This window comes from Gopherus evgoodei, chromosome 2, assembly GCF_007399415.2.
Source record: "Gopherus evgoodei ecotype Sinaloan lineage chromosome 2, rGopEvg1_v1.p, whole genome shotgun sequence".
Classification (NCBI taxonomy): domain Eukaryota; kingdom Metazoa; phylum Chordata; order Testudines; family Testudinidae; genus Gopherus; species Gopherus evgoodei.
This window is the reverse complement of record NC_044323.1, coordinates 271,646,275-272,059,195: the sequence shown is the minus strand read 5'-3', so window position 1 is coordinate 272,059,195 and position 412,921 is coordinate 271,646,275. Positions and strand designations below refer to the sequence as shown.

Genomic DNA, 412,921 nt, shown 5'->3' with positions numbered 1-412,921 from the left:
TGTTGATTAAAACATCTTGTCTTCTTTTCTTCAGAGTGTCTCCTGTTTGTGTTGTATTGAAACAGTGTGACACTTTGAACAAGAAGATAAGCACTCCGTGTACTAATTAGAGGAGCAGCTGTTTTCAATAGCCTTATGTTAGCCTGGAATCATTTTTCTGGGATATTGTAAATAGCTGCTCCTCTAATTAGTAAAATAAGAGAATATTTTGACTATTGTATCTTGACATGATATGTTATGTTGTGCGCTACTACTATTGATGTGTCGTGGAATACTTTTATTTTTACATTAACATAAAACTGAAAATTTTAAAATTAAATTTTTGAATTAAAAATTTTGTTTTGAAACTAAGTTTTGAAATTTTTCCAAAACAAAATTTTCAAAAGGAATTCTTTTTTTATAGAAAATCATGTTTTCTGTTGGAAATTTGGTTAAATAGATACAAGCTCACAAAAAAACTTGGATTAGTCAAAATGGCATTTTCTGATGGAAAACTGTTTTGACTAAAATGTTCCAACCAACTTTAGCAGTAAGCAAGTTTTTGCATGATTCACCTCTTATAGTAGGTCATTTTGAATTTTGGTGCTTTAAAAATAAGTAACAGAGCACTCCGTTTCTGAGGCAAGTTTCACAAAACAATGTTTTGATGGGAGTACTATAAGCAGAGGCTTTAATACTTGCCTTTTACAGGTCTTCAGGGCAGCCCAGAGGGGAAGGAGGCAAGTGGGGCAATTTGGCCCCGGGCCCCACAGGGGCCCCATGAGCTGCTCCAGGTTTTTGGTGGCACTTCGGCGACAGGCCCTTCACTCGCTCTGGGTCTTTGGCAGCAGGTCCTTCAGTGCAACGGAAGACTCAGAGTGAGTGAAGGACCCGCCACTGAAGTGGTGCCGGAGCCTTGGAGCACTACCCAGTGAGTACAAGTGGCGGGGGGCGGGGAGGGGAGCCATGATTGGCGGCACTTAGGCTGCTCTACTGCCACCTCTTCATTCTTCGGTGGCTCTTCGGCGGCAATTCAGCGGCAGGTCCCTCTTGGAGGGAAGACTTGCCGCCGAAGACCCGGCCCTGCCCCAGGCCCCCAAATCCTCTGGGCGGCCCTGCAGGTCTTCAGTGTTCTGGGGAAAAAACAGGATATCTATTGTTAAGAATAGACAATAACTAAACTCAGCCAAAGAAAAAAACAACATATTTACATTTAGCTACCAGAAGGTAATGTAGGCAGACTGGGGTTGAAAACCTTAGCCAAAAAGCAGGGCTAAAGCTGAGAACCTAGACAAGAATCTTTTGGATTCTTGCTGTAATCCAACATAAAAATAAATTAGTTTAGGTTAGATTTACTCCTTGAAGATCGCTAGCCCACATCGGATGGCCATGGAATGAATTTCACGCAGTCACTAGCTTACGTTTGTGATAGCTTATAAGCATCTTCAGTATTCTGAACAACCTTGCAGCCCGCAAAGGAGAGCTGTCCTTAAAAGGCATGTTTGAGGTCATAGTTTGGACAAAGAAAGGAGCTGATGTTGCAGGATTTTGAGCATTATTATACAACATCCAGGCTTAGCTTGAGAATGAGATGTAAAGCTTCCTTCTGATTTTTAAGTGAAGAATATGCACCGAATACATCTAAAAAAATTCCACTGTGCAGCTATTATTGCACCTCTAATCATATTATTTCTATTAAACACTTGCAGTGAATTCATCTATTTAATGTCATTAGCCACCAAATTAAATAGCTATACACAAATTTTTAGCAAAGGGAGATCAATACTGTAGCAAAACTGCATATGAGCAATAAAAAGCTGTGTAGAGAAAAATATTGATCGACCAGGTTGAATTCTTGGGGGTTTTGTTTGTTTGGACCATGCATTTATTCATCCATGCAGAGGTTTTCCCTTATTGAGCCTGGCTCTGATCTCAAGACTAGTGCAGATGAAGGGATATTTAGAGTCCTCTTATTTTACTACCTGATCCTCATTTGCTATATCCAGTAGCTGCTATTTCTATGTTATTCTTCTGAGAAGGGTGGAAGAGATCTGAGTGACTTCCACTAAGATCAATGCCATGCCATAAGTATGTAATCTTCCAACCAGTGCTAAGAATCCTGTCACAGGAGGTACTCATTTATAATCCTTCTCCCTCCTGTGAATAGGCTTCAGCTCCACTGACCCAGATAGAGAGAGGGAGAACTTTGTGCCATGCTGTGAACAAGCTTAGATCTTAGTCCTGTAAGACCTGAGTGGAAGTTAAGGGCACTGAGCACTTTGCACCGTCAGACCCTAGTGGTATAAATTCCCTGATTGCGAGAGGCTATTGAAAGTTTGAAGCTGACAAGTTGAGGGCCATAGAGAACAGGTTAACTGCACTCTTTTGATGAGTTATTACTATATATTGGGCTCGACTCAAAATTAGGATGAAATGCACAGCACAATATTAGACAATGTGAAGTAAATGAATGACTGTTCTCCGTCTAAGATGGGACATAATCTGATGAGGATGGCTTCTTTTATTTTGCATTAAGCCACTAGGAAAGAAAAATGCTATGAGTGAAATAATTATCTATCCTTCCATGGCATTTCAGAATTGGGGAAAAAAGCCAAGCTAGCATCCAGCACTAAGATTTCACACACCCCAGTAATTAGCATTGTATAATGCTAGCATTTCCTCGAACACTGAAATATTAGGACTGATCTCATTATACTTAATGGAAAGAGGCTTGTTAACTTCAGAAAGCATTGCATCAGGCCACTTAATCCTTTCAAGACTCTAGGTATGTAGGTCCAGATTTTTAAAACTTGACTTTATTTTTTGCACTCACAAATAAATGTGGAGGCAGTTCTTTGCAGGTAAAAATGAGAGCATGTAGACATGCAACTACCTGATCGCGCCTACAAACTAGGCAAGGGAAGCCAGAATGTTAAAAGTAGCCTCTAATTTTGGGTGACTCTGTTTTTGGCAGCAGGGGAGAGGGATAGCTCAGTGATTTGAGCATTGGCCTGCTAAACCCAGAGTTGTGAGCTCAATCCTTGAGGGGGCCATTTAGGGATCTGGGGCAAAAATTCTGTCTGGGGATTGGTCCGGTTTTGAGCCGGGGGTTGGACTAGATGACCTCTTGAGATCCCTTCCAACCCTGATATTCTGTGATTCTATGAACTTCAGGGACCTTGGCCCTGATTTGTAGAAACGCAGAAAACCTACTGCAGAAATTTAGGTCAATGGCTTATGTCCAAGGTGTCTTAAACTGAGCAACCAAAAAATCCGAGGCCCCTTTTCCGAATCTGGCTGCAGCCATGGCCTCATTTGCACACACAAATAATGGCACTGTCAGTTGTTTGTGGATGCACATTTGAGACTCAGAAAGGTAGGCCAGGTTAGGTTCCTTTGGAAATCATGGTCTAGATCTATAACAGAAATTATTGGGTGAGGTTCTATGCTCAGTGTTTTGCTGGAGGTCAGAGTAGATGACCATAGTGGTCCCTTCTAGCCTTGAAATCTCTGAATCCTCAGCTGGTATAAATCATTGTGGCTCCATTGATTTCAATGCCAGTTTGCACCAGTTGAGGATTTGGCTCCAGGCCCTTAATCTCCTTTTAAGTATACACATGGCTGACAGTCTAGAAAATGCTAGCACACAAAGAATTAATGAGTTGTTTTACTCATAGGTCTCAGTGAAGAGCAGTTCCTCCCAGCACTAAACTTTTTAGACAGAGCCAAACAAGGTGGCATAATCAAGAGCGTGCCTTTTTGTTGGATGTACACTGTTTCTTCCCAGGCACCCAAGGGGTTAATCTGTAGCACAGTTCATTTTTGCTCAAAACACAGAATTATTGTACTATCTAATTCTGAGTGGCTGTCAATGTTAATTCCACTTTATTGTTTTTATATTTACTTTTTTAATTTCTTCTGTTTTCCAGAGTCAACAAAAAATAAAAAGATTTGGGGGGGATGAATTGTTTTAATCATGAAATTAAAATTACTATCAAGTTTTTTTTTTCTTTGGGCATGATATCTGGAAGCTTTGGAAATCTGCTTTATCATTTTGTATATTGGACAATTTTGTACTCTGCATTGTTTGACTTCATTTGTGCATGGCAATGTAATTAAAATATGGAATTTTTACTCTAGTGTAAAAGTGTTTTGTTTGATTTAAACAAATCCAAAGCTTGATACTGCTTGCATTGAAGCTGAGGAATCAAAAAAAAGTAAGCAGGATTGAAACTCTACTAATGAAAATAATCACACTAACTTGGTTTAAAAACAGGAAAAATATTCAGATCCCGACTTAACAATAAATCCCAGCAAAATATGTATTTTAATCTAGATTTTTCCCCATCATTAATTTTTTAGAAGGAAAATAAAAATAAATGGCCAAAATTTCACTGATCTACATTAGCCAGTTATATGCAAAAGTCAGCAAATACAATTCTCAGAGATAAATTGCTCACGCTTATGATGCACCTTTCCAAAAGAATCCCTAAAACCACTTGTGAAGTGGCCTGGTAGGCTTGGTGCAGTTTCTTAGGACAGGTGTTCACATCATGAAAACCACCATCACTTCTGGCTAACCTAGGGCAAGAGACCAAAAACTCAAAAGGCCTGGAAACTAAACCACACTGCCTTTTTGACTCCAGCAAGCAGTCTCCCCGCAACTTGGGGGGAATTTTTTTGGTGAGAAGAGGAAGCCTGCAACGCCACGTCCCATGCTGTACCTGTCCTGTGGCTAGTTGACTATGTTCTCAGGGTCTGTCAATCCATCAGTCTCCTGGATTCACATAAAATTATTCTAAATAATTTGTCTGACAACAATATTACAATCACCACTTGCTACTTAAGAAAGGTACTGTTGGCCAGTGGCTAGAACTGCATATTGGAAGACATAAAACTCCTGTGTTCTATTCCCAACTCACCCAATTTATTGCAATTCAGTATTGAGGACCTCTCTGCACTTCAGTTTCCCCATCTGTAAAATGGGTCAATGTATTATTTATCTGCCTCACAGGAGCATTTGTTTTCTAGAATTATGTTATATGCTTGTAGGAGTTTATAGGTTTCTTCTAAAGGGATGAAGCCACAGAGAAAAGACTTGCTGGATTGTTTGTTTTATGATGCATACTGTATTCTCGATTTATTCTATGCTATGAGTTTAGTCATTTATTGGTATGTTAATAAATTAGAAGCACACTGTCACAGTGGTTTTCGTAAGCACTATTATTTAATTGTTAGGCAGCAGAGTGTGCATAGGCTTCCTACAGTGTACCTGTTTTATGGATTAAGAGTGAAATTCACCTCTGTACAAAGAGCAGAGGATTCAACCCATATTGAAAACTAATCTGGCACATTTTACAAGCACTAACCATACTGTGTAGAAGGAAGAAGTTTACCAAAATGTATTAAATCACTTGATCTAGGGAAGTCAAAAGTAACACTGAAATGCTAGGGTGACATTGTGGCCTACCTACGATTTCTTAATGAATTGTCATTGTGACAGCTCAAAGTTTTCAGCCTTAATTCTGAATTTTCTTGCTTTCGTAAGGCTTTAAATTAAAGAAGTACTTTAGTCAAACATAGGATTTGGGACTTAATACAGAGGTTACTGAGTGGAAGTCTATGGCCTGTATTATACAGGTCAGACCAAGTGATCATCTAGAAATCTATGACCATTAGTTGTTTGTGGTATGTGTCTTTGTTGGGCTGCAATTTGCTAAGTTCTTTTTCTCATCCTTTAAAAAGTCCCTCTGTGCCATAATCTTCACTGGAGAGGAGAATGTGTTCACAGAAAAGCATAGTTCTGCTGTGAAACTCTGCCCATTGTATCCCAGGCCAAAAGAAATCAAAGCCACTGAGAAGATTAAGAAATACCATTTACTACTCCGTACTGCTGTTTTCACAGCCATTACCTCCACTGTGACTACAGCATCGCCATTTTATCAGCATTGTAGGTGCAGCACACTCTTGTTCTTGCCATAGTAAATATGTGACCCTATTCTGATCCACTTTACAATGAGACAGCAGTTATTGTGTGATTGAAATATTAATTCCTGAAAAAACACAAAAATAGCCACTAATTGTTTGGAATAAGGAATTTCCATGTTAGCTCACAGGGGTTTTGTGTTATACATTTTACCAGTGGGGTTGCACCTGTGTGTCAGCTGATACAGTTATTAGTAGGAAGTCGGTGGTGGAGTGAGTTTGTTTCTGTACCTATCCTTTTTTTAAATTTATTTTTACATTAAGCAACCAACTAGTCCTTGAAGTGAACTATGCTTCCTTACATAATTTTTTTGTGACTTCCTGGTGCTCATGAAAGACTGATCTGATATGAGACACTAATCTAATACTAATAGGCATATTATGGTCAAGGGCAATGTATCACCACCAATGAATATTAATCTTTACCTGCTGTTTTATTCCTCCTGGGACCTCTGGACTCCAACTCAGGAAAACTATTCAGCAAAGCATTAAATATGTGCTTAAATGCTTGCTGAATAGAGAAAGATTGAAGCATGTTTCAATGCTTTCCTGAATCAGGGCCTTACTGAGCAGGGAGTAACATTTGCAAAATTTGGAGTGGGGTGTCTTATGAAGTTGAGAAATGTCCCTATGGGCTAGTTGTCTAGTGAATGGGGTACAGGCCTGGGAGATTTGTGTCCTATTCCCAGCTCTGCTAATAACTTATAGCATAACAATGGGCAAGTTATTTTGATTTACTCTCTCCATGCCTCAGCTTTCTGTCTGTAATGGCAATACTATTTATCTATCCTTGAAAAATCCTTGAGATTATAAGAAACTGAAAGGGTGGCGATTTGTGTTTTGATTACTAGCACCTATGTGGCTTACAGTGGACTTGATCCTGGCTCTCCTTCCAGAGGAGAAAAGCTACCACTGTGCTGCCAAGTGCCTGACTCTGAAGAGTGAAGAATCAGGTTGCTACCCAGGTAAGGGTAAGGTAATTGAGGGGGACCCCATCATGGCTGTGTGTGGCCACCAAGGTATTCCTGTCTGATGGAAAACCTTAGACCAAAGAATGGCTTGCATAGTGAAGCACCTCATTAGCATGGTGAGGATGACACTTAAGTCTCTCTCATCAGACATGCCCATTCCCTGACCCCCTGTTTGCCATACGCATTTGTGACTAATGGAACAGGCATATGAGGAGGGAGGATCTAGTCCTTAACCTTGTTTGAACCCACATACAACGTACCCATGCTAGAGTGCAGCAACACTTTGTACCTAGTTGCACAAAGACTGGAAGAATCAAGGCCGGTTCGATTCCTTCTGCCAACTTGAAAAGTGAGAACCCCAGTTCCCTGCCCCCCTGTACAAAGTTGCAGCCTTATCAGAAAAATCTCTCTCACTTCATGTGGGAATTTGTAATGCCATGAATAGGTGAAACTCTTTGGGGCACGTAATAAATCTCAGCTTATCATCCTCCTCTGGGTTATTCCAATAAGAAGCTGGTAATAGTGTGGTATATACTGTACTAGGTTCTTGAGCTCATCGGCGGCGGGTTATATGGGCTCGAGGCGCCCGGGCTCCAGGAATATTCAGGACCGAGTGCCCTGCTCCAGCAATATTTGGAGCTCGGTCTCTCCCCGGGCCCTGCCTGGATCGGGCCACGGCTCTGGCCCTGCCCCGGCCCCCGCGGGTCTCCCCCCACTGCCCCGCCCTGCCCTTCCGCGTCTCTACCTGGAGCGGGTCCCGGCCTCCGCCTTCCACCCCTCCCCCTGCATCCCGCCTCCGCCGTGTCCTTGCCTGTTCGCGCTGCCAGAGATTGGCTCCCGGCAGAACTGCTGTCTGCTGCCCCAGGATCCTAGTGCCTGCCATCCACTAATGGCAAGGCAGGCTGCCCTTACCCTGCCCTCGCCCTGAGCCTCTCCAACGCCCCAAACCCTCATTCCCAGCCCCAACCCTCATCCCCCTGCACCCTGATCCTCTGCCCCAGCCAGAGCCCTCATCCCCCCGCACCCTGATCCTCATCCCCAGCCAGAGCCCTCATCCCCCTGCACCCTGATCCTCTGCCCCAGCCAGAGCCCTCATCCCCCCACACCCTGAGTCTCTGCCCCAGCTTTGAGCCCCCCCATCATGAACCCCTCATCCTCAGCCACAAACCTCATTCTCCTGCAGTCTGATCCTCTGCCCCAGCATGCACCACCTCCCCCTTCCTACACCCCCACCACCAGCCCAGAGCCTGCACCCAAACTCCATGCCAAAGCCTGCAGCCCTCGCCCCCACCTGCACACTCACTCTGTGCCCCAGCCCGGAGCCTGCACCCAGCACCCAAACTACTTCCCAAAGCCTGCACCCCTCCTGCACCCTAATCCCCAGCCCAGGACCTGCACCCCAGACCTCCCCCTTGAAACCCCGCCCAGAGCCTTAGGCAGATGGAGGTGGAGTTTGAGGGGGTGGATTTGGGGGCGGTCAGAGTTCGGGGGGTGGGTTCTGGGCACCACCAAAGTTTCTACAAACTTGCTTCCCATGCTTGAGCTGGGGGCAGCAAATAGATTTAAGGGGAGCTGAGGCCACGCAGCTCTCCCCAGACTATTAACCAGGAGGGCAGCTCTAGCTAGATGGGTGGCAATATGGAAAATGTTGAGAACCACTGTACTAAGCTGCTTGCCTCATTTAAACACTCCTATTAACTGTAAGATTTGCCAATATGGAAAGCACAGCTGTTTGTATTTGCACAATGAAAACATCTCTACCCCAGATGCAAGAGGGCGAGAGAAGCTACTGCCTCTCATTGTGACTGCCATAAGTGGCAGTGCTTTGGGGAGAACAAAGCAGTTATTTCTGCCTTAGCTTTAGGTCGCAGCATGAAGGATATTGCACTCCTTATGCAAAATGTATTTGTACATATCACTCTTGACTCATCCTGGGTTGGGGGGGGTTGGCAATTCTGAGGAAAATAAAACTTTGTCAGAAATTTGAGCAATTGTGAAAGCATGTGGGCTCCAAATTTATAACTCCACCTGGTGATAACAGCTGTTCATTTTTACTGCTGTGAGGGGGAAAAGCTTCTTTTCCCCAGGAGTTTAACAGAGCTGGCAAACAACACTCTATTAGGCTTCTTTTATTAAGTTAAACATATTAAAGTTGTTCATTTAGCAGCAGGGATGCTGTTTTCTTCATCCTCCAAACTTGAAATTTGGAGATGTCCTTTTGCTAATCAGAACAAAGACAGGATTTACCTCTGTTCTCCACTAGCATCTAGGGACAGGCCTATGATCCACTATCACTGGGACCTCAGAACTATTTAACATCTAAACTGCAATACCTATGTTCACTCGATTTAGTGATTGGAGTAAGATCATCTCTTCTGCTAAAATTTGGAGCGATCCTTCTAATGGCATTCTGCTAATCCAAAACTGAACTCGGGGAAGTATGTGTCTTACATAGTGGCATAGAATGGTACAGAAATTGTATGGATATTCTATGAACATTGCCATGATGATGGTAACTGATCACAAAAAGCATTGCTATCTTTTCATACTGAGCAAAGGAACTTGATTAGAATGAGAAAGTATTCTTCCAACTACTTTGTTTCACTGTAGAGCTTCTATCTAGAATCTTCACCAGCTCCCATCCTGCCTTTGATCCTGCTACAGATGTGGAGAACCAGTACACACATCCTCACAAACGTAAGTTTGGGATGGGTGTATTACTCACAAGTGTCTGCATCATGAGTCATTTGTACAGGTCTTCTCAAGTTATAATTAATTCCTTTTCAATGGTTTCATGGAAGATAGGCCTTATGAAAGTAATTTGATACTGTTCTTTGATGCGATTACAAATCAGGTTGGAAAGGATGTTGATGTAAATATACTTGGACTTTTCGGAGGCATTTGACTCAGTGCTGTATGTCACTCTGATATACAAAAATTTTAGCACTGTGCAAAATCAAGAATAGCACGTTTGAAATGGATTAAAAAATGATTAACTGATAGATCTCAAAAAGCAACTGTAAATTGGGAATCTGCATCCAATGAGTGTGTTTATCGTGGGGTCCTGCAGAAATATGTTCTTGGCCCAATGCTATTCAATTCCTTTCTCAATGACCTAGAAGAAAATATAATATCACTGGTCAGTTTTGCAGATGAGAAAACAAAAAGATTGGTGGAGTAGTAAATAATGATGGAGACTGGTCAGTTTTATCGATGATCTGGGTCACTGGGGGTGCTCATTGGAACAACATACGTTCAACCAAATACAACCAAATGCAAGGTCATACATCTAAGAACAAAAAAGTAGATGATATTTCCAGGATGGATGATTTTATCCTGGAAACCAGTGACTCCGAAAAGGATTTAGCGATCCTGAACATGTGCTCCCAATGCCATGCTATGGCTAAAAGGGGTAAAGTTGGGTGCATAAACGGGAATATTGAGTAGTGTGAAGGATATATAACCAATTCCTGTGGCACCGGGGAGACCATTGTTGTCCAGTTTGGAATCCACACTTTAAAATCATGTTAAAAAAATGAAACAGGTTGAGAAAATAGCTACAAGAATGAATGTAAAGCATGTATTGATCTTATCAAAGAGACATTTGAGGTGATTTGGTCAAGATCTACACACAAGTTCCTACACACAAAGAAGATACTTGATACTGTTATTTAATCTAGCAAACAAAAGCATAACAAGATCCAAATAAAACTGGAAATAATGCACATTTGGTTCCTTTACCAGTGAGGGCAATTAACCATTGGATTGGTTATGAAGGGATGTGTTAGATTCTTCATCACTTGCAGTTTTTAAATCAAGATTGGATATCTTTCTACAAGATGCGTTGTAGTTCAACCACAAGTTATTGATCTCAGTGCAGGAATTACAGGGTGAAATTCTATGGCCTGTGTTATGCAGGTGGTCAGACTAGATAGTCATAATGACCCTTTCCGGCCTTGAAATCTATGAATCTGAAAGTGAGTGCTGATAAAATCTTCACACCACATCATAACTTATTCTGTTTATGCCACGTATTTTACAGAAAAACTATTTTAGGGATGTTTTAGAGAGTTTTTAAATATTTTATTGGGACTATTTTTGTAAGCCTCTGCCTATAAAGCCAAGTCCCTTTAAAATCATTCAAAATGACCTCCAATAGATTTACTATACCCCCCAAAATCGAAGTATTAGTGTCTAATATCTCAGCCCATGCAAGGGCTAGAAGTAAATGCTGTGTGATGCACTGCGGAATCTACCCTTTTCATGGTGTAAGGCTCCTGCTTCTAACCCTGCAGGGGCACATTTCGTCAGACTTTAAATTGTGACATTTGCATGTCTAGAAAAGCTGTTCCGGCATCAAGACTGGATCTTACCCATCCTGGGCGTTGAGCAAGGACATTTTGTGGGAGAAATTCTACATTTTGGGGAGAACTATTTCTCTGGCAGATTGATTGTTCTTTAAAAAGGCAGCTGGTTGAAGCTGCTTCATGTTAGGATAATTCTTCCGGCAATAGAATAGTGAAGTGATGTGCCCATAGACCTGTGATAAACGTATTTCGTGTCTCTCCAATTTATCACAGGGACATCACCTCAATTTGTCTGAAGCCAGAATCTCAGCTGATGTAAGCTGCCTTAGCCCCAGGAAACCAGAGGAACTATGCTAATTTATACAAGCAGAAGATCTGGCCCATGGTATGCAGATAGCTAGAACTATATTAAATGCACACAAATAATTACATCGCACTTTCACAGACTAATGCTCAACTGAAATAGGCCCTCTCAGCTAAGCCTCTCAAACTCTTAATAAGAATGAATGAATTATGACTCACCAGAGTCCTATGAGGTTGGCGCAATACAATACTCATTCAGAAAAAATGGGTAGACTGAGGCACACAACCAAAGGTCACACAACCAGTGTTACTTGTTACTTTGGGGTATGCTCATTTATTAGTTACTCTTCGGGAGAAGGTTTTGTACTTCTAGCAATGTACAGCTTGTCTCACTTGTGTTCTCATATGGAGCTCTACTTCTCCCTGCTGCAAGTTCCCTCCCAATGGAGCTAGCCTGCAAGGCCCAGGTTCCCCAGGGCTGGATTCTTCCTGCTCCAAAATCAAACTTACACACATATTAACAGAGCGCGTCTGAGAGGACCGGGTTAATCAGCATTCCCAAGCTGACCCCTTATATGCGCCTGGACGTGATAGGCTGGGTCAAGCAGCATTTCCAAGCTGTCACCCTCATAGGCCCTTGGACCCAGTAGGCTGGGTCAAACAGCACCTCCAAGCTGTCACCCTCATAGACCATGGATACTCGACCGGAATAGAGTGCATCTAAACAGGCTGGGTCAAGCAGCACTTTCAATCTGCTACCCTCATATGCCCCTAGACTCAGCAGACTGGGTTGAGCAGCACTTCCAAGCTGCCACCCTTATAAGTCCCAGGTTCAGCACATCTCTATCCCCACTTTCACATTACAATTGTTCTGGTAGTAACCCACTTGATGAGCAAACCCCATAGGATTTTGGGGTGTTGCAGGGATATTTAGCTTAGGTACGAGGAGCGTTCTTGCAGAGCAAATGAGGAAACCAAAAAACACCCACAAGGGGGGGAGAGAGAGAGAGAGAGAAGCAACCAGCTTGATCATGAAAGTTATTTATTGCCAGGTAATAACCATAGGGGAGCCAAACAAACAAAACAGTTGTAATATTAAATCTAACTTAAACTTTTATAATCAAGTCCCGTTTAGAAAACTATAACTGATCACACAGGTCAAGGTCAGAAAGCTACACCTAGAGAGAGAGAGAGAGATGGGTTCTCACCAATCCATGAAGCTTGAATCGATCAGGGGTCCCCGGTGGTGATAGTAGCTGGGGGTCCAGAGTGCTGGAGTCAGACAGAGCCACACACACACACACACACACTCCCCCCAGCACGATCAGTCAGGAGAAGATGAAGTCCCAATGGAACTGATGCAGATTTTGAATCCAGGCATCAGAACACTTGAGCACAGATAGAGGTTTTTGTAGAGAAACAACAATGGTTCAAGGGAGATCACTAGATTTGTTTATGTGTAAACAAGGGAGAATACCAAAGTTGTTTTGTTCAGGCTAGACGTGAGAACTGATCATTCCTGGCTTTGGGCGATGTTCCTTGGAGGGAGCTCACAATGCAATTACGGAGCTTCAATATTTTGGATACCAATAAAGGATTCGTTACTAGAATTGATAACTACTGAGCTGGGTGTGTGCAGGCAGGTTCATTAACATCTGGAGCAGAGATCCCCCATCATGCAGTGCTTCCCTGCTTCTCTGGTGCCAGAGTTCAGTGTGGTTCTTGCCTTGGAATCGCTGTTCTCCATTCTGTATGCTAATGGACATGCCTCCTTGTCCCATCTTCAATGCAAATGAGGCCAGGGGAGTTTCCTTAATTCTGTCATCCTAATCCCAAGGGTTTAGGTGTGTCTCCCACTGCCTTTTCATTGCCTTTTGTAAGTCTTTCTTCTGATGCAGATTTGGTTCAAGCAGAGGCTGGCAGGGGTGGGTCTTTCATGAGTCAGAGAGGCTGAGTACTGTGCCCTGGTGGTTCCCCGAGAACACAGAGCAGGCAATGGAAGATCTGGGAATAAAACCCAAGTATTCTGACTGCTGGTTCCTGGCTCTGCCTTCTAGACAACACTGCCTGATTCCTGTTGTTTTGGTGCAAACTGTGTTTGGGGCAATGGGAAGGTGGTGAGGGGAGTGGAGAAATATCAATAATATTCTACCACTGTTTCATCTACACTGTTCAATATAAATAATGGCATCTTCTAAACATAGCATTATTATTATCTATCATACATGTTATCGTAGCACCTAGGAGCCCCAGTTACTGGCCAGGACCCCATCATGCTGGCCACTGTACAAACACATAAGCCTTATGTAACCCTCCTGGGTGTGGTGCTCTGTCCCTTGTAGTGGCACAGAGACCACCTGGAGAGAGATTAATGAGTCTGCTCTATAACCTTAGCTAACAGCATATGGTTTTTAGTTCATGCACTAACCTTCAGAGGTCGCAGGTTTGATCCTGCCCCCTGACAACTGGGGTTTTAGTCTTCTGAAATATTAATTACAAACCCAATTCTGATCCATGTCACTCCACACTAGGCACTCAGCTAAGTTCATAATGGTTACCTGAACTGTCACTATGAACAGAGTTCAGCCCTTCCTGAAGCAAACTGTATAACTACACGCAGAAGATTTTCTAGCTACCACTCTTTAGGAGTGCACACATCAATGAGCAGGCACCATCAGCCAAACCAAGAGGAAGACATGAATCAGTGGATGTTAACAAAAATATAGAATTTAATGAACAAGACCAAAGTAGTAAGATCAGAAAAAATTCAAGCTTTAATCAGGTACCATAAAATCATAGCTGCCATTGAGTTAGCTAACTTAAGACCACGCAGACAGATCCTGTGCAGGTATTGTATTATTTCTACAGCTAGGGTAATACCAGACATCATCTGTCAAATCACATATGTTAAGCAGGGTTGGGCTGATGCACAGCTTGGATGGGTGGTATAAAATGGAGTGGATTTTTTCTCTCTCAGCCAGCACTGAACCAATCTTCAGGGACAGTGTTAGAGCGCACCTCAATGCTGGGCATGCTCTTTTATGACTGAAGTACAAAATCAACACCTCATCATTTGTGCTCAATAAAGGTCCCATTTGCAAGATTAAGGGAATAACCCCAGTATCCTGGCAAAATAAATGATCTGTCCTCAATAGTTATGTAGCATTGCTCTGGACTGTTAAACAACAGTCAAATCCATCTCAGGTCAGTGGGGGCTAAATCTCAGCATGCAAAGCCTAATGACACCAATGGAAGCTATACTTTCCCATCCAGTCCAGTATATGACTCTCCACTTGTCACATATACATATTGAAAAAGTGCAGTTATATAATTGCAAGTCTTCTTTAATTAATTGTTCTTCATATTCAAGTACAGCAGGCGTCATTACAAGTAAATACAATATATAATGATCAAAATTGGAAAGCATGACTAACATAATTTGTACTGAAAGACAGTTGTCATCTGAGCACAGCGCTGAGAACCAGCAACCACTGAGGTCTAATTCTGACTCTGACACTGACTTCCCGTGTCTCCTGGAGCAAGTCATAGAGGTCAAATTTATAGAAAAGTCTCTACTAATTGTGGGCGCTTCAGGTTTTGGCATCTGACTTGAAACGTGGGCTCTGGTTTACAGTGGTATTGAGTTCTTACAATGGATGTAAATGAAAGCTGCAGGCACTTAGCACTTCTGAAAATCAGGTCCCAGAATTTCAGGTTGGAATCCCAAAATAAATGGTTCCTTTTCAAAATATGGGCCTTTATCTTCTCTGTGCCTCATCTGTACAATGGGGATGGCGCTCACCTATCTTCAAGGGGTCTGTTGTGAGGATTAATTAGACAAGGTCAATAAAGTGCTTAGCATATGCTGCAGTACTATTCATTGCTGATATCAAGCTTTGGTATTGTAGCTCACTTGTGGGTTACAATGTAGTTTGGTTTATGAAAGAAGCAAATAGGCCTAGATCCTCAAAGGGTTTTTGGCACCCAACTCCCAGTTAAGCAGCCAAATACCTTTGAGGATCTGGACCACAGTCCTTTTCATAAGTCCAATTTCTGTCAAGGTCATGGATGAATAGGTTCCTATGTACTACTGACCATAGAGCAAGCCCCATCCCAAAGCCAGGAGGTCTGAGCACTATTCCACACCTAAGATGAAGCAGAGAGAATCTGTTAATTATCTCTTCTGAAGATGCTGTAGATTTGATTTGATTAAGTAGCACTACACAATATATTTTGTGAGTCTGTGACATATCATTCCAGAAAGGGAACAAACAAACTGATATAAAATTCATTATTTAACTTTATTAACATGAGTTTTTTAGAAGTTTAATAAATGAGGACCCATAAATACAACTCTCTTTCTGGAAATTAGTGCACTTCTTTTTGACCAGGACAGACGCGTGAACAGATAGCAATATTCAATCACTGTGTGTAACTAGACCACAAGAGAGCAGTATGCCAGTCGCTAGGCAATGGCTTTCTAGCTATCATTTGAAGCAATAAATATCAGATGAAGTTAGGAGAAGAGAAGCTATTCATAGCAGAAACTTAAACTAAAATGACTGCCGTTGGTTATAGGAAGCAAACTTGATGAAGTTGAGAGTTCCAACTCTCTATAAAGAGCAAAGAAGCTACACAAGGTTACATTTCAGCTTGACTATCGGACTGATCCTGCTTCAGTTGACAACATTGGGTGGTAAATCCTGGCCCTGCTGAAGTCAATGGATGGGAGTTTTGTCACTGAAGTCAACAGAGCTGGGATTTCACCCTGTGAATTACATTGTACCATTGACTTCAATGTGACCAGGGTCAGGCCATGAGTTATAATCCTACTGCTAATGCAACCACTAGAAAAACTCCCATCCAGGAGTGACAGAAGCTCCCTAAAAGTGAGGGGGCCACTTGGCCCATACCATGGTCCCACCCCTTGCCCCGAGGCCCTGCCTCCGTGCCGCCTATTCCACACGAGACCTCACCCACACGCAGTCCCTTCTTCCCAATGCCCTGTTTCTGCACTGCCTCTTCCCCCCAAGGCCCTGCCCCCCACTTGCTCCTTTCTTCCCCTCCTCCCTGTGTTGCTCGCCCTTACAACCAGTAAAAAGTGGGAAAAGTGATGGGGCCACGGACCCCTGACCACCCCTGTTTCAGCGCCTGTGCTCCCACTGACTTTCATGTGAACAGAATTGAGTCCTGAATCCGTAAAAGGCTGCCAGTGTTTCCATTGTGAACCCCAATTTTAATGGGATTAATAGTCACAGCGGAGTGAAGCTTGGTGTAGACCTTATCTGCCCACATGTCATGTTTATCCTCTCGGGGTGAAGTTCTGATCCCATTGAAGTCAATTGCAAAACTCCCCTTAGATGTCAATGTGACCAAAGTTTCACCCTCTTCCCGCTGCCCACCCTCACATACTCACATATGAATCAATCAAGCTGTTTTCAAGTCACAGTAAACAATACATTTGTAATAATTCAGATCTTTTTGTCTTGCTTTTTTAAAAGAAAAGCATAATTCTCAGAGGCAGCGACTATATTTACACTTACGTTCAACGAACATCCAGAATAATAAGATCCTGCTTCTGACCAGGGCCTATGAACACTACTGTAACATAGAGAGTAAATAACCATAATAATGTATATAGGATTGAACTTTTTCAGATGCCATGGGCAGCTGTCGTTGGAAACTAGAGACTTCTGTTATTTTGGTATTACCTGAAGCCCTCCAGGTTCTTGGAGCCCTTTCAATCTGGTTTTCAGACATGCCTAGGACAGCCCTCGTCTTACTGATCAATGATCTCCTCTTGGCAATAGGCAAAGTGTCCATGCTGACTCTCTTTGATCTACTGGATGACTTTGATACTGTTGACCCCTATGGAAATAGCTAAGGATGCTAGCTGGAACATAGGCCTAAGTCCTCAAATCAATGAAAATTAGGAGCCTGAATACCTTTTAGGATCTGGGCCAAAATAATTGGTGCTTGAATGGCTCTGTTCTTCTCTCTCTGAGAAGAGTTAGAGAGCAGGGTTGAGCTATTGCCCTGTAGGCCCAACTATTTTCTTGTATGAGTACAATTGTTTCTATGTATGCAAGGAGGCTTGGCCTGTCAGCGTGCTCCTGACATATGGTTCTACCTCGCTTTTTTCTGATCTGTACAGTGAGAGCTCGGACCAGAGTCTGGATGAGGACTGGCCCCTTGCCTCTCAGTCCAGACAAGAGAGAGGATGCCAGTCAAGCTTGGGAAACATCCAGGAATGAGGTTGTTGATGTGCATGGCCTAGAATAAGGGGTTTCTTAGACTTTTGTTCATAAAGGATGAACTACAGGCATCTGCTGGCCAAGTAGCAGTGGAAGCCAATGGTACGATTTTTTGTGTGACCAACAGGGAAGTTGTGACCCTTCTCCTGCAATGTGCTCTACTTAGGTTACACCTAAACATCACTCTGAAATTTCAGCAAGCACAGAATGTGGCTCTCCATTTACTGATTGGTGTTTCTCAGAGGAAGCACATGAGAACTATGCTCTTGAGTCTGCACTGGCTTCCAGTTCATTTCCAGGAGGAAATCCAGGGGCTGGTTTGGAGCCATCCATTGTCTGGAGCCTGGCTGCTTTAGAATGAGCGAGATGCAGTCTCTTTCTCAGCGGCTTAAATGCCTTAGAATTCATTCCCCTCTGGTGCCACAGACTTGGAGTATGCTGTAGGGACCGACCATCTGGTTAGAGAGGCATTCCCCTGAGGGGGTATTTAAAGGGGCTCAGTTTCTTTTCTTTGGATTGGGGAAGTGGGGGAGAAAGAGACCCTTATTGTGCATCTGGTGTATTAAGTCCTTTACAAAAATTAACACTGAGTCAGTTTTGCAGCTGATGTAAATGGATTCTGTCATTGGAATAGGCTCATGTGTTGTAAATGTGCCAAGAGAAGATGATAAGCACATGGGAAATAGAAGAGGGGAAAAATATGGAAGCCTCATACCGTGATTCTTTTCACAGGAATTTGGTTAAGGAAACTCTGCTCTTTGATGCAAAGCTTTTACTCAGGCTGCAGCCTGCTGGATTAACCCTGGGGTGCACATTCCTAATTAGGTGTTCCCATTCTTCATTCCTAGGGACATTTAGAATCCCACTCCTTTAGAGATCACTAATAGCAATACACATGGTGGGCTGGGCTAGGACTTGCCCTGCAATATGGCCTCCTTGAGCTGCTATGGCAGTGTGAAAGGGTCCTGATGCTGGCATAAAGAGCCAGCTGGGGAACCCCTGGCATAAAGGAACCTGTCAGTGGTATGGAGCCAGTTTGTTCCACCCCGGCCCAGTTCCTTGAGCATGGGGACATGGGTTGGAAAAGGGCTTTACTAGGGCATGCCGAGCTGTGGTAGTCCCTGCCAGTGTAACAGCCTCTAATGGGCCATTAAAAATGGTGCTACTCACTTAGGGGGGGGTGGTGGTGAATTGATATAAAACCACCTTTGTCCCCATTCAGGTATGCCAAGCATGGCTCTGGACCATCCCAGGATTCAGCCCAGGGTGTGTAATGCTAATGATATCCAGGGGGAGGGGAGAAATGCAAAGGCTGCCTGTGGGAATTGTGTGATTTTTAAGGCTGAGGTCATTTCTGGCCTTCAGGATTGCAGAGAAAAGCTTGTAAATGTGAAGAAGCCAAGAGGCTCAAAAACCAAAGGCAAATAAAAAGAACCAAATATGATTTTTCTACCCTCAAACCCATGATTTTAAAGATAATCTTGTGATTTTGGGGGCAGAGAGGGGTCTATTTTTGACTCATTGAGGCTGGCAGGACTGTACATATGTGACCCCGCCCCCCAATAGTGCTAGGAAAAGACTGTTTTTTATTTTCTGACAGGATTTGAGGGTAGAAAAGTCACAAGGCAGGGGTCAGTATCCATTGATTCCAGTGACTACCACACGGGTAGGCAACCTGTGGCACGCAAGCTGATTTTCAGTGGCACTTTCACTGACCAGGTCCCTGACCAGGTCTGGGGGGCTCTGCATTTTAATTTAATTTTAAATGAAGTCTTAAACATTTAAAAAACCTTATTTACTTTACATACAACAATAGTTTAGTTATGTATTATGGACCTATAGAAAGAGACCTTCCAAAAACATTAAAATGTATGACCGGCACGCGAAACCTTAAACTAGAGTGAATAAATGAAGACTCGGCACACCACTTCTGAAAGGTTGGCGACCCTGGGCTACTATCATAGTGTAGAAGCTCTATATATTTTGTTATAGTACAGTAGTAGCTGCTCTATAGGTAGGATTGTGTTACACAGTTTCCCTCTAACAAGAAGCTTTCAACCCTTAGCAGTGACCTTGGCCATGTTAAGGCAAAATAACTTCCTAACTGCATGGAATGTGCTGATCTGCTGATATAATTGATATAAAACCACTGTTAAGGTTTTGTATTAGATGCAAGTTTGATGAAGTCAGGGGTATGCATTGCTTTGGGGTATCAGTTGGCAATAGAAGTGATACGCCTTTGGAATACACTATGGACCGCATTGTAGGAGATAGGAAGGCGGAAAGGAATGCACAGATCTTTCCCCACAACTTCTTATTTCCATTTTCATAAGGCATTGGGTTAATGGGATGTGTCTTGAAGCCTTAACAGTCACAAGATGTCATTTTTGTTTGTCACTATTTGTTACAGATGGGAAATTGAGGCACAGGGGCGTTAAGTCCAAATATTTCCAAAAAATTTTGTTGCCCCATTTGAGAGGAGAGCCTAATTTTTCAGAGGTATTTAGCACCCACTACACCCATTGAATTCAACTGCAGTGATGTGTACTTAGCACCTCTGAAAATCAGGCTTTAAGGCCCAGATCCACCAAGGCCTATCTTTCAGGTGCTTTGATAATCACTAGACTCCACAGAGCCCCAATTAAGTGGTTAGGCTCCCTATAAGTGCATGGGGAGAGCTAGGCGCCTGCAAAAAAGATCTACAAAGCCAGCACACTGTGGAGAGAGCAGCCTAAGCTAGCCAATAGTAGATGCTGGTACGAGGGATTTGTCCTAAGCCACAGGTGCCTACGGTGAGTACCCTGGGCCATGCAATTATCCTTCCTCTCTCTCTGGACCAATGCATAGTCAACTATTTAGTACGAAGTAGAAGAGCTTCAATAGGAGACATTGAGGGAGTCCCACTTCAGAACATCCCATGGTTGACTGGTAGGGCACTCACCTGAGAGATGGGAAACCCTTGTTCAAATTGCTTCTCCTTAGAGAAGCATAGAGAGAAATTAACTGGGATGAGTAGCCTAACTACTGGGTGAAAAGTTATAAGGAAGGCCTCCTTCCTTCCCTGGTCATTTTCTGTGGAGTTAAGCTTGCTCTGAGCATGCCTACCAGCTCAGGCCCTGCAGGCAACGTAGGTGAGGCTTCACCTGGTTCAAGGTTCACGCTTGGCTTAGGTCTGAGATAGATATCTGGGCACCTGCCAAGAGGCAGAAACCTTGGGTGTCCAGAAGACTTTTACAGGAAAAATGTAGGTGCCTACAGGATTAGGCAGCAACTGAACACGTGTTTTGTGAATCACAGTGGTATGTAAATGTGGGACTTAGACATATAAATCCCTTTGAGGAGCTGGGCCTAAGTGTTTCAAAATTGAGGGGACCTTTTGAAAATTTGGATCTAAGTGATTTGCTTATGGCCACACAGGAGCCAGTAGCAAAACAGGGTTTAGAACGCAATAGTTCTGCATTTCCAGCCCTTTTCTCAGGGTTTGTCTACATGTACAGTGTTGCACCAATGCAGCACATCTGGTGAAGATGCTCTGTGCCAATTGGAGACAGCTCTCCTCTCAGCATAATAAAATCACCTCCGCGAGCAGCAGAAACTATGTCTGCAGGAGACGATCTCCCTCTGACATAGCACTGGCCACACCAGTACTTATGTCAGTGTAATTTATGTCACTCGGGAGGGTGGTTTATTCACACCCTTGAGCAACATAAGCTCTGCCAACATAAGCTGTTGTGTAGACATAGCCTTAGTCTAGTAGACCCCATTGCCTCTCAAAAGCCGCAGAAAAGCTACATGTGTGCATTGAGGAGGCTCATCTCATCTGTAGGAAGGTAGTGATAGAAACTGCAGTCATTGACAGTCCCACACTGACATTAACCCTGTTTGGGAAGTGTGATTTAGCACACAGAAAATGTATTCATAGATTCCAGGACCAGGAGGGACCACTGTGATCATCTAGGCCAGTGTTTCCAAAACTTGCGACGCCTGTTGATTAGGGAAGGCCCGTGGTGGACCAGGCCGGTTTGCTTACCTGCTGCGTTCACAGGTTCAGCCGATCGCGGCTCCACTGGCTGCAGTTTACTGCTTCAGGCCAATGGGAGCTGCTGGAAGAGGCGTGGGCCGAAGGATGTACTGGCCGCCACTTCCAGCATCTCCCATTGGCCTGGAGCAGCAAACTTCAATGGGAGTTCAGTTGGCCAATGGAAGCTACGATTGGCTGAACTTGCGGATACGGCAGGTAAGCAAACTGGCCTGGCCCGTCAGGGGCTTTCCCTAAACAAGCAGCATCCCAAGTTTGGGAAACACTGATCTAGGCTGACCTCCTGTATAATACAGGCCGTAGAACATCCCCAACATAAATCCTAGGGCAGATCTTTTAGAAAATCATCCAGCATTGATTTTTGAATGGTCAGTGATGGAGAATCCATCACAACACTTAGTAAATTGTTCCAGTGGTTAATTATTCTCACTGTTAAAAATGCATGCCTTGTTTCCAGTCTGAACTGGCAGATCTAAATCTGCCCCACCCTAAGATTCTTCGTCTCCCTGATTAAGCTCTGAGAATTCAACTCATTTCCCCTACTCCATCCAGCCCAGCTGTGGCCATTCCCTCTCTAGAGGAAGAAAAAATCAGTGAATGGAGTGTTGTCCAAGATGCTTCTTAATAAGCAGCAGCTGCTGTTGAGAGATGTTTGATACATGTTCCCAGTCACTGCTCATATTTGAACTAGAAACTTATACCTCAGTATTTGACCTTGCAGAATATCATCAGTAGACCTAGCATTATTTTATCTTTGCTACTGTACTGTACCTGTACCTTCCGATGCCCTGGGGGTTTATTCCTTTAGGGTGTATTACAGTATTGCTATTCATTATATTTCCTTATGTCTTAATTTGATTTGAAAAATAAATTTGCATTTTAAAGTACGTTAATGTGCTGTATTACATTAGTGCTGTATTTGCTGTGAGTAAAATTAACACACCTGCAGAGAGCCTGTCTAAAGGTGCTTGCACTGTGGAAATACTTCTTTTGGCTACCATGGCAATTTGTGTGTCCCCTGCGTGCTGTCATGGAAGCTTCCTGCTGCTCCTGAATTAGACCAATGCACTCCAGTGGCTACAATTCCAACCTTGCTGTAGAGAAAAGAACAATACAAGACCCCTGTAGTTCCATGGGCTAGTGTTTTTCGAAGTAAACTCTGCCACCTGCAATAACCTTGATGACTCAGGAGTTGAATGGAGAAGAGTGATTTTCCCCCCATAAGGTAGAAGCAAAGGTTCAAAATACTCTAAATATACCAATAAGTATATTTGGGGTGTGTAAGAACAAGGGTGGGATTTTACCTCTGTCCTTCCCTAGCATCTTGTCTACATCAGAAAGTTGCAGCGCTGGTGAGGGAGTTACAGCGCTGCAACTTTGAAGGTGTACACATCTGCAGGGCACCACCAGCGCTGCAACTCCCTGTTTGCAGCGCTGGCCGTACTCCCGTTTTGTCTCGGGTGTAGAGGATCCAGCGCTGGTGATCCAGCGCTGGTAATCCAATGTAGACACTTACCAGCGCTTTTCTTGACCTCCGTGGAAGGAGGAAGCCTCTGGTAATCAAGCTGGTTTCCTTTCCCGGTTTGCTCTCTCGGTCCCGGAGCCAGCCAGCAAACCGCAGGGAAGGAGACCTGCTTGCTCGGGGTTCCGGGACCGAGAGAGCAAACCGGGAACGCCGCGGTTTGCTCTCTCGGTCCCGGAGCCAGCCAGCAAACCGCAGGGAAGGAGACCTGCTTGCTCGGGGCTCCGGGACCGAGAGAGCAAACCGCGGCGAAGCTGGTCTCCTTTCCCGGTTTGCTCTCTCGGTCCCGGAACCCCGAGCAAGCAGGTCTCCTTCCCTGCGGTTTGCTGGCTGGCTCCGGGACCGAGAGAGCAAACCGCGGCGTTCCCGGTTTGCTGTCTCGGTCCCGGAACCCCGAGCAAGCAGGTCTCCTTCCCTGCGGTTTGCTGGCTGGCTCCGGGACCGAGAGAGCAAACCGGGAAAGGAAACCAGCTTCGCCGCGGTTTGCTCTCTCGGTCCCGGAGCCAGCCAGCAAACCGCAGGGAAGGAGACCTGCTTGCTCGGGGTTCCGGGACCGAGAGAGCAAACCGGGAAAGGAAACCAGCTTCGCCGCGGTTTGCTCTCTCGGTCCCGGAACCCCGAGCAAGCAGGTCTCCTTCCCTGCGGTTTGCTGGCTGGCTCCGGGACCGAGAGAGCAAACCGCGGCGTTCCCGGTTTGCTCTCTCGGTCCCGGAACCCCGAGCAAGCAGGTCTCCTTCCCTGCGGTTTGCTGGCTGGCTCCGGGACCGAGAGAGCAAACCGCGGCGTTCCCGGTTTGCTCTCTCGGTCCCGGAACCCCGAGCAAGCAGGTCTCCTTCCCTGCGGTTTGCTGGCTGGCTCCGGGACCGAGAGAGCAAACCGCGGGGAAGCTGGTTTCCTTTCCCGGTTTGCTCTCTCGTCCCGGAACCCCCCTTGAAGCCGCCCAACAGCGCTGCAGTGTGGCCACATCTAACACCACTTGCAGCGCTGGTTGCTGTAAGTGTGGCCACTCTGCAGCGCTGGCCCTATACAGCTGTACTAATACAGCTGTAACAACCAGCGCTGCAAAATTTTAGATGTAGACATGGCCTAAGGATGTGCATATGAGAACTACAGTGGGTATGATCCTCTATGACCGGGACCTCAGAACTATTTAACATTTAAAGTGCAATGTTTAGACCCACTTGGTTTGGTGAATGAAGTAAGATCATTCCTTTTGATGAGCCTTAACACACAAATTCCTCTTCTTGACTGAACCTTACTGCTTTTGTAGGTGGAATGTAGATTATTCTTAAGGGCTTGTCTGCTCACGTAGTTGCACTGGTTTAACTAAAGATGTGATTTAAAACTAGTGCAAAGGGCTATGTGGGCATTCTCTTAAACCAGTTTAAACCTGGCTAGTGGATTTAACTTAATAGACTAGGCCATGTCTACGGGCTTGTCTACATCAGAAAGTTGCAGCGCTGGTGAGGGAGTTACAGCGCTGCAACTTTGAGAGTGTCCACATCTGCAGGGCACCACCAGCGCTGCAACTCCCTGTTTGCAGCGCTGGCCGTACTCCCGTTTTGTCTCGGGTGTAGAGGATCCAGCGCTGGTGATCCAGCGCTGGTAATGCAATGTAGACACTCACCAGCGCTTTTCTTGACCTCCGTGGAAGGAGGAAGCCTCTGGTAATCAAGCTGGTTTCCTTTCCCGGTTTGCTCTCTCGGTCCCGGAGCCAGCCAGCAAACCGCGGGGAAGGAGACCTGCTTGCTCGGGGTTCCGGGACCGAGAGAGCAAACCGGGAACGCCGCGGTTTGCTCTCTCGGTCCCGGAGCCAGCCAGCAAACCGCGGGGAAGGAGACCTGCTTGCTCGGGGTTCCGGGACCGAGAGAGCAAACCGGGAACGCCGCGGTTTGCTCTCTCGGTCCCGGAGCCAGCCAGCAAACCGCGGGGAAGGAGACCTGCTTGCTCGGGGTTCCGGGACCGAGAGAGCAAACCGGGAAAGGAAACCAGCTTCGCCGCGGTTTGCTCTCTCGGTCCCGGAATCCCGAGCAAGCAGGTCTCCTTCCCCGCGGTTTGCTGGCTGGCTCCGGGACCGAGAGAGCAAACCGCGGCGTTCCCGGTTTGCTCTCTCGGTCCCGGAACCCCGAGCAAGCAGGTCTCCTTCCCCGCGGTTTGCTGGCTGGCTCCGGGACCGAGAGAGCAAACCGCGGCGTTCCCGGTTTGCTCTCTCGGTCCCGGAACCCCGAGCAAGCAGGTCTCCTTCCCCGCGGTTTGCTGGCTGGCTCCGGGACCGAGAGAGCAAACCGCGGCGTTCCCGGTTTGCTCTCTCGGTCCCGGAACCCCGAGCAAGCAGGTCTCCTTCCCCGCGGTTTGCTGGCTGGCTCCGGGACCGAGAGAGCAAACCGCGGCGTTCCCGGTTTGCTCTCTCGGTCCCGGAACCCCGAGCAAGCAGGTCTCCTTCCCCGCGGTTTGCTGGCTGGCTCCGGGACCGAGAGAGCAAACCGGGAAAGGAAACCAGCTTGATTACCAGAGGCTTCCTCCTTCCACGGAGGTCAAGAAAAGCGCTGGTGAGTGTCTACATTGCATTACCAGCGCTGGATCACCAGCGCTGGATCCTCTACACCCGAGACAAAACGGGAGTACGGCCAGCGCTGCAAACAGGGAGTTGCAGCGCTGGTGATGCCCTGCAGATGTGGACACTCTCAAAGTTGCAGCGCTGTAACTCCCTCACCAGCGCTGCAACTTTCTGATGTAGACAAGCCCTAGGAAGAAGCTAAATAAGCCCTTCTTAAAGGACATAGGAGTGTCTATATAGGGTTTTGAACAAGTTTAAAAAGTGATCAGTACAACTTGTGTGTGTAGACAGAGGGCCACAGCTAGCTTTACAAAAAGGTCTAGAAAAGTTGCTTTAGAGTAACTGCCTTCTGTGTGCTTTCCTGTAGTAGTTATTTGAACAGGTAGGAACTGGGAAAAAGAGGGACTTAGCCAATTTGTGACTCATAGGTTAATCAGATTGCCACCCATTTTTATGTCCAAAAAGGTGCTTTATGGAGGGAATGCACATCATCACCTACAGAAGTGACTCATCAAGAGCCTTGCTGCAGCCCAAACCTTTGCAAGCATTTACAGTGCCCCTGAGGTGTTTGGATATGCAGACAGATTTGCACACTCCTGCTGTATATGTATTACATATCAACCCAGGTGCTCTCAGTGGGGCCCCTCCCTGTGAAACACACTGAGGTCTGTTCATTGGGAAAGCCACAACAATTTCAAGAACCTGATCTAGTCCCACACTTTATCACCGGTAGGGGTGGATTGTCACAGGGCTGAAGAACTCAACTGACCCAGAGGCTCCAGTTTAGGTGGCCTAGATCAGATTCTGGTTACTGGTAACAGTTTAAACTACAGGCCCAGGCTCCTAAATGGCCCTAGAGAGATTAGATTAAAATGAGAACTTCAATATAATCTACTGGCTGACTTCTTATACAGCCCCCATCACAGTCCTAAAGTGAGGAGAGGTTACTAGATAGATGCGGCAGCAAAGCTTATGAGCACACCTTCACTGGAAAGCAGTGTGATCCTGCCTCGGAGTTTAGCTGCAAATGTCTTTTTGGGCTGAAGAAAGAGGAGCCCTGATTCCCTTATTTACACTGGTATAACTCCATTGACTTCAGTAACTTACACCAGCATGATAGGAGAATCAGGCCCAGAAAGTTCAGGTGGCTGGCATGGGCTGCCAGTTCATGTGTGCAGTGAAGGAAAGTGCTTGTCTAGTTTCGATTTCCGATTACAGAATCAGAGCAGTTTCTCCTCCCACCCCCAGATAAGCTATTTACATAGTACTGCACCCACTTTGAAAATAGCTCAGTCAGCCGGGGAGTAACTCCGGATTGAGTAGTTATACTCCTCCAGGGGAAGAACAACCAATACGTGGGTAACATTGTCTGAGCCCTCAGGGGTATCACTAGAGTAAAAGCATCTTCTCAAATGGAGTGAGTCACCGCTGTTGCAGATGCCCCAGTGAATAGAGGGATAGCTTGCAAAGAGACCACGCCACACGAGGGAGACGCAGTATGCCATTCCTGAGGAGATCATTAACGTTGGCTCCGACTCCCATTAACATTAATGGAAAAAACTCAGATCCTCAAAGGTATTTAGGTGCCTAACCCCATTGAAATAAATGGGAGGTATGCAACTAAAATACCTTTGTTGATCTAGGCCAAAGCTCCTGCTGAATTCAAAAGGAGTAGGACTGGGGCTGGTGCCTGGATTGAAAACACAGCCTGATTCACAACTGAGCTTCATGCAGACTGATCTCTGCATCCATGCAAAGCGCCCTTGACATCAGGGCTCAGCCACATGGAGTGTAGTGTAATGCTGAGATCTTAATCTTTAAAGCCTCTAATTGCATTCTCTGTCCAGTGTGACAGTAAAACAGACTTCTAAACTATTATACCCCTTGAAAGCGTCACCTTATTATTAGGAGGACATTTGCATTTTACCCTAAAAGTAAACCAGTACAAAACTCAATTTCCTTACAATTAAATAGCCTCTAAACCAACCAATTATGTATGAGGACATGAGAAACAGCTATTGTAACACTGAAGCACAAACATTTCATCTCAGCTATTTAGAGGGATAAAAGAGCCAATATTTTCATTCCCATGTGATATTACCAAGATATGATAAACAGCCATGGCTTTAGTATTAATTGCATTAATCTGTAGAGGAGAGACCACTTTAATTTGCTCCAAGCCGGAGAATAATTTTTTATGGCATGTTCTCATTCCATAAATTCGCATTTGAAAGTATGCTTTGTCTTTTCTTTTCTTTTTTTTTAAATGGTAAGCAATAACAACTTCAGGCAAAAAGCTATTTGAAGGTGGAATCCAGCAGAATTAAGCACTTCATCAGTCAGACTTTTCCATTTTTTTCCCTTGAACTTCAAAAATTACACACTACAGTTTAAGCCTAAAATATGTGCAACTTCACTGAGAAGTAGGTGAGACTCACAAGGCAGTCAATAGCACTAACATGGCTCTCAAAAGTTAGTATTTTCAGCCCAAGATTTATGCTTCAGTCTATATTAAGACACATAAATCAAAGTAAAAATCAAGCCACTTTTATTCAGGTCCCTAAATATGGATTGAAGAGTGTAACTTTAGGTACCTGACTTTGAAAATGTTAGCCTAATTCTTCTGACATCATCAGTTAGCCAAGTAATTATGTTTTTGTGGCATAAACTGTGCAGGACTAGGTGGCAAGTAGGATGTTTAGCTTCACGTGAGCTTTTCACTTACTATCTTTCCAAGAATTTGAACACATCATTTTGCATTTATATGGTGCCTGTTATCCTAGGATCTCAAAACACATCACAACATGTACAAATCAAATCTGACAATATTCTATTAGGTAGGGAAGTATCACCCCCATTTTACAGATTGGAACACTGAGGCCCAGAGAAGTTAATGCCCTGGTTCTCAACAGTGCTGAGCATCCACCGCTCCTATAAATTACAAATGGAGCTGAGCAGGTCTGAAAATCAGGTTCTAAAACCAGATTTTTAAAGATGCCTAAGTCAGTGGGCAGAGGCCCAGATCTTCAAAGGTTTTTAGACTTCTAACTTCCATTGAAACCAAAGCAAGTTAGGTGCCTAAACATTTTTGAGGATGTGGGCCATAGGCACTTTGGAAAATCCCATGAGGTGCCTCACTGCATCTTTAGGTGCCTAAATATCTTTAAAAATCTGGGCCTAAGTGACTTGCCTCATATCACACATGTGATCTGTGGCAAAGCTGGAAATAAAAATTTCATTCCCAGCCATGTCCTTTTATCTGAGGGCTTGGAAAGTTTCCCAGACAACTGCCAACCAGATGAAGATGTAAAAGATTTGAAAGAGTCCAGTCAGTAAGGACCAGCTTGAAAGGCTCACGCTCAAGTTGGCAGACCCTTATTAACAAACAGCATCTGAAGCCTGCTGGGGTTTTATCTTTCAAACATCAGTCTCTGGCAGGTAGGAGTCTAACATTTTAAGAGCCTACTCCCTTCCTAGCTTTCTTGCTGTGGGTGTGCAGACTGACCTATGTGGTGGAGGAGGTCAACTACTCTGTCCTTCCCAAGCTGCCTACCTGCTGCTAGGGGCAAGCATATCTACTACTTTACTACTATTAAGTTTCCATTACCAGGTTCCTCTCCCTCCAGGGCCTGCGAGGCTGCAGGTGGTTCCCATGCAGCAGCTGAGTGAACTTTACACAATTTTTGTCAGTTTCACAGTTGCCCACGGGGTTCTGAATATTAATGATGAAATTGACTAGAGTCTCATTAATTTCATTCTGGTGCTGCTTCAGAAAGCAGCAGTGAACTGGAGGTGTTGTCTGACTTACAAAGCTTGCCTTCAAAATGTGAATGATAGTAAAGTCTTAGCAATATCTTAGACAGTTAGCTCTTAGGGGCACAGACATGTCTTCTGACTGTCCCTAGCACAATGGAGCCCAGATCTGACTGGGACTTTTGGGGGCTATTACAATACAAATAATAAGCAATAACTATAAGGGTCAATTGCAGTGATATGTAGGGTAATTGGGACAGGTTTCAAAGTGATGTCACAATTATCTTTGCCTAGGTCTAATCCTCTTTAGGCTTCATCGTTTATTGGTACTACTGTGATACTTGTGATGGCCTCAGTACTTCAAATGCAATACAGTTTTGCTTCAGGTCCGATCATGTCCCTTTCCTCTCAATTATTCTCTATCATGAGCAGAATTTCCTTCCTGGACTCACTAGTACTTGAGCCTCAAAACCTAGTTTTAATAGCTACTGTCCTTGGCACAACTGGCAAGACTCATGGGCACTTGGCTTTCCTTTCTGTCTTAAATTGGTCACTGGAGACTTAATATGCAGATACTAATGGGATTCTTCATACTCTTGACAGAAGGAGCTGCTATCAACAGCCTTGGTTCATCTAAGCGGCTGACCACTTTTCAGGGGATGATTGGAGGGTTTCATGACAAATTTACTATCTATTCTAATCTTACTCCTGTGTTATCAGGTGCTCAGCCAGAATTCTGCTTTCCAGCCCTACCTCTATTTATGCTGGTCACAAATGCTACTTCCTTTGCCTGTGGGATCCTTTTTCTCTTACTATTCTAAATTCTTTCTTCAGTAGCTTCTATGGGCTTGGCTACACTGGAGAGTTGCAGCTCTGGTAGTGGCTTTACAGTGCTGCAGCTCACTTACCGTCCACACTTGCAAGGTACATACAGTGCTGTATCTCCCTGGCTACAGCCCTGGTTGTACTCCACCTCGGCCTGGGGAATATTGACTATAGTGCTGCTGATGCAGTGCTGCTCCGCCAGCGTGGCCACCAAAAGCACTGTTATTGGCCTTCAGAGGTATTCAGAGGTATCCCAGAATGCCTGTTCGGCCACTCTGCTCATCAGTTCGAACTCTACTGCCCTGGCCACAGGTGACCCGCCCTTTAAATGCCCCGGGAATTTTAAAAATCCCCTTCCTGTTTGCCCAGCCAGGTGTGGAGTGCAATCAGTGAATCTTTCCAGGTGACCATGGCTCCATGTGGCAAACGAGCCCCAGCATGGAGCAATGGTGAGTTGCTGGACCTCATCAGTGTTTGGGGGGAGGAAGCTGTGCAGTCCCAGCTGCACTACAGCAGTAGGAATTACGATACCTATGGGCAGATATCAAGGGCCATGCTGGAAAGGGGTCATGACTGGGACGCGCTGCAGTGCAGGGTTAAAGTGAAGGAGCTGCAGAGTGCCTATTGCAAAGCTCGCGAGGGAAACAGCCACTCCGGCGCTGCCCCCACGACCTGCCGTTTTTACAAAGAGCTGGACACGATACTTGGGGATGACCCCACCACCAATCCGAGGACCACGATGGACACTTCAGAGCGTGGGGAGGAGGAGAAGGAGGAGGAGGAAAGTGAGAGTGAGGGTACTGGGGTGGGAGGAGACACCCCGGAGTCCCTGGAGGCATGCAGCCAGGAGCTCTTCTCAAGCCAGGAGGAAGGTAGCCAGTAGCAGCCGGTACTTGGTGGAGGACAAACAGAGGAGTGGGTTCCCAGTAAGCGGCTTTTATTTTCAGGATGGAAATTTTTCGGGAAAGGAGGGAGGGTTAGGGCTGCATGCATGCATGCCTAGATGCAGAATAGCCCATTGATGTGGTCTATCACCTTGCGGTAATCGGCCTTGGTAATCGCTTCAAAAGTTTCAGCCAGAGCTTGGGCAATGCGCTTGGTCAAGTTTATTGGGAGAGCCACTGTGGTCCTTGTCTCAGTCAGGCTAACGTGTGCATGCCACTGTGCCGCGAGGGTGGGGGCACCATGGCTGCACACAGGCAAGCTGCATAGGGGGCAGGGCGGAATCCACATTGCTGTAGAAGACCCTCCCGTGCTTCCCAGGTGACCCGCAGCAGCGAGATATCTTCCAGGATCAACTCCTGTGAAAAATGTTGGGAGACTGTTCAGTGTAGGTGTCCCCTGCAGCTGTTTGCTTTCCCCAACGCACAGAAACCCCGAGGATAGTAGAACCCTGAAGCAATCAGTCCCCCTTACTCACCATTTCGGGGCTCCCGTGGGTTATGTGCACTCTTTTTGGGATGGGAAAATTATGCTATTGTGAAGACTGTTACACTCCTTAACTGTGTGGGAATAACTGTCTGGTATAAACAATGCTGCCTCTGTTAAGTGTTGCATTTTTTGCCTTTACAGAATCAACCTTGAGATCTCAGCTGCTCGTGTTATCAATGTCTTAAAGACTATAAAACCTTTGGAAGAAGCTGCGAAAAAGCAAAGAAGACCTGCTGCAAGCAGTTATGAAGCACTCTGTCACAGGGACTCAAAAAGTGCAGGACTGGAGGGAAAGGGAAAGCAGGATCCGCCAGAAAAACGCAGTGGCCAGGAAGAAAAGAACAAAGCAGCTGATAAGCATCCTCGCACACCAAGCGGACTCTATCCAGGCACTCGTAGCCATGCAGGCAGAGCATTACCGTGCCAGCCCCCACCCCCGTCCCAAAGCTCTTTTCCTTGTGCCCCAATGTCAGCTCAAAACCCCCTTCCCCAGCATCCAGGTTCTTACCAACACCGGCTGCCTCCAACACCTGTACGTTCACCAACCAGCCCTGAGAACTATGACCCTTACCCTATGCACTCAACTCCCATCACCATGCAGTATAGCCATCCTGAAGTGCAGCAGATATTGCACAGCACTCCAGACAGGACATATTCAAACCTGTGAATGTACAGTTCCCTACTCCACCCCCCTGCCCTTTTAGGTTGCCAAAAAGTTGTGTGTCTGTCAATAAGGTAATTTTCTTTTCAATAAATGAATTCTTGGCTTTGAAAACAGTCTTTATTATTGCAGAAAGTCAAAGATACCTTAGCCCAGAAAGGAAACAGGCACTGCAAATCAGCTTAGGAAACACAGATTCCTACTAACATTGTAACCACTGCACTTCACTCCTGACAAACATTACTGTTGGTTTTCAGCCTCAAATTCCTTCCTCAAGGCATCCCTAATCCTTGCAGCCCTGTGCTGGGCCTCTCTAGTAGCCCTGCTCTCTGGCTGTGCAAATTCAGCCTCCAGGCGTTGAACCTCGGCAGTCCATGCCTGACTGAATCTTTCACCCTTCCCTTCACAAATATTATGGAGGGTACAGCACGTGGATATAACCACGGGGATGCTGCTTTCCCCCAAGTCTAGCTTCCCATACAGAGATCGCCAGCGCCCTTTTAGACGACCAAAAGCACACTCCACAGTCATTCGGCACCGGCTCAGCCTGTAGTTGAACCGATCCTTGCTCCTGTCAAGGTTCCCTTTATATGGTTTCATGAGCCACGGCATTAACGGGTAAGCGGGGTCTCCAAGGATCACAATGGGCATTTCTATGTCCCCTACTGTGATCTTGCGGTCTGGGAAAAAAGTCTCTGCCTGCAGCTTCCTGAACAGGCCACTGTTCCGAAAGATGCATGCATCATGCACCTTTCCGGGCCAGCCTGTGTTAATGTCAATGAAATGCCCATGGTGATCCACAAGTGCCTGGAGAACCATGGAGAAATACCCCTTCCGATTAGCGTACTTGGATTCTAGGTGGGGTGGTGCCAGAATAGGAATATGCATCCCATCTATAGCCCCTCCACAGTTAGGGAAACCCATTTGTGCAAAGCCATCCACAATGTCCTGCACATTCCCCAGAGTCAGGGTTCTTCTTAGCAGGATGCGATTAATGGCCCTGCAAACTTGCATCAACACGATTCCAAGGGTCGTCTTTCCCACTCCAAACTGGTTCCCGACCGATCTGAAGCAGTCTGGAGTTGCCAGCTTCCAGATTGCAATAGCCACCTGCTTCTCCACCGGCAGGGCAGCTCTCAATCTCGTGTCCTTGCGCCGCAGCGTAGGGGCAAGCTCAGCACACAGTCCCAGGATAGTGGCTTTTCTTATCCGAAAGTTCTGCAGCCACTGCTCGTCATCCCAGACTTCCATGACGATGTGATCCCACCACTCAGTGCTTGTTTCCCGAGCCCAAAAGCGGCGTTCCATAGTGCTGAGCATTTCCGTGAATGCCACAAGCAATTTCGTGTCATACGCGTCACGTGACTCGCTATCATTGTTGGACTCCTCATCACTTTGGATCTTAAGGAATAGCTCAACTGCCAAACGTGATGTGGTGGTGAGACTCGTCAGCATACTCCTCAGCAGTTTGGGCTCCATTTCCCACAGAAATCACGCTGCACAGAAACCGTTGAGAGAGTCAAGATGGCGCCAAATGTGGACGAAAAAACAGTGATAGCTGGGATGTGAAGCGATGCATCACGGAGCGTTGGGACAGGAAGCAGAATGACCCGCACCCTCTGCCTCCTTCCCACAACCCACAGGGCCAGAATGGGAAGAGGGACTCTGTGGGATAGCTGCCCATAATGCACCACTCCTAACACCGCTGCAAATGCTGCAAATGTGGCCACACTGCAGCGCTGGTAGCTGTCAGTGTGGCCACACTGCAGCGCTTTCCCTACACAGCTGTACGAAGACAGCTTTAACTCCCAGCGCTGCACACCTGCAAGTCTAGCCAAACCCTACATCAGATCCTATCCCTTTTCCTCTAGCAGTCCTCCCCAAAATCTAATTGCAGCATGCAAAGGCAGCACACGAGCTGTTTTTCAGTGGCACTCACACTGCCCAGGTCCTGGCCACTGGTCCAGGGGGGCTCTGCATTTTAATTTAATTTTTAAATGAAGCTTCTTAAACATTTTAAAAACCTTCTTTACTTTACATACAACAATAGTTTAGTTATATATTATAGACTTATAGAAAGAGACCCTCTAAAAATGTTAAAATGTATTACTGGCACGTGAAACCTTAAATTAGAGTGAATAAAGGAAGACTCGGCACACCACTTCTGAAAGGTTGCCAGCCCCTGCTATAGGCAGTAGAGTCCTCATATCAGATTCCTGCCCAAATCAGTTTGGCTGTCACCAATGAGCTCTTCATGATCATAGGTCTGGCAGACCCTCAACTATCCTCTTTAGTAGTGGCAGGATATTTCATCTTTGTGAATGCATACTTTGTTTTAAATTTCCCTTTTCTTCTCAGTTACAGGCCTCTAGCGTGAGGGAGGGAAAGTGAATGCTGCATGGAGGTGGAGAGCTGTGCAGTGTATTCCCAGTGAAACTCAAGCCATGCAATGCTTGCTGAGGTATGTGTTTCATTACAGTTTCAGATTTGGATAGTTGAGGTACCTCTAGAAGCATGAATGGCAGGGCATGGCTACACTGGAGAGTTGCAGCGCTGGTGAGGAGGTTACAGCGCTGCAACTCACTCTGTGTCCACACTTGCAAAGCACGGTTGCAGCTCCCTGGTTGCAGCGCTGGCTGTACACCTGGTCTGCCTGGGGTGTAGCAATTCAGCGCTGGTGATGCAGCGCTGGTCATCAAGTGTGGACACCAAAAGCTCTTTTATTGGCCTCCAGGGTATTAGGAGGTATCCCGGCATACCTTTTCAGCCACTCTGCTCATCATTTCACACTCCACTGCCCTGGGCTCAGGTGACCCGCCTTTTAAATGCCCCAGGAATTTTAAAAATCCCCTTCCTGTTTGCTCAGCCAGGTGTGGAGTGCAATCAATCAATCAATCAGTGACCATGCCTCCACGCCCCAAACAAGCCCCAGCATGGAACACTTCCAAGCTGCAGGACCTCATCAGTGTTTAGGGTGAGGAAGCTGTGCAATCACAGCTGTGCTCCAGCCATAGAAATTATGATACCTATGGGCAGATCTCAAAGTCCTTGCTGCTAAGGGGCCATGAATGGGATGCATTGCAGTGCAGGGTAAAAGTAAAGGAGCTGCGCAGTGCCTATTGCAAAGCCCGTGAGGGAAATCGCCGCTCAGGAGCTGCCCCCACAACCTGCCATTTTTACAAGGAGCTGGATGCCATACTTGGATGTGACCCCACTGCCAATCCGAGGAGCACGATGGAGAGTTCAGAGCAGGAGAAGTGGGGGAGGGTGTAGAGGAAGCCGAGAGTGAGGCTACTGGGGTGGAGGGAGACACCCCAGAGTCCCAGGAGACATGCAGCCAGGAGCTCTTCTCAAGCCAAGAGGAAGGTAGCCAGTCGCAGCAGCTGGAACTTGTTGGTGAAGAAGAAGCAGAGGAGTGTGTTCCCGGTAAGCAGATTTTATTTTTAGGATGGAAATGTTTTGTGAGAGGAGGGTGGGGGTTATGGCTGCCTGCATGCATGCCTAGATGTGGAATAGCCCATTGATTTGGTCTATCACGTCTCTGTAATCGGCCTCGGTAATCTCTTGAAAAGTTGCAGCCAGAGCATGGGCAATGTGCTTGCGCAAGTTTATAGGGAGAGCCACCGTGGTCCTTGTCCCAGTCACGCTAACTCGTCCACGCCACTGTGCCGTGAGGGGTGGGGGGACCATTGCTGCACACAGGCAAGTTGCATAGGGACCAGGGTGGAATCCACATTGCTGTAGAAGACCCTCCCTCTCTTCCCAGGTAACACGCAGCAGTGATATATCTGACAGTAGAAAATCCTGTTGAGAATGTAGGGATAGTGTTCAGTGCAGGTCCCTGCTCTCTGCTTTCCCCAGTGCGGTCCCAAAGTACCTGCTCTCTTCTTTTCCCAGTTCAGGTCCCTGCTCTCTGCTTTTCCCAGTGCAGGTCCCCAGGTCCCTGCTCTCCGCTTTCCCCAGTGCAGGTCCCCAGGTCCATGCTCTCTGCTTTCCCCAGTGCAGGTCCCCAGGTCCATGCTCTCTGCTTTCCCCAGTGCAGGTCCCAAAGTACCTGCTCTCTTCTTTCCCCAGTGCAGGTCCCTGCTCTCTGCTTTCCCCAGTACAGGTCCCTGCTCTCTGCTTTCCCCAGTGCACAGAAACCCCAGTGAGACCTCAGACAGTTCCCCTTCCCAGGTGAAGTCACAGCAGAAACACTCACCCCATTCCTCCCCATGCCTTCGCTGCCGTGGCCTCTCTGTGCTATGTTTGGTATGTGTAAATGATGCTACAAATAGTCTACAAACTACTTCGCTGTGATAAAAAACAATGTAGCCTCTGTATTAAATGCTTCTATTTCTGTTATTTTAAGTGACCTTGAATACTCCAGCCCTATCACCGCCTGCACAAAGACTACAGAACTTGAGGAAAAATCCTAGAAAATCAAAAGAAGATTTGATCAAAGCAGTTATGAATCAGTACGCCAGAAAGAGTAAGAAGATGCAGGAATGGAGAGAGAAAATGCATGAGTGGAGGCAAACACAAAGCAGGAGAAAAGAATTGGCTACCAAGAGAAGCACGAAGCAGCTGATAAGCCTCCTGGCTCGCCAAACGGACTGTATGCAGTCTCTCATAGCCATGCAGGCAGATCAGTACCGTGGTAACCCCCACCCCTCCCAAAGCTCTCTCCCTTGTTCCCCAGTGTTTGCACAAAACACCTTTCTCCAGCAGCCTGGTTCTTACCACCACCAGCTGCCCCCAACACCTGTACGTTCACCTACCAGCCCTGAGAACTACAACCCTTACCCTATGCACTCAACCCCCATACGATGCAGCATATTAATCCTGAAGTGCAGCAGGCATTGAACAGCAATCCAAGCAGGACATTTTCAAACCTTAAGGCATCCCTAATCCTTGAAGCCCTTTGCCGGGTCTCTCTAGTAGCCCCGATCTCTGGCTGTGCAAATTCAGCCTCTAGGTGTCGAACCTCAGAGGTCCATTCCTCACTGAATGTTTCACCCTTCCCTTCACAAATATTATGGAGGGTACAGCACACGGATATAACAGCGGAGATGCTGCTTTCCCCCAAATCTAGCTTCCCATAGAGATACCTCCAGTGACCCTTTAAATGGCCAAAAGCACACTCCACAGTCATTCTGCACCGGCTCAGCCTGTAGTTGAACCGGTCCTTGCTCCTGTCAAGCTTCCCTGTATAGTTTCATGAGCCATGGCATTAAGGGGTAAGCGGGGTCTCCAAGGATCACAATGGGCATTTCTATGTCCCCTACTGTGATCTTGCAGTCTGGGAAAAAAGTCCCGGCCAGCAGCTTCCTGAACAGGGCACTGTTCCGAAAGATGCATGCATCATGCACCCTTCCAGGCCATCCTGAGTAAATGTCAGTGAAACACCCACGGTGATCCACAAGCGCTTGGAGAACCACAGAGAAATACCCCTTGCGATTAATGTACTCGGATGCCAGGTGAGGTGGTGCCAGAATAGGAATATGCGTCCCATCTATTGCCCCTCCACAGTTAGGGAAATCCATTTGTGCAAAGCCATCCACAATGTCCTGCACGTTCCCCAGAGTCATGGTTCTTCTTAGCAGGATGCGATTAATGGCTGTGCAAACTTGCATCAACACTATTCCAACGGTCGACTTTCCCACTCCAAACTGGTTGGCCACCGATCGGTAGCTGTCTGGAGTTGCCAGCTTCCAGATTGCAATAGCCACCCGCTTCTCCACTGACAGGGCAGCTCTCAATCTCGTGTCCCTGCGCCGCAGAGTAGGGGTGAGCTCAGCACACAGTCCCATGAAAGTGGCTTTTCTCATCCGAAAGTTCTGCAGCCACTGCTCATTATTCCAGGCTTGCGGGACGATGTGATCCCACCACTCAGTGCTCGTTTCCCGAGCCCAAAGGCGGCGTTCCACGGTGCTGAGCACATCCGTTACTGCCACAAGCAATTTAGTGTCTTGCGCGTCAGGCGAATCAATATCATCGTCTGACTCCTCACTGTCACTTTGGAGCTGAAGGAATAGCTCCACTGCCAAACGTGATGTGCTGGCAACATTCATCAGCAAGGTCCTCAGCAGCTCGGGCTCCATTTGTAGCAGAAATCGCGCTGCAGACTCACAATGGCGCCAAACTGCTTGGAATGTGTAGCAAAGTACCACGGGGCATTGGAACAGGAAGCGGAAAGACCCGCACCCTTCCGTCCCCTTCCCACAACCCACAGCGCCAAAATGGGACGAGGTGCTCTGTGGGATAGCTGCCTACAGTGCACCACTCCCAACAGTGCTGCAAATGCTGCAGATGTGGCCACACTGCAGCACTGGTAGCTGTCAGTGTGGCCACACTGCAGCGCTGGCCCTACACAGCTCTACGAACACAGCTGTAACTCCCAGCACTGCACAAATGTAAGTGTAGCCATACCCGCAGACTCAAGGATCTCAGAGCATGTCTTCACTAACAATATTAAAGCACTCTCCCAGCACTATAAAACAACCACCTCCATGAGGGGAGCAGCTACCAGAGCTGGGATCTTGGTTTCCAGCACTAGTGCACTATCTACACTGGCACTTTACTGCGCTGAGACTTGCAGTGCTCGGGGGGGGGTTTTCACACCCCCTGAGTGAGACAGTTGCAGTGTTGTAAAGTGCCAGTGTAGACAAGCCCTCAGGGAGGATGAGGGAGGGAAAAAGAGCCCTCTATTAGTTACAGAAAGGGAGTGGAAATCAGGACTCTTGATCACATTCCTGGGGCCTGATTCACCATGGCTCTGCATCTGTGTAGTCACTTACACCAGTACAAAGTAGGTGTAAAGCACAACATTCTGATCAATGAATTGGGCTCCTAGTTATACTAGTGAATCTGTAGGGAAGTTGCTTAAGGCCAGATTTTTAAAGGTATGTAGTTGTCTAACAGAATTCTTCTTAAATATTTGCCAGTTATGTCTGAGAGTCACTGAGCAATATAACAATATTTTGGACTTCCTGTGTTTCACCTGGAAATTTCAGAACACTTTATATAAAAACTCAGATAGGGGCTTCAGGACAAGTAGGGTTATCCTTGCTTGTAAAGTGTCCTGTACGCTATGTACATGCAGTTTGTAGTAATAATCCCTGTGGGGTAAACAGGTTATGCATCATTTGAACATGGGAAAATTGAGGCACAGGGATGGGCCCGGGCCATATTTCCAGGTAGGCACAGTAGGCATGTGCCTGGGGCCCTGGCGTTCTAAGGGCACCTACAAGTTAAAAGTGGGTTACAAGTTTCATTTTTTATGCAAAGCATGAAGGTCAGCTGTAGGGGGCAGGGAGAGTGCTGAAGATGCTGTGCCTAGGGTCATGCGTAAGGTATAAATCCGGCATATGAGTGGCCTGAGGCCACACACAGAGCAAGATCCCAGTCATGCTGACTAACAATCCACTGCTTTAATGACAAGAACACATCTTAAATGCATTAAGATCAATATATAACATCATATTTGTACCAGATGGAATTATAGTTCATGGCTTTGAAATTCAAAGTGCAGAAGCTCTTTCCATTTTAGTTGTAGGAACAACCACCAACCAGAGGGAAGAGATACATGTGAGGTAATACAGTATTCCATCCAGTAGAGGGCAGTAGTAGAGACATATAAACCAGTCCATCTGAAAGGGGAAAGATATTCTCCCTTTCCTCAGTTTTCCAATTGCAATCTTGATTCCAGATTAACCTGAGCAACTCTCTCTTCCTCCCCTTGGCACCAGCGCTCCCCAGACCTCCGCTTCCTTTCCCTGTGTAGCAATAGGTCCTCTCCTACTCAGGGGGAATTTTGTCTTGTATGTGTTTGGCTCAGCTCCTGCATTACTGGCTTGCGGTTAGCATGAATTTGTGACGGGCTGTTAAAAGATGAAAGGATAGGCGCGCTCTCTTCCTTGGTTTAATGAGCCTACCAGAGAGGATCTTGAGCCAGCTGCTGCTGCTAAGATCCCTCCTGTGCTGCTCAGCAGACATAGCCTTGAGGATTTCTCCCGCAAAGGTGGCTCTCCCTTAACACTGTCATGCATTGTTTCAGATATACCCTCCCTTGGCTCAGCTTCTAGCCTCAGGCAAACTGGAAAGCGTCTGTCCCCCGACAGACACTCCCACCATAAACAATCACTAAAGACTGAATATTGCCGCTGGGGGTGCTGGAACAATGTGTATAGTGGGGGTGCTGGGAGCCATTGAACCAATCTATAAACCCTGTGTATGATGGAAATCACTTCAAGACAGGGGGTGCAGCACTATGACTGACATCCTAGACAACTGACTCTCCCGCCTGTGAGCTGCAGCCAGTCTTGTTACTGCCTGTACTTGAGCGTGGGGACACTGAAAAGTACTTGTATGTTGTTGCAATCAGATTTCAGTCTCCCACCCAAGGACGCGGCTTAACATAAAACTAGAAAGCTCCTCCTCGACCCTCGCTCATCAATGCTGTGCCAGGGAAAGGGCAGGAGGAGTGACTGTGCCCCAAAGATACTGCAAGTTGCTCTGCTGTGTGGGCGATCTCTTAAACAGGCATCCCCCTGAGGGGCACCCTCCTCCTCAGCAACGCTCCCACTCACCCCGTCCCCAACGCATTTCCATTTAACATACTACTGCAACACTGTATCCTCCGGCTGGGGGGTTATGAATGGGTGCAGCGGAAGCACCGCCCACCCCGGACGTGACGCTCAGCCAATGGGGGAGCGGGCTGCGTGGATGGATGAGGTCAGCGCTGTGGTGTCGGGGAATGGAATGTGTAAGTGTAACATTCAGAACCGGGTAACGTTCGGAGATCGAACTCTGCGATCGGCGACGTTCGAACAGGGGCAGGCAGCCTCCTCCGTGCTTCGGCAGGTCGCACCTCATTGACTGACTGGGGGGCGGGAGCAAAGAGGAGGAGGAGGAGGAAGAAGGAGGAGGATCTTCGCTGGTTCGGCTGGTTCCATCCCGGGGGCCATTCACAGAGATCGCGGAGAGAGGGGTAAACAGCCCCAGAGTCTAGGAGCTCCTCTGCAGAAGAGAATAAAGAGAAATGCAGGGATTTGTAAGGTTACGGTGCTCAAGCTGGAAGATGTGATAATGATAGCGGTGTGAACCGGCGCTGGCTGTGAGCTGCTGCTGACTTGCTCTGGAACCAGGGGGCTTGGTGATTGCGGGAGTGTTTTGGATGAGTTGAAGTTGCTGCTGTACCTTGATCGTTTGCAACACTAGAGAGAGAGAGAGAGAGAGTGGGGGAGGGGAAACACACTCAGTCTTGCAACTGATTGAGGGGTCAAGGGAGCTGGATTTGGTGCTTATTTCATTTGTGTGTGTATGTGGGTGCATGCAGGAGAATTCCCAGCCTTTTGCCTCGCAAGCTCGTGCTGGGCGTGAATTATTCGCCTTCGCTGTTTCTCTCTCTCTCTCTCTCTATTGTGCGAGCCAAAGATGAAAGACAGAAGGGGAGAAAGTTAAAGAAATCGCCCACATGCGCTGCATCAGTCCAAGCCTTTGGGAAAGGAATAAAGAGAAGGTAGTAGAAGAGAGTTTGAAGTCTTTGCAGGCGGGAAGATGGCGGACTGGAGCTGAAAGTGTTGATTGGCAAACTTGGGTGATCCTTGTGTTTATTTACAATCATCTTGACCCAGATAGGACACATGCAGGCCAAAAAACGCTATTTCATCCTGCTCTCAGCTGGCACTTGTCTCGTCCTTTTGTTTTACTTCGGGGGCTTGCAGTTCAGGGCAGCGAGAAACCAAAGCAGGAGAGAGGAGCACAGTAGCAGAAATGGCTTGCACCACTCCAGCCCGGATCATTATTGGCCCCGATTCCCGGACGCTTTGCGCCCCTTCATTCCTTGGGATCAATTGGAAAACGAGGATTACAATGTGCACATTTCCCCTAGGCAGAAGAGAGACGCCAACTCCAGCGTCTACAAAGGCAAGAAGTGCCGCATGGAGTCCTGCTTCGATTTCACCCTTTGCAAGAAAAACGGCTTCAAAGTCTACGTATACCCGCAGCAGAAAGGGGAGAAAATCGCCGAAAGTTACCAAAACATTCTAGCAGCCATCGAGGGATCCAGGTTTTACACTTCCGATCCGAGCCAAGCTTGCCTGTTTGTCCTGAGCTTGGATACCTTAGACAGAGACCAGTTGTCACCCCAGTACGTGCACAACCTGCGATCGAAAGTGCAAAGCCTCCACTTGTGGAACAATGGTAGAAATCATTTAATTTTTAATTTATATTCCGGCACCTGGCCCGATTACACTGAAGACTTGGGGTTTGATATTGGCCAGGCGATGCTGGCTAAAGCTAGCATCAGTACTGAAAACTTCAGACCGAATTTCGATGTTTCTATTCCGCTCTTTTCTAAGGATCATCCTAGGACAGGAGGGGAGAAGGGATTTCTAAGGTTTAACACCATCCCCCCTCTCAGGAAGTACATGTTGGTATTCAAGGGGAAAAGGTACCTGACAGGGATAGGGTCAGACACCAGGAATGCCTTATATCACGTCCACAACGGGGAGGATGTTGTCCTCTTGACCACCTGCAAGCATGGCAAAGACTGGCAAAAGCACAAGGATTCGCGTTGCGATAGAGACAACACCGAATATGAAAAGTAAGTGACCAATGCCCCTTCTGTGTTTACCTGCCTAAGTTTAGGCCAGTTTTTTGTGGCCTCTGGTGTTCTAGGCAGCTGTCAGCTATATGCATTTCTAAATGTGCTACATACTTTCAGGCCACAGGAAAGCCATGATTTTTCTTTTCCTGCCCTGAAATTCTTTCCAGCTGTTAGTAAGTTGCTTAGATATAGGGGGGCATAGGGGTGGAAGCACCTCATTGTGGAAAATATTTGCAGTGGGATGCAAAGTCCTGTAGGTTCTCCTGGGTTTAGCCGGACCAGGAGCTGACGACCTGTATGCACACGCTTTGGCTTTTCAACAAAGATGCTGCTAGAGGCTAGTCTGATATCTGGCTCCCCCATTCATTCATCATTTTGTCTCTTCAGGGTAAACGTCCTCTTCCTTCCCAGCCCTGAAGTTAACCACCGAGGACAAAGCTCGAAGAGAGCTGAGGATCTGTAGAGTGTGTGTGCAGTGTTGGTGTGTGTGGGGGCACCCAGTCTTGTCTTTCCCAAACAGCGTTTGTCCAATGACAGGACTGAGTCTGTGACCTGTAGAGAGTGGAGTGTAGTAAGATAGCTCACAATCTTGTTTCTCTAGATGATACAAATGGGTAAAGGAGGAAAACCCCACTGATTCTAAGGCCCCTTAGTATTTTTCCCATGTTGATAACTCTTCCCAGTGGCTAGGGACAATTTCTGTATACTCTGTGTAACACTTTGATTACTTTTCTTCTTTTGGTGCTTTGCATACTGCCGCTGTGGGCAAGTTTAACCAGGTGGTATAGGTGGGTACTGTATTACACTTCTCCCCAAATATCCCTTGCAATTATGTAGCTTGTTTATGTAGCTGCCGAAAAATCATGTTCAGGAATTACCTCTAGAATGACAATACTAACTAGTCCATTTGAAACTGTTCAGTTAAATGCTGGCCACTGCTGTGTATGCTCCAGAGCAAATATTCCCATGCAAAAACTGCATAGTCTGTTTCCACGTAACAGAAGTTTTTTAAAAACAGAGCAACTTTATATTGCTGAGTTAGTACAATCTAGAGCTGCATCAGGAACTGCCAAAGGCTGGAAGAGTTTTCAATGGATAGTGAAATACAGTGTGGAAGAAAAATAATCCTGGCAAAGGGTAATGAAGACGTTACAATGGTATTAGTGCTGACCAAAATTTCCAACTGGCTGCCAATTTCTCTTGCAGCCATTAGCCACAAAGTTTGAAATAAATTAATTAGGTAACGCTGAAAGGGAGGAAAGCTCTGTGCTTTCTTTGATATGAACATTATCCATCTACTGCTTATTTTAAAGCCCTGTAAGGAAGTGGTGTGAAGCTTCACAAATACTTCTTGGCTTTTTATTTTGTCCACTTTCTGAGCATTGAAAATTGATAATTTTTTAGTATGAATAACATGGAAAAACCTGGTGTAAATCCAGCTTGTGTAGCTCAAATCAAGATGTTTACACATTTGACTCATGAACTGGGATTTCCTTTAAATTGTGGATAGTAACTGATGTCTTCTTCATAAAACATTGTGAGAGAGAGAGTAAATGCCTATAGTCTTCAGAGATTTCTGGCATATGCTTGTTTAATCTGAGAGAGTCTACACTTTTCATGTCTTTTAGTCACCTTGCTGAATTCTGCAGAATTCACGATGGTTTAAAGTTTTATTAGATTCTTGAAACACAAAAAAATACCAGTCAAACCTTTGACTGTTGGGAACTTGAATTACGTGGGAACTTGAGTTTGTATTATTTACAATGTCTATGCAGGTCAGTTTCATTAAGGAATATACAACGTGCACCCTATAATACACATTAATAAAAAACACACCGGATGTCTTTCATATCTAAGAAGTATAGGGATCTCTGCTAGTCCACTTCAGTGGCAAGTGCAACTGTATCTGGGGTAGAGTTCAGTAACTGTTCAACATTGCACAGCAACGCTACGCAATAGTTTAAGACAGTATGTGGAGATAATCATAGTTATTTAAGATTGCAGGAGGAACTTTGGGTCGGCTGAATGTAGTTGTTGAATTGGAATTAGGGTAAGGATACTGGGGCTAATACCCCTGTGAATTACCATAAATTGTTAAGACCTTTTAACTTTTTATCTTATCTGAAAGACCTGCAAGAGCATATTGCTGTCCCTTAGTACAATGCTGAAGCATTGATTCAGTACTGATTTATGGCAAAGTGTGCCACCTACTGAATACCACTTCCTGTAGCATCCTGAGTTTTGCTTTTCTTCCATTCAAATACTGATCATAGCTGACTCTGTTCAATGTATGAAATCTGACAGGGTCACATCCTGAGACAATTATGACTACAGGCAGCCAGTAGTATTTCTTACATGTTACTATATAACATATATATGTAAATGTTGTAACAGGTAGTCCTCTATTAGCTGTAACTGAAAATGCACCTGAGAAAGATAACATTGCATAAGGCTATACCAATTAAAGAAGAAATTCGTTATAATGATTTTAAAAGTAGGCCTATGCTAGATCTAAATTCATATTCACATGACTCTCAGGTCAGACCGAGCTGCTTTTGTTCTGCAATTTTTGGATTGGATTAAGCAACGTGTCCTCATGGTTTTAAAATGATGTGCATTTTCCAAGAATTGTGTATTAGAAATGGATTAGCTTGTCCATAAGGAGTTGGCCAAGTCAAATATTTCACTCTCTGTGTCAGCTTCTGTGCCACTCTCTTTTTTTTTTTAAATTTGCTGTGGCATTTGTACTGTCTTGTTTCTGTGCTTGTGTTCATCACATGAGCCCCTTCATATAGTACACTGGCTCAGAAGTATTGATCCATGCAAGGTGCAGCATGAATGATTTGAGCTTGGCTGTAAGAAGAATCTTTGTCAAGCCAGCTAAACTAGGTGATTGGACTGAAAATCTTGATGATGTCATATCAACAGAGGAAGGTTATGATTTACATTTATTTCCAATGTTAAATGTGACTTTGTAAAAAAGGTAATATTGACATTATTTGCAATGAAATTCTGCCTGGAGCAAAATGATTAGGGCCCGGTAAAAGCAAGATCTACATCTCTACAGAATACAGCTTCTCTCTTTTCTCCCCTGGCCCTTTCCCCTGATGATTTCTCTAGTTATGTGAAGTGAAAAATGCACCTTATTCCATTGAGAAGGGGGACATATTTGGCTCAATCTTCATAAGTTCTATTAAGAGAGCCATCTGTACGTGAGAGCTAATTAATTTTCATCAGAGTTATGCATCTCGGCAGATAAAGCTGATGCAGACTAAAATAAATTGCATTATCGTGATAAGACAATTGCAAACAAGGTTTTTAAAAATACTTTCTGCATTCTGCCCCTGAGTCTCTTCGGTAGGGTTGACTTGTATAGTCTGTCATTAGAACCACTCTTTTTTTAAAATTCCTTTTCAATATGATTTGGTTTTTTAATTTTAGCTTGATAATTTCCACTTTTGGAAATGATTAGCTGCATACATTGACAGGAACAGGTGCCATGTTTATTGAAGGTTAAAGAAAGGCCATTTAAAGGTGGACTAAACACTGTCTATTAACAAAAGCAAAATTCATGGGTAGGTTAAAATAATGTCAGGTTACTTTTTGGAAGGTAATATTACAGATTACCATTGATGTAGTCAGGAAGGTAACAGAGAATACAAATGCAAGCTACATGTCTGTCCTAATGTAGCCAGAAGCTTTCAAGACATTTTCTAAAAAGTGAAATATTTCTAAGGTGGAAGATAGCAGTGTATGTAACCCAGTCTATCTTTGCCTTTTCGACTCTCGATAGCCCTGACCTCACAACTTTCAGAAAATGGAGAAAGTGACAGCGATGGTAGTCACATGTTTAGGACCTGATCCAAAGGTGACTGAAGTCAATAGGAGGCTTTTTGTTGACTTTATTGGACTTTGGCTCAGGTCCTTCATACTCCACCAATGGTAAAAAGGATTAGATCCTCCTATGTGGAATCAGTGATGGAAACTTCATCAATGGAAAAATCCATAGATTAGCTATGAGAGAGAGGCAGAATACATGTAGAGCGATCTTGGCTCTTGTAGCCTCTATGAACTGATCAGAGCATAAGCAAAGGGAGACATTATTCAGACCTTCGCCTGCTATACATGTCAATCAGCCAGCGCCCAAATACAGGGACACAGAGAAATGCTTCATGCAGGGAACGGAAAGTGATGTGGGATCAGTTCCACCAAATTAGTGTGGAGCATAGACCACTTTGAGTCTGAAATGAGGAACATTTTAGAGGCCTGTAAACACCAGCTGAGCACTCTCCTTTTCAATACATGGAATATAGGCTCAACAGATCAAAATCCAGCTAGACATCTGTATATGCATCTATAATTATGTGGCATCTCTCTAGCTAGTACCAACCTATTGCATGCCTATGATAGATGAATGTATCTCTACACATTTCCATTTATTTTTAGTATACCATATGTAACTTACAGATAGATGTACATTATGCTGAAAGAACCGTTGTCCTAAGCATTTTTATGCATACCTATGTGAAGGTTATAATGAAGCATAATAAAGAAAAAAAGGGGAAAAAATTAAATGTTTAACTCGTTACCATCTTTTCTTACCTGCCAAGAATAGAGTCTGGGGTTCTGCGTGTCCTCTGTTAGAATTAGCAGTACAACCCCCTGTGTCCTTTTTTGAACTCCTCCCTTTTTAGGCAGTTGCGATGTCTTTATCTCTCACAAGGGAGACTCAAAACTTTACAATTGGATCTTGGCAGGCAAATAGAGGAGCTGAACTTCAAATATGTTGTATTTAATCAGTGGTCCCCAACCTTTTCCAGGTGGCTGGCACTGGATGACGAGCCACCGAGAAGTGGCAACGTCAAGAGGCGTTGCTGCTGAAATGCTGCTGAAAATCAGTGGCATTTCAGTGGCAATGCCTCTTGGTGACACCGCTTTTGGTGGCATTTCAGCGACGCCTCTTGATGATGCCACTTTTCGGCGGCATTTTGGCGGATGGTTGTCTGCCGGCTAGTACGCGGGCGCACATAGATGCCCCGGCAGGCGCCATGGCACCCATGGGCACCATGTTGGGGACCACTGTATTAAATTGTCAACATATTTGTCCCCTTAAAGTCTCTGCATAAATTCTGTTACTGATTTGGCATCTTTTAAATAAGTTTTTTGTTTTTTAAAAAAATTTCAATTCACTTTTTAAGCTGCTATTTAGGAATGAGTAAGAAACCCTCTAGTTTAGTGTAGATAGTTATGAAAGGCTGAATGGTCATATGGGGCCAAATTCTGTTCCTGTTTGAAGCCACTGACCTCAATAGGACCAGAGTTGGCCTATAGATTTGATACAACCAGTAGGCTTCTTCCCCAAACTGTAGATTTGGAGAAGTTCAAGAGCCACTGAAGGATCCTGGGCATTTTCTCAGATCATCACAGCTGCTTGGCTGCTATCCCCATCAAACTGCTGTCCTATCAGCTTCCAGTTACTTTATCTTCATACTGCTGATTTAAAATGCTTTTCTCTAATACAGCAAATAGGTGGGCATTGGCATTTACCAGGTTTCCCGCAAAACGGAGACATCTGAAGACATAGTTTTAATAGGCTTTTTCTTCTGCATTATTTTTGTGCTGAAAATAGTGTGTATGTATATGTACACATATGGGGCCAGATTGTCTCCCTCTGGGGCCTCCTCCCAGGACACCAGGGCCTCTTCTGCCAGGTGGGAAAACAAAACTTCTAGATGGAGTCAGTCCCTGAGATCACAGGTAGGAGCTGAGGTAATGGTTGCAGCAATGGCACCTTCTGAACTTTCAGACAGCGAGCGGTGATGCTATGAAACTCTTTCCTTATATTTTGGTTCCAGATGCTTATTTCTCACTGCTATTCGGTTATTTGCCTCTACACCTGCTTCACAGTCCGCCTCCCCCTCCCTTTTATTCTTTCCTTCATGCGGCCCTCAATATTGCCTTTCCCTTTCTTGTTCCTATTAACCATTCCCCCTTACACACCTAGCCCATCCCTTACTATAAGAACAAGTAAAACAAGAAAACATAAAATTAATGATCTTCACCCAGATTGCTCTGCTAGTACTGTTCTTCCTTCTCCCCTGCCCATACTTTAATGGTCTTATTTATATTCATGGTGAGCTACTGATCCTGACTGGTCCTAGCATACTACTACTAATAAGCATTCACAGTTTAATCTTGTATTAAAATCTCTGGATTCTCCGATTGTTTCTTCGGAGGGAGGGGAGATGTTATACATGCATTCCATTTGTAGCCATTGACAGACGTGGGAGGCCTTTTCTGAAAAAGATTGCATGTGTATACAGGCATGCACATACATACATATTCCTATCATGCTTCAGGCCTTAACCCAAACTCCTAACTACTTGAGGTTAGGAGGAAACTTTCCCTGTGTGAGAGAGATCCCATAGTCATCCCTTGGAAGGTTTCTTGCTACTTCCTGCAAATCATCTAGCAACCACTGTTTGTCACAAGGTAGTGAACTAGGGAGGGACCGTTGGTCTGATTAATACCATGTCTACATCTAAAATTTTGCAGCGCTGGTTGTTACAGCTGTATTAGTACAGCTGTATAGGGCCAGCGCTGCAGAGTGGCCACACTTACAGCAACCAGCGCTGCAAGTGGTGTTAGATGTGGCCACACTGCAGCGCTGTTGGGCGGCTTCAAGGGGGGTTCCGGGACGAGAGAGCAAACCGGGAAAGGAAACCAGCTTCGCCGCGGTTTGCTCTCTCGGTCCCGGAGCCAGCCAGCAAACCGCAGGGAAGGAGACCTGCTTGCTCGGGGTTCCGGGACCGAGAGAGCAAACCGGGAACGCCGCGGTTTGCTCTCTCGGTCCCGGAGCCAGCCAGCAAACCGCAGGGAAGGAGACCTGCTTGCTCGGGGTTCCGGGACCGAGAGAGCAAACCGGGAAAGGAAACCAGCTTCGCCGCGGTTTGCTCTCTCGGTCCCGGAACCCCGAGCAAGCAGGTCTCCTTCCCTGCGGTTTGCTGGGTGGCTCCGGGACCGAGAGAGCAAACCGCGGCGAAGCTGGTCTCCTTTCCCGGTTTGCTCTCGCGTTCCCGGAACCCCGAGCAAGCAGGTCTCCTTCCCTGCGGTTTGCTGGGTGGCTCCGGGACCGAGAGAGCAAACCGGGAAAGGAAACCAGCTTGATTACCAGAGGCTTCCTCCTTCCACGGAGGTCAAGAAAAGCGCTGGTAACTGTCTACATTGGATTACCAGCGCTGGATCACCAGCGCTGGATCCTCTACACCCGAGACAAAACGGGAGTACGGCCAGCGCTGCAAACAGGGAGTTGCAGCGCTGGTGATGCCCTGCAGATGTGTACACCTTCAAAGTTGCAGCGCTGTAACTCCCTCACCAGCGCTGCAACTTTCTGATGTAGACAAGCCCTAAGTGTGGCTGCTCCTGTGTAGGTAAATCATTCTGAACCCCAGTGGTGAGGTTACTCCTACATTCCATGCTTAGGATTATTAAGCATCTGTTTCAGATATTTGTAGTTAATGTTTTAAAAACACCATCCCCTCTCCAACTCCCCACACCTCACTATTCAGTTTGTTTTAAAGGAAAACACTTTGCATAGCAAGAGAAGGAAAGACTTGTTTACTCAAAGGCTGGGTGTGGAGAGGACTGGCTGTTAATATGGTGATTTCTGGAGCATTATCTGTATTCACTGTGTCGTCTTCTTTCTGTCTACAAAGTTTCTCTCTGAATATCCAAGGAGGTTTGTGGTCATTGATAAACAAACCATTCTGTTAACTAGAGAAATTAATCAATAGGCACCCAAGCAAGTATTTAGAGACTGTTTTAAAAATTAGTTAAATAGCATGCTCTGTACCATTAAGATGACTGATTTCTCTTCCACAGGGTTTGGCTATATCTAAATGTGATGCAATATGTGTGTGTCTGTTGCATATCCTATGCAGCTTACATTAGCACAGAAGAATGCATGAGTATAACTCTGTTATATTTAAGGTTCCACAGCTTTCCACATTAGCAAATACTTTAGGATATTTTCATTTTAAAACAAAACCCTGTTATAGGTCACACTGTATTCTGAAGTCTTTGTTTCTCCTCACCCCTTCATCTTGATAGGCTGGGATGAAAACACTTATTTAATGTGTTTTTAATGTTGTGTAATGTTTTTTTTTTAAATAAAATGAATATTAAAGTTTTTGTATGGGGCTGTAGAGGTGTACAAAACTTATAAAGCATATATGGTAACAGTCCGTTCCCCGAAAGCCTTGTAATCTAACTTAGATGTCATATTATATGGACAATAGTTTAGGTGTCAATATCCTAGAAGAGGAGATCCATATATTGAGAAGTCATGAAAGAAAGTGGCTTTAAGGAAGGGTTTAAAGGAGAGAGCAGTATGTTTCATGCAAAAAAAGGAGCAATATTTTCATGTATATGACCCTGATTCAGGAAAGCACATGTCTCACTGCTTTTCTCGATAGGAACCTATATGCGAGTTCTCAGTAAGCACATTCTTTTTGATTGAGATCTGAATTTTCGTTAGTGTGGCTTTGCTGAACAACGAAACATATTATTAAAAGCAACCAAAGAAGCCTAGGATGCTTCAATAACAGCAGGAAGGTGGCACTTCTTTCTTCTTTGTCCATTTTTAATGTAGTGCATTCGCCACTTATCTCTCTCAACGTATCTTGTTTGAATACTTTTAAATATTAACATTGGCTGTCAGGTTTTGATGACAGTTTCTTTTGCTCCGGTGTTGTAATGAGATACCTCTTTGTTTACCTTCCTAATCATGTCCTTTCCAAAGAGTCATGGTAGGGATCTAGTGTGGCTTTTTGAGCTGTGTTAACTTGTACAGTGGAGGCTTTAATGTTGGATTCATCATGCTCCCTTTTCATATTAAAGTACATTAGATTTTTTCCAGTTTCCCTCCATACTGCACTGCATTGGTAATGCTGTCACATGGTATCTCATGAGTTTCCAACCTATTCTTCCGTATCACTGTGGTCCAAAGGATAAGAGTCAGCAGACCTGATTTGGGATTCTGTTCCCAGCTTTGCTGTATGACCTTGAATGAGTTATTTCGCCACACTGTGACTTAGTTCGCATGTCTTCAAAATAGTGGAGAATGCCACTTGCTTTCCTTTTTAAAACACTTTGAGATCTGTAAAGTGCTACCTAAGGATCGAGTCTTAATTATTGTCAACTGTGTCACCTTATATTTCATGAAGCAAGGATAGATAATTGATGTTTTATTCAGTTTCTAGTAACTGATGTTCTCCAAACTAAGATTCTCTTGCTTGCTTCATCTGTGACAGAGTTGTCTTGGGTCACAGTGTTGGAAGGGATGACTATTTTAATTCACCCCACATAACTCCAACTGTACCAGATGTTGTCACATTTACCGCTGCTATAGATGTCTCTATAACAGGTAAATGTTCCATGTGACCTTGCAATGCCATTAATAAATTCACTAAAGCTGTTCTTATTTAAGTTGATTTTTTCCCCCATGACAATTTCTAGTCCAGGAACACGTGAAAGCTAAAATCAGTTCCTAAGTGAATTTCCTGTTTGTTCACTTTTTTCTCTAATATACTCTTTATGTGTCTGAATGAAACAGAATTAGGACTAATTTAGTTGATTGGCTGGAAAACAAAAGTATTCAGTGCTAAGAATGGGAAATGAGAAGGCCTCTTTGTAATGTTTCTTTGCATAATTGTAATAGATTGTAATTATATACTTGAGGTTTTTTGACAACATTGGATTTGCTGTAAACATAGTCACATGAGATATGTTATTGATGAAAGTGAACAATTCAAGCCCAATCGTAGTTCTGGGGATATGTGCATCAGCACCTATATCATCTATTATTTATTATAATAACATTTCCTTCTCTAGCAGCATGACATGTTGCATTAAACCGAATCTTCAGTTCCTTAGGGGATCCCAGGTTTGTTATTAATCTGTTATTTGGGGCTGTAAAAAAAAACAAACCATGATACTCTACAAATGTAGAATAAAATGCCACCCAAAGCTTACAATCTAAAACAGCAGCCCAAAACAAAGGGGTGAGATGGAATGTCTTGTGTTAATAGGAGAAAGGAGGAGGAAAACTTGAGTGAAAGTGTGCGGCTGGGAGGGGTTGGTGAAGGGAGGACTGGGAGGAAAGTAGGTAGTGAGCAGAGCTCGGAAGAGCAGAAATGAGTTGCAGGTTAGGTTGGGATTGTGTTGAGCCTCGAAGGATCCTAGGAGGATCTTAGGTTTGTTATGGGCTGGCTGGGAAACCAGTGGAGGGGCTTGAAGGGGAGGTATTGTTGCTTTCCTCAATACGTTTGGATGCTCTCTTGTTAATGGGAGTTGCAGGCACCGGTGGAACAAACATCTCCCCTACAGATTTGTGTGTGTAGGTGTTTGAGCTGCAGCTCATGTTCTGTGTAAATGAAAAAGGGGGCCGACTGTGTGCGAATGGACTCGCTTATCTGCAGATGTAGCTGAGTCCTCGGTTAGTGGTTATCTTGCAGTGTGGGGTGGAGATAGCAAAGGTGAAAGTGGCGTTAGGGTCTCAGCAATCTGTCCTCCCTCCCAGTGCCAGGCCTGCTCTCCTCTCCACTGCTGAGAGGCCGGGGGTGGGAACGGGGGGAGGGGTGGTTCTTGCTCCTGGAGTGCTCTTCATTTTCTGTCTTAGCTCCTGGGTGGAGGAAGTACTTGCGCTCCTACCCTCCCACCAGTTTGGGATAGCTCCCTTTCCTCAGCCCTTCAGGGGAAGGGTTACCAGTGATGCTTTGTCCTCCTATGCAGCTCCTCCATAAACACCTCCACCCCTTGCAGCAGATGGATTTGGGTCTGAATGGGTGCATTCATCTGCTCTGGCCACCAGATTAACTTGCTCCATTCCCCCTTGGCATCGGAGTGAGCAGGTTGCAGGTAAACCTGCCTTTCATCTGGTGGAGTGAGCAGAGCACAAACTGGCACAGAACACCCTCTCACCATTGTATATGGGCATCATAAGGGAGCAAGTACTGGTACAGGTGCTCTGTGTGTTAGTTTGCTTGTCCCGTTTTTAGTCCTTGGGGTATCAGTTTGTCTCTCTCACACATTCATGTAGCTGCATAACAAGTTTAGTGAGAGGCATTGATTCTTTTCAGAGGAGCTTCAACTCTTCTGATTTTTGCACCTGCAAATAATTACAGGCACATTTTATAGCAGTACCTGATTTACAGGTGCAATTGGGTAGTTTAATGTTGAACTGCTATGAAGTGTGGTATCAAAATTGCATCCACTATTGTCTGCAGGTGCGGAATCAGAGGCTGCTTTTGGAAATCAAGCCTGTTATCTGGAGATGAAGGGAAGGACAACTCTTGGCTTATAGAGTCTGGGTTTATATTTCTAAAGGCTTGGTTTGGGTTTCTCTGCACATACACCCGATGAGCTATTTCAGGAAGATAAACGTATAAATGTTTTATCTCCTTGATTTGCCATTGACCATTGTGCTGGGTGCTAGCAGATGGAATTTTTTAAATTAAATATAATTTATCTAATCCAAACAGGAAATGTAATACTAGGGTTTGTTTTGTGTAATATGATTTCCTTTTGAAGTACTCCTGAAAAGTAACTTTTTTCCCTTCGAGGGCTGTTAAAAACAAAATCAAACCCCAAGCCACATTTTAGTAAAAACAAGGAATCTCAAACAAGAAAAATGCATCTGATATGTAAGAATTGCAGTAAAGCTGAAAATTAATAGTCAGTGAGTTGGTTATGCAAGACAGTGAACTCATTATGAGTTTGAGGAAATCTGTATATAACTTATTAAACAACAAATTGTTCTAGCCTAAGCAATAGAAATGTTCAAGCCCTCTGATTAGAAATTTAAAACGTGCTTAATCTGCAGTTTTTGGTCCCAATCCTACTAAGGCATTCAGTGGATAAAGTTCTGCATGTGCATATGTCTTTTTTGCAAGATCTGAGCCTAAAATTAAGTGCAGATTAAGTACTTTAATATCTGATCAGATGGATTTAAGCATTTCAGCTGGCCGTGATTTTATTCTAAAAGATTTCTCTTAATGTAAAAACTTCAGGTAAGTACAGGTATACCTAAAATAACTAAAAACAAAAATAAAACCTTTTCCCACCTCCTTTTATTTTAACGTCTGAAAGGTAAGCATACTACTTTAATTATAATGGAATAAAATATCAAGTGAGTGATCACATCAGGCATGGACACTTACCAAATCACAGTGTGATAACTGTGAATAACTCTCTAGTTTCAACAATTTGCCTGGCCATTAACAATTGATGGATTTCCCTTAGAACCACATTATCTATGGCAGCAGGACTAGTCCTGTGTACCATTTCTGCATATTAAGTACCAGAGAAATTCCCCAAAGTAGTGGTAATAAAATTATAACAGCAAGGTGAGTGTTATAGATAGGAATTTTAAGCCAGCTTTTTGGAAGGCAGGGAACTATTTCAAGCAATCAGATACCTTATTTCTGACCCCTGCTCTCCCTTTAACTACAATATTGCAGTTCTGTATCTCTTAATGCAAGCCCATTGTCAGCTTACTGCCTGCCTTGCTCTTAGACTCAAATATTGGTTTGGAAATGCAGAGGAGATTATAAAAGGTGCTTTTAAAAATATATATTTTTATTTTATTGTATTTTGTTTTTGGACCTGACACAAATCTCAAGTAGCTTTTACATATGTTCAGCATATGATAAATCATGTAGGTATGACTCAATTGGGCGGTCATTGATTGCTAGACATAAAGCAAAGATGTGTGTCAAAGATGTGTTTTCTTTCTGGGGAACATGCAACCATTTTAATAAACATTCTTGTAGTCCCTGCTTCGCCCCGCCCCTGGACATTTCTTTAGCTTCCTCCGGAATATCAACATTCTCCAAATCCTCCTGTCAGTCAGAGTGACTTGTTCGGCCATGGACCTCTCAACTATGTTTTTTTCGGCTGCTGTTGTGGCAAGAATAAAGTGATTAAATGAGGTGGTGGGGTGGGCAGGGAGAATAATCAAAGCACGAGAGTTGTTAGGACTCTGTGAAATTACATGGATGACACTTCAGAGATCATGGGTACAAGACTCCCAGGCACATGTTCCTGTAGACTATTCCCTCCCTAAATAAATAGAAAAATATCTTAGTAACTGGATAATTTGCACTCACAAACAATGTGATCACTTTTCTACCACTCCCCTCCTAATATTAATGGCAGAGTAGTTTAGTAAGGTCTACTCTTCATCATCATTATTATTATTTATTTATTTCATTTACTTACAAAATATACTTCTGTAGATGTTCTGGTATGTTGCAAAGTTATATACATAATAAAAGCTAAGCTACAATTGTTAACACAAGTGACAAAGTACACTCTGGTGCTTTATCTGTGCTTTCCTGTTGGTCTGTTCACTTGATCATATGCACGTTGTTCACAGATTACATGATAAAAACACAGCCATAAACCCGATCTGCAGCACTAAATCTCCTCCTTCAGCCACATATATGCAGAAGGATAGATAGTCAAGGTGAATAGGATGGTCCTATATGAACCAATATAAATAGCAAGGATTTGAGAGCTATGCTAAGAGCTGCAGAAGACATTCTCAGGGAGAGACTTCCAAGAGGAAGTCTTATCTCTGCCTTGTGCCTTGGGCACAAACCAGACAGAATCTTGAGAAGCTAAGTAAAGAACCCAGCTGGTATTGGTTTGGTTGGTGAGACGTATGATTAAAGATCCTGCTTCAGTACCTTGCACTTAGGTTAAAGACTTCATATACTATAATAATAATAGTGCCTTGAAATGTGTCTGTTGGGTTACGAGTAGCCATTGTAGCTATGGAAGGCTGGGCTCACTGCTTCCATGCATCTTGGTATGGAGGAGCTTCTGCAAGTGGTGCAGCTTCCAGATCAACTTCAATGAACAATGAGCACCTAGATTAAAGCAAGGGAATGTGAAGTCCATGTTTGAGAAGAAAGGACCAACTTTCCTAATAACAAGGAGATGGTGAGAGCCTTTCTAGATCAAGGCTGGAACCTGCCAGAGGGGGGAGAATTCCAGAGCTATCCTTGAACTTCGCATGTTTCCCATGAATTGGAAGTAACATGATGTTTCCCACCTTTCGCCCTGATCCTTTTACTTGTATACTATTTCCTCCCACACCTTACTTCTCTGTTGTCTGTCATCTCTATTGAGATTGTAAGCACCTTGTCAGTAGGGACCCCCAATTCTTATTATGTGGTTTTACAGTGGTGCTCCAGTCTTGACTGATGTCTCGAGATACTGGAGGGATAAAATTAAGACATGAAGTAACTAATGCAGATAATTCTCTTTTTGTTAATGCAAAGTAACATGGTTGAACTTTAGCGAGTATAGACTTTTTTGTTTTTTGTTGTTTCCAGTTTTAGTGGATTGTGATTATTCCTTGTATCTAAAGGATTTCTTTAATTTAGCCAAAATGTTTGTAACTTGGGCTATAATGAAATGATTGCAGGTGAGTTCTGCTGTGTCGTGTGTGTCTGTAAAATTAAGGGACTAGAAATGTTAAGACATTTGCTACTGAGACTTTAATCCTGAATTGTCCTATTGATGTGATTGTATATTATTATTTTTATTTAGTTTAACTTAGTTTACTGTGAGGGTAACTGTTTCACAATTAATATGCTGATCAGTATAATGGCATTTTGTGGTTTCGTTATAGGCAAGGACTATAATTAATTAACTGACTGGATTACTGAAGTACAGAATCTAAAACGTATTTGTGAACAAATTTCATTAGGAAATAGTTAAGTTTGAAAACCAGGTATCGGTAGATTCTTTCTAAAATATAGATAACGTATTACAAATTCTGTACAATAATTCTTCTACTTTAAAAAGTAAATTATGAAAGTCTCTAACAATGAAAAAATAAAGGATGTAGCCACTTCACTCTTCATTTACTGTTGCACCATAACTGAAAGTGTGTGTATGTGTGTAATATATAATTTTAAACACCCAAACTTTCCAGAAAAACTCTACTGTGGGATGAGATGCTGTATGCAAAATTTCAGGAAGATCAGCTTCTCTTTGGGGAAGGTAACATTAAACAAATACTAGATATGATGTTGAAAACTGGATTTGCAATGTGGAGTTAACATGAACTAAGGAGTCACTACTGGGTCTGCCAGAATCACATCTGAATGTGATTAAAATTAAAAAGGAAACCAGTATCGTAAATGGGAAATAGTTTTCCCCTGGTGCCTCCAGGCAAATCATCATTTATATCGGACTGCTGAAAAGTCATATTTAATTTATTTTCTGGAGAAAATGTGTCAAATTTTGGCTTTTGTTACATTGGATTTGTTTGCCTCAATCTGAAAAGAGCAATGGTATTCTTCAAATTACAGATACATAGAGCCCTGCATCCATACAAAAATGTGTATCCACATCCGATCCGCAAAAATGGTCTGAGGAGATCTGTGGATTTGCTGGGCTCTACAGATACATGGCCCCCCTTTCAAATTAGGGGCCTCATCCTTCATGCCTTACTCATGTGAGCAGGTATTACTCAGGTGAGTAACCCAGTGAATAAATGGTTGAAGAATTAGACCCCTGCTTTGAAAGGTATCAGCACATTAACTGTTTTTTCAGAACCCGGGTGATTCACTCCAGGCTAGCCAGAAATCACTTTGCACATCCTTTGCCTTTTCTCTAAGGTGGCAGCAGCATATCCTATTTGTTCCATTTCAGCAGGTCGCCTAATGTGGCTTAAGAGAGTCAGCTCTCACTTATTATGGGTCTGTTTCTGCGTGGGCCTTGCGTGCCATTTTAACACAGGTGGCGTTAAATTCCCATTGATTTTTTTTTCCGCCAGCTTTTTGATTTCTGCGAAGACTGGCATTAATTTTTCACAAAAATGAAATCTATAAACGACCTTGTGCAAGAGCACCAGCTCTGCGGATTCCAGCTCCTAAGTAATAGGCTTGTTGTGAATGTTCCCCCTTGCAGTGCAGGCGCCAAGGGAGAGGGTTTTCAGCAGTTACAGTTGGATATATTTGCTTCCTACCTGCTGGTTTCAAACAGTATTAATTTTTATGCCTTCATTGTGCATTGAGTTTAATTAAAAGCAGCGCTGCTCATAACAGTGCTGGTAGAGATTTTTTTCCCCACTCCCCCGAAAATGAATAAAACAAATAGGCATCTGGTATTTGTTTTGTATAACACAATGCTCATAAAATGAAGAGTAATAAAACATAATTATCTGTAAAGGCTTGGTTTACAAGCCTAAGAATGAGCTCATTTCTACTTGGTTTTAATTCTACCCACAGGATAAAGGATCCCTTTGTACTTTTTCCTTTTTTTTTTTTTTAACCCTTCTCCCAGTTAGTGAAGAGTCAGTGATTAGAACATTTGAAACCATTCCTTTTGTATAATGATGGGTGGGTGCTCCTTATATGTCTAAAATGGACCCTTTAAATTAGGGATGTAAAGAACATGTAAAAACAATAGCCATGTAACCAGTTGAAATTCTGTTGGTTACATGGTTAAATGCTTAACTGGGGAGCTATGAGTGTGGGGGGTACTGCAGCACCCCCACATTCTAGATGGTGCTCCTCCCTGCCAGCCCCACACCCAGGACTCCCTGCTGCTGGCCCATCCTCTGGGCTCTGTGTGATCTGGCAGCGGGGATCCCTGGGTGCGGGGCCGGGAGTTGGGATCTCTGGGCCTGGGGCCAACAGCAGGGATCCCCGAGTGGAGTTTAATTGTTAACAGAAACCGATAAGCATGAAGCTTCTTGGTTAACCCCATTAACAGATTACACTTTTACATCCCTAATTTTAATGGGGCAGCCATAAGGGTGAGAGCAGGAGAAATAGTACTGTCCTTTAAAATTTCCCTCCAATTTTTTTTGTTTAAAGGATTCAGTATAGAAAGGGAGGGAATCCTTAGTTTAAAAGTATTAGGAATAAAGGCCAACATTTTCAGGATTGGATGCCTAAAGTTAGGCACTTCAGTAAAACCGGGTAAATAATAATTGGAGATATACCAATCCCCTAGAACTGGAAGGGACCCTGAAAGGTCATTGAGTCCAGCCTCCTGCCTTTGCTAGCAGGACCAAGTACTAATTTTGCCCCAGATCCCTAAGTGGCCCCTTCAAGGATTGAACTCACAATCCTGGGTTTAGCAGGCCAGTGCTCAAACCACTGAGCTATCCGTCCCCCCCATGTCTGAGTATTCTTTCCAGAGTACATGGGTGCCTGTAGTTCCCACTAACTTCAGTGTAAATCCAGCATTAAGTCTGGATGTGGGTTTGGCACCACAGATTTGGTCCCTACCCTTGACTTAATTTTCTCAGCTGCTGAATTCGTTCGATTTTGGTCCTCACTGGAGCATTTTGGGCCTGATCCAAAGCCCATTCAAGTCAATTGGAGACTTATCATTGACATCAAGAAACTTTCAATCAGATTACATTGCGCTGTCCCTTAGATTTTATTTTTAAAGCAGACAACATTGATGGTTTGCTTTGCATTGCTGTAACCCTGTAAAATCCGTTTATCAGTATCAAAAAGTAGCTGTGCCGTGGGGTATTGTTAACACTTTCTGCAGCAGTGTCTATGCCTGAAGGGGCTACATCTCTTGAGCATGTCTACATTGCTTCAATCCAGCACCCTGTACCAAATGAAGATCACATCTTCCCATGGTGGTGCGTCTGCTACTGCAAGATTAAAGAAGCAGCTAGAGCTGGTAGCAATCACACGGCGTACTATTTCACTAGTGACAGTTTTATGTGCTTCCAGGATACTGCAGGTCCTTGTATGTGATATCGACCCAATGCTTTGCATTAAAGCCATTTTTTTTACTAGGAAGAGGTGGCACAAGAGCGCTTAAGCCAGCTAGATATTAAAGCAGGGGTAGGCAACCTATGGCATGCATGCCGAAGGTGGCACACCAGCTGATTTTGAGTGTCACTCACAATGCCCAGGTCCTGGCCACTGGTCTGGGGGACTCTGCATTTTAATTTAATTTTAAATGAAGTTTATTAAACATTTTAAAAACCTTATTTACTTTACATATAACAATAGTTTAGTTATATATTATAAACTTAGAGAAAGAGATCTTCTAAAAATGTGAAAATGTATCACCGGCATGCAAAACCTTAAATTAGAGTGAATAAATGAAGACTCGGCACACCACTTCTGAAAGGTTACCGACCCCTGTATTAAAGTTAAGTATCCCAACCGTTCCCAAGAATTACAATGGCAAAATATCAGAACATTCCTTGCAGGGAATCCGTGTTGATGAAAACTTCGCTCTACGTGTCTGTTTTTATTAATCACTAGTTTGAATAATAATAATGTTATTGAACTTGTTCACAAGAACTATAGGGTCAATCCTATGGAGTACTGGGCACCTTCAACTCAGTGACACTTTGCCCCTCACAGATTCAGGCCCTATTCTTGTTTGCACAATTAATTAAACCGATACAGAAGTCTCAATTCCTTTTTTGCCCCCTTGCATGAATTGTAACCTTCTTAAAGGCTGATCTGCCTTAGGTCCTGCTTCCTGTCTGCCAAGCAAGCCTTATAATTTTGAATATTGATTAACAGCTGCTTTTGTTGTTCTTCTAGGCTTGGAAACAATGGGGTTGAGGGCATGTAATAAATTGCTAAATGATACCCTGGCAGAGAGAATTCCCCTCTCGAAATCACTCTCCTAGTGCAAGCTCCTTTGCAGAGAGGAAAATGCAGTAGAACAGCCACAGACAAAACAACAAGCTGTCCGCTGCTGAGGCCAGACTGCACTTCCAGGACAAGGCATTCTTGCCTAGGTTAAAGGCAGTGCCTGTTCACGTTTATGGTCTAATCGGCTGCTGCTGTGTCTCGAATGGTTTACTTGAAAGAAATATTCCTCCTCTCATGTCCTCCCCCAGCTCCTGGAAGATATTAGTGTAATGTGTAGGCTGCTAGCTTTAGTTCCTGACAGAATTGTTGTGGCTCTTCTGTGCCTTTAGTCAGCTGATAATCATCAGCAGCAGATAGTGATGGAAGGTACCTTGCCTTGTTATGTGAGCTGTTTCAGTTCCCATGGCCAGGAGCCTTTGATCTGTTGAGACAGAAACCCTCCCCATCCCCCACAAAAAATGAGGTTGAGTGCCAGACAGTGTGCTGGTTTGTAAATGTGTCTTCTTGCAGCATAGTCTCATGTCACACATAAACTAAATATGCTGAATATTTCAGAGATTATGGAACCCAGCAGCTCTCATTTAAAAGTCAAATTATCCAAGTTTTAAAGATGAATTCTCTTCTCATGCAGTTTATTGTTCCTTTTAGGTTTTTCATTAAGGATCCCGTGTGAGCCTCTCCATGTCCCTTGTCTCAGTGGTTCCGCTTTCCCCATTTGTAAATCAGGGATGGATATCTACCTGGAAGGCGTGCTTAATTCATGTCTGTAAAACATTTTGTCATCCTTGTTGCAGTGTAAATGCAAAGCAGCATTATATTTAAAACTCAAGCTGGCTGCTGATTTTGCACGAGAAAGCTTTTAACCTTGTGTCACTGAAGTGAAAGGAATTTACTTTGCTAGTGTAAATGTGAAAAGATATAGCCATTAGCTGAATGTATGCCATCAGTGTGACACCAGTTCTTTTAAATTTATTTTAAGGGGTTCTTTTTATTGTCTGCAAGGTGGTCAAACAGAGTGCGTTTTCCCTTTTTTGAAACTTGACATAAAGTGAAATAATATTTTTAAGGCACCCATCACCAAAATACTTGGGTACCCTTTTTGTAAACGACTCTTTGCACTCAAACACTTTCTCCTATGTGGATCTGACCCTGTGATGTTCCGAGTTTGAGATTTGTGGCCAATTTGCCTGGATTTTCTGTGTCAATGTTTACCCGGGGTGGAAACTTAAAGGAAAACTGCTCGCTGATGGTGCTGCTGTTTAGGGGTTGGAAAACAGGTGTGAATTTAAAAATAAAGGCTGGCCTGAACCTTAGAGAGTCAGAACAGTTTGAACAGTATAATACAGTGGATTGCTCTACTCCAATACACCCAGACCCTCTGCTTCTCTTCTTTGAGGTTATTCAATATTGAATTTAAATTTAGCTCAGGCACCCAGGTGAAGTCTTGACTCCACTGAAATCAATGGCAAAACTCCCATGGACTTCAAAAGGGTTCAGATTTCTTTGCTAAGATAATCTCGTTCTCGACTCAGTGAGGGGATAAGGTGCTGGAAAATGGTATGGAAGTTGAAACGGCAATAGATGTGGTTTTTCATACAGAGTTGGGGAAGATGGAGTATTTGCAAATGTTTGACTCCACCACTTCATCTAGAAAAGAGAAGGCATGGCTCAAGTAAGTGTGTGTCTGTGTGTGTGTGAGAAAGAGGGACGAGGAGGGGGACAGGGTTACTCTTTGTCAGGAACCACTGGGGAAAGTAATGGAGAAGGGGAGGTCCAAAAGGTTGCATGATTTAAGGACCTTGTCTGTGCTGAGGAAACTCTAAAAACTTCACCCCAGTGCTGATAATGGTTCAGCTCTGCCAGCATTAGCAATATTGAGAGTCTTGGGATGGATGGGCTGCTGGCTGTTGTCTGTGTTTTTAATGCTTTCCTGTGTAACCCTGTTAATTGACAGTGTCAAACTCCTGTGGTGGTTGGTTGTGCATCTACACTAGAGCTAACGCTAGTGGAGTTACATCAGTGCTACAACAATGTGAAACTATTTTAGGTAGTCCAGTGTGACCAATGCGTTTGCCTCCATGGTATAAAGTCAAGCTGTACACATCCAGCGTAACTGGGACATTCGTAGGTCTGTTATAGCTAATCTCAGCATCTCTTAATTTAATCCTTTTTTATTTTAAGTTCTATTTATTTGTATAAAGTTTGGGCGGGACCCTGCTCCCATGGAAGATGATGGGGAGGTTTTGCTTCTGATTTAAGTGGGAGAGGATTGACCCTTTTCTCAATATTCGAGTTTTCATTTAACTACACTGATCATCACATGACTGCAAATTTCCTGTTGACTCTGATTACTCTGCCTCAAGTGCCTTGGGTTTGTAATCTACATGGAGCATGACTGATTTTTGTTACACACAATATTGAAGTCCTGCATTTTCTTTAATTAGTCTATCGCTTTCTTACTAAAAGAAACCCAAGGCACTTAGATATCTATCTATCATACTTCTTTGCGTTACCATAGTGTCTGAGTGCCTCATAATCTTTAATGCATTTATCTTCACAATGCCCCTGGGAGGTAGGCAAGTGCTATTATCTCCATTTTACAGATGGGAAACTGAGGCACAGAGAGACTTGGGGCTTGCCTTTACCGTAGGCCATGGCTACACTGGCACTTTACAGCGCTGCAACTTTCGCGCTCAGGGGTGTGAAAAAAACACCCCCCTGAGCACTGCAAGATACAGCGCTGTAAAGCGCCAGTGTAATCAGTGCTGCAGCGCTGGGAGCGCGGCTCCCAGCGCTGCGAGCTACACCCGTAAGGGATGTGGTTTACGTGCAGCGCTGGCGCTCCGACTACATTCACACTTCAAAGCGCTGCCGCGGCAACGCTTTGAAATTTCAAGTGTAGCCATACCCATAGTCAGTTATCTATGCTCAAGTTAACACCTCTGGAGATAGCCTAGCTGGAGTGAGAGCAGTTGCACCGAAAACCAGCATGCTGCTGCATAGAGTGATTGTATTAGCAGCATGCAGTAGCCGAGTCCCCACTGCATTACTCGCTCAAGCATCAGCAGCAGTTGAACTTCAAACCACGCCCCCTGATGGGCTGGCTTGCTAGAGTTTAAAGCATCATTTAACTTGAGCTAGAGATTTTTGTGCGTGGATGGGAGTTAGGTTTAGGAGCAAAACTTAAGTTATGCTGTGAGCTAACACCTTCGTGGAAACAATCCCTGAGTGAGTTATTAAGGTCATGCAGGAAGCCTATGGCCAAGTAGAGAACAAAACTCAGGTTCCCAAGCTAGCACTTTAACTACGACTGCACTTCTTCTCTTAGTAAGTGTCCATGCCAGTTTACATTCCTTAACAAAGTTTGATTTTTTTTTTCAAATAGTATCCTCATGATGGCTGAACTTTTAGCTGAAATACTGGAAAGAAAAGGTGAGGAGTGACCAATATTTAGGGGGTTAGGAAGAAGAAGAAATCAATGTTTCCCAGATACTCGTGTCGAATATTTCAAGCTGTAGTCAAAAGCTTCCCCCAGTAAGGCAAGACATCTGAGTTTGGAGCCAAAATTTTCAGATGTGTAGAACAATGAAATCCTTTGTGATACTGATGTGGGGAGGGTGGGAGAAATTGCATGTGCTAATAGTAAAACTCATATTGTAACATGATGTCATGCATGAGGTTGCCAGTAGTGTCTCTAAATAAACAGAGACTCCAGAACTCTGCTCTTCAGTTCAGGATAAGTCTTCTATTTTTATCAGTTTTTGCTATTTTTGTAGCACATCATGTTACATTGTGTTGGGAGGGGGGACCCAACCCATATTGGTGCTAAACAATTTTCGTGGCTTATTCTGGGATCAATTGTACCAGACCTCTGTACTCAGACACATCATGGTATGTAAATAGCTGCAAATTATTATTATTTCTGGTCTACAGGACCTTGGAAATACCTGTCTGTCAGTTGATACTGTTGATCACATCCCTTTTTATAGGATCATTTTCTTCTGTCTCTACTCTAATGGGAATTGGATAATGATCTTACAGGCAATAGAAACAGTCCTATTGATTTCAATGGGAGTTGGATCAGGCCTAAAGTGAATGATAATGTCTAATTATTAGATGCAATTGGCTAGATTCTCAACTCACCAGTATAACTTCATTGATTTTCAGAGGAGTTACCCTTTAATTACACTGGTGTAAGAGAGTGGGGAATAAGGCCTGTGTAGACAATGTACCCCTGTGTGGACAGTGCTGGGACAACAGAAGATTTCTTCCTTTGACTTAGCTACTGCCTTTCAGGGCATGTCTACACTACAAAATTAAGTCGACCTAATCTGTGTTGGCATAAAGCCGCCACAGTAATTACATCGCTTGTGCGTGTCTACACTTTGCTCCTTGTGTTGGCAGTAAGCGTCCTCACCAGGAGCACTTGTACCAATTGAACAAGCCATTGCCGTGGGATGGCTTGTGAAAGCCAGCGACAGTAGATGTAAGCAACATAGTATTTACGCTCACTCTGCGTTGACCTAACTACATTGACATTGACTCTGTGCCGTTCGTGGAGGTGAAGTTATTAAATCGACATAGCGGGTGAGTTATATAGGTGGGAGCGAAATTTTAATGTAGATAATTACATTGTTAGGTCGATGTAAGTTGCCTTGAGTTGAACTATCTCTGTAGTGTAGACCAGATTTCAGAGAGGTGGATTTACAGTGATGGAAGAACCCCTTCTGTCTCTGTAGTGTCTACGCTACAGGGGCCAAGGAGTCTTAAGAAACACTTAGAATACTGTAATTTTTCTCTAGTAAAAAATGGGGAAAACAATTTGTTGCACATAACAAATCTTAGAGGAGTAGCCCCCGCATGAGGAAATAAGGAAACAAATAAGCAGAGCCAGACATGTACCCAGCAGCCTCCTGCTGCAAGACAAGCCCAAGAAAGAAACCAACAAAACTCCACTGGCCATCACCTACAGTCCTTAGCTAAAACCTCTCCAACGCATCATCAGTGATCTACAACCCATCCTGGACAGTGATCCCTCACTTTCATAGGCATTGGGAGGCAGGCCAGTCCTTGCCCACAGACAACCCGCCAACCTTAAACATATTCTCACCAGCAGTCACACACCGCACCATCCAGGAACCAGTCCATGCAACAAACCTCAGTGCCAACTCTGCCCACATATTTACACCAGCGACACCATCACAGGACCCAGCCAGTTCAGCCACAACATCACTGGTTCATTCACCTGCACATCCACCACATAATATACATCATCATGTGCCAGCAATGCTCCTCTGCTATGTACATTGGCCAGACTGGACAGTCCCTATGTAAAAGGATAAATGGACACAAGCCAGATATTAGGAATGGCAATATACAAAAACCTATAGGAGAACACTTCAACTTCCCTGGACACACAATAGCAGATTTAAAAGTAGCCATCCTGCAGCAAAATAACTTCAGGACCAAACTCCAAAGAGAAATTGCTGAACTTCAGTTCATTTGCAAATTTGACACCATCAGCTCAGGATTACACAAAGTCTGTGAATGGCTTGCCAACTACAGAAGCAGTTTCTCCTCCATTGGTGTTCACACCTTAACTGCTGGAAGAGGGCCTCATCCTCCCTGATTGAACTAACCTCATTACCTCTAGACTGATTCTTGCCTGAATATTTATACCTGCCTCTGGAAATTTCCATGACATGCGTCTGATGAAGTGGGTATTCACCCACAAAAGCTTATGCTCCAATATGTCTGTTAGTCTATAAGGTGCCACAGGACTCCGTTGCTTATAACAAATCTTTTCCTTTTTGGTTCAGTGCTGTGCAGTGTGATGTAGGTAGTGTGAGGAGTCTGGAGATGTGGTTTGTTTTCCTGACATTATGACTGCTACATGAGTGAGACACAAGGTGGGTCAGATAATATCTTCTGTTGGACCAACATCTGTTGGTGAAAGGGACAAGCCTTGGAGCTATGTGGAGTTCTTCTTCAGGTCTGGAAAGTTATTCAGAATGTCACAGCTGAATGAAAAGTGGATCAGATTGTTTAGCATAAACAGTTACCACACATTCTAAGAGACCATTCAGGGTGAAGTGGACTATTAACAGCTCTGCAGTCATAGGACAAATAAAGGGGGGTTAGTGAGTTACAGATTGTTGTAATAAGCCATAAATCCAGTGTGTCTGTTCAGTTCATGATTTTTAGTATCTAACAAAGATACGAATTTATCCTCTCAGGCTTGTCTTTTGAAGGCTTTGTACAGGTTTCCTTTTGAGGATGAGGACTGAGAGGGCAGATTTAGAATGATCGCTTTGTGAAGAAAGTTCACCCACAGGCGATACGGTGTTTTTTGTCTTATATTACTTTTCTATGTGAGTTAATTCGATGGCATAGTGATTGTCTGGTTGCACCCACATAGTTGTTGTTGGGGCATTTAGCGCACTGGATGAGGTACACCACATATATAAGCATGTGTAGATCTCATGGATGTTTAAAGGTTAGCAGTGGAGCTATGTCTACAGATTTTGCATCTGTTTTTCTGGTAGGGTTTGTGCCACTTTGAGTTGATTATATCCTGGTGTGTAGGGAGCTTCTGATGATGAGCTTGGCAAGGTTATTTTAAAGGCCAATAGAGGAGGTTCAGGGGGAAATTATTTTAGGATGTGGTTCCCCACTGAGTATGGGTTGTAACTGTTTAATGATACCCTGTAAGGGTTCTAATGTGGGGTGACAGATGAACCCAGGATAGTGAGTTCAATCCTTGAGGGGGCCATTTAGGGATCTGGGGCAAAAATCTGTCTGGGGATTAGTCCTGCTTTGAGCAGGGGGTTGGACTAGATGACTAGTCCCTTCCAATCCTGATATTCTATGATTCTATGAATTAGGGATATGCGGTCAGAGGGATTTTTTCCCCTCCTTATTGAAGCAGGTTCTCTCAAGGTATTTGGGTGGCCTGTTTCATGATGTGATCTGCTTCTCTGGAGGATTGTCCTTGTTTGGTGAAGGTTCATAGAAAACTGATAAAAGAAAACCCCCCACCCTGTCACCTGTGGGTGCACGCTCTTCACAAAACCATCATTCTATATCTGATCTTTCAGTCCTCATCTTCAAAGGAAACCTGCATAACACCTTTAAAAGAGGAATCTGGGAGCTTATATTCATAACTTTGCTAGACAGTAAAAATCATGTTCTTCATAAAGACACTGAATTTATGGCTTACTACCGCAATCCATAACTCACTAATCCTCCTTTTTTGTCCTAGGATTGCAGAGGTGTTAATGGGCCACTTCACCTTGAATGGTCTTTTAGAATATGTGTTGACTACTTAGGGGCAGTCTAAACTGGGATTTTGTGATAGCTATGTCTGTCAGGAGGCTGAAAAATCCACATCCCTGAGAAATGTAGCTATGCTGACCTAACCAGGTGTAGACAGTGTTAGGTCAATGGAAGTTACAGTATTGCCAACCCCAAATGTTAAAAAACCATGAGTCAGGCTCACCAAAAATCATGCGATTGGCTTTAAAATCATGAGATTATATAAAAATAATAATAGATTTGGTGTTTATTTGCCTTCTCCTTTTTGAACCTTTGACCTATTTTGACAACCTGGATCATATAATGAAGCTTTCTCCACAGCCATGAGGGCCAGAAACTTACTTTTTCTGTAAGAATGAAGATTGAAATCACCACACATCCACTTGAATCCTGGAGCTGGGGCTTTAAGGATAAAAACAATTATCATGAGACTCATGACAAAATCATGAGAGTTGGCAAGACTGAAATTATTTTGTCAACCTAGCTGTCGCCTCTCGGGGAGGTGGATTACCTGGGCTGATGGGTGAACCCCTCCCATTGGCACAGATAGTGTCTACACTGAAGAGCTACAGCAGCGCTGAGGCAGCTGTGCCACTGTAGTGCTGTAAGTATAGACATACCGTTATGTTGAGCAATCTGTTCCACCTTGTACTTAGCTGTGACACTCTGAGTAGCCTTTTCCTGAAGAAGAGCTCTGTGTAGCCTGAAAGCTTGCCTCTTTCCCCAGTAGAAGTTAGTCCAATAGAAGATATTACCTCACCCATCTTGTCTCTCTAATATCCTGGGATCCACATGGCTATAACAACACTGCTGCATAAATATAAATTACAACTTACACTCTTGTCTGCAAAACTGGGGTGAGACCAATTTCTAAAACCTCTTTGAGATCCTCTGATGAAAGGTACTATTTAAATATAGCTCCCAGTGCTAATAACTTGGGGTTCAGGTCAGACTTCTGTAATAATAATAATAATAATACCCAGCACTTTTATATAGCACTTTTTCATCATTAGATTTCAAATTATTTTACAATGGTGAGTCAGTATCATTATCCCCATGTCAAGGGAAAGGGAGGCACAGAGTGATGAAGTGAGTTGCTGGGATCTCACAGCAAGCCAGTGGCAGAGCCAAGAATATGACTTAGGTTGTGGATGACTAGAAATGGGCTATGGGTCTGGATGAAGGGAAGTTTTCTGCCCCTACCAAAGAAGGGAGACATAACAAAGCATAGTAATTGTCTTACCATCTCCCTGATATCGCACGTGAGCGAAGTTCTGCTCTATGGAATCTAGGATTGCATGTAGTGAAGAATAGAAGCAGAACTAGCCCCCACAACAAGCTGGCTTCAGAGAGGGACGAGGCACACATGACCAAGTCACAAATATCTGTTGCCTGATTAAAAAATAGAAAGCATACACACTCAGCCATTGGGCATGTACTTCACTGACCACTCAGAAGCATTTGGTACCATCCGACACATACACACATCTTCGGTGGATACTGGGAAACATGGGGATTCCAAAGCATCTCATTGAACTCATTGCACTACCACCACCAGGTCACAGTACAAAGAGCAGTAGGCGACAGAGAGTGGCTTTTCACTGGGTAGGGCATGAGACAAGAGTGTTTTTTGTCCTCAAGCCTCTTTGACATATGCACAGAATTTATATGAGAAGTCTTGGAATGTTTTGACAAAGTGGGAGGAGCCTGGATTTCTGTTGGTGGACATCTCTTAACCGACCTCAGATATGCTGATGATACAACACTCTTTGCTACAACTACCGATGAAATGCAACAAATGTTGGAGTCTGCAAAACAAATGAAATCAGAAACAATTAATGAGGAATATGGACTGTCCTGAATGTGACAAAAACAAAATGCATGTACATTGATGGGACTAACAAAACCAGGATGCAAATGATCATTGCAAGTAATAGATAAACCATAGAGGCAGTAGATGAATTTAATTATATGGGATCATATGTAGCCAACCAAGGAGGCAGTTCCAAAGAAATCAGAAGGTGACTTGGGATGGCTTACTCAGCTATGGCCTCCCTTAAGAAAGTGTGGAAAAACCATGTCATCTCAAATTGTGCGTTGGTGTGACTGCAGAAAAAGCCTAATTTTTTCCACAGTGATTTATGGGTGTGAACTTTGGGAAGTTAATGCTGCTGAGAAAAAGGAAATTGAAACTTTTGAAACATGCTGGTGAAGACTCTGTGATTCTGCTCTATGAACAAAAAGGTCAATGCATAAGTTAGAAATATTATTGGAGAGAAGTAGGCCCTTCTGTTGGAGATCAACAGATGCATACTTATGTACTTTGGTCACATTAGGTGCAGAGATGGAAAGTAAGCTTGAGAAAATTATCATGGAAGGGGATGACCAGTGAGAAGATGGATGGATGGATTGATGGTGTGTGCAGATCACTGGAAGGTCAGCTGCTGAGAAGTCAGGCTTCCAAAAATTCTGCTATGATGTCACCAATATTCAGACATGAATATATTGATTTACTTCTGAGTCTCAGCTCATTAAGCCCACACAGCCTCAATGGGTATATCTACACTTCAATAACCACCCCCAGCACCTGCGCTCAGAGCCTGGGACAGCTGACGTAGGCTCCTGGAGGTCAGGCAGAGGGGCTAAAAATTGCAGTAAAGGGGTTTGAGGCCCTGAGCTCTGAAACTCTGGTTGGATCTTAGAGCCTGGGCTCCAAGTTGGACCCAAATGTCTACATTGCAGTTTTTTGCCTCCCATTCTGAGGCCCTTGAGCCCAAGTCAAGTGATGTGAGGCCAGCTGTGGTCATGCCCTGGGTCTTTTATTGCAGTGTAGATGTACCCTATTTGACAGCTATACAGAGCTTTTTTCCTGAAGTGCTCTTCCAACTGTATTTGCACATAGCTTCATCAAAATGCAGCAACCTCTGGGCTGGAGGGTGGCAACACACTGAAGGTATGGCTACACTAGACACGGCAGCACTTTGAAGTGTGAGTGTAGTCAGAGCACCAGCGCTGGGAGAGAGCTCTCCCAGCACTGCACGTAAACCACATCCCTTACGGGTGTAGCTTGCAGCGCAGGGAGCTGTGCTCCCAGCGCTGCGGCACTGATTACACTGAGGCTTTACAGCGCTGTATCTTGCAGCGCTCAGGGGGGTGTTTTTTCACACCCCTGAGCGCGAAAGTTGCAGCGCTGTAAAGTGCCAGTGTAGCCATGGCATGATACACCATGAATGAACTGACTGAAGAACTGTCGGGAGGGAATTTGGTTCAGATATACTGGGTCATACCACTAGTCTTGGGAGGGGGAAGTGTCTTAGGATTTTTTTAATGCCATGTTTATTAAGGCCAGATCCAGAAGCTATTCACATAGTAAACTACATGGAACTCACTGTATTTAGCAATGAACGTCTCTAGGTTGACCTTTCTGGGGTTTATACCTGTGGTTCCAGGGAGCCTAGGTATTTTCAAAACGAATGGTTAGCTACAGTAATACAAGGGTGCGCAGAAAAAAAGGGAATGACTTACAAGTTTGATTTATTAATGCTAGGCAAGAGATGCCTACATTACAATTCAGTAGGCTAAACACTACTTCATTTCCCGAATAGGAGAAAGCTGAAAACACCAGCCCCAGCCCCATCAGCTTGTGATTAATGGCAGATTTGCCTGTAATGGGAGCATTGTTAGTTAGCATCTTGGTGCTGCAGTATTTCTTTATTTGCACTCATGTCTGTGGGTTGCATGTGAAAGCTGTGATGGATATTGACTGGGCTAATCTTGACTGTGTGTTTAATCATAGTGCACAAAGAGTCAAGTGGCTAGTATTTTGGATAGTAGCTGTGGAGAGTTAAGCGACATAGTAAACTGAGCCTGGGTAATTCATTTGGGACAGTGTAGAGGATTGTTATTACATTATAATGGGAGGAACTGCCAAGCAAACACTACTGTACAATTGAATGGGGCTGTTAACAGCATGACTGAGTCAATTCATTAATAACAATGGAGTGTTCTTGTATCTGCTTTCTCTTACAACTCCTGGGTGAGGCTACACATGGAAGAAAGACAAATGGGAAGTGAGATACAGGGAGGTGGGCAGGGAATCTAAACTCATGAGCAAATCTGGTAAATTTCTCCAGGCCTGTGTACCTTGTATGGCTGAATGCTTTCCAGGAAAAAAGGTTCTTAGTGAAACCAGTGTTCATTTTAATAGCAATAGGAAGCCTTCTTAGTCTTGGGGAAGCTTGTTCACATAAAGGCTTGTCTTTTATTTTATTTTTTTAATGCTGGGTCAGGAGGATGTTTGGTTTTCAAGGATGGGATAACCATACTAGAAGTATGGACATTGCCTAGATACACAATTGCACAAGTCTTTTTTTTTATTGTTGCTTTTTTAATAGCTACCATGTAAGCAACAGAAAACAATACTGAAGGACCTTTGAGGATATAAAGATGAGTAAAAAATAATGCTTACCTTGGAGCTTGCAAAATAAGACTAAAGAACTGAATGTAAAACAGCCACTGTAAAATATATAATATATATATATATACACACACAGACACACCCCTCTACTGTGATATAACACAACCTGATATAACATGAATTTGGATATAATGCAGTAAAGCAGCACTTGGGGTGGGGTGGCTTTGCGCTCTGATGGATCAAAGCAAGTTCAATATAATGTGGTTTCACCTATAACACAGTAAGATTTGTTGGCTCCCAAGGGCAGCGTTATATCGGGGTAGAGGGGGATGTGTGTATGTGTGTGTGTATGTATATATATATATATATGTATATATATGTATGTGTGTGTGTGTATATATATATACATACACACACACACATATATAAAAAACAAAGTTGCTCTTTGACCAATATACTTCTCTGTGAATCTCAAATTATTTTAGCTGGTATGACAGTACATTAATCCTGAAAGTTGGATCGAGTTTGCTAAAAATGAAGCAGAGATAATTATGAAGAGCCGAGAATCTCCAAGAGGAAAATTGCAGTAGCAGCTAAACAACTTTACATTTTAAGCAATAAAGTATAGGATCATAGTACTTAGAAGTCCTGCTAGACATGTTTTCCATCATGGGCAAGGTGTGGCCTCCCAGATGGGGCATAAGGATCCGGGTTCTTGACTGTAGGCAGAGAATGTGTGGTACAGCTCAGTAAAAGGTGTGCAAGGGTGGCCTTTGCCCTAATTAGTTGGTTCTGATCCAGGCTGACTGTGTGCCGAGCTGGTTCCTCGGCATAAATTAGAGCAGATCTCAGGCTGCTGTAACTAGTGCTGGCTGCCTATGGCTCCAAGAAGCTATAACTGATTATGAGTGGGGCACAGTAATGCCCCGACCTCCCTCTTGGCACAACAAGCAAAGTGGAGGTGGGGAGGTAATGGCCTAGAAGCCATTATTCTGACTCCATACAACTGTACTGAGTGGTGCATTTGTCCCATGGATGGATATTGGATGTTTTAGGGCCGCTTTCTGCCAATAGTGCAGTGCAAATCAGCCGCAGTACAGCCCCAGGCATAGGGCAATGATCCTGTCTCCCTGTTTTGTTTCGCTGGAATGCAGTTCATACAAGACTTTGTAATTTTTGTTAAAAATGTAGAAATGGCAAAGGTAACCCTGTGGGACGGGTATGGCTACACTTGACATTTCAAAGCGCTGCCGCGGCAGCGCTTCGAAGTGTGAGTGTAGTCAGAGCACCAGCGCTGGGAGAGAGCTCTCCCAGCGCTGCACGTAAACCACATCCCTTACGGGTGTAGTTTGCAGCGCTGGGAGCCGCTTCCCACCGCTGCGGCACTGATTACACTGAGGCTTTACAGCGCTGTATCTTGCAGCGCTCAGGGGGGTGTTTTTTCACACCCCTGAGCGCGAAAGTTGCAGCGCTGTAAAGCGCCAGAGTAGCCATGGCCTTAGAACAAGGAAAAAGGCATTGAGCCCAATCAGCGTTTTCTCTCTCTCCCTGTGCTTTATGCATATTAAAGGAAAATGCAACTGGATATGTTTTTTAAACAAAGTACGTTTGCTTTCACAGATTCCTTCATTGAAACATATATACATTTGTATGTAACTTGTTAACTTAAACCATTTTGCTCAAACTGTCCCATTTTACTGTCTCCTTCCTGCTATTATGCTAATTTTTATATTCTATTTTTATTCTTTTGTGTGTGCTTTTTCTCAGAATTTACCACAGCTCACTTTAAAAACAGGTTATACAATAATATTTTTCATTGGTTTTGTTGCTATGCAAAATGTGCAATGCATTCAGATATACCTAGGAAATGTAGAAACCATTTTTTCCCCTTTTTACAAGTGTGATCTTGGAAGGGGAGATACTTTGCACAATCAAAGAGCTTCCTCTAGGTGATCAGAAAGTGATTGTCACCCATTTGAATGAACTGTTCAGCATAGTACTAAAGACCAGTATGTTAAACAATTAACAGTGCTTCAAACTTCACAATAAATGATACATTCAACTGAAAAGTTTAGAAATGAGGCATTTCCTGCTTTGACTCTGCATAAACAGCAAATTAGGTAAGCAGACTGACCTTTGAACTTCCTGGGACTTAAACATCAAAAGGATTTGATCTTTTATGGTGTTGAAAATGCAGTTCATTCAAGTAGTTTAACAACCCAAATTATTACGGGCCATCAGTAAGCAGTGAGGAGACATTGGAAGATGTTGAGGTACCACTCCAGTACCTTTTATGCAATGGGACACAAAAAAGATAATTTGTGAACATGCGCCAAATAATGCTTTACACTTTAAAAAGAAAGTCAGGTGGTGTATGTGTGTGCATGTGGGTGGATAGATGAGCTTGCTAATAAAAAGAATAGAGAAAAGCATTTGGATGTTACAAATAATTATCTTTTCCTTTCTAACCACAAAGCACTGTCTGCATTTTTACCCCAGCCAATTTTTTTTTTTAAGATCTCAAAGCCTAATGCAATATCCTATGCACGTTCTTCTTGTTTAAATTATGCCCTGAAAATTTTGACCTTTAGCATTTCATGGTAGCTTGTAAATTATGTTCTGTATTGTTACAATGTGAACTCCACCGAGATGAGGTTTCTGAGTTGCTGGATCTGTTACTAAGGGTTTGACTGTTTCCATGTTCTGTCCAAACCTCACAGCAACCAAACTGTTTTACACCTGATTATCAGATTGAAGATTATTCATATCTATGCATATAAAATACTTGGAGTTGCTTATAGCCAGATTTAAAATAATGGATCACTTAAAGAATATTGCTATTATTCATTGTTGCTCACTGGAAGATAATTTAGATAGAAATTTATCATATTTGTTCAGTAGGAGATTAATAAAATCAGTTTGGTTTAAACAAAGACTTCTTAAAGAAACTGTTAAACACTTAGGGTTCTCGTCATTGCTGGCATATGAATATTAGTTTCAATGCTTTTTTTCTGTTCCCTCTAGGTACTGCAAGTCAAATTCTAAAGTGGAGTTACATCTCTTTGATGCTTTCTAGCTCTGTATGAATTTGATTTGTCGTCGTGACAAAAGCTGGATATTACAGGAATGTGTAATCTAATGGCCTGAACCCAGGATTATGTCTGGAAACGTCTCAGATGTGAATTCCTCGCTGAAACTAACTGTTTCTGTGGTCTCAGACAACTCATCTACTTTCTTTGCCTTAGCTCTCTCACCTAAAAAATAGGGCTAATGCTTGCATCACAGAGGGTATAGGTAGTTAACATCTGTTTAACATCAGAATGTGAAAAGCGCAGTTTGTGAAAAATACATGCATTAATAATAGTTTGAGATTTTTGTTAGGAAGTATTTTAAAAACAAAGAAAGAAGGAAATCAGACGTCAAGTGATGAATGTAACAGCTCATGATGAGCATAAAAATAAGTGATCTGTGACATTAAATGTTACAGAACAGAAAAATACAAACCTGACACACTCAGATATGCTTGGGGCATTGCTTTAACTCCTGATGACCAAATGGATATTAAAAAAAATAATAGCCCCAGTTATCCTGGGTTTAGCCTTTGTCTGCTAAAAGTGAGTTTTAAGGGCATCAGGTGGCATAAACAGACATACTTGCATTAACTCAAAGGGTGCTATACTATGTTATGCCAGCTGAGGTTCTGGATCTGGCCTTCGGTGTGGTGTGGCGTTGTATTGTGTCCCTTTGTTCCAAACCGACGCATTTAGTTGGGTTCAAAAGCAGTAAGTGTCAGCTATGCTTTAGTGGTCATATATATTGCTTAAAATGGCTTTGCATCAACTCTGACTTATTTTAGTTTTAAATACTCTAGTTTAACGGTAATTAAGCCACCACAAATTCTTTGAAGTCCGGCAGGGCTGATACGATAGCCCAAAAAGTGAATGGAAATGGTGACAGAACCAAAGTGCTCACAAAAGACCCTGTCATAATGAATAAAAAGCATGAAAATGTTAGACTCTTGCTAGGTTTTGCAGTCTAAATTCATGACTATTTCATGAATTGATATGATCGTGCGAATGCCTGTAGGAAGAGTGAAGCTACTTAATCTTAATTGTTTATTCAACAAACCTCAGATAATGCCCTGTCTAGAGCGTGTGGGTATGTCTACACTGCAATTAAACACCAGTGGCTGGCCCATGTCAGCTGACTTGGGCTTGTGGGGCTCAGGCTTAGGGGGCCATTTAATTATGGTGTAGAGATTTGGGCTCAGGCCAGGTGCAGGTGTGTAATTTCAGTGTAGACATGCCTCAGTTAGGACTGTGAGGCTATTTTAATTTGGGAAGCTCTTCAAAGGCTCTTGCTTGCTTTGCGAAGGCTAAATGTCTGATGACCACAGTATTTCATGTCCAGAATGCAGAGGGTTAATGATGCCTAAAGTAGAAAATGCAATGGTATCTTTTCTAGGTGAAATGGGGTCTAAGGAATGCTATGCATATGAACATAAAAAGGCAGTCTTACTGTCCACTAACACCTGTTGAATTTCTAGATGGTCACATGTTTTTTTTCCATTTTTCCCAATCAGAAATGCATTTTTCAGATTAACGATGAGTCTGTGTCCTGAGAATGAATCATGGTGATTTTCTCTTCTCTGTGTGTCCGTGTTTTTTTTAATAAAGGGAATAGAGCAGGGGTTCTTTCTGAGCCTCCTTTTCCCCCCAACAGACTATAAAGACTCCACGGCCCACCAGTGTCACAGCAACTGTTTTTTTGCATATAAAAGCCCGTGCTAGTATTAGGAGGTAGGAAGCAGGGCAGTTGTCCAGGGCCCATGCCACAGTGATCCCCAAAAAGCTAAGTTGCTCAGGCTTCGGCTTCAGCCACACGTGGCAGGGCTGGGAGCCCTGGGCTTCAGCTTTCTGCCCTGGGTCCCAGCAAATCTAACACTGGCCCTGCTTGGTGGCCCCCGTGAAACCTGCTTACGGGCCCCTGGCTGAGAACCACTGGACTAGAGAATGAAGACAGGCCTTGGTGTTCTTTTTGCAAAAGCTATTTTGAAAACTTGATAAGTCATAAGAGGTTCTAAACCAATATAATTTAATTGCACCAACTAGTAGAAATTACAGGATCTGAGTCAATCATATTTCCTAAAGTCTTTGATAAAAATGGATTGATATGACTATGTTGGTTTCCTAAAGTGATTCCCTGACCTGATCTTTTCTTGCACTGCAAATTATTTTACTTGGGCCATAAATTGTCTTGAATTCAGACAAACCAAGTTAATTGGCCTCTTGATTTCACTTCTGCTATCAAAGCAAAATGTCTAACTTGCAGAGTTGATATAGCAGGAACCACACACTAATTTAACTTGCTGACCTAGGGGGAAAAAGTTTAACAGAGACAGCAACTTTTGAACCTTAAAGACATGACATATGTACATTTAAGAGCAGCTTAGCACATGTGTCTGTGTGATCTTTGAGACTGCAAGTAGTGATTTGTATAGTGATCTTCTGCAGTTAGTACTTTCCTTAAACTGTTCATTTTGCCTGTGTGGTCAGAATCCAGCATGTGGTTGTTATGACTCTAATTGCTTTTGAATCTGGGTTGGTGGCTGTACTTTGTGTTCTGTTATCCTGATATTATTGTAATGCTTGTAGGCTCAAATCAGAACTGAATTCCCAGTGTGATAGGCCTTTTAATGCTGAGGTTCTTGTCCTAAACTGATGATCTGAAAAGAAGGAGGCATAAAAAGCTCTTACAGGCCAGATCCTTGGGTACTCTGCCTGCACTGCTCTGATCATAGGTATTTTCCTACTATACACTTAGAACCACCTGAAGGTGGTTTAAATGATGCTCGTCCAGATTGGCTACAGTGGGGTAAAGAGTTAGCCCAAGCTCTGCCTAGCATAAGTCATCCTGATAACCTTCCCTTTTCAATAATCGCGCCCCTATTGTCTATGCTTGCAGTGATTACGGTGTGTGGTAAACGAGTCCTTCATCAATGCTACGCTGCTGCTTGATCACTTCCACATTTGGAAATCCTCCCTAGGTCACTCACTTAAGTTTTGATCAAAGTCTGCCCAGCGTTTGGTACAAAGCAGCCACCCTGTGCCAGAGGATGTGACCCAGTATATTCCTTATAAAAACACTTTTCCCATTGTGGAGTGGAGAGCAAACTTCATCTCCTTTTTGATGAAGGAAATAAGGAGGAAAACGGCAAAATTCAGACCCAGGTTTAGGAAGCTTGGGGTTTTTGCACCTGAGAGTTTGACCCATTAAAAAAATTGGGGGTAAGTGAGAGGTGGGTGGCTTTCTGCAAAATGTGGATCCTGATCCAGGTTCACATTTCAAATACGCTGCCGTTTTCCCCAATGGTAGGGGGTGTTGATATCTGAGTTTTGCTTTGTCTCTCTCCCATGAAATTGAGATGGCAACTGTAATTACAGTATCCTATAAAACTATAACATCCCTTCCAGCCCCTTTTTACCTACCAAACAAAATTTGAGTTTGTTTGCAGCATGGAAGTTAAAGAGATGACCACACAGTAACTGCCCAAATCCTCCTCGATCGGGACAAAGATGTCTATGTAAGTGCATTACACTGGCAGCTTCATTCTGCTGATGACCGAAGTCCAGAGGCAAGGTCATAGCAGTAGGTTTTAGTGACTGTGACACAGAGTGGTTAACTAAAAGCATGCACTTGATGAGTGTTTAAAACCCTAATTTAATGCCTCCAATTCTGTTTGGTTTTTAGTTCAGTAAATGGGCGCCTATTAAGTCTATTTTCAAAAGAAGAAAACTATTTTTGTTATATTCACATGGAAACGGCACGTGATTTCCTCAAAACCTGACATGACCCCTGTTGGTCTCCGTGCATTAACAAAGTTGTTAAGGGTTTTGTTGAACACTTTCCATTAGCCCTGCCATAGCTGCTGGCATGAATATTTAATGTCGAGAGCAGTACTTTTCAAAATTCCTCTTTGTCAATCTGCTTTGATAAATGTAAATATATAAACCCCCTTATCCTCCAAGCCCCGGAAAAAGCAACAGCAGGCCTGCTTTGTACAAAGGCCTGACCATCAAGCTGCCTGCATTTTCCTTTTCCTCTCTCCGCCCCCTTTTTCAGCTGTAGCTGTGAGAAAGTTACCCTAATACCATTGTGGCCTTGCTCTTTCTTTTTTATCTGCTACTTGGCAAAAGCCTAAACTTTCTCCCTCCCCCTCCCTTTCCTTTTCAACCCCCTTCACTACCAGCTGAACCAATGATCAGTGCCATTTCTTGACAGGATTTGCGTTTGAACTTCACTTGAGCATAATAGCTGTCTAGCAACTTCGCCTGGTCTCTGTTAGATGAATTCCCGACACTTCATGGGTCGCTGGCCCCTTTTTATCCACCACAGAAAACACTGGAAAGTCTGGAAGACAAAATGACTTTTAAGGGCACTAAAAGATTTACCGTGTCTGGGGCAACCTCTGAACTTTTTATTTTTTGCCATAGAAAATGTGTTTTTCCTGTTTGTAGCCCATGTCTCTCCCTCCCAGTAGGTTATTTATTTGGCTCACTTTTTTAACCCTGGCGTCAGCTGGTGTTCCTGTTCTCAGTCTCTCTCCCTTATCCTTAAATACATCCCGATGCTCCTTAAATACATCTAATAAAGAGAGTTGGATGGTCTGATTGTCCATCTTTCAAAGGTGCTCAACTCCCATTGGCCTCAAAGATTGTTGTGGGAGCTCAGCACCTTTGAAAGTCAGGCCAGGGATTACTAGGATATAACTTTGCACTGTAGTTAAAGGTTATAATATGGGTGCATAACAAAGACAGGCTTAATAAATATTCCTGACAATATAACAATGAAGGCCGAAGAGGATGGAGATTTTTTTAAATCAGAATTAAAGTTTTGCTCAATACTCCCTCTATGTGCATCTGAGCACCTCACAATCCTTAATGGATAATATCCATGTGAAGTAGGGAGTTGTGTGCTTCCTATTTGATGGGAAATGGAGGCACAGGGTAGATTAAGCGAATTGCCCAGGGTCATGCAGGAAATCTGTGGCTGAGCTGCGAATTTAATCCAGGTCTCCAGAATTACAGGACAGTGCCCAATCCACTAAACCATACTACTTACTGCTTGGTGCCATTGTTCCTTGATAGACTTGGTATAAGTATTTGCCTTTCATACTGTTGGAATTTGTTCGTTCTGGATGTGAAGAGGGTGTCTTGGCTGAGCAGGGAGGGCTGAGCAGTACCTACCATCTGATAAGGGTACTTGCGTTCATTGGAGAGGAGTTCACCACTATCTCAGTGCAGATATTGAAGTCGATGGCACTACTCACAGTGTGTGAAGTTAAGTGCGTGTATAGGTCTTTGCAGCATCAGGGCCATGGAATGACTATTCCTTGTTACCTTTCCTCTAATAAGTTTCAATTTTTGTGGCATGTTCAACAGTAACTATACAACTTAATGGCATTTAAATAAAATTTAAATTTAAATAAATTAATGGAGACCTCCTAGAACTGGAAGGGTGAGTCCAGCCCCCTGCCTTCACTAGCAGGACCAAGTACTGATTTTGCCCCAGATCCCTAAATGGCCGCCTCACAACCCTGGGTTTAGCAGGCCAGTGCTCAAACCACTGAGCTATCCCTCCCCCCCACGCTGTGCTGTTTTAACAGCGTTTGTGCTGTTTTAAATTGCCAGCACTCAGGAGGAAGAGCGAGCCCAGATGGTTCATGTTGTTTCATCCTCTGTTGTCTAGAATACAGTTCTAAAAACACTGACTGTGGAAAACTGTAATCAGTCCGTCTGCACTAAACCAAATGTGGAACATACCTCTGGATTGTACCCAACTTTGAGGTGGTGCTACTTTATTTTATATCCAAATATACCTCTGTCCCACGTGAATCAGGAGGTCTGTTTATAACTATAAGTTATTGATATCACAGTTCTTTAATGGAGATCATCAGAAGAATATTAAAGAAGTGAGCTTAATATACTTTTAAGTTTCCACCATCGTGCTTTTGGCTCTTGTTGTATACTTCTTTTGGCCTCCTTGTTACATGTTTTAAAGACCTGTGCTGCACATTAGAGTGTTAGGGGTTTGAGAACTATGAACTGTTTGTATCATAAATGAACGGTACCTGGTCAGTGCAGAGTCACAAGTCACTAACGTGGTTAAGCCACCCTAGTGTAGATACACTTATATTGGTATTAAGGTGCCTTTATAACTGTATAGCTATTCCCAAATGGGTAAGTGCCTAAGCCACCTTTATATTGTTGTACAGTATAACTATATTGGTAAAAAAAAATTATACTTCTGTCCTTTTAGACCTGACCTAAGAGTAGGTGACTTATGATTTTTTTGTGATTTGTAGGATGTTCATTGCAGGGAGCTGGATGTAATAAAACCAGATACATCAACATACTGGTTTTGTGCAGTCAGAGTGTCTTGCACTCATACCCCTACAAACCCTCTTCCTTCATTTCTTTTTTAGTCTTAGGCCTGGTCTACACTAGGGGGGATGGGGGCGGGGGATCGATCTAAGTTACGGAACTTCAACTAAGTAAATAACGTAGCTGAAGTCGACGTACTTAGATCTACTTACCGCAGTGTCTTCACTGTGGTAAGTCGACGGCTGCTGCTCCCCCATCGACTCCACCTATGCCTCTTGCTCCGGTGGAGTACTGGAGTCAACGGGAAAGCACTCGGTGGTCGATTTATCACATCCAGCGGGTAAGGTAGACAAGCCCTGATTCTTATCTCGGTCTGTGGAGAGCTGAAAACCTGCTTGTTTTTGCAAATTGATTTCTAGCACTTATGAGTCCAGTCATGTCATTAATAACGTCATTGGGAGCCTTGACCACCAGTGTCATAGCCTCCTGTGCTATTTTTGGGAGGAACTCACTCAGGCTGTATATGCAAGTGAAAACAAAGTATTCAGTTGTGGTTCAGCGAACTAGCTGCACCAAGGTTTTGGTTAGTTTGTGCTTTGAGGCTTCAGAGAGACAGTAGCTTTTCTCTCAGAAGTCACCCCATTTTAGAACACTAGAATGTGACAGGGTTGTGGAGGTATCCTGTAAATCTAATTAAATATAATATAAAACCTTAGCTATATCTGCCTATAGAACAAACTGTGCAAATGCAGTCTCTCTAAATCCCTGAGATCCAAATGGCCTGCTAGCTGCTCATACCTGTTTTCATGGATCTACCCTGATAGCAGCTACTCCTCGCTGTCACTGCAGGGAGGTGTGTGTGTGTGTGTGTGAGATAATATAATTCCCAATTCTGAACCTTAGCGTCCAAAATATGGGTACTAGCATGAATTCCCCTAAGCTTAATTACCAGCTTAGATCCTGTAGTGCTGCCACCAATCAGGACTTAGAGTAGAGTGCCTGATAAACTCTGGTCTCCCCCAAAACCTTCCCTGGGGACCCCAAGACCCAAATTCCTTGAGTCTCACAACAAAGGGGAATAAATCATTTCCCTTCCCCCTCCTTTCTTCCTCCCAGCTCCTTTCCGCCCTGGGTACACTAGGAGATCACCGTGATTCAAACTCCTTGAATCACCACACAGAGAGGAATGATACCTTCCCCCCTCCTCTTTTCCCTTCACCCAGAGGCAATCCAGATTCAAACTTCGTGAATCTAAAACAAAGAGGAAATTCACTTTTCCCTTCTCCCCCCTGCTCTCTTTCCCTTCTCCCCACCAATTCCCTGGTGTGTACAGACTCAGTTCCTTTGAGCCTTAACTAGAAGAAAAAAATCAGACAGGTCTTAAAGCAAAGCTTTTAATAAAAAGAAAGAAAAAAGGTAAAAGTTTATCTCTGCAATTTAGATGGTAAAAAGTTACAGGGTCTGTCAGCTTATAGAAACTAGAAAGAAGCCTCCCCTCCCAGCAAAATACAATTTAAAATACTTCCAGCAAACTACACATTTGCAAATAAAGGAAAACAAATAAAAAGACTATACCGCCCTTCTACCTTTGTGCTCACAAAACTGGAAGAGAAGATTAGAGAGCCTGTAGGTACGTGTGGTCACTCTCAGAGCCCAGAGAGAACAAAGCAGAACCCAAAAAACACAAACAAAGGCTTCCCTCCACGGAGATTTGAAAGTATCTTGTCTCCTGATTGGTCCCCTGGTCAGGTGTTTGGTTCCCTGTTTGTTAACCCTTTACAGGTAAAAGAGACATTAACCCTTAACTATCTGTTTATGACAGTGTGAGAGGGTGAGTGTGTAGCACCGTTACTCTGGGCCAGCTCCCTGTGCTTGCGGTCCACTCCACCTACCTGTCACTCTTTAAGGGTAAGGGAAGAACATCTCATGCAGCTCCTGGCTTTTTTGAATGGCAAGGAAACGCCTCTGACTACATCTCAGACATCAGTGCCCTACACTCCACCACTTCTTCTGCAACCCCCGCTTGTATTAGCCCAGCAGTGGCTATGGATAGTGGTTGTACAAAGTAAAGAGCTTAACAGACAACCATTTGAGACATTTATTAAAGTCCTTACAATTCTAGTCTGGTGAGAGTAATAACCACCCATCAGAAATGTCAGTCCAGATCCATAGCAGGATCTGCTCACCTGCAGGATGCTTCAGATTGAAGTGGGAATCAAAATGGCCTTGTGATTAAAGAGCAGGACCTGAAGTCAGGAGGCCTATGTGTAGACTTGCTGTGCAACCATGGGTAAGTCACTTTACCTGTATGTGCCTTTGTTTCCCAATCATCTGCAAAAGGAAGATGAAAATGTTTCCCTACCTCACAGAATATAGTGTGAGACTTATTGAATGTAATGTCAAGGTGCTTTGTGATTCTAGGATGGAAAATGCTGTAGAAATACAGTGTTGCTATTATGTGATTCTGAAATTCATCTATAATCTTCCTATCCTATCTATCTGTTATTCCAAAGCAACTTGCCTGTATCCCTTTCTGGTAGCCACTGAGGCATCTGATTTCACTCAAGAGCAGAGTGGATTTGATTTGAATCATGATTTAAATCACTAGTCAGGAAGACTCAATTTAATCATAGATTTCTACATAAGTGCATTCTTGTTGGTTGTTAGAACCTTAATACATATTCTTCACAACTCAGAGATAGATGTAGGTTTCATTTTTAGAAGGTACACACGATACATTTTTAAAGTGATTTATTTTGAAAATTTTTCACATTAGTCCCTCCCTTCTCACATTTATCTCCAGACTTCTTCTCCGTGTCCAGATCTATTCCACCCCCAACAATCTTTTGTTCCTTCAACTTTTTGAAACTTTGCACTTTTAGAGAGGTAAGGGGTTGATTCCATGTACACAAATATGCAGAGGGACAATAGGGTTGAGGTGTGTTATTTCTCACTTCTATTTATTTATTCATTTATTTATTTAAAACATTTTGGCTGTTAACAGGCATGTTATCTCTGGAGACACAAATCCAGTTTGAGAACTGCAAAACTAAGCATCTCTGATGATATCTTCTAGACTGAGCACTGAGTCCCATTGGGTAGTTAGAAAGATTAACCTAAATAATCTATACAGAAGCCCCTGGAACCCCATACGACTGGGTCCCTAATCCATGAACTGTTGGAACTGATTTACAAAATTTTTCTTAAACATTACACGAATACTACTCTGAAGCATGAATACATTGTCTCATACTATAGAATTAGAATTTGTAATCCCTATTCCATGATGAGATACATTATAGCTCAAAGGTATCTTAATTAAAATGGTCTTTAGATAGGTTTTTTCCTCAAAAAGCATTTTATCAAAAAAATCCAATTTAAATAAAAAATCTTTTTTTTTAATTAAAAAAAAATCATTGATTTGTATCCACTCTGCTCAGGACTCATCACTGGAGACCTACAGTTTATCTCTGTCTTCCTCCCTCCCTCCTTGCAGAGAGGTTGAAAAAATGATTGGCTCCCGGGTGCTATTTCCTTGGTTCTGAGTTGGTCCCCTGCTATTAGACCCAAAATGGTACATTCTAAACCAGAGGCTTTGAAGTGGACTCATGCTCCTTCTGCACCCAAGAACACTCACTAGCTCCTCCTTTCTTTTGTTACACTGATGGTAAGTACACGGGAAGTAGTGTTTTCTCCTTCTCCCCTCCCCTTTTGGAGGCAAAACATCTCTGACTGTTAAAACTTGGTTCTTTTCAGCTGAGCATTTCCTAGCAATCAGGACGCTTCCCTCGTTGCTCTAATCCTTTATTCACGATAATATTAAGAGACATCATAACATCCCAGTGTCAGAGCAAACAAGGCACTATGTAATTTTATCTCCTATTAATGCAAAGTGTCACAGATGGGGCTATCATTAGACAGCAATCTATAAAAATGGCCCATGAGACAGAGCTCTGGCGCAATTATTTATTCTCCAGTTATTTATTCAGCCCTTTAAGATGTGCCACGCTGACAGACAGTGCAGAATGTACAACCTACCAATTTGCAGATTTCAACTGACTGAATCCCCCGTCCTTTGTAGGTCAAAACATTTCTTTAAGTGCTTTTAATTTTGTCTTTTTAAACCACTTCTCTCCCTCCCCCACTCCCCAATTTCAATCTCTGTTATTTCACGTCATTGTGTGAATGTGCCTTTGGCCTCAGGTTTGCAATCCCTGGACTCTTTGGAAGCACAGATTCAATTCCCAGCAGCGTTAACTTCAGTCACTCAACCTTCTAGGATACTAATTGGGCCAAATTGTGCTCTCTTTTATTTTATACGGTTGTCAATCCAGAGGAACTCCATTCATGTCAATGGATTTGCTATGGATTTTATGCTGCTGCAGCTGAGAGCAGAATCTGGCCCACCAAGTTCTGGGGCATGTTGATGTGTGTATGTAGAAGGTCTTTTAGCTAAGCACTTAAAACACTTGAGGTCTTCTGTGCTCTGCATGGCCTGGCACGTTCAGAGAAAAGTTTATCCTGATGTTATTGCCCAAAAATTCTGGGCAACTAACAACCTGGTTTATCCCAAGAGGGCTTTAGTCGCCTTCAAATGTTAAAGTGAAATTTATTTAACTCCTACCAATATCTCGTCTCTTTCCGTCTTCCCACAGTTGTTGATATTATTTTATTATATTAGTGTCTTTAGCATGCAAGTCCCTTTATAGACAAGTGAAAAAATGAAGTCCTTGTCCCTTGCACCTCCAGTGTACAAATTAATGGACCCCCAAATACTATGACGCATACAAGTGCCGCCTTTCTTTTTTTACAGATGCTCAGGGCTTGTCTACATGGAGATGCTCTAGAAAGTTAATCCGAATTAACTAAAGATGTGAATTTAAAGTGTATCAGTTAAACTTCACTAAATCTCTGTGTGGACACTCTGATTCAGAATTAAAGTGGCCTTACTTTAAATGACCCTATATATTCATTCATTAGCCTGTTCATTTAAAAGCTGACCCCGCAAGATGGATAAGTAAAAATAGCAAAAACTGTATGACCCTTTCATAAGCCGACCCTACGTTTCAGGGGTTGGAAAACCGTGGCTCCCAGCCCGTCAGGGTAAGCCGCTGGCGGGTCGGGACGTTTTGTTTACCTGGAGCATTGGCTTAGAATGGTATACCACAGCCACAGGGAGCTGAGGGGCTCAATGCCTGCAGATGCTCCAGATAAACAAAACAACAATGTATTAGATATTCAATTCAATGATTCCATAGAGTTTAAAATCATCAAATTTTGATGTAGGCCCGTTTATAAGCTGACCCACGCTCTTTGATGCTCCACATTTTTACCAAAAATATTCAGCTTATGAACAAGTATATGCGGTAGTTAATTCATGTCACCTTAGTGTATTTTCCATCTCCTTTTAACAGCCTTCATTATGTCTGTGGCCTCCTTCGCTTTCAGTACAACTTTATTTATTTATGGATGATATTGAATTACTTGTCTTTAAAACTGTAAAAGCCAAATCAGTCATTTTGTTTGACATTGATCCAGGCTAGCAAGTGTTCTAGCATGAAACTAGTAATTCACATGCCAGTGTAACTAAGCTTCCATTTTTTGATTTACTGATAAATATTTAACATGTGGGCTGTAACTGCCAAGATAAAGACTCTAATTAGATTAGTTTGTAATTTCCGAAGTTCCTAACCAGCGATTAGCTAGTTTTGTTCCTGCTGAGTTAAGATCTCTTGATAGTTCACTTTGTAATTTCAGTAATTTTTGTGATTTGCAACTGGGCCTGGTCTGAATTTTAAAGGGGACAGGCTAAGTACATACATGCTCTGCCACTTGCATGATGTCAGCCATAAACATCAACTGCAGTTTCCCTTATTTGATGGCATATTTAATTCAGTAGAAAGGAGTTGTTTCAGCTTTGGGTTGCTAAGTCTGTTGAGTTACCTGCAATAACTTTGTTTGGGCCTTTTAAAAAAAAATCTATTTCATCCAACTCAGTAAAAGGTGTCCACCTTATATAGTGTAACCCAGTAAGTATTACACTGTAACAATCTTGCCCTTTAAAACTGGTGGCTCCCACTAGTTAATCAATACTCACAGTTGAGCCAGGTTCTCATTTTCATTAGACTGCTAATCAGAATTTGCTCTTGATCATCACCCTGTGACATTTAGAACTTGAGAATACTGAACTGTTTTATTGAACCTTCCTTCAAATTATTAGTTGATGACATTTCCTCATAATCTCAAATATGCAAAACATAAGGGAGTAAAATACACCAGCCATACTCACCTTGATTATGACCCCTTACTCTGGAAAAATGAAATGGATTTACTCACCTCAGTAAGTCATCATCGGTTTCAGTGAGGGTTGCTGTGATCTAGCCCAAATATTGTCATCTGTGTAGGATGTGTTTTGTGAGTCTGGTAAAGCATATTTGTTTCATGGAATAAAATCAGCAGAACTTCCATGAGCCCAGGTTCCATAACTAAAGGACCATGAGATTGTGTGTGTGTGTGCGTGTGTGCACGCGCGCGCTTTCTTGTTTTCTACAATACTATAGAATTCAGTACAGTCTGAAACCTCCAGTGTCAATTTGTAGCCAACCTCCTGTGGAACTGCTCTACAGTGAAGCTTCAGAGTCCATTTTTAAAAAAACACAACCTTTTTTCTCCTGATTTCAGGCTGAGGGGAGAGACTGATACTTGCTATATGACACTGTGACTCTGTGAAATTTTGATTGCTATGGTTACTCTGGTCTGTTTGTCAGTACCATTCAACCACTTGCTTAATCTGCCTCTGTGTCCACTTTGGATAGCTGGGACTTTACAAGTTTGCTCATACGGAATTCACGGCCACTGCGAAGAATATAGCTAATGGCATATATAAAAGTGTGCGTGTGCACAGTTTTCATTAAAGGTTGATGTGGTGTTAACGGATAGTATATCTAAGTGACATTAAGCATTTGATTTAAGCAAAGAAATTCATCAGGAAGCCTGAGAATCTCTGCTGACACCCTGACTTTAACTCCGGCACTTGTGCCAAAAGATCCAGAAAAGGCTTAATGGTGGGAGATAATGCTGCAGTGTCAGCACAAATTTTCAGCCTTAACTCTGAGTTTTCTGGCTTTTGTGTATTTTCAGTCAAACCTTTGTTACTGGTCCTCTACCCCTCCCCCTCAAGAAGTATCCTCAAACAAAGAGAGAATGAGATCCCAGCAGTGGATCAAATAGTGAATGTGAATGATAGGTAATAATGTATTGCAAGGAATGACCTGTTGAAAGTGGTAAGAGATGTTTGCAGCATGTGTGTGACCTGTTAAAAACTGTACTAGCTGTGTCAGTGTAGACCTACAAAGAGGCAGTCATTTCCTGCAGAATTTTTTGATTAGTGGATCAATTGCTGGAGATAATGAGTCTTTGGGGCTCAGAAATGTGTGTGCTGAGAATCCTTTTGCACGTGCTGATGGAAACACGCACACACCACTTCCAGATGTACTTTCCTTTCCATACCCATTCCTTCCCATTGTCATGTCAGTTGTGGGGCTTAGCATGCATATTTGGGCATACTCTAATTATTGTGACAGCTTGTCCTCTGCCATATTTATATTCTCTCTGTTCCTTGCATATTGCAAATTCCCAATCAGAACATATAATATAACAACTCTCATGCTCTTGTTTAGGTTCTGGATGTGCCATACAAGCTATTAGAATACAAAACACAGTAACAAGTAACACAGTAGAGGGGAGGGATAGCTCAGTAGTTTGAGCATTGGCCTGCTAAACCTAGGGTTGTGAGTTCAAGCCTTGAGGGGGCCATTTAGGGATCTGGGGTAAAAATCTGTCTGGGGATTGGCCCTGCTTTGAGTAGGGAATTGGATTAGGTGACCTCCTGAGGTCTCTTCCATCTCTGAGATTGTATGAGTAGCATGCCAAGGGAGCACTATCATTTTGTCACTACTAAAATGCAGTGATCAATTAAACAGAAAAGAAAAATAGTAAAAGATGGAAGTCATCATTTTAGATGACAGAGAGCTTCAATTTTGAGGCTTCCTTTCTGCCCTGGGATCCATAAGTGCTGGCCCTACACCCAGGGTCAGCTCCAGGCACCAGCGCAGTCAGCGCATGCCTGGGGCAGCAAGCTGTGGGGGGCGCCCTGCCGGTCACTGTGAGGGTGGCGGCGGCAGCTTGCCTGCAGGAGGTCCCTTGTCCCGGGGATTCCACGTTAATTCAGCGATGGGTACGCCAAAGACGCAGGACTGGCGGACCTCTCGCAGGCAAACCGCCGAATCCACGGGATTGGGGACCTCCCACAGGCGCGCCGCTGAAGGCAACCTGCCTGCCTTGTTTGGGACTGCAAAAAAGCTAGAGCCGCCCCTGCCTACACCTATGCAACGTCTCACTGACTCCATATTCTTGTATCTGTAGCTGAGCAACATTTAGATGGGCGAAAAAAAGATTTATTTTGTGTTAGAGATTACAACTTGTGTATCTTCCAGTCTAGCAGAATGGAGGCCGAGGGTTTTGTTATGGGAATGGGATACTCTCCTTGCTGCCTTGTTCACACTGACTGTGCCCTTCCCAGGCTTTGTCCCCATGCAGATGTTTCCACTTCTGCTACCTGTGAAAGAGCCTTTTGCAAGGGATTATGCTCTTGTGTGAAATGAGCTTCCCTCCCTCTTCTCCACCCAGGAATTTTGCATTTGGAATGGAGTTCACAGCTGGGGGTAAATTCGGGTATGGCTACATTTGGAATTTCAAAGCGCTGCCCTGGCAGCGCTGCGGGATCGCTGCCGCGCGCTTTGAAGTGTGAGTGTAGTCAGAGCGGCAGCGCTGGGAGAGAGCTCTCCCAGCACTGCATGTAAACCACATCCCTTACGGGTGTAGCGTGCAGCGCTGGGAGCCGCGCTCCCAGCGCTGCTGCCCTGATTACACTGACGCTGTACAGCGCTGTATCTTGCAGCGCGCAGGGGGGTGTTTTTTCACACCCCAATTGCAGCGCTGTAAAGTGTGAGTGTAGCCAAGGCCTCAGAGATTTCTCACATACTCTGCTAGCCAGTGATTGCTGTGCCAGGCAGTTCAACACCTGACTACAACCTGTCTTCCCCTTCAGGATTACCTTTGCCTCCCCACTGGGAGACTGCCCAGCACTTCACTGGCAAATTGATTGTAGGGACCAGAGCAGAGCCCTGAACCTGCATCAATCCACAAAGCCTGCAGAGAAGTTCAGGAACAGGAGGGAAACCACCGATGATTGTTGCATGCTATTTGCCATGAGTTATGACACCAGTCCTGGTTGGTGAATCCTATTCAGAAGAAACCAAAATTACACCTAAGGAAATTTAATTGTGCTTTTAATAATAAGCTTTGGATGGTAACTGAATGTGCAAGAGGGACTGTGCTAGCAGATGCTGATACAGGGTTAGGGCCTGAGTAAAGATTGTTGAGGTAAAAGGAGCAGATCTTTTTTCTAAAGCAAATTCCTATTTTTGCTGTAGCCTTTGCTGTTCTGATCAGTGGGGCTTTTGGCTTTAAGATGGGGTTTCATTTTCTTATTTTTGAAAGTAGGAGAGAATTTCACTCTTTTGAATTTTGCTTGGCTACAGGTAAAGAACATCACAGGGAAAAGATACTGGCTACTAAAGGACTCTAATCTAGCAGAGAAAGGCAGAACAAGAACCAGTGGCTGGAAGCTGAAGACGGACCAATAAAAATAGGAAATAAGGCACAAATGTGTAATGATCAGAGTTATTATTCGTTGGAACAAATTCCTAAGGGAAGAGTAGATTCTCCATTTCTTGATGCATTCAAATTAAGATTGGATGACTTCCTGGAAGTTATGCTTTAGACAAACACAAGTTTTGGGGCTCAGTACAGGGGTAAGTGGGCAATATTTCATGGCCTGTCTTATACAGGAGGTCAGACTAGAAAATATAGTGGTCCCTTGTGCTCATAAAATCTATGACTCTATGAATATATGACTCTCTAAACAGTTTGCAGAATAGCCTAATATTGGCTAATTAGGGCCAATAGCAAGTTGACTGGCCTGCCTTAAGCTAAAATGTCTAGCAGAGCTTCCTCTGCCTGGGCAAGATGGAGATTTTGCTTTTGCATATGTGTCTGATTTGGGAAGCCCTTGTGATGGTAATTCAGATATAGAGATCAAAAGAGAGGTTGCCCATATGGATCATTTAAACTGGATGTTGTTGAAGTTATGTGCAGAGCTGAGCTTTTGAAAAATGTAGCTGTTTTTGACTTGAGGAGAACCAAAAATGCTATAACCCATTAACACCTTGGAAGGAAGTGTAGCAAGGGGGAAAGGAGATGGTTGGCTTGTCCTTCCTCCCACCTCCCTCCACAGTTGTAAACAAGCCTCTTCATCTTTCAGACAGAAACCATTTAAAGGTTGGTAACTCTGAATGGGGTTTAGTGATTACATTGAGTAAAATACAATTTGCAAATGTGCCCAAGTGATTTAGGAACCCAAAGCCCATTGACTTTCTATAGGAATTGTGCCCCTAAATCATTTAAGTGCTTTTGAAAATGTTAACCATTGTGCACGTCACCACTATAAATAAACAGATTCTGTTCTGTGGGTATACCAGAGTGAATTCCTGTGAAATATATGAGTGCTCCAGATCCATCGCATTGTAAATGAGAACAGAAATAGACCTACTGTCTTTAGAAAAGGGCTCAGCAACCTTTCAGAAGTGGTGTGTCGAGTCTTCATTTATTCACTCTGATTTAAGGTTTCGTGTGCCAGTAATACATTTTAACCTTTTTAGAAGGTCTCTTTCTATAAGTCTATAATATATAACTAAACTGTTGTTGTATGTAAAGTAAATAAGGTTTTTAAAAAGCTTAAGAAGCTTCATTTAAAATTAAATTAAAATGCAGAGCACCCCAGAGCGGTGGCCAGGACCCGGGCAGTCAGAGTGTCACTGAAAATCAGCTTGCATGCCGCAGGTTGCCTACCCCGCTTTAGAAGTTAGAATTTTTCCATCTGCCTTTTGCTTAATTCTTCATTGTTTCACCTGCTAAAATATAAGCTTGAACCTCATTTGTAGCTGTTATATTTCAGTGATTAATTGACATATGAGATTACAACAACCTACTCCCCTCCCTTCCTCCCCCCAACCCCCCCCCAGTGAAAGAAAAGCAAACAAGCGAGTTAAAAAAATTCTCTGTGCAGATTTTCCCACAAACAGAGCTGTGGTTTTAACTGGCAGGTTATATATTGTACATTTCATTATTTTCCTCCAGGAGGCTGCTAGAGGATTGTGGGGCGGAGCAGGGGAGGGTTTGGACACAGATTCACGCATTGTTCAAAGCCATGATTTGATTGGGTGGTTGCCTGAGAACTGACTCCAAATAGTGCAAAGCTGGGATCGCATCCCCAAGATGTTGGGGGGGGGGAGGGCATTATTTGTATCTTTCTTCCATTTCCTTGCAAAGTAGCCAGAGCCTATTAGCTCTCTTCCTCTCTCCAACACAGCTCTGCAGGGCTCCTTCAGATTTCTAATTTTGATTAAAAAGACTGAATTTTGGACCCCTATTACAGTTCCCATTACAGCAAGGTTAGAGTTTTTAAAAGAGCCTCTCTAGCACAGCTGCAGGAAGCTGCAACTTCTCATTAATTGGCTATTGCTTGGAAGAGTGCTGCTGTTTGCTTGATAGTGATGATATATTATGGTAGAGCACCATAAATATGCCTGATGCTGTACTGTCAGCACTGCCAAACAGATAAAACTCCCTGTTCTGAAGAGCAGTAGTTCTGGGCTACGTAAGGAAATGGTGAACTTTAGGAATAGAGGTTTTCTTCACAGGAGGTGAAATTTGCCCCGTGCAGCGGAAGGACAAGGCTTAAATCCCACTTAAAGCCTTAACGTATTGAAGAAGTGACACTTAGCCCACGTCCACACTACAGGGTAAAATCGATGTTATTAAAATCGATTTTATAAAGCAGGCTTTATAAAATCGATTTTGCGCGTCCACACTAGGGCTACTTACATCGATGTTGAGCGTCCATGTTCCCTGGCGTCCATCTTTTCCCTGAGCGTTGCACTCTGGGTACCTATCCCACAGTTCCTGCATGGGTCCCTGGCCTTTGGAATTATGGGTTACTACACCAGTGCATGATGGGGCCAAAATCCCCGTCGTGGGTGGTTCTGGGTACAGCCTCACCCCCTCCCTTCCTGTCAGCGGAACACAGTCACTTCGCGCGGTTTTTACTGGCTGCAGTGAGAAAACGCCATTTTGCAGCAAGCATGGATCCAGGAGTGCTCTTATCCTTGATCGCGAATGCTGTAAATAGTTCACGCATTCTCATGCTATCCATGCTGAACCATGAGTCAGAAATGCAAGAGAGAATGCTTGACTGTGGGGACGACAGTGATGAGGACTTGGAGAACGAGATTTCCGACACCCCGGGCCCCTGCACTTTGGAGCTCCTGACGGTTTTGGGGGAGGTTCTACCCGTTCCGCGCCGCTTTTGGGCATGGGAAACAAGCACTGACTGGTGGGACCGCATAGTCCTGCAGGTGTGGGACGATTCGCAGTGGCTGCGGAACTTTCGCATGCGTAAGAGCACTTTCTTTGAACTTTGTGACTCGCTTTCTCCTGTCCTGAAACGGCATAATACCAGGATGAGACCAGCCCTCACAGTGGAAAAGCGAGTGGCAATAGCCATCTGGAAGCTTGCAACGCCAGACAGCTACCGGTCAGTCGGTAATCAATTTGGAGTGGGAAAATCTACTGTGGGGGCTGCTGTGCTGGAAGTATCCAAAGCAATCATTAAGCTGCTGCTTCGAAAGATTGTGACTCTGGGAAACGTGCAGGCCATTGTGGATGGCTTTGCTGCAATGGGATTCCCTAACTGTGGGGGGGCCATAGATGGAACCCATATCCCTATCTTGGCACCGGAGCACCAGGGCGCCCAGTACATAAACCGCAAGGGGTACTTTTCAATGGTGCTGCAAGCCCTGGTGGATCACAAGGGACGTTTCACCAACATCCACGTGGGATGGCCAGGAAGGGTTCATGACGCACGTGTCTTCAGAAGCACTACACTGTTTAAACGGCTGCAGCAAGGGACCTACTTCCCTGACCAGAGAATAACAGTTGGAGATGTTGAAATGCCTATAGTTATCCTTGGGGACCCAGCCTACCCCTTGATGCCCTGGCTAATGAAGCCATACACAGGCAGCCTTGACAGTGCTCAGGAGTTGTTTAATTACAGGCTGAGCAAGTGCAGAATGGTGGTAGAATGTGCATTTGGCAGATTGAAGGGAAGATGGCGAACGCTTCTTACTCGCTCAGATCTTAGCCAAACCAATATCCCCTTTGTCATTGCTGCTTGTTGTGTGCTCCACAATCTCTGTGAGAGTAAGGGGGAGACCTTTATAGCGGGGTGGGAGGCTGAGGCAAACCACCTGGCCGCTGATTATGCGCAGCCAGACACCAGGGCAATTAGAAGATCACACCAGGATGCTGTGCGCATCAGAGAAGCCCTGAAAAGTAGCTTCCTCATGGGCCAGGGTACAGTTTGAATGCTGAGTTTCTTTTCCATTGATTACCACCCTTCCCAATGTATTCAGTCCTGCTGCTGCAAGCTGCATTCCCTGCACCCTTCCACAACTGCTTGCTTACGGTAATTAAAATAGCCGTCTGTGTCTGTGGAAAACATTGAATTCTTTATTAAAAGACAGTCACTGTAAGCAGCGCACCCTCCCTCTTGCATTTAGAACCCTGCGAATAGAATTACAGTAATAGGGTTTTTTTGGGAGAAGAATAGTAAATGGCTAGGGTTAGGGAGGGATGTAGGAAGGAAAGACACAGTCAGTTAAGGAAGCCCAGAAGTGGCTTCATGGACCAGGGAATGGTGTGATTGGTATGTTTTTTTCTCTGTTATTACCTACCTCCCCATGTCTTGACTCTGGCTGCTGCAAACGAGCTTCCCTGCACCCTTCCTTAACTGCTTGCTTATTGAAAATAAAGTTACTGGTATTTGTTAAAGAAATTGAGTTCTTTATTAAAAATCAGACCCTTTCACAAATCAATCATCATGCTTGCTGTTACAATCCTGTGCATGACATTTCATAACTCGGGGTTCTCCGGGGAAGGGAGTGAGGGAGGTTTGGAGGAAGGGGGAGGGAGGTTGGTAAGAAGAAGGCGCATCAGAGAAGACATAACAAGATTTATCATGGACCATGGTACGGTATGACTGCTTTGTTTATTTTCCCTGTATTACCCATCTTCCCATGTGTTTACTCCTGATGCTGCAAACTAGCTTCCCTGAAGCTTTGCAAAGCTGCATGCTTTATTTCTTTAACAACCCACCCTCACACTGCCTTTGCATAGCATGTCCTGAGAGTAAAGTAAGTAAATGGTGCCAAGGGAGAGGTTTGGGAGGAGTACAGGAGGGAAAGAAACATAACATTAAGGGGTTTTCAATGTAATGACAGCCTTCTGGTTGGACTGTCCACAGGGGTGTAGTTGGCTGGTGCAGATAGCCTTCCCCCACGCGTTCTTACACGCCTGGTTCTGGAAGGTGTGGGACAGGGTGAGTACTGAGGGAGGTTATACATGGGTTGCAGAGGCAACCTGAGACCACGCAGCTCTTCCAGCATATCGCGGAGTATGTCGGTCTGATCACGAAGAAGATCCAGCGTTGCTGCCCGCCAGCGCTGATCTTCCTGCCACCTGAAATCATTTTTAGCATCCCTCCTGTCTTCGCGTTGACTGGCAGCCTCCCTGTACTTTGCGACCAATTGTTTCCAGTCCCCCTGCTGAGCTCTCTCAGTACGGGTTACTGCCATAATTTCTGTGAACATCGCCTCACGCGTCCTCTTTTTTCTTAGCCTTCTTATGTGACCTCCCCGTCGGACAGGAGAAGGGAGAGGGAGGCTGGAGAAATGTGCAGCTGTGCGGGGGGGTGGGGGTGGAAAGAGTGATAGAAGAATCATAAGAGACATTTCATAGAACAATGGATACAGTCTTTCTCAGTGAACTGCGCTATTCACCGTACCTTGAGCATGTAACTTTACCACAAGGTCGCCTTAGGATTCTTTTAATACTTATTGCTTGTGGCTGAGGACTGAGATTTCAGCTCAGCCGCAGGTCAGGGGAGCACACAGACCGTGTCCGGAGACAATGGTAAGTTATTTGGTAGTGAACCGTGCAGTGGCTTGTAGTACCCTGCACCCCCTGCTTTTATCAGGTAGCATGAACAGTAGTGAGGCAAAGCGCTTTGAGGAAAAACACTGGTTTCTTTTCTTAAGCCATGGAAAAGGTGCAGCACAGGGAAATACAAGTTCCCTCCCACAATCATCTGTGCTGCACTTTGGAGTTAGCTTTAATGCCATCTACCTAACCCCATCCCCCCTCTGCCATGGCAGTTAATAGGGATGATTCATGCTGGCCAAGTGCTAGGAGACACCACCCCGTAGGAATGAACAGCTTTCTAACAACCACCACCTGGGTCATTGTTTTAGGAAAGGTTTTTCATTTACTGGCTCAGCACAGAAGAAAGGAATGAATGGTCATCTCTGTTCCCAGACATGTTAACAGACTGTTCCAGTAACTCTAATTCCAGCTACTGCATGCAGGCACTCATGGCAAATCACCCAGTAAAAAAGGCTTGCATTCATTCAGCCTACGCTTTTAATAAAAAAAGTGCACTCACCAGAGGACAATTCCACAGCATCATTTTCTGTGCTACTGGCTTGAGAGGGCTGGCAGGGTACTTCTGTAAGGGTTAGGAAAAGATCCTGGCTGTTAGGGGGAATTGAATGCTCTGTGCTCTCTGCTGTTTCGTCCTCCTCTTGGTCCTCATCGTGATCTTCGCTGTCCTCTAAATCTTCGGCAGTGGCAGAGATCACTACCCCCACCTCTGAATCCACAGACAAGGGGGGGGGTTGTCGTTGCACAGTTCCCCAATATTGCGTTCAGCTCCTTGTAGAAGCGGCATGTTTTGGGGCCAGATCCTGACCTGCCCTTTGCTGCTTTGGTCTTCTGATACGCCTGTCTGAGCTCCTTCACTTTCACCCTGCACTGCAACGAGTCTCTGCTGTGTCCTCTCTGTCTCCTGGCATTAGAAATCTTTTCAAAGGTTTTCTCATTTCTTCTGCTGGACCTCAGTTCTGAAAGCACTGACTCTTCTCCCCATACTGCTATCAGATCCTGTAACTCCTGTGTGTTCCATGCTGGAGCTCTTTTCCTATTCTCAGGAGATTGCATTGTTATCTCTGCTGCTGAGAGCTCCACGCTGGGCAAACAGGAACTGAAGTTTCAAAGTTCCCGGGGCTTTTCCTGTTTACCTGGCCAGCAGTAGAGTTCCTTTCCCTGTGCAGAGCGGCCACTGGTGCACTATGGGATACCTCCCGGAGGCCATTAACTTCTGTTTCCGTCCACACTAGCATAAAATCGATTTTATAAAATCGATTTTGGGGTTACTCCTCTCGTTTTGATGGAGTTCCAAAATCGATTTTAGGGACCCTTAAAATCGATTTTATGCACTCTGTAGTGTGGACGGTTACAGCTTAAAATCGATTTAAAGCTCTTAAAATCGATTTAAAGCTCTAGTCTGGACCTGGCCTTAGTGGCATCTGGGTCTTGTGCTGGCCATCTGCACCGGTATGAGTTTCCCCTGGGACCGTACTATGAAAATCTGAAGGAGCCGAAATGTTAAGTGTCCTCATTTCAGTTGCTGAGTCACTTGCGTTTCTGTAACACCCTTTTCATGGACTTCCCAAAGAATAAAGCAGGAAATATGCAGCTGAAATAAGTATCTCACTGCTGAACAGACTGATTCCTCTGTGCAGCTTGCTGCCTCCAGCCCAGATAAAGAGGCAGTAAAATGGCCTCCTTGACTTGAAATGTTTTGGGAAAAGGAAGAAAATCTGAGTCTCCCAGATGAACAGATACTGTCTGGTGAAGAGACTAGACCTTTTGTTCACCCAGGCAGGGGACCGTGCAGTTTTCCTATCAGGCATCCAAACTGATGATGATGTAGCTTGTTTCTGGACATGTCAGAGCAACAAGTGCGCTGTCAGAGGTATGCACCTCCTCTCAATCATTCCTGTTTTAAACAAGGTTTAAGCTGTTCTCTGACATAAAAGAGGGTTTTTTTTGTTTAAAAGATGCCAACATAAAACAAAGTGTGTGTGTGTGTGTGTTTTGTGAAGCAGGGCTGGGAAGGAGTTTTAACTAGAAGCGTGCATGTGTATGTATGAGGGAGGATGCCAGCGTGCTTATCTGGGGTGAGTGTGCGTGTTCAGGACCGAACAAGACACAGAAGATGTGATGTTCATAGGGGATTACAGCAACGTGTGCTTCAGTATCCAGGCCTTCTTAGTATGCAGAAGGAAGTCTGGCATCTTTCTTTGTACTTTTGAATGAAGGAATTTTATGGCATTTCTGTGCGTCCGGAGTTAACAGATTTTGGCACCAGACAGAAGATAGGAATGTTTCAATCATCTTTATGAGGAGGTTCTAATTCTACCAGTTCTTTAGTGTTATGTTGAAGGGAATTTCCTGGCAGTACATCAGTTAAAAGGATTCTTTTACAGCTTAGATATGTGCATCTTTCCAGTCCTTCCCTTGAACAGGTTCACTTTCCCCCTCCCCCCTTGCAAAGAGAGGAGGGGAAACAATGATAGAGTGAGTAAGTTGTTTGGCTTCTTAGCTTAGCTATTTAGGGACATTTTGAACAACAAGCAGTTCATTAGAACTAGAGACCTGCAGACTTCAAAGTACTTATCGTGTTCTGTGCAATGTAACTGAAGCATTTGTTCATATTTACATCTGTGCTTTTCAGTATGATCTTCAGGTGCTGGAGCACAGACTCAAGGCCGGGAAAACATAGGAGAAGATCAACTGAAACTTTCCTTTGCGTTCTCTCTTGAAATGCATCTGACACAACCTTCTCCAATCCTCACTCGTTCTGTTGTGAGGTATAAACGTGGCTATGTTGAGATTCAGGTCTATGTACGTAGTATAGAATGATAACTTTTGTACACACTTGATCGGGTGGTGAATAATAAGCATGTGCATGCCATTGAGCAGGGTCACCCTTGACACAGAGAAATTAGATGGCACAATTATTATATTCTGCTGTCTTCTTTTTATAAGAAAATTGAAAAGGCAAGTAATGGCTTCTTTTGAGTTTTGTAGTTGGCTTAGTAGCTGATAGTGGTTCCCCAAACAAAATAAGCTCTACCAGCCAAAGGACTCTTATGCTGATGTAACTGTGCCTGCCTACACTAAGGCTTTTGCCAGTATAAATATACTGTAATAAATAAATCCCCATATAGATATTACCATGCTGGCAAAGGTTTCTAGTGTACATCTGGCTTAACTCCTGACCCATTCATGATCATATCACATTCTTGCAGTAATTGTTTACATGGAAATGAAACATTAGGGAAACAATGAGTGTCTTCTAACGTGACTTAGCAGTGCCACCTGACCACAGGACAGATTGATTTAAGTTAAAATGATCTAAATCACTGATTTGAATCATAATTTAAATCAACATCCAGAAAACTTTTGTTTAAATCGTCGATTTTAATCTTGTTTTGAATTTGTATTTTTAGTTATTATCCTAAAAAAAGGTTTGTATTATTAGTTGATAGCCATTAAAACATGTTGATTTGCAAATCAACATACTCTTTATGCTAAATTTGGTCCTTGTTTTTGCTAACCAGGAGGATTGGCTATATATTTATGTAAGTTTATTTAAGCAACTATATACTTAATTTACATTTGTTCAGATTCTTAATATTTTACATTGTTAGAAAATGGTGAATGATACATTTCTTATTTACCAGATTATGATTAATTTTTATATGTGATTTGTGTCCAGCTCTGTTTGGATGGAAATTTAAAACAAAATTAAAGCACAAAAACATTTTAAAATAGTTTTTATTAGTTAAATAAAACTACCTTAAGATGCTTAATACATAAGAAAAAAAGTTTTATCAAAACATGTTTTGCGTATAAACTAACATGTATTAAACAAAAGAAACATTATCTCTAGCTAGTGAATTGAACAGATTGTTTCTAGGTCACTCTGTCCTTCAAGGTTTTAAAACTAGTAGCTCTCATCCTCCGACACTCCATTTGTATTCATAGTTTGGGAGAGGAAAGCAATCTTTTCTGCATGTTCAACTCCTTGTTGCTTTCTTAAGTTTGAATGAACTAATCATTGAACTGAACTAGCTGAATAAACTGAAATGCAAATATTCTCTCCGCACATGCAGAAGAGGTTACTGCTGTCAAATGCTGGGTATGCACTTCAAATTCCATTTCCAGGTGCTTAGCTAGTGACTTTCACCAGTTCAATTATTTAATTTTCTTTAAAATGTGTCAGCAAACATGTACTGCTTAATATTATTTTTAATTAATTTAAATGGCATTAATAGATTGGACCTTAATATAGGTTGTCACAATTTCAAATGTAATTTTTAATAGGTTTATTTTTTAAAAGTAAGCCTGTATTTAATTTACATAAAAGAATTCAATTTAAAACAAAAATCTGATTACAAGAAATGTAACTTTTTTTTTTTTTTAATAATATTCATCCACCCCGCCTGGCCAGCCAGACCATCCATGGACTATCAGTAAGTGTTCTGTGACCTACTAGTGTTCTTCAGAGAACACTTTGAAAATCACTTCCTTAGGATTTACCAGATTTCCTAGTATTCTGTATCCATAATACAAAGCTGGTTGTTAGTTCTACTGTTTCTTTTTCTCAGTGACCAAGGCTTGAAGGAAAAACTGCTTGGTATATTATTTTCTTCCTTAAAAACATGTGTTTTAAACATACCTATCTATGTAATTTTGGCTTATGAGATCTGATGAGAATTGCAGACGGGACCTGCGAATAGCAATGGAAATGTGAATAGTATTTGCAATAGCATTCTGTGATGTTTCCAAGAATATAGGCCATTGTGGGAAGGAGAGCGATTTAAGGGATTATAGAAAGACATCAAAATGGAGATGCTCTTCAGTGAGGAGATGGAGTCAGGAGATTATCTACTAGGAAGGATTATCTAGAGTAGACAGAGACATGGAGTGTGCTTTAGGAGCCCTGGGTTCAAATCCTAGCTCAGGGACAAAATGTTGTGACTTTGGGCCTGTCACATAAGGTATGGCTACACTTGCAGCTGTACAGCACTGCCGCAGCAGCGCTTTGAAGTGCTAGTGTGGTCACGGCGCCAGCGTTGGGGGAGAGCTCTCCCAGCACTGCAGGTAGTCTACCTACTCGTGGGGATTAGCTTGCAGCGCTGGGGCTCCCAGCGCTGGGGCACTATTTACACTGGTGCTTTACAGCGCTGTAAGTTGCTGCGCTCCGGGGGGGTGTTTTTTCACACCCCTGAGCGAGAAAGTTGCAGCGCTGTAAAGCGCCAGTGTAGCCAAGGCCTTAATCTACTTTGTGCCTTAGTTCCTCTCTGTAAAATAGGGGATACTTCCCTATTCCGCAGAGGTATTATCTGAGTAAATTCTGTCAATGATCGAGGTGCTCGGATAGTATGAAAATAGGGGCAATATAGAGGCCTGCATAGGCATGTAGATTTGAGATGCATAATTATAATTAGGTGTTACAACATGCCCTGGTCACTTTTGTTTCCTGGGAACACCTTCCCCCCCCACCCCCCCGGAAACTATTGTTCTCTATAGGTAGCAATGCTATCTGAGCTATTATAAAATGTCAGATTTCTCCTCCATGCCACATTAATGGTAATCGTAGTTTCCTGTTTTGTTCTAATCACTTATAGTGCCTTTCACACAAGAAATCTCAAAGCACTTTGCAGATGTTAATTAAATAACCCTTCCAAGAACCCTTTGAAGTGGATAAGAATTGTCCTGATGTTGCAGATGGGTGAGTGAAGCATGTGGATTACACCATCATCTGCAGAGTCCGGAGTAGAACGCAGAATTCCTGACTCAGTCTCTTTCTTTGAACACTTACTTTGTGAAGAGGGAGTCGTCCACTTATTTCACCCTTTTTTGTGTTGTGATCCCAGCAGACTTGACAAGGTAAACGCATGGAGGCTGGATTAGTACTAAAGTGGGAGACCACCAAGGGACTGCAAAATTATTTGCAACCTGTTGGTTATGGGAATTTTAGTATTTTGCCCTCTGAATCAGTACTGAAAAAATTCTCCAGCATGAAGTTAAAGAACACAGTGGTGAGGTCCTGAGTGCTTAGAGTTATGAAAGATGCTGTGATATCTTTTGTTGTTAGAGCAGGGTTGCTAATCCTGTGACCAGCCCAAATTCAAACTGATACTTAATTGATACCTATATAAGAGGTGATACCTCTCCATGCGTCTGAAGAAGTGAGATTTTTTACCCACGAAAGCTTATGCCCAAATAAATCTGTTAGTCTTTAAGGTGCCACCAGACTCCTTGTTGTTTTTGTGGATACAGACTAACACGGCTACCCCCTGATACCTATATAAAGTTACCTCTCAAGCTTCAGTTGGATGTAATACTTCCTTGTATGCTGTTGTAAGCTGCCGTATTCCAACCCAGTGATGATTGCAGATCCCTGTATTTATTCTTAACTGCCTCACAGATAGTTTGTGAAACAGTTTCAAGAAATGCCTTTAGTAGTGGAAGTCACTACCAATGTTGGGAGACATAGTGAGAACACCAGTGTTAGCAATGGTGGGAAACTGTTAGGCAGGGCCCAGGATGACTGGAGGCCTAGTAAATTATCACATATGTCACAGATATTATTACAGGTGTCAAGAGAATTGAGCTGTTGAGAGGAGAAGAGATTTTTAAAATGCTGACAACTTGTTTGTTAACACTCATTTAACTGCAATGGCTTATAAACATTCTGGAGAGGGGTCGTCTTTGTAAAAGATTAAACACCCCAATTCTTTTAACTAAAGTGAGAAAACTCACAATACATATACTCTGAAATCCCAAGAGAGCTTTCAGAAAATCAGGGGAAACCAGACATAAAATATTCCTTATGATTCTAAAATAAAGAAACAACCAACCAAAAACAAAAAAACCAAAGAAAAACGCAACAGCAAACTTTCAGATCTACTTTAAACATCATAAAGAAGCAAAAAGTACACAAGTCCAATAAAACAAAATCATTTCCAGGTCACTTTTAAGGTAGTTTCAGGGTCTGCCAATTTTAAATGCTCTTATAGCTTCAAAATTCCTTGCGGCAGAGTTCTCTTTCAATCATTTGAAACCCATGTTCATTCCATACTTCTCCCTCTGACACAGCTGGAAACCTTTAATGGCAGTTCAAGGTTGCACCACAGCAGTGCAAAATTGGTTCGGTAGTTTTAGTGTCAGCGCCACTTACAGAGAACAGATTTTGGAAAGGGTGCACTGTTGCAGGGCATCTTTCTTTGCCCTGTTGATGTAATGAAATAGTTCACTGTGTGTATGGGGTTTTTTTGAGTGCTGATCTCAAATAGTCATAACTGTGGTAAATCAAAGCCAAGCAGGAGGCATTATCCCTTTGTGAGGAGTAAGTCCAGGCTTCAAGTGTTTCAAGTTACAAATGGCAGCCATATTTTGTTCGTAGCCATGTCTTTTAAAAGTGTGGTTATCATTTATTTCAACGTTTGCTGATCTCAAAAACAGCTGAGTGGGATCTTGCTCATTCACTGTCAGGCAGAAACCAAAACAGAAGGTTAAAGCTTTGGAAAGTTGTAAGTGGAATAAAATGATCTGGTGTTGCAGTTAAGGTTGTAAAACAGTTTCCAAGTAAGAGCTGCCAGATCTGGGCTGTAATTACCCAATGCATTTTCTCCCCTCTCCATTCTACAGAGACGTGCCAGGGGCCTGATGATGTAAGGCTGTCATGACACTCTATTACTTTAATGTAGGGATGGCCAAAGAGTGAATTGTAGGCAACAGTGCAGCTCCCAGCCTCTAGCACTGCCAATGCATTCCTGCACAGTACTCAGTCACCTAACCACACCAACCAATATCTAGCTATCTATCCAATTATCTTATTAGTTGGGGTTATTTGTTTTTAGCTTAGATATATATCCACCATAGTATCACAGGCAAATGCCATCAGAGTACAAAAAATATGTTCTATGTTGACCCCTTTGCAAAGGCCGGTAGCAAGGCCATATACAGTTTCAAAATGCAGTTACACTTTACGTAAGGAATGTATAGCAGAAAATAGCAGGTCAGCCATGTGGAGAAATAAAGCCAGAAGAGAGTGTATTTTCAGTAGCAATTTAGCGCATGATTGATCTTACTGATACTGTTAGTATAATGTTCATAGCTGAGTGAGCCCACCAGCCAAAACTTGCTTGTTATGTGTGTTTAAGAAAAATGCAAGTAAAATAAATTGATTAGACTTTAAGTAAAATTTACATTTGCATTAAACTACAACATGCTGAACATTTTATGAGAGCTAATTTCCATGACACTATTGCTCTGTTTTTTATTTTTATTTTTTTCCCCTGAGGGTTTATTTTCTCCCTCTCTTGGCTTTCTTCTGTGACTGTTTGTTTGTCCTGGTTTATTTTGGTGTCTGTTGTGTTTAGCAGTAACACCTCATAGCTGGATACCATGATTTCAGATGCAGTAAATCAGAATGTGAGATTGTCTCTGTGGGTGTGTGTGGGATTTGATTTCTTGTGAATTTCCTGTCTGTGCTTTCTCTCTTCCTAGTGTCTTTGACAAACTTCTCCGTTATTTTAACTTAGGGCAGCTGAAGAGATGATGTGGCATTTTTTGCCTGCAGTGAGTACGGAACCAGTCGGCTCCCACCTCCTGCAAATGCAGCAGCATCTTTCTGGGTTTCACAGAAGACAAACCACCTAGATGAGCAAACCTTAGGCATGATGCAGCGAGGAAGACATGTCATGTTGTTACCATGTGTGGCTATGACAGCACCAAAGGGGGGAACTGAACTGGAAGTCTGTGGTCACGTGGGCTCTGTGGGATATTTGGGTTGTATTTTTGCTCTAGTCACGCTTCCTGATAAGCATATGTGGTTGCATTTTGAGCTGGGCGCTTGCAAGCAAAAACTCATCCTCTGTCTGATGAGATGAAGGAAAGGTTTTGAGATGAAGCCTATTACCCTGCAGAAATTTGAATATGGAAACTGTCAAACCCTCCTGACACTGGGTGAGAGGATTTCCCTTCTCTCCTTGACTTTTCCTTTACTATAAAGGACACATGCTTTTGAACAATGACAGTTATCATAAGAGTAGTGTTAAAATAGATGGTGTGGCCTTGACTGATGCATTTTCTTCTCTAGCCCTTCTTTGATTGCGTCCCTTTGTACTGCAGGCACACAGAGGAACAGGCAGCCTTGAGGGGCATAAAACAGACAATAAATAATCTTTTAGATTGTCTTGTGATTTTTCCAATTTACTCTCATTTTTGGCTGTAAAACAAACACGACCTCAGTCACAGCTTCAAACAGCAGATTTAGAAATGTGTTTCCATGTTTTTTGTAGAATGCTGCTTTAAGGTTATGTGATGAGTTGCCATGTAAAGCTTGGTGGCCACTCCCCATTCCTCCTCCAAATCCTCCTCCTGTCTTCTGCTGGAGGTTAGCTGCATTTCCCCTTAACTGAACTTGATCTGAAGGGTTTACACTTTCACTCTAGAAATCAGGTCACTTGTTTAGATGCCTCGTTATGGACTGAGGCACCTAACTGTCCACATACAAGCTTTGGACACACTGTGTGGACTTTGGTCAGTGCTTCTAGCCACAAAAACTGGGTTAAACCCAGAGACTGGGGGCTTCTAGGCGAGTTGAGTGCTAGTTAGAAAACTATATGTTGGACAGTTGGTTTTTAAGGGCATTTGAAACCATGCAAGTTTGGGTCTTAATGTTGGGAACTTTTATGGGAAACTAAAATGAAACAAGTTTATGACTGTAAGGTTTAAACAGCAGTGATGTCACTCAACTCAAGAATTTTTGGGGTAGGTTTGGCTTTAGCTCCCACTGCCCTGTAAAAGCATTTTATAAAAGACTGTTGTTCTGTCCTGCCCTCCACACCCTCCTGTGGTGGTTGTTATTGCAGCAGCACACAGGAGTTTCAAGAGATGGTTCCTTTCCCAAACAGCTTATAGTCATCTTTCCAGTAATCTTAGTTAGCAGAATATTTCAGAATTGCTGCATCTCTCTTGAGCACATTATTAATATTTTCCAGTCTTCAGCTGGCTGCCACAGTGGAGAATAGCATAGTGGCCCAGCAAATTGCCAGTGGTAAATCAATTTTTGAGCTTTCGCTCACCATTCAAACCATATTAACACGACTGGGCATGCAGTTTTTGGCAAGCAGATCTTTTAAGGCAAGTATATTGGGTTGATGTATTAGAAATAACTGAGTGAGGTACCATAAAGCTGAAGAGCCTAATTCTCTTCTTTCCTGGGATGCTTTCCTTTGTCAAGTGTATTTTAGTGATTGCATTTGAGCAACCATAACTGTTACACAACTGGTTTTCTTTAGTCTGTTGGTATATATGAAAGAGACCATTTTCAGATTAATTCATCTGAGCCATTCTATGAAGTTTCAGAAGTCCGATATATATATTTACTTCATTTGTCAAGTTTTCCAACAAGCGCTTTTGTGTAACTATTCTCCAAGTCCGCTTATTGTCGTCTCCCAGATTTTTCCTTAAACTCTTTTCTGCTGTGAGGGCTAGAAAAAACTCAGCATTGCTTGGGCAGCTAATGTGCTGTGATCACAGTATCGTTGTTACCTTGTGATTCCTATCGCTCTGTCTGTCTCAGATACTTAATGTCCCTGCCATTCCCATAGTGTCTGAGGCCAGGTCTACATCTACAATTTTGCAGCGCTGGTTGTTACAGCTGTATTAGTACAGCTGTATAGGGCCAGCGCTGCAGAGTGGCCACACTTACAGCAGCCAGCTCTGCAAGTGGTGTTAGATGTGGCCACACTGCAGCGCTGTTGGGCGGCTTCAAGGGGGGTTCGGGGAACGCGAGAGCAAACCGGGAAAGGAGACCAGCTTCGCCGCGGTTTGCTCTCGCGTTCCCCGAACCACCCTGCAAACCGCAGGGAAGGAGACCTGCTTGCTCGGGGGTTCGGGGAACGAGAGAGCAAACCGGGAAAGGAGACCAGCTTCGCCGCGGTTTGCTCTCGCGTTCCCCGAACCACCCTGCAAACCGCAGGGAAGGAGACCTGCTTGCTCGGGGGTTCGGGGAACGAGAGAGCAAACCGGGAAAGGAGACCAGCTTCGCCACGGTTTGCTCTCGCGTTCCCCGAACCACCCTGCAAACCGTAGGGAAGGAGACCTGCTTGTTCGGGGAACGCGATAGCAAACCGGGGAAGGAGACCAGCTTCGCCGCGGTTTGCTCTCGCGTTCCCCGAACCACCCTGCAAACCGCAGGGAAGGAGACCTGCTTGCTCGGGGGTTCGGGGAACGAGAGAGCAAGCTGGGGAAGGAGACCAGCTTCGCCGCGGTTTGCTCTCGCGTTCCCCGAACCACCCTGCAAACCGTAGAGAAGGAGACCTGCTTGTTCGGGGAACGCGAGAGCAAACCGGGGAAGGAGACCAGCTTCGCCGCGGTTTGCTCTCGCGTTCCCGGAACCACCCAGCAAACCTCAGGGAAGGAGACCTGCTTGCTCGGGGTTCGGGGAACGCGAGAGCAAGCTGGGGAAGGAGACCAGTTTGATTACCAGAGGCTTCCTCAGGTATGCTGGGATACCTGCTTATTCCACGGAGGTCAAGAAAAGCGCTGGTAAGTGTCTATACTTGATTACCAGCGCTGGATCACCAGCGCTGGATCCTCTACACCCGAGACAAAACGGGAGTACGGCCAGCGCTGCAAACAGGGAGTTGCAGCGCTGGTGGTGCCCTGCAGATGTGTACACCTCCTAAGTTGCAGCGCTGTAACTCCCTCACCAGCGCTGCAACTTTCTGATGTAGACAAGCCCTGAGTGCCTCACAATCTTTAATGCATTTATCTTCGTTCTGGGAAGTAGGGCAGTGGTATTATCCCCATTTTACACAGGGGAAATTGAGGCACCAAGGGACTTAGTGACCTGCCCAAGGTCACACAGGGAGTCTGTGGCAAAGAAGGGATCTGAACCCTAGTTTGAGACTAGGATAGGGTGAGCAGATGTCCCAATTTTATAGGAACAGTCCCAATATTTGGGGCTGTGTCTTATATAGGGTCCTATTTTTTACACACACACACACACACACACACACACACACACACACACACACACACACACACACACACACACACACACACACACACACACACACACTTTTTCACACTTGCTGTCTGGTCATCCTAGACTAGAATCTGAATCACAGGACCAGCTTTTCTCATCTCTTTCCTCTCCCCCCCCCCCCCCCATTTGTGTCCCTCTGTTGTCTCTCCTCTTCAACTTCAGTTGTAAGCGACTTGGTTCTGGGACTACCTCTTTGATACAGTGATACAGTTTGCACAGTGCCTAGCACAGACGAACTGTGGCCTTCAGGTATAAAGCCATACATATAATGTTCATACTTCAGTAGTTGCATAGGAGTTTCGTATGTTTTTGTTTCACTTGGGAGGAAGCTAATAGCTAGGTTTTGAATGTGGATTAAAACACCCATTGTCAGTCATGAGTAGTTGTTACATGCTGTTCATACAGTGCCATAGATTTGCATGGCCCTGTACAGATAACTAAAATGAGAGATGACAATCTAAGTAAATTAACTTTTCTGCTTCTTGTTACTGCTGTGTTTCTTGTGCAGCAATTGGAACTGGATGTTGTGTATTGTTTTTTGTGCATCAGATCATTCATAAATAGCTTACTGCAGAGCCGTGGCGCTGTGGGATGGTGAGTTAGGCCCTAAAACAAGAAGAGTGCTGCCTCTCCACTTGAGGCAAGCAGTTCTCATAGGCAGCGTCCATGTGCATGTGGGGGCTGGTACAATGGCTTTAGTTTGAGTTCAGTGCCATTCTTTGTTTCTTGCCCTCTTATTCCCTCACCCACTTCATTCTCGTGCAACTGCCACTACAACATCTCCTAGGAATCAACTCACCGTCCCCTTAGCAGAGGGTCAGAAGTGCCATTGTTCTCTTAAGGAAATGGATGCCAGTGCCTTCCCCAACATGTAAGTGCCTTTTCCCTGGTTGAATATATTGGGCATGGACACAGCATGAGCTAGTTCAAGAGCTGAATTCTGATGTCATGCTTAGGGTGTATAACACCGTTGGTGTAGCTGATGTAGCTCCATTCACCTAAACTGATTTATTGATTTACACGGTAGAAGGAGAGCACAGTTAGAGGCCTTTTGAGTTTGGTCCCTCACTTACTAGTCCTGTTTCATGCTACTGCTGTTCTGTCACCAAGCAAGCTACTGTACTGGTGCTGCAGCTTCCTTTTCAGATGTTCCTAATAGGCTTGTGATGGTTTATATAATACACTTAGGGTCAAATTCACCTGTGTGCTATGGTAATGCAGAGTAGCTAGAAACCTGGTTTAACTAGTCAGTTAATACAAGTTTATGCTTTGCTTCACTGTAGTGGCACAAAGAAGCTGGAGTGTGCTGGCGATAGGGTTACTATCTAGCTGATATTCGACTGGCCTGGCTGATGTTTTTTAATGGGTTTGCCAGTTGTCAGAAAAATAATTTAATCTACCATTTTTTTAATGTGGGTCTAAAGATTTGCATTGTTATCACCAAACACTGGAATATCTCATGTTAAGTATCTGTGTCCAGCTAAAGATGCTGCAGTCTTCCCACTTCTGCAGCTTAAGCCATAACAGATCAAAACTGTCACACACGGTGCGCTTCCATGTTGGTGGGTAAGAGTGTGAGGGTTTGAGTCACGTGGAAGTGAGGAGACGTGCCAGGCATATTAAATAATGGAAGATCAGGGCGATGGTGCGAGTGATCCGACTATACACTTCAAAAAAAAGTTCGCATCAGAAACTGCACATTCAGTGAGCAGTGGCTAAACGAAACAGACTACAAAGGCTGGCTAGCAAAATGTACTGATAAAACAAACACCTGTTGGTTATCAATGATGTTATCATTCTTATCTATATTTGTTATCTCTCTAGATCAGTGGTGGGCAATCTGCAGGCCCATCAGGGTAATCTGCTGCAGGCCACCAGACAGTTTGTTTACATTTACAGGACTGCCCACAGCTCCCAGTGGCCGCGGTTCACTATTGCCTGCCAATGGGAGCTGCGAGAAGCGCCGCAGGTTGCCCACCACTGCTCTAGATACTATAAGTGTCTGTTGAAGGTGGGGGATTGCAGAGTTGCTTTGTGGTTGGGGTTGAGGAGGGCTTGTCTTGTGTGGGGGGTTCCTTTTTTTTTTTTTTTTGCATTTCAGAGGTGGTAACCCTAGCTGGTGAATGCTGCTTTTCATTTCCACTTAGTGCTTCTCTCACTTGAGGATTCCAGAATGTTTTACAAACAATTAGTGAAGTCTTACAACCCTCCTGGGAGGTATAGCAGGGAGTACCATAACCATTTTAAAGATGGATAAATTGAGGCACCTTCTAGTCAAATCTAGTCATTAAACGACTTGCTTATCACAACAAGTCATTGACCGTTGTAGGATAGAATCTATAATTCCTCACTTCCAGGACTCTAGTCTTACCATATTGCCTCTGATAAGAAGTATAATATATGCTTTATTTGTGCTCTAATTTTACCATGTACAATGTTGAAATAATTTTTGTCTTCCCTAAAGCATAGACTTTTTGCTTTATACATACCAGCTTATTTTTCCTAGCTCTTTTAAAGGATACTCTAGGTAGCTTTTTCCCATGGCAGTTCAGGGAAATCCAGAGAGCCACAAAAAATTAATAAACAATGCAGAGAACGGTAGATTTCAGGGAGAGAGAGGAGGGAGAGTTTTCTGACTAGCGAATTCTGTGAATAACTCAGCAAAAATTAACAGACCTACAGCAAATTACACTCTAAAATGTACTGCTTTTAAGAGGTTTAAAAGAACCAGAAGGAGATCATGGAAAACAAATCATTCAGCTAATGTAGGACAAAGCTTATTCCATGGAAGTTATTAGTTTTTGGAAACTTTTTGAAATCTCGTCAGACTTTCTGTCCTAAATCATTTGGGCCTTTTTTCCTTCTTGGCAGTTTAGCGTGTACAGCCGCTTTTATTTGGCTTGAATAACAAGGTTGTTGAAAATAAAGTCCTTTCCCAGAGGGAAATTTTCAGGAAGTGAGACAGACCTTGGGGATATGGAATCTTGCCACATTTTTTAATAAATTGCAGATCCTCAAACAGTTGCAGATACAAGTAACCAAGGACTAAAAATAATCAAGTTAAATCAGATGCAGGTGTTTAGAAGGTTAGTTGAACTTTGACCATAAAGTCATTTAAATAGGTCAGGTTTTCCCTGTATCTTAGCAGCCTAAAAATGTTATTTACTAGCTAAGATGAGAAGGCATTTTAGAGAGGATCTTTCCAGTCTGGATGATTTTATTGGATCATCTAAATGGTATGACAGTCGTATTCTTAACTGAGAGATACAGCTGGCTCAAGAAGATATAGTAGTTGGTCAGAGATCAACTCAAATTGCAAAATTCAAGTTCAGGTTCAGATTTCCTTGAAGTTCAGAAAAATTTGGGCCCATGTCTTAATTTTAACGTGCATTTATTGGAAAGTCTGCAGTTATTCTTGTTTGGACATCATTCACTTATCTGAGACTGCAATCTGCATTTTTAAATGCATGGGGACTCCTGATTTAGTTTTCAGGAGCTCTGGATAAGACTAACCTAGGGAAAGTTACTGGTCCTGCCCAAAGCTTGTTGGGGCAGAAGATTTTTAGGTGTTTCCTTTGTTCTGGGAATCTGCAGAGACCTCTGGTCTAATTTCACAAACCACAAAAGGGAGAGGTTGTGCTCAGTGAAGAAAGAAGGTGTATGGCAGCACTCCCATTGTGTGTTGACAGAAGCATTTGGTGATTTTAGCTTGTAGTGGGGAGCCCTGGTGCTGGTGCACCATTGGCCCAACGTGAATTCAGCTCAGCAGCCTCTAGATGGACTCTTAATGGAATCAAACTTAGCTCTGCTCTTCAACAGTGGAGAGAGGAGGATGTGCAATTGGTGTGCCACTCAGAATGGGTTGCTCTTCCCATGTGGAAAGGTCAGCAGTGTGCTGCAGACTTGGAAAGTGTTTATTAACAAATAAAGCTTTGCCACGTTTCCATCCGAAAAAGGAAATGTGATGAAATACTGCGGAACGGAATAGAGGAAGGTGTGAGATGGCGTCCAATTCATTTTCCCTTCAAAAAATTGATGCCAAAAGTGTTTGTGTTACACTTTTTAAAAACTGGTTAAAATAGATAGAAAGGAAATCTAATCATGTCTAGCTTTCGAATCAAAGTACCTTGTTAATCTCTGTAGCTGGTTTGAAAGTGGGGTTTCAGTGCTCCTAGATGCCAGCGGAGAGGGAGACATGCTTTCAAGGGAGATGATTCTGTCCTGTGGCTTATGGTCTGCTAATTAGATCAGATGGTTTATTTGAACTGTGCAGTGATTTCTTTAAAAATGCAGGCTGAACAAAAAAAAGTTGGAGGCTTCTCTCAGTAACAAGAAGGCAGATTTCAAAGGTCAAACACTATCTTTCTGCTTCCCACTTGTATTTTTATGAGCTAGTATGACTCTTCGTTAGCTACCATTTTAGACATTTCAGCATTGCTTTTCAGAAACACTCAAACTCAGGCGCAATAATGAAAATGGAAGTAAAATGCCCACACAAACCTGCAGCTACTTGTTGATGGCAGTTTGCTACTGATTTCAGTGGCAGCAGGGCTGGGAATTTAATTAGTAAAATAAAATTGGAATTTAAAAAAATCTCTTACCTTAAATATTTTTATTTTCCATTTCTTTTTATAATGGACGTTTGTGGAGCCTATTCTATAAGTGTTTCTTGTGACTAGTGCAACATAAGGAATTTTTATCTTTATTCATTCAAAGCTGCTCACTTCCAGTTATAATTCGCATGGATCAACGGTGCCTGGCAGTGCTTGTGTGGTTAAGAATTTGTCAGCATTTTCATTGTAAATCCTCATTTTTCAGGGGTTTAAACTTGATATACAAGTTGTCATTCTAGATAGAAACAAAGCAAATTACAGTAATTGGACATGTCTTTTTTAAGCTGAATTTTCAGTGTCTGTCTCTTCCCTTTCTTTTCTCTTTTTATTTGCACCTCTGCTTTAAAAGGAAAATTGTCATGTTCAGTTCCCTGGCAGTCCAAAAGACTCCTCTTTCTTTTCAGGGTATTAAGTAATTATGAGAGTTTCTTGGCATTAAAGGTCCTTTCCTGTGTGACTAATGGCCCATTAGGGCCCAGGCTTGCAAACACATGCTACTGGATGCATTGCTTACTACTTTAATGAATTTAAGTGCAAAAATTGGTGGGACTCTGTCCTCAGTGCAGGAAGCACTATGCTCAGGAGTAAATGTTTGCAGGATTGGTTCTGTTTTATTAAAATGGAAGGAATTTTACATTTTCACCATGCCTTCTGCCGTCCATGCTCACTTACTAGGTGAATTTTCATATTTCTTGCCAAAATTTATGGAAAATGTCTTTTCATATCAGCGTTTATATTCTTTACAGGTAATATATTTTTACAAATATACATTTTGAGTCTAAGATACAGACTCCTTTTTTGTCTCTTTTTCCCTGCCACAGATGGAGATTTGACATTGGGCGCGGTGGGCTACCGCTCTGAGGTGACATTGAGTATTCTGTCTCTCTGATGCTTGGCTGGTTGGTTCTTGCTCATGTGCTCAGGGCCTAACTGCCATATGTGAGATCAGGAAGGAATCAATCTCCCACCCCACCCGGTCAGTTTGGCAGTGACTTTGAGAGTTTTTTGCCTTCCTCTGTAGCATGTGAGTGCAGGTCACTTGCCAGGATTATCTGAGTATATCTCATTTAATCATTTCCCTCCCATTTGCTTTGGTCTCATTTTGATTGTTGAGTTTAGTGTGTGTCAGCTGGGGGGTGTTGGTGGCCTGTGAAATACAGGATGTCAGACTAGATGATCTACTTATCCCTTCAGACCTTAAACTCTATGACTAGATGACTCTAAAAAACAGTTTTTAATGATTATCAGCTGTATTTGCCAAAAAGGCGATCTGTAAGAAAGAACTTTCCACTCATGTGCCTCTTTCTTATAACTTTGTATACAGAAAATTGAAGATTTGTACAATAGAGCAAAATTGGACGGAGATTGAATTTAGTTGCTAGGTGTCTTTTTAAGAGTAATAAAGTAAGTAGTACTGGGCATAACAAGGTTTTTCCTCCATGGTTAGGTGCAGAAGATGTCTGGGTGAACTACTGTACTTTGGGAAGTTTCGGAGGAGTGTAATCTAATTTCACATATTCCAAGGAGGGAGGGATGTGGTGGGGGAAAGGGGAAAAAGAGATGTACTTTCATTAGACTTCAATGGGGGTTGAACTGGATCCCAATGAATTAATGCCTTAACCTAGAGCAATGGCTCTCAGATGTTCCAAACTACTGTACCCCTTTCAGGAGTCTGATTTCACTTGCCTACCCCCCAAGTTTCATCTCACTTTAAAACGACTTGCTTACAAAAATCAGACATAGAAATACAAAAGTGTCACACCACACTATTATTGAAAAATTGCTGACTTTCTCATTTTGACCATATAATTATAAAATAAATCAATTGGAATGTAAATATTTATGTGTATTTCAGTGTATAGTATATAGAGCAGTATAAACCAAGTCATTGTCTATATGAAATTTTAATGTGTACCGACTTCACTAGTGCTTTGTATGTAGCCTGTTGTAAAACTCGGCAAATAATCTTGATGAATTGATGGACCCCGAAGGAGACCTCTGCGTACCCTCAGGGGATACATGTACTGCTGGGTTGAGAACTGATGACCTAGATGAATAGGTTAAGGATGTACAGTCATTTTCCCATTAATTCCTTTTCTTGAGTTAGTAAATTTAAAGTGGATTCTAGTTTAATATTATTGTGGTGTTTGTTTTTGTGGTAGGGTAGTAGGTTGGAGCAGTGGCTTGCCAAAGAGAAAACCATAAGGAACCATTCGTTGTAAACCATACTGGCTTTCCTGTTTACACACTGTGTGAATCTGGGTTCTGCTTTTCAGCATGAAGCAGAAGGGCTGAGCATAAAGTCAGTGGAGATTTCAGGTTCTTGCCACCTGTGAGTTTGAGCCACAGTTTGATTTGAATCCAAACTCTGCCCACTACCTGGCTTTTGGAGCACAGGGTTCTTCTGGGCCTGTAATTTGAGCCCTCTCTGTGGAGCTCTATCTTCACAGTGGAGAATATAGGAGGATCATCTCCAGGTCCAGGCTACAGTGTGGGCTCCCAGGGCATTCAGAACTGACTGTACAATATCAGATATCAATGTCATGGGATTGGATCAGGTTTCCATCCAAACTGTTAGTTCAGTTTCATAGAGAAGACTAGGTACTTGCTCTTAAACTGTTAATTGGATTTAATATGCTCACAAACAATTAGGGGAATCCAAACAAAGAAGCAACAGAGCCATGTACAATGCATTTTTCTGAGCCTCCGCGCGAGTGACAATCCAGTGCCAATTATGAATTGATGTGGTGTCCCTCTATAGTGATGGTTGAAGCTAGCTTCCCATTGTAATTCATTTCAGGTTATTTGTTTTGTTGTTTGGGAAAACTTGGATTAAAGTAGGTCTCTTGCCTGTCAATTAACTTTTTTTACAAAGCTTTTCTTCATTATGTGTATGTATGTGTTTTCAATAGTAACTGAGGTCCCTTCATGGCTATGTGATTTAATGGGCTTAATGGGGATATATGATTACACACACACACACAAGATTGCACATTATAAAGCACAGCATGTATACAGAAAAATAATTCTCCTTGTATGGAAAGGAAAGCAGTGAGATTATTGAGCGGTACAATATTGCACACCCTCCAGGTGATCCAAAGAACTGTGATTTCAGATTTATGCAGATTGGTAAAATAAAGTCAGCCAACATGTTTAGAATGTAAATGCTTTTTGCTTTTTCATAATTGTGTCTTTGTTTCTCTGTTATGCCAATAACACTAGCTTTAAATAACCAATATTCCCATTTGACATGCATCCGACGAAGTGGGTATTCACCCACGAAAGCTCATGCTCCAAAACGTATGTTAATCTATAAGGTGCCACAGGACTCTTTGCTGCTTTTACAGATCCAGACTAACATGGCTACCCCTCTGATACAATATTCCCATGGGTTGAAAAGTGATGGCTGCTTATTTTAAAAAGTAAAAATAAAGGGGATAGTTAATTTCATACATTTGCTGGAAAATGTTATTTTAAATAGTTGAAAGAAAGTTTATAAACCATCCACCTTCTAGTGGTTCTGTTAACCAAGGAAACTTACACATGAAATTATATGCTTTCCTATTTTAAAAACTGAATCTTTTGGAGATGTCTTAGTCTTACTGGACCAGCCCGGTTTTTATTGTATCATCAAGGAGATGACCATGCAGAAATTGTTCACAGAGATGAAGAGAACTGTTAAGCAATTATTAAACCTTGTGACATGGTGCATATGGAATATAGTTTTACAATCCACTTTTAAGGCGTTTCGGTCTTTTGCTGTATGTACTGGAAAGTGTGTGTGTGTATGTGAAATCTAAACCTTGTCTTACGAAACCAAATTGTGTGTGTGTGTGTGGGCACACACATTTATTCTAGTATAACAAGATTTGAATTTAAAACACACACACACACACACACACACACACACACACACACACACACACACACACACACACACACACACACAGAGGTGGGAAATAACATTTCAGCTGTATCTCCTCTCTTTTGACCTTTTTCAGATGAACCTTGCTGCTGAAGTGTAAATACTGTACCTGGCTCAGACATGTTTTTGACACACATTCACATAAGTGATTTGATTGCCAGTCCTTTTTGACAGCATTTTGAGAATGAAAGGAAACAAAACAAATGTTTTCATTTGTAAGCCATCAGAGATGTTCCCTGGCTCATTAGCAAACCATCATGTAATGTAAAATTCCTTCATTTTTTCTTCAGTGCTGTCAAATTTGGTTTACCCAATCTTTAACAGGAAAAAAAAAAATCCTGGAATGTATTTTATATTTTAATTAGGAGGAAGAAGAGGAAGAAATGAGGAAGGCCTGGCTGATAGGTCATTACAGAGCAAGGGAGATTATTCTAGCATGAAAAGACCATATATGATCAATACTGTTATGCAGCCCCTTACTTTGTCATTCTTTTCCATCCCCTTTGAAACTCAAAACCTACTTTTCTATGTAGGCCCTCAAGCTGACGTGACTGCACATTGATCCACCTTTGTCCATGTGGTACTTTTTCTGCTGTTTGTACTGCTTGGGTCTTGCAAGAATTTGGGTGTGTAAGCTCTGCTCTTTGTTGGCATGGCTTTTTATATGCTTACAGCAGGCCTGGAAATGGGTCAAAAGAATAACTTGTACCACCAGTAAGAGTATATGAGTTGAGAATAAGGATAAAGGCTATGGAAAAAGAGAGTCAGTTATTAGAATGGATACTTGACCTCACATCCAAGGGCTTGTCTATAAAGTTAGTGCACGGCAAGCTGGGGTGTGAATCTACCTTGTGCTAGCCTGCCATGCGCTAACTATCCATGCGGACCTTGCTGTCATACGTACTGAAAGCTCTCTAGTGTGCTTTGATCTATGCTGCTTTGAAATGTGAATAGATTAAAGTGCACTAGGAACTTTTAATGCACGGCAGCAGGGTCCACACGTGCCAGGCTAGCGTGAGTTAGATTTTTACCCCAACTTGCTGTGCACTACCTATTCATATAGACAAGGCCTAAGAAACAGACCAGTGGGCCTACTAACAGGGCCAGTTAAGAAGATCATATCAGATTGAACCATACTCTTAATTCATAGATTGCAAGGCCAGAAGGGCCCATTGTGATCATCTGTTCTGACCTCCTGTATAACACAGACCATAGAATGTCCCTCACATAATTCTTAGCACAGATCTTTCAGAAAAAACATCCAATTTTGATTTGAAAATGGTCAGTGATGGAGAATCCACCAGTCCTTGGTAAATTGTTCCAGTGGCTAATTATTTTCACTGCTAAAAAAAATTAACACCTCATTTCCAGTTTGAATGTGTCTAGTTTCAGCTTCTAACAATTGGATCATATTATACCTTTCTCTGCTAGATTGTTATTAAGTATTTGTTCCTTGTGTAGATACTTATAGACTTTAATCAAGTCATCTCTTAATCTTCTATTCGCTGGAATTAGACTAGATGACCCTTGTGGTCCCTTCTAACCCTGTGATTCTATGATTCACTTTAAGCTAAGTAGAGTCAGAGCTCAGTCACTATAAGGCATGTTTTCTAATCCTTTACTCATTCTCGTGGCTCTTCTCTGAACCCTCACCAATTTATTAACATCCTTCTTGAATTGTGGGCATCGGGGCTTGAGATTCTTAGGGCACCTTTGGAAATACTTGGCCAGTGCCACTGACAGCTAAAAGAATCACCCTTGATTCAGAATAAGGTATAGGTTGGTGAGTATATTTAAAATATAAATAAAAAGCTAGAGAGGCTTTGCTTTTGATACAATGGGTTTATAATGGAAAGTGAGAGTAAAATTTAAGTGTATTGTAACTGCTGCTTCCCCCTAATATTTGTGAATCTCTGGATTCCCTTCCTCTGGACCTCAGAAGGACTATAGAAAGAGGAGGCCGGGGTAGAGGGCCTCACAGCAACTCCAGACATTCCTATGGATATCCTTTGTTCTGCAGGGGGGTGGGGGATATACTGCTTGCTCAGAAACCCAAAGTATTACCACTAGAAATGCATGAAGTTTTCAAAGTTGAACACTTAAAGGTCTCATTGAGGGGAAACTTGAGGGGAAACTTCTTGTATCTAAGTTGGCAAATGGACAGGGGCCTCAGACCAGGTGGGGGCCCCAAACAGGTTGGTCACATTGGAGCTCCTCTCTTGTAGACCTTAGATAATCCTCTTAAGTGTGCTAGATCAGAGCTTCCTTCTTACAGTCTGCTGGAAGATCTGCAGAGGGAGTGCACCCCTCTAGTTGACCTTAGTTTTTTTTAGACGGACCCAGTGATATTCCCAAATGAAATTTATGATGGAGCTAATGAACCTCCAGATCAATGGTGTGTGTCGAAGGTTGTAAACTCATATTAAAAAAATGAGCATTGAAGTTTTGCAAACGCTTTGGCGATACATTGAAAGAAAAAGATAACTAGAAAATTCTGAGTTAAAGTTACACAAAACCGACAAAAACATAGTTTTTGGCTTTATATTTTTTTAAATTATGTTTAAGGTTAAAATATCTAAAACAAAGAAAATCACAGGTAAGATCATCCTTTACTTGGCCTGTGTAGTAATGCCCTGAGAACTATTCCTGAATTGCAAATTCAGGAAACCTGTCACCAGAATTCAAGTGACCTGAACAAACCGCTCAAGATTTGACTTATAATATCTTTCTCTAATCCCTTGATGGAAGTGCAGCTGCGTTACAATATATATGTACACTTTGGGTAACATTATTCTTTGTTACCTACAGATGACTTTTTCTAAGCTGGAGAAGAAATATAGGTGTTCAAAATTGATTTTATTAAATTTCCTGTATGTGGAAAAGTCCTGTGAAAGTCCATCTGCTTCAGAGGCAAATGTTTTTCAGCTGTAGAAGCATAGATGAGCTGTTTTCTGAAAGGCTTTGGCATAACAGTGATTAAAAATATAGTGTGATTCCTCATCAGGTATACAAACTTTGGTGTTCTTTACCCGAAATCATCACTCTCTGGAAACACCTTCTGTGTCAAAAGATGGATATGTTCTTATAATTTATGGAAGTGATTGTCAGTAACTTTTGTAGCCCAGCCAATTTCAGCAGTCAAGTACGTACTTATTCCTTGTCATTTGTGACATACTTGATGAATTTTCATGATCAGTTGACATGCTTAGTAATTGTCAAAACTTTGATTGAGGTGGTATTTATGAAGAATTGTTGAGAAGGGAAAATTTCTACCCCCTTCTTTTTCTGCGCACACACTTATTTTATACGATTCCCCTTTCTATGTACCCATCGTGTTAGCCACGTTGAATGGCTTTTTGCAAATCTTACACTCGTTTTGATTGACCTAACCAACCCTAATTTAATTTTTTTGAGGGGGTACAGTTGTGCCACCCTTATTCAACCTGACCAGTACCTTTACATGAGTAATCCCATTGAAATTAAAGGAACCGGTTAGGAAGAAAGTACATGAGTAAGTGTAACACAATCTTGTCCTTTGTCATTCGGATTTCCTAGACAAATGGTGCTAAAGCTGCACTTTACTGAATTATATGTGTGTGATGTTTTAAAATGATCAGAAACTTCAGGTCTCCATTCTGAATAAGTAAATACCACCTTATCTGTCTGGTTCATCAGAACAGATGCTTGGAAAGATGTTATCAAATTCTTCTTGAAGTCGCTCATGGTGCTTTTTAGAAATTATTAAATCCTAGATTTAAAGATTATAGCCTGTCTAACTGTTTGCTCGCTAGGATTGTAATGGCCAACCTCTAACCTGCAAAGCTCTCTTTCTGCAAAGGACTCCCTCATTTAGGGCAGCAAGGCCAAAACCTCTCCGCCGTTCTTTTTGTCTCTGTCACTTATCTGCCTGCCTTGGCGAATGTTAATTACAGCAGATGAAATGGAAAAGGAAAGGAAAATGCAGAGTAACATCCATGTCCTGCTGAAGGCTTCTGATGATTTTAGAAACCGCTAAGAGCACAATATTCTTTTCTTATAATCGTATCTAATGACACAAAAGGGATAGCCAATGAAAACAATGGCCGAAGGAACTGGAGGAACCACTAGACGCATACACTGAAACCATTTGCACTAATTGTTTACGTGAAGTCATAAAGTGTAGCCACCCCAGGGCCTTCAGTTGGCAAATAAAAGTAGGGAGATGGAGGCTGCTCTGGGGAGGTAATCAAGGTTTGGGTGGTGACGAAAGGGGGAGGACATCCCCGAGCAGACTGTGGAGAGGGAGGAGGTGAAGCTGCCTACATTATCAAAGATTTTAGGCAAAAATAAAAACCCAAAGGAATCCTACAGAAAAGCCCAAGGGAGCCAAATGCAGTCCAGAAGGCCAGAGACTGGCAAAATCTGGGTGGTACTCTGTACTGCTTCCCCATAGTGACTCACCTAATCCTACCTTTGCCTTGGAAGAGGATGTCTGCTTAAGATCCTTTCTGGAGTTGAAGTAATCTGTGTGCCATATACCCTTTCTTCCCTCATCGATAGGGTGACCAGGCAGCAAGTGTGAAAAATCGAGACAGGGGTACGGGGTAATAGGAGCTTATATAAGAAAAAGACCCAAAAATCAGTACTGTCCCTATAAAATCAGAACAGTCTCTATAAAATCGGGACATCTGGTCGCCCTACTCACCGGCGTCCAACATGTGTCTAAGAGAAGCAAGTTGACGAATGAGCTCCTCTGCCGGCCTGTCGAAAGCAAAGGAGCTGTAAAGAGAGAAACTGTTTGGAGAGCTGCTGGAGGGAATGATGTGGCCCAGATGATTCCATGGGCCTGGGGAGTTCCATTTGAGCAGGCGAGTTGGGAGAGGAGGAGGAGGAGGAAGGTACTGAAGAAGCTCCAAGGAGCTCCAGTGCCTAACTGGCTGTTTCACCTGTGGCCCTGCAGTATCCAAAGGGGAGAGCTCTGTCAGCCGGGGGGGAGAGGAGGGAAGGGAGTCAGTGTCTGCTGGCTTGTCAGTTTGTCTTGAGAATGTGCATCAGGAGTCAGCGCTGGTGAGCCTGGGCTGCCCTTTGGAAGATGCTATGTGACCCTATTATGTCGAGGCTTTGGGACTGGCATCCTTGTTCACACAAGGCAGAAGAGAGTATTGTGTGTGGTTTATTTTTTCCGTCTCAGTCTGCTTCCCCCTAGGAGTTGTAACTAGCTAGTAAATGTCCCTCATTAGTAAATGTCCCTCATTAGTGGAATTTCAGACCTTCAGTTAATTCACTACGAAGGGTATGTTCAGACATTCACCTTCTTGTACTGTACAAGGTCTGGGAGGACTCGGTTAGCACCTTGTTGAACTTACCTGAGAAAGGACTGTGGTTTTGTTTGTCTACTGTATCTCTAAGCGTGACCAAACCCTATTTCTACATCTTAACCCCTTCTGTTCTGCAGGAGGAGCTAGTCTCTTTTCAAGACATATACTGCCTTGCGGGGTTTGCTAGCCACCGCATTTGTGGAATGCCAGATTTCTTTTTTGTTGGCAGTGGGTGAACAAGTGCCATCTGTATCCATCTGTTTATGCTCTAATGACTGCAGTATATTAACTAGGTTTTCATTCAGAGCTCCTAGCAGTAGATATTTAGAGATCTCTGTTTGATGTGGTAACTGTCTTTGAGGAGAGAATCTACATACTTACTGCACCTGCTTTGGGATTCTCAAGGTATATTTTACCACTTGTTTTTCTTCCCATCCTCCATTTTAAATCTTTCCGTGAACCCGAATCCTTCTTTTAATTTGCCAGAAGGAAGTGAGAGTCCATTATCCTTGTATCTGATTATTGACTCCATGTTGCACAGGGGGTGTTTTATTCTCTGGAGGCAGCAGTTCTGTGTGCGCTTAAGGGAGGGTGCCAAACAGTGTAGGCAGGACTGCATCAATCAAGATCCCTGCAAAAATGAGACAAAACAGTAAGTGCTATTGTCCTAACACATTTGACTTAGGCCCTTGTATATACTGCGGGCATCAAGGGTGACACATGAGCAATCAGTTCCATCTTCTTCTTCACTGAAATAGTTTTAAGTTTAAGTTCATTTCTCGGGATAAAGCTTAGAAATGCGAACGTGTGTCCTTGAAAAGTACTAGCAAAATAAAATGTCTCTGAGGTCAGAAATCAGTAAATGTGACTCCTGTACTGTCTACTTAGATAACTAGAAAGCAGACTTACTTGTCTCTTAACAATATTGCAGTTTGGTTTATCAGAACTGTTACTGAACCTAAACTCTTCCTTAGAGCATGCAAAATCACACAGCTGTGCTTGTCCAGTAGAGTGAAAGTTCTGATAGGTAAGTCCCACTAATATATTTTGTTAGTGTGGAAAAATATTTGTCATACCACATACTCCACCATCATACAACATTGCTAAATTAGCCTTTCTCAGGGAAGACCAAGAACCTGATTAACTGAGGCAAAGAGCACATCGGAAAACCAGACATGTCTCACTGAAACACTGCTTGCTCTGTGGAGGAGAGTCAGCAAACCACTTTAAACATTTGGAGAAGAATTTTCAAAAACTCTCAGTGTTGGCCTATATCTACTTCTGCTGATGTCAATGGGATTTTAAGCAGAAGGAGGCCAATGCTGGGTGATTTTGGAAATCCCATCCAGCTCCAGACACAAGATTATAGAAAGTGAGGCCTGAAGTTGAAAGGGAGACCACCCCTCAAAAAACCCAGAACGGTGTTCCTTGATTATGAATACAAATAAACAGATTTGTATGGAATTTCTAAAATCCAGCTTTAGAGCCTTGTCTTAGATATTCCACATAGGCATTAAGGCTGCCCTAATACAATGCCGTGAGTGAAGACGGGACAGGATCCCATGCTGGGTGACTTGGCATCAGAATTAATTCAAAAGAAAAACTTACCCTAAAATAAGATAATGTTAATGAGGAGGGGCTGTCATTTTTTATATAAAGGTTTGGCTGCTTTACCAAATGTAGGCTCGCACTTCTATAATAAGTACTGTAGAGCCACTGAAATTATATATCCATCTGTTGCATCAAAGCCGTTTTGTTCGCTCTGTCTGCACCTGAAAGGCCAAGAAGAGAAGTTCCTCTTCCTGATAAAGGCATCTGTCACCTTGGCATTTAAGCAGGTCACTCACTACAAGGGATATCAGAGGGAGTTTTCTGTTTTGTCTTTGCATTCCTTGATCATTCCGAAAAAGTCAACTAGCCTGAGCAGTATAATCAAGCTGCTATCAAGCAAATTCCTAGCCCAGACGATGAGGTGTAAAGTTTCAGTGCATACTTTCTTTTCTTTTTTTAAAAAACCTGAAGGTATTTGGGTCTGTGTTCATGTGTGCATTGTGTTTTCATTTGGAGGCTGACTTCAATGCTGGAAAGAGACTCTTTAAAGCTAGGGAATCAGAGGGGAGCACATAATCACTATCTATAGAGAGGCTCACTGCAAATTCAGGGCTGAAAATAATACTTAATGAGGAGAGGGTGCTGTGAGTTGGAATCTGACTGTTGAATTGACTGAGACGAGTAATATTTACTACTGCTTTAAAACAAAACTCTTTCTTTCTCTTCTGTGTAATATATAGTCCAGTCCCTCCAATTTAGATCCTTTAGTGTCAGAACTTCCAATAATACCTTTTTGGTGCAATTTTGTGCTATTTGTGTGTGTGTGTGCGTGCACGCTTTAATCTTTGTTTTTTTGAGTTGAGTTTGCAATCTCCAGGTTCTCACCGTAAAGAGCTGTGTCTGCCTGGAAAGTAAATTCCGTCCTCTTTTCAATGGGTCACATGCAGGGCGCAGCCAGCCAGTGTGAGTTTTCCCAGTCCTGCTAGGCAGGTGACCTAAATCTTTTTATCTGAATGAGTTTTACTTCTCAGCAGTGACAAATTCATGCTCCTTCCCAGCTTGGACTTAGATCTTTCTCTTGAGCAGAAAAAGCCAAACTGTGCCAAATTTGTCTGTGGTGTAGCTTTACTTAACTTTATTTCCTGTATGTGTTCTGTGATCTAGAGAATAATTCAAGGACTTGAGCTGAGATCAGCAATTTCAATTTCATTTATTGTCCGCCACAGTGCCTTGCTGGAGAAGAGACTCTTGTCTATATCTTTTAAGCTACCTGTCCCTCTCCCGCACTTCCCTCCCTGCTTATCAATTGTGGCCTACTACTAAAGTGCGTTGCTAGAAGTACTCAAATGTCAAAACACTCCTGGGTGCCAAGCGTTTTACTGTGGAGTATGACTGTGTATAAAGAATGCAACTGCCCAAGTGTTTATAGATTATAATAGTGAGTTAGGTTGATCCTAGTACTGTATGTATGTTTTTCTCTTTCCCCTAAAACATATGACGTAAGATTACTCTGAGTTGGAACGTTGAGAAGGATATAATGAAAACTGGTTATTCCTTCCATTCCACTCAGTCTCACACTACAGGGATGAGAGGTTGCTACTTAGTTAAAGTTATGCTCACTAGAATAGGAAAAAACAAAATGAAGATCAGTTCTGTGGCTGGCTTTAAAAAACAAACAAACAAACAAACAAATGTCCGTTGCTCATCTCTGTAGCTGTGTAAAATCAGACTGTGCTAATGGTGACCAAATCCATTTGATTTGGTAGTGGTTATGAGATCTGGCCTCCAGGTGGATGACAAGTCCTCTAAATTGTATTAAGATCTCATGGTTACTGTGACATGGTTACTGAGATTATTGTAAATGGCTTCCGGATTGGATCATAGAGATGAATACACTGTTTGGGGATGTGGAGAACGATGGATGCCCTTTTCATGGTGAGACCGTGAATGTATTTGTTTGAGATCAAAGCTCAGCTTTGCTCTTGTTTTAGCAAATGAGGCTTCTTTTTGATGGACCACTCCGTTCAGCCAATGGACCGTGCTTGTTCTTTAGTTCTTGACAGCTGACATGTTGACTTCTGCCCACCTGTTCTGCAAGGTCAAATAAATGTTATTTAATTGTACATATGGCTAGAGACCTGTCATAGATGGCCCCTGTTCCTCGGATAATTCCATACATTGGGAATAGCATCAACTGACCTCACTGCATAGGTCAGGAAGGAATATTTTTTTTCCTATGTGCATTGTACAACTGACTAGGTGCATTCTGGTGGTTCCTTTCTTCTAAAATATAGTCTTGGCTACTGGAAGCATTAGCATAAGGCTAGATAAAGTGACAGACCGACTTGGTGTGGCAAATGCTACGTTTCTGCACTAGAAGTTGTTTCTTGTATTACCTTAACTATTTTTAGAAAAAGCTCTAAATTCTGGCATTATGCGCAATTTGCAACATACCTGCTTTTCTAGTGTTAGCAAGGGGCCTGGTCATATGAGCTATCATTAGTATGAGACCTGCCCTTAGATTTGGCCTTGGAATGCATCCACATGTAAATCTAGGACTCTTTGCTGAAGATGACCAGCTCCACCACTAAAAATATAGAGGAAATTTTCAAAAGATTAAAGGGCAGTTAGGCTCCAAACTCCCTTTAAAATCTCTTCCCATGGGGATTTTGTTCATTAAGAGCACCAGCTTTTTGTGAGGACACACCCAGCACACACAGTTGAAATCTTAGTGTAACAACCCTAAAATCAAAATTTTGAATGAGTTCCTATTTACTTCACCAGACTGGATCTGTTAGTTGAAGAACATTAGATTCAGACTGATAATTAGTGTAGTATTGTTACCTAGTGATCAAAGGCTCCAGAATGGTCACCTTTTAAACTTCAATGTCTTTGTGACAAACCCTTGCAGAAAACTGTTTGAATTGTGGAAAATGTGATCCCAGCTCTTTTCTGGTGATCACTGCAAGGTGGTTCAGCAAATAGCTGCTTCATATGGAATTTAAATACCCAGGACCTGAAGTTCAGAAATGCTGATCACCCATAAGGGTGTGTCTTCAACATAGCTGTGTAGTCGCAGCACCAGCCTGTAAAAAAAATTAAAAACCTACCCCCATGAGTAGCTACCAGTGTTGTGAGTACTGGTACACTGTCTACACTGCCACTTTACAGCACTGAAACTTGCAGCTGTCGGGCGTGTTTTTTCACATCCCCGAGTGAGAAAGTTGCAGCATTGTAAAGTGGCAGTGTAGACAAAGCCTAACGCAGGGGTTCTAAAACTGGGGGTCAGGATCCCTCGGGGGGTCGGTCGTGAGGTTATGACTTGGGAGTTGCGAGCTGTCAGCCTCCACCCCAAACCCTGCTTCACCTCCAGCATTTATAACAGTGTTAAATATTTAAAAAGTGTTTTAATTTATAAGATGGGTCGCACTCAGAGGCTTGCTGTGTGAAAGGGGTCACCACTACAGAAGTTTGAGAACTAATCCCTTGGAAGCTGTAAGTGATCTGCATTGCTGAGTCAGGCCAACAGCTCTTTTTTTTTTTTTCCGGTCAACTCCTCACTTTTGTTGGCAGAGGTGGGTTACAACGGTGCCGACCTGACAGGCGCGGGCCCGACTTCTCAGGCAGCAGGGGCGCCCGGCTGGTGCCGGCCACGTGAGACCTTCGTGGTGCAAACAGTCAAAAAACGGCGTCTTCACAATACAGATAAATACGGCGCGAGAGTTTTTGGCTTGAGCAGGGTGCGGCTCCCACGGGGAGGGACCAGGGCACTGTCTGGAGGAATCTATCTTCACCCCATGCCCGGAGGGGAGCAGAGCCCTTCTGCCCTGTGCAGCAGGCCTGGAGCCCGCCTCTCTCCCCCCCCAAGCCGGCTGCCTTTAAAACAAGAATTAAAAGGCACGTGAGACAAATAACATAAAAAAGCTGAGAAACTGGCACAAGGAAATACCTCAAAGTAAGAAAAACAAGGCGAGGACCTTGGGGAGCGCGAGACACGGGGGTGGGGGGGGGGGGCGGGTCCAGACCCTTAGTGAAGAGCAGGAGCGGCTGCATTTCTCAGTGGGGCTGGGGGGTTCTGTGCTGGAGCTGGGAACCCTGCTGTTGGGTACAGGGTCGGGGGGAGGAGGGATCTTTCCTTCTTGGGGCGATAAGTCCCCTGTGGTTCTTGCTGGGCAGGACGGGATCCCTGCCCTCTGCGGCTCAGCGGGGTCTCACCCACGCCCATCACCCTGGCATCTGGGCCGCTCTCTCTACCACACTGCGGCAGCTCAGCCAGAGCCCCTCGTGCCGAGCAACTCCCGCCCTGCAATGCCGTCCGGCAGGGCCTGCGTTTTGGACCAGGCAGGTGGAGTTCTTGGGGCGGGGGACGCCCCGTCCTGCTGCCCGACCCCTGCAACATCTGGGATCATGCCCAAGAACCGGTGCCTGCTGATGAGGCCCCAGGCCCCTGCCCGGCTCTGCCTGTGGGTCCATTTTCTTTGGTCAGTTAAAAGGCAGATTGCGTTTGGATCCCACAAGTGGCTTAACTGTATTGAGGCAGTATTAGGAGATTCAGAAGACATTGACTAGGTTTCAGTAGTTTAAATGATCAACCTGCAGCAAGTTAACGACCATCTGTTACAAGAAAGGTGTTTGGGGGTGGTATTCTGAGAGATGGTTTACATTCAGTAAGTTCCCACCAATGAAAGGCTCTCTTTTTAATGAAAGTTTGCTTTTGCATGGTGAATGGTTTATTGGAAGTTTTTTAATGTATTGCTCTGGGTATGCTTAAATGCTTTGAATACTTTAAATAAAATCAGAAACAAACTCATAAATATTGCAATAGTATTCCAAATACATTGCCTCCTGTAAGATGTGCAATGTAGTTTATAACCACAAAGTTACAGGAAGATAATTAAAAGTCTGTAGACATTATAGCTTAAATCCCATGTAATATAGTTACACTATCAGTCAGTGAATCCTGAAATAACCTCAGGCTGCTGAGATCTGAAGTAGTTAATGCTAAGGGGCGTATGTTGTATTTTTAACGAAGATTAGATAATATGGCCTTTTTTTGTCTAAAGCTGTACAGCTGAATATTTGAAAAGAGTTTTAATATTTGTCTGTTAGATCAGATAATGCTGTGAGATTTTCATACTGTGTCTTGGCGCCATAATAATGTTTGCTAATGTCATGTAAATAACATTAAGAGTTTCTGATTTTATTTGAAGTCTTCTGATAGTTTCTCAATCTTGCTGAAGAGACAGATACATAGTTTTTATAAAGAAATCTGTAATGGGTGTTGAACCAATCAGTCTGCAGGCTGCATGTGTAGAGAAAAATAACATTGAGATACCTAAGGCTATGGCCACACTAGAGAGTTTACAACACAGCGATACAGCTGCACCGCTGTAAACTGCAGGCATAAAGAGTTATGTTTGAGGGTATGTCTACATCTAAAATTTTGCAGCGCTGGTTGTTACAGCTGTATTAGTACAGCTGTATAGGGCCAGCGCTGCAGAGTGGCCACACTTACAGCAACCAGCGCTGCAAGTGGTGTTAGATGTGGCCATACTGCAGCGCTGTTGGGCGGCTTCAAGGGGGGTTCGGGGAACGCAAGAGCAAACCAGGGAAGGAGACCAGCTTCGCCGCGGTTTGCTCTCGCGTTCCCCGAACCCCCCTCCAAACCGCAGGGAAGGAGACCTGCTTGTTCGGGGAACGCGAGAGCAAACCGGGGAAGGAGACCAGCTCCACCGCGGTTTGCTCTCGCGTTCCCCGAACCACCCTGCAAACCGCAGGGAAGGAGACCTGCTTGCTCGGGGAACGCGAGAGCAAACCGGGAAAGGAGACCAGCTTCGCCGCGGTTTGCTCTCGCGTTCCCCGAACCACCCTGCAAACCGCAGGGAAGGAGACCTGCTTGCTCGGGGTTCGGGGAACGCGAGAGCAAACCGGGGAAGGAGACCAGCTTCGCCGCGGTTTGCTCTCGCGTTCCCCGAACCCCCCTGCAAACCGCAGGAAAGGAGACCTGCTTGTTCGGGGAACGCGAGAGCAAACCGGGGAAGGAGACCAGCTTCGCCGCGGTTTGCTCTCGCGTTCCCCGAACCACCCTGCAAACCGCAGGGAAGGAGACCTGCTTGCTCGGGGTTCGGGGAACGCGAGAGCAAACCGGGGAAGGAGACCAGCTTCGCCGCGGTTTGCTCTCGCGTTCCCCGAACCACCCTGCAAACCGCAGGGAAGGAGACCTGCTTGTTCGGGGAACGCGAGAGCAAACCGGGGAAGGAGACCAGCTTCGCCGCGGTTTGCTCTCGCGTTCCCCGAACCACCCTGCAAACCGCAGGGAAGGAGACCTGCTTGCTCGGGGTTCGGGGAACGCGAGAGCAAACTGGGGAAGGAGACCAGCTTGATTACCAGAGGCTTCCTCAGGTATGCTGGGATACCTGCTTATTCCACGGATGTCAAGAAAAGCGCTGGTAAGTGTCTACACTTGATTACCAGCGCTGGATCACCAGCGCTGGATCCTCTACACCCGAGACAAAACGGGAGTACGGCCAGCGCTGCAAACAGGGAGTTGCAGCGCTGGTGATGCCCTGCAGATGTGTACACCTCCTAAGTTGCAGCGCTGTAACCCCCTCACCAGCGCTGCAACTTTGTGATGTAGACAAGCCCAGAGAGGAGAGAGCTCTCCTATTAGCTTAACTACTCCAGCCCAGTGAGCGGCGGTAGCTGTGTTGATGGGAGAGCTTCTCCTGTTGACATAGCACTATTGACACCTGCGCTAAGGTTGGTGTAACTTATGTCACTCAAGATGTTGGCTTTTTCACACCCTTGAGCTATGTAAGTTATACTGGAGTAAGTGCTTGTGTAGACGTAGTCCAACTGATAGACGACTCGGTAGTAAATCATCGTGACTGCCCATATAAACAGGTATTTGTACATGCAAAATGAGTAACTGCATGTGCAAACAGGCACTAATGTTTGACAGTTCCTGTGGTATTCTGTGGACATAATAAATGCTTGTGCCTGTTTTGTGTCCCCATGGCAGGCAGCAGGTTGGCCATAAATGTTTATGCCTTTGTCAATGCACAGGGGACTTGCAAATAAACTCCTTCTGATACTGAAATTGGCAACTAACCATGTAACTCCTCTGTGTGATAGACCCCATTACAGAATAGAGAGAGTGTGTTATGTATTCTTAGCTGACAATTCATCAGAAGAATTACCCATTTAGTAAATTACATGTAGTGTCAAGTAATGTGTCTAGTTTTTAAAAGTAAATAAATAAATGGACTTCACTGAGATGTTATGTGGATCCATATCAATCGATATGGGAGCAACAGTGGGAAAGTGTCAGGCATCAAGGACACTTCATACCCAGAACCACAGGTGCAGGGGCGGCTCCAGGCCCCAGCACGCCAAGTGCGTGCTTGGGGTGGCAAGCCGCAGAGGGTGCTCTGCCGGTGCCACGGGGGTGGCAGGCAGGCTGCCTTCGGCGGCTTGCCTGCGGGAGGTCCACTGGTCCTGGGACCAGTGGACCTTCCGCAGGCAAGCCACCGAAGGCAGCGTGCCTGCCGTGCTTGGGACGGCGAAATGCCTAGAGCCGCCCCTGCACAGGTGTTAATAGTGTAGAGTTGCTTTTTCTCATAAGTGTATGTCCTTTTATTTGTTTTTGTTAAGTTTTTCTTGATCAACTCTGACAAATTATTGGAGAGTTTCCTAGAAGTGCGGAAATTAACTTCAGTAACTAAAATCCTTGTATTCCTAACTAACCTAATTTCCTTTGTGACATTTGCAGTCAAGCAGTCTGATAAGTGATAATGCTATAAACCAATACACACACAATCCTGTAAGAGCACCCTTTCTTTAAATTGTTCCATTCTTCTTCTTGGCAGTTGAGAGCAAAATTCAGATGTCTCCAATATCAGGTGGTTAGAGCATGTATGTGCAAGATTGTGTTTGTGGGAGGCAGAGCAAATCAGGATTGGAAATTGCTGCATAGTCTATCCTGCATTAGGTTCGTTTCTGTGCTTGTGGGCAGGAGAATGGTGTAGAGTCATAGGAAAGTGAGGCCTGTTATTTATCCTAAACGTTGAGATTCTTAATATTATCATTAGTTAGTATTAAACATTTATATTGCTATAGCACCCTAAAGGCTTCATTCATGTCAGGACTCCACTCTAGTAGGTGCTGTACAAATGCATAGTGAACAGAAATCCTTTCCCCAAGGACCTATATGTTCTCCCCTTCTGTTTTAAAGCAACTTTACAGTACTGAGACGCTCCTCTTCCTTCTATTGTAATGTTTCTCCTCTATTACATTGTAACTGGAAAATATGATCCTGTTAATTTAGTTAAGATAAACTATCTCCCTTAGCCCTCGTCCAGACTAACCCGCGGCATCGGCAGGTTAAAATCGATTGCTCGCGGATCGATATATCGCGTCTAGTCTGGACGCGATGTATCGATCCCCGAGCCCGCTTACATCGATTCCGGAACTCCATCAACCCGAACGGCGTTCCGGAATCGACACGGAGAGCCGCGAACATCGATGCAGCGCCGTCCAGACGGGTGAGTACCTCGATTTTAGAAATTCGACTTCAGCTACGTTATTCCCGTAGCTGAAGTTGCGTATCTAAAATCGATTTTAATATCTAGTCTGGACGTGGCCTTAGTAATATTTGTCTCTTCCTACTGAACACAATCTTTTTTGATGGCTGGGAAGACAATCAATGCATTGTTTTAGTGATTTCAGCCAGCCATTAGTAGGTACCCCATGGCCTGATTGCTTCCCCTAGATATAAGAAGTATCCTGATTCCATGCCTTGGGGTGTCTGTGTATCAGGAATTCGGCACTTTGTTCTGTCATGAACTACTGATTCCTGGATCAGCAGCTCCACAGGAAACTTTTTGTGGAAATATTAAAGTATACCTTATTAAAGAAAAAGTCAGCTTTCAAGATCGCTGGCTACCTGTACTGTCTTGGTATTGTGTTGAAATATTCAGTACATATAGTCATAATCCTTGGTTTGAGAGGTAATTATTAATGAGCAAATATAATATATAAAGATGGTGAGTATTTTAAGCAGCTTACTGATACAGCAGTTTAAAGCATGTTTACTAGCCTAGTAACATTACTTCTGGTTGCCTGTCTTAGTTCATTTCAAATTAATCTGTCTTGTAGTTGGAAGGAAAATGAATTAAGTCAGTAACTTCAAGAGTTATGTAAAATCTGTACAGTGCTAAATAATTGTGCAGAGTTTAATGTATGCTGCTGAAATTGGTTTGTCAATTTGACAGAAATTCTCCAAAACAGAGTGTTAGATGAGCTGATCTGTTCTTCGAATAAGACTTGAAACTTCCATTTGTGTAATGCTCCAAGTTTTCTTTCATAGAATATCTTGTGCATATTTATTTTCTTATACGATATTTAACTACACCTGGTGTCTTGTGTATGTGTATATGTACATGTATAGCTCTTTATTTTTGGAGGGAATGAGGTGTGTGTGTGTGTGTGTGTGTGTGTGTGTGTGTGTGTGTGTGTACGCACGCAGATGCATGTAGAAATCCTTGTGTGCCGCAGAAGCAAAAACCTTTCCATTCTCATCCCTCCCAAAAGACAAGGATATGACAAAGTAGAAACATGTATTTTTTATCAACACCAAACAGGCTAAAAATGACTAAATGGTTTGACACTTTGCCCAACTGAGGATAATAGATTTTTTTCCCAAGTCTTTCCCCTATATGGAAGGAGGAGAAAGAAGGCTGAGCATTTTTCCAAAATTTTATTGGATTGTCTTTGTACCTTCCAAAGTCATCTGAAAAGGAGGGAAGGCTTGTCAGAAAGAGAATGAAGGGATGTTTGACTTGTAATAAAATTGATAACCTGGAAGGATTGGTAAATGCATCTGCTTGTTGAGCCTTTCTCAGTAAAGTAATGTGCTCAGTTTTTATTGTTTATTTTAACAAGAGCCAGTTGGAAAAGTGAGAGCTCCAGGTACACGTGCACATGCAAAACTATGACGTAATTTGTGACTTCATCTTGTTTTGGGTTTATCTCTGTTGTTCTTGCATCACCTCCTCTGTTTAGCTGTTGGTGCTACCCATTTCACTGCATCCAGTTTTGTACTTTGGAAATGGGGCCGCTGCCTATGCTATCAGCTCTTTCACACTAGAGCTTATCAGATCCCCTCAGAAGTTTGGCTCCTACTGAACCCTAGACTTTGCAAACCACAGCTGGAAGAACCTGGTTTTGGGGGCTTCCTAGTTTGTTTAATTTGAGATGCTTTTGAAAATACCCATAGAGAGTGTGAAGCCAGCAGTACTGCAGACTTTGTATCCATTAAAAACCAGTTTTTTTGTACTTGATAGCTCATTGAGGAATGTAATACTCAGGAGTGAAAAATCTCAGAGGAACAAAAGATTGTGTGTGGCCTTTAAATGTAAGACAAGTTGCAGGAAAACTTCCTTTAGCTTTTGAAGTACATAGAATTGCTTTGTGCATAATTTTGACCTCTTTTTTAGCATAAGTTTCTCTGATTATTTTTTGGGGGGGGGGTATTTGAAGTCTGTGTACATCTATTAATGTTCTTTTTTAATAAATGGTAATGAAGAGCTGAAAGACACTTCAATAGCAGTACACTTAATGTATTAAAAAAATGGTAGCATCAAAGAATGAGATCCACTCTGTTGTACCATTTGCTACCATTGACACTTCAGAGGAATATGATCAGCTTTCTTGTGCTCAGTCTAGCATGTGACTAGTATGTGACCGATAATATTTGCCTGTGGTGGAAGCGTGTAAAATCACTATTTCTGGTCTCAGATCTGAATATTTTTTTTATATATGATGCTTAAAACATTGTTCTAATCCAATGGTGGAGTCACAGGTTACTGTATTGACTCTCCTTCTAATGTGTATGGTAACACCCATTTTTTCATGTCCTCTGTGTATGTATATATCTTCCTACTGTATTTTGCACTACATGCATCCAGTGAAGTGGGCTGTAGCCCACAAAAGCTTATGCACAAATAAATTTGTTAGTCTCTAAGGTGCCACAAGTACTCCTGTTCTTTTTTGTATTGACTTCAGTTAGTCTGTAGACTGTGATAGTGATATAAAATGGGTTGCTGTAAACTTTTGCAAGAAAATAAACACCATGTCATGAAGAGGTGTTTGCATGCATTCATGGATTCCTAAAGAGCTTTGATGATGAATGGTACAGAGACTGTGTGCACGTGCACACAACTTCTCTCCCAGTGGAAGAGAAATAGGTGACATGGAGTCGATGTATATTTAACTAATGTAACTTGTGTATATATAACTGTATATATTCTAACTATTATCACTTGTTTTTTATACATATACACGAGTCCTGGAACAAAGATGTCAAACAGCGTGCAGGGCAATTCGTTCTTTTGGGAATCTCAGCCCAACACCCAATGTCTAGTTCCCAGAGAGCAATTCTGCCTCAAAAATTGACTCTGCTCTCTGCCTTGTCTCTGTTTAAACTTTCCTGTTGCTCACATAACTCCTCCTCCTTCTCCAGGGACCCCTGTCTTTACACAGAACTTTGCACAACAAAAAACACTTCAGCATGTACATTTGTTTGTATCAAGACTGAATATTTGTTTGTATGCTAAGAAAAACTTAGAAGACTACAAATAACAACACCATCTGGTGATGCCTTCCATAAAATGTATGTATGTAATATAACATAAAAATAAAATATCTCTTTTATGTGTCATCTAGAAGACAGCAGGTCAGTGCCTGTCAACATCATGCTGGGGGGTATTGTTTGAAGCAGACTTAAAAAAATCTTAGTTTTTGCAACAATATTTAAAAAAGAATCTTCCTTCTGAAGTTTCAAAGAGGAATGCTTTTTCATGCTTTAAAACTTTTTGATAAAAAAATCTGTTTTTAATTTTTTGTGGGCGGTTTTCATTTTTTTAAATTTGTTTTCCCTCTGCCCCCCTTCCCTCACCTTTGTTTGTTCCTTCCATTTTGCCAGTAAATAAGAATGGGATGGGATTGATTATGAAAAAATGAAAACTAAAAAAAAAAATCCAAAACTGAATTTTTTTTGTCCACATTTTGTTGAAAAAGACTTAAAGTAAGTGTGCATGTGTGTATTATATATGATAAAAAAGTCACTTTCTCAGCTAAAAGAATTTTAGTTTTGAAAATTTCAGGCAGCTCTAGTGCTCACTCGATATTACTTCAGAACAGAGCGTTCACACTAATGAAGCACCAGAATCACTTCCTGTAGCACTTTGTAACTTCCTTCAATCCAAATACTGACCTGACCTGAATCTATTTAGCTTATGAAACCTAATGAGAATGGATGCAAATGGGTTGTTTGAAAATGAGAGGCAAGACAGATGTGAATAGGGTATGAAGGAATGGGATCTGAACTTCTCAAAAATACATTTTCAACGTGACTCAGGGATTTGGTCGTGAAACCCCCATTAATGCTAATGGGAGTTGTGTGGCTAAATCTCTGTACATTGCACTGACATGTACTGCATAATACCTAATATGTTAATATATATGAAAGCTGGCTTTGAGCTAGCACATTTGAAAGATGAGATGGGACTTTTGAGGTTGTTGCTACAACACATTAAAGTAAAATTCATGTTGCACAACTTAAAACTCTCAAACAGATGGAGCTGGAATTGCTCCCACCAAGCATCTGGTCAGAATGCTAAAGTTTTCAGAAGGAAAGAAAAAAAGGGAATGATCTAGGAATTCAAAGCAGGCCCCCCCCCCCCACACCTCAGTGTTAAGTTAGCCTCAACATGTTACCTTTGCTTAGTAGGAAGGAAGATAAGGTACGGAAAGCTTTCTTCGCTAACTGGCACATTAGACTTTGCCTCAGCTGGGAATTTAAAATTAGAATTGTCTCCCCTGGGCATTCACATACTGTGGTGAGGATTTCTTGGAATCTTGAAGTACAGTCTGCTTTGGAGTGGAACCGAATGAATCCTCCAGTTTTGCAGTTACTATCTGCAGTCATCTCTAGTCAATCTGAAAAGCACCATTTGAAATTTAAGAGTTGGTGTTTATCAAGTTGCAGAAAAGTAATTCACCAGGCCAGTTTAGAAGGGAAAGTGAATATGGTTTCAATTGTAAATCCAATACCGTATCTAAACCAGAATGAAAATGCTTTGATGCAACACACTTTGCAAAAATTCTCCAAGGTGTTTATTCTTTCCTTTGAAATTGTCTTTCCATCCATCTATCTGTCATCTAAATTTATTTATTTATTTATTTTTAGTTATTTATTTAAATCAGCACCATTCCAGGTCAGATAGATGAGGGTAGTCGTGATATACTTCTGCCATGGATGACATCTTAGCATATGCGCAACATCCCTCAGGTGTTGCCGATGTGTTACCTTTCGAACCATACTCTTTCACTTGCATCCTTTCACTTGATATGTGTGTATCACATGATAAACCAGAATATGAAAATAAAACACTGGGAGAATTATGGTGTCTGGAATTTGTAATAGAGAGGTAAAATTACATTAACCCTCATTACATGTGTTGATCTGTATCCTGGATGTACATTTAACTCCATCATATTCCCATGCTTCTAGACAGTATGATTTAGAATTTTCTCAGTCTATCACTGAACCATAATTTTTAACCCGACCCTTTAAAAAAATAGTGTTGCTGCCCATAATTGGCATTCTATTCAAAGCTTGTGCTTCTTGCATATTGTTTAAAGAATTTGGCATAAATGAATTTCAGCTGTGTGACTTTCTTGTAAAGTATGGGTGAACCAAAAGGAATTTCCTGGGATTGTTGCATTTATTAGATCTGAAGAGCATGTCTGGTGGTGATGCTTAAAATGCTGTGAGAAAGGAACTTTAGACACAAGAACTGCCATCATTAGTATTCTCTTGTGTTGACAAGTGATTGCACATGGGGAGTGATGCTGTAGCAAGGAAATAAATTTATCTGTCCCTCCTCTTCCACTTTACCCTCCATAAAGAAGCATTTTCCCAAATGTAAGTAGGACAGGAAATCATGGTTTAACAAAGTTGTCTGTTTTGGGTTCTTTTAAAAGCTCTGTGCAGACAGAAAACTTTTAGAAGTCCTGTTTATTCTTGTCCAAAATTGTTATAATTCACTCTATACCGAAGATCACCTCTCCTCCCCAGCCCCATACACACATGCAGAAGGCTGTTTCAAATTTTCATCTCTGTCAGTATTTTATGAGTCTAACAAATAAATTGTTGTGTTCAGTGGTTGAAACAGGCCTAAATTAATTGGTTTATTGAAGAATATTGTATAGTTTGGTCAGAGAAGATGTTGTACATAGTGGATTGGGGACTGGGACAGAAACCATAGAATTAGGAAGGGTTTAATCACCACTTGTGTAAATCTCTTTTGGTAGGGGATGTTCAGTCTGGCAGCTTTAAGGAGAGCCCAAGATAGAATTGTGTCAGGACAATATGCTACGATTGCTCATATCAGGATGTAACTCTTCTTACTACTGTATAATTACAGACATCACTGCTCTATTTGTTGTGTGGGCCCATTGGCCTACCCACTAATACATTTTTAACGGCCTGGGAGGTACTGTATACTGATGGCCTTGGGCCCTTGTTAATTTTGAACCTCAGTGTGCTGTAAAGTGTATTTCCATAGGATATAATTAGAGGAAGCCCTTAAAATGATAATTAAATGACATCCACCTTTAATCTGAACATTTTTTTAGTTAAATCTAGAGCCATAATTTTCTAAGGGCTCTTTAAAGACTCATAGAATGCATATGCATAGTTGTGTGAATTGCTTGTTGTGGCACATCATTGACTAAAGAAGATTAACAGAAATACGGAGCCCTGAGTTTTGTGTGGTTTGGCAGTAAAGATGTGGAAAATGCCATCTGCATAGCAGCTGTTGTTTCCCCAGTTTCAACTATTTATATCTCTTGTAGTGTAATCGTCAACGTTTTTCTTATTTTGAGGCTTCTGGATGTATTTTTCCCCCCTCACTTTTTTTCCCATTTGTGAGCTCCCCTTTTAAGCCATTTTGGCCAAGGACTGCTGCTTTTGCAGCCTGTCCACAGAATTCCCATGTCACGTCAAAAAGGTTGTATTGAACGCAGGGCCGGTGCAACCATTTAGGCGGACTAGGCGGTTGCCTAGGGCGCCGAGATGGGTGTCCCCTGGGTCAGGGCGCCGCCGCGGCAGCCAGCAGCCCAGGGGGTCCCCCGGGTCAGGGCGCCGCCGCAGCAGCAAAGCGGGTCCCCCGGGTCAGGGCACCACTGCGGCAGCCGGCAGCCCAGGGGGTCATCCTGGTCAAGGTGCCGCTGCGGCAGCCGGCAGCCGGCAGCCCAGGGAGTCCCCTGGGTCAGCGCGCCATTGCCGGCAGCCCAGCGCTTCCTCTAGGTCAGCGCGCCACCGCAGCAGCCAGCAGCCCAGGGCTTCCTCTGGGTCAGCGCGCCAGCAGGGCCGCCCAGAGAGGGAGGCAAGAGGGGCAATTCGCCCCAGCCCCGCAGGGGCCCCCACGAGAGTTTTTCGAGGCCTCTGGAGCGGGGTCCTTCACTCGCTCCGGGAGCCCCGGAAAACTCTCGTGGGGCCCGGGCCCCTGGAGCTTCTTCTGCTCCTGGTCCTCGCTGGTGGAGGGTCCTTCTGCTCCGGGGCGGAAGGCCCCCCCCGCCGGTGAATTGCCACCGAAGCGGGACCTGCTGCCGACATGCAGCCCGGTCTTCGGCGGTAATTCGGTGGCGGGGGGCCCTTCCGCTCTGGGACCAGTGGCCAAAAGTGCTCCAGAGACCTGCGGCGGGGGCCCTCTGCCACAGAATTACCGCTGAAGACCCAGCTGCACTTCGGCAGCTAGTCCCACTTTGGCGGCAATTCGGCAGTTGGGGGGCCCCATGACGGGTCTCCGGGGCACTTCGGTGGCGGGTCCCTGAGCGGAAGGGGCCCCAGCCGCCGAATTACTGCCAAAGCGGGGGCCCCCCCGCCGCCGAAGACTCCAGGCCCCCAGAATCCTCTGGGCTGCCCTGGCGCGCCGCTGGCAACCCAGGGAGGTCCCCTGGGTCAGCACGCCACTGCCGGCAGCCGCCAGCCCAGGGGTTCCACTGCGCAGTCCTGCTTGGAGAGGATGCAGAGCAGAGGTGAGCTGAGGTGGGGAGGTACCGCAGGGCTCCTCAGGCCGGGGGTGGGGAGCTGCCACAGGGAGCTGCCACGGGGGCGGGCGGCACACTTCAGGGCGGGGAGCTGGGCGGGGAGCTGCTGCAGGGCTGAGAGGGGCGCAAGGTGTAAGTTTTGCCTAGGGCGCGAAACTACCTTGCACCGGCCCTGATTGAACACGAGTCCACAAGTGTTAGCCCATCTCAAAATGTTGGTGAATACAGGTTTGAGGTTGTTTGCGCAGCTGGAAACTGGGAAAACTCCCTTCCCCACAATCAGCCTTCCTAACTCCTGTTGTTGGTAACTCCCTTTTCTCCTCCCTCCTCCTCCCTTCCCAATAATCCTTAGGACCCCTTCCTTAAGGTGTATAAAAAAGGAGCAGGGAAATACCTTGGGGCTTGTTGTAGAGATGGAATCTTGGGGAGGGGATAGAAAGCAGCTAACTGTGAATGTGGTAGCCATGGAAGTTCAGCTTGCTCAGACTCGAACTTCCAAACAATCTTGCAAGAGTTCGTTCACCCAAAATCCTACAGGGTTTACATAGCCCTAATAGGTTTGCTTGATCAGCTTTGTTCTCTGACCAGAAAGAGAGAATGAAGTATCTTCTTTGACAGATTTACAGAGCAACATCTGTTTGAGTGACAAACACTGTCTTAAAGCCAAACAGTGCTCGTGTACATTATGGTTATGAGACAGTTGCTCCTGACAAAAACACAAGTTTTATAGTTTTGTTCTATAGGGGTAATGTATTTTGGGGAAGAATAAATCCAGACTGAAAGGCTGCAGTGCAGCTTGAAAATAATCCGCCTCTTCAGTTGAAGAATTTTTCTCATTACTGTTGCCTGGCTGGAAATAGTACCAAGGATTAAGTTCACATGATCTATACAAAGTTTCATACAAATTGCATTTTATAGACAGGTCTGTCTTTTACCCTGAAAGTGTATTTTGCCAGATCTCTCGCTTCTTTCTGCATAGGAGCCAGTTGACATTTTTTGCAAAAATAGAGCATTTTAACAGTAAAACATGCAAGTTTTCTTACAGAGAATAATGTGGGTCTGTGTGGCGTTAAAAATAATAGGACTTGATTAAAATTAACCCCCTCTCCCTCAGTATAATTTATGTCCTTTGTGCTGCTCCAACAGAAGGCAAACAGTGCCACATGTACGTATCCAAGGGCAGAATTAGGTCTCAAGAGGGGAAGGCAGCCTACCCTGTATTTGATACAGTACTTCAGGTTACATTTTTAGGCTCTACGCCTTTGCTGAAGAATTCCTATCGCAACCTCTGGCATCCTCCAGTTTCTCAAGATGAAGAATAGGGATTTTTGGAACTCGACTTTAGTTATCTTGAGTGATTAATTACATGAACAGCTGAGTTTACATCTGGGAAATTTGTACTCAAGGGCCAAAACTCTATTTGTAATGTAAGTGGCTCTGAGACATAAATAAACATTGTTTTCAAACTTAGATCTTAAAAAAAAAAAAATCCTGTAATTTTAAACACACCAAAGAAATATCACATTAAAATTTCCACACTGAAAACAAACTAGATTAAAAACTATTAATTTAGGGCTTGGTTTTCAAAGGTGTTGAGTACCTCTAGATTCCATAGACTTCAGTGGGATTTGTGAGTGCACAGCAAATCTGGAAATCAGCCCATTTTAACCTCCCACCTCAGTTTTATTTACTTATTTTTACAACTAACCGTCCAGCAAGATGGCACTTGTCATGTGACAAGGTGTATTTAGAGTTGCCAGACAGTAAGATATGACTTATTATTTGGGGGGAATTTGGAAATTCCAGCTCATTTGAAAGCTTATTGCATTGGATATCCTCCCTACTTCGTTGGGAGCTAATGAATGCAAATTTCTATTCTGTCAGCTAGCTAGAGGTCAAGAGTTTTCCAAGGCCAAAGAGCGTATATATGATGGGGGCCTGTGAGGAAAAGGAAACTGAAGTCGGGAGCTGTCCTGACTTAATGCTAAAGGCCCATGTAGAGTGTCTTGTCAGAGCAAGCTGACAAGAAACCTCTTTTGTGAAACCACTGGACAAAACATTGCTTTGACTGTCTTTTTTTTTTCTTTTTTTTTTTTTTGGACTACGGAACCCAAGAGCATCACTGCATCTCTTCAGAAATAAAGGGAGGGCAAGATGGTTACAGTCTTAGACAAACAGTGGGTAGAAAAGTAATTCAGAAAGATTGTTTTGTGAATACATGCTGTTGTGGATGAGTGCAGAACAATGAGGTTAGGGCTGAGCCCCAATTATCATTTCCCACAGCCCCAGTTGATAGGCAATCTTTCATTTAAGACCTTGCTACCTAGACAAAAGGACAATTCAAGCTGTTGGTGACTCTTCTCCCCCCTCCTCCCCTCCTCCATTTTTCAGCACATAAGGGCTGCCTGAGGAAGGGAATCCTTGTAGGCCTCAGACCTGCAGTTTTCTTATAGGCACAGATAAGCTCCACCTCAGATTACTGTGGGACACCAGATGAATATGACTGAAAGAACTGACAAGGCTCTTAGGAGCCTGCAGTAATACAGCAGAGAGGAAAAGCCCAGTATCTACTGAGGCAGACTCATTCTCAGCCCACAGCAAAGCAATAGGAGATCCAGGGATCCACCCCCATCAAAACAGAGAGGTCTTTTTGCCTTGAGCCTTCTGTGTCAATCAAACACATTTATCAGATTTATTTACCTTTCCTGAATTTAACAAGCATTTATGCCTATGCCTTTGAAACAAAAGGAAAGGATTAAACTTGCACTCTGATAAAATGTTGGACCTAAATAAGGAATATTAAATAATTAGGGCCAGCTTGGGCTGAGTGTAAGCAGTTTAACTCCATTGACTTTGGGTAAAGTTGTGTCTGCATAAATCAAGGATGAATTGGGCCTATGTTACTTTATTGCATTAAAAATATTATTTGTCAGTCTATGGGAAATCTAACTGGATATGCTCTGATGGCACTCAGAGGCAATGCTTTACTACAAGTGTTCTAAAAGGAAGAGTATATTTCACAACTGGTTCTGTGCATTTCAGTCTTTATTTCTGGAGAAGATGATCTTTTCCAGAACAGGGTTCTCCTCCTGAACATAAGGAGAAGAGAGAAAGGATGGTCTTATGGCCAGGGTAGTAGGCTGGGACTCAGGAGACTCAGATTCTTTACTCTGCTTTGCTACTGACTTTGGTCAAATCACATAACCTCTCCCTGCCTTAAATTTTTCCCATTTTAAATACTTCTCTTTCCTATCAGGGCAGTTATGTTATGTTATGAGGCTAAATTAATCAATGTTTAAGATACGAAGTACCATAGAAAAGCCTATAAATAATTCAAAATAGAAGAGCTTCCTTAAGTTACCCATTGTGCTAGAAAACCGGTACCATGGAAGGGAGGAAAGCAGGACTTGTAGCTAGATATCAGCTGAAGCTACTGTTTCTCCATCTATATCAGGGTCAGTGACTAGGGCTGATTGTTTCTATATTGGTGTTTCAGTACGTTATCTCACAATTGGTGTTTCAGGTCTAAAAGTCCATCATCTTCTCCTCCCTCTCCATTAACAGAAAAAGTGAAGAGAGAGTTGGGTTTTCAAAGTGTAACTAGAATAAAATATAGCTGGTACTGTGCTATTCCCCCTCCCCCCAAGATATGATTTATTATTTTTTGACATGTGACAAGAAAAGATCTTGGTGCCAAAAAGAATGAATCATAAAATAAGCATGGCTGCTGGGAATTTGGGCTTTCCACATTAGCAACCAATGGCTCTGTTCCACTCCGGGAGCAAGTCAATTTTAGAGCCGTCCCTATTGCAGATTAGTCATGTTTTCCATCAGCCAAGAAGAAATTTCCCAATTTTCTCCATGTGCATCCATAGGCAGCCATGTGGAGCAGTTTTACATCCTTGAAAACTGAAACCCTAGAGAACTCAGAATTGGAGTGGGTGGAGGAAGGGGAGGAATTTACCCTTCGCTAATTCGTATAGGTTGATTTGGAGTCTACAAGAAGGGACTATAAGGGAACAGCAAATGTTCATAACATATTGTCCAGATAAAGAACGAATATTGAAGATTTTATCTAATGTGGGTCAAAAGGTTCAAGCACATTTCAGATGGGAAAGAAGAATCATCAATTGATTGTACAGGTCAGATGTCAAAAATATCAATCAATTTTCAGGAAGAAGTTAAACAGGATTATTAAAGAAAAGAGATGCTAAAAAGAAAAGGCATTTTCTCAGCAATGTCACAGACTTAAACTTAGTTCCTGTGCTTTTATTTATTTGTTTATCAATTTTTTATTTTTTTAACTCAGTTTCTATGTACCTTCTATCACATACAACATTTGTGGGCAGCCTATTTATCTGTAAGTGCTACACAAAAACCATTTAATTGAAAACGAATGCAGTAACATCTGATGTTCAGTGATGTTTAAGATTTGGATTCAGACTCTCTGCAGAATGCTAAATTTCTCCAGTGGAAAAATGCTGGCAGTATTTCATCACATCTGATTGTTGACTAAGTTAGATGCATTTCAGTCACTGCCAGATGTACAAGATACTGTAAAATGAGCATTTCTTCTAGCAAATTAAGACTTTGTTGGCTCAGTGTGACTATATTGGCTGAAACTGCTTGTTTGCACCGGGGATTTAGCCAGATTGTGCTGGTCAATACAAACAATAATCAGATTTAGCACAAGAGAGCTCCAGCCCCCAAGTCTTATCAGTCTTGTAATTAGTTATGTTTAGGAATTTTATTATAGGCTTTACTGTATTCACTCAGCTTTTATTAGCCTTCAGTATAGACGTCTGTCAAACAAATGAAATTCTTTTACCATCTTGTGCCTGAATGCATTATCTTACTGTCGCATTCTGTAGTGGGTAGGATCTGGAGTGTGATTTTAAACATATATACCATCAAAAAACAACCCCCCCCCCCAAACGATCCACTCTTTAGCATTTCTCTGGAAGTCTAAACTGCCTGGTAATTCTCTTCTTTCTGCTAGTGGAAGCAGAAACAAGTAACTCATGTAGTCTATCTGCTGGGTCAGATCCTCAGCTGGTACATATTTGGCAAGATGACATTGAATTCATAAATTGCAAGGCTAGAAGGGACCATTTTGCTAATCTAGTGTGACCTCCTGTATAACAAAGGCCATAGAGTTGTCCCAAAATAATTCCTAGAGCATAACTTTTAGAAAAAACATTCAATACTGATTTTAAAAATGGCCAGTGACAGAGAATCCACTATGACTCTTGGTAAATTGCTACAGTGGTTAATTGCCCTCATCGTTATGCCTTTTCAAGTCTGAATTTCTATAGCAACAACTTCTAGCCATTAGGTCATGTTATAACTTTCTCTGCCAGATTGAGATGCTGATCAAGTCACCCTTTAATCTGCTCTTTGTGAAGCTAAATAGATAACACTCCTTGAGTCTATCACTATATATACTATGTTTTCTAATCTTTTATTCATTCTCGTGGTTCTTCTTTGAACCTTCTTCAATGTATCAACATCCTTCTTGAATTATGGACATCAGAACTAGACACACTATTCCAGGAGCAGTCACACCAGTGCCAAATGGAGGTAAAATGACTTTTCTGCTCCTATTTGAGAATCCCCTGTTTATGAATCCAAGAATTGCATTAGCTCTTTTGTCCACAGTGCTGCACTGGAAGCTCATGTTTAGCTTGTTATCCACCATGACCCCCAAGTATTTTTCAGAGTCGCTGCTTCCCAAGTTAGTGTGTCCCATCCTGTGTGGCCTACAATCTTTGTGGCTCAATGTTTTTATAATTGTGTTTTTCTGTATTAAAACTCTGATTGTTTGCACCCATCTTACCAAAAGATCAAGTTCACACTGTATTAGTCACCTATACTCTTCATTGTTTACCACTCCCTCAATTTTTATGGCTTCTGAACACTTTGTCAGTGATGATTTTGTCATCTTCCAGGTCATTGATAAAAATATCAACATTTAAAAACTTCCAGCTTTAATAGCTGCTGTTTAACATCCCTCTGAGATACCAGTGGAAAGGAATGTGTTAACACATGATATGAATTGAAATACAGAATTGAAATATTTGGCAACTATAATCTGGGATCTGTGCTATTTTATATCAGCTGAGGATCTGGTCCACTGTGTTGTGTGAATGGTGTTAGCACTTTCACCAGCTTTCTACCGTTACCAGTGAGGAAGATGGCTCATGCTGATTTTATTTACTGGTCCACTTGCTTGCCTGCATCTTAGGCTACGTCTTCACTACCAGCCATATCGGCGGGTAGCAATCGATTTCTCAGGGATCGATATATCGCGTCTAGATGAGACACAATATATCGATCCCCGAACGAGCTCCTGTCGACTCCGGAACTCCACCAACGCGAACGGTGATAGTGGAGTCGACAGGGGGAGCCGCGGACGTCGATTCCGCCCCGTGAGGACGGTAGGTAACTCGATCTAAGATACTTCGACTTCAGCTACGCTATTCATGTAGCTGAAGTTGCGTATCTTAGATCGATTTCCCCCCCTAGTGTAGACCAGCCCTTAGATGTTTCCCTTTACATTATAGTCCATGCAGATCTTATGGGGATGGGAACCATATAAATATCTCTAGGTAGATGGTTATATTATTATAGTTAGATATTGCCTGTAAGTATTAGCAACACTATTATTACTTATATTGCAGTATTGTCCAGAGGTCCCCAGTCCAGGAATCAGTGTCCCTTTGTGCTAGATATTGTAGAACACAGAACAAAGAGATGGTTCCCACCCCAAAGAGCTTACAGCCTAAGTATTAAGAGCCAACATGAGCATACAACAAACAGATTGAGGGAACAGCAAGATAAAAATGAGATGATTCTGATCAAGACAATAAAATAAGTAGGGATCACAGCGAGAAAAGGGAAATTGTTTTGTGGGGAATCCTGTTTTTTGGAATGAAGCTGATTTTAAAATTCTGTTTTGAAAAAAAAGAAAAAAAAAAGCTGAAATTTTGATGCTATTTGGGGCAGCCGAGAGCCGGTTACCTACCTCTTGGCCATCCTTATGAAATATTTTCTGTAATATGCAGGCCTATAAAATTCGAGACAGGTTATTCTGCTAGAACAGTGTTTCTCAATGACCGGTCCGTGGACTGGCGCAGGTCTGTGGCAGCCCTCCTTGTCAGTCTCTGAGATTTCCCTGAGACAATTTAGGAAGGCAGCAAACTGGTCCCTGGTATCAAAAAGGTTCAGGAACACAGCACTATAGAGTACTGAGCAGCCTGTTAGAGAGGAAACTTAAGATGCCACTTAAAAAGTGAGCTGGGGAACCTGGAGTATATGCTCTTTACCTGATGTGACATTTAGGAGATGAATGATTCAAGAATTATCTAGGGCATGGGTTCCTAAACTGTGATACTTTTACCATTGGTAGTATGTCAGCTTGATGTTCCATTCATTCACGTCACAACAATTTTTTAAGAAGGTGTTAAATGAATGAATAAAGTTTGGAAGCCACTGATCTAGAGACAACTACTCCATTATGGAATTTATCACACTTAAACAAGGACACCAAGGAAGAATACATACATAGTGCTAGTGAAGTATTTCTGGATTCATCTGCAGGCAGAAAATGATCATAGCAGAACGTTTGTATTTACACTGAACTTTCCCACCATCACACTACGGCTGGCATAGACAAGGTGTCAGCGGTTTTTAACAACTGTGTCATGTAACTCTTCAGAGCAAGGTCCAGACGACTCAGTGGTAAAAATGTCATTGATGTCTTATCTACTCTAGATATCCCACCATCATGCCTTCAAGTGGAGTTGCACTGGTGGTAATGTAACAATTGGAAATGGTAAGAAGACACTCCATACAGACAAGGCCAGAGGCATAGCACATTGTGGCTTTACAGAAGGAAAACAAAATATGCAAATAGAAAACAATTTCCCCTTTTCTTATTGTTCAGCTTACTGCTGTTCGAATGCAGTCCGTTCCTGAGTGGGTTACATATCCCTCTGGTGGAAAAGGAGTGTTTTTCCATACCAACATTGCTAAACTAACAAGACACTGTGTGCAGATTTGAAATACTCAAATTTACAGAATGACTGTAAAGTAGCAAAGCCTTTGTTTTCTTATTTGATAATATCATTATTAGGGTGGAAAAGAATTTCAGGTAGCAGAAATTCATAGATACAAGGTGTACAGATACAAGGTCTGTTTGCATGTCATCTAGCCCTCTACAGTCTCTTTGTTATTGCAGGCATACTACCATGAATTGAGAGCCATCTTAACTTCCTCTCCATATAGGGGTTATCTAGCTTGTACTGATTATATTGTCATAAGACAAAGGGTCTATAAAGTAGGTGCATGTGAAGTGTCAACAGCCACTCTGCAAGGACCTGAAAGCTAGGAAAGCCATGGGAGAAAATGTGGTGCTAATAATATATTAGGCGGATAAACCATGTCTTTGTTAAAAAGATGCATTGGTCTCTGAGGAATGGAGTAATCGGGGCTAAGAGAAGGTTTGGGCCAAGTTTTTGTATCCATTCTGCTTTGAAAATTTTTACTAGCCTAAAGCAGGTGCCGCTTTGGAAAATTCTCCTTTTTAAAAACAAATATTTGCAATATATCATTATCTGTTATAATCAGATTTCTTGACAATTTAGCGCAAATGTTAATATTTACAATAGCAAAACAAGCATGCTATTTAAAAGATGATTTTGTATTGTGTGTGTGATGGGCTATTTTGTCATCTATCTGAACCATCACTTAGAGGCTAATTTTGTGTGACAAGAGTGCTCAGAATTTGTCCAGCTGGGACATCATTGACATCTTGCCAGGAGGCCGAGGGTCAGTCCTGATTCTCCCTTACTCATGCAAGTAATCCCACTCAAATCAGTTTACTCTCATAAGTAGATAAAGCAGGATTTGCTTTTAATTAGCATGAAATGGAGCAGATTTCAGCCACTCTAATCTTTTAATATAGCAGTACAGCCAGTGGTGATTAGACCTCATGCTGTATGGTGATGAGAGCTCAGACACATCTGGGGATTTGTCATTGCAATGCAGCCTAAACGGGGCTGAGGATCTAGCTTCATGTCATTAATTCACTTGTATGCTTCATAAAGAAAAATAAACCTCAAAGCATAGAAACCATCTTCCTGCTCAGGCTAAAAAACTTCAGGGGAAAATCTCCGGTGAGATTCAAGTCCCTTCTTTTAAGTTTTCAGTTTCCAGCTGAAGGCACTTAAAGGGTGCCCAGATTTTAATACTCTCTTGGGTGGTCTCAGTTGTGCACTGCTTCTTGTTATACATTAAAATTGGTAGCATATTTTGTATTAAGAGAATAAAGCAAAATCTCATCCTTAATTTATTAGTTATAATAAATTATTATTACTAGATTCCCCAAATGCTTTTAATAGCTTTTTAAAAAATATTATTTGAATCCCAAAAGTTTTTTTCATAGTTTATTTTTTTTATCCATTTCTGATTGTATCCATTGAAGAGGAGGGACAACTTCTTTCCTGCACTTGATATATTTTGTGAACACGCTGCTGCTTTCTAGGTTATCTTTTGATAGGGCTATTCCTCTGTAATCTGCTGTGTGCATGTAAGATGACGATGCTTCTCGCAAATGTATTACCGCACCACACGGGCTTGGCTATTTGAAAAGTACCAGTGTAAGTCATTTCAGAGTTATTTTTTCCAGCTAACTTTGGGTGGTCCTCTGCCAGCTAGTGCCTAAACTGAAATACATTTGTATTCATGGAATTTCAGCACACTCTGGCATCTCATGAACATACTCACTTGCTTTGTGGATTTCTCATTTTAACGTCGGCTTTCAAATGCCATCCTTAAATCTTAGCTATATCTGATTACTCTTGCTTAAAAATAGAAGATTAGTTCTAATTTTCCTTTTCAGGTAGGAATATTGCTTGAATTTCCTGCCTTTAGGTTCCTTTGGCACCAGTTACCATCCAGGAGGCTATATTGGTTAGATGGTGAATGAAATCTAGTGGTTTCCCAATCCTACCTAAAGTGGTGATGCTATGGGTGGGGTTGTATTTTGACATTCTACAATGAAAGAGATCATTTGCAAATTACTTATCACTGATTATTTGAGGGCTTTTAGCATATTTTCTTATAATGTATCTCCCCCGCCCCCCCACCCCGCACGCAAAAATCCTTTCAATCGGATCTGTTTCTATGAAGGCAGAGAATTCCTGTACTGGCAAATAGAGTTTAGAAGCTCAAGAATTTGTCTGGTCAGTCATCACGGTCAGTTTCCCAGTGTTTAAGGAATTGATGAGAAATATCTGGGAATAAATTCCACCCAGAAATCACTTTCTCCAAGTTGGTGCATTCAGATATGGCCAAAATCTGCTGTCCGCTTAAGTCATTGGAATTGCACTGCATTTATCCAGGGGTGACCGAGAGGAGAATTTGACCTTTGCAAAGGTGATTTTCTCCAACAAATATGTAGGAATTAGATTGATAACCACATTTAGCACTTTTATGGTACTTTTCATTTTGCATATTTAGTGCTGACAATAATTCAGTATTTAACTCCAGCTAGAGCTAGCACCAACACACACTTTGGGCCCTCTGCAGCCTTGATTCGCATAAATAGCAAAATACCTATTGATTTCAGATGGAGCAGAATAAAGTCTCTTGAGTGTGGATGAGTAAGGTTGTTCTGTTTTTTGGATAGCGAATGTTGCTTGCAATAGATCTTGATCTATTTATGGACATGATACGCATGGGCTAAATTCTATTCTTAATTGCACCAGTTTAAATCCAGAGACTAGAGGTGGCTCAGTAATGCTATATGTGAGCATACTGACTGCATAAAAAGAAGTGGCTAAGACCCAGAACTTGCACAGAGATCCATGCAAGTGCAGGAATGCTTTGCATGCAGCCCCTGAAAGGGGTTTTGTGCTAGGGCAGGGGTGTGCCTGTGCAGTCCTCAATGCAGGTTTGGACCTAAATTTAAACTCTTAATAATCTTTGATACAGGACAAAAATGACATCAGCTGCTTTGATTTTAAAGCTGATGTTTTGGGACAAGATTCAAGATTAATGAAGCAAGAAATGACCAAACCAGTCCACATATAATTTGAGCCTGACCTTGAACTGTCTCATGTCCATTTTCAATGTTGGTGAAAATGAGCACTAATTTTCACCACTTTTAACAGGGAGAAAAAGAGGAAATTATAGACAGTCTCTTAAAATCTGTGTGGAGGAAGTGGGAGAGGAATTTGTTGCTTGCCTCATACTGGATAATGTAAATATTTTATAGACTCATAGACTCATAGACTCTAGGACTGGAAGGGACCTCGAGAGGTCATCGAGTCCAGTCCCCTGCCCTCATGGCAGGACCAAATACTGTCTAGACCATCCCTGATAGACATTTATCTAACCTACTCTTAAATATCTCCAGCGATGGAGATTCCACAACTTCCCTAGGCAATCTATTCCAGTGTTTAACTACCCTGACAGTTAGGAACTTTTTCCTAATGTCCAACCTAAATCTCCCTTGCTGCAGTTTAAGCCCATTGTTTCTTGTTCTATCATTAGAGGCTAACGTGAACAAGTTTTCTCCCTCCTCCTGATGACACCCTTTTAGATACCTGAAAACTGCTATCAGGTCCCCTCTCAGTCTTCTCTTTTCCAAACTAAACAAACCCAATTCCTTCAGCCTTCCTTCATAGGTCATGTTCTCAAGACCTTTAATCATTCTTGTTGCTCTTCTCTGGACCCTCTCCAATTTCTCCACATCTTTCTTGAAATGCGGTGCCCAGAACTGGACACAATACTCCAGTTGAGGCCTAACCAGCGCAGAGTAAAGCGGAAGAATGACTTCTCGTGTCTTGTTTACAACACATCTGTTTATGCATCCCAGAATCATGTTTGCTTTTTTTGCAACAGTATCACACTGTTGACTCATATTAAGCTTGTGGTCCACTATGACCCCTAGATCTCTTTCTGCCATACTTCTTCCTAGACAGTCTCTTCCCATTCTGTATGTGTGAAACTGATTGTTCCTTCCTAAGTGGAGCACTTTGCATTTATCTTTATTGAACTTCATCCTGTTTACCTCAGACCATTTCTCCAACTTGTCCAGATCATTTTGAATTTTGACCCTGTCCTCCAAAGCAGTTTTATTTAGTTTTAAGAAATAACCTTTGACATGACAGCTGAAAAATGGCCTGAAGGATGAAACTGAAAGATTTCTGTTTACAGTGGTTTGTTTTTTGGGGATTAACATTTAATTTTTAAAAGTTGGGTCACTTAGTATTTGGTAGATATGAACAGCTATAGTAGTAATTGTAAGACTCCCAGAGATTCTTTTCAGATTTACAACTGACTGCAACCTTTCTCCTAGTCTCGTTCTGATTATTTCATGGACTATTCAGCCTTACAAAAACTGTTAAGGCTAGAGATACAGCAATAAATAATTACATTCTATAATGGAAGCCATGGCTAAATGAATACAAAACAGCTGTGTGTGGATAACATGAAGGTTGTGACACACAGTCAGAAGCAAAGGAAAACCAAAGCAAAGACAGTGTAGCCAATTCATTCAGTATCTACTCTATCTGTAAATTTATTGTGTTGTGGGAGCAGAAAAGTGGGAAGTGTAACAACATGAATTGAGTGAAAGTGGCATCTCAGACTTTGTATTCCTGACGCTTGTTTTTGTAGTTTCTAGTTAATAATAAATAGAATAATCTTTCATGGTGAGTCATTAGAATACACAGACTCCTTTGCAGGCATTATGATCTGTTAGGTAAGTACTTAATTGTGCATAGTGGGTGAAATTCTGTCCTAATTTACCCTCCATAATGTCATTGAAGTCATTATTGCCCATGGAGCAAATCAGGAGCAGAACGTGGCTCCCTATCCACATAACAGAAGTGGCCAAACTTACTGATCCTCTGAGCTGCATGTGACAATCTTCAGAAGGTCAAGAGCTGGGGCACACCTGAGGGGGCTCAGGGCTTCAGGCCTGCTTTTGCTGAAGCCCCAAGCCCCAGCAGGTGCACCGTGCTGGGCAGAAGCCCTGAGACCCTCCCTCCTCACTGGACAGAAGACTCTACCCCACCACCCCGTTGCAAGGCAGAGCTCCCGAGGTGCCTCCCTTCCCTCCCCATCCCACCCCCCGGCTGGTAGGTGGAGATGAAGGGAATATGTGGGGCTCCACAAGCCGCACTTGAATGGTAAAAGAGCCTCATGTGGCTCATCAGCCACAATTTGGCCACCCTTGCCATATAACATCTGTATTGAAAAACAGGTCAGTGATGCATCACGTGAAGGAGCTGACCAATCTTTTACTCTGAAAACTTAAATTCAGATCTTGCTAAGGTCAGAGCAATTTACAGTGCTTGCTGGTCTCATTCTTGTCCTCTGCAGATATTTGTTAACAGCGCTACTGGCAGTATCTGCCCTAATGTTCCTGGCTTGAAATCTCAGGAGTGTAGCAGGACGGGAATGAGGTACGCTGACAGAGGGAACTTGAATAGCATATGCTTAAGTTGTGCCTGCCTCTAACCACTCAGGCTATGTCTACACTTAAAACGCTACCGCAGCACAGCTATGTACCATTTTGTGTCCATAGAAGGCCCTCTCTAGCTTAGGACCTATATGTACCATTTCGTACTGTTCAGGTTCTTATCCTGCCCTCATCACCATGGTATTTGAGCATCTGTGGTGGTATGCAGTCAGACACTGGCACAAGGCAGCCTAGTGTAACTTATTGCACTTGATCTCCGAGTATATAGAAAAGTCTTTCGGTTCACTGTGCTGCTAATTTGGCACCTTCATTAGATCTAAATTCATTTAAAAATCTGTATGAGCAATGTCCAAGGATGCATAAAACATTTATTAAGGTTGTTAAAATTTGAAAGAATTGCACGTTATAACATTATTACTAAGGATGAGCAAGGGGGCAATTTGATTTAAAATAAAATTTTAGTGAATTAAAATGTATATGTAACTTATTAATTTTATCCAAATATCTCCTGCCTGGATTTCAGCAAGTACATCATGATATTTAAGTCATGCAAGTAGATCATGGTATTTTTGTTCACAAAGGCTTATCTGAAGCCAAACTTGTCATATTTTGCCTGAATCCAAATTTGTTATCTGAAAATGGATTCATCTCTAATTACTGGACTATTGGAGAAACAAACATCAGAACAAAGTGAGAAAACTTACACTTCAGCTATGCCCTTGTCCCTGACTCATCCTTTCTTATTGCATAGAGAAAGTAACACACAATTTTCTTTTATGACCTGCAGACATCTGTCAGTCTAAGAAAAGTAGCTTTATTTCCACTTTTTGGAAATTGAGACAGATACTTAACTCAAAATCAACTTGATCAATTAACTTCAAATTCCTTCTCTCTTCCTCCCTGTCCCCAATAAATAAATGTTCTTGACCCACAACTAAGCATGCTAAATTTGGGCTGAAATGTACTTTTATTGGGAAGTGTAGAGCTGGGTGGCTAAAATTAAACTTACAATGGAACAATCTCATAGCTTTATAGAATCACGGCCATTGCTCTAGTTTAATGAGAGGAAATATGCTGCTACATATAACCTTGCATGTGATGATTCAGCCTGTAACAAATGTTCATGTGCAGATTTTTTAGCCCTTGGAAAAGGGCTTAAAAATGAAAATTCTAAGCAGCCCTCATATTGCATGAAAAGCAGTTCTGTTGTTATGAGAAACTAGCAGACAACTACTCCTGCTGCTGTTGTGTGCTTCCCTGCATGGGACTGCCCTCTCAGTATGACCATGTGTCTGTGCAGGCTATAATGAGACATAGCGGTGTCTGTTCTGTTTATGAGTTAAGGGCAAGGGTTAGGGAAAAAGATTCCTCTTGCTAGTGGTGAGTCGAATGCTCTTCCTGGCAAATGGGAAGCAGAAGAAAGAGGGATCAAGCGATACATTTTCCCCAATTTTTTAAAGCTTTCATTAAAAGAAATTTCTAGCCATTATAACTGGAAAGATAGCCTTTCACATGAGATGCTGGCACAAAACAACACACTGGCTTCTGTCTGAGTCTGCAGGCATGCAGCTCCTCTGTCCCCACTGCTGCTGCAGCTTGTCCCTTTCCCAAGAAGCCGCAGAGTGAAGCCGACAAGACTCTGGTGTCATTGAGGTCTAGAACTTAGCAGGATGCCTCTGGGCAACCAGAATATTCAGTTAGAATAGTTAACACTAAAAATGAGCAAGAGGTTTGGAAGGATATAAATCCTCATGCTTCAGGGTATAAGCCAACCTCTAACTACTGGGGATTAGGAGAGTCCTCACAGGGCCCGTTATCCCATAAATTCCTGTTGCAGCTTTTCTTGACGCTTTGTCCGAAGCATCTGGTACCATGTCATGGCATGTCAAGGGAGACTTTGGTTCAATCCCTGCTCTGCCAGAAATCCTGTGTAACCCTGGGCAGATCACTTAGTCTTTCTGAGCCACAATTCTCCATCTGTAAAATGGAAATAACAGCTCTCTATCTCACAGGGATGTTGCGAGGAGAAATGCATCAGTTGTTGTGTTTAGTGTGTGGGTGCAGGGTGATGTTAATGGCCTGTGATATTCAGGAGGTCAGACTTCATGATCTGGTGGTCCCTTCTGGCATTAAACTCTGATTCTAAACAAACAGTGAGACGATCAGATGCTATAGTGACTGGGCCATAAAAGTACCTTAGATAGAAAGACATCCTGGCAGAAATCCTAGCATGCTTTCCCTTCTCAGCAACTGGTTTAAGCAGGGAGTGCCTGGATCTGAGTGGGGCCCGTTTCCTAATAAAACTGTAATATAATCTGCTGAAAAACCAAAATGCGTTTCTTATTAAAACTTAAAATAAAAACAATTCAAGGAACCTGTAATTTAAAGATCCTCCGTGTTGGAATTAAGTTTTCCTGTTAGTCTGTTAACATGAACTTTTTCCTTCATGGGTTTTCCAAGTTGGAGTTCTATATTAAAGTGCAAGAGATGTGAAGAGCCACCATCAATGCTGTTTGCTTAGGGAAATGAAAGGATAATGATGATCCATATAATCAGTATTTTAACTATGTAACTCTGCTTCTTCAATAAGGCCCAGATATCTTTGTCTTGACATATCCGTCAGAATAATCTGGTGTAATGAAACCTCATTGGAAGTCACTGAGTTGTAACAAAGGTTCATTACAGGTACTGGGTGTGAGTTTCACACAGTAAGTGAATCCCTGCAGGATAGCATGTATGTTGGGTGTTTTTATGCATCGATTATAGCACAAGTTGTACCTCTGTATGAGCAGAGGTTTGGTCACTTTTTCTTGTCTGCATTCAGAAATGTACAGTTTGGGTGTAAGTTAACTAAACTGGCCTCTCATAAACTGTCTGAGGTGTACATTTCTGAACAGTATGAAGCAGGAAATCAAAAGCACAAGTAACAATATCTTTACAGGGAGGAAAACATCAGATGATACATTAATTTTACATTTTTCAGGTGGAAGTTGATACTTATTGAGTTACCTTTGTAGATGCCTGCTCATTTTATTATTTAAAACCTTTTTAGGTTCACTGGGCTACATTTACAAAGAAACTTAGGTGTGGTGATGCTCAATGCTTTCTCTCTGTGTGGTCCAATGATTCTTTCATTAGTTTATCCACAGCGGAACAACTTCAACATGGGGCCAGAGAGAGAAAGCATGAGAGTACCTCAGATGGTGGTTAGAGCACTCACTGGGGAGGTGGGAAACCAGGATCCAGTCCCCTCTTACGCCAGCATCAATTTTTAAAAATTATTTATCCAGTGGAATAGCTTCAACAAGAGAGACTCAGGGAGCCCCCACATCACAATATCCCAGAGCCCAGTGGCAGATCCCAGTTTGCAAATCCCTTTTCCTGCTCAGATGGAGGAGCAACTAGAACCAGGTGTGTCTCACATCCCAGGTGATTACCCTAACCACTGGGCTAAAAGTTATGAGGGTTCCTCCCATCCTCAGCTATTTTCTGTAAATTTATCTATAGGGATCTGATCTAGTAGGCGTGGTCTGAACACACTGGATTGGGCCCCATAGATGAGTTAGGCAAAGAAATGTCTACGATCCCCCACTGGAGCCGAGGCCTCTGGATGCCTGAAGTGGGGCTGCAGTGTGCGTGCTCAGACAGAAAGAGGTGCCTATGGAACATTTACTGCAATAATTTAGGTGCTAAGCGATTTTAGGCCCTTCCAGGGCTCAGGGGCAGCTGAGCAGGGGTTTTGTGAATCCCTTTAGGCCTTTGTTCTGAGATTTAGGTTCCCGAGTCCTTTTGTGAATCCAGCCCATTGTGTTAAAGCTATGTACTTTGACTTTAACTCCATTACCTCCTTGAAAAACTTAGTTCTGCTCTCTTTGTCCCCCCACCCGCCTTTAATATCATGTCAACCACATGGAAAATGTTCCTCAGACAGATAATTTGATCATCTGTTACTATATCCAGTGATCTTGTGAAATTCAGCACAGACCATCTTGAAACCAGTGGATGTTGATGTGAAACTTTGACCTCTGAATTAATAAAATACTTCGAGCTATTTTAGACAGGAAGCTGGAGTCATTTGCACAGTGGGGGTCTGTGCATTACAGCTGTGTTACTTTTTGGTTTGCGTCTGCAAACTTTATATTAAGTCTCTGCTCTTGATTCATCTCTTAAACATCTGTGTTAACTCATGGAGCTCTGGGAGAACTGGTGCAAGTGTGAAATAGAAATGACCTGAAACAAGTCTGCTTAAATGGGGACCCTTCTTTTTGTATAAATCAGGCTGGATTATAGCGATCCAAATAAACAATGATTTGGATGCATACTTCCCTGAATCACTCTTTGATTCTATTACACACCTCTAGGAAGATGAAAAGAGGCTGTTTAGCATCTGCTTGAAGAAAGAGATGGGAGCAGGACAATGGAAAATGTTTGTCTGCAAGATTGTAAATCTGTTTCATATTATAATGGCTTGCCCAGTTTGATACAAAGCTTCCTTAATATTGTTACCTGTATACTATTGATTAGCAGCTAACAATTGTACAGCTCTTAGACTGTACTCTACTTTTATTTCTATTATGTCTAACTCTTGTTCTTTAATGCTAATTGTATAGAGTTTTGTGTACAGAACTTTAAAGCATTTTGAAGAAACGACAAATGAGTGATCAAATACAGTTAAAATGGAGCGAACTGGAAAAATCAGACTCCTAATATAAAGAACCACTATAAGCAAGGGTATGATTGGGAGATGTTTTTCCCTCACCCCTCTGCCTGTTTTTAATGTGCTCTGAAGCATATATTCTAGCAAAACTTATGTTTCAGGCAAAGTTCAAAGTACCGTGCCTGACTGCAAGACAAGATAGCGGGAGGGAGAGTTGGCTTTCTGTACTCTCGGGCTTGGGGAGAGCTTTAACAGCCAGGTTTGAGTAAATGTAGGCTATTATTTCACTTTATTCTCACGTTTTAAAAATGAAATATCACCATTCAGGCTGTTTTCTTCTGCCCACTTTTAAAACAATCGAATATTCTGAGGAAAACACTTAGTGCTCTGGTTGTGTGTAAATTTTATCTCTTTCTGAGCTGGGCACAGGATTTTCTATCACTTCCTGTCGTAAGCTAGTTGTGTAGTGTTACTGTGTGTATGGAATGGAAAATGCCATTTCTCCATTCTCCCCAGATAATTGACAGTAAAGTCCTGGCCCCATTAATGTCTATGGGAGTTTTGCCATTATGTTAAATGGCACCAGGATTTCACTGAGAGTCTGTTAACTGGTGTGAAAGCCTGTATAAGAGATTGAGCTGTTGAAGTTTGAATGGACTGTGGTCTCGAGAAGTGGGTGTAAAGCTGGTGAGTCAGGAGGACCTAAGTTCTAATCTTGACTGTCACTGACTTGCTGTAGGCCGTGGGTAGTCACTTTGCCTTTCTGTCTTTGTTTTTCCTTCTGTAAAATGGGGACAATGATAAACCTCGCAGGATTGCTGTGACGTTTGATTGCCTTCAGAGCCTGGAAAGTGCTCAGCTGTTCTTTGTTGTTTTCCCTGGCTCAGTCTTGGTGAAGTATGGAAACCAAGTGAGGACTTAAACAAAACCCTCAGTAAAACAGGTCCAAGGTTGATACGAGTGGGCTGACACATACTTTCTTTAACATCTCTAAAGGGGCCAAATCCTGCTGTCCCTAGGACCAGATCCTGCCACCTCTCCAGAGGGTATGACCATGTGGCTCTGGTCCATCTTCACTTTAAAGGAAGAATCAGGTTTTGGGAACTTTCCTGGGTGGCAGTGCTCCATGGATCTAGTCCTTAAGACCTTGTAACTGAAATGATAAAGAGTAATGTTTGCTAATGTCCCTTAGAAACTCTAGTTAAACTGTCTTGTAAAGCCCTAAGCAGATAGGTACATTGGTATGTGCTGCAGGTAATAGGAAGTAGTGTCTGGCAGCCTTCAGGGATATTTTTCAATGTGCACTGTGTGTCTCAATGCTCCTTAGTGAACAGTAGAGAATAGACTGGGATTACTGCAAGCAAATTGAAACCCTCTGGCACTGTGTCAATAGTCACATTGAAATAGGGGGATGGAGAGAAGCAAAGTGCTCTTTAAAAACTTTTAGGGTTTCTTTATGTGCTGTCCAAGATAGCACTAGATAACCTCGATCAGATCCAGACCATTCCTTTTGCTTTCTTTGACATAAAAAATTATGTGCTGTTAAAGAGGGTTGTGCTTTGTGACCACTGATGGAAAACCTCAGTTATTCAGCCTGCAACACCCATTAGGAAAAGGAGACTTGAAGCATTTTCTTGGGAAAGTCTGATTCATCACTTCTTTGCGTGCCAGGACAAGGAAAGGGTCATATTTCTGCTAGGCACTGAGGGGATTTCTAACCTGGATTTTCAACTAGTTGAGATGAATTGAAACCCTCAGGGAGCAACTTCACAGAATGTAAAATTCTTCAATATTAGGGATGTTTTTGGCCTCCAGACTTTTTCTTCTATGGCATTTATGCAAGCACATGTTCCAAAATGAAATTAAACCAACAAACAGCCATAGTCCCTTGAAAACTCTTAATTAGCCACTCAATAGTGTTCAATAGCAATTAGAATAAGCATGTAGGTGAAATATGACTGCAGTGCATATGTTTTTGTTAGAAGTTGCAGTCTGTAAATAACATCTAGGAGCAAGTGAGAGAGTTTATCCATGAATATCTTTTGCTTACAGTGTATCCAACAGCTATTTGCAACACTAACAGTTGCTGTAAACTCCCCCAAGTATAATCTTGTAGTTTAAAGCACAGGTTTAGGATTCAGAAGATTTGGAAAGATCATGGCTCTGCCAGAGATTTTCTGTGTGACCTCAGGAATGTCACTTAACTTCTCTGTATCCAAGTTTCTTTATCTGTAAAATGGAGATAATACCTCATAGGATGTTCTGAAGCTTAATTTAATGTTAAGAAAAGCACACCAAGATCATCTGATGAAAGGCACTATAGAAGCATAACATATTAAATCCTAAATTGGTATAGTACTTATTTGGATGTACCTCAGTTGCCAGAATACTCATCTTATGATCACTTGCAAATACCTAATTAATTGCGAAAATATCTGGACATGTCTTGACATGGGGGAGAATATATTTTACAGAGATTACCCTGAACAAAATTCCTGGATCCAAACACCTTGAACATTAAAGGAGCATAGAAGGATAGAATCTTCTCAAAAATACTCTGTAGTTCATGACCTTGATCTGGCATTTATACATGTGTTTTAACCTTCTGCATGTGTCAGTAGCTGCATATGTATTTGCAGAAGTGAGGTCAATAAGATTAGAAATACCGAGCTGTAAGGGAAATTTGTATTAATACAAGGTAGAACATAGAAAGACTGAGATTAATGCATTTATTACAAAGTAAGAATATCTCATAATGTAAATAAGCTTTTGGCCTTCATTTTCCAAAAGTGAATTGGGTGCCTAACTTCAGACATTTTAAAAAGACATGCTTTTCAGAAGATGTGTGCTGATCACTCTTGAAAATCAGCCTGCCTTAAGATGTCTTAGAGTTGGGCACTCAAAGATGGCAGCACCCTCAACCACTAGCCTCTTTTAAAAAATTGCTTGTTTTTTTTTTTTGTTTAAGAGCAAAAGAGAATAGAAAAAATCATATTTGGGAAGAATTTGTAACAAAACAATTTAAAATATTTTGTTCTTTGCATATATCAGTTTGTAAAATTCATATAAGTTACCCAACTTATAGGGACATTGAAAGTTATATAACCTTCTCCTGCTCCCCCCAGCATTTATAATTCAATTAATTATAAATTTAATTCATAATTGTACTTGCACAAATTTTCAAATGAGGTTGAAGCTTTGTGAAACTGATTTTAATCAATATTTTTTAAAAGTCAGGTGACATATTTGTTTATCTTACTAATTAAATCACTCCTACCTGGAAAGAATTATTGTTTCCATCTCAATCTCTCCACAACCCTCTTTTAAAAAACTTGTTAATTTGCCAGCTGAGACAAGGAACTTTACTGCAACTAGCAAGCCAGTTTTCTGTCAAGACATTGCAATATTATCAGAAAACTAGGGAATATTTTATTTCATGCATAATTATTATGCACTATTTCCTGTTTAGATCCTAATGATACTAAATATTTTTTTTAAACAAATCCTCAGTGTGCCCCAATGAAAAAATACTTTGCTTTTTCAGTTGCCCTTGTGCAGCAATGATCATTAACACATCTTGGGAAGTTCAGGCTATATCTGATTAAATTATAGCACACTGTATGGGTCTTTCAAGAACAGGGCTCAGAAAACTATGAAAAGAAAAAGAAAAGGACAAAAAGCAACTCATTAACAGCCACACTGTAATTAAAGGTGACCTGCAAATGATAAAATAATAAGGGCCAGATTCTCTGGTCCACTCCTCTGCCTTTGCCCCACTCCACCAAGACAAAGACAGTGGAAACCAGTATGATCATTAGTATGGTTATTATTTCTTATTTGCATTGCTGTAGTATCTAGAAGCTCCAGTCATGGACCTGAACCCAATTGTGCTCGGGACAATGCAAGCACACCACAAAAAAGCAGGTACAGCTAACTTCTATGTCAGTCTGTTTTGAAACAACCAGCATACGGGTTTGTCAAGGACAGACAGAAAGGGCAAATGGACATGCTACTCTCTGGCTATCCTTGGCTTGTTAGATGGTCCCTTGAGATCCATAGCAAGCCAACACATCTTAAAACAGCACTCAGGAGCAGTGAGCTTTAACTTCGGCTTTCTGCTATCAGCTGTACCCAGGATAAACCTGGGGGCAGTTGAGAATTTGCATCCAAATTTGCAAAATGCCTTCAGTTTCAATAATCTAACTTATTTGCAGCCCAGGTAAGAAAATTCACATTGCTTTTAAATTAAATGTTTTTAACCCATCAGTCTCCCTTCATTAAGACTTAGGTAAGTCCACCCTTAAGACTGAGACACGATTTTACAGGAACGCTGTCAGCTCAAAAATCACATTTCTGTGAATTGGGGTATGACCTATCTTTTCTACTATTATTACAATAACAATTTTAAGATACCATAACTAAAAGGGTTTAGACAAAAAAGTTCTCTCTCTCAGGCTGTTTACTTCATGTGTCAATAAGTTCTGTTTTTCCCCCTGTCTAATCAGCTTTCCCTGTTTGCCTGGGTCGTGCACAAAGCAACAGGAAGCAAGTTCTCAAAAAATAGGAAAATGTGATAGTAAAACTAAAAAAGTTGGCAAGCAGACTCAAGCAAGTGAAATTTTGATTTTAAAGTTGACTGTGTCCCTTGAATTGCATAGAGTCCATTTATATGTATGAAATGATGTGTACTTAGTATCTGAATGGATTTTAATTACACACTGGCCTTGAACACCATGTCAGTTGCTAAATCTCATTTCCTGTATATGTTTGGGCATGCCAACACTCCTCTGAAGATTTATTAATAAAAGATTATAGTCATAAAAGGGGTTTTCAGTTCCTGGATTAGATGAGGGAATGGCCCAGTTCCTTTGCAACTGTCCACGGCCAACAATCTAAAACAAATTACTTCACTCCTCAGTGTAACCAACACAAATTAAAACAAACTCCCTCCCTTCTGAAACATTGTACATAGTAGAGCCTGTGCTGCCATCTGTGATGGATTAATGGCCAGGTTTCAAATGGGCAAGTACACATATTCTGAGGACTCTAAGAAGCAGTTTTTATTGGTGTGAGAACACATAAGAAATTCAAATTGCAAAAATCCTGAGAGGGCGATGCCCTTTGTTTTCTGACCCCACTACTAGACATTTTTTACCTTCAGTGGCAGGGAGTCTACAGCCTCCCCAGGTAACATGTTCCAGTGCTTAACTATCCTTCTAATGAGAAACTGTTTCCTAAAGCCTAACCTAAATCTAAAGATGCTGTTAGGAAAATTAGCAAAAGCAAAAACGGCCCAAGTTGCATCACTCAAGTCAGTGGGTGCAGGCCCCTCCTGAACGCTGCTACTCCATGATGGAGGATGGGGAGAGATGTTGTCCAAATACCCCTGAAAAGTCTAGTTAAAGTACAGAGGAACCATCCTCAATTTGGCATCTTCCATGTGACACCATCTAGGATGTGCTGATTGCATTGATGTTGACTGCAGAACATAGTCCAAATATTTTTTTCAGATATTCTTTAGGAAAATATTTGAGAACTCAGATAATGCCAAGCTTCATCATTTTTATCCTACAGCATTTAAAGCCATTAAAAGCAGTTCTCAGGGTTATCATGCCGTCCAGTGTTATTAATGGAAATATGTTCACATTTTGACCGAAGTTAAATAGTAATCATGAGCAGGTTGTAAACTTTGAATTTAATCTTCACTTTTAGATGTGTACATAGAGTATAATTTTTAAAAAGTCACCTGCACGCTGTAAAGAAGCTTTTCCTCAATATAAATAAGTTTCATATTTACTGGAAATGTAGTCTCTTTTCTTGAGCCATGGTATAAGCCTATCTTTCATCTGATATGCATACTAAATGGAACTTTGACCAAACAATATGCCCAAGTGTTCATCTTGTCCATCCCCCGCTCCCCCCGACTTGGAGCTTCTTAAGTTGTTCCGGACTTATTTCATCCACCTGGCTGAATGCTGTAGGTATTCTTGAATTTCTCTCCATCTCTCTGTGTTTAATTCCTAAACTTTTCTTCCAGACTAGCTGCAGGAAATCAAGCACTGCAGGAAGTGGTATTAGTGATTCAGTAGCTGGCACTCTTCCCTTGAGCCACTGCTGAATCAGTGCCCTTGCATGGTGCCAGGTTGGGCACTGTACCACTGGCTTTGAATACAATGCAGAACTAGCATCCAGAGTAGTGAACATTTTATAACCATTTTTTCAAGTTCATCATTGTTTGGACAAAATAACAAGTTCCATACAGATTTCTTGGGAACAAAAAATATGAAGCAGGGTTTACTATTCTTCCAGGCTCACTAGCATAAGGGAAGCTGAGGCACGAGATCTTAGACCAGAATCTGGACAAATTTCTTCTAAAAGAAATTTGAAAGAAAATTAGCATCAAGAACCTTAACAACAAATAAAATTAGTAAATAATAAGCAGATGCAATGAAGGTCTGTTGTCAAGTATACAGCCATTATCTTCTACATAGTATGAAGAGACGTTAAGTATGTCATTCATTTCACTAAGGGTATGTCTACATCTAAAATTTTGCAGCGCTGGTTGTTACAGCTATATTAGTACAGCTGTATAGGGCCAGCGCTGCAGAGTGGCCACACTTACAGCAACCAGCGCTGCAAGTGGTGTTAGATGTGGCCACACTGCAGTGCTGTTGGGCGGCTTCAAGGGGGGTTCGGGGAACGTGAGAGCAAACCGGGGAAGGAGACCAGCTTCGCCGCGGTTTGCTCTCGCGTTCCCCGAACCACCCTGCAAACCGCAGGGAAGGAGACCTGCTTGCTCGGGGTTCGGGGAACGCGAGAGCAAACCGGGGAAGGAGACCAGCTTGATTACCAGAGGCTTCCTCAGGTATGCTGGGATACCTGCTTATTCCACGGAGGTCAAGAAAAGTGCTGGTAAGTGTCTACACTTGATTACCAGCGCTGGATCACCAGCGCTGGATCCTCTACACCCGAGACAAAACGGGAGTACGGCCAGCGCTGCAAACAGAGAGTTGCAGCGCTGGTGATGCCCTGCAGATGTGTACACCTCCTAAGTTGCAGCGCTGTAACCCCCTCACCAGCGCTGCAACTTTGTGATGTAGACAAGCCCTAAGATTGTTATTACTGATTGTATTTTGGTACCACAGTTATAGGTCAGAATCCCCACTGTGCTAGGACCTGTGCACACATAATAAACACACAGGCTATATAAATTGCTAGTCCTTTTTTTGTTTTATACAAGCAGCTATATACTTTTTGATAGAAATGTGATATTTGATCATAATAGTCTCTACTACAGTATTTGCAGTACCTTGAAGTGGGTAAACTAGTTTGGACAAAATGAAAGCTGCCCCCAAAATAAACCTTTCTGGGGAATTTTCTGATGTCAACTTTTTTTTTAAACTTTTGAACATTTCTTCACTTATTGTTTCTGATCAGCTCAGTCTGTGTCTAAGTGGTTCAGTTCAGGTTTGCCTGACTTCAGAGAGTTGAGATGATTTGAGGAGTTCAGATCAGCAGCTGAACTTCTCGGTGCATACCAGGGTTGAAACTTTTGCACGTCTGAAGAAGTGCATCCCTATCAATTCATTCTTGCTCTGCTGACACGTCTCAGCATGCAGTCTGCTAGTGCTGTCATCCATCACTCTTAAGTGGTAAGGAATACCATTTAAAAATTGTTAACTCCGAAGGGACAGGGTCTGTGTCTTCCTATATACACCTCTACCCCCATATAACATGACCCGATATAAAATGATTTTGTATATAACATGGTAAAGCAGCGCTCCGGATGAGCGGGGCTGTGCACTCTTGCGGATCAAAGCAAGTTCGATATAACACGGTTACCCTATAATGCGGTAAGATTTTGTGGCTCCCGAGGATAAGCGTTCTGTTGGGGTAAGGTGTATTTGAATATCGCCTAACACAACATGGCCCTGATCCTGACAGCAGTCTCTGACTTGTATTGTAATGTAAATATTTAAATATAAGCAGTAAACTGGGGAGGCAGCATGGGCCAATGCTATGAATTTGAGCTGAGTCAGGAGATCCAAATTCTTGTCTACGAGATAAATTCCTTAGTTAGCTCTTCCCAACGGACTATGTTCCTGTAGATCCAAGAGTAGATCACATTTTCCTGTGTGAGGATTTCCATCGCCTTTTCTCTTGTTGCTATATGAAAGAAAACAATACAAAGGGGGGAAACGACTAATTATACAAGTAAATCAGTGCAAAAAAACAGAGAAATAGAGAAAAATAGTTTCCTTTAATTTCTTTCAGTTGTAGTAATTGTAGCTGTAGTCCTAAGAATAGCGTGTGTGTGTGTGTGTTCGTGCGTGTGTGTGTGCGTGCGTGCGTGTGTGTATAAAAAATACAGAAATGCAATTTTAAGAAGTGACATAAGTTGACTGCACCTTGAAAAAGAAAAAAAAATTGGAGCAGACAAGGAATTATTGGATGTATCGCATACAAGTAGAAGGGATGGTGCTCCATAGCAGTTTTTTAAATAGATATTATGTATCATAGAATTAAGTCATAGTCCATATGTATTTTTTAACTTAAATATATTTTCTGTGTGAATTTCAGTTTGGTTTGGGTAATGTTATTTTATTGAGTAAATGATCAGAGCGGTATACTAGGTTTTAATCAAGTCATTTATTTTAAATGGCACTTATTTGGCTAAACTTTTCCAAATATAGACATATCTTCATAATCTTGATTTCATATTGGGCCAGGAAATGAAGAGTTACTACAAATTGCTAGTTTAATTCTACAAAGGAAAAGAAGTATTTGGGTAGAAAGAATTAATTCCATTCCAAATGTTTAATTGTACAGTAATCAGTCTATATGATCTCTCTATTATTATTATTATTATTATTATTATTATTATTATTATTATTATTATTATTATACCAGTGTTGGCCAATGCACAGTGCTATGCCATTTTGAATCTAAGAATAAATCATTTTTACTGTGTAGGTTTCTGTAAAATACAGCTTGTAGCTTCTATGCCAAGATAAACTTTTAGCCTTTATCCTAAAGTTGAGATGGGTATTTGCTGCATTCATTTATGTCTCAGTGTAATTTTAAAACACTGAATTCTCCTCTAAAAAAATTAAACCCTTAATGATGATCAAGCTTGGATGGAGTACATGAGCCTCTTGGTCAAATTTCACTAAATGAGGATCAAATGCAGCTAAAGTCTTTTCCGCGCATGAGGAGTAGAACTGGAAATCTACATTAGCCTTGGCTTTCCCTCCATCCCCCTCACTCTTCCCACTAGTCCTTTACTTGCCTGACTCTGGGGCAGCGGTATGCACAATACAGTGGAACAACTATGACAGAAATGAATATGTAGCAGTCCATGGGCGTTGTAATTGTAGTGTGTTGTGAACTGGTGGGGCTTACAGGAGCTTCTAAGAGAACTGGGATTGAGTGTTAGCTTTAGTGATACTCGGGAGGTCAGACTAGATCAGGGGTCATCAACCTTTCAGAAGTGCTGTGCCAAGTCTTCATTTATTCACTCTGATTTAAGGTTTCACATGCCGGTAATACATTTTAATGTTTTTAGAAGGTCTCTTCATATAAGTCTATAATATATAACTAAACTGTTGTATGTAAAGTAAATGTTTTTTTAAATGTTTAAGAAGCTTCATTTAAAATTAAATTAAAATGCAGAGCCCCCCTGATCTGTGGCCAGGACCCGGATAGTGTGAGTGCCACTGAAAATCAACTCACGTGCCGCCTTTGCCACATGTGCCATAGGTTGCCTACCCCTGGACTAGATCATCTGATGGTCCCTTCTGGCCTTAAATTCTGTGGTGTATGTTGAGGAAAACTGAGCCTGCCCAGAAAAGAGAGAGAAAATTGGGTTAAGGACCAACTGTATTTAGTGCCTTAATTTCTATACATTCAACCAATCTTTCCCCCTTTATTCAGGCAGCAGGGTGCTACCAAGTGAAGCTTATGTTTTGACCCTCGTCTGCCATTTCAGTTTACCCTTTTGTTATCCATCATCCTTTCTTTTCTCGAGGAGGAAAGAATTTATGGATGCCGATGGGCTGCCACAGTGAGCATCAGGGAGCGAGGTCACTCAAAGTTTGGAGAGTTGCTAATTAGGTTTTTTTCCTTCATGAATTAGTCAAAGCTAATTAGTGTCTTTCTCTGCAGAGTTCCTGATGCAAACATAAGTACAGAGCAGTTGAGGCAGAATTCTTGAAGGCAGCATTTTATTATTAACAACAACAATAACAGCAAGGACTTAACTAATCCCTTTTCTCTTCTTGATTGCTGTTGGCTTTACAAAGATGGTTGCGTATGTCTGTTTCTAGATGGTGTAGTTGTGGTGCACTGAAGTAAGTAGACTTGCCCAAGCTCATTGGTGAAGCCAGGTCATCTGACTTCCAGCATTATGCCCTGCTCACCAGACCACACTGCCTCTTTCTTAGGAGAAGAACTTGCTGACCTCCATTTCTTACTCTTGGGGGAACTCTGCACCAAAAAATTAAAAATTCTGCACCAAAAATTTAAAAATGCTGCACACAATATTTTAAAATTCTGGGTATTTTATTTGTCAGTATAACCCAATGTAATCATGCTGGTTTCATTTATTTAGGTAATTTATTTAAACTGCAGTACAATGGATGGAGAATGGGAGTGATGAGCATTGGAGGAAATCCCCAGCCCCCCTTGTCTAATAGTAATGTATCTTGGTTTGACCCTTTATTTCTAGTTATTAGTCAACAAATAGATGCAGCCATATGCTCAGTGTTACATCAAAGGCAACTGAAGAGCAAGTGATGACTGGAAAATCCAAACTCTCAATTTATATTGGCTACTGTCCATCGCCAGAAAGGTCAATAGCAAATAGTTCATGGAGCACATTTTTTCAGTCCAAAAATTAGACCAGTTCTAATCATTAAAGCACTCTAAGCATTTATAAGGCTATATCATCCTTTACACCACTCTGGCAATGTAAAGGAGCCTTAAAACTTTTACACCTGTTTTATACTCTTGGTAGAATTCACGAAGACAATGGGAACAATTTATAAAGCAGGCGGGCTGCTACATTCAGCTCTGTCTGAGGGCACAGAGTCTGTCACATGCCTACCTCCTCAGAAACACCCTAAAGCCCTGCCCCTCCATGCTAAGCATGCCTCAGTAGCGAGCGAGAGGGACAGTCTGTGTGTGTGTGTGTGTGTGTGTGTGTGTGTGTGTGTCTCTCTCTCTCTCTCTCTCACACATGTACGACTGCTTAGCGCCCCTCCCAGCGGTGATTTACATCTCTGCTGGCTCCTCCAGGAGTCCACACTGACCTGCCTGTGCTGCTGGAGAGGTCGTGTGACCGCTTTCCCATTAGAAGTCATTTTTCTGTGGGGAAGCAAAGAAATCTGTGTGGGACATGAATTCTGTGCATGCACAGTGATGCAAAATTCTCTGAGGAGTAATCCCTGGAAGTGGATGAGTCAAACTCAAGAGACTCTTATTCTACAAGTATTATAATATACTATGATAATGGTCTAACACCACATTGGTAGTAACACCATTCATTGTAAACCATGGCATTTAAGCCATGAGAGTAGATTACTTCAGGTTTCTGGGTTTTGTTTTTTTTTTTTTTTAAATAAGGGTTGTATGGCTTCTTTAAATGAGGGAAGTAGAGTGTGGAAAATGGCTTGTATTTGCAAGAAGAGGAAACCACAGTGTCTTACCTTCTTGTTCCCCAAAATTCTTCCAAAATCTACAGAAGCGGGAAGAGGGTTACAGTACTCTGCTTGTTCACGTCTCAGAGGGCTTGTGACGTAAGCAACTGGTTTTTGTAGTTTATTATTTGGGTAAAGTACTTTCAAATTTGATCCACTGCTGTAGATGTAGTGAGTTATGCCAGATTCACTCTGCCACTGTCAGCACCAGTAGAGAATCATTATGTGCAGCAGCAGCAGCCGCTGCCATCTCCAATGGGAATTCCATGCTCATTCACTGGAGGAGTCTGTGGCACTTGCAGACGGATGCTGATTAACCTCCAGGTATCTGACATGAGGCTAACTATGTGAAGAGGAAAATTACTGTGTATTTCTCTATTAAACAGAGAAACAATGTGGTGTAACATACTGAGCCTTGGAGCTATGAATTCTTGCTTCCAGTTCACTATGTCCTTGGACAATTCACTTAAACCTCCTTTTGTACTGCTGCAAATCTGGAGTAACTTCGCTGAGATCGCTAGAGATGCTGTGGATTTACATCAGTGTAAATCAGATGGGTGTCTGTTTTCCCTAGTTACAAAGCGGGGATAACAGTCCTTACCTGCCTCTCGGGATTTTGAGGATTAATTAGTTAATGTTCATGAAGGGCTTTGAAGATGTAAACCATTATACAATTACTGTTGCTTTATCCTGTCTTACTCTTGGCTCCCGTGCTGCTTCTGTCATAAAAGTTGTCACTTCAGCAAGATGGCTGTCTACAGCAGTCAGCTCAGAGATGTCAATTTTAATTAAAATCTTTAGTTTCAAATTCAAGTCACAGTTTTAGACATGCTGAGATATGCTTTATAATGTGAACTTTTCACACTGCCGGTGCTGAATATAATGAGGAGAGCTTTCAGCTTTATGGAATTCCCTCGTTTTTTGTGTCAATTGGAGTTAAATGAGCTACATAAAAAAATCAATATAATCATTTTGATGTACATAATATTAAAAATTAGCTTTTGAGTACTGAACACCAAGTGCTCCTGAAACTTCCTAATGTGCTCCTTACTATCTGGCATTTATGTGTTTTCAATTGTTCCTATCTCTAAAGGTCTGTTCTCTGTTGAGAACAACCAATTTGTAATAAGCAGAATTTCAGGAACATTAACTTAAAGTGCAGAATTATTAGGAATATTAGCCTTTAAAGTTCTAGCAGTATTCTGGCAGAATATGTATGGCAGTCTCTTAGAAACTGCATTGAGGTTAATTCATTGAATGATCTAGTTTCTTCTTGGAAATACACCTCTACCCTGATATAACGCTGTCCTCGGGAGCTAAAAAATCTTATTGCGTTATAGGTGAAACTGCGTTATATCAAACTTAATTTGATCCGCTGGAGTGTGCAGCCACCCCCCCGCCCCCCGGAGCGCTGCTTTACCGCATTATATCTGAATTCATGTTATATCGGGTCTCGTTATATCGGGGTAGAGGTGTATACCAAGTATGAAGAGGATTTGATTGGATTTGAAATGTCCCATGTACTGTGCTGAAACTTTATCACATATGGAAACTAATAATTCAGGTTCTGGAGAATACAGAATATTTTTAAAAGGAGTCCCATCCTACATACGGGCTGTTTTAGAACTTGCTCTCTGCTGTGTGTTAGCAGTGCTATCCTGTATAATGTCCATGTGTGTTCACGCTGCAAAGATTATGGCTCAGTTTCAGTTGAGACACTGTTCTTTTATTCTAATATGGTTTTCCTTGGTCGATGGGGCTTTCCCCTGAGACTAGTTCTTTCCAGTTCTCTTTTAACATGTCTCTCTCACACATTCAGCTGGAGATAAGAGCCAGATACTAATCTGTTACACTTGAGTAAATCTGGAGTACTGTTCCTTCTCTGAAGGCAGTAGAGTTTCCTCCACATCTATGCCTGTGCAAGGTGAGGTCAGAATCCGGTCCAAGGTGTCAGGTTTTTTCCCCCTGCTTTCTTGTGGTTTTGTTTCTGGAGCATAGAGAAGACGTTTATTCTCACTGATACCTAAGGGTACGGCTACACTTACAGTTGTATAGCGCTGGGAGTTACAGCTGTCTTCGTACAGCTGTATAGGGAAAGCGCTGCAGTGTGGCCACATTTGCAGCATTTGCAGCGCTGTTGGGAGTGGTTCATTGTGGGCAGCTATCCCACAGAGCACCTCGTCCCATTTTGGCATTGTGGGTTGTGGGAAGGGGACGGAAGGGTGTAGGTCATTCCGCTTCCTGTCCCAACGCCCCATGGTGCATCACTACACATCCCAGCAGTTTGGCGCCATTGTGAGTCTGCAGTGCGATTTCTATTAGAAATGGAGCCCGAGCTGCTGAGGACTTTGCTGATGAATGTTGCCAGCACATCACGTTTGGCAGTTGAGCTATTCCTTCAGCTCCAAAGTGACAGTGAGGAGTCCGAGGATGATATCGATTCACCTGACGCGTGTGACAATAAATTGCTTGTGGCAGTAACGGACATCTCAGCACCGTGGAACGCTACCTTTGGGCTCGGGAAACGAGCACTGAGTGGTGGGGTCACATCGTCCTGCAAGTCTGGGATGACAAGCAGTGGCTGCAGAACTTTTGGATGAGAAAAGCCACTTTCATGGGACTGTGTGCTGAGCTCACCCCCGCCCTGCGGCGCAAGGACACAAGATTGAGAGCTGCCCTGTCAGTGGAGAAGCGGGTGGCTATTGCAATCTGGAAGATGGCAACTCCAGACAGCTACCGATTGGTCGCGAACCAGTTTGGAGTGGGAAAGTCGACCGTTGGAATAGTGTTGATGCAAGTTTGCAGGGCTATTAATCGCATCCTGCTAAGAAGAACCGTGGCTCTGGGGAACGTGCAGGACATTCTGGATGGCTTTGCACAAATGGATTTCCCTAACTGTGGAGGGGCAATAGATGGGACGTATATTCCTATTCTGGCACCACCCCACCTGGCATCCGAGTACATTAATCAGAAGGAGTATTTCTCTGTGGTTCGCCAAGTGCTTGTGGATCACCGTGGGCATTTCATTGACATTTACAGAGGATGGCCTGGAAAGGTGCATGATGCACACATCTTTCGGAACAGTGGCCTGTTCAGGAAGCTGCAGGCAGGGACTTTTTTCCCAGACCGCAAGATCACAGTAGGGGACGTCGAAATGCCCATTGTGATCTTTGGAGACCCCGCTTACCTGTTAATGCCATGGCTCATGAAACCGTATACAGGGAAGCTTGACAGGAGCAAGGACCAGTTCAACTACAGGCTGAGCCGGTGCAGAATGACTGTGGAGTGTGCTTTTGGCTGTTTAAAAGGGTGCTGGAGATGTCTTTATGGGAAGCTAGACTTGGGGGAAAGCAGCATCCCTGTGGTTATATCCGCGTGCTGTACCCTCCATAATATTTGTGAAGGGAAGGGTGAAACATTCAGTGAGGAATGGACCTCCGAGCTTCAACACCTGGAGGTTGAATTTGCACAGACAGAGAGCAGCGCTAGTAGAGAGGCCCAGCACAGGGCTGCAAGGATTAGGGATGCCTTAAGGGAGCAATCTGAGGCTGAAAGCCAACAGTAACGTTTGGTGCCTTGCACGGGAGTGAAGTGCAGTGGTTACAATGATTTGCAGTGCCTGTTTTTCCCTTGGGGTATAGTATGTTTCACTTTCTGCAATAATAAAAACTGTTTTAAAAGCCAAGAAATCATTTATTCAAAATACAGTACATAAAAGGGCAGGGGGGTAGGGTACTGAACTGTACAGTCAGAGGTTTGAATATGTCCTGCCTGGAGTATTGTGCAATGCCTGCTGCACTTCAGGATTAATATGCTGCATGGTGATGGGGGTTGAGTGCATGGGTAAGGGTCGTAGTTCTCAGGGCTGGTAGGTGAATGTACAGATGTTGGGGGCAGCTGGTGGTGGTAAGAACCAGGATGCTGGAGAAGAGGGGTTTGAGCAAACAGTGGGGCACAAGGGAGAGAGCTTGGGATGGGGGGTGGTTAGCATGGTAGTGATCTGCCTGCATGGCTACGAGTGACTGCATACAGTCCATTTGGCGCGCCAGGAGGCTTATCAGCTGCTTTGTGCTTTTCTTGGTAGCCAATTCCTTTCTCCTGCTTTGTGTCTCCCTCCATTGATGCATTTTCTCTCTCCAGTCCTGCAGCCTCTTATTCTCTCTGGCATACTGATTCATAACTGCTTTCACCAAATCTTCTTTGCTTTTTCTTGGTTTCCTCCTCAAGTTCTGTAGTCTTTCAGTAGGCTGTGATAGGGCCAGAGGATTCAAGGACACTTAAAAAAACCAGAAATAGAAACATTTATTACAGAGGCTGCATTGTTTATAATCACAGTGAAGGAGTTTGTAGACTATTTGTAGCATCATTTACACATAGCAAACATAGCACACAGAGGCCACAGCAGCGAAGACATGGTGAGTAATGGGGAATGAGTGATTAATGAAGCCATGTTGCTGCTGCGGCTCACCTGGGAAGGGGAGCTGCTTGAGTCAGGGCTCACGGGGGTTTCTGTGCATTAGGGAAAGCAGAGAGCAGCTGGGGGGGACCTGCACTGAACACTATCCCTACATTTTCCACAGGATTTTATCTTGCCAGATATCTCGCTGCTGCTGGTTACCTGGGAAGAGCGGGAGGGCCTTCTACAGCAATGTGGATTCCGCCCTGGTCCCTATGCAGCTTGCCTGTGTGCAGCAATGGTCCCCCCACCCCTCACGGCACAGTGGCGCGGACGCATTAGGCTGACTGGGACAAGGACCACGGTGGCTTTCCCTATAAACTTGCGCAAGCGCATTGCCCACATTCTGGCTGAAACTTTTGAAGAGATTACAGAGGCCGATTACCGAGATGTGATAGACCACATCAATGGGCTATTCCACATCTAGGCATGCATGCATGCAGCCCTAACCCCCACCCTCCTCTCCCAAAACAGTTCCATCCTAAAAATAAAAACTGCTTACCGGGAACCCGCTCCTTTGCTGCTTCTTCACCAACAAGTTCCAGCTGCTGCGACTGGCTAGCCTCCTCCTGGCTTGAGAAGAGCTCCTGGCTGCATGCCTCCTGGGACTCCGGGGTGTCTCCCTCCACCCCAGTAGCCTCACTCTTGGCTTCCTCTACACCCTCTCCCACTTCTCCCTGCTCTGAACTGGCCATCGTGCTCCTCGGATTGGCAGTGGGGTCACCCCCAAGTATCGCATCCAGTTCCTTGTAAAAATGGCAGGTCATGGGGGCAGCACCTGAGCGGCGATTTCCCTCACGGGCTTTGCAGTAGGCACTCCACAGCTCCTTTACTTTAACCCTGCACTGCAACGCGTCCCGTTCATGGCACTTTTCCAGCATGGACTTTGATATCTTGCCATAGGTATAATAATTTCTATGGCTGGAGCGCAGCTGTGACTGCACAGCTTCCTCCCCCCAAACACTGATGAGGTCCTGCAGCTTGCAAGTGTTCCATGCTGGGGTTCGTTTGGGGCGTGGAGGCATAGTCAGTGATTGATTGATTGATTGCACTCCACACCTGGCTGAGCAAACAGGAAGGGGATTTTTAAAATTCCCGGGGCATTTAAAGGGCCCGTCACCTGAGCCCAGGGCAGTGGAGTGCGAAACGATGAGCAGAGTGGCTGAAAAGGTATGCTGGGATACCTACTAATACCCCGGAGGCCAATAAAAGCGCTTTTGCTGGCCGCACTTGATGAGCAGCGCTGCATCACCAGCGCTGGAATCGTTACACCCCAAGCAGACCAGGTGTACAGCCAGCGCTGCAGCCAGGGAGTTGCAGCGCTGGCTGTGCTTTGCAAGTGTGGACACAGAGTGAGTTGCAGCGCTGCAACCCCATCACCAGCGCTGCAACTCTCAAGTGTAGCCAAGCCCTAAATCAACACAGATGTTCTACAGCCCTGAGGTTTCCAGTATAGGCTAAAGTTAACATGATTTTGTAAGTCAGCTATCCCAGAATAGCTTTGATTTTTCAGTTTACAAGGAATTCTTATAAAATCAAAAAAGTTTGCTTTAGCGTAATGGCTCTCTGATGTGTTGCTATACCTTCCCACTCCCTGCCTTATTTTCTTAAGTAGCTTAGGAAATGTGGATACCTACAGGGTAAGATTAGATGATCATATTGGTCCCTTCTGACCCTAAAATCTATGAGTCTATGAGAAGACAGGTACTTGAAAGTAAGGTTACTGTAGTAAGTTTATTTTAAGTGTGCATGTGTTTTCTCTCTCACTTTTGTCCTGATTCTATTCAGTTTCTTAAGTGTTTGTTCCTTTTAAATATGTGAAGGAATAGACCTGTTTGACCCTTTTAGACTTACGTAGTGTGTACAACAATAAGCCCAACAGAGAATCAGCACGTTCTCTGCCTCAGTAGAATCCAGCACTGGCTTTGCTAGTCTTGTCACTAGCCCTGTATTTAGAAAAGCTAGCACTAATGGCTGGTTAAATGTGATAAGGTCACTTCTGTATCTAATCCTGATAGATTTATCTAAAGGAGTTCAGTTTGTAATTGTGACGAAACACGTTTCAACGGAAACACAGTTGAGTATCTTAAACTGTTCAGATGAGTTGCTTCTTCCTCTTTTTGGTGTCAGGATTTTAGTTGTGTATAACAGCCCCTCAGACCAGTTTCCAGTTCTTAGCTATACGCAGACATTCTACTGTACGGTCTGACCTTGGCTTCTGGGAGCGACCCTACGGTTTCAAAGAACACATATGGGAAAGATTTGTCCTAATCAGATAAGATGCATTGACCATGTCAAGAGGTTGTCAGCTTTCTTGTTATGAATGTAGGTTTTGACTTCATTCTGTAACCAAACTGCAGTGCCATAAATGCATATACCAAAAAATATGGCCAGTAAATAGTCATGGGAGTGAGTGTGGGGTGGGGAATAAAGGCCTTCTGGGCTTGCTTGCTGGGAGCAAAAGTAAGACTCTGAAATGTAGCTATATAAGGAATTATTGGCTGTTTTAAATGGGTCTCAGTGGAAGTTCACCATTATAAAGTAAAAGCATATGTTGTGTTTAGACCACTTAATCAGTGGCATTGTTTTGCTGGTAGGATTGGAATGGTTCACAGCTTAGTCAAAATCAGCTGATTAATCCATTCATTTGCTTGGGTCTAGACAGGAACAGAACAATCATTTCCCACTGTTCTGTATTTATTTAATTTTTGGGTTGGGTGGAATGAGCTTGCATTTCTTGGTATAAAAAGTAATTATTTTTGCCCCATTGAAAATGAGGCCTGAAGGGAATTCCCTTCTCATCCTTTCAGCTTATACCACTTGTCTCGAGTTGGCCCATGAGGACCCAATAACGACTTTTTTAGACTGAGTGATCACATGGCAGTGAATATAAGTTTGCTTCAAGAAGCACATACCTGGTACCGCTAGCCTTTCTTTTAAATACATTTCTTAAAATATAAACAGTTAATCGGTTTTTGGCTGTTGCACACACAAGACAACTATATTTAAATATCAGCTGTCATCCCAAGGACTTTGAAATGCTTCACGAAATATACACACGGCATCACCCAAATGTCTCTGGGTTAGAGAGCCATAGCCAGTGGTGTAGAAAGAAATCTTAGGCCAAGGACACTAGGGTAAATCTCAGTTCTTGCAAAAAATACTATGGAAGCACGTCTTTAGCATTTATTAGCTGAGACTTTACAGAAAAATCATTCCACTTCAAAATAGATTAGAAGAGGTATGGGGAAGCTGCACACCGCAGCAGTTGGGCATGTTATGGTGGCAACAACTATAGAATTCAAATTCTCCTGCTTCAAAAGCACTGCTTCTGTTGCTTGAGCTGAAGAAAAATCTTTAGCTGTTGGCCCTTGTGGGGCGTGTGATGCAGTTGAGTAGTTCTGATTCCAGCTAGCAGAGGGCAGTGGCGCATTTATTGCGCGCACGCGCACACACATACACACACACACATACACGCTAGTGTGTTCCAATATATCTTACAACATTTGTATTCTACAAACCTCAGTTGCCTTGTTCACTTTTAACTTTAAAAATCCTAGAGGGGCGCAGGACTACGAAAGACTTTCAGAGGTACAAGTGGAAGATAGGTTTGCAACTCCCGTTGACTTTTTTCAATGGGAATTGGCTGCGTAAGTAAGTGTCCATTGTGCTTTTGAAAATCTGTCTCTTTAGCTCAGGAAAAGTATTATTTTTAAGAGGGCTAGCTCTCAGATTTGAAAGGCAAATAAGTACTATTAAAAGAATTGCCATTTTAAAAAATCCTCTGCTTGTGTGCATAGAAGAAATCACAGTGCAGCCGGCCTTGCACTGTTTATACAACCTGGTTTTAGATCTAAACACTAACCAAGAAGTTCTCAGTGTCCATAAATGGGAAGGCCCAGTGACACAGCTGTTTTATCTGGGGTAGGTTAAAGCAGGGATCACTGAAATGAGTTTCTCAATCCTCTAAGAATTGAAGGGCCATCAGCTGCCTAAAGCATGATTCTTGTTCATAATGAAAGTGCACTTAAAGTTAGTTACTGTGTTTGGGAAAGACAAGGCAAAAATTGCAGAAAAATTGGAGGACGGGAAAGAGACTTGGTGCATTAGTTTTCTATCAGAAGTTTTAATTCAAGCCTGGCTTGATTTTAAATGCCTGCTAAAGATTTTTTTTTTTTTTTTAAATCTTTCTTACTGGAGTTTTGTGCAGCAGCTGCTTTGAGGGAGGCCCTGTACTGAGAGCTCAGGGACTTTGGCCAAATTCAAAGGGGAAATTAGGACCAAGTCCTGTCTCTCCTGATCCATATCTGTCCCCCATTACCATATCATCTGAGCACCTCATAGTCTTTAATGTACGTATCCTCACCATATCCTTGTGAGGTAGGGAATTACTATCCATTTGATATCCATGGAGAACTAAGGCACCAAGAAGCTCAGCCAGTTGCTCAAGTTGACACAGAAGGTCCATGGTGGAACTGAGAATTGGACTCAGGTTTCCTGAGTCCCAGGCTAACCACTGAAATATTCTTTCTCTCTACTTTTGAAGTCTGTGGCAAAACTCCCATTGACTTTAATGGGAGCAGGGTCAATCTTCAGAGTAGGGCCTTCCTGCTGGTCCTGTTTGAGTGAATGCTATCTCAGTTCCTGATAACACTAATGGAAAATTCCTAATGGAAAAAGGATACAACCAGTAGGCTTCTGTCAAAATTTCAGAGGGTGCTATAGAAAATAATCTATTGAATTTAATAGAAAATGTGGTTGGTTTGTAGCTCTATAGCACAGATACTCTATTATTCCATAGGGTGGCCCAAAATCTTATAGGAAGATCATCATCACTTTCTATTAAATCCTGTAAGACTTTTCCATGAGATAATAAAAACTTGGGTGGGTGGTGGGGGGCATATTTAAAACAAAAAAAAAATCATGTAAACTTGTTTGGCTTTAATGTGAAAAGAAGAATACTTTAAATGGTGACTTAACAGTTAAAGCATTAAAGGAGTGATTCTCCATAATTTTATGTATGTGTATAAACATATATGTTTCTTTGTGTGTATGTACATTTATACATATGCATGTTTTTCCTTCTTGTACTGGGCCAGCAGTGTTTTGATTGAAGAGCAGAGAACATCCCCATAACTTCTGCACTCGGCCCTTTTTCTCCCATCACAATAAAAATTCTGAAAGAGCATTTGATTCTCCTAGAGACGAAGCAGCTGTAGGGCTTCTAATGGGGAAACTGTGCTGAACACAACTTAACCAAATTAAAAAATGAGCTTTACTTAAGAATGAGTGACTGACAGAGGGTTTGATTCTCTTCTTGCTCACGCTGGTGTAAACTGGGAGTAAGTGCATTGGAGTCCATGAAGTTGCAATGGTATAAAGAACAGCATAAAATGAGAGGTGAATCACGCCCAGCAAGTCCCATGCAGAGATGCCAAATGGCAGCACAGGATCGTCAGAAACTCCCACAGAGAAACTTGAAAAGTTAATTATTAGGGACATTTTTTTCTCTTCTGGAACAACGTCTGTTGTTTACTGAAACAAGTTACAAGCCTGCACAAAGCTTGTTACACGTGTTGTTGGCCAGGATCATACCAGCTTATGGGAAATGCACTTCTCTTCCCGTTTTCTAGTCTTGTATGTTGTCCTATTTTGTGACCTCCATTTCACCACCCCACCTCGACAGCTCCTGTCCCATATGCCTTTCCATGTGAGGAGGAAGGAACTCTGTGGCTAGCAGTAAGATAAATAGGAAAGAGGAGGAGAATTCAGCTTTCCCTTTTGGGTACTGTGGGAGGAGGGTCTTGTCCTGGCACCTTTAGAATTTGTAGCAGAGTTCTTGGGCTTTGTAGGACCAATGCAGCTTGCTTTCATGAACTGCAAATGGCTTCCTTTGTGCAGGTCTTAATGGAGAGAACAATACCATACAGAGAATGCTGTGCAAACTGCCATCTTATCTGGCCTCAACAGGAGCATCAGACTTGACCTTGAGGAGCTTTTCCCATTTCAAGGGCAGGGAGAATGTTCCAATTGAACTTCATTTCTAATCCTAGGCTAATTAATAGGCATAATCATGCCCAGGGGCGACAGCCCAGTACTTTCTTTGTGAATTCACACTTCCTAATATCTAGTCGAGTAAGAAATCATAATTGTATAAAAGGAAACTAGAAAATTGAAAATAATGTAGAATGCTGGCATACAAAGCTTGGTAGGCGTCTGCCCCCTCACATACGAGTAGTGCTTGTGAAATGGGAAGGAGAAGAAGAGAGGGCAAAGGCAAAGCCCACAATGAACAGATACCAGTGAGACGCTGAGAAAGCAATGGGAGTGCATGCTGAGGAATTCACATGAAGAAAGAAGCAGTGGTAGCAGTTGGCAACAATTGTGGCACATAGCGTTGTGCTCCACTTCTGTTCCAGCAGAGGTTTTGTTGGAGATATGAGAAATACTCAGGAACGGTTTCCTTCCTTGGCTGAAGGGGCATTTCAGGGCTCCCGATTGCAGAAGCAATGCACTGGAAATGTTTTGTCATCTGAGAACATGGAAACAAAAGGTTTCCACAGGATTACAATGAATCAGACATGCACCGTGTCAGCAGTTTTGGAAGGAGATCTCTTTTGTAGCTGTGTTTAAGGATGTGGGGGAAAGGAGGAGGTTGATGATGCTGAGATTTACTAAAGAGGAAGTAAATATAAAGATTGTGCCTTTAGGACAGGCCTACTTATAAAGGTACGTCGGTATAACTGTATTGCTCAGGGGTGTGAAAAATCCACAGCCCCAAGTAGTCCAGTTATACCGACCTAACACCCGGTGTAGACAGCGCTGTGTTGACAGGAGGGCTTCTCCCATTGACATAGCTACCGCCTCTTGCGACCGGAGAAGCTCTCACTGAAGCACTACAGTCAATACAGGGCTGCACTGGGACAGCATTTTCAGTGTAGACCTACCCTGAGGCACAGCCTGGACTAAGAAGTGATACAGAACTGTTCTGACCCTGGAAGAGTACTGGGATGAGCAAGTCCACAGCTATGGGGTGCTGCCTGCTCCCATTCTACTCATTATGCAAAGGGGTCTGGAGGGAGCATGCTCTGCCTCCTCTCCAGCCAACATGGGGCACAATGTGCCTCGTAGCAGAGTCGGGGGAGAGTTGTCCCCTGTGTGCAGGGACTGAAATTCTGCCTGACTGTGGGAGCATCACACAAGGCTAGCAGAAAGCCTCCGCTGTAAACCCACACCATGGCCAGGCACTGTCTGGTAAAAATGACCTTAGGAATTGCATGTGAGAGAGTGAAATGGTGGACAAGAAAATGTATGGGTCCATTAGAACAAGCCACGCGGGGCTGGGTTAGAAGACAAACATTACTAACATAGCTTACGTTGGCTTTTTACAGTGAAATGTGAGGCTGCTATCAGAGGAGTAGCAGCTAAATTTCATATGGCTGGAGTCCTCAGAAAATCAGAGAGAGTTGATAGCTGAATAAATTTAGGTCTACGATGGCAACACCTAGAGGTGCCATTGTGCTTGGTGCTATATTAACAAATCGTGAGAGACAGTCCCTCGCCCAAGAGCTTACAGCCTAAATAGAAAAGACAAAGGTCTGCGGGAGTAACAGAGTCACAGAGAGGTGAAGCAACTTGGCCAAGTTCACACAACAGGTTAGTGGCAGGTCTCCGGACTCCTAGCCCTGTTCACGAGACCATGCTGGAATTCAGTACAGAGTTAAGTGAAAGGCAACATGCCCAGGATGGGAGGATGGACCAGAATGCGCTTGCTTGTCTCCTTACAGTCAAATTATCTTTAACAATGGAGGAAAAAAATTGTAAAGCCCCTCTTGAACTCCGCTCTTCTCTAAGGAAATATGAGTCCATTGCATTGTGTGAAAGGTATTACAGAGGAGAACAATTGCTTGTCATGAAGCAATTAAGTTTTGTGTCCCGGTGGTGTAATGCCCTCCAAATCAGGTCTGGAATCTATAACTATGTTTTAAGAGGGGGCAAGAAGGCTGCCATCCGAGTCAGATTTAATGTATTTCAAGTAATAAAAGCCACATAGTTCCCATGAACTTGTAAACTAGCTGTTCATATTTTCAGCATTACCTCTTTAAGAGCAATCTTAGCAATCTCTGGCTCTGGATATCACAGTCATTACAGAGTGACTTCAGAAATGTTAGTCAGATTATGATACAGGCTTCCTGCTTGCTGAGTAATCAGTCTGTCCCCTGGTTTGTGGTAAATTCTCTGTTTGCTAACACACCCTGTTCCTTTCCCACATAGCTGTACATTACATGGGGGTTTGTTTTTTTTAAAGAAAAATCTAAACAAATACTGCAAAATGCCCCAAAGTCTGTTGAATCTTGAGGATTTTTTTTAACAATTATTGTTTATGCGCGCCTAATGGGGAAATGGTTTGACAAGAGTCTGCTTTGTGCTACAATATCTGGCCACATGCCCGTTTATATGCTTTTTGAGACTGAATGCAAGCAGCCAGCATTGAAAAATGAGAAGGGGGTACTGTGGGGAAACAAGTCAGTCAGGCTTAATAAATTAGGGAGATTCAGTAAGATTCCATTTGAATTGACTCTGTGCCAGCCATACGCTATACATCATACATCTGGGTTGAAGCTGACGTTTTAATGGTTTTATTAGTTTAGGAAGAATATTTTTATTGTGTGTGTCTTCAATTATATTAAGTACTGCGTGAAGTTCTGATGAGCTTATATTGCCTTCCTGTATATATTACGTTGTGTATCTTCCGTCCAAGATCCTAACAGTAATCTGGTGGAATCCTCTTAAATAAGGAGCTGTTAAATTAATAAAGCTATTAATCACATAAAAAAAATCTTGTGTGGAAATGCCTGATCAGAGCATAAAGGTTTTGAATTGGGAGAGTCTTGTAGGGGTAGGTAAAATGGCTGCTTACATTACAAAGATCCATTTCAAATGATGATTTTACATACCGTTCACTATCATCATTTTTTAAAAAAGAACAGGAGTATTTGTGATACTCTAAGGTGCCACAAGCACTCCTGTTCTTTTTGCGGATACAGACTAACACGGCTGCTGCTCTGAAACCTGTCATTTTTTTTAGGCATTCTACATGCTACGACTTCAATCACAGTCACTTAGACTGCACTTTTCATCTACATTCTTAATCCTTTCAGAACCTCTGTATACTAGTATTGTGATCCCCTTTACACAGATGGAGAGGTTAAGTGACTTGCCCATGGCCTCTTAGAAAGTCAGTATCAGAACTGGGATTTGATTCTGGGGTGGTGTTTCTGTTCTCAGTTCTTGAGACTGTGATTCTGTATTTTTCTGTAGACTAAATATAAATTATGGGGTGAAATTTTCAAAAGTGACTTAGATACTCAAGCGCCTATGCCTTATATCTATACCTACAGTGGTGCAGGTCTGCCTCTTTAGCGCTAAGTGAAGATGCTACCTATGCCGACAAGAGAGCTTCTCCCGCTGGCATAGGTTAACAACTTCCATGAGAGGTGGTAGCTGTGTTGATGGGAGAAGCCCTCCCATCAACATAGTGCTGTCTATACTGGGAGTTCGGTCGGTATAACTGCATCGCTCCAGGGTGTGAATTTTCCACACCCCTGAGTGACATAGTTATACCGACAGAAGTTTGTAGTGTAGACCAGGGCTTATTGAAATTCAGTGGAACCTAAGTTCCTAAATCACTTAGATGTTTTTGAACATTTTACCCTATATCTTGTACTGTTTAGGCAATCACAGATGGGGAAGAAATACCACTAGTCAGGAAACCATGCTACAGCAATTGCTTCCAAATGTTGATGCTATCACACTTTAAAAGGTAGACAATAGGGCCTAAAAGTTAATGATAGGTAACTCCTAGTGAAAAATAATAACTGACAATGGGATTTTGTATATAATTAGCCATTTCTGCCTGTCTGTACAGGTAAAATGATCTCTGATTACTACTGATCCTGGTTATACTATAATTTGTAACTGGGTTAGGTGTAAATGCACCTGTGTTTTTAGCAAGCAGGGTCATAGTCAGACAGTTCAGTGGCAGAGTGGATATAATTTTAATTTCTCTTTTGGGGGGAAATGTTCACTATGGCTCAGCTTTTCAGCACAGGGTGCTCCTGTTTGAAGTTCCTGTTTCCTTTTAAATGCTGTACTTGTACATTTCAGGACGTAGTCATGATGCTATTTTGTTGGTGTAGTGAAGTTTTATACCTGTCAGATTCAGTGTTCCCAGTAACCTAGAATTGAAATGGAACCAATTAAAGAAAATAAAAAAAAACTAGTGACTAGATGTGTAAGGGCAAAGCCACTCTGTGGAAAATATATGGAAATCACAGCTTCAGGGCCCAATTCTGCATTGATTATATGTACACACAGTTCTCATTAGAATCAGTTGTAGCTGGGTTCATGTAATCAGTAGCTGAACATGAAACCTTAATATCTTTCCTTGGAACATTTTGTATTGACCAAAATCTAATTTTTCACTAGCAAAGTGTAAAACTTATAGCCCCTCTGGTTATAAAGAGCAAACATATACACAGATTGTCCGCTTGAGATTGCAACAAGAGAGACTGAAACAATAGCACTAAAAAAGATTTTAACCATACACACCCAGGCACGTTCACCTTAATGGGGAGTTAATTTTAGTGCTTCAGTGACAGCTGTTTCTATCTACCTTAGAGTTTGTACTGGTTCCCATCAGTGCTAACGTTGCTGAGTTCTATGCTGCTGAACCAATTACATCCTGATTGTTTTGCTGCACATTCAGATCCCTTAATCTGAACTGATGAGCTGCAGCTTTTGTCCGGTGAATGGCTGGCAATGGTATTAATACTAGTAGCTGCATCTGTGGCTGAATGTTTGGTCTTGTCTCCCTGGAATCCCTACTCTTGGCTCTGTTTCAGAGAGGCAGTCACAGCAAAATATTGGGCTCAGAAAATCTCTCTTTAGCTAACAAGGTGTGTCAGATAGAAACTTTAAAAATAGACTCTCAGGGCTTGGCTACACTCACAACTCCAAAGCGCTGCCATGGGAGCGCTCCTGCGGCAGCGCTTTGAAGTGCGAGTGTGGTCGTAGCGCCAGTGCTGGGAGAGAGCTCTCCCAGCGCTGCACGTACTCCACCTCTCCGTGGGGATTAGCTTGCAGTGCTGGGAGCCACGCTCCCAGCACTGGGGCACTGTTTACACTGGCGCTTTGCAGCGCTGTAACTTGCTGCGCTCAGGGGTGTGTGTTTTTCACACCCCTGCGCAAGAAAGTTGCAGCGCTGTAAAGCGCCAGTGTAGCCAAGGCCTCAGAGTAACTTCAGGGCTTCACTTCAATTTACTATTGTGGGCCATCTTGTGTGTTTAAAATATCAGGTTTAGAAGGGTCAGCAGAAGAACTTTCTGAACTCAAACGTGTCCTCGATTGGGCTTGATAATGACCTGAAAGCTGTTGCCATCTGTTAGCTATTTGATGGCCTCAGGCCACTTCTGAGTGGAGAGGAATCCTACGTTGCACAGAATATACCCAGTACTGGCACCCTTGCTGGCAATCTCAATTCAGGCCGGCAACTGAATGAGTATGGTGACCAAAGTGCCTTCCGATGCCTAGAATATTTCCGTAGCACTCTTGACTTGACACTTTTCTCTTTTAAATGCAGTTAGTTCACCAACACAGCTGGACATACCTGGCACGCTCTGATGTCCCTTCGATTGCTTTTCTGGACCATGTAATCCATCTGCCATGAAAGTAGTTAAATCTGGAATAGATCTGTCTGTTTTTGTTGTTTTCTGAATCCGAGGACTCATGCCAATAAACCTCCCCACACACATACCCATACACAAACTCGGTACCCTGTGCCAGCTCTTAAGTCAAGTAAACCAAAAATCTTGAAATACCCTTATAAAGTTAAGAACCACAGTTTTGCCCATGTACACAGTGAGAAATCAACAAGAATAAGTGATGTTGATCTCAGACCCCAGGCAGAAGGAATATCTTTAATCTCATGTTGCACTGGATTCTTAATCTCCTTTACATTGCTATGTCTCATTTGCACATATTTCCCTGTGTATATACAGATAGGGGATTTATTCAAATATTAATCACCTTGACTGATGATGGAGATTTGTGCATCTGACAAGTTGACATTCCAGCTATGCAAGTCTCAAAATGTACAGAGAGACAGCCATTACAGCCAGCCATATCCAAAGTGCCCTTTTAAAGGGTATATGTGGTAGGAAAACTTGACATTTTAGACAAAGTGTTTGCCAACTTTTTGTTTAAATTAAAAGTATGGGGGGAGTGTGGGTCTTTGGCATGTTCATTATATTTTCTTGTGTGTTGACATCTCAGATTTTGTTAGATGCTAATTAAGGTTTTAAAATCCAATTGGTATTAGATTGACAAAAGTTGTTAGGCTTGCCTTGGGGACAAGTGACGTTTGAGTCTCACTTTCTGTTTTTGTACAGAACATTATCTACTGCATTACATTTATGAGCAGCCAAAAATGGCTTAATTAATTATCTTGTAGGACTGGCAATAAAAGACATACCTCTCTGTTGTCAGCATGAATCGCGTTGCTGGCTGCCTTTCTGTTTCCTCCAGCCTATGTTATGGGGTATGAAAGACAAGACTGGGGTTTGGTTTTCTGATCATTTTGAGATAGCACGTCCACTTTGATTCGTAACTGGGCACTCTAGCCTAATTTCAGGATGTACTATGAGAATTGCAAATATAGTATGGTGGGTCTGCACAAGAAATTCTGGGCAAGATTCTTATACTCTGCTGAAGTCTACTTTATGACCCTGTAGCAGCATGAAGGAGATGAAAACAGCTCTCTGAAAATTCACCCAGCACAAGGGTGGTACAGGGGACCGTATACCAAATTCCTGCACAGCCTCTGGTGTGCCTGTGTGCCAAGGGAGTGCTGTGTGGCCTGAAAGGGCATGGAGGAGGCAAAGTGGCAAGTGGCTGGAGTGCTTTGCATGGAAGGCTACTCTGACTTCCTCAGTGGTTCACATTGGCCCCTAGAGAGGCCAAGAATATGGAAGGTGCAGGGCTAGCTTAAAGCCACCTTTTTGTCTTCCTCCTCTCCTAGACTATCCTTTCTCAGACAAAGAGATTTTATTCTGGCTCTCAATTTAAGAGTTTGTTCCGCTGTTCCAGAAACCATTGTAGGAAACCTGTTCTGAGTGTAACCTACACTGTGTTCTTCAGACCCCACCACTCGGTGTCAGAGAAAAGAGTCTAACAGAGTTAAAAGCTAAAATACAATATCCACTGCATTGTGAGACTTGACTGTATAAGCTTCCTATGTAAACAGAAAGCACCAATTCGTGAAGCTCCATGGTTAAATGGTGCAGATTATTTTTTTCTAAATGTCTGTGTTTAAATTTAATATGTACATTAAGAATCTTTTCTCCCCTTTTTTAGCCTTTGATTTGTAATAGGAATCTCTCCCATGGAGCCAGCTAGAATTACTACTACTTGTAAAATCCTTATTTCTAAGAAACCTTCTAGGAGCTGGAAAAAGGTTTATTCCCTAACCAAGATATACTTCCCCACCAACCCTCAGACTGCATCCCAACCTTTACATAGGCCTTTCAGCTGGCATTCGGTGAGGTCTCTGCAGAATATATTTCTTAGTTGACAGGATCATGTTCAGATGAAAGCATTATGGGCACTTCTGACACACAAGAACTGTCTGTACATTGTCTGTCTGTACAGCATCAGCAGGTCTTGGCTAACAGCACAAACCTTGTGTGCTTCTTCATCTCTCTTTCCCCGCTCATTATTTCAGTTGTCTCTCTTCAGCAGGGCCTGTATGGTTTTTGTTGTAACACAGGCATAAAAGCAAAAGCTCTGCCCTTTGTCTCCCTTGCGTTCTCTCCCTGTCCAGAGTGCATCTAAGAAATGTTCCCCAACCTGGCCCTGTAATGCTATTGTTTTAACTTGGACACTGTGATTTAATGACTTAATTATCTGAAACATTGACAGACCCGTCAAGAGACTTGAATGCTCTGATAATATGGATTTCCAATCATGTCTGACTGAAAATCAGATGCTTAAACAGGAACTCCAGTGATAGGAGATACTGCGGTAATAGGCTTCTTTAGAAATGCAGATTGAGGGACAGACTCTTCCCAGGGCAGACCTGTCAAATTAACGACTGCAGGACCATCTCCTACATTTCCACAATGTGTGCATATGCACCTTAAATACATGTGCATGACTTCCCTCCTCCCAGGCCTGCATTCTATTGGTGCTTTTTCCTGTAATTCACGGTTACCAAAATGAAGTCATACTGTTTCTAAATCTCATGGGAAAGTCCGAATCTTTGGTTTTATAGGCCATTTAGACTAGTGGAGCTTGACGGGTATTCAGGGTGCAGTTGCACTGTGGGTGATTGAAAAAAATGTAAACAGTGTCTTTGGTTGTGTGTAGTTGTTCTCCCTCCATCTTTGTGGTTCACTCTTTCTATTCCAAGGAATAAAATAAATAAATATAATAATAATAAAAAATCATGCAGCGTCATACATAACAGGTACAACATATAAAGCAAATGATTAACATGTTTTTTTTCACTGCCACTATGTCTCTGACAAGTGAAACTTTTAAAAATTACTTTATGCAAATAAATTAGGAAGACTAACCCCAGGAGGATTATTCTTTTGCTAGGCCTTTACCCTAAAAACATTTATCTTTGTGCATGACTCTACACATGTTAATAGTCCCACTGGACTGCAGTGTAAGATATTTATGTGGGGAAGTATTTGCAGGATTAGGTCCTTAGTGAAAAGTTAGCATTGAAAGTGCTGCTATTCTTTGCTACGTAGCTAAGGAGGGCAATGGAGTTGGGGAAACCCTTTACAAAGCCACTGAAATCTAAACATAGCTTTTGTTGTAGGATCCAAATAAAAAGACGATTTAAAAAAGAAATAAGACAGTGAAACTGAACCAACTTGTAAACACTCCCCAAGGTTCCAGTCTCATCACACAACATTTGAGCTTCATTCTTCTAGTTTATACGATGCCAGCTGAACCCCGAGATGTATTTGACAGCCTTGTAATTCTCCTACCAATCATTTATTCTCTGTTTACATTTGTATGTTATGACCTTGTTCCCTGGGCTGTTGAAGATAAATGTCCTATCAAAACTAAACCCATTGTACATGCCCTCTCTGGGTAACGTTTAGCATTTGGAAGTGGGACACTATATTTTTCTTGGCTGTACCATGGTTGTAACTCATGAGAACCAGGCTTATCCTTAGAGAATATGAAGTTTCCACCCTTATGAATGAGCAGTAGCATTTCACAGTCCCCCATTATTTATTTCCCTTATTAGTTTTTAGTTGTAATAAAATAAACAAAACTGTACAGAACCATAACTTAGTGCTGACAGGCTGAGAAGCCTGGCTGGGTTCTCTGTTAATGGCCTTCGTATTTCTCAGAACTTTTTTTTTTTTCCACTTCATCAATTGAGGGAGACTAGCTGGAGGTGGAGTCTTTCTGAGGGTTATAATAGAAACTGAGGCAGCAGCTGTATATGTGGTTTCCGGAGAATAGCTCTGAGCTATAGAGCAAGAGCTGTGTGGACAGAATCACCCAGAGATGATCTCACTAGGTGAACTGGTTTCATATGTCTAACGGTTTTGCTCGGCATGTTCATGGAAGATAATTTGAGGGAGATGGCTTTGTTGGTTGTTCTCTGAAGCACATGCTAATTTTGATCAGACAACAGCAGTAGTTTAGTTAGAGTAGATATTAGGGGTTTGACTCTAATGAACATGACTATGGTGTGTGCAGCTAGCTTTGGGCTGCTAAGGCCAGGAGTAGTGGTATATCATTTTCATAAGGTCACAAGAGATTATGATTGTATTTGTCTTGAGTTTATAACATTTTAATAGACAGTATGCTCCTGGCAGTGAAAATAAGATCTAGGGGAAGGATTTATGGATTTGTTCCAGTGCTGTACATATTAATGGAGACAAAGGCATTTAAAAAACAAATATATGGAATAGTTTATAAATAAATACTCCAGTATTATAAATTGTAAATATGTATTCACCAGTGTGTGTTACAGAGGGTACACTTAGAAAATTCCTTCTGGGGCTAGAGAAAATAAGGGTTCTGGAGATATTCCCTATACTTAAAAATGGTGAATATCACTGGAACTGGTAATATTTCAAGGATCAGAAGGAACTTTTTAAGTTTATTCACTAAATGCATATATATAGTGAGATTTACCTATAAACAAGTATAGGTATCAGGAGTGAGCTGTGTGTGTGTGTGTGTGTGTGTGTGTGTGTGTGTGTGTGTGTGTGTGTGTGTGTGTGTGTGTGTGCACGTGCGCACGTATGCCCATACAAATATGTGTGCATGAGTATATACATGTTTATAAATATAGTGTTAACTATAAATTGCAGGTATAACTCTAAACCACATGGCTTAAATGCATCTTCAATTCTGTGCTGGGAGATGGATGAAAGAAGTATTATAATGTGCTTAGCCCCAGACACTACTTAAGTTCTGGCATTTTGGCACATCCATTAACAAAGAGACCCTTTTTTGCTGTTGCTTTCAACCACCTTTAGTCTCATGGAGAATTCAGAAAAACCCACAAATAATTGCTAAAGGTGTTAAATCTATAAAATCTTCTACAATAAACTGAATATCATGAAGTTGATGTTTTGAACAATAAAAATGGGAAGAACGTGACCTATAAATAGTTTTAATGATTAGTATTTCATATATTTTTCTGGAAGATGCAAAAATTCTTGTAATTTAGCACTCTCTCACACAAAGTCTTCACATCTCTATTTACCCATTACTGAAATGCAGCCACTTCTAGGAAAAAGAAATATCAGCTGTTTAACAGCTTGCCAGCCATATGGATTCCTTACGAGAACAAATGAAGTGGAGTGCAGCTTCCAGTTGAAACAATGGTGGAAACTTTCTGTAGGCATAATGTCAATACCTGGGTTGAAATTTGCCTGTATTACTGGAAATAATTTGGTTTTCTGTAAAGGGATCTTCACTGATCACGTGACTCTCCTGGAATAGAAGTATACATTATGACAAAAGTAAAGAAAAGGGAATATGCAGGAATACGTAAGATAGGGATGAGCCTGAGCTGCAAAATCCAGATGTGGATTTCAAACCGGACAATTTTTGGTTTAAAAAAAAAAAGTTGTGAAATATTTTCCACTTTTCATTCCAACTGGCTCTTGCCTGGGCCCTTTTTCTAATATAAGCTATGTAAGGAAAGTGCTTGTTCTATTCCATCTAGTATTATATAAAAATCTATATGAAATTATTAATAAACTAAGAGGAAATGAGAGAAAAGACTGTAGGAGCATGAACCCCCCGAACTGGCCTCTCTTCCATCGGGTTATCCATTCTAGGAGAAGGATCTTTCGTGTTTTTTCACTGTTTTTTTTTCCTGATTCTTCACTTGCGGATTTTTTTTTTGGCTGCTCTCTGAGCTTCTTATTTTCTGTCTTCCCTGTTTTTATACTTGCAATGTATCGTGAGCCTGACATACACCATCACCACCAATAACCTGAAAACAAATTGCCTCCGAAAACTGAATCACGCCAGCCCTATGAATATCCCCGGCATCTATTGCTATTAATGACCTTTTTGTTCAGTCCCCCAGACGCTGGTCTTAACATCCCTGCTTAGACATGACTCACAGGATAGACGTTCAAGCATGAATGACAAATTAGTTTATCACAAATATATGAAAAAAGAAATGAGGTGCGATGGGTTTGAGGCTAAATAGGAATCTAAAAAGCAAGTGTGACCTTATGTAGTGTGCGTGCCAAGTTGTATAAGAAAGTGCTAATGCTTCCTGTCCATGAGGGAAATGGTCTTTTTGGTTCCCTGGGCACCTGACTTCTTTAGATGAAAATGCTGAATAGCTTGTAAGTTCTGACCCACTTCTATTTACAACTATTCCAGCCACTCCCAAGGAAGTATTTTAGGGAGCAGGGAAAGGAAGAGACTAAAGAACTCATGAGGCTCAGGGTTTTTCTCCCCCCCTCCCTTTTCATTTTTTTCCACTTTCTTTCAGATAACGGTTTTCATAAAAGACGTGAGGGGAAAATGTTTTGTCCATCAGTGTTCTATTTGTAGAAACTTAAGGGTCACTCCATACCAGAGAAAGAGAAAGGAAGTGCTCATCCCATTTTTAACATACCTGTTTCTGCCCTTCCTCCTCAACAGCTTAACAGTCACAAAAGGAGTCAAGCACAGTTGACCTCCCAACCCACCATATTCTTTAGTTGCAGAATGGTCTGGGGCTGTCTCCACTGGACTGACACCAGTAGTCCTAAGTTTTCTCCTTTCCTAATCTTTCCTAACTTCTATGCTTGAACAACCATCTGCTCCTCATCTTGGTCAATATTAGAATAGTTCTGGTGGCCAGCAACTCCACATCCTTGCCAATGTAGTGCCGTGATCCAGAGGAGATCCTTACTACTAGGGTCATAGATAGCAAGTTCTCTGAGGCAAGGACTGTTTCTTGTTATATGTGTGCACAGTCACTAGCATGATATGGCCTTGATAGGTCCTTTAATATTCTTCATGATACAAATAATAATAATTGATAACCTTCCATAACTGAAATTCTACTTGGCATTGGTAAAATGATTTGCCCAAGGTCACCCAACAGGGCAAGGAATAGAATGCAGGTCTCCTGAGTCCCAGTCCAGTAGGCTCCACTACAACATCACCCACTAACCCAGCCACCTGTTTGTGTCATCTGCATGGTACATCTTGCCTTTCAGACATTAAATTCTTGGGGCAGGATTGCTCATATATTATATGTTTGTACAATGTCTAGCACAATAGTACCCAACCTGACTGTGGCCTTTAGGCTCTAAGGCAGTATAAACACTAAATAATAATATATTTACATACACATTTCATCATTGTCAATGAGTAAGTTACAAAGTGCAATGTCAGTACTCTTTCACTGGATTTTTATCATAACAGGTATGGAAAGAGATTAATAAGCACAGTAGAACTATTAATTGCAGTCTGTAAAAGGTTCTTAATTCTTCTTTGAATTGCTTATTGCAACATCAACTCGTCAATTTATACTGTACAGCTTTGTGCAGCATGGACTTGTGTCTTCTGCATGTCTTAAATTTATACTGGGAACTATTACCCCCTTTCTCAGTCCTGTTGGACAGAACTCCATTTGCATGGTTAAATTTCCTATTTATTCTACCTGTTTAGGCCTGCACTGACAATTATTTTTTCTCTGAAGTGCATGATATAACCCATGAGGCCAATGTGAGGTCACTGTGAGCTGTACAACACAGTAATTACTGGCAAATGCTGATTGCCTTTGTGCTCAAATGATTTGAGAGGATGTTGCATGAAGGTGTAAACAGATAATTTCCTTTTAGCTTCTGTTAGCAATGCAACCAAAGGGAATCCCACTCATTTAGCATCATTCCAGTTCAGTTTGCAGCAGCATTGTCAGCCAAGAAATACCTTGGTGAGCTTGTAGTCAGATGCGGCATACAGAGATTCTTTTTCCTAAGTAGCACAAGAGCAAAGTTCTCCCATCCCCAAAGAAAATTACTCTTGTTTTATACTTCCTTTGCTAGTGGCTAGCTGTGGAGTTTCTTGTTACATAGTTATAGTGCTGGGAAGTGAAAGCTTTAAAGTAAATTGCCAGATTTCTTTTACATTAGTTCACAGAAATTAAAATTAATACCTCTCTTCAAACGGAGGGATTTTCCTCTTTCGCCCTAGCCGCTTTCCCTCTGCTCAGTTATAAAGCAAGACCAGGGGAACTGCAAGAAAAGCCCACGTCCAGACTAACCCGCGGCATCGGCGGGTTAAAATTGATTGCTCGGGGATCGATATATCGCGTCTAGTCTGGACGCGATGTATCGATCCCCGAGCGCGCTTACATTGATTCCGGAACTCCATCAACCCGAACGGAGTTCCAGAATCGACACGGAGAGCCGCGGACATCGATGCCGCACCGTCCAGACGGGTGAGTACCTCGATTTTAGAAATTCGACTTCAGCTACGTTATTCACATAGCTGAAGTTGCGTATCTAAAATCGATTTTAATACCTAGTCTGGACGTGGCCAGAGAGTGATTCAGAGAGGGTGGAGAATGTAATTGCTAAAGGCTTCGAGTTTGGACAGCACATGAAAGTTTGAGGGAGATGTTCATATTCTTGCCAAGCGCAGCTGAAGTCATACCAAAATTAGATAATTGTCTTCAATGGGGAAATCTTGTTGATTGCAGGTTAGGGTATTCATTTTTTTATATGGATTTAAGTGAAGTTCTAATCAGTAATTTTTGTGGGGAAATCCTTTTTTTTTTTTTTAAGTGTGTGTAGTTGATATAGTAGAATGTCTATAATTCATTCTATGTGGGGAGAGCCATTGGGCCAATTTTAGCACATTAGTAGGCATTGTTTACTTCTGGTTTTGTCCTTCTCATTCTACTTCTGGATGCATCCATAGACTCTAGGACTGGAAGGGACCTCGAGAGGTCATCGAGTCCAGTCCCCTGCCCTCATGGCAGGACCAAATACTGTCTAGACCATCCCTGATAGACATTTATCTAACCTACTCTTAAATATCTCCAGCGATGGAGATTCCACAACTTCCCTAGGCAATCTATTCCAGTGTTTAACTACCCTGACAGTTACGAACTTTTTCCTAATGTCCAACCTAAATCTCTCTTGCTGCAGTTTAAGCCCATTGCTTCTTGTTCTGTCATTGGAGGCTAAGGTGAACAAGTTTTCTCCCTCCTCCTGATGACACCCTTTTAGATACCTGAAAACTGCTATCAGGTCCCCTCTCAGTCTTCTCTTTTCCAACTAAACAAACCATTCCTTCAGCCTTCCTTCATAGGTCATGTTCTCAAGACCTTTAATCATTCTTGTTGCTCTTCTCTGGACCCTCTCCAATTTCTCCACATCTTTCTTGAAATGCGGTGCCCAGAACTGGACACAATACTCCAGTTGAGGCCTAACCAGCGCAGAGTAAAGCGGAAGAATGACTTCTCGTTGTCTTGTTTACAACACACCTGTTAATGCATCCCAGAATCATGTTTTGCTTTTTTTGCAACAGTATCACACTGTTCACATCATATTAAGCTTGTGGTCCACTATGACCCCTAGATCTCTTTCTGCCATACTCCTTCCTAGACAGTCTCTTCCCATTCTGTATGTGTGAAACTGATTGTTCCTTCCTAAGTGGAGCACTTTGCATTTATCTTTATTGAACTTCATCCTGTTTACCTCAGACCATTTCTCCAATTTGTCCAGATCATTTTGAATTTGACCCTGTCCTCCAGAGGCAGTTGCAATCCCTCCCAGTTTGGTATCGTCGCAAACTTAATAAGCGTACTTCTATGCCAACATCTAAATAGTTGATGAAGATATGGAACAGAACCGGTCCCAAAACAGACCCCTGTGGAACCCCACTTGTTATACCTTTCCAGCAGGATTGGGAGCCATTAACAACTACTCTCTGAGTACGGTTATCCAGCCAGTTATGCACCCACCTTATAGTAGCCCCATCTAAATTGTACTTTCCTAGCTTATCTATAAGAATATCATGCGAAACTGTATCAAATGCCTTACTAAAGTCTAGGTATATCACATCCACCGCTTCTCCCTTATCCACAAGGCTCGTTATCCTATCAAAGAACGTTATCAGATTAGTTTGACACGATTTGTTCTTTACAAATCCATGCTGGCTATTCCCTATCACCTTACCACCTTCCAAGTGTTTGCAGATGATTTCTTTGATTACCTGCTCCATTATCTTCCCTGGCACAGAAGTTAAACTAACTGGTCTGTAGTTTCCTGGTTGTTTTTATTTCCCTTTTATAGATGGGAACTATATTTGCCCCCTTCCAGTCTTCTGGAATCTCCCCCGTCTCCCATGATTTCCCAAAGATAATAGCTAGAGGCTCAGATACCTCTTCCATTAACTCCTTGAGTATTCTAGGATGCATTCCATCAGGCCCTGGTGACTTGCAGGCATCTAACTTTTCTAAGTGATTTTTACTTGCTCTTTCCTTATTTTCTCTTCTAAACCTACCCTCTTCCCGTAAGCATTCACTATACTAGACATTCCTTCAGACTTCTCAGTGAAGACCGAAACAAAGAAGTCATTAAGCATCTCTGCCATTTCCAAGTCGCCCGTTACTGTTACCCCCTCCTCATTGAGCAGTGGGCCTACCCTGTCCTTAGTCTTCCTCTTGCTTCTAATGTATTGATAAAAAGTCTTCTTGTTTCCCTTTATTCCCATAGCTAGTTTGAGTTCATTTTGTGCCTTTGCTTTTCTAATCTTGCCTCTGCATTTCTGTGTTATTTGCCTATATTCATCCTTCGTGATCTGACCTAGTTTCCATTTTTTATATGACGCCTTTTTATTTTGTAGGTCACGCAAGATCTCAAGGGTAAGGCCAAGGTGGTCTTTGCCACATTTTCTATCTTTCCTAACCATCGGAATAACTTGCTTTTGGGCCCTTAATAGTGTCCCTTTGAAAAACTGCCAACTTTCCTCAGTTGTTTTTCCCCTCAGTCTTAATTCCCATGGGACCTTGCCTATCAGCTCTCTGAGCTTACCAAAATCCGCCTTCCTGAAATCCATTGTCTCTATTCTGCTGTACTCCCTTCTACCTTTCCTTAGAATTGCAAATTCTATGATTTCATGATCACTTTCACCCAAGCTTCCTTCTACTTTTAAATTCTCAACAAGTTCCTCCCTATTGGTTAAAATCAAGTCTAGAACAGCTTCCCCCCTAGTAGCTTTTTCAACTTTCTGAAATAAAAAGTTGTCTGCAATGCAGTCCAGGAACTTATTGGATAGTCTGTGCCCCGCGGTGTTATTTTCCCAACATATATCTGGATAGTTGAAGTCCCCCATCACCACCAAATCTTGGGCTTTGGATGATTTTGTTAGTTGTTTGAAAAAAGCCTCATCCACCTCTTCCGCCTGATTAGGTGGCCTGTAGTAGACTCCCAGCACGACATCACCTGTGTTTTTTTTACCCCTTTAGCCTAACCCAGAGACTCTCCACCCTTCCGTCTCCTATGTCCATCTCCACCTCAGTCCAAGTGTGTACATTTTTAATATATAAGGCAACACCTCCTCCCTTTTTCCCCTGTCTATCCTTCCTGAGCAAACTATACCCATCCACACCAACATTCCAGTCGTGTGTATTATCCCACCAAGTTTCAGTAATGCCAATAATGTCATAGTTGTATTTATTTATTAGCACTTCCAGTTCTTCCTGCTTATTACCCATACTTCTTGCATTGTATAAAGGCATCTAAGATACTGGTTTGATCTTGCCTCCCAGCTTTGCCCTGACCCTCCTTCCTCTCTGCCATTATAGCCCGTGCTCCCTCCTGTTTCCAACCCATCTCCCAGGTCTTGTTCCCCACTTACCTGTGGGCTTTGCTCACCTGTCCCCGTCGAACCTAGTTTAAAGCCCTCCTTACTAGGTTAGCCAGTCTGTGCGCAAATAAGGCCTTTCCCCGCTTCGAAAGGTGAACGCCATCTGTTCCTAGCAGTCCTTCCTCAAATAGCATCCCGTGGTCGAGGAAGCCAAAGCCCTCCTGGCGACACCATCTTCGCAGCCAGGCATTCACCTCCACGATGCATCTGTTTCTGCCTGGACCCCTACCTTCAACAAGAAGAATCGAAGAGAATACCACCTGCGCTCCAAACTCCTTAACCCGTACTCCCAGAGCCCTGTAGTCACTTTTGATCTGCTCAGTGTCACACCTCGCAGTATCATTTGTGCCCACATGGATGAGTAGCATGGGATAGTAGTCAGAAGGCCGGATAATCCTCGACAAAGCCTCTGTAACATCTCGGATACGGGCCCCTGGCAGGCAGCATACCTCCCGGGATGAACGGTCAGGGCGACAGATGGGTGTCTCCGTCCCCCTCAGCAGAGAGTCTCCAACCACCACTACCCTACGTTTCTTATCAGTGGTGGCAGCAGACCTCCCAGCCTTAGGGGTACGAGGCTTCACCTCCTTAACTGTTGGGGGTGATTCCTTCTCTCCTGTATCAAGAAGAGCATAATGGTTATTGTGACGAACTGGGAAAGTTTTTAATGTTTTCTCTGAATACTGTATTGGTGCCTCAGTGTCCCCATGGCAGTTCTTAAGTTTCTGGCAGAGCAATGGCCAGTGCACCTAAATGCCTGACACTCTGTCTCCTAGCAACTGATGGCCTGGGCCCCTCCTCTGCAAAGGTGCCAGCTGAAGGTGTTGGAGACAAAGGGATCAGGTGACCTCCTGGCCCGGGAAAGGGGCTGAGCAGAGAGGAGGGGCTGGGAGGGGTTGTTAGTCTGGAGCTGGCTGGGGTCCAGGGTGGAGGGCAGACCTGAGGGTCTGGCTCACTGCCCCCAGAATGGACCCAGCCGAGGGGTCCGGTTCGCTGTATCTACAAGCTCTGTTTTAGACCCTGTTCCTGTCATCGAATAAACCTCTGTGTTACTGGCTGGCTGAGAGTCACGTCTGACTGCGAAGTGGGGGTGCAGAACCCGGTGGCTTCCCCAGGACCCCGCTGGGGTGGACTCGCTGTGGGAAGAGCACGGAGGGGCAGAGGATGCTGAATGCTCCAAGGAGAGACCCAGGAGGTGAAGCTGTGTGAGCTTCTTGCCCTGAACAAGTCTGCTCCAAGGGAGAGGAGGCTCCCCAAAGTACTGACTGGCTTGGTGGGGAGCAGTTCCAGACATCGCCTGGTGACTCCGTGACAGTTATCTTTTACCACAACAGGAGGGTTCGCAGCAGCGGTGGAGCACTGCCTGCTGCTAGAAGTAACCAGCTGGCTGTGTTCACCCTGAGCCTCCTCCTCCACTGGTGTGTCAGATACACCCTCAGGCATCTCCTCCTTCACTGGAGTGTCAGTAGTCCTGTCAACTGGGACAGCACCATCAGCTGTCTCCACATGGATACTGTCCAGGAATTGCTCATGGACATAGATGTTCCTCAGCCTGGCCACCTCCTCCTGTAGCTCTCCCACCTGCTGCCTGAGAGATTCCACCAGTAGGCACCTTTCACATTGGATGCCACCCCCAGCCTGGATATCAGTAAGTGGAAATTGCAAATTACAGTCTTTGCAAGCCCACACCAGAATCTGGGTAAAAGCATCCATGCTTTGGTGCTCTGTCTGGCTACAGGCGCAGGTGGAGGAGACAGAAGCAGTGCTGGCACAGGTGTTGCGGGTCCTCCTCACCATTGTAAGCCTCCCTGTGTCAAACGCTCTCAAATTCCTGTCTACAGCTCCCTATCCGCTCCTCTCTGCTGTAAACAGAAAGGTTTTCGATGTGGCTCAGGTTATGGGTTCAGGGGACCAATGGGTCACAGATGAGACTGACAAGGGACCCCCCCCCTTCCTACTCCCCTTCCAAACTCCCTTGCAAAATTCCCTGTTAGCAGCTCCTGTTCACTAAGCTCCCTGGTCGCTTGTGCGCAGCTTTATAAAGCCCTGGCCTGAGTGAATGCCCCACCCACTGGTTAAGGTTCAGCCAATTACCAGAGGCTTCTAGCTTTCAAACCTTCCTAGTAGCTCCACGTCCAGCTGCCAGCTACGGCACACGGTCCTTCAAACAAACAAACCAAACAGACAGACTGACAAACACAAGCTCAGCACACAGCAAGTAACCCCCAAACACACACACACAAACCCAAACACTGCAGACAGTCACTTACCCCACAGATGCTGTATGTGCTCCTCCTTCACCTGGAGAACTCCCTTGCAAAACTCCCTGTTAGCAGCTCCTGTTCGCTAAGCTCCCTGGTTGCTTGTCCCCTTGACCCTGACAGCATCTAATGCAGTTTTTGCTGCAAGCCAAACAGAGCCATGTTTGAAGACAAGATTAATAAGAATTCTGGAGTTTCATCTCCACCACATTGTGCTCAAGTCAGATTCAGCTGTGTTGCCAAAAAGGGGGGTGGGAACGGGGAGAAAGGAGTACACGCAAGCTACCCTACCCCTAATCAGCAGCATTACCGGTGTCTGAGATCACATTCACCTCTCCTCCCCACTCCCGTTTAAAAAATAGTCATCCTGCCTGGACATGACCTTTTGAACTGGGCATGATACTAGTCCTCAGTGAAGAAGGTATCTCTTTTCATGCTCTCATATCTCAAAAATACCGGAAATGACTAGGATCATTTTTTTTTAAACTCACATTTGGACTGAAACCAAATATGGAAAGAAATGCTGAGGCATTTGTAGCAAATGAAAGAAATTACTACTAATGGAAAGCCCTTCTCATCCTTCACAGAGCAGTTTTCAGGACTAGGATCTTTATCTGCATAATGTCCTGATTATACTGTTCAAGTTCAGTGTCTGGCAGCCTGTTTTTAAACACCACCCTCATCAGGGCCACTTGTTATGGCTGTACAGCCCACAGGATTATAGAGGTATGGACCACCAGCTGCTGAGGCCATTTTGACCATAATTTAATTTTTCACGGTCTTTCCCCTGTTGTCTTCTGCACATTTTGTTTCATGCTTAAATAGATGCAGTGCCATTATTTGGATGATGATAGCTTTTGTGATTTCCAGAAAACCCCATAGGTTTTTTATTTTTGGGGGGTGTAGGGAGAGTGTCTGTTGCTGATTTTTAAAACGTAAATAACCCATCCACCCTCTCCCACAAAGAAAAATAATCCTTGCTTAAAAGTTTTAATTTGCATGTTCAGTTTCAGCTATAAATTGGGTCACCCTTATTTTAATTACTCATATATTCATGTCATTTCCCCAAACTCTCTTGCTAAGTAAGGACAGGCATCCTTTACCTTTAAATGTATAAAGGAAGACGATGGCTTAGCCAGGCATCTTGGATAATGAATGTGTGTGTGGCAGCCTCTCTGGGCTCTGGAGACTGGTATCAGAATTGCTGTGACCTGCAAATGCACTCTAGATTTTAAAACACCTCCAGTAGGCGAGAGGAGGAAACATTTGCAGTGATGGAATTATCGGTCCCATTACCACCCAGGTGTCAAGGAAATGAAGCTTTTCCATTACAAGATCACAGTAAATCACATGGGGGTGGGGTGGGGGAGGGGATGACAGCCTCGTTAGTATGGGCAAAGTTACTGTAATTTATGTATAAATAATTCTCTGTGTCAGTGTGTTGTATCATTCAGCTACCCTGAAATGGCTTTATATATATAATATCACACACACACACACACACAATTTTGTTGGCTTTCAAACTTGCTTTAAACCAGCACCCAGCTTTTCCTGTTCTTCTTTGGTTTTATTTGAATAAGATCAGGGTGCCACTGTAGTCTGTTGGGGGGAATGACCCCCCCTCTCCCGCCCCGGGTCCGTGGGTGGCCAATCTGCCTCACTACGTCTCTGGGTGGTCGCCTGGTGTGGGGAATCAGCGGGGTGATGGGAGACCTGAGCGTGGGTCCGTGATCAGGGTCGAATGACAAACACAGTTACAGAGCCCAACCCCTGGTCAGAGCGGGGCAGCAAAGAGTCTGTGGACTCAGACCTGCACTCAGGCTGAGCCTCAAAACAGTCAGGCCTCCTAGCTCTGGTGGAGGGCTGACAAGTGCAGGCTTCTTGCCTGAGAGGAGGGAGACTGCCACCCATGGATTCGGGTGGCGGGAGGAGATGCAGGCCCACCCCCCAACTGTGTCCTGGCCCAGAGCCCTAGCAGTGGCAGAGCAGTCTGCCACTGGGTCAGCAGGGATCCTGATCGCAACATGACAGTGTTGCAGCCAGACAGGGGTCAGCTACCCTGGGCCACTTTCCAACTCCCCCCCTCCCCCGGGGCATACCTGGCTCTGGAGATGGCCGTCCTGGTCGTACGTGAAGAAGGCCTTGGTCAGTGCTTGCAGCTCCTCCGTGTTCAGGTCTATAAATGGCCCTAGGGGCCTTGCTAGTCCTCAGCTTCCTTGGGATCTGTGGCAGCCTCCCAGCTTGGGAGCTCACAGGAGGCATCTGGCTCCCCTGGTGGTTGGGCCCCAGCTGAGTTCTCCGTCCCGCCTTTTATATGTCCAGTCCCACCCACTGACTTCTGGCAGGACGGTTGAGCGTGGCGTGGCTCTGCCCACCAGGGTTCAGTGAGGGGACCCTCCCCCTCCAGGTTTGTGGGCGGCCAATCTGCCTCATTACAACCACATACACAGGCCCTAAGTCCAGCTGTGTCCAGGGTGATAAATAATGTCTTTTGTGGCATGATCCATTCTTCTGTGGCACAACCCCTTTCCATACAATGTGCAGAAAATGTTTGTGTAAGCCCATATTGGCCTGAGAAATAAATGTGCATGGTACACAATTTGCTGCCTCTTTATTTGACCAATAAATAAATTGTCCTACACAATTTCCTTTCCTTCAGGTGCTGCATAGTAAGCTGTGAAAGAAAAAAATATGGCTTTAACTCCACTCTCCCATTTCTTGTCTGCTATAGCAGAGTGTCACAGCTGTACTTGGCTACACTGTGCCTAATGCTTTGCAGATTACATTATGTCTCACATGATTACAGGCTGTGCCATCAGTTTCCATAAATTCTCAATATCTTCCTTCTGGGAAGGAATTTTTCTTATGATTAAGCTTGGCTTTAGAAACAAGTGACCATTCAGTGCCATCCCTGTGGCCATATTGTTCCCTGACTGATGAAGGGCTGATGGTTGTCAGGTTGGATTGTATGTCCAGATTAACCGTTCAGGTTACCTGCCTCCATGTATCCAAGTTCAGATTGTTTTAGGAAATTTATTTTTTTGGTCCCTCTTAAAAGTTTTTATTTCATGGAAAGATCTTGTACTGCTGCTCATCACAGTAGTAGTACTGATGAGGTGGGCACCGAAAGTGCTCATTTGATTCAGAGCACTGAACAAGCACGGCAGAACAAGCTTCCCTACACTACCTGAGCACTGTGCTACAGACTTGTTTTGCAGGGCTGCCTCTGGAAGGAATCCATTTACATTTCAACCTTTCCCTCTCTTATTAGATCTCAAAGAAGAGTACCAGTTCAGTGTCCTTTGTAATTTTAAAATGAGTTCTTAAAGCCTCAGCTTCTGGACTCCTGTGATTACATGAGAATCTTAGATCTTATTTTATTAAAAAACAAAACAACCCCTCCCTACAAATATTCTGGCCCTCAAGGTTGCAGAGAAATGCTTGGAAACATGACCTCCAAAAGCTAAGAAACTAGAAGAAAATAATAACATTTTGAATTAGTTTTATCTTTTGCATCACTCATGATTCTGCAAGGCTGACAAATATTTGACAAATCTGCAGTGCCTCTTTGGGAGAAGAAGCGTTATTCTTCTCTCATACACCTATCCAGCTACTAGTGGTTGCTGAGAGACTTCATTACATGGGGTATGTCTTCTGTACTGCTAGAGGTGTAATTTCCAGATCACGTAGAGGTACACATGCTAACTGTGATTGCTGTTTTAGCGTGCTAGCTCAGTGTAGTCACGGCAACTTGGATGGTGGCTAGAGGCCCAAATATGTACCTAGGATCTCAGACAGGATTGTAATTGGAGGGCTAACCTGAGCCTCTGCAGCTACCTACTAGTTTAAGCACATTAGCTCAATCAAAGCTAGTGTGTGTACATTTAACCTAAGCTGGAAAATACACCTCCAGCTACAATATTGTTCATACCCATATAAGGTAAAGTACACCAACCACAACATCAATTTTTCAGTCCATCTCCACAGTGAATAACTCCAACACGTTCCTCTGCTGTTGCTTGAGAGAGTAAAATTGATTTGGATTGTCGTCGGTTTCACTGCTGCACAACAGGTTCTGATTAGCATCTGTAATAATTGACAAGTTCTTTTCTCTCTTGTAAGTTGGGAAAGCTCTGAGCTGGAAGGCACTGAAGCTGTTTGTAGACTCAGGAAGATGGTGCTGCATTGGATATGTTCAGTTCAGGTTTTATTTGCAACGATAAGGACTGGGATTTTTTATTTTGGATGGAAGCTCAGATTCTGCAGAACATGAAGGCACTCACCCAGGAAGGCTTCTGGCTCACCAGGAGGGAGGGAATTTTTCAATGTTTGTTATTAATAATAATAATAATACTAATTAATAATTAGTATTAGTATTTAGTTAATATAATACAATAACACTTTCTAACAATACCTAATTGGTTAAGTGTCCGATTCACTTATCGAGGCTAGGGGGTTGTTGTTTAGGCAGAGAGTGGACTTCTAAGACATACTCAAACTCTGATTGACTGGAATGCCTTGTCTCTGTTCTGCCTAGAGTAGGTTTGTACACAGAAATCAGCAGCTCCAATTTTTTCTTTTTTCTACGTGGCCAATAGACCACACCTCAGACTGCAGCAAGGACAGCAAGAAAGAATGCAATTCAAGCTTTGCATGCAGGGTGGGAGAACACTGTAAGCTCCCTATTTTTTTTTTTCCTACCATGATAAATTTCCCACTCACTGGACCATCCTCTTCAAACACCTTGCAATGAAATAAGAGCCTCAGATCTGTTTTTCAGGCCGTGGATAAAGAAAAGTCTCAGAAGGCAGTAGTTGTGAGCTACAGAGGTCTTTGTGCAGGTCAGAGTGTGCATCCTGAGGGTTCCCTTAACTTCATGCCAATTTTATCTTGGCGCTCCACACACAAGCCTCTTTGGATTCGCAGACCTAGACGAAGCCAGACTGCAACTCTCTAAATTATAATAACTCCTGCTTTGGTTTATAGGTCTGGCTCTGGAATCAAGTCCAGTGTTAGAGATTTCCATGGGAAGGGTAGAAGATTCTAGTAGGTGAAATGGCTTTGGAACCTTTTTGCTTTCACTTGTAGATTGGCTTGTAAAATACTAATTATACCAAGTTCTTCTATGAATCCTTTTGTCCAAGAATTTCTAAGCCCTTCACAAACATGAATAAATTAAGCCATGCAACAACCTTATGAGAGGTAGGTAGGTGTACCCATTGTACAGATGAGAAAAGGTAAATTGAATTTTAGCTCAAATACAGCAAGCAGAGCTAAGAATGGAATGGAGGAGTCATGACTCCAGTCCACATCCTCTGATAACTACAAAATACTTGAATAAGCAGCCATGGATAGTCTATGGCTTTGTCCTGACAGGCAAAAAGGTGTGTTTTTCAATAATGCTAAACTTACTTGACCAAGCTAACGTGATTATAAAGGGTGTATTTTTCACCTGTCAAGAGAGATCCTAAAAGACTGGTAGCTCCATTATGGAGTGTGAGTAGCTTGTCCTTCGTTTCCCTCTGAAAGTCCAAACCTGTGAGTATGCTTTCTGGCATCTAGCAGGAAAGATTTTTGACAGTAACCTGCACTGTACATGAAACATTTGAGCTGTTTTCTCTTTCATTTAAGCCTCAGTTCTTTTCTGAGCACAGCAGGGAAAAAACATAATTAGTTTTGGACAGCGTAGGCTGGAGGTGTTACCTAAAAACCCTACTCCAACTCAATCTGAAATTGAGCAGTTCTGAAGACCTAGCTATATAATATCTCCATTTTGCTGGAGGGCCACAAATAGGCTTTCTAAGCCTACCCCAGCCATTTTGATCTAAACCTTTTATGTGAGGCTTACTACAAGCCTACAGATATTCCAGTTAGAACTCGTTTTGTCATCACCTTTATCAGCTTCGTGAAAAAGGAGCATTTAGAGGAGAGGGGGGATTCAATGTATGATTTTGAAAGGCTTTTTTGTGGAAGTTGACCGACTATGGGTTGAAAGCACAGGCTCAGGGCCCCACAGGTCGGATAGTCCTGTTCTTTTGATGACCTGTAAGAGGCCAAGCAGGATTTTGAGGCTTGTCTGGGAGCAAGACTCCCATCATGCTTTGCAGTTAAGATAGAGATGTCTAACGAAGAATGGAATTTTATTATGCAATAACCCTTAAACTATTTTGAAAGTTATTGTAAGACATATTTTTATCATATACTAACTGCAAGATATATAATAGATGAAATTATCTAAAAGAAAGCATAATAACTGGCTCTCTGGATATGTGGAAAGCAGTGGATGTGATATATCTTGACTTTAGCAAAGCTCTTCATACAGTTTCCCACAAGGTTCAACAAGGACAAGTGCGGAGTCCTGCACTTGGGACGGAAGAATCCCATGCACTGCTACAGGCTGGAGCAGAAAAGGACTTGGGGATTACAGTGGACGAGAAGCTGGATGTGAGTCAGCAGGGTGCCTTATTGCCAAGAAGGCTAATGGCATATTGGGCTGCATTAGTAGGAGCATTGCCAGCCGATCTAGAGAAGTGATTATTCCCCTGTATTCGGCACTGGTAAGGCCACATTTAGAGTGCTGCATCCAGTTTTGGGCCCCCCACTACCGAAAGAATGTGGACAAATTGGAGAGCATCCAGTGGAGAGAAACGAAAATGATCAGGGGGCTGGGGCACATGACATACGAGGAGAGGCTGAGGGAACTGGGCTTGTTTAGTTTGCAGAAGAGAAGAGTGAGGCGGGAGATTGGGTATAATTGCCGCTAAATCATAAGGGAATTAAGACTATTGGTAGGCTGGATGCAAGCTGTCAGAAACTACGGGGAAGGTCTTCTCCAGCTGTTGGTAGTGTATGCCTCCTTGTATGAGCTGTCTTTACTAAGTGTTTGATTAATAAATCCAATCAAAGCTGACTTACCCAAGGTCTGTTTTCATTAAACTAATCCGAACGAGAGGGCACACCTCTCAGTAAACATTTAATCATGATTAAAATTTCTACCAATTATTGATTGTCAAACTATTGATTATTGATGGTTAATTATGGATACCTTGAATGCCACCTTCAAACAGAGAGCCAGTGTGGAGATGAACCACGTGATATGGAAAAGTATTTTCTGGTGTCTTTAATGGCAGAGAGGTATTGTTTTTACTCCACATATTGGATCAGAAAAAACAGATATACACTAGACTCTAGTATTCCTGTGTGATTTCTCCTTAGTAAACATGACATTATAAAAATAATGCTTGAATTAACTTTTCTCTGAGCAACTGGAGAAACATTGGTTTGTTAGGGAGTTAATAGCTTAGTTATTTAAAAATGAAATCGCTTTGGTTTGTTATAGGTAGGCTTGGAATGGCTTAGGTTTTTATGGGTAAATATTGGTAAACATAGACTTAACCATATGCACACAACCTAATGAAAAATGTATCCATTGATAATTAGAGATTGATAAAGTAAGAAAAATGCTGCTCGAGAACTTATTCAAGTTTGTTTTAAGAATATTTACTTTGTACTTTTTGACACGTTGACAATTTGTGCTTAACTGTTAGAAAGCGTTAACTTTTTGAATCTCAGCATCTACTTTTGTTAAATAATTATTGGCTATCCCTCCTTGTTTGACACCCCCATAACTTGGAAACTATAAATTGATCAAAATCAATTTAAAAAAATGTCAAAATTATTTAAACAGTCTGCTAAGCCTATTTATAGGTTTTTATTTTAGCCTCTGAACAGACAAACAGAGATCTGAGTTAAAATGAAGGGAACACCACATGTGCTCAGCTATAAGGGTAGCTGCTTTTTAAAGTTCCATTTGGCCTTTATGGGATTCAAGCCAGTGTTCCTCCAGTCAGTGTGTGTTTACCAGGTGTATGTTTACAGCAAGGCTCTTGAGGGAATGGGGAGGGGAGGTTGTGGTGTCATCAAAATTCAGCTTTCTGAAGTCTGGAGAAAAAGACTTTGCAACCAGCTGTAGAGTTTTTAAAGGGAATTCTTTGGGGATGGAAACAAGCAGTTCTTTACATTTCACAGGCATGAAACGAAATACAGTGTTACCACAATGGACAGTTTTTTGGAGGGGTTTTAATAATGGTGTGTTGTTGTTGTTTTTCTCTTTACTTTCCTAACCTGCAGGATAAATACATATGAAACCTCCCAAGTTGATTGGGTTCTTTTTAAGGAATTTTAAACTCTGTTTAAAAAGTGCAACTAGACCCACTGATGAAATGAATGGGGGAACTGAGGCACAGCAAAGCTAAATAACTTACCCAAGTCATACAGGAAATTCATGGCAGAGCCCGGAATAGAACTCATGTCTTTAACTACAAGACCTTTTTTCCTCTCAGTTTTGCACTAACCAGTTTCTTAATGTCCCTGGCAGCTTTTGATAGTTGTTTATCAAAAGGGCTGTTATTAAATTGAGCCTTATAATAAATTAAGAACACGGGTTTTTTTCTTCCATTTTCTTTAAGATCTGAATTTGCAGTGAACTGAAAAGACGAGTTTTCTGGAAATGGTTGAGTAGATTCCAAAATATGGTTTCATATTAGCCTCTTTCAAGAGAGAGTATTTTTTGGCTCCCATATAAGCTGTAGGCTTGCTGTGAGTAAACAAAAAAAAAGTTATAGAAATTGATTAAAATATTAAAAAACTAGTTATCAAATGGTTAGGAATCTTCACAACTCCACAAAAGGAGGATAATTGAGAGTTATGTTTAAAACTGCAGGTTCAATGCCTCATTGTGCCTAGACTGCTGCTGCAGCATATACTGCATAAGGTGAGATTTTCAGCATGCCTCTAAAAATGTGACCTTAGCAAGAGGCTTGTGAATAAATAGGAGTTAGACATGCAAAATAGCCAGTTTGTGCATGCAAATGTCTATGCACACATGCAAATACAGGCATCCATAAATATTGCATTTGCATTAGGCCACAGCACAGAATATTAAAGGCAAGTTAATGAGTTTTAAGAGAATTTTAAATGCCAGGTCTAATTTCCTGAAAATAATGAAACAATTATGAGAGATGATGAATAAAAATCTGTATTTAGGTAATTTAAAAAAAAATAGATATCTGGCTCTGCAGACTGTTTGAGACACTAAACTTCAGACCATCTTGACCTTAAAGCTAGGAGTTTAGAAATTCGATTTCACTCACTCCTCTGCCACACACTCATTGTGCAACCTTAGAAAAGTTTCTTAATCTCTCTATGCTTCAGTTTTCCCATCTGTTCACAAATAAATAAGTAATGTCTAGTCTGTCATGTAGTGATTTTCATCAGTGGATCTCAAAGTGCTTTACAAAGGAGGATGGTATCGTCACCCCCATTTTATAGATGGAGAAACAGAAGCAGAGAGGCGAAGTGACGTGGCCATAGTCCCCCAACAGGACAGCAGCAGAGCTGGAAATATACCCAGTGGTCTTCCATCCTGGTCTAGTCCCCTATACTAGTCTGAATTCTTTAATATTTATAAAACACTTTGGGCTTGTCTACATCACAAAGTTGAAGCGCTGGTGAGGGGGTTACAGCGCTGCAACTTAGGAGGTGTACAAATCTGCAGGGCATCACCAGCGCTGCAACTCCCTGTTTGCAGCGCTGGCCGTACTCCCGTTTTGTCTCGGATGTAGAGGATCCAGTGCTGGTGATCCAGCGCTGGTAATCAAGTGTAGACACTTACCAGCGCTTTTCTTGACCTCCGTGGAATAAGCAGGTATCCCAGCATACCTGAGGAAGCCTCTGGTAATCAAGCAGGTCTCCTTCCCCGGTTTGCTCTCGTGTTCCCCGAACCCCCGAGCAAGCAGGTCTCCTTCCCTGCGGTTTGCAGGGGGGTTCGGGAAACGCGAGAGCAAACCGCGGCGAAGCTGGTCTCCTTCCCCGGTTTGCTCTCTCGTTCCCCGAACCCCCGTGCGAGCAGGTCTCCTTCCCTGCGGTTTGCAGGGGGTTCGGGGAACGCGAGAGCAAACCGCGGCGAAGCTGGTCTCCTTCCCCGGTTTGCTCTCGCGTTCCCCGAACCCCCCTTGAAGCCGCCCAACAGCGCTGCAGTGTGGCCACATCTAACACCACTTGCAGCGCTGGTTGCTGTAAGTGTGGCCACTCTGCAGCGCTGGCCCTATACAGCTGTACTAATACAGCTGTTAACAACCAGCGCTGCAAAATTGTAGATGTAGACATACCCTTTGAGAGCCTCAGACAAGACCATACAATGCAGCTGAAGTACAGAATGTTTTTGTTGTTTATTAACAGCAAAGGAGCAATAGCAAAATCAATATACCGATGTCCAGTAAAAACTGTGAGACAGCGTTGTGCTCAGCCAATAGCCAAACTCCAATTAATGATTCATTCTATTTTTTAATCATTTTTATTATTTGCAAGCAAAAACCCTTAGTCCATGCTATGTATTTAAATTATTGGAAAAAATGTCATTTTAAAATTCTAAGTTCTCTCTCTGAGTTTTGGAACTACAAAAGAGCATCTGAAATCAGTAAATGTCTCTTTAAGTGCTCCAATACGTTTAATTGAAATACAGATGTTCTACAGACTTTTTTTTTTTACTGTTGATCTGGGCTAAGGTGTATAGAAATCTAGAAGAAAATTTTACAAACTGCAAATAAGGGTTTGTAACTGGATATACTGGCAGACACTTAAGTAAAATGTTTATTGTCAGCCATTTATATTGTCAGAAGGAAATTTGAATCTGGCTGAATCTAATTATGTACAATTTATGCCAGGGTTAGTCCTGTGCTGGTATTTGATATCTGTTTCTAAGGGGAAGAGTTAAAGCTGGATTACACTGTCATTGATATGGCATTGCCTTTGACAAGAACAAGGAGGTTTATCTCAAGTGTAATACCAGACACTTTCTACACCAGGGGCAGGCAAACTACAGCCTGAAGGCTGCAACTGGCCCTTCAGATGTTTTAATCTGGCCCTCGAGCTCCTACCGGGGAGCAGGGTCCAGGGCTTTCCCCACTCCAATGCTCCAGCCGGGGAGTGGGGTCGGGGGCTTGCCCCGCTCTGCACATACTGTGGCTCCGCATGGCTCCTGGAAGCAGCGGCATGTCCCCTCTCCGGCTCCTACACATAGGGGCAGCCAGGGGGCTCCATACACTGCCTCTGCCCCAAGCACCACCTCCACAGCTCTGATTGGCCAGGAATTGTGGCTAATGGGAGCTGCCTGGTCGCACCTCTATGTAGGAGCTGGAGGGGGACATGCCGCTGCTTCCAGGAGCTGCTTGAGGCAAGCACCAACCCCTCCTGTGCCCCAATCCTCTGCTGCAGCCCTGATCCCCCTCGTGCCTGCTGAACCCCTCAGTCCCAGCTTGGAGCACTGTCCTGCACATGCAACAAGCCCCACCCCAAAGCCCAAACCCCCAGCCGGAGCTGCACCCAAACTCACTGCCCCAGCTCGGAGCCCTGTCCCGCACCCTAAACTCATTTCTGGCTCCGCCCCAATGCCTGCACTCCCAACCGGAGCCCTCACCCCCTCCCACACCTCAATCCCCAATTTCGTGAGCATTCATGGCCTGCCATACAATTTCCATACCCAGATGTGGTCCTTGGGCCAAAAAGTTTGCCCACCCCGGACTGCGCCATCTTCCTAGTAGAACAAAAATGAGAATTCATTCAGGAAATTCTGTTGTTTGTGTGTATGTATGTGAACGGGCAGATCAGTGGTCACACGCACACACAGCGCTTTCCATGAATGGGCCTAGTAATGGGGCTGCAATTCAGTACATGGTCAAGGACCCCAAGCCCTTCTCCTCCTGTTCATGTGTATGTATCTTAAGTTGCTGCGCTTTATGGGATTTTTGATCAGCCTGGAAAAGTGGCTCTCAACCTTTTCCCATACTGTGACCCTGTGTGATACCAGAAGATTTTTTTGCAACCGCCCTTCCTGCCCCCACCTCCATCTCATATATTTTGGCACATGCCCGCGCCCATCAAGCCATTAAGAAGGGGACCCCTTAAAACCCATTCATACTTCAGGTTGAGAACCTGTGGTCTAAAATACTAATGCTTCCTGAGGATAGGGTGGTGAAGACTCAATAGAATATATTAAAATAGATGAATCTGGGATGCCCAATCTCTCTCTCTCTCTCTCTCTCTTTGTTGAAAGATCCCAGCACTATTCTCACACATATACAACCCTTTTTATTTTATTTTATTTTATTTTATTTTATTTTATTTTCATTTTTTGGCTAAAATGGAGTGGCTTAGTTTTGTTGGTGTTGCAGTCTGTTGCAGCAGCCTCATAAAAAAACTGACAAAGCTGTATAGTGGGAGGGGCTTATCCAATCTCTCTCCTCTGTGAAATCAGCCTTAACCAAACTCCTTCGTCGCTATTAGCTAAGTTCTTAATGAACACAAGCCCTCTGCTCCTACTCCTTATTACAAAGTGACTGTTAGCTGGAAACTTCTCTCAGAGAGCTAATGAGCCAGGCCCAGACTGCCTGAAGGTATCCAAATGAGGGATAAGTCGGAATGCTTTGTTCTTTAATTAATAAAAAATTAACCTTTGGTCAGTCACTGTTTCCATCACTCTGAGCAACATTTATTTATAAAGAAATGGTCAATATTTTATACATTCTTTTTTGAACTGCTACAAATGAGATACATGAGGGGACACCATTCGCCATGGGATTTTCTGACAGTTTTTTCTGAACTGTATATATTTTTACATCCTGCAGGGATTAGGTGTTTAACATTAATGTTTAATGTTGTTTATTCCTGTTTGCCAGTGCTGCTCCTTCACTGAATGTTACGGGGGGGTTCTTTTATTGTAAATTATTTAAAATATGGGTGAGGTTGTTTTGTTTTTTGGGTTTTGTTGTTGTTGTTTTCTGGGAAACCCCTATGTCTGGGAAGTACTTTGCAATGACTGGCTGACTTTGGGGGAACAGCCACTTGGCAGTCATGGATGTGCTTGTGGTACTCCTCAGAGAGTGTGATCTAGTTATTAAATTGGAGCAAAAGGGACTGGATTCCTAGGTTCTATTCTTCACCCTGCCACTAATTTGCTGTGTACCCTTAGACAAGTCACCTAACCATTCTGCTTTATGTTACCCATCAGTAACTCGGTTATTATTTCTAGAATAGGAGATGAAGGATGGTCTTGTGGTTAAAACATGGATCTAAAAACTAAGTTTTGTTCTGAGCTCCACAGTCAGTCTGGACACTGGGCAAAAGCACTTAATTCCTTTATTCCACTATAGTGTCCTTTATATATAATGTGAGTGTATTAATGTGGATAATGCTTACCTCAAAGGGGTGTTGAAGGTATAACTAATGTTTGAAAAGAGTGTTGAGATCCTTAGATGTTTATATGCAAGTGCAAAATGTTTTTATTACACATTACATCTTGGGAAAGCCTGATATGTTGCCAGTTTTAGAACCATTAAGAAAAAATGCACAGCAGCTAGAATTTTGCACCGAGCACAACTGTATATGTTTCTGAACTGACTCTCAATGGGCATAATGATAAAAGCGATCTGTCTATGTAAAAGGGGTGGAAGGACATAGACTTGTCCTGCAGAAGCCATTTTTAGGTCACTTTCCCGAGTGTGCACACTAGATGAACACGTTCGTACTGCTTACTTCTGTGCTTCTTGAATTTCCTTGGGCAGATACAAAGGTTTTATTTGGAGAATAGCAGGATAGTCCTAGCACTGAGACCATCAGCCTTTATTTTTGTAGAAAGTAGTGTCTTCGGGGGACTGAGAGGCGAGAGGAGGGAAGAGATAGCAGGCCATCATGAAAAAAGCTGATGCTATCTTCCTCTTTGCAAAGAATACTGCTGCACTGGCACTGGTTCAGCAAAGAGATGTAATAAATAGCTGCTACCAGCAGAGCAGTGTCGTTGATCTGATATACCTTCTTTGCTGCTAATAAAGATAGCTGTACACGTGTTGATGAGCGAATTACTATCTCTATTCATAGACATCCCATCTAACTGCTGATATAATAATGTGGATGAATAGTCCTAGAAATGGCTCCGATATTGATACTCCTGTCTGTAACGCTTTCAGCTCAAGCTCCAAGAGCATTGCGAGACAATAGATTTCAGCTTGTACCGTAGTAAGGTTCTGTATAGCACCATTGTTTCCTTTTTAATTGCTTTAATGTACTGTGTAACCCTTTCCCCCGCCAATAAGTTACAGTACAGCAAATATGGACTAGAATTCAGCCCCTGTTTATAGCAAGGGAGAAAAAATTTCAAGCAGATTTGTATTAGTACTTTTCAAGAGGGAAAGGTTTATAAGGATGGTTGGGAGCAGAGGCAACGCACAGCTGTTGATAGTGGGGTGGGAACTTGTATTTTGAACTCCGTCCTCACAAATAAGTAAATAAAATATATAAACCCTGCAGAAATCACAAGGGAGGGGGCGGGGGAGGTGGGACATGACCCAGCGTGCCTCTCCTCCCCCCCCAACCCCCGTGTCACCACTGGTTGGAGGGTTTTTTTTAAATTGTCTTGAGAATACTTAATACCCACAATCTCTGCCTGGGAAAAAAGACAATATGGAACATTCATCGACGTAAATCAAGTCTAGTCCCAGTAAGAGTCATTGGAGACTAAACCTTGCTGCTTCAAGGAGCTGTCTGTCCGTCTGACTTGTCTGATTTTTCTAATATAAATATATATTCTAATACATGCCAAAAGAACTAGCATTGTTATCTTTGGCACTGGCTTCCTACACTCAGTTTTTCATAGTGTCCAATGGGTTGGAGAATTTCTTAAGTGAACTCATTAATTCAGAAGGGAAAAATATAAACACATCTTTGGTGATGCAAGAAACTATCATATTGTGCTGTTTTTATCACTTCCATTTTTAGGGGAGCCAGGAGAAAAGCATAAATTGAACCAAACTCTGATCTTGGGTACTTTCAGCTAGCTCCTTCTCTTTCAGTGGGGTTACTCCACATTTTCGTGATTGCAAAGGAGAGCAAGAGTTTGATACACTGAAATCAGTATGTGCTGAATCCAATAAGTATTATGTTAAAACTTTCAAAGCATATTATTTCTTAGCTACTTAAAATGATGTTGGTTTTGGGCATGCTGGACTATTGCAATAAAAAGCCTCTCTAAGTTGTCCATCTGATACATTCAGGACTACTTGTCTATGAATGTTAATGAAATGGAAGTCAAGCTAAAATTAATCAGAATATGCTCGGTTTTATAGATGATGGATAAGCCTTTCAGTTTTTTGGTTTTCAGAACAAAAATGCGAGTTACCGTTGCCTAGAGATGAAGTCCGCTATTTAAACACAGAACAGGTACAGCTTCAGCAGTAGCAGTGCAAACTGCCTCAGCCTTGCTTCAACCTTGACCTTGAAGGACTTCCTCTAAATGACAGAGTGTGAAATCCTGGCTCCCTTAAAGTAAAAGGCAAAACTCCCATTGAATTCAGTTGAGCCAAGATTTCACTTCCAGAGAGTATTTCAATCTCCATCCATACTTAGTCCTTGAGCTCACTTGTTGAGACTTCCAGCAAGGGTGCCAGGTGGTTGTATCTTTGTGGTGTAGCAAGATACCTGTCCACTGTACTAAATACACCAGACTTATTTCCACAGGATAACCGAAAGCGTTTGGCATAGCCTGTAACTCAGTGATTAGAGAAACAGCAGGTATTTCAGAAAACAGATCGATTTGTCCAGCTCTATTTTTGCAGTCAAGAATAAGAGTTGTAACAGTCTTTTTGGCAAATGGCTTTGCTAGTGTTGTCTGGAAAATGCAATGAATGATTCTGAGATAGGGTGACCAGACAGCAAATGTGAAAAATCAGGCCGGGGGTGTGGGGTAATAGGAGCCTATATAAGAAAAAGACCCAAAAATCGGACATCTGGTCACCCTATTCTGAGATCTTCAGAGCATGTTCCCTTGTAGATGTGCACAAAGTTACATGTATTAGGCCTGGTCCACACTACAGCATTAAAACGATTTAAACAGCGTTAAATCGATTTAACGCTGTACCCGTCCACACTACAAGGCACTTTAAATCGATTTTAAGGGCTCTTAAAATCGATTTCTGTACTCCTCCCCAATGAGAGGAGTAACCCTAAAATCGATATTACTATATCGATTTAGGGTTAGTGTGGACGGAAATCGAAGTTATTGCTCTCATTCTTTTACTGAGCTACCCAGAGTGCACCGCTTCGGAAATCGATGGTAGTCTAGGACCATGGACGCACACCACCGAATTAATGTGCCCTAGTGTGGACGCGTAAAATTGATTTTATAAAACCAGTTTTATAAAACCAGTTTTAATAATTTCGATTTTATGCTGTAGTGTAGACGTGGCCTAACATTCCCCATCTCCTAACATAACCTTATATCTCAAATCTATAAATAGACCAAAAAAAAGAAAGAAAATTAGAATTGTTCTTTTACTGCATTAGCAAGTATAGAACTGATGATTTATAAGTCTTCACTGGATATGTGACTACAAGTGACTTCTTGAGATAGCATAGATGGCTTTTGAGGTTTATTGATTCCTCCTCTCCCTCTTGTATTAACAGAAAATTGGGTAGTAGTTGTACATAACCTGCATAGGAACCCTTGTTTTTTAAATTTTGGAAACCCATCAGGTCGTTTGAAAGCTGGCGTGTAAGGGAACCTCCCTTGTCCAGTGAATATTACGAGCTATCATTTTGCTTTCACTCAGTGGATGACCTGCTTTGATGCCCCTGCAATAATTTATTGTGTCCAGTGTTGCACACATGCATATATATATTAGAGAGAGAGTGTGTATGTGCAAATACATACATACAAAGACCTTGTAGTGTGTGCTTAAGTACTTTCACATGTGTGCACATGCATGCACCCATGCGTACACATATAGACTGTGATTCAGGAAGCTCACACTTCAGGGCCTTTGTGTGTGTGTGCGTCTGTGTATGTAATATAGTGTAGACATTCTTGTTTTGAATATGTAAGAATAAAGAGAGTTTGGCATAGGAAAGAGCAGTATGATTGTGAATTAAATTTACAGACTTGGCGTGAAATGCTGGCCACACTGACTCATAGCTTTTTGCCATTGACTTAAATAGGGGTCAGGATTTCATCTCTGATATAGGTTCAATCCTGGCTTCATTTTGATAATGGTTTTTAAAAAAAAATTATTTATGATTTTTATCCCAAAGCTTTTTAGCACATCTCTTTATTAAAAACAATAAGTCAAGCTCACTGTAGATTCTGCATCTTTACCAGTTTCAGCCAGAGCAAAACCCCTTTCCAGAGTTTCTAAATGTGAATGCAGCTTGTATGATTGTCTGTATAAAAGTGCTTTTTGATAGTCTAAGAGAATGTAAATTCAATCTTGGTAAGTGCTTCCCCTGAATGCAACCTTCCCCCTACAGTATGAGCGTGCATATTACATCAGCATAAATATATTCAAATAGATCCACATAAAGGCAAGTGACCACTTATTCAAAATGCGTTTTAAGATAGCACTGAAGGATCTATTATCTATCACAAAGTTTTTGTGTAGATTAGAAAAAACAGTAAGAGAGCACATTTTTGCTTCTATAACAAAACAAATCAGGACTTGTCTTAGACACTGTTTCCCCCTCACTATCTTCTGAGCTGATTAGTATCATTATCCTAGCTCTGGAAAGTGCTATTCATTCATTTCCCCCCTTCTATAACACATTCCAAGTTCAGCAGCTAATGTAGGAGCTATGTATTGTAAATAAATCACAGCATGATAGAATTGGAAGCATTGGAATCTTTGCTCCTGTCTTCTAGTAACTTTTCTCTCCAGCTTCCCCATGAAACTTCAGATGTTTCTAATACAGTTTTCTGGAAGTTTTATAATCTACAACATTAAAAATATGGTGGAAAGTTGGGCGGGGGGGGGGAAAGCTTTTCAAAAATAAAACATGAGAAAATCCAGTGTTACTGTTCGGCAATACTGATCCCCAACGTAAATGTTCTTCATTAAAGATACACACATTCATCATTGATATATTCTGACTTCCAGGTCCACATTAATCTGAACAAAAGGGAAAATTTCTAAGAGCCTGTATGCTATTTAAGACCGTGATGCGAAACCTGTAGGTGATTAGTTGCCTTAAAAAAAGGAAAATCATAATATAAACTGGGTTCCCTTTTTCTACCTGAAAGATGCTTTTGAGGAATTGCAAATTATTGTTGGGCTTTTGGTTTTTCAGGCTGTTATTTTACAGCCTAATAACGACCTTTCGAGAGTCTATCTAGTTTCAGTGCCATTTTTTCCAACCAACAGGCCATTCCAATCCAGTCTTCTCAGGCGAGTGGTTCAGGATACATTAATAGAATCACATAGTCTTGGATTTGTGCATTAGGTCCTCTATGCATGCATAAGATATTAGAAGCTCTTTAGAATATGGAGTAACTGATTCTTTTTAAAACTCTCTCTCTCTCTCTCTCAAGGCCTTTGCTTATCTACCTCCATCCTGCAACCTGTGCTCTTCATATTCATGCTAATTACAAGGTATTTTAACATCTGTTGTGGTTTGTGCCAGTTTTCATCATTTTCCTGAAACACTTTTGAACTTCTCAAATATCGTACTTGTGGACATGCCCTACCCATTACTGTTTGTCTGGCATCACCTTCTCATTTAAAATCTGTTCATTTGGGGTTTTTTTAGTTTAATTAATAACCATACAGAACCCTGGATAGGATCCATGCTTCACACAACAGACATTTTGGCTTCCATTTTCCTGACTCTCTGAGCTCAATTTGAAATCTTGTGGAAAGCACAATTTTTAATGTGGGTGACTGCTTGTTAATGTGTGAAGCCAAGAATTTGGCAGCAGAGTGAGAACTGTGAGATTCTACTTATTTAGCTTCATGCACTGTTGCCTTTAACAGACCAGCTGGGTGCCAGTTTTCTTAAAGTTTATTGCATGTTTAGTAGATTTCAGCTCCTACCATTACCCCAAACTTCTGGCTTCTGGAATGGTTCATGCAGAGGTAGAAGGTGATGTGTGTGTGTGTGCCTTTGTATGACCCATGTGTTGTTATGTACTGTAGTGAATATTGTAGTGATAGCCTGTAATTCAACCAAATGGCAGCTACAACAAGAACAAGAGGGTGAGCTCCGGTAAATGAGAATGTGATTAGCATTTCCAGCATGAAACCTTTGGTCAGCAGGAAAGAGGAAAAAGCAAAGCGGTTTTGACACATGAGAACAAGAACATTTCTTATTGCCTAGGCTATTCCCAGAGACTTTGAAATGCCCCTCTTTGTTGATGGAGCATGCAAATATTCTAATTATTTTCTGTAATTTGCATTATTAAAGGAAAGTTATTACCCGGGCTAAAACTTTCTTGTAACATTGAGTCAACGATACAGTTTTACTTGCTGACATTGCAGACTCAAAAGGAGTTAAAAGCATATAGTTCAGAAGCATTTTATTTTTTGAGAACCTTTAATTACTTTAACGTGCCCTGCTGTAAACAGAATAAACAGCAGTGCCTTCCAGTTCTGTTGTATGAGAGTGTTAAAGGATTTGGATCAAATTAAGCGTTAATCCTTTTTTCTTAAATCATGGGACTAATTTTTTAGAAAAAGACTTCAGTGGTTACTAATCCCAATTTTAGCCACAGGAACTGCTAGAGCAATTCCCTCCTGAGTGCTCTTACACGGCAGGCTTCTTTCAGCGGCATATAGTGTACATGCAGCGCCCATTCCCCCATACCAGTGTAGACGGTGAATCATGGCTTAGGTAAGTAAAGACATACCTGGAGAGCTCTCTGCTCTCCCAAGCTGTGCCTCTCTGTCTACATTGCTGTTTTAAGCAGTGTGGGTCCTCACTACTGGAGCCTTTCCTTGCCGCAGGAAAGAGCCTGGCATCTCCCTTCTGCTGGAGCCCTTCCCCCGCCGCAGTGAAAGGCTCTGGCAGCAAGGAAAGGCTCCAGCAGCTCCCCTCTACAGGGAAAGACACATGTAGCTATGCACTGCAGTGTGGACACAGTCTGCTTTTCACTGGGGTGTGTAACTGCACGTACCCCAATTGCTACCAAAAGCGGTGTGTAGCGTAGACATAGCTGTTGATTCTGGAATGCCTAGTTGTTGCTGGATCTCTTGCTTTACTTTCTTCAGGTTGAGTACAGGGGAGACAGGATTATACTATCTGGATAGCACAGTGCTGGGGGCTATGTAAAAACCTAAGGGTATGTCTACATCTACAATTTTGCAGCGCTGGTTGTTACAGCTGTATTAGTACAGCTGTATAGGGCCAGCGCTGCAGAGTGGCCACACTTACAGCAACCAGCGCTGCAAGTGGTGTTAGATGTGGCCACGCTGCAGCGCTGTTGCACACCGCGGGGAAGGAGACCTGCTTGGAGGGGGGGTCGGAGAACGCCAGAGCAAACCGCGGGAAAGGAGACCTGCTTGGAGGGGGGGTCGGGGAACGCCAGAGCACACCGCAGGGAAGGAGACCTGCATGGAGGGAGGGTCGGGGAACGCCAGAGCACACCACAGGGAAGGAGACCTGCTTGGAGGGGGGGTCGGAGAACGCCAGAGCACACCGCGGGGAAGGAGACTTGCTTGGAGGGGGGGTCGGGGAACGCCAGAGCACACCGCGGGGAAGGAGACCTGCTTGGAGGGGGGGTCGGGGAACGCCAGAGCACACCGCAAGGAAGGAGAACTGCTTGGAGGGGGGGTCGGGGAACGCCAGAGCACACCGCAGGGAAGGAGACCTGCATGGACGGGGGGTCAGGGAACGCCAGAGCACACCGCGGGGAAGGAGACCTGCTTGGAGGGGGGGTCGGAGAACGCCAGAGCACACCGCGGGGAAGGAGACCTGTTTGGAGGGGGGGTCGGGGAACGCCAGAGCACACCGCGGGGAAGGAGACCTGCTTGGAGGGGGGGTCGGGGAACGCCAGAGCACACCGCGGGGAAGGAGACCTGTTTGGAGGGGGGGTCGGGGAACGCCAGAGCACACCGCGGGGAAGGAGACCTGCTTGGAGGGGGGGTCGGGGAACGCCAGAGCACACCGCGGGGAAGGACACCTGCTTGGAGGGGGGGTCGGGGAACGCCAGAGCACACCGCGGGGAAGGAGACCTGCTTGGAGGGCAGTGGAGTTTGCTTAATTACCAGAGAGGCTTCCTCAGGTATGCTGGGATACCTGCTTATTCCACGGAGGTCAACAAAAACGCTGGTGAGTGTCTACCCCTGATGACCAGCGCTGGTGATCCAGCGCTGGATCCTATACACCCGAGGCACGACCGGGTGTACGGCCAGCGCTGCAAACAGGGAGTTGCAGCGCTGGTAATGACCTGCAGGTGTGTACACATCCTAAGTTGCAGCGCTGTAACCCCCTCACCAGCGCTGCAACTTTGTAGTGTAGACAAGGCCTAAAAGAGAATACATCTGTAACTTCAAACTCTGGGTTAGATCATCTCATCCAGTAGTGTGTGTTAGTGAGTCTAGTCTGTGTTTGACTGGATCGATACATGTGGATCTGCTGTGCTTTACACACAGTGCCTTTTATCCAGCCATTGGTTTGGTGGATTAGTCCATCCCTTGCTGTGTGCCTGTGTCAAACCACAAAAAAACTTCAGTGCCTGCATCTCTCTCTCTTCCTGATGTAAACGAGATGCCACAGTTAAGCAGGACGCTCCTTGTCTGGGCGGTTACACCATGTAAAATGTGTTCTTTCTAATTCACTTAAAACGCAAGCACTTGAAGCAGCTGAATTCTCTCTAACAAGAAGTGACACTGTCACTAGCTTTAAGAGCAGCCAGGGGATCTGCTTTCCCTCCTGGAAAAAGTGGCCAGTGGTTGCTGAGAACTATCGGGTGGGAGGAAATGGGGGATTAAGTGAGTTGTGATTGATTCCTGACATTGCCAGCGTTCTCTGGGATTTAAAAAAGAAAAAAAAAACCATAGAAAGTAACAGTGAGTTTTCCTTAGTGGTTTTCCTTTAGGCAAAGGACAGTAAAACCGCTGTTGATCTGGGGGCAAAACTGAGAGAAGGAAGCAATGACCTTGTACAGAAGAAGTGGCATATAGCTCTGACAGGGTCCTGTGAGGAAAATGCAGCCTAGTGGCCTTGCCAGTTGGTGTTTATTCCCGATAAGAAGGATCAGAAGTGAGTTGCTGATTGTGAAGGGAGAGAGTGGCGGGGAGGGAAGGAAAGCAATAGAGAGAGTGTCTCACATGCAGGCCAGACCAATGGGAAGGGAACCAGTGGGAGATTAAGGACAAGTTCTGATTTCTGCATTCCCTCCAACACTGAGTTTAGCAACATGTTTGAGTATAAAAGTGCTGAACTGATGCTAGCCTCCTCCAGAGGTGGGCCTGCTTATTTCTTTCTCACCATTTGAATTCCACTTGCACTTAGGAATACTGAAAGGATATGAAAAACCTCACAACTGCGAGGGACTGATTTCTCATAGCTGCATGGTCAAGCACCACATCAGTTTATCTGGCCCTGCTGTTTTGACTCTGAGCATTTGGTTGTAAGCTGAGACCTTTTCTTTGGGCCAGATTTCTCTCTTTTCCTATTAAGGCTTTAATTTTAGTAATAGTAAAGTCATGTGATAGGTTGGAATCCTTTAGTAGTAAGGATAGAAGGCAATTTCCCTAATGGAAAGAAAAATATATGCTGTAGAGTTTATTCTCTGCTAGTTGATTTCACATAGGGCTCCCAGAAGATGAGTTTGACTGTTTCCTGAGGAGCGATGCACTTGGAAAGGCATTCACTATGGACGTCTTTGATATTCCGTTGTGAGCTGCACCTACTATTCCTCTGATCTCCCCTGGGCCTTATGTGAATACATAAGAACATAAGAATGGCCATACTGGGTCAGACCAAAGGTCCATCGAGCCCAGTATCCTGACTTCTGACAGTGGCCAATGCCAGGTGTCCCAGAGGGAATGAACAGAACAGGTAATGATCAAATGATCCATCCCCTATCACCCATTCCCAGCTTCTGGCAAACAGAGGCTAGGGACACCATATCTGCCCATTCTGGCTAATAGCCATTGATGGACATATCCTCCATGAATTTATGTAGTTCTTTTTTGAACCATGTTATATTCTTGGCCTTCACAACATGCTCCGGCAAGGAGTTTCACAGGTTGACTGTGCATTGTGTGAAAAAATAATTCCTTTTGCTTGTTTTAAACCTACTGCCTATTAATTTCATTTGGTGGCCTCTAGTTTTTGTGTTATGAGAAGGAGTAAAGAACACTTCCTTATTTACTTTCTCCACGCCATGATTTTATAGACCTCTGTCATATCCCCCCCAGTTGTCTCTTTTCCAAGTTGAAAAGTTTCAGTCTTATTAATCTCTCTTCGTACAACAGCCGATCCAGACCCCTGATCATTTTTATTACTCTTTTCTGAACCTTTTCCCATTCCAATATATCTTTTTTTTAGATGGGGCAATCACATCTGCACGCAGTATTCAAGATGTGGGCATACCATGGATTTATATAGAGGCAATATGATATTTTGTGTTTTATTATCTATCCCTCTCTTAATGACTCCCAACATTCTGGTTGCTTTTTTGACTGTCGCTGCACATTGAGTGGAGGTTTTCAGAGAACTATTCACAATGACTCCCAAGATTTTTCTTGAGTGGTAACAACTAATTTAGACCCCATAATTTTATAGGTATAGTTGGGATTATGTTTTGCAATGTGCATTACTTTGCATTATCAACATTGAATTTCATCTGCCATTTTGTTTCCCAGTCACCCAGTTTTGAGAGATCCTGTTGTAGCTCTTTGTAGTCTGCCTGGCACTTAACTATCTTGAGCAGTTTTGTTTTATCTGCAGATTTTGCCACTTCACTGTTTACCCCTTTTTCCAGATCATTTATGAATATATTAAAAAGGGCTGGGCTGAGTACAGACCCTTGGGAGACACCACTATTTACCTCTCTCCATTCTGAAAACTGACCATCTATTCCTACCCTTTGTTTCCTATCTTTTAACCAGTTACCAGTCCATGAGAGGACCTTCCTTCTTATCCCATGACAGCGTGTAGTTGCCAGGATCTCCTCAGGAGCCTTTTTTTTAAATTGGCATCACATTAGCTATCCTCCAGTCATTTGGTACAGAAGCTGATTTAAATGATAGTTTACCGATGACAGTTAGTAGACTTGCAGTTTCACATCTGAGTTCCGTCAGAGCTCTTGGTGAATACCATCTGATCCTGGTGACTTATTACTGTTCAGTTTTCAATTTGTTCCAAAACCTCTTCTAATGATACCTCAATCTGGGATTGAGTTCCTCAGATTTGTCACCTAAAAAGAATGGCTCCGGTCTGTGAATCTCCCTCAAATCCTCTACCGTGAAGATCGATGCTATCATAAACATACAGATAAGGGTAGCATAAAATCCCTCCTGGGCAGCTGTACTGAATCTTTACCTGTAGGGGCTTAAGAAGCTCAAATAACCTAGTTGGCATCTGACCAAAACGACCAATAAAGAAAGAAGATACTTTTAAATCGGAGGTGGGGTGGGGTTGTTCTCTCTTTGTATGGAGAGAGAGACCAGGCAGGGACATCATCTCCTGTAAACATATCTGAAATGATTAATCTAAGATTACAAAAATTGTAAGTAAAGCAAGGAAATGCATTAGATTATCTTTTGTTTTAGCTTGTGAATTTTCCCTATGCTAAGAGGTAGTTTTATTCCTGTTTTTGTAACTGTAACGCTGAGTCCAGAGGGGAGTCCTCTGTGTTTTAAATCTTTTTATTACTCTGTAAAGTTCCCTTCTATCCTGATTTTGCAGGTGTGATTCTTTTACTTTTTTCTTTATAATAAAATTATTCTTTTAAGAGCCTGATTGATTTCCAGTGTCCTAAAAACCAAAGGGTTTGGTCTGTGCTCACATTGTTAACCAATTGATTGGTATATTATTCTCAAGCCTTCCCAAGAAAGGGAGTGAAGAGGCTTGGGGGGATATTTTGGGGGGATAGGGACTCCAAGTGACCCTTTCCTGAATTTTTGTGTAAATCACTTGGTGAGAGCAGCAATAACGTCCATGGACAAGGAAAGGAATTTGTGACTTGGGGAAGTTTTTAACCTAAGCTAGTAGAATATAAGCTTAGGGGTCTTTCATGCGGGTCCCCACATCTGTACCTCAGAGTTCAGAGTGGGGAGGGAACCCTGACAGATGCAAATAATTTATTCAGTTTCTCTGCAGTGCTCCTTTAGTATCTCGATTGTCCAGTGGCCCCACTGGTTGTTTAGCAGGCTTCCTGCTTCTGATGTACTTAAAATTTTTTTTTGCTATAAATTTTTGAGTCTCTGGCTAGCTGTTCTTCACATTCCTTTTTGGCCTTTCTAATTATATTTTTACACTTCATTTGCCAGAGTTTATGCTCCTTTCTATTTTCCTCATTAGGATTTAACTTCCACTTTTTAAAGGATGCCTTTTTGCCTCTGACTGCTTCTTTTACTTGTTGTTTAGCCACAGTGGCTCTTTTTTGGTTCTCTTACTAAGTTGTTCTAATTTGAAGTATGCATTTAAGTTGAGCCTCTGTTATGGCGTCTTTAAAAAAAAGTTTCCATGCAGCTTGCAGAGGTTTTACTTTTGGTGCTGTACCTTTTAATTTCTGTTTAAGTAACCTCCTCATTTTTGTGTAGTTCTCCTTCCTGAAATTAAATGCTACAGTGTTGGGCCACTATGGTGTTTCCCGTTCCACAGGGATGTTAAATATAATTAAATTATGCTCACTATTACCAAGCGGTCCAACTATATTCAACTCTTGGACCTGATCCTGTGCTCCACTTAGGACTAAATCAAGAATTGCCTCTCCTCTTGTGGGTTCCAGGACTTGCTGCTCCAAAAAGCAGTCATATAAGGTGTCAAGAAACTTTATCTTTGAATCCCTTCCTGAGGTGACATGTACCCAGTCAATATGGGGATAATTGAAATCCCCCATTATTATTGAGTTTTTAATTTTAATAACTCTCTAATCTTCATGAGCATTTCACAATCACTATCACCATCCTGGTCATGTGGTCGGTAATATATCCCTACTGCTATAATCTTATTATCAGAGGATGAAATTACTATCCATAGAGATTCTATGGTACAATTTGTTTCATTTAAGATTTTTACTTCTTTTGATTCTACGCTTTCTTTCACATATAGCACCACTCCCGTACCAGCACGACCTGTTCTGTCCTTCCGATATATTTTGTACCATGGTATTATTGTCTCCCATTGATTATCCTCATTCAACCAAGTTTCTGTGATGCCTATTATATCAATATCATCATTTAATACGAGGCATTCTAGTTCACCCATCTTATTTAGACTTCTAGCATTTGTATATAAGCACTTTAAAAACTTGTCACTTTTTAGCTGCCTGCCATTACATGGTGTAATTGAATGGGACTTTTTTTTATTTGACTGTTTCTCATCAGATCCTACCTGTATTTTATCATCTTTGAGCCTCTCCTCCTTACTAGGACATAGGGAATCTCCATTTATAGATCCTCCCCTAAGGGATGTCCGAATCACGTGCTCCTCTGCACCTGTTGGCTTTCCCCCAGCCTTAATTTAAAAACTGCTCTATGACCTTTTTGATTTTAAGCGCCAGCAATCTGGTTCCATTTTGGTTTAGTTGGAGCCCATCCTTTCTGTATAGGTTCCCCCTTTCCCAAAAGTTTCCCAGTTCCTAATAAATCTAAACTCCTCCTCCCTACACCATCATCTCATGCATGCATTGAGACCATGCAGTTCTGCCTATCTAACTGGCCCTGTGCATGGAACTGGAAGCCTTTCAGAGAATGCTACCATGGAGGTCCTGCAGTGGGAATGAAGGTGAGAGAGGATGCCAGCCCTTTTGCTCTGCGGGTATGTCTACACTGCAAAATAAACAAATCCCTTCCCCCCCCCAAACAAACAAACCCCGGAACCCATGATAGTGAGTCTCAGGCCTGGGTCAACAGACTCGGGCTTATGCTACACTGATAAAAATAGCAGTGTAGACATGACTGCTCAGTCTGGAGCTCGGGCTCTGAGACTCTCTCCCTTTGCTGGATCTCAGAGCCTGGGCTCCAGCTCATGTGGGAACATCTGTGCTGCTGTTTTTAGCCCTGTAGCGCAGGCCTCATGTACACGAGTCAATTGGGCTCTGAGAGTCACTGCCGCAGGGTTTTTTCCATCAAGTGTATAGAATAGGAATCAATTCAAGGAAGTTCTATGGCCTGTATTATACAGGAGGTCAGATTAATGAATCACAGTCATCACTTCTGGCTTTGGAATTTGTGAATCAATCAATCTGAACATTAAATATTCCCATTTTGTACAAGTAATCAATTTAATAGGTCCTAGCCCACCAGGACCACAATTCGGGGATTGTTTGCTTGCAAATATTACTATAATTGGATGAGAGGCTAGCTGCATTCCAGGAAGCTCTTACTTAGAACCTCCAAAGTTATGAACACCTCGGGAGTGGAGTTGTTAGTAACACCGAACAACACTTTATAGTGGTTCTTAGAAAAGTTTACAACTGAACATTGACTTAATACAGCTTTGAAACTTTACAATGCAGAAGAAAAATGCTACTTTCCCTTTATTTTTTTAATAGTCTACATTTTAACACAAGTACTGTACTATACTTGGGGGCGAGGTGGTCTCTGCTGCTGCCTGATTATATTATTCTGGAGTGGTTGACTGATCAGTTCATAACTGAGGTTCATAACTCTGGGGTTCTACTATACATCACAGTACGGAAGGTCTTTCTGGGTGTCTTGGACTCTAAGGGTCAAAATGAAAATAACCCTATGCGAAGCAGAGCCCTGTTTCATGAGAAGTGAGGTCAATGTTTGTCCTTGGTGAGTTCTGATTTAGAAGGTCATCTTGCCAAGACCTCATAGCCTGGCTGTTCACTGCCTGTGGTTATTAGCTTGGGGGTGGGAAAGAGGCAGGAGGGAGAGTGGATTGAAGAGCGTGAGCACTATTAAAAGTTGAACACTGGTACATTTGTCACCATGTAGAACAGATTGTGATGCTGTTCCATTGTACACCGAGTAATCCATTAGTCCTGATGAGTCTTGAAGCATTTCAAAACTTTGAATCAAGGGAGATGATTGTGATCAGGCCCACTTTGTCATCTTGACTTGCAGCATTTTCTCCTCAAGGGCATTTAAAACAATGGAGTATAGCTTTCAGATTTGTAAAATGCCACCTTATTATCCTATTAGTCAATTATGCTGTTGAGGAGCAGGAGTAAGTGACAGTATGGCAGATTACAGCAATCCATTTGCAGTTCCCATAGCCTTGTACCGCATATCATCAGGCTGTTTAAATTTAATGATGGGTTTTTGCATGTGTGTTAGTGCAGTTAAAGTTGTAATCAGAATGTTTAGGAAAACCCCTACTGACCTGTATAAATACTCCCTTCTACAACATAGCTTAATGTCATCTTGTAATCTTTATAAGCAGAGCTGACTCACTAATTAGGGGAAGTAACCCACTCTGGAAATAGTAATTATTTTTTACCACTGTATGAAGCTTAGAGGAATAAAAGTTGCTGGATGCATAGCACTTGGGTTCCCCTTTGGTGCTGTTTTCCCAACAGACACCCACCCAAATGAGGTGATGAAAAAGCTGTAACTGGTAAAGTTAACTTATTTCAATTTATCCTGGTGTGATCTATTCAGAGAGGGGAAAATATTCATTCGGTTATTCAAGCTAATGATCAGCGATGGTGATAAGCTTGCACAAATGGCTTTAATCAGAGAGGAAATCCTTCTAAAAATGGGCAGCACATATTAGCTTTGGTGTTTGTATGTAGTACATTGAGGAAGACGAGGATGAACACTTTGTGAGAAAACCTTGTTCCCATTAATTTCTTGCTCTTTGTGTTCCGTGAGTTTGTAGCTAATGGCTTGCACCTTGTCCAACCAATTAATGGGCCAAAGCAGCCAACTTATTTTTTGATGCCATATGTACCACCTCTGACTTCCTTTCAGCTCTTTGCTCCCTGGTATTATTTACTTGGCCTCTGGCGAGAATAATCATGATAGCCAAACAGCATTCTTTGTAGTGCACGTGCCAGTTTCCCTCTTGACCATCACGGAAGAAAAGGAGTCAAAGAAGGGCAGGAAATGCTTTAATCCAAGGTAGGCATGTGGGCAAACATTAGCAGGACTGGTCTGCTTGCAGTGTTCAGATCATCACCCCACAGGTGTCCACGTCACCTCTTGATATAAAAAAGATCGAGCTTCTTTAAGAAGATGTGAAACTCTCTGCCTCTCAGCTGGTGAGTGCCAGCCAAAGGCTCAGCCCAGCCAGAGTATTCATAGCCCCTTAATCAACCTATAAGTCACCACCTGCTTCCCTGAGCTTCCTGGCATACGTCCTATTGTGTGATTCTACCGCAAGATTCCCTCTACCCTGTTGGCTCACAATATAGCCACCCTTCTGATAGTCAGAAAGGCCTAACAGCCGTCCTAGCCATGAAAATCGACCTCCTTGCTCTTGGGGCATTCCTGAAACTGCTCTCCAGGGTTTTGTGATGACTGGCATATTCTCTCCCGCTCTCTACTACAGGAAATGTTCATTATGCCCGGAATTTACTATTGATGCTTCTTAGCTTTCAGAACTCATCTGTATATGCTGCATAATTGTGTTTAAAGCGAACGAGTTGCAGTTTGGTGTAAAATGTCAACCTTGAATAGCATCTGAAGAAGTGAGGTTTTTTTACCCACAACAGCTTATACCCAAATAAAGCTTTAAGGTGCCACCGGACTCCTTGTTGTTTTTGTGGATACAGACTAACATGGCTGCCCCCCCAAACCTTGAATAGAAGACTCATGCACGTCTACAGTAAGGGCAAAGTCGTGGCCTTAGTTTGTGGCACTTATAGTAGCCACTAAGCAGAGTGAGTCAGAGCCATGTTGCATTTGCAAGGCAGAGTAGCTCAGGGGTTGGAGGGTGACCCATTCTGAAAGATGAGAATGGTGAGCTTCCTCCATAGTGCCTGGTGCTAGCACCTGCGTGCGAGGAAGGGTAAGGGCCAGGACCCCAGTTAGCGCTTAAAGCAATGGTAGGCCCATAGCCTTCTCTGCTCCTGCCTGATTAGGAATGGAGAAGATTCCTCCTTGCCCTCTCTTCCTCCTCCAGTTCAGAATTCCATCCATTGTGTTCCTGTCATGTTGCTGGGCTGTTTTTAAACTGCATTTGTCTTTCTGCTCCTTGTTGAAAAACTTATTTAGTTAATAGCTATAGAATTCCAAGGTTCTGTTGTAACTCTTCCATTTTGCATGCTTGTTTGTTATATTTGTTGTCTTTGTTTTGCCAGCAAACTCCCCACTACTATCAAATTATATTAATTTACAAGGGAAAGTTTTTGACATGGTGGCATTTTCTGGAACTGGGTAAAGCAGCTCTTGAATCTGGTTTTGTTTCACGTGCAGCTGCTTCTCCCCACGGGTCACACGCATGCTGGTTTTGCAAGAAAGGAGTGGCAAGGTGACAGTATGAACAAAGGACCTGATAGTGTCTTTGCAAAAGATTGAAATTCATAATCTTGGTCTTGCTTACTAGACAAAAGACGGATGGGGTTTCTCTGGGTCAGATGAATACTGTCAGGTTTAGACTGAGATGTTGCTAGTTAATGAATAGTAGAATATAAAACTGTGATGTGTTCCAGGGAATAAATAGTTCAGTTTACACTCTACAATAAGGTTCGTAATAAGATAAAGACTGTTACTTTCAGCAAAACCGAGGGCATCAGAGCAGATTTTCCTGGAGCTGTTAACCAAGGGTCATATTATCATTTAATCATATGCATATTGGGAATATATCACACAGAAAATATAATTGATGAATGTATTATCTGGCTTAATTTTGAAATCTAAAAAACCACTTTCCCTTCATTTACAGATTATTAGCAGCATTGCCCACGTGCTGTGTGACTGTTTGCATGTAAATCTGGTATATTTGGCATATATTTTCCTTAAAAGGACTGTGGCAGCTTGGAAATTCAGTCAGTTTGAAAAGTATGAGCTAAAGGAACACCATCAACTTATACATCACCTACTCTTGGTAGAAGTAATGTGTAAGATTACTAATAACTGAAAAAGCAAAGAGGAAATATTTTTCTCTATTTTTTTTTTTTTTTAGTTTATTGACTTTGGGTGAGACCCTTAAATCTCAAGGTCTTGTTCTGGGCCTCTACACAGGAGTGAATTTCACCTGGAGTGCATCTGATAATATTTTGCATATAGTCAATATGATTGTTTTCCCTGTTTAGCCAGTCAGTTAGTTTCTGACTCATGATTGTATGAGTATCTTTCACGCAGAAATGGGAGAGAGAACCTTATAAAAAAAGTGATTGTAAAATCCCCCCAAATGGCAGAAGGACTTTGAGGCAGGTGCAGTACGTGCAACTACTTCCAAAACATTACTGTTGAACTATCAGGTTGATGGTATCACTTTCATAGTAGTTTCAGATACTACACCTGTCTAGCGTCCCCTTGCCAGTTTTTTTGGTTTTCTGATTTTTTTGTCTCTTTGATGATGATGTCTCCCACAAAGAAAAAAAGAAAATGACTGAGTAGTTTCTTCCAGCCGTTGAAGCTAATTCTACACATAGTGGTTTCAAATACACGTCATAAATTGAACAAATAGAGAAAAACTATTTTTTCTGGTCTCTTTCAAGTACAGTAAGCTTAGGTTCTTCTTGTAACACCTGTTGACAAACACTTGTCTCTGAAAAGTGCAGTTTTATGTTGTCAGTGTCTCTTTTAGAATAGAGTAATATAGTCAGATGGAGGAGAAACCAAAGAAAATCAGGCAAATGAATATTTTTGTGGTGGTGCCAGTGGTGACATGTGCCCAACTGAATGCACCCCGTTTTCAGGAGAAATGTGAAAAGGAAGTGAGTGATTATAAGTAACATGGAATTCTATATTATGTACTTACCTGGCCTCTACTATTGTTGTGCCTGAACACTACATCATTATGTACAATAATTCCTCACTTAACATTGTAGTTATGCTCCTGAAAAATGCGACTTTAAGTGAAATGATGCTAAGCGAATCCAATTTCCCCATAAGATTTAATGTAAATGAGAGGGTTAGGTTCCAGGGAATTTTTTTTCACCTGACAAAAGACTATATATATAATGTACTGTGTGTATATGTACACACACACACACACACACACACACACACACACACACACACACAGTCTAAGTTTTAAAGAAACGATTTAATACTGGCACACAGCGATGATGATTGTGAAGCTGGGTTGAGGTGGTGAAGTCAGAGGGTGGGATATGTCCCAGGGAATGCCTTACTGCTAAATGATGAACTAGCACTCGGCTGAGCCCCCAAGGGTCACTCTACAAGGCAGCAGGCATGGAGGGAGGGGAGAGAGCATAGCAGACAGAGACACACTCTGTGTGTGTGTGTGTGTGTGTGTGTGTGTGTGTGTGTGTGTGTGTGTGTGTGTGTGTGTGTGTGTGAGAGAGAGAGAGAGAGATGTGCATTTCCCCTTTAAGTAGCTGACCCGAGTCTGAAGTACACTGCCTTGTTAATTAGATCAGCTTGCTGAGGCGCAGCTGCTGCCTGGAAACTCCCTGTCCCCCCTGCTCTATGGAAATATAGTAAGCAGAGTACAGGAGCAGAGGGGAGGGGGATACCCTGACATTAGCCCCCCACTTTCCCCCTCCCCCCCATACAGCAAGCAGGAGGCTCCCGGGAGCAGCTCCAAGGCAGAGGGCGGGAGCAGCACATGGCAATGGGGGAGGGACAGCTGAATGCTGGCAATTGCTAGCCCACTGGGCAGCTGCAGCACAGGGAACTTAGGGAAGCTGGGAGCTGATAGGGGGCTGCCAGTCCACCCTGGTTCCAAGCCCCCAGCAGCTAGCTCCAATGGGCTGCTCTTCCTGCAAGCAGTGGACAAAGCAGGCAGCTGCCAAACGACTTTAGAAGGGAGCATTTCACAACTTTAAACGAGCATGTTCCCTAATTGACCTAACAACGAAACAACATTAACCGGGACGACTTTAAGGGAGAAGTTACTGTATTTATCCTCACAACAGTCCAGTGAGGTAGGGAGGAGCTGTAGTCCCCATTTTACAGATGGGGAACTGAGATACAGAGAGACTAAACGGCTTACCCAGGATCACACTCGAGGCCTGTGGCAGAACATGGGGTTGAACGGCCAAGCCCCGGGTGAGTGCTCTAACAAGCGCACCATCCTTCATCTCTAAGGTAGACATGGTAGGAACAGAGGATGAAAGTCTTACCAGCATAAATTGGCTACTAAGGGGGCATTGTCAGAAGTTACAAAGCTTTTGAAAAGGAAAATCTGGGTTCTTTCTCAGTAATTCATCCTGTCAAATAGAAGATCTGTGTTTGCTGCAGTGGCATTCGTTTTCATAACATTGCTTTAAAGCTGGTATGGAGGAGGTGCCAAAACCCTTCACTAATTTATTTTTTTTACGGTTTATTTTTTATACAGCTTTACTTTAAAAGCTAAATAAGAATACAAATGTAATGAAAACTGTGAATTGAAATGTGTTGAAAAGAATTTTAAACAGCAAGGGCAAAGATTTAGAACATGAGACATAAATATCTATATAATCTATTTACCTATAATAAAATATTACATTTATAATCCATGTGACAGTCACTGCTGCTCAGCCAAGGTTGAGTTGAGTTTTGCACTTGAAGGAGTTTCAATCTCTTTGTTCCTCTTCCAAATTGAGAAAAACAGTCAAAATTTGAAATAAAAATTGTGAACTGGAAAATTTCTTTTCGATTCCAACCATTTTTATTTAAAATTTAATTTTTTTAAATTAAAAAAAAATTTAATTTATCATTTAAAATATTTGACAGTTTTGAAACTTTTCAAAGATTGTGAGTGAGAAAATTCATTGAAACTGACCTTTTCCCTCAGAAAGGTTCAGTTTTGACACACAACATTTTCCGCACTTCGTCGATGGGTCCCAGAGCGAGTGAAGGACCCGCCGCCGAATTTCTGCCGAGGGCGGCAAAATGCCAACCCCCCCCCCCCCCAATCTTCCCGCCCTAGGTGACCACCTCGTGGAAGCGCCGGCCCTGAGTTACAGGCACTTCTGAAAATAGGGACCTTTAACCTCTTTATGTTTGTTTTGTTACTTGTTTACAGGGATAACAATACTGATCTATGATCCAGAGATATCATGTATCCATTAATGCTGGTAGAAATGAACACAGTTTTTATTAGTTGCTCTCCTTATAATGTCATTAATATTTTGTTGTTACTAGGGATTCTCCAGTTCAGATTTTCACAATAGATTTATTTTTTATCCAATGTCATGTTTGAGTAACATTTTTCTTCATATTCTAATTTCTGTGGTGTTTCAATCAATTTGAGCTAAAACTGATTAGCACTTTCTGAAGAGTATGCAAATTGTGCTAATCAGGGGAAATCGAGCCAGATGTATTATCTGTTGGCTGCTGAGTAGAACAGACTTAACCATAAAGGGATTTTTTTTGTTTAATCAATAAAGAGATGTACAACTTTACAAACTATGATTCAGTGCTGTACAAGTATTTGAACAGAATCCACACCAGGGAGAAATAGTTTCAAGTGGCACATATAAGTAGAAATAGTGGGACCGGAAAGAAATTAAGAAAAGATCTTTTTTTCTTTTTCCAGTACTGTGCGATAGTAGAGGAAAGAATGGGCTACTGCATTTTGCTTCTGGGTAAGGATTTTCAGCTGAAATGTCTGTGTGTCAAATGCACATAAACACTATATAATTTTGAATAGGGCTGTCAGTTAATCACAGTTAATTCACACGTTTAACTAAACAAAAAATCAATTGCAATTAATCGCAGTTTTAATAGCACTATTAAAATAGAATACCATCTGAAATTTATTAAGTATTTTGGATGTTTTTCTACATTTTCAAATATATTGATTTCAATTATGACACAGAATACAGCGTGTATAGTGCTTATTTTACATTATTTTTATTACAAATATTTACGTTGTAAAAATGATAAAAGAAATAGTATTTTTCAGTTCACTTCATACAATACCATAATGCAAGCTCTTTATCCTGAACTTGCAAATATAGATTTTTTGTTCGTTACATAACTGCACTCAAAAACAAAACAATGTAAAACTGTAGAGCCTACAAGTCCACTCAGTCCTACTTCTTGGTGAGCCAATCACTAAGACAAACATGTTTGTTTATATTGCTGCTGGCTTCTTATTTACAATGTCACCTGAAAGTGAGAACAAGTGTTCGTATGGCACTTTGGTAGCCTGCATTGCAAAGTATTTACGTACCAGCTATGCTAAACATTCGTACGCCACTTCATGCTTTGGCCACCATTGCAGAGGACATGCCTCCATGCTGATGCATTAAAAAATAATACGTTAATTAAATTTGTGACTTAACTCCTTGGGGGAGAATAATATGTCTCCTGCTCTGTTTTACCTGCATTCTTTTGTATATTTCACGTTTTAGCAGTCTCGGATGATTACCCAGCACATGTTGTTTTAAGAACATTTTCACTCCAAATTTCACTGCAATGTGAGATTTCTAAAGATAGCTACAGCACTCGACCCAATGTTTACGAATCTGAAGTGCTGTCCAAAATCTGAGAGGGATGAGGTATGGAGTATGCTTTCCAAAGTCTTTAAACAGCAACAGTCTGTTGTGGAAACTACAGAACCTGAACCACCAAAAAAGAAAATCAGCCTTCTTCTGATGGTATCTGACTCAGATGATGAAAGTGAACATGCGTCAGTCTGCACTGCTTTGGATTGTTATCGAGCATGTCCTCTAGAATGGTGGTTGAAGCATGAAGGGACATATGAATCTTTAGAGCATCTGGCATGTAAATATCTTGCGATGTCGACTACAACAGTACCATGTGAATGCCTGTTCTCTCTTTCAGATGACATTGTAAACAAGAACCAGGCAGCATTATTTCGTGCAAATGTAAACAAACTTGTCTGTCTGAGCGATTGGCTGAACAAGAAGTAGGACTGAGTGGACTTGTAGGCTCTAAAGTTTTACATTGTTTTATTTTTGAATGCAGTTATTTTTTGTACATAATTCTAAATTTGTAAGTTCAACTTTCATGATAAAGAGATTGCACTACAGTACTTGTATGAGGTGAATGAACAATACTATTTCTTTTGTTTTTTATAGCACAACTATTTGTAATAAAAAATATTAAGTGAGCACTGTACACATTGTGTTCTGTGTTGTAATTGAAATTTATTTGAAAATGTAGATAACATCCAAAATATTTAAATAAATGGTATTCTATTGTTTAATTGCAATTAATTTTTTTAATTGCGTGACAGACCTAATCTTGAATATAATTTGCTGGACTAGGTTGTTGGGGGTATGTTTCTTAATTATGCCTAAGGCTAAGATTTTGTTACAGATATTTTTAGTAAAAGTCACGGGCAGGCCACGGGCAATAAAGAAAAATTAATGGAAGCTGTGACCCATCCGTGACTTTTTCTAAAAATATCTGTGACAAACTGAGGATCTGTGGCTCTCCACACCACCGGCAGCATGGTATCTGGGCTGTGGCTAGGAGCTCCAGGTGTTAGGTTCGGTGTTGGAGCTCCTGGGTCCCCCATATCCCACAGCTGGGAGCTGCGGGGACCCCCACCGCCTGCAGCATCTAGGGGCCATAAGGTATGCCTGCAGCTCTGGGGGTCCCCAGTCACCTGTGGGGGCCAGGAGCTGTGGGGTTCCCCTATTGTCTGCAGCTCTGGGGGCCTGCAGTGTCGAGGAGCTCAGGGCTTCCCCCCACAGCTGCCGGGAGCTGAGAGTGCCCCTGCTGCCCATAGGGCTGGGAACTGTGGGGTGTCCCTGCTGCCAGCTGCTCCAGGGGCCCCCGCTGCCCACTTCAGCCAATAGCTCAGGGGTTCTCCACCACCTGCAGCAGCTGGGAGCTGCTGGGTACCCCCACTGCCTGTGGTGGCCAGGATCTCTCTGGGCCACCAGAGGCGGCAGGGTACTTTGCAGCTCTTGAGGTTGAAGTCACAGTTTGAAGTCATAGAAGTCACTGGAAGTCATGGAATCTGTGACTTTTACGACCTCCGTTACTAATTAATTATGCCTTCCCTTCATGTCCTCCCCTCCTTTAGTGAGGAATTGCTATGCTGCTAGTGCTTATACTTGATGGTTTAATGCACTTAGCGTGTAAGAGGTGCTGCCATGGAAAGTTGAATAACAGTTGGTTTTGTTCTTTAAGTGTTAAAACAGATTTTAAAGAAACTATAGAGCAGAAGCTTGCTGTCTGAAACATATGGTCATTTTTCAAGCAGAGTAATTTATTAATCTCTATTCAAGTAAGCAGGAACTTACTGAGATTCTATTTTTTCAAGCTTGTTCTAAAATGAGAGAGAAAGAGAAATAAATTTCTGAAAGAAAATGAATCATTTGACATGTCCATGTTCTTTCACATGCTGCCCCTGTACAACCTTATTGGTGCAATGCAGTGATCGCAGGAGTGGTGACAAAATTTACAATTTCAGTCATTTGGCGGGAAACTGAAATCTGCCCACGCAGGGACTAATAGAGTGTACGATTCACAGAAGAGTCCATTCAAAACTGACTGTAGTTGATCATCTAAAGCTGTTAAAGAGCTGTCTATTGACTCACACTACAGCTGATCTCTGGTCTTTTAAGAGACTCTTAATTATACAAGCAGGATGCGTGCCTCACTGGTATTCAGTATTCATTTACCCAGCATGCACTACAAGAAGCAAATCCATTCAACAGTTGCTTAGTTATAGTACCCTACTATTCATTGCTTCTTGGCTGGCTGTTTGCCTGCTATTGGGGTAACCCCATGTAATCCTAGCAGAGTGGGAAAACCATCATGGTGAAGTGCATCAATAGACATATATTTATGAAAGAGCCAGAAGGCTGCAGAGACGGAACTGACTGAAGTGTTGAGCTCCAACCTTTGGAGTTGCTGACATATGGTATATATTGTGGCTCTGATGCTTTGCACAAGTGCTTATAGTTCATCTGTTTTACAGCATATATCATTTGCAATGAGATAATGACATTTTCCATTGACATTTGGGTATTGGCGCATCAAGTGATTGTTCACCTGACTGTTGAATATTAATCTCAGCCTGTGATATAGGGTTTACCAGAAGAATTTGGCTTTTATTTGAATAAATCGCTTTCCCTCATCTTTCTGTGCTTACTAGCAACCTTGTAAAATACAGATTATTTTCTGGTCGTTTTTAAAAACTGAATTTTCACCTGTAGCAGTTTAAGTGGTGCATAGGGCAGTGCCTTTAAAAAAAAAAAACTTAAAAAGCCGTCTTCACCAACAAATAAAATAAAACCGGTCTCTAGACACACAGCATTGTTGCCACCTAACTTTTAAAAATATAGCCAGTTGTTGGACATCAGGTTTAAAAAAAAATAGCTTGGTCCAGGGTTAGCTCTTTTCCACGGGATGTTGTTGCCTCATCTCGTTACAATATCATTTATGAGGCTGCGTCATGCCAGCAGTTTTGTAAGCAGGATTCCCCATTGAAGTCATAGAACATTCATCTTAAAAACTAATGGCATGATCTGGCCCATTATTCATTGTTAGTTGACATCATCACTTTGCATAGAACTTTATGGGAATAAAATGACATGCTCCACTCCCAATATAGGTGATTTATTTGAGCCTGATATCTGACATTAGGCTGTATTCTTGAAAGGTGGTTGTGTGGTTTCCATTTCTGTTTGAATTCAGTGAGACAGCTTGTGTGTCAGTGACTGCACCCTCAATTCTCATTCCTGGAAATTGGACAGTCAGCAACTTGCAGGATCAGGCTCTAAAGTAGACAAAAATGTGATAGCCTTACATGTTCATGTTACTACTAAAGATCAATAAGTTCCTGTTTACAATAGAATGCCTTTGCATTCCACTTTTTATTATGACGTATTATGTTACACAGTTGCTTTGGGGGTTTCCTTTTAGTTTCTGCAAGAAGTGGGAACTGCCAGACTGACTCAAACCCATGGTCCATCTAGTCCAGTATCGTGCTTTAACAGAGGGCTGATCTACACTGGGGGGGTATCAATCTAAGATACGCAACTTCAGCTATGTGAATAGCATAGCTGAAGTCAAAGTATCTTAGATGGATTTACCTTGGGTCCTCATGGTGCGGGATCGAAGTCCGTGGCTCCTCGTGTCGACTCTGCTAGCGCCGCTCACTCCGATGGAATTCCAGAGTCGATGGGAGCGCTTTCGGGGATCGATATATCACGTCTAGATGAGACACGATATACCGATCCCTGAAAAATCGATCGCTACCTGCCAATACGGCAGGTAGTCTGGACGTCCCCAAGGAAAGGTGCAAAAAAACCTGCAGTAGGCAGACGTGGGTTAATCTGCCCATGACGGCATCACGTTAATCCTCAGTATACAGGCATTATTTCAAGGGATGAAACGTGAGGTTTTATGTCCTTCTAATGCTCTTTTTGTTAGGAGAAAAGGGGAGAGTTGGAGAAAACCAGAAATGATTTATTTATTAATATTTATTTATTTGGAATGGCAAACTTGTTTGGTGATCTAGTAATTGTGGATGGATTGAGAACTGCCGTGTGTGTGTGTATGGGTGTGTGTGTGTGTGTTTGGTTTCCTCTGACACCCAGAAATCACCACCCTGACCATTGAACTGCAACAGAGATTAGACTGGGAAAGGATTCTGTGATGACTGTGAATTTTATGGCAGAGGAACGAGTCAGATTTATCAACTGCTGAACAATTTGGTTTTCTCATGAAGTCCAAATTAAAAAAAAAAAAAAGGTTATTCACTGTGGGCCACTTGAGTGTGCAATAAATTTGCTACATTTGTTCACTTCTCATTATTGTGTTTTCTTTATCTATTCATATAATAAGTGTATGAATTCTGAGTTTGGCCCAATGCAGCATTGAAATGACTGATGAGAGAGGATGAAGTTGATGAGCACGCAAGAGGCTGTATTGCAATCATACCTGTTCAGTCCTTGGTGGCAGTTCAGCCTCAGTTTGTTTGTTTTGATAGGCGTATGAGTGTTTTACCTATTTCTGTAGTGCCTATCTTGGTAGCGTTTAAGGGCTTGAACCTGCAGACACTACATACTTTCTAACTCTAATATCATTGGCAGAACTGTTGGTAGTAAGCATTGTAAGAACAGTACAGAGTTCTTAGGTTTAGGTCTTAAATCCTGTTCTCTGTTGTTTTACTCTCATTCAGGTCAGTGAATGGGGACATAACCTGCAGCTGCCTTCTGCATGGTGAATGCAAACTTTACAAGTCTCTAAAATGCCTAGATTTTAATAGCATTATAGAAGCATCGTTGCAAAATATTACAATGGCGAAAGTCGTCATCACAAAATTCAGCGCCCCCTAATACAAACTTGCACTGGTATAGCTGAATACTTGTGTCTGTTGCTCAGCATGTTGCTAAGAAACAGAAAGGCCTAGGATGGCCTTTTGAATTGCTAAGATTTTTCTCGCCAGTATTCTAATTCTTTTTTAATTGGTGCAGAGTAAAAAAGTCAAGAAGCTGTTGTTAAACCAGCCTTTTGGGGGCATTTTTTCGTCTGACAGTACAAAATGTCACATCAGTCTCAGGAGAATTTTCTAGCTGCAAACCAAAGAGCAGTCGTCTGGGCACTGAAGAATAATTCCTTCAGAAAGGGATTTTTCTTTCCTCCAAGACGAGCAGCGTTGTTGGAAAAGTAATTCATGTTTGGGAGCTTCAGAATTTAAATCCTCAGCTGCTTTTGGCTGATAGAAAGCCACAGAGATAGAAATTAATATCCTGCTACCCACCCATCACCCCTAGTACAAGGCTGGATTCTGACATGTTAAAAATATGGAATTACAGACCTGGGTTCCTTATGGCTGAGCCAGCTATTAAATCTAACAGAAATCCAGCACAAGCTGTGAAAAGATTGAAGGGTAAAAATGTTTCCTTTAAGCGCTTTCTTGGCTAGCCAAACTCTTACGCTTTTCTTATAATAGCCTTTCTGCATTGCCCATTAATAATGTGGCATTTTCCAGACTGCCAGATAAATGAATGCTATGGGCAGAGATGGGAAGTGAGAGTGTATCAGTAAATTATTATCCATCTCTAAAGGGTTAACAGCCACTTTTAAAAGGAAGACCTAGATTTCCTCTCTTGCTGAGAGAGGAAGCATGTAGGCAGATAATTCAGAAGTTACTTCTCTGGGCAGGGGGAGGGATAGCTCAGTGGTTTGAGCATTGGCCTGCTAAACCCAGGGTGTGAGTTCAATCTTTGAGGGGGCCACTTAGGGATCTGGGGCAAAAACCAGTACTTAGTCCTGCCCTGCTAGTGAAGGTAGGGGGCTGGACTCAATGACCTTCCAGTTCTAGTAGATAGGAAGTTGCTTCTGGTGTAGATAGTTTTCTTCTAGAAATAATTCTGATGCCCTCCAGTGGTTCTAATCCTGGCCTCGTGTCTCCATTAATTAAGACCCTCCAAATGGTTCTTGTAATAAATAAACTTCTAGTTTCAGAATTAGGTTTGATAACTTATTCCAGTGCATTTAGAGGCTCAACCACCATATTACCCTCACAGTCAATTTTGAATCAAGGTTAGTTGATAGAAAACTTAAAAAAATTACCAGACACTTACTAACCAGAGGATTAATAACAGAGACTGATCTGAAAGATGAGGGAGATTCACCATCACCAAACAAGGGAATACCCTGCTGAAAGTGCAGGCCCTGATCCCTAGCTGCAGCAAGGAGAAGGATTCTTGCCTACCTGAACCACTTCCCTGGGCTTCTGTCTTTCAGTTGAGCCACTGATAGTAGGTGTCTGATAAATGTTAAGCCTTCACACAGCACCAAATATCTCTGGCTGCTGGAAGGGAGAAAGATTTTCTCTTCTTCCATCACTCCATAATTTCCTGAAACTTTGAGGAATGGGCCAGAGGAGGGATGCCTTGCCATCCTCCTCCTTCCCCAGTGTCTAAAAGCAGTGGCATCTGTTGTACTTCACCGCTTGTTTTTACTTCTTGAGTGATCCTACCCCATGCAGAGCTCCAGTTCTTGCTCCTTCTCTGAGTTTTTTTTCCCAAGAATCATTAGAGTGAAACTGGCATGATTCATGTCAGTTCCATTGTTGTCTCAGGATTCTGAAGAGCAGCAGAGAAAATGCCATTCTTGTAAGTTTTATTTTCCTGGTATTTGAGAGCACTACGGGCAGCAACACAGGCATTCCAGTCTGTAGACTCAGGAAGTCAGCAGTGCACTGGTTCATATTCAGAAAGTTATCTTGACAACCATAGGGGCTAGAATCTCAATTAAAAAACAAAATTATAATAAAAGCTTAAATAAAACCAAAATCTTAGCTTCCCCACATCTCAAACTGCTCCACTAAGGCTTTCCTATTCTTTATATATTAGTGGCAGGAGGATTTTTCAAACCTGATTTAAAAGAGAGACTTTTACTTCAACACAGGTCAGTTCAACAAATAGACTCCAGTGCTTGGTATTGACAGGCTAAAAGGTTCAGTACTTTTTCAAAAATGCAGTTAATTACCCAAAATGTTATATATTTTTCCCAAGTGATTACAATGCAAGAAGCAATAATGTTAGTTAGCATGTACAGTTTGTGTCAGGGTGAGCGTTCTAAGTGTCTCTCTTTGGCTAGCCATGTATTCGTTTCAGTCCTACATTTGTATTTCCATAGACCTATAGTATTCACTTATTTCCTGTGCTCTGTCATCGTTAGTCTAGTTCTAAGTATCATTACTGTAAAACTTCTCACTGAGAAATTTAAACATGAAGAGGCTTTCTGATCTCTTTAAAATAAAATGCCTAAAAATAGACCTTATGGGAACAGTTTTCTGCTTCAAGAACAAAATCCTGCAAAAATGTTTTAATGCAGATTTGGGACCTAATTATTTTTTCTCACCCCAGTGTCACTGTAGTTTGTTTTTGCTATAGCGTGAACAGCAAGTCTATAAAACTGACTTCACCCAGATAGAACCTCATTTTTTCCCCCTATGGTTCTGCTGAAAATTACTAAGTCTGCTTTTTCCCCCCTCATAGGCTGGCTTAGGGTCCTGCAGCTGATCCTTCATTAATTCAGTGACCTTCTTTTCTGTGATCAGGAAAAGGCCAGCTATTTCAGCCAGACTGCCCTCCGGTTGTTACAAGAGTCAAAGTCTCTGCACTGGGCAAAGGTGATGTGTCTTTAAAAAAAAAAAAAAAATCTGAGTGAGAGAGGCTGTAATTAAAATATGGTATTTCGTGATAATCAGTCATTAGGTTAGCATTGGGAAGTGCCCAGCGTATTATCATGATTTTAGCTTTGCCGAATGTATAGTGAGAAAACAAGGAACATGTTGTTAAGAATGTGTGTGTGTGTATTCCCGCCCTGCCCCGTGTTTATTATTACAGGCAGTGGCTGCTTAGTAAGTCAGAGAAGTAAGTTATGTTGCTGGGTTAATTTTCCCTCTAAGTCATATAAGTATGTGTTTCCTTCATGACCAGGCTGCATAGACCACTGTGCAATACCATCTTCCTTCATTGTGAAAGAGATGTAATACACCTCCCGTTCATACAGCTGGGATTATGGGACTTTCTCTGGCCAGGAAGTGTTTATGTAGAGCAAAATCAGTTTAGTTTGAATTGTCTAGTGTGCACTGGAACCTCTGAATATGTCAGACTGGCTCTCTTGTCTGTGTATGTATCAGTTATGTATATTTATATTTATCTAAATCAGCTCCTGCTAGTTGGTGAGCTAATGGAGCTGCTCTTAGAGCAGGTTTTGTTTGGCTCCAGATACATGTGTACTATTGATAGATCAATACAGAGATATTAGATAGGACACTCACATTTTTAAAAAGTCTACACAACAAAATATGTTAAGAACATTCCTATATAGCACGTGAGCATGTCTGTAATTTTGTGGTATTTTATATATGTTTATATATAAATAAAAAAACAAAAAATTGCAGACATGCTTTTATGTATATACTAATGTCCTTGTTGTCTTTTATAGCAAATCCTTCTTAAAAACATGACGCCAGCCACCATTGGTGGTGACTGAACATTACCACCATCTGATGCCTTTTTGGTGATGTGTGAAATTAGCTGGTAGTCTGAACATTTATATCTGTGTTCGAGTTGACAGATAGCCAAACTCTTGTTCACAGTCTTAAGAGAGACAAGGACAGGTTGTACCACTACTTTCCCCACTGTAACTGCTTTACGATTGTTTATTTTTATTCTAGTAGTACCTAGTGGCTCCAATGAAGTTCGGCAATGTGCTGGGCAGTATACAAACACATAAGACAAGACACTCCCTGCCTCAAAATGGTTTTCTAAGTAGACCAGAAAGACACAGGAAAGAAGGGGAGAGAAAATATAATGTACAAGCACCAAGGTGATGGTTGGGTAACATCATGTTAGTTCCATTTCTTTGGGGGAGAGTTCCTTCTTGGCTTGTTGCTTGTTTCTCCAATATGAAGCTCCCCACAGCCGTTTATGCCTTCCCCTCCTCTAGACTAGATGATTATTGTATTATCATTTCCGAAGTTGACTTGGAAACTGTCACTGCTGCAGAAGGCTCCTCAATATTATAGGTGCCAAAGCCACCAGCCTTCAAGGTGGATAAGTCCTGGGCGTAGACAACTGAAGACCACAGCAGGCTTTAGCTCCCCATTAATAAATAAAGGAAATACTGATTTTGGAACAAATTTTATGGTACAAAACTGCTTACTGAAGTAGCAATTTTTTTTAAACTCGCTCCTTCCTCACCCGCATTAAAGGAAAAAAAGTTGTCTATGCTATTGTTAATAAAGAACCACAATCTTTAGGTCTGTGTGCTCCAAGCCTTACTTCAGGAAATAAACGTTGAGCACTTCCAGATGATATAATTTAGGTATGGCTGCTTAGTTTTAAATAGAAATTGCACAATTCCAGTTATGGGCAATGCCCCATAAAACACTGACAATTCCCAAATTTTCCCATCCTCTACCCTTCAGCTCCTGAAAAGGAAAATATTGAGTGAGTCTTGAATAACCTTGAGCTTGCCAAGCATATCTAAGAGCATATAAAGCTGTTTGTGAGATGGCAAGCTGAGTATTCAGAATACAGTGTTCATGTGGTATGCAATGTGCATGGTAGCGCCTACTCCAGCAGGGTAAAAAATGTCATTTCTTTTATTTGAAAAACGCAGAAGAAATTCTGCTCTCTTTACAGGCTCATCTATATTACTGAGGTAGTTTATGATGGCTGACATTGAAGCAGATGAAGAGGAGTATGTTTTAATAGCTTAAGCTGTCACTAAAACAGGAACTAGTTTTGATCAGAGATCTCTTTTAAGTTTCAGGATCTCTGCAAAATGTTAGCTTTATTTACAATCAGTGGCATATACAGTTGGAGTTATTAATAACTAAATCAGTGTGCTGCTGTCTAGGTGCGTCAAATGGTTTGAAAATGCTATATGTAAGCAAGTATGTAAATAAGGGCGACTTACAAAACAAGAAAACTTTTCAGTGAAAAGAATAATCTACTCAAAAGTTCTAAGGGAAGATCTTTAACCACAGATCATGGGGAGCATTGGCCCTTTAATATTAAACAATGCCAACTCAGAAGCAAAATTTGGCATATGGCAATTCATAGTCACATGATCATATACTTCTATTTCTCCTGTCATTTGTCAATGTAGCCTATTCTGGGTGACAGTTCTGCAATGCACAGCTTAGTTACTGAAAGCCATAAGCGGCATGGATTTAAGACCAAAAGGGCTGGGTTGCTGTAGCAAATCAAAGAAAATAAAGATTTGAGAATATTTGTGGTTTTTTTTAAAGTTTTATTTTGAATGAACAAGACCTTCATCTCTAGCCGGGTCTGTTTTTATAATGTATCATGAGAGACTGGTGCTGTATGCCAATTTTCAAAACTTTGTTTCAGAGGACAGTAAAATTTGTTCCTTAGGATAAATAATGAGCAACTGTGAATTTTGGGGCTATAATTCAACCAATGGGTTCTGGTGATGTAATAAACTGCGAAAGCAAACTCAAGTGGTGACCAAAACCATACCATGGAATTGTAACCCTATAACAGATCATTTACTTTTTATTACATTCTTATTAAAAAGATGCTATCATCCTAAAATGAAGTCAATTAAAAAAAATTACAGTAGAACCTCAGAGTTATGAACACCTTGGGAACTGAAGATGTCCGTAATTCTGAAATGTTCGTAACTCTGACCAAAGCAAGAATTGGGGCTCCACACCCAGTAGCTGATGCTCCAGGCCAGCAGCTGAACACCCTTCTCAGCCCCTGCAGGTGTTTGCAAACTTATGAAGAGAGAGAGTGTATGACTGACCTTCCATTGGTCACTCCAACTGATCCCAGACTTGTGTTGTTCCTTGCTGCAGTTGATGGATTCACATAACTCTTGGGTATGCTGTCGCATGTGTTCAGTTTTGCATGCATTCCAACATATGAGTCATGAAATGTATAATGGTAGTCCTGGTAACCTGTGCGCAAGTTGTCAAGAGGCAGTAGAATCCAGTGTTTAGGGCAGTGGACTGTGAAACAGTAGATCTGGGTTCTGTTCCCAGCTTAGCCACTGAGCTGCTAGTGTGATCCAGTCATTTTACCTCTCTTTTTCTCCCTTCCACCCTTCGAGACAGGAATGGTCTTTTACTATGTTTGCCTAATAGAATTGTAACCAGTAGTCCTCTAAAGGCTCTAGGTATTACAATAATATGAATAATAATTATAAAAAAAGGTTCTGAGAAGGGCAACTAAAATGATTAGGGGTTTGGAATGGGTCCCATATGAGGAGAGATTAAAGAGGCTAGGACTTTTCAGCTTGGAAAAGAAGAGGCTAAGGAGGGATATGATCATGAGTGATGTGGAGATAGATAAGGAAAAGTTATTTACTTATTCCCATAATACAAGAACTAGGGGCCACCAAATGAAATTAATGGGTGGGCAGCAGGTTTAAAGCAAATAAAAGGAAGTTCTTCTTCACACAGCGCACACTCAACTTGTGGAACTCCTTGCCTCAGGGAGTTGTGAAGGCTAGGACTATAACATCGTTTAAAAGACAATTGGATAAATTCATGGAGGTTAAGTCCATTAATGGCTGTTAGCCACGATAGGTAAGGAATGGTGTCCCTAGCCTCAGAGAGTGGAGATGGATGACAGGAGAGAGATCACTTGATCATTACCTGTTAGGTTCACTCCCTCTGGGGCATCTGGCATTGGCCACTGTCGGTAGACAGGATACTGGGCTAGATGGACCGTTAGTGTGACCCAGTACATCGTTCTTATGTTCTTATAATGATAATCCTGGTGTAAAGGAAAGTGTGTGTGTGTGTGTGTGTTTGAGAGAGAGAGAGAGAACTAACAACTATTTAGGATTCTTTTCTAAGAGACATCATTCTAAACCTGACAGTTTCAAACCTCAGTATTTTTGTTTTTGCCAGTGCCACATAATAAAGTAATTGGGTATTTAGCAATTACAGGAGGACTGTTTTCAAAACCGCCATCACTCTCTCTGTTTTTATTTGTGGCTGGCATCCCTGTACAGTAAATTATATAATCTCTCTAATAGCTGGCAGAATTGGACCCAGCTGTTGTGTTTTGTACCTATGCAGCCACTGAGCTGGATAAAATGTTTCAATGTAGCAATTAAGATCAACCCACCAACTTTTTTTTTTTTTAACCCATTTGCACAAGTGCTGTAAATTACAACTCGAACTTTCCAGTGAACAATACTGCCTGCTGAGAAAGGGAGTGACTGTTGCTTGGTTTGACAGGCCAGCCCTGGATGCAAATGTAAGAATTAACATTTACCTTTCAATGAAGACTGAACTATGGCATAGCTTGGTTATAGAAAATTCAGTGTTAGACGCTGGCTATGGTTTATGTATTTATATATTTAAATTATTTTGCAAGCTAAATGGAAGTGCAAACCTCTTAATTAGAATATTCATGTTCCCACACTAAGCATAGTAGTTTGGTATTGCAAATGTATTAACCACAGGTTTACACCACACATGCAAAAACAAATTAGAATGAGGGAAATACAGACACATTTTCTCATAGGGGATAGAAGTTTATGCTGACTATAGTACAAATATAAATTTTATTCCATTTGTGTAACCTTTGGTATATTAATGAAGTCCTGTTCCTGTGTACAACGTATGGTTCACTGTCAGATAATTTAACACTAAGAAAATCTGCCTTGAATAAATTAGAATATATTTGCAAATTAATTGGTTAATTAGACTTTAGACATCTCTTGGGGACAGGAGAGAAACAGATGTGTGCAAAAGCCATGCAGATAGTTGGGGAATGAGTGTTTCTTGCAGAGTTTATCACCCAGTTTTGTGAAAAACAGCCTTCCGCTGGTGCCAGAGTTTAAAAAACTCTGCTTTAAATACAAAACATAGGAACTGCATTTTCATGGTGCTGCTAATTGTTTTTGGGACACACAGAGAACAGTTTGGGCATGTTGTCCAAATGACTGCACTGTAGAATAAGCAAAGCACCATGCAAGTCCCTTCTTTCTTAATTATGTCTAAAAGCATCCACAAAGCCACGTGGAACCACTTTGAGTTTAAACACTTTCAGATTAGAAGAATGCTGCCATCTGATTCTGTAGAAGTTAGGCAACTGGTATTAAGAAACAAGTCTAGGATGGATCCCAAGATTTAGCAGAACAGTCCCCAATGAAGGAAAACCTACGAAGACAGATTCTGTTCTCAGCTACATGGACGTAAATCCAGAGTAATTATTTCACACCAGTGTAGCTGAGACCAGAATCTTCCCAACAGCATCCAGCTGCTCCCATAATTTACCCACAGAAAAGTACTTGGAAGGGAAACATACCTTCTCACATGCAGGAGTATCTACCATCCTTCTTTGAGTGATAGTCCCTATTGTATTCCACTTCAGGTTACACATATGCCCGCAGGGGTGCTGGAACAATTTCTATAGTGGGAATGCTGTAAACCCTGTATATTATTGAAACCTCTTCAAGCCAGGCAGTGCAGTAAAGTCCCCAGCATGCCTAGTTCCAGCACCTCTGTATGCTCAAAGCCAGCGAATTTTAAAGCAGTGTCCATTGCTCCATGCATAGACCCTGGTTCACCTCATGCCTCTGACTGAGGGGAAAAGGGGGTGGGGGGGACGGGACTGATCACCTGTACAGTTCCCTCTCACTTGTACATGGTCTGGGTCGTAACATTTCATGTCCAAAGTTTCGGCTTGGTTCTATAAGAGTCATCTAGTTTGTAAATATTTAAACAATTTTAATAGTTTTTAATGATTAGCATTAGATTCGTCTGCTGAGGGGACTCTTCATTCCTTCATCCCCCTCCTCCTCACTCCTACCCTGTTTTGGTACTAGATTATGCCCAGGGCTCCGGGCTTCAAACTCTACACTTCCTGTCCATGATTCTTCTCAGTCAGTGACAAGCACCAGCACTGCCTGTACTGCCTTGGGGAAAACTCACATTGCAGCGAGGTGCAGTATCTGCTGATTGTTCTCTAGCTTTACCCAAGAAGAGCAGGAACTTTGTCTCTGCAAATACCTCACAGCAGGAGTCATAGAATCACAGAATATCAAGGTTGGAAGGGACCTCAGGAGGTCATCTAGTCCAACCCCCTGCTCAAAGCAGGACCAATCCCCAACTATTTTTTTGCCCCAGATCCCTGAATGGCCTCCTCAAGGATTGGGTTTAGCAGGCCAGTTGGCAACCGTTCACACATGGCCCATCAGAGTAATCCGCGAGACATTTTGTTTATGTTGACCGTCCACAAGCATGGCCCCCAGCAGCTCCCAATGGCCGTGGTTCGCCGTTCCTGGCCAATGGAAGCTGCGGGAAGGGGCAGCCAGCTGCGGCCTGCCCCTTGCCGCAGCTCCCGGTGGCCAGCAACGGCAAACCGCGGCCACTGGGAGCTGCAGGGGGCTGTCCCCGTGGATGGTCAGTGTAAACAAAATGTCTCGTGGCCCATCAGCGGATTACCCTGATGGACAACGTGCCTAAGGTTGCAACCTCTGCCTCACAGAGAAGGCCATGAGGCTCCAATTGGACATAGGCCAAGCAACCTCCCCGTACATCATCTTAATTCAGCAAAGTGTGTGCCTCCTGCTGCAAAGTCTCACTCTAGTGCAGGAGAATCTACTCACACTAACCCCCACAGCAGGGTCTTGTCCGGAAGCTAGGAAGTACTCTCATAAGCATGAGACTAAGTCTTCTCAGTCAGACTCAGCTGTAAGCAAGTCCAACAGTGCAGTCTGAGGGCTTACTATGTCTTAAGTCCTAGAGGCACGACAAGAAAGCCCCTAAGCATGGGGATCCATCAATACTAGACTGTGTTCCATCACTACCATCATCCCAGCTCCTCCCAAATCCTGTCATCACCAGTGAAGTCTGATCACTGCTAATTTTGGATGCCACCTTCCTTGCCAGTTCTGATGGCTCGGACAAGCAGGACCCCTCTCATACTGGGGGAGATCTGAATCTGCTGCTGCCCCACATGACATTTTCGCTCTTCAGGATCCAGAATCCCCTCCTCCATCAGGCCCCTTCATTTCCAGAGAGATAATATCACTTCCAAGAGAATCACCTATCCCATACACAGAATACATCTCCTCACCACTGGAACCAGAATCAGCCTTCTCCTCACTGGGACGTTCTGAGCCATCCAGTGAACCTCTTCCCTTATTCTCTGCATCCTCCACCACCCAAAAGACCTACTCTGGTTTGTGACCAACCTTCACCTCATCTAACTTAGAGCCGCTGGCACCCCATGCCATGGGGGCCGCCATGACTACCTATCAGCCTCTGCTACTGTCCATATTGGTGGTCTTTGGATCAGTACCTGCAGAGTAGATTTGATCCACTAGGGAGTTACCCCCTTGCCTTCCCTCTAAGGGGACACTCAGATCTGCCCCCGGATCTGACAGAAGAGGGTGACTGTTATGCTCCAGATCTTGTGGTTCCACCAGAACCAGCAAAATTGCCATTGTCATCTCTGAATGAAGCTGTGACATCTACATTCCCTCTACCTCTCTCTCTCCTAATAACTCTCTCTCCTGATGACCTTCTCAGCAGAGTTGCTGGAGCGTTTTGGATTCCTTTTGAGGAGGTCCAAGACTCCCTGCACAAACTCTTTGACATCCTGCACGCTTCCAGACCCAGAAAAATAGTTCTGTCCATTAATGAAGCCATCCTGGAGCCAGCCACGACAATTTGGCACATCTCTGCCACCAGTGCTCCCACCCTTAAAGGGATATACAAACATTATTATGAGCTGGGCAAGGGTGTAGATTTTTTTTTTCACTCTACCTCCCAATTCACTGGTAGCCACTGCTTCTGAAAGGGCTAGACAGCAACATACCTGGTCTGCTGCTGCTGACAAAGAGGGCGTACACCTGGATCAAATGGGAAGAAAGGCTAACTCATCATCCAGCCTCAAGTTCAGGATAGCCAATTATCAGGCACTTGTGGCTAAATATGATTTCCTGAACTATGCCAAGTTTGTGGAGTTTACTAACAGCCTTTCGCAGCAGGACAGTGCTTGCTTTCAAGCTCTGATAGCTGAAGGCAAACTGAAAGTCAGGGCCGCCCTCCAATCTGCAGTCGATGTCACTGATATCTCCTCTAGAGCTATGGCTACTGCCATCGTCATGCTCAGGAAGTCATGACTCCATGCGTCAGAGTTCCCTAAAGAGGTCCAGAATACCACTGCTGACCTTCCCTTTGATAAATTGCACCTCTTCAGTTAGAAGACAGATGAGTACCTCCATACCCTGAAGGCTTCCAGGGCTGCCCGCTGCTTGCTGGGGATATACACGCCTGCCTCGCCCATCAGTCAAATGTAGATGTATGGCTCAGTAGTTTTTCCATCGGAAACCCCGTGGACTACTACATAAGCCCACTTCCCTACGCCCTCTGTAGCAGACTTGGCATTTCAAACTGAGCCTCTGGCTTGATGTTATTTTTGATGGGAGCATGAGAGCCATGAAACACTAAGCCCAACGCCTCCCAATCTCCACACACCACTTGGGGGTTGTCTAGCACTCTTTTTTAACACTTGGAGTGCAATAATAATGGACAAGTGGGTGCTGAACATCATCCAGTCTGGCTGTATTACAGAGTTTGCATTCTTACCTCCTCCAAAGCCCCTCTCCCTGTCCCCCTGATTAGGAGACCACTCTCATGAGAGTGTTCTCAAACAAGAGGTGAACTCCTTATTTCAGTGAGGAGTGACAGAACACATCCCTGCTCAATATCAAGGGAGAGGGTTTTACTTAACTACTTTTGATATCCAAACAGAAGAATGGTTGGATATCAATATTTGACCTTTGCCATCCCAACTGCTTCATTCGCAAATTCAGATTTCACATAGTCACATTGGCAGCAATAATTCCATCTTTAGAAAAAAGGCATGTGGTTCATAGCTCTTGATATGAATGACACCTACTTTCACATAGACAATCATCCCACCCCTAGATGCTTTCTCAGATTCATGGTAGGATCCAACCATTTTCAGTACAGTGTACTCCCCTTCAGAATAGCAACCACCCTCCAGAGTCTTTGCCAAGATATCCTTGGTAGTAGCGGCCCATGTCAGACATCGTGGTCTCCTTGTCTTCCCTTACCTCAACGACTGTCTTCTTGTTGCTAAGTCCCTCCAGGAAGCCTGTGTCAACTTCCATGATGCTCTTCACCGGGAGTCAGCATAAACATTTAAACATCTGTTCTCTCCCATACAATCTCTGGACTTCATTGGGGGCGACCTTCAGTTCTATCATCACAAGAGTGTACCTGCCCAAGAACGGGTTCCAGACCATAAATAATATCATAGTTCACATCACAAGCAACCCTCAAGTACAGGTCAAGACATGTCTGTCTCTCCTAGGTCATATTGCCCTATGCACCTATGTCACCCCGTTCACAAGACTCTGCCTTCAACCTTGGCTGCAGTCAGTGTGCTCCCCAAGCCATCATTCTGTGAACCTCATGGTGACAGTTCCAGCCAAGGTACAGTCTTCCCTGCTGTGATGGACAAATCCTCATAGCTGTATATGGGCGTCCCCTTTCTCCCTTCCTCTACAGACAGGATCATTATTATGGACACATCCCTATTAGGTTGGGAAGCCCACATGAACAGCAACACAGCACAAGTTGCCTGGACATGTTGAGAGTCCAGGATACACATCAATATCCTGGAGTTGCCAGCAATCTGGAACGCATATGAGTCCTTTCTTCTGCACTCACAATGTCCTTATAATGTCAAACAACCTACAACTGTCTTCTACATCAACTAGCAGGGAGAGCAAGATCCACCTCCCTGTGTGCAGAAGCAGTGAGCCTTTGGAACTGGTGTATCAGCAATCAAATCATGCTATTGGCAGTCTATCTTCCGGGGAAGCAAAATGTGCTTGCAGATTCCCTCAACAGACATTTCGCAATCCACCATGAGTGGGAGCACCACAGTTCGATACAGTGCAATATTTTCACTCTATCGAGGACCTCAACCAGGGATCTGTTCTCCTCTCAAGCAAGCAGGGCATTCCCTGCACCATGTATTGCTCCAGGTTACCACTCCCAAGGCAACAGTCCGCTTCTTTCGTGGTCAGACTAGTTCAACTATGCCTTCCCTCCACTCCTGCTTTTGCCACATGTTGTATGAAAAATCCACCAGGCCAGAACATGAGTAATCCTGATCACCCCCTTTCGGCCTATGCAGTTCTGGTTTCCCAACCTCCTACGCATGTCGTCCTGACCACCAGTCATCCTCCCAGCATTCCCTGAGCTCTTGACCAAGTGGAACGGCAAGATCAAGCACCCCAATCTGCGTCCACGCCACTTCAGGGGTTGGTATTTGGATGGGCATCATCTTTAGAACTTTCATGCTCTACAGGCCAACTAGGCCTCCTCTCTAATAGTAGAAAGGACTCTACTAGAAAATGTTATCTATCTAAATGGAAGGACTTCTCCTCTTGGGCATACCAAAGAGGCATTCTCCCAGAGACAATAGCTATCCTTTCATCGTGGACTATATCCTATATTTTAAGACATCAGGTTTGGCCATCAGCTCTGTGTCCAAGGATTACTCAGTCTTCGAACATCTACTGACAATAGATTCTGGACAGGCCTAATAAGAACCTTCCCACCTACTCAGAAGCCTGCTCCCCAGAGGAACCTGAACCTTTTTCTCTCAGTACTCACAAGGCCCCCCTTTCAGCCCTTTAAGCTACTTGTTCTATGTGCCCCCTTTCCAGGAAGGTTGCCTTCCTTGTAACCATCACCTCAGTGAGAAGAGCTGGTGAATTTGGAGTGATGATAACAGATCCTCCGCACACTATATTCCATAAGGATACACACAAAATTCACCCCTAAAGTAGTTTCACCTTAACCAATCCATTCACTTATCTGTGTTCTTCTCAAAACCACATGTTTCTGCAGAGGAAGAAAGAGTCCACACCCAAGACTACTTGTCACTATAGCAGAAAGAGAGTCAGAGGCACACCATCTCCGCCGAGAGAATCTCCAAATGGATATCTGGTTGCATTCTGCTCTGCTATCAGCTTTCGAACCTCCTCTCCCTCCACCCCTGGCTTAAAAGCTCATTCCACCAGAGTGCAAGCAACAGCTATGGCACTTCTTCAAGAGGTACCCCTTCTGGACACACAAGGCTCCATTTACACATTGGTAAGACATTATGCCCTGGTGCAGAACCCTTCTGCTGATGCATCCTTCGGGAGAGCGGTACTCAGCTCAGCCCTACCATCTACATCCTCACAGCCTCCTCCTACTTGCATACTCCTTGTCAATCACTCACAGTGGAATACAATAGAGACCATCACTTGAAGAAAAGGAGGAGGTTACTTACCTATAGCTGGAGGTTCTTCAAGATGTATGATCGCTATATGTATTCCACTATCTGCTCTCCTTCCCCTCTGCTTTGGATTTTATCTGATTCACAGTAGAGAAGGAACTGGAGAGGCATTCGGCCCAGCCCACAGTTTTATCCCCTCAGTCAGAGGCATGGGGTTGAGCCAGGACACACATGCAAACCCATGGACACTGCTTGCAAATTCTCAGGTTCTGGGGCACATGGTGCACCTCCATAACCCACAGTGGAATACAGATAGGACCACATATCTTAATGAGCATTTCACATATAATTTTTATACAGCCATTAATTTGGTTTTTTTCTCTATTCTGGGACTTGGAAAGATATGCACAATAATTACCACCTACTGGTTATTAAAAGTAATTAGAAATCCATACACTCAAAATAGGGTGTATGTATTCATTAGTGACCTAGACACCTTCCAAAAAATTGTCTTGATTAATCTCTGGTTGGCAGTCCAGGAATTTAAATTTTAAGAATTAGAATGGCTCTGAAAATGGGCAAGAAAGGATTTTCAGCTTAAATACAATGTGATGGCTAAGTGCAATTCTGGCTGTTCTAACCAGCTGTGCTGCACTTAGAGATGAGATGAAGACATGTATATCCATTTTGTATTCAGGCTAAAATAATCTTGCAGATTAGGCCAAAATCACAAGACTACTATGCTCAATACCCTTATTGGAAAGTTTAGAATAAACTTAGATGGTGGACAAGTTACCCTCACCCCTCCTTTAATTTTTTACCAAGATTCTATTCTCTGCTATACTGAGAACCTTTTGGCAAAATATTGTGATTAAAAACCATGTTTTTAAATGCCATCAGACAAGCAAGAGTCCATTTATATGTGTCATTGATCATTTTACAAACAATACTGCAGGCTGAGCTCAGACCTGATCCTCTGCTTGTTGTTTGGGTTTGTTACACAAACGTCAGAAACAAAAGTACTTTTCCTTGCTTTCGTAACCTCTAGCCGGAGCCAAAAACACAACATTGCTGGGAAGAAATTTTGTGTAATGTTCTTTGTTTGACCTTCATACTCTTTTATAAACAGAAGATGGAACTGTGTAACAATCAGATATTTTTCTTGTTGCTGGTGATGTCTGAAAATTATGGACAGATTTCTCAAACTTAGATGCCTGAAGCTTGCCATTAAATTCATATGATAGCTGACCCTGATACAGGGTGTCACTCTGGCTATTATGGAGTGCCAGTCCCCTCTAGATCTTTGGCAGTGAGCTTTGTACCATGAGCAACAGGGTGTCTCTCTGCTGGTTCTCAGCTTTTCTGTCCCAGCTCCCCAAGCAGCCTGGCCTTTCCTCTGCAGCCAACTCCTGGGCCGTTGCCTCCAGCATGTTGTTCCTGCTCCCCCACAGCATCTGGTTGCCTCTGACATCAGGGCTTTCTTCCTTTTCCTGTAGTGATTTTGGCAGTCTTTGCTATCTGGATGTTGAGCTGTTCTCAAACTGAGGCTGTTTTAACTGGTCCTATCTATCACACACATTACTGTTGGGGTAGCAATATGCCATGGCACTCAATGTGCCTTGGATTTCCGTGTTTTAGGGCCCAACCTTATACATGTTTGCACACATGGCAAACATGCATGTGAGTATTTAGTCCCATTGGAATACTTGCATGTATATAGGTAAGCATGTGCATAAGTGTTTGCCAGTTCAAGGTAGCTGGTCTGTCCATCCAGTATCTTTGAAGAGCACTACATATAACCAGTTATAGAGGATAAAGAATTAAATGCACAGGAGATGCACACTAATATTCTCTATGGCATGCTTATTACCGCAATAGTTGGATAACAGTGTCTAAATACCAGTGTATTTGAGCAAAGTAAAGCTCCCCCTGTTGTTTTTTGGGGGGGAAAACTTGGGGGGAGAGATGGAGGGAAAAGGTTAACATTACCACTCATCTGTCATAACCTCTCTACAGGGCTTTTGTCAAAAGGCTCATTCAAGAAATATTTGCTAAGAGTTTTGACAGTCAGGAGTAGACCATCATGGTAATGCTGGGACAGGCTGCAGGTTCATGTGTCACTTTACAGGGGCACTTTAAATGTTGAAGAATTCCCACTGAAACTGGAGCTGAAAGATCTCCCATGAATTTCTTGGGAATATGCTGACAAAATAGTTGCGTCCATAAGAATGTCATTGAGAAGAATATTATTGAAATATACCAATCCTGTCAGGTCAGGGAGGGACGACAAGGTAGGAAAAGCAGCAAGGGAGGGCAGGGTTAATGGAATACTTGCTGGCTCCAGTCCTTTCTAATTTTAGCACACTTGGGAGATATCTGTGGAGCCGTCAGTTAGCTAGATATCCAGATGTGAGGGAAGATAGTAACTCCATTGCCTCTACATCTGGCTGGTTCAGTGCCAAAGATGTCTTTATTTGACAAAGCTAGAAAACCTGACACTGAACAAGGTATAAGAGAAAACAATCTCTTGTAAAATGTGATAGAAAGAGGTAAGACCTTCTTTCCCCTTTAAAGCACAGGTAAACTGTCTCTCAGCCTCTCTCCTCTCCCATACCAACATATTAATGTACGTGGAGAAAATAGTTTTAGGAAGAACTACTCCGTGCAAAAGGTAATAAATCCCCTGAAGATATTACTTGTAAATTACAGTGCCACAGTATCTTTCAGTGAGAAAATTGGCTGCATTTTTAGCCAAGGATCGGAAATATCTAAGAGGCAGGGGGAAGGAAGAGAATAGAATACTGTACATAAGGAAATCTTGTGAAGCCTATCGATTTTTGTGCTGGTCCCTAGATTTCCTAACTTGTCCCTTCTATTTTCACACATCAGCCAATGACTCCAGGAGCGATTTAGTTAATCCATGAAAAATGCATTTAGCATCATGATCCTACACAGTGACTTATAGATATATAAGAAGATAGATCTCTTCCCAAGAGTTCACAATCTAATTCAATGAAGTATTCATGATAAAAGATCAGGGAGTGGGTTTTTAGATTCTGAACCGTTTGTAGAATATTTTCAGAAAACATGCTGATATTGGAAGCATTTATAGAAAATGCAAAGCAATCTCACTTAAAAAAAAAAAACTATTTTAATAGTTTACAGCCAGAAGGAACCATGAGATCATCTACTCTGACCTCCTATATTAAATTTAACCCTTTTTACCTCTGTATTGAGCCCTCTTGTTTGGCTAAAGAATGTCTTCCAGAAAGACATCCAGCCTTGATCAGAAGACGTGAAGAGATGTCCACCACTTTCCTTGGTAGTTTGTCACAGTGGTTAATCACCCTCACGGGTTTTATTTTAAGGTTTTTTTTTCTCCTAATTTGAATTTGTCTGGCTTCAGCTTCCACCCATTGGTTCTGGCCTTTCTCCTCTGGATTAAAAAGCCTTTTAGTACCTTTTATTCCCTCTCCCTATGAAGCTACTTATATATTATAATCCAGTCACCTCTCTTTTTTTTTTTTTAAATAAAATAGATTGTTTTTCAGGTCTTTCACTGTAGACATGTCCTCCAGCCCGTGAATCATTTTTGTGGCTTTTTTCTGCATCCTCTCCAATTTTTCAGCATCTCTTAAAAATGTGGCCACCAGAACTGGATGCAGTATTCCAGTATCTATCTCACCAATGCTGCAGACAGAGGGAAAAGCATCTCCTTACTCCTACTCACTGTTCCTCTGTTTATACATCGAAGGTTGGCCCTTTTTGCCACAGCATTGCACTGGGAGAGCTCATGTTGAGTTGCTTGTCTACTGTGACCCCTAAATAATTTTCTAAGTCACTGCTTACCAGAATACAGTCCTGTTTCAGACATTAAGTATTACCACAGATTTTGGTTTACTCAATTTTATGGTCTCTTAAGCTGTATGTAGAATGCAACTGTGTTACGTGAGGCCATTCAGAAAAACTGCACCTCTTTAGCCTCAGATATCCGCAAAAACTGCTGACATGCCTGAAGTGTGAGATGAAGAGCTGCAGTAGGAAGAGCCTCTATCAGAAGCCATCTGGAATCTGGGAGAGTAGACTCAGGGAGAACATCTGTTTGAAACTTTGTGGAGATAGCTGGCAGTCTAATTTACTGCCCCTGAGGGAAATGGTATACAAACCCCAGACTCAGCTAGGAATTCTACAGTGTGTACACAAACCAGCACAGAGTGATAGTGTTATTGGTTATAAAGATATATGAAACTGAAGTTATCCTGTACAAGAGCCTCATTTACAGATTTCTTCATACATAAAACACAGACCTCCGTTGTTCTCACCATTGGAATTTTTTTTTAAAAAAAGCATAATAGTGGGTTATATTTAATACACTGGAGGACATTTGAAAATAATGTGACTATGTAACAGATTCCCCCTTACCAGGTTGCATTTTATCTTCAATCTGTACAATACTGTCCTCCCACCTACAGTCAGTGTTTTTAGACTTCTGTTCATGAGGGAAAGTGGCTCCTTCCTCTTACTGGCATTTAACATCTATCAGTTATTCCAGCTCATGGTGAGTCCAGGGGCTGCTAGCCCTTAGTGTAATCTGATAATCGTTAAGATCTCAAACTGTTCTTTATGGAATTTTATTCAGCCCTTTACAAAACACATCTGATCGTGTTTCTCCTTAGATCTGTGCATGTGCATTGAATGTCTTCTGTTTTCTGTACAGTTTAAATTGTCACCCAGCCAGTGAGACACCTTCTTCCACTAGCTTCTACTGGGAAATGCAGGAGGTGGAGCATAGAGAAAATAAAGATGTCTCTCCAGGTGACTCCAGGTCTTCTCTGTGAATTATCCAGTGGAAGGCTATGGGAAATGTGTAACCATAACCAATAGCAGTTCTGCACCAATGTGTCCTATGGAGGCTCAGAACATAGGAATGGGTTCTTAGGAAGAATTGCTGTGTGAGTGTGCTCCACCTACTGGTTGAATTGCATAATTGAAGAGATACATGGAAGAGTTCTTATTAATGTAACTCCACGGTTAATACAGGTTGTTCTGCTGTCCACAAGAGTAAAAGATAGGGGAGAGTGTACAGTTGATCTGATGTCTGCTCCTTACTAAATTTACTTGCTGAACGTGAGGTATAAAATCTCTAGTGATTAAAGATTGATCAGGGCTTGAGACTCGTTCCTCCAAAAGAAAGAGTCCTTTCTTGTCTGTGCAATCCAATAAATAATTCCGAGACAACAGAATTTGTTGGTTTCTCTAAATAATAATAATAATAATTATTATTATTATTATTATTATTTTAAAATGACAAACTGGTCCCTTTGTTGATAAATGTTTTATGTCCTCGCTCCTATGCCTGAATAGCTTACATAAATAATGCATTAGCATGCAAAACAGACGTAGCATGTTCAAGCAGACATTGCCCAGCAGGACAGGAATGCTAAAAGGTTAAGGCTCGATTCTGCGAGCTACTGAGCATCTTGAGCTCTAACAGAAGCCTGTGGAGATTGAGAGCACCTTCAGCGTGCTGCTAATGGTCCTGACACTGTGATGAGGCGTTGGGGATGCAGGCATTTGCTGTTAGCAGGCATATTGTTTCATGTGGACTCTGCAATCATAATGTCAGCCTAGGATCTGAAAATCCAGCTGTGGTTTCTTTGACTCATGCATCATCATCACCAGTAATAAAGTTCTGCAGACCAAATGCTGCTGTCCGCTATGCCTGTGCAGCCCTATTGACTTTAATGGAGTTGCACAGGTGTAACTTAAGGCACGAGTTGAAAACCATGGGGTTGAAGGCACATCCCTGCAAATGGAACTAACGCCTGGTCTACACTGGGGGTAGGAGGAATCAATCTAAGTTATACAACTTCAGCTACGTGAATAACGTTGCTGAAGTCGACATACTTAGATCGACTTACATTGGTGTCTTCACCACAGTGAGTCGATTGCTGCCTCTCCTCCATCGACTCCGCCTGTGCCTCTTGTGGCGATGGAGTACAGGAGTCAACAGGAGACCCCTGCTGGATCGATCTCTGCCTGCCGATCCGGAGGGGAGTATAAACATGCTACCCTTAGATAACTGTTGATGATGCGTGAGCACAAGAGAATCCATCTCAATCTCCCAAGGCTGTGTGTGCTGAGGGGAAATAATAGTAAAAACTTAACTTTTATTTTTTACTAAGATCAGCCAATATGACTGACCACACACAGGGAGCCAACCTGCTGAGAAAGAAGGTGCTGTTTTTAAAACATCACTGCTCAGAGCACAACTGCACTTTAAACTCTCCGTGAGATGGCTTGATCCACATTGATGTTAACTGAACTGAGCACTGGAGTACCCAGCTTCTGTTGCAAAGGGCCTGAGCAACATATTTATTTTTCATAATTTTCCCAACTTAAACCATTTCTCACTTTCTCCCTTTATAGAATAACCCCAGGGGAGCGTAAATAGGAGATTAATTTCTTAACTGAATCTTTCATCCCTCCACAGCTCACATTGATTTGTGCTGAAGGTGACCCTCATAAAGTTCAGAAGATAAGCATCCAACGTTAGGGATGCTTCTCCACACTAGAGTGGGCTCCAAATCAGTAAAGTCTTGAACAATCCACATTGTTTGGAAGCTGACTCCATGGCCAGATTTTGTAAGTGGCATTTTATAATGAGCTGAATCCAAACACTTGCATACTTTACACCAAATTTCAAAATCAGGACTCCTGGATTCTATCCTTCCCTGCCACTGGTTTGTTATGTGATCCTGGATGAGTCACTGAGATCAACATCTTGAAATGTGGCTTTTGCTTCTGGGTGCTCAATGTCAGACGCCTAGAGGCTTATATGTAGGAGTGCTGAATTCCTGTACCTCTCATTGAAATCAGTGGGAACTGTGGAAATAAGACTCTAGAGGAGAGATTTTTCTAAAATCTTAGCAATGGCCTAACTCTGGCCTTCCATCTCAGGCAGTGGGAGTTGACTTCACTGGGAACAGAGTCAATCCATTGCTGAGCACTTTTGACAGTACCCCATGGGGTAAATTCCTGGCCCCATTGAGGTAAATGGGAAAACTCCTATTTGACTGTAATGGGGCCTAGATTTACCCTAAATATGTAAAACTAGGCACTCAAAAATTAAGAATAGTAAAGTTATAGGCCTCTTTTGAAAATGTGGGTCTTAGCCTCTCTGCAAGGCAGCTTCCCCATCTGTAAAATGGGAATTATAATCACCTTTTTATGAAGTGTTTTGCGGTCCTGAGATGGCCATCGTTGTATATGATTTATATTTCTCATGTGTTCATGAATATCTGTAGTTGTTCTAGTGTTCAAGCTCATGAAGGCTGAGCTGCAGCTCTTTTTTAGGTTTTAAGGGTACAGATAAGTCACATATATTTAGTTCAGGGTAAAAGTACCGTATAAAGAGCTCCATGATTTTTTAACTACTTTTTTTATCTAAGAAGGGCCACATGTTGGGTCTGTAAACCTTGACAACATCTAGCTCTGCCAATAATTTCTGTACAATGTCCATTTAAAAAATACCCCAAAGAAATCTAGTCATTCATAAAAAGCATTCCTGCATAATCAGCATTATATGTGGTGTTTGCTTTCCATTTTTAGAGACTGTGTTTGGAGAAATATAACTTTTTTTAAAATGCCAATGAATCATTTGTGTCCAGCATCCTTCCTGGAAAAATTCTGTAGCACTGAGTAGAAACCTATAACCCTGCCAAATAATTTTCGATCTATTCTGTACAGAACTCAATAGGATGGTTCAAAACATCAGTAGAAAGGCTTACATCCTCTATTAAACTCAAAAAATGTTTACTTTCTATAGCGCCCTGTTGAAGTTCAGATCTTGCAACTGCCTCATGCTTGAAGACCCTGTGCCCCAGTAGGACTTCATGTGGATCCAGTTGCTTGAATTTCTACAGAATCTACTAACTTCATCCCTCATTTTAACGTGTACGATTTTTCAGTGTAACCACTTCCCTTTCTCTAGCCAGTTAAAGTATCCAGTTACCGCTAGTTATCAAAGCATGCAACTTTTGAAATGTTAATCCCCAGCAACATAGGCCTTGTATGTTTTTACACCAAATTTTCAGTGCAAGGCTATTTTTTAAAAATAATAATAATAATAATAATAATAATAATAATAATAATAATTAATAATAAAGAAAGATTTGGGGGTTTCCACCAAATGATCATCAACTTGAATACTAGCAGGAGTTGACATAGTAGAGATCTCACAATAATATCTTTATTTCTCTCTGCTCTTAAGTTTTTCAAGTATGTCCTGTAATCTGGAAATTAGAATAGGCTGCAGATGAATTAAAGCTTGTTTCTTTGTTCTGAAAATGCATTATGGATTTTCCTTTGTTTGGGTCTTTAATCTAAACGAATGCTTTAATAACTGAAATTCTATTGGTAGCTTTTAAAGTTGGGGAAGAAATCAATCGGGAGGATTTAACTTGCATCAGAAAGATATTGCAAAGGGCTTTGTAGGTGGAGTTTGGGAGCTTTGCAGAGATCATTACTGGGACCTGATACGGATGACATGGCATATGTGTTTGACACTCCATTTTTGCTTCACTAGAAGCAGGAGGTTAAGTCTCTAACAGAGCCAGTTGGAGAAGATGTACAATATCAAGTGCCCCATTTTTCGAAGTTAGTTATCAGCTCTACTTTTGCTGCATCTGTGGAACAGAGTATCAGCAGTATCAAATGCTAGTGATCGCATCTCATGTTAACTCTGTATTTTATTGGGCAAAGTACTAAGGAACATGGTTTAGTGGTTAGACCAGGGCTTGGGAGACTTGGATTTCATTCCAGGCTCTGTATTTGACTTGGTGAACAACTACTCCAAGAAGATGAGGCTTTGTTACCTCACAGAGGGGTTGAGTCTTTATATATAAAAGTTTTAAAAGCGTTTTGTGATCTTCAGAGGATGGGAGGTGCCATAGCAAAGTATACTTAATTATTATCCGAAAGCATGCTATAGGAAACTTTACTGCCCTGATGTGCTATGTCCTAGATAATCTAAGAGGTCATTCTCATCTTTAATCTCTAAGAGTCTGTAACGCTGTCAGACTTTGGCCCTCATGCATTTCAGGAGACTAGAATATTTAAGGATTTGGAAATGGATGTGATCATGTACTTCAGAGGGGAAAGAGTTAAGCCAACGAGTACTTCTCAAAACCCCACCCAAACAATGTATGCATATATGTAATGCATCCAAAAAAAGTACTTGCCCACTGTGCCAGGATGTGTAGTACTCACTGTACATCTGTGAACATTTGTGTTTGTTAGTGAGATGAAAAAACTTCTGTAGTCTTCATCCATGGACTTTTCTGATTCCTCCTTGTTGTTTGTATTGATTACTTCAGTAGTGTTGGTTTGAAACCTAAAACCCGACATAGAGGTCTCCCTACGGGATGGGGAGAATCACAGTATTTATTGATATATATATATATGTATATACACACACCACCAACAGGAAGAGCTAATGACTTTGTTTTAAAAGTGGCTTTTAAGACAGTAAATTAATGGGTTGTTCTTAATTGGCCATAATGCTATCTAAAGAGACACCCTGATGAAGTTTGACTCTCACATTGCAGCACTGATAGAGTAGAACCTATCTGGAGTATTAGTCAACATCTTTAAACACTAAAAGCTGCTGGCCAGAGAGCAACTACTGTTCTAGAAAAAGAGTAATAATCTAGGGTCACATGACTTTATAAGCCAATTAGTTTCTGTGTGGCAGTTCAAAAGATGTGCATGTTGTACACATGTGATATAGATTTATGATACAGACAGTGCTTGTATGTTTAGTCAAAATGTCCTGTGCTGTGAAATCATTAAAATGTATTTTATTTAATAGAACATACTATTACTTTAATGGTTTCTGTATCAAAGTATTTTTATGTATAACATGGCACTGAATAGAGTGCAACTATATAGCCATAAAGGCTATAAAAATGATTTAAAATGCCTTAGTTAGTGTCCATCTTAACTGTAAAATGGCCTTGATATTGTTATAGTGGATTCCAAATTACTTTTCAGTTTCTCTTTTATAGTGATCTTTCATTTTATGGGGGAGACGATGGTAGTTTGTACATGGTTAGGCATAAATATGATAGAAAATGTTTTCACCTTGAAATTAGTTGTTCAAAGATTCTTAAGCTTTGTTTCCCATGTCAGGTGTAGAAGAGAGTTTTACAGCATTTGTCAGATCCACCTTGCCTGTGTAGAGTTCAACGGCTCTTAGTAGCCATAGCTCTGCAGAAAATGCAGTATCTTCATGTACGCTACTACTGCTACACAAATACTGTGGCATATTTTGGAAGCTTGCAGCTAGGGTACTATGGCTGGCTGGTTCAATGTTAATGAACCAGACTGAATGAAATACTCCAAAGGCTGCCTTTCGGCACTTGGCAAGAAAATCCTTTTTATGTTAGTTTCAAGGTCGTCAGATATCATTATAGCCGTGTATTAAAAATTTCAAAGAAAGGAGGCAGTGTGTTTGATTTATAGAATAATTATCTAGCTTTAGCTCTAACTTGGCTTTGGCAGTGGTTTTGCAGGCACTTGAAAATTAAATCCATTTTTTATGGCACTATAAGGTATTGTCTCACAGCAAATGATAATTAAACACCTGTGAAATCAATTAGCCCTTTAAGCGGGGGGAAAAAAAGTTTTTTCCATTTGTGTTTCTGCACCTTCAAACTTTTTCTAATTCCAAAACCAGCACTTGTGGAGAGGGAAATAAACTGTCAACCAATAGCATGTTAACTTTCAATAAAATCATCCCTAAATGTTGCTCAGCCTTAATCCTGGTGCACGCAGTTTGTGGTAAAGGCACTCTTCCAACTCGGATGCATTAGTCTTTAGAGCTCACTGTTAGGCAACTCTCTGTCTGACACACAGCTGAGCTGTCAGGTTTTCTACAAAGGAAGTTATTCACTTTGTGTTTTCAATGCCAAGTTTTACTTGACAGTTTACTTAAAAGCCAAGATGCCTTAATGGAAACCAAGCAACAAGGCAGTCCATGTGACAGAAAGAATGGTTTTTTCCTTCAGAATATCTAGCCAGTAGTTCAGAGCCACCTGTATTAAGAATTCATATGCTGAAAACTGACTGATTAGTTAAGACCTGAAACTTAAGACACTGGAAAACTAGGAAGCACTTTGCTATTTAGCCCTATGGTGTCATGTGTGTTTAATAACTCTCTTTGTAACACTTTAACTGATCCAGATGCGCCTTCTGGAAGATGCAGTGTGCTTCTACGAACGTAAGAACATAAGAACGGCCGTACTAGGTCAGACCAAAGGTCCATCTAGCCCAGTATCTGTCTACCAACAGAGGCCAATGCCAAGTGCCCCAGAGGGAGTGAAGCTAACAGGCAATGATCAAGTGATCTCTCTCCTTCCATCCATTTCCATCCTCTGATGAACAGAGGCTAGGGACACCATTCTTTACCCTTCCTGGATAATAGCCATTTATGGACTTAGCCACCATGAATTTATCCATTTCCCTTTTAAACATTGTTATAGTCCCAGCCTTCACAACCTCCTCAGGTAAGGAGTTCCACAAGTTGACTGTGCGCTGTGTGAAGAAGAACTTCCTTTTATTTGTTTTAAACCTGCTACCTATTAATTTCATTTGGTGACCCCTAGTTCTTGTATTATGAGAATAAGTAAATAACTTTTCCTTATCCACTTTTTCCACATCACTCATGATTTTATATACCTCTATCATATCCCCCCTTAGTCTCCTCTTTTCCATGGGGTTTACAGATTCAGGAAAGAAGCAGTGGACGTATTTGGATTGTATGCCATGGCAATTTTTGGCGTGCAAAGGAAAAGGCAGCACTAGTCCCATGTGACACCCTCAACGATATTTGCTCATTACTGCCACAACAGAAAGCTTTCTGCCAACGATAAGCTCCTGCATCCTCCAGAAGATTTATTAAGTGGGGTGCTTTTAAAATGTATACAGCTGGGCAAAGCCCTCTCATGTTTGTCTTGGGTTCTGCTCCTTCGCTTTCAAATAAACTTTCCAGGTAGAATTTAGAGATGGATTTTACAACTGTGCACTAAATAATCTGGGATGAAGACTGGATTGTGTAGTAGGCAGCTACAGTAGTAGGTATCAGGACTCCTGAGTTCTGTCTTGAACTCTGCCAGACCTGTTGTGTGATATGGAGCAGGTAATTGTGCATCTCTGTTTTTCCATCTGTAAAATGGAGATGATGATGATGCATCATAGGAATGTTCTCAGGCTTACATAATTATTTGTATAGGGCTATGTGATTCATGGTTGAAAGGGGCTTTGTAAGTATAAAGTAGTATTATATATGATTAAATTGACTCCGTTCCCTGAAAGAGCCCAGCTTTGAGAAAGGGGTGGGAGTGACTGGAAAGAACTAAATTTAAGAGTAAAAAAAAAATTTTAAATGTGGTACTAGTAATTAATAGTGAAAATGGTTCCCAGGGTAGTTTATAATCTCTTAAATGTAGTGACAAGGGGAAATAGTTAAGCTCTAAGAAAGAATGCATGGCATGGCTGATTAGTCGCTGCAGAGCCTCTGCAGACCGCTCATACTGGTTGGGATAATGGTGAACGAGGAATTCCAAGCAGCTGTCTAATCCAAGTGCTGATTGACAAGGTCGGTACATCAAAAAAAAGCAGCGTGTTGGATCAAGAAGTTAAAATTGTCAGACCATTCTGCTGAGCAGCATTTTTCGTTCTGATAATTGCCTGCATGGTGTTCTAGTGTTTACACCTGCATGATAGATGGGGCCATGCATGTTTTCTCAGCTATGGGTGGTAGCAGGGAGGGGATATTTCAATTAGAGTGTGAATAAATTAGGATTGATTATAAATAGGACTATTTGTTTGTACTGCCTAAAAAGGTATTAGCTGTGAACATGGTGTACTTAATCATTGTGGAAGGGAGCTGGAAAGTTAATAAAACACGCTGCAGATCCTTACGGAGGAATGTGAGCCTTGGGTTAAATCTTTAGTTTTTTGTTTTAAAAACTCAGCCAACAATTTAAAGGCACATACACTCTGTATGTTAAATGTTTTTAGTGGAGCAGTCTAAGCCATGCACAAAATTGGCAGTAATAAGTTACTTTCATATGAAAGTGAAAAGTGAAGGAGCACACAAATGTGAACATCAAATCATAGAGCCCTCAGATCCAGTTCCTCGGTTATGGAATTCCTTTCCATCAAAAACTGGGTGCACCCTGGAAATAAATGTGTAGAGCAAAATGGAAAACTCCTCTCTTTATGAACATTTCCTACATTTTCAGTCCCTGGAGATTAACTGACAGTACTGAGCTAACAATCAGCAACAGAAATCATGTAACACCTAAATAACAGTAATAACTAAAAAACTGCCCACCCACACGATAGCCACTTCATGCAAGGGAGAATACAAGGCAACTCTTTAAGTTTGATTTGTGGAATTTTTGTTGGCACTGTGATGAGTAAAACATTGCTAGCTGGATAAATACAAAGTACCTAGATACACAAATGAATCAGAGGGTGCCCCCAATAAAACAAGAGCTGGGACGTCAGTGTTATACGGACCACAGTGGTACAAAGTAAAACAAACACGTAACCCAACACTTCCCAGGATCTTCACACAGTACTGACTAATGGGGGTTCTTCTACAGTTCTGAAAACAGGTGAACCTGCACATTGCTAGGAAAAAGCCTGTCTCAATGGATCTCTTCTAAGTAGTTAATATATAAATATACACATACACTCTACCCATACATTACTGCAATTAAAGTGAGAGGCCTCTCCCATAGATAAGCATTTTTGTCCTATGAAAGCATCAAACTACCAGCCAATCCAAATATTACTTAATCAGGTCATCTTGAAGTTAATGCAAAAATCCCACTTAGAGTATATGTTAACTGTAAGCTTTATATAATAAACTTAACTCATCCTTTTATAGCAGTAGTTCTCAATCAGGGGTCTGAGGCCCCTTGGGGAGCAGTGAGCAAGTTTCAGGGGGTACATCAAGCAGGGCTGGCATTAAACTTGCTGGGGCCCAGGGCTGAAGCAAAAGCCTGAGCAACTTAGCTTCACAGGGTCCCCTGTGGCATGGGCCCCAAGCAACTGCCCTGCTTGCTACACTCTGGCCCTGGCTATTATGTGCAGAAAAAACAGTTGTTGTAGCACAGGTGGGCCATGGAGTTTTTAGAGCATGCGGGGAGGAGGGCTCAAAAAGGAAAAGGTTGAGAACCCCTGCTTTCTTGCCTACACAGACAAACACATACTGGTTCATTTAAATGGGGCCCAGAGTGTACCTGGGTTGGCACAGGGAATTCATCCCAACTTATCAGAAAATATAACTTGTCTGCATATCCAGTGAGTGGTCATGTTATGATATTGTCCGGTATCGAAATGTACATCTGAGAAGGGAAAAGCTAAACTAGCTATGTGAATCTTACATCTGAGGTTAACATTTCAAAATGTAACATGGCATTGGTTAAACATAAATATAGCAGCACCTGTGTTTGTGTATTTTTTTCCTTTCTTTAATTTTTTGTTAAATTTGACCTGAATAAAACAGATGCAAAAATCAGTCCTCATCTCTCCCAACATTAACTTCCTACCTCTTCCAGGACTTTTTCGAGAATTCAGCCAACTCATTATGTGTTGAATTCCTTCAGCTCGCCCCCCTCACCTCCATTTGTGTGTCTTTCTTCATACAATGAACTCCTCAACACACATCTGCATTGGGGAAACAATACTTTAGAGCATTATTTTCTTCATGGAAGAAATCTGTTGGACCAAGAGTGGAAGTCCACATGCTTGGAGTATTAGCACTTGGACTCTCAGTGGAGTAGCGTTAGGAAGGAACGCCATAGACCTCAATGGAACTACAGTATGGTAATTTACACCCACTGAGAATCTGCCCTCCTGGTTTGTGGAGACCCGAGTTCAATTCCTGATCTGCCATAGTCATCCTGTGTGTCCTGAAGCAAGTTGTGACAGATGGACAATGTCCTGTAATATCCTGAACAAACTAAATGGAATTAAGATAAACTTTGTTAATCCTTATTGAATTAGGGTTAATACCTTTGGTGTACATTGTATTAAAAATGCAATTGTGTATGTGGTTGTTGCGGCATTGTATGTACCTTCTCTTATAATGGGGGGGTGCTAATGTGGTTCCTCCGTTTATCAACCTTTTGAAGCCATCGCCAGCAAGGTACACATATACTAGTTCAAACTGGATTCTCCAGGGACCAACAGGCAAAGAAAGAGTTTTTTAGATAAATAGTCTGGTATTCAACTGGCTCCTGGCTTTTTTCTGAGCTAGTGAACAGACAGGACCCCTGGTCATGGAGGGCCCCATTCTTTAGGAATAGGATTGGGCGGACTTGGCCAGCTGAGGCTCTGTAAGACTGGGTACTTGTTTTGAGCTGAAGCTGTGATGAACTTGTAACCACAAGGAATTCTCTTGGGTGGAGGGTTGAAGGAAAGCTCCTTCCAGAGCCCATGTTAGAGTTGGGATGATGTGTTGTAAGCTTATTAAAGTACGCTTGCTTAGAAAGAGCTGTGTGCTACCTTATAACGGTAGCAATTACACCCGTTAACTCTCTGAAGAGAAAGCAAGCAGGTGTCCTTGGGCAACCTATCTTTGCTTGGGAGAACATAGCGAAGGCAGGGAACTTGTTCAGCCAGAAGGAAGAGAGAGAGAATCCTAGAAGATTATGGTTGGAAGAGGTCATCTAGTCCAACCCATTGCTTAAAGCAGGACCAACACCAACTAAATCATCCCAGCCAGGACTTTGTCAAGCTGGGCCTTAAAAACCTGTAAGGATGGAGATTCCACCACCTTCCTAGGTAACCCATTCCAGTGCTTCACCACCCTCCTAGTGAAATAGTTTTTCTAATATCCAACCTAGACCTCCCCCACTGCAACTTGAGACAATTGCTCCTTGTTTTGTCATCTGCCTCCACTGAGAACAGCTGAGCTCCATCCGCTTTGGAACCCCCTTTCAGGTAGTTGAAGATTGCTATCAAATCCCCCCTCACTCTTCTCTTCTGCAAACTAAATAATCCCAGTTCCCTCTGCCTCTTCTCATAAATCATTTTCGTTGTCCTCTGCTGGACTCTCTCTAATTTATCCATCCTTTCTGTAGTGGGGAAGCCAAGAACTGGATGCAATACTCCACGTGTTGCCTCACCAGTGCCAAATAGAGGGGAATAATTACATCGCTCGATCTGCTGGTAATGCTCCGACTAATGCAGCCCAATATGCCGTTAGCCTTCTTGACAAGAAGGGCACACTGTTGACTTATATCCAACTTCTCATCCACTGTAATCCCCAGGTCCTTTTCTGCAGAACTGCTACTTAGCCAGTCGGTCCCTAGCCTGTAGCAGTGCATAGGATTCTTCCGTCCTAAGTGCAGAACTGTGCACTTGTCCTTGTTGAACCTCATCAGATTTCTTTTGGCCCAATCCTCCAATTTGTCTGGGTCACTCTGGACCCTATCCCTACCCTCCAGCATATCTACTTCTCCTCCCATCTTAGTATCATCTGCGAATTTGCTGAGGGTGCAATCCATCCCATCATCGAGATCATTAATGAAGATGTTGAATAAAACCAGCCCCAAGACCGACCCCTGTGGCACTCTGCTGGATACTGGCTGCCAACTAGACATCAAGCCATTGATCACTACCCATTGAACCCAAAAATCTAGCCAGCTTTCTGTCCACCTTATAGTCCATTCATCCAATCCATACTTTTTTAACTTGCTGGCAAGAAAGCTATGGGAGACCGTATCAAAAGTTTTGCTAAAATCAAGGCATATCACTTCCACTGCTTTCCCCATATCCACTGAGCCAGAATTAACAGAAGTTTCCAGATCATAGGCCCTGATTCTCATGGGGGACTTCAATCACCCTGACATCTGCTGAGAGAGCATACAGCAGTGCACTTACATCCAGGAAGTTTCTGGAGAGTGTTGGGGACAACTTCCTGGTGGAAGTGCTGGAGGAACCAACTAGGGGTCATGCTTCTCTTGACCTGCTGCTCACAAACAGGGAAGAATTGGTAGGGAAAGTAGAAGTGGGTGGCAATCTGAGCAGCAGTGATCATTATGGTCGAGTTCAGGATCCTGACAAAAAGAAGAAAGGAGAGCAGCAGAATACGGATCTTGGACTTCAGAAAAGCAGACGTTGACTTCCTCAGGGAACTGATGGGCAAGATCTCCTGGGACGCCAGTACGAGGGGGAAAGGAGTCCAGGAGAGCTGGCTGTATTTTAAAGAAGCCTTATCGAGAGTGCAGGAACAAACCATCCCAATGTGCAGAATGAATAGCAAATATGGCAGGTGACCAGCTTGGTTTAACAGAAAAGTCTTTGGGAAGCTTAAACTCAAAAAGGAAGCTTACAAGAAGTGTAAACTTGGACAGATGACTAGGGAGATGACTAGGAAACTTGGACAGATGACTAGGACAGATGTAGGTCTCCACCATCAGAGTTGAGAGCCAGGGGAGCCAGAAGTCTGAGAGTGGGAAAATACGGGGAAAATACAGATGCAGTTGCCCTAAACTGTGATGCGAGTCACTTAGGGCTTATCTACATGGTGGGACAATGACTTCTACAGGGGCATGATTGCTAAAGTGCACTAATGTGTTGCTTGTCAATTAGTCGATGTAGACCTTGCTAGTGTGCACTAAAGGTTCCCTAATGTGCTTTAACAAAGTACTGTTTCAGACAGCACTACCTTATAGTGCAACAGCAGGATCTACATGTTTCAATTAAGGTACAACATGTTCGTGCCTTTCAGAAATCACAAAACTATAGGGTGCATTACCTCACTGTGTAGACAAGTCTGTCTCTGCCTCAGTTCCCTATCTTTAAAATACGGATAATAGTTCTTCTCTACCTCACAGGGGTGATGTGAGGATGAGTACGTTAAAGATTATGAGGCATTCGCATATTATGGTAATAGGACCATAGTAATATCTAGCTAGATCAGTGATACTCAGACCTCAGTGGTTCAGGAGCCAAATTAGCAATCAACATTACCCAAAAGAGCCACAGTAGTTTGAATTCATTGTTTCATTTACTATACTATATATAATTATTCTCACAGCAAAATGACTGACCAAGTATTCTACAATTTGTTAATGACATAGTGAAAGCCTCCTGATTGGTTAATAACTTAGATTGGTTAATAATTAAATAACACAGTGTTTTAATATCACGTGCTGCAAAGAGCTGCAGATGACACATTCAAGAGCCACTTTTCGCTCCTGAGACTCAGTCTGAGTATCATTGAGCGAGACAGCCCTTAGTGTACTGGCCGTGGGACTGACTGACATTCTAACACCTCTTTTCCATCTCCAATTTCTATCATTCCATCTTTCAGACGAAGGAGGAATTTACAGTCCCAGTACTGCAAGCACAGATGTGTATGCGTCACTTTAAGCATATGAGTAGTCACGTTGACTTTAATGTGACTGTTCACAAGCTTAAAATTAAGCATGTGAGTGCTTTCAGTTGTGGCCTCTGAGATTCTCAGGTGATAAAATGCTACTTCATCTCCTCCCCAACTAGGTGAAAGAATACTTTTCCCTCCCCTGCTAAACAACATTTTAAATCCTGTGCAGGGTTTAACTTTTCTACCATGTCTCATAGAAAAGAGAGGTCTATGTAAGTGTCTGAAACTTAAGTCCTTTTGTTTTTCTGTCACTCCTCAGCTCCACCCTCTGCAGTGGAAATTTTTTGACACCTGTTGTTTTGTAGTCTGTTCTATGGCTAGGTGTTTGAGTTTTTGCTGTGTAAGAGACAATGACTCAGAGTCCATATCATGCAGAAAGGGACCTGGCGAAAGGGTTCTGCTGACATAATCACCTCACAGTTTAAAATAGTTTCAGAAGACCAAGAAGTGTGTTTGTCACAGTTCCTGCTAAGCACATTCTCGGTGCTCGCTGGTGGTCATATTCATATATTAATTCTTTTGTGGTTATTGTTACTGCTGGTTTTATTCCCTTTCAGTTTCTGAACCTGCATTTCTAGCAATACTTTGCAGTTAACCAGAAGCTTTTTGTTCATCTATAAACTGTAGGTAAATTTACCTTATTATAGCACTTTCGTGACTCATGTTTTCTTCAGAAGTACATAACAGCAAGAAGAAAAATAATACATGAAATGATCTCTGCTGTAGTCCACAGATAAGCACTACTTTTATATAGGGGACTTCTAAAACATTCATCGTGTAATGGTGTCTCAGATTTTCAAATATACTTGTGTGTGATCTCTACATAGATACCGTGTGTGTGTCCTGTATTATGTACAATTTTGTTAAAAGATATTGGGCTGCAGTTTGCATTCAGTGAAATTTGTGTATCTACATTGTCTTCAACATTTCACGGGAATAAATGAAGGCAAAATTTGATTCACTATGTCTGAGGATTTCAAAGAAATACATTCTTAATCCCAGACTGTTATCTGATGTGGATTAAATTCGAAATCATTCCTTTCCTGCTGCTATAAAGGACCATATTGAGTCACCTTAGAACACTGAAATTGAAATACAAGTGAAATTTAGTCATGAAAAGAAACTCTAGTGCAATTCATTAACTGTAGAATGAATCTTATTGATGGGTATGTTACTGTACAGTGGTTCTGCCGATGTTACATTTGTGGAGTATTCCTTGAAGTGGATGGAGATACATCCATGAAGGTTAGGATAAGGTCTGTGTGTATATGCCCTGGTTGTTCATGAGCTGAGCAGTTAATTACAGGGGAGATGATAAAAAGCACAAATGGCATCTATTGACTTGGAAATGGGAATCTAACTCCTCTTTGCGCCTTTGAAAATCTTCTCCCATATCAACTAATCAGTTATAAAAAAGGTGCACAGTGTGAAAATTGCTGGCTTCTTGAGGCCTCTCCTCACTTTCACTGTTCTCATTTCCTTCTCTATTTTCTGTTCTGATTTTCAAGCTGACATTTTGTGTGCTTGTTGCAGTCCAGAGTATGAACAGGATTTTAAAGTTTTAGCTAGCTAATGATGGGGACAAATGAGTGAAGTATTCCACCCTACAGGAGATTCTGTTTTGGGTATTTATTAAACTTTCCTGTCGTACAATATATATTGACAGTGATGAGTGTTAGACCTCTCACCATGTGAAAAATGAACATTTTAAATATTCAGCTTTTTTATTCCAGCTTCCTAACAGTTTCCTCCACGTGCTGCATCACTGCAGGCTGTTGAGCTGGGACTTAGTTGCCAATCAATATTCTGTGTTGAGAAAAAGAAATTACTGCCACTCAGTGGGAAAATATATAACCAAACTCGCGAGCTGTTTAAAAAAAACATCCACTTTGAAGTCTGTTTTGTAGTTTTAATTAATGCAACATGAGTTTTTATTTTACTCTCAATGGAGATAATCTTAATCCATTCACAGCGACCTTTTCTTGTGCAATTAGCTATAGAATGCTTGTTTAAGCAAATGGGCCTTCGGAAGATCTCTTCCTAATGACAGGGTTTATAATTGAAAATTGGCTTACTCCCATCTGCCTGCCCTGTGTGAGAATATAAAAATAGATCTGGATATATATATAATATATATATACACACGCACACATACATATATACAATCTTCTATCTATATACATACAAAAAAAATTCAGTGCCTGCAGGCCATGATTAAATTAGATTATTAGAATTAGAAAATGTTACTGTCAATGTAGCTACTGTCAAAGTAGCACCTGTTTCCAGAGTGCTTGTAACTCTTGAGAAATGAGGGGTATTTAATCTTGATCCTTTTGTCTCAGACCCAGCAGACTGCAGGGTCAGTGCCATTTACAGTTCCATAGGTTTCCATTAATACAGAAGTACAGTTAGCTAATAACTGGCTTGAAATTGTTAGGATTTGATGTGTGTTTTTGGTAAATGGTTTTGAAGTGATTGATGGAATTGGAACAAAAACAGTAGTATCTAGCTTCAGGCTTTAATTTTGAGGATCAGAAGTCACTGGAGCTCTATGGTTAATTATCAAAATTTGTTTTTGTGCTTTTTTTTTTTTTAGCTGATTTCCCCTTCCTCCTCCACCTGCCTCTCCCTCTCCACCCCAGTAACAACTGATGACCCTTCTTTATTATTTCTTGATTGATTAGAAAGGATTTGTATTGTATAGCTGAATATTTTTGGCTGTTTTTTACAAACCTCTTGCTCAGAGGTGACCAAATTAATGATTGCTTGTGAATAAGTCTGGTTCACTATGTGAAGAGTCTTGAAACCCGGTTTTTGTGAAAACAGTTGGTCTTAATTGTCTGTATTTTCCTTTCAAATTCGGAGCTCCCCCAAAGATATTTTAGCAGTAGAAAACACCATATGTATATTCCTAACAACAAAATTGGTGATTCTAAAAGCAAACTCCCTTTTGCCTATTCTCTGTTAACCACATTGATTGCCTTCCCATTACAACAAAAAAAGAGGTGGGAGGGGGGAGTGGAGGAGAGGAAGAAAAAGACACAGAGAGAGAACGGTTTAACCTGATGGTGAGTGTACAGAAATGGACGTGACTGGAGATGATTTTATCCAGATGTATATCAGCAGATGTTTGCATTTTCATGCACAGTTACTGTAGGACTCATCGTTAATTTGATTTTCTCTTTCTTATCTCCCTCCAACCCCCTGTTCCTGTTAGGTTTGATTATCGTGAAATGCTGCACAATGCCACTTTCTGTCTGGTTCCCCGTGGCCGCAGGCTTGGATCCTTCAGGTTTCTGGAGGCTCTGCAGGTAAGAACTGGGGTTTAAAACTTTGACTCTGCTCGTTGGAATTCAGCTGGTGATATCAAGAGGTGGTGTTTGGGGTAGTGTTTAATTTCCCTAGTGGGCGATAATCCCCACTGCGGAAGCCTCTAGTCATGCTTCCGAAGCAATTGGCAGCTTCATCGCAGGAGGGGCTCTGCATTGAGCTCGTCTGAAGATAGAATTGCGTTACCTCCATGGAGAGGTTTTCCCTGCTCATTGTAGAAGAGGCGAAGCTGGATCCGTTTAGAGCAGTGTTTGCCCAACTGAGTCTGGATTCTCAGGGGAGACCTTGACCTGTTCTAGCAAGTCCTGGGGCAATAAAAACAGCTTATTGTTTTCAGCTGAAGCAAACTTGCCTACGTGTTGTTCACTGTGCTGCATACTGAATGTGCAGATGATGGTTCTGTTCTGCTACTTCCCATCTGAAAGTAATGCAGCAAGAAGGACATTCAAACCGGCTACTGTCTACGTGTTTAAAATATTCTTCCGTATTGTGTCAGAGGCAGGACTCCCCAACTCCTCTTCACCTTTTTGAAATCTTTTAGTCAGCAAGATGCTCTTTTTTGTTTGACCAGCAATGGAGAGCAAAGGCATAAAGTTTGAAAATCCTGTAACAGGCAGTGTGGTTCAGTAGCACTGGAGCAGGAGTCAGGTAACAGGGCTTCTATTCCTGTCTCTCCCACTGAGCCACCCTGTCTCTTCCCGCTGAAGTCACTTCTCTTCTGTTTCCCCTCCCCTAAGCACTGCACTAAGGCCTGGTCTACACTGGGAGGGGGTCCGATGTAAGATACGCAACTTCAGCTACGGGATTAGTTTAGCTGAAGTCAATGTATCTTATTTCGACTTACTTCCCGTCCTCAGGGTGTGAGCCCACGTCCAGACTAACCCGCGGCATCGGCGGGTTAAAACCGATTGCTCGGGGATCGATATATCGTGTCTAGTCTGGACGCGATGTATCGATCCCCGAGCGCGCTTACATCGATTCCGGAACTCCATCAACCCGAACGGAGTTCCGGAATCGACACGGAGAGCCGCGGACATCGATGCCTCGCCGTCCAGACGGGTGAGTACCTCGATTTTAGAAATTTGACTTCAGCTACGTTATTCCCGTAGCTGAAGTTGCGTATCTAAAATCGATTTTAATACCTAGTCTGGACGTGGCCTGAGATTGATGGCCACAGCTCTCCCTGTCGACTCCACTACCGCTGCTCGCTCCGGTGGAGTTCCAGAGTCGACGGGAGCGCGTTTAGGGTTCGATATGTCACATCTAGATGTGACACGATATATCAAGCCTCGATAAATCGATCACTACCCGCTGATCCGGTGGGTAGTCTGGACGTACCCTAAGAGCCAGCAACTCCTAAGTTCTGGTCTTTACTGAGGGTATGTCTAGACTACCCGCCATATCGGTGGGTAGTGATCGATTTCTCGGGGATTGATATAGTGCATCTCATCTAGACGCGATATATCGATTCCCGAAAGCGCTCCTGTCGACTCCGGAACTTCACCAGCGCGAACGGCGGTAGCAGAGTCGACAGGGGGAGCCGCGGACGTCGATCCCGCGCCATGAGGACAAGAGGTAAATCGATCTAAGATACTTCGACTTCAGCTGCGCTATTCACGTAGCTGAAGTTGCGTATCTTAGATCGATCCCCCCCAGTGTAGATCAGCCCTAAGATACTGACTCCCTGTGTTACATCAGCTAGGTCACATCACCCTTTTTCTCTGATATTCCCACTCTATATCTACTTGTGAGGTGTAATTAATATCTATGGAGTATTTTGAAGATGAAAACTGCTAATTGTTGTTGTGTTGGGGGGGTTTAGACAGTGTAATGCGGTTTCCTTACCAACAAACAGAATCTATATCCATTGCAAATACTGCTGTAGCATAGACTTGACTAGATCAAAGTTACTGCACAGAATTAGAGAGTGAGAGAGAGAATGCACTGCAATTAGAAAACTTCCCCAGTGTTCCACTTATTACTGAGCATGGGAAAGACCAGCTCATTTATTGTACTGTCTCGGTGATAATTCAGATCAGTTAAATCTGGCTTGGTCTAGAAGAAACTGAACCACCACAGCAATGGTCTGGTCCAAATCCCACTGAACTCAGTGTGAACCTTTCCACTGACTTCAACAGACTTTGAATCAGGTCTCAAGTTCTGGTCCAATTGACCAATAGGTGGCAGTGAATTATTTATTTATTTATATAGTGCCAGTAACGTGGTGTTTACTAAACATTATACAATTATGGTTGCTGCCCCCAAAGAGTTTACCTTTTAACAATAGCACATAGTATATCAGATACACTGGCAGAACAGAAGCTGGTGATAAATGAGTGATATGTGTTTATATTTAAATATAAAGTCAATGGATTAATTTTCCAAACTGGTCTCTCTAACTGTAGCCAGGTTTTGTACATGCAGTTGTTTACAAGCACAGAACATATACTATGATGTACAAAGTGGATAACTAAACATCTACCCTTATGGAAAAGAGCTATAGAGTTAAATATCAAATACATTTTCAAAAGATTTTTCTTAAGCCATCTTATGTAATTTAATACATAAGTTCTCCCTAGAGAACTCTGTAGCTGGTTCACAAAACATCTACATCTGAGTGCAAATTCTCCTTTGTACATGCAGAATCAGGGTTTCCCTGCATGCAAACAAATGTGGAGTCTGTTCAGAGAGTGGAGATCAGCGGGAATCTTGGCAGATGTATTGTTATGTCTGCCTTGTAGGGCCCTTTGCAGGCTTTCTTTTTTAATGTCTTTCGTGAAAGCTTGGGTCCTGACTTCTGCAGAAAATGCCAATAATTCAATTTGTATGCACTTCAAAGTTTGTGCTAATCAATGACTACACACTCAGTGACTCTTCTAATGTCTGCAATTCCTCTGTGTGCAGGCTGCCTGTGTCCCAGTTATGCTTAGCAATGGATGGGAGTTGCCATTCTCCGAAGTGATTGATTGGAACCAAGCTGCCGTCATAGGGGATGAGAGATTGTTATTACAGGTAAGAAAATGGCTGTGGCCTTCAGCATATTGCTCGAGTGCTGCTGCCACCAACTAAACTTGTAGGAAGATGAATCTAAAAGGTCAGTTAGGGTTAGGGTCACTGTAAATATGAAGTCATTTAATAAGACATCATTCATTTTGTGACCACAGTGTCATTTTCAGACATTGTTAAAACACAGAAAAGGCTTTTTAAGAGTATCAAATTTCTTTTGGATGCCTCTCTAATAGGATGCCCTCTGTTATCTATCAAATGCATGCTCGAGGGTGGACACATCATTTAGGAACAATTTCTGCCACCCATACCTGTACTGCAGAATACCTTACTCTGCAAAGAGATCTGTTGATGTGGATTGCCATATGTACAGGGAAATGGTGACACTGAAGATACTACTTGTGGAGTAAGGTGCTACCCAACATTGGTGTGGGAGGCAGAATCTGTCCCTTAATTTTCTGTACCTCACTTTTTCATTTTTAAGGGTGATGTTACTTATCTCTTAATTGTTTATCTTCATGAGGGAGAATGAAATAGGGCTATAGAATGACCAGTTAGTGTTTTGTTGTTACAGTCTGTATCTGCTTCTTTCTTAAATGCACTCAAATATTGTTTTTCCTATTTCTATAATACTATTTCTGTGTTTTCTTCAAAATCAGTTAGAAGCCAAAGTATATAATGATATCGTCAAGGAAACACAATTGAAAATCAATTTCTCCAGTGCAGAACCTATTAAAGGACAAGCAAAAGCTGTGGCTGTAGTCCACTGGCTAAGGTGCTAAACTGAGTTTTGGGTTCTAGATTTCTGGCTGTGACACTGAACTGCTGTGTGATCTTGGACAAATCACTGAAATCTCTGTGTGCCTCAGTTTCCCCCTGCGGTAAAATGGGCATCATGATTCTTCTGTGATTTCTAAAGCATTTTGAGGCAAATGGGTGAAGTGCCAAATTTTAAAGGTATTTAGGTACTGAGGCACTAGAAATTAATAGGAGCTAGGTGCTCATTCCCTTTGAAAAACCCACTAGAGACACTCTTCTGCACGTTTAGTTGATGAAATTAGGGATGTAAATAATGTGTAAAACAATAATCGTGTAACCGATTAAAATTCTATCAGCACCCCCACATTTTAGAATCATAGAACTGGAAGGGACCTCGAGAGACCATCTACTCCAGTCCCCTGCACGCAGGGCAGGACTAAGTATTATCTAGACCATCCCTGACAGATGTTTGTCTAACCTGCTCTTAAAAATCCCCAATGATGAAGATTCCACAACCTCCCTAGGCAATTTATTCCACTGTTTAACCACCCTCACAGGAAGTTTTTCCTAATGTCCAACCTAAACCACCCTTGCTGCAATTTAAGCCCATTGTTTCTTGTCTTATGCTCAGAGGTTAAGAACAATTTTTCTCCCTCTTCCTTGTAACCCTTTTATGCACTTGAAAACTGTTATCATGTTCCCTCTGTCATCTCTTCTCCAGACTAAACAGACACAATTTTTTCAATCTTCCCTCATAGGTCACCTTTAATCATTTTTGTTGCTTTTCTCTGGACTTCCTCCAATTTGTCCACATCTTTCCGGAAATGTGGCACCCAGAACTGGACACAATACTCCAGCTGAGGCCTAATCAGCGCGGAGTAAAGTGGAAGAATTATTTCTCATGTCTTGCTTACAATACTCCTGCTAATACATCGCAGAATGATGTTTGCTTTTTTTGAAACAGTGTTACACTGTTGAGTCATATTTAGCTTGTGATCCACTATGACTCCCAGATCCCTTTCCGCAGTACTCCTTCCTAGGCAGTCGTTTCCCATTTTGTATGTGCACAATTGATTGTTCCTTCTTAAGTGGAGTACTTTGCATTTGTCCTTATTGAATTTCATCCTGTTTCCTTAAGACCATTTCTCCAGTTTGTCTAGATCATTTTGAATTTTAATCCTATCCTCCAAAGCACTTGCAACCCCTCCCAGCTTGGTATTGTCTGCAAACATTATGTGTACTCTCTATGCCATTATCTAAATCATTGATGAAGATATTGAACAGAACCGGACCCAGAACCAATCGCTGCGGGACCCCACTCATTATGCCCTTCCGCATGACTGTGAACCATTGATAACTACTCTTTGGGAAGAGTTTTCCAGCCAGTTATGCACCCACCTTATAGTAGCTCCATCTAGGTTGTATTTCCCTAGTTTGTTTATCAGAAGGTCATGGGAAACAGTATCAAAAGCCTTATTAAAGTCAAGCTATACCACATCTACCACTTCCACCCTATCCACAAGACTTGTTACCCTGTCATAGAAAACTATTGGGTTGGTTTAACATGATTTGTTCTTGACAAATCCATGCTGACAGTTATCACCTTATTATCTTCTATGTGTTTGCAAATTGATTACTTAATTATTTGCTCCATTATCCTTCCGGTACAGAAGATAAGCTGACTAGTCTGTAATTCCCCAGGTTGTCCTTATTTCCGTTTTTATAGATGGGCAGTATATTTGCTCTTTTCCAGTCTTCTGGAATGTCTCCCATCTTCCATGACTTTTCAAAAACAATTGCAAATGGCTCAGATATCTCCTCAGTCAGCTCCTTGAATATTCTAGGATGCATTTCATTAGGCCCTGGTGATTTGAAGACATCTAACTTGTCCAAGTAATTTTTGACTTGTTTTTTCCCTATTTTAGACTCTGATCCTACGTCATTTTCACTGGCATTCACTATGTTAGACGTCCAGTCTCCACCAACCTTCTTGGTGAAAACCAAAACAAAGAAGTCATTAAGCTCTCTGCCACTTCCGCATTCTCTGTTATTGTCTTTCCCCCCTCATTGAGTAATGGGCCTACTCTGTCCTTAGTCTTCCTCTTCCTTCTAATGTATTTGTAGAATGTTTTCCTTTATTTCCCTAGCTGGTTTGATCTCGTTTTGATCTCTTTTCTAATTTTGTCCCTACATATCTGTGTTATTTGTTTATATTCATCCTTTGTAATTTGACCAAGTTTCCATTTTTTGTAGGACTGTTCTTTGAGTTTTAGATCACTGAGGATCTCCTCGTTAAGCCAGGGTGGTCTCTTGCCAAACTTCCTAGTTTCCTATGCAGTGAGATAGTTTGCCCTTGTGCCCTTAATAATGTCTCTTTGAAAAACTGCCAGTTATCTTCAATTGTTTTTCCCCTACCAACTCCCTGAGTTTGCTAAAGTCTGCCTTCTTGAAATCCATTGTCTTTATTGTGCTGTTCTCCCTCCTACCATTCCTTAGAATCATCAACTCTACCATTTCATGATCATTTTCACCCAAGTTGCCTTCCACTTTCAAATTCTCAACCAATTCCTCCCGATTTGTCAAAATCAAATCTAGAACAGCCTTCCCCCTAGTAAATTTCTTCACCTTCTGAAATAAAAAATTGTCTCCAGTACATTCCAAGAACTTGTTGGATAATCTGTGCCCTGCTGTGTTATTTTCCCTACAGATGTCTGGGTAGTTGAAGTCCCCCATCACCACCAAGTCCTGTGCTTTGGAAGATTTTGTTAGTTGTTTAAAAAAAGACTCATCCATCTGTTCTTCTTGGTTAAGTGGTCTATAGTAGACCCCTACCATGATATCACCCTTGTTTTTTTACCCCTTTTATCCTTACCCAAAGACTTTCAGCAAGTCTGTCTCTTATTTCTATCTGAACCTCAGTACAAGTGTATACATTTTTAATATATAAGGCAACACCTCCTCCCTTTTTTCCCTGCCTGTCCTTCCTGAGCAAGCTGTACCCTTCTATATCAATATTCCAGTCATGCATATTATCCCATCAAGTCTCCGTGATGCCAACTATTTCATAGTTGTTTTTATTTACTAGCATTTCGAGTTCTTCCTGCTTATTCCCCATACCTCTCGCATTAGTATACAGACATCTAAAATACTGATTTGATCCCCCCTCCTCCCCAGTTCTGCCTTATCTCTCCCTTATTTATGCTATAACAGCTGAAATATTTTACCCGGGGCTCAGCTGCTGCCTCTGAGCCTGGGTGGGGCTGGCAGCCTGGAGTGACCCCAGGTGTGCCGGGAAGCCAGGCAGCAGCAGAGCCCCGACACAGGGTAGCAACCGAGATGCTGAGCACGCAGGGATGCCGGGATGATGGACAGCAGCAGAGCCCCAGGTGTGGCAGCATCAGGGACCCTGGCCATGGGAGGGCAGCTGGGACCCTGGGAGGAGTTTAACCATTAACTGCTTAAACTCTTACATCCCTAGATGAAGTACTTTTTAAAATCTGACCCCAAAAGCTCTAGTTAAGAGAGAACTATTATTATAAATTAATTGCAAGTATAAAAATAAGGTAATTTTTTGCTTCAAAGGACCACATGTTTTTGTAAGCAAAATTATTTTAAAAGTATAATTTGCTGATCTTTGTGTCTTCCTGTAATATGCCATTCGTTCTCTTCACAGCTGCTTCCTTATTGAACAGCTACGGCACCGTTATTAACAGTGTTTGTAAAGTGCTGGCACAGAGCCTGAATGTCTGCTCTGGGAAATGTTTTTGTTATGTTGCAGTTTTTCATTTCCTGTTTTAGAACAGCTCGGATGTTTTTATTTGCATATTCTTGTTACCATAGAACCAGTTTAGCTCCAGTCTTAATTTAGTCTTCCTGCATTTATTTCTGTAGGGTTCTCTTTTTTCCCCTTTTATTACCAAAATGACCTTTTATTAAGACGTCATCTAGTTCTATTAATTCCAGTGTAATCCTGCCAGATTAGTATTAATATGTCATTTTCCAAACCTGTCTTTCTGGACAAATAGATTAATAACTAATAGGCAAACATAGTTAAAATGGGAGCTCTGATTTTGCTTTCCAGCTGTTATAACAGGCCACGCGCACAGGCAGGCTAAGAAATTCTCTAACCTTGTCACAATGTTTATGGGCACATGCATGAAGCTGTAGAAGGATAACCTCTGCAACTTTCGGGGTCAGAATTGCTTCCGCATTACAAAGGAGAGAGCGTGCCGTAGTTAGAGACGGGTGTTAATTTCATTTTGTGTCCATCACTAGATCAAGGCCTGTGAAATCATGCGTGGTGCCCTGAAACATTTGTGTCTATTAGAAGTAATGCCCCATGGCTGTACTAAAATGCAGTCACAATAATATGATTGCTGTTGATAATGGTGCTGTTAACATGCATCACTATACTCCCATACTTACAGGAGCCTAATAGAAAACAATCCACTTTATAATCCATATCAGAGGACTGAATTTTGTAGTTCAGTGGTATAAACTTAAATAGTAAGGTGCCTCATTTGTATACAGGCAGTCCTCCGACTTACGACACAATTGGTTCCTTACAATTGCGTCGGAACTCGGAACCACAGTCTACTCTTTTGCGGGACCAAGTGTTGTAAACTCAAAACCAATAGTCGTAAGTCGAATCAGGGTGTCAATGTAGAAGCGTCATAAATGCCATTCATCGTAACTCGAACGTTGTAAAGTCGAGGTCTGCCTGTATATATTTTAACTGCTTCCCTGTGCCCCCACCCTTCCTGTATTGCTTCTTTTACAGGAAGGATCAAGCAAAAGACTCTAATATGCCACGGACCTCTTATCACCGTGACTGCTTTGCTTCTGTATGGTATCTCACTCCCTTGGTTCCTTGTCCTTTTAAACTCCAATTCAAGGTCTGAGGGTATGTCTGAACTGCAGTGGAAGTGGGACTGTGATTGCAGCCCATGTAGACATACCTGAGCTAGCTTTAATCTACCTAACGTGGGTACCTATGGCTGTGAAGCTGCAACAGCACAAACTTCAGTGCAAGCTGTGCAAGCCAGCCTGGAACCCTGGGTAACTATTGGGGTGGCTTGCTTGTGCTGAAATTTGTGCTGCCGGGGCTTCACTGCTATCAGGATGTGAGTTGCCTAGATTATAGCTAGCATGGGTGTGTCTGCACATGCCACAATCACACACACACACACCCCAATTGCAGTGTAGACAAACCCTTAGATTACAAGATCTTTGGGGCAGAAATTGTCTCTTACCATTTGTACAGCACCTAACAATGTGGAGCCATGATCCTGTTTGGGAGTTGTGGGCACTACCTGAATGCAAATGAGACAGAATAATAATTGTATAACATCTGCATAACCCTCCTGAATCTCTGTACATATCAAACCTTAAAACTTTGAATCCTGTTCTGGAGCAGGTTTCTTATGGAACAGTTTCCCTGCAGATGTGTATGAAACTGCACAATAACCTTTGCCACCGAACTCGTTCAGAACATTATATGAAGAATAATTGTATTCTGATCGGGGATATTTTACGTGGTGTGCGTGTGTGTGTGTGTGTGTGTGTGTGTGTGTGTGTGTGTGTGTGTGAGTGAGATAGGGGTGTGGGTGTTTAGGTTAATCTAATAACTAGATGGACAATGATGATAATACTATCTTATAATAATTCAAACTTTGGTGCCTGTGTGTAACTAGCCCTGAAAGTAAATATATGACAGGTTTGTGAGAAATAAGAGACGGAGAATGAGGTGGCCAGACTTGAAATAGAAGTAGGTACCACAGCAAAATAACTCCCCATTTCTACAAGAAGTGAACACACCCACACTGCACTGAAGGGGCCTGGTTCTCATTTACACTTAGGCCACGAACACCACTCTGACAGTGTAAAGAGATCTTGAAGTAGGAATAAATTACAGTTACACCCACTCCGATGGCCTCTTACACGGCCAGAGCAGTGAGCACGGAGACTTTAGAGCTTGTCTGCATGGAGAATTAATGGGAAAGTTACTACAAAACAGCCGGGGTATGAATTCAATAGCTATTTCCCACTAACTCCCCACTTTTTTGCCATTTAGGTTAATCTGCTTCCAGAGGGGACAAACCTAAACTGCATAAAGGAACTCAGTACAGAATAAATGTCCACATGGGGTGCTAATGTGGAGTAGCTATTCCCCACTAGCTGTTCTGCACTAGCTAGTCCAGTTCTTTTCCCTGAGTAGACAAGCTCTTAATGCAAATGAGAATTGGGCTTTTAAGAAGCTAAATACTAGTCTGTACAGATGCTGGACTCTCTCCAAAGTGGGTGGGGAATGTGGGTTCACACACCCCCTCCTTCTGATCTGGTTTGTAGGACAACTGTCTATCAGGAAGAAGGATGGTAGGATTTATTTTTTCATTTATAAGGAAAGCTCTACCAGAATTAAAGCTGCACAATGTGTCCAGTGAAAAATATCATTGGTTTTCCTCTAAATAGCAGATTTTTCTTCTCATAAACTCATAGTCTTTAAGGTCAGAAGGGATCATTATGATCATCCAGTCTGACCTCCTGCACAATGCAGGCCACAGAATCTCACCCATCCACTTCTATAACAAACCCCTAACCTATGTCTGAGTTATTCATTATTCCACAAAGGGGTGGCTTTGCTGCAGACGCTGTGATGGTTTCTTCAGGGAATTTGTGTTGCCACGTTGTAGTGACTGCAATCGCAGATCCCTTTAATATACTTTCAGAATGGAGATCATTGTTGGACTCTAAATACCCGCAGCTACCAGTATTTTAAATTGGTGGTTTGCAAAAAGCTGTGTGTGCAAGGGATTTGCCGAAAAGTTTCTCATTGTGACTGCAGAAGTGGAAAAAGTAGCATTTGCTACCATAGAAACAACTTTCTTTAAAAAATGGAGAGTTGCTAGTAAATCCTAAGGTTGGCCAATAGGCTCAGATACCAAAGGTCACAAAAGGTGCTACTCATTCAATTTCCAGTCGCTGTTCTTTAGCTGCTAATTCACATATCTGTGTCTGGTGTGGGTACTGGCTGACACTGAATCTGTGTTGCTGGATAGGAGCAGAGAATGCTAGTTTGGGATTCTTAAACATGTATTAATTTGATCAGGTTACATTGTTTGCCACACCATCTGATTGTAGTGCATCTTGTATTACAGATTCCTTCTACAATCAGGTCTATCCATCAGGATAAAATCCTAGCACTTAGACAGCAGACACAGTTCTTGTGGGAGGCTTATTTTTCTTCAGTTGAGAAGATTGTATTGACCACACTAGAGGTGAGTAACAATTCTCAGATATTAGTCAGAGCGGAGATGTTCCGTGCTGAGCAGTTGCGTGTGACCTTGGCTTTCATGACATGTGATTGGTCACCTGAAAAACCTTCAGCAGCTTGATAACTTTTCTCCCCTAAGGAAATATTTTCTTCATTATTGGAATCCACATAAGAAAACTGACATGGTGACAAATAGGAGCCATCCGACACATGGAAAAGTTGTCTTGTGCCATCACAGTTTCTCAAGGCTTTATGGCTGATGAATCAGTATTCCTATTATACATAGTGAATGTGATCCTTTAAAGGACCTTACTAGAACTCATTTTGGAAAAAATATAATTTAAAAGCCCCTTTTCTCCCATTCCCCCTTAACTTTTTGATGCCCTTTCACAGGTCTCTTGTTCTGGAAGTGGCTGCTTGTAAGTCACCTGAGACTTATCAAATGTGTGCATTTCCAAGGAGAGATAGAAGGTGACATACAGAAGAAAGCCCAAATTATGCATAGCAGTCCAGCTGTGGACAGCCAGAGCCCATTGTACTCCAGCCATTCTTCCTCCTGACCCCAGCAGGGGTTGTGGAGAAGGAGGTATACACTGGTTCTGTACTCCCTGCAATCTCTTCTGCAGTTGGGCTATCCCCAGCAACTTTTGTTTCTTTTACAGAATATGTCCCTCAAGTGCAACTTTAGGGCTGAATTGAAACATCTTCAATAATGTGGCCATAGTTGTCAGTTGACTAGGGGATGGTTAGTAATACCTGTAGCTAGGATTTAGGAAGCTACCAGCTGAGAAGCTTGAGCTTAGTAGCAAGGAAGACACTCAAGATAGAACAGGGAAGGAGCCTGCAAGGTTTTAATTTAATGAAACCAAGTCGGACATATCAGACCTTTTGTTTTTTGAATCCAAGATAAGCAATCTCACAGAACCACTTCTATGTATAGAAGGCAAATTAACAATAATTCTGTTCAGTGGAAAATAACATGCATGCTCAGGTGTTCATTCCAGAGTCCAACAATCCCTAGAAAAGCCTGAATTGTTTCCTTTCAGAACGAGAGAAAATAAAAAGTTTGTTTTTTATTTAGGTGTCGGAAGTTGGTAAGATCAGATGCGCCCTCTGCTTAAAATTTGATGTGGGGGAGTAAATCTTATAGTTGGAGAGGGAACGGATTTATTCTGGTAGTTATTTTCAGTCTCTAACTATAATGCTGTAGTACTGCAATATCTTGATGATCCTACATATCATTTAGTCACCTCCTGTCTGAACTACAGCAATGCGATATGCCTGGGCATGAAGCCATCAACCCTTAGGAAATTTCATGTCTCCTCAGCAACACAGGCTACCATGAGCATGTCAGACCTGTCCCCTGCTCTGTACACTGGCTTCCTGTAGAATATCAACTCAAGTTCAAAGTCTTGAAGGTCTTATCTTCAGGATGTTCAATGGCCTTCGCCCTGCATATTGTTACCAAAACCCTTGGTGAATAACTGCATGGCTCTGGAGTGCCATGGACCTTTGTGCCTTGAGGGCAAAGCTTGGCTATGCAGGTGACAGCTTTCTCTGGGGGACAGACTGACTCTGTGGAGGGTCAGAGGAGGACTATCGCAAAACTCCTCATCTTCTGCTCCAAGTGCAAGGGGCACTTCTTCAACCTCTCTTCTCCAGTTGCAACACAGAGCAGTGTAGAAATTTAAGAAACAGAAGCCAGCCCTACATAGCTTACACAGTTCTCCCCTGGGAACAGGAGAAATGAGAGAGAATGAACCACGTGACAGACATTTAGTGCACTACTGAAGACACCTGGACACTGCAGTTATGAGGTCAATACAAGAACCTGTATATGACAGAATATTTTGGGGAGGTGGGGGCTCAAATATTGTGCCAGCAACATATACCATGTAGACAGGACAGATCCAGCCGGAGTGCCTAACCTCCTCATTATAAAACTGCATGTGTTCCATAATCACCAGAGAGCCTCTAAAGCTGGTGCTGGTATTGAGAAATCTCTGCAATACATTTAGCAAATTACCATCTGATTTTTGTATTTTAATTAATTAGCTCTTCATGGATTCCTTTCCTCCTTTTCTATTTCCTTTCCTTCGAGTTTTCTTTTCTCCACGCCATTCTTAGAGGCTGCAAGGATTCTTATATTGGCCAGAAGTGCCATAAATTAATCTGCCATCTGTTAAATGTGAGATATTCCACAGGTTGGCTTCCCTAGCCTACTGAGTAACAGTGTCGGTGAGATTTGTATGCCTCACATGCAATAAAGGTTGCATATGTTGCATGCCATCAGAAGTTTGTTTCAAGATGAAACTATTTTTTGCTCTGTGTACAGTGAAAGATCATCAAATGTGAGCTGTGTGTTTCCCCTGAAGCGTTGTCAGCTACCAGAGCAGTGGAAAATTGTACAGTCTATGAAAACCTACTCATCATCTAAACCTGCAGACTACTTCTTATCTGTTTATGCATCAGTTCTGAGAAAACCGGGCAGGGCGCAAAGGAGCTAGTTCCATCTAGTTCTTCATCAGATGGTAGAAGATGCACATTTTTTAATTTCTCTCTTCATTTTCTAGTTTCTTGCTACATTCAGTGGCATAAATTAAAGGAGGGGAGAAGGCAGTCACTACCCTTCCCCTGCCTTCCCACACAAAACACCTCATGGCTGAAGCATGTAACTTTACATCTATTAACAGAAATATCTAGAGATGCACTTGATAGTGTAACATAACTAACTCTGACCCAGTCTTGAGTCCACTATTCTCATGTGAAAATTGCTGTTAGTTTGACATTAAGATTGTTCCCGTGCATTTCCCATGTATTCACAAATTTTAGGAAATGACCATTTGGGACAGCCTTCATTCACATGCCGTATCACCCTAATGCCACATTACCCTCGTGCCCTTGGAGACTCCTTACCTCTACAACTAACTCAATCATTAGCTCTTCCAACACATGTGGTCTTTGCTTTCAAATTTTGTGTGCATACACTTTGAGTATATAGAATTAGTTTTACCTTCACAAACATATAGCACTGTTAATATTATTCTATGCACTGTGTTACACAGTAAGTGAGACTAGATCATCTAATGGCCCTTACAAAGATACACATCTTTTCCCTGCTCCAAAAAGCTTGCTGTAGTAGTTGCCCAAATTTCTTTCCACGTTCGATGAAATGGGAACGTCTGGAACCACGCCGTGGTGGACAGCTATCTGTAAAATAGGTATGGGGTCTGATGTAATTAGTCACTTTGTCACATAATAACTCAATTATAAAATAAAGGGGAAAATATCAACCCAGCCTGTTTGGCTTGAAAGTCTGGCTTTTGTGTATTTAAAAGTTTTCATTATCTCAGAATAACACCCATCTTTTGTAATTCCATTCTTGACTAATTATTTTATGCAAGTCCTGGATGGTAAACTCTAGAATGAACTAATCAGGCTTGCAACTGACAAGTGATTTTAGGTGGAAAAATATTTCACTTTAAATGCAGAATCTAATGAATTACAAGATCCCTATGTCCACAGAGACTAATGAGATAGTTTGAATACTGTTATCCAAGGCCTCAAACTGCCGAGAATGTGCACAAGTGTATAGGTTTGGTATCATCTTAAAAAGAGATTTGTGTCTCGCTGCTTTTAATAAAAAAAAATGTGTTGTGATTGCAGTCTGCCAGAGTTGCTGAAGATTCTACCGATGGCCATTACAACTTCTTTACAAATCACTACCTTTCTTATTTTCCAGATTATTCAGGACAGAATATTTAAGCACATATCGCGTAACAGCTTAATATGGAACAAACATCCTGGAGGGTTATTCGTATTGCCACAGTATTCCTCATATCTGGGAGATTTTCCTTACTACTATGCTAATCTAGGTGAGTGAATCCTTGCTTCTGGACCTCACACATATTGGGGTATTGTTGATTTCTGGATGGTGTGTTGTAAATGGCTCACCAGAAATATCTATCTAGTGGTATTCTTGTTAATCCTGTCCTCCAAAACAGTGGCTTTCAACCTTTCCAGACTACTGTACCCCTTTCAAGAGTCTAATTTGTCTTGCATACCCCAAGTTTCACCTCACCTAAAAACTACTTACTTAAAAATCAGACATAAAAATACAAAAGTGTCACAGCCCCTATTACTGAAAAATTGTTTACTTTCTCATTTTACCATATACTTATAAAATAAATCAATTGGAATATAAATATTGTATTTACCTTTCAGTGTATAGTATATACAGCAGTATAAACAAGTCATTGTCTATGAAATTTTACAAAAAGAACAGGAGTACTTGTGGCACCTTAGAGACTAACAAATTTATTTCAGCATGAGCTTAAGTACTCCTGTTGTTTTTACGGATACAGACTAACACAGCTGCTACTCTGAAACCTATGAAATTTTAGTTTGTACTGACTTCACTAGTTCTTTTTACGTGGCCTGCTGTAAAACTAGGCAAATATCTAGATGAGTTGATTACCTCCTGGAAGACCACTGTGTACCCCCCCCGAGGTACACCTACCCCGGATAAGAATCACTGCTGCAAAACACTGCCCCCTGCTGGATGGAATGTCATTGACTGACCTGCATAAGTACAGGGTCTCATGTTACCCCTCTAATAGCTGCAGCCAACAGAGACTATTGTAACAAATCCCTGCCCTCCCTGCATTTTCTGGTTATCTTTATGTTGCAGATCAGTAGCTGGCAACTTCATGGCAACACTGGTTTGCATTCGTTGCTTAGCTCTGCTTGACAATACTCAGAGACAACAGAAGTTATTCACAAATAATTCTCTGAGTTGATAGTCAGTATAGATCCACCCTCCCCACTCTCCAGCCTCACTTCTTCAGAGTCTCTGTATGGGTTCTGATTGAGTGGGGGGAACTGAGAAGAGTTTAATCCCTGGCTCCTTTAGGCAAAGACTGAATGTTGAATTCTGCAAAGGAACATGCCTGCAGCCTCAACAGTCACGGCTTACCAGGGTTCCAAGTCTGGTGCCAGCAGCATAGATCTGACAAGCTGCTTGGAGAACCACTGTTACACTGTAAAAAGAAAATGTGGATGTTGAGTTGTTGTGAAAGAAGAACTAAGAGGATTCAACAACACTTCCAGTCAGGGAGGAGAAAAATGACCATACCACCAAGGTTGTGGGCCTGGGTGAGGTGGAGGAAAATGGTATTTGCAGCAGTACTGAAGGGAGGAAGCAGGTAGGATCTATCATATGCCACCAGTATATGAGCTGGTGGAAGGATGGCTGGAATCATATATCACAGAAACTTGCAGACTCTCAAGTATGGATGGAGGGGAATTGTTCCTCAATGGGCCAGAAGAATAGTTTAGTCATCAACTCAGATGATTGTTGAAGCTTTTTGTGTGGATGAAGTTGCCATTGGGTAGGATTTAGAGGAAAAAGGAGAGGACAGAGGACGTGACTCTGAGGGATGCTAAAACAGAGAGGAGAAAGAAGCACCACTGGAGATGCTGACGGAGCTATTCGAGAGGCAGGAAGAGAGCACCAAGAAGCCAGCATCTATCAGGCAGTCCAAGGGGGTGGGGGTGATTAGTCATATCAGTGGCAACAGAGAAATCAGAACCCATGAAGATGAGGGAAGAAGCCCTTAGACTTGGCCAGGAGAACTTAACAGATGAACTTGGCAAGGCTAGTTTCTATGGAGCAAAAGGGGAGAAACCCAGATTGCAGGACATCCAGGAGGGAATCAGAGGAAACAATGTAAAAGCAGTGGCTGTAATACAGACAGAGCGTTCAGAGAGCTGAGGAGTTTATGAGGAGTGTGCGCTCTTCTAGAGAATCTGGTACTGTAGCGACAGGATACTGGATGAGATGGTCTGATCCAACATAGCATTTCCTTTGTTCTTAAATGGTCTTTTTTCATCTCTGACTTCTTTGATTTATGCTACACAAGGCAGCTTGATCTATATTCAACTTGCATCCATTTTTCATTTCAGGTCTTAAGACCCCCTCCAAGTTCACTGCCGTTATCCATGCAGTAACACCCTTGGTATCTCAGTCTCAGCCTGTGCTGAAACTCCTGGTTGCTGTAGCCAAGTCCCAGTACTGTGCACAGGTGAGCCCTGATGTTTGACTGTCAATCACTTTTGAGCCAAAGCCATCACAGAAACAAGCACCCCATTGACTTCAGGACTTGTCAGTCCTCCTTCTCGTTTCCATTTCCCTGTTTTAAACTCTGATCCTCATTGTCTCTGAGATAGCTATAATCAGAGACCTTAACCAGCATATGTGGAGAATAAAAACTCTTGAACTTTAATAAAAGTGGAAAACGGATGATCACAACTCTGATTTAGTTTGGGAAGAGAGGTAAAATAACAGCTGTGCTTTAAGACTAGGGTATATGTATGATGTAAATAACAAAAGGGTCAATAGGCCTATTGACTGCCTTACCTCCCTTTATCTCAGCAGCATTTGGACTCCTCACTGCCTGGAGATACTATCTCAAGAAGGCAGTAGGACTACCCTCTGCTTCGAAGAGTCCATGAGTGCTTTAGACTTTATCAGGTGCCCAGGTAAACCAGTGACACCCTTCTGAGTAAGGCTAGATACTCTCTGGTTTTCTATTCAGATGGTATTTGACTGAGGGCATGTAGGATTTATTGTCAGGGTGGCTGAGTAGCTAGGGGATGTTATTTTTATGCCAACTGGATATTTAATTTGATCGTGTCTCCTTTTTTGAAACGCCTAAACTGAATCCATTTGGTGCTCAGGGTCCTCCAGGCTTGAACTCCACAGACGTAAGTGTACCCATGTGTGTCTAACACCGTAGGTCAATCTTCCTTTCAGATCATTGTTTTATGGAATTGTGATAAACCCCTCCCAGCCAAACACCGCTGGCCTGTCACTCCTGTGCCTGTCATAGTCATCGAAGGGGAGAGCAAGGTAGGTGGAGAGACAACCAGTCAAAGATTGCAAGTATGGTGCAGTGGAACTGGGTACTTATTTCTCCAGCTGGCAAATGTTTTATGGTGACCTGGTGGGCGATGCCCCTTCCTTTACCTCTGCCTTTTGTACCAATGTGATTGCAGACTCCTTGTTCTAATGAAGGTTCAGTGCATGAAGTTTGTCCTTTCATCACATGTCAGCTACTGATCAAGGGGGCAATCAATACTGCGAGTCTGAGAGTGGCAGAAGGGACCCAATTTTCAAATGTGGCCACCTAGAGAGGAGGTGCTAATCTTGCGTGCCTGTGAGCAGGCAGGAGCATTAAATTAATAATGCACCCAAATGCTAGTGTGAGTGTTCTGACGCAGGATTTGAGGACCCTTCGTCTGTGTTCAGATTTGGAAATTAGGCTCCCAGAGAAATTGGCAAGGGTGTTTTCCACCGGCTTGTGAGAAAGAACTGCTTTTATGGCTTGTATAGCTGTCAGCAAGAACATTAAAGTGCTCACAAGGAGAGGGCGGGGAGATATGCACAGCCTGGGAACCCAGTGGGATCCAAACACAGTTGACTGGTCAAGAGAAAACAGCAAAAGGGGGGAGAAAAAATTCTGCCATTGGGCCAGGTACTCTGTTGCCCTCCCCTATGCGTAGTCATTGGCGCGAGTGCAAAATGGGGGTAAAATGCTACCAAGTGAGACTAGTGGTATTTTTTGCCTGCTTTGCACTCATGCCAATTGATACACCCAGTGCATTGGCATGGAGTAGAGAATCAGGCCCATTCTTCATCATCTCTCTCTAATGCTGAGGCATCTGAGTTGGGCCAGTCTGTGATATTTATCATCTTTCTCCACCCTTGAATTCACAGTGTGATGTTTTAGCTGCTTTGGCTGTAAAATCCTATTGTGAATTTTTACACCTTGTCTTCGCTCTTTTCCCCAGTAGGCTTAACAAGAGGAAAGTCAGGGCACCACTAAGCTGACAGCTAATAGTTCTGCCTTAGTCACTGGACATGTAAACGGGGTCAAGAGAATTACTGCATGGCTAAGAGAAGCTGCTGCTGCTACTGCCTGGGGATTTCAGAGCACTGTGAACATTATGGGCTTTTCCCCATCTATTTTCATACTTTGTGAATTGCCTAGGGCTGGGAGGAGGGGTATGGGGAGACCACCTGGGCCAATTCTAAGCATATGAAGAAGCTGTTTAATTTACAAACCTATCTCCCAAGTTCCCAAAGGAGTGTTTATGGTGGACAGTCTCTCCTTTCTAATATCACATCACGTACCAAATGGCTTTTGAAACGGAAAAGCTGTTTGTTTTCACAAGTCTTGCTGAGCTGCTCAGTGTACTCCAAAGATCTAACAAAGGACTTACTTTTCATAGTTGGCATTTCTCTAGAGCCTTCTGTCCAAGGATCCCAAAGCATTTTAAGCCTCATAACGCTACTGTGAAACAGAGATGCATTATTGCACCCATTTTACAGCTGATACAACTTGGATACAGATAAAAATGAATGGTTAGCCCGAGCTCACATAGTAGGTGTGTAAAGGAGGCAGGAACAGAACTCTGATTTCCTGACTTCTACTTCTGTTCTTTCACTATAAGAACAGTGTAAGTGTTTAATTGCATGGGATTGTTTTCCCGTCTCCTGACTGAATTATTTTTCTTCATATATTAGTGCCAATTAGAAATCCTCTATGGAAACCAATCTTATCTCTTTTTCTTTCTGTACTGGTTTCCCATTGGACACAGAGCCAAGTTTGAACTCTGTTCTGTTATTGGTAGCCCTTCACAGGAATAACTATGGCTACCTACCAGACTGTCCCTTCCTCCACAGTCATGACCTCACATGATAGCTAAGTTCCACCCGAACAGTGACAGTTGTGTAGAAGACCAAGCTTTCACAGAAACTAGCCCAGGACTGTGGAACTCACTGCCACATGAACTCACTATGTGCTTTCAGAGCTAACTGCAAAACTCATCTCTTCTTTCTAGTTTTCTTTCGATGATTTCTTCATACACAGTGCGGTTCAATAATGCTTTATTGGCATGACGAGCTGTACAAGTGTTGCCAAGATATAATAAAGAGACAAGCCCAGCGGGTATCTGTTAGAGTTGGGCACTGTGACGGTGTCAGGTCTGATGGCTACAGGAGAGTGTGAGAAGGCAGATATATTAGTCCCAGATTAAGTAGATTCCTTTTCCCTGGGTAAGGTAACACGGGCAGTTCCAGAACAAGCAGGAACTTACTGGAACCAACTAGGGCAAGCAGGCTAATTAGGACAGCTGTAGCCAACTAAGAAGAAACTGCTAGAATCAATTAGGACAGGCTAGCTAATCAGGGCACCTGAGTTAAAAAGGACCTCAGTTCAGTTTGTAGCATACATGCGAGGAGCTGGGAGCAAGAGGCACTAGGAGCTGAGCGTGAGAAGACATATTACTGGAGGACTGAGGAGTACAAGCATTATCAGACACCAGGAGAAAGGTCCTGTGATGAGGATAAGGAAGGTGTTTGGAGGAGGCCATGGGGAAGTAGCCCAGGGAGTTGTAGCTGTCACTCCACTGTACCAGGAGGCACTCTAGGCAGCTGCAGTCCAAAGGGCCCTGGGCTGGAACCTGGAGAAGAGGGCGGGCCTGGGTTCCCCCCAGACCTCCCAACTCCTGATCAGACACAGGAGGAATTGACCTGGACTGTGGCTTCTACCAGAGGGGAAGGTCTCTGAGCTTTTTCCTGACCCACACAGTGAACCTCTGAGGCGAGCAAATCCTCCAATAAGCGCTGGACCCACCAAGGTAGAGGAGGAACTTTGTCACAGGCACATACAATGCATCCAGTGTCTCCCTCTCTGTCTCTCTCTCACACACACACACACACTCTCTCTCTCTCTCTAAACTAATAAAGCAGTTGTTCCTACAGGCTGGAAAAGGAGGTGGCAGGAGGAGAGAATGCATGTGTAGCGTTCTTATATCCATTTTTTCAGTACTCAAAAAAGCGTAGATCCCATTGGTAATGCAGACCAAAAATTACCTAAATAGATTCCCCTTTTTTAATCGTCATCTTCTTTTTCCCCCCTCTCGCATCTAATTCCCATTACACTGAGGCATTTCCCAGGGTAGAATAAAAAACGTGGTCTACACACTAATTTTATACCAGTATAATGCCTACTGTGGATGCAGTTATACCTGTATAAAAATGCCTTGTTATCTCTATAGCTTATTCTCTTTCCCATACAGGAATAGCTATACCTGTATAGACACTTTTATACCAATATAATTGCATCCACACATGGAGGGCTGTACCACTTCAACTATACTATAACTATACAGTTAAATCAGTACAACTTGTATGTGTAGACAAGGCCTGGGATGCAAGGTGGGGTCATTAGCTTGCCTACCGAATGGCCCTGTCAAAGGTGCAAGGTCTCTCTGAGCACTTCATTTTATATTATTTTCCCACAGTGGAGTGGGAGGTGGAGGTGGAGGTGGGAGAGGGGGAGGTGAGGACAACTCTAACTGCCAGACAGATGTCAGCCATGAAGAACCCTACATCTGTCTAATTCTCAGCAGATGCACTTATAGTTTGGGCTTTGGAGGAAGGCAGCCTGCTCAAGAGAGACAGATCTGCTCAGAAATTAATTCCTCAGGTACAAGGTATAAGCTGACTGCTGGGCTGATGGAAAATGACAGCCTTTCACCCTTGAGCTGAGAAATCCTTCCTATCAGATAAAGATGTGCGATGTGCCACAGATGAAATAAGAAGGAAGAGTAAAATAGCATATGCAGAAGGGTTATGTTCCCCTTCTTTTGGAAATAAGTGTCTCAAGTGATTTCCCTTTTCTCTCTCTTTTTGAAATCCACAGGTTATGAGCAGTCGCTTCCTACCTTATGACAACATAGTCACAGATGCTGTGCTAAGCCTTGACGAGGACACCGTGCTTTCAACCACTGAGGTAAGACCCATCCTCTTGAAATCTCTGCGGCTTTTTCAGCCTGATGCACACCCTTCTTCTTACAACCTGCTTGCCAGCGCGTGTGTGTCTCATAATATTTCCCGCTCGCACCCCAAGTTTAATGTATTGCATTTGTCTCAAAAATCTTGCCGCCATCTGCCAGCAGGAGAGGATTTTTTCATGGTTAATTGGCATCATTAGCTTGTGGTTCTTCCCCTCTTTGTCATTTTAGTAACATAGGTGGATGTGGACAGGTAACACCAGTCTGTTTTAGCATTATGTTTCCACTGTGCTGATCGTGGTTCCTCCCTTTCCCACACATTAGCTTCAACGATGGGACATTATTTCTGCTTCAAAGACAGTATTTCTGCCTGGGTACAAATGTTGTGATTTTTCTCCTACACACATGCACTAACTGTATCACTATACCATAGAGCTGCAGATAGATGATGGTTGAGACATTCCAGCATTTGTGCCTGGAGCAAGATTGCACTAAAAAAAAAAATAAGTGGAGAAAGGAAAGATTCTGTAGAAAACCAATTTTTACAAATGGGATGAGTATTGATTTCTGGAAGCTTGTCCTGAAAACCACAGAGGAGACTAATGACTGTTTATATAGAAGTACAATATATCGGAAATACATTATTAATGGTGGCTATTGAAAAGCTTGGAGACTTGATTTTCTTTTCAGTTTTCTATTCTTTTCCCCCCCTTCATCACATCCAGAACTATTTCTTTCTCCCCACTTTCCCTCACGGCACTGCTCTTACTATTGTCAATAGTTCTAGCCCTTTAGATGACGCCATTATGGTTTACGTTAGGGCAGGGATGCCCAAGTTTTGCCAGACTGAGTGCTGCATTGGCAGCTTGCTATAAGCCCTAAGACTACACATAATTTACCTCAGAGAGTCTCCTTGCCAGTGTGGAACTACTAGTCCCAGTATTCAGCCCTTCAGCTTATCCATGGGGAGGTCCACTGTAGTCCCCTGTGCTTCACTCCGTATTGTAGAAGAGGGCAGCATTGGCTCTCAGGCCACACGTGGGCCATTCCTGCCGGAACGGGAAGAACACCGCTTTGTGAGAGAACATGGACAAAGTCCAGCGTTCTCCAAGGAAGACTCCTTGCACTGGCCCACGGCTCAAGATTTTTGTTCAAGACAAGGTGAAATCCTAGCCCTGTTGAAGTCAATGGCAAAACTCTGATTTTGTTTGGGGCCAGGATTTTACCCAGAGTCTCCTGCAAGGTACTACGGCCGCCCACTTTGTTATTCCCATCACTTCCCTCCACCACACACACCCATTTTAGTGGTAATTGCACCTTTTTGGGTTACGCAAAGCAAATAATGTGCAACAGTTTTTCACTGAGTTTGGCCCCTTTTTATGTTAAAGAGGTGGCAGAATTTTAATGTTTGCTTGTTTTGTGAAACGATTTGTTAATTTCTTCGCAGCATTTTCACTGCTCTGAATAACTTGCTGCAAATATTCAAAATAATGTGTTTGTCTGTGTGTTAGCACCATATGTCAGTTGGGTCCCCGTCCTGCAATGGGAAATATGTAGGCAGGCCACTGAGCCTAGGTAGAGCCCCATTCACTTCAGTGGGACTGCATGTGGGGGCAGAAATTTACTGCCTGGTTTCTTTTCAGGATCGGGGCCTTGATATTGCTTCTGTTCCCTGATTGGATGGCTTATGTAAATAAACCTAAACTGCATTTCAAACGTAGTTGAATTGTTGAGTTCAGAATTCCCTTTCAGCTAACATTTGTACTTAAAATCAACTTTTCCCAAGCTTTCATCCTAGGGAAAGCAAACAAAAAATTCACAAGCATAGTCAAGCTGACATTTCAAGTGTGAATGAATAATCAGCAGACACGTTTTCCACTCTTTGCTCAGCTCTAGTGTTAATAAACGTTTTTCATTCTTAATGAAATGAAGCCTAATTTCTATTGTTTTCATTTCCAAGGGTAGCAGCCCAAAAGTGCTGCTTGGAGGGGTATTTATATGGGAAGCAATTAGAAATGAGTATGGGTTGGAAATGATACAGAGATTGAAGTGACTGGTTGCTTTTCCTGCTGATCAGCTGAGTGGTAATGCTGCTTAAAATTATCTAGGACGAGGAGTGTTTTAAGGGGATAAACTGTGACTCGTCTTCTCCTAGGGAGCTCAGCTTGTTTTAATGCTTCTTTCCATTACAAGGACAGATATTTAAATAATACATGAGTGATGACATTAGCTGGGTTACTATTAGTAGTAGGTATTTGTAGATGTAGATAGTTTATTCTTATTTTTCTTAACCTGAAATTCTCAAACTCATCTTAAGAAAACCGATGTCTGGTTTTACAGGAAAGGTTCTTAAGGTCAACTTTAGTTCTTTGATGTGTTAGTTCAGATCTCATCCAAATCATTATCACAGGAATTAACAACTTTAGCTGCATTGGCTTTCCATTTGTTCAAGTTCCTTCAAACAACTCGAAATAACAGAATAGGCCTCTAACTGCATGTTCCAATACATTTGTGTCTCTTCTCTTTCACACACCAATTTGTAAATGAAAAAGCTCTGGCAATAACTACAAGGAAATATAACTGTTCTAACAGAAATGTTACTGTATTAACGCTGAACTATGTGTGACCTCTTAACACCACAAACCTGAAACTCTGGTCATGTTTTGTTGAAAAGTTCATTGGGAGGTTTTTTGAGCAAAGTTTTGTCAGAGTCTAGGCTGAACTTCAGGCGTCAGTGTGGATTAATGATTTTAGTGTGGAAATGAGGTGTGGCTCTCAATAGCTTTGCATGCTTTTGGCCTGGGTATTTATAGTTGGCTTTTGCGCCGTTTCTTCTTCTTGATGGGTTTCCTGACCTCCTGCAACCCCTTTTTTTTTGTGCTCAGAGACTGGAATATTTAAAGAGAAATTAGTAGTGTTGCCAGTGCTCACAATTTTATCATGAGGCTGCTGATAAAGTATTTTTCCTAAGGCCCCAGCTCCTGGAGTCATGTTAACTACATGAGAATCTCATCTATTTTTTAGTAAGTTTTTGCCCCTCCTGGCTGCAAAGAGAAACTTAAAAACATGACCCAACTATATCCTAAAAGCAGAAAAACCAGAAGGAAAACAGAACCCCATATTTATTTTTAAAAAATGATTTTTGAGCGAATCTCATTGTTTTTGGAGGACCTGATGTATGATTTTCAAATGCTTCGGGCTGATAACGTTGAACTCACGCACAGAGTATAGCTGAGATGCTTAAAGGGGCAGGATGAGGGGATATGCTATTGCATAGAACAGGTGGCCAAGCTGTGGCTCATGAACTGCATGCAGCTCTTTTACAGTTAAAAGTGCAGCTCTTGAAGCCCTCCATGCCCCCTCCATTCTCGGCCTACCAGATTGTTTGGGGGAGCTTGAGGCTTCTGCCTTGCAGCAGCATGGTGGGGCTAGGAGCTTCTGCCCAGCAGGCAGGGGCGCTGGAATAATTTTTATAGTGGGGGTGCTGAGAGTCATTAAACCAAACTGTAAACCCTGTATATAACGGAAACCACTTCAGCTCCTAGTTCCAGCACTTATGGCAGCAGGGAAGGGGGTGTTGGGGCTGAAGCCTCCCACAGGTCTGAAGCCCCGAGACCTTTCCCCCCACCCCCTCCCGACTTTGCAAGGCAGAAGCCCCTAGCCCCAACACCTTGCAGCAGGGCTGAAGCCCCGAGCCCTGGCAGTGGCACCCCGGCTCTCGAACTTCTGAAGATTGTCGCATGTGGCTCGGAGGGTCAGTAAGTTTGACCATCCCTGGCGTAGAAGTATAAATGTACACACACAAAATTCTATTTGAAAAGGTTTGAATTGTAAAGGGCATATCTGCAAAATGTTAATGTAATGCTGCAGTGCTCAAGACTTCCTTTAACAGAAAAAATTAAAATGTGCATAATTATAGGGCAAAATGTCAAGCAATCGCTTTAATTTACTGATGAATACACCGAATTAATGTTTTGCAACAGTTCCAAGCTTTTGAATTATGAATTAGTGGCAAGATAATATTTTGTTTTGTTGACAATTACTGAAACAGTTTGATTATTCATTTGGCATGTGTATTTGCCTGCAGGTGGATTTTGCCTTTACAGTATGGCAGAGTTTTCCGGAGAGGATTGTAGGGTACCCTGCTCGCAGTCACTTTTGGGATAATACTAAGGAGAGATGGGGCTATACATCCAAATGGACTAATGACTATTCCATGGTGTTGACAGGAGCTGCTATTTACCACAAGTAAGAGAGAAAAGCATCTTTGTCTTTATTATTGTTTCATTTTTATTTATTTATTTTATTAAAGGTGGTGAATACATTTGTTCCTGACCAAAAGAAGGAATGAAAATCTTATCATTCCCTCCCCCCGAAAAAGGAACTCTTGTCTTCCCTCCAAAAAAATAAGGGGGTTGGGGGTGGGGGAATCCTTTTGGAAACGAAGGTAGAGAATGGATGAAGCTCTCCTCTGTTTATAGGGTAATGATTTAAATTCCCAGTTTGACTCTGGGGATCTGGTAATCATAACTGTGTTCCCTGGATCTCTTTTGAAGTCACTTGTATTTTTAGGCTGTCTAACTGCTCTTTTTAACATCAGGAATTAGGCACTTCAAAGAAGCCCCAAATTTATTAAACTCTTGGACCAAATGGCCTATAGTGCAGAGGAGTGAAGGTTGCTGCCAGACTCACTATGGGTTTGTGGTAGCTGACTGTCATGGCTGGTAGAGCTGCTAACTCTTCCAGCCACGCTTGAATCTTTAGTGCAGTGACCCCTTGCAGTTCGGGCACAGTATAGTGGAGAGAATTCACATTATTACCACTTCAGTAGAGCAGGGGTAGATAGAGGGACTCGCTTAGCCTTTAATGAAGTCAAATTTATACTGCTGTGTCTGATCTACTCCCCACAAAGGAGGAAGTAGGCACCGGTTAAAGAGGGATCTAGATTTATTTAGGTCCACAACAGAATCATCTGAACTGCAGTTGTGAGGGCCTTATTAGGCCATATTCCATTTTCTCTCCAACTTTTCTTGCTTCCACATGCTCTTCCTCACAGTTACCCACCTTGGCTACGACAATGCACTTGGGCTAGTCCAAATTCTAGTCTTGTATTATCTTGCTTAAGATTTAAAGTCAACCCTATCTCTCTCTCACTAATTGTGAAAAGCCCAGTGGAGTTTTTAATTTTTGTGTCTCTAATAGCTTAGTTCATCATATCATCCTGCTTTTTCCTCCCCACTTTTCTGGTTTGATGAAGCAACAAAGACCCATGATGTGCTCATGGGTACACTGTGAGTTAGCGCCTCAACTGGATTGAAATCCTGTGGCATCCATATGCCCCAGTAAGGCAAAGACTTGCATTAATGCCCCTGTTATTGGCTTTCTAGATATTATCACTACCTGTACACTCATTACCTGCCTGCCAGCCTGAAGAATATGGTGGACCAACTGGCCAATTGTGAGGACATTCTAATGAATTTTTTGGTGTCCGCTGTGACAAAACTGCCTCCAATCAAAGTAACACAGAAAAAACAGTATAAGGAGACCATGATGGGGCAGGTATGTGTCTAGAGCATGTTTGATCTGTTGAGTCGTCTTAGTAAAATCACTTTTCGCTTCCGAACCAGACACGTTTTGTAGGAGACCTCTGGGCTGAATGAAATTCTGCTCAATTTTTCACGATTCCTTGTTTGATAAAATCATAAATGGAGCTGGGAACATTTTTAATGAACCAAAAGAAAATCCAACAATAGAGATGGTAAATATCTGCCTGTGGAATGCAACATCCTCTCCCTCATTTTCCCATATTGTTTTATTTATTCTTGGTGATGTAAAACTCATGCAATGGATTCCATGACAACTGAATTTCATTTAAGAGGATTTTCTAATGCAAGCCTATTGTGCCGTTCTAAAAGGTTTTTTTTTTTAATGATTAGTAATGAATGTAATGTACAGAGCAGTCTCTATGCTATTTAAAAATAATATCGCATTCTCAATGTGACTGGAGCAGTGTTCTTAAACTGGGTCACAACAGATGTAATTTGTTGTTTTCAAATGTTTATTTCAAGTTGCTTCGTTAAGGAGATAAGGAAGAACCATCCACATGCTGTTATATTTGTCTCGCTGCTGACACAATATGATCAATAGCCTCTGTAGTTCCTAGGCAATTTATTTATTTTAGAATTTGTTTCACAGTGAGCTACTAGTTTAGGATCCTGCCTCCTGAAAAGAATATCTTTTATAACACAGAAACCCTGCAAGCATGGCGTTCTATTGTTCTTGCCTTGCATAAGTGAGTTGTGGGAGTAGAGGACACAGAGCGCCCCTTGTATATCTGTGCAGGAGGCAGCCCATGGCCAGTGCTGCTACTATGTTGGAGGGAAGAAAGGAGACCAGTATTGCACACCAAAGAGAAAGATGGGAGCTGGATGAGGGCATAACCATGGCTCCAATTGATAGTACTAACAATTCAGTACTCTGATGCCACAGACACCACTGGTTGGTGTGCTCACTGAAGCACCTAGAAGGGGGCCTGACATGGCCAAAATGCCTCCATCTGCACCATTCAGAAGATACCTCCTGCTATCCGTAGAGCTGCCCTTTGGCTCTTTAGTTCAGATTACACACAGGCTTGCCTTTGCAGGAGATGGTGATGTAAGTGAAAAATGAACTACAGTTGTCTTCCTAAAACAAACTGAATGGTCTATGTTCATAATCCCTTGAAAAGACAAATAAAAAATTAACATAACAGAACCTTAAGATTGTGACACCAATTAATAGTTATATGGAAATTCAGTGCTAATGGCTGGATGTCTTCTATAATCCTCCAGCACACTTATCCTAGCCAGCCCTGTTGTGATTACGTATAATCAAGTGTCTGGGATTAGTACACATTATAATCTACTGTTCGAGTTTAACTGGCCAGTTTTCCTGGCTCTATCACTGTTTTAACATTTAATGAACACACTTTGAGTTTCTGCTGTTTAAAAAAAAATTGCAGGAGAAACAAAAGTAAAGTGTCATGCAAACATATGAGAGATGGCACAAAATAGATTTTAATGGCACTTTCTGAGCACTTGCAGTCTGTTTCAAAGAATTGTTTTGGATTGAGTGGATTCCTATATACAGTGAGGTGTATTATTTTCCAAATAGAGAATAACAACTCCTTCAAAGCTTTTAGGGCCTGATTTTTCAGAGGTGCTGAGTACCCATAGCTGCTATGGACCTTAATGGGAGTTGCGGATGAACCTCAGAACCTCTGAAAATAAGGTTGTTAATATTTTGGGTAAATACGAAATGTGGCTTTCATACTAATTTTGAAAAGTGCTATATTATTAGCATGACCTGATGGAATGTAATCACTTCTGTGATTTCAGTTTATTTTCTCTACTTCTCTATCGACGTGTATTGTGCTGGCTCCATCCACCATGCTGTGTTATCTGTGCACCTGCAGTGCCCATTTATTTGTAGGAAATATTCTAAAGCCCTGATCATGCTGACACTTACACACCTAAGTGAGTTTTTGCATAAAGAAGTTCCACTGGACTCACAAATTCAGTAGAATTACTCATGCATATGAGGTGCAGGACTGGGGCCTCAAAATGAATTTTTGACCTGACACCTATAATGGTGTTACAGTGTTCATTTCTTAAGGCTCGATCCTGTGAGATGCTCAACATTCTCCACGCAAATTGACTCCGATGTCAACTCCCAGAGTTAGGCGTTTTATGGCCTCCTCCAACTCTCATAGACCTCAGTGGTACCTGAGCCATTAGTTTGGGGGCCCTTGGGCCATTCTGAAGCTCTTACGTGAGCACTCTGGCTAGTCAAGCTGCCATGTGTGCCCACTGATGACGTGTTAGAATATAGCTTGAGGGTTGCACAATTAGCTCTGACATTTGCACCCCCAGTGGCTTGGCCTTTTGCGGAGGAGTAATGTTTTAATATCCACTTTGAAAAATAATCTGGGAATTGGATTGAAATAGAGAGATTCTAGAATAACGCCTTGATGTATTTCAGGGGATTTATCCCGAGGTATTTCTGTTCTAAACAAGCCTAATGATCCTCATAAACCAAGACTTTTAAAAATCACAGAGGCCAAAGCATGCCCTGCTTATCATGTTGATCAGTATTGTTTCATTATTTCCTTGTACTCCCTCATCTGTCTGTCTCCATCTGTTGTCTCTCGCCTTACACTTAGACTGTAAGGCCCTTGGGGAAGAGACTGTCTTTCTCTTCTGTTTGTACAGCACTTGGCACAGTGGATCCTGGTCCATGAGACAGGCTCCAAGGCACCACTGTAATACAAATAATAAGTTGTCCAGCTGTTACTGAGGTCAGAATTTGATCCACGTGGCTTGAAATATAACTACCAAATATGTATTTCTTACCAAATTTCAGCCCTATGTAGAGGTTTTGGAGCCAGGTGATGAGGTGCTGAGATCACCTCAAAGCACAGCCGTGATAACACCTTGTCTCCTGCCATTTACACGGCGCTGTTGACACGATGACTTAGCATTTCCTTTCTCTCCATTCAGACTTCCAGGGCTTCCCGCTGGGCTGACCCAGATCATTTTGCCCAGCGGCAGAGCTGCATGAACACTTTCGCCAGCTGGTTTGGCTATATGCCGCTGATCCATTCTCAGATGAGGCTTGACCCTGTCCTCTTTAAAGATCAGGTCTCCATCCTGAGGAAGAAATATCGAGACATTGAACGACTTTGAGGAGCCCTGCTGAGGGGCCTGAACTGTTCTCCATGCCCAGTGCAGATCCACAGACACTTGGAGCCAGACTGTAACGAGGACAAAAACACATGCAAGTGGAAAGTAGAGTTATGTGGCTCCAAGGAATCATTGTGCTGGACTGCTTCAAACCACCTCACAGGCTTCTGTCGTTCAAGACTAGGTTGTGTACAGTTTCATTATGGAACATTAAATAATTATTTTTGAAATGATTGCTATGCAGGTTAAAACTTTTTTAATGATCAAAAAAACCCACAACTATTAAAAACAGAGTTCTTTCTTTAATCAAAATGGTGTTGGGTGTGAATATTTCCAAGTTGCCATTCCTTTCTTACAAGCATTCAAAGCTGCCATTGTTTTCTGACAAGCGTCTTAATATCATTGCAGGGGAAACTGAATGAAAATTGCAAAATTAAAAGTTCAGCTCTCACAGGTAGAAAATGCAGCAGTTTCAAAAAAAATCAGGCACACACAGGACAGAAATTAAACACTGTTTCACTTAATGCCTTTTTTGCTTTTAGTTTTTTAATTTTCTCTTTCACTGCTCAAGTCAATGACAGTAAATGTATCAACCATTCTATTGCACAGAGGGAAAGCTGAAGAATGTCCATTTAGTGAAGCATAGTTAAGATCCTTCTGTTTAGGGAACAAAGACAATTAAACCCTATTTTTTTAAATGGGGAAAAAAGATTGATGCCTAGGAAATATTAGTCGATTTGCCTGGTTTGCACAAAGAACAAAACAGGATGGAAGTCAAAGAGGAGGAATCCAATGCCTTTTATTGGTGGAGGTTATATTTGAGTTATGAATGACTCATAAGAAATCATCCTGACTTCGCTCATCAGGGTGTGGCAGGAGTTTGGAAGTTCCGTTTTAATTATATACCTATCATGAGTGGAAGGAAATATAGTAGCTATAGCTACAGTGATGGGTAAGCTACAGTTTGCATGAGTTGCTCTTCTCATGCACATGGGAATATGTATCACGGTGGCACTGTTTATGTCACAATAGTTAAGGATCTATCAACATTCCCATTTTAATCCCCTTGTTTTGAAGGGGGATGGGAGGAAGAGCTTGGCTTACAAGGACTTTGCCTGAAACCAGTTGTACTGAGGAAAATCAAATCAGTCTAGGTATTTTATAGTTGTAAGAGTGAAACCAAGTAGGCAGATTCCATCCTGGAGTTCTGTTGGTATGGAGTATTTCTATCAGTGGCGGTAGTTACTCCAGATTTAACCCACGGTAACTCAAAGTAGAATCTGGCCCAAAGATACATGTGGTAGTTCCAGGTTCTTTTCTGTTTTCCTTATAACTCACAAATGGTTTTCTCATTTCAAACAGAAACATTTCCGTTATTTACGCCATAGTGTGAACTAGTTACGTATGTGTTTAAATTGTGGGAATAAAATAAAAACACTGATTTGAGTTAAAAAGAAGCGATTACTATCTATTGGATAAATAAGCACTTTTAGCAATTATTTTAACTGTCACACATTTCTGCGAGATGTCTCTGGGTATTTGATAACAATAATCACTCACAAAAAAGTGTGTTAAAATGACAGCAAGAAAGTGTGACTTTGGCCCTAGATAAAACCACTGCAGAGCATTCCTTACCTCAATCTGTTGTCTCTAGACCAGTGTTTCTCAAATGCGGCCACCAGGGACTTTTCTTGTGGCCACACTCCTGGATGGAGATTGGAGGAGAGGGGGGGAAAGCGGTGGCCCTTCCCATGGAGCCACCAGCAATGCCTGGGCCTTGTTCCCCTCTTGGGACACAAATGCTGGAGGAGCACGCAGCCAGTGAGTTCCCCACCTTTCTGTGGGGGCCGGGGGATCAGGCTTCAGCCTTGGGGTGGTGAGCGGCAGGCTCCAGGCGTGGGGCTGCATGCTTCATCTCTGGCCTGTGGTCCATCCCTGGGCCCCATTCCCCGGGTGCAGGGCACAAAGCTCTATCCCCAAAGCTCTGCCACAACAGGCTCCAGCCTTGGCCCTTGGCTGTGCAGCGGTAGGCTCCAGCCCTGGGCTCACCCCCCATTGCCCCTCGCTTCTGCTGCCTCTGCCAGATCCCCACCCGTTCCCCTTATTGCCCCTGGTCCACTTACCTCCCTATCCACCTCCCCATCCAGGGTTTACTTTGGCCCCTGGCTTGCCGGTGCCAAGTAAGTCTACTGTGAAGAGCGATACTTGTATGTATGTTAATAGCACCTGTCACAGCAGATTTAGCAGCTATCTGGGAGGCTGTGCAAGGTGATATTAATATGCTAGCATCACTTTTCACTGCAGCAGACTTACTAGCCAGCAACTCTCTCAAAAAAAGCAACCAAAAAAGCAAAAGAAACCACAAAAGACAAGAACGTGCAAAGCACCTTATTAGTGTTTCAGGTCTGTTTAGATCCAGTAAAGAATGGAGACAACTGTGTGTTATTTTTATCTGCAAAAAAACAAAACAAAAACAAAGCCACCAACGCACACAAATTACAATGATTTGGACACGTGTATGTGCATATTTATTTGTCTTTTTCTAAAATTAATTAAATATTTTAGGAAAAATTGTCAGAGCAGCTACCAGCAAGAGTTGGTGGCCGCAATCTGAGGCCATCAAAAAAATTGTTGTGAGAACATCTGGTCTAGACAGTTGATACAGGGGATGGAGAGAGCATGCTCTCGAAGCCAGAGAAAGAGTGAAGGTGGTTGGGTCAGAGTTATTGGGTTCTATTCCTAACTCAGTCACTGATTCCACATGTGGCTTTGGTCAAATCACTTAATCACTGTGTGTCTCAGTTTACCCTGCTGTAAAATTGACATAGTAGTGTTTATCTCCCAGAGGGGTTATGAAGTTTGTTTAATATTTGTAGAAAAACATATAAGCTCCTCAGCAGAAAGATATAGAAGTGCACAGTACTATGACTGTTTGTTAGTACATGATCTTCTGTCAGGATAGTCCAACCAGTGGCTTTCTTTCCATATGAACTGCAATAACCAAGTACAATACAGTGAGTTAGGGGCAGAGTTCTCAAGTTCCTGGCTGTGTTGTTTAAGTCTGAGCCAAACCCCATAAAGGACACTGCCTAGGTCTTTTGAACTGTTCTTACTCTAATTTTTGCAGTTGCCAATTAGGGAGCAAGAGACCAAACTCTGTTGGCCTGATTTTCAAAAGTGCTGATCACCCAACTGCTCCTATTGGGTCTCCTTTCTTGAGGCCTCTTATTTAGGTGCTAAAATATGGCCTATCTTCAAGGCACCCATTTGTGAACATTTTGTCCTGTCGTTCAAATAGTGGACAAGCCCAGCATATCTCCTAGTTTGTTTGTCTTGTTTGTGGACAAGCACATGTATGTTTCAGCAGCTCGCTCTGGAAGCTAGCCAGCAGGAGAAGTGCCTGCGGATTGGGGACAGCTAGTTCATTATACAAAAATAATGCCCAGAATTCTGCTTTTCTTTTATGTAACGTGGTTTCTTGGCAGAAGTAGGATGGGTTCGTAAGAAAAGGCAGCAGGTATTATCCATTTTTATAGGGCAGCAGGTGAAATCTTGGGTTAAAACTCTTTGACAGTATCGCTTCAACATTCTTTGTATATGTCATTTCCATGGGTGGCAAAAAGAGAGTAAGGGGGCTAAATCTGAATATCATTCAAGGCTCTTTCTGTTTACAAATCACTACCTAAAGAAGCAACTATAAAAAGCTGAACTTCAGAACGATTTCAGATAGGTATGAGACACTTTTCTGTATAACATGTTACCAAGGCATAGCCATCTCTCTAGCAAAGAATGCATCTCACTGCCAACCTTGCTAATGGGTAGATCTCTCTGCCCATGTATGGTGATTCAGTTCCTCTCTGAGTTTTGAGAGTTGGATGCAGATCCAGTTTAGAACTTTATGCATTAGCCACAGTGAAAACTTTATCAGCCAGTGCTCCTGAAGGATGCTAAGCATGTTTCACGCATTCACATGTCAGTATGATGTACAGAGCTGTGCAGTTTCTGTAGCAAACAGAATCCTCCTTTATCATGTCCTATGAATGTGTCAGTGTTTATTTTTTTCTTAATTCAAATGGTGCTCAAGCAAAAATCTCTCCTTGTTTCTTTCCTCTCTGGTTTTTTCTCTTCTAGGTTGGTTTGTTTGTTAACAGCAGGCTATGTTAGCCTTTACGTTACAGGTACTTGAATGCCTGGAGTGTTATCCATGTGGCCTTTAGTAAAGGTTACCAACCTTAATTTCATCAGGGGTGACTTGGATGTATGTGAACAGATCCATGCCATTAAAACAAAATAAAAACAGGGATCAGGGTTTGGGAGAAGTAATGAATTTTTAATTGAATTTATTAAAACAAAATCCCTGCTTGGTTGTTGTTTGAATGAGACCCATTGCTGGAGGAGGGTTTCATAATGAGAAGAACGAGTCACAAAAGTAGGGGCAAACTTCCAGGATTAGCAAATGCCTGGCTCCCTCCACAGCGCTTGGGGCTGGGTGAGATCTTATTTGCTATCCTTCCATTTTTGAAAAACTCTAATTATTACCACAACTTTTTCTAAATGTGAATGTTTAAGCTTTGCAACGATTTCATCATGATGTGCAGCTATTGAGCATTTTGATCTACCTTTCCATTTGAATCCACCATGGATTTGATCAAGCTGAGATTTCAGTTTCTTTTTAGAGCCAGGTTTGAGAAAGAAATTAATCTTTCACCAATGAGCCCCTCTTTTAAAATAGGTCTTTTCCAAAAAAACATTTGATTTCAAAAAGGGAAGTGATAATTTGACATTGAAACAGTTGTACCAGCCTATATTCATCTGTACATGGATTTTGTCCTTAAAAAACAAAACCTTCTCTTTCTCCTTCTTAAAATGCAACCTACTTGTGTCTGTCTCCCCTACCCAAAACAAAAGAATAGTATGTGTTGTCATTATAATACATTTTTTGATCGAAATCTATTTGTTAAGTCATCAAATTAAGCATTCTCTTACAGCAAAGAAAGGATGGATTTGTTTTCCAGTCTGGCTTTGCTGTTGGAAACTTCAGCTTTTGCATGGTGCAAAGAAACATTGCCATGAAGTCCTACAGTGGGAACTATTGACTTCAATGGGACTCCGCATAGATGGCCCCATGATCCTTTGCAGAGCCCTGTACAAGTCAACTGAGCTTTCTGCAGGTGCTGGGGTCTGCCCACTGCAGGATCAGAGCTGTTGTCTCTAGGATAATGAAACAGTCCTCCAAGCTTTGTACGTCTCACCCTGGCTTAAAGTGATGTCAGGCTGGCCTATATACCTTTTATTTTACATCATTACTTGCTTTTTAACAGCTGTAATTAATTTCTTTGTAACCACCTGATGCATTAGGATTTTTCTCCCTCGTTGACATGAATCATTTCACACTGAAATTAGGGATGATCAAATGGGCCTTGTGACAGTGTACATAATCTTGTATATTTATTTTGAGAGAAAATATGTATAGTATATGATTGAAAAGGGTGAAAAATCAAACTGGGAATACTTAGACGGGCAATTGTAAAGCAAACAAAAACAATCATACCTTATTTTGTATAAAATGTACATTTGGGGGGAAAAATTTCTAATGTGTTACCAGTGTTTTCATAGTGCTGCCACATCATTTTTTTAAAGCATCTCCTCTTCCCCTATTTGACTATAATATGGTGTAATTAAACTTCAAGAAAGTGTGTAACAGAGAGAGAGAAAAAAATTACAAAGCCATATTACTTGATTTACTTCATTAACCTGTATAACATTATAGGTTTACCATCAAAGATAGGTTGTTTTTATAGATAGTGTCACCAAAGAATTTTTTTCTTCAGATTTATTAAAATATTTGTTAATAAATTATGTACTATGTCATAGTGTGTTTTATTATTTTTAATGAAGAGCCACAACTTTGCTTGTACTTCTGACAATGCAAATGGGAGGGGTGTGGTTGTCATTTTTCTCAAACTTCAGATTACTTACTGATAACTGCTTTTTCCTGTATCCGTTTTCTCCTCAAACTGTACAGAGGAATGTGTGGATGTGTCTTATATCTATATCTTATATAGATAATATATTTACTGTATCATGTATACACAGTGGTAGCTTTTAAAAGTTCAACATTTACCTGCAGTTACCATCTAGTGTTACCTGAGAAAAATGCAGTATTTCCCCATAACTGGAATATTAAATCAATCTCTCTCTCTCTCTCTCTCTCTCACACGCACACACACACACTCATCACTGGCACATGCGCGCACACACACACTCATCACTGGCACACACACACATCACTGGCACCCATCAACACAGTACTGGTGTGTAATATTACAGTGGTATGACAGATAATGTGTCATGATAACTGCTGACTAATGCTGACTTTTTAATGGCAATCACTGTATATATGTGTGTGTATCTACAATACACACTGTTGTACTGATATTGATCTCCAAGGCCTAGAGATATAAAGGTGTTTATAAGCCCTTTTGCTGTCCAACATTAAACAGTGATAGATAGGTTTGGGCTATGTTTCTACAGAGATCCTGATTCTACCTGGTTATTTGGCAAACACCCAAAAGCATTATTGATTAAACACAAGAAAGAACAAGAAAGAAAAAAACACACATTCATATTGAAACTGTGGCTGAGGGATTACAAACTTAATCATAACCTTTAAAGTCCTCCTCCTTTTTGAAGACAAAATATCAGTCTCTTATTTTCAAAATAATCTTTCTTTGATAAGGAAAAGGTTAATTTTACCCTCAGTGGGAAGGGCATCTACTTATCCTGTTCTTAACAGACAGACACAAGTTAGGGGAGACTAAATAGGAAAGATGGGTGAAATATGGCTTCTGTTGATGTTTTTGGAACACAGGACTGCTGAATAGTTAAGGGTAGATGTTTTGGCTGGCAAGTCTACCACAATACCTGCTGCTTGGACCCTGGGCTCATGCTCTGGTCAGGGATGTCATCTTTAGGATCCTTTGTCCTTAAACAAGGCAGATTTGGATGAATGCAGTATAGTTGATTTTAGGATTCAATGAAAAGCTGAGAGAATGGGAGAAAAGATAGAGCTGAGAAAGTAACACAACAAGGGAATGGACAACTTACGGGATCTTACTTGCCTGTGCAGTGCGGGGAATTAGATATTCTCACTGATGGACTGAGGACTGGATGACGTGATTGATGACTTTCAGCTCTCACAGGTGAAAACAAAGTTCCTTAAAGAACAGCAAGCCAACTGGCCTTCCTTTCTGGAAGAACGTCCTTTGCCTGATCAGCTTCTGACTTAGGTCGAGGAAGCTGAGATGAATCAAGGTGAGTTGTTGTGTTGGCTGGTCAGGGGATGAGCTGGAGGAAAATAATTCATTTTTTTTCAATGTGTCTTTATAAGAACCCAAAAAGGAGTCCAAGTGGGTGGCATGTTTTATCATCTTCATTTTGTCCACTGACTAAATCTGTTTCTATAGGGTCAAACTTGGCATAGGTAACTTTGTTCCCACATTTTCTTGTTTGCTAAGTAGTATTTTACTGTAGTCCTTCACTGATGATTAGTAGGCCATTTTTGTTCGGACTAATTCAGTTTTTCTGTTTGGTTTCCCTGCACCTGTTCATAACATTCATTTATTGAAAACAACTTGACTTTTTTTCTGTGGTTAATTCTCAAGCAGACGGCAAGTCATAGATTATGGTGACATGCTATGAACTTTCACATACTTTTTACAGTTGCTTAGGGTAAATTTTTAAGTCCAATAATCACAACAACAACACAGTGAAAATTGCCCTACAATAAATTGTCAGCCCATCTGGTCCTACTGCCAAAAAAAATCTGGTCTATCTCAGAGAATGGCTGCAGAAAGCAGATGAGTCTGGCTGGCTCAATAGTTATATCACAATATAAACATTAAGATGATTCTAAGATACTTGGCTTGTGTATCACAAAATAGCATCACATGTCTGAATTTTCATTTGCTCATGTTAACAGAAAGAGGAATTCTATTGTCTGCTTACCTGCAGAATAAGAAAAAGGGGGACAGATACTCAGCTGCAGTAAATTGGTGTAATTCCATTGAAGTCAAGGGAGCTATGTTGACTTACATGAGCTGAGGATATGAGCCCATATATTGAAGGGGAAATTAACAGAAATAATAACTATCTAAATGACACACTTTTGACAGCAGGGCTTTTCTGAAAATTATCTGTTAAATTCATTGTATGGTAACATGAATAGAGACATATATATATAAAGATGAGTCTGCACTGATCTGCCATCTATTTTATGTTCTTCTTCTAAACCATCTGCAAAATGCTTCTTAGGGAAAAGAAAATAGCTTCCACTGAAAACCAAATATATTGTTTTCTCCTTCCATGAAACTGTTAGCAAAGCATACTTATAATGTGACCAGATGGAACCAGATTTTTCTTATCTTAAGATTTCAAACAATTTAAAACTGCTTTTGGGGTGGCTATTAGGGATGTTGCGTGATGGGTCTTATTCCAAACTTTCTTCTTGTTTTATCTTATATTGGCTTTGCAAATGTATCAGTATTAACATTCCTTCCAGACTGTGTTTTCTTTTGAGGCGGTCTCCTAGTACCGCTTCGCTCATTCTGTGTGTCACTCAGGGAGGGTTTCACATTAATAAGGAGTTGCTGTATCACACTGTATTTTATTTTTTCCTCTTTTCATCTCTAACACCCTCCACACAGCACACCCCCTTTCTGTAATTAACAGCTGTTCTGTTGACTTTTATAGACTTAGAGAATAGAACATTTTGTTAATTTTAATAAATCCATATTTGATACTTCACTGTATTGTATTTGAACAAAGCAATGCTAACATCAACTACAGAGGTCAAAAAATAACGATCTCGTTACATTGCATTGAAAAGAGAACTTGGGGAAGTGTCTACACCAGCATTTTTCCTTCAGTTTTTCCCTTGGAACAGCTCCCCAGTAGGGACTATACTAGAAATGTTGGTGCAGACCAGCTGCTGGCATGTTATTACTTACTTGTATTATCATAGACCTCGGAGTCCTAATCTTGGACCAAGAACTCATTGTGCTAGGCGTTGTACAGACTCAGCCCCTGTTCCAACGAGCTTACAATCTAGGGTCAGATTTTCAAAACTGCTCAGCTCCCATTTAGGCATTTCCACCTATCTTTAACCAATGATTTGGGGCTCCTTCATTTTTTTGGGTGCCCACTTTGAGACATCTTTAAAAGGCCTGGTTTTCAGGACAAGCATGAGCACCTTCCCTCAGAAGATCATTGGGCATCCAAAATCAGACCCTTAAAATCATTAGCACTGTGGAAAAGGAGAGTCTTAGGCCTGGTCTGCACTGGGAGGTGGTGGGGTCAATGTAAGATTTGCGACTTCAGCTACAGGAATAGCGTAGCTGAAGTAGATGTATCTTATTTCGACTTACCTCCCATCCTCACGGCGCGGGATCAACGGCCATGACTCCCCCATCGACTCCGCTTCTGCCGCTCACCCTGGTGGAGTTCCGGAGTCGACAGGAGCACATTCGGGTATCGATATATCGCGTCTAGACAAGACTCTATATCGAGCTCCGATAGATCGCTACCCGCCGATCCAGCAGGTAGTCTGGACGTACCCTTACATTTCCAACAGTGCTCAGTTTCTGGCAGCAGCCATTGTTCTCCAGTCAACTGCTGGGCACTGAGCTGTTCTGAAAATCTAGCCCTTAACTATTATGTCACCTCACCCTGCTCAGAGCTGGTTTACATGACAATCCAGTTGAAACACTAGAGGCCTAGCTACATCATTGCCCCTGCAGTTGGTACTGCTGTTGGAGGCACAGTGGTTGGAAATGTGAAGGAAATTGCTATGGTTAATGCAAGGGGCCAGAGGTTGGCTTTGTAAATCAAAAGGTGTGTCAGGAATTTGCTTCGGTTTAGATCACAGTAATGGTGAGACAATGAGGATCTGATTCTCCATTCATTTAGACTGGGGTAACTCAGTAGTGGCTGCATTGAAGATGATGGATTTTTAGTGATGTAAGAAAGAGGTGAATCAGACTTTGAGAGCCATGAGCAAAATTATCTTCATGTTCTGTATTTGGTCCTGCCAGTTGCTGAGCCACATCTAAGAGATGCTAAGTACCTTCAGCTCCTGCTGAATGACTTCAGCTGGAGTTCAAGGTTCTCAGCACCTAATCCTATACCTACAAGCAGAGTCAGATAGTTAAGCCAGTCTGTACACGCAGATCAGACTGTGTTCGCTTTAATGTGGTCGTTGGACAAGGAGCCCCGTGACATTTTACTCAGTGGGATTATTTCTTTTATAACCAGAGAATAGGAAAAGCAGAAATAAAGTATCCACTTCCCTTAAAAGTTACTAACTGCAATGTGCACCAGTCCACTGCATTTCCATTTCCCTCCTCCACAGTGAATCAGATTGTATCACAAAATAATCTAAAAATTGTGACTTGCCCAGGATACCAAGCAGTAACTGAGATGGGACCAGGTAATAATGGAATCATCTTAAGTCTACGGACTGACTAAATACAATCCTTAGGAAGTAATGAAAACATTTAGTTCATTCCAAAAAGAGCTAATAACTGATAGATGTGGGTGCACTCTGTCTCTGTCCCTGTCCCTGTGGGGCTAGATTCTGGTTTTACCAACAGCAGAGTAAATCCAAGTAATTAGAGGCGTGAAGTCAATGGCAAAACTCTCCCGTACTTCAGTGGAGTAAGATCAACCCCTACGTCAGTGGTTCTCAAACTTTTTTTTCCACAGACCACTTGAAAATTGCTGAGGATCTCGGTGGACCACTTAATGATCTTTCCAAATGTTGTTTATACATTTAGCTAACTATTGTAAAGCACTTTGGATAAAAGTGCTATATAAAAAAAACTAAAGAATAATTGGAGTACTTGTGGCACCTTAGAGACTAACAGATTTATTTCAGCATAAGCTTTCGTGGGCTACAGCTCACTTCTTCGGATGCATAGAATGGAACACACAGACACTGTGCATCCGAAGAAGTGAGCTGTAGCCCACGAAAGCTTATGCTGAAATAAATTTGTTAGTCTCTAAGGTGCCACAAGTACTCCTGTTCTTTTTGCGGATACAGACTAACACGGCTGCTACTCTGAAACCTAAAGAATAATTAACGTGTTTTCGTTCTACAAATAAAAAGCACACAACTCATATTTTAATATCAGTAGTCTCTCCCCCACTTTGGCAGCCACCAAGCTGGGCTGGGAAGGAGTGGAGTCTCTCCCTCACTCTCCTACTACGGCAGCCCCCGAGCTGGGGCTGGGAAGGAGGGCCGTCTCTCCCCAGCAGCTGCAGCCCTGAAACTGGAGAAGGTAACCTCTTTCTCTGATTCTGCAGCCCTGCATGTCCCAAATTTCCCTCTCCCCTCTTCTCATCCCACTGACCCCTCCCACCTATCTCCTATTTCCCTCACCTCACCTACTGCTCCCTCCCACCTATCCCCTATTCCCCCCAAGGCCACCACCTCACCTTACATGTGCATCTTCTCCAAGGTCCAGGCACCTAAGTTAGTGGAGCCACACCTGTGCAGCTTCACTAATTAGGTGGGCGGCCCTTCATTCTCTCATGTGTGGCCACCCAGGTGCGCACCATAGAAGAAACTATCCACAGACCATCTGAATGGAGCTGGTGGACCAATTGTGATCCTCGGACCACAGTTTGGGAATCTCTGCCCTAGGTCAATAAGCTCAGTTTAGCTGTCAATTGCCAGGGTACCCAAGGCACTCATAGAAAACTTGCTTGGATTTGGGGGGCTTGCAGTGACCATGTACCCACCACCCGGCCCTCAGTTTTCCAGGTGGGCAAGGTGTGGAAAGTCCAGTTCAAGATGCTCCCCAATCACACTGGCAGATACCACTGTCAGAAAGGGGCAGCTTTCTTAAGGAGAAGACTGAACCTCCATGTTAAGGAAATGAATACAATCATTGTACACAAAGACGCTGGGCTTTTTCCTTTATCACTTGTGAGTCTGCATAAAGAAAGCCTCTAATTGCTTGTAAAAATAACTGCACACGTGTGGCACTGAATCTCTCATTAGCTAGAACAGTAAGGATTTTATAGGCATCTTTTTGGGAGCCTCCAAACCAACAACCTGAACTGTGTGACACATGCCCGTGCTATTAGGCCTTTGAACTTCCAGCTCTGAGGGGCAGAAGAGAAGCAAGGATGTTTTAACACTTGCCAACCGGGATTGCATTTTTGTTTGCCATAAGCCCTTTCCCCCACCCTGTGCCTACCTTGGCTATTTAGACTGTAAGTTTTTCAGGGCAGGGACTTTTTATTCTGTTTATCCACTGCCGAGTACAATTGGTGCCCATGACTATCACTCCTGGACGCTAAGGGAATACAAATACATAATAAAAATAACCCGTGAAAGGTAAGAGAAGAAATATTTAACAGGTAAAGCATTAAGACAGCCGGTCGTACAAGAACAATTTTAAGCCACTCATTTATTTTCCTTCCTTAGAACTTTATAATGTGGGTGTTATTTCACCAGTAGTGCCGGTTAGTATAGGGAACCAGAAAAAACATTTGACTACAAAAAGAATAATAAATGAAGGGGGTTTTCAAATCTGTTTTTTGAAAAACTTCTTCCAAATTGGGACTTTGAAGCTGGGACTTCTGGATGGCAAAAGATCACAGCTCCCATGTGCCAAGAGCCAGGGACTGGCAGTCAGGACTCCTGGGGTTTATGCCTGAATCTATTTTCGACAAGAATCAGATGGGTATTAAGCACTGTACCTGTAGCACGAGAAGTAATGTGAGCGTTTCATGTTTGTACTAGAGCTTTCTGATCCTCAGATGAAGGGATAAGCACAATGTTGTATTTATTATTCACTGCAGGAGAACCTCTCTGATACATGTTGGTAATTGGGAAACCCATTGTGAATCACTGTTGTTTTTTTTTAAATTAGTGTGTAACTAAGAGACAGTAAAAGAGCATAATGATTTATGCTGCATCAAAGCAAGAGCAATATCTGAAGCATTTACAAAGATAGATCAGACTCATTGTCCCCACTTAGCAGCTGGGTAAAATGCTGGGCAGTTTGAGGGCTCAATGGTGAGCACCTCGTGCAATGGGTTAAGCACTTGGGTCATTAAGAGTGCTCACTGCCTTGCAAACATATCACAATGACACAGCAGGTCAGGGGCAGAACCAGAAGAAGAGCCCAGTTCTCCTTACATCCAGCTTTCTCCACTTAACCATTCTGCCTTTCTTATCCTGCTAATGGTACACCAGTAAATACTTCCTAGTGTGTAATGTAGGCTGAGCAATAGAACACCTTGCTATAGCACTCCATGTCAAACTCGCTGTGGGTGGTCTGCTGGGCCTGTGTGTATGGATTTATGCCAGGCAAATTAGTGAAGTCGGACTGTATTCTGCCACTGGCCAACTTCAATGCTTATTTAGCTTTCCACAATTCTTCCAACCTTTCTTTGACTTTAGTCTGAAACGAAGCGGTGCTGTTTCAATCAAACCAACCAAAAGAAACCAACAGAATTTATCCATCATCCTGAAGCCCTAAAGGCATCATTCATAAGAAGTCGTCCTTGGTGGGAGAATGAAGTTGGTACCAAGATGCCTTCTTAAGGTTGCTGTCAAATCTGAAGCGTTACATATTAAGTGTGTGTGTGCGCGCGCGCATATGCGTGTACTGACAGCACGAGGTAGGATAGCAGTTTGCATCCTGAAAATACTTGCAAATGACCTGTGGTGCTTTATACATGTAATGCATCAAACTTAATGAGCTACATGACATATTTTGTGATGCAATAAATGCAATGAGTCACTAAAGTGCATTGAATGTCATTTACTGTGTGAAACATATGGATATATTTAATTCACCCTAAATAAAGAGCTCTAATAACCTTGTCTTTGTTCCCCTTTGTTTTATGTGATGAGCAAACAATAATACCTGTTTTCTTTTCCTACACGGCAGTCTTGGTCCAGCTGATAACTCCGTGATGAGCTGCAATAAATAATTGACCACAAAAGTTCCAGACTGGCAATTTACAAGGGGTTAATGTTTGGGTTAGGCAAATGATCAAAGGCAAAATATTGCTCTGCCAAAGCATGTGCTGGAGGAAATTCAAAGCAATGCTCATTGATTTGTCCATCTTATTGGCTGTAAGTTACGTTTGGTGCAGGAAGCTTTCCATTAATAGATCAAGAGTTCTGCATAGAACATGAGTCAAGTGTGTTAATACATTGTGTTTTCATTTAGAAAACGAATGTCTCCATCGGAGTTGTTTCCTCTGCAGGAATTTGTTTATGTTGTTGCACTGCATCCGTATTTCCTGTCACACAGCTAAGTAAGCACCAGAATGGGTTGAAGGTCAGTGTGCAGATTAATTTTCAACATGGAAGGATGCTTATTTTTTTCCCTTTAGTGAGTGGTTATGCAACCTCATTGTCTATTGCAGAGGAGTGAGCCTTTTAAAAAAAAGTTTTTAACACTGGTATACTTGGATTCTTCTGCATACATTAGGAATCCTCTTTTATCATTCTACAGATTTATACCATTGCTAGTTTACTTATGCAAATTCTGTATGAACAGTGAATGTACCATAAGTTAACTGGCTTGTTAACAAAATATACTTAGCAATGTGGTAGAAGGTTTGCCGCTGAATATCTAGAAGTAGGACAGACAGCAGCTTGTCTACAATATAATTATTTTCATATTCAGTTTGGACTGGGCAGTGGGGAAGAGGCTGTTGGATAAGAACTTCATGGCATTGCTGCTCCTGGGAGTCCGAATTCTCCTATCTGTACTTCAAAGCCGCAAACTTGGAACTATTTCCTGTAAATGTGTGATACTTCGTCATTTTAGAGTGAAAGTCCAGCTTTGTTTTTAATTTGTTTCATTGTATTTGTATATGTTGTGTATAATGTCCGCCTCACCATCTGAAGTATGCTGGTAAAATGATGGCTGAGTAGGCCCCAAGAAAATTTTAGGGGCCAGTTTTACTTATATGACCCAGCTGCTTTGTGCTACTTCGGTAACACAAAGCAGCTGTAAACTCAGTTTAACTGTCTGGTTAAAGTGGGTTGACGGCAGCTTTGCATCAGATGGAGCATACTGATGAGTCTGGTCCTAGATGTTTAATAGCTGGGATATCCTCTCTCTAAAGCCTACAACCTACCCTTGCAGGGAAATGGACTACTTGCAAGGTCTCCTCCATTTATAACTGTTTTAACTAAGCATCCAGAAATACCCCACTATTGGTATTGGGATGCTGTATCTTATTACTTTTTTGTTGACAGGATCATACCAGTGTGCAGGAGGGAGAGTGTTGAGTAACTAGGTCTAGATAGAAAACTACCCTGCATTGTCTCTTTGCCCTTTGTTCTCACTCTTTCCCTGAAGCAATACCCTGCTGCCCTCTGTATGCAGCAGCAGTGAAAGCTTAGCCTCCCAAATCTCCAAAGTGCTCTGTGCCCATGCTTCAGAGATTGGAACGTTAGTCAATTTCACTGCCCTTGCTACTAGGGAGCACAGAACAATGTGCTGAGGAACTAAGTGACATGGGAGGTTTCAGGGAGGGCTTTGACTCCCCCTCACAGTCCTGCTGGTATTTAAAATATGTACATGGGAAGGGAGAGAGAGTGCAGATCATATCGCAGACAAACCCCCATTATCTGAGCAGTTCAAGAGTGAGGGATGGGACCACACACAAATGGCAAAAATGAAAGGGAGGCTGGATTCTTCCACTAATTATATGTGCATGGCAGGAACTGTCCTCACCTGCATAGCAGCACAATGTTCCCTCCACACAACGGGCTTGGATTCCCACTAGACCTCTGAACAGATGGAGCTACACAGATATGGGAGTGTACAGGGGATGTGCCACTCTCTGGCCCTGCTTACCTACCAGGAGGGAATCGATACAGCTTGGAACTGTGACATTTCTCTAGGTCCCTTCCATTGTTGCCTCTGAACAGCCATAAGGGTGCGAAAGGACCCAACCAACGATGGAGACTCAAGCCAAGCTGCCAGAGGGAGAAGGGCCAGTAGTGCAGCCCCCACCTCTGCAGACACTTTCACATTTGTCCTCTCTCTGCAGAATGCAGATGCATGCAGAGGGAGGGGAACGCGAGGCAGGGAGCTGTGGGAAGGGAGTGGGGTTATCTGTGATGAGAATGGGATGATCGTGGGATTTTATTGGGCGTGAAAAATAAGCAGTGACCAAGATAAATGCTATTTGTAGGTTTGGGTCAGGGACTGACAGTAGCTTCGGAGAGGGGTAATGAGGAGTGTTTATATTTAGCTAACGCGGAAATACTAAGGCACCGACCTGTCATCACCAGTGTCACTTCTAAACAGGCTCTTGCATGCCCCTCATCACCATAGTGTCTGAGCCCCCTCCAGTCGGGCACTAAGTAGCATGACTGACATGAGTCACATGAGGTTTGTTCCTTCTCTCATCCTCTCCCTCTCTGTGTGCACTGCAGGGTTTTGTTGGGTTTCTTTAGAAGTCCTCACTGCGCTTTGTTTATGTTGGAGAAGGCCGGGTTGAAGTCATAGAGTTGCCAACTTTCTAATTACTGACAACTACACCCATTCCCCGATCCTGCCTCTTCTCCTGGAGGCCCTGGCCCTGCTCCACCTCTCTCCCAAGACCCCATCCCCTGCTCTGCCTCTTTCTCCCAGGCCCCATTCCCCGCTCACTCTGCTTCCCCCCACCCGCTCATGTCTCTTCCCCCTCCCTCTTCTTTGTAGCTGGATCCTCTCGACCTCCCTCCCCTCCGCTGGGCTCCATCTGCTCCAGAGCAGCCTGCCTGCCTGCCCATGAGATGCAGGCAGAAGGCAGCCCTGCCTGAGCAGGGGCTGGCACCAGTTGATGACCGGGCATCTCCCTCCCACCAAGGTAACCGGACTTTTCGTGTCTGGGCAGTACATCTGAGTGGAGACTGTCAGGTCCCCTTTTCAACTGGACTTTCTAGTCAAAAACTGGGCACCTGGCAACCCTAGTCGAAGAATAATGCCTTGTACTTGCAGCAGAAAGTGGTGACGTTTAGGAGACACTTTGCTTGGATTTTGTATCCTTTCCCTTCACCTTTTCATTTGCCTTGTTTGACTGTATGCTCTTTAAACTGTATCATCTTCTGCACTGGGAAAGCATCTAGTTCAGGGGTCGGCAACCTTTCAGAATCTTCATTTATTCACTCTAATTTAGGGTTTCACATGCCAGTAATACATTTTAATGTTTTTAGATGGTCTTTTTCTGTAAGTCTATAATATATAACTAAACTATTTTTGTATGTAAAGTAAAAAATGTTTTTAAAATGTTTCAGAAGCTTCATTTAAAATTAAATAAAAATGCAGAGCCCCCCGGACTGGTGGCCAGGACCCGGGCAGTGTGAGTGCCACTGAAAATCAGCTTGTGTGCCGCCTTTGGCACGCGTGCCGCCGGTTGCCTACCCCTGATCTAGTTCATTCTGCATGCCTCTGCGACCATAAATAGTAAATAATTGCAATACTCTCTCAATAATGGAGTGTTTCCTCTCCATCTCCTCCGTATGCGGTATCATTGAAATGTGCATGTATGTCCAGATTTTCTAAAGAGTGCAGCTCCTATTTAGCCACTTAAATAAGGGCCAGATGTTTGGAAGTGCTCAGCATGGAGCTGCCACCATTGTGGCCAGGTTTTCATACCCAGCATGCTGAACTTTTTTGAAAATCTGGTCATTTGTAAGCTCTTTGAGGCAATGACTGTCATTTACTATATGTTTGTACAGCACCTAGCACAATGGGACCCAACCTGGCTGTGACCTTTAGGTGCTACCTCAATATAAAGGTTAAGTATTCATATATTTTTATTTCTGGTGCCTAACTGGGAGTTGAGGTCATTGGAAAAAATGGCCCATAGTGTGCTAGCTTTGACCCTCTTCCAGATCTCAGAGCCCCCAATCATTGTCTCCATGCCTCAGGTTCCCCCTATAAAATTGTCCTTTTAGTGTTTACCCAAGATAGCTGTTCAGAGGGTTGATTAATGTTATCAAATCACATTGAAATTCTCCAGCTGAAGGTGCTAAGGAAGCATAACGTGTTATTATTCATGCCCATATTCTTCCAAGCGTGCAAAGAAACCCTTCACTTGGTTGCAATGATCAGGTAGAAACTAGCACACAGTGTGTCTATTAACAGATAAATCTTCTTTCAACCCTCTAGTGGGTTTTTTTGTTTTTTTTTTTTATTCACACAACAATGGAGTTATTAGGAATCCATCTAGAACAGAGTCATTTCTTTTTCAGAGGTAGGTTAGAAGTTTAGCCACTTCTTGACAATGTCTGATCAAAGAACTGCGGGCAATGATGCAAAAGAATTGTTCCCACTCTGACCTGGCAGATCTGCCGCTATAGCTCAGCTGGCAGAGAAATCAATAAGAGCTGCCTGCCTTTCTATGTGCTGTATGCTAATGTCTCACTTGCCACGTGTTCTGAGATGCTGGAGGGTCGCTAGCTGGCCACGTGAGAGGGGAAGACGTCGCATTCTGCCTCCCAAGCAACTTGGTATGGGCTGTTGTCATTAAATAGGCTGGGTGCTAATGTAGCCCAATTTAAAAAAGAAAGAAATCTTGTAATCAGCTTCACTATCGCAATTCCTGAATCAGCCGATCTGAAATCCTGGGTTGCCCACTGAGGCCTAACTTCTTGGCTCCTCTGTGCTGTAACTCAGGAAGGTTGTCCAGCTGCTGGAAGTGGCTTTGCTTGATGCAAAGGGGTGCTGTGGAAGGAGAGAGAGATTAGGAAGCAACCTGATGGTTTTTCTGCTCTCATCAATGAACTGGAAAGCCTTGGTGTCCTGACTGCTGAGCTGCGGTGCTGAATGACTAAGGCATGCATTAAGCTCTTCTATCTTCACTACTATAGGAGACAGTTTGGTTCAGTGGAAAGGGCACTGGAGAGACTGAGACAGACCTGTCTGAGGTTACCCCATAGCCCTGTGATTAGGGAACTCACCCAGAAGGTGGGACACATGGGTTCACATCCGTGCTCCAGAGCAGGCAGAATGAGGAGTGGTGCCCAGTTCCCCCAGTCTATGCGGTATAAGGGGCAGAGCATACTCCCCTGTGTTTTGTGAGGAATGGCTGACCTGGCTTAGGTGCCTAATTCCAGGAGAGGGTTGTGAATTGCAAGTGGAGGGAGGAGCCTAACTACCTTTGAGGGGCAGGGCTTAGGCCACACCTCTCGCCTCCGCATTTCCTATTGGCTAGTTTAGGCAGCTTCCCACTCAGCTTGGCTTTTGTGAGTCCCATTCTTAGGCACCTAACTTTCCCCAGGCCTTGTATAGGGAGCTTGGGCCCCTAACTCAGGGCTGGTCATTGCCTTTGGTGTCAGGGCACTCGAATGTTAGATGTTGCAGTGCTGAGCCAAAGTCCCCTTGTGGATCTAGCACGAGGTGTCAATGAACTCTTCTGAATACAGGGCTGCTCCCTTTGGGTTTTTTTCTCCCCAGCATGCCTTTTTGGGGCTGGATCTTTAGATCAGGCAGAGCCAACTGACTGTAGCCCTAACATGGCCATTTTACAGCTGGCTGCTGCTTGTCGCTTCTGTTTTACCTTTCTGATTGCTGACAAGATGGCATTATCTCACACTGGAGAATCACTCTGCCAGACAGCAGCTCTGGCTAATGTGTGTGTACAGATGATGTTTATGGAAGTCAGGGGGTAATTTACATATTGCACTGGGCTCTGTTACAACATGTAAAATCATCATACACAAATACCGTATACTAAACTGCTCCCCCTGTCCTCATAATTAACCAATGGAACAGGTTACTAAGGGGAGCGAGGGTTTCTCTGTCACTCTGAGTCCTTACATCAGGACTGGATGTCTTTCTTAAAGAGGTAGGGTATGTCTTCACTGGAGCTGGAAGGTATGAATTCCAGCTCAAGGAGACATATCTGCTCTAGCTCTGTTCGAGCTAGCACACTAAAAATAGGAGTGTCGCTATGGCAATGCAAGTGACAGTCAGAGCTAGCCACCAGGAGGTCATACCTGTGATCTCAGTTGGGACTGTATTTGGGGTGGCCAGCCCCTCCCATGTCTGGTGTCACTGCCGCTACAATCAGAGCTAGCACGGGTATGTCTCCTCAGACTGGAATTTACGACTGTCTGCTTGAGTGTTGACATACCCGTACTCTAGCTTAACCACAAATTGTTGGATTAGATGCAGGAATCACTGGGTGAAATCTCTGGTCTGTTAGGAAGGAGGTCAGACAAGATGACCATAATGGTCCTTTCTTGCCTTAAAACCTATGAGTCTATCATTACCACTCTCCTAAACCCAAACAAAAATAAAAATATAAAGTCTTCCTCTCACCAGGCCTGGCTGCAGTGGAGCTGACAAGTGTAATTTCCAACTCAGTTAGACATACCTGTGCCAGCTCTGATGGAGTACTGTACTAAAAATAAAAGTGTAGCTATGATGGTGTGAGCATGAGATGGGCTTACTGCCCCATGCCGTACATACCTAGGAACTTGAGCGGGATAATATGTAGGGTGGCTAGCACCAGGGGCTGCTCTAGGTATTTTGCTGCCCCAAGCACAGCAGGCAGGCTGCCTTCAGCAGCTTGCCTGTGGGAGGTCCCCAGTCCTGTGGATTTGGCAGCACGCCTGTGATGGGTCTGCCGAAGCCACGGGACCAGCGGATCCTCCACAGACATGCCGTCGAAGGCAGCCTGCCTGCTGCCCACACGGCGACCGGCAGACCGCCCCCCGTGGCTTGCCACCCCAGGCGCGTGCTTGGCGTGCTGAGGCCTGGAGCCGCCCCTGGCTAGCACCTCCCACCACTCTCACTGCCATGGCAACACTTCTATTTTTAGTGCACCAGCTCAGTCAATGTAGACATACCCTCAGGCTGACTCCTCCCCAAATACCCATGTGCTGCAGTGCGTCTAGAACAGTAATGCATTCCAGCTGTGGTGGACCAAGTTTAACTTTTCCAGTTAGTTACTTTTCTGATTTATAAAATATGCCCAATCCACCTCACCCCGAAAAACCTGAGTAAAAAGAGAGCCTTGCAATGAGCCACAGAGTAAGTGGAAATGGGCTTTGTCAAACCAGGAGGGGAACTTTATCCCAGAGTCACAGGCCTCCACTGAGAATGCCCTGCCCCCAGCCAGCCAGATGTAGGGAATGTGAGCTCTAGCTTCCCAACTGATTTCAGCTGTGGAGTGGTAGCGTGAAGAGAGGAAACAGTGGTTTGACACCAGCATAGTAGCTTTGTAATAGCATCTCAGTTTTGAAAATTCCCTTTCTCTCAGACACCTTGCTGTTCCAGTCCTGGGGAATGAGAGTTCACAGTGGGGTTGTGATATGCACCAAAAGGGGGTTGAAGCCCATGGTGAGATTTCAACCTAAAGGGGAATTGCTAATGCCTTGGACCGAAACAGAAATGCTTTAATTTTGTCTGACTTCGTACCTTACAGCACTGGCTTCATTAGATTCCCAAACCCATGCTGTGGCTTCTGAGACTGAGAGAGGGAATGAAAGGTGAAATTCAGCTATTTGCATATAAAGATGCTATAATTGTTATGACGGAAAGTCTGTTTTAGTTTAGCCTGCACTTTAACTGGGACCATTAAATGCTCCATACTTAGATAAGAGGCAGCTTTATCAATTATTGATCCCTGCATAGACCAGCTCTACCAAGTTTTCATTAGTGCTATGCACAAAGAGAGTTGTAATTCATGGTTGTGAACAAAGCACGGTGAATTCTGAGTCCACGTGTAAGCAACACAGACATTTGGAAGAGGAGGAGGAAGAAACTCCCAGGAGGACTGGATAGCATAGGTATTAATAGGATAAGCAGGGTAAACGAGTGATTTAGTCACTGGACTAGGAGTCAAGAGTAGGGTTCTATTCCTAGTTCTGCCACTCACCTGCTGTGCGAGCTCAGGCAAGTCACTTCAGCTCCATGTATCTCTGTTCATGTTGGAAGTGGAGCTGTCTGGAAAATGGAAATAACTTCCCATGACAAAAATTTGCATTTTTGAACAAAAAAAAATGGTTCCAAGTTAAATTATTTTGTGGGGAGAGTTTTCAAGAAAAATTCTCTTTTGGGAGAACCAAACTGGAATTTTTTGGCTTCCCAACTGCCCATCATTGACAAGAGCCTTCCAGCTCAACTGCCAGAAAGCAACGAGCTAGAGTGCTCAGCCTCCTCCAGCTCCAGGAACCAGAGAGGCAGAGACAATTGCAGCTGAGCATCGAGTAACACAGAATTAGGGAGCTCAGCCTGGTAGCCCTCTGGGAAAATGTCTGTCTATTTCATTGGCCACAAGTGAAATTGACAAGAGCTTTGCAGGCAGGCAGCCAGCAGGAAACAGCCATTTTGATTTTCCTGATGGAAAATTATTTTTTTTCTGCAGAACTGAATTTTTTTCATGGAGAGAAATGAAGGAGGGCGAAAGCTCTGTTCCATCTCTTCTGATCATCCCATACTCCTCTGACAATTCCAGAGTGATTGGACGTTTCAGCTCAAAACATCAGCAGCAAAATAGTTCATATGTTGACTGTGAACACTCAAAACTGCTGATGACCATTTAACCCTCTATTGAGCTGAACAGAGAACTGTACACCCCTCTCAAATCTAGTGTTGCCAAGAACTCCCCCTCAGTGGGCCAGACTCATTCAAACCCCCTCCCTGAAAATTCACTACATTTAGAATTCCAAAAATGCTGGCCAATGTCAACAAAACACTGCTACCTACCCAAAAGGAGAAAAGTTCTACTTTCTGTCTAGATACTTGTGTGGTCCCCATCATCCTAATAACTGAGTGCTTCATGCACATCAGTGAACTTATCCTAAGACAGCTCCTATGAAGTATGGGATGTATTATTGTCCTCAGTTTACAGCTGGGGCATGAGGAATAGAAACACATTGACTAGCACAAGGTCAGCGCAGGAAATCTGTGTCAGAAGAAGGATCAGAATTCAGGTCTTCTTCCAAAACCACATCTTACCCACAATACTTTAATGATTGGGTGTCCCGGTACCTTCTGTTATCTGTCTATTTAGTTCCCTGGGGCTGCAGTCATGCCTTCCTTTCTGTTTTACATAAAGCAGTGCACACTATGGACACTTAATTATTTGTGTGTTGGAAGCATACTGCTTGTTCAGTATTTCTTTCTTTTTCTTTCTTTTTCCCATGCACGTTAGGCTGTTTTCAGAATCTGTGAAGTTCTGCAATCAGCAGAGGTGTCCAAGGCCAACACAATATCAGTGCCATATAATCTATTTCAAACAATCTCCTCCTAAATTCTCTCATCCTTATTGCAGAAGCTGCTGTGTTGGGAGCTGGCCAGTGATACAGCCATGACTTTGACTCATGGGGGAATTGCTCTAGTACTGGAGTCTCGTGGGTCTTTAATCAGTGATCATCTAGTGCGGCTGGCACTTCAATAATTTCCACTTTTCAAAATTGATTTCTGGCTACAAGGACTCTGTATGAGCATTCATTTCTTTCCTTCTGAATGCTGCTAGAGCTGAATTACTTCTTTTCTCCTCCTCTTCATCTGTTGTTTCAAAAAGACCCAGCTCTCTGCTCCTCTTCTGAGAGGTATTGAAACTGAGCTCTAATGTACAGTTTGAAATATATGGCAGGTGCCTGCTTTCTTTCACCTGGACTATAGGGCAAATGTAAGGGTATGGGTTCTATTCAGAACATTGGGGTTGGTCAGAATTTTTCAACCAAAATTTTTTTTCCTGTCAAAAAATGTGGCTTAATCAAAATCAACTTTTTCTGCAGGAAAATGGAGATTTCAACACATTTTTTTCCAGTAGGAAAATTCAAAATGAAAATGTTAATTTTGAAAGGTAGTTTTGAGATGAAACCAAACAAAGCAATACAAGCATGTCATTTCATGCTCTCTGTATGTATGTATATCTCCTCAATATATGTTCCATTCTATGCATCTGAAGAAGTGGGCTGTAGCCCACGAAAGCTTATGCTGAAATAAATTTGTTAGTCTCTAAGGTGCCACAAGCACTCCTGTTCTTTTTGCGGATCCAGACTAACACGGCTGCTACTTTGAAGCATGTCAGGGACTGCACTGGTTTTTTGCCACACTGCAATTCTCTTCTGTGGACAATTCCTTACAGAGAGCTGGTGGGATGCATTCATTTCTTGTAGGCCTCCCAGTGCTGCTAGCCCCTCTATTCAAGGCAGGAAACTATATGTTTTCCTATGCCAGGCTGGAAGAATTAATTCTTTCTTTACCAACCTGTGGACAGGATCTATATGCACCCCTTATCTTCAGGATCTTGACTCAGTTGCAATGTCATCCTTTGGGAGATGCTGTTAGTCAAAGATTCACTATCCTGCATTTTGACTTGGTTGTTTTATGTCGACCATTCAGCCTCTTTTCAGCTCTTGCAGGGACTTCATCTGTATCCTCTGGTTTGGAGCCTCACTTTGCTTATTAGCATATCTTCTGAGGCCTTTGAATGGACACTTCTACACTTCCTAGACATTAGGGAGTCTGTGCATACAGCTGTAGTTTCCCATCCCTGATGCTATAAGACAGTAGCCTATGGAGAGAAATGCACAGCCTACAACAATAATCCAGGGCTCAGAAGAAATGATGTCATGATAACGAATAGTTCTTTTAACTCTATACAAGACTGTGCCTTGGAATTAATCATACTAAACTCTCCCTTTTATGAAGTAAATATCCTCTTCCAGGCACTGAACGAATATTTACTCATTTCTCCTTGCAGCACCCCATGAGGTAAGTAATTATCCCTATTTTACAGATGGAGAAAAGAAGACAGAGAGATTAAGCATCTTGATCAATGACACACTGGCTCAGTGGCAGAGAGGGGATTAGAAATGGGGAGTTTCCATTTCCCACTGCTTTGCTCCAGCCGTTATACTATGCTGCCTGTTAGTCAAAGACCCTCTGTCTCTGTCTTTTGATGATATTTGAGAGAAGATAACATCTGAAGTGACCTGTCCAGAATTTACATTTATCCCATATCTTTCATTGTGGCCTGGTCTACACTATGCATTTAAACGAATTTTAGCAGCATTAAACCGATTTAACGGCTCACCCGACCACACTATGAGGTCATTTATATCGATATAAAGGGCTCTTTAAATCGGTTTCTGTACTCTTCCCCAACGACAGGAGTAGCACTAAAATCGGTATTACCATATCGGATTAGGGTTAGTGTGGCTGCAAATCGACGGTATTGGCCTCCGGGTGGTATCCCACAGTGCACCACTGTGACCGCTCTAGACAGCAATCTCAACTTGGATGTAGTGGCCAGGTAAACAGGAAAAGCCCCGCGAACTTTTGAATTACATTTCCTGTTTGCCCAGCGTGGAGCTCTGATCAGCTCAGGTGGTGATGCAGTCCCAAATCCAAAAAGAGCTCCAGCATGGACCGTACGGGAGATGCTGGATCCGATCGCTGTATGGTGAGACAAATCTGTTCTATCAGAGCTCCGTTACAGAAGACGAAATGCCAAAGCATTTGAAAAAAATCTCCAGGCTACACAGTGCTGCGTGACAAGCATAATGGAAAGCCAAAGAATCAAATGGACGCTCATGGAGGGAGGGCGGGGGTACTGAGGACTCCAGCTATCCCACTGTCCCCAGCAGTCTCCGAAAAGTATTTGCATTCTTGGCTGAGCTCCCAGTGCCTGTAGGTTCAAACACATTGTCCGGCGTGGTTCAGGGTATAGCTCATCAATTTACTCCCTCCCCCCACCACGTGAAAGAAAAGGGAAAGAAATCGTTTCTTGACTTTTTTCAATGTCACCCTATGTCTACTGAATGCTGGTGGTAGACGCGATGCTGCAGCACTGAAGAGCAGTATCCGCTCTTCTCCCCTCCCTGGTGGCAGACGGTACAATATGACTGCTATCTGTCGTCACCATCAGCCCATGAGTGCTCCTGGCTGGCCTCAGGTGAGGCTGGCCAGGGACGCCTGGGTAAAAATAGGAATGATTCCTGGTCATTCCCCGTAGATGGTACAGAACGGCTGGTAACCGTCCTCATCATAGCAACTGGGGGCTGAGTTCCATCAGCCCCCTCCTTTCATGTTTAAAGAAAAGATTCTATACTGCCTGGACTATCATAGCAGCGGGAGGCTGCCTCCCCCTCATTTAATCTCACTAACATATCAGTGTTTCTTATTCCTGCATTCTTTATAACTTCATGACACAAATGGGGGGGACACTGCCATGGTAGCCTAGGAAGGTTGGGGGAGGAGGGAAGCAATGGGTGGGGTTGTTGCAGGGGCACCCCCCGTGAATGGCATGTAGCTCATCGTTTCTGCGGGATCTGACACGGAGCAGCTGTGCTCTCTGATACACAGCTTCTCTAGTACACTTGCCCCATATTCTAGGCAGGACTGACTCTATTTTTAGAAACCATAAAGGAGGGATTGACTCAGGGAGTCATTTCCATTTTTGCCTTTGCACCCTGGCCGACCTCAGCCAGGGGCACCCATGATAGCAGCAGACAGTACAGAACGACAGATAATCGTCATCTTATTGCCAATTTACAATGGCAGCAGACGGTACAGAACAACTGATAACCGTCTCTGCTATCATGCAAAAGCAAACGAATGCTGCTGTGTAGCGCTGCAGTAACGCCTCTGTCAGCGGCATCCAGTACATATACATTGACAGTAAAAAAAAAAGCTGAATGGGCTCCATGGTTGCCGTGCTATGGAGTCTGCCAGGGCAATCCAGGGAAAAAGGCCGGAAATGATTGTCTGCCGTTGTTTTCCCGGAGGAAGGAATGAGTGATGACATTTACCCAGAACCACCCGCGACAATGATTTTTGCTCCATCAGGCACTGGGATCTCAATCCAGAATTCCAAGGGGCGGGGGAGACTGCAGGATCTATGGGATAGGTATGGAATAGCTACCCACAGTGCAACACTCCGGAAATCGACGCTAGCCTCAGACCATGGACACACACCGCCGAATTAATGTGCTTTGTGTGGCCGCGTGCACTCGACTTTATACAATCTGTTTTACAAAACCGGTTTATGTAAAATTGGACTAATCCCGTAGTGTAGACATACCCAGAGTGATCACAAATGACTTTACAACACTGGACTAAATAACATTGTCACAATCTCACTACTGCGAGAACTGTGACACAAATTTTAAGTGACTTACCCAAGGATATACAGCAAGTCAGTGCCATGGAATAGAATCCATGCTTGTTCTGTGTTTTAGCCACTTGACCACACTGCCACATTTGAAATCCTTATTGACACGAAGTGCACCCAACTATTTCGGTTCATGCCATAGCGCCCTATGACTTCTGCACGTCCAAGTGAAGACAGTGAAAAGTTTGAGAACATACCTTCAGGCAGCAAGTAAAATATTTATTTGTAGAAAACGCTGATGTAAGTTAACATTTCCTTTGTTGTGTTGTATAATGAGAATACTGTTCACAACATGGAAGTGTATTCCCAATAAATGGAGCTGGTGGTCATCAAATGCTTCCATTTCACTCCAGCTACTACTCTGCCATGAACAATATTCCTTTAATATTTATAACGTTTCACTGGTGCTGACATTCATATAGCCTCAAAAGTAGAGCAGTCTTTACCAATGTTCTATACTAATACTCCCCTACCCAATCCCTCAAAAATATTGATTTTTCAGAATAAAGTGAAAGAGGTCTGGAATTGCATGAATCAATGATCTAGGCATATTTACTGAAATTTTCTTGGGCAAGCGCTGACACATCTAAGAATCTGCTTTTAAAGAGTCTCAGTGTACAAGGCACATTATGATCTTAGTGAATAAAAATGAGTCTATCCAGGAAAATGGTGCCATTCCAAAAAGTGCTTTAGGATCCGATGGGATAAAAGATGCTACATAAATGCGAAATGATGATTACTATCAAACTAGATCAGATCATAAAGTGTGAATAATTCAGTAATGATACTTTGTTTGCAAGAGAAATAATTTCTCCTTTAGTGACTGAAGCAACTTTTTGTACTGTATAAGATATTAATTATCTTTTCCTCCTTTCAAATTAGGGAAGGTTTAATTTTCTTCTTGTCTAGTTACTCTCTGAAAAGTATGTATCCGTGTATAGTTTTATGACTGATGCATTGTCTAGGCTTAAGAAATTAAAAATAGATAAGAAAAGAAATATGTTTGAAATTAATTTATAAATTATTTAATTTCAAAACTAAGTAATCTATGGAGGATTTTGAATAATAACATTTTTCATATTAAATTTAACAGTAAGTAAAAATAATTTGTTACCATTAAGACTAATTACTGTTTGGTTAACTGGTAAGTATTCAGAATATTTAGGGTCTATTCTCCAATCCATTATATGTTCATGACTCTTATAATTTACAATGCAAATATATGTGCACAAAATCAGGGAAATAACATCTACAATATACATACTGTAGCCTCCTTCCACAAGCAATATCTATGCTATGTTGAAATCCCCGTGACTGTAAGTAGCCCATTAGTGAAAAGTAAGTGGTTATAGGCATGCCTACTGTAATGATACAGAAGGTATTTAAACCAGTGTCTTGGTGAGTAGAGTGCTCTAACGGCCGCATCCACACCCCCATCTTAGTCCCTTGCTCACAGGCCGACAGGAGTTTGAGTGCACAATGAGGGTACCAGCATGCTTAGCAACTTGAAGCAATCTAGAAGAAACATGCTATATTTCTGAAAGACGCCTCATTGTTGGAGTTCGGGCCAGCCTGACACTGGCCTTTGAGAGGAGAAAAATAGGAAAGATTCTGGAACAACCACTGTGTGGGATGCCTAGGCTAGTGGAGATTCTTGTTTAGCTCAACTGTCAGAGGCCTGTGCTTCTGAAGCAGGAGGATCTGAATTATATCCGTGCTGTTGCTGGGTAATTCCAAGTAACCATTCTCAAAGGTCCAGTGTGTGGCGTACCATAGACTGGTAAGTCTAACTTCAGTATTAAGCAAATAGGTTGAAATTATAGTAAAGAACAGAATGATCAGACACATCAATGAATATAATATGTTGGGAGAAGAGTCAACACAGCTTTTGTAAAGGGAAATCATGCCTCACCCATCTAATTCTTTGATGTTGTCAACAAGCATGTGGACAAGGGGGATCCAATGGATATAGTGCATTTAGATTTTCAGAAAGCCTTTGACAAGCACCCAGGCCAAAGGTTCTTAAGCAAAGTAAGCAGTCATGGGATAAGAGAGAAGGTCTTCTCATGGATCAGTAACTGGTTAAAAGGTAGGAAACAAAAGGTAGAAATAAATGTTCAGTTTTCACAATGGAAAGGTAAATAGCAGGGTCCCCCAAGCAACTGTTCTGGCGCCTGTGCTGTTCAACATATTCATAAATGATCTGGAAAAAAGGGGCGAACAGTGAGGTGGCAAAATTTGCAGGCGATACCAGATTACTCAAAACCCTTAAGTCCAAAGCTGAGTGTGAAGAGTTACATAGGAATTTTACAAAACTGGGTGACTGGGCAACCAAATGGCAGATTAAATTCAGTCTTGATAAATGCAAAGTAATGCACATTGGAAAAAATAATCTTAGCTATGCATACAATATGATAGGTTCTAAAATTAGCTGTTACCACTCAAAAAAGATCTTGGAGTCATTGTGGTTTGTTCTCTGAAAACATCTACTCAGTGTGCAGTGGCAGCCAAAAAAGTGAACAGAACGTCAAGAGGGATAGGTAATAAGACAGAAAATATCATAATCCCACTATATAAATCCATGCTACGCCCACACCTTGAATACTGTACCATTCTTCCAATTTCAGTAAAGAGATATGAGAAATGGAGAAGGGCAACAAAAATGATTGGGGTATGGAAAAGCTTCCATATGAAGAAAGATTAAAAAGACTGGGACTGTTCGTCTTCAATAAGAGACAGCTAAGCACAAGGGGAGGAGGGAATATGAGAGTGGTCTATAAAATCATAGATGTTGTGGAGACAGTGAATAGAAAAGTGTTATTTGCTCCTCACATAACACAAGAGCTAGGTGTCACCCTATGAAATTTAATAGGCACCAGGTTTAGAACAAAAGGAATTCTTTCTTCACACAATGCACAGTCAGCCAGTGGAATTCATTGCCAAGGAATGTTGTGAAGGCCAAAAGTATAACTGGATTCCAAAAAGAATTAGATACCTTAATGAATAATAGGTCCATCAATGACTATTAGTCAAGATGGTCAGGGATGCAATTAAATGCTCTGGGTGTCCCTGAACCTGCAAGCTCTGACTGCTAGAACCTGGGACTGAATGAGTGTGTATGGGATGGATCTCTCAATAATTGCCCTGTTTTTTTTCATTCCCTCTGAAGCATTTTGCATTGGCCATTGTCGGTAGACAGGATACTGAGTTAGATGGACCATTGGTCTGACTCAGTATGACCATTCTTATGTTTTCAACCGTGAAGTTGCTAGCTAGCCTAAGGTTTATAATACTATAGACTAATATAAGCAAAATAAATCATTTCCCCATTAAAAGCAATGATCTATTTCTCTTCTCTCTCACACCAGCAAACCTTTATTGACATCAGTGGAATTACTCCAGGTTTACCCAAGCCTCACTGAGATGAGAATCAGGCTCTGTGTTCTGTTAGTGTGAGAAAACCCAAACACTGCAATTTTCTGTATTTCTGGTTCAAAAATAACACCTAGTATGCACGTTATTGACAGAAAGGGATCATTTTAGCTCCAAGTTCAGTACAAATTTACACTGAATACATTATATTACAATTGGTTAAGGGAGGATTTTGAATGCTAACATGTTTGCATGTTTTTGCTTCTTTATCTTATGCAAAGTTGGCCTTATACCTAGAAAGGTGCCAATTGTTTTAGTGGGAAATTACCATCCCTCTGAAATGAGGGTTGGAAAGAACTGTGAGTGATGAAAAGGTCGTGCATGCTCGTTATTGCAGTCTCATAATCTGCTAACAAACAAAGAAATGTAGATTGCTGCCTTCACAACTGGAATCTTTACACATTGACCCTAGACGGGTATAACTGAAAACCAGCAATTTAACAGCTGCACTGGACAAACTTCTGCTTGTCACACAGCCCATGTTATTGTGATTCATTGTGTCAGGCTAGACTTGTCATGGAAAACAGTGTGAATGGTGCATGCTGACATGTTGTGTCACTCAAGCTATCTGGAAAATGAACAATGTGTTAAAGTTCCTTCTTATTTTATTAGTCTGTTTTTAAACCAGTTCTTCACTTCAACTGATCAGTTTCCCACTTCCCTGTGTATTTTGTGGGAGTTCATGGAGATTTTTATTCTTTTTTACTCTGTACAGATAAATGTGACTTTACACTATTACAATTTATTCCTCTTTAATTTATTATTATTTATTATTTGTAGCACTTAGGAGCCCCAGTCATGGAACCCATTGTGATAGGTCTCGTACAAACACAGAACAAAAAGACAGTGCCTGCCCCCACAGAGCTTACAATTTTCTCCCGCCTGTGCCAGGTTCAATATGATTTACAGACTGGGTCAAATTTTTCCTGCTGTCACTCCACTTAAGAGTCACAAGGGATGAATTTGGCCTTATGTTTTCTCAGTAGAAATGTGTGTATTTGAGCTAGGGCTGTGGCATCCACTTGTAATGACTCTTCCAATGGGTTCTGATGTAAATTAGCATACAAGGAAGGGAGGCAGGGCTCAACACAGGCAGTGGAAGAAAGACAAGAAATATATTTTTCCATCTCCATTTGGCATGAAGATCAAACCCATTCTTCTTACATGCAACCTTTCTAGATTGCAAGCTCTTTGAGGCAGATACTGTGTCTTCCTTGATGTCTACACTGTAACCACCACATTCTGGATGCTAGTGGAAATAAATAATAATGTTTAATATGGAGTGTGACAGGGTGTGCTTGTCTGGCACCTCCCACTGGTCACTCAGGGGATTAGTTCTCAAGGTTGACACTTCTTCTCATGGTCGCATGCCATCACACCATCGTTCTTTCTGGTCTGCAGCCCCTCTCTCACTCCAGGAACTTCAGCGTCCTCCTCATGACTCAGTCCTCTGGCCAGGTCACTCAGCATTTCCCCCATCCGGGGTATATCAAAATCTTTCCTTCCACAGTCCTAGGCAGTTTTCCATTCACTACCTCAGGTGCCACTCCTTTTGTGGGTGGTAGGGAACCCAGGCCTGCCCTCTGCTCTGGGGTTCCAGTTCAGGTACCCTCAATATAGCAGTTCTGGACTTTACTCTCCCAGCCACAGGGGCGGCTCCAGGAACCAGTGCAGCAAGTGCGTGCCTGGGTTGGCAAGCCGCAGGGGGCTGCCTGCCGGTCACTGTGAGGGCGGCAGTCAGGCAGCCTTTGGCGGTGTTTCTGCAGGAGATCTGCTGGTCTCATGGTTTCAGCAGTAATTTGGTGGCAGGTATGCTGAAGGCGCGGGACTGGCGGACCTCCTGCAGAACCGCCGCCAAATCCACGTGACCAGGAAGGACCTCCCACAGAAACGCCATTGAAGGCTGACAGACTGCCATGCTTGGGGGCGGCAAAAAACAGAGAGCCATCCCTGCCCAGCCTTCACTGCTCCTTCCCTGGACTGCTTCTTACTCTTCTAATTCCTACCCTTTCTCTCTGCTCCAAACTCGCCACCTCCTTCCCAGGAGTGACTACTGCCCCCATCTGTTGCCAGCTACCTGGCTTTATAGGCCTCATCTCTTCCTTCACAGGTGAGTCTACTTGCAATCAATCCCTGCTCCCTGGCTCTTCTGCTGGGTAAAGGCTGTGGAGTTAATAGGCCTACCTGGCCACCTTAACCCCTTCCAGTCCTGTGTGGAGTGGGCACCCCATTACATGGAGTTATTGAGGCACAATAAACACAGAAACAAAGGCATTTTCCTAATATTTTTATTGAGGGTTTTCAACTGAGGCAAGAGGCTCAATGGGCACAGAAATTACATACCAGAATGCATAAGAAAAATGCCATAATGATATCTTTACACATTCTCTTTATGGAATATAAGATATTCCATCTTTTGTCAGGCTCAGTAAGAGCTATTGTATATTAAGTTAACGAAAGTGCTGCTGAACTTGTAACAGCAGAAGTGTGTCAGCAAAGACTGTATCTGGGTGGAAAGAGAGTTGTCTAGGAGATGGATCAAAAAAATCAGAGCTTGGAGGAATGTAGTTTTAATTCAGCCTACGACACTGACTCACTTTGTAACCCCAGGCAATCATTTGGCCTCCTTCGGTCTGATTCAACTTATCTGCTTAATTGGGAAACAGCAGGACTTTATCAAAAACCAGATATTTGTATCAGAATTATGTTTTCCTGGGGAATTAAATTTCCCGTCAGCCCTCTTAACTTGCCAAAAAGCCTCTCTTGCTTTAGGAGATGAATACTTTGGAATGTTCTCCAAAGTTTGAAAGGGAAAAGGATATAGATGGAAGATTCTAATCATACCCTGCTATTCAAAGGAAGGGGAAACAGCAGGTAAAGTGACTGGCTGGCATACTTAGGCAACATACACCTCCTGAAATATTAAAAGAGAGCTTGAGGCATAGATCAGCTATAGGACTATTGTGTGGTAACCATCCCTCCTGACATTTCCTGAAGCAAAGCACCACCCAGCAGACACTGAAATGATTTGGGTATGTGTGATGCGATGTTCATACCCCACACTGGGCAAGAAAGGGTAAACCCCACACTGTGTGCGACGGAAGTCCCAACCCTCAGACCATGCTAGGCAGGCTCCAATTGCTGACTTAGTATAAACAGCTCATGCTAGGCTGATCACCAAGGAGAGAGAATGCTTGGTGGAGGCTTCAGGCCAGGAGCCACTACAGCCACTGACTGAGGGAACCAGAGAACCCGGAGACCAGACAAGACCTGCTATCTTCAGGCAACTGCTGAGAGTCAGACTTTCAGGGAGCTACCCCGACAGGGACCCCAGGGACCCAGATGATGTATGGACTGCTGCCATAGGAGATGCTGTAGGAAGTGGCCCAGGGAGGTGAAGGGAGTGGTACCTCCCACCCGAGCAAGGCCAGCATGTTGTGGTAGGATTCCCCGCTGACTGTTAGTGACAACACCTATTGCTGACAAGGCCCGTGGAGAGGGAGGGCCCATGTCTCCCTACCCTGGCTACCACCAACCCCTAGGTGGTGGCTCCTTCTCTGACTCCAGCCACTAGGCCACACAGACCTGACCCCAAATGTAGTTCTATTGACTCTGGCTATTGGACCAAACAACCCTGAGACCCCAAGGGCAGTTACATTGACTCCGGCTGTTAAGCCACACAGCCCTAACCCTAATGGCAGCTATGTTGACTCTGACCATTAGGCCATGCAGCCCTGTACCCAAGGGCCACCATATTGACTCCAGCCCGTGGGCTGTGCTGCTTTCAGCCTGAGAACAGTCTGGTAGACTGCAACTATGATGGTATCACAACCCCGCCTGACCTCAATGGATGACGGGGTGTGCATATCACATAACAGTGTGGAACACTGAGGTTCTCAGTTGGAAAATAGTGGTGGGGAGGGACGAAGAAACTGAAATTATATTTTGTGTTGATTTTGGCTGCTAGCAATACACATATACACTGTGTATAAAGGGCACCAGGAAACCTTAGATGGGTTGACAACATTTACCTGAGGAATTATTATTTTATTTTATTTGTATTACTGTAGTACCTTGGAGTCCTACTCCTGAGACAGTTCTTTATTTGAGATAGCATGTTGGGTTTATGAAGAAATTCCTTCGCTACACTGTTACAGGCACCTTGCTGAATTTTAGTACTGAGCCCCTAACACAGAGAATGCTAGTGCTGATTTATGATAGTTACTTATGCAAAGCTTCATGCCAGTATGTAAGGCATGAAATACTTCTGAAGGCAAAGTAAATAACCTCAATGCAGCAACACACGAAGTTGCTGTAGAAGTTCAGGGCTCCTGCAAAATGTTCTATAGGAAGCTACAGGCTGTGTGCTGACCCATTTCTCTGTAGCTTTGAAGGTGGTGAGGACAGAGTCTTCCTTAGCCATAGGCAGAACAGGCAGCTGCTTAGGGCACCACTAGGTCTAGGGACACCGCTCTGCTGGGAGCCTGGACAGATGGGAAGCAGTGGAGCATGTAAGAGCAGGGCTGCTGGGTCCTAGAGAGAACCAAATGCAGCACAGTCTGAGGGAGGGGATTGGCTGCTGGGGTCTCTGGGAAGGGGAGGGGAAAGGAACTCACCTGTAGGGTGACCAGATGTCCCGATTTTATAGGGACAGTCCCGATTTTTGGGTCTTTTTCTTATATAGGCTCCTATTTCCCCCCAACCCCATCCCGATTTTTCACATTTGCTGTCTGGTCACCCTAGGTGCGGGTAATTGGTTCCTATATAAGACAAAGCCCCAAATATCGGGACTGGTCCTATAAAATCAGGACATCTGGATCTGGTTGCCCTAGCTGGGAAGTGCATCTCTCCCCCGGGCTGACAGCGATCCATCTCATCCGGGGGGAGCTGCTGTGGCTCCATGGGTGCCCTGTCCCTGAGATCAGATGCTGTGCTAACTTCACCATGGTCCATTGGGCTGGTGGTGGTGCCCATTGGCGTGTGATCGGACCTGAGGGTTTGTTGCTGCTGTTGCCACTCTGCACCCCAATAGGTGGATTTTGGGATCCTGCAGTTTTCCACCTATGTCCTCCTCTACTGCAGCTGTTGGACCAGCAGGCTGGGGGGGCGGTGGTGATCCAAGCATGAAAGCAGTGCTGTGTTACCATTTAGATTGTCATTTAACAAATTTGTTCGCCAAAAATGCTTTCTAACAACCTTGAATTCAATTTCAATATTTTTTTTTAAAAATCAATATCTTAGCCAAAAACCGAAAATTAAATTGTTGACAATTATTTGTGACAAGTTTGGTATGGGGGAGTGGGCCAGTTTTCATCAGAGAAACAAAAAATGTTGACTGACTTTCCTATAGCCCTGTTACTGCTAAATAGAGCCCTCCAACAACTGTAATATGCTCATCTCCTTACTAGTGTATAGAGCAGGGGTCGGCAACCTACGGCACACATGCCAAAGGTAGCACGCGAGCTGATTTTTGATGGCACGCAGTGGCGGGCTGAGCTGCTCAGCCCACTGCTCCTCTGGGGTTCTGGCTGCTGCTCCATTGCCACCCGGGGTCCCGGCTGCTGGCCCCACTCAGCACCCGCTGCTGGCCTGGGAACCCCCAAGGAACCCCAAGCTGGCAGCGGGCTGAGCAAGCTGGTGGCTGAGACCCCGGCTGAGCCACTCAACCCGTTGTCGGCCTGGGGTTCCATTCACTCAGCTGGCAGCAGGCTGAGCAGGACTAAATTCAACAAAATAGGAAAACAAGAGCAACTAATGACAAAGTACAAGAACCTAGAGAAGTGGTCTCCAACCTTTTTTGTCTGGCAGGCACCAGATGATGGACCGTGGCAGTGGACGAGCATCCGCCGAAATGCTGCTGAAATTCGGTGGCATTTCAGTGGCGACTCCTCTGGATGACACTGCTTATCGGCGGCAAGCAGTGTCATCCAGAGGCGTCTGTGCCAAAATGCTGCTGAATTTTGGTGGCATTTTGGCGGATGCTCTTCCGCCGGCCAGTACGCAGGTGCACAGAGGAGCCCCTGTGGGGGCCATAGCACCTACAAGCACTGCTTTGGGAACCCCTGACCTAGAGAGCCTCCTGAAGCACAGTGATCATTTTGATTTAAATGGACTTGAAGAATTGAGTACATTGTCATCAATGTTGCCACATACAAAATCGATGATGGACGTTGTACAGTTTACTCATGCCAGCAAACTTGTTGACATATATCCTAATGTGTACATTGCCACTTGTATTCTACTAACAATTCCTGTAACAGTAGCATCAGGAGAACGGACTTTCTCAAAACTAAAGCTCATTAAAAACTCTCTCTGCTCTACAAGGAGTCAGGAACGTTTGACTGGTCTTGCTATTCTTGCAATCAAACAAGACATCACTTTGTCTTTGTCATACAATGACATTATTACTGATTTTGCAGCCCAAAAAGCCAGAAAGATTGCTTTTAATTAAAAACGAATCCTTGTTTCAATTCCTCTTCATATACATTTCCAACAAAATATTGACAAATTAAAAAATATATTATTTGCATCATTCTGTCAAATTAGAATTTTTTCTATAGTGCTACTTCTTTAGTGCTAGTCCATCAGCATTACAGTGTGCTTAATTAAGTTAAACTGGTTTTAATAACATGCATGTGGCAAGTTTTCCAGTAGTGTAAGCTTGTGTTTGTGTTGCTAAGAGCAAGACAGGCACAGGGGCACCAGTTTAATAATCCCGCCTAGGGCACCATAAATCCTAAGGACGGCCCTGGGTGAGGACCAGTTATCCATGAAAAACCTTGAGTTAGACAAAGCAGTCAATGTATTTTAGATTTTAATCTAATCAAGTCCCTCATAACAGAGCTCACTGATTTCCAGTGAGGTAATTTTGCTAGGGCAGTGGTCCCCAAATTTTTCATGTCATGCCCTTATCCCTGTCAATGCCCCCTCATCCCAGGAGCCACAGTCAGGAGCCAGGGCTAGGAGCAGCACAGACAGGGTTAAGGGGGCTGCTATGGGGCCAGGGCCAGAGCCAGGAGTGGAGCTGGGGATTTGGCTGGGCTGGAGTAGAGCTGAGGGCAGAGCAAGGCTGCATGTCTCTCCTTCCCCACCCAGCCCCCATGAGGGCTGGACTGGGCCCTGCCATGCCCCCCCACCGTGTTCCAACTGTGGGCCATACCCCCCAGGGACCACTGAGCTAAGGAGAGGGGCATTTCCTGCACTCTCCCAAGATTCTGGAGATGTCTATCCAGCTAGGTGTCTCAATAGGAACTGAAGAATAAGGCCTTTATCTTCGAATAGGTCTGCAGGAGTCCCTGAGAAGCTTGGGCTGAAGTACTTCAACTAGTGGGAATCTATGCAAAACAGAATGTAGGGGTAGAGGAGAGAAAATGCAGCAAAACAACCCTCTTATGGATAATAGCATCTATCAAGAGAATAGTGCTCTCAGAAATCAGTGTTATATACTTGGCTTCCTGTAGAAGGAGCCTTCTTCGGATAGCTAGCTTACAACCAGAGGTGGATTAAAGTTTCCTGGGGCCCTGGGCTAGAGCAAGTGGAAGCCCTTCCACACCCCTTCGACCTGTGGTCCTGCCCCCTTTTCGCCCCCTCTGCCTGCGGCCCTGCCCACACCCCCAACCCTTTCCCAGGGCCCTGCCTCTGTTCCACTCAGGGTCCCCCCCATTTTGCCCCCCACTGCAGCCCTGCTACCCATTTACTACCTTCTGCCTCACCTCCCTCATGGCCCCAGAGAAGCTCTGTCCCCTCAGCCCTTAGGCCATAGCAGCTAACAAGAGCTCATCCAGCCTGGGGCCAGAGCAGGAGTCCTAGTGATGGGGCTGTCCCTGCCACCCCCAGAGCTTCTGCGAGTGACCAGGGTCAGGGCTCTGGGGCTTCTCCTGCCCCACCCAGCACTTCTGCCTGGGATGGGGTTAGGGGACGCCGAGGGCTTCCCCTGCTGCCCCGCGGCTTCTGCCAGTGTCGGATGGTGGAGGAAGGGAGGGGCGTTTGGGCTTCTCCTGCTGCTCCCTGACTTCTGCTGCCAGGAGAAGGATTGGGGGGGACATGGGGGCTTCCACCACCCCATCCACCCGGCGCTGCTGCCAGGGAGCGGAGTTGGAGCACAGGGTTTTCCCCCACCCACTTGCCTGGAAGCTAGAGCTCTGGGGCCCCTGAACACAGGCCCTGTAAGCCCAGTGGCTAATCTGCCACTGTTTACAATAAACAAAACAAGGATGTTTAACAGCAGTGACACAAGCAAAACAACGCTAGTGACAGAATAATGTAAGGCAAATCTAGTCCTGATTGCAAGTTGGTTAAAGAGATTGAGAGAATGATCTGGTCAAGCATTCCTGTGTCAGACAATCCCTAGATCTGATACTCAATCTGAGCTGTGCTAGACTGTGATTCAGAATAATTAAATGTGGAAGAAAAGTTGCTTAAATTTATTATAGTCCAATCTACCCGCTGTCCCCCAAGTACCAGACAATGAACAAAGCGTTTATCCCCATGGGGATGGGGGGTGGTAGGTATTTTATGACTGGATGATGGGGTCATATTAAATTAGTGCAGTAAATGGTAATCACTTGAGAGCAGCTGAGGAGGATGGACCGTTGAGATGGAAATTGAGACTACTGAATGCAGGATGGAGTTGATAAACAACATGCTCACTGTAAAAGCAGCTCAATCTCTCACTCTTTAGCTCTCTCATTAAGTGACAGGAAATAGGTTCAAAGTCACCCTTTGATTCTTTTCCTAGTGGAAAAAATAAAAAGCAAGAGTGGGTTTTTCTCACTTTCACTTTTTACTTTGTGCTGCCCATCCCCAATATTTTTCCCATTAGCAAAAATGTAAAGAGAGATCTTTTCCTATATAAATTAAATGATAGTCAAAATCAGTTTAAAGCTTTTCAGAAAAAATGAAATTTTAAAATCTTTTAAAAAATGGACAGAAAAAGAGACTTGTTTTGGCTGACCCAATAACCTGCCCCGGTTCCTGATCCAGCAGGAAAAGGCGTAGCATACTCCAATGGCTGGAAGATGAGCTAGACAAATTCAAACCTGAAATGAGACCTATATTTTTGACAGTAAGGATAATTGTCCATTGAAATAATTTACCAAGGGTCATGGTGGGTTCTCCATCACTGGCAATTTTTAAATCAAGACTGGAAGCTTTTCATAGATTCATAGACTCATAGATTCATAGACTCTAGGACTGGAAGGGACCTTGAAAGGTCATTGAGTCCAGTCCCCTGCCCTCGTGGCAGGACCAAATACTGTCTAGACCATCCCTGATAGACATTTATCTAACCTACTCTTAAATATCTCCAGAGATGGAGATTCCACAACCTCCCTAGGCAATTTATTCCAGCGTTTAACTACCCTGACAGTTAGGAACTTTTTCCTAATGTCCAGCCTAAATCTCCCTTGCTGCAGTTTAAGCCCATTGCTTCTTGTTCCATCATTAGAGGCTAAGGTGAACAAGTTTTCTCCCTCCTCCTGATGACACCCTTTTAGATACCTGAAAACTGCTATCAGGTCCCCTCTCAGTCTTCTCTTTTCCAAACTAAATAAACCCAATTCTTTCAGCCTTCCTTCATAGGTCATGTTCTCAAGACCTTTAATCATTCTTATTGCTCTTCTCTGGACCCTCTCCAATTTCTCCACATCTTTCTTGAAATGCGGTGCCCAGAACTGGACACAATACTCCAGTTGAGGCCTAACCAGCGCAGAGTAGAGCGGAAAAATGACTTCTCGTGTCTTGTTTACAACACACCTATTAATGCATCCCAGAATCACATTTGCTTTTTTTGCGACAGTATCACACTATTGACTCATATTCAGCTTTTGGTCCACTATGACCCCTAGATCTCTTTCTGCCATACTCCTTCCTAGACAGTCTCTTCCCATTCTGTATGTGTGAAACTGATTGTTCCTTCCTAAGTGGAGCACTTTGCATTTGTCTTTATTGAACTTCATACGGTTTACCTCAGATCATTTCTCCAATTTGTCCAGATCATTTTGAATTTTGACCCTGTCCTCCAAAGCAGTTGCAATCCCTCCCAGTTTGGTATCGTCTGCAAACTTAATAAGCGTACTTTCTATGCCAACATCTAAGTCGTTGATGAAGATATTGAACAGAGCCGGTCCCAAAACAGACCCCTGCGGAACCCCACTTGTTATACCTTTCCCGCAGGATTGGGAGCCATTAATAACTACTCTCTGAGTACAGTTATCCAGCCAGTTATGCACCCACCTTATAGTAGCCCCATCTAAATTGTATTTGTCTAGTTTATTGATAAGGATATCAAGCGAGACCATATCAAATGCCTAAAAAGATCTAAAAGATCTGCTCTAGGAATTATTTTGGGGAAGTTCTATGCCTGTGTTGTGCAAGAGGTGAGACTAGGTGATCACAATGGTACCATCTGGCCTTGGACTCTGAATCTATTAATCCTTCCTCTAATCCAGTGTTTCTCAACCTTTTCCAATGGGCAACCCCTTATTTGAAGTAAAAAATTTCATGAGGGCCTTGAAATGACTATACAAATAAAAGTAAAAAAGAGAAGTATTCAATAAGGGTAGTGTGTGTGTGTGTGTGTGTGTGTGTGTGTGTGTGTGTGTGTGTGTGTGTGTGTGTGTGTGTGTGTGTGTGTGTGTGTGTGTGTTTTTCAAGAGATCAACAGCAAATACTTGACCTTGAAGGGTAATGGGGTATGCAGAATTTAGATTTTCTTTCTTGTAAAGAAACTTTGAATGCTTCACAACTGTTCCCAATTGACTTTTGTAACCCCTGGGGGGGTCACACCCCACTGGTTGAGAAACACTGCTGTAATCCATTTCTTCATCACTGATCACTTCCACGTTTCCTCTTTGTTCTGATTAATCTTTATTAATTTTCATAAAGAAACAAACAATAAAAAATACAAACGACGTCCAGCTCGTAGCTGTTACTGCACACCGCACATTCACAGGATACCTGCTCTGTCTTTTTCATGGCGAGATCACCAAAAGCCAAGGCAGTTTTCAGGATCCTCCTTTTTTAGCTACCTTTTCACACCTGTTGTCTTCTCTCTACTTGTAACTTTCACGTACATGTAGATAGTCACATTCAGTTGCACATGCAATTGTGCAGTTTTAGTGACTTCTTCCTGCTAAGAGACAGTGTAGTTCTTTGTGTAGGGCCCTGCTATCTTGATTATCACTACAAACGTTTTTTTTCTCCTGCTGACAACAGTTCATCTTATTTAATTAGCCTCTGAGAGTTGGTTGGGCAACTCCCACCTTTTCATGTTCTTTGTATGTATATATATATATATATCTCCTAACTATATGTTCTATTCTGTGCATCCGATTAAGTGGGCTGTAGCCCACGAAAGCTTATGCTCAAATAAATGTGTTAGTCTCTAAGGTGCCACAAGTACTCATGTCTGCTAATGACACTAAGGATAACATTTAATTCATTTCTCACTTTAGCTCACCCATCTGTATGAGGAGGATAATGATGCTCATCCAGTTTTGTAAAATACGTTGAGATGGAGGGATGAAAGCTGCTGTCTTTGCCTATGAATGTCTACACCATGAAGACTGTGCTGGCATAGTCCTGTGATGCAGACACCGCCTATACAAACAGAAGGTGTTTTTCTGTTGATATAGGACCATTATTTCCCTGAAAAACATTAGCTATGTTGACAGCAGCCTGTGACACTGACACAGCTGGCTCTGCACTCAGGGGTTTGTCAGCATAGCTCCATCAGTCAGGGGTGAGGTTTGTTCTAGCCAAGCCAATATAATTTTTCAGAGTAGGCCGACCAAGCCTAGTAAATTTGTGACTTCCCCTCAACCTCCTTCAGCTAAATGTCTCAATGGCTGAAAAAGGCCATCTCCCTCACAACTATACTCTTTTGTCTCCTTCCTGAACACAGACTTTCCCTTTGCTCTGCTGTTTGTCACCTTGGTAGCATCCTTGAATTCTCTTCCTCCTGTCTCTTGTGTCTACAAATCTACTTTATCACCATCTCTGTACGACTATGGCCTTGACTAATGAGATATTCAACCCCCTTGCTTTGACTACAGGAACTCCCTTCTGCTTATTATTATTTGCAATGCAGTAGTGGCTTGAGGCCCCAGCTGAGTGTGGGGCTCCATTTTGCACAAACATATAGAATGAGTCAGTCCCTGCCCCAAAGTGGTTATAATATAAATAGCCAACACAGCCAAAGGCTGGGAGGGGAAACCGCATACAGTGAGTTGAAATGATTTGCCCGAGGTAACCATCAGAGGCTGTGCTGGGACTAGAACCCAGGGCAAGCCCAGAGCTGCATCCACTAAACGACATTGATTTCTCAACGCCCAGCCCTAGAGATGCCATCATGGACAGAATGTTAGCACCCATCTTCTCACATCTGAGTACAGAAATGCAAGTAGATTACCCCATCCATCACTCCACAGATTCTCTCTCCTATTCAGGATACAGGTCAAAATTGCCCTCTTGTTTTTAAAACTCTACGTGGACTTGCTCCTGCCTCTCTTGTGGATTTTGTCTCTCTCTGCCCCCTCACTTCTCCTTATGTTTGTCCTCCCAAAATTTCCCAACCACCAGTGCAAGAACCTTCTCCTTTGCAGCTCCTGCCAACTAGACCCGCTTTCCTGGAGCTCTCTGCCTCATTCAGTTTCCAGTTCATTTTAGTTCCCAGCAGAACCCATCTCTTTTCTCAGTTGCATACACCTCTACATTTCTTTTTCCACATAATTATTCATTATTTAATTCTAGAATCAGATTATTTCTTGCTGCAAGGCACTTTGAGATATGGTTTTCATGACAGATGCTATCCAGAATGAATTTCTATTGATCTAGCACTGTGAGGATGTCCCATTGATTCCAATGTTCTCTGTATTAGTCTCTGTCTAGTCCCTTTTCAATGCTCCCTAACGTCTTATTCACTTTCTTGATTGCTGTTGCACACTGTGTAGATATTGTCACTGAGCTGCCCACAATGATGACTTTTTTTTTTCCCTTAGCGGTTGTGACTAGTTCAGAGCCCATCAGCATTTACAAGTAGTTTTACATCATTCCTTACAAACCACATGTTTAGGCTGAATTTCATCTGGATATCACGCTGCCTAGTTATTTCCTTTGATTAAGGCTGTCTGGAATTTCTCACAAGCCTATCTAGTCTCGACTATCTTAAAGAATTTTGTTTCATCAGCATATTTTGCTATCTTCCACTTTGCAGGTTAATAAATCTATTCTGTGTATTATGCATTTGTCAGGAAACAGCATTGTTTGGCTGCTGGTCCCCTGGAATGCAAATGAGATTTGTATCTAAGTCAATGAGCAAACTTTTAGCTTACAGATAAACATTCTCTCAATGACACTAGTCCTATTTACCGATCCCTAGGGCATCCAGCTGTTAAGCACTTTTTAATTGCCTTTTAAACTGCCAATCCTTACAATCATCAAAATACTTGGTTGTTTTGATCTGTATTTCATCTGATGATCTTCTAGCCCTTTGAGGGGAAGAGAAGCTTCACAAGATCCCTGCAATATAGGAATAATACAGTATTTATTTCCATTTTACAGATGGGAATCTGAGTCACAGAAAAACAGTGACTTTCTCAACAGAACCCAGGAGTACTGACTTTTAGTCCTCTTCATTAACCACGAGACACACTGCTTCCCATGAGATGCTCTGACTGCTACCTCTGAGTGTCAATCCTATGCGTTAGGGGAAGCAGTGTGGCCAGGGGGTAGACCACGAAACTGTGACTCAGGACACTTGGATTCTATTCCTGGCTCACTGGCCTACTAGGTTTCCTGGGGCAAGTCACTTCACCTCTTTGGAACTCTGTAAAATGGGGCTACTGATACTTTGTAAAGCACTTTGAGATCTACTGAGGAAAAGCACAATTATTTGGGGAAAGTTCTATGCCTGGTGCAAGACAGGAGGTCCAACTACATGAGCACAATCGTTCCTTCTGGCCTTGTGCTTTTTTATGTAGCTTCATAGATTCCAAGGCATTATTGTTATTATTTGTTAGTCGCTTCTGTCTATGCCTAAATTACTCCTGGACCTCATGTTACTGGAGCCCCCAGACATGTTACGCCATTCCCATGAGTGACATCCATTTCCTTTTGTTAATAGCATAGGTCCAGCTTTTCAAAAATGGTCAAACCCTTGTGCATGGTATGCCTGACCTGTGTGCTTGCAACACCCATTGTGCACAAGCAAATATGAGGCGCCTAAATATGTGCATTGTCAAATCCTGAGCTTACTTTTGTGCATGCATGGTCGGGCGCAGGGCTGGTGCAACCAGTTAGGCAAATTAGGCAGCCGCCTAGGGCGCCTAGTGGTTGGGGGCACCTATAAGTCCCCTCGGGCGAGGAGGTGGAGTGGAGGTGAGCTGGGGGGGCACGCGGGCGGGCGAGCGGGGAGGGCTGCCCGCAGTAACGGGAGGGGGTGCACAGGGGAACAGCTCCCCGCCCCAGCTTACCTCCACTCTGCCTCCTCCTCTGAGCACACAGCCCAGCTCTAAGTCTCTCCAATCAGTACCACAAGCCTGGGTGGGGAGGAGAATTAGAGTGGCGCTAGCGTGCTCAGTGGAGGAGGTGGAGCCAAGGCGAGCTGGGGCAGGCTACCCAGGCAGGGTTAGCTTCTGTGGGGAGAGGTCTCCCCAGGCAGGATTAGCTGCCATGGCGGGGGTGGGGGGGAGTCTCCCTGGTCGGGGTTAGTTGCCATAGGGGGGTGGGGGGGGAGAAGGGTTAGCTGTCGCGGTGGAGGGGGTAGCTGCTGCAGGGGGGCTCCCCAGGTCAGGGGCTGAGTTAGCTGCTGTGGAGGGGCGGGGGTTAGCTGGGTGGGGGTGCAAGGTGGGAGTTTCGCCTAGGGCGCAAAACTTCCTTGCACCAGCCCTGGTTGGGCGCGTGGAAGGTGTGCACTTTTGAAAATTTGAGCCAGAGCCCTTAACAGGGATATCGTGCTTAATCTTCTCTTAGCATTTCACAAATGATAAATATTGATGCTCACAACATGTGCAGCTGGTAAGTAATATTACTGCCCATAAGTCACTCCCAGAAAAAACACAACACAGCGAGGTTACCATGAGACTTCCCCAAGGAACACAGTAAATTTGTGACATTCCTGTTGGGATTATAACTGAGCAGTTCTTTGCTCCTTGGCTTGTGTTCAACTATACTGCTCTGCCCCTCTGTCTTATTATCTATCCTTTAATTAGTCCATCTCTACGTGTTTCCCAAGTTTTGATCCCCATGAGCATCTAAGCTACTCAGTTAAAGGCATCCCCTTGCTGCATCCTTTCAGGGTGTGGAATGGAGCCTGGGATTTCCCTGGTGCCTCAGAAATCTCCTCCGACTCTAAATTATTTATCCCTTGTTCTGGATTGACCTTGAGTTCTTTCAGTGTTTCATTCTCCTCTCCTTGGAAAGCACATTTCTCTCTTTGGCAGCAGTGCATCTTCCTCCCTTGTGGACAATGAAAAAAAAGTTCATTTAATTTTTCTGTAATGCCTGCCATCCAGTTCCCACTGTCACTGGGAGACTCTACTGAGTCCTTCAGTGACTTCTCCCTTACACAGCTGAAAGAACGGTCCATTATTTATCTTAACTTTTTATGTGATCTTCACTTCATTCTTTACTTGCTTGCCTTTTATTTTGTTGTTGCTCTCTTCAGCTCATTCTGTAAACTTCCATCCTCCTCAGTACAATACCTGGTATTTTTTATGACTTTTATATTCTTACCTTTGATTACTTTTTGTTAAAGTGGAATTTGCTGCAGTTCATTTAGTTGGAGCACAAGAACATTTGATTGTTTTTTATGGTGCAGTCAACTTCTCATTTCCTTTCTAAATTATTTTCTTATATAGCTGTTCTCTTAAATGCTGAGTTCAGCTTGGTGGAAGTCTGGTAGTAGTACTAGCAGACCTGTAAATACATAAGATTTCTGTGTTAAGGTTCTTCAGACATTGTTGACCCCAGCTGTTGTCTGATGCTGACCCATCCTCTCAGCTGGACAGTGTATGAACTGCGGAGTAAAGTGGGCTTCTCAAACATTTCCAAAGGGTAGAGCACATCTTTAAGAGAGAATGTTGACTTTCAGTAAGTCGTGGTGCACTGGGGAAGTTCCCAATGACTGGAAGAAAGTTAATGTTGTGCCAATGTTTAAAAAAAGTAAACAGGATGACTAGGCTAATTATAGGCCTGTCATCTTGACATCAATCCCAGGCAAGATAATGGAGGATACAGACCTTGAGTAATAGAGAATTAAATGAGGGTAATTTAATTAATGCAGATCAACTTGGGTTTATGGAAAATAGAGCCTGTCAAACTGATGATATTTTAAGTCTGATAAAGGTAATGGCATTCATGTAATATCCTTAGACTTCTGTAAGGTGTTTACCTTGGTACTGCACAGCATTTTGATTAAAAAACTAGAGCAATATAAATTAACATGGCACACGTAAATGGATTGAAAACTGGCTAACTGACAGCTCTCAAAATATAATTGTAAATGACAAATCATCACTGAATGGGTGTATCATAGTATCTTTCCCCAATCTGAACCTTAGAGTCCAAAAGTTGGGGTACCAGCATGAATTCCTCTAAGCTTAATTACCTGCTTAGATCTGATAAGCTGCCACCAATCAGGAATTCCAGTGCCTGAACACTTCTGGTCCCCCCAAAACCTTCCCATGGGGACCCCCAAGACCCAGACCCACCTGGATCTTAACACAAGGAAAGTAAATCCCTTTCCTCACCGTTGCCTCTCCCAGACTTCCCCTCCCTTCTCTTCCCCTCCAGGTGTTCCCTCCCTGGGCTCCTAGAGAGAGAGACAGATTCACGCTCTGTGAATCTAAAACAAAGGGATTCTACCCTTCTCCCCTCCCTTCCCCTTCCCTGTTAAGTACAGACTCAATTCCCTTGAGCCTCAATAAGGGGAAAAATCAGACAGGTCTTAAAAGCAAAACTTTTAATAAAAAGAAAGAAAAAGGGTAAAAGTTATCTCTGCAATTTAAATGGTAAAAGTTACAGGGTCTGTCAGCTTATAGAAACTGGAGAAAAAGCCTCCTCCAGCAGAAATACAATTTAAAATACTTCCAGCCAAATATACATTTGCAAATACAGAAAACAATCAAAAGACTATAACTGCCTTTCTTACTAAATACTCACTATTCTGAATATATAAGAGACTGTAGCAGGGAGATTGGCAAGAAACCTGGTTGCACGTCTAGTCCCTTCCAGGACCCAGAGAGAACAAAGCCAAACCCAAAAAACACAAACAAAGGCTTTCCTCCACCGAGATTTGAAAGCATCTTGTCTCCTGATTGGTCCCCTGGTCAGGAGTTTGGTTCCCTGTTTGTTAACCCTTTACAGGTAAAAGAGACATTAACCCTTAACTATCTGTTTATAACAGGCTGTATTTCCAGTGGGGTCCTGCAAGTCCTGGAAGAAAACATAAAATCATCACTGATAAAGTTGGCAGATGACACAAAAATGGGGGGAGTGGTAAATAATGAAGATTTGGGGTCATAGCGGATAATCAGCTGAACATGAGCTCCCAGTGCAATGCTGGGACCAAAAGAGATAATACAATCCTGGGATGAATAAACAGGGAAATCTCGAGTAGGAGGTGAGAGGTTGTTTTATCTCAGTATTTGGCACTGGTACAACAGCTGCTGGATTGCTGTGTCCAATTCTGTTGCCCCAATTCAAGGATGTGATACATTGGAGAAGGTCAGAGAAGAGGAATAAGAACAATTAAAGGATTAGTAAATATGCCTTATAATGATAGTCTCAAAGATCTCAATCTATTTATCTTAACATATAGAGAAGTTTAAAGGGTGACTTGATTGCAGTCTATAAGTATCTATACGAGGAACAAATTTATAATAATAGGCTCTTCCACCTAGCAGTGAAAGGTGCAACATGATCCAGTGGCTGGAAGTTGAAGCTAGACAACTTCAGACTGGAAATAAAGTGTGAATTTGTAAGGAGGAGAGTAACAACAATTCCCCAGGGTCATGGTGGACTCTCCATCACTGATGTTTTGTAAATCAAAATGGGATGTTTTTCTAAAAAATCTGCTCTAGGAATTGTTTTGGGGGAAGTTCTATGGCCTGTGTTGGGCTGTGTCGGACTAGATCAGGGGTCGGCAACCTCTGGCAGGCGGCTCGCCAGGGTAAGCACCCTGGCGGGCCAGGCCAGTTTGTTTACCTGCCGCATCAGCAGGCTCGACTCATCGTGGTTCCCAGTGGCTGCGGTTCGCCGTCCCAGGCCAATGGGGGCGGTGGGAAGCTGTGGCCAGCACATACCTCGCCCACGCCGCTTTCCGTCGCTCCCATTGGCCTGAGACGGTGAACCGCGGCCAGTGGGAGCCATGATCTGCTGAACCTGCTGACTCTGCAGGTAAACAAACTGGCCTGGTCTGCCAGGGTGCTTACCCTGGTGAGCTGCGTGTCAGAGGTTGCCGACTCCTGGACTAGATGATCACAATTCGCCCATCTAACCTTGGAATCTATGAATCAGCTGACACAACCAGTGCAGTTATTACCCTACCCCAGCAGTATACCCCAATCTGACCAGTCAAGGAAATCAGAGGATTCAAGAAACCCCTAGGGTCATCCCATTATAACCTTCTCAGTGATTTTGCACAAAAATTGGGGAGATTGAAGCCAGACTGTCCACATCAAGAGTTCGTTTCTTGAACAGTCTTCCCACAATGACTTCTTTAAGGATCATTGGTATGCAGTCATATCTCCTCCCACAGGAAAACATTAACAATGTTTATCAACAGGGAACTAGTCTTTCATTGTGGGCCTTCACCAGCCAGGAAGGTTGTAGAAAGAATCTGTCCTAGCTCCTACATTGCTTCCGTATGGCATACTGGCTGATTCTCAAACAGAGAAGTCACAGCAGCAGCCATCTCAGACTGAACCCAAGCAATTTTGTCGCAGAAGGCACCCAGCATTCCCTTAGTATTCTTCAAATTTTACTAACCCCACAATCGTATTTCTATGTGGAGTCTGATAAGTCTGCTCATGATGTTGCACTAACAACAGCCAGTGCCTCGTTCATAGATTCTAGGCAGGGCCGGTGCAACCATTTAGGCGACCTAGGCGGTTGCCTAGGGTGCTAGGATTTGGGGGGCACCATTTTCTTCTGTAGTGACCGTGGCGGCCGGATCTTCGGCCGCCCCAGTTGCCACCGGCATTTAGGCAGAGGGAGCTGGGGCAGGGGAGTGCAGGGAGGGCTGCCTGCAGCAAGTAAGGGTGATGTGTGGCACACAGGGGAACTCCCCGCCCCAGCTCACCCTTGCCCCGCCTCCTCCCTGAGTACGCTGTGGCTGCTTCACTTCTCCTGCCTCCCAAGCTTGTAGCCAATCAGCTTAGGCACCACAAACCTAGGAGGCGGGAGAAGTGAAGTAGTGACGGCATGCTCGGGGTCGAGGTGGGGCGGGGTGACCTGGGGCGGGCGGGTGCCTCAGGATGGGGAGCTGCCACGAGAGTGGGCGCTACGAGGGGGGCACCTCAGGGCAGGGGCTCGGGGACGGGCGGGGCACAAGGTGGAAGTTTCGCCTCAGACGCGAAACATCCTTGCACCAGCCCTGATTCTAGGACTGGAAGGGACCTCAAAGATCACGAGTTCCAGTCCCCTGCCTTCATGGCAGGACCATGGCTCCCACCTTTCCCACTCCAAACGTCTCACTCCCAAGTACAGCTGCTTTTGCATGGAATCACAGCAGAAGGCTATTTGCAGGATCTCAGGCTTCTTTCTTTCCACACAGACTACAGGCCATTCACACAAGCGAATGAAGGGGCACATACACACATTGACGTGAGATTCTGGCCTAAGGTATTGAATGGTGAAGCGCTTCCTCCCCCAGCACTTCAAATGTAATTGTGGTTTGCCCTGCCACCTTCTAGTGAAGGCCTTGGGCAACTGGAGTCCTGATTTGTACTGTAAGTACATGACATAATTATTTCAACTTGTATTTAATTGCTGTATAAATAATACTTAATTTGCGATATTGCGGATTCTGCAATATTAGGCTTCCACTGCAATTTTGATTTTAATTCCCTCTGTCTGTCAGTCCTGCCTTGCACCGGTGGTTTCGGCTGCTAGCCCTGCCATGCGCGGGGTTCCCGGGACTTCTGCTGTCAGCTCCAAGGTGGTTGGGGCTCTCACTGTCAGCCACAATTAATAAAGGTCCATTATTACTTTTCAATGATTTTTCATGTCTTGTCCTCAACTCAGCTTCAATTACTTGGTAATCATTCCGCGATTCAAGTAGGGCCTTATGTATGAACCTTTAACTACTTAATAAAAGCCTCTTGGTAACTAGCAACTAGATGGATATCATATTACAAAGTTTCAGAAGCAAGAAGTTGGAACTTGAGCTTGAAGAAAATCACTTATTTACTTTGGAAACTAAAAAATCCCAAATGCTAATGAGGCTTGAGCCATATTTTCTGCGTGGGGGGGGGGAAATCACATTTGTTATTCATGGATCCAAAATAAAGATGTTATTCATTGATACAGTAGAACCTCTCTTGTATTAGATGACCTTTCTAGCATGTCAGAGTAATGAAGACATTTTCAAATGTCTTAAAAGAGTTTATTGAACTTTTTATAGAGTGGCATTTGTGGGTTAAACGGCTGGGACCAGGTTTTTGTCATTATATATCGTAAAGTTTATTTTACTGCTGCTTTCCTATGTGCATGTTTTACTTTAACATGGACACTTACTGTAGCCAATTGTTTCTGCTATAAAATTGGGGATCATTAGCAAGAGAACAGAAGGACCAGAGAGCATCAGGTGTCATTTGTTAATGAGAATCTGGATGGCTAAAGTTACTGATCTCTGTTACAACTTATGTGTTACAAGATTACTTTAAAAAAATTGTACTCCTGAGAATAAAGCAGCCTTGCTATATTTTCCTGAAAGTTTTGCCAAACAGTTACCTATCTACTCAGGTACCATTTGCTATGATGATTGATAATAATGGTGAAGAAATTTGTTTCCTGGTCCATTAACATTATTCACACTAAGTGAAGGTAATTTTGCAAGGGCAGATTACAGAGTAAATGCAGACTAGTTTTATTTTCTGTGTAATGGTGGGTCAGAGCCTTGACTGGTGTAAATGGCTTAGCTCCTTTGACATCAATGGTTAAGCTGAATTACACCAGCTGTGTGGTGGGCCAGTTGTCATTCTTGATTTGAGTATGAGGTTTATATTCACTATCATTACACCTTCAGCCCCACTGCATCTGCACCATTACACTGATCATCAGATTTCTTTGGTTACTTTTTCAATATAATTCTCTGTTCAAAGTCAACTGGGCTCCGTGGATGAAATCCTGGCTCTATTGAAGGAGATGGCAAAACTCCTGCTGGCCTCAGTGGAACCTGGATGTCACCCTATTTCCCAACAAAGGTCCGCCCATACAGATCTGGAATGGAGCCTTGGAATGCAGCTAACACACATGATGGGGAAAGGGGTGAGGAAGGATGGTCTTGTGGCTGAAGTGCAGGGCGAGTCAGAAAGCAGCTGTTATCTTTTTCTGCATTAGTTATTTGTACTGCGTTGGCACAAAGAGGACCCAGTCAGGGCTCAGGGGCTCACTGTGCTAGGTACGGTACACATATATAATAAAAAGAAGTTTCAAAAGACCCAAAGAGCTTTCAGTTGAGAGACATAAGGTGAGACAACAAATGGAGGAAACCAAGCACATGGTAAAGGAGCAGAGAGAAGTGAGAAAAAAAAATCATATGTGGTATGCTAAGCAGCACTCGGGGGGTTCTGTCCTCCCTCTGGTACAGAGACTCCCTGAGTGACCATGGCAAAGTCACTTTGTGATGCTCCCCAGGGTTGTGAGGCACCTCACCATTACCTGCCCTTAGCATGAAGCAGCCTTGTCTGTGCCTGTTATAGCCCAGTTACCTAATGCCAACAGCCTGGCAACACAAGTACTGCCATCCAGGCCTCTGCTGACTTGCTAGTGATAGGAACACACCAACGCCTGACTCCTCAGACCATTCTGTGCAGCAGCCAGCCTTTAACCACTAGACACTCACAGAAATGACCACGGAAGCTTTCCCCAAACAACCAGTGCACACACCAATTTATTTGATTCAGCTGAGGACCAGCCCCTGGATAACATCACAGCACTGAGATACATTTACAGTGAAAATCAAAGGCTACAATTTAAGAGATAGTGAGTAAGGCTCGTGATAAAAACAGAAATGGTTACCTATAAAACAAATTGTATAACATACCTCCTAGAATCTAAGCCTCCTTTTAACTGGCTAATCCCTCATCTAAAGTACTTTAGATCACCTAAACAATCTCCTGCATTGCCAACCAACATGTCCTTTTTGCTTCTTCAGTGAAGGATAAAGAGTTGTCCTTTTGCTTTTTTCTTATAGCCCCAAAATTCATTGTTTTGCCTCTCAAGTCAGGATGACTTCCTCCCCCCTCCCCCAGTTTATTCCCTGGTGTGCAGACTCCATGTTGCCTTCACATCCTCATGTTGACTTCTTGTGCAAACAGGGCAGTGATGCTGTGTATAATAAAGGTAACCATTTATATCACTGTTGTTACCACTGTTACACAATTTCCATGAATCTTATACAAAGAATGTCATGTAAGGTATTACTAGAAAAGTTATGAATTGCTAAGTATGAGTATCCTGTGTACATGTATGTACCATCTTTGTGTCTAAAATTATGAATATTGGCTATGTATGTATATCTCCAGCATGTGCTTTGTTCCTGAGGATACCCTCCTGACAGATTTACATCAAGGCTAGACAGCTCCATGTTGATGGCCCATTAAGGATACTCTACGCTCACAAGGAGCCGATGAAGAAACTCATCCTGTCCAGATAACTCTTCCTGTGGATCTCTCAGACAGAAAGGATCCATGACTTGTGAGTCAGCAAACCATGTAAGCAGATACGTTATGCTCATGTGACTCTATCTTGGGCCAGTAAATTTCCATGCAAAGTGGCTGTGGGCTTTGTTTGGGACAGTAAATTTCCAGGCACATGGCAAATGATATAAAGGACCCTCGAGACACCTCCATTTTGCCTCTTTCCTGCTCTAATTCTCTGGACTGTGGATTTACAATTAAAAAGAACCTCTTAAACTATGGACTGAGGACCTTTCAGCCTTTTGGCAATTACCAGAGACAGTTTTGCAAGCCAGCAGTTTATTCCATCATTGCTAACAAACCTGATCTAAGGACTTTGCCATCACCTGAACGTATATGATCTACAGTATTAACCATTTATAATTCTCTTTTCTTTTATTAATCAATCTTTAGTTAGTCTATTAAGAACTGGCTGACAGCATGATACTTGGGTAAGATCTGAGGTTCATATTGACCAGAGGATAAGTAGCTGATCCTTTGGGATTAGTAAGAGCCTCATATATGGTAAAATGGGTTTTCAATACCTCTCACTATATTAGACTTGGTTGTCTGGATGGGAGCCAATGGCTGGAATGCCCAAAGGGGACTGTGTTTGGCTTCTAGTTAACCAGTGTGGTACTGCAGAAGCTCTTTTGTTATTGGCTTGGTGAATCTAATTATAGACTAAACCACCAGCTTTGGGAATTGTCTGCCCTATTTCTTGCAGCCTGCCCTGAGTGTGGCATTCTCAGTGTGGTCCATCCCAGGCACATGGTCACAGGGGCTTCCATTGTGTTGGCTTACAAGGTTTAAGTTAGATGTGAACTGAGACACACAAGTGAACATACATCCTTTATCTGGCAAAAATCTGTCAACTCTGCTTTGACTGAGACCTTAAAACATATTTTCCAATATACATACATATCTCCTTCTATAGTGCCAGTAAATACATTTCACAGCAATACTAATGACCAGTGTGATCCTGGCTTTCATTTTAGAGCTTACATGACACTCTTTATAGATAAATATTATGAAAGCAGTGTATTAGGTGTAGTGAGTTTGGCGGGCCTGATAGGAGTTGCTGTAATGGAACAGTGACCCCTTTTGCTAGTTGCCACTGGGGGGAGTGTCACACACTTAATGAGTTTGTGCCTTCGTTTCCTCATCTCACAATTGGGGCAAATAACTAAGACATTAGAATGTGTTTTCCTGAGAGGGGGAATGTTAGCCTAAACACTACTTTGTTTTTGAATAGTGCAAAGGGATTTTTACATATCTGAAGATCCGGTGAAATTGTAATATGTGGTTTTGGGGAATATTGGTGCATGTGTGTGTTAAATAGTAAGAGATATCATTTTTTCTGATCCCATGACAGCTTTAATTTTACATAAGTTTTCATAGTCACTACACATTCCACTCACTCATTCCTTCTTTCATTAACCTGATCAAGCATAGGCACTCGGACACCATGGTGAAGGTGCAACCATAATGATCAGTACACTGTAAATATTTAGATAGAAGGACAACCAGATAGCCAACCAGACAAAGAGAAATGCCTCAGGTGGGCATCCAGAATGAATCCAGTAATGCCTATCAAATGCTTTGGGCATAATGCAAGGAAGGAAAGAAGCAAAAGAAAGGTACTCAGTAATCAATTCATTTTGCAATTAATGCAAAGGTCTGATGTAGAATTTAAGCCCTCTGTTAGGGACTTGAGTGCTACAGAGACTACTATTCTGGCTCTTGCAGTGGGCTGATTTTCACCCTCTGCTTGAAGGCAGTTGTTAATATCTAACAGATAGCTTTTCAGAGCTCCAGTGTAATGGATTATATGCTCACACAGGCTGTAATAGCCTTGAAGATGGGTTTGTTCATAGTTCTGTACATAATATATGTGCAGAGCTGTGGTTATAAACCCTGTGGTTAGGGGAACTGTGGTTACTCTGTTGAGTAGGATTGTGGCTGCCGTTATCCTTGAGCCAAGAGAATGCTTGCTTTATCACCGTGCTGTCATTTCAAAACACACAACAAACATCTCTCTTTATGCAATAATCAGGGAAACATTACTGAAATGATTGTTCTGTGCCTTTAGATACGTCAGCATCTGAGGTCAGTAGGGAAAACAATGTAATGGTAAAATAAAATAAAATTCTCGAGGTCCAAGATTATCTTTATAAAATAATTCTGTTTCAATTTTGTACCAAAGGGGTTCCAGGACCCACAAAGTATCCCAGATCCATGGGACACAATATTTTGGAGTTAATATTTTTTTTAAAAAAAGAAGTGTTTTCATTCCGATTCCTAATTAGATTAGTTTTTAATGAGTCAAGGTGATTTCAGATGATTTCTGACAGGAGACAGACAGAGATGATGAGAACTCAAAGGGGAACAGTGTGCATTGATGACTTTCCTCTATGCCCTTTAAGGAGATTATTATTGCATTTTACTAGCAGTAGAAAGGAAAGCATTCCACTGACTAAAAGGTGGTCTACATTTCTTCCACGTTTCCATCAGAATACAAAGATAAATCTTTATTTAACTCCCTTCTTTCTAAAGTAGGCCCATTAGCGAGGCAGGAATGAAACTGTCAGGAGAGACAGATCCTCTTTAGTTCCTCTTGCCTATGATTTCTTGCCTCTTTATCAAGGGGTTGTAAACAGCTGGTGAGCCCCAACTCCTACCCAACACCCAGTCCCCCATCCCTGAGCCTATTTGGTCTGGCATGCACCTCCAGCCCAGCTCATCCCTTCATTCCCTTCTGTGGGTCAGGTTTTTTGAACAATCCCCATAGTCTCCCCTTCCCTTTGGTCTCTCACAGAGCACATCTTAATAATGCTGATAAATTAATGTTTAATATAACCTAATAATTAATACAATAGATTTAACAATTAAAATAAAGGCCTCCTTCTTTTGACACAAAGCTGATTATGTACCTTGCCCTGAGCTGCACTACATGCCTCTTTGAGGCCATCTCCTGGATGCAGCCTGACAGCCTCAGGACCACTGCTACTGAATGATTGATTGTGACCACAGGAATATAAGAATTGCCATACTGAGTCAGATTCAAGGGTCCAATTTCCTGTCTTCCATGCTATCTGCTTCAGAGGAAGGTGTAAGAACTCCACAGTAGGCAAATGTGGGACAATCTGCCTCCCATGTTAGGTCTCAGCCTAAGCTGTAACAGTCAGAGATTGTCTTAAACCCTGAAGCACAAGGTTTAATACCCCTTCCAAAATTGTAATAATTAATTATGACAGCTCTCAATACTCTTGGTGCCCGTATAAATGTCCAATCTCTTTCTGCATATTGACCTCAATGAGCAATTGTGGCAGGGAGTTCCACAATCTACACAATGTGTGAAAAAGTATTTCATGTTAGTTTTGAATTTTCCACCTTTCAAATTCACTGACTGTTCCCTTGTTCTAGTGTTTTCTGACAGAAAGAATGGAAGCTTCTTAGCTAACTTCTCTATTATTTTATATACTTTTATTATCATTATTATCAAACATACATAGTTCTGAGGAACGCTGTGCCAGCCAGAGTAACCATGATTGATGGCATCACACCAGGCATCATGTAGTGAAATTCTGAGATCGGGCTCAATCCTGCAAGTCCATTAATCTCTGGGGCGGCCTTCAGGCAATCCTAGGTAGGATCCAGGTATGGGCCCCTTTGCGTGTTGATGGAGAGTTTGAGAGCAGGGTGTGGTGGGGTGTTTTCATCCATCCAGGTGACATGTTTGATAGATTCTGAATTTTGTCTCAGCGTAAGGATGTTTTTGCATCCATAAGTGAGACATGAACTTCATGGAGGAGTTGCAGTTAATTGAAGAATGTCCAGTTTGCTGCAACCTTTTGAACTCTGCTTGCAGCCCACGTAGATGAACTCATAAGCGCTCTTCACGATACTTGATCCCACCTGCACTGGCAGATCTGGTGGCCCAGTTCTGAGGTTCTGTACCTTGGTCTCCTGCCACAAGATGTTCAGCTCCAAAATATGAGAGGGGAGGCATCTTGAAGACCTTGAAGGGCGAGGCTGAAGTTCTCTGACTTCTCCATAAGCAAGACAGCATCATCGGCATAGTCTTAGTGGATAATCACTTCTTGACCCACCATGATTCTGATATGTGATATGTAAAGCAGCAAGTCCTAGTATCCAGCCAATCATTTGACAGAATAGTGCTGAGACAAGTATGCATTCCTGCCACACACCTGAAGCTGTGTAGAAAGGCAGTGAAAACTGTGAACCAATGTGCACTCTCACACTAGTATTGGTGTGCAGATTGTGCACTAGATTTAGCAGAACATCTGGAATGCCAACTCTTTTCAGTGCGAGCCAAAGTGCTGACCTGTGGACTAAATCCAAAGCACTTTGATGTTCAAAATATGAACCACATGAAGCAGGCAGTTAAATTCTTGGTGCAGCTCAACCAGAAGCTGGAGGGTAAGAATAGTGTCCATTGTTGACTGCTTAACAGTGAAATCTGATTGTATTGGATGATGATGTCTGTTAAGGAGCAGCTGCATCCTATCAAGCAGAACATGAGCAAACACCTTTCCAGGGACTGATAACAATGAGGTTGGCCTGCAGTTGCCACACTTAGTACAAGATCCTTTACCCTTGTTCAGGGAACTATGATGCTGGTACTTGGCCTGAGGCCCATGCTTTTATGAACAATTGATGCAGACTGATGCTTACTGGTTCCAAGGCACTTTTGAACAGCTCAGATGGAATACCATCAGGTTCCAGCAGCATGTCCATTCTGTAAACTTTTGGATGACCTTTGGTACTTCCTTTAGTGACAGAGGATCAGTGTTCATCCCTTGATGAGTAGGCACAAAAGTTACCAGGTCATGTGGCTCTAGATAGTCATCAGGAAGTGTGTGGTTCAGTAGGCTTTCATATGTGTTTTCCATCTATTCAGGACCAAGTCCATTGATAAGCAGGGAGACCTGTCTGGTTTCATGATGGGAATCTTAGAAGGCTGTTTATGGCTGCCAGCCAGATGGCTCTGTAGGCAGGATGCAGATTCTTGTATTTTAGGCTGTCTTCTGCTCCATCAGTCAGTTGATATTGATCTCATGGTCACATTTGGCATGGCCTGAAAGAAGCCTTTCAGCCATTTATGTTCTTGAATATCTCAATGCTTGCATGCTTCTGCCTTTTTCGTTAACATAGCAAAGACATCTTTAGAAATATTCCAGCAGTGATACGTGATATAGTGTTATGTATGCCACTCCAGGTGACCTCCATGTCATCCAAGAGGATACAGGCTTATGTATGTAATCCTTGATGGCCTATGTGTATTTCACAGCTTCAACAGGATCCTCAGAGAGATACTGGACATTGTACTGTTTGTGGGCATCCAGCTTGCAGGAAGATGGAAAATGTAGTGAGAGATGTGCAACAACTAGTCTATGGTCTGAGCTTGCTGGTGCTTCTGTGTTGATGAAGACCAGGTAGGATTTCACTATGGTCAATTTCTGATGAGGATGTGGTTAACTTCCTGCATCTCACTTTCATTGTTTGAAACCCAGCTCAAGCCATGATTGTTAAGGCATCTAAACTAGGAGCCCATAACAAACATGCCCTCAATGGCACACACTATCAAATTTTGGGTGGTGGTGTCATTGGAGGAACCTGAACCAAAGGAACCTATCATGGTTTCAAATCCAGTTTGATTGCAGCCGGTCATGGCACTGAAATATGCAAGCTCTAGTAGCGCGTCATGTGGCAGAGCTGACTGGATTTTTTTTGCTGCTAGCTGGTGGTAGAATGTGTCCTTTTCCTCAGCTGACACGTCTTCTATTGGCATATAGGCCACAATGATAAATAAGTGTCCACAACAATGTTGGAGCTGAGCATAGAGTAAGTGTGGACAAATATGGTTCCATGGAGTTGGAGTCCAGGCTAGAATTTGTCTAAATGACAAATGCCACACCTTGAGTTAGGTGTGGACCACCAGTGTGGAGGAAGTTTACGCCTTCAACAATAACTTGATTGCTTTATGGCAGACAAGCCTTTGTGGGTATGTCTACACTGTAATTAGACACCTGCCATTGGCCAGTGCCAGCTGATTCAGGCTTGTGGGCTATGGCTAAGTAGCTGTTTAATTACAAGGTAGACGTTTAGGTTTGAGCTGGAGCACAAGCTCTGGGACCCCGTGAGCAGGGCGGCTGAGCTCCAGTCTGAGCCCAAACATCTACACTACAATTAAACAACCCCTTAGTCCAAGTCAGCTAAGTGTTCAGTGTAAACACATTCCATGGTCACATGGAACATGCCTCTAAGATCTGGTCTGGACAGTCAAGAAGTTGGGGTCATTGGGTCTGGGAACTCCTTGAGCAGGATTTGGGTGACACAGTCCATCCTGGAGTCAGAAATAGCAGGGCTTTAAGCCTGGTGCTGTTGTCATGGTTATCACTTCTTTTGACCATTTGTTTCACTCTGTTTCCTTGGGACTGAGGAAACATAGGGGTTTTATTTTTGGGGACACCATCCCCCCTCTCAGGAACTCTTCCTCCAGATATTGTTGGTTTCTGAAGGCGTGGATGGCTGTTATGGTGATCTAGCTCTTCTTCTTCCCTATGTGGTCCACACATCCACAGTCATGGCTCATCCACCTTCACCACCATTGGGGAACTTGGCCCTCATCTGCTGGGTCTATTGTTGGCCTTCCTTCAGTAATCTGAGCAGGGCCCCTCATCATGTACTACTGATAGGGAGCAGTCCAACCCAAGACTTGTGTGGGCAGGGACAACCACGCCTTCTTCAGCTTACACCTGCATTACCTGCTGCCCATACTTTGATTGTGTCCCTTCTTAGTTGTCTCCTTCCTAAACTGCTGTAATCTTTACAATCTCTCCTCTTATGACAGTGTTTGCAGGCCACTGATCATTCCTGTTGCCCCTCTTTGAACCTCACCTCTAGTTTTGCAACATCCTTTGTGAGACTGGGTGACCATTACTCACACTGTATGTAAAAGTCCTTGTGAGATCAGAGCTGCAGAAGGAGGGCTCCCCACTCCATTCACTCTGGATCCACTTGTGTATAAGGAGGAGACAATAGGGGTCCACGTAAGGAAACCTATATGGGGCAAGGTGGAAAATTTACAGTGCGATTTAACTGTCAGTTGTCTAAGAGCCTGAGTTCCTGACTCTGTTTGCTGTTACTGAATCACAGGACAACGCTAATAATCAAGGCTCAGTGAATATTTTGTCAATGCAACATATTTAGAATAATAAAACAGACCTATGATTTATTTAAAATGTGTTCTCATTTCATAAATATTTCCATAAAAGCTCAGGGAAGCTTAATTATAAGGCAATCTCCCCCCCCCCCCCCGTTGTGGAGCATCAGAATTATAACTAGCTTCACTTCCTCTGCTCTGCAGCTCTATGATTTCTGATCATGCCTCTATCTAGCTAATTGCTCAGAAACAGAACCTTCTGTACTTTAAATGATTGTTAAATAAGTCAGGAGTCATATTTATCTGCAGCAATTGTTCTACTGATCTTCACCAAAACAGATGAAGGGGAAAGTGTTGTTCATTTTGGAAATGGCAGTTCTTGAGCTTGCTATGTTTCTTTCCATCATAAAATGTGTACTGTGTATAATTATGTCATTGGGTCACTTTTAATTTTTCTCCAAAGAAAATCATGCTAATTGATTATATGAGTAGTTAGCGAGAAATGCTATTGCCTGAATAGCCTGGGAGAGCTGGTAGAAAAGGGTTTAGCAATTAATTGGAAAAGCTCAAGAGGATATGCAGCTTAAACTTTTCAAAATGAGACCATGCATCCAATCAATATTTAAGCCTATTCTATGACCCTTTTTTTCCTAGTGATCTTCACTTGGAGCTCAGCTAACCCTTTCTATTTCACAGTCTTTTTAATTTTTTAATTTTTTTTTTTTGCAAAGATTGATTGGGGAATACTCTTTATAGCTGAAAATCATTAGAACTATTTCACCTCCAAGTTTCTTTGTTGACCTACAAACAGAATTATAGGTGTATGCTGAACCTTGCCTGTGACTATTTCTTACTGTGAATAGCCCAAATTCTGCTGTCAGTTACATTGGTGTAAATCTGGAGTAAACCTGCTGAAGTCAATGCAGCTACTTTGGGTTTCTGCTGGTGCAATTCAGAGCAAGAGTGGACCCTATGTTGAGGGATCGAGATTATACACAATTGCCGTATTCTTTCTGTTTACCAAATATACTTTAACACTCTCATTTTCCGTTGAATAAGCTTTTGTTGATGAAAGTTAGTGATTCAAATACACATTTTATAGCACAACAAAGAGAATGGAAAATCTACAAGACTCTCTCTAATTCCCTTTAATTGCACACTGAGTTACTGCCAGCATAACCCTGACACGAGTACTACTTCCTGAATACATAGCTTTGATGAACAATACATTTTTCTTTCATGACAGATGTATTCCTTTGTTGAGGAATTGGTTAAGGGCTATGCCATTGTATATAGGGAAGGTGTAATTGGGCTACAGCAGGTTCATTCCTTTAATAGCGTAGGCAATAATTATATGCCACCTTTTAGTACATTGGGCTTTTATTATTTTAAATGAGCTGATTACTTTATCAGATAGTGATTTTAATGGTGTTCATCTAAAACAAATTCTTGAAGAAGAGAGGAGCATACAGCTTTATTCCTTTGTGAAAGTAATGGGATCCAAGGTAATTGAAATGGCAGCAGAGCAGGCTGTTATTGCAAGAAAGCACAAGAAAGCACGCCTATGTCCTCATCCTTTGGGGCCTGATTGCACACACATGCAAGCAGCCCTTATCACAGTCCAGGGCAAATGCATCTGAATTTCTCCCTTTTGGTCCGGCAAAGGGAGCCCATTCTTGGCTTCTCAGCCACCATCGCTCTTGAGTGGAGACCTGTGACTTGCTTCCTCCTGACTGGGTTTTTTTTTCACATTGCACTGTTCTTGGCCCATTCTGTGATATTCTCAGCAAGTCAGACTGTCAAACAGGCCTGCTTTGCTTTCTCTTCAGTGGCTATAAACAGCATAATTGCCCACCGTTAGAGGTTACCACATAGCCCTTTATAAGCAAGTACATTTTATTCTTAAGGTGGTACCATTACAGAGGAAAACATATTAAAAACAATAAATAAAATCCTACACATGCTAATGAGCTTACTAGAGATCACTCAAACCCCAACCAGGCCTCTAGCCTACCAGGGGAGTTTTCCTTGGCTACAAGTTCATAACAGCAGATAACTCAGAACAAGCACTCCCATGGATCTGTGAGCACCTCTTCTATACAACATGGGCCTTTGATCATGGGACCCTGAGAATAGGTAATCAGCAGACAATTACCCTCTCTTCAGGGCTGATTTCCAATGACTGGGTTTTTGCAGCATCGGAGGTGTCAGCAGTAGGGGGAGGAGGAATTTCAATTCACCTCCCCTCAAGATATTTCCCAGGAAATCCACTTCATACGTATTGTCCCAAAGGTCATTCTTGTCTCCCACATTGTTTGCTATAATTCTTTGATCATCCAGGCCCACAATAATACATAACCTTTGCATGTAATACCGTGGACTCCAAAGATAATTCATTTAGGGTTTTTAAGGGTTTTGCAGGAAATTGCCATATCTGTCACAGTGTTTATTCACACAAGTCATCTCACTTTAGAGAGGCAGGATCAGGTTTTTATATATAAAAAGCTCAGTGCTTTTGCAAAGCCTATGGCAGATGAGGCAGGATGAGGCAGGCTGACCAATGCTGAGCACGTTTGGAAATCCCAGCCTATAAGCACCACATCCTGCCTCACTGAAGTGGGACAATAAAATTATCCTAAAGTTTTGGAAAATGTATAGTGAGGATTTTCAAATGGGTGTAGCATTGGCCTAACTCTGCGCTAAGCTATTCCAGGCATAGATTTGTGCCGGCATAGATTTGGGCCTGTGATTAAGCTGTGAGTAGCTCCTTTGTGGCCCACCATTTCAGCTGGGAGTCCCACGCACTGCTGGCATTCAAGAGGCAATAATAATACTTAGCAAGTTAAAAGTTACTTAAAATATTTCTGAAGAGGAAAGTAGTTAATTGTGGCTGTTTTGAAGGATCTAACTATGATGCTTAGCTTCCAGATTTGAGGTTCTATAAAACGTAACAGATTGAATTTTGGGTTCATCTTCCATTGACTTCAATAGATGATGCACTTATGAAACTGAGGGCAGAATTAGGCCCACTATTATTAGAAATGCTCTCTCTGGATAAAATCCATGCATAGAAGGGATGCTAGACTGAATTCTCTGTTGGCATAACTCAACTAGATCGCAGAGCCAATGTTCTCGGATATTGGGCCAAACTCTCCTCTGGTGTAACACCACTGACTTGAATGGAGTTACACAAGCAGAGAATTTGGTTCAGCATCTCTGGAACATTGGCACTGAGCTTTAGTATAAAAATTATAACTTGTCAATAAAGACCTATTTTAGTCTCCTTATAACATTGGTTAAGAAAATTAATTTGGTCAGAAAATTGGCAGATTCACACTGAGAACAAATGAAGATATTTCTGCAAAATTTGTCAAAAGTTTGTCAAGCTGTTTTTAAGTCACAGATCATTAAACACTAGCAATGATTTGAATTTTTGACTTTCAGCCTAATGTTTCTTTGCCTTCTAGCTTGAAAACAGCTTGTTGCTGTGTTGTTGCCCGTGCAAACTTTCCAGGTAGTTACATTTTCTTGGAAGCTGATGTGATAGCTAGAGTTGAAGAAGCTCAGCTGTAATTCAGTGAAATCATTAAATTGTTTTGCTGTGGTTAGTTTTGAGTCTAAGATGATGTCCAGAACTTATGAATTCAGTTTAAAGTTTATAGTAACAAGGGATCCTGACCATGATCCAACCTAAAAAGCTGCTGTCAAGGTTCCTTCCTCACTCTGAACTTTAGGGTACAGATGTGGGGACCTGCATGGACACTTCTAAGCTTAATTACTAGCTTAGATCTGGTATCATTGCCACCATCCAGAATTTTCAGTGTCTGGATCACTCCCTTTCCCCAAAAAACCATCCCCTCCCTGGGTAGCCTTGAGAGACTCCTTCACCAATTCCCTAGTGAGTCCAGATCCAATCCCTTGTATCTTAAAACAAGGAGAAATTAACCATCCCCCCCTCCTTTCTCCCACCAATCCCTGGTGAGTCCAGATCAATCCCCTTGGATCTAAAAACAAGGAAAAATCAATCAGGTATTAAGAAAAAGGCTTTTAATTAAAGAAAAGAAAGATAAAAGAAAAACCTCTGGGAGAGATTAGCATACCAGCTACTCTCACAGACAACAGATTCAAAACACAGAGGATGTTCCCCTGGGCACAAATTTAGTTACACAAAAAAACACCCAATTTGATTCTACCTCTAATTGCATAAGACAGGTTACAAAGAAATAAACATAAACCTATTTATTCCTTTCTAAAACTTACTACTCTGATAAGAGGCTGGTTCCTTGATCTTTTTTTCTTCGGCTGAAACTCTAAACAAAGAAAAAACTTCCCTCCTTCCTTTTGAAACATCTTGTTCCCCCATTGGTCCCTTTGGTCAGGTGTTAGCTAGGCTAGGTGAACTTTTTAACCCTTTACAGGTAAAAGAGGCTGTCATAAGCAGATTGTTATGGGTTAATGTCTCTTGTACCTGTAAAGGGTTACAAGCAGGGAACTGGACACCTGACCAGAAGACCAATCAGAAGACAAGATACTTTTAAATTTGGGCAGAGGGAAACTTTTGTGTGTGTTCTTTGTGTGTTGTGTGTTCTTCTCTCGGAGGGTCTGAGAGACACCAGACATTACTACAGGCTCTCTAAGTTTCTTTTCATATAGTAAGTAAAAACAGGTGGTTTAGGCTTTTTGATTGTTTTTACTCTATTTGCAATTGTGGATCTGGCTGGTTAACTTTTATATGTGTAGTTGCTGGGAATATTCTGATTTGTATTGGTACTGGGGGGAAAGTCTCTTTCTGGTGTCTGTAAGCTATGGGACCCTGTAATATTTACATCTTGAAGTTACAGAGATAATTCTTTGCAATGTGGTAGGCATATCGGGGGAATGACACATCTGGTTTCCATTTTTGGTTTCTGAACCGCCGACGGGGAAGGTTAAGGTGTTATCCCCATTCTGTATCTGGCCTTGGTTTGAAAAAGTTTATAATCGTTCATTTTTTCCTTAGGCATTTCAGCTGCCACCTCTGCTAAGGGTCCACTGAGCAGTGGCCTCAATTCTACCATGTACTGGTTTTCAGAGATGCTGTACCCAAGGCAGGCTCTTTCAAAATTTTCTAAGAAGGCCTCAGTGTCATCACCTGCCTTGTAGGTGGGAAATTTCTTGTGCTATGGAACAATTATTGGCGAAGGGTTGTTAGGATTGGCTGGGTTCTGTTGCTTAGCCTTTTCTAATTCCAGGGCCTGCTGGTAGGTCTCCCTCTGGAGTTGTAAATAGAGTAAAAACAATCAAAAAGCCTAAACCGCCTGTTTTTACTTACTATATGAAAAGAAACTTAGAGAGCCTGTAGTAATGTCTGGTGTCTCTCAGACCCTCCGAGAGAAGAACACACAACACACAAGGAACACACACAAAAGTTTCCCTCCACCCAAATTTAAAAGTATCTCATCTTCTGATTGGTCTTCTGGTCAGGTGTCCAGTTCCCTGCTTGTAACCCTTTACAGGTACAAGAGACATTAACCCTTAACAATCTGCTTATGACAGAGGCATTAACCCTTAACCATCTGTTTATGACAGCTCCAAAGGGAGAAGCAGGATAGATTAGCTAGCTACCCACCAACCCATGCTGAGCTCTGGATGTGTCTGTTAAAGGGCACAAAAATTATACTTTACTAATCACCTGAATGTATGTGCAAAGCTAAGCCTGATCTACAGTACTCCACTGTTCACCAACAGGCTTCCCTGAAAATGTACCACAACCTATCTTCATTTGCTGCCAGGTAGGTCATACAGAGGCACTGTCTTGCCCTGCTTTTCATGCCCTACTCCAGAAAACTGCAATCATTCTCTACAATAGGCAAGCTAAGGAAGGCAGCCTCACATACCGTGCATACCCTCTGCCTCATTTAGCATCTTCATACACACAAAACAGCGAATGCAGTTGCCAACTCAAATTTATATGAGGTTAAATTCGATTACAGTGCCAAAAACTAGGAGAGCATGGCAGAAAGATCTAAAAATGTTATGGCGAAAGGGAATGTGGGATAACCAGCTCCTGGAGCAATAAAGTTACTCAGTGAGTTACCCTGAAATGAAAATATTTAAAAAATGTCAGCTGGAACTATAACATTTTAGACATATGGTGCAGGAACTAAATGCTTAAACATTTGCCTGGAGCTGCCTGAATGTATAACTGGTAGAATGTGTTTAGAAAGCGATACAGATTATCTCTACCTTCACTCCAGATGTGCATGTTCATTGTAGCACAGGCCAGTAATAAATGCAATATTGCCCTTCTCTACCTATGTAACCTACGGTACATTTTTGTGTGCCTTACATGGTGACATTGCTCCTCTAAATCATGTGATTATGTTTCTCCTGCATGATTAGATAGCTAAAACTTTTAACACTAGAGGAACATCAAGAGGCAGGATGACTTTGTGATTAAGGTGGGGGCCTGGCACTCAGGAGATCTGAGTTCAGTTCCCCTGTTTTGCTACAGACAGTGCAAGTGGCCTTAAGCATATCGCTCAGTTTCTCTTTGCCTCTGTTCTCTATCTATAAACTGGGAGGTGAGGGCTCCCAGTTTATAGATAGAGAACAGAGGGCTGGGTGATACTTCCTTTCTCTGAGCCTTTGTTTGTCTTGTCTCTATTAAGGGTATGGCTTCATGCCAAAATTGTGTGTTTTTAATTTGAGTTAGCTAACCCACATTAGTTAACTTGGGTTAAAACAGTCGTGAAGACACATCAACGTGGCTTTTATCTCAGGTCAGCAGCTCTGGTTCAACCCCAAGCTTTACTTTGAGCTGCTAACCTGAGTTAAAATCTGTGTTGCCCGGTCTTCATGGCTATTTTAGCCTAAGTTAGCTAACCTGAGTGCAGGACACACCTTTTTTTTGAGTGAAGCTATACCTATAGAGTGGGAGTTTTTGGGGACGTGGTCTCTTACAATGTATTTGGATGACTCATGCTACCATAATAGAAATAACAAATAATACACTTCCTCATGGAATTCTCAGATGAATAATTATTCCTGATAATATCTGTAAAACTCTCAGGAGTTATAAACATTTTCATTAATACCTTGTGGCTGTCTGATGACTCAGCAATAATAGGGAGGGAGAGATCTCAGTGGTTTGAGCATTGGCCTGCTAAACTCAGGGTTGTGAGTTTAATCCTTGAGGGGGCCATTTAGGGGTCTCAGGCAAAAATCTGTCTGGGGATTGGTCCTGCTTTGAACAGGGGTTGGGCTAGATGACCTCCTGAGGTCTCTTCCAACCCTGATAGTCTATAACATAACCCAAAGAATCACAGTGAACTGAATTCAGTGCTTGTTTTTTATTTTATGTTTTACATTTGGCTGACTTTATATAGAGAATACTCCAGGAGTATTCTTTTTAACAATGGCATTCTTAAAGTGCCCATTTAAACAGTTCTCCCAAGTTTGGAAGTAGAAGTCTTGACAATCCTTAGCTGAATTGACCATGAAATGTCCTTCAAAGCAACTGAAGAGCTCTGTAAATGGTCTGGCTTGAGAGCATGTTTAGGGATGGTTAGAATTCCAAATCTTTATTATCACACACATGAGCCAGGGTGGGAAAGGTACAGGGACTGCTAAGATGAAGGGGCAAAATATGCAATCACTGTGCTATTCAGCACAAACAACTGAACTGACTTCTATGAGGAAAGGAGTTGCTCTGCTAATGTGTAGGTAAATAATGGCAGCAGTATATCCACCCATCTGTACGTGCTGGCGTAAATGGTTGAGAAGGGCAACAAGCAGATTGTGGCAGTAATTAATGGTCACAGTGATAAATGTATGAAGCCCCATTCTGAAATCAGGCAACATCAAAGCTTTGCCAGCCTAGTGATATTGCATGGCAGAATGGATAACCCTTTCAGTTCCTTATGACAGACTGGAAATGATAGGCCCCCAGCATCCACTGTGTAAGGATAGGAAGTAAAAAGCATTTTCTGTATTGATTAAATGGCTTAACATAAGAATGGCCATCTGGGTCAGACCAAAGTTCCTCTAGCCCAGTATCCTGTCTTCCAACAGTGGCCTATGCCAGGTGGCCCAGAGGGAATGAACCGGTAATCAACAAGTGATCCATCCTTGTTGCCCATTCCAGCTTCTGGCAAACAAAGGCTAAGAACACCAATCCTGCCCATCCTGCTAATAGCCATTGATGGACTTGTCTTCCATGAACTTGTCTAGTTCTTCTTTGAATCTGTTATAGTCTGGCCTTCACAATGTCCTCTGGCAAGGAGTTCAAGGCTACTTGTGCGTTGTGTGAAAATACTTCCTTTTGTTCATTTAAACCTGTTGCCTATTAATTTAGTTGGGATCCCTTGTTCTTTTGTTATGAGAAGGAATAAATGACCTTCCTTATTTACTTTCTCCACACCAGTCATGAGTTTATAAACCTCTATCAAGCTCCCCTGACGAAAAGATGGAGATGTGATTGAGATGAAAAGCGGGTATGCCTTCGGTGAACAGAAATAAAGTTCTCAAACCTAATTAAAAAGAGGTCACCTTTGGGGACCTTTTGAAGGTCAAGGTCCGGGACCTTCCTCCACAGACCTGGGTTCACAACCTAGGAGAACCTCTCTGTGCCTGAAAAACCCCGAAAGGCCTTCTATCCTGTAACCTTGTGCGCCGGGGCTCAACCCTCCTCTGGGGGTGGAGGGGAGCCACACCGGCCTGCTACACGTAGTTGGGTCCTGCCCTTTCTTCAGGGCTGAGCGACACTGCACAGTCGCTGGGGGCTCCAGCCTTCTTCTGCAAGGTCTGAGCACTGACACACCGAGTTAGTGAGAGCTCAGCCCTTTCCTGCAGGCTGAGCAATAATACAAGTCAGTTAGGAGCTCGGGCCCTTTGCTCAGGGCTGAGCAGACACAAGTTCAGGGGAAGCTCAGGCCCTCTGCTGCAGGGCTGAGCAACAATACAAGTCACTTAGGAGCTCAGGCCCTCGGCTGCAGGGCTGAGCAATAATACAAGTTTAAAGGGGCCCAGCCCTCAGTTCGGGCGGGGCGCCAAACACAGACTAATCTGAGTGGCCTCCTCAGGCCAAGGGGAGGCGGAGTCTGCCACCCTTGAGAGGGGGCAGGGGGAACGCAGGCCCTCCCACTCCACTGCATTCCAGCCCTGGGGCCCCAGTAGTGGCTATCACTGCTGACGGTCAGTGGGGTTCCTGACCGCAACACACTGACATTGGTTCAGGTACGTCTGCAGTCTGACTGGGGTCCGCTGCCCCCGGGCTACTTCCAATTTCCCCCTCCGGGCCTACCTGGTCCGTGGTGCCAGCTCCCGGGAAGTCCAAAAGCCTGGGCTCCTCCCGGCCAGGGCTGGGCGGTAGGTCCGGCAGCTCCTCCGGGAAGTCCGGCCAGGCTTGCTCTGGGGGTTCCTCAGGGTAACAGCAGGGACGGGGCGGCTCCGGCAGCTCCTCCCAGTAACGGGTGCGGGGAGGATCCGCCAGTCAGGGCAACTGGCCCTGGGCCCCAGCGACTTTCTCAGTCACGAGCTCCTCTAGCAGGTCTGCTCCCGACGGCAGCTGGGCTCCAACTGAGCTCTGATGGCCGGCTTTTATACTTCCGGGGTCGCCGCCTGACCCTTTGAGGGGCAGGCTCGCTGCTCTGTAGGCCCCGCCCCGTTAGGTGTCTGGCGGGACTCGACTCCTCCCTGAGGGTGGAGGGGGAGCCACACCGGCCTTGCTACATATCCTCCGACCAATGGAGAAAGATGCTATAATTACTTAAGCACTGTAGGTGTCAGAAATCTGTTAAACTCACTCTACCACTGAGTAATTTTAGCTATAATCTTTATTCCTAGGATCCATTTAGACTGGAACTTAAACTGGTTTAAAATGGTTCCTACCAACGTTGGTTTAAACATTGTTTGTGTGGTCAATATTGGCCAAACATAGCCTTTTACTGTGTTTGTTTATGAGCCTTCGCTGAAAATCCCTGGGGAAGAGTTTTTTTACCATGTCTTTGAAATAGTTATGCCTACTCTATACTGGTGAGGAAAATGGTTAAACCATATTGACAGGAACAATCCTTAAAATGTTTCACAACCATAGAGATGGAGCTTCAGTTTACCTCCCTGTCTTTTAAATGTTCACTAAAGAGCTCTTTATGTTTGCTTACTCTGACTAGTCAGAAACTCATGAGGTCTTTACTGGTTCCTCCAGGAGAGCTCAGGTAGCTGCAGTCTAATAACAATGGCTTGCAATAACTCATCTTGTAGAGATGTGGTAGCAGAAATTGCAGATAGTCTTACAACAAATTCCACTGCATTGTCACTTTACTGGATTCTGGTTCCTCTCTTAGAAACTCTTGCAACTTGAATAGGTTTTTTTTTTTTTACCTTTCTCCAGCCAGCTTCAATAGGAGACCATTGGAAACAGTCTTTGGAGTTGAGTGTTTTGCCATCTTTGAGAGGCTAGGAACATGCTGATCTTGCAGCTCTACAATACGCTTTTTTGACCATATCTATACTGGGTATTTATATGGGCTATGAGCATCTTTGTATCTGAGCACCTCATGCCTCATGAATGCATTTTGCTTCACAACACCCCTGTGAGGTAAGGAAATACTCCTATCACCATGTTACAGATGGGGGAACTGAGGCATGGATCCTTAAAGGTATTTAGCTGCCTATGTCCAATGAGTCAGAGACACTAAGGGCATGGCTACCACTTGTAGCTGTAGAGTGCTGTGAGTTAACCAGCACCTCAGAGACTGCAGCAGGAAAGCCCCTGCAGTGTGTTCACACTGTCAGCTGCCAAGCGCACTGGCACGGCCTCATTTGCGGCACTTGCAGTGACATTGGGAGTGGTGCATTATGGGCATCTATCCTACAGAGAACCTACTTCCCATTCTGGTGTTGTGGCTTGTGAGAAGGGGGCGGTTAGGTGTGGCACATTCTGGGCCTGTCCCCATGCCTCGTGATGCATCGTTTTGCATCCCAGTAATCCTTGTGCTTCCATCCACTTTGGGCCATCTGGCAACTGTTTTTTTAACTGTGTGCTCTGTCTTCCCTTTCAGTCTGCGGGAATGGATCCCGAACTGCTGAGGAATATGCTGACGAGTCTCGTCACACGTCACAAATTGCAGTCGAGTTACTCCTTAAGCTACAAATTGGCGGTGAGGAGGCGGAGGATGAGTGTCGACTCGCATAATGCATACAACACAAGATTGCTTGTGGCATTCATGGCTTATGCTCACCACCATGGAATGCCGCTTTTGGGCTTGAGAAACAAGGATTGAGGGTGGAATCACTTCGTTATGCAAGTCTGGGATGACAAGCAGTGGCTGCACAAAGTCTTGGATGAGAAAATGCACTTTCACTGGGACTGTGGGCTGAGCTCGCCCCCACCCGTGGCGCAAGGACCCAAGATATGAGAGCTTGCCTTGCGGTGGAGAAAGTGGGTGGCTTATGCAATCTGGAATCTGGCAACTCCAGACAGCTACCGATTGGTCCTAACCAGTTTGGAGTGGGAAAGTCAACCGTTGGAATTGTGTTGATGCAAGTTTGCAGTGCCATTAATCGCATCCTGCTCAGAAGAATCGCGACTCTGGGTAATGGGCATAACATTGTGGCTGGCTTTGCACAAATGGGTTTCCCTAACTGCAGATGGCCAATTATGGTACCAACCCATCTAGCCTATGAGTACATTAATTGGAAGGGGTATTTCTCTATGGTTCTCTAGGTTGCTTGTGGATCACCGTGGGCGTTTCATTGACATTAACACAGGGCTGGCCCAGAAAGGTGCATGACACACGCATCTTTCGGAACACAGGCCTGTTCAGGAAGCTGCAAGCTGGGACTTTTTTCCTAGATCAGAAGATCACCGCAGGAGGAGGCGAAATGCCCATTGTGATCTTTGGAGACCCCACTTACTCTTTAATGCCATGGCTCATGAAACCCTACACACGGAGCCTTTATAGCAGCAAGGAGTGATTCAACAACAGGCTAAGCTGGTGCAGAATGATTGTGGAGTGTGCTTTTGACCATTTAAAGGGCCGCTGGTGCTGTCTGTATGGGAAGCAGGAACTGGCCGATGACAGTATCCCTGCAGTTATATCTGCATGCTGTACCCTTCATAACATTTGTGAAGGGAAGAGTGAAAGCTTCACTCAGGCATGGACCACGGAGGCTCAACACCTGGAGACTGAATTTGCACAGCCAGAGAGCAGGGCTATTAGAGGGGCCCAGCATGGGAATGCAAGGATTAGGGATGCCTTGAGGGAGCAATTTGAGGCTGAAAGCCACCAGTAATGTCTGGTGCCCTGCACGGGAGTGAAGTGCAGTGGTTCCAATGCTAGTAGGAATCTATGTTTGCTACGTATGATGCACTCACTTGCAGTGCCTGTTGCTTTCCTGGGCTACAGTATCTTTTACTTAATGCAATAATAAAGAATGTTTCAGAGCCAAAATATTCATTTATTGAAAAAAAACACAACTGCTTGGGAACAGAAAGGGCATTACACATCTGTGCTGTGTGAGACAGGGAAGGGGGTGCATTGGGGAAAGGGACAATCACAGATTTGCGAATGTCCTGTTATACTCAGCCTTCCTGTCTGGAGTGCTGTGCATGAGTCCTGCACTTCAGATGGCTAAAATGCATAGTGATGGGGCTAAGTGCAGTGGATAAGGGGTCATAGTTTGCAGGGCTGGGTGGTGAAGCAGCTGGAGGCAGCTGGTGGCGATAAGAACCCAGGATGTGGGGAAAGTGGGTTGGTGGTGATAGGGGGCACAAGGGAAAGAGTTTTGGGACAAGAGCTGCAAGGGGGGGGGCATGGAAGTGCTCCGCCTGCATTGCTACGAGCGCCTATATCAAGTCTGCTTGTGCTCTATGATGCTTAGCAGCCGCTCCATGCTTTGGTTCCAGCAATCCACATTCCGCTGGTGGACCCTCCTTTCACTCTCCTGTCACTCCTGCACTTTTTGATTTTCATTACTGGACTGCTGTATCACTTCATACAGCATGTCCTCTGCTGTTTTCGAGTACACTTCCTGATTCTTTGGAGTCTTTCAGACATGATAACAAGGACGGCTGGGATCTCAGGTTGCATCTGTAAAGGCAAAATGCAACACTTAACAGAGGCAGCATGCTCACACTCGACAGAGCATGATTCGGCTGGACATAAGGACAAGCACAGTGTACACAATAGCAGAAATTGCCTGTCCAAAGCGAATGCACTAACTCACAGGGAGCCGCCAAAATGGTGGAGTAAGCACAGGGGTTAAGGGGGGCCACAGCTGCAGGGGCCCCTATACTGAAACACTGTCCCACATTTCCACAGGAGTTCGTCCTGGAAGATATCTCGCTGATGATGGTGACCTGGGAAGCAAGGGAGGGTCTTCTACTACAATGAGGCTTCAGCCCTGGCCCATATCAGCTTGCCTGTGTGCAGCAATGGTTCCCGTGCCTCTCATAGCACAGTGGCATGGACACGTTAGTGTTACTGGGGACCAAGGAGCATGGTAGCTCGGCCACAGAACCTGCGCAAGGGGATTGCCCAGCTTCTGCACGAGACCTTTGAAGAGATCACTGAGGCCAATTACCACGGATGTGAAGAGCACATCAACACTCTATTCGCATCATGGCATGCATGCAGTCCTAACCCTCTTTGCCCCAAAAAGCCCGCACCCAACAACTTCCTTCCGAAAATAAAAGCCACTTATCGGGCACCGCCTCTGGTGTTTATTCTTCCCCAAGCACTGTCCGCTGTGACTGGCTACCTTCTCCTGGCTTGAAAAGATCTCCTGGCTGCATGCATCTAGGGATGCCGGGCTGTCTCTCTCCTCCTCAGCACCTTCACTCACCACTTCCTCCGCCTTCTCCCTGCCTTGTTGAACTGGTCTCTGAAGTGTCCATGGTGGTCTTCGGAGTGGAGGTGGGGTCACCCCCAAGTATCACATCCGGCTCTTTGTAGAAATGACAGGTTGCGGGGGCAGTACCGGAGAGGCTGTTTGCCTCGTGTGCTTTGCAGTATGCATTCCGCAGCTCCTTCACTTTAACCCTGCACTGCAGAGTGTCCTGGTCATGGCCCCTTTCCATCATGTCCCTTGATATCTGCCTGAAGGTATCATAATTCCTACGGCTGGAGTGCAGCAGGGCCTGGACAGCTTCCTCCTTGCAACACTGATGAGGTCCAGCACCTCGCCATTGCTCCATACTGGGGATCGCCTGGTTGTTGTGGAAAGATTCACTGAGAGCGCTCCACGCCTGTGCTGAGCAAACAGGAAGGGGATTTTCAAATTCCCAGAGAATTTAAAGAGTGGGTCTGATGGTCAGGTGCACCTGAGGGCAGTTCAGTAGAGTCAAACTGATGACCAGAGTGGCCTAGACCAGGCATTGTGGGACACTTCTTGAGGCCAGTCACACATTAATAGACCAAGGCATCCACATTGTGCCACGTTGCTCCAGCCAAGGCGCAGCAAGTGTTATGCTTCTTGTGGAGGTGGAATTACCGGGAGCGCTCCAGCCGAGGAGTCAGACCGCTCTAGTACCTTGCCAGCGTGGACGCATCATGAGTTAGGGTGCCTGGGCTGCTTTAATGTGTTCTAACTCACAAGTGTAGCCAAGCCCCTAAGTATATCTTTCTATGGTCACTGAGGGAGGATTCAGTCTATCTCCTGTCTTTTAAATGTCAGTGCAGGCAACTGAACACTGTTCTCCAGAGTCCCAGGCTAGTATGCTAACCACTGGACCATCGGTCTTCTCTGATTAACAAACTGGCTCTGAACACTTGCTAGCTAAACGTCACCTTACACTCAATACTGTGATATGCTGAGCTCCGTCCATTCCCATTGACTTCAAATAAGACATCTGAAGACATTGAGAACCCAACAGATCAGATCATAGAGTATACACACATTTCTATAATGAAGGCTGCTTTGCCATTTTTATAAAAATTGTGTTGTGGGTTTTTTAGTGAGGAGGGGTCCCTCAGCATTTCCAGTCCTGGAAGTCAAGGGCCCAACATCATATTAGGCCTCTCTCATCTCTGGTGTTCTGAGCAGCAGCCAGCTTGAAAATGACATGACGTATTTTCACTTCAAGGGACTGAGTATGGAGCCCCTAACTCCTCCTTGCTACAGTAGTTTCAATTATTCTTAAACTGAAATTCAGCAGTGGAAAAGGAAATAAACTACAAGTCTTTCAAAGGTTGTCTGGTGACCTGATCTGAAAGCTCTGGGCTAGTGAAGGCATCTGAGCATTCACTCATAGATTTTCCCAGGCATCATAATGATGTGCCCTGGTGCATCAGATATTAGACTCAGCATATTAATTCCTCTGGGCTGAGTCACAGCATGGGGTTCCAGTTTATTCATAGCTACTGGAAAGTTATATAATCTTATGTAATATAAAAGTGTATAATGGACCCAAAAGAGGTCCAAAGTGTATGCAAGCAATGAAAAATAATACCAGCTACAGTAAGTACCACATAACCTCAGATTGCAGCCACAGTTTATTCCTGGGGTTTGTGAGCCATCCTCTCAGATCACACAAGCTAAGCAGGTAAGATAGGAGTATTGCATAGGAACTGATCCATCATGTCGCCAGGAAGTTGTGTTGTTGATTCAGTCATTGTCCACTCTTTTTTCTGACTCATTACTGAATAATGCCCCCAGCACTAGCGGAAGCAATGAATAGCGGCTCATCAGCCAGGGTAAGTGCAATAGCTTGCAGCCACTGTATAGTGTCTCTGACTCAGTACTGAACTAATGCCCCAAGCAATAGTTGTATATCAGAGGAAACCCAGGACCTCATCCCTCAAAACATTAAAGACCCCACAGCATTTTGCCAGGAGTAGAGCAGTTAGCCCCAGCTTCCTGGTACAGTGCCAGTTTGGGTAGTTAACGCCTACCTACTTATATTCTTTCATGAGTTTCATTTGGAAGAATTATCTTTTTCACTTCTTGTCCTGAAGTAATTAGGGTTCTCTTGCTAGTGCACTGTTAAACGCTACAGTGTTCTAATCAGACGTGGCCTGCATGTCAGTTTTGGGTGATTGATTTTTTCAGTACTTTACTCCTGTGAATAATCTTTAGTTACATAATTAGTTCCACTGAAGTCAATGGAAAGACTACTCACATACATGTTGCCTCAATGTGCTGATAATTTGTTCCTACTGTCTTACAAAATTGTCACAACAAAACCAGATCTGAGTGAAAATTGGTGTGTTCCAGGTTTATTTTGATCAAAAACATTCAGGTCAGATTTGCTTATAGGTTTTCAACAGCAGAATTATCTTTAGAACTGAATGCATTCACAACTCAGAGGTTTTACATTACATGGTACTGCTTGATTTTCACTTTGATTTCTGGGTACAATAGACCACAGAATTCAAGAAGAAACTCAGGCTTGTGAGCGTAAATGAATTGAAACAAAAAATGAAGACTCACTGTGAACGAACTCCATAGCACTCTTAGTTTTGTACAGTTCTATATGTATATCAGTTCAGGTCTGTAAGCATGCTGGGTTGAAACATGCTGTAGAAATTCAATACTTTAGTATTGTAATTTATTATTAGATTTTCATTCTTCCTGATGAATTTCTATCATTTAAGTACCATTCACAAAGAAGCAAAGTAGTTTGTTTGTTTGGTTCTAATCTTGATGACAAATAGTTCCAGAAAAGAGAAGCAGGCTCAAAAGAAAACTAGACTTGAGACTAGCAAAGGTTGCAGTGCTCAGCTCCCATGAGCGTGTGTGGGTAGAAAGGTCCTGACCAGTTTGGGAATGGCAGCCAGATCCCCTCTGCTTAGAGGGATCATGGCCATAGCAAAAGATCTCTACACTGAGGTTCAATGGGCTCTTTGCAGTAGGGGAAATCTTCTGGGCTGTGTCAAGGATCAGAACAATAAAATAATAAAAATACTTTGCATTTACACAATGTTTATCCCCTGTAGAGCATAAAGTATCCTTATTCTATTAACAGTTGTGGAAATTGAGGCACGCATGGAGCTGTTAAAGGGACTTACCTCATCATGAACTAGGCCACAGTTCCTCAGATTCTTCTGAGTCCACAGCTGCCTGCCCTGAAGCCCCACTACCTTCTTCCCCAGGGGAAAACTTGAACCTTGAAGCAAGCGTGTGTTGCTGAGTTAATAGGAGAGAGAGTAAAAATGAAATAAACCCACCCAGGATAAATAAACACAGGAGAGAAGAGACCTCACATTTCCTACATCTACTGTAGTTTGTGCCTTGATTTCCTCTCGCTTGAGCGACAAAATGTACTAGAAATGAGGAAGACTCCAATGGGAATATTTTTTAAAAAATAATGCATACAACTTTAAGCCTATACGTGCACTTGTTTTCAGACGCAGTCATATCTAAACTGGTGCAATGGGGGGCTAGGTTTTTGATGTACAGCTTTGGTGATTACAGACTAGGCTGAGAAGCACTCTTAAACACTGAGCTGTCCAAGTAATATCTACAAATCATCAGCATGCCATCACTGGCAGACAGTAAATATTTTATACCTTATTGAAAAATAATATTTCTTCTTCTTAAGTATTGCCTTTGGGCAACTCTCAAAATAGCCTTTTGGGATTCATAAAAGGAATAGATCCCTTAATGCTTTTAAAGCTTTCGTCACATTAAGTCCCCAGAGCACTTCTAAGGCAGGGATTGTATTTGCTCATTGTTAAGGGGAAAATTTCTCAGATCCACCATAGGGTTTGTACTGTATGTTCTGCAAACAGAACTGCTGTCAATATTGATTGGCATTCTGCATGTGGGGCTAGGGAGCAGCTAACCAGTACTGGCAAGTGACTTGCAGAGCAGAGGGGAGAGAAAGTAAAGTGTATAAATGATCAGTCTCTGAGGCAGAAGGGAGAGAGTGTTTGTCTTTCAGGCTGGTCTCACTATATTCCAGTGTTTTACAAGAAATCAGTTATCTGTTTATCCCTCTTCTTTTCTTCACACTTGTTTTTCCCACTTTCTGATTCCCACTGTGCTTTACTGTAACACGGTGTTACTGGTAAATCAGAAAATATGCTGAAATTATTGGTTCGGTATAAATAATCCTATAAATTACAAAAGCTCCATATCACGGCCTCGGCTACACTGAAGAGGAGCTATGCAATTGGACTGGGTGCAGTTAGATGCGGACATTTCTGAATGGCATCCAGAGCGCCTCAAATGCACCACCAGTCTCGTCCGCTTTAGTGAAAGGATTGGACTGTATTTTCTGGTTTAGGGTTGCTGTCTCATGGATAAAGTACGTAGACTACATCATCAGGGCCTATTGGATGTAGGCATATGGTCTGATTAGTGTTCTGTTTTGTAGGCATCTCAAGTAGAGAAAAGCAATTTTTACTGGCCATAAATAACTTCTTTAAAGGGTCTTTGCAGACATCTGTCACAGAAATATTTTCCCCACAATAAAGGTATGTTGGGTTTGCCTGGGTAGCCTTCTGTGCTCTGGAATGATGGAGAAAAAAGCCACAGCTATCTATATGCTTTAGCACTCATAAAAACTCTCAATGGCATGAATGCTCTGCATTTTTAGCTCTTACTGCTGCTGATGGTGGCCTATGTTAATCAGTTTCATATGCCTTCCCTATTATTCCAAGCAGAGAATAATATGATGTGTCATAAGGTGCCTGGAATCTGTAGATTATACAGCGAATAACAATAAGAACATGACATCCAGTGCTTTGTTTGTGAAACCATGTTAACACTGCCCAGTAACAGTACTCAAGCAATATTTCTAATGTTTATGCTTCCCTTTCAAACATTAATGGAGTCTTGAGCCAGCAGACAGCTGGAAAGTTAGATTTTCTCTCTGTGCAATGGCAAGTGTCTTTTCTGTCAAGATTCACTGTACATCTCTTCCTCCTCCCCTGGAAAAAAAGACTTTCAAAAGGTGAAGCATATTCACCGATCTTATGTTCCACGCCCTAGTAAATTTCTATTAGTGGCTAATCAATAATCAAATTGAAATATCAATTTATAATCAGCGTTGGTCCTGGGGGACAAAAATGTGAGCCCAGAATGTGCAAATGTTTAAATGTTCTGGACGACTCTGTGTCTGGATGATAGACAAAGATGTGATGGGTGCTCGAGTAGAATAGAAGAGAATGGTATATCTAAAAATAGCCAAAGTGGATACTTGACTTGCTACTGCTGGCATTTAAATTCTTAGTGCTCAACTCTACCCTTGGTTACACCCACCCCTGCAACCTCATTCCAGTCAGTGGGGTGTCATGATCGGAAAGGAGAGCAGAATTTGGCTCATTACACTGCTCTACAGCCAAAATGCTTCTGAAATAAATGTAGTCCAACTTTACTAATTCTGGGTCACTGAGAACGAAAATGGTGCTTTAAATTGTTGATTGGCTCTAGTTTTCAAGATATGCTATTGGGTCAGTATATACCACCCTTGACTTGGGAATGGCAGAGGATAAGTGAGTTATAAAGGGAAGGGATCTCAGTTTAAACCAGAAATGACTAAAATACATCTTTGACTGGATCTATGAATAAATCTATGACCGGGTTTGGACAGTACTTGCTTTTGAGGCAAAACAATGAATGATGCAATCTGAAGCTGGTATTGCGTCATACATGATATGAATTGCATCATGTTATTCCTAGAAGTCATGGATATGCAATCCTAACGAAGCTACATCACTCTGCTGAACAAATTGCCCTATATCAGCTCTAGAAATCATACAGTGTCGTGCTCTCTTATTTGTCAGTGTTTGATTTTGCAAAGGGACACATTTCTGTTTAGCCAAAGTGAGCAGAGATGCCTTGTACTTGTGTAAACAGTGCAGATAACTTCTGCTATGTTTGTGGTGAAGTGACTTTTGCATCACAAAAGCGCAGTATAACCACTATGGTTAAGAAAGCCTATCACCTTTCTTTTGGCTGCAAAATTGGAGATCAGGACAAGAGGTGGGCCCCACACATATGCTGCAACACTTGTGCAACAAATCTTGGCCAGTGGTTGAACAGGAAAAGGAAATCTATGCCTTTTGCAGTGCCAATGATTTGGAGAGAGCCAACAAACAGATCATACCAGCAATTGTTACTTCTGCATGGTGCCTCTAGTTGGGAAAGGTGTGTCAAAGAAGAAAAAGTGGACTGTGCATTATCCAAACATTCCATCAGCTATACGCCCAGTACCCCACGGAGAAGCACTGCCGGTTTCTGATGCACCAGAATTATTCTCACTTGAGTCAGACGAGGAAGAGGAAGAGGATGAAACTTCTGGTCCTGAACCATCAATATCACAGGACCCACATTTTCTCCCATCCTCTTCCTCTGAACCACACCTCATAACACAAGGTGAACTGAATGACCTTGTCAGGGATTTGGAACTACCCAAGAGTAAGGCAGAGCTGTTGGGCTCCAGACTACAGCAGTGGAATCTCCTGACAGGCTATCAGGGCAAATGGAGCCCATCAATGCTTGCAGACTATTGCTGGACAGTGACAAGAGATGCTCCATTTAATGAATACAAGAGACAAGCCAAGAAGCGCCGAGTAGGCACTGAATAGGACTAAACTATGGACATAATAGTTTTTTGCCTTTTGTTTCCTAATAAATTTTATTTATATAACCCTTTTGCTGATTTTCAAAGTGTTACATAAACAGGACAGGTGAAATATTATCATGTAAAGCAACACATGAAAAGACCTAGGTTTACAATTTACGATTAAAACTCTACTATCTACACAATATACATAGACATAAATGTAAAACTTAAATATTTAGAAACAGTAAGCCAATCAGTTGTTTTAATTGTCATATTTGAATTCAGCACATCAAAATACATAATAAATATCACATTTTATCTCTGAAGCAGACGACTTCTCAAAAATTGTAGACCACTGTTATTATGCGTCACTAAACGCTATTGAGTGGTGAAACATGACACTCATTTATATGGCTCTGCATAGATGGTATTTCAGCAGATGCCTAACTTTAAACATGTGCCATGGAAGAACTGTCCTGAAATGTCAGTAGTGGGTGAAGTGATCTCCGTCTCTCTGTGAGAGGCAGGCAGTGAAGGAGCGTGTGCTGTGATCCTTTGAGATAGGAGGCACTGTGTCAATGTAAGATATCATTCATCATTATTAGATATATGGTAGAACACAGTAATTTCATTTAGCAGCAGGTTTAAAGAAGATTACAATGTTGCCTGATCTATGGATTGCGTATTAATTATATCGATTTCTTAAGAATTCCCAGTTCAATGGCGGAGGTTTGATAGGGTCTTGCCCCAAGATCAGGCCCAGTATTATTAAAGTTACTGTTCAGTAGGGACCCCCAATGTGCACAGTTGTAACTCTTGTGCTGAGGAAAACCCTTCTGTATTTGTAATAGTTTAATTCATACAGTTAGTAAAGTCACAACCACTCTAACTCAGCCTGGGGCATAGAGATCATACAGAAAGTACATCTGAACATCCATATACTCACACCATCCCTTGTTAGTCACTGTCTTCCTCATCACCATCATCATCCTCATCATCACCACCTGTGGCCATCATCCTGGCACCTCCCATGAGCTACATCTCTCCCTCTTAAAGCATATAGGCTGGGATAGAACTTTTATAATGTGTTATGCTAATGCCATTATGCCTAACGCCTATTCAGCAGAGGTTTCTCCCCTCTTCTTTATCAGTATTTCTTCATCTTACTAATGTTGGGGTGCCCTTCTTCCACAGTTTACTAGGCCTTTTACCTCAAGCTTATTAATATATACATCAATACTCTTGTGGTCAGACATCTGCAGATGTTCCTATCCTAAAGTATCCAAAAGCTGGTATCAGTTCATATTCCTGTGGTAACCTGGTATCATTTATACAAAAATCCCCTAAACATAATATTCCAGTTCCCCAATAACTCAGGTTCACGGTTGGCTAATTTGCTCACGGTAAGGCTCAAAGGCCTCACAGCCTTATGCTAACTGCTCAAGCTAATATCCTGCAAGATGCAGACCTGTAGGGTTCTTGCATTACTGGTACATAAAATACCTTTAAGCTAGTGCTATGTGCTAAACGCACACTAAGACAATTGTTTTAAAATAACAGTGTAACAGGCTACTATAAATTATCCTATAAATATAGGATATCCTACAAATATATCCTATAAATATAGTGCCCATCTTTAAAAAAGGGAAGAAGGAGAACCTGGGGAACTACAGACCTGTCAGCCTCATCTCAGTCCCAGGAAAAATCATGGAGCAGGTTCTCAAGGAAACCATTTTGAAGCACTTGGAGGAGAGGAAGTTGATCAGGAACAGTCAACATGGATTCACCAAGGGCAAGTCATGCCTGACCAACCTGATTGCCTTCTATGATGAGATAACTGGCTCTCTGGGTATGGGGAAAGCAGTGGACATGATATATCTTGACTTTAGCAAAACTTTTGATACGGTCTCCCACAGTATTCTTGCCAGCAAGTTAAAAAAGTATGGATTGGATTAATGGACTATAATGGGGTAGGCAACCTATGGCGTGCGTGCCAAAGGTGGCACTCGAGCTGATTTTCAGTGGCACTCCCACTGCCTGAATCCTGGCCACCGGTCTTGAGGGCTCTGCATTTTAATTTAATTTTAAATGAAGCTTCTTAAACATTTTAAAAACCTTATTTACTTTACATACACCAATAGTTTAGTTATATATTATAGACTTATAGAAAGAGACCTTCTAAAAATGTTAAAGTGTGTTACTGGCATGCGAAACCTTAAATTAGAGTGAATAAATGAAGACTTGGCACACCAGTTCTGAAAGGTTGCAGACCCCTGGACTATAAGGTAGATAGAGAGCTGGCTAGATAGTCAGGCTCAACGGGTAGTGATCAATGGCTCGATGTCTAGCTGGCAGCCAGTATCAAGCAGAGTGCCCCGGGGTCTGTCCTGGGGCTGGTTTTGTTCAACATCTTTGTTAATGATCTGGATAATGGGATGGATTGCACCCTCAGCAAGTTCGCAGATGACACTAAGCTTGGGGGAGAGGTATACTCTGGAGGATAGGGGTAGGATACAGAGTGACCTAGACAAATTGGAGGATTGGACCAAAAGAAATCTGATGAGGTTCAGCAAGGACAAGTGCAGAGTCCTACACTTAGGATGGAAGAATCCCATGCACTGCTACAGGCTGGGGACCGACTGGCTAAGCAGAAGTTCTGCAGAAAAGGACCTGGGATTACAATGGATGAGAAGCTGGATATGAGTCAACAGTGTGGCCTTGTTGCCAAGAAGGCTAATGACATATTGGGCTGCCTCAATAGGAGCATTGCCAGCAGATCGAGGGAAGTGATTATTCCCTTCTAGTCGGCACTGGTGACGCTACATCTGGAATATTGTGCCCCGTTTTGGTCCCCTCACTATAGCAGAGGGCAACGAAAATGATCAGGGGGCTGGGGCACATGACTTATGAGGAAAGGCTGAGGGAACTGGGCTTGTTTTGTCTGCAGAAGAGAAGAGTGAGGGGGGATTTGATAGCAGCCTTCAACTACCTGAAGGGGGGTTACAAAGAGGATGGAGCTTGGCTGTTCTTAGTGGTGGCAGATGACAGAACAAGGAGTAACTGTCTCAAGTTGCAGTGGGGGAGGTCTAGGTTGGATATTAGGAAAAACTATTTCATTAGGAAGGTGGGGAAACATAGGAATGGGTTACCTAGGGAGGTGGTGGAACCTCCGTCCTTATAGGTTTTTAAGATCAAGCTTGACAAAGCCCTGGCTGGGATGATTTAGTTGGTGTTGGTCCTGCTTTGAGTAGGGGGTTGGACTAGATGACCTCCTGAGGTCTCTTCCAATCCTAATCTATGATTCTATGATTTTGCATTAGGCTGTCAGGCAGTGTCACCATAAGTCTTCAATAGTTATTTAAAAACTAAAACTTAATATTCAAGGCCTGTTAAGGGAACTTTGTGCACCTTAAAGAGATTTTAATTTCCGAAGTGGTGAGCATGCACCCTCGGAAATTTAGGCTCTTTTAAGAGGGCTCAGGTTGGGTACTCAGAATCACTAGTCCCTTGTGAAAATATTAGTCCTGCCATTGGGTTTAATGGGCTTTGGATCAGACCTTTAATGATATGGGGAAGATAAGTTGGAGAACAGTAAAACCAACAGCAAAGAGCTTTTTCCCACTCCCTCCCTTGGGAATAGGGCCAGTCACGTTGGCCAGGTTTTATGTTAAATGATGAAAGCACTTATGTTAAATGCATTGCAATGAATCAGAAGCCTATTCAGGGTGATATTTTATAGCACTGCAGTCTCACAGCTATGTATGTTTTTTAAAAAATAGGTTTTAAATTACAAGTGCTTTGTACAGCTCATTTGTAAACTCACATGTACTTGGTAAAGCAAAGGTATCTGTATTTCAATGTTTATTCAAAAACAGAATGATTTTTGCAAATTGCTCAGGAACAGAAAAAAAGTTTAAAAAATGATGGAAATTGGCATAATACAGACTTATAAATATTGCGTTAGCAAAGCAAGCAGGCTATGTAATTCTCATATCTTAACAGCATTATAAAATACACACGAGAAAAGAAATGCTCTTTTCTAGTGAAGCCTTATGATATTTCCCTTCATTGATTTATATTAAAGTATTTGTATATGAACATTTTCCTTGCTAGCCAACAATTAAGATCAAACATTGTCCATTCTGAGAGCTGCTTTAATTCTGATGTTGAGGGCTTTTTAACTCAAAGTTTGTTTCCAAAACCGTAGAAAAGAACTGCACACAACAGTATAGTTCTCAAATTAAAATATCTTTGGATTGGAAAGTTCCCATTTATGAAACAACAATTTTTATATGGATTCATGTCATTTAGTTTCATTTGGTACATGATCTGACATAAAGTCAGAATGAAAATAAACTCCCTATGTTGGGTAAATAAGTGGTGGGTGAATTATCCATCCTCAATAAATAAATTATGATTGTGATGCCTCTTTTTTTTTGGTTCCCAAATCGATCCTCATATTCAGCCATGCCCCCTTTCCTTCCTAAGTAGATGCCTTTATAGCCCTATCATCCTAGTATCAGAACAGCTCCATGAATGAAATCATTCTCACAGTACCCTTGTGAGGTTGAGAAGTATTATTGTATCTGTTTTACAAATGGAAAACTGAGGCCCCAATCCACCCAGGCACAAGAGTAGTCCCATTAGGATCAATGGCACTACTCAGGGGTTTAAAACTAGGTATGTTTATAAGCGCCATGTTGAATCAGGCCCAGAGAGACAAGGGCTCAGGGAGTTAGAAGCCTAAATGCCTTTATGGATCTGAGCCTATATGATTACATATGGTCACATAGGCTGTCTGTGGCACAGCAAGCACTTGAACACAGATCTTTTGTGTTCTAATCCAGTAATTTGACCACAAGATTATGTTTTCTCTTCCTAGTTCCACTTCTGGAAAAGTGAGGTGGTGTAGAGGCTGCTACAGCTGCTTTCCCTACAGTTTTCAGAGGGCTAGCCGTGTTAGTCTGTATCAGCAAAAACGGAGTCCTTGTGGCATCTTAGGGTATGGCTACACTTACAGTTTTGCAGCGCTGGTAGTTACAGCTGTGTTAGTACAGCTGTGTAGGGCCAGCGCTGCAGAGTGGCCACACTTACAGCAACCAGCGCTGCAGTGTGGCCACATTTACAGCACTTGCAGCGCTGTTGGGAGTGGTGCATTGTGGGCAGCTATCCCACAGAGCACCTCGTCCCATTTCGGCGCTGTGGCTTGTGGGAAGGGGAAGGAAGTGTGCGGGTCTTTCCGCTTCCTGTTCCAACGCCCCGTGGTGCTTTGCTACACATTTCGAGCAGTTCGGCGGCAGTGTGATTCTGCACCGCGATTTCTGCGGTTTTTGTTATAAATGAAGCCTGAGCTGCTGATGACCTTGCTGATGAATGTTGCCAGCACATCACGCATGGCAGTGGAGCTATTCCTTTACCTGCAAAGTGAGAGTGACAGTGACAGTGAGGAGTCAGACGATGATATTGAATCGCCTCACGGTGAAGACAGTAAATTGCTTGTGGCAGTAACAGACGTACTCAGCTCCGTGGAACGGCGCGTTTGGGCTCGGGAAACCAGCAGTCAGTGGTGGGATCACATCGTCCTGCAATCCTGGGACGACGAGCAGTGGCTGCAGAACTTTCGGATGAGAAAAGCCACTTTCATGGCACTGTGTGCTGAGCTCGCCCCTACCCTGCGGCGCAGGGACACGAGATTGAGAGCTGCCCTGCCAGTGGAGAAGCGGGTGGCTATTGCAATCTGGAAGCTGGCAACTCCAGACTGCTTCAGATCGATGGCGAACCAGTTTGGAGTGGGAAAGTCTAACGTTGGAATGGTGCTGATGCAAGTTTGCACAGCCATTAATCGCACCCTGCTAAGAAGAACCGTGACTCTTGGGAACGTGCAGGACATTGTGGATGGCTTTGCAGAAATGGGTTTCCCTAACTGTGGAGGGGCAATAGATGGGAGGCATATTCCTATTCTGTCACCACCCCACCTGGCATCAGAGTACGTTAATCACAAGGGGTATTTCTCCGTAGTTCTGCAAGCGCTTGTGGATCACCGTGGGCGTTTCACTGACATTTACTCAGGATGGCCTGGAAAGGTGCACGATGCACGCATCTTTAGGAACAGTTCCCTGTTCAGGAGGCTGAGGGCAGGGACTTTTTTCCCAGACTGTAAGATCACAGTAGGGGACGTCGAAATGCTCACTGTGATCCTTGGAGACCCCGCTTACCCCCTAATGCCCTGGCTCATGAAACCATATACAGGGAAGCTTGACAGGAGCAAGGACCGGTTCAACTACAGGCTGAGCCGGTGCAGAATGACTGTGGAGTGTGCTTTTGGCCGTTTGAAAGCCCGCTGGTGCTGTCTTTATGGGAAGCTAGATTTGGGGGGAAGCAGCATCACCGCTGTTATATCCGCGTGCTGTACCCTCCATAATATTTGTGAAGGGAAGGGTGAAAGATTCAGTGAGGAATGGACCTCCGAGGTTCGACGCCTAGAGGATGAGTTTGCTCAGCCAGAGAGCAGGGCTAATAGGGAGGCCCAGGAAAGGGCTTCAAGGATTAGAGATGCTTTAAGGGAGCAATTTGATGCTGAGAGCCAACAGTAATGTTTGATGCATTTGATGTGCTTTGCTTTACCTTGGTGTACAATATTTACCACTTCCAGCAATAATATAACATAGTGAAAAAGAAAAAAAATCCTTTATTCAACATACAGTACATAAAAGGCAAGGGGGTTGGGGTGGTGGACTGTACATTCACAGGTTTGAATATGTCCTATTTTGATCACTATTCAATGTCTGCTGCACTTCAGGATTACTATGCTGCAGGATAATGGGGGTGGAGTGAACAGGGTAAGAATTATAGTTATCAGGGCTGGTAGGTGATCGTACAGGTGTTGGGGGCAGCTGGGGATAATAAGGAACTGGCTGCTGGAGAAAGTTGTTTTGTGGAAATACTGGGGAACAAGAAAGAGGGCTTTGGGAGGGCTGTGGGTTACAACGGTACATATTTGTCTGCATGGCTACGAGAGACTCGAAAGACTCAATTTGGCGAGCCAGGAGGCTTATCATCTGCTTTGTGGTTTTTTTGGCAGACAATTCCTTTCTCCTGCTTTCTGTTTGCCTCCATTCATGTACACTCTGTCTCCATTCATACATTTTCTCTCTCCATTCCTGTGTCTTCCTACTTTCTCTGTTGTAGTGACTCATAACAGATTTGATCAATTCCTCTTTTGATTTTCTGGGATTCCTTCTCAAGTTCTGCAACCTACGTGAGGCCGATGATCCGGCTGCAGTAGTCAAGGTCACTAGAAAAAAGAGAGATAGAACCATGTAATACACAGAGGCTACATTGTTTATTATCACACAGTGAAGGACTTTTTAGACTTTTGGTAGCATCCTTCTCACATACCTCACATAACACAGAGAGGGCAGGGAAGCTAAAAGTCATGGTGAGCAATGGGGTGAGTGGTTTTCCCCCGATTTCCCCTTGGGAGTGGGAATTGACCAATGGGTCACTGGGGTTTATCTGCAATGGGTACAGGAGGTAGCTGGTGTCCTGAAGAGGCGACAGTAGTGAACAGGAAGGTGGTGAGCTGCTTGGGGAGGGGGTTGGGCTTTGGTCCACGTTCACGCTGTCCTGCTGGTGGGGAGGGGGGGGAGAAGCACCGCTGTGCTGGATGCCTGCTTGGAGGGGGGTGCATAACACCGGTGCACACCGCGGTGCTGGATGCCTGCTTAGAGGGGGGTGCATAACACTGGAGCACACCACGTGGATACCTACGTGCTGGGAGGGGGGGTGGTGAACACCGGAGCGCACTGCGGTGCTGGATGCCTGCTTGGAGGGGGGGGTGGGGAACACCGGAGCACACCGCAGTGCTGGATGCCTGCTTGGAGGGGGGTGCATAACACTGGAGCACACCGCGGTGCTGGATGCCTGCTTGGAGGGGGGTGCATAACACCGGAGCACACCGCGTGGATGCCTACGTGCTGGGAGGGGGGGTGGTCAACACGGGAGCACACCGCGGGGCTGGATGCCTGCTTGGAGGGGGGGTGGGGAACACCGGAGCACACTGCGGTGCTGGATGCCTGCTAGGAGAGGGGTGCATAACACCGGAGCACACCGCGTGGATGCCTACGTGCTGGGAGGGGGGGGGGTGAACACCAGAGCGCACCGTGGTGCTGGATGCCTGCTTGGAGTGGGGGTGGGGAACACCGGAGCACACCGTGGTGCTGGATGCCTGCTTGGAGGGGGGTGCATAACACCGGAGCACACCGCGTGGATGCCTACATGCTGGGAGGGGGGGTGGGGAACACCGGAGCACACCGCGTGGCTGGCTACATCCTGGGATGGGGGGGGGGGTTAACAACAGAGCGCAATGGGCTGGGGAAACGCGAACCTGGCACCCTGCACTCAAGTATCCCTAAATTCTCAACAGGGTTTCCTACTGCCAGACATATCACTGCTGCGTGTTATCTGGGAAGAGAGGGAGGGTCTTCTACAGGAATGTGGATACCGCCCTGGCCCCTATGCAGCTTGCCTGTGTGCAGCCATGGTCCCCCCACCCCTCGCTGCACCGTGGATCGGACGAGTTAGCCTGACTGGGACAGGGACCATGGTGGCTCTCCCGATCAACCTGAGAAAGCAAATTGCAAACGCTCTTGCTGCAACTTTTCAAGAGATTACTGAGGCATATTACAGAGACGTGATAGAGCAAATCAATGGGCTATTCCACGTTTAGGCATGCATGCAGGCAGCCATACCCAAAACCCTCCTCTCCCAAAACATAAAAATCTACTTACCCCGAGCACGATCCTCAGTTTCTTCCTCACCATCAACTTCCTGCTGCTGCGACTGGCTAGCGTCCTCCTGGCTTGAGAAGAGCTCCTGGCTGCATGTGTACTGGGACTCTGGGGTGTCTCCCTCCACGCCAGTAGCCTCACTGTCGCCGTCCTCTACAACCTCCCCCACTTCTCCCTGCTCTGAACTCTCCATCGTGCTCCTAGGATTGGCAGTGGGGTCACACCCAAGTATGGCATCCAGCTCCTGGTAAAAACGGCAGGTCGTGGGGGCAGCTCCTGAGCGGCGATTTCCCTCACGAGCTTTGCAGTAAGCGCTCCTCAGCTCTTTAATTTTGACCCTGCACTGCAAAGCGTCCCGTTCATGGCCCCTTCTCATCAAGGACTGCGATATCTGCCCATAGGTATCATAATTTCTCCTTCTGGAGCGCAGCTGTGCTTGCACAGCCTCCTCTCCCCAAACACTTATGAGGTCCTGCAGCTCTGCATTGGTCCATGCTGAGGCTCGTTTGGTGCATGGAGGCATGGTCGCTGAGTGATTGATTGATTAATTGCACTCCACATCTAGCTGAGCAAACAGGAAGGGGATTTTTAAAATTCCCGGGGCATTTTTAAAGGAGGGGTCAGGTGAGCCCAGGGCAGTGGAGTTTGCATGATTACCAGAGAGGCTTCTAAGGTATGCTGGGATACCTGCTTATGCCACGGAGGTCAATAAAAACGCTGGTGGGTGTCTACACTTGCTGACCAGCGCTGGATCACCAGCGCTGGATCCTCTACACCCGAGGCTCGACCTGGTGTACAGCCAGCGCTGCAACTCTGTGCAAGTGTGTACACATCCTAAGTTGCAGCGCTGTAACCCCCTCACCAGCGCTGCAACTCTGTAGTGTAGACAAGGCCTTAGAGACTAACACATTTATTTGGGCATAAGCTTTCATGGGCTAAAACCCACTTCATCAGATGCACGGAGTGAAAAATACAGTAGACAGGTATATCTATTACAGCACATGAAAAGATGGGAGTTGCCTTACCAAGTGGGGGGTCAGTGCTAATGGGGCCAATTCAATCAAGGTGGAAGCGGCCTATTCTCAATGGTTAAAAAATAATAATAATTGACAGGAAGTGGTGAATATCAACAGAGAGAAAATGACTTTTTGTAGTGCTAACAAGGCCAATTCAATCAGGGTGGATACTCACCCCTTCCTGTCAACTGTTGGGAATGGGCGACCTCCTCCCTGATTGATCTGGCCTCGTTAGCACTAGAAAAACTAATTTTTCCTCTGTTGATACTCACCCCTTCCTGTCAACTGTTGGCAATGGGCCACATCCACCCTGATTGAATTGGCCCCATTAGCACTGACCCTCCCCCCACACTTGGTAAGGCAACTCCCATCTTTTCATGTGCTGTAATATATATATACCTGCCTACTGTATTTTCCACTCCATGCATCTGACAAAGTGGGTTATATCCCACGAAAGCTTATGCCCAAATAAATTTGTTAGTCTCTAAGGTGCCACAAGGACTCCTTGTTGTTTTCCCTACAGTGAGAGTCCTCCAGTGGCTGGGTTTATGGCTAAGATAAGAGCTGCTCTAACACAGCTGAGGATCTGGGCCTAGTTCTTCGTTATTTTGGAAATGGATCCTTGAAGAGCTGTAGCTGATTAGGAATGTCTTAGTGAGTTTAATTGCCTAATAAGTCAGTTTGCGCTTCACTTGCCACAAATCTCTCTTCCTAAGGCTAGAAAGATGCAAAGCCCAATAAAGGAGATTGTCAGTGAAACTGATGGCAGTGCAACTCACACCTCTTGTTTAGTTGAGAGCACTTCATTATCCTCATCTAGATAATGACACAGAGGTGAACTGTTATGCTAACTGCCTAATATTGTGTTTGTTCTGCTTATTACATTTCACTAGCTTGATAGCCAGTGCTTGTGCAGGGCCTCTTCATGACTGTGTGAAACAACCATACCAAGATGTGAGTAGCGCCCAGGGACATTCACAGCTGTACAATTCTTTGTAACAGTCTTACCACCTGGACTGGGGAAAGTGTGATAAGGCTACAGGAGCATTAAGGCCCTTTGGAGTTTTGAAGGGCATAACAAACTCACTAGTGGAAGAACAAGTTCCTGCTAAATTTCTCTTTGATGTCAGGCTGTGTACACTCCACTTTTGCAGAACATAGACAACGATGGCCCTCAGTTGTGGATTCTTGTACATCTTCCATATGTAACTTCTTGCTCGATGTAATGAATTCTTTAGTAGTGCTGTGTTTGTAGATTCATGCCAAAACTCTAATCGAATTCTTCATCAAGCTTTCACAGTTTCTCTCCTTTCAGTACAAATTTTATGCAAATAGCAGGAAGAACAATGTTGCCATTATTAATTTCACTGTTAATAAATTCTGTAATGGCTTCCATGCTTTTGAAACCCAAACCAATAGTTTTCCACAAGGGACACACTGTAGAGTGTGGTCCTTACATTTCCTAGGCTGAAGAGGTCGGAAAGTGATGGCATTTCTCCCCTCCCTCACAGTGATAAAAATCAGGGGCAACTGCAGTCAATGGAGTTATACTGATGTCAAACTGATGTATATGAGAGGACTATCAGACTCTATAGCTTCTAGAAGACTCAGATTGCTTGCAAATGTAATATTGTTAGGTTGAAATATGTAGAAATATGTAAGAAGTTATGGCTTGTGGGGTATGTCAGGTTCATTGGGATCCTTTTACCCAGGACTGCCTTTCTAGAGATGAAGAGATGCCTTTGTTGGAGCTGTTCCACAGTGTATAAAATAATAAAATATTCACTAGGCCAAAAAGCACGCAAATGACTTGTTCTATAGCCCACTGGTTAGGACACTTATCTCAGACATAGGAGCAGGGCCGGCTCTGGCTTTTTGCCGCCCCAAGCAAAAAACACCTGCGGGCCAGCTGGAGCAGCGGAGGAGGGTGGGGGGGCATCAAACAAACCTGCAGACCAGCTGGAGCGGCGAAGGGGGGGGACAAACAAACCTGCGGGGTGGCTGGAGCGGCGAAGGGGGAGGAAAAAACAAAAACAAACCTGCGGGCTGGCCAGAGCAGTGAAGGGGGTGGGGGGACAAACAAACCTGTGGGGTGGCCAGAGCAGCGAAGGGGAAAAGAAAACAAACAAACCTGCAGGGCAGCCGGAGCAGCGAAGGGGGGGGGGGACAAAAACAAACATGCGGGGTGGATGGAGGGAAGGTGCAGGGGGACTCCTGGCCCTGCTGATGCGCCCCGGGCAACGGGAGGGAGAGAGAGACGAGGGGGCGGCCAGGGCTTCCTTCAGCAGGGCGCTTGCCTCGCTGCCTTCTAGGAGGGCTCTGCGCTGCTCCGGTCGGTGGGCAGAGAAGGACGCGGGCTGCCCTGCCGGGCTTGCTACAAACCTGGCACCGCTCCCAGCAGGGTGCTCCCCTCCTCTGAGCTGCTGCCCCCTACAGGGTGGCTGGAGCAGCAAACCAAAATGAAAAAAACCTGCTGGGGTGGCCGAAGTGGTGAAGCAAAAAAAAAAAAGGATTGGGCAGAATGCCGCCCCTTGGAATCTGCTGCCCCAAGCACACGCTTGCTCAGCTGGTGCCTGGAGCCGGCCCTGCATAGGAGATCCAAGTTCCACTCCCCTGCTCCAATGAACAGTTTATTATTTCTATAAAATGGAACAGTTCCAATAGGAGAGATAGAGAAAGGCTCATTTCAGATTACTTTATAATCCAGTGGCTAAGGGGACTCAGCTGGGAAGTGGCAAACCTACAGTCAAGTCCCTGTTCTACATCCTCAGGCAGAGTGGGGAATTGAATCTCAATCTCCTAGATCCTGGGTGAGTGTTCTAACCAGTGGATTATTGGGTAAAAGGGAGGCACCTCCTCCCGTTCTTGTGGTACCTGACATGGTAAACATGCTCCAACGGGCCTCTGAGAACACCTGCCAGACTGGGCACCAAAGGCAAGATAGGCAGGAGGATGCCTAGTCTGTGAATGCTGCCAGTGCTTAGGTGGGTGTTAGGTGCTGAGCTCCTGAGTGGTGTCGGGACTGAGGCAGCTGAATGGACATTAGGTGCCTAAATCTCTTGTGAATCTAGCCCCGTATGAAAATAAATGATAATCTTGCCAAATTCCTTCCTACTTCCTACTGAGTGAGCAGACGAAGATCCCCGGAATGGCTGACATGTACAGACTGATTAATAGGAGACAACATGTCTCACATTACTATTAATGTACAAAACTGGCACACAGACATTCTGAAGCTGTTAGCCAATGATCTGGTCATGTTTTGTGAATTATTAGGTCATCGCAGTACTGCAACAGGAACGTTTCTGGGAGACTGGAAACAGGGAGCAATATACTACAGACAGGAGACAGCTAAACCTCATATATGCTCCAAAGCTGGTCTCATTCACCAACATAAGTTGGTCCATGATAGATACGATCTCACCGACCTTGTTGCTGTAAACGTGTAATGCATTTTAGCAGATGCTACATAGCACAACAATATTGGCAGTGCAGTGGAAGTTGTTGCTGACTGTAACAGGCTGACAGAACTGCTATGAACCTCACACCTTATGCACAGATATTGATTCTGCTGAGACGAGATTAAGTAAGTGGGTTCTGCTGACTCACTGAGACACTGTTATCCAGGTATAAGGGCAATGGGAGTGGCTCTCTAGACAGAGAGGAGCTAAGGATACTGCCGAAGTAACCCTGGGTGCACTGCAGCCAAACCTAGGGAGAAGGCTTGGGATGAACTTTGTTACATTACAAGTAATTTCTTTGTTTACCAAAGGAAGGGGTTGTGCGTGTCTGACTCTACACAGTGCATAGTGAACTTTACTCTGGAGCTTTGCTTTGGTTGGGTCAGAACATGCTCGCACTGGCGTACAATGGAAGCTGACTTCTCTAAAAACATTTGGATAGAAAGGTAACCAGGGTAACATGAACATTTTGTTAAGAAGCACTAATTCTATGCCAATGTCATTTCAGTGGAGTTACACTAGAGCAACACAGAGGTGAGTCAGCCAAATAAATAACACAATAGGTGTCGTTCAGTGTTGAGGAAAACGTCTATTACAAAGATGTGTAAAGCATGGTATGGAATTCTGAAATTCTCTATACAGACAGTCAATCTTTGCTGATATTAATTTACTAGGCATTTCTGGAGATATAATATAAAATAGAAAGGCCCTCACAATGGACTCCTGATGTGCCATATATAAGCCATATATATAAGTCATATATATTTTTCCTACCAGTCTGTGTCAGATCAGTGGGGGTAAGTCTATCCTCTGGATCAGGAGTGGGCAAATGATGGTCCATGGGCTGGGTGTGGCACACCAGTCCTTGTAATCCGGCCCTCGAGCTCCTGATGGGGAGCAGGGTCTGGGAGTTGCCCTGGCTCCTATGCATAGAGGGAGCCAGGGGGCTCCACTCTGCACGCTGCCCCCACCCCAGACATCGCCCCTGCAGCTCTCATTGGCTGGAAACCACAGCCAGTGGGAGCTGAGGGATGGTGCCTGTGGACGCTGCAGTGCGCAGAACCGCCTGGCTGCGCCTCCACTTAGGAGCTGGAGAAAGGACATGCCACTGCTTCTGGGAGGTGCTTGAGGTAAGCATTGCCCGGAGTCTACACCCCTGAGCCTCTCCCCGTGCCCAACTACCTGCCCCAGCCCTGATCCCCCTCCGTCCCTCTGAACCCCTTGATCTCAGCCTGGAGCACCCTCATGCACCCCAAACTCCTCATCTCCAGCCCCACCTAGAGCATCCACCCCCAGCTGAAGCCTGCACATCTTCTTGCACCCCAAGCCCCCACCCCAGTGCTGGTCCCCCTCCCACCCCCCAAGCCCCTCGGTCCCAGCCTGGAGCACCCTCCTGCACCCCAAACCCCTCATCCCCAGTGTCATGGTATAATTCCCCACTCTGAACCTTAGCATCCAAAAGATGGGGTACCAGCATGAATTCCTCTAAGCTCAATTACCAGCTTAGTACTTGTAGCGCTGCCACCAACCAGGAATTCCAGTGCCTGGTACACTCTGGTCCCCCCAAAACCTTGCCCGAGGACCCCCAAGACCCAGTCCCTCTGGATCTTAACACAAGGAAAGTAAACCCTTTTCCTCACCGTTGCCTCTCCCAGGCTGCCCCTCCCTGGGTTACCTTGGAAGATCACTGTGAATCAAACTCCTTGAATCTTAAAACAGAGAGGAAAATTCACCTTCCCCCCTCCTTCTTTCTCCCCCTGAGAGAGAAAGTAATCCTAACACAGAGAGAAAATTAACCTCTCTCTCCCCCTTCTCTCCTTTCTCCCCACCAATTCCCTGGTGGATCCAGACCCAGTCCCCTGGGATCTCACCAGAATAAAAAAACAATCAGGTTCTTAAACAAGAAAAGCTTTTAATTAAAGAAAGAAAAAACAGTAAAAATTATCTTTGTAAATTTAAGATGGAATATGTTACAGGGTCTTTCAGCTATAGACACTGGGAATACCCTCCCAGCCTAAGTATACAAGTACAAATTAAAATCCTTTCAGCAAAAAACAAATTTGAACTCCTTCCAGCCAAGTACACATTTGCAAATAAAGAAAACAAACACAAGCCTAACTCGCCTTATCTACCCAGCACTTACTATTCTGGACATACAAGAGCCTGGATCAGAGAGATTGGAGAGAAACCTGGTTGCATGTCTGGTCACTCTCAGAACCCAGAGAGAACAACAACCAAAATCTAACAGCACACACAAAAACTTCCCCCTCTCAAGATTTGAAAGTATCCTGTCCCCTGATTGGTCCTCTGGTCAGGTGACAGCCAGGCTCACTGATCTTGTTAACCCTTTACAGGCAAAAGAGATGTGAAGTACTTTTGTTCTATTAACTCTTACTTATCTGTTTATGACACCCAGCCTCACCCCACAGCCCGCACCTCTAGCTGGAGCCCTCACCCCCCCACCCCACTAACCTGGCCCAGCCCGGAGCCCCCTCCCGCACCCTGAACTCCTCATTTCTGGCCCCACCCCAGAATCAGCACCTCCAATCAGAGCCCTCACCCCCTCCCGCACCCCAACCCCAATTTTGTGAGCACTCATGGCCCACCATACAATTTCTATTCCAGATGTGGCCCTCAGGCAAAAAGTTTGCCCACCCCTCCTCTGGATCCTCAAAGGAATTTACAGAAGTTGACTGTTCTATTTTCCTTGCTGCTGTTTCAGGAGAGGTTGTACCAGGTGAGAAACATGTACATAATTAGGGCTCAGGGTCAATAGTGGGGGTGGTAGGACATGAATGCAGAAACTGAAAAGGTAGGACTGTGGAATCTGGGAAATCAATTGGGAAAGAAGCCATCAATTGTGCAGCCTAATACATGCTGTGGTTCATTATTATCACTTGAGGCAGCAAATGTTGATTTAAATGCTGCAGATTCCCACTAATTAGTAGGCATGCCCCCTCCCACCCAGTGGCTGCAGCATGTGGTCAATGAGTTCTTGCCTCCAAGAGATGTTCTACACTGTAAGGCAGGAGATTTATGTTAAAGATAAACACAAAGAGAAATTGAAATGTACCAGAGACCAATGGCAGATCTCTTCTACACCTACATATTATGGTAAACATTTGAAATATGTGTACCAGAAGGCTCCTCACATTCCAGAAGCATTGCAGTCTCCAGGGCAGCAGACATGATATCATGCCCTCTGACTCCTACCAATCTGTTCAGCAGCATCGGAGGGGAGAAATCAAACCCACAAAACATTAAAAGATTCTGCAGTGCTGTTGAGTAGCTTAGTGATGCACTAATTATACATGTCTTACACCATTGTCATTACATTACTGCCTCTCGCAGTATCCACATCTGTGCTATACTAAACTCCAGTCATTTTTCACTCAGGTTCTTTTCCTCACTGACAGACATGTACAGTACACAGGATGGGACATATTAAAGTGCTGTAGCAGTAATGAAATTTAAAAAAGGATAAAGGATCTGAACACAACAAAGTGAGCAGTAGCCCTGTCTCTCTTGACAGTGTGAATAACCTTAGCTAACAAATTTTGTCTTTCTCAGTGGCACATGCACTATAGAACTACTTACAGCATGTTCTCACCCCAATAAAACCAAAATACAAGAGTTCAACCGCAAGGTATGGGTGATGATGAAGGAATTTCTGGGTGATTTTGCCTGTGTTGTGCAGGAGGTGAGACTAGATGATCATGATGGTCCTTTCTGGTCTTAAACCTATGACTCTACTAAATACTTGCCTCCATTTGCAGCTATTGACCTCTCATGGCCACTTTCATTTTCTTCTCCATTGGACAGAACCAGTTTTTATTGGAGAACAATACCAAAAAATGTTGTAAGTAAACTGCCATTCTGCCTTCTACTTATACATAAGGCCTGGTCTACACTGGGGTGGGGTGGGGAGGAGGATCAATCTAAGATACACAACTTCAACTACGAGAATAGCGTAGCTGAAGTTGATGTATCTTAGATCGACTTAGAATCACTTACTTTGTGTCCTTGCGGCACGGGATCGACGGCCGCCGCTCCCCCATCAACTCCGCTTCCACCTCTCGCCTGGTCTCTGAGATCTTACTATATCAAATCCCTACATGAGATTTTCCTCTGAGGAATGCCACTTTGTTCAGGAAAAATGCAAACCCTCTGTGGTTCCTTAGACTGTGAGCTCTTTGGGGCAGGCACGGTCTTTTAATTGTGTGTGTACAGTGTCTAGTATGATCCTTAGGTGCTATCACAATATAAATAATAAATAATAATGATAAATATCAGGGGGTAGCCGTATTAGTCTGTATCTACAAAAACAACAAGGAGTCCAGTGGCATTTTAAAGACTAACAGATTTATTTGGGCATAAGCTTTCATGGGTAAAAAACCCCACTTCTTCAGATGCATGGAGTGAAAATTACAGATGCAGGCATTATTATACTGACACATACAGAGAAGGGATTTACCTCACAAGTGGAGAACCAGTGTTGACAGGGACAATTAAATCAGGGTGGATGTAGTTCACTCCCAATAATGGATGAGGAGGTGTCAATTCCAGGAGAGGTAAAGTTGCTTTTGTAGTGAGCCAGCCACTTCCTATCCCTATTCAAGCCCAAATTAATGGTGTTAAATTTGCAAATGAATTTTAGTTCTGCTGTTTCTCTTTCAAGTCTGTTTCTGAAGTTTTTTTGTTGAAGTATGGCTACTTTTAAATCTGTTATAGAATGTCCAGGAAGATTAGTAGTAATAAACTATGTGTATGTGTGTTATTGTTTAGTGACTCTAAGTGTTAATATCTCTGTGTGTCTCTGCAGACAGTCACAAATTATTTAATACCTAGAAATAGAGTGAATTTATATTTGTCCATCTAATGCTGAACACCCAAAAACTGCTCCCATAATTACGGCCAGCCTCATAATCCTCCTTCATCTCTTCCTCCTCAGCTTCTTCCTTCCTGCCCACTCTGCTTTGAAGCTGGCTGCTGTGCCCAAGAACTGTTCCGTGTCAAAAAAAGAGAGAGAGAAAAAGATGTTAATGTGAAATGAGCTAGGTAGAGTTCTGTTTTCCAGTGCAGTTAATTACATTTTATGGATCCAGTGATTCATTTTCTGTTTCTTTATGTTAACTTCACAACTAATGCAATGCTGTAACACGCCGTATGCAGTTGTGTGCCACAGAGCTAATGGGGCAATAAAGCAACAGCAGTTATTCATGTGCTTAAGTCCATCCCTGTTCTGCAAAGCACTTAAGCTTACTGGCCCAGAGCCTCAAAGATACTTAAGTGCCTAACTCATGGGAGTTCAGTGTCTAAATACCTTGGAGGATTTGGGCCATTGACCTCAATGGAACTCAAGCACATACCTGAAGTATGCCTGTGCTTTGCTAAATATGGACTGCAGATTCAGAGGCTGTCATAAACAGATAGTTAAGGGTTAATAGAACAGAAGTACTTCATGTCTCTTTTGCCTGTAAAGGGTTGACAAGATCAGTGAGCCTGGCTGTCACCTGACCAGAGGACCAATCAGGGGACAGGATACTTTCAAATCTTGAGGGAGGGAAGTTTTTGTGTGTGCTGTTAGATTTTGGTTGTTGTTCTCTCTGGGTTCTGAGAGTGACCAGACGTGCAACCAGGTTTCTCTCCAATCTCTCTGATCCAGGCTCTTGTATGTCCAGAATAATAAGTGCTGGGTAGATAAGGCGAGTTAGGCTTGTGTTTGTTTTCTTTATTTGCAAATGTGTATTTGGCTGGAAGGAGTTCAAATTTGTTTTTTGCTGAAAGGATTTTAATTTGTACTTGTATACTTAGGCTGGGATGGTATTCTCAGTGTCTATAGCTGAAAGACCCTGTAACATATTCCATCTTAAATTTACAAAGATAATTTTTACTGTTTTTTCTTTCTTTAATTAAAAGCTTTTCTTGTTTAAGAACCTGATTGTTTTTTTATTCTGGTTAGACCCCAGGGGACTGGGTCTGGAACCACCAGGGAATTGGTGGGGAGAAAGGAGGGAAGGGGGAGAGACAGGTTAATTTTCTCTCTGTGTTAGGATTACTTTCTCTCTCAGGGAAAGTCTGGGAGGGGGAGAGAGAAGCAGGAGGGAAGGTGAATTTTCCTCTCTGTTTTAAGATTCAAGGAGTTTGAATCACAGTGATCTTCCAGGGTAACCCAGGGAGGGGCAGCCTGGGAGAGGCAACGGTGAGGGAAAGGGTTTACTTTCCTTGTGTTAAGATCCAGAGGGACTGGGTCTTAGGGGTCCCCGGGCAAGGTTTTGAGGGGGACCAGAGTGTACCAGGCACTGGAATTCCTGGTTGGTGGCAGTGCTACAAGTATTAAGCTGGTAATTGAGCTTAGAGGAATTCATGCTGGTACCCCATCTTTTGGACACTAAGGTTCAGAGTGGGGAATTATACCATGACAGAGGCCTATAAGCATAACTGCTTAACAGGAGAGTTAACTTTTTTCACCATACTTGTGCGGCACACGATAGCTAACATGGTACTGTCAACAATGTAACAGACAAGAACAAACTAATTAGAAAAATTTTCAGTTAATTATTATGACAGCAAATGGTACCTAAGACAATACTTTCAATTACTCTGAAGTTACAGCAGCGATGTAGCATATTTGGATATTAGGAAACACTATTTCACTAGGAGGGTGGTGAAGCACTGGAATGGGTTACCTGTGGAGGTGGTGAAATCTCCTTCCTCAGAGGTTTTTAAGGCCTTGCTTGACAAAGCCCTGGCTGGGATGATTAGTTGGGATTGGTCCTGCTTTGAGGAGGGGGTTGGACTGGTTGACCTTCTGAGATCTCTTCCAACCCTAATCTCCTGTTATTTTAGTAAATGGTAGAACACTCTAACTGCACTTGCTAACATTGTCTGGATATGAAACTTGATACTTATGTACAATTCTAAACACAGAGGGCCAGATCCTCAGCTGGTATAAATCAGATGATGATCCCATGTCAATTTACACTGGTTAAAGATCTGACTCACAGCTACTTTAGTAGAGTAGGAATGATAAAAAAAACTCTATATGTGCATTTACTTTTCAACGGTTAACCAAACATAGTCCAGCAATGTGCTGCACATGGATTGTAAGCAATGAAAATATTGTACTACAGACTTACCTTTAAATCTGTGGTCCTGAAATTGCAACTTTCTCAGTCTCTGCCACACATTTTACAAATGCTGGGAGCAGAAGAGCAGCTTTCAGAGCTCCCAGTGAGTGCGCTCTGCACATTTTTGTTGACACCTATCTCCTAATAGATGTGTAACACCAATAGACCCTGGTTGTCAGTGGGCAGGATTGAACCTGGGACTTCTGGAGCTTCGTGCATGAACTTCTACCTCAAGAGCTAAAAGCCAGCTGGTGCTTAGCTAAGGCTATAGAGCAGGCTCATTTTATCTTCTCTCTAAGTGGTCTCAGTGCCACTAGAGAGGACAGAACACCACACGCAGGAGGTGTGTGGGTTACATACTTCCCCTAGCTGAGGAAGCACATCCTGAGCTTCAGAGACTTCCCAGCTGAATTCCCAGACAAGTCCCCACTTGTAACGCTGACAGACCCCGGTCATCAGGATTAAACCTGGGACCTCTGGAGCTTCATACATGAGCCTCTACTGCAGGACCTAAAAGACAACTGGCTCTTAGCTAAGGCTCATTTAACTCTCTCTTTAAGTGGTGTTGGTACTACTAGATGGGACAGAACACCATCCCCAGGAGGTGTGTGAGTTACAGATGTAACCATCCTCATACATCCTGGCTTGGCAAACTGATCAGTACTGGAAATAGTATGCAGATACACAGATTGTTCCATGATTTCCAGTAGTTTCCTGGTCTCTCTCCCTCTCCAGAGCATCCAAAAAGACATTTTATGTGTCTAGTGCTGTAAAAAGGAAACACTAGGCTATCTCCCAAATTTCACTGAAAAGGAAAATTTTATGAAACTTCAGAAAATGTTATCAGAGATATTACACAATATATCAGACTGAGGTGTGCTGTCACTGTTTGGTCAGACAAGCTACTGTACAACTGTGCTAGCACAAATTTCCACAATACAGTGGTCTTAGAAAGGCAAGCCACTTGTCACCATTTCTCACCTCCTTGGCCCTTGGTTAACTAGCTTGGTTGATCTTGGTTAATTTCATTACCCCCTACTATTGTGAGAGTCCCTGTTGGTGTGGATCTATGCACAACGCCAGTATAGTTCCTGATTATCTCCTGAGCTCCACAATGCTGAAACAAAGCTCCTACACATCTCCTGAGCCCCATGGGATCAGAACAGCATAGACACATAGACACTTCACTATTAGTGAAACTTGTATACGTACCTTGGCTCAGCCCCTGCACACCTTACATGCCTATTGCAGCCCTCCCTAGCATCTTCATGGTTTGTAAGGTATGTTGCGGCTGGCCCAAGGCCTCCTACATACCTGAGGGCTCAGTTTGTAGTCACCCATCCCTCCATAACTCCTTCAGGCCAATTGTACAATACCTGAAAAGACTGAGCGAAGGTCTCCTGTTGACCTCTTCCATCAGTCCCCGTACACTTTGCAAAGCATGCAGGAGCCCTCCATATACCCCCTTCCAATTACAAACCATGCAGAGCCTCAGCCAATGCCACCTTTCCGAAGACTTTCTAGAACATCACTAAGTTGGCAGTGCCCCCAATAGCAGCAGCACTTTACCTGTGTGACCCCGCTAAGCATGCTCAATGTTAAAAATGTACTGCATGTGCAATTCTCAACAGCTCTTAATTCTGGAAAATCAAAACCAATTGTAACCGGAACACTCAAAGACACTTCTACTCAGTGAGGACGCTCTCTATGCCAAATGCAGTCTTTCCACACCTCAGCTGCTTTGGCATTAAAGCGGCTGAAAAATAAATAGGTTGCAACATTTTTTTTATAATGAAAAAACATCATTTTCTTTATACTCAGAAAAGGCTGAAATGATTTTTCTCCAGCTTTCAAACAAAAATTCAGCTTCAGGCAGAGACCAGGAAAATTTTAGCTTGATAGGTGAATATTTCAAGTTATAAGGGACAGGAAGTTGGGGTTTAGAATGGACAAGTTTAGGCAACCTTAACTATAGAGGTTGTTACTACTCCCGGCAATCTAACCTATCTATCTATTACAGTGAAGTATGTTTACCAATGTGTGTGTAAATATCTAGCCATTTTGGCTGAAAACCTGTTCCGTACAGATAACATGGCAAGAAGAAAGATACACAATGCATGTAGGGGCTAGTTATGAGATTGCACTTACATCAGGAGTAAAGCCGCTGAAGTCATTGGGTTAATGTCAGTTTAAACTCAGCGTCAGACTTATAACATGTAAATGACTGTTTTCCCCTCATTTCGCTCTTTAGCAGCAATGTTGCATCTATGGGTTCAATGTGCATATAAACAAGTTGCAAAAACAGCAAGCAACTAAACCAAATGAACCCCTGAGGTCTGATCAGCAGCAGCTCAGAATTTATCATCCTGTTTTAAATTGGAACTGGGAGCACAGCATAGTCATTTTATTGATTGGATTAGAGGAAAATTGAGCGGGCTGATCTGTATGATGACATTATTGAGTTGTAGCTGCAGCTTTGACAGA

The 412,921-nt window shown here is 43.0% G+C and overlaps 1 protein-coding gene and 1 long non-coding RNA gene across 2 annotated transcripts; both read left to right on the top strand.

Annotated features, from left to right (window-relative positions):
- The first annotated feature begins 41,283 nt into the window (after positions 1-41,283).
- On the top strand, positions 41,284-311,368 carry EXT1 (exostosin glycosyltransferase 1). Its single transcript, XM_030553739.1, has 11 exons — positions 41,284-43,175; positions 278,133-278,226; positions 281,150-281,257; positions 289,168-289,287; positions 293,026-293,158; positions 295,248-295,366; positions 296,098-296,193; positions 300,053-300,142; positions 304,231-304,391; positions 305,531-305,702; positions 308,681-311,368. The coding sequence occupies exons 1-11, from the start codon at positions 42,214-42,216 to the stop codon at positions 308,864-308,866; spliced, it is 2,241 nt and encodes a 746-aa protein (XP_030409599.1). The 5' UTR covers positions 41,284-42,213; the 3' UTR covers positions 308,867-311,368.
- A 32,896-nt stretch (positions 311,369-344,264) lies between these two features.
- Positions 344,265-345,172, top strand: LOC115645235. Its single transcript, XR_003998689.1, has 3 exons — positions 344,265-344,349; positions 344,875-344,879; positions 345,163-345,172. It is a non-coding gene; the product is annotated as an uncharacterized LOC115645235 (long non-coding RNA).
- The last annotated feature ends 67,749 nt before the right edge of the window (positions 345,173-412,921 follow it).

Excerpts from the sequence above, each read along its gene's own strand:
- EXT1 (XM_030553739.1), top strand. The coding sequence starts at position 42,214 with ATGCAGGCCAAAAAACGCTATTTCATCCTGCTCTCAGCTGGCACTTGT. Across the intron at positions 289,288-293,025 it reads TTGTATTGACCACACTAGAG|ATTATTCAGGACAGAATATT; the intron begins GTGAGTAACAAT and ends CTTATTTTCCAG. Across the intron at positions 304,392-305,530 it reads GGAGCTGCTATTTACCACAA|ATATTATCACTACCTGTACA; the intron begins GTAAGAGAGAAA and ends TTGGCTTTCTAG.